The 576716-nt window shown below is 39.7% G+C and overlaps 1 protein-coding gene across 5 annotated transcripts; it reads right to left on the bottom strand.

The window, feature by feature from the left end:
- Positions 1-92962: 92962 nt before the first annotated feature.
- LOC149148178 (guanylyl cyclase 1) lies at positions 92963-489546 on the bottom strand. 5 transcript variants are annotated; one of them, XM_089445747.1, is made up of 12 exons: positions 462115-462546; positions 461943-461977; positions 409664-409741; positions 409376-409573; positions 409154-409278; positions 404157-404268; positions 368056-368130; positions 333532-333620; positions 301967-302028; positions 238490-238562; positions 119301-119376; positions 92963-93350 (listed from the first exon to the last, which is right to left on the bottom strand). In XM_089445747.1, exons 4-12 carry the CDS (start codon positions 409568-409570, stop codon positions 93279-93281), a joined length of 879 nt encoding a protein of 292 aa, XP_089301873.1. In that variant the 5' UTR covers positions 409571-409573; positions 409664-409741; positions 461943-461977; positions 462115-462546; the 3' UTR covers positions 92963-93278. The 5 variants fall into 5 exon arrangements, with proteins under 5 accessions (XP_089301873.1, XP_089301870.1, XP_089301871.1 ...); XM_089445744.1 differs by lacking the exon at positions 461943-461977; XM_089445745.1 differs by lacking the exons at positions 461943-461977; positions 462115-462546 and adding an exon at positions 489527-489546 and having other exon boundaries at positions 409376-409741.
- Positions 489547-576716: the final 87170 nt, after the last annotated feature.

Here is a 576716-nt window from a genome sequence, read left to right as displayed (position 1 = left end):
AGAAGGTTCAGAAATGAAGCTACTGATTAATTCATCTTCGGTAGAATCTTTGAAAGTTAAAGCTTGTCCGATAGTCAGGATAGGTTGGGTTTCTTCATCCTCATAATCTACCCATACAGAATTGTCATTATTAATCATGGGTGTAGCATGAGGATAAAGGGTAAGCTGTTTGGTTTCCTGCCCATTAGAGATGGTCATTGATCCTGATCTACAGCTGATAAAAGCATCTGCTGTAGCTAGCCAAGGTCTTCCTAGAATCAGTGGATGACCCCCCAACTTTGTTTTAGTTTGTAACACCAAAAAATCAGCTGGGTAATTCCAAGATTCTACAGAAATGATTAGGTCTTCAATGACTCCTTCAGGTTTAATTGTAGAGCGATCAACCAGCTCTAGAATGGTTGGAGTTTCCCTAATAAAGTTTTTTAACTGCAGTAATTGTGCTGTTTCAAGCGTCATAATGTTTATTGCAGCACCCAAATCTACTAGAACTTTAGAGACAAAGGTTTTTCCAACCTGAACTGTTACTGTAGGGTGACCAGGGTCACCATATTTCACAGGAGGATCTTTTTCTGTCATTAAAGCAGTCAGTTCTCCCATCACATGAACTGTGAGGGGGTCCTTAGCTTTCCTTCCAGGTTTTTTTATACAGATATCTCTAACAGTCCTAGCATAAATGGGAACATCTCTTAGCGCTTGCAACAATGGAATTTTAACATATAAATTCTGCAGTTCGCCTAAAAGGTTAAAAGCAGGTTGCTCAAGCGTTTTGGTGAGAGCTAGACGTTTAGGGAATGGTGGATCTGCTGTTTGAGCATTGTTGTTAGATGCTGATTCAACTGTTTCAGCATTATTGTTAGTTGGTTTTTCTTTTCCAAATTCTTCTTTATCAGAGTCAGTAATGTCATCAATGATGGGTTCAACAATTCTCCCTGAACGGAGATGGATATTGTTACATTGCATAGGGGAGACAGGCTGATTTTGAACATCAATTACTTGCAGAGCTATATTATTATTTGGGTTGGGGTTAGGTTGCACAGGCAGCTGTGGTCTAATTGCTTGGTTATTCGGAGGAGTGTTGGATGGTAAGGAAAGAGATTGTTGATGCTGAGGAAATGGCATCTGCTGGGCTGCCAAGTTCGGATTCCATTGATTAAAATACGATTTCTGGGGAGCCCAAGGATTCCACATGGTAGGATCAGGAAAAGGAAGACTTGGTTGCTGCATGGGTAGAAAATTCATCGTATTAAAGGGTGGGTACTGCATTTGGTTCATGGGTGGGTAATTCGTTTGAAAAGGAGAATGATTATTCCAACGACTAAATGCTGTGTTAGAATTCATACCTTGTCTTTGTGGCCATTGCCTCCTCTGTGTCATCAGATACACTGCTTCAGCCTCTTTTTCAGTTGACTGCAGTGCTGCTTTTATTCCTGGCAGAGAGGGGCATTGCTAGGTCTCATGGTCCTTTTCACAGATCGTGCAGACTGGTACCTTATCTAGTGGGCATTCCCTGAGTGGGTGTTTTTCTCTGCATTTAGAACAAAAAATAGCTAGGGCAGCTTCTGCTTTTGCCTATTTCTTTTTTACCTGCAGAGTATCAATTTGTGAAGCAAAAGAGCTTAACATTTCAGTTTTAAATTCTTCCAACAAATTACCTATTTCAGCCCTTGTTGCTCCTCCACTTGCTGACTTCTGGACTCTTGAATATACGTTGTCCCTGCTTTTTGGTCTGCTTACTGCTCCTCTTGAACATCTCATACAGAGGTTGATAATTTCATCAAATGGTTCATTGGAAATATCCCCTTTTCCAAGCATGTTTAACATGTCCAAGCTGTCATCTCGTACCCCTTTCAACAGTATTGTTTTCAGAATATCTTTACTCATGGTAGGGTGGTCAGACCGCTGCAGATTATACTGCAGTCTTTCCACAAAGTCCTCCAGATTCTCGTCCTCCTTCTGAACCATTTTAAACAACTCTTCCTTCCTCTCTCTTGTTCAGCAGTAATCCTGATATTTGGCCAGAAAACTTTCTTTCATCTGATCCCAGGTAGTGATTGCCTGAGCTCCTAAGCTCATAAACCACCTTAACGCATTCCCTTTCAGTGTTGCTGGAAACAGTTTTAGTTTCTGATTAGGGCTCTGTTGGGTCCCTATAATACTAGTGATTACCCCATTACTATTGTAGTTATACCCCTTATTTATATTGTTGTGCCCCCATTACCCCCATATTGTTATTAATGTGCCCATAGAATCCCTCTATTGTTATTTTTGTGGCTTTATATTATTATTGTTAGGTCGGCTGGATTATATTGTGACTCCACAGACTCCTATATATAGAAAGGAGGTTTTGTCATTTGAATCATCCAAGAATTGTTCATTTATGTAATGTAAAGGAGGTTGCCCCCTCGAAGAGGCTGAATTCTAAGGCGTGGATCTCTCTTTTCTATCTTTTTGTGAGCTGGTTTCATAACATTTGGTATCAGAGCTTTGGATTCTAGGGTTTCACTACTCCAAACAGGTCATTGTGGCATTTTCGCTATAACTTTTTTTCTGTGACGTTTCAGAAGTCGCAAAAAAACCCATTTGAGAAGAAATCACGCTGAACCTTGGGTCTGAAGTTCAGAGCTTTTCGCGTGATATTTGCGGAGATATGATCTCAGGAAGTTGGTCTTTTTGCAGACTCCTGAATTACACTCAAAACAGGTGACCTGGGGAAAATCGTCATAACTTTCTTTCTGAGCATCGGATTGAAATTTCGTAAGAAGGTCATTGCGGGAGATTGTGCATAACTCTTTCTTGGAGAATCCAATTTGGTTCAGACTAGTGGCATTGGAAAGAGGACACAGAAGGCTACTACAGGTCACAATTTCAGAACTGGATGATTCGAAATTACAGAGATACATCAGATTCAATATCAAGCTTCTACAAAGTAAAAAAAGGTGTGTAGTTTTTATTTCTTATTTTTGCATAAGCTTGGTTTGAAGGAATTCAAAGGGCCTAGTAAAGAATTATTATCGGTAACTGATGCCCCGAGGAAAGAAAATGCAAACACCTAGTAAGGAACCTAAAAGCTCTAGCATGACTCATGAAGAAGAGGAAGAAATGCTACATGATATATCAAAATTACAAGAACAAGTGCAACAAATGTCACGCTCACAAAAGCTAACAGATGCTAAGATAAATGGCGTGGAATCTAAGATAAAGGGCATGGAAGCTAAGATGGACGATTTGAAGATAGATTTGAAGACAGATTTGAAGAAAGACATGGCAAATTTGAAGACAGATTTGAAGACAGACATGGCAGATTTGAAGACAGATTTGAAAATTTTTCTACAAGAGATACTTACTAATGGTGAAAAGGTTGTAAAGGAAACTCATGATGTGAACAAAAGTAATGTTAATCATGATTCCATAGATTCTAATGTGGGATCGAAGGCCCACCATATTCCAAAAATCGATATGAGGAAATTTGATGGCAAGGATCTCGCCACATGGATATTACAGATGGAGCAGTTCTTGGATCTCAATAATGTGCAAAACACACAAAAGGTACGTATGGCAACTTTATATTTGGAACCAAATCAATTTGTATGGTATCAATGGCTTTGCTCTCGTAAACAATTTATCACTTGGGCAATTTTTACGGAAGAATTGATAGCACATTATGAGTATACAAAAAGCAACACTTTTTTTAGCCAATTGATAAGTCTCAAACAAAAGGGTTCAATAATGGAGCACATTGAGGAGTTCCAAAAATTGAACATAAGGGTAAAAGATATTCCAGAAAAGCATAGGATTGATGTGTTCATAGGGTATTTAAAGGATAATATCCAACATGATGTTCGCCTTTGGGAACCTGATTCATTAGAGAAGGCATTCAGGTTAGCAAGAAAAATGGAAAGCAAAATTATGGCAACCAGGAAGCATACCACTCACAACTATAAAGACGAAAGTGCAGTTGCCCCTAGTCTTCCACAACCTATAAGGTTGACACCACAAAAATTGGAAGAAAAAAGAGAAAAAGGGCTTTGTTATAGTTGTGATAGCAAATACACTAAAGGTCATAAGTGTGCTGAGAAGAAATTATTCTACATAGATTGTGAAGAGGAAGAAGAAAAGGAGCAAGAAAGGTCAAAAGAAGAAGATATACTCCAGGAACAAAGCCTAGATGAAGAACAAATAAATCCAACCATATCTTGTAATTCTTGGCGGGAATTACCACTCCTCAAACCATCAAGATAGAAGGACAAATCAAGAAGAAAAAGGTGATAGTGTTGATTGATTCAGGAAGCACCCACAATTTTATTCATTGTAGGGTAGAAAAAGAATTGAATTGCTTCCTATATCCAGCACCAGAGTGTCAAGTGATGATTGCAAATGGAGGAACAATAAATTGCTCTGGAAAGTGCCATAATATCAAGCTATCCATGGGAGAATATGTATTGACTAGCCCAATGCTTTCCATTCCAATGGGAGGTGCTGATGTTGTACTAGGAGTCCAATGGCTACAATCCTTGGGTACAATAGCTTTTAATTTTCAAGAACTTTTCATCAAATTTTCTGTGGAAGGAAAGGAAGTTGAATTAAGGGGTATTGCAGGGAAACCAGGAAAGATAATCAGCTCTAATGGTATGACAAAGCTTCTAAAAAAGGAGCAAAGGGGTGTAATTGCACAATTATGTTCGCTAGATGTTTCCACATTAGAATCGTCTATTTCTCCAGATCTCCAAAAAATCCTGGACAATCATTCCAAGGTATTTGAGACTCCCAAAGGTCTCCCACCTATGCGTGATCATGATCATGCTATTCATCTGATTCCAGGAAGTGTTCCTCCAAACATCAGGCCGTACAGATATCCCTATGTCCAAAAAAGTGAAATTGAACGTATGGTTGCAGAAATGCTAGAGGCTGGTATAATTCAACCGAGTCAAAGTTCTTTCTCTGCTCCAGTAGTATTGGTGCACAAGAAGGATGGATCATGGCGCATGTGTCCGGATTATAGGGAGCTCAACAAGCTCACTATTAAAGATAAGTTCCCCATTCCTGTCATTGATGAATTACTGGATGAATTGCATGGATCAATTTACTTCACCAAGTTGGATCTTCGTTCAGGATATCATCAAATCAGAATGAAGATTGAAGACATTCCGAAAACGGCATTTAGAACTCATGAGGGTCATTATGAATTTTTGGTCATGCCTTTTGGCCTTACCAATGCACCTTCAACATTTCAAGGTTTGATGAATTCAATTTTCAAACCATTCCTTAGAAAATTTGTGTTAGTATCTTTTGATGATATACTTATCTACAACAAGTCTTGGAAGGATCATGTTGAACATGTTGACAAGGTGCTACAACTATTGGAAGAGAAACAATTATATGCCAAAAGATCCAAATGTTTCTTTGGAGTCCAGGAGGTGGAATATTTGGGTCATATTGTATCTCATGAAGGAGTTAAGGTAGACCCTACCAAAATTAAAGCCATTAAGGAATGGAAAATCCCCACATCCATAAAGCATTTGCGCGGATTTCTTGGGTTGACAGGGATCTGGAAGCAACAAATGCCTTTGAACATCTTAAAGAGGCAATGTGCCAAGCACCGGTCTTAGCTACACCGGACTTCACAAAAACCTTTATTGTGGAATGTGATGCTTCAGGAAATGGAATTGGTGCTGTTCTAATGCAAGATGAAAGACCCATTGCTTTTGAAAGTCGTCCAATCAAGGGAAAGTTTCTAAGAAAAGCTATTTATGAGAAGGAAATGTTGGCAATACTCCATGCACTTAAGAAATGGCGACCCTACCTAATGGGAAGACACTTCAAGGTAAAAACAGATCATGATAGCCTTAAATACTTTTTAGAACAAAGATTATCCTCTGAAGAGAAACAAAAGTGGGTCACAAAGATGTTGGGTTATGACTTTGAAGTCATCTACAAAAAAGGGAAGCAAAATGTGGTGGCAGATGCACTCTCAAGGAAGGATGAGGATGTGGAAGCATTGTTGTGCGCTATTTCTATCATCCAACCAGATTGGATAAATGAAGCAAGGGAGGAATGGAAGAATGACGAAGAAGTGTGGGCACTTATTCGAAAGCTACAACAAGATTCCAGTACGTCTGATACATTTAGCTGGAAAAATGATTCGTTATGGTACAAAGATCGCTTATACCTCTGTAAGAATTGCCAGCTAAAACAAAAGATTCTTATGGAATTGCACACTTCTCCCTTAGGAGGGCACTCAGGATTTTTAAAAACTTACCACAGGGTTAAGAAGGATTTTTTTTGGGATGGCCTTAAATCAGATATTCAAAAGTTTATGGCAGAATGTTTGGTTTGCCAACAAAATAAAGTTGAAACAATTAAGACACCGGGTCTATTACAACCTTTATCCATTCCAAGCCAACGTTGGGAGGAGGTATCAATGGATTTTATCATAGGTTTACCCAAGTCTGAGGGAAAGAGTGTCATCATGGTGGGAGTTGACAGACTTACCAAGTATGCACACTTTGTGCATTATCACATCCATTTAAAGCTAGTACAGTTTCTACTGCATTTATGGAAACAATTCAAAAGCTACATGGAAACCCAAAGATTATTGTAAGTGACAGAGATCCCATTTTCACTGGAAATTTTTGGACACAATTATTTTCTTGTCTTGGTACTCAGTTAGCTCATAGCTCATCTTATCATCCTCAATCTGATGGGCAAACTGAGATAGTAAACAAATGTTTGGAAGCATATCTTCGTTGCTTTGTATCTGATAAACAGACACAATGGGTCAAATGGTTGCCTCTGGCTGAATGGTGGTATAACACTTCCTTTCATACAGCAACAAAAATGACCCCATTTATGGCACTTTATGGGTATCAACCACCATCCATCACATCATATTTAAGAGAAAATTCTAAGGTTCAGGCAGTGGAACATCACATCGAACATCAACAACAAGTCCTCCAACTCTTAAAGGATAACCTCGTGTTGGCACAGAATAGAATGAAACAACAGGCAGATCAACATCATAGTGAAAGAAGTTTTGATGTAGGTGATTGGGTATTCCTACGGCTACAACCATATAAGCAAATGTCCCTCAAGCAAGCTAAGAAGGATAAAAAATTATCACCAAAGTATTATGGTCCGTACAAGGTGTTGCAAAAGATTGGTACTATGGCATACAAATTGGAGCTTCCTGCAGCTTCTCAATTGCACCCAGTTTTCCATGTTTCATGCTTAAAGAAGGTTATAGGCGACAAGCTCCCAGTTCAAACAATATTGTCAGAACTTGACGAGGAAGGAAAATTTATATTGGAACCGGAAGCAGTTATAGAAACAAGAACTCGACAGCTACGAAATCGATCAATTTCAGAGTACCTTATCAAGTGGAAGAACTTATCCGCTGAAGATTCCACATGGGAGGATGATAATTTTATGCAGAAGTATCCTAAACTACTCAAGCGTTGAGGACAACACTTTTTTGAAGGAGAGGGGCATGTTGGGTCCCTATAATACTAGTGATTACCCCATTACTATTGTAGTTATACCCCTTATTTATATTGTTGTGCCCCCATTACCCCCATATTGTTATTAATGTGCCCATAGAATCCCTCTATTTTTATTTTTGTGGCTTTATATTATTATTGTTAGGTCGGCTGGATTATATTGTGACTCCATAGACTCCTATATATAGAAAGGAGGTTTTGTCATTTGAATCATCCAAGAATTGTTCATTTATGTAATGTAAAGGAGGTTGCCCCCTCGAAGAGGTTGAATTCTAAGGCGTGGATCTCTCTTTTCTATCTTTTTGTGAGATGGTTTCATAACAGGCTCACATAATCATAACTCCTACATATTATATCAAATTCAAAGAGGAATTCATCTGGGTCTTCAAAGGATAACCCATGAAAGTTGGGTAATGCTGAAAGTGGAATGTTCTTCATAGGGGTTGCCCCTCTCGGGAGCTCCCCAATAGGGAACTCCAGGGTAGAGAGTGAGTTTTCCCCCCTTCCTTCTGCTCTGTTATCCTCCATTGGTCTTTTTCCTGAATCGCTTGCTCTATCTTTAGTATCTTCTGTCTCTTCAGGTTCTTCTATCAGTTCCTCAGTGTGCTCTGGTACTTCCAGCTTCCTTTCAGGTCCTAGTACCTCCTCCGTCTGTTGATCTGTTTGTGAGGAATATTGGATCTGAGGTCTCTGGGAACTCGTCCTCTGTGATGTCTCGGCCTTTGAAATAATTTCGTCAATGAAGGTCTTTCTTCCTCCCCCGCCTTTGCCGCCTGTGAAATTAGGTTTCCTGCATCCTCTCATGTACCTGTTATTCTTAAAAAGAAATCATTAATGCTTTTAAAATCTCTAGTCGCCTTCCCCGGCAACGGCGCCAAAATGTTGGTTACTTGAATTGTTTATTGATTAAACAGTCGAGTACCACATTAATTTGTCAACCCAGGAAAGTCCTTTTATTTCAAAGGTGACCTCGTACTGTATGTACTTAATTCTAAAAGCATTAAAAGCTGTAGTATACACAATTCTATCTTCTGTCAACTCCTTACTCTATGTTATAGTAGTTAAAATATATTGCAGAGATGAAATGAAAGCAGTTAACTAAGAATACAAATCTGCAAAGAAAAATAATGGCTGCTCTGTTAGCAGAGGATCAGGACCCTATCCTCAGGGTAAGGATGTTCAACACCTGCCCCTGTAACCAAATTGCCAACACACACTGCAATTTCTAATCACCGGTGAAGTATTAACAAAACAGAGTATCAGCAAAAGGAAATTATCAGAGGTAGTGCTACAGAATCCAAACAGAGTATCAGCAAAAGAGATAATGCTACAGAATTCAAACACACTCACACACTAACAGAAAATAAATGGGTGAATCTTGTGAAGAAGGTGGGCCCTGTCCCTCTCACAAGATTCCCTAGAACACAGACGCCGGATTAGATGCTCAGAATAGCCTTTTATTCATCTGCCAAAATGTCCAGTTACAATAAAGATTCAGACTTGCTTTTGTTTTTCAAAATTTCCCTTAGAACTTGCTTTTCCTTCCCTTCTAATGTAGATGTCTCCTCTTTATAGAGGAGACATCTATTACAATAGACCGTCATGGTTCATTCAATTTAACGTTTTTGTCAAAAATAAGAAATCCATCCTTGTTACAGGATGTCGTTACGACAGTGTGACGGTGTATTCTTTCTTGGGTCTCTTATTGTTACACAGCTGGTAAACAAACCTCAACCGTCTTCTTGGAATCCACGTACTATCCTTTGCCACTTCACTATTGTTGCTGATTTAGTAAACTCATGCTGTTCCTGGTGTTTCAGCAACTGTGTAGTTGCTGTTTCTGGTATTGCATCAACTACAAACTATAATTTCTGCAGACTTTAGACAGTTCAACGGTTACTTAGCAACTTGGTTAACTTCTCCAAAGATTAATTATAAAGATAACATGAATATGTAATGAATGATTAAACATATAGTAATGAGGAGATTTGCTTCATACCTTGGAATGATTAGGTCATTATACAATCAAAAGCTTTCAACTTATGGACTGAAGAGGGTAATATTATAGCAAAAATACAAGGTCAAAAGTGGTCAATTCGGAGTCCTAACAGTGATGGTCTCCATTAACTCTTGGGAGTACCCTGCAGATTTCCTAGTTCTCCAACCTAAGGCTAAGCTTACTGGTTACCCTATCATCCTTGGGAGGCCTTGGTTGGCCACTGCCGATGCTTACATCAGTTGTAGAGCTGGGAATATGACCATCAAGAATGGGCATATGTCCAAGCAGTTAGTCCTATACCCTCCTGCTCAGCCATCTCTAGAACATGATTTACCTTTATGGCTGGAAGAGGAGGAAGAAGATGAAGTTTATACTGCCCAACTGTATGCCTGAAACAACCATGGGAGGAGGACAATAGGATGAAGGCAATTTGATTGAACACCTTCTCCAAAGTCCAGCTCCTAGTACATTGTCCCTAGAAGAAGTAGTAAAGGAAACCTAGAACAACCATTCAATTGATGTACTTGGCTGATTCCAACCCTCTCTGTGTCAAACCCATAGAATTCGGCCCTGAGAAAAAAATGAAAATCAATCCATCTCTTTCTGTTCTCCAAGAGGGGAAATTGTGCAACATGCTAAGGAACATCTGGATGCCTTCGCTTGGAGTTACAAAGAAATGAAGGGAGTACACCCCTCAGCGTGTACTCACCATATTTATACCAAGGAAGGTTGCAAGCTAGTCCGAAAACCCCAAAGGAGGATGGCTCCGTCTCTTAAAGATATAGTCAAAGAAGAACTACAAAAATTGCTAGATGCAGGATTCATTTATCCTATCTCCGACAGTGAGTGGGTCTCCCCTCTGGTGTTAGTTCCCAAGAAAAATGGTAAGTGGAGGATTAGTGTCTATTACAGGGAACTGAACAAAGCCACAAAGAAGGACAATTTCCCTCTACCTTTCATCGACCAAGTGCTAGATGGTCTCGCAGGGAAAAAGTTTTTCTCTTTCCTAGGTGGATTCAATGCATACAACCAAATCTAGATTAGCCCGGAAGACTAGGATAAAACCACTTTTACTTGTCCTTGGGGCACTTTTTCCTATAGGGTCATTCCTTTTGGCCTATGTAATGCTCCTTCCACCTTTCATAGAGTAGTCCTGAGTATCTTTGTTGAGTTGGTCCATGATGTGGTAGAAATCTATATGGATGATTTCACACCTTATGGGGGTGATTTCGAGGAGGATTTGTCCAACTTAGGTAAGGTATTGCACAAATGCATTGAGATGAACCTGTCTCTCAATCCTGAGAAATGTGAGGGTTTAGGAGGATTTGTCCAACTTAGGTAAGGTATTGCACAAATGCATTCAGATGAACCTGTCTCTCAATCTTGAGAAATGTGAATTCTTGATGACTGAAGGGACCATGCTGGGTCATTCAATATCTCAACAAGGGTTGCGGGTGGACCCCAACAAATAGCTATTATCTGAATGGCCCCACCTCCTCAAAAGCATAGAGATGTCATAAGTTTCCTAGGATTAGCTAGATATTATCGAAGGTTCATAAAGGACTTTAGCAAGTTGGCCTCTCCTTTATTTTGGTTGTTGTCTAAGGACTCTGAGTTTATATGGTCAAAAAGATGTCAAGAGGCCTTAGACATCTTGAAGAACAAGTTAACCACTACCCCAATTCTCCGAGGCCCAAATTGTGCCCTTCCTTTTCACATTCATGCTAATGCCTCACACAAAGCCATAGGAGCAACCCTAGGTCAAATAGATGAAAAATTGCCTTATGCCATTTACTTTATTAGCAAGAATCTGTCAAAGGGCGAACTGAACTACATAGTGACCGAAAAGGAGCTCCTGGCTATTATGCATTCGTTGAACAAATTTATGCATTATATTACAGGCTTTTAAACATTTGTCCATATTGACCATGATACAATCAAATATTTAATGAATAAACCTGATGTGAATGCTTGTATTATAAGATGGTTGCTTTTATTACAACAATTTGATCTAACTATTGTTGATAAGACTGGTAAGGAAATGTTGTTGTAGACATTTTGTATAGATTAACTTTACCTGCAAGTGAAGAGGGAATGGTTGATGACCAATTACCAGATGAGCACTTGTTTTCCATTTCAGTTCTCTCTCCATGGTTTGCCGACATACCAAACTATTTGGTATTTGCACAGTTCCCACTGAACTTGTCCTCTAAAGAGAAAAGAAAGATTATAAGAAAGAGTGCCCCCTTCACTTGGACTGGGGGAAATATCTTCAAACTTGGTCCAGATCAAATCTTGAGAAGGTGTGTCAGGGAGGAGGAAGTCTTTGACATCGTTTTGACCTGTCATGATGGGCCTTGTGGAGGTCACTTTCCAATAAAGAGGACAACATTCATAGTGTTACAAGTAGGCTATTATTGGCCCACTCTTAATTAGGATGTGAAAGTATATACTAGTAAGTGTGATCGGTGCCAAAGGATGGGAAAGCCTATTGCAAGGGATGAAATGCCTTTCCAGCCTCAAGTGACTTTTGAGCCATTTGACAAGTGGGGCATGGACTTCATTGGACATATTGACCCTCCTTCCAAGAAAAAATAGTACATCATTGTGTGCACTGACTATTTGACTAAGTGGGCTGAAACCCAGCCAATTAAGGCAACAACACATGATAAGGTGGCTGAGTTCTTAAGGTAGGATGTATTTTTACAAATTTGGGTACCCTAGAGAATTGGTCACTGATCAAGGTAGCTAGTTTACCTCCAACATGATTGAATACTTGCTCAGCCAACACAAGATCAACCACAGGACCTCCATTCCTTATCACCCACAAGCTAATGGGCAAGTGGAGGTGACCAACAGAGCGTTGTACGGCATCTTGACCAAAGTGGTTAACAACAACATGAAATATTGGGAAAATAGACTAGTTGAGGCCACTTGGGCCTATAATACCACCTGGAAGACCACCACTGGATTCACACCCTATGTTCTGGTCTATGGAAAAAAGGCCCAACTGTCCATTGAGTTTGAGTATAACACACTAAGGATGGCAGCCCAACTAGATCTAGATCTCAGCAGTGCACAAAAAGAGAGATTGTTGTAGCTAAATGGTTTACATGAGTTCAAAATGCAAGCCTTCTTGCATACAGAGGTAACCCAACTTCAGAGGAAGATATGGCATGATAAAAACATCAAGGATAAACAATTTCAAGAAGGTGATTGGGCCTTGTTATACGATTTTAGATATAAACACTTTAAGGGAGAGTTGAGGATAAGATGGGTAGGACCTTATGTTATAGAGATATTTCATGATAATGGTTCATTGCAGATCAGAACCATAGATGAAGAGGCCATTTATTTACTTGTTAATGGACACCGATTGAAAGTTTACAAAAGACCATTGCCAAAGCAAGAGTTCATTGATGGTATCAATAAAACAATGATGGTAGTAGAGCAAGTTTCAACTCCTACCTCATCAAATCACAGAGAAAAAAGAAAAATAAGGACTCAGGTGAAAGCCTCCATGAGGCGCTTGAGTCCCACTATTGGGTTGAAAACCTCTTGGGGCAGCCTAATGGTGTAAAAAAAAAAAAGAAAAAAAAAGGGAAAAAAATATCCCTGGGTGAAAACCTCTCTTAGGGCGCCTAGGGAAAACAAATAGGATGAAAACCTCTCAGAGGCAGCCTAGTTATTTAAAAAATAAATAAAAAATAAAAAGTTATGAAAATTTCTATTTGCAGGTCAGCAAGGAGGACGATCAGAGAACAAAGGATGATAAAAAAGGGACCTATTTCACTCACATATTTATTTTTCCACTCATTTTCATTCATCACTCCACCATTTCTTCCATTTTTTCACTTTGCTTCAGTTTACAAGGGGACTGTGTTTTCTACAAGATCCCTTGAAAACCTACAGGATGATCCTGTAGGTATTACAGTGGCTCGGGAATCCTATAGGAAGTGACCCTAGGGGAAAAAAATGACCTACTATGTTAAGGAAGTAACACCCCTACATTGCCATTTCATTACCATACCTATGTCCACTTTCATCACCCCTGCATTCACCATCAAAAAAATCAGTTTCAAAAAATATATTTGTCACAGTCTTCAAGAAAAAAAGAAAAAAAAGAAAAAGAAAAAGCATGAAACAGAGAGCAGAAGGGAGAAGCACCTGAGTATCTCTCATTTCTCCACACTCCTAGTCTTTCTCTCAATCCATGTCACCATCCTCAAAATCCCAGCAGAGTGTATGATTAAGAGTTTTGAGAGAGAAAAAACTATAGGACATCTTGTAGGAAATCCTGTAGCAGCCTATCCCATAGAATACAAATCATGATTGCAGCAAGCTTCCAGCATAATGATCCAAGAGTAGAAGGAGCTCCAAAGCAGCAACAACACCAACATCTTCAACACCAAGTACCTACACATCAAAGGAATCATCAGAGAGCAATAAAAAAAGGAGAAAAAAATAGCATGCAGCCAACACACAGCAAGCACCTCTGGTCTTCAAGAACTGCAACAAGGGTTAGCACCACAGGTAAGTATCTCGCTCACTCTCTCATTTGCATAATGTAGTCAAAATATGTAAAGGTTATGAGTAAGTTGGTTTATAAGCGAAAGGTGGCCAGTTAACTTGGCCACCTTCATGCAGGCGATGAAGGCAAAACAATTGGTCCTCCCACATGTGGAAACAGTCAAGTAAAAAAAGGAGAAGAGCAGGACAAAAATATTTAAGTCTACGGAGGCATGAAATGGGAGTTGATTATGAGGAGGGGGAAATGATGAGGTGGTAGTGGGGACCAACAATCCAAAAATAGAAAACGTACCTTCGATGCTAGCACAACACCTCACATAACTCGACCATAAGAAGAAATATTTGTTGATCCCCATGCACTCATGCATGCATTTCCTCAAGGCTCACTCTTGCAAAAGTCACTCTCATACCTAGGAAACCTACAGAAGAGGAAAATTCCATCTGTCTCTTGCACAAGACTTCCTACAGGATTGCACATGAAAACTACAGGATACAAACAGATAGTCTACAGGATTTGCTGAGAGGAGTTTTAGAGGGGAAAACATGAGGGTTAGCTACAACAAATGTTATGAAGAGGTAGGATCTATAATTCCTTCTCTTTTGCAAAGAGAATTGAATAGAAAATCCCCTAATGGAGAGTGAATTTGGTAGTTGTGTAAGGGAATTTTCTCCATAGTTCTTTTAATTATTTACTTCCACATTCAAAAAAAATTGTGTCAACCATCTCATCTCCTCCGAATTCATCAACAAAATGACAGGGGGGTTCAATAGAAGGGAGCCCATTAATATTGTGAGAATCCACCAACACCCTTAGGTGTTAGAAATCTTCACAAGACATAATTGGATGGGGTATTTTGAAAAATTAAGAGGGTATGATGATGAAGTGCCCCAAGAGTTTTCTCTCTCCCTCATACCACTCACCATAATTCATGCCATTGTTGTGGTGAGAGGCCTCTCCATAGAGCTCACCCCTGAACTCATAAGAAGAATTACCACACTTCCCCTAGGAGTGCCTTGGAAAAAGGAAGACAAGGGAGATATCCAGATTTCCAAGAAGAAGTTATTTTTAGAGGGAGAAGAACCCCTTGAGGACAAAAATGGAGTAAGGAGAGAAAGCCTACCATACCCTTGGAATGAGGTGAGCTACCACCTATGGTAGGTATAGTGTGGTTTATGGGTATCACTTTAGGATTCTTGAAGAATTGAGATTTGGAGCAGAAACACCTCACCACAGGCTCAACATACCATACTTCCTTATGCAATCACTGATAGACACAAGCATAAAAGTGCAGGATGGAAATCACCAATAGTTAGCCCACCATGTGTTAATTAGAATCATCGTAGAAGATTCCCTCCACAACCTCAAAATTCCTATCCAATGGGAAATTTTTAGAGACATGCAGACAGAGGAGGATATCAAAGCCCTCACATATGACATCAGTCCTACTATCAGTGAAAAGGATGAGGAAGAAACTGAAACAGAGGGAGAAGAAGCAGAGAGGGATGAAGATGAGACAGATGAGGAGGAAGAAGAGGAGAAAGAGAAGGAAGAGGATGAGGAAATAGAGGAAGATGACAAAGAAGAAACTGATAAACAAGATGAGGAACTAGAAGGAGAAGAAGAGAGGAAAAATAGAGAGGAAAAAGCAATGAAAAAGAGCAGGCAGAAGACAAGGAGGAGTCACCTAGGGTGTCTCCAGAGGCCATTGAGAGAGAATCATCAACTTCCCTAACCGCTCTTAGCACCCATATCAAACAGAAAGGAAAAATATAGTGGCAGACACCCTTATATTTCAAGACAAAGAAAAGAACAAGGATAAGGCAGGGGAAACCCCAAACACCAACCAAAATTCCCATTGTGATTGAGAACTCACCTAAACAGTAGGAGAAAATGCCTCCTCCTAAGTCTCCTACCACCTATGTGAGAAGACCTATAACTAGATCCACCTCATCCAAAGGAAAAGAAATCCTACAGGATACACTGCAGGAGCTATAGGAAACTGAAGTAGTCCTACAAGATACTTTGTTAAACCTACAGGAGACCCAAAAATTGGATAAGGAGGGAAGCCTACATCAAGAAACAAAAGAAGAGGACCCAAAGTTAAAGGAACCTAGCCCCCAACCTAACCTTGACTATTACTACATATTTATTGAAGGGGGAAGGGTCATTCCATAAAAAATTTCTATTCCACTATTCTTTGAACTTGAGAAAGAGAGAGCCAGAACTCATCGATGGATGCAGATTCCAAAATCCAAGGGGGTGGAAGAAACGCGGGGGCTTCACTCGATGAACCTTTAACATATCACATGTGTTTGTGGCATATTAAACAATACCCTTAATTTGACTACATATTGGAAAATGCCTCTAAAAATCACATTATTTAACTCCCTACCAATATAAACCCAATACACCTTCCTAATTAAAAAACCCCTACTTTCACTAGATATTGTAAGTATCCATTTTTTAATTAATAATTTTTATACCCCTTTATATTTTTCCATTAACTTTGGGATCCATTTTTTATACCTGCTAATATAAAAACCCTCTATCCCCTATATATCTCCCAATATATTATGTCATTTTTTCATCAATAAATATCCCCCAATATGAACCCACGTGGTATGGTATTTCTCCCTCAATGAATCCCCTGTGGGAATAAATTGGTTACATGGAGGAGAAGCTCAACGAGATGGCCATAGAAATAAGTAGCTTGAGAGACAGAGAGGCCATAATTAGAAATCAGTTAGAGACAGAAAATGCATGGTTGAAAGGACAACTGCAAGAAAGAGAGAACCAATTGGCATGTATGGTGAGTCTCTCTTTGGAAGCAATGTAGTGTAGGATGCCAGCTAAATACTATGCCCTATACCTCAAGGAACAGTGGCTGCAGTTCCAGATCAAGACCCTAGCACAGAGAGGCACTATGCCATTTTAGGGTTATAGACAATTCATTGATCTTTGTGATCAAAGTACATTGGAAGACAGAGCGAATTTGTCTGAGTTTTATTTGTATGACATGGCCTTAACAAACATGAATGTATGGGACCCTAATGCCAAGCTAGGATATTTACAGTTGATGGCTTTGGCATCATGGATGAACCATGAGGAAGCAAGGGCTGCAGAAATGAAGAAGATATTGGAAAAAGAAAAAACAGAGCCCCTATGATTAGACCTGACCAGTCCAATCCAATGGCCCTCATCAACACACATAATTTAATTGCAAATAATCCTTAGCTTGCACCCAGGTATCTTTCTACCCAAAAGAAAGCAATTTCACATATTGAGGACATTTTCAGGTTGTTAGGGGATGACATCTTACATGCTTGCCTCAGGAGATGGAACACATTGCCATATAGTTTAAAGATAAGAAAGTACCACTTTCCTCAAAGAATGAGAGAAGCACTGAATAGGACACCTATTTATAAGCAATCCATGAAAAGGCTCAAAGTCAATTGGATTGGCTTGAAACTCAGTCCATCACTGCTCTTAGGAATGCTAGAAGGAAGGAAGGAAGAAGAAGAAAAGAGGCAGTGGGAGGAGGTAAAAAAGAAAGCAAGTTTCTATGAACAAGAAGAGGAAACCACAACAGAGGCATGGGATGTCAAGGAGGCCACTAGAGCTATGAAGGACATGGAAATTGATTGAGTTGCTCAGAGGATGAGAAACACTTTCAGTAGGGGGTGATGATGAGCCTCATCATTGGGTAATTATATGGGCCTTAATTCACCTCCTAGCTTAGTCAAACCAACTTTTCTCACAACTTATTACATGTTTTGATTATATTTTGTTTAATGAGATGAGTTAAAGTGAGATATTATGCCTAGTGGACTAATATGCATTGAATGCAGGTTTGGAAGAGAAAATCAAGGAATTTTGGCAAAGACTAAGGTTTGAAACTCGAAAGGGACAAGGGAGAGAGATTGTAGGAGGTAAATCCTCCTCATTTACTCCTTCCCCATTTGAATATTCCTTCATTAATCCCACCATCTTGGAGTGCAAGCAGCCAAGCCATGAAGATTAGAAGGCAACCGAGCAAGTGATAGACAAGGAGTAGTTCATCTCGAGTTTGGGAGCCGATCCTCTCTAAATTTAAGGAAGTCATTGGAGACTTTAGTTGTATAATTAGAGATGTCTAAAGCCTCATTAGGATTTGAATTTTTGTTGTAAAACTCTAGCTATTTTCGAGCTCCAGACTTGTGGAAGACTTTTTGATGTAATTTTCTGTTTTGGCAATAAGAATGAGTTTGTTCTTGATTCAGTACTGAGTTAACTCAGAGGGCTGAAGCTCTTGGGTTAGGGCCCAACCCTAGCAGCAAAGGCTCCTCTTCTTGTATCTTTATGCTTAGCTTGGTTTCATAGATTCATGGTTACACTGTTGTTAGAAGCATTTCATTGCAAGTAGTGTAGATTTTATTAATTGTTTATTAGTTTTCTTCCATTTGTGCCTTACTTCAGTAGCAGGCTAGAAGGAATAAAAGAGGTTCAAAAGCTGTCAGTGGGTGTCTTGGCCTCACTTCTTCCTTTTGGGATCATGATTTGAGGAAAAGACCCCTATGTAGCCCAAAAAGATAGATTTCCATTTCCTTCATGATATCTAGAATTTGATGTACTTAAGCTAGCGTTTGATCAGGTTTGCAAAATAGGATTTCATTTCCATCTCTTATATCTTCATTCTTGCAGTAGATCTCATCCATGACTTCATGTTATTCAACAATTTCTTCATGCATAAGGGAGACAATTAGTTCATTAAATTCCTTTTTTTCTAGTTCATGAGAATTCTTCTTGTTTACATGACTTTTTGGAAATTCCACATGTTTGACGCAGAGTAGGCACTTCAGAAGTAGACAAAGATCTCATAGAAAGCAATCACCTTCCAACTTCATTCACCCATAGGTATTCTTCGTTTTCGCCAAAACCTTCACCAATTTCATCATTTTACATAGAAATTTCCTCAAGCATTTTTAGCGAATCCAACCATCTCCTAAACTTGGTTTTGGGTTCTAAGTGATCCTAGGCCTCTTTTCACTCCATTCCACCCATCAACCACCTTCCCTAAGCTTTCCATCACCTCCAACACCCATAGTTTTTCTACGGCTACATCCTGTAGGTTTCTAGTACATCCTGTAGGTTTTCCTGTAGTGGCTTGTTTTGAGGCCGATTTGAGGAAAAACCTCTAGGAAGCCTCCCAAGATCACCCAAGGTTCCCCCAAACCTTCCAGCCATCTCCTGAACCTTCCATCCATCCATCAACACCCCTAAACCACCTTCCACATCACCAACAGAGATTAGTTTGCACACTTGACTTTTCATGAAAAGCATAAAAAGAAAAAACAGATTTCTTACAGTCATTTACATGCATAGAAGTTGTGTTTGATTTTCATAGCTTCCATGCTTAGGATAGTAACATTTTTTTCATGTTGATTTAGCATCATTGCAAAGCATAGCTCTTAGCAGTTAATTATGAAATGATGTGCCCTATTGAATTTCAGTCTCTTTCATTATTGTAGTAGATCAACTCTCTCTCAGAATACATTTCTCTTTCTTTCATCAAGGAACCAAGCTTCTTGTAAATCCATAGAAGTCTGGCTTGCAAATCCTAGTGGTCTCTTTCCAGCGGAACAGTGACAAAAGGCAGAACCATCAATTTTACTTGTGTATACAACACTGTCACCTCCAAGTTTGTACGAAGCCTGGGATGATAAAGTAAAGTTGGTAGCTCTAGGAGTTGCAACATTCTTGCTGCAATACTGGTGCTCATCACCAAGCTTTGAAGAAGGATCCATTGCATTGATCTTGAATTAATAAATGTGTTTAAATCTCCTCTATGGATTGCGGATACGAGGCACTGTTGGGTATTGTGCGATTTTTGTTGTTGTCAAATTTCAGAAAGGGACCTTCCAGGGCCAACAAAGATAGAACTATAATCAAACAAAATTGCAACATTTGATTTGGTAACTTTGGAGTTTGGATTGACTTTGCTCAAGCCCGCAATTTTGAATTTTTGAGACATCAAGTTACTTGTGAACCTAACACTATTCTCAAGCCTTCATTCTAAGTATAAGTTGAATTTTTCATTATCCATGTAGTCCTAATCTAATGTAGAAGGCCAACGAATAAGTTCTATTAGAAATCTCATGGAATTCAACGTATATGTTGTGAAGGAAATAAATTTCGGTGGAAAAACTATGGTGGAATTAAAGGTATTCTCTCGGCTTCCCTTGAAGATTTAAAAAGGGTGATTGAAGTTTTCCATGGACTCCCCTCTGAAAGGAATTCACATTTCCTAAAGAAGTATTACATGTAGAAGTAACCAAACATATGTAGTTGAGCCTACAACTCCATTGAGGTCATCCAAAAACTAAACCAACCTAAATAGTAGTCTAAATCGTATAGTGACATTTTTGTTTCTTAAAGCTTACATATAAAAAGGTATGTTCCACCCTTGTTAAGTCTTGTAGCCACAATTACAATTGGAAATATTTATGCAAATTCTGAGCACAAAACATTTACAACAAGAATAAAGGGATCAAGTCCTAATTTCGTGTTTGGAGATTGTTTATAAGAATATTCTTTGTAGTGTATTTGGTCACCTTTGTTGTCATACATGTGTTCTCAACTATCTTCATCAACTTGCAGCAAGAGAAATATCATTGTCATCAAACCTCATTGTCTCATCTTCAACAATGTCATCAACACAGTAAAGATTTGTTGTCTTAATTTGCAGCAATAATATTAAATATACTTGATGTTTGTCTTGGTAACAAAATTATGAAGAAAACCTATGATCCAAGTTGATTTTGAGTGATAGGATTATTATGAAACTAGCTCACAGAAAGATAGAAAAGATAGATCAATGCCTTAGAAATAAGCCTCTTGGAGGGTGCAACCTCCTTTACATTACACAAATGAAAAATTTGTCGATGATTCAAATGACAAAACCTCCTTTCTATATATGGGAGTCTAAGGGGTCACAATATAACCAAAGATGACCTAACAATAATAATATAAAGGCACAAAAATAACAATAGTGGGATTCTATGGAGCACAATAATAACAATATGGGGACAATAGGGGCACAAAAATAACAATAAGGGATACAAAAAAAATGTAATGGGGCAATCACTAGTACTATAGGGACCTAACATGCCCCTCTCCTTCAAAAAAGTGTTGTCCTCAACGCTTGAGTAGTTCTGGATGCTTCTGTATAAAATTCTCATCCTCCCATGTGGAATATTCAACGGGTAAGTTCTTCCACTTGATGAGATACTATGAAATTGATTGATTTCGTAGCTGTTGAGTTCTTGTTTCTTTGACTGCTTCAGGTTTCAATATTGTTTGAACTGGAAGCTTGTCACCTATAACATTCTTTAAGCATGAAACATGGAAAATTGGATGCACTCGGGAAGCTGCGGGAAGCTCCAATTTGTATGCCATAGTACCTATATTTTGAAACACCTTATCTAGGCCATAATAATTTGGTGATAATTTATTATCCTTCTTAGCTTGCTTGAGGGACATTTGTTTATATGGTTGTATTCATAGGAATACCCAATCACCTACATCAAAACTTCTTTCGCTGTGATGTTGTTTAGTCTACGGTTTCATTCTATTTTGCGCCAAGGTGAGGTTATCCTTTAAGAGTTGGAGAACTTGTTGCTGATGCTCGATGTGATCTTCCACTACTTGAACCTTAGAATTTTCTCTTAAATATGATGTGATGGATGGTGGATGATATCCATAAAGTGTCATAAATGGGGTCATTTTTGTTACAGTATGGGAGGAAGTGTTATACCACCATTCAGCCAGAAGCAACCACTTGACCCATTGTGTATGTTTATCAGATACAAAGAAACGAAGATATCCTTCCAAACATTTGTTTACTATCTCAGTTTTCCCATCAGATTGAGGATGATAAGATGAGCTATGAGATAACTGAGTACCAAGACAAGAAAATAATTATGTCCAAATATTTCCAATTAGAATAGGATCTATGTCGCTTACAATAATATTTGGGTTTCCATGTAGCTTTTGAATTGTTTCCATAAATGTAGTAGAAACTGTACTTGATTTAAATGGATGAGATAATGCACAAAAGTGTGCATACTTGGTAAGTCTATCAACTACCACCATGATAACACTCTTTCCTTCGGACTTGGGTAAACCTATTGTTATGGAAATTTTTGGGCACTGCAACCCCAATCATACATGTCCATAAACCAAGGGCTTCTAAGTCCCTAAAAGTGTTGCTTCACACCCTAAAGGAACAAGGTCAGTTGATTACATCATCTCCCAGAAGTTCTCCATGGAAAACTGCTCAGAACTGGTCAAAACTGGAGCATACAGACTGCCCAATGCAAAGGGTGTGATGCATACTGGAAAGCCCTTCTGTAGGGTGTGATGGGAAAGAGTAGACAAATGGCAGAGACAATTTGCAAGGTGGATGATCATGGAATCTTTCAGAAACTTCTCCTGTGACACTTGCCTCTCTAAATTCGCCCAGGGATGAGTAAGAGATCATCAATCTCCAAGTGGAATCAAGAACTATCAGAGAGAGGACACTAAAAAAATCCCAGAAGCTGACTCACCCCCCTACAATCATCTATATATGGATCCCTCATCACAGAGATCCAGAGGCTGGAATCTTGTATCTTGTAAGGAAGTGTTGTTGGTTTCCTGGTGCAATATCATAGTGTTGGGTGATCTAAGCTTTTCATGAGCTAAAGAAGGGCTTTCATGCTGAGAGGATGACACTGGGTCAGAACAATTGGTTGTAATCCTCTTTGCTATTCTTGATATTAATAAAGCTATTCAACTTTTCCTCCACATTCTTGTATGTTTGATGATATATGCATTTGTGTGGTCAATACATATCTGGTCCTGTATTGCTTATGATTGTAGATCTCTGTTCTTCGATAGTATTATGTCGCTTTGATTCCACAGGTACTCTTTGAAGCTGGGTAGGCGAAGAAGGAGCGGCAAAGATCTATCAGAAAGGAGAGGAACCAAGCGCAAGACTGAGGTTGGTGTCCTTTGTTCCCCTCTTATCTACTTATCATAGAGGAAAGCGAAAGTGGTTTTAGTTTGTTTGTTTCTAAGATAGCTACCAATCTTAGTGGGACTAGCAGATCCGAGTGGACACTAGATTTCCCGATAACAAAATGGCGACTCCACTGGGGAGCGAATAGGTTGTTTTCTTGTCTATATTTGTTTGTTTTATAAACTTATAGACGGAGCCTGAAGTCAAGCCAACTAGCCTTCGAACTGCATTTTCTATGCAAGTGCAAAGTAGACCAATGTTGCTTTAGTCTATCTCCGGGTTTTGTTTATAAACTGAACAATTGATTTGCAAACATTCTAATTGCCCTGGTGGTAGCTCTAGTAACCTCATTAGATCAGCCCCTGTGATTTATATTTACTGAACATCACTTGCTCGGCCTAAATCCCTGAACTGAGCTACAAACTGTGACTAAGAACCAAGTTGAAGTCTCGTCCCTGGATCATCGCACCTTCTACTCTTGGGAATTTGGATGCATCGCACCTCCCGTGTGCAGTAGGTGCGCTGCATCGCACTTTCCCTGTGTTATAGGTGCGCTGATCAAACTAGACCTCTTCTGCTTCCATATTTTGGTTTTTTGTTCACTCTCTTCAACTTTATTCAGGAGTTTTGTTGTCTGTGATCAGTACACCTCTGTGGAAACCCCCTTCCTTTCCATCATTCCGCCTCCATTGTGCAAAGAATTGTGAATGTTTTTGTGTATTTTGTACCATTTTCAGTTCTCTTTTACAAAGAAGTAGCGTAATCGAACTATCGTTTCTTGATTTGGAAGTGTCGCAAGTGTTGTTTTCAGTCATAGAAGAGAATATTATTGTTCTGGATGGTCGATTATACTATTACTCTTGTATTTGATTTGAATTAGTAGTTTTTCAAGTGTCAAAAACAATTTTCAATTCGAAATCGCAAAGTGTCGTCATTATCTTCCTTTCGTATTTTGAAGAAAAATTGTTAGTACTGTCGCTTTGAAAAGATAATTCAGATTTGTACTTAGCATTCTTTTTGTCATTCACACATTAAGAAGGCTGAAAACAAATACATGCATGTGCATTTGCATTTAGACTGCTTGTTGGTTTGATTTAGGACAACGCATCTAGTGCGTGCTCTGTGATCTATGTTGAAAGAATCTAATTTCTCTTTCCTTAGTAGCTAGGATTTTCATTGCAAAAAGAAGATTAAACGATTGTTTATCATCTTAGACTGCATTTTAGGAATTATATATCTACATCACGTGGTGAACCTGAAAGGAAAATTTCTTAAGCAAATTCAACTGTAAAATAAATTCAATGAACATAAAAACGCTTTGGAACCTAACGCACAACATTTAGAAGTCTAGGCTAGAGACATATTCTAGCGTCGTAAAGCCTGGTAACTATCACTTTCATTGTTGGTTGGGTGATTCCTCCTCTTTGAGACGACAAGTGCCAGTAAGTACTTGTGCTCGCACGTACCGTCGAGTATATATTGGGAGACCGCAGTAAGCTATATCCTTTATCCTTAGGAAGCCATGTCTGCCGCCCTATCGATCGCAATGCATTGAACACAACATTCGGGAAGATTGACTGCCGTACCGTAAAAAGTATTCTGTACTTTTTCCATTGGTTTGGTAATCCCTCTGTCTAGATTTCCAGAGTAGTCTCTTTCGTTCCTTTTCAGACTCCTTAAAGGAAAAGGTCCATCTAAGCACTTGTCACTTCAGGCTCATTAAAAATCGAAGGAGACTAGAGTCATCTTTTGTTTTTTCTCGACTCTTAAAAATTGAAAAAACAAGTTGTGTCAAAGCGTCTAAAATTTATTTTAATCGGAATAATATCACTATTCCGGCGTTGGTCTTTAGGTTGAGGAAAATGGAGTCTACCAACCAAGGATTTCCCCTTGGAGGAAATCCTAGTCCTTTCTCCTCTTGGGGAGATGTTGGTGCACCTCATATGGCCACATTGTCACTTCTAGGATTGACGATTGGTTTGCCAATATGGCTCTTCTCGGCCTCCGTCGTTCAGAACATCATGATTCTTAAACAATCAAGTTAGCAACTAGATGATACTAGATTTACCCCCAAACCTTCTACTTCGTTCGTTTCTCCCTCTCCTCCTTTGCCTTCACTTGATGAAGCTGGTAAAGCTGAAAATCAAGTAACTAAGAAGGAGAAGAAGGGGAAGGAGAAGAAGGAAAAGAAGAAGAAGGAGCCAAAGGCAAAAAGGGGCAACCGTGCATCGTCTAGCGAAAATCCACACACTGCACCGTCCAAGCCTAAATCTCCATGTGTCATTTGCAAAGGAGACCACTATCATAAAGATTTTCCTTGCATCCCTCGGATCTTACGGGACTGGTCTCCTCATTTGCATAATCCGGCGTCATCAACCTCTGATCGTGTTGAAAGTACACTGTCAACTAGTGAAAGCGAAGTATCTAGACAGAAAAGGAAATGTAAATTTCCTTGTAAACTGTGTGAAGGTGATCACGTCTTCCACTGTTGTCCCTTCCTAGACGAAGCTAAAGGAGTTTTGGATAACTGTCCTGCTTCACCGCTACGGCTTCCTCCTGGATATATGAAACTCTTGCCGGTCCATCACTGGTTGAAAATCCGACTGACACGCCATTGTGGTCGGTCAAAGTGTCTATCATTGAAGATAAACCCTTTGAATCCACACCAGACGAAATTCAAAGGGTCGAGGCGGCAGTTGACCCGGTCTTGCCTTCAGAAGGTCCATCTTTAGATGATACAGTCACTGAAAAGAATGAGGACAACACCGTTCAAATTATTTTCGTAAACACAGACTCCGATGAACATGAGGGCAATCCACCCATTCCTTTACCGCAGGAAGGAATTTCATCAAAGTCGTATCCAGCCATCTATTCGGTCCCACCTCCAAGAAACCTAGTCGTTTCCTTCAATTGGAATCTACTAGGCAGACCCCGTTTACCGGCTAGTGTACCATTCCGAATCATTGTACAAGCTTACAGAATAGTCATGGCAGGTACCATAATAGATGAAGGGGCTTCTGTGAGTATCCTTTCCTCAACTACTTGGAAAGCGCTTGGTTCGCCATCGCTTCTGCGTGAGATGAGAAATCTGACAGGCTTCAACAAAGGAACCAGTCGACCATTAGGGATCCTTCCCAATGTGCCTATTACTTTGAGAAGGAAAACCATTTATATGAACATAATGGTAGTCCAAGGACCTCTAGACTATAATCTACTCCTTGGGCGTGATTATATTTATAGCATGGGAGCCATTGTCTCCTCACTCTTTAGAGTAATGTGTTTTCCGCACAAAGGCCGAGTGGTCCAACAAGTAGACCATCTTTCGTTCCCTGGCTCACACATAGCTAATAGTCAAATTCCATCCCTAAATGGTCTTTTCATGCAAAGAATGTCTCATCAATCCCCAGTCTGTCCACCTGAAGAACGCGAGTAATTCAGGAGGACATGACTGAAACCAAGGGGCATGCACCCTGGCCTGTTCCTGCAGGAACACTCTAGGAATAGAGCAGGTTTCTGCGAAGGATATATGACTAGTCCGATACCCGTCCGCATAGGAAGAGGGAATTAGACCGGAATAAGATACCTTCGTTAGAAGGTAGGCCTTTCCCGATAGAACAAATGATTTTTCTAAAAATTGAGAGGTAATCTAGAAACTCTACTTCGCTATTCCTGGGGGCATGCAAACCTTTTTGCAAGCAAGTGAAAAGCGACCAACATAACGCTAACTATAGTTCCGCCGACTTCAATTGCTTAAGTTGAGTGAGTGGTCAAATCGACCGTTCGCCTTCGCAGGGGCCAAATGGCACCGGCGAAGTAAAGTAAAAATTTTCCTACCTGACCTTAGTAGTTAACTAACCCCTAGGACAGTAGTTGGTTGTTCCTAGCTTGCATGCAAAAGGATGCGGAGCAAAGCTTCGAAAGGTGCAAGCTCCATAAATAAATGGAATCTATAGATGAGATGTACTTATTATATGACTGGCATGAGCAGTTTTTTATGTGAAGTTCAAGCTCGTTAAAAATTAAACCTAAGCAATGAGCAAATGTTTCCCCCAGAGTTTAAGCTCATTAAAAAATGAACCAATCTCCGATAAATAACCATTGTGAATGCATTATCATCAGATTTTGAGCCTTGGTCGTGTTCTCATCATCACCTCCACTCTATTTTAGCCAATCATACGCCTCCATTTGATTGTTTACCCTTTTGAGGAACATCTGCGACGAGTGATTCTGTTAGCCATCCTTGTGACACTGCCATGATTGGAAAATTCCGATCTTTGAAGAAGGATCCATTGCATTGATCTTGAATTAATAAATGTGTCTAAATCTCCTATTTGGATTGTATCTCTGAGGAACTGTTGGGTATTGTGTGATTTGTTTTTGTCAAATTTCAAAAAGGGACCTTGCAGGACCAACAAAGATAGAACTGTAATCAATTTCAACACTTGATTTGGTAACTTTGTAGTTTGGATTCACTCTGCTCAAACCTATAGTTCTGAATTTTTGAGACATCCAGTTACTTGTGAACCTAATGTTGTTCTTAGGATTGCGTTCTAATTATAAGCTCAATTTATCATTATCTATGTAGCCCTCATCTAGTGTAGAAGTCCAACGAAGAATTTTTATTAGCAACCTCATCGGAATTTAATGTATATCCTGTGAAGGGAATAAATTGTGGTGGAAAAACTATGTGGAATTGAAGGTATTCTCTCGATGTCCTTTGAAGATTTAAAAAGGGTGATTGAAGTTCTTCGTGGGCTCCCATCTGAAACGAATTCACATGTCCTAAAGTAGTATTCCATGTAGAAGTAACCTAACATATGTATCTGAGACTACAACTCCATTGAGGTCACCTAGAAATTAAACCGACATAAGCAATAGCCTAAATATTATAGTGAAATTCATTTTTCTCAAAGCTTAGATCTACAGAGATATGTTCCACCCTTATTAAGTCTTGTAACTGCAATTACAATTGACAATATTTATGTAAATTCTGAGCACAAACCACCTTTAACAAGAATAGAGGGATCAAGTCCTAATTTGGTGTTTGGATATTGTTTATAAGAATATTATTTGTAGTTTTTTTGGTCACCTTTGTTGTCATACCTGTGTTCTCAAGTATCTTCATCAACTTGCAACAAGAGTAAGATCATTTTCATCAAACCTCATTGTCTCATCTTCAACAATTTCATCACCAAAGTATATATTTGTTGTCTCAATTTGCACCAATAAGATTATATATACTTGATGTTTGTCGTGGTAACAAACTTATGAAGAAAACCTATGATCCAAGTTGATTTTGAGTGACACGATAGTGGTATAGTATACAAAGTCATTTTCTTTAGAAGGAAGAAGTTGGACATTTGTGTCATAGCACCATTGCAAAATCTGTGGAAAGGTTTTAGAACTGGAAAGATATCATCATTACAAATCTGGGCTTCGTAAAGGTACTTCTGTGAATCATATTAAGGGAGTTGACGTGGGAAAAAAACTCCAAAGGGTGTTGGCAGTGTCTCTTTGGTCAAGGCACATGCTCAAGTAATAATGCTCTTCTCGAAAGATTAAAATAATCCTATTCATGGAAAAGACTTATTTTTGGAGGGATTTCAAGTTTATTTCAAAAATCAAAATTCAAAAAGGGGTTATTGTGTCATGAACATAAATTATGTAAAAATAAATAAAAATAGATAGTAAATAATAATCATAATAATATAAATATAATAATAAGTAATAAGTAAATTAACTAATTGTTAGTTAGTTAATAATGAAAAGACATGTCTTAGAGACATGCTTGTTTGTGAAAGGGTACTTACCTGGCTATATATACAGGACCCTCATTGTCATTTGTAATCATCCTACATCAATTCTTTTAAACAAGATACAATTTACAATTACTATCTTACGATGGATGTCTTTGTTACGAAGTATTTTAAATATTTCCGTTGTGTATACGAATTTTGGTCGTTACATTGGTATCATAGCATTCCTCTGAGTAGACAAGCTTTGTTCATTACATATTGGGTTCTAAGATTTTGGCTCCAAGCCAAATTTAAATTTAGTTTAAGTATGGTGAAAACTCAAATCCCTCCAATGGCTTATCTATTCAAGGCCCCTTTTCATCAAAGGGGAATCTATTTAAATGATGTGATTAATATTCCTAAAGCATGAATTGAAAACATACCATTTGTGTACTGAGCTATGAAATAATATTAGCACTTGTGGAGTATTGATGTATCAAACAAGAAGGTTTGGGAAGCCAACAAAAGATTGTCTTTTGTTTGATACATGACTGTTAGGCCATTTGGAATTGTTTCTTAAAAGACCGAGCTTTGAAGAAGGATCCCTTGCATTGATCTTGAATTAATAAATGTGTTTAAATCTCTTCTGTGGATTGCGGTTCTGAGGAACTATTGGGTATTGTGCAATTTGTTTTTTCAAATTTCAGAAAGGGACCTTCCAGGACCAGCAAAGATAGAACTGTAATAAAAAAAAAATTGGAACACTCGATTTGGTAAATTTGTAGTTTGGATTGACTCTGGCCAAGCGTGTAGTTTTGAATTTTTGAGACATCAAGTTACTTGTGAACCTAACATTGTTCTCATGCCTGCGTTCTAACTGTAAGTTCAATTTTTCATTATCTATGTAGTCCTGATCTAGTGTAGAAGGCCAACAAAGAAGTCTTATTAGCAATGTGACCAGAATTCAATGTATATGTTGTGAAGAAAATAAATTGTGGTGGCAAAAATATGGTGGAATTGAAGGTATTCTCTCAGCCTCCCTTGAAGGTTTAAAAAGGGTTATTGAATTTCTCCGCAACCTCCCATCTAAAACAAATTCATATGTCTTGAAGTAGTATTCCATGTAGAAGCAACTTAACATATGTATCCGAGCCTACAACTCCATTGAGGTCAACCAAAAATTAGGCCGACCTAAATAGTAGTCTAAATCTTATAGTGACATTCCTGTTTCTCAAACCTTACATCTATAGAGGTATGTTCCACCCATATTAAGTTTTGTAGCCGCAATTACAATTGGAAATAATTATGCAAATTTTGAGCACAAACCACCTGCAACAAGAATAGAGGGATCAAGTCCTAATTCAGTGTTTGGATATTGTTTATAAGAATATTCTTTGTAGTGTTTTTGGTCACCTTTATTGTGATACCTGTGTTCTAAAGTATCTTCATCAACTTGCAGCAACAGAAATATCATTGTCATCAAACCTCATTGTATCATCTTCAACAATGTCATCACCACAATGTCCCAATTTGAAACAATAAGATTATATATGCTTGATGTTTGTCTTGGTAATAAACTTATGAAGAAAACCTGTGATCCAAGCTGATTATGAGTGACAGGACAGTGGTATTGTTGTAACTTATTTTTCTCTATGCATTTATCTTTCAAATTGCATAGATTTCAAAAACAAAAAAAAAAAAAGTTATTTTTCTTTATGCACTTCGTAATAAAGTGTGCTAGATTAAATATCGCTTTACATTTTATTATGGCATGAACATATAGGTTTTAAATATTTGTTTCTATTTTAATTAAAGTAGTTGAAGAATTTAAGTGTTGAGTAGTTATTGACGCTTTGGATTAAAGTCGCCCACATCAACAGTTAAGGATAAATTGCAGGACCCCCCGCACTCCTGACAATTAGTGAAAGGGGGGGTTCCGCAAAATGTTATTACATTTACCGCCCAAGCTAACGTGTCACCACCACATCAATTATGATACACCCTCTCCTTTCACCACTCACCACTATCCCCCTCCCCCCCAACAAACCACCTTTGTCCTCTGCCAATGCTCTCGTTACTTTAGCTCGCGACCAAATATTCTGCCAAAAAAACTATCATCACATTCTTCGATAATTTAATATTTTGACCATTGAATTATTAAAATATCTCCCGCAAATTCTCAAGTTATTAATTGCAGTTGTGCCAATAACAATTATTTGAATAAAACAATTGAAAACCCATGATAAAATTAAAATTGTTATTACCAAGCTATTGATATTCCATCTGCTATTATTAGCCATAAAATTTTGTGACATCAAATAGACCAATTGCAACAATTAACAAGTGCTACCAACCACCAATTCACTAGGGATTTTCTTTAATCATTCGTTGTTCTTTCATTTTCCAAAATGGTGAGTATGAAAGGGAAATCTAAAATAGTTGTCGAAAGTCAAACTTTACCCCCTGTACCTAATTTAGATGAATTTTCCCTTGTTGATACCCAATTTAAGATTACAGAAACCCAGTGTGAATTTGACCTTTATGAACTTCATAATTGGGCATTTCATAAATTTGAAGATGTCAATGATGAATTCTACTTCTGGGAGTCCATGTTTCCCCAATTTTGTTTCCCTCAAACCCATCACTTCCCCGAATTCATCACCTGATGTGAAAGTCGATATTTACCGAGTCAAAGGGTAATAGTTGCCCAAAACAATGGGATTTTTTTTTTAATAACCAAGAATCATTTTGTCAAGCTTTTTAGATAAACCCTTTGAGTTCCCTCCATAATTTTTCAACCGACTCTTTGATGGAAATGTATCAAAAACTTACCTTTCAGAAGCAAGCCCATATTTTCGAGTCTTTTCTTCCTAAAAATTTTGAATTACCTCGAACAAATCCACCATACTCTTCTGCCATCTTTCCAGAAATGTCTAGACAGGTTGTTTCCATGGTTTGTTGTCTTTTAGGATACCAAAATGATCAATGGGTGGATGAAGTCATTTTAGGATTTCTCTCAGTATTTTCATCTGGAAAAAAGCCCTCAATTTTCTTTAATTTTAGTTAGTTTTTATCAGATGTTATCCATGAACAATTTCTAAAGTTTAGCACTGATGGGTATTTCAAATGTCAGTCAATTTTGGTGTATATATTCGTGTATCACCAGTCAGAAAGATTCAAAATTCCGTTGAAAAAATTGGATTTACAAGTAAGGCCACAATTAGTTATCCACTGGACTTCATTGGTAAGAAAAAATTCATAGGGGTATTCTTTAAGTGATTTTTTAGATAAGTTTTTATACATATCATTGTGTCTTCTTAGCAGTGATGCAGTTCCTAGGATATCCACTAAAATCAAAAGGATTTTACATCTCAACAAGCAATTTAAAGTAGGAGATTGGTATCTTTACCAAAATTTTACAGAAATGCGGGTTTACGGTTGTGAATTGCCTCCATACAAGCTGCCAATTTTTTTGCCTATGATAAGTTTGCTCTTGAATTTATTAGACATGGGATCAACATGGATGAAATTCATTTTGTTTCTCGAAAAAAGAAGGCTCAATTTAAGTTAAAGGCACAAGTGGGTCCATTTATAGTTAATACCAAAGCAACAAAAAAAGTTCACAATTTATTGAGATAGATGAAATTTAAGTTGAAATTGCCTTAAGACCCTCTCGAAATAATTTCATCTATCAGAGTTGAACATAAATCAGCTCTTTATACTCTTATATCCAAACTAGAAATTGAGAAGTATGCAAATCAGGAGATATGGGAGGAAAAAACCTACCAAGAGATGGAGGAGAAAATTTCTAGTCAAATAACTCTAGAGACTCCAAGGTTGAAAGAAAAAGAATTGAAAAGACCCAGCAAGAGTATGTCTCATACAGATTCAAGTCATATATCAATGGGATTTAAAGTTTTCAAAAGTAGGAAAATAATGAATGTAGAAGAGTGATCAGAAATTAGAAATCCAGAGGAACCTACTTCAATGGTATTATCAAGTGAGCATGTGTATTCTCTACAACAAGTTGAAGAAACAATTCTAGATTCTCCTGCTTCTTCTTCTTTAGAACAACAAAGTATTTTTGTAAGATTCAGAGAAATGAAGAAGAAGAATGAAGCATTGAAAACTTCTACATATATTGAGTCCACTACTCAAACTAGATTGTTATCTGCACTTGACCCTGAGAAAGGGCATTTTCAATTAGCATTCCTTGAGCCAAAGGTTCTAGTACCTAAAAGTGCAGAAGACTATAAGACTTATGTATTTTCTTTTGACACAAAACAGATTCATCCAATAGATCAAATTGATCTTCATAAACAAGTAGGTGAGATGATCTATTCCACGTTGAAAAGCTCTGCCATGACAACATCAAAATTACAGGCTTCCTTAAACAATATTCATTCACAAATCAAGTTAGAAAAGATGTCTTCCCTATTTAAAGATACCAGAATATGTTAGGTCCCTATAATACTAGTGATTCCCCCATTACTATTGTCATTGTATCCCTTATTGTTATTGTTGTGCCCCTATTGTCCCCATATTGTTATTATTGTGCCCCATAGAATCCAACTATTGTTATTTTTGTGTCTTTATATTATTATTTTTAGGTCGGCTTGGTTATATTGTGACCCCTTAGACTCCTATATATATAGAAAGGAGGTTTTGTCATTTGTATCATCCAAGAATTATTCATTTGTGTAATGTAAAATAGGTTGCCCCCTTGAAGAGGTTGAATTCTAAGGCGTTGATCTATCTTTTTATCTTTTTGTGAGCTGGTTTCCTAACATTTGGTATTAGAGCTTTGGATTCTAGGGTTTTGTTGCTCCAAATAGGCCATCGTGACATTTTAAATATATCTTTTTTTCTGCGACGTTTCAGAAGCGAAAACAAAAACCCATTTGAGACGAAATCGTGCTAAACCTCTGGTCTGAATTTTAGAGCTTTTCTCGCTATATTTTCAAAGATATGATTTGAGGAAGTTAGGTTTTTGCAAGCTCCAGAATTTAAGCTAAAACAGGTCATCGTGGTATTTTCGCTATAAAGTTTCAAAATCTAAAACAAAAACCCATTTGAGAAGAAATCAGTTTGAACCTCAGCTATGAATTTCAAATCCTACCTCGCTATATTTTCGGAGATATAGTCTAAGGAAGTTAGAGTTTTCGCAGACCCCTGAATTATATTCCAAATAGTTCATCATGGGAAAATCGTAATAACTATCTCTCTGAGCATCAGATTGAAATTTCATAAGAAGTTATAAAAAGAGGACGAACTTTAGTTTCTTCTATATATTTTTCAGATCCAGAGGTCAAAACAATGACACGTAGCACTTCATACAAGTTTGCTCTTCTGAAAAGGTATTTGAGACTCCAAAAGGCCTCCCACCTATTCGTGATCATGATCATGCTATCAATTTGATTCCAGGAAGTGTTCCTCCAAACATCAGGCCTTACAAATATCCCTATGTCCAAAAGAGTGAAATTGAACGTATGGTTGCAGAAATTCTAGAGGTTGGTATAATTCAACCTAGTCAAAGTTCTTTCTCTGCTCCAGTAGTATTGGTTCACAAGAAGGATGGATCATGGTGCAAGTGCCCAGATTATAGGGAGCTCAACAAGCTCACTATTAAAGATAAATTTCCCATTCCTGTCATTGATGAATTATTGGATGAATTGCATTGATCAATTTACTTCACCAAGTTGGATCTTCATTGAGGATATCATCAAATCAGAATGAAGACTGAAGACATTCCAAAAACAACATTTAGCACTCATGACGGTCATTATGAATTTTTGGTCATGCCTTTTGGCCTTACTAATGCACCTTCTACATTTCAAGGTTTGATGAATTCCATTTTCAAACCCACTCTTAGAAAATTTGTGTTAGTATTTTTTGATGATATACTAATCTACAACAAGTCTTGGAAGGATCATGTCCAACATGTTGACATGGTGCTCAAACTATTAGAGGAGAAACAATTATTGGCAAAAATGTCCAAATGTTTCTTTGGAGTGCAAGAGGTGGAATATCTGGGTCATATTGTATCTCATGAAGGTGTTAAGGTAGAACCTAGCAAAATTAAAACCATTAAGGAATGGAAAATCCCCACATCCATAAAGCATCTACGAGGATTTCTCGGGTTGACAGGGTATTATTGCAAGTTTGTTAAGAATTATGGGAGAATAGCAGCACCTCTAACAACATTATTGAAGAAAGATGCATTCTCATGGACTCCAGAAGCAGCAAAGGCCTTTGAACATCTTAAAGAGGCAATGTGCCAAGCACTAGTCTTAGCTACACCGGACTTCACAAAAACCATTATTGTGGAATGTGATGCCTCAGGAAATGGAATTGGTGCTGTTTTAATGCAAGAACAAAGACCCATTGCTTTCAAAAGTCGTCCAATCAAAGGAAAGTATTTACAAAAAGCTATTTATGAGAAGGAAATGTTGGCAATACTACATGCACTTAAGAAATGGCGACCCTACCTAATGGGAAGACACTTCAAGGTAAAAATAGATCATGATAGTTTTAAATACTTTTTGGAACAAAGATTATCTTCAGAAGAGCAACAAAAATGGATCACAAAGATGTTGGGCTATGACTTTGAAATCATCTACAAAAAAGGGAAGCAAAATGTTGTGGCAGATGCACTCTCAAGAAAGGATAAGGATGTGGAAGCATTTCTTTGTGCCATTTCTATTATCCAACCAGACTGGATAAACAAAGCAAGGGATGAATGGAAGAATGATGAGGAAGTGTGGGCACTCATTCAAAAGATACAACAAGATCCCAATACATCTGATATATTTAGCTAGAAAAATGATTTGTTATGGTACAAGGATTAGTTATACCTATGTAATAATTCCCAACTCAAACAAAAGATTCTTAGGGAATTGCACACCTCCCTTAGGAGGGCACTCAAGATTTCTAAAAACCTACCATAGGGTTAAGAAGGATTTTTTTTGGGATGGCCTTAAATCGAATATTCAAAAGTTTGTGGTGGAATGTTTGGTTTTCCAACAAAATAAAGTTGAAACAATTAAGACCCCAAGACTATTACAACCCTTATCCATTCCAAGCCAACATTGGGAGGAGGTTTCAATGGATTTTATCACAGGTTTACCCAAGTCCGAAGGAAAGAGTGTTATCATGGTGGTAGTTGACAGACTTACCAAATATGCACACTTTTGTGCATTATATCATCCATTTAAAGCGAGTACAGTTTCTACTACATTTATGGAAACAATTCAAAAGCTACATGGAAACCCAAAGATTATTGTAAGTGACAGAGATGCCATTTCACTAGAAATTTTTAGACAAAATTATTTTCTTGCCTTGGGACTTAGTTAGCTCATAGCTCATCTTATCATCCTCAAACTGATGGGCAAACTGAGATAGTAAACAAATGTTTGGAAGGATATCTTTGTTGCTTTGTATCTGATAAACAAACATAGTGGTTCAAATGGTTGCCTCTGGCTGAATGGTGGTATAACAATTCCTTCCATACTGCAACAAAAATGACCCCATTTATGGCACTTTATGGATATCATCCACCATCAATCATATCATATTTAAGAGAAAATTCTAAGGTTCAAGCAGTGGAATATCACATCGAGCATCAACAACAAGTTCTCCAACTCTTAAAGGATAACCTTACCTTGGTGCAGAATAGAATGAAACAACAGGCAGATCAACATCGCAACGAAATAAGTTTTGATGTAGGTGATTGGGTATTCCTACGACTACAACCATATAAACAAATGTCCCTCAAGCAAGCTAAAAAGGATAATAAATTATCACCAAAGTATTATGGTCCGTACAAGGTGTTGCAAAAGATAGGTACTATGGCATACAAATTGGAACTTCCTGCAGCTTCTCGAGTGCACCCAATTTTCCATGTTTCATGCTTAAAGAAGGTTATAGGTGACAAGATTTCAGTTCAAACAAAATTTCCAAAACTTGATGAGGAAGGTAAAATAATATTGGAACCTGAAGCAGACAAAGAAACAAGAACTTGACAACTACGAAATCGATCAATTTCAGAGTATCTCATTAAGTGAAAGAACTTACCCGTTGAAGATTCCACATGGGAGGGTGATAATTTTATACAAAAGCACCCAGAACTACTCAAGTGTTTAGGACAACACTTTTTTGAAGGAGAGAGGCATGTTAAGTCCCTATAATACTAGTGATTCCCCCATTACTATTGTCATTATATCCCTTATTGTTATTTTTGTGCCCCTATTGTCCCCATATTGTTATTATTGTGCCCCATAGAATCCCACTACTGTTATTTTTGTGCCTTTGTCGGCTTGGTTATATTGTGACCCCTTAGACTTCTTTATATAGAAAGGAGGTTTTGTCATTTGTATCATCCAAGAATTGTTCATTTGTGTAATGTAAAGGAGGTTGCCCCCTTGTCGAAGCTGAATTCAAAGGCGTTGATCTATCTTTTTATCTTTTTGTGAGCTGGTTTCCTAACAGAATAAAAGCATTAGAAGATTTGTTAATTAAATTAAGATTAAATCCTAATGATATTAATGTTGTTGAAGAAATAATCAAAAACAGGAATGCAAACATTCCAAAACTCTGAAATAAGCTTAAATTACCAACAACAAAACATCCCCAAACTTAGGAAGTGGGGCAGCTAGAGAAAGAGAAAAAAAATATGTTGAAGATGATAGTTGAACAAAATATTCAGATTCAAAAAATGGAGGCAGATTTGGAAAATCTTTTGAAAGAGAAAGAACAACATATCAGTGCAGAAACTTCTACAATCCAAATAGAATCAACTAGTGAATAAGCCACTAAAAAGTTATCAAAGGTTGTGGGAGATCTATCCTTAAGAATTGTAGAGATAGAGAAATTGAAGGCATCCTTGAAGACAATGGAAGAAAGTAAAATTAAAGCAGATAGTGCATATATTTTGGAGATGCAATTTTTTTTAGGCTAAATAAACATTTGAAAAAATACATCGATGAATAAATCAATGCATCGAAATTATCTAAGGAAAAGGGGAAAATTCAGATAGATGTTAATTCAACCATTTTTGAGATGTGGACATCCATTGAAATAATTTTTGAAGAGGATCAGTTGGTACAAAAAGCCAATGCAGCTATAACAGAAATCAAAGAAGAATTGGATCATAAACCAGGAGAAGCATAAAGGATCATTAAAGCATTGAAATCAAAAACCAAAGATGATCTTGAAGAGTTAGGAATCAAAGATATGACAAACACAGTCTTAGAGTTCAGAAAGCTATTGAAAAAAAGGAACTTAATGTTACAGCTAAAAGAAAAAAAATGTCAAAACTTGGAAGCTCAAATTAAAAGTTCCACAAAAAATTCTCTATCGTCCAACAAAAGGATTTCCATCTTTAAGGAATTCTAGTGGCCAATTGATTCCACTTGAAAATTACCAAAACAAATTTCATCACATAGCATCAGATAATTTAAGATTTTCTAAGGTAAAAGGGATCATAAGTGGCAAAGATTTTATGGAAGGTTTAGAATATGACTTATTTATCTTGCATGAATTCAATCATTTATTCATTACTAAGCCAACTTTTGAGAAGTATACAAAATTCGATGAAGCTTACAGAAAGGTAATTAAATTTTCATGTCCAACTGATGACAAATGGGATAAGTTCCTCGAACTTCTAGAATGAAGCGAATGCAGAATTTTAGGAAATGACACAAAATAGCAGGAACAGTAAGAAATTTTGCATGCTTCAGTATAGAAAAGACAAGAGCACAAAGAGTAGAAATAGAATTCGAGGCAACAGTTGCAAATAGAACCCTTGAATAGAGTGTTGATTTTCTAGATTCAATTTCAAATTTCTATTTTTGAATTTTATTATTTAGATATATTATCCAGGTGGATATTGGTGGCCACCCACCTATTCCACTTAGACCCCCACCATTGTTTCTTTTAGTTTTTCATTTTTCTTAATTGTAGCACAATTTACTATTTTTGGCAGTTTTTCGGTCCTGAACTTCCGGAGCAGTTTTGAGGCCCTAACCAACATTTTTTTTGGAAAATAAGCAAACATGAACCTTTCATTAATATTTGTAGTCAAAGGTTGTATTCCTATGATAGATATTTCTAACAAGGTATTGTGCGCATTAAACAGAGATCGTATGCCAACGTTACGACCCCGGGAAGTTGATGTACCAATTTACCCAAATGGGCCCATATTTTTGGTGCTTCATCTCTTAGGGTTAGTTTTTTTTATGTTTGGGGTTTTCCATTGTTTCTAAATAATAAATAGGTCTTCGAGCCTCATTGTAAGGCATTTCAGAGTATGTAGCCACCACATCTCTTCTTAGAGATAAGCTACCATTGCCCGAGCCAGTTTATTTCCATTTCTATATGTAAGCATATTTCAGTTCTTTGATATTAATGAAATGAAATTTATTTCCGCTACATATATATATATATGTGTGTGTGTGTGTGTGTGTGTGTATTTTGTTGCATTCATGCATAAGTCTATATCAGTGGTATCAGAGCAATCTATTTTTTCTTTGTTTTTCTTTGCACATTCCCAACGAGATCAGTCTATAAGGAGTTAGGGCTCAAAATGTTTGAACCTTTGCAAGGCCAGCCTCGCAAACCCCTATGGATTCCCATGGTGGAAGAAATAAATATGAGGAGGCAGGAGATCCTTTTAAAATATTGCTCAAGGAAGCCCTTGAGCAACAAAGGAACACGATGATGGATAACTTTGCCCAGATCTTTCGGCGACTACCCATAGCCGACACATCTTCATCCAGCAGCCACTATGGAGGCACCACTCCTTTTAAGGTACAAGTTAACTTTGACATTCCCATATTTGAAGGCCAGATAGATGCATACACCATAGATAGATGGTTAAATATGTTGGAAGGATATTTTTTAGTTCATGAATATTCCAATCAGGAAAAGATTAATTTGCACTTCTCAAAGCTGCCCCACATGTCAAGGACTGTTGGGAAACCTACTGTGAACAAAAGGATGAGAGGGAATCCTCACTATTTTCAGCCACACCCACTTGGAATTCTTTCCGAGACACCATCAAGGAACAATATTACCCTGTCAGGAGCTATGAAGATAAATACATAAAGTGGACCACGCTGCAGCAGGAAGGAGACCAAGATGTGTCAGAATTCACAAATTTTTACCATACCCTTTGCATGAAGCTGGTTATCAAGGATTTTGAGCGACATTTGGTACTCAAGGAACGTGGTTGTCTACACAAGTACATCCAAAACGAGATGGAGTCCATGTACATCTCCTTGCTTGGCGTCGCCTATCAATATGTTGTCAAGATTGAGCAAAAATTTAAACAGAAGAAGAGAGACTTTGGATCTGCTAATCTGAAGCAAGGGAAAGGCGCCCCAAGCAACAGAACAAAGGAAAAATCCAAGGAGGGGTGACCCAAGACAACTCACTGAAGCTACAAGCGAAGAACAACACCACGAAGACGAAGGACATAGGGAAATGGTGTGAGTTCCATAAGAGCCCCACTCACAACACAAGTGAGTTTTGAGCCAAGTAGTCATTGGTGGTTGAGCTGAAGGCTTCCAAATCGGCTGCATGTTTTAACTCTGAGTTAAAAAAAGACAAGGGGAATGACAAAGGGAAGTAGATTATCAATGTGGAGCTTAGTGCCGTTGTTGCCACCACCAAGATCCAGAAGGATGAGCTCGAAGATCCAAAGGAGGGGAAGTGGCTATTCCACTCACAAACATGGGTGAAGGGTTCCCCGCTGTAGTTCATTATCGATAGCGAGAGCCAAAAGAACCTCATTTTAGCAGAGGTCGTGAAGTGGTTGGGCCTATCGACCACACCACTCCCACAACTGTACACCATCGGGTGGCTTCACCACGGGCGAGATCTTCGTGTCAGCCAATAGTGTCGTCTTCCCTAGATCATCAAGCCTCTCACAAATGAGGTATTGTGTGATGTTTCTCCTCTTAAAGTTTGTGATGTATTATTATGCTGACCATACTTGTGGAAGCGACATGTTATTTATGATTCTAGGCCTCACATTGTTATTATTACTTTGGGTGATAAGTTGTATAGGATACTGGAAGTAGCACCACTTACTTTCATTTCTTTGATCACTGTGAAGAAATACAATAAGATCATTTCCCAGACCGGGAAATTTGTTTTCCTTATGATTCACCCTCAGGGAAAGAAGAAGATTATGGCCACGACCTCCAGACATGGCTCCTCCACATGACAAAAACAGATGGACAAGGTTGTGGAGGAGTACAAGGACATCTTCACCTCACCCACAAGGGTACCTCTACATTGTCAAGTCAAGCACTCCATCGATTTGACCCTGGGCACGAAGTTACCCAATGGACCGATCTATCGAAACTATGTTATAGAGAACGATGAAATTAAGAGGTAGATTCAGGAGCTATTGCAGAAAGGGAACATCAGGCCAAGTTCATCACCCCATGGGAGCCCAATCGTGTTGGTAAAAAATAAGGATGGGACCCAAAAACTATGTATTGACTATCAGGCATTGAACAAGATCACTGTCCATAACAAGTATCCAATCCCATTAATTGATGACCTTCTGGACAAGCTTAAGGGGGCAAAATATTTCAGCAAGATTGACTTGAAGTTTAATTATCACCAGGTACCGATCGAACCCTCTGATATGTGGAAGACTGCCTTCAAATCCAAGGAGGGCCTTTTCGCATGGTTGGTCATGCCTTTTGAGTTGACAAATGCCCCCACAACCTTAATGAGGCTAGTGGATGACATCTCGCGACCTTTCACCAACTAATTCATGGTTGTGTATTTGGATTACATATTGATCTTCAACCATAGCTGGGAAGAGCACCTCCACCATATTCGATAGGTCCTCCAAATCCTGCCGCAACACAATTTGTGTGCCAATTTGGAGAAATTCAGTTTTGGTATGACCCAGGTTCAATATCTGGGGTACATCATTGATGAGCGGGGTGTGAATGTGGACCCAACCAAGATAAAAGTCATTAAGGATTAGCCAGCCCCAGCCACTTTAATAGAGCTCCACAACTTTTTGGTCCTTGACAACTTCTATCACAGGTTCGTCTTAGGGTTCTCTCAATCACTTGACCCTTGAGTCAAGTCACCAAGGGAAGAGTGAAAGAAAATTTTTTTTGGTCTTAATCCCAACTAAAGGTGTTTGTAAAGTTGAAGCATCACCTCTGCTCTACACAAGTGCTCACATTACCGAACCTGTAACAACCATTTGAGAACGAGACATATGCCTCCGACTATGCTATTGGTGCAATTCTTACTCGGTTGTATCTCGTGGCATATCACAGTGAGATACTTTCAGTCATAGTATGAAAGTATCCCACCTATGACAAAGAGATGTATTCCATTGTGCAGATCTACCGACAATGGAAGCATTACATTCTGGGGAAGGAAACAGTCATCCACACAAAGCACCGACCCCTGTAGTTCATACAGACACAAGGGAAGTTGTAGAACAATCACCATCATAAATGGTCCACATATCTACAACAATTCAATTTGAACGTTAAGTACAAGAAGGGAAGTAACAACAATGTTACAGATTGCTTTAGCCGATCGCCGATCATGGCGCTGACCATTGTGCTCGACTCTTGTGGGCAGAAGACTATGATGTGGCTGCATATTTTCAAGTGTGATCCAGAATCTGACAACACATACCAGACACTCTTAGAAGGAAAGAAAGTTCCAATTTTTCACCTCCAGGATGCACTCTTATGCCACTTGGGACACCTCTATGTTCCTTCAAGCGAGCGTGCCAAGATGATTTGGGAGGTACACTACAGTCGAGTCGCTGGACATTTCAGGGTAGAGAAACAATGGTAGTGTTGTAAAAGTATTTTTATTGGCCAAACCTTCGACATGATGTTGGGAATTACATCAGATCTTGCATTGCCTGTGTCATTGCCAAACCTAACATCAAGAGGCAAGGCCTATATACTCCTATGCCTACTCCTAGTCGACCTTGGGAATCCATCTCCATGATTACATGTTGGGCCTTCCTTCTACTAAGCATGACAACAACCGTGTTTTCGTGGTCAGCGACGAATTCTCTAAGATGGCCATTCTAGCGGCCTACAAGAAGAGTATCACAGTAGAAGCCACTACTTAGTACATTTTGGTCAAGTCTTTGGTCGATGATGGATACCAAGCTCACTAAGTCAACGACTTTCCTACTATTTGGTAACTTAATTGCCTTTAAATTACTTACATGAATTATCAACCAAGGCTAGTAAACTGATGAAGTGTATGTGCACTATATGTGCTAGAAGTCTTTTATTACTCACACAAATTCTAAATTAAATTGAGTTATCGAAATGCACATGTCTTTTATGAGTAAATTAATTATTCCTAGAAAATAATATTAAATCTACAATGATGACCACACTCTCTTGCTTTAAAAAAAACTACTTTTTCTTATAAAATTCCACACTTTTCTTTGAAATAAAAATCTCACACTTCAGCATAAATGTAAGTCAATCTCATATTTGACATAAATGAAAATTAATCCCACACTTTGCATAAATAAAAATTATATACACACTCATTTGCAGAAATGAAAACTACTATTAATCTCATCACACACACACACACACACACACACACACATATATATATATATAGAAATCACTCTTGCATGAAAATAAAATGAAACAAATGCTTGCTTAAACACACTCACACCTGCTTAAATTAAAGATCACACATGCTTGAAATTTAACATTCAATTCTACAAATAAATCCACTATGTATTAAAGTTTTGTCTATTTAAATGAAATGTAAAGCTATGTCACTATTGCTATTCTCTATCCGTGTGCATCCAAAATCTCTAAAAAATAGAAATGATTAGTAGAATTATCTCAACTTAAATATAAAAGAAATCGAAAATGCAATTACTCAATCTAATAAACAGAAATCTATAAAAAGTATTAAGCTAATTTCTAACTGCTAAAACAAAATAGAAATCTTTACTGTCTCGAGGGGGCCCTCCATGAGAAGTAGGGAATCACTATTCTATCGATCAAGAACTTAACCACGTATGGATGTTTACTGAGAAATCAAAATGATTCTCTAAAAATAGAGTATCAATAACAAAGTTTCGGTCTCATTGTCGTGTCCTTACTTTTACCGTTTTCATTTCTGCCGAGAGGCATATTTATAGAGCTCATGTCAATTAATTGTTCAGAGCTATACACCTAATCCCTATCAACAGAAACTAAATTTAAATTGAAAAGATAACATCACATAATTTGCTCATGATTTTCTATTATCAAATAAAATCATGAGGTGCAAATCTCGTTCTCAATCGCTTGTTTCCACCTACGGAGGTTGACTTCACCTTTGACCGCATTACTAGGACCTGTTTCCATCGATATGGTTCATGAGAGTAGGAGGAAATTGTTGAGTGCATCAATTTCCACCTACCCATATATTTTGCTTCCCAGTTGGCACCTTGGAACCTGTCAAACCATGAACTTGGCTGCAGAATCATGTATTAGCTGCAGAATCATTGTAATTCGGTAGCTGAAGTAAACATTAAACTAAATAATAAAGAACATTATCATTTTATGAAATAAAAGACAATTGTATACCTGCCATATCATAATTCCTGTAACTTGATGCCCAATGTGTTATTATGAAGATCAAAAGGAAATAGATAGGGTGAAAAAGGATGTCAAAAAGAAGCAATTGTGAGGTTCAACATTCCCCCACATGGAGGTCATTGCATGTCCTCATGCAAAAATTCAAAATTGATGAACCCTTCCTGTTACTGAACTTCTTCAGATACTTGAGCCAAAACATCTATATTTTTCTTCCTTCCTTTCTTCTTGGTGACTGCCATTCTCAGTTTCTTAATCAAAATATTATACTTCAGACTTGTGAATTTTCTCTTAAGGGATTTGTTTTTTTCTTTTAGCTTCTTATTCTTTTCGTACCATAGACCAAGATGTAAGAGAATGTTGTCATTCTTGGTTCTTTGTATTTCATTTTGCACTTTAAATGTTTCATGCTCCTATTTTAAGTGCCTATTTAGTGTTTCCAATTCATAAATCTCTTGTTTGAGAGTGTTTATAATTGGAGGTTCTTGTGGACTATCAGAATGAGTTTATTTTCCCTGATTTGAAGAGGATGCAATGGCCTTTTCTGTAGCTTTCTTCTCTAAAGATTCCATATAATCATATATTTCCTGTTAGACTGGGTCAATTTTAGGTGTTCTTCTTGTTGGACTAGAAATTGGTGACAAAATGGTTGGTGATGGAGCCCTTGGCTCTTCTTCTTCCTCTAGATTGAAAAAAATTGTGGACTGTCGAGATGGTTCCTTCATTTTTTTATTGATTCTTGCACTCCCTCTTATAGTGGATGAGGTCTTAGTAAGAGGAACTTTCTTTTGAATTTCCCTTTGGTTTTTCTTTGCTTGCTTTATTTCCTCTGTTTTTCTTTTGGGTGTGCTTTCTTCCTTATCATTGGCTTCTTTTCTTCTAACATTTTTCTTTTTGAGATTCTCTAATACATTTGCATGGGAAGTTTCATCTTCTGAGGGTTGTTCTTGTTGTGGAGGCAGGTCCTCATTAGGTTTTATATATAACCTTCTTCTACTTATCTTTATTTTGTTGTTGGGTTCTTCCTATTCTACCTCTTTAAAGTGGTTTATGACTAAGAAACTTTCCCAATCATCTCCTATATTTTTGAGGTGGGCTTCAATCAACATTTTTATTAGATCATGATGATACATGGTATTCTCAATAGATTGTATTTTTCTCTTAGTGTTACTGGTCATTTTCTTCAGACTATTGAGTAAGAAATAAGGAAAATTAATTTCATTCCCCTCAAGGAAATGCATCATCAAATGCACATGATAGAAAAACATACTACCAAATCTACCTTCACAAGTAATAAATTTTTGAATGACCAACAATAAATTTCTCCATTTGTTTTTAAGAGTTGTACTTGGGATGCCTTTCTTAAAGATTGAAGTGTCCATACCTGGGTTTTTGAGAAATGTTTTCCATTCACTTCCTTCAATTCCTCTATTTTTGAACCATCTTTCACCAACCCTAGGTAGCTCGGTTACTTATACTATGAAGGATTCTGTCAATACTATCTTCACATTGCCAATTTCTCTCTCAACTACATCGAATGCTCAGGAAAAGACATTGTAAATTCTTTGTCACAGTCGTTAATTTTCTCTATAAACTCCAACCATTGTGCCTGTTGTAACATTTGTCTAACTTGTGGATAACCCTCCATGAATTTCTTTCCATCTAGCTTTGTCCTCACAATAACCCCCATGTTGGAGAAGTCTCAACCCACAACTGCTTCTTTTGACAAGGTTATGGAGCGAAAATGGCTTTGGAAATCAAAGTATGGATGAGAGCGAAATTGTCAATGGAATGGAGTGAAAATGGTTTCAAGAAAACAAAGTATGAATGAGGGTAGAATTATCAATGGAATAGGGTTTATGGAGTGGAGTGTCTACGCAATGATGGCCAACTTCATTGACAAGACAAAGTATTTATGGTTAAGTCTGAAGTTGGAATAGTAATGATTACTTTAAGTGGCAGTAGCAACGTCTATTTTATTTCATAATCTAATGTTTCTTACCTTTATTATTTAATCTAATATTTACATACCTTTAAATTCATGATTTTGATGTTTTTATTGATCTTTGTAGGTTGTCCTTGGATGCCTTCAACTGCAAGCTTGATCATATTCTTCTTATGCCAAGATCTTCAATTGTCCTAGTTGATCCCTGTCAATATTAGCTGCAAAATTTTGTTAAAGTTGCAGATTCTCAACAATTTCATAGCTGCTTATTTTGAAAAGAAAAAGAGGATTACAAAGAAAATGGGATTAGAACAAGGTTTAAAAAGAAAATCTAGGGTGCCAAGAGTACTTGGTTTTCATCTTAGATTTTTTGTATAAACATGCCAACAGTGTTGGTTTTCATGTTTATACAATTTTATTATTTATTAATTTTTTTCGATTTTTTTTATATTTTATATTTTTATAATTTTTTTAGAAAACAAAAGGCTTTTGCAAGTCAAGTTGGAGAGGAAGGAGAATCCTTCCTAACCACCTTCAAATCAATATTGTCTTGCAGATGTTTAACAAACTCCTCCCTTGTCAATGGTTTGTGATAAATTCTTAATCGATGACCATTTACAAAGAATGTCGCTTTTTTTTTCTTCATCAATGGTTCTAATCCTTACTGCACCATTATCAAAGATAGTTTCAATCTCATAAAGCCCATGCCAATGAGTTTGAAATTTTCCTTGAAAATCTTTAAACTTTGAGTCAAAAAGTAATGCTCAATCTCCTCATTGAAATTTTATTTCTTTTATGAACTTGTCATGCCACCTGGATCTTTGTTGTTGAGCTATGTTGGTTCTTTGAATAACATCTTGTCTCATCTCATAAAGTTCATTCAGTTGCTTCATCCTTTTTTGTGTGTGCTTCAAATAGATCAAGACCCAATTTGACTGTTGTATTGAAGATCTTTACGTGGAACTCAATAGGAAATAAGACTTGCTTCCCATAAACAAGTTCATAGGGAGTATGTCCTACAGTGTTTCTCCATGTGGTATAGTGTGCACATAAAGTTTCTGGAAGCTTTTCTACCTAATCTCTTCTATGCAGATGCATAGTCTTTGTAAGAATTGTTTCAATTACTTTATTGGTGGATTCCACCTATCTATTTGCTTGTGAATGATATGGAATGAACTTTCGATGTTTGATTTTGTATTCCTCCATTATCTTCTGTACCAACTTGGATGTAAATTGAGTACCTTGATCTGTCACAATTTCTCTTGGGACATCAAAACGAGTAAAAATATCCTAAAAAAGAAATGAAACTACAACATTTTCAGTAGCAAAAGGAAGTGCTTTAGCTTCTACCCATTTTGTAACATAATCCTTGGAAACAAGAATGTATCTTTTTGTCTTGATGGTGGGTTAATTGGACCAACAAAATCCAGAGCCCATTTCTCGAAAGGTTCAATGAGTACCTGAAGTTGTAGAGCCATTTCATCTAAAGGAACAGGTTTTCCCATTCTCTGACAACTACACATCTCTTAGCATATTCATTGGCATCCTTAAAAAGAGAAGGCCAATAATATCCTAAGAAAAGGACTTTATAAGCATTTATTTTATCAACAAAATGTCCTCCACATGGCTTGTCATGACAAGCCTTCAATACCTTTGTTACTCCATCTTCTCTGACATGTCTCTGAATGATTAAATCAAGTCATGTCTTATACAGTTCTTCATTTATCCATGAATAAGATGCACTAGTTTGAATAACATTTCTTTTCTCTCGAGGAGGAAGTATGTTGGTAACTTCCCTGTAGGCAAGTAATTAGCAATATTTGCAAACCAAGGAGATTTAATAGATAGTACAAAAAGATATTCATTAGGAAAATTATCTTCTACAGAAACATAGTTATTATCATTTTGAATCCTTGATAGAAAATCAACAACTGTATTTTGTTTTCCAGGTCTATCCAAAAGAGTAATATTGAATTATTGTAACAATAATAATCATCTTACCTGGATGCGGGTGAATTTATAGAGAATTAATGCGAGGGCGATGGCATGACGACGCTCGGCCCAGCCAGCTGGTGGCCAGCACACCATCCCAGGCTCAACCTTGGCACCTGCATACTCACCTCAAGCGAGAGCAAGCCAGCCTGCAGAATATCATAAATGCTCGCTCTGGCTAAGAAATGAAGGAAGATCAATTTATTATAGCGCCCATCAACCCTTCTACTTGCCCTCCATCCTTCAGTGTTTACCGCTCCAAGCAGAAATTCCTTGCAATAAAATTGATGTAGGAAAACGTTGATGCCTGCTCTGCTGTCTCGCCTTTGGCAATGGATTCCATTATTCCCATTCCAAATACTGCACTTTGAACCACACCCAGGTGCCCTCTGCTCATTCTTAATTTTCCTCCCAAGCCCCCAATTCTCCAGAGCTTCTCATCCAGCGCAGCGTGATGGTTCGTCACCGCTTGTAGAGTCACAGAGGAGGGGACCAAAGAGGCAGCGCTCGCTCTCAGGCTGCGCAAAATGAAGCTCCGCCTCCACCTCCGCGTCTTTCTTCTTCGCCTCCTTCTCAGACCATCACTCTCCCTACCAGTTCGCCTAGCCGTCACTATCCTCACTCTGCTTTCCATTTGAACCATTTCAGGTTCCAGAGCAACCTGAACCAGCCCATAATTTCGGCTAATGTCACCATCATCTTCTCTGAAGAAGAAGACCAGCTCAGTGCTCCTGCACATATCTCTATGGACCATCCTCAGAACATTCGAAGAATGGATTTTAGCTTGGGTCCTGAGTAGCCTTCGTTGGATGAAGGTAGAGTAGCCAAGTGTGTCGGCCTGAATGTTGATGTTGATACTGGAGGTTACACCCGGCACCCAGGTGGCAGTGCTATGGGAGCCACTACTTCGGCAGCTTTCGTTGGAAGCTCAAGCGGCACTCCTCCGACTATGGAAATTCCAGGTGGCAACGCCCCTGATGCCACTAATCCGCCAGACATTGCTGGCAGCTCGAGCGACATCCCTCAGGAAACAGGTCCTCCAGCTGACAGGGCAGACGATGATGTGGCGAAGGATGGCGAGGTTTGGTATGGAAACAAATGTCCAGTTGTCGAGGAGGCTCCTGACCAGGATTTCCCTATGTAACGACACGTGGCCTCCCAAGAGCCACCTCAGAGTTTTCCTGCTAAATGGTCAGGTCCTGTTTTCTGTGGTTTTGTGTCTAGTTCTCTGGTTAGGCAGTTATGTCTGGTCTCTCAACTGTTTTAGAATGGTGAATTCTCAAATCTTCGTTCTGGTTTTCTTGTTGTTGTTCTCTCAGTCTTTAGCATGGTTTTTTGAAATTCCAAACTGGTTTCCCCAAATCTGGGGCAGTTACGTTTTCTAGAAGGAACTTAGTTGTTCTCGACTGAGGTTACAGCCTCATTGTAAATATTTTTTGCCTTCCTTTTAATATAATTAGCTTTTACATAGCAAAAAAAACAATAATAATCATCTTGTAATTCTGTCATTAATGATTGGTTTATTCATTAAATATCTAATTGCAGAATGATATGTATGTATAAAAGTTTCATAACCAATGATGTAATGTCTGAATTTATTGATGGCATGGACAACAACTAAAAACTCATTTTCTATTACAATGTAATTTAACTCTGCAGGAGCCAATTTTTTACTAGTGTACTAAATGTCATAAGGAGTTAAATCCTTTTGTCCTAATACCCTAAAGTTGTATCAAAGGCATCAGTTGAAATGTGAAAAGGTAGTTTCCAATTTGGCCATTTTATAATGGGTGCTTCAGAAATCTTTTCTTTCAACGTTTAAAAATCTTTTTGGCAATCAGAATTCCAGATGAATTTACAATCTTTTGTGAGCAATTTGAAAAGTGGAGAGACAATTTTTGTAAAGTTTTCTATGAATCTTCTATAGTAACCAGTAAAGCCAAGAAAACTTCTAACATCTCTTTGACAAGTTAGAATTGATAATTTAGAAATAACTTCTACTTTAGATGTATCCACTCTAATTCCATTTCCTAAAATAATGGTGTCCTAAAATAATTCTCTCAGCAAACATCATAAAACATTTTTCATGGTTTAATGAGAGATTTTCTTCTTTACATCTAATGAGAACTTTTTCCAATTTTTTAAGAGCTTCTTCAAAGGAATTTCCATAGACAGTAAAATCATCCATATAGACTTCCACACAATCATGAATTAGATTAGAGAAAATGCCTAAAACTACCCTTTGGAATGTTGCAGGTGCATTGCATAACCCAAAAGGAAGTACTCGGTAGGCATAGGTTCCCCATGGACAAGTAAAAGTGGTTTTATCTTTATCTTCTGGAGATACTTGGATTTGGTTATATCCATTAAAGCCATCCAAGAATGAGAAATATTTATTTCCTACCCATGTATCTAAAACTCGATCTATAAAAGGAAGTGGAAAATGATAAAGTGGCTTTATTTGAATCCCTATAGTCAATGCATACTCTCCATTTTCCATTCTTTTTAGGAACAATTACCAATGGTGAAACCCACTGACTATCTAATATTGGATAAATGAAATTCACATTTAACAATTTTTGTAGTTCCTCTTTAACAATTTCCCTTAAATTTGAATTCATTTTTCTCTGAGGTTGTCGGATTGGTTTGACATTTTCTTCAATGTAAATATGGTGTATGAAAGTATTGGGATCAATTCTTTTCATGTTAGTGTATTCTCATGCATAAGCAAAGGAATGTTCTTGTAACATTTTTATTAATTCTTTCTTTTGAAATTCTTCCAGATTATTATTGATATTCAAAGTTTTTTTTGGAAATATTTCTATTAAAGAATTGCCAAATTTTTCCATAGAATGTAAAAGCAATTGATGAGATGATAGATATTCAATATTACATTGTTCTTGAAAATTTTGATTAGATTCACAATATGAGGAAGACTCGTTATTTTCCATTAAATTCAAAATCTGATCTTCTTCATCTATTTGTGAAGCAACAAAGATTGGTCGTATATCAATATCATCAACTATCTATTATTTACTTTCTACGTCTATTGTTGTTTTTGAAAGAGGATATAATGTAAATTTCTTTGTTGAAATTCCATCAGAAATAAACATATCACCATATCTACAACTTATAAAAGCATCAGTGGTAGGTAACCATGGTCTTCCTAGAATCAATGGATGTCCCCCTAAATTATTCTTGGGTGTTAGAATCATAAAGTCAACATGATACTCCCAAGAATTTAAGGATACAAATATATCTTCTAACACACCATCAAGTTTGATAACCGATCTATCTGCTAATTGCAACAATGTAGGTGTATATTGAAGATTAAGAAGTTTCAATTGATTCGTAGTTTGTTTACTTATGATTTTTATCGCTGCTCCTAACTCAATTAATGTATTTAGAATTTTGACACCATTGATGTTTTTTCACAATGGGACTCCTGGATCAAGATATTTCTGAATTGTTGTTTTTCCCATTATGATATCTGTAATTTTTCCAACTAACTGAATTCTTTTGACTTCTTTTCTCTTTCTTCTTGGTCTTTTAATACTTAACTCCTTGATTGTCTTTGCAAATATTGGTATTTATTTAATAGCTTGTAATAAATGATTTTTTATGCAAACATTCTTCAGTTCATCTATCATATCATAATCAGGCAACATAATATGTTTTCCTACCCCTTTATCGATTTTCAATATTTCAGGGAAGGTGGTGTTTGAAAGGAAGCTGAAGGTTGTTATATAATGGGAGTTTAGTTTATTGGGATATCATTAGAATGTGCGAGGGTGGTTTGTTTTTGAGATTTTTCCTCTTGATTAAGATATTTTTCTTCCTCAGAGATATTTTCTTTTTTAGATTCTTGAATAACAACTGATAGTGACTTCTTTTCCAATACTCTACCAGATCTATGTCGGAGATTGTTTAGATCGAATGGAGTTATCATGTAGGTTTGGAAATTTTGTCCTTCCATATAGTAAACATGTTATGAACTTTTATTATTATTTGGATTTGGAAGTGGTTGGGCAAGCAATTGATTTGGTCTTTGAGGAAATGGTAGTGAAAGTTGTGGAATTGGTTTATGAGATTGAGTTAGTTGAACGAGCTGAGGAAAATATTGTGGTGGAAAAACATAGCAAGTTTGTTGATATTGAGGATATTGAGGGCATTTTCCTTAAGGATTTTTCCATCCCTGTGCCCAAGGTTGAGGCCAACACTGCCAAGGCATGGGTGCAATCCAATTTCTTTGTGATGGTTTTCCAAATGTTTAAGTCTTAAAACCTTGAGTCACATTTGGTTGTGAATATTTCCATGGTATCCTAGCAGTAAAACAGAGGGGTTCTACTTGATTTGCTATTACTTCATCTTGATAGACAACTTTAAAACCTAGTATTGAAGGACATTCCTTTGTCTCATGATTTTTTGAACATATAACATAGGTTTCTACACTTTTCAAGTCAAGAGGGAATTCTCTCAAAGCATGTTTTTTTCTACATTTGGGGAAAAAGATAGATAATGCAATTTGCTTGACAAAAAAAAGAGTAGGATCTTCTTCTTCTTCTATTACAACTTCATTTGATGAAGTTGGTGAATCTCTAGGTTTGATTTCAAATCTAAGTACCTCAAGAAGTTTGTGTTTGCCTACAGTAAATGGAATGAGTTTGAGTGGATGGTGTGGCACTACGAAGTCGTGATGGGATGAGTGATGATGTTGGAAGTAAGCTTCTACCTCTACCTACAAATCTACCTCTAGAATATCTTTCCCTATGCATAGCATTTTCTTTTTATTTAAAAGGGAAAAGAAAATGACTCCTATATACACTTCCATGGCAACAACGCCAAAATGTTTGGTAACTTAATTGACCTTAAATTACTTAAATGAATTATTAACCAAGGCTGGTAAACTGATGAAGTGTATGTGCACTATATGTGCTAGATTAAGTCTTTTATTACTCACACAAATTCTAAATTAAATTGATTTATCGAGATGCACATGTCTTTTACAAGTAAATTAGTTATTCTTAGAAAATAAGATTAACTCTACAATGATGATTACACTCTCTTTCTTTCAAACAAAACTACTTTTGGTTATAAAATTCCACACTTTTCTTTGAAATAAAAATCTCACACTTCAGCATAAATGTAAATCAATCTCATATTTGACATAAATGAAAATTAATCCCACACTTTGCATAAATAAAAATTATATACACACTCATTTGCAGAAATGAAAACTACTATTAATCTCATCACACATTTGTATAAATAGAAATCACACTTGCATGAAAATAAAATGAAACAAACTCTTGCTTAAACACATTCACACCTGCTTAAATTAAAGATCACACATGCTTGAAATTTAACATTCAATTTTGTGAATAAATCCATTGTCTATAAGAAAGATAAAGTTTTGTCTATTTAATTGAAATGCAAAACTATGTCTCTGCAACTATTCTCTATCCATGAGCATCCAACATCTTTGAAAAATAAATGATTAGTAGAATGGTCTCGACTTAAATCTGAAAGAAATCGAAAATGCAATTACTCAATCTAATAAATGGAAATCTATAAAAAATATAAAGCTAATTTCTAACTGTTAAAGAAAAATATAAATCGTTACTATCTTGAGGGGGCCCTCGCTGAGAAGCAGGCAATCACTATGCTATCGATCAAGCACTTAACCACACATGCATATTTACTGAGAAATCGAAATGATTCTCTAAAAACAAAGTATCAATAACAGAGTTTCAATCTTACTGTCGCGTCCTTACTATTACCATTTTCATTTCTGCCGAGAGGCATATTTATAAGCAATTAATTGTTTAGAGTTATATGCCTAATCCCTATCAACAGAAGCTAAATTTAACTTGAAAAGATAACTTCATATAATTCACTCATGATTTTCTATTCTCAAAGAAAATCACGAGGCATAAATCTCGTTCTCGCTCGCCTGTTTCCACCTACGAAGGTTGACTTCACCTTTGACTGCATTGCTAGGACTTGTTTCCATCGATCTGGTTCATGAGGGTAGGAGGAAATTGTTGGGTGCATCAATTGCCACCTACCCATATATTTATCTTCCCAACTAGAACCTTGGAACCTGTCAAACCACGTACTTGGCTGCAGAATCTTATATTAGATGCAGAATTATTATAATTTGTTAGCTGAAGTAAACATTAAACTAAATAATAAAGAACATTGTCATTTTATGAAATAAAAGACAATTGTATACCTGCCATATCATAATTCCTATAACTTGATGTCTAATGTGTTATTATGAAGATCAAAAGGAAATAGATAGGGTAAAAAGGATGTAACAAAGAAGCACTTGTGAGGTTCAACATCATCCCCAAACTAATGGCCAAATAGAGGTCGTCAACAAGATGATCATACACATTTTGCGCATATACAATTCGAAGCATCCACACACATGGGACGAAAGCCTCCCCTGTATCCAACACAACTACAACAAATCTCTCCATAGCCCAATTGGCCACAACCCTTTTTAGGTGGGAATGGGATTCTAACCACTATGTCCCATTGATGTAGCCATACCATTTGAAGCTACTCGGACAAATTTGACTCATGTCCAGTCTAATGCTAATAAGGCTAACAGCTTCATCGAGCACATTCCACACATTTTCCAACAGGTCCATGACATATAGGACAAAGTTAATGCTAAGTACAAGCAGTGTCATGATCAGCATCAGGTGTGACACAAGTTCCAGGTGGGTGACAAAGTTTGGTTACATTTGCAGAAGGAGCGCCTCGCTAGGCCCCACTGCAAGCTTCACTTGCCTCGATATGGGCCTTACACCATCACTAAGGTTGTAGGGGATAATGTTTTCAAGCTCAACATTCCATCATTCCTTGGTCTGCACCTAGTGTTCAATGTGGACTACCTTTGGCCATACTTTCCACCATTATTGGACACATCAGACATTGCAGAACAACTCACACCAACAAATTTAAACCTAAACTACATGGAACAAGCCACAACTAATTGGATCATGGACACACAGATCAAGAATACTAGCCAACAAAGAATCCAACTATATCAGGTTGTCAAAGTTGGCCAACTCCTGCACCAAGGCAAGTGGCTCATCAGGGACCAAGTTCAACAAAAGTTTCACCATCTCATGGAGGAGCTCAACGCAATGGGGACCGTTGTTTCCTAAGGGGCGCAGACTAATCCAAGTGCATATTGGTGGCCACTCGCCTATTCCAATTAGACCCCCACCATTGTTTCTTTAAGTTTTTCAGTTTCCTTAATTGTAGCACAATTTACTATTTTTGGCATTTTTTCGGGTTCTAAATTTCCAGATTCGTTTTGAGGCCCCAAACGACGTTTTTTTTGGAAAACGGGAAAACATGAAACTTTGACTCATGTTTGTAGTCGAAAGTTTTAGTCCTCGGATAGATCTTTCTAACAAGGTATTATGCACGTCAAACAAAGATTGTATGCCAAAGTTACAACCCCAGGAAGTTGATGTACCAATTTACCCAAATGGGGCCCATAGTTTGATGCTTCATCTCCTAGGGTTAGGTTTTTGGATGTTTAGGGTTTTCCATTGTTTCTCAATAATAAATATGCCTTCAAGCCTCATTGTAAGCCAGTTAAGAGGCATCCAACCGCCATATCTCTTTTTAGAGATAAGCTACCATCGCCCGAGCTAGTTTATTTCCATTTCCATATTTAAGCATATTTTAGTTTTTTGATATTAATGAAATGAAGTTTTATTTCTGCTGCATCTCTGTGTATATGTGTATTTCTATATTTTGTTGCATTCCTGTGTATTCCAGATCAATATATCCAAATTATTTTGGATAAGACTTTATTTTTGTAAAGGATTGTATTAAATTAGATATTTTTGAATTACACTATATATATATATATATATATATATATATATACATTGTAATTCGAAATACGGGGTGTTGAACCTTTTTGAGAGCCAAGAAACATCATTGCACTTCTCTGGAACTTTTTTGAAAATAATCAAAGGATTCTGACTTCCATTTTAACAACAGTTGTGTTCATGTGAGTTTTTTTGGTGTATTCATTTCTATTTTCATCATATTTTCAAGGTAACATAGGAGTTAGAGTAAGGTTATGTTAAATATTAACTTCTCTGACATCTCACTGCAAAGTTATCATCATTATTGACACTAGCTAATTGAACAAGTTGTTTAAATTAGTACCTCTACATCATTTAATTGTTGCCTTCTATCATCTCTTGAATGTATAGGTGTTGGTTATAGATGTTTTTCTACACACATCTACTATTTCTGATTGGTTAAGTATTCAAAATGAATTTTTAATTAGCATATATCTTCTCCTTTCCTTTGCCAAAATCAATTGAAGGATTATATGTTGTTAAGAGTGAAATCAATAATTTAAAAGCTCAAAAGCTTTAGGGTTGCACACGTGTTAATGGTTTGATTCATTGGTCATCAAATTAAATGAAATCCCTTACTTAGACGCTTTGGCACGATTCCCGAGCCTAGAACTGCCTCCAAAGATACAAGTAGTGTTGGAAATGAGGGTGAATCAGTGTTTCTTAGAAATTGACACATTTTAATATTTTTTCAGAGCATTAGTTAATCTTCAATTATTATTATTATTCTTCTTCAGACGATCATAAACAATAATCAATAGTAAACAACACCATACAACAATGCAGAAAGATAAAACATAGGACACAAATACTTTTACGTGGAAAACCTCCTCCAGGTCAAAAACCATTGAACGCTTCTTTAGTAATTGTCTTCTCTTTGTTAAAAGAAAATTGATTACATCAAGATCTCAGCTACAACTGAGGGATGTGTCAACCCCCTAGTTAGGTCCCTATAATACTAGTGATGCCCCCATTACTATTGTAGTTGTATCCCTTATTAGTATTGTTGTGCCCTGATTGTCCCCATATTGTTATTACTGTGCTCCATAGAATCCCTCTATTGTTATTTTTGTGCCTTTATATTGTTATTGTTAGGTCGGCTTGGTTATATTGTGACCCCTTAGACTCCTATATATAGAAATGAGGTTTTCTCATTTGTATCATCCAAGAATTGTTCATTTGTGTAATGTAAAGGAGGCTGCCCCCTCGAAGAGGCTGAATTCTAAGGCATTCAACTATCTTTTCTATCCTTTTGTGAGCTGGTTTCATAACATTTGGTATCAGAGCTTTGGATTCTAGGGTTTCGCTGCTCCAAATAGGTCATTGTGGCATTTTCGCTATAACCTTTTTTTTGCGATGTTTCAGAAGCAAAACAAAAAACCCATTTGAGACGAAATCACGCTGAACCTTGGGTTCGAATTTCAGAGCTTTTCGCACTATATTTGCAGAGATATTATCTGAGGAAGTTGGCCTTTTTGCAGACTCCTGAATTACATTCCAAACATGTGACCTTGGGAAAATTGTCATAACTTTTGTTTTGAGCATCAGATTGAAATTTCGTAAGAAGTTACAGAAAGAGGACGGATGATAGTTTCTTGTGTATATTTTTCAGATACTAAGGTCAAAATAGTGACACGTGGCACTTCATACAAGTTCACTTTTCGAGAAAGGTCTATAATCAGGTCATCTTGGTAGATTGTGCATAACTCTGCCTTGGAGAATCTAAATTCGATCAGACTAGTGGCATTGGAAAGAGGACACAGAGGGCTACTGCAGATTGCAATTTCAAAAGTGAATGATCTGAAATTACAGAGGTACATCAGATTCAATATCGAGCTACTACAAAGAGAAAAAAGGCGGGTAGTTTTTTTTTTTTAATTTTTGCATAAGCTTGGTTTGAAAAATTAGTTTGAAGGAATTCAAAGGGTATAGTAAAGAATTATTATCGGTAATTGTTAAGTTATGGTATAATCTATGCTTATAACATTTTACTTCTTTTTTTATTATATTCCACAGATTAGTAATAACATGTACATAAAGTAAAGTGCAGAGAGAACATTAAATGATCGATAGAAAACAATCCAAGACAAGAGACACAAGATGTGGTGGCTAGCCAGGGACAAACCCCACAATGTGTGGGGAAACCCTTTGATCAAATCTTCTTTTATCTTCAATAATTTAGCAGAGAGAAATAATACAATATTAGTAGTAGCAAACCCTAGATCAGCAGCATCAACATTAGCGGCTTCATCATCAAACTAGGGCAGATGATATCTCACAAACCAACCGTCGGATCGGCTTGATTCCACCACCAAAAGTTGCGGCTTCCAGAGGAGGTTCAAATGAACCTACAACGCAATTCATATGAGGAGATCTTCTAGTCCACGTAGGTCAAACTTCACTTCTGCAGTTGCAGCTTCAGTTTTAGCACCTTCCTTCAAACTAGGGCAGTCGATATCTTACAAACTGTCCATTGGATTGACTTGATTCCACCACCAAAAGTTGCAGCTTTCATAGGAGGTTCAGATGAGGAGATCTTCTAGTCCACACAGGTCAAACTTCACTTCTGCAGTTGCAGCTTCAATTTCAGCAGCTTCCTTCAAACTAGGGCAGTCGATATCTTACAAACCATCCGTCAGATTGACTTGATCCCACCACCAAAAATTGCGGCTTTTAGAGGAGGTTCAGATGAACCTACAACATAGTTCAGATGAGGAGATCTTCTAGTCCACACAGGTCAAACTTCACTTCTGTAGTTGCAACTTCAGTTTCAGCAGCTTCCTTCAAACTAGGGCAGTCGATATCTTGCAAACCGTCCGTCAGATTGACTTGATTCTACCACCAAAAGTTGCGGCTTTCAGAGGAGGTTCAGATAAACCCACAACACAGTTCATATGAGGAGATTTTCTAGTCCACGCAGGTCAAACTTTACTTCTGTAGTTGCAGCTTCAATTTTAGCGACTTCCGGCTTCACATGTGTGAGGAAGAGACCCATTTTTGCACAGTAAAGAAGAGACTCTTTTCTGCACAGTAGAGAGAGAGAGAGATGTGATGAGATGAGTGAGTCTAAATGAGGAAAAATCCTCCTATATTTACATACAACGTTGGTGTTTGAATAGATGCGACTGTTGGGCTTCTGAGCCTACATGAGTTGTAGGTCGGCTTGATAATAATTCCATAATCAAAATAAATTCATATCTCCATGAATCCTTATCAGAATTGGATGATCTTTATATCAATCCTACACCTCTCGATGAGGGGAATATAATAAAAATATTATCAGCCATGAATAAGATGACCCACATGAAGTTTTTCCCTAGTTTCCAAATTTAACACTCCCTCTCAACTAGGGAGAACTTCATCAGCAATCTGTCTATCGGTCGTTACTATTCATCCATCAAATGCACTGCCTTGTACAACTTGACCCTTGCCCTGCTTTGCTCTATTCCGCCTGTTTTGCTTTGTCTTGTTCTGCCTTGTACTGATCTGTACGGCTCTACTCTGTTATGCGTTGCTCTACTTTGTTCTGTTCTGCTCTGCTTTTGTCCAAATTATGAATAAGAAGAAATGACTGAGGATGTATCATACTGACTCAAAGTTAGTCTCGGAGTATGTACCACTGGTCCCAGACCAGTCTCAACTGACCCGAAGTCAATGTCATAGTGAGTACAACTCCATTGGTCCCATACCAGTATCATCCTCCACTGGCTCAAAGTCAGTCTCAGAGTGCGTACCACTGGTCCCAGACCAGTCTCAACTGACCCGAAGTCAACTTCATAGTAGGTACCACTCCTACCATTGGTCCCATACTAGTATCGCAGTCTCAAAGAGTGTACCACTGGTCCCAGACTAGTCTCAACCGACCCGAAGTCAGCATCATAGTATGTACCTCTCACTAGTCCCAGACTAGTACTGCACTGACACGAAGTCAGTCTCAGAGTATGTACCACTGGTCCCAGACCAGTCTCAACCGACCCAAAGTCAGTTTCATAGTATGGTACAACTCCTACACTGGTCCTAGACCAGTATCATTGATCCCAGATCAATGGAGGTCATCCCAGCGTAGGGAGTACGGTAGATACAACGATGCATCCATCGGTACTACTATGGTCCCTAACTTCATTTCCCTGCTCATTGATCAGATGAGAGGTACTTCCCATGAGTCCCAGACTGCATGGGTAGGATGCCTTGACAAGAGAACTAATTAATCCTATCCTCACAGGAGAACACATCAATCCTGCTACAATCGCCATGGAGAACACATCAATCCAGGTTGCCATGGTGAACACATCAATCCAGGCCTCACAGGAGAACACATCAATCTTGCTGTAATCACCATGGAGAACACATCAATCCAGGCCTCACAGGAGAACACATCAATCCTGCTACAATCACCATGGAGAACACATCAATCCAGGACTCATAGGAGAACTAATCATCTTGTTCCACAAGACAGTGAATCATCTTGTCCCACAAGAGAGCGAATCATCTTGTTCCAGTGTGCACCACCAGGGTAGGGTGAGTCACCCTATGGTCGTATGTTGCTCCAATAAGAACCGCAAGCCCTCAAAGCTTCCAGAGCTCAATGTATGCGACATGCAGGACCCTTGTACAAGGGTTTCTTGATGATTCCAAGTCATTTGGGAAAATCATAGATTAGATCTTTCCTCGAGGCTTTGACAAGGTGTACCGACCTGTACATCATCTTAATGTGATGAAGCCTCCTTGCTCATCGACTTACCATATCCTAGATGATGTCTAACTGCTGGAGCAATCGATGAATATAAGATTCCTCAATAATCAAATCCACCTCTGGTTGTCACATAGGATCACGGTGGTATCCAATGTAAATCCAAACAACTCACTGAAGAGCTTTCACAACCAGACTGCCTCACAGGAGGCCATGCTAGTAGCAATATACTCTACTTCGGCAGTGCTCAAAGCCACCGATTTCTGCTTCCTGCTCATCAGGATATCGAAGTAGATCCCAAGGTGAAATAGCACCTGGAAGTGCTCTTACGATCCACCACACTGCCTTCCCAATCAACATCAGTATATCCAAGTAGTCTCACATCTCCGGTAGTGTAACTTAACCCATTAGTAATTGTGCCACGAAGATATCTCAAAAGATTCTTGGCATCAATCTAGTGAGGCTCAACCAAATATGAGCTCACAATGCTAACTGCAAAACATATGTTCGGACGGAGGTTCACCAAGAACATCAACGCGAATGAGTTTTTGAAACTCAGAGGCATTTCCCAAATCTGGTCCGACATCACTACCATATAACTTCTGAAAGTTAAGATCCTCGAGGTAGTCACAAGCTTGCAGTCCATCATACCAAATCTTTTCAGAATCTTCACCACATATTTTCCTTGAGATAGGAAAATTTCCCTTGGCTTCTGCCACACTTCAAGTCCTTGGTTCTTCATTTCAAATTCAAAAGCCAACTCCCTCTTACATTTGTGAATGAGAGTGTATGCACCTGTTAGAAAGAGGTCATCCACATACAACACCAGTATGAGAGGCTTGTCATCTTCAACCTTAAAGTAAAGGTTAGGATCGGATTCACTCCTAGTGAATCCCAACTTCTTCAAGTAGTTATCGATCCTTTCATACCATGCTCGGGGTGCTTGCTTCAACCCATAAAGAACCTTCTTCAACCTGCATACATGAGATTTTCAATCATAAATCTCAAATCCTTCGGGTTGCTCCACATAGACCTCTTCTTTGATCGAACCATGCAAGAACGTGATCTTGACATCCATCTAATGTAGGTTTCAGCCTTGTGAAGCCACAAGGGCTATGATCAAGCGGATGGCCGTATATCTGGCAACAAGTGCAAATATCACATCATAGTCTATACCTTCCTTTTGGGAGAAACCACGAGCTTTATACTATTTCGTACTTCCATCTGCTGCAACTTTATCTTGTAAAGCCTTTTTGAAGTAACAATTGTCTTGTCCTGGGTTTTGGGAACTACTTCCCAGACATCATTCTCCATAATAGACTCATATTCTTTGGTCATAGCATCCTTCCATACTTGATGCTCGACGACATCTGAGAATGATGAAGGCTCATTTTGTATGATTGTGCTCATGATGGACAGGTATCCCTGATACCTGTTAGGTTTCTTACTTTCACGGAAGGTTCCTCGGGGTGCAACATGTCCTTCAGCATCATCAAGTATCCCCCTAAGCCATGAAGGCCTCTTCCTAGAAGAGGAAGGCTCAGGTGGATAAATAGGATCCATAGGTTCTTCCACATCAGGCATTATTACATCATCTACCCATAGAGACAACTTCCACAATCGTACGGTTCTTCCTTTTCGCCACACCATTCTGCTCAGGAGTATGTGGTGTAGTAGTCTCCCTCTTAATGCCAGCCTCAAATATGCGTGATTGAACCAATTGCAATATATCGAAGGTCTTGCTTTGGCTTGAGGGGAATGGTCCCCTTTTGAGCTTTCCTTCGACACATCTTGGACATACACCACCTTTCTCTACTCAGAATTCGAGCATCCCTGCCACCATTTTTCTTACACCGAGTAGAGCTTTATAATGAAGGGGGGCAAACCTCTGATGCCAAAGTTTGGACTGAAGATATGTGTCATAAGACATGACACCTGGCGGAATTCCATCGACCTGATATAATGAATCAACATGAAACCTAAGAGTAAAGGCATCTTTAACATTATTTTTCCATATACGTACCTTGCCATCGCTGAAAGTTATCTTGTAGCCTTTGTCTTCCATTGCCGAGATGGACATCAGGTTCTTTTTGAGGTCAAGTGCATTTAATACATCCTGGAATTTCTAGCCTTCTTGAATGGTTGTCCTCTTCCTTGATTCCCAGCTCTCCTCTTACCTTTGCTATTGAATTTGTCATTCTTTTGATTGCCATCAGAGGGATTTTGATCATCGTCCTGGTGTGAGTCCTTTCTATTAGGGCACTCCCTTGCATAGTGACCTGCTTTATCGCAGATGTAACATCGTCCTTTTCTTCCACCCTTTCCTTTTGATTGAGTCCCGAAATTATTTCTTTTCTTAACATGAGAAGAAAAGGCAGCAAGAGGACCTTTAGGCATGGGCATTTCTTGCTCTTCTACCCTTGTTTCTTCTTGAATGCATCTAGCCATTAATTCCTCGAAACCAGGAATTATATTATTGTTCAAAAGAGTAGTCTTGAACACGTACCATTCAGATGGTAATCCTCCAAGAGTCGTGAGTGCCATTTCCCCATTAGTAATAATCTCCCTAATAGATAGGAGATCATTCTAGATCTTGGTGATTCTTAAGAAGTATGCTTGCATACTCTCATCTTTATCCTTCCTGATTTCCTTCAACTTATTTCTAAGAAACAAAATTTGATTTGCATCATTAACTTTAAATAAACTCACCAATCTATCGTAGATTTCCTTGGAGGTGTACAGTTCAGAGATGTAGGCCAACAAGTGCTTGTCGATAGAGTCTCTGATGATCTTCTTTGCTTTAACTTCTTCGTTCTTCCATTTGTACCTGGCAGCAACATATGCATTTGATGGAGGCTCAACAACATTGCCTCTCACATGGTCCAACACTCCTTGTTCTTCTAGGATAGATCGATAGACATCTTCCATTGGTGATAGTAAGCTTTCTCACGGAGCTTGTCTTCGGCAGGAAAGAGTGTTGAGGACCCAATAGTTCTTTTAGGATAGCCTTGCCAATCTTCTCTTCGGTGATTGCTCTTGCTCTTGCTTGGGCTTTGTCTTCACCTCAGCTCTGATTCCATGTTAATTTATGGTATGTTCTATGCTTATAACAGTTTACTTCTTTTCTTATTATATTCCACAGATTAACAATCACATGTACATAAAGTAAAGTGCAGATAAACGATCGACAGAAAACAAGCCAAGACATGAGACACAAGAAGTGGCGGCTAACCAGGGACTAACCCCACAATGTGTGGGGAAACCCTTTGATCAGATCTTCTTTTATCTTCAATAATTCAGTAGAGAGAAATAGTACAATATTAGTAGTGGCAAACCCTAGATCAACAACATCAGCATTAGCGGCTTCATCATCAAACTAGGGCAGATGATATCTCAAAAACCGACCGTCGGATCGGCTTGATTCCACCACCAAAAGTTGCGGCTTCTAGAGGAGGTTCAGATGAACCTACAACACAGTTCAAATGAGGAGATCTTCTAGTCCATGCAGGTCAAACTTCACTTCTGCAGTTGCAGCTTCAGTTTCAGCAACTTCCTTCAAACTAGGGTAGTCGATATCTTGCAAACCGTCCATTGGATTGACTTGATTCTACCACCAAAAGTTGCGGCTTCCAGAGGAGGTTCAGATGAACCTACATCACAGTTCAGATGAGGAAATCTTCTATTCCATGCAAGTCAAACTTCACTTCTGCAGTTGCAGCTTCAGTTTCAGCAGCTTCTTTCAAACTAGGGCAGTCGATATCTTGCAAACCGTCTGTCGGATTGACTTGATTCCACCACCAAAAGTTGCAGCTTTTAGAGGAGGTTCAGATGAACCTACAACATAGTTCAGATGAGATCTTCTAGTCCACGCAAGTCAAACTTCAATTCTGCAGTTGCAGCTTCAATTTCAACAACTTCTTTCAAACTAGGGCAAACTGTCCATCGGATTGACTTGATTCCACCACCAAAAGTTGTGGCTTTCAGAGGAGGTTCAAATGAACCTACAGTGCAGTTCATATGAGAAGATTTTCTGGTCCACGTAGGTCAAACTTTACTTCTACAGTTGCAGCTTCAGTTTCAGTAGCTTCTGGCTTCACATGTGTGAGGGAGAGACCCATTTCCGCGCAGTAGAGAAGAGACTCTTTTCTACGCAGTAGAGAGAGAGAGATGTGATGAGATGAGTGAGTCCAAATGAGGAAAAATCCTCCTATATTTATACACAACGTTGGTTTTGAATAGATGCGACTATTGGGCTTTTGAGCCTACATGAGTTGTAGGTCGGTTTGATAATAATTCCATAATCAAAATAAATTCATATCTCTATGAATACTTATTGGAATTGGATGATCTTTATATCAATCCTACACCTCTCGACAAGGGGAATCTAATAAAAATATTATTAGCCATGAATAAGATGACACACATGAAGTTTTGCCCTAGTTTCCAATTTTAACAGTAATTGATGCTCGGAGGAAAGAAAATGCAAATACCTAGTAAGCAACCTGAAAGTTCTAGCATGACTCATGAAGAAGAGGAAGAAATGAAACATGATATATCAAAATTACGAGACCAAATGCAACAAATGTAACTTGCACAAAAAATAACAGAATCTAAGATGGATGGTTTAAAGAAAGATGTAGAAGCTAAGATGGATGGTTTAAAGAAAGGTGTAGAAGCTAAGATGGATTGTTTAAAGAAAGGCGTAGAATCTAATATGGATGGCATGGAAGCTAAGATGAATGGCATGGACGCTAAAATGAATGGCATGGATGATAAGATGGAAGAATTGAAGATAAATTTGAATAAGTTGCTACAAGAAATGGTCACTAATGGTAAAAGGGTTAGTAAAAGAAACTCATTATGAGAACAAAAGAAATGTTAATCATGACTTCATAGCCTCTAATGTTGGATCAAAGACCCACCATATTCCAAAAATTGATATGAGGAAGTTTGATGGCAAGGATCCCGCAACATGGATACTACAGATGGAGCAATTTTTTGATCTCAATAATGTGTAAAACACACAAAAGGTACGTATTGCAACTTTACATTTGGAACCAAATCAGTTTGTAAGGTATCAATGGCTTTGCTCTCGTAAACAAATTATCACTTGGGAAATTTTTACGGATGAAATGACAGCGCATTATGAAGATACAAAAAACAACACTTTTTTTAGCCAATTGATAAGTCTCAAACAAAAGGGTTCAATGATGGAGCACATTGAGGAGTTCCAAAAATTGAACATAAGGGTAAAAAATAGTCAAGAGGAGCCTATGATTGATGTGTTCATAGGGACTTTAAAGGATAATATCCAACATGATGTTCACCTTTGGGACCTGATTCATTAGAGAATGCATTCAGGTTAGCAAGAAAAATGGAAAGCAAAATTATGGCAACCAGGAAGCCTCCCACTCACAACTATAAAGATGGAAGTGTTGTTGCCCCTAGCCTTCCACAACCTATAAAGTTGACACCACAACAATTGGAAGAAAAAAGAGCAAAAGGGCTTTGTTATAGTTGTGATAGCAAATACTCTAAAGGTCATAAGTGTGCTGAGAAGAAATTATTCTACAGAGATTGTGAAGAGGAAGAAGAAAAGGAATAAGAACGGTCAAAAGAAGATGATATACTCCAGGAACAAACCCTGGATAAAGAAGAAATGAATCCGACCATATCTTGTAATGCATTCGCTGGAATTACCAATCCTCAAACCATCAAGATAAAAAAACATATCAAGAAGAAAAAGGTAATAGTGTTGATTGATTCAGGAAGGACCCACAATTTTATTCATTGTAAGATAGCAAAAGAATTGAATTGCTTCATATATCCAGCACTAGAGTGTCAAGTGGTGGTTGCAGATGGAGGAATGATAAATTGCTTTGGAAAGTGCCATAATATCAAGCTATCCATCGGAGAATATGTATTAAATAGCCCAATGCTTTCCATTCCAATAAGAGGTGCTGATGTTGTACTAGAAATCCAATGGCTACAATCCTTGGGTACAATAGCTTTTAACTTTCAAGAACTTTTCATGAAATTTTATGTCGAAGGAAAGGAAGTTGATTTTAGGGGTATTGCAGGGAAACCAGAAAAGATAATAAGCTCTAACGATATGACAAAGCTTCTAAAAAATGAACAACGAGGTGTAATTGCACAATTATGTTCGCTAGATGTTTCCACATCGAAATGATCTATTTTTCCAGATCTCCAAAAATTATTGGACAATCATTCCAAGGTATTTGAGACTTCCAAAGGTCTCCCACCTATTCGTGACCATGATCATGCTATTCATTTGATTCCAAGAAGTGTTCCTCCAAACATCAAGCCGTATAGATATCCCTATGCCCAAATGAGTGAAATTGAATGTATGGTTGCAGAAATGCTTGAGGTTGGTATAATTCAACCTAGCCAAAGTTATTTCTCTGCTCCAGTAGTATTGGTGCACAAGAAGGATGGATCATGGCACGTGTCTGGATTATAGGGAGCTCAACAAGCTCACTATTAAAGATAAGTTTCCCATTCTTGTAATTGATGAATTATTGGATGAATTGCATGGATCAATTTACTTCACCAAGTTAGATCTTCGTTCAGGATATCATCAAATCAGAATGAAGACTCAAGACATTTCGAAAACAACATTTAGAACTCATGAGGGTCACTATGAGTTTTTGGTCATGCCTTTTGGCCTCACCAATGCACCTTTCACATTTCGAGGTTTGATGAATTTCATTTTCAAACCCTTCCTTAGAAAATTTGTGTTAGTATTTTTTAATGATATACTAATCTACAACAAGTCTTGGAAGGATCATGTTGAACACGTTGACAGGGTACTACAACTATTGGAGGAGAAACAATTATATGAAAAAATATCCAAATGTTTCTTTGTAGTACAAGAGGTGGAATATCTGGGTCATATTGTATCTCATGAAGGAGTTAAGGTAGACCCTAGCAAAATTAAAGCCACTAAGGAATGGGAAATCCCCACATACATAAAGCATTTGCGAGAATTTCTTGGGTTGACAGGGTATTATTGCAAGTTTATTAAGAATTATGGCAAAATAGCAGCACCTTTAACAACATTGTTGAAGAAAGATGCATTTTCATGGACTCCAGAAGCAACAAAGGCCTTTGAACATCTTAAAGAGGCAATGTGCCAAGCAACAGTGTTAGCTACACCAAACTTCACAAAAACCTTTATTATGGAATGTGATGTTTCTGGAAATGGAATTGGTGTTGTTTTAATGCAAGATGAAAGACCCATTGCTTTCGAAAGTCGTCCAATCAAGGGAAAGTATTTACACAAAGCTATTTATGAGAAGGAAATGTTGGAAATACTGTATGCACTTAAGAAATGGTGACCCTACCTAATGGGAAGACACTTCAAGGTAAAAACCGATCATGATAGCCTTATATACTTTTTAGAACAAAGATTATCCTCTAAAGAACAACAAAAATGGGTCACAAAGATGTTGGGTTATGACTTTGAAATCATATACAAAAAAGGAAAGAAAAATGTTGTGGCAGATGCACTCTCAAGAAAGGATGAGGATGTGGAAGCATTGTTGTGCGCCATTTCTATTATCTAACCAGATTAGATAAACGAAGCAAGGGAGGAATGGAAGAATGACAAAGAAGTGTGGGAATTTATTCGAAAGTTACAACAAGATTCCAGTACATCTGATACATTTCGCTGGAAAAATGATTTGTTATGGTACAAAGATTGCTTATACCTCTATAAGAATTCCCAACTCAAACAAAATATTCTTCTGGAATTGCACGCTTCTCCCTTAGGAGGGCACTCAGGATTTTTAAAAACTTATCACAGGGTTAAGAAGGAATTTTTTTGGGATGGCCTTAAAGCGGATATTCAAAAGTTTGTGGCGGAATGTTTTGTATGCCAACAAAATAAAGCTGAAACAATTAAGACACCAGGTCTATTACAATCTTTATCCATTCCAAGCCAACATTGGGAGGAGGTTTCAATGGATTTTATCACAGGTTTACCCAAGTTTGAGGGAAAGAGTGTCATCATTGTGGTAGTTGACAAACTTACCAAGTATGCACACTTTTGTGCATTATCACATCCATTTAAAGTCAGTACAGTTTCTACGGAATTTATGGAAACAATTCAAAAGCTACATGGAAACCCAAAGATTATTGTAAGTGACAAAGATCCCATTTTTAGTAGAAATTTTTGGACAGAATTATTTTCTTGTCTTGGTACTCAGTTAACTCATAGCTCATCTTATCATCCTCAATTTGATGGGCAAATTGAGATAGTAAACAGATGTTTGGAAGGATATCTTCGTTGCTTTGTATCTAATAAATAGACACAATGGGTCAAATGGTTGCCTCTGACTGAATGGTGGTATAACACTTCCTTTCATACTGCAACAAAAATGACCCCATTTATGGCACTTTATGGATATCAGCCACCATTCATCACATCATATTTAAGAGAAAATTCTAAGGTTTAAGCAGTGGAACATCACATCGAGCATCAACAAGTTCTCCAACTCTTAAAGGATAACCTCGTGTTGGCGCATAATAGAATGAAACAACAGGCAGATCAACATCGCAGCGAAAGAAGCTTTGATGTAGGTGACTGAGTATTCCTATGGCTACAACCATATAAACAAATGTCCCTCAAGCAAGCTAAGAAGGATAATAAATTGTCACCAAAGTATTATGGTCTGTATAAGGTGTTGCAAAAGATTGGTACTATGGCATACAAATTGGAGCTTCCTGCAGCTTCTCGAGTGCACCCAGTTTTCCATGTTTCATGTTTAAATAAGGTTATAGGTGACAAGCTCCCAGTTCAAACAATATTGCCAGAACTTGACGTGGAAGGAAAAATTTTTATTGGAACCGGAAGCAGTCATAGAAACAAGAACTCGACAGCTACGAAATCGATCCATTTCAGAGTATCTCATCAAGTGGAAGAACTTATCCGCTGAAGATTCCACATGGGAGGATGAGAATTTTACACAGAAACATCCAAAACTACTCAAGCGTTGAGGACAACACTTTTTTGAAGGAAAGGGGCATGTTAGGTCCCCATAATACTAGTGATGCCCCCATTACTATTGTAGTTGTATCCCTTATTAATATTGTTGTGCCCCTATTGTCCCCATATTGTTATTACTGTGCCCCATAGAATCCCTCTATTGTTATTTTTGTGCCTTTATATATTATTATTGTTAGGTCGACTTGGTTATATTGTGACCCCTTAGACTCCTATATATAGAAAGGAGGTTTTGTCATTTGTATCATCCAAAAATTGTTCATTTGTGTAATGTAAAGGAGGTTGCCCCCTCGAAGAGGCTGAATTCTAAGGCATTCAACTATCTTTTTTATCTTTTTGTGAGTTGGTTTCATAACAACCCTAATTTACAGGCCACAACCTGTAGGACTCTACTAAACCCTCCAAAAGGACGCCCTGTAGATCAGGCCACAACCTAATAAGTGCCCCAACACTCTGTTTACCAGTTGTTGTCGGAAAGGATGCTTCACTTCCCTGTTAGTTTATCATCCACAACTGAATGGATGCCACAACGCCCTGTGCAAGCCACAACTTGCCCTAGCACCACCTTGCCACCCTGAAGTGTTCTCAGGCCACAAATTGAAGATGACTCCAATCACCTGCCTTGCACCACCCTGCCACCCTAACGAGCCAAAAGACCACGTTTCACAATTTTCACACTGGATCCCCTTGTGCTATGAATCAATGTAGAATAGTTGCAAGGAAAATGTAGAATAGATATTGAATCATGGTAGTTGTTGATCATTGTGCCCAGAAACTGGTCGTTGCATGATGCTACTCAACAAGCTATCATTGTAAAACTGCACATCATTGACCATTTCCCAAATTGACCATGTCATATCACTGCTTAAACTGACCAGTCCATATATTGACATTGCACTGTACTTCCCATGAATGTACATGTCACTACACTACACTGCTAATGATGCTCCAAATACTAGGCACTGTAGGTAGATGATAGCTCAACCTTAGGTGCCTCGAGTCATTCCTATGACCTACTTGCAATGCTCTCAAACTCTGCCCAAGGAAGGCTACCAGCATATGTCTAATCATTGTTGCTCAGATAGTCAATGCTCTGGAGCCATTAATGTAACATCACCCAATGCAGTCTTGTATAATCATTGTCCAAGAATACTGCCACAAACCCATTGTAATGTAGTTACATAAATGTTATCAAATCAGTACATTACATCAACATGTCATATCACTGCATTCCCAATGGCTTAAGTCATTGTTTCATCGCTATTTCAAGTCACATTCAAGGAGTTAAATCTATATCTAATCTAGGTGCCAACCCATATGTCACTTAGGACTCTAAGGATGAGACAATGAAGGCTTTGTGCATATACTGCTACATAAGGTTGCTATCAATATAATAATGTCAAATCATATTATCAAACACTGGTCAAGTCTTTGATGTCTATCTCGAGTCAATTAAAGGTGTCAAGCCAATGATAATGTATCATTGTCATATAGTGTCACAATCAAGTCTTATCAAATGACGTAAGTCAAAGTCAAGCATCTCATCATAAGATGGTCACTAAACAACAAAAATCATGTCAATCAAATTCTCACATCACAGTCAAGGTACAGTCATTAAAAGGTCACTATCAAGATTGTATAAGGATGATGTCACCATGTCAATGTCAAGTCTATCATCATATGTCACTGTCACATCACATAAGGAACATTCAATATACAATTAATGCACATGTATAGGTATATGGCATCTCAAAGGTCATGTAAAATACTTTATATTCTCAGTTATATATGTTTATATCACTTGTTTTGCAAGGTCACATAAGGTAAGTATTTGTCACTGTATTAGAATTGCAATGAGAGATTTATCAACAAGATGCACACTAGTTATTTCAACAAAATTTGAAGTCAATGATTGGCTTAGTGCATGATATTGATACTCAAACGATGAACCCCTTGCAACCATTCTCTTATGATGAGAAGCAATGTCATCTATTGAAAACTATAGGATGCTAAAAGGTTACAATGTTTCACAATTTTGCAATTGCACAAAAGTAAAGTCAAAAGTGCCATCAGGTTAAGAGTCATATGTTAATGTTATTGTCATAAATCTAGGGACTGTTGTAGTTAGGATATAAGGATTAAAGTTGTGAATATGTGGTGTAGGTATCACTGTAATGGTCAAGTCAAAATGTCATGACACATTGCCTCAATTCAAGTCATAACAACGCTAACATAATTCATTGTCTTAGTCATACAAACCACCCAAGAAATACGTTGTTATGACAAGAACCTATGTCCTAAAAGTTGTTGCCCTAATAGGAACCGAACACACATGACATGTTGCCTCAATTCAAGTCAGAATAGACTTAATATAACTCATTGTCCTAGAGTTGAAGTTTATAATAGTGCTTCAAGCCTCAAACCAACGAAATAAAGCAAGGCTTTACTTGTTCGATTCTCTGTAAAAGAAATAATAGAGCTTCACTTGTTCTTAAGAGCTTGTTATTGCATCAAAAGAGACCAACATGGTTATGGAATCGAGGGTAGGAGGCTTCAAATGATAGGCCGAAAATGATAGCTTAGTTCTGAAGTAGTTAAAAGCATGCCCATGAAGATATGTACCGAATACTAGTTCAAGATGCCAAGAATAGTATCCAAAAATAAATAAACTTACCTCAAAAAAGGCTTCGTTATTTTGGAGGAGAGATTATGCCCGAACGAGAAGATTGAGCAACTGGAACAAAAGTTGGATTCTTTCCAGGGCCTAGCGGACCAGATGCAGAAATTCATGGCACAATTCAATATGAACACGTTGGGGTTTCATCAGGAGGCACATGGTATTAATAAAGACCTTGAAGGAGAGTCTAGCCATCATATTCACTTCCATGGAAATCAGCAACATGCCCACCCTCAGCCACCCAAGCTGGACATGTATAAATTTGATGGCTCTAATCTGGCAGTATAGAGTAGCACAAATGGAACAATATTTCATTCTGAATGATATCTAAGATGATCAAACTAAACTATGTGTGGGAGCCCTTTACTTGGACCAAGAGAGATGGCAATGGTGGCAGTGGCATCAGAAATGCTATCTCGGGAACATAACTTGGCAGGTGTTTTCAAAATCTCTTTATGATTGCTTTGACAAAGAATCTAATTTTTTGGGTCATATTACTAAGATTCGATAGACAGGCACAGTAAAAGAATACATTGCAGCCTTTAAGACATCGGCCATCCACACAGAAGGTCTAGGAGATGAATTCTACTTGGAATGTTTTATAAGTGGTCTCAAAGAAGCCATCCAAACACATGTTTGGATGCACCACCCACCTACATGGATAGACACTTGCAAAAAGGCTATCGAAGTGGAACGTGCTTTAGCTACCTAGTCTCCTCGTCCAAATTTCATAGCGAAGGGACGCCCCACCCAGGGTTAGGGCCCTACCCAAACACTTAAGGTTCAAAAGGTGTCTCGAGCGGAAATGGATGAAAGAAGAAAACAAGGATTGTGCTACCACTGTGATGACAAATACTCCATGGAGCATAAATGAAAGGAACCCAAATTCTTTCAAATTGATGTTATTGATCACAGCTCATTTGAGGAAGCCCCACCCCTTGTGGGACCAGAGGACGAAGTTGAGGAAACCCAGTAGGACAATGAGCTCCCAACTACACCAGAGGAACCAGTTATCTCGCTACATGCTTTGGTGGGGATTTCTGTGCCCCAAACTCTCAAAATCAAAGATTTTATTAAACATCGCTATGTAGTAGTATTGATTGATAGTGGAAGCACTCATAACTTTATCCATCAGCGAGTCGTCGAAGCTGTTCATTGTTTTTTCATGGCAGTCTTTATTTTCCAGGTCCAAATTGTTGATAGGGGGGCAATGAAATGTGAAGGCTACTGCGAATGTATCAAACTTCAGATGGGAGACTACCACCTAAAGGCCCACATGTTTGCGATTAACATGGGTGGTTGTGGCATTGTCTTGGGTACTGAATGGACTTGCACACTAGGCCCAATCACAATGGATTTCCAGGAGTTATATATGAGCTTTAAGCAGAATGACCACATGCATACCCTCCGTGGACTCTAGGCAGGTGCTCCTTCTATCATCAGCTCGCATCGAATGGAAAAATTGTTGAAAAGGGGGCATCATGGAGTTATCGCCCAGTTTAATGCCATCCAGGACATAGATCCCACTACTCTTCATATTCATCCTGAGATGTAACAAGTCTTAAACCGCCACCAGCAGATATTTGACAAACCTAAAGAGCTTCCACCCTCTAGAGGGGAACATGATCATAGCATCACAACATCACTTTGGTCCTAGAGGCACAACCACCGAATGTGCGCTCATATTGATATCCTTTCGCCCAAAAGAATGAAATAGAAAAAAATCATCAAGGAACACCTTGAAGCTGGTGTTATTCATCCTAACATCAGTCCTTATTTATCACCAGTGGTCATGGTGCTTAAGAAAGATGGGGAATGGCGCATGTGTCTAGACTTCTGGGCCCTCAACAAGCTCACTATCAAAGACAAATTCCCTATCCTGGTTGTTGATGATCTGCTTGATTAACTACATGGTGCTCAATTCTTTACTAAGTTAGATCTTTTCTTTGGCTATCACCAAATACACATGAAAGAAGTAGACATTCCCAAGACTGCTTTCTGAACTCATGCCGGCCACTATGAATTCTTGGTCATGCCATTTAGTCTCTGTAATGCCCCATCTACTTTTCAAAGCCTCATGAATCACCTACTGAAATCATATCTCTAAAAATTTGTCCTCGTTTTCTTTGATGACATTCTCATCTACAGCCTAACCTGGCAAAAGCATCTTCAACATGTAGACTTGCTCTTGCAACTGCTTCGGAATCAGAAATTATTTGTCAAATTGTCCAAGTGCTCTTTTGGCATGGAAGAAGTCAAGTATTTGGGACACATTGTGGGTTGTGAAGGTGTCCGGGTGGATCCCAAAAAGATACAGGCAATGCAAGATTGGCCCCAACCAAAAACCTTGAAGAGTTTGAGGGGATTCTTGGGTCTCACCAGCTACTATCACAAATTTGTCTGCAATTATGGTCGCATTGCTAGACCCCTCACTAACCTTCTCAAGAAAAATGCATTCCTCTAGACTGATGCAACACAACAGGCGTTTATGGGTCTCAAACAGGCCATGTGTTCCACTCCCGTATTGGCACTACCTGACTTCACCAAATCTTTTGTGATTGAGTGTGGTGCTTCAGGTACTGGTATTGGTGTTGTTTTAATGCAGGAAGGTCGACCCTTGGCTTTCACCAACCAACAACTGAGTGGAAAACATCTAAGACAATCTACCTATCAGAAGGAGATGATGGCCATCTTACATGCAATAGATACCTGGCGACCATACTTATTGGGGCGACGTTTCCAAATCTACACAAACCATCAAAGCCTCAAATATTTTTTGGAGCAACGTCTATCCTCGCCCCAGCAAAATAAATGGTTGGCCAAAATGTTGGGATATGATTATGAGATAATTTACAAAAAAGGGTGTGACAATGTAGTAGTGGATGCTTTATCATGCCAACTTGAGGATGAAATCACCCTACTATCAATCTCTCTTCCTATACCAGATTGGATTGAAGAAGCCTGCAAGGAATGGTTTTCACATCCCTCTCCCTCCCAACTCATTAATAACTTGAGAGCAAACACCCTAATTCCTCAGTTGGCTACTCTTGGAAGGATGAGATTCTTCGCTACAAGGATAGAGTAGTTATATCGCCGACATCCACCCTCAGAATGTGCATTTTGGAATAGTTGCACTCATCTCCCACTACAGGCCATGCAAGCTTTCAGAAGACTTATGCTCACACTCGTCGTTCTTTCTTTTGGACAAGCATGAAAACTGGCATTCTTACTTTTGTAGCTGAATGTGATGTGTGTCAACGCCATAAAGGAGAAACAATCAAATTACCAGGCACCTTACAACCATTGCCAATCCCTACCTCAGTCTAGATGGATGTTTCTATGGATTTCATTATTAGTCTCCCAAAGTCAAGCAACAAATTATTCATCATGGTGGTTGTGTACAGACTTTCTAAATTAGCTCATTGTTGCGCTCTACCCCACCCATTTACCCCCACTTTGGTGGCTCAAGCTTTCATGGACCAAATCTTCAAACTGCAAGGCATGCCCACTTCTATTGTGTCTGATCGTGACCCGACTTTCAAGAGTAACTTTTGGCAAGAAATTTTCAAGCTACAAGGCACCCAAATCCAACTAAGTACTTCCTATCATCCCCAAACTGATGGTTAAATTGAAGCAGTGAACAAATGTTTGGAGACATACCTAAGGTGCTTTAGTTTAGAAAAGCAACATCAATGGGTATAGTGGCTACATTTCGTTGAATGGTGGTATAATACTAACTATCATGAAGCCACCAAGATGACTCCATATGAAGCAGTGTATGGCCAACTCCCACCTTCACCTATTTCTTATATCCCTGGATGCTCTAAGGTGCAAGCAGTTGATCAACTCCTACAGAACCATGCAACCATGCTAGCTTGTCTCAAAGATAATCTCCATCAAGCTCAAAATCGAATGAAGCAACAGGCAGACCAACATCGTTTAGAGCGCACATTTCAAGAAGGGGATCAAGTATTCCTGTGGCTGCAACCATATAAGCAAACATTGCTTAAAGAAAAGGGCTACCAAAAATTAGCTCTAGAATTCTAAGAACCTTATCAAATACTTCGGTGCATTGGACCTTCAAAAATCCATCCAGTCTTCCATGTATCATGCCTCAAGAAAGTGGTGGGGAACAATTGCAGAATTCAAACCAATCTACCTGAATTGGATGAAGAAGGTTCACTCTGGCTCCAACTTGAACAAGTCCTCGATACGTGAGACGACATCTGTGCGGCCACACGATCAAGGAAGTCCCCATCAAGTGGAAAGACACCTCTCCAGAAGATGCGACTTGGGAACCAACGACTATTCTTCAACAATTTCTGCAGCTTTAGCCTTGAGGACAAGGTTGCTTTTGATGGGGGAGGGCATGTTAGGGTCCAACCCTAAACCCTTTATTTATGTAATAGGGTCGAGTCATAGTTATAGTTGATTAAAGAGTCAATACGGACCGTATTAATAATTGTAAGTGGTTGACCCACATTTAAGAAAGGGACCATAGTTAGTTGCAAACGGGCCATGGTATTGAGAGAACCATGGTAATGACCCATGGTATTGTATGTATGAATCCTATATAGAGGCTAGGGACTCTCCATTGAGAAATATCGAGTCTTATTTTGTAACTGAGCTTTGCTCTGCTGGAGGTTGCCCCCTCGAAGAGGCAAGTGAACATTGCTTTTATCTTTAGATAATAAAATATTTGTTGTTTTTCTCATTTTATTCTGTGTTCTAGGTTGTATTTCTTCGCATATTTGGTATTCTGGAATTTCTCGCAGGTCAAGAGCATAACAAGGCATTAAATCTGTATCTATTCTAAGTTCCAACCCATATGTCATTTAGGACTCTGAGGATGAGACAATGAAGGCTCTGTGCATATACTGCTACATAAGGTCACTATCAATGTAATAATGTTAAATCGTATTATCAAATACTCGTCAAGTCTCTCATGTCTATCTCAAGTCAATTATAAGTGTCATGTTAAGGTGTCAAGCTAATGACAATGTACCACTGTCATATAGTGTCACAGTCAAGTCTTATCAAATGACGTAAGTCAAAGTCAAGCATCTCATCATAGGATGGTCATTAAACAAAAAAAGTCATGTCAATCAATGTCTCACATCACAGTCAAGGTACAATCATTAAAAGGTCACTGTCAATATTGTATAAGGATGGTGTCACATGTCAATGTCAAGTCTACCATCATATGTCACTATCACATCACATAAGGAACATTCAATATACAGTTAATGCACATGTTTAGGTATATGGCATCTCAAAGGTCATGTAAAACACTTTATATTCTTAGTTATATATGTTATCTGTCACTGTATTAGAATTGTAATGAGAGGTTTATCAACAAGATGCACACTAGTTATTTCAACAAAATTCGAAATCAATGATTGGCTTAGTGCGTGATACTGATACTCAAATGATGAACCCCTTACAACCACTGTGTTATGATGAGATGCAATGTCATATATTGACAATAGTAGGATGATAAGAGGTTACAATGTTTCACTATTTTGCAACTGCACAAATGTAAAGTCAAAAGTGTCATCAGGTTGAGAGTCGTATGTTAATGTTATTGTCATAAATCTAGGGATTGTTGTAGTTAGTATATAATGATTAAAGTTGTGAATAAGTGATGTAGGTATCGCTATAATGGTCAAGTCAAAATGTGATGACATATTGCCTCAATTCAAGTCATAATATCTGTAACATAATTCACTGTCCTAGTCATACAAACCACCCAAGAAAGACATTGTTATGACAAGAACCTATGTGCTAAGAGTTGTTGCCCTAATAGGAACCGAACACACATGACACGCTGCCTCAATTCAAGTCACAACAGACTTAATATAACTCGTTGTCCTAGAGTTGAAGTTTATAACAATGCTTCAAGCCATAAACCTACGAAATAAAACAAGGCCAAATGAGTCTACACCCAAACGAAACCAAAATCCAAGAAGTAAATATGATAGAAATACCTGAACTCGCAGTAGTAGTCCTAGCCACAAATCTGCTACCCTAACTGGTCCTTAGGCAATCATAGAGCTTCTCTTGTACTTAAGAGCTTGTTATTGCATCAAAATAGACCAACATGGTTATGGAATAGAGGGTAGGAGGCTTCAAATGATAGGCCGAAAATGATAGCTTAGTTCTAAAGTAGTTAGAAGCATGCCCATGAAGATATGTACCGAATACTAGTCCAAGATGCCAAGAATAGTATCCAAACAAAAATAAACTTACCTTAGAAAAGGATTCGTTGTTTTGGAGGAGAGATTATGCCCAAACGTTTGCTTGAAAGATGCCTGGAAATTTTCTTGTAAGAGAGATTATGCCCTCGCTGGAATGTGCCTCAAAGAGGCTGAAAAAACACAGAGAAACACCACTAAAAATTTCAGAGAATAATTGTTGAGAGTGTGATATGGTTTCGTGAGGACTATGAATGTTATTTTATAGGATAGGGAGGGGTTTTTTGTTGAGGATAGAAGGGCTTCATTTACGTGAGTGTTAGGCATCATAAAAATACTTTTTAGGTTTAATAAATTTAATTTAATTTAGTAATTATTAATAACTTGTTTATTAAACTCTAAGTAATTGTACACTAACTCTCTTTGGTGTGTTTTGTAGGTGACATATGAGTGTATGAAGTCAATGATTGATTTATTTTCTTTGGTTTTTGAAGTTATATAACTTATATGGGGTGAGATTACAGTGATAAACAATGTCATATGTTGACAACCATAGGAGGTGTCATGTTAATACCTTGGGGATTTAGCCCCAAAACTGGTGTCACTAACTTCAATTGTGAATATCTCTCAAACCAGGAGGCCTTTAGGGGCGTACCACATATTTCGAGGAGAATCTAATGGCATAGATATCCAACCTAAACTCAATTATTTGTCCTACCAAAAACCCTCGACAAAGTTGGGGTACATCCTCAGTCTTGGGAATCCAAACTCTAGGAATTGGGTTTTCAACCATCCAACAGTGTAACTGCCATCTTGATGTAATCTGACAATTACTAAGAAGCGTTCATTAACCATTTGACATCAATGACTGGTGTTTTTGGTCAAAGTCAAACCCAGCTCCATGGGTTGACATCAATGACAACACCATCCAACAACAAATACATTATACAATGTCATTTTCTTTGGAATGCAGAAGTTGGACATTTGTGTTGTAGCACCATTGCACAATCCGTGGAAAGGTTTTACAATTGGAAAGATATCATCATCAGAAATCTCGGCTTCATAAAGGTACTTCTATCAATCATATTACAACAGTCCACTTGATTAATTTATTGTAGTAGGGTTTCTGGAGTAGAAGTTTAAAGGGTTTTATTGTTAGATCTCATTTATTGTAAGTGGGTCATTGTCCCTAGTATGAAATTCCACAAATCATTTGCAAAGGTATACTCATTGTAAGTGGGTCATTGTCCCCGATATGGGAGCCCACAAATAGTTTGCAGAAGTATACTCATTGTAAGTGGGTTATTGCCCCTGGTAAGGGAAAGCACAAAATTGTCAAAACTCTATTATTACTTTCAAAGAGGCAGGGTGGTGCTAGATTAGTGGTTGAAGTCACCTTTATGTTGGGGCCTGAAAACACTTAAGGGTGGTAAGGTGGTGCTAAGGCAAATTGGAGTTTGCTAGGGTGTTTAAGCATCCTTTCAACCACTGTTGATAAAACCAGGGCATTGGAGTGTGTTATGAAACCAGCTCACAAAAAGATAGAAAAGAGAGATCCACGACTTAGAATTCAGCCTCTTCGAGGGGGCAACCTCCTTTACATTACATAAATGAACAATTCTTGGATGATACAAATGACAAAACCTCCTTTCTATATATAGGAGTCTAAGGAGTCACCATGTAATCCAGCCGACCTAACAATAATAATATAAAGCCACAAAAATAACAATAGAGGGATTCTATGGGGCACAGAAATAACAATATGGGGGTAATAGGGGCACAACAATATAAATAAGGGGTATAACTACAATAGTAATGGGGTAATCACTAGTATTATAGGGACCCAACATGCCCCTCTCCTTCAAAAAAGTGTTGTCCTCAACGCTTGAGTAGTTATGGATACTTCTGCATAAAATTCTCATCCTCCCATGTGGAATCTTCAGCGGATAAGTTCTTCCACTTGATAAGATACTCTGAAATTGATCGATTTCGTAGCTGTCGAGTTCTTGTTTCTGTGACTGCTTCTGGTTCCAATATAATTTTTCCTTCCTCATCAAGTTCTGGCAATATTGTTTGAATTGGAAGCTTGTCACCTATAACCTTCTTTAAACATGAAACATGGAAGACTGGGTGCAATCGAGAAGCTGCAGGAAGCTCCAATTTGTATGCCATAGTACCAATCTTTTGCAACACCTTGTATGGACCATAATACTTTGGTGACAATTTATTATCCTTCTTAGCTTGCTTTAGGGACATTTGCTTATATGGTTGTAGCCGTAGGAATACCCAATCACCTACTTCAAAACTTCTTTCACTGCGATGTTGATCTGCCTGTTGTTTCATTCTATTTTGTGCCAACACGAGGTTATCCTTTAAGAGTTGGAGGACTTGTTGTTGATGTTCGATGTGATGTTCCACTGCCTGAACCTTAGAATTTTCTCTTAAATATGATGTGATGGATGGTGGTTGATACCCATAAAGTGCCATAAATGGGGTCATTTTTGTTGCTGTATGGAAGGAAGTGTTATACCACCATTCAGCCAGAGGCAACCATTTGACCCATTGTGTCTGTTTATCAGATACAAAGCAACGAAGATATCCTTCCAAACATTTGTTTACTATCTCAGTTTGCCCATCAGATTGAGGATGATAAGATGAGCTATGAGCTAACTGAGTACCAAGACAAGAAAATAATTCTGTCCAAAAATTTCCAGTGAAAATGGGATCTCTGTCACTTACAATAATCTTTGGGTTTCCATGTAGCTTTTGAACTGTTTCCATAAATGCAGTAGAAACTGTACTGGCTTTAAATGGATGTGATAATGCACAAAAGTGTGCATACTTGGTAAGTCTGTCAACTACCACCATGATGACACTCTTTCCCTCAGACTTGGGTAAACCTGTGATAAAATCCATTGAAACCTCCTCCCAACGTTGGCCTGGAATGGATAAAGGTTGTAATAGACCCGATGTCTTAATTGTTTCAACTTTATTTTGCTGGCAAACCAAACATTCTGCCACAAACTTTTGAATATCTGATTTAAGGCCATCCCAAAAAAATTCCTTCTTAACCCTGTGGTAAGTTTTTAAAAATCCTGAGTGCCCTCCTAAGGGAGAAGTGTGCAATTCCATAAGAATCTTTTGTTTTAGCTGGGAATTCTTACAGAGGTATAAGCGATCTTTGTACCATAACGAATCATTTTTCCAGCTAAATGTATCAGAAGTACTAGAATCTTGTTGTATCTTTCGAATAAGTGCCCATACTTCTTCGTCATTCTTCCATTCCTCCCTTGCTTCGTTTATCCAATCTGGTTGGATAATAGAAATGGCACACAACAATGCTTCCACATCCTCATCCTTTCTTGAGAGTGCATCTGCCACCACATTTTGCTTCCCTTTTTTGTAGATGATTTCAAAGTCATAACCCAACATCTTTGTGACCCACTTTTGTTGCTCTTCAGAGGATAATCTTTGTTCTAAAAAGTATTTAAGGCTATCATGATCCGTTTTTACCTTGAAGTGTCTTCCCATTAGGTAGGGTCGCCATTTCTTAAGTGCATGGAGTATTGCCAACATTTCCTTCTCATAAATAGCTTTGCTTAAAAACTTTCCCTTGATTGGACGACTTTCAAAAGCAATGGGTCTTTCATCTTGCATTAGAACAGCACCAATTCCATTTCCTGAAGCATCACATTCCACAATAAAGGTTTTTGTGAAGTCCGGTGTAGCTAAGACCGGTGCTTGGCACATTGCCTCTTTAAGATTTTCAAAGGCCTTTGTTGCTTCTGGAGTCCATGAAAATGAATCTTTCTTCAATAATGTTGTTAGAGGTGCTGCTATTCTCCCATAATTCTTAACAAACTTGCGATAATACCCTGTCAACCCAAGAAATCCTCGCAGATGCTTTATGGATGTGGGGATTTTCCATTCCTTAATGGCTTTAATTTTGCTAGGGTCTACCTTAACTCCTTCATGAGATACAATATGACCCAAATATTCCACCTCCTGGACTCCAAAGAAACATTTGGATCTTTTTGCATATAATTGTTTTTCCTCCAATAGTTGTAGCACCCTGTCAACATGTTCAACATGATCCTTCCAAGACTTGCTGTAGATTAGTATATCATCAAAAAATACTAACACAAATTTTCTAAGGAATGGTTTGAAAATTGAATTCATCAAACCTTGAAATGTTGAAGGTGCATTGGTAAGGCCAAAAGGCATGACCAAAAATTCATAATGACCCTCATGAGTTCTAAATGCCGTTTTTGGAATGTCTTCAACCTTCATTCTGATTTGATGATATCCCGAACGAAGATCCAACTTGGTGAAGTAAATTGATCCATGCAATTCATCTAGTAATTCATCAATAACAGGAATGGGGAACTTATCTTTAATAGTGAGTTTGTTGAGCTCCCTATAATCTGGACACATGCGCCATGATCCATCCTTCTTGTGCACCAATACTACTGGAGCTGAGAAAGAACTTTGACTCGGTTGAATTATACCAGCCTCTAGCATTTTTGCAACCATACGCTCAATTTCACTTTTTTGGACATAGGGATATCTGTACGGCCTGATGTTTGGAGGAACACTTCCTGGAATCAGATGAATATCATGATCATGATCACGCATAGGTGGGAGACCCTTGGGATTCTCAAATACCTTGGAATGATTGTCCAAGACTTTTTGGAGATCTGGAGAAATAGATGATTCCAATGTGGAAACATCTAGCGAGCATAATTGTGCAATTACACCTCTTTGCTCCTTTCTTAGAAGCTTTGTCATACCATGAGAGCTGATTATCTTTCATGGTTTCCCTGCAATACCCCTTAATTCAACTTCCTTTCCTTCCGAAGAAAATTTGATGAAAAGTTCTTGAAAATTAAAAGCTATTGTACCCAAGGATTGTAGCCATTGGACTCCTAGTACAACATCCGCACCTCCCATTGGAATGGAAAGCATTGGGCTAGTCAATACATATTCTCCCATGGATAGCTTGATATTATGGCACTTTCCAGAGCAATTTATTGTTCCTCCATTTGCAATCATCACTTGACACTCTGGTGCTGGATATAGGAAGCAATTCAATTCTTTTGCTACCCTACAATGAATAAAATTGTGGGTGCTTCCTGAATCAATCAACACTATTACCTTTTTTTTCTTGATTTGTCCTTCTATCTTGATGGTTTGAGGAGTGGTAATTCCCGCCAATGCATTACAAGATATGGTCGGATTTATTTGTTCTACATCTAGGCTTTGTTCCTGGAATATATCCTCTTCTTTTGACCTTTCTTGCTCCTTTTCTTCTTCCTCTTCACAATCTATGTAGAATAATTTCTTCTCACCACACTTATGACCTTTTGTGTATTTGCTATCACAATTGTAACAAAGCCCTTTTGCTCTTTTTTCTTCCAATTGTTGTGGTGTCAACCTTGTAGGTTGTGGAAGACTATGGGCAACAACACTTCCCTCTTTATAGTTGTGAACGGTATGCTTCCTAGTTGCCATAATTTTGCTTTCCATTTTTCTTGCTAATCTGAATGCCTTCTCTAATGAATCAGGTTCCCAAAGGCGCACATCATGTTGGATATTATCCTTTAAAGACCCTATGAACACATCAATCCTATGCTCCTCTGGAATATCTTTTACCCTTATGTTCAATTTTTGGAACTCCTCAATGTGCTCCATTATTGAACCCTTTTGTTTGAGACTTATCAATTGGCTAAAAAAAGTGTTGCTTTTTGTATCCTCATAATGTGCTATCAATTCTTCCGTAAAAATTGCCCAAGTGATAAATTGTTTACGAGAACAAAGCCATTGATACCATACAAACTGATTTGGTTCCAAATATAAAGTTGTCGTACGTACCTTTTGTGGGTTTTGCACATTATTGAGATCGAAGAATTGCTCCATCTGTAATATCCATGTGGCTGGATCCTTGCCATCAAACTTCTTCATATCGATTTTTGGAACATGGCGAGTCTTCGATCCAACATTAGAGTCTATGGAATCATGATTAACATTTCTTTTGTTCTCATCATGAGTTTCCTTTACTACCTTTTCACCATTAGTGACCCTTTCTTGTAGCAACTTCTTCAATTCATCCATCTTATCATCCATGCCATCAATTTTAGCGTCCATGCCATCCATCTTAGCTTCCATGCCCTTTATCTTAGATTCCACGCCATTTACCTTAGATTCCACGCCACTTATCTTAGCTTCTGTTAGCTTTTGTGAGCGTGACATTTGTTGCACTTGTTCTTGTAATTTTGATATATCATGTAGCATTTCTTCCTCTTCTTCATGAGTCATGCTAGAGCTTTCAGGTTCCTTACTAGGTGTTTGCATTTTCTTTCCTCGGGGCATCAGTTACCGATAATAATGCTTTACTATTCCCTTTGAATTCCGTTAAACCAAGCTTACACAAAAATTTAAAAAAAAAACTACACACTTTTTTTTCACTTTATAGAAGCCTGATATTGAATCTGATGTATCTCTGTAATTTCGGATCATCCAGTTCTGAAATTGCTATCTGTAGTAGCCTTCTGCGTCCTCTTTCCAATGCCACAAGTCTGAGCTAAATTGGATTCTCCAAGGAAGAGTTATGTGAAATCTCCCACAGTGACTAGCTTTTAGACTGGTTCAGTAGAGCGAACTTGTACGACGTTCCATGAGTCACTGTTTCAACCTTTGAATCTGAAACTCACCCACAAGAAACTACAGTCCGTCCTCTTTCTGTACCTTTTTACGAAATTTCAATCCGATCCTCAGAGAGAGAGAGTTATGACGATTTTCCCCAGGTCACCTGTTTTGAATGTAATTCAGGAGTCTGCAAAAAGGCCAAATTCCTCAGATCATATCTCCGAAAATATCGCGCTAAAAGCTCTGAAATTCGGACCCAAAGTTCAGAGCCAATTCTTCTCAAATGGGTTTTTTTTGCAACTTCTGAAACGTTACAGAAAAAAAGTTATAGCGAAAATGCCACGATGACCTATTTGGAGCAGCGAAACCCTAGAATCCAAAGCTCTGATACCAAATGTTATGAAACCAGCTCACAAAAAGATAGAAAAGAGAGATCCACGACTTAGAATTCAGCCTCTTCGAGGGGGCAACCTCCTTTACATTACATAAATGAACAATTCTTGGATGATACAAATGACAAAACCTCCTTTCTATATATAGGAGTCTAAGGAGTCACCATGTAATCCAGCCGACCTAACAATAATAATATAAAGCCACAAAAATAACAATAGAGGGATTCTATGGGGCACAGAAATAACAATATGGGGGTAATAGGGGCACAACAATATAAATAAGGGGTATAACTACAATAGTAATGGGGTAATCACTAGTATTATAGGGACCCAACAGAGTGTCCTTCCAATTGGAGCTGAAAATTGAATGCTTTTCTAGAGTACTAGGGAGTTGGAGCTTCCTTTTCAGTTGCAGCTAAATCATTTGATATACTTACAAAATTATTAGAAAAGAGTTCGGTGGTTTTTGTCCCGGAGGGGTTTCCACCTAAAATTTTTAATGTCTACTATCTATTGTTTGTTTATGCTTTGAATTGATACTCAATATTAGTTAATGCTCTAAAAAGATTAATAAGTTCCTAATTGCTAGGAAATACTGATTCAACCCCCTCTTAGTGTTTCGAACACAAATGATGAAAATTCCAAGTATCTCTACCAATAAACTTTTAAGGATCAACAAAGCAACACAAATGCCCAAAGAAGACTTATTTTCATAAGGGAAACAAGAAAGTACTATAAATATAGTAAGTAAAGTTCATGTTACAAGGGTGCCTTATCGACATTCTAATTACAAGAGTTGATAACTTAATCAATTGATATATCAACATTGCTTTGAACGAAAACTAATTCATCTATAGTCCAAAGAATATCAATGCCAATGCCATCAAGTCTAGTAATAAAAGTTCATCTTGGAATTCTTGTAAGAACAATGTTTCACAAAGGATCAAATTAGGGTGAATAGACCCTCTTATAGTTCAACAATTCTATTTGATACTTAAAAGACCATATCATCTTATATCATCAACCACTACAACTACAATAACAAAGAACCATAAAATTCCATTACAAGCAAAATACAAGAGATAATTTTTTTTCTAAACATACTTTGAAGACAAAAAATTTCTAAAGAAGGAAAGCAAAGCAATGATTGATATATATATATATATATATATATATATATATATATATATATATTGTGAAAATTTAGAGACCCAGATTTCTACTACAACAACTGATTAAGTATCTTCTATTTGTTAAATTATTGAGCAATTATTTACTACATCCTACAACAAATACTAAAACTAATACACTACAGGCTTCACCAATTAAATTAAATGCGGAAACAAGAAACTGAGCAAGAAAGATATACAAACACATAGACACCGTTATTTTTGGACAAATGTCCCGGGAAAAACCAACTTGGGAAAACCGGTGCAACGGTGAGGGTTTTATTTTCTTATGCAGCAGTGAAATCTGAATACATCTATTGATGCTCAACTGGCAATCCAAACAGCAAGAATATCTAGTAGAGATATTCCCTAAACAACCCCGACAGTCGTGTTCCCTGCACTCACGTTCCTGCACTTGTGTGTTCCTGTACTTGTGTGTTTCTGTACTTGTGTGTTCCTGCACTCGCATTCCTGCACTCACGTGTTCCTGCACTTACACGTTCCTGCACTTGCGCGTTCCTATACTCACATTTATGCACTCACCTTCCTATACTCGTGTTCCTGCACTTGTGTGTTCCTGCACTCGTGTTCCTGCACTTGTGTGTTCCTGCACTCGTGTTCATTTACTCACGTGTTCCTGCGCTTCGCGTTCGTGTACTCACATTCCTACACTCGTGCATTCCCGCACTCACGCGTACTTGCACCTACGAGTCCCTGCACTGGGAATAACTCATCCTCTTGCTACTACCTCTACAGATCTGGAAATCTTCCTCTGGATCATTGTCCCTGCCCCTCTACTGCAAAAGATCTCTTTGATCAGAATTTCCTCTCAAGAACTTCTCACTTCATAAATTCGACCTCTTGATCTCTCGGTGTGTTTTCCAAATGACCCTCAATCCCCTTCTTATATCTTCCTATTGGACAACTAATGACCTAGATTAACTCTGAATCAAAGGCTCAGATCATTTTGACTTGATCTCTGTCTTTATCTAGAGGATTCACCCATAATTAGATTAATACCCATTAATATTTTAATGTGGCCAAAGCATCCCACATCTCCTTAGCAGTTGCTCTGCTATCAACGTTACACACCACGTGATCCTTGACTCCATCTAGGATCATCATCTTGGCCTTTGCCATTTTAGCTCTGTACTTCTTCAGCAGATTTGCATCCGCAGGGACATCTACCACACTATCAACATATGTCTTGAGCGTGATCCTTGACTCCATCCAGGATCATCATCTTGGCCTTTGCCATTTCAGCTCTGTACTTCTCAGCAGATTTTCATCCGCAGGGACATCTACCACACTATCAACATACGTCTTGAGAGCATGCTCATTTAGAAGGAACGACATTCTAGTCTTCCAGATGACGTAGTTGGATTCTCCATCCAACCTGTCTTGATCCCTCAAGCCATTGGTTGCCATTTCTGCCACAAATGTCGAAAATCTCCTCTCCTTTGTGTTGTTGTTGGGCTAGCCTACGCACTCCCTGTTGGAGCTAGTAAAAATTGCTGCCCCTTGCTGTTGCGCAACGCTAGAGAATTTGAATTCCTTGGCTAGGAATTCTCTGAGGAAGAAATTCCCTCAACCATGCTTCTCTCTTATGACGATTTTTTGCCCAACAAACTGCCTATAGAAAGCCAACTTCTCCTTGCATTGAGGCTTCAACGCTGCTCCCTTTGCTTTGACAAAAATTCGATCTGGAAGCCCTTCTCTCCATCGACTCACTCAGAGAGAGACTGCCTTGAAATTTTAGCCCTTAGGCTAGAACTGCGCAAACCCTCTTGGGTTTCGAACTACAGCCTCCTGTAGCTTTTCAATTTCCCTCTTATGATCAATGTTGGGTTCTCTAGCATTGTTCTTCTTGCTTCACTTGCAGCTTTGATACCATGTGAAAATTTGGAGACCCAAATTTCTACTGCAACCACTGATTAAGTATCTTCTATTTGTTAAATTACTGAACAAATTATTCACTGCATCCTACAACAAATACTGAAACTAATACACTACATGCTTCAACAATTAAATTAAATGCAGAACAAGAAAGAAATACAAATACATAGGACACCATTATTTTTGGACAAATGTCCCCAGAAAAATCCAACTTGGGAAAAAAGGTGCAACAATGAGGTTTTTATTTTATTATACAACAAAGAGATTTGACTACATCTATGTATGCTCAACTAGCAATCCAAATAGCAAGAAAACATCGCAGAGATATTCCCTAAGCAACCCCGACACTCGTGTTGTTTGCACTCACGTTCCTGCACTTGTGCATTCCCACACTTGCATTCCTGCACTCACGTGTTCCTGCACTCACGTTCTTGCACTCATGCTTTCTTGGACACAAGCATTCTTGTACTCGCACGTTCCTGCACTTCATATTCTTGTACTCATGTTCCTGCACTCACGCATTCCCACACTCGCGAGTTCCTACATTGGGAATAACTCAGCCTCTTGCTACTACCTCTACGAAACTAGAAATCTTTCTCTGGATAACTGTCCCTGACCTTCTACTACAAAAGATCTCTTTGATCAGAATTTCCTCCTGAGAACTTCTCACTACAGACATTTGATCTCTTAATCTCTTGGAAAAACCCAACTTGGGAAAACCGGTGTAGCAGTGATGCTTTTATTTTATTATGCAACAGAGAAATATGAGTACATCTATGGATGCCCAACTAGCAATCCAAACAAAAAGAAAATATGGCAAAGATATTCCCTAAGCAACCTCGACAGTCTTGTTGTCTGCACTCACGTTCCTGCACTTGTGTGTTCCCGCACTTGCGTTCTTGCACTCGCGTTCTTGCACTCGTGCTTTCCTGCACTCACATTTCTGCACTCGCGTTCCTGTACTCACGCGTTCCTGCACTTCGCGTTCTTGTACTAACGTTCCTACACTCGTGCATTCCTGCACTCATGCATTGCCGCACTCGCGAGTTCCTGCACTAGGAATAACTCAGCCTATTGCTACTGCCTCTACGTGTCTGGAAATCTTTCTTCGGATCATTGTCCTTGCCCCTCTACTGCAAAATATCTCTTCGATCATAATTTCCTCCTGAGAACTTCTCACTTTAGAAACTCGATCTCTCGATCTCTCAGTGTGTTTTCCAAATGACCCTCAAACCCCTTCTTATATCTTCCTATTGGACAACCAATGGTCTAGATTAACTTCTAATCAAAGGCTCAGATCATTTTGACTTGATCTTTGTCTTTATCTAGAAGATTCACCCACAATTAAATTAATACCTATTAATATTTTAATTTTCCTAAGTTCAGACTTAGGAACTCCAAAAAATATTAATTATTTTAATATAATCGTCTCTCGGTGGAATTTCCCAAAACGGTTTCTAAGTTCTTTGTAATGTATGTGCCCAAGCCTCCCTGCAAAATTTGAGGCTAAGAGCACATCCGATGCTACCCCAAATCAACATATATATATAAACAATAATTAGTGAAGTGACCTCATGACCAATCAATGTGTATATATACCATCATGCAAGTCATTGTAATCAAAATATCATTAATTCTATATTATTCAATTACTTGGTTCTACATGGATTTCAATTGTATGTCCTCCCTACATTGGATGTTTATCAACAAATGAGCATTGTTCAATTCACAACTTTACCCAAGTTTTCAAGCACTCTTTTGTTCTCATCCTTTCATAGACATAAGAAGTGGTTCTATTATCATACACATGTGCTTTTGGTGTTTAAGGTGAGAAAATCTAGCGTTTAGGTGAAAAAAGTTAGAAATAATATTTTTCCCTCTGAATGTCTGCCATAGCCTATAAGAAACCAAAATAGTATCGACTTGGCCAAGTAAGTATGGACTCAGCGATGCTGGACTGGTTTGGTACCAGACTGAGCAGTTCAATACCAAACTAGTCTCTGATCCAATTTGTGTTGGAAAATGTAACTATGTTCTGTCTTCATTAATGTACTTGAGTCATCATGTAATGTACTTGTCAAAATAATAAAGAAAACAAATTTTATTATTATTGTGACTTACTAAAGCATGGGTTTCATGCTTGGTTCACCTTGTTTTAGGTCAAAAGTCCCCGTTGAGGACTTCTAGGATTTATTTTGAGTCAATAAAGTTATTGTACTTTTAAAGAGACCCTTTTGGGGCTTTTGAATAAAGCAAAAAGGTTAAGTATTGAGTCAAATATTATTTATGTATCCTCCACACCATGTTGGCCTAGAAGAAGATCAAGTCGACCTAAGGACCCTATTCGACCTCACATGGAGCCTATAAATACAAGCTCATCGAATTCATTTGGAGCATCATTCTCTCACACAAGTTCGTTATCTCTTATAGCTGGGAAAAAGGTGTGAAGTTCTCTTGTAGCTGGGGAAAAGGTGTGCAGTCTACTGCCGGGAAGCCGAAGTAAATGTGAGTTTGGGGAAAATCAAAATTTTGGTCTCTCTCTCTCTCTCTCTCTCTCTCTGTTTTGTGGTTTGGATTGGGAGATCTAAGTCTCCCCAGTTTCATTATTGTCGGAATTCGTCTGTTGCCAAAAGTTGTTCCCTAGTTGAAGTTGCTAGAAGGGGTCGAAGATCTGGAAGGCTGACTTGGTGTAGAGGGAAGGTCTGGTCTTGGTCTGGTGAAGAGTCTCAAAGAATATTATTGAAAAGAAGAATTATCTTGACTGAGTTTTCCCCTCGAGGGGGTTTTGCCTTGGCATAGTGCCTATATCTTGTGTCCCTTGTTTTGTTATCCTCACACACATAATATGGTAAAAGAAGCCAACACATTCACAAGTAATTATCAAGAAAGAAGAATCAAACCCTAATATAACTACTTTGATTTTCCAATAGTTTGAAGGCCAAGTCAGTACCCTCAAGGTCAACTTGGTCAATTTAGTCGAGTCCAAATCCAAGTTGGCTGAGTTTTTAAACACTACGAATTTCTGGCTTCCAGAGGAAGATGAAACCTTTTTTTATTGAAAAGTAAATCTACTTTGCTTTGTTGTGTTGAGGGAGAAATAAAATAAAGGTAGAAGGGGAAAATAAGAGGATTTTAGAAAGCAAGAGGAAAAGAGAAAAGAGAGCCATTTAGAGAAGGAAAAAGGAATCTCCTGTGAAAAGTAGTCGACCTGAAACTAATTAACAATCTGTATTAAATATGAACTAGTATTTTAATATCAGTAAAATTGAAAGCATTTGCCAATATTGTTACCTGGTTTTTCCTTTCACCAGAATTTGATATTTCTGTGGCAGACGGTGTTCTGTGTTTGCTGTTCACTGCATCAACTTCCTATTAAAGGAATTCACAATTTTTACACTCTTGGAGACATTTATATTGATTTTAAATTCTAACTCTATTCTTAAAGGGTTCAATACTTTTAATGCCTGTGTTGAAATTTGAAAGCAACGCCCCTCATTCATGGAAGGGAAATATATGCAGTATCATATTCCAGCTAAGTCACTCAAAATTGTTATCATATCAAAAATTGAAGGACAAGAAAATCTTTGCATGCTGCAAATTTGTCAAAGCCCCATTCTGCAATCATTTACATGCTAGTCAGTTCCATCACTATCAAATACGAGAATAGTCATCTAAAATCTACAATGCTAATTGAGTATTTTAATTAAGAAAATTTAGTATATTTTAAATGATGCATGTGGAGTTGTACAATGGTGTTTAATATCAGTGTATCCATTGTGACTCATTTGTAAACAGAGATATCAGTAAAGATTATATTAAGGAAACGTTGTTGACCATTAAGAATTTACAAAACATTTTGAATAACAATGTGAGTTTTAGACCTTTGTGCTTCCATCGAAGAAACAAGTTCACCGATAAAGCAAAAACGTGAATGATAACTCACAAGAAAGGTGCCCTTTACTTTCATGTTGTAAAAGTTATTTATTGCGAAACTTCTTTATTGAAAGATGGGCACGAGAATCAGTTTACAGTATACAAATATTTGTTTACTTTATATAAATGATAATCCCACGAGAAATTGGGACAAATTCAACTACATCCAAAGAATTGACCAACCAATTAGCAGTCGGTTCTCACAACATCGAGCTCAACTACGAATAGTAGTATGAGTGCATTGATGAGCTTATTCAGAATATTCTTGAGTTCAAATGTACTATTTCTCAGTTTACAAATGAATAGAAAATGGATAAACAGTGCAATAAAGTTGTAGCTGGTAAATAAAATACAAATTACCAAATTATCTTGGCTCATAAGATTGGGAAATCGTATATGGATTGAAGCTACAATTCTTTATTCATACAATTGACGGAAAACTTGGCTCTCGTCTCCCTGTCAAATTTGTCAAATGAAATCTGCGGTTCAAAACCAACACATAACAAACAGTTATCAAAATGCATTTATCGAAGACGGCAGATTGAATCTGTTGGTATCAAACCTAACTATTAGCAACAAAAAGCCATAGTTGTCATTGCACATAAAAGTGCTTTTTGAAAAATCTAGAGTACACTCGGTATAGGGAACAGGAAACTTAGAAGGATTTAGTCACAAATATCTACTGAGAGCAAAGTTAATAATTGGTATGGAATGATGAATAACATCTGGAGAATATTTCATAAATAGAAAAATAAATGAGACTTGATAACCATTCTGCTAAAATGGTGCCTTTACCTACACTGTTACAAGCTATTCTTGAAAATGTTTTCAAAAATCATAACAGCCCTTCAAAAGCACAGCATTTCACCTGAAACTGTCTAATGTCCCAAATGGAAAAATTTGGAAAATTCTCAGAAATTAACTCAACAAAATTCTTCATATAAAATTTCCATTCATTTAACAGAGCATTGCCATGTAAAATTGTAGGAAATAGAGTACTACAAAAAAAATAATATCACAAACAGAAATAATCTCAGCTTTATTATAATTGATAAACTGGGTTTTACATGCTGATACAACCAATGTAGCTGAGATGGAAAGCTGGCCTCAAGAATCCGCTCCAATGCTGCACGGGCCCTCCAAAACTGAACTGAAGTGATACAACTAACGTAGCTGAGATGGAAAGTTGACCTCAAGAATCCACTCCAATGCTGCACTGGCCCTCCAAAATTAAACTAAAGTGCAACAGTTAACCTCTTCCATGAATTCTAGATGAATTCACCAAGGGGAGAGATGGGTACTCACCCACTCTCACTCAATCACCCAAGGGTTTCTGTTTTTGGGTTGTTGCATTCAAATTGTCAAAGCTTTAAGGAAGTGGAAGTACTAACTTTTTCAACAAGGATCGGATCACCTATCAGCAGTTCATGTCATTTGTAAACCCCATTATGCAAATTATATGATGTAAATGATCCTAGTAAGAACTTGAGTATATGTAACAACCTAGGTAAGCCTATGATTATGGCGAAGAATTTCACCCTAAAAAGTTTTTTAGCCTCACTAATTATCTGTGTTTCTAAACACAGCTAATCAGAAGAGTTTTTTCCCTCTAGCGTAAACCCCCAAAGCTAGGGTGAAATTTATTGTCGAAATCTTAGGTAGGTCCTGATGTTTTAGTTGAGTCTAATGTAAAAGTGGTTTGGAAATAATTTAAATTAGTCAATTTCATTATTTTATTACAAATCATTTGGTCTACTAGATCATATTGTGTCGTAAATAGGTTGTGTTTTGAAGGTCTAACCAAATGTGTATTCCGGGCATTGTATATAGGAGAATTTTTTTTCCCGATATGGTCCTCAGTTGGCAGCCAACAACCCCTTGCAGCGGCTAGATAGCTTGATGTGCCATTATCTCTGCCACCTGAGCCCGCCATGTGGTCCCTCGACCACTTGTCATGAACGTAAGTTTGAAGGTGGGCCTCTTGACCCCAAAGATATGGCTTTTCATTGGTATAGTTGAGTAATTTTCCTTACTTGTCATGGGAACTTTTGGGCATGGATTGGTGGGGGGATTCTGCAGAAAGAGTGGATTAGGCTTGTATTCTTGTCTCCACTGCCTGCTTTCATAGTTACCCTTGCATCCTAGTCTCTTGGGATCTCCTTTACTAACCATTTGGCTTTTGGGTTGGCACTACATGAGAAATCCCGATTTTGGTTGTGTGGTTCCACTTCCCGATACCATCTACATCACTCCCATTCCACTCATTTTAGCCCCATTCATCTATTTTTCCATCCGGGTCCACATGTGTCCACTAGGTCCACATAGGGTTAGCCTCTCCCTCCCCTTGTCCACACCTTGGGTCGAGCCTGGAATGATGCCCTGAAGGTTGATGCAGCGAAAAAGAAAAGAAAAAGCATAATTTGGCCACTCTCAACAGGAAATGTACCACAAAATGCAAAAGATGGCCAGGACATACAAATTTAGCACATAGACAAAAGCCAAACATGAGCTTTACCCTTTATCCATGGCCATTACCCTGGTTCCTATGGGCCTTATATGAGCCCCCACTATCATTAAGGAACCCATGATTGTCCCAACCCTTGGTGGGCGATGAATCGCCCCACCTTAAAAGGGTATTCACTGCTACATATTACACATCATGCTCTCATCCCCTGGAGCCCAGAAGGGTTGTGAAGAAAAATCAATTAAAGACAAAAAAACATATGAAGAAGGGTGGAAAAAAAAGGCCAGAGTAACTCATGTATCACAATTTGCTTCTTCCTACACTCATATACTTAGGTGTGGGCTTCCCTTATTATAGCTACCCTTGCACCTTGACATGTGGTCTAGATGATTCCCTTGATCCCCACCCCATTCCATTATTATATCATTTACCACCTACGACTTGAAAGAGATGTACCATGGACATGTCACCCCCTTTAGAGGTTGAAACCACCTAATAGGGTCCTTGGCTAACCCCTATTGAGCTTGGAGACACTTGTACATACCAAAGCCCACCATGGAAGGGCATGCTACCATGAAGTGCCCCATTGATTCCATGACTTGTAAGCTCTTTTATTTGATTATTCTAATAATTTGTTGTATTAAAGGGCAAGGGGACACATTGGATTTTATGCAGTATTGCAGGTGGATCCCCATTTGCGGCTTGGTCTCCCTATATGGAATCCTAGCCTTCCAAAAGGCCACATTACCACTTGTAGGGTGAGCGTTGAGAGCCATGGGTCTCCACCATAGAAAAGATTACTTCATGGATCCCTAGTGGCGCTCATTGATTGCTCATATTCTACCTTTTCGATAAGGATGATGCACTTGGTTCATGTTGAGAAATCTAGGGCATCAAAGTTAGGTGATTTCTCTATTAAATGATAACTGATTGTGAATGTTTTTTACTTCTTTAGATTAGGATCTTCTCTTAGATTATTATAGTGTTCTTCTTTATCAAACAACTACCAATGGATAAAAAAAAGGAGACAAGAGACACAGAATATAGGCGATCAACCAGGGCCAAAACCTCTCCAACTTGAGAGGAAAACCCAAACAAATTTTGCTTCTTATAGAGACTTCAATTGACAAAAACCAAGACCAAGACCCTTGACCTATTTTCCTCTCCAAGACCAAGTCACAAGGCTTCCTTGATGAGATCCTTCTGATACTCAAACTTCTTCGTTCTTCCTCCTTCTTGACTACCCTTCACGATTTCTGACCCTTGGAATAGATCTACAACTCTTTAGCCCAAATTCAGAAACCCTAGTTGAGGTATATGAGAGAGAAACACCTTGATTCCCTTCACTCTAGATGGAGACCTTCTCTCCTTCAACTCGACTTGAAAATCACTTTGCTTTTCTCCCAAAACTGCCCTCGTAATATGACTATGGTATCTCGGTCCTTCTTGCAGTAAATGATGCCTTTCTTCTTCGCACGTGTAATGGATATTAGCCCTAAACCCGACCCAAAAAACTTCGCTCTTCCCTTCCTTCTTTTCGCTAGCTTTGAGGCTACCCTCCTTGATTTTTTCGCACCTTTTCTTGCTTTGGATTACTTGACCAAAATTTTCTCTCTCAAATGAGGTAGAGCTGCCCTATTTACAGTGGTTTGTGCATCCATAATAAGCCGACTTGAACTGGAGCCTAGGCCGACATGTCATTCTAGAAACATCCTTAGACCGACATGAGGAATAGCTTGTAAAATGGTCTTGGAGGGTTAAAGATACATTCAAAATTACTTTTTACACTATGTAACATGTCTTCAACGCATGACATTGACTTCCTAGACTTTATGACTTGATGACAAAACCTAATGGCTCTCAGTGGGAGCTTCTACTAAAAATATAAATTCCTTGAGCATGAAACCCATGACTCAAGCATTACAAAATAGTTTTATTTTTCTTCTTTACATCAATTACATAAAATTGCAATTACATATATCATTATGAAGCCCGAACCTAGTTACACTTTTCAACGCTCCCTCTTAACTAGGAATTGACTATGAGGAAACCTTCGCCCTCGTAGCCAGGTATACATCTATTAGGACCGTGATATCTCTTGCAGCCCAAATGGGATGGGAGATCCATCAGATGGATGTCAAGATGACATTTTTAAACGGGGTAACAAAAGAAGAAGTATACATTGAACAATCAAAGGGCTTTGAAACTCATGAGAAGAAGTCTCATGTATGCAAACTGAAGAAAACCTTGTATGGGCTGAAGTAGGCACCAAGAGCATGGTATGGTCAAATAGATGGCTACTCGCAGAAGATGGGGTTTGTCAAGAGTGACGTGGATCCAAATCTCTACTATTTGGTTGTAGAGAGCGAGCCACTTATCTTAGTATTATATGTGGATGCTCTCTTCCTAACAAGATCATCCAGACTCATTGAAGATTGCAAGAAGAATCTATCCATAGAGTTTGATAAGGATATGAGACGAATGCACTATTTTCTAGGGTTGGAAGTTTGGCAGCAGAAAGGAAAAATCTTCCTTGGGCAAGGAAGGTATGCAACAAAAATTCTGAAAAGGTTCAGGATGGAAGACTGTAGACCTATGGCTACGCCAATGATCACCAACTGGAAGAAGATTGATGCATCAGAAGACAAGGATGTCAATCCCACCCTATACCGACAACTCATTCGGTCCCTGATGTATCTAGTCAATACCAGGCCAGATATTTGCTACGTTGTCAACACCCTTAGTCAGTTCATAGTGGAACCAAAGAGGGCTCACTGGGCAGCAGCCAAGCACGTTATCAGGTATTTACAGGGAACAGTTGATTATGGGCTCTTGTACAAAAAGGGGAAGGATATCAGGTTGAGTGGATTTACTGATGCATATTGGGCAGGAAGTTCAGTGGATCGGAAAAGTACCTTTGGGTAATGTTTCAACATTGGATCAGGAATAAACTCTTGGTGCAGTAGGAAATAGAAATCCGTAGCTCTCAGCTCGTCTGAGGCAGATACATGGTAGCAAGCATAGCTTTGTGTGAGGCCATATGGCTTAGAAAACTGTTGGTAAACCTATTCAGAAGAAATATGGAGGCAACCAGGATCATGTGTGATAATCAGACTTGCATCAAACTCTCTGAGAATCCAGTATTTCATGATAGGTCAAAGCATATTGATATTTGGTGTCACTTTGTCAGAGATTGTGTCCAACACAGAGCTGTACAGTTGAGCTACACTCCTACAGAGGAACAAGTGGCAAACATCCTCACCAAGGCCCTTGGAAAGTCAAAATTTGACTACTTCAGGGAAAAGATGGGGATGGTAAAGAACCCCTTTCAGAAGTAGTGTGTTAGCAACACGAATGAAGAGGGAGTTGCAGTGCAGATGCAGTGTTGAGAGAAAGGACCAACAACAGCACAGATGCAGAGGGAGTTGTAGTGCAGATGCAGTGTTGGGAGAAAGGACCAACAGTAGCACAGAGGTATAGGAAGGTGCAGTGCAGATGCAGTGCTGGGAGAAAGAACCAACAGTAGCACGAATGCAGAGGGAGTTGTCGTACAAATGCAGCAGTGGCAATGGCAAAACCATGGGCAGTAGTGCAGACGATGTTGGGCAAGGAGGCCTAGCATCAGCATAGGTACCGATGCCGGATGATCAGAGTAATACTCAGTGAGGAGTGTTGCTAGAGCACAGTCCTCACTAAGAGGGAGTGTTGATTTCGGGTAGCAGTGGATGTGCGTTAGCCACGAAATTTGGTGGAGAGGTTGGGGCACATGAGATCTCCAATACCCAGAAATGATTTGGACAAATTCTAAACAGATCAGGACATATTAAAATAATCAATATTTTTAATGGAGTCCCTAAGTCTAAACTTAAGAAAAATAAAATATTAATGTGTGATAGAGTGGTCTAAAAGACATGGATCAAGCCCGATCTAATCTTAGCCGTTGATTAGAAATTTAATCTCGGCCGTTGAGATGTCAACAGAAAAAGTATAAGAGGAGGCTTGAGGGGCACTAGGAGAATACACTGAGGGAGACCAGTCAGTTCAATTTCTGGAGCGGGGTTTGCTGAAAAATTGAACCAACGGTTTGGAAAGCAGACAGGAGGCAGCAAGTACGGAACAGAGGGACGGGAGATTAGCACAGAAGAGGCAGACGCAGAGCCAGAGGAAGCCACGCAGAGGCAGCAGAAATTGTGCAGAGCCAGAAGGGTCTGCGTCATCCACGTAGAGGCTGCAGGAGTGACACAGAAGCCCAGAGAGGTTGCGCAGAGCCTCAGTACGCTGACGCAGAGTGTTTTAGGCTGACGTAGAGGGTTTTAGGCTATAGCAGAGGTCAGTAGGGCCTACGCTAGTTTTAGGAAAGTGTTGGAAGTTTGTTTATCTGTGGGTAAGCTAGATTGGCACCCTGTTGTACAAGAAAATTGCTGAATAACAAAATCCTCCCTTGCTGCACCGGTTTTCCCACATTGGGTTTTCCCGGGACATTAGTCCAAAATAATTGTGTCAATGTGTGCATATTTTTGTTTCTGTATTACGATGTGATATTTGCAGCAGTTTTTAGTTGTTAGTTGAAGTAATTTCATGAATAACTTATGATGAAATAAGTAGGAAATGTAAATCAGTTGCTGCAGTGATAGAATTTTCACATGGTATCAGAGCAAGTAATCAGAGACAAAAAGGGAAAATCAGTTATGGGTCGAGACCAGTGTTGTTATCGCGATTTTATCGTATAATCGCGGGTTTTTCAGCAAAAAGATAAAATCGCGGTTAGTACTCGGATTTTTTTATAGCCAATTTTTTCAAAAAAATAGCGATTTTTTCGGTAAAAATCACGGGGGCCTCGGGCAGCGCGATTTTAAAAGGAAAAACACGATTTTGGTTTATTTCATTTGGACAGCAGAGCGCGCAGAGGGGTTTGGAGACTTGGAGTGTTGGAGAGGCTTGGAGATTTTGCCATTTTGGAGCTAAATCAACTGCGTGGAGGAGAAAATCAAAGAGTGTGCTAAGGAGGAGACCGATTATCTCCATAAAAAAGGTATGGGCACCAATGTTTTTTGTTTTCATTGTTTTGAAACTTTGTTTTTGTTTTTTCTCAATGTTTTTGGTTGGATTTGGAATGGGGTTTATGACATTTGTCCAATGTAATATTTTTTAGTCTTTTTGGTTGGGTTTAGAATGAGGTTTTTGACATTTGTCCAATGTATTGTTTTTTTAATTTTTTTGGTTGGGTTTGGAATGGGGTTTCGTAAATTGTATGTAATTTTTTTTAGTTTTTTTACAATATAAATAGTAAAATACTAAATTGTAAGTTTGTAACTTGTAAATACTAAATTGTAATCCTTATTTTCCCATAGGTTCACCGAGACACCATTCAAGTTTTCAACTTCAAAGTTCAAAATCAAACATGCCAAGGAAATTGGACCCTTTCTGGGAATTTGGTGAACCTAATGCTTTGAATGATAGATTAAACTTGACTTGCAAGTTTTGTGTGCACCATATGTCCGGGGGGGTGTACAGATTGAAGTATCAATTTGCAAAAATCCCTGGATTTGTTGTAGGGCCTTGCAAAAATACAAATCCTGAACTCATCCAAAGAGCCATGAAAGCATTGGAAACTTTAGACCACAATAGAAAGGACAAAAAAGAAGTGAAGAGGCAACTAAAAAAGTCAGCTGAACAAGCAAGTGCCACTGGTTCTACTGCAGCATCAACCAATCCGGTAGCTGCCTCATCAATTTTTGTTCCTCGAACCACACCTGGTTCACAGCCATCTATCAGTTCAATGCTAAAAAAAATTGAGAAAGAACAAGTTGACAAGTTGTTGGCAAAATTTCTCTTTTGGAGTGATATTCCTTTCAACATCGTAAGGAATAAATCCATTTTTCCAACTTGCTATTGATGTTATTGCAACTGTTGGCCTAGGGTACAAAATCCCTTCTTATCATGATTTCAGAGGCCGGATTCTTCAAAATGAAAAGCTTGACTGCACCAAAAGATTGGAGGATTTTAGGGCATCATGGGCACAAACAAGATGCACTGTGATGTCAGATAGTTGGACTGACCAAAAGAGGAGAACCCTTATAAACTTCTTGGTTAATTGTTCCAAGGGGGCTATGTTTGTCAAATCTGTTGATGCATCTGCATAAATCAAAGATGCAAAAACTTTATGTGATTTGCTAGATGTGTTTATTTTGGAGGTGGGTGCAGAAAATGTTGTCCAAGTCATAACGGACAATGCTGCAAATTATGTTGTTGCTGGCAGGATGCTTATGGACAGACATCCTACTTTATTTTGGACACCTTGTGTTGCACACTGTATTGATTTGATGTTGGAGGACATAGGGAAAATTCCCTTTGTCAAAGATATTGTTGAGTCATTCAAAAGCATTACAAAATTTATATATAACCATACATCTATGCTTAGCTTGATGAGAAGATTCACCAACAACAAAGAGTTAGTGTGCCCCGCCATTACATGGTTTGCCACCAGTTTCACATCTTTTCAATCCCTCTTGAATTCTATGTGGGATGTGAAGAGAATGTTTCTTTCAGAGGAGTGGCGTGCTTTGCCAATGAGCTGCAAACCAGAGGGAGAAGCCCTATGCAGACTAGTTTCATATCAAGAAGACTTCTGGGCGGGAGTGCAAGAGGTGTGTGCCGTTATTGAACCTTTGGTAAAGGTTCTTCGGTTAGTTGATGGTGAGAAGCCTACAATGGGCTATTTGTATGAGGCCATGGACAGGGCCAAAGAAGCAATTCGGGCCTACTATGATGATAAGGGAAATGAGGGGTTTTAGAGACAACTCCTCCTATGGGGAGTGATTGATGAGCGATGGAATAACACACTCCATCGTTCCATTCATGCTGCTAGGCTTTTCCTGAACCCCGCATTTTTTTACGCATGTGGGTTTGTATTTGATGCTGAGATCATGGATGGATTCTTATCCTCTGTCCAGAAGATGGTGCGATCTCCAGCAGAACGTACAGAGATCTCTAAAGAAATTGAGATATATAGAATGGCAGGTGGCACGTTTGGCTTTGACATGGCTATGACTGATAGGACGATTAAAATGCTAGGTATTTTTTAGTTTGTAACTTTGTCTCAAATTTCATTCTCTTCAAATTCCATTTTTTTTCTTATGTTTATTTAAATTTTTATTTGTAATTTTGTTGTAGATGCATGGTGGAGAATGTATGGTGCCAGGGTACCCCTTCTGCAAAAGCTTGCCATTTGAATCCTTAGCCAAACATGTAGCACCTCAGGATGTGAGCGCAACTGGAGTGTATTTGAAAAAATACACAACAAGAAGTGCAACAGGTTAACACTTAAAAATTTAAAATATTGTAAATTTCCAAATAAATTTTTGAATTCATTAAACAATATTTTTTTTATAATTATTAATTATTATTTCATGATCTTTGTACAAGTTGGAGTCCCAGCAACTTAATGACATGGTCTACGTCTACTACAATCTTCGATTGTGGGTGAGGCAACTTGAGGGGACACTTGATATGAAGGCCATCTCATTGGATGGGATTGACACCACTGCTGCATGGAGGGTTGAGGCCGAGAGGCCTCTCATGGAGTCTACTGATGATTGGTTAGTGCAAGATGTAGTGGAGGGGGAGGAGGACGACGAGGAGGACGAGGAACAGAAGGAGGAGGTGACACCACCTGCGCGGGCTACCCCTGCCACTAGCAGAGGATGTGGTCTACCTCCTATAGCTCCTACTTCTAGTTCTTCAGCTTCTAGAGCACAACAGACTCCACTGCCAACTCCACTAGCACCAGCATCTACATCTAGAGGGAAAGGGAAACCTATAGCATTTTCTCGCAAGAGGGGCAGAGAAAATCAATAGTATTAGTTATTTGGTTCATTTCATTATATATGAAATTATGACTCATGATATGAGATACATTATTATATCTTTTGCTGATATTTTGAGGTTGAGTTGGGACTCGGGAGTCAAGACTTCCTATTCAAGACATGATTCATTGTTATGTGTGATTTTGGCACTAGAAATGATATTAAACATCTTATATATTAGTTCTTTTATCATATTTATGTGTCAATGTATTTATTTTATGTTGTAGATGGTTTAGATATTAAAAAAATTGAAAAAAAATGAATATTTTTGTACCAAATGATTTTTTCCTGATTATTACCGATTTTTTCCTCGCGTCGATATTATTCCGATAACGATTAGTGCAACATTGTCGAGACCATGATGCAGAGGCATCCACCTCAGGGGACTCACACAGATTTATAGAAAATTGTACAAGAGAGAGAGAAATTCCAATTTCTCTATGTTGGCTTCCAGGTTGGAAGAAGAAGTGGCATGCATGACTAGTTTTGCATCATCAGAAGTATAGTATATAGACAGTGGAGCCTTGTGGCATATGACGAGAATTAGGGAGTTGTTTCTCAGAATATCGAGAAGAGAAGATGAACTTTCAGATCACCATGGGGAACAAGGCAAAGTGTACTCCAGTAGGAAAGGGTACCATAGTTTTTTCAAACAGAATTGGGTGAGCGGTTCCATGCCACAAATGTGCTGCATGTGCTAGATTGGGGATGAACTTACTTTTCGTCTCACAACTACAAGGAAACGACTATGACATCTACTTCATCAAGGAAAAGGTATACGTCAAACACCCGAGCCGGAAAAAGAAAGTGCAGATCGGGATCAAAAGTAATCGGTTGTACAGGTTACAACTAGAATCTCCAATGGCACTAATAGACAGTCATGGGGACAAAGACTTAAATGAACTATGGCACAGAAGGATGGGTCACTTGCACCATGGAGCTCTGAGAATTCTCAAGAGCACTGTGACAAGAGTTCTGGATCTGAGTACGGAACGAGATGATGTATGCATGGGATGCACTCTAGGAAAGTATGCCAAGGCAACATTTCCTAGGAGCAACCATAGGGCCAAGGGTGTACTAGGATTGATACACTCAGATATGTGCAGACTTATGTCCGTCAAAGCTCTCAGCGGTGCCGACTATTTCCTTACTTTCACTGATGATCACTTGAGGAAAACTTAGATCTATTTTTTGAAAACCAAGGATGAGGTTTTCAGTCGATTCAAGGAGTTCAAGGCACTAGTGGAGAATCTGACATGTAAAAAAATAAAAGTCTTGCGTTCAGATAATGGTGGAGAATATGTCGATAAGGACTTCACTGATTTTTGCGTTAAGGAGGGCATCAGAAGAGAGTGGATAACTCCCTACAATTCGGAGCAGAATGGGGTGGCAGAAAGGAAAAACAGGACTATTGTAGAAGCAGCTAGGGCCATGTTGTATGATCAAGATGTGCCAAAATCCTTGTGGGCAGAGGCATGCAACACAACTATCTATGTTTAGAACAGGACTCCTCATCGAGCATTGGGCAAGATTACTCCAGAGAAAGTCTTCATTGGGAAGACACCTGAAGTTAGTAATTTCAAGATATTTGGGAGTTTGGCATATCGTTGCATACCCGAAGAAAAGAGGAAGAAGTTGGAACAGACTGCAGAAAAGGGGTATATGGCAGGATATAGCGAGAACGCTAAGGCATACATGATGTATCTTCTAGCGAGCAGGAAGGTAGTAGTACGACACGATGTAAAGTTCATGGAGGACAGAGCTTTCAGAAGATCGCACGAAATGCTTCAAAGGAGCAGGCAAAAGAGGATCCGTTGGTCATGCCTCTTCAACCAACGGAAGTGAAGAATCCTTCCTCAGATCAGGAAGATTCTCGAGATGAGGAAGAGGAGCAAACAGAAGCACTTGTTGGCAGAGGAAGAACCAGCAGGGAACTCCATCAAATTCTGCGTGATGCAGAGAACTTCATTGGAGAGCCAAGGAACAGTAAAAGGGAGAAAAAACAGCCAAATAGGTATCAAGCGTTAGTAGCTAACGATGGAGAGCCTGCCAACTTCAAAGAAACAACTCAGCATCAGGGTTGGCTAGATGCGATGGTGGAGGAATATAACTCCATAATGGTAAACGATGTCTGGGAGGTAGTGTCAAGGCCTCAAGACAGATCTGTGGTAGGTTCAAGATAGATCTACAAGATCAAATATGCGCAGACGGCAACATTGAAAAATACAAGGTCAGGTTTGTGGCTAAGGGCTATGCTCAAAAGGAAGTGATTGACTATGAGGAAACCTTCACCCCAATAGCCAGGTATACATCTATTAGGACCGTGATATCTCTTACAGTCCAAATGGGATGGGAGATCCATCAGATGGATGTCAAGACGACATTTTTAAACGGGGTAACAAAAGAAGAAGTATACATTGAACAACCAGAGGGCTTTGAAACTCATGAGAAGAAGTCTCATTTATGCAGACTGAAGAAATCCTTGTATGGGCTGAAGCAGGCACCAAGAGCATGGTAGGGTCGAATAGATGGCTACTTGAAGAAGATGGGGTTTGTCAAGCGTGACGTGGATCCAAATCTCTACTATCTGGTCGTAGAGAGCGAGCCACTTATCTTAATATTATATGTGGATGATCTCTTCCTGACAGGACCATCTAGACTCATTGAAGACTGCAAGAAGAATCTGGCCACAGATTTCGATAAGGATTTGGGATGAATGCACTATTTTCTAGGGTTGGAAGTTTGGCAGCGAAAAGGAAAAATCTTCCTTGGGCAAGGAAGGTATGCTAGAGAAATTCTGAAAAGGTTCAGGATGGGAGACTGTCGACCTATGGCTACGCCAATGATCACCAACTGGAAGAAGATTGATGCATCAGAAGACAAGGATGTCGATCCCACCCTATACCGACAGCTCATAGGGTCCCTGATGTATCTAGTCAATACCAGGCCAGATATTTGCTACGCTGTCAACACCCTTAGTTAGTTCATGGTGGAACCAAAAAGGGCTCATTGGGCAGCAGCCAAGCACGTTCTCATGTATTTACAGGTTACAATTGATTATGGGCTCTTGTACAAAAAGGGGAAGGATATCAAGTTGAGTGGATTACTGATGTAGATTGGGCAGGAAATTCAGTGGATCGGAAAAGTACCTCTGGGTACTGTTTCAACATTGGATCAGGAATAAACTCCTGGTGCAGTAGAAAACAAAAGTCCGGAGCTTTGAGCTCGTCTGAGGCAGAATATATGGCAGCAAGCATAGCTTTGTGTGAGGCCATATGACTTAGAAAACTGTTGGTAAACCTATTCAAAAGAAATATGGACGCGACCAGGATCATGTGTGATAATCAAAGTTGCATCAAACTCTTTGAGAATCCAATATTTCATGATAGGTCAAAGCATATTGATATTCAGTATCACTTTGTCAGAGATTGTGTCCAACGTAGAGCTGTACAATTGAGCTACACTCCTACAGGGGAACAAGTGGCAGATATCCTCACTTAGGCCCTTGGAAAGTCAAAATTTGACTACTTCAGGAAAAAGATGGGGATGGTAAAGAACCCCTTTCAAAAGTAGTGTGTTAGTAACATGAAAGAAGAGGTAGTTGCAGTGCAGATGCGGTGTTGGGAGAAAGGACCAATAGCGGCACAGATGCAAAGGGAGTTGCAATGCAAATGAAATGTTGGGAGAAAGGACCAACAGCAGCACAGAAGCAGAGGAAGGTGCAGTGCAGATGCAGTGCTCGGAGAAAGGACCAACAACAGCATGGATGCAGAGGGAGCTTTCATACAGATGCAGCAGTGGCAGTGGCAAAACCATGGGCAGCAGTAAAGGATGCAGCAATGCAGAGGATGTTGGTCAAGGAGGCCTAGCATTAGCATAGGTACCGATGCCGGATGATCAGAGTAATAGTCAGTGAGGAGTATTGCCAGAGCACAGTCCTCGCTAAGAGGGAGTGTTGATTTGGGGTAGCATCGGATGAGCTCTAGCCACGAAATTTGGTGGAGAGATTTGGGCACATGAGATCTCCAAAATCCAGAAAGCGTTTGGGCAAATTCTAAACAGATCAGGAGATATTAAAATAATTAATATTTTTAATGGAGTCCCTAAGTCTAAACATAGGAAAAATAAAATATTAATGTGTATTCATATGAATATGTGATTGAGTGGTCGAAAAGACATGGATCAAGCCAGATCTAATCTTAGCCGTTGATTAGAGATTTAATCTTGGCCGTTGAGATCTCAACATAAAAAGTATAGGAGGAGGCTTGAGGGGCACTTGGAGAATACACTGAGGGAGACTAGTCAGTTCAATTTCTAGAGCGGGGTTTGCTGAGAAACTGAACCAGTGGTCTGGAGAGTAGTCAGGAGGCAGCAAGTACTGAACAGAGGTATGGGAGATCAGCGCAGAAGAGGCAAACCCAGAGCCAGAGGAAGCCACGCAGAGGTAGCAGAACCTGCGCAGAGCCAGAAGGGCCTGCGTCATCCACGCAAAGGCTGCAGGAGTGATGCAGAAACCCATAGAGGTTGCGTAGAGCCTCAATAGGTTGACACAGAGGGTTTCAAGCTGTAGCAGAGGTCAGTAGGGCCTACGCCAGGGTTTAGGAAAGTGATGGAAGTTTGTCTATCTGTGCGTAAGCCAGATTGGCACCTTGTTGTACAAGAAAATTGCTGAATAATAAAATCCTCCCTTGCTGCACCGGTTTTCCCACATTGGGATTTTCCACGAACATTAGTGCAAAATAACTATGTCAATGTGTGCATATTTTTGTTTCTGTATTACGCTGTGATATCTGCAGCAATTTTTAGTTTAATGTTTGTTGAAGTAATTTCATGAATAACTTATGATAAAATAAGTAGGAAAAGTAAATCAGTTGCTGCAATGATAGAATTTTCACAAGGTATCAAAGCAAGTAATCAGAGACAAAAAGGGAAAATCAGTTATGGGTCGAGACCATGATGCAGAGGCATCCACCTCAGGGGACTCACGCAGATTTTCAGAAAATTGCCCAAGAGAGAGATTTCGATTTCTCTATGTTGGCTTCCAGGTTGGAATAAGAAGTGGCATGCATGACTAGTGCTACATCATCAGAAGTATGGTATATAGATAGTGGAGCCTCATGGCATATGACGAGAATCAGGGTGTGCTTCTCAGAATATCGAGAAGAGAAGATGAACTTTCAAATCACCATGGCGAACAAGGCAAAGTGTACTCCAATAGGAAAGGGTACCATAGTTTTTCAGACAGAATCGATAGAGCGGTTTTGTGTCACAAATGTGCTGCATGTGCCAGGATTGGGGATGAACTTACCTTCCGTGTCACAACTACAAGGCAAGGGCTATTACGTCTACTTCATCAAGGAAAAGGTATACGTCAAACACCCGAGTTGGAAAAGGAATGTGCAGATCGGGATCAAAAGTAATCGGTTGTACAAATTATAACTAGAATCTCCAATGGCACTAATAGGCAGTCATGGGGACGAAGACTTAAACGAACTATGGCACAGAAGGATGGGTCACTTGCACCATGGAGCTCTTAGAATTCTCTTGAGCACTGTGACAGGGGTTTTGGATCTAAGTACGGAATGAGATGATGTATGCAGGGGATGCACTCTAGGAAAGTATGCCTAGGCAACATTTCCTAGGAGCAACCATAGCGCCAAGAGTGTACTGGATTGATACACTCATATATCTGCGGACCTATGCCCGTCAAAGCTCTCAGCGGTGCCGAGTATTTCCTTACTTTTATTGATGACAACTCGAGGAAAACTTGATCTATTTTTTGAAAACCAAGGATGAGGTTTTCAGTCAATTCAAGGAGTTCAAGGCTCTAGTGGAGAATCTGACAGGTAAGAAAATAAAAGTCTCGCGCTCAGATAATGGTGGAGAATATGTCGATAAGGACTTCACTAATTTTTGCGTTAAGGAGGGCATCAAAAGAGAGTGGACAACTCCCTACAATCCGGAGTAGAATGGGGTGGCAAAAAGAAAAACAGGACTATTATAGAAAGAGCTAGGCCTAGCTGTATGTTTAGGATATGCCAAAATTCCTGTGGGCAGAAGCATGCAACATAGTTGTCTATGTTTAGAAAGTCCTCATCGGGCATTGGGCAAGACTACTCCAAAGAAAGTCTTCACTAGGAAGACACTTGAAGTTAGTCATTTCAGGATATGTGGGAGTTTGGCATATTGTCGCATACCCGAAGAAAAGAGGAAGAAGCTGGATCAGACTGCAGAAAAGCAGTATCTAGTAGGATATAGCGAGAACGCTAAGGCATACAGGACCTATCTTCCAGGGAGTGGGAAGATGGTAAACGATGTCTGGGAGATGGTGTCAAGGCCTCAAGATAGATCTGTGGTAGGTTCAAGATGGATCTACAAGATCAAATATGCTACAGATGGTAATATTGAAAAATACAAGGCCAGGTTTGTGGCTAAGGGGTATGCTCAAAAGGAAGGGATTGACTATGAGGAAACCTTCGCCCCAGTAGCCAGGTATACATCTATTAGGATCGTGATACTCCTTGCAGGCCAAATGGGATGGGAGATCCATCAGATGGATGTCAAGACGACATTTTTAAACGGGTAACAGAAGAAGAAGTATACATTGAACAGCCAGAGGGCTTTGAAACTCATGAGAAGAAGTCTCATTTATACAGACTGAAAAAAGCCTTGTATGGGTTGAAGCAAGCACAAAGAGCATGGTATGGTCGAATATATGGCTACTTGTAGAAGATGGGGTTTGTCAAGAGTGACGTGGATCCAAATCTATATTATCTGGTCATAGAGAGCGAGCCAGTTATCTTAGTATTATATGTGGATGATCTCTTCCTAACAGGATCATCCAGACTCATTGAAGACGACAAGAAGACTCTAGCCACAGAGTTCGATAAGGATTTGGGACGAATGCACTATTTTCTAGGGTTGGAAGTTTGGCAGCAGAAAGGAGAAATCTTCCTTGGGCAAAGAAGGTATGCTACAGAAATTCTAAAAAGGTTCAGGATGGAAGACTGTAGACCTATGTCTATGCCAATGATCACCAACTGGAAGAAGATTGATGCATTAGAAGACAAGGATGTCGATCCCACCCTACACCGACAGCTCATAGGGTCCCTGATGTATCTAGTCAATACCAGGCCAGATATTTGCTACGCTGTCAACACCCTTAGTCAGTTCATGGTGGAACCAAAGAGGGCTCACTGGGCAGCAGCCAAGCACGTTCTCAGGTATTTAAAAAGAACATTTGATTATGCGCTCTTGTACAAAAAGGGGAAGGATATCAGGTTGAGTGGATTTACTGATGCAAATTGGGCAGGAAGTTCAGTGGATCAGAAAAGTACCTCTGGATACTGTTTCAACATTGGATCAGGAATAACCTCCTGGTGCAGTAGGAAACAGAATTCCGTAGCTCTGAGCTCGTCTGGGGCAAAATATATGGCAGCAGGCATAGCTTTGTGTGAGGCCATATGGCTTAGAAAACTCTTTGTAAACCTATTCAAAAGAAATATAGAGGCGACCAGGATCATGTGTGATAATCAAAGTTGCATCAAACTCTCTGAGAATCCAGTGTTTCATGATAGGTCAAAGCATATTGATATCTGGTGTCACTTTGTCAGAGATCGTGTCCAACGTGAAGCTGTACAGTTGAGCTACACTCCTACAGTGGAACAAGCTATGTTGCAGGAAACGTGGGGTAGGAGGGCGTTTCCGTACGGAAACAAGTACGAAACGCTGAAACGCGTTTGGTACGGCCCTGAAACGCGTTTCAGGCCGTACTGCCACGTTTCACGAAACTGAAACGTGGCCAGTACGACCTGAAACACGTTTCAGGGCCGTACGACCCACGTTTCAGCATTTACTTGTGTTTTTCTTATTTTTATTTTTTTATTTGTTTTCTAATCTATTCTTACGTTAGCCTAGTGACTTGTAGTTGCTTCCAGATGCCTGTCTAAAGTTATAAAAGTGAACTTTTGCCCTAGTGTTGATATGCAGTTCATGGTAATGTTAAATTCTTAAAGTAAAAGTGATATTCTCCTTTATTTTTCATTTTCATCCTTTTACTTAAATTTTTAACATTACCATGAAATAACTCAGGATGTTTGAGAGTGGTTTCGCCCTCATTGGATTTCATATGGAGAAAGTAGAATTTTAGATCTCACTCAAAATCCAACAGACTTATCTATTTTTCAGGATTTCAGGATTGGGGGGATTGCAATGTTTCCATTGGATTTTATCATGTACTAGAGTATGGAACTTGTATTTAATCGAGAGAACAAAGCCCTCTATGCAGGGCAGACTCCCAATAATCAAGAGAATGTAGGGTACTAGCGTATGAAACTTGTATTTAATCAAGAGCATTAAGGTCATTCGACTATGTAGGAGGAGACTCCCAATCAAGCACGAGACAAAAAATTAGAAATTTCTCGTGGCTAATTTTGGATATTTCTATTTTCATTATGTGATTATTCATGAGTAAATGTGATGTAAATTTAGATACTTATAGTTTATGCATTGACAATTGACAATTTTATCATAATGCAATAAATTAGAATGTATCATATATGCTTTATGATTGCACACATTTCTTAAATGTCCTAATATATATATATATATATATATATATATATATATATATATATTCGCGCTTCCCCGTTTCCAAAATTTGGGGAGGTCGCGTTTCGTATCGCTTCCTGTTTCGGAAACTCGTACCCGTTTCCCCGTTTCGTGCAACCTTGGGAACAAGTGTCATATATCCTCACCAAGGCCCTTGGAAAGTCAAAATTTGACTACTTCAGGGAAGACATAGGGATGGTAAAAAAACCCTTTCAGTAGTAGTGTGTTAGCAGCACGAATGAATAGGGAGTTGCAGTGCAGATGCAGTGTTGCGAGAAAGGACCAATAGCAGCACAGATGTAGAGGGAGTTACAGTGCAGATGTAGTGTTGGGAAAAGGACCAATAGCAGCACAGATGCAGAGGAAGGTGCAATGCAGATGCAGTGCTAGGAGAAAGGACTAGTAGCAGCACAAATGCAGAGGGAGCTATCGTACAGATGTAGCAGTGGCAGTGGCAGAACCATGGGCAGTAGTACAGGATGCAGCAATGCAGAGGATGTTGGGCAGGGAGGCCTAACATCAACATAGGTACCGATGCCGGATGGTCAGAGTAATACTCAGTGAGGAGTATTGCTAGAGCACAATTCTCGCTAAGAGGGAGTGTTGATTTGGGGTAGCATCGGATGTGCTCTAGCCACGAAATTTGGTGGAGAAATTGGGGCACATGAGATCTCCAATACCTAGAAAGGGTTTGGGCAAATTCTAAACAGATTAGGATATATTAAAATAATTAATATTTTTAATGGAGTCCCTAAGTCTAAACTTAGGAAAAATAAAATATTAATGTGTATTAATATGAATCTGTGATAGAGTGGTCTAAAAGACATGGATCAAGCCAGATCTAATCTTTTCCATTGATTAGAGATTTAATCTCGATCGTTGAGATGTCAACGGAAAAAGTATAAGAGGAGGCTTGAGGGGCACTTGGAGAATGCACTGAGGAAGACCAGCCAGTTCAATTTCTGGAGCGGGGTTTGCTGAAAAATTGAACCAGTGGTCTGGAGAGTAGTCAGGAGGCAGCAAGTACGGAATCGAGGGACGAGAGATCATCGCAAAAGAGGCAGACGCAGAGCCAGAGGAAGCCATGCAAAGGCAGTAGAAACTGCGCAGAGCTAGAAGGGTTTGCATCATCCACGTAGAGGCTGCAGGAGTGATGCAGAAGTCTAGAGAGGTTGCGCAGAGCCTCAGTCTGATTCAGAGAGTTTCAAGCTGTAGCAGACGTCAGTAGGGCCTACACCGGGTTTAGGAAAGTGTTGGAAGTTTGTCTATCTATGGGTAAGCCAGATTGGCACCCTATTGTACACGAAAATTGCTAAATAATAAAATCCTCCCTTGCTGCACCGGTTTTCCCGCATTGGGTTTTTCTAGCGACATTAATCCAAAATAACTGTGTCGATGTGTGCATATGTTTGTTTCTATATTACGATGTGATATCTGCAACAATTTTTAGTTTAATGTTTGTTGAAGTAATTTCATGAATAACTTATGATGAAATAAGTAGGAAAAGTAAATCAGTTGCTGCAATGATAGAATTTTCACATGGTATCAGAGCAAGTAATCAGAGACAAAAAGGGAAAACTAGTTATGGTTCGAGACCACGATGCAAAGGCATCCACCTCAGGGGACTCACACAGCTTTTCAGAAAATTGCACGAGAGAGAGATTTTGATTTCTCTACGTTGGCTTCCAGGTTGGAAGAAGTAGTGGCGTGCATGACTAGTGTTACATCATCAGAAGTATGGTATATAGACAGTGGAGTCTCGTGGCATATGACGGGAATCAGGGAGAGTTTCTCAGAATATCGAGAAGAGAAGATGAACTTTCAGATCACCATGGGGAACAAGGCAAAGTGTACTCCAGTAGGAAAGGGTACCATAGTTTTTCAGAAAGAATCGGGAGAGCGGTTCTGTGCCACAAATGTGCTGCATGTGCCAAGATTGGGGATGAACTTACTTTCCGTGTCACAACTACAAGGCAAGGGATATGACATCTACTTCATCAAGGAAAAGGTATATGTCAAACATCCAAGCTGGAAAAAGAAACTGCAGATCGAGATCAAAAGTAATCGGTTGTACAGATTACAACTAGAATCTCCAATGGCACTACTAGGCAGTCATGGGGACAAAGACTTAAATGAACTATGGCACAGAAGGATGGGTCACTTGCACCATGGAACTCTGAGAATTCTCAGGAGCACTTTAACAGGAGTTCCGGATCTGAGTACGGAACAAGATGATTTATGCAGGGGATGCGCTCTAGGAAAGTATGCCAACGCAACATTTCCTAGGAGCAACCATAGGGCCAAGAGTATACTAGGATGGGTACACTCAGATATCTGCGGAGCCATGTCCGTCAAAGTTGTCAGCGGTGCCAAATATTTCCTTATTTTCATTGATGACCACTCGAGGAAAACTTGGATCTATTTTTTGAAAACCAAGGATGAGGTTTTCAATTGATTTAAGGAGTTCAAGGCTCTCGTGGAGAATCTGACAGGTAAGAAAATAAAAGTCTTGCACTCAGATAATGGTGGAGAATATGTCGATAAGCATTTCACTGATTTTTGCGTTAAGGAGGGCATCAGAAGAGAGTGGACAACTCCCTACAATCCGGAGCAGAATGGGGTGGCATAAAGGAAAAACAGGACTATTGTAGAAGCAGCTAGGGCCATGTTGTATGATCAAGATATGCCAAAATTCCTGTGGGCAAAAGCATGCAGCACAGCTGTCTATGTTCAGAACAAGACTCCTCATCGGGCATTGGGCAATATTACTCCAAAGAAAGTCTTCACTGGGAAGACACCTGAAGTTAGTCATTTCAGGATATTTGGGAGTTTGGCATATTGTCGCATACCCGAAGAAAAGAGGACGAAGCTGGATCAGACTACAGAAAAGGGGTATCTGGCAGGATATAGCGAGAACGCTAAGGCATATAGGATCTATCTTCTAGGGAGTGAGAAGGTAGTACTACGACACGATGTAAAGTTCATGGAGGACAAAGCTTTCAAAAGATCTCGCAAAATGCCTTCCAAGGAGCAGTCGAAAGAGGACCCGTTGGTCATGCCTCTTCAACCAACAGAAGTGAAGAATCCTTCCTCAAATTAGGAAGATTCTCGGGATGAGGAAGAGGAGCAAACAAAAGCACCTGTTGGCAAAGGAAGAACTAGCAGGGAACTCCGTCAAATTTTGTGTGATGCAGAGAACTTCATCGAAGAGCCAAGGAACAGTAAAAGGGAGTGAAAACAGCCATACAGGTATCAGGCGTTAGTAGCTCAGGATGGAGAACCTGCCAACTTCAAGGAAGCAGCTCAGCATCAGGTCTGAGTAGATGCGATGGTGGAGGAGTATAACTCCATAATGGTAAACAATGTCTGAGAGGTGGTGTCAAGGCCTCAAGACAGATCTGTGGTAGGTTCAAGATGGATCTACAAGATCAAATACGCTGTGGACGACAGTATTGAAAAATACAAGGGCAGGTTTGTGGCTAAGGGGTATGCTCAAAAGGAAGGGATTGACTATGAGGAAACCTTCACCCCGGTAGCCAGTTATACATCTATTAGGACCGTGATATCTGTTGCAGACCAGATGGGATGGGAGATCCATCAGATGGATGTCAAGATGGCGTTTTTAAACGGGGTAATAGAAGAAGAAATATACATTGAACAACCAGAGGGCTTTGAAACTCATGAGAAGAAGTCGCATGTATGCAGAGTGAAGAAAGCCTTGTATGTGCTGAAGCAGGTACCAAGAGCATGGTATGGTCGAATAGATGGCTACTTGCAGAAGATGGGGTTTGTCAAGAGTGGCGCAGATCCGAATCTCTATTATCTAGTCGTAGAGAGCGAGCCACTCATCTTAGTATTATGTGTGGATGATCTCTTCTTGATAGGATCATCCAGACTCATTGAAGAGTGCAAGAAGAATCTAGCCACAGAGTTCGATATGAAGGATCTGGGATGAATGCACTATTTTCTAAGGTTGGCAGTTTGGCAGCAGAAAGGAGAAATCTTCCTTGGGCAAGGAAGGTATGCTACAGAAATTCTGAAAAGGTTCAGGATGGGAGACTGTAGACTTATGGCTACGCCAATGATCACCAACTGGAAGAATATTGATGCATCAGAAGACAAGGATGTCGATCCCACCCTATACCGACAGCTCATAATGTCCCTGATGTATCTAGTCAATACCAAGCCAGATGTTTGCTACGCTGTCAACACGCTTAGTCAATTCATGGTGGAACCAAATAGGGCTCATTGCGCAGCAGCCAAGCACGTTCTCAGGTATTTACAGGGAACAGTTGATTATGGGCTCTTGTACAAAAACGGGAAGGATATCAGGTTGAGTGGATTTACTGATGCAAATTGGGCAGGAAGTTCAGTGGATCGGAAAAGTACCTTTGGGTACTGTTTCAACATTGGATCAGGAATAACCTCCTGGTGCAGTAGGAAACAGAAGTTCGTAGCTCTGAGCTCGTCTAAGGCAGAATATATGGCAGCAAGCACAGCTTCGTGTGAGGTCATATGGCTTAGAACACTGTTAGTAAACCTACTCAGAAGAAATATGGAGGCAATCAGAATCATGTGTGATAATCAAAGTTGCATCAAACTCTTTGAGAATCTAGTATTTCATGATAGGTCAAAGCATATTGATATCCAGTATCACTTTGTCAGAGATTGTGTCCAACGTGGAGCTGTACAGTTGAGCTACACTCCTACAGGGGAACAAGTGGCAAATATCCTCACCAAGGCCCTTGGAAAGTCAAAATTTGACTACTTCAGGGAAAAGATGGGGATGGTAAAGAACCCCTTTCAGAAGTAGTGTGTTAGCAACACAAATGAAGAGGGAGTTGCAGTGTTGGGAGCAAGGACCAATAGCAGCACAGAAGCAGAGGGAGTTGCAATGTTGGGAGAAAGGACCAACAACAGCACAGATGCAGAGGAAGGTGCAGTGCGGATGCAGTGCTGGGAGAAAGGACCAACAGCAGAACGAATGTAGAGGGAGCTGTCGTACAGATGAAGTAGTGGCAGAACCATGGGCAACAGTACATGATGCAGCAGTGCAGAGGATGTTGGGCAAGGAGGCCTAGCGTCAGCACAGGAACCAATGCCGGATGATCAAAGTAATACTCAATGAGTATTGCTAGAGCACAATCCTCGCTAAGAGGGAGTGTTGATTTGGGGTAGCATCGGATGTGCTCTAGCCACGAAATTTGGTGGAGAGGTTGGGGCACATGAGATATCCAATACCCATATAGGGTTTGGGCAAATTCTAAACAGATCAGGTGATATTAAAATAATTAATATTTTTAATGGAGTCACTAAGTCTAAACTTAGGAAAAATAAAATATTAATGTGTATTAATATGAATCTGTGATAGAGTGGTCCAAAAGACATGGATCAAGCCAAATCTAATCTTAGTCGTTGATTAGAGATTTAATCTCGTCCGTTGAGATGTCAATATAAAAAGTATAAGAGGAGGCTTGAGGGGCACTTGGAGAATACACTGAGGGAGACCAGTCAGTTCAATTTCTGGAGCGGGGTTTGCTGAAAAATTGAACCAGTGGTCTAGAGAGTAGTCAAGAGGCAACAAGTATGGAACAGAGGGACGAGAGATCAGCGCAAAAGAGGCAGACGCAGATCCAGAGGAAGCCACGCAGAGGCAACAGAAACTGCGCAGAGCCAGAAGGGCCTGCGTCATCCACGCAGAGGCTGCAGGTGTGATGCAGAAGCCAAGAGAGGTTGCACAAAGCCTCAGTAGGCTGACGCAGGGGGTTTTAAGTTGTAGCAGAGGTCAGTAAGGCCTACACTGGGTTTAGGAAAGTGCTGGAAGTTTGTCTATCTGTGGATAAGCCAGATTGGCACCCTATTGTACAAGAAAATTGCTGAATAATAAAATCCTCCCTTGCTGCACCGGTTTTCCCACATTGGGTTTTTCCAAGGACATTAGTTCAAATAACTGTGTCAATGTGTGCATGTTTTTGTTTCTATATTACGATGTGATATCTGCAGCAGTATTTAGTTTAATGTTTGTTGAAGTAATTTCATGAATAACTTGTGATGAAATAAGTAGGAAAAGTAAATCAGTTGCTGCAGTGATAGAATTTTCACATAGGCTTGTGGTATAAACGCTAGGAGAAGAACTGAAAAAGAGAGATGTCTTGGATGCTCTTGGGGTGTTTCTCTTGTGAGATGATAGGATTTGCTCTTATTGGACACCAGGGTTTGTGCCATGCAAGTAAACACCTCAGATAATATTGCAGCCTTGTTCTTGTGTGATGCATGGAACTCAAAAAAGATCATGCAGAGCCTAGCTCGATGCCTTTTGAGCTTGCTGTGATGCCTTGCCTGAAATAAAACGTGGTTATTGTACTATTCATATTCAACGGAGGTCTTGGTGCTTGAGTTGATGCAATAGTTGAATACCTAAGATTTAAGGACTCAAACCCCAAGATGGACATCTAGACTTGGAGGCTAATGCTAGAGTTGTCTTGCCATGTACTTGCATGATGCAAGATGGTCAGGGTTTGTAACCCTAAGGAAGACAAGTTCTAGCTTGGAGAGCTTGTGTGACATGAGCTTGGTGAAAGAAAAAAGAGGACTTCCCAATGTGTATGCTAGTGTGTTGTGTATGTTTGGTGGAGCAACAAACTTTGGTTGAGATTAATAGCTAGGAGGAGTTGGTGGATATAGTTTTCTTATTGTTTGGACAGCTTGACTTGCAAAAGCCTTGCGATAAATCTATGGTACATACTTGTACTTCATCTTATATATAGTGTACTTGCAGATTTGATTTTCTATGTAAGTTATCTTCATCCTTGAATAGATTCCAGCATTGGTTATGTATCTTGATTTGACATACCATAGATTTGAATTAGTTAAGTGATTTAACACACATTCAGAAGATAAGAAGGCAGATTTACTACAGTTATAATCTTCTTTTATAAGACATTTTGATATATTATTTGTTTGGCAGGTGTGTCTGAAGAGCGATAAGTTATAACTTGCTGGCATTAAAGTACACTTTTTTGGCATTTAATTCTTGGACTGTATGGTGAATTAGGTTTGACTGAAGTGAAATATTAGCTATTGTAATTTAAGATTTCAAATTCAGCCCTAACAATGAAAGTTCACAGGAATAATTGAGGTGAAATAATTAAGCCTCAAAGTTGAGGTGAAATTTCAAAAGTTGCATTAATTGCACATTTCTCAAAATATCTACATAGCTTAATCAATCACTCACCTACTTTAAAATACTTTATTAGACATGATCAAATTTGATCACCCGCTATAAAATATTCTTAGAAGAAAATTGTTAAACATTTCAATCAATGGGGTTGCCAAACTTGTTAGGTATATTTATATATATATATAGAATAAAGAAAAATATAAATGTCTGACATAATCGGACTTCAATACAATGTCCATGCTAATCTTAGAAATAAAACAAATAAACGAATAATAAATTGCATCTAATATAACTGGCACATTAATTTTACCAGAAGAATATCTTCATCTGTGCCAAAGGATTTCCGAGCTTCATCTAAGCACCATAGGGAGATTCTCTCACTTTCTCTGCAGAAAAAATCAAGTAGTTACTTTAATAATAACATCAGCATTTCCCTAGGTGTCTACAAATCTTTTGTGTGAGTTATGCAACAAAGCTAAAAATTTATAAAATGAGAACACAACACTTTCATTGACTATATTATAGTATGCTATTGATTGCTACTATGAACATTCCTGGAACCATATCTACGATCAAAGATGAACAACATCAACTAAAATGGATTGAATATAACATCATTGTATTCAATCATTTTCAGTGCAGGCTCCCTCCCAAGAAACCAAACCCTCTCTTCAATATTGATACAAACATCATGTCCTAGAAAATCATTTTTCTCTATGAAGTCTTAGGCCAATCTCCTATCGTATCCATGTTATTGGATTGAATATAACATCATTGTATTCAATTCTTTTCAGTGCAGGCTCCCTCCCAAGAAACCAAACCCTCCCTTCAATATTGATACAAACATCATGTCCTAGAAAATCATTTTTCTCTATGAAGTCTTAGGCCAATCTCCTACCGTATCCATGTTGGAATTGTAACAAAAGAAGAAAATTATTATTATTTTGTAGCATGTTCTTCATGCTTTATTCTGGTCAAATGAAAAATTCAAAGGGCATGTTCTTCATGACCCATGCAAAAGAAAGAGAATTTGAATTTTTGTAAAGTGTCAATTCTCTCCTAGTTGCCAAATCGTCCCTCCAGAAGGACAAGTCAGCCTGCCCAAAGGACGTGTCTCTTCACATGAAGAAACAACTATATATTGGCACCTTTCCTCCATCATTGGGCATACAATTGGGTCTCTCTGTGGAAAAGAAATTTGGGCCTGTGGTATGGAATCTGAAGCACATACAGCGAACTTTCCGTGACACTTTCCATGTCTGCGAATGCCAGTTACAGGAGACACATCATCTCTGTGATGTGAGCTGCAGGAACACATCATCTCTGTGATGCGAGCTACAGGAAGACATCATTCTCTGTGATGCAAACTACAGAAAGACATCATTCTGTGTGATGCAGGCTACAGGAAGACACCAATCTGTGTGTGATGTGAACTATTATCTCTGTGTAATACAAGCTACACGAAGGCCATCATTATTGTAAGACAAAGCATCAGAAGGACAGGCAAGGAGCGGATTAATTAATTATCTTGTGGACAGAACATGGCAGAGTTTGGATGGCTGACTTGGCACTTGGAGCATTGGTTAGTTTGACTTGGATTTCTCTTCTTGACAAAGAATCTATAAGGAAAGGATTAACAGGTTTCCCCTTGTGGGTTTTTCCCTGGCCTCTAGCCTAATCTCTGGTGTCTCTTGTCTCTTGTGCATTATAATCTCTATTTTGTTAATGTGTAATTGCTTGTTGACATAAGTAATCAAAGTAAATGCTAAGAAAAATATGTATGTCAGTCACAAGTAATTACCATGATAAAGAAATTCTATCGTCCATCTGAATTTCAACATGGTATCAGAGCTAAGGTGAAGCAAGATCGTAGCAGTTTTCTCTTTCAATCTATGACAAAGAGCTTTTGTAAGACAGTAAAAACGTTTACTAAGGAAAAGGAGGAGTTGCAGACTGTTTATCCAAGCTACATATCTGTGTTAAGGTCCGAAATAGTCTGCTTCTTCAGAAGGTCCGAGACCTGTACCTCAGTTCAAGACTATTGCCCTCTGAAACTGTTTCAAGGTCAAAGGTACCAGAGTTATCTTTTGTGGTTTATTAGATCTGTATAGTCCAAATTTCTTGAAAGTAATTACCAGGCCAAGTCCTAGAGAAATCTAAACTGAGACCTAGAAAAGAAGTTTGAAACTTCTGTTGTGCAAAGCATACATTTGAAGACTATGGAAGGGATCCGAACTGAGGAAAATAAATACATGACTTAACCTTTGAAATATGACCAGAAGTACGAAGTTCCGAAGTTTATCAACTCTGTAACTATGCAAAATTTTCTTGGTGATCCAAGATTCTTGGCACTTTCAACTGTTGCATCAAACTCCTCACCAAGACCTATGATCTAAAGTAATATTCGAACCCCTGTGGATAGTAATCAAATCTTCAACCTACTGAATTACAACTCTGTGGTATCCGAATTGAAGGCACTGTATCCTAGCTTTTTCAACAATTCAGAATCCTAGAAATAACCAAGTCCAAATAAAGAACAAGGACCATCATCATTAATCTGAAAACAAGTCCAAATACAGTTCAAGACTCATTTCAGAAAAGGACATCTTATAAATCAAGGTGCTGAGCATAATTCCGTACTCAAGTCAAAGTCTATGGTGACAATCAAATCCTGAGTGACTAATCGACAAGAAGAAACCCTAGCTCTTGGAAATAATAGAAATGGCATCATCCTAAGACAAGGATGGTTAAAATTACAAAATATCCAAGATTAAGAGGGAGCTGACTTTTCTCAAAAAGACAAGTGCTCTACATTTCCTTTACTTGATTACTACTATTTCTATTATCTTTGTAATTTGCTTAATAATATTTTTTCTTTTATAGTCTCTTAATAAAGTTTGCAGGTCAATAATAACAACTATCCAAGACTTAACAACAAATGAAAGAATTGGAAGAATGTAGCAAAAGCACGAGGACTTTCTTGACTTATAGAAGATGTGAACGCAGAAAGAGCGAGAAGTTTGAACCAACGTTGCAGTAATTGTTATCGGGATGATATCAGCGAGGGGAAAAAATCAGAAAAAATAGGGAAAAATCGGGAAAAAATCGTAAAATACAAAAATATTCTTTTTTTTTTCAATTTTTTTAATATCTAAAGCATCTACAACATAAAATAAATACATTGAGACATAAATATGATAAAAGAACTAATATATAAGATGTGTAATATCATTTCTATTGCTACATCACACATAACAATGCACTGAATAGTCAGTCTTGACTCGAGTCCCAACTTAGCCTCAAAATATCAACAAAAAATATAATAATGTATCTCATATCATGAGTCATAATGTGTCATATACAATGAAATGAACCAAATAACTAATACCACTGATTTCCTCTGCCCCTCTTGCAAGAAAATGCAATAGCTTTCCCTCTAGATGTAGATGCCAGTGGAGTTGGAAATGGACTTTACTGTGCTCTAGAAGCTGAAGAACTAGGAGCTACAGGAGGTAGACCACGTCCTCTACTAAACAGGGGTAGCTTGGGTAGGTTGTGTCACCTCCTCCTCATCAAAAAATCGGCAAAGAACAACAACAACAACAACAAAAATCCCCAAATTTTCGTAAGAATCGTGATTATTTCAAGTTATCACGATTTTTTGTGAAAAAAATAACGTAAAAATCGGGCGATAATATCGCCAAACTCAAAAAATCGTGATTTTCGCAACACTAGTTTGAACTATGCATTGAGATAGTAGCATGAAGGTTCTCCCAGGAAGAGGGAGAGGATCAAGTTAAGACAACTCCCTCAGTTAGAAGAGTCACCCCAGATTTTGAAGAAGCTCCATGATTAAATAAGATCTCGCACTTTGAAAAGGGAGGACTCATGAAGAAAAATTGACTTCAGAGGGAGCTAGAAGCACAAGTTGACATGAAGGATCTTACACTACAACTTGGGACTTGATGATACATTGTTTTGGGTGGCAGTGCTAATGATGAATAGAGATACTATTGATGGTTAGGAGCTGGTATGTTTTTTTGGAAGAGCATGAAGCAGGATTTTGTTGCACTATAGAGGAAGAAGATGTGGCAGTTGGTACAATTAGTTGTGAAACAATCTGGCCCCGTAAAATGTTTAATGGACTATTTGACAACATGTTGGATTCCATCATGGTGCTCTATAAAGAGTGTCAGAGAACCTAGTTTTTCATGGAAGGTTGAATGTTATGAATATGATTCATATAAAAATAATAAATATAATAATAATAAACAATAATTAATTAACTAATGGTTAGTTAGTTAGTAATGAAGAATCATGTCTTAGAGACATGACCAATGTTGCATGAAGCGCCCCCCCCGGTTCCAAGCCCCGAAGCACATCCCATGCGGAAGCGCGCTTCTGAAATTCTAATTTTTTGCCGCTTCCAGACCTCCAAAGCGCGCTTCGTACGACGCTTTGGAGGAGGAAACGTATGCTTCCCGTACGCTTCCGGAAGAGGCCGCCGCAAGGAAAAAAATCATTTTATTATTTTATTTTTTTTTAATTTATGTTAACTTAGCATAAAGGGGGTGGGTTAGGGTGAGGTTAGAGTGAGGTTAAGGTGAGGAATGAAGGGAACAAAGCCCCCATTCATTCCTCATTTTCTCACTTTGAGTTTATGAGAGTTGGAGAAGAGAAGAGAGGAGAGGAGAAGAGAAGAGAAGAAAGGAGAGGAGAAGAGATGAGAGCTTGGAGGAGTGAAGGAGGAGTTGCTTGGAGCAAGAGCTTGGAGGACTTCATCTACAAGAGCTAAAGAGGTAAGTTCAAACCCCAAACTCCCTTATTTTTTTGACATTTTTTTTGTATTTTTCTCCTCCCTCTCCTACTCTTTCCCATTGTTTCTACTTGCTCCTTTACTTGCAGGTTGTCCACCACCTATATCCATATTCCAAGATGGTGTTCTTTTGGCTTCTATTTATCATTCCACTCTTGGTTTTAATGATGGCAAAGGGGAATAGGAATAGAAGGGAAGAAACACAAGAGGACAGTGGTCCCAATATGAGTGACCCAATGTATGATGAAGAGGAAGGGTTTGAAGAGGAAGGGGATGAACTTGAAGGGGACACTGAAACACAAGATGGGAAAGTTGCATTAACACCCTTGTGGAACTATGTGACCAAACTTGATGGGGGAAAGGGTGGTGGAACTTACAAATTTGTGTGCCCTCATGATTGTCATGGAGGAAAACCATATTGTGGTTCATATACCTATGTGAGGAGGCATCTTCGTGGGGTGTTGGACAGTGATGAAAAAAGGGTCCTGTGGGGGTACAAATTTGCCCAAACATTTCAACTGAAGAAAGAAGAAAATACATCCAAATAGAGGAGGCTGCACAACAAAAAAACAAGAAACAAAAAACTCATTCTGAATCAAGTGCAACCTCTAAATTTGGTAGCTACTCATCTCCTCATGGTACTTCTGCAAGCTCCGGAGGTAGAAGAACAATAGGGGATTTCCTTAATGTTGCTGGGAGGGATGATGTGGATGGAAAGATAGTCCGTTTTTTTTGTGCTTGCGGTGTACCATTCAATGTGCTTCGCTCTCCCTATTGGCATGAAATGGTAAAGGCCATCAATGAAGCCCCAAAAGGATACAAGGCCCCCAACTATGAGAAAGCTAGAACAGTGTTATTAGAAAGAGAAAAAGCTAAGGTTCAAAGAGCTTTGACACGTTTTACAAATGAGTGGGTAGATTCTGGGGTATCCATTGTATTAGATGGGTGGACAAATATTAGAAACCAACATTTGATAAATGTCCTTGGTGTTTCTTCTAGTGGTGCAGTATTTATTACATGTCATGACTCCTCCTCCATCACTGCATCTGCACAAAACATTGCAGATCTCCTATTGAAATCAATCAAAGATGTTGGTCCGAATAATGTGGTTCAAGTGATCACAGATAATGCAGCAAATTGTAAGGCAGCAGGAAAAATTATTGAGCGTACTTATCCACACATCTTTTGGTCTGGGTGCCTGGTTCACACATTGAACCTTTTGATGCATGATATTGTGAAGCACAAAGAATGTGGGTGGATTACTGAGCTTTACAGGAGAGGGAAGCAACTCATTAAATTCATCACAGGGCATACAAGGGTAAACTACTTCTATGGCACTTACTTCAAGTTGCAGTTGCTTAAAATTGCAAAGACAAGATTTGCTAGTTATTACCTCACCTTTAGGAGGCTAGTGAAGGTGAGACAAGCTTTAACTAATCTGGTGTGTGCTGAATCATGGGATGAAATTAACACTGACATAGATGGTGCTAATGTAGTCAAGGACACTGTTCTTGACAATTACTTTTGGGCATAGGTTAAATATGTTTTGCAATTCACCAAACCAATTTATTACATGATCAAGTTTGCAGATTCAAATCGACCAGTAATTGGGGAGGTGTATGAGCAAATGGATAGCATGTTGGGGCAGATTAAAGACATTGTTGAGCCTAGAGATACCACCTTGTACAATTATATTCGTGCAAAGGTGGAAAACTGATGGGAAATTCTAAATGTTCCATTGCATGCATTAGCATATGTTTTGACACCTAAATACTATCATCCATCATGGCTTTCAACACCAGCACTTGGGGGGGGAAGCAGGAGAAAACCACACCAAGATCAAGAGGTTCATAGAAAATATATGGTTGCATTGAGTAAATTAATCCCTGATGAGGAGGAAGCTGCATTGGTACGAAGACAGGTGAGCAACTATACGCTTAACACTGGTCCATTTGGGAGCATGCATGCAATTAAAGATCAAGAGACTTTTTCTTTTCTTGAGTGGTGGAAGATGCATGGAGGGGTAACTCCACTTCTACAGAGTTTGACATTGCGGGTGCTATCACAGGTGGTAAACACTTCTTCTGCAGAGAGGTGTTGGAGCTCTTATTCTTTCATTTTTAAGTAGACCATCACTCTCATTTGTAATCATCTTACTTCAATTCACTATACAATATACAGTTACATGTCTTACAATGGGCATTTACGTCTTTGAAGTATTTTAAAGATTTCGTTACGTATACGACTTTTGGTCGTTACATTGGTTTCAGAGCATTCCTCTAAGTATACAAACTTTGTTCATTACATTGGTATCAGAGCCACGTCTGATCTTGGCCTTTGGCCATCAATCCCTCATCAACCTTGTTGTCGTCACAACTGAAGTGTTTCGCTACACAAGTTGGAGTTTCTCCATCATTGATTTCATCAAAGTCCCTCAACCATTTAAAATAAATAAATAAAAAAGCATTAAAAAAAGGAGAAGAGGGAATAAAAAATATTAAAAAAAAGAAAGTAAGAAATACAAAAGAAAAAATCTATTTAAAAAAATATTGAAAAAAAATAAAAATATATATATATATATATATATATACTAAGTCACCTGACACAGGGATTCGGGATTCGCAGGATACGGGGATTCGAGAGTCAGATTCGAACACGTTGACCCCCCGGATTCGGACACGTAGGATTCGTTATATATATATATATATATTAAAAATTAGATATTTCTTACACAAATTCTCATTTCAAACATAGATCATCTAGATGTTAGTTTTACTGTTTACAAAGTAAGTTAGTAATAGTAACATTATAGCAATTAGCATGCATAGTACATACAAAATTCAAATACATGTCACATAAAATGATAAATCATGATTCATAAATGAAAGACAACTTACAAGATAGTAAGATAAAGACACTGACAACTGTAGTTTTCTCATTAAGTCATCAAATCAAAATGTGTTACATAGGTAGTGCAATGGCAATGGCAAATAGATATAGAAAATATAAAACAACTACAAGCTACAGGTATACAAGCCTCAAGGCAATAGGTAGCCCATGACTCATGAGTCAACAATCCTCATAGTCATCATCAAAATCAGCATCAATGTCCTCATCATAATGGTCACCACTATTCTCATCTGCATCCTCCTCCCTTGTATCCATAGTCACCTCTGCATCTGCTGATGTGGAGGATGACCCCTCGAAAATATCACCACCATCAAATCTAACAGGCTCTAGCACTGGATCATTGAGATCCATGTTGGCCAATGCCAACTCAACACTGTTGTCCAGACCCATATCATCAGGAAAGGCATCCCACATCTTTGTCTTCCCCCTTGGTCACTCTTCCCTCTGCCTGTAAATAAGACAAAGGTTGGTCTGCACATACACCATTGTCTCTGCCCTGGACTACTCAAGCCTGCGCTTCTTCACACTATACAAATTCCCATATGTGCTCCAATTCCTCTCGAACAAGAGGATGAAGTCACCTAAGAGAGGAGCCTCATGGCTAATTGCTGAAGAGGAGGGCTTGTTGCCCCATGATTTGCCCACCAAGAATAGGGCTTCTTAGCCCCCCTTTCTCTAATCAAACCATATCCTACAAATCGACCAGTGCCAGTGGAAAACTCTGTAAAGGCATCCTCCACCTCATCAAGGGATGCTCTATCCTGGAAAACCTGCCTGAATGCATCTTTCCTCCCCTGTGAGATTTCACCATCCATGTGAGGAGGGAATCTGCGGGAAGGTCCACCATTCAGCCACTCATGGCTGTAGTATTTTGAGTTCAATGAGTGAGCCGAACAATGTAAAGGTGTGCAATTCTTGTCCCATTTGCTGACAAGAATATCTTGTATAGTACCACAGAAGGCCTCTAGTGATGTCTCATACTCGGGGCACTCACTCTGTAGAATAATGCTCCTCATAGACTCAATCATGGAATCCCATCCCTCATAAACCTCTCCTAGGATGGGTTTGTCTGTATCTGCAAATCGAAGCAAAGAAATGATAGGGTCCATGATCTGAATAATTAGATCTACCCTCTCCCACCAAGCATCATCTAGCACTATGTCCTTCACTCTTTTAGAGGCTACTTGATCTGTCTTTCTCCAAAAAGACCAAAACTCAGAAATAACCATGGCCCCAAGAGTGGTCTTGACCTCCCTCAACCTCTTCAACATCATGAATGAAGAGGCAAATCGTGTATCAACAATCTTCAACAATGATAAATTGTTGTACTCCTTGTAGATAGCGAGGGCATTTGTATGATTTTGCACAAAGTTAAAAATATGTCTTGCATCCTCAATAATGTTACCAATCCAAAGCACATCAGAAGCAATGGATTTTAGTGCTAAGTTCAAAGAATGGACAATGCAAGGTGTCCAAAACACTTGTGGATATTTAGCTTCCACAATCATGCTAGCAGCCTTGCAAACAGGTGCATTATCTGTAATGATTTGCACACAAGAATCAACACCTACATCTTCAATAACTTTAATAAATAACTCACCCATAAATTGTGCATCCTTGTATTCTCCAAGTGTATCCACTGCTTTCAAGAAAACTTGACCATTCAAGGAAGACACCATGAAGTTGATGATTGGGTGTCGTGCTGGATCTGTCCATCCATCAAAAACAATGCTAACCCTAGATGTTGACCATGATGCTTTAATAGGCTCAAGTATTTTTTGCACATCTTTTTTTGCCTTCGTCAACAATGTGGTTCTAAGCTTCTCTGAACCAGGAGGCACATACCATGATGGAGACCCGTGAGTTAGAGCTTGACACATCTCAATAAATAGCGGTGAGCGTGCAACATTAAATGATATGAAGTTTTAATAGAAAAAAAAAGGCAATGGTGAGATCAAGCTCTTCCCGTTTCTCTTTTTGAAAAATCTTGTCCATTGGACCAAGTGTAATTGCTCTTCTTTTTGCTGCTTGTCCCCCAATAGAACTCTCAAATTGAAATTTGGTGGTGCCTTTCCTCAAAAATGGAAGGGGGTCTTCATTCTTGGTTTTTCTTGATTTTGTAGCCACATTTTCCATACCAACAATGAACTCCTTTTCCATTTCTTTCCTCTTTTGTAAAGAAACAGCTTTACAAGCTCCAATTCCACAACCTGGTAAAGCCAACAAATGGGCTTTCACACGGTAATATGTGCTTTTGAAAGGAATGTGGCAAAAGTTGGATCTCCATTGCACATTGCCTCCTCCCTTCCCCTTGGTGCTTGTCCCATCCTCTCTTCTGACATATTTCCACAAGGGATATTTCCCAATGCTGTCTTTATGTCCTCCTCTTCCTTCAACACTACTTGCAGCAAACTCTGATGATATTGGGCGAGGAGGGGCATCTCCAATGGAGACATTCTTCCCCTTCCTTTGCCCCCTAAATGTTGCCCTTGATTGAGCCATGAATACTATAAAAAAATAAACAAAACATGCACAAATTTGTAAAAAAAATTCATATACAAACTGCTGTAATAGAAATGCAAAAAAATAGAGATGAAATGCACTTACCTAGTGCTTGAATTTCCTTGCCAAATGCTCCACACCCTTAGCTCCTTGCCCACAGCTCAATGTATGCAAAATTGAAAGAGAGAAATGGTAAATCACTGAAAGAACAACGCCTTTTTATATGCCCGCAGGTTTCATTTTTTTGGGATTCGAATCCCAAAATTGGGACATGTACGAGATTCATACGTGTCCCGTTAGGACACGACATGTCCCATTCTAGGATTTGAATCCCCAACGAATCGTGTCCGATTCACGAGATTCAGGCACACAGGCCATTTCTAGCGAATCCGATTTCATAGTGTATCTCTCTCTCTCTCTCTCTCTCTCTCTCTCTATATATATATATATATATATACACACTAAAAGCAAAAAACAAAGAATAAAAAATACAAATATATATATATATATGAACTAATTAAGAATAAATAAAAACATATAAAAATATAATTCACTTTAAAAAAACACCAACTCTTGCAACTTCTACAAGATCAAGATCAATGACAAAGCATCACGCAATACCTCTCAAAAACTCGTCATCATCCTCGACACAAATCCCATGCAGTGAAATCGACTTGTGGGTTATTAGAACCTGTAGAAAACTCATGACATCATCTTCGCAACAAACCTCATGCAATCAAACCAACTCCTGTGAAAGTTTTGTCACTAAGCAGCCCATCAGTTTTGAAGCATTGTGAAAGTTTTGCCGCTAAGCAGCCCATCGACAAATCCTTCTATTACCGCGGCAATTCTTGCTGCAATTCTTTCCAAACTTCGTTTTTCTCTTCGAAAGTCGTCGACCAGCAACTAAAAGTCATTGTAACCACTGTAGACCTTCTCCACGAGCCGCACACGTTTTTGCCCCTCAAGCTGCTTTATATTCCATAAGTCGTCCCTGCAACAGACACTACCACTGGCCAAGTTGTCATCCCTGTTGGGCATTCTGTCGCATCCACTGAAACCATTCCTGTTGATGTTCTCTGATAAATACTCGGCCTAGTCCACGACAAAACTGACACCACTGTCTCCCTTGTATATCGCCTTCCGACTAATTGATCTTACTCCCCAAAATTCATCAGGCCAACGCCACCTTTAGATGCATCTCTTAGTTGGTATAATTTGGTGATATAAGACTACAATTTATATAATTAAAAGTTATATAATAAGGCTATATAATATTCATAAAATTTTATTATAATTATTTAAAAAAAAAAAATTTATTATGTTTTGAAGGTGACTTTAGTAGGAATAAAAAAGGGGTTTTTGAAGTATAGAAATAAATTATTAAAAAGGCACTTTTAAGGAGGCTTGAAGTACAAGTCCAAAGGAACTTGAAAATATATACCTAAAAACAAGTCTTATGTTAGAAATGTTTTATAAATTATGGACAGAAGAAAAAAGGAGTCTAATTCAGAAACAAAGAATGGAAGGTTTTCCTATAGCGGTCTTTCAATTACAGATTGTAGATCACTTATATTAAATGGGAATATCCAAGGGAAGGAGATTAATATTGTTATCAACACAAGTCTCGAGGAAAATTACGTCAATGTTAATTTGGCGAATCAACTATTAATTACAGAGTCAAGCATATGAGAAAAAAATATATATTTTTGGTGACAAACAATATGAAATTAATGATTTACAAGTAATAATTGACCATTATGAATACATCTCTCAATTTTGTGTCGTAACTATGTTTAACCCAAAAACTAATATCATTTTTGGTCAACCTTGGTTAAAAGAATTGGGTGTGTTCATGTGAAACTTAGAGAAAAGATTTTGTGTTTCCTTATAAGAAGATGATGATCACCTTCTAGGACGTGACAATGAAGTCAGAAACCCTTTATCAAAAGACTACAAGGATATTTTCAAATTACTGTTTCAAGATAATAAAAAATTATACGAAGAAAGCAGAAAGAGTTGGAAAGAGTACTCCCCAGTAAAGACAAAGAAATTTCACGCCTCCGATATCACAGTGAAAAACTACTTGAACAAGTCAAGAAAGCTAAGGCCACAAAGAAGGAACTCAAGAAGCGCTTATTAGAACAAGAAGAGGAAAATTTACGTTTAAAGAACCTTAATCAAACATTATTAGAACAAATCGAAAGTTTACAAAATGAGGAGAATACTAAACATAAAGCCAACAATCCATAAAGCGAAGAAATTTTATGTCTAGGGTATCATAACCAAGCCCTACTTATGCAAATAAAGAAGCTTAAAAGTGACAAGAAGTCACTAAATGACAAGTTAGAACGACTTACACAAGAAGAAGTATCGAAGCCTTTAGTCCAAGTTGAAGATAAAGGAACAAATACCAATCTTGTCAATATCATAATTCAAAAAGATGAGAAACCAATAGAAGTTAAAACTTATGCAAATGTCTCCATTTAAGAATGGAAATTCCAAGTGACGATTCAATAGCCAACTCAACAACAACAACGCCTGAACAAAATCAGGAAAAAACCACTAACATGATAAGGGAAAGTCCAACTAGAAGAACTATTTATCGACATCTGAATCACAAGAACAGACTTTCCAATCAATCTACATACCTGTATCACTCAAAACATAAACGTCAAATTTATGTTTCCAAGAATACTAAAGTTTGCAGAATCTAGTCCTACGATAACTACTCATCACAAATTTCCAGAAATCAGAAGATTCCACAAAAGATTAGTCTGGGTTGGTCTAATCCATTCTCAGTACAACAATTTTGTCTATCACTCAGAGCATCATATCATCTTGTATCAATGAAAATGAAACTTCAGAGGCGAGAAGATATTCTCAGTAAGCTTTGAAGACAAAGCTTCTTAAAGAGAGGCAATGTTATGAATATAATTCATATAAAAATAATAAATATAAATATAAATATAATAATAATTAATTAACTAATGGTTAGTTAGTTAGTAATGACGAGGCATGTCTTAGAGACATGACCATTCATGAAAGGGCACCTGCCTAGGGTATAAAAGCAAACCCTAATTCTCATTTGTAATCATCTTACATCAATTCAATATATAGTTACATGTCTTACAATGGACATTTACGTTTTTGAAGTATTTTAAAGATTCTCATTGCATATACGACTTTTGGTTGTTATATTGAAAGACTTTATAATTCGAGAATATGGTGTGGATAGGAGTTGAGAAGCTGCAAACAAGATCTCCACGAATTAATAGGTAGTTGATGTAAGCGAAGTATGGGTACTTCCAACACAAGCTTGGGCTTGTAGTTATCTCCTCCCAAGATTGAGAGGAAGTGAGGATGGACACCATGTTCTCCATGTGTGATGTACTATGGTTAAGACTAGTCATCATAAGTCTAGTGCATGAACACGGATAGGGAGAATGGTTGATTGGATAAGAATCTTAGACGAACATACTTGATTCATGTATTATGATCAGGACTAATAGCCATAAGAGTCAAGTACATGGACTTGGTAAAGAATGGTCCAGTGGATGAACTTTTCCTTGGGATTAGGAAATGGTCTTGTGAGGACATACCTTGGTGAACCTAGGTGGGGTATGTGCCTTGAGAGGCGGTGGTGTCCAATTGAATTCCTCCTAGCATTGTGCTTTGATCTAATGGAGAGATAGAGCATACATGTCAAGGCCTTGGTAATTTGACAATGTTGGTTATGATGATGTTATCATCATTGATTCTTACCAATCTGAATCCTTTCTTATATCAGTTTTCAACTTGAGAAAATCCCGATAAGTCATTATGAATACCTCTCTAGTTAAGAGGGAGTGTTGGAATTGTAACTAGGTCTAGTCTTCATAAATGTCATTGTATCAATATGTATTTTATGTAAAAACAAAAGAAGAAAATTATTTTTATTTTGTAGCATGTTGTTTATGCTTTATTTTGGTCAAAAGAAAAAGTCAAAGGGCATGTTCTTCATGACCCTTGCAAAAGAACGAAAATTTGAATTTCTGTAAGTGTCATTTGTCTCTCCTGTTTGCCAAGTCGACCCTCTAGAAAGACAAGTCGGCCTACCCAAAGGACATGTCTCTTCACATGAAGAAACAACTATATATTGGCACCTTTCCTCCATCATTTGGCATGCAATTTGGTCTCTCTGTGAAAAATAAATTTGGGTTTGTGGTATGGAATCTGAGGCACATACAACGAGCTTTGTTTGACACCTTCCATCTCTGTGAATGTGAGTTACAGGAGACACATCACCTCTGTGATGCGAGCTACAAGAAGACATCATCTTTGTGATGCAAGCTACAGGAAGACATCAGCCTCTGTGATGCAAACTACAGAATGTAACCATTCCTTGTGTAATGCAGGCTACAGGAACACACCAAACTTTGTGTGATGTGAGCTATTATCTCTATGTAATACAAGCTACAGGAAGACCATCATTATTGTAAGACAAGGCATCAAAAGGACAGGCAATGTGCAGATTGGTTAGTTATCTTGTGGACAGAACATGGCAGAGTTTGGAGGGATGACTTGGCACTTGGATCATTGGTTAGTTTGACTTAGATATATCTTCTTGACAAAGAATCTATAAGGAAAGGATTGACAAGTTTCCCCTTGTGGGTTTTTCCCTAGCCTCTGGCCTAATCTCTAGTGTCTCTGTCTCTTGTGCATTATGATCTCTATTTTGTTAATGTGTAATTGTTTCATGACATAACTAAACAAAGTAAATGCTTAGAAAAATATGTATATCAGTGTCACAAGCAATTACCATGATGTAGAAATTCTATCATCTATCTAAATTTCAACATGGTATCAGAGCTAAGGTGAAGGAAGGAAGATCATAGCAACTTTCTCTCTCAATATGTGACAAAGAGCTTTTGTAAGACAGTAAAAATATTTTCTAAGGAAAGGGAGGAGTTGCAGAGCATTTATCCAAGCTACATATTTCACAAGATAGCGTGTTATTTGAAAAAATTATTTATATCTTTTGTATCTTTTAAACACCACATTTATCCATTTTCAAAATTTAGAGTCATGTTTTCATGGCATATCCACTTTAGAAACTCACACATATTTCGGCATTTCATGCAACTTAGATTGAATGAGCTAACAACTCAATGATAATACAGGGATATTTACAATAATAGAAACATCAGGTTTCTATGTAGACTAAGGAAACAATCAGTTTCATCTAAGAAACTGCTAAAAGAATAAAAATAGCTACAGCTAAAAGAATGAGCATTAAATAGAAATAGAAATATTCTAATACCCTCCCTTAATGCTCAATCTATTTACAACACCAATAGACCCTTGGAATTTTACAAATTTATCAGGACCAAGAGGCTTGGTGAAAATGTCGGCGGGCTGCTCTGTTGTGGGAACATATTGCAACTGAACTGAGCCGTCTTCAACCAGCTGGCGAATGTAGTGGCAATGAGTTTCCACATGCTTTGTTCGTTCATGAAAGACTGGATTCTTGGCAAGTTTGAGCACTCCCTGATTATCACAAAATAAAGAAGTAGGCCCAGTCTGGAAAACATGCATATCTGCAAGCATACGTCGAAGCCAAACTGCCTCACAGGATGCCTTAACTGCTCCCCGATACTTTGCTTCTGTTGAGGAGAGAGCCACTGCCTGTTGCTTCTTACTAGTCCAAGTAACAGCACCAGATCCTAGACTAAACACATACCCGGCTGTAGATTTACGGTCATCAACCGACCCTGCCCAGTCAAAGTCAGTGTAGCCACTGAGAATAGGATTGGAACTGCGAGTATATAAGAGACCATAATCAGAAGTACCACGCACATATCGTAGCACCCGCTTTGCTGCTATCCAATGATCAGCTTTAGGAGCTGACATGAAGCGGGAAATGTAGCTTACTGCAAAACTGATGTCGGGTCTGGTAGCAGTAAGATAGATGAGACTGCCCACTAATTGCCTGAATAAAGTTTCATCCACAAGGGGAGAGGGTGACTGTGCTGAAAGTTTGAGCCCTGGTTCCATAGGAGTCGTGGCCAGTTTGCAATCTTGCATTCTGAACCTTTCCACAAGATTTTTGGCATACTTGGACTGAGAGAGAAAGATCTGATTTTCAGTCTGCCAAACTTCAACCTCCAGACAATAATGAAAAAGTCCCAAGTCTGTCATCTCAAAAGTGCTGCATAGATCTTGTTTGATCCCATGGATCAAATGTGCAGAGCTGCCAGTAATGATAAGGTCATCCACATAGACAACCACAAACAAGATATCATCACCAGTATGCTTGATATACAGATTTGCATCAGATGGGCTCCGCTGAAAACCCTGATCTGTCAGGTACTGATCAATTTTCATGTACCAAGCCCGAGGAGCTTGTTTCAATCCATAGATTGCTTTGGCTAACCGACACACTTTCTGTTCTTGACCAGCAACCTTGAATCCTGGAGGCTGCGTCATGTAGACTTCTTCTTGGAGATCACCATTTAGGAAAGCACTCTTTACATCCATCTGATGAACTTTCCAATTGAACTGAGCTGCTAGGGCAAAGACAAGCCTTATGGTACTCATTTTGGCTGTAGGAGCAAAAGTCTCCTCATAGTCGATGCCTTCCTTCTGCGAGAACCCTCGAGCCACAAGACGAGCTTTATACTTGTCTATGGTTCCATCAGCTTTGTATTTCACTTTATACACCCATTTGCAGCCTATGGGCTTTTTTCAGCAGGAAGATCAGAAAGTGTCCAGGTGTGATTCTTCTGAAGACTCTGGTATTCGGCTTCCATAGCCTGTTCCCACTCAGATGTACCCTTAGCCTCTGAATAGGTTTGAGGCTCAAAAATACTGTGTAGGTTAGCCATAAGAGCAAAATTGACTGTAGACTGTTGTCTGTTCTTATGTCTAGAAGTTCTACCTTCAAGGAGCTCATCATCCCAGAGATCACCAATGGTTTTAGCCCACCATTTAGGCCGAAGAGTAGAAGAACCAATATCAGGAGTAGAGGAACCAATATCAGGAGGAGGTGGAGAAGACTCAAGAGCAATAGGGGCAGCAAGGGGAGGGTTAGTTGCTGGAGGAAGCTCAGATAGAGTATTATCAAATACGGATGCGACATCATCCCTCCCATCAGGTGGACCGACCGGAAGAAAAACACTGTGAGGCTGATCCTCAGAATGCTGCTCAGAAGAAGAAAACTGAAAGAATCCTCTGTCTTCATCAAATACTACATCTCGACTGAAGCTAAGACGACCAGTGGCTATATCTATCAGCCTATAGGCCTTGTGATGATCACTGTAACCTGTCATCATGAGTTTCTGGCTTTTGGAATCCAACTTAGAGCGCTTAGCAGGTGGAATCCAAACATATGCAACTGAGCCAAATACTTTGAGGTGACTGATCTTAGGCTTACGACCAGACCAAACTTCTTCAGGAGTTTTCCCTTTAACCGCCTGAGTAGGTGATCGGTTAAGAAGGTAAACAACAGTAAATACTGCTTCAGCCCAGAATTTGTTTGGGACACTCCTGTGTTGTAACATGGAACGAGCCATTTCAACAATCGTGCGGTTGTGACGTTCGACAACACTGTTCTGCTGGGGAGTGTAAGGGGTGGTTAATTGACGTTTGATGCCATGAATATCACAGAAGTTGGCAAAAGCTGAGGAACAAAATTCCCCCCCATTGTCGGTCCTAAGGGTCATGATATTACAACCAGATTCTTTTTCAACTAAGGTTTTAAACTTCTGAAAGGTACTGAGAGCATCAGATTTATTTTTTAAAAAATACACCCACATATTTCTACTGAAGTCATCTACAATAAGTAAAAAATATTTGCAAGCAGTGATAGAAGCTGTATTCATAGGACCACAAATATCAGCATGAAGTAACTGAAGTACCTTAGATGCGCGCCAAGATTCTCCATTTTTGAATGAAGACCGATGTTGCTTTCCCGCTTGACAGGCGCTGCATACCCCCAACTGCTGAGTCTGAATATCAGGTAATCCTGACACAAGTCCCTCCCGAGAGAGCTGAGAGAGATACTGCATATTTAGATGCCCATATCGCTGATGCCATAGAGTGCTGATGGGAGAGACACGTGCTGCTAGAGCCACTTCTGGAGAGTCACCGGTGTCAAGTAGCCTGTATAGACCATGGTCCTCTAGACCAACAGCAACTGTTAGACTGGTCTCCCTGTCAATGATGGAGCACTTGTGTGCACTGAACACAACATCAAGCTGAGGAGAATTCCTCATAATCTGGCTGACAGATAGCAGATTAATCTCCATACCAGGAACATAGTATACATTCAAAAATATAAGTGTGCGTCCACCAGACTGAATTTGAACTGTACCCCTGCCAGCTACAGTGTACTTTTCACTTCCACCAAATACCACGGAATCACTGAAAGGTGAGAAGTCAATAAACCAGTCACGCCTGTGAGAGAAGTGGCGTGATGCACCAGAATCAATGTACCATGCAGAGGAAGGAACATGTTCTGAAGACCTTTTAGCCATAAAGGCGTAAAAGGCAGAATCTATCTGCTCGGAATGTTCTGCAACATTTGTTGTCTGATGTGGCAATCTTTCTTCATGTGACCGAACCTGTGACAGTAATTACACTGCACACTTTTCTTCCTAGCAGGATCAAAACGCTGAGAATAGCCTTTCTGCTGAAAGGACTGAGAGGACTCGTATTTTGCAGCAAATGCATTTTTCGAGGGCACTGATGAAGCACCACTACCAAACTGCTGTTTCCACCGATCCTGCTGCAGAAGTTTGGTACATAAATCTGGAAACTTCAGATCAACATTTGTGGTCGTAATGTTGAGAGTTTCTATGAAGTGTTCATAAGATTTCGGTAGACTTTTCAGAGTAATGACTACCATATCTTCTTCCTCCATGGTCCGACCAATGGCTTCGAGCTGATCTCGAATGTCTTTGATTTTGTTGAGATGTTCCTGTAAAGACATATGTTCATCCATCATGATGGAGAACAACTGATTTTTGAGAAAAAATGCTTTGCTTTTGTCAGATGTCTCGTGCAGTTCTTTCAACTGTTGCCAGATTTCGGCAGCGGTCTTGCCAGAAGGAATCTGTGGTAACTGATCATCAGCGACAGAGAGCTTGAGAAGCATAACAGCCTCTCGATTTCGATCATCAAATTTATCTTGATCGGTACCAGCTGTACCGGGACGAGGCTCTTTGCCCAAAATGAGCTGATCAAGACGCCTGTATTCAAAAATGGTCAGCATTCTTTGTTTCCAAATGTTATAGTTGCTGCCATTAAAGCGTTGATTTCCTTCTAACATCAGATTGGTGAGCGTGGCCATTTTCCCAAAGACAATACAGAAGTCTGACACACAAAAAAAATGTAGCTGCCTGCTAAAAATTCCTCTTTCAAGATGACTGTACCAAACCTTAACAAATACTGTTTTGAAAGAAATAGATTTGCACAAGAAAATAACTCAGATCTGTACCAAATCTTGAGTCAGGTCAGTCTTCAATGAGATTCTACAGGACCGTAATATAAATCTCCAACTGCTTGCAATGGTTATAAGTCTGCACGGATTGCTCTAAATCGAGTCCTCCACAAAGTTGAGTCATAAGAATCCACAAGATTAAGTTTTCAGACAACCGAATTGTTTGAAGCCGTTCTGAAAAGAATACCAACAGAATCTCTGCACTTTTAAGCACAGGTCGAAGATATTGAGGTGTCGTATGCAGGTCTGTAGTCGTTCTTCAATGTGTATTCGTTAAGAAAACACAGCCCAAACGGAGCTCAGAATGACCCTGAACACGTTTTACTGTGTATCGATCACCGTCACGTGAAAATGCCGTCACTATAATCTGAAGAATGTCGTCACGTGGTGCAAGCGGGGCCGGACGGGATTCGAACAGGAAGAACAGAAATGCGAGGTCTAACTGTAATGCCTGGAATGGAGCTTCGAGGTCGGAGAACGTGTTGACGAGAATACGTGCCGCTGGAAAGTGCCTTACTGAACTTGATATGTTTTGGGCGTGCCTCGATTCGAAGCTGGCTAGTCCTCGATTCGAAGCTGTTCTGGTCCGATCTCTCAGATCACGTGTTCTAAAGACTGCTCCGATGATTGGCTTTCATTCCCCTCTATCGATTGATAGTAATTTTGCTCTTTGTCGTTTTTAGAACTTGGGCCCCCGGGGTTTCGAATCTTGGTTCTTCGAAGGCGTCGGCGGTCCTGCACGGCTTCCAAATTCGTTGATCAGGTGGCCACGAAATAAACAAGACTTCAAAACAAATAAACTGTTCAATCGACAAATCGACTGCTGCCCCTGGATTCGAAATGCCGGATTTTAATTTCAAGGCAATTTCACGATTCTGAGCACCGCCACAAAGTTAATTCCTCATAAAATGATAATGCAGGAGAATAATCCCTTTCTGTATCGAGATTGACGACTGTAAGCTTTTATCACAGTGAGCAAAGCCGAGGCTAAGACTTAGTGAAGGCTACCTGGCTTACAGAGGGCTCGACCTTAGAAAGAAATGAAGGAACTCAAGAGATTAGGATACGAAGAGGATAGCTGATCAAGAAATCTACAGACCCTAAGAGCAGTTTCGAAATGAACTACTGAATTTTTCAAACTATGAAAAATTATTTCGAAAAAAATTCCTGTGCTCTGATACCATAAAAGAATATCGAATGAATTAAATTAGGAATGAGCTAACAGCTCAATGATAATACAGGGATATTTACAATAATAGAAACATCAGGTTTCTATGTAGACTAAGGAAACAATCAGTTTCATCTAAGAAACTGCTAAAAGAATAAAAATAGCAACAGCTAAAAGAATGAGCATTAAATAGAAATAGAAATATTCTAATAGATTCCAACCCTTCTTTTTCATATTATTGATCTCTTTAACTATGTTCTTTGCATGGCTTTTCCTTCTTTATAGTCTCGTCCTACTATGATAACTTTGAACAATACAACCTTTCTCAAGTCAAGGGGCACATCAGATCCCAATAAATACAAAACCACAATGATTGGGAATACCTTCACCAAACACTATGTCATTGATCCTAACATATGGTCTTTGACCATTTAGAGAGGCAAAGGCTCAAGGCTAAGAGATACTGGAGTTTCATAGACAGAGTCAAATTGTTGATCGTATACTCACTCTTTGAGCTGCTGTTGTGGGGGCAAGGCAACATTTTTAAAAGGCCTCCTATTTTTTTCTAGACTTCAGGAAGGCTTTTTACATAGAGATTTGTCTAGTAGAATCTCAATGCTCATGGTATCAATAATGAGACTTGTCACTTGAGTATGTCATATGAATGATGTATCATCAAAATGAATGACCAATGATTCAAATTCAATTGTCTATCTTTCATTATGGAACAGTGAACAATGAATATGACATTGTTTATAAGTCTTCCATCAACACATTCTTTGCATGTTTTACAGATCAATCCAATCAGATAACATAATTTCATTAATGTCCAATGAATAACCACAAAATGTATACCAATGGAACTAGAAGGTACGTCATGTTACACCTCAGATTCACTTTTGCGCATCATATATTTTTTTGCAAATTGTGACCCATATATGAACAAATTATGTGTACCATTGTATCATGATGAGCCAAAAGTGTGGTTATACCATACTCATGTATTTTCTTAAGCCATGGTTAGATGTTCTATGTAATAGTATTTGATCTCTACGGTATCTCCAAACCTTTCTGGTTAGTCATGGCCCATCCCTTTAGTCCCCATTTCAAGATAGCACTTGTTCTTATGTCTTATGTTGACTTCCCCTTCATGGCATTAAGTTGGGATTGTTATCTCTAAGATTTTGCCTAGAATTAAAGTCTTAACATCACCAAGGGGGTAATCTAAGGAAACCATTATACAAGCTACCCATTGTCACCTCGGCAACCTCCCCCCTCACTTGTAGGTCTAGGTATGGTTTCCTACTCTAAGGGAGCATTCCCTATAATTAATCCTAACCCTGTTGTCTAGTATGGGTGAGAATATGGCTAGGATTAAACTTTGACTTGCTCTGATGGAAATTGGTCTAATTTTGATTGTAATTTCCTTGAATGATTAATAGTGCAAGTTGCTGAAGAGTCTAAAAGAATTAACCACATGATTTTAAGCAATTGCATTTGCAACAAATGAAAGATGCACCTATTAAGAATTGATCCCAACAACAAAAGTAAAAATGTTGGTTAAATAAGGCAGACTAAATTAACAATTTTGTGGGCTTAAAATGGCTCATAAACAAAGGGTTTTCCCTATGCTACAACTCTCAAATATATTGACAGGTTCGACTAGTAGTACTCTGCTCAATATCTCAGAAAAAGACTTATTACCCATCCATATACAAGGGTAACCCTAGGACAATTTTTTTCTCCTACATTGCAACTTGCCAGCCAGAAGTCGTACTATGATCCATAGATAGCCAACTGTCAGGCCAGGTTAGCTCAGAAATTAATGAGCGCAAGAAACAACTGGATGATTTTATTCATTAGACTATTATTATTTATACATTTACAAAACGGATCAGTTCATCTTCTAGATGACTGTCCGGCTTCACCTCATCCGTTTCGGATTAGGTGTCAACATTCCCCCCCTTAATCTGAAGGGATGTTGGTGAGTCCAAGCATCGTTCTGAATCTTTCAAGCTTTTCTCTTCCAAGCGCTTTGGTGAAGATGTCTGCAATTTGCTCGTTTGTGGAACAATGACAGAGATGGATTGTTTTGGCCTCAACATGATGTCGGATCAGATGATATTTAGTATTGATGTGCTTAGTACGATCATGGAACTTTGGGTTCTTGGCCAACTTTATTGCAGAGGTGTTATCAATCATGAGTGGAGTAGATTGTATTTGTTTTACTTGCAAATCTTCAAGAATTTTCCTGAGCCACACAATTTCTTTCGTTGCTTCAGCTGCTGCCACGTATTCTGCTTCTGTTGTGGAATCTGCTGGTACTGATTGTTTGCGTGATCTCCAGGAGACAGCTCCCGATCCAAGACTCATAGCATATCCTGAAGTAGATACCCCAGTTTCTTTGTCTCCATCGAAGTCTGAATCAAAGTATCCAATCAAGTTGAAGTCGTCCACCTGTGTATACTTGATTCCAAGGTCTTGAGTTCCCTTCAAGTACCTTAGAACTCTTTTTGCAGCAGACCAATGTCCCTCACAAGGCTTTTGCATAAACCTGGAGAGGATTCCAACAACAAAAGAAATGTCTGGTCTGGTAGTAGTGAGGTAGATGAGACTTCCTACAAGCTGTCTATACTTTGTTGCATCCTCAAATTCCTTTCTTTCAATAGATGTGAGCTTCAAGTTTTGTTCCATTGGAGTAGAAAGGGGATTGCACTCTGTCATGCCAAATCTGTTTAACAAATCTCCAATGTATTTCTTTTGAGAAAGAAATATGGACTTTGGATGTTGGGTTACTTCAATGCCAAGATAGTAATGAACATAGCCCAAATCAGTCATTTCAAAAAAATTTCCTAATTCTTTCTTTATGGATGCAATATAGCTTTCATTGTTCCCTGTCATTAAAAGATCATCTACATATACCACAAGATATACAACTGTTTTGCCAACTTTCTTGACAAATAAAGTTGCATCATCAAGATCAAAATGTTTGAAGTTGAGTTTCAGAAGATGCTCAGTTAGTTTTTCATACCAGGCTCGTGGTGCTTGTTTGAGGCCATACAAGGACTTCACAAGTTTGCATACTTTGTGTTCATGTCCTTTCACAGCAAATCCTTCAGGCTGGGACATAAAAACATTCTCTTTTAGATCTCCATTCAAGAATGCAGTTTTTACATCCATTTGATGGACTTTCCAACCGTTCTGAGCAGCTAGTGCAAAGAGTGTCCGGATGGTGGCCCATTTCGCTGTGGGAGCAAAAGTTTCCTCATAATCGACCCCTTCCTTCTGTGCAAAACCTTTTGCCACAAGCCTGGCTTTGTGCTTGTCAAGTGAGCCATCAGCTTTGTACTTGTTCTTGTAGACCCACTTGCAGCCAATTGGTTTGGTTCCAAATGGAGGATCAACCAGCTTCCAAGTGCCATTCTTTATGAGGGCATCATACTCCTTCTGCATCGCTTCTTTCCATTCATCATGAGAAGCAGCTTCTTTGAAGGAAGTTGGTTCAAAATCTGTAGACAAGTTCAATTCACAATCATAAGTAACATCCATATCAACAGGTGAATTAGAGTTATCTACATCACCTCCATCTTGTCGGTTTGAATTTCTGGTTCCTGTTTTTCCAATTTCATCAGGATGAACACTTTCAAGTGTCTTTGTCAGCCACTTTGGGGGACCTTTCTGAGATGGTCCAGGCTGTTCTGTTGATTGAGTTGGGTCTGAATCTTACATCACTTAAAGCATCATCCGTTGTTGGAGTGTCATGCAGGGGAGATTGTTCTTCAGAAGAAGATTCCACATGTTGATCTAGTATAGGAATCCCCCCTTCAAGATGTGGAATCTGATTATCAAACTCTTGAAATGATTTCGGTTTTGTGAATCTATCCAAGCGATCAAGTTGCCGCTCAACAACACTGTCAAATTTGGATGATTCAAGAAAGATGACATCTCTAGATAAAACAAACTTTTTATTTACTTCATCATAAAGGCGGTATGCTTTAGATGTGTTTGAATACCCCAGGAAGATACACTTACGACTTCTAGCACCAAGTTTGTTTCTATGTACCTTTGGTATTAAAGCATAACAGGTGGAACCAAATATCCTGAGATGTTTTACCGAAGGAACATGTCCATACCATAATTCATAAGGAGTCTTGTTTCTTATAGCACTAGATGGACATCTATTCTTTATATATGCAGCACATAGAACAGCATCAGCCCAAAACATTGTCTTTACATTTTTGAAGAAAAGCATGGATCGTACCATATTCAAAATTGTTCTGTTCATTCTTTCAGCTACACCATTCTGTTGAGGATTATAAGGCACAGTTGTTTGATGTTTAATCCCATGTTGGCGAAGATAGTGTTCAAATTCATTTGATGTATATTCTTTTCCATTATCAGTGCGAATAGACCCAATATGAGATTGTGCATCATTTTCAATCCACTTATGAAAATTCTTGAATGTTTGAAAAGCATCAGATTTGTTCTTCAATAAGTAAACCCAACACATTCTGGTGTAATCATCAATAAATGTCATGATATATTTATTTCCATTTGCAGAAGAAACAGGCATTGGACCACATAAATCTGAATGAATAAGTTCAAGCTTCCTATGTGCTCTTGAATGTGAATCATGAAAAGACTGTTTGCTGTGCTTTCCTAGAATGCAAGCATCACATTGTTTATGTTTTCTAGGAATTGTAGGCAAACCAGCAACACCATTTTTCTTCAACAAGCGGAGACTATCATAGTTTAAATGTCCAAATCTAGCATGCCATAATAAACTTGATGGAAGTGCACCTTCTTCATGATGAGAAATATATGAGAAATGCTGTGCATGAGCAGAGGTTCCTTGCAGTTTAAGGAGTCTTTCTTCTTCTATACCCCTCATGACAAGTGAGTGGTCAGATGCCTTTCTTACCTCAAGCTTGCCATCAAACATGTGAATGGAGTGACCTTGCTGGCGGATGTGGACCAGGGACAGCAAGTTTCTCTTCAGTTGTGGGAGATATAGAACATGATCCAGAAGAAAGTCTGGAAGACCAGGCAGTTTAAGCCTGATTGTGCCAAGCCCTGATGGCTTGATTTTTGACTGATCTGCAAAGTATACTGCTCCATCAACATTGTCAGTGAAATCTTCAAAGAAATCTCTCCTATGAGTCATATGACAGGTTGCTCCTGAATCAAGCAACCAGTCATTTTTCGAAGAAGCAAGTGAAGCATTAAACAAATCTTCATTTACTCCAATGTTACATTGTGTCTCAATATAGTGAGCGGATTCAGGTGCTTTACCTTTGTCTGAGTCATCAGTTTTACCTTTCTGCTGGTTTCTTCTCTGCTCAACCTTGTCCCATGGTAGCTTGCATGTAGAAGCATCATGTGATCCATTTCGTTTGCAGCGAATGCAATGCAGATCTGCCTTTTCTGCTTGGGAATGTCTGCCCCCCCTGCCTCTGAAGTATCTTCCTCTTCCTCTTCGTCCACCTCTTCCTCTTGCAGAATCTTGAGCAGGATGCTTTTCTTTGTGAGCAAGGCAAACAGTCTCTTCAGAAGATTCAGGGACTGTTTTCTTTCCAAAGGCTTTCTCTCTTTCAGCAAACTTTTTCACAAGAGAGTCAAAGGTTATATCTTTAAGGTTTCCATTTGCTTGTAAAGACTCAAGATAATTAGAGTAGGTAGGATAGAGTGCTTTGAGAAAGGCAATAAGAGAGATATCCAGCTCAACCTTAGTGGATTTAATATCATGCACTATAGACTTTATTTCAGATGCAAGAGTAAGAGGATCATTATTTTTCAGTTCAAGAGTGAAGAGTTTAATCATGAGCTGAACAACTTCAAGTGCAGAATGCGTATCATAGAGTTCTTTCAGCTTTTGTAAAGCTTCAAAGGCAGTGGAATAGGATGAAATATGACGACTTACTTCCTCATTTACAGATGCTGCGATCAATGCAAAGGCTTTGCTGTTCTTGTTTTCCCAAATGGCGAGTTCTTTGTCTGATGTGGGCTGCACAGGGTCTTTGTCTTCTTCTCCGACACACACTCCTTTCCACAGCTCATTGTAGATAAGGGTGTGTTTTACCATCCGGGACCATTCAGAATAGTTCTCCTTGCCAGTGAGAACTATTCCGACCATAGAAATGATTGAATGCATTCTGTAAAAAAAAATATCTCTGCCAAAAACTTCTGTAAAAAAAATCCTTCTGTGAAAAAAATATCTCTGCCAAAAACTTCTGTAAAAAAAATTCCTTATATCATAGCCTTATGCATTTTATTCTTCTTCTAACATTTGCATCAGCATATCATCAACATTTCTTTATATCACTTCCACAATATTATGTTTTGAGGAAAAAAAAAAGGGCGCTCAAGGTATCTCTGCTACAATATTTGACTCCTACCCTGTGGTGAACCGAGTAGAATAGCAAGAATTTAGAACCCGATTCAACAAATGCCGTAAATCACCCAGGCTGAAGTGGATTCGGAAAAATGGGACCAACCTGGATAAGAACCAAAAACCAATGCAACTTGTACCTCGATATACATATATCAGAGAGAGGCTGATGTAGGATAAATCTGGGCAACAGAGGATACAAACTCGGTTAATTCATAGTGTACTAAAATAGTGTGAATGTTTGAACAAGACTAAGGATTGTAACCCGGTTACTGGATACTCAATCGTAAGGAAGATGATCGTGACGAGTCGACGGTGAGCTGCAAGTGCAGAGAAGATGATCGGTGTGACTTTTCTTTCACCATCGAAAAAAAGGGCTCTCACATGGCCATGATTGTAGCGGTAAACCAATGATAAAATCCTCAAATTGTTGCAGTAAGAGCTGCTCCTATTGTTGCTGTGGTAACCGCTGCGCCTCTATCCGGTGCGCTGTGGAGGAATGGTATCTGCACACAGTCTTTACAAAAAAAATATGCAGCGAATACCAGTCTTTGCAATACCACAGTAGTTCAAACACATGTAGCAGTTTTTCTCAAAGCAGCAAAAAACGCACAACACAATTTCCTTTTGGCAGACGGCAGATTCCTTTGACGGTCTTGGAGGCTTTTAAAGCCTTCGAATAATCTTCAATGGAGACGGGTTATGGAGCATCAATGGAGACGGGTTATGGAGACGGGTTATGGAGACGGGTTTGTATTTCTGGTTCCTGCGTGGAGGCACCAACAGCTGGAACACTCATAGTAGCAAAAAACGCAGCAAAAAACGCACAACACAATGGGACCATGGACTGATACAGGCAGCGCCTACCTCATCTCAGAAATTCGTATGGAGCTCTATCTCTCACAGCCTTCGTCGACCTCCGCACAATCCGAATCTCTCTCAACGCAAATTCTCCAACGTCAATACAGAGTCCTCATGCAAGGAAACTGAAGCTCAGGGCGCAGAGCCTGACATTCAACAGCGCATTCCACGCTCAGCGCATTCCAGTGTCAGACCAGAGGCGCTCATGACAAAGGGCGCAGTCTCAGGACAGAGGTTTCATGAGACAGAAGAAACCTGGCAGAGGCAGGTGTTATTTCTGGGACCTGTGCTCTGATACCATGTCAGGCCAGGTTAGCTCAGAAATTAATGAGCGCAAGAAACAACTGGATGATTTTATTCATTAGACTATTATTATTTATACATTTACAAAACGGATCAGTTCATCTTCTAGATGACTGTCCGGCTTCACCTCATCCGTTTCGGATTAGGTGTCAACAATCAAATTCCTTTCATCCTTGCTGATCAATGCACTCATTAATCCAACCTTCTCATCCAATGAAGGTGGGTCATCTATTCTGAGGTACTTTAACCATTCGTGTTTGCATTTAATGTTTAAGACATTCTAGTATGGATCAAAGGTTCAAATTGGATTATAGACCACTACTGTTTGTGTACTTGTTCCCTTACATCATGGTGGTTATCATGTGTCCCTAGTCTAGTATGACCTTCCTTTTGGTTTTCCCCTCAATTTATAGGAGGGGCACAAATAGGAGGTTCTAATAATGGTAGCACTCCATTGTGTTCATAATTAATAGTTGTCATTATTCACCGATGTCCGCTATCCCATATTTTCATTGGTTGTCGGCAATTGCTTAGACTAGTTCATTGTTGGCCTTGTTCAATGGCAAGAAGGCTTGGAAATAAACTGAGGTTGATGTAGTTATAAGAAAAGAAAAGGCATAAGCCAAATATAAAAATACAAAAAAATGCAAGCAATGTAAAGCAAGAAAAAGCCAATTAGAGCTTGACCTCTACCCCCTCTTATATAGCCACTTCCAAGAGTATCCAAGCATATCACGGCTATTAAAGTAAAAGAAACTCTTAGCGAACATCTCAACCCCAATCAAGCGATAAACCGCCCATCATTAAAGGGGATTGTATTATAATTATTACTTGATAAATCAATAAAACTTGTTCAACAAGCCATATCAAAGCAAGAAAGAAAAAGGAAAATATGGGTGGTCGAGGTGAGGGAAGGTAACTCAAGAAGCTATGTGCCCCATCTAGAGAGGCACTCATTGACAATGGTTTCCGTAACCTAGTATGAGACTATGACACATTTCATAAGTAAACCCCAAGCCATAACACTATCACTTACACATAATTTGAAAGTTTCAAACTAGGAACTATTCCTTCTGTTAGGGTTGGAAGCACCTAATATGGTCATGTGATAACCCTCCCATACCTAAGTATGAGAACATCTGCACGATGATAAGTTGGTAGAAGAATTTGAAGATCATACTTGTGAAAAGTAATTTGATGGCTTTTACATTAAATATGGTTCATCTTAATGCTTTTATGGTTCTTGTACCACTAACGTTGATTTCACTTAATTCCTTCAGTATGTGCCAAATGATTCTTACAAGTGTTGCCAAGATCTCCTGAGGGATGAGATGATAGTTCTCTAGCACTTTTAGAATATTTCCAACAACATTCCTTGATGACACAAAACACTTGATGATGGATGTTGGAGCCCAATTAAGGAGCATTGACTTTGATGAGCACTTGGCATTAATGATGTGACCCTCCTTCATGTTGACATTTGATGATAGGACATTGAATTGAAAAGGTGATGCATCCCCGAGATGACAAGGTGCCCCCAAGATAGAATTGTACCTTCTTGATGAACATTGCACTTCTCTTAATGGTGATTTGTTGTGTTGAACACTTGGAACCCTTTAGGAAGGGTGGGTTCACCTTCTATCTTGAAGATGGCAATCCCTAGCTTGATGGCATCATCCTGTTAGGATATTCCGACACATAGGAAATAGTTAAGTATAACTTGGTCTAGTGTAGAGTTAGGTAAAGTGTGTTTCTTTACTATGTACTTTTGTAACTTACAATCCGACGGTCACGATATGTAGTGATCCAACGGTTCATTCTCTCCTCGGTATTACCAACACTTGATCCGTGGCTTAACACCCGATTGGTCCATCATATCTATTTAAAGAGCATGGAGGGTCATTTGTACGGTAACCGTTCATGAGAGAAGCTTATGTAAATTTTCATTCTTTTATTAATAAATTGCCTGAAGTGGCCGCGTTGGCTCAGGTCGTGAACTGTTTCCCTCTTTGAGGGTTTTAACCACGTCAACAATACTGGTGTATTGACCTGTGATCTGTTTGTGAGCAGTGTCTTTTGGTGTTCTGTCTAAGGAACTTACCCTGTAAATTCCTACATGGTATCAAAGCTATTTGAGGGCCGCATCCGTTGGTGATCCAGATCTGAAGCTAGTAGAACTGCATCTGACTGTCGTTTCCTAGATCTACTGTTTATGACTGCTTTCGGGCCGAGAGGACTGCTCTATTGTGTTAGGGACATCTGTTCCAGTGAGGAACCCCTTTCATTTCACGCAAAAAGGTTTTTGATAGCCCTAGCTACGTCATTTTTAAGATCTGGAGGTATACAACGTTTATTTGCAGTTTCTAGTTATTTTCTTTATTTATTTCGGTTCATTTAGTTCTTTATTTTTTTTATTACCAGATCTATATCTTTCGTTTCTATGTATGCTCTTTGCCTCGTGACTCTGTGCGATCTGGGCAAATCAGAAACAGAGAGGAAGGATTTTGCTCATGAGTATGCTCTTTTCTGTCGCGCCTTACTGTGATCTCGGAAAATCAGAAACATTGAGGAAAATATATAGTTTCCGGATAAAGCTAACTTGAAGCCGTAAGGATTTTTTTTTTTTTTTTTGAATGTCTGTGTTGGGTTTTTTGTTTTTTGTTTTGTAGGGAAAGAAGAGCTTTCTCAAGTAAGCACGCAACCCAAAGCTTAAGTGACAAACCCCCCCCCCCCTTGCTCTTTTCCAAAAATTACTAACCTTTTAATCTAGCTCACTTGGTCCAAAGCTACTTTATGAGAATAGAGGTCTTGAGTTCAAGTCTTTCTTGGTCCAAAGCTACTTTATTAGATTAAGTTTGGAAAGGGGGCAGTTTTTTTTAATAACATTATCATTCATTTCTGCACATTCCCACACTTCGTCAGCATCTTCAAGAACTTTTCTTCAAAAAGTCATAACTTCTTCACCCGGAAGCCGTTTTCAGAGCCGTTTTTTTTAATCAGCCTATTTTTTCGAGATCTTTCCATTGGAACACTTATTTTCAGAATATACAGCTTCAGTTTCTATTAAAAATGGAAAGTCCATGCCAAGTTATTCTTGACAACACCAACTACTTCCAATGGTGGTCCTACATTGTGGATTTACTTAGAAGTAAAGGTCTTTACTGAATAGCCTCAGGCCAAGAAACCAAACCGAAAGATGAAGATAAGGCAGCCAAATGGGAAAATATGCAAGATCAAGTACATGGGTTGATAGGGATGTCTATTTCTCCAGACCTTAGATTCCATATCGTAGAACTTGATACTCCTGATGAAGCAATGAAACAAATCACTAAAGTTTTTGGAATTAAAAATGAACTTAGAGCCCATCAACTCAAAAATGACTTGCTTACATTGGACCCTAATAACTTTTCTTCCATTGAAGATTTTCTGTCCAAGTTCAAGTCCCTTAGACTTCTCTTGGAAGGTGTTAAGGTTAAGAAAGAAGATGGTAACCTTATCTATTCCATTCTTACTAAGTTGGGACCAACCTACTCTATGTTTGTTTCCACCTTCCATTCTACAAGAGAAACCTTCATTTCTCAAGGACAAGCCTACAAGTCCCCTTCCTTTGATTCCTTTTGCGACTCTTTAATAGGAGAAAAAGAAAAACTCTTACACCTTGGTCTTCTTAATCTTGGAAACTCTTCTAAGAAAGCCTTAGCCGCCCAGCAGCAACCAAATTCAAAGAATCCTAAGAAGCTGTATCCTAAAAGGAATGGTCCTAAACCAAACAATGGTCCTAAGCAATTTCAGCCTCAAAATGAAAAATCATTTGAACAAAATGATAAGGCAAATAAAAACAAAGTGAAAAAGACTGATAGACATTGCCACTTTTGTAATCGAGATGGCCACTTAGAATCCAAATGCTTTAAGAAGATGGAAGCCTTGGAAGTAGCAATGAAGAAGCATAACATCCATTTGGAGTACTCTTCAACTTCAACTTCATCTTCAGGAATAGCACTTTCTGCATGTGGTTGTCAAACATCTCGGTCTAGATATGCACTAAATGTATCTTCTTCTTCTAATTCTCATGAGTGGCTCATTGATTCTAGAGCTTCTTATCACATGGCCAGAAACAAAGCCATGTTTTCTTCTTTAAATGATATATATGTTGGTGATGAGATCTCTTAGTGTTGTAGGCACTGGAACTGTTCATATAGACAATGGTCAATTTAATGATGTATTATGTGTTCCAACCTTATCCTGCAACCTTCTATCTGTATATCAGATAACTCATTCAGGTGAAGGTAAAATCGTTGAATTTTCACCTCACGATGTGTTAATTAAGGACCTAAGAGATCCTAGACAGATTTTAGCTACTGGAATTGTTAATGATTCTACAAGGTTGTATAAGTTTAACAACTTTGGGTCATCAAATCTTCCCTCGGTATTTGTTGCTCATAATGATGAAGTGAGCAAATTTTGGCATGAGCGATTTGGTCACTTAAACTATTGCTCCCTTCAGAATTATGTAAAGAAAATATGGTGACAGGTCTTCCAATGGTATCTTGGACAGATGGTGTTTGTTCTAGATGTGTACTCGAAAAACATCATCGAGATAGTTTTGGAAAACGTGCCTCTTGGCACAACTCAGCCCCTTTACAGCTTGTGCATAGTGATTTATGTGGTCCACTTCCAGTTGTTTCATTCTCTGGCTACAGGTATTTCTTAACTTTTATTGATGATTTCTCCAGACGCACTTGGGTATGCTTCTTAAAACTCAAGAGTGAAGTATTTAACAAATTCATCAACTTTTGCACTGAGAATGGAATTCAAATGCAACAAACTGTTCCATATACTCCACAACAAAATGGTGTAGCTGAAAGGAAGAATCGCACCTTAAAGGAAATGGCTAATTGTATGCTTCAATCTAAAGGACTTAGTCTTAATATTTGGGCAGAAGCAATTAATTGTGCAAATTACATAATAAATCACACTCCTACTAAGGTTTTAAAGAATATCACTCTAGAAGAAGCATGGAGCTCAATTAAATCAGATGTAAGTCACTTTCGTGTTTTTGGAAGTGAAGCATGTGCCCATATTCTAGATGAGAAACATAAAGCTTTAGAACCTAAGAGTGAAAAATGTATTTTTGTTACCCGGATGCGGGTGTCCTGACGTGCCATTAAGGCATTCCCGCGCCTCTACACCTGTGTCAAGGCCGAGGCAGCAAGCAGGTACGAGATAGCGATGAAGACAAGAAATTATTTAATGCTACAGGCAAACGGAATTAAGGAAAGGCAGAGCACGGTAGAGGTTGCATTCAAGCCGAGCGAGCCTGCTCCGGTCTCGAGGAGATCTGGTGTAATGGAGTCTTGTACGCGGCATATGGTGATGGCGAAGTCCTGGTTATATAACAACACCGCTCAGACCTGCAATGTTCAGGGAATGTTGTTTGACGCGGGCGGTGGGCAAAATATTGATCTGCAGTATTGTCTCAAGGAAACTGAGCAAAGTCTCAAGACGCTCAAGTTGGAAGCCGTGATGCGTCGAAGAGGAGTGCCTCGTCGAGGCGGTCGTTCAGGGGTTCGCAATGGGATTGAAGGGGAGGAGCCGCACCCAATAGCTCCTATGGCAGCCATACCCCCCTCGTCATCCAGCTCTGAGGAGGAATTTCTGTTTTTGCCGGATTCCTACCAGACATTCCGCCTCCGAATTCCCAGAAGGATCCTTCAGTCGGATGTAATTGTCAATTTCTCTGTGTATCTTTCAGAAGCGCCTCCAGTTAATCCCTCATGGTCCTCCCCTGCTTCCGATAGCCTCCAGGGCAGCGAAATTCTTCTGGGGGACATGCAAGGAAGAGTGTATCGTGTGCCCCGTCCACTGGCACCCACAGAACAAGTCGACCAGCCTCAGCCGGCTCCGGAACAGGAGAACTCAACACATGATGAATCAGTGCAAGAAATTCTGCCATTAATAAACCGTGCTCAGAATAGAAATGAGGAACAGGATTCAGTTCATCCGGGTTCGGAGAGGCATCTTCAGGATGGTGAGGAGTCTGTCATTTGGCTTGATCCGCCCAGCCCGATGCAGAGGCAACCGCCAACGTTGCCCAGTCACCTAACCTGAACCTGTTCGAAGGCGTTTCTCAAGGTTTTTTGCATACTTGTTCATGTCTTTGTTGGTTAAATCCTCAATCTCGCTCAGTTCCTGTTCTCAGCCCTATAGTGGCAGCTTGTTAAAAGTTAGAGTCAGCAAGTTAATAGAGTCTGTTTTTTGGCTATCCAAAACTGTATGTTGTCCAAGGAACTCATTTGGACAATTTTTTGTAATGATGTCTCAGAGGTCTGAAAGTCTGTCCCAGTTGTCTCTGTTAGAGGGTGGCCTCGTCCCCCTTGGATGATGTAAACTATGTAAATATTTTTCTTACTTAATATAGAAGTAGCCTTTACCCAGAAAAAAAAAAAAGAAAAATGTATTTTTGTTGGATATTCTGAAGATGTCAAAGGATATAGACTTATTCCACTTAAGTCCAAAAATGTTATCATTAGAAGAGATGTAAAGTTTGTTGAAAATATATCGACCTACGAGCCTAGTTTGGCGGATGTGCCATCTCTCTCTATCTCTTCTACTTTTGAAAATATTTCTTCTTCAGACGATGAAAGCGAGGATGACAATCCTCTCCCACCTTCTCAGGATCCTTCTTCAGCTCCTCAGCTTCCAAAATGGGTCCATGCTACTCGAGATGCAGCAGGCACTCTTGCTAGTGATCCTACAGATCAATGACGTACACATTCTCAATTCGATAGAGCCTCTTCTTTACTAGCTCAAGCTTCAACGAATTATGATCCTAACACCACTGCAGAAGCTTCAGGCCATCCAGATTGGGACACAACTATGAATGAATAATATCGTTCATTATTGGAAAATGATACATGGGATCTTGTTCTTCTACCAAAGGGACGAAAACTTGTTAGATGCAAATGGGTTTACAGAACCAAGTATGGACCAGATGGGAAAGTTGATAAACATAAAGCTCGTCTTGTTGCTAAGGGTTTTTCACAAGTTGAAGGCATTGACTATACTGAAACCTTCTCCCCTATTGCCAAAATGAACTCTATCTACCTTGTTCTTTCCCTTGCTGCCTCTTTCAAATGGGAAGTCCATCAAATGGATATTAAATCTGCCTTCTTGCATGGGGACTTGCATGAAGAAATCTATATGGAACAACCTACTGGCTTTATACAAACAAGCTCGAGCCTTGTATGTCGGCTTAAGAAATCCCTTTATGGTCTCAAGCAAGCTCCTCGGGCTTGGTATGCCAAAATGGATAGCTTTCTTTTAGAAACTGGCTTTTCTAGGTGTCATTCTGACAATACTGTCTACACCAAGAAAATGGGCAAGTCTCTTATCATTCTTGTTCTTTATGTTGATGATCTTATCATCACTGGTAGTGATCCCAACCTTATAAACCATGTGAAGTCCAGCCTTAAAAAGAAGCTTGAAATGACAGACTTAGGACACTTGCATTATAATCTTGGTCTTCAAGTCTTGCAATCTAAGGAAGGTATTTCCCTTTCCCAATCCAAGTATGCATGTGATCTTCTACGCCATTTTCACATGGAAGACTGTAAGCCAACCCCTTCTCCCTTTCAGTATGAAGCCAAACTTTAAGTCACTTGTACTTCCCCTGAAGTTGATGCTACCTTATACCGTCAACTTGTAGGAAAACTTTCATATCTGACCCATACTCCTCCTGACCTTTCCTTTGTTTTGGCCTTATTGCTCGGTTTATGCAAAACGCACATGAAAGTCATTGGAAAGCAGCTAAAAGAATACTTCACTATGTTCGAGGTACAGTCCAGTTTGGGATTCATTAGAGTGCAGAAGCATCTCCTCTATTGGTTGGTTTCACTGATTCTGATTGGGCCGGTGACCCTGATGATCGGAAGTCTACTGCAGGTTATGTGTTCGCTCTTGGTTCAGGACCTATTACATGGGCTTGCAAGAAACAAAGTGCCATTTCTCCTTCTTTAGCAGAAGCAGAGGATCATGGTGTCGTAGAAGCTAGTAAGGAAGCCATGTGGTTTCGTCAGATCTTGTCAGAATTTGGTTTTCGGCAATAGCATCCGACTACACTTTGGTGTGATAATAAAAGTGCCATTCAACTATGCAAAGATCCAGTCCAACATCAGTGTAGCAAACACATTGAACTGCACCAGCACTTCATCAGAATGCTCATTCACGACCATGTTCTTGAAGTACAATATTGTTCAATAGATGATCAAGTTGTAGACATCTTTACACAGGCTCTCACAGAGGCGAAGTTTACTAAACTTCGATTGATGGCTGGAGTTCAGGAAGTTGTCACTAAGGGGGGATAGGCTCTAATGCCTCCTTCCTTCTCCTATTGTGTCATACTTGTACATCCTTCAATCCTATCCCAAGTTGTTCTTAAGGGGGGATGTTAGGATATTCCAACACATAGGAAATAGTTAAGTATAACTTGGTCTAGTGTAGAGTTAAGTAAAGTGTGTTTCTTTACTATGTACTTTTGTAACTTACAATCTGATGGTCACGATATGTAGTGATCTGACGGTTCATTCTCTCCTTGGTATTACCGACACTTGATTTGTGGCTTAACACTCGATTGGTCCATGATCTCTATTTAAAGAGTGTAGAAATTTCTGTTTTCCCACCCCGGTTTTCAGTTTCTCCTTATTTCTCCCATATAGTTAAATGCCCTTTCCCATAACCATACATTTAACAAGCTGCAAAAAATAAATTTGCTGAAAACACATTCTGGAAATTTTACAGAATGCTGAAAATTGCAGAAATAAAAATCAGCAGTAATAAACAGCCATTAAAACACATTTAAACACTGAGATTTTTGGTCAATGTGACCCTGGAAAAACCCCCTACAACTCTTGGGGAAAACCAGTTTGAGAGCTCTTCTTTATTTCTGGAAAATGCCTTTTTACAGTAGGAGAAATGTTCAGCAAAAAATCAGCAAACAGACTTTTACAACTTATCTCAGCCTTGCTGATACACCTCTGCTGTTGTTGATACACCGCTGCTGTTGCTGATACACCGCTGCTGTTACACCGCTTTCAGCTGCTGAAACTCCGCTCTGCTGAAACACCGCTTTCAGCTGCTGAAACTCCGCTCTTAGCTGCTGAAACTCCACTCTGTTGAAACTCCGCTTTTAGCTGCTGAAACTCCGCTTTGCTGAAACTCCGCTTTCAGCTGCTGAAACTCCACTTTGCTGAAACTCCGCTTTCAGTTGCTGAAACTCCGCTTTGCTGAAACTCCGCTTTCAGCTGTCCAGAAATCTCCCTTGCTCTCTTACTCTCCTTCTCTCAATCTGCTCATGAAAGAAATGAATGATCTTTTCCTCCTTTTCCTCCCTTAACCCAACCCTAAGTGACTTTTGGGTGATCCCTAAATCCAATGGCTGAAATAGATTTAGATCAATGGCTGAGATTAAATGCTCATTTAAATCTCACTTTCTATTTTTTAATTCACCCCACTTTAATAAAGACCCACTTAGTCATTTATTTCCAAAGTCACTTTTCCTTTCTAATTTTTCATTGACTTTATAAAAGTCACTTTAAAATTAGACTTAGTAACTTTATCACTTAAAGTCACTTTTAAATTAGATTTAACTTTATAAAAATTATAAAGTTACTTTACGAGAAAAATTTAAATTCTTTTGGACACTTTTCCCTAGGCCAAATATCAAAGCCTAAGGGAACCACCTGTCCTCCGGTACCAAATTTCAACACTCCCTCTTACCGAGGAAGGTGTTCCTCACCACACCCATCTTGTCTCTGAAATAGACATGCTTGCCCCGTGGTAAGGCTTTGGTAAGAATATCTGCAACCTGCTCATCAGTGGAAATATACTCAAGCTTCACAGCTCCCTTCTTAACATAGTCTCTGATGAAATGATATCTGGTCCTGATATGCTTTGACCTGTCATGAAATATTGGATTCTCCGTGAGTTTAATGCAACTCTGATTATCACAGTAAATCACTAAAGGTCTCAACGGCTGACCAAATAAGCCAAACAACATCTTGCGAAGCCAGATGGCCTCACAACTAGCTAGACTGGCTGCCATATACTCTGCTTCCGCTGAACTCAGTGCTACTAACTGCTGCTTCCAGCTGAACCATGACACTACTGCTGAACCCAACCCAAAACAGCACCCTGAAGTACTCTTCCTATCAGAAGCACAACCTGCCCAATCAGAATCAGTGTATCCTGCCAATCTCACTCCATTTCCCTGCCTGTAGTCCAGACCATAATCCACTGTCCCCTGCAAGTACCGCAAAATGTGTTTTGCAGCCACCCAGTGAACCTTCCTAGGCTCACACATAAACTGACTCATCGTGTTGACTGTAAAACAGATATCTGGTCTAGTGTTGACCAAATACATCAAGGAACCAATCAGCTGCCTGTACAATGTGGGATCCACCAACTCGGAATCCGAAGCATGAAGCTTCTTCCAGTTGCTGATCATCGGTGTCGACATGGGTCTACAATCCTCCATGTGGAATCTGCTAAGGATGTCCACAATATACTTCCCCTGCCCCAGGAAGAAATTCCCCTTCTCCGGCCACACCTCCAAACCCAAAAAGTAATGCATCAAGCCGATGTCCTTCATCTCAAACTCCGCCGCAAGATCTCTCTTGCAGTGCTCTATGAGTCTCTCTGCACCTGTAATGACCAAGTCATCCACATACAGCACCAGAATGAGAGGCTCCTCACCAATCACAATAAAGTAAAGGTTCGGATCTGCCTCACTCTTTGTGAAACCCATCCCCTGCAAATATGTATCTATCCTGGAGTACCAAGCTCTGGGAGCTTGCTTCAGGCCATAAGCCATAAAGGGCCTTCTTCAGTCTGCACACATGGGACTCCTTCCCATGCACCTCAAAGCCCTGTGGCTGCTCAATGTACACCTCCTCCTGTATGAAGCCATTGAGAAATGCGGTCTTCACATCCATCTGGTGGATCTTCCAACCCATCTCTGCTGCTATCGATATAATGGAGCGTATCGAAGTATATCGAGCAACGGGAGCGAAGGTCTCCTCATAATCAACTCCCTCTACCTGGGAGAACCCTCTAGCCACAAACCTTGCTTTGAATTTCTCAATGCTGCCATCTGCAGCATGCTTTACCTTGTAAAGCCATCTGGAAGTAACCACGGATTTGCCCTCAGGCCTCGGCACCACCTCACAAACATCATTCTTCATGATAGAAGAATACTCCTCCTGCATGGCCTCTCTCCAGACCTGCTGGCTAGCTGCCTCCTCATAGCTAGAAGGCTCAGAGTCAAGGATGCTGGTAACCATCGCCATATAACTACAAAACCTCTCAGGTGGTCTACTCTCTCTGACCGGCCTCTTCGGCTCAGCAACAGATGTGGCATCTCTCAAGGTGTCCTGAAGCCACTTGGGCTTCCTCTTCCCTGAGCATGCTTCTCCCATAGGAGAATAAAACTCCTCCTCATCACCATCAGTAGCCTGAACTCCTGACTGTCTGTCTGCTGTCCTCCTGCCTGCACCTGAACCTGTAGAAGCTGAGGTACCGTGTGAACTGTCCATCAGTGGACTCCCTAGTGAACTGCTCTGTGAACTGCTCTGCATGCTGCCCGGAGCACCACCCCTCTGGCTCGGCGAGCCACTGCTCACTAATGGACCTGACATCCTCATAGATGTACCTCCGGATCCTCCTGATCCCTACCCACTGGATCCCTGCGACTGACTCAACTGCTGCTGAGGGTCTGGCTTATCCAGATACTCTAACTCCCGTGACCTCCTAAAGGCCCTGTCCTCCTCGAACTTCACATCCCGTCTGACAACAACTCTCCTCTGTGCAGGAATGTAAATCCGAAAGGCCTTTGAGGTCTCACTGTAGCCCACAAAGATACCTTTCTCTGCGGTGGGCTCTAGTTTGGTCCTCTTCTCCTTGGGTATATAGGAGTATGTAATGCATCCAAAGATATGAAGATGACCAAGATCAGGCTTCTTCCCAGAGAAAGCCTCCTCCGGAGTCATGTGCCCCAAGGCACGATGCGGACTCCTGTTCTGCAAGTAAACAGCTGTGTTGCAGGCCTCTGCCCACAAGAACAATGGCAACCCCTAATCATGTAACATGGCTTTGGCAGCCCCTATGATGGATCTGTTCTTCCTCTCCGCAACCCCGTTCTGCTGGGGGTTGTAAGGAACAGTGAACTCCCTCCTAATGCCTGCCTCCGCACAATAGTCAACAAACTCTCCAAGGGTGTACTCTCCTCCATTGTCCGACCTCAGGGACTTGATCTTCCGACCTGTCTGTGTCTCCACAAGAGCTCTAAACTCCTGAAACCGCTTGAAGACCTCACTCTTGGTCTTCAAGAAATAAATCCAGGTCCTCCTGGAGTGATCATCAATGAATACAACATAGTACTCATATCCACTCAAGGAAACATGAGACATCCGACCGCTCACATCGGAATGAATCAAATCAAGTATCCCCGTCGCTCTGCTGTCACTGCTGGGAAAAGGGGATTTGGCAAACTTGCCCATCGCACAACCTCTGCAAGTATCAAATTCAGTACTGAAATCTGGCACACCTGTAGTGATCTCCCGCAATGTCCTCAAGGCTCCATGATACATGTGTCCCATCCTGCGGTGCCAAATCTCACACAGCTCAGAACTGCTAGCTCTGCTGTCGGTACTACTGCTCAATGCCAAAAGGGGCTGGAATGCAAACTTGTACACCTTTGCATGGCGTACACCTATCACTCTAGCTGAATCAGCTGGAGTGCCCCTGGGATACATCAACACCTGTCCTCCCCTGAACAATACCTCATATCCTCTGTCCTCCAAAGTTGAGACGGATATGAGGTTCTTCCTCATCCCTGGCACATAAAGAACCTCTGACACCTTCAAGGGAGGTTTGGACTCCCTCTGAAATGTCACTGTCCCCACCCCGACTGCTCTAACAACTCTGTCATCACCAAGTACTACCTCAATATCAGTGCCACTCTCTGAAAGCTCTGAGAAGTACTCACGGACTCCTGTCATATGACGTGAAGCCCCACTGTCCACATACCAGATACCTGAAGATGCTCCGCTGATCGAGGGAAAAGCATGCTCCCTCTGAACCTGTGTGGCAGGTGATCCTGCACTAGAGGACTCACATGTAGTGAACGCAAACTCCCGGTCAAAACGACCTGCAAAGTCCTCAATCTCTGCTGAAGCTGCCACGTCCTGGTTCTTCCCCTTCTTCTTCTTCTTCTCCAGACACACAACTGCATAGTGTTCCATCTTCTGACAATTCCAACACTTCACCTTGGAATAGTCCTTCTGTGTGTTCCCCTGTTTACCTTTACCTTTGCCTTTGCCCCCACCACCGCTTGTGGAAGCCTGCTTCTTCCCTTTTCCTTTCTTGCCTCCTGCAACCAGTGCTACGTCCTCATCCAGCCTATCCTCCACCCTTAATCCCAATGACATCCTGCTGTCCTAAAACTGAAAAAATAGCACTGCTATAGTAAAGATAAAACTGCTGTCTATGAAAAATCAACTTGCTGGAATTTTCTGAGTGAAAAATCAGCAATTGTAATTTTTCCTTTTGCTGTCCCAAACTGCCCTTCAGCACTCAAGCTCTGATACCATGTAGAAATTTCTCATTTCCCACCCCGGTTTTCAGTTTCTCCTTATTTCTCCCATATAGTTAAATACCCTTTCCCATAACCATACATTTAACAAGCTGAAAAAAATAAATTTGCTGAAAACACAAATTCTGGAAATTTTACAGAATGTTGGAAATTGCAGAAATAAAAATCAGCAGTAATAAACAGTCATTAAAACACATTTAAACACTGAGATTTTTGGTCAATGTGACCCTGGAAAAACCCCCTACAACTCTTGGGGAAAACCAGTTTGAGAGCTCTTCTTTATTTCTGGAAAATGCCTTTTTACAGTAGGAGAAATGTTCAGCAAAAAATCAGCAAACAGACTTTTACAACTTATCTCAGCCTTGCTGATACACCGCTGTTGTTGCTGATACACTGTTGTTGTTACACCGCTTTCAGCTGCTGAAACTCCGCTCTGCTGAAACACCGCTTTCAGCTGCTGAAACTCCGCTCTCAGCTGCTGAAACTCCACTCTGCTGAAACTCCGCTTTCAGCTGCTGAAACTCCTCTTTCAGCTGCTGAAACTCCGCTTTGCTGAAACTCCGCTTTCAGCTGCTGAAACTCCGCTTTCAGCTGTCCAGAAATCTCCCTTGCTCTCTTGCTCTCCTTCTCTCAATCTGCTCATGAAAGAAATGAATGATCTTTTCCTCATTTTCCTCCCTTAACCCAACCCTAAGTGACTTTTGGGTGATCCCTAAATCCAATGGCTGAAATAGATTTAGATCAATGGCTGAGATTAAATGCTCATTTAAATCTCACTTTCTATTTTTTAATTCACCCCACTTTAATAAAGACCCACTTAGTCATTTATTTCCAAAGTCACTTTTCCTTTCTAATTTTTCATTGACTTTATAAAAGTCACTTTAAAATTAGACTTAGTAACTTTATCACTTAAAGTCACTTTTAAATTAGATTTAACTTTATAAAAATTATAAAGTTACTTTAGGAGAAAAATTAAATTCTTTTGGACACTTTTCCCTAGGCCAAAGATCAAAGCCTAAGGGAACCACCTGTCCTCCGGTACCAAATTTCAACAAAGAGCATGAAGAGTCATTTGTAGGGTAACCGTTCATGAGAGAAGCTTATGTAAATTTTCATTCTTTTATTAATAAATTGCCTGAAGTGGCTGCGTTGGCTCAAGCCGTGGACTGTTTCCCTCTCTGAGGGTTTTAACCACGTCAATAATACTGGTATATTGACCTGTGATCTGTTTGTGAATGGTGTCCTTTGGTGTTCTATTTGAGGAACTTACCCTGTAAATTCCGACACATCCTAGTACCTCATTTGATGATGATAAAGGCCTTTCAGAGGATCACTGTTGAACCTTTTAATAGCTTCAAAATATCTTTAGCATAGGTTTGGTGTCTTAGCATGTGAAAGATGATTTATTGCCTCTTTAGCTACTTGCATAGGCGTAGTGGAGTAAGTGATGTACGTATTCTTTCGTAAGTCAATTAATTATTGTGGACTATTAAGTCATTTTCCAAGGATAAATAATTTAATTATTGAAGTGACTCGGAAATGATCTCAACCATTCATCTCCAAGATCTTCTAAAAGGGAGGTTCGGGTTACAGATCTGGGCTTAACGAAAATTATAAAAAGAAGCCTATGGAAGAGGTGAACACACAAGAGAGGAGAGACAACAAGAGAAAGTGATTTTCTCTAGTGCAAGTGGCTCAATAGATTGAAGCGTAGAGGAGGAAGAGTACAGGAGGATTCAAGGGCATATCCAAGAGGCCAAATTGTCGAAGATTGCAAGGGCGAGCTACTGAAGAGAAAGGGGAGGTTGATTTCTAGTAGGTTGAATACCTTGAGCTGAATTCATCTAGTGGGGGTCGAGTTAGATGTTCCAGAAAATGTATTTTTCCTTGTAATTCTCTGCGGGTCAAAACCCCTGATTTTCTAGATTAATGAACGACAAAGAATTGTTGCGGGTATTCATCTGTTGCGGGCTCAAAATGAGCTTTCAACTATTGGGGAAATTGTAACTGATTCAAAGTTGGTGAAGGTAGCTCTGAAGGGTTCCATTAAGCACTGGACCACCTTTGTGGATGGGATCCTTGCTAGGAAACAACTTCTTGATTTAGCCCAGTTGTGGGATGATTTCATCCAAAAGAATATTTGGGAGAACTCATTGAACGAAGGACGATAGAAGAGTAGTGAGGAGAAAGATCAGCTTGCTCTTGCTACAAAAGCAAAAAAGGGAAAAGGGAAGGCCAAGCAAAACCAGAGTGGGGGTGATCCTTCATGTTGATATTTCTTGAGCATGTTACCGCTCAAACTAGCACGGATCCTAGGAGGGTATCCTTTAGAGAAACTACTAGGTTAAGGGAAACAATGGAGCGATAACACATTGTCACCTTAGCTAAGGCTCCTTGCTCTTTACGGACTTTCACCAATGGGAGGAGACCCGATATGAGGGGAATCATTGGATGAATGGATCAGTGAAAGGATGAAAGGTGATTCCCAAGGCCCATTCACAAGAGAGGCTCAACAATATGGCTTTCTTGCTTGAAAATCAAAGTGATAGGCTCCCTAGGAAAGGCTAGGGGAATTCTTGAGACTAGGGTTTGGGAATATATCTTCTCAAGGAATTTCCTAGACACGAAAATCCTTATGGAGAATTGGCCTTAATGTGATATTTGTGAAATTAGAGTTATAAAGTTGCAGGACCACAAAAGACCAAGAGGACCCAGAATTAGGTCAAGGGTATGGGATTGATTAACTAAGGAGGGTCTTGACCTAATTATGGAAGAGAAGAGGATTGAAGGACAAATTTTCTTTGAAAATTGAAAGCAATGATCCCACTGAGGACACTATCCACGGGAAACATAGGGCAAGAAACAATCCTTGAGCTAGGGCTTACTATATCTCAAGATCCCAATGTCAGCATTTCTTGAAATTTGGAGGGCCTCTAGAGAAAACCCTAGCACAATTATGGACAAGAGATCAAAGTTTTTTTATGGCTACAATGGAAGAAAAATAATGCCCTAAGTGACCTATGGAGGCTAGGCCTAGAATGAGAAGGAGAGGTGAGAAAAATATTCTTTAAAAGTGATCACCTATCGAAGGATTAGTGCCTTATACTTTGGGAGAGTTGGAGTCAGAGAATTTATTGTTTGGAAAGGATTTACCCAATCAAGGAGGTCTTCAAGCAACTTCACATGGCATGAGAGCAGCTATTTATGGCCTTTATACTCTGATATGCAATAATTGATGACTTATCAAGATGTATTTAGCAAAAATAATCTCTAGGAACATTCAACCACTCATACATGGCCCATGCAATAATACAACACTACAAAAGATGAAAATTTCCAGAATTTCACATAGAAAAGCAGTGAATTTCAAACTTGTATAGCAAAAATCCCAGCAACATTCATGTGACAAAGTAAATAACAAGAATAAGCATGAAAAAAATCACTTAAATGTACAAATGAGTATATCCAATCATCAAATTATGCCAATAATGAAGCTCCAAGACAAGAGAAGTAGATCCAAACATCAAAATCCATCCCTGCAATCCAAACTCGTCCTCCAAAGGGAAATGCAAAATTCTCAAGTAGCTATTAAATCCCAACCCAAGTGATGATGAGAGAAATGAATCACCTCTCATCTATTTAAACCATCTCTAATGAGTTTAATTTGCCTAATTGGCCTCATTAATCCCCAAATAATAAAATAATGTGCAAGAATAACATCCATTGGTGAGAAGCCCACCAAGATAGCTCCATAACATAAAAATAAGCCTCTCAAGAGGGCATAATGATCAATAAAATGAGTTGTTGGGCCTTTGACAACGCCTAATGAAGTCTAGAATGTGCCATGGTGAGAAAATGGACTCCAAACATAGTGGACAAGGGGTTGACCCCTTGTTTTTCCAAGCAAGTCCTTGTGATGTTACAAGTGGGTGTGCAGGCACAAGGACATCCCCATGGGTCTCCAAGTGGATCAAAAATGCCTATAAACCATCTGTAAGGGCTAGGATGATGACATAGGCCCTCCTTTTGTCTCCTGCAAAATGACACTCATCTTGACCCTGAAACATCTGCCAAGTGTATGATGCAATTATGAAGCCCGTTAGGCATGGTGAACCAAGTGCATCATCCTCATCCAAAAAGTTGGAACACAAGTAATCAATGAGCAGCGTTGGTGATCCATGAAGTACTCTCTGCTATGGTGGAGGCCCATGGCTCTCAACGCTCACCCTACAAGTGCCAATGTGACCCTCTGGAGGGCTAGTACCCCGTATAGGGGGATCAAGCCCCAAATGAAGACCCACCTGCAATCCTGCAAAAGATCTAATGTGTCCCCTTGCCCTCCAATACAACAACTCATCAAAATAATCTAGTAAAAGAGAAGTCAAGGAACTAATGGGGCACTTCACGGTGGCATGCCCTTCCATAGTAGGCTCTAGCATGTACAAATGTCTCCAAGCTCAATAAGGGGGTTAATAAAGGACCCTATTAAGTGGTTTCATCCTTTAAAGGGGGTGACATGTCCATGGTAAATCCATCAGGTGGTAGGTGGCGAGTGATATAGTGGTGGAATGGAGGGGGGACCAGGGGAATCATCCAAGCCACATGCCATGGTACAAGGGTAGCTATAATAAGGGAAGCCCACGCCTGCGTATATGAGTGTAGGAGGGAGCAAATCATGGTGCATGAGCTACCCCGGCCTATGTTTTTTGACCCTTCTTCATATGCCCTTTGCCTTTTATTGATTTTTTTTCTTCATAACTGCTCAGGACTCCAAGGAATGAGAGCATGATGTGTAGTATATAGCAGTGGATACCCAATGAAAAGCCATACCTTTGGGATCAAGAGGCCCAACTTCAAACATACCATCATACCAAATTTCTAGTTGCTAAAATTAGACTTGTAATTTTTCACGGGCCATACATAGCAATATGAATAGCCAAAAACCCTAGTGCAAGTTATTGAAAGAGACTTGTTTCAGTTGCCAGTTGTCGAATCAGGGTCCCAGAGACCAAACGAGTTAGTTCCAGAGGCAGAGGGAGGCTAGACGTCTCACCTAGAGGTAAATTCAAGGTTGTACGAATTTATCTTGAGCAACAATGTGCATTAAGTAAAGGCAGTGCAAATAGCTTGGGAGAGTGTGAGTTGTTGAGACAGGGCCATACTCAGTTGCAGAGTGGAGATCTTCATTTTTCCAGTTGTGATCAGTATTTGTCGGAGGATTGCTAGTAAAAGGCATCTAGTTGATTGTGCTCTCAAACTGTTGAATGATAATAGAACCCTCATCTGCTACACTGGTTTTCCCTACGGGGTATTTCTAGGGACAATTATCCAAAGATAATTGTGTCAATTTTTTGTGTGTGTGCATCTATTCCTCGATTCCATATTATTATTTCCGTAGCTTGTTTGCTGGTGAAGAATGCATGAGCAATTTAATCGTTATTTGTCGTTAATAATTAGCAGAAGACAAATAAATTGCTAACAGTTAGAAGATTAAACTCCAATAGGTACATTCAAGGAATTTTCCCAGCGAGATTGAGGAGGAGGTGTATATTGAGCAACCTCGGGGCTTTGAGGTGCATGGGAGAGAGTGTCATGTATGCAAGTTGAAGAAAGCCCTTTATGGGCTATACAGGCTTCGAGTGCATGGTACGCCAATATTGACGGATATCTTCTTGGTTTGTGCTTCACAAAAAGTGAAGCAGACTCTAACTTGTGTTGTTTTCCCATAATACTGGACCCTAGGATAGAATCTTAAATCACTGACACTACTAAACCAAGTATCACAACAAAACTAATCTTCACAACAGAATATTATACAAAAGTAAATCTACCGCTGCACAAAATATAGACAACTTTTTACAGTTTTATACAACAACCCAACTTCATTATATTAATCAAGCTGATAATACAATAGTCTAGGGCTCTCGCACCAACGATAATGGCCCTTATACATCCACTGATACAAGACTACAACAACTAGAGCTTGGTGTCAGTCCTTTGACAACCAATCTACCCTAAACAAAGTACTATCACCATCTAGCTGATGTAGAGCTCCTCACAGCTGCCTTGGTCATAGCCTATACACATTTTCCCAATCCTTCGGCTCTCGATCTACAACAACACAAATCTGCCTCTATCAATGAACCAACTCCATTAGGTCACTGAACTCGGCTCCACCACTCTCTCATTGACCTTAGTCCTTCAATGCATCAACACATCAAGACTGTTATCGAGTTGTTCACAACTCCATTTGTGAACAACTCACTACCCACTGCTATGTTGGAAACACTGAGAAGGGGGGTGAATCAGTATTCCTTAGCAATTAGCCCTTTAAATCTTTTCAGAGCATTAGTTAATCTTCAATTATTATTGATGTTTATGCAGTGATGACAGTAAATAAAAGAACACAGTAGACACAAGAATTTTAAGCGGAACACCCCCTCCAGGTCAGAAACCACAGAACGCTTTTCTAATAAATTCTTTAATCTTCAGCCCCAACTAAAATGAAAGCAACAACTTCCTAGAATTCTAGAAAAGCATTCTTCTCCAGCTCCCACTGGAAGGACACCCCAATGCCATGGCTTCTTCAGTAGTCAACTGAATGGATGCCCCAACATCGTAGACCAACCTACCACCTTGAAGTGTTCACAGGCTCCAACATGTAGGCGACTTCATGCACTAGCCTAGCACCTCCCTGCCACCCTATAATGACTAAAATGAGACAAGAGTGTGGATTCCCGTACCAGGGACAATGATCCACGATACAATATAATTTACAATGATTTTGACCGTACACCCAATCACACTATGACTTGCAACCCAACCATGACATCATCCCAACAGAGACTCCTATAGCTCCCAATAATGCCCCTTTTCGACTCTAGGCAGATTGACTCTTTTACAATAATGACTCTTCCAATGATGACACCTTTACAAATGACTCTTTTACAACTTTACAATGATGACTATTGGTCTTGACACTTCTTCACAATATATGGATGGATGTCATGTCTTCAAAGGATGTCCCGCTACAATGCTTCCTTTGATTTGATACTTCTGCTCTTGAATTCTTGCTTGAAGTTGTACTTGAATCTTCTTCTACCTGTATGCAAAATTTACCCGGCGAAACCATTCCCAAAACAAAACAAAATACCCTTCAACTTACATCTGCCTGCAAAACACATGTAAGTGCATAATAATGAATAAATACAAATTAAAATTACAATGCGTACTTGAAGTGTGCTTGTCACTTTTATTGTTGACTTGTTGCAGCAGTAGACAAAGACTCCCACTATTGATATAGGCCTGGACTCTATGAAAGACTATATCCAAAACTAACATAAAGATATATACAAGAGAAACTGATGATAGACCCTATACTTGTGATGAACCAAGTTCTAAATACAACAACAGGACCATTCTATCAACTATGACAAATCAAGTAACATGAACTTACAACATCATATAGATTTAGCAAACTTGGTGTAGCATCAAATGTGTAGTATCAAGAATAGGACATCCAAAATGTTGTATTAAAACTAACTATGACATATAGAGATAGAGATATAACTGAGACCCTGTATATTCTTATGTTACCTCGCAAAAACATATGTCTGAGATGATACTCAAAATTCAAATGTAAACACTAATCATACATACCTTGTTGTAGGAGACTTACCCTTGATTGTTGATGCGTGGTCCTCACTGCAGTGATCCTTGAATGCATGCTTTTTCTTGCCTTTAGGAGCTCGATATTGAATCTATTGTATCTATGTAATTTCGGATCTCCAGGGTCTGAAATTTTGTCCTGTGGTAGCCCTCTAAGTCCTCTTTCCAACTCCATAGATCTAATCAAGATTGGATTCTTCAAAAAAGAGTTATGCCCAATCTCCCATAATTTGCCCTTAAAAATGCTACTCAACAAACTATAGTCCGTCCTCTTTCTTTGACTATTTATGAAATTTGAATCCAATGCTCAGAGAGAAAGTTATGACGATTTTCCCAACGTCACCTTCTTGACATGGAGTTCGGGAGCCTGCAAAAACCCTAACTTCCTCTGAAAATATAGCGAACCAATATCTGAAATTCAGTCACAAGTTTCATTAAGCTTTCAGTTCAAATGGGTTTTAATTTTAGTTTCTAAAGCTTTGTAGAAAAAAGTTATAGCGAAAATGCCATGATGACCTATTTGAAGCCACAAAATCCCTACTAGAGGAGGATGTGAGGGTCATTATTTATATGAATGTCTTGATTTGAGAGGGTCCTCAATAAGTGAACGTTTGAGGGATTTTAGGAGCAATTTTTTTATTAATTATTGACTATTCAATGACCACAACCAATTATGAGTGCCATGCCACAACCCCATAGGGTTTTAGCCCATTAACTGGGTTACTAATTTCAAACATGAATATCTCTCAAACCGTGAAGAATTACTTGGCGTTCCATATACCAACGGAAACATCTCGACGAGTAGAATCCATTAAAAGATCCTTGACTCGGAATAGAGTAAGTTGTTAAGTCAAAATACCCATGAAAGATCGGGGTAACCCCTGGTGTTGCTTGGGTTGACATCAATGACAACCACTAACCAACATGCTGCTCCTCAGCTCTTTTGGAACTTTCTTCCCACTAGTGCCTTCCTATGTTACTCGATGAAGACACACTTAGGGTCGGAGGGCTTCCCACTATCATTGTCAAATGTTGTTTCTCCAACAATGAACTTGTTGTCGCACAAAATGCCTAGGCACCTCAACAACGTTCAAATCGGGGGCTGTCACCCTGATCCCCAATCTCTCCATTTAAGTTGTCTCCCTACAGCAGGCTAAGCGGGGTAGACCCTATGGAAAAGTGGAATGAAGAAGAACTAGTTGGGAACCAACCAGTTCGTGAGACACAGTGCAGTGATCAAGTACTTGATTAAGATTTAGCAAGACTTACAGGATTTGATTAGATTTTAAACGATTGATACTAATGCCTCATGGAGTCAACGATCTTGCTAGGGAAATTAAGACCAAATAATCAATTAGCAACTGCTGCTTAGATGAATAACTATTTTATATGAAATGCAAATCCAAAAACTAAAGTGAGATGCAAGAATCTTGGTTAATTTTAGTTAAATGCCTATTTAAATGTGAACCCTTCAATCCTTTCTGTGTTGAGCCTGATTTCGTAGTAATTGGCAGAGAGAAGATCAGGAGAAGCACACTAAGGTGTAATTAACGATACCTCTCTTGAAATTCTAACATACCCGATTCCTCCGGCGCTGCAGAGAACTGTGGCTTTGACGACTGCAAGGTCACCGTTTTAAGTACTATTAAAACAGGCTTCTCAAGAAAAGACAGATGGAGATCTATCTGTCTATCAACCAAGCTTATGCTTGGAAGTAAATTTTATCTATGCAATGTTAACTTATATGCAAATGCACCGGAAAATGAAATGAAGTTAGACTTGAGAATGGAAAAACACTTATGCCGCAAAAGCCCTCAGTAACCCAAATGAAATGCTCGCCTTTTTTTTAGATCAAGACTTAGAAAATAAACTCTTGAAGATATTACAATTAGAACACAAGCTTATTTCAAATCTTTTTGATATAGTTATAGCTCAAAGAGAACAAAAAACTTCTTTGCAATTAATATCAATAGATGCTCAAAAAATACTCAGTTTATGAAACAAAACATATGCATTTTATCACAATTCCATGATAGAGTACTTAATTTTCAGAAATTAGTTGTTAGAAAAACAATAAGCAAAACTTTATGACAACCGCAATATGACAATGAAAACAGTAAGCTATCAATGATATCTTTATGCAAAAAATTTACCGAAATTTCTCCAAATTTGCCAACATGAATTATCAAAAAATTTCAGCCTGTTATGATGTGATTTCTAGAATTATATCAGATCTGATATACTTATTACAGCGAGCAAATAAAACATGAAATAAGCCTAATGATGAATTCCCAACTCAAAAAATTAATTCCTTAATGTATTAGACAACTTAGGAACTAATTTTAGGCTAACCCACATGAAATTTTGTCACTGTTATATTTCAGACTTCAGAAACAGAATTATTCAGAGATAACAGTCTCTCAAAATGTAGATCTAGGCCAAATTTTTGATACACATCAAACATAACTGTTATTAATGTATTTAGCAAATTTTTTAGTTAATTTCAAACCATTTAGATGTGTTTTTTACCACTATTAGAAAGCTATATGACTTTTGTAGCAAACAATGAGGAAAAATATGGTTTAGAGATCAAACCCTTAGGCCCTAGGCCTTGAAGATTACTTGCCCAAGTTGCCAAAAAATTTCAATACCTGAAACACAGTTTTACCAAATTTTCTGCAAAAACCCACCAATGATTAGCTTCAAAAAATCAAATATTCAAATCAGAAATGGAGCAAGGGGAATCTAGCGCCAATGAGAGCTAGCACTAGGCGCAATAGAACTAGCGTTGGGCTAGGAGAAGGCAGATCTTGGCTTAAGAGCTCCAAAACTTGAAACCCTTGTTCTGAAAAAAATTATTTTGCTTCAAATCTTCAGATTTATTGCAAAATCTTTAATGGTTGGCCTTGAAAAAAGATTTGGGATAAGATATTGCCCTCCAGGGCCTAGATATGTCTCAAAACCCCCAGATCTGCTTGAAAAATCTCAAATCCAAAGATTTACTTGGCTGATTTCTCAGATCTGTTCCTGCAAACAATCTTTGAGCCCAGATCTTACCCTCCAGTGTTTAGATCAAGCTCAGATCTGAAGATTTACTTAGCTTATTTCTCATATCTATTACTGTAAACAATCTTTGAGCCCAGATCTTGCCATCCAGGGTCTAGATCTAGCTCAGATCTGAAGATTTATTTAATTAATTTCTCAAATCTACTCCTACAAACAATCTTTGAGCCCCGATCTTACTCTCCAAAGTCTAGATCTAGCTTAGATCTTAAGATTTTCTTGGCTGATTTCTCAGATCTATTTCTACACAAGTGAAAAAAGAAAAACCCAATACCCAATATGTACAAAAATAGAGAAAATCCCAAAAACCCAAGTGTTAAAATTCAAAATTATGTTACAAAAATTTCAGATCTACACAAGTAAATAACAGATTTATACAAGTAACTTCCAGATCTATACAAATAAATAACAGAGCTATCAAATCTGAGGAGTATGAGTCCAACTCCGTTCCCAGTTCTAATAATCTAAGGCTCTTAATTGCTAGATCTATCAAAATTTCCACAAAATATTTAAAGGATTTTGAAATTTTAGAGAGGTACTAGCCCAAAACACCCTGCAGAAAAAATATTATCGTTAAATAAATCCTGAGGCTTATATGAAGTAGGCTTTTCAAAAAATATGTGTTGAGAGTTGGCTGGTCCAACCGAGAACTATCCCCAAACGCTCAATGAGAACCTGAGAGATCTTCTGGAAACACTAGATCAACCATAAAAACAAGAAGAGAAATAGAACAATAATAAAATTCTGAAGATACATGTTACTTCAATCAAAATTAAAAATGTTACCCTAGATCCAACAAACTGAATAAGATACATGTATTCAGATTATTCTAAGAGAGCTATTGATTGATAGTTTTTACATAATATTAAGCAGAAATTAAAACAATCTTACCATAAATTCATGAAGAGGAACACTACAGCACGTTGAAACCCCAAAGATTTTTGCATTAATTCAAAAAGGTATACAAGAAAGCTTGAGAGCTTAGTACACGATCCAGAGATCGAATGAACTGATTGACAAACGACCTTCTATTTAAAGATAAATCCTCCAACGGCTAGTTCGAGTGATTCTTGTCAAAACAATTTTGACCGTTGATGAGGATTAAAATTTCTTTTAATCTCATCTGTCAAAATATTAAATTATTGAGGAAATTCAAAATTTTCAATTAAATGCATTTTAATTAATTCAAAAATTAAATTTTTGAATTAATTTCCTCAAAATTTTGACTTTTACTTAACCCCAAGGACCAAAGGCTTAAAATTTAGCAAAATAATTAATTTACCTTAGTCCCTGAACCTCTTAAACTTTAACTTTTTAAAGACCAACAAATTTTGCCTTCGGAGAATTTAAATTTACCTGGGACCTAAAATTAATTAAATTTCTGACTTAGGATTTTAATTAATTTTGGCCAGAAAATTTAGTTAATTAACCTATGAAGGGATAAACTATTTTTCTAACCCTCAAAACACTTTACATCATGAATTTCACATTTTTTACATCTCAAGGGGGAAAACCCATTTGCAAAAGACCCTCACAGACTACCAAATTTTGCAACACAAATATAATCCAGCAGACCAAGCAATTTGTAATAAAATAATCTAGCCAAATGGTTAGGATTATTCTCAAATCACTTTTACAGAGACTCCATCTAGAACACTAGGACTCCCCTACGATCCCAGTGACAAAATCCATTCCGGATTTGGGGAAGGCTGAAGGAAAACTCTACCGACCATCCGAGAATGGATCGGTGAGACAAAAACTTCCCAAAATGTAGATTGTCACCAAAAAAGTAGGTTTATCTAGGTAATTACAAACACGACACGGATCTGCTGAGATTATTTACATTATACCCATGTAGAATGGGTTTACATTATAACATGATCCTCAAGCTGACAATGATAGTTGGATGGCAAGAACACATCGATCAGGCACTATCCCTTTTGCGAAAAAGGGGGTGTACTGCTATGAGTCGTTGACACGTAGTGGTCAACAGAACTTAGGGCATGGAGGACTGCTCAACTTCTGTTGTAGACATCCTACTCCACAAGGCAATTCTAGCGCTGGAAACTGCTCCTAAAAGATCAGACCTATGAGCTCTTCTTTTATCGCTTCTAACAATCCCTTAGTCCTTCAAGAGACTTGTTCCTTAGGGCTTGAAGCAAGCCTCTACAATCATCCACAAGTTGTTCTTTAGGGTGCTCCAACTCTGCCACTTAGGGCCAACTTGGTCCACTCCCACGCTACCCTCCAACAGTCCATGAGTGTCCAATACCAATGTCGTCTTCCAAGACCTCATCCTCTAGCATCCAACCATCAATAAGAAGACATTTGCAACACACTGTTGTTGCCTCCTTGCCTTGGGATTTGTGCTTTCTTGTGCTTTGGTTAGAGTTGAAGTCACGCTACTACAACACCCAAATGCACTACTCCTCTCATTGAATTCCCTTGTCCAATCATGCTCCTACCTTTGTTGTCCTACAAGGCATCCAAAATGCTTGTTCTAGGGCCTAAGGATCCACCTCAATGCACCCTACGACAACTTGTTCACCTACAGCAACATATGCGGCCTCTAGCACATGAGAATGCCCCTGTTCTAGTTGCGTTTTACAGCTGTTCTCCTGTGATGTTCATCCTAGAGGTTGCGGCTTGATGGGAGGACCCTTACTAGGCCTCACGACCCTCAAAACAGCCTCCTCTACATGTTTTTCCTACAACAAGTACCTGCAGTCCATAATAGAGACTAACCACACATGAAATATAGCACAAAACTGCCCCAAAATTACCTTTGAACCAACAGCTAGGATCTGCAGATAAGTCTGCTCCAAAACAAGCCAAGACACGTCCTCCAATCCTCTTGTTGGGTGCCTTTGACCTACGGCCCTACTGATCAAGGAATCTGCACCCTAAACATACCCAAAACTTGTGCCCCTTGCCCTTGCAACCTGCCTCTACCTCGTTGTCCAAATTCAGAGCTAATTCTTCGATGGAGAATGCACTTTGGATATGACTTTAAGCCTCAATGAGTCCTCTTTTTATATCCTTCATGTGGGTGTCAACGAACAGCCCTAAAAGGGCACCTCCATTCTTGGCCAACTTGAACTAGCAGGTCTCTTCACCCACACTAAACTTCAAAAATTTATATCTCATGATTGACACATCCTTTTCACGTGCTTCAAATTGCTCCTTGCTCCTCTAAGGATGCCCTTTTATCTCAATGTGCCAAATCCTCAATCCTCTTCACGTTTTCACACCCACATGCTTGGGGTGCAAAGCCCACAAGCTTGGGTTGTAAGCCTACAAGTCACTTTTGTGTGCTAATTCCTCCAAACCTCGTTATCCTAGGGTTTGGAGTACCTCCCAAGCTACAAATCTCAACAACTTGTACTCTGTATTTGTCAAGGGTGAGAGTTGCTCATCTTGGTACTTTATGTGGATGATCTCTTCTTGACAAAATTGGAGAAACTCATAGGGATGTGCAAAGAGGATCTTGCTTCAAAGCTCAAGATGAAAGACATCATCTTGATGCACCACTTTTTGGGATTGGAGGTGTGGCAACAGCCAAGAGATTTTCCTTGGGGAAGGAAAGTATGCAGTCGAAATCTTGAGGGCTATTAGGATGGAGGATTGCAAGTCCATGTCTACATCAATGATCAGTAACCTAAAGAAGTTGAGTGCTTATGAAGGCGAGTTGGTGGATCCCACACTACATAGGCATGATAGGTTCTTCGATGTATCTGGTCAACACTAAGTTGGGTATTTGTTTTGTTGTGAACAGACTTAGCCAATTCATGGTGGAGCTGAGATGGGTTCATTGGGTGGTAGTGAAGCATGTGTTGAGGCTCCTATAAGGTATGATGGACTTTCGACTAAGATATGTCAAAGTTGATGGAGAGGAGTTGCAAGGGTACACAGATTCTGATTTGGTTGTGTTGAGAAACCAATAGGCTAGCAAATTAGGGTTGATTTCTCTTATTTGTTAATTGCTTGTCAATATTTGTTGCCTTCTTATTTCTTTTATTATGTTTTTCTTCATCAAACAATTACCAAAACATAAAACATTAAGATCACAAGAGACAAAGAACACAAGATGTAGGCTCCAAGCCAAGGCAAAACCCCACAAGGGGGAAAACCCAACCAATCTTCTCTTTTTAAAGAATCAGATCAAAGTGAGAAATCCAAGACCTCCCACAAGACCCAAGTCAGCCCTCCTACAATCCTTTTTTAACCAAGTTAAATTCAACAAAGTCAATGTTGGTCAACACCTTCAAAATTTGGTCAAACTCTGAGTTTTTCGGCCCCTGCAGTAACCCTAAAATTTTCGGCCCTGCAATAGTTCAAAAATCTCATACGTGTGGCAGAATTTAGGGCAGGAATAACAAAATTATCTCTCTTTTGACCTTTGCTCTCTCTCCTTTGACTTTTGATATTCTTCCTTTGACTTTCACTCTTCTTCTTGCTCTTCTTGGCACAAAAATGGAAGTTGTGAGTTGGTGTCACAATGAGGTCAAACCGCTCTCTCTATATACACATCTAGGAGGTCAAATTGATGCCTTTTTGGGCCGACTTATCCAGACAGGGCCGACTTGGTCTTGTGGGTGACAAATTGACTCTTCTGACTCAAATATAAAATATTTTTCTTCTTTCTTACAAAATCCCAAATGGGAATTGACTCATGACAAAATTTCCTTTGACTCAATAATCCCTAGAAGCATGAAGAACATGCTTTGACTAGAAAAATAATAATAATCAATTTATTTTCCTTCGTTTTGCTTTTACATGAAATACATATTGATACAAGTGCAAAGAGCAAAGAGCAAAGATAATTATGAAGACCAAACCTAGTTACATTTTTAACAGGTTGGGAATGTTATGGACAAAAAATCCACATTTGGATGTTGTTTCAGCGTGGGATTAGCCATGATCTCGTGTTATAGCAAGAAACAACGATCAATGGCACTTAGTTCAGCAAAGGCACAATACATGGCAGCAAGTATGGCAAGTTGTGAGGCAGTATGACCTTGCAAGATGCTTGCAGGATTATTTGGTCTGGAGATGGGGCCAACAGTGATTCATTGTGATAATCAGAGTTGCAGTAAGCTCTCTGAAAATCATTTGTTTCATGACAGGTCCAAGCATATCGAGATCAGATATCACTCCATCATAGACAAAGTTTAAAGAGGTCTTGTGAGATTGCAGTACATTTCCACAACGGAGTAGGTGGTAGATATTCTCACTAAGCCTCTAGTGAAAGGGAAGTTTGTGAAGTACCAAGATAAGCTAGGGATAGTGGAGAATCCCTTCAAGGTTTGGAGGGAGTGTTGAAGCTTATAATAGCCTCCAAAAGGTCTTCTACATAAGTTTGGTGTCTTATCAAGTGAGATATCATCTTTTATGTATTTTCAACCATAATTATAGGGTTGACATCTAGCGTTTCCTAGCTATTTTGTGTATTTCAGCCATTGAAAAATTTGCTTGATCCTTTCTCTTCTTTACCTATCAAATAGCTTTTGATATTTTATTGTTTATCATCATTTATCAGCTATTTTTATCAATGTTTTCATAAATTTTGTATGTTGTAAAGTGTCTTTATTTCAAACCATAATTTATAACAGCAAATTTTTAATTAATGGTAGCATGTGTTTGGAATCTATTTGAGCATCTTCTGGATTTATCTCAACCCCTTGGAATCAGCCATAGGTTATTTGAACTTACTACGTCATTTTCACCAAGAGCTCTACTTTATTGAATATATTTCTGGGGTATCTACTTATCATGTTCCTAGGAAGGTATTTAGTGTGGGACTCCTTGGGTTAATCGTTGTGGTCTGTGGTACATTGCGAGTTTGGATGCAGATTTTGACAAAAATCCTTTGACCTAGTTGCGGAGTTTCTTTGGATTGAGTGGTGGAGGGCTGACTCACACTATGCCACAGGGATCCCTTTGGAGGGATGGTACTCTCCTTCTCGATGATGATGTCATGCACATGGGCTAACACATCATCTTTGCGTGGCCTAGAGTGATGACACCGAGCTTATTCATGATGATGTATGGTTGAGAAGAGATATGGCTTGAGGATGCACCTTTGATGTTGAGGAGATGACTTGGAGTGAGGAGCACCCTTTGTCCCATTTCTAGCACCTTACTTGAGGGAGATCTTTAACTATGGAGGATGACGTCATGCTTGGAGGACCTTTTACTCACATGGTTATGTTTTTACATTGAGATAACTATGTTTTAGGTGGGCTTATGATCTATTGAACTTGTGAACTCTTGAAGCTATGATTTTAGGGATTTTGAGTAATAATTAAGACAAATTCAACTTGGATGAATAGAGGGAAGTCAAATTGTCTTGGATAATTGTCACACATACTCATTTCTCGCTTGAAAAGGAGTGCAGACTAGTTCTTTCTACCTCTCTTCGATGCAATGGATCACTAAGAAGTGAATTGTCTTGGGGAAGATATAATTGCATGAAATGAGGTTGATCCCTGTGGAACAATGCGAGTTGAGAGGTGGACTTTGAGGACAATATATTGACCTATAGTTGCAAAGCTTCTTTGGACTGAATGGTGGAGGGAAGAATTGGTCTTAGGGAGTTGGTCATCTTATTAGTGAGAGGCAAACCCTTTTAAGGTGACAATGGGTGGTGTTACCCACCACCCGTGGGTAGTATCCAAAGGAGAACATTTGTCTCCTAGAAGATCCTCAGTCGGCAACCAGTAGACCCCTGCAACCACCAGATAGCTCGATGTGCCATTATCTCTACCACCTGAGCTAGCCATATGCTCCCTCGCCCATCTGTTATGATCGTATGTTTGAAGGTTAGCCTTCCAACCCCAAAGGTATGGTCTTTCATTGTGTAGTTGGGTATTTGGTTTACTTATCATGGACACTATTGACCACTATGTGTTAACGAACTCATAGCAGTACACCCATTTTTTTTTAAAAGGGATCTATCATATTCAAGTGTTCACATCATTCATATTTCATCATCAGTTGGCAATTTGCTAAATATGCAAACCCATTCTGCATGGTTATAATGTAAATGATCTTAGTAAGACCATCAAGTTTCTGTTGTACAAGCACAAGCTCAATAACATAGACAATCATAGACTTCCTAAGCTAGCTTTAAATTCCAGCGAAAACCACCTAAGGCTTAACCGAGGATGGCATAAGGACACAAGGGCCTGGTTAAACTATTGGGAGATCAATGAGAATGATGCTTTGCAAAACATAAATAACATTAAAGATATTGTTACTTATAAATTCAAAGAAAAATTGTGGTGTGAGAAAGATTTAGCGTCTAAAAGAAAATTAAGTTATTATAAGAAGGTCATCAACCCCACCCTTGAAGATCAAAAGTATCTCTCTATTCTAACTAGCTCAAAGAAGAAAATTAATATAGCAAAGATTAGAACGAATTCTCATGAGCTCCATAGTGAAACTGGCCGCTGGGCAGTTCCTAAAACGCCATGGATGGAAAGGATCTGCCATATTTGTGAGTATATGAGCATCGAGGATGAAAACCACTTCCTCTTAGAGTGCCCTGCATACAACCACATTAGATCTCAATTTCACAACCTTTGTTACAATACTGACCTTCCTAGCCTTTTACAATGCCAAAATTATAGTGAACTCGGGAGGCTTCTCTCCAAGCTTTTTGAGCATAGGAATAAAATCTTAAATCAAAATAAATAATTTGTCTTTTTAGGTCCGATAGATCATTATTTGGTCTCAACGGACGGTAACCATCATCATCATCATCAACAACCTAGGTAAGCACAGTATTTTGATGACACTTTATACCTTAAGAGAATTTTTGTCTCACTGATTCATCTGTGTCTCTAGACACAAATGATCGGCAGAGTTTTTCCCTCCAACCTCACCCCAAAACTAAGGTGGATTTTGTTGTCAACATATTAAGTGAGTCGTGATGAAGCGCAATAGATAAGATTATTAAAACTAACAATAGGTCATGACTTTTATGGGATGGAAGGAGCGACGGAGCGGCTGAAGCTCTGCTAGGGTTCCCGTAGCAGTGTCGGCGGCCTCGGCCCTCTGGGCGGCTGATCGGGCACCTCCCCGTGTTCCGGTTCTCTCTGTTGCATTGCGGCTTCAGCTGGGCGTATAACTGAGCCGTATTCTGGTTCCAATCTTGCTTTCTTGGATTTAAAGGGGCGCTGGGGTATTGAGATCCCTGGTTGCGCTCCTGTGTGGCAATCATGGGTGATCCTGGGGGTGGGGAATCCTCTCCCACCCCTCCACTATCCTCTGAAGAAGCCTTCCGGCGATTATTAACGCAGAAAGGAAAGAAACGTCCTGCCCCAGATATCCCAAAATTCATTAAAAAACTCGAGGAAGTGCCTGAGATAGCCCTGCAAGAAGATCAGCCGATCAAAATTGCTCTTGCCCTTGCTGACAGAGGATTGGTCGGGCAATTCATGGGGCGTTGGCCCTCTACCAAAACCACGGACGATTGGATTCAACGCAACTAGAGGCCTCAGCTGAAGAACAGTGTGATCTGTTATCCGGTAGGGAGAGGTTTCTTCATTTTCGAGTTCACCACCAAAGAAGACCGGGATCTGGTTTTCAGGAATGGACCGTATTTCATGGGAAATCAGGGTCTGTACCTCAATAAATGGACCCCGGACTTCGATCCATCAGTAGATGTTCCGAAGGAAGTTCCAGTCTGGGTTAGGCTCCCCAACCTACCGATCCATTGCTGGAGCTATCAGTCATTGCAAAAGATCGGGAACGGTCTGGGCAGATTCATTGACAAAGCAGACAATAAAGGCCAATATACTTGTGCAAGAATCTGTGTGGAAGTTGACCTAGACGCTGGTCTTCCAGAAGCGATCAAAATCACAGTGGGAGAATGGAATCACTATCAAAAGCTGGACTACGAACAACTTCCGTTCAAGTGCAGAACATGTCATGAACACGGACACTTCCAACGGAATTGCCCCAAATCCCAAGCCGGGACTAATGAAGATGAGGAAGGATGGAAAGAAATTAAAAGAGGAAAGGCTATCCCAAGACCAACAGTGAAGAAAAATTCTGGTTCAGGGGAGAGGCCGAAGTCCAATCTGAAGAACAATGAAGATCCAAAAGTGGGAACCTCCTCAGGAGGGGACGCAGAAACCATCGAGACTCAAGAAGCACCGGAAAACTCAATGAAGGAAGCAAAAGAAACGGGTACTGAAATAATCACCCCCCCAGCCTCAGGAGGTATTGAAGGAAATAAAGATAATGAAGAACACATAAGCCTGGCCTCCGAATCGGATGAAGACTCAGAAGGAAGAACCGATGAGTCAGACAGCTCTCAAATCACTCCTATCAAGTCATCCAGGGGTCGAAAATCCAAGAAGAAACTAAGAGAGGAGAAAACCTACAGGGATGTTCTCCAAGGATCCCAAAAAACTCTCAAGGGAATGATGAATACAAGGTCTGGGCGCAAGCATGGCCCGGCTCCAAAAGGAGCCACATTCCCCCAAGCCAATAAATAATGAAGTACGTCTCCTGGAATTGCAGAGGACTAGGCAGCAAGCTAAAAGAAGATGCCCTCAAAGATATAGTCAGAATGTATTCGCCTGAAATCCTTCTAATCCAGGAGACAAAGATGGAGGAAAATCTCCTCCTTAATGCCAGCAAATCCTTCTGGCGAAAAGGTATTGGATGTGCTGTCAGTGCAAGAGGCGCCTCCGGTGGAATCGCTACCTTCTGGGACAGCACTATCTATGATCTGATTCAAAAAGATAACTCTCCCCACTGGATATTCACGAAGCTCCTCCACAAAGACTCCGGCCATCAAGTAAGTTTGTTCAATATTTATGCTCCTGTTCTTCCTTCTGAGAAAAAACTCTGCTGGGACTCAATTTCGTCCTATCTCTCGCTGAACAACCCAGAAAACATTATTATAGCTGGGGACATGAATGTTACTCTTGCTGCAAATGAGAAAAGGGGAGGATCCCCGGTCAGGGACCAAGCAAGAGAATGGGTTGAAGATCTCATATTGGGATGGGAATTAGAGGATATCAAGCCCTCATCTGGGAAGTTCACATGGTCCAACAAAAGGGTGGGCCCAAATCATATCGCAGCTCGATTAGACAGATTTCTGGTTCAATCCTCTTTCTTGACTTGTGGTCTCATGGCTTCGTCCAAAATTCTGCCAAACAGCACCTCGGATCACAAACCCATTATTCTTGAGCTTTCCACGGAGGAAAATCTTGGGCCCATTCCTTTCAGGTTCAGCTCATTATGGCTCCAGCAGGAGGGGTGCCAAGAGATGGTTTCAGAAGCCTGGAACAGACCGGTCCAAGGTTCCCCCTTCTATGTGTGGGAAGAAAAGCTGAGGGGGCTCAAAAGAAGACTCAAGGACTGGGCAAGAACGCTGAAATCTCCCTCCTCCAACAGAAAGACGGCCCTGGACAATCTTGCTACCCATCAATTGTCTTTGGAAAAATCTGAAGTCACACAAGACCTTCTTCAGCGGGAAATTGACCTGCAAAAAGAATTTCACAAAGCAAGCAGGGAAGAAGAAGAACTCTGGCGGCAGAAATCCAGAGCTCTCTGGTTAAAGGCTGGGGACAAAAATACCAGCTTCTTCCACAAGCAAGCTGAAGCCCGCAAGCAATTCAAATCCGTTAAAGAAATTCAACACCAAAATGTAGTGATTAAGGACTTCGAAGAAATAAAGCGGGCAGCTCACACTCACTTCAAAGATCTTTACTCAGCCCCGGATGAACCTCCATTGGATCCTCAGGTCTATCCGATGAACCTGATCCCTCATTGTGTCCAAGATCCTACCAACGATATGCTGACAGCTCCGATCAGCATGAATGAGCTCAGAAATGCCCTGGATAGTATGGAACCGGACAAAGCTCCGGGTCCGGATGGATTCCCTGTTAGATTCTATTTTTCCTGTTGGGACATAATCAAATCTGACCTTCTGAGAATGGTTAAAAAATCCCAATCATGTGCAAAGATCGGAGGCGGCATCAACTCAGCGTTTCTGGCTTTGATCCCAAAAGAGAAAGGAGCAACTAATTTCAGCAGATTCAGGCCAATCTCGTTGTGTAACTCCAGCTACAAGCTTATAACCAAAATTATAGCCAACCGCCTCAAAAAAATCTTACCTGCCATTATTCCTGAAAATCAAGGTGGTTTCATCAAAGGGAGAAAAATTCTTGACAATATAGTGCTAGTGCAAGAAGCTGTTCATTCAAGCTATCATCGAAAGGAGAAAGGTATGGTGATTAAGCTTGACTTGGCAAATGCGTTTGACAGGGTAAAGCATGAGTTCCTGTTTATGGTTATGGGAAAAATGGGCTTTTCTCCAGCTATCATTAACTGGATCAAAGCCTGCATTGCCTCTCCTTGGATTGCACCTTTAGTAAATGGGCGTCCTTCAAATTTCTTCCAAGCCTCTAGGGGCCTCAGACAAGGTTGCCCTTTGTCCCCGCTTCTTTACGCGATTCAAGCCTCAGTTCTCAGCTTTCAACTGGACCATAACCTCCAGACTCAAACCCTTCCTGGACTCCGAATGGTTCACCAGGTCAAAGACATAAATCATGCCCAATTTGCTGATGATACGCTTTTGTTGGGTGGGGCAAGCATAAACTCTGCAAAATCCTTCAAGAAGGAGCTGGACAGCTACAGAGAAGTCTCGGGCAGCAAGATCAACTTTACAAAAAGCACAGTATATGGCTAGAATTGCTCGGTCAAGGAATTATCGGATATTGCCAGGATTCTCCATATGGAAGGGTCCTGGGCCTGGGACTCCTTCAAATACCTGGGGATCCCTATCTTCAGGACCATTCCCAAAGTAGCCCATTGGATGCCCTTGCTAGACAAGTTCAAAAATAGAATTCAGGCCTGGGGAGCTTCATGGCTGAACAATGCGGGGAAGATCATTTTGATGAAAGCGGTCCTCTCAAGCCTTCCGTTATATCAGCACTCTATCCTCCTGGCCCCTAAAACCTTCATCAACAAGATGGAAGTTCTTCTCAGGCGCTTCCTGTGGGAAGGGGGGAAAAACAACGAAAGAAGGTTGCACCTTGTTAAATGGGATACTATTAAAAAACCATTTATGGAAGGAGGATTACAAATCCGAGATCTCGCTGCCCAAAATCTGGCCTTGGGAACCAAGCTGCTCTGGGACATAGTCTCTGGAAAAATTAGTTGGAGCAAGAAGGTCCTATGGAGGAAATATTTCCATGGGAATCGCCTCAGAAGCCTGGATCACCCGCCTCGTTCCCCCAAAGGATCTCCTGTTTTTAATCTCTGCATCAAAGCTTTGGATCATTTTAGTCATAAACTGTATTGGATTCCAGGTAATGGGAGAAAAATAAGAATTTGGGATGATCCTATTCTAGGTGACCAACCGTTGAAACAGGTGGAAGAAATCTCCAATATCAGAGAATGGCTTCAAGATCACAAGCTGAACACCCTCTGGGATATCTCCTCTTGGTCGGAGGATGGTCTCTGGGAAAGCTGGCATTTGGGAGAGGTCCCTCAGTGGCTGGAGGGTGAAGCCTCTGTTCTTTTGGACAAGCTTCAAGGGAAAGCCCCAGTAAAAGCTTCAGCAAAAGACAAACGAGGGTGGGGATCTGTCACAGGTTCGTATTCTGCTGCTGAAGGATACAAAAGTATTATGGCCATCCCGAATGTTCCCCCAAATCCGGCTCAATGGCATTTTATTTGGGATTCCCCCTCTCTTCCCAAAATTGATTTCTTCTGCTGGACTTTAGCCCACAATAGTATTCTCACTCGAGATAATCTCCGTAGGCGCGGAATGGAAGGACCATCTTGGTGTAATCTGTGCAAGTCAGAGGAAGAAACAGCTGATCACTTGTTCTTAACCTGCCCTTTTGCTTCAGAAGTCTGGAAGGGGGTTCTCATGCTAAATTCTGATAATTTCGAGCTCCCCAGGAACATCCAAAACCTTTTCCAGTCCTGGAGCAAACTGTCGCCGTATGGTCTCTCCAAAAACATCCTTCTCAAAAATTGTTGGCTCTGGATCCCCAAATTCGTTTGTTGGAAGCTGTGGCTGGAAAGGAATAACTCACTTTTTAGAAACGAAAGTTGCAACCCGCTCAAAGTCATCACCAAGGTTAAAGCTCTTCTAGGAGAAACACTGGATGCCAACTCCGCCAAAAATCCTGGGAAAGCCCTGAACAGAGAAGAGGAACTCTGGCTGAATGGTTTGGCCCCAAATCATAAAGATTGTGCTCCCATCGCTATCAATGTTCCCTCCAATTGGGAAATCAGGCTGAAGGAGCAAGAGTTCATTAAATGGAGGTCGGCTCTGAATGAGCATTGCCTGTTTTTTGATGGGGCCTCCAAAGGCAACCCCGGTTGCGCAGGAGGAGGCGGAGTTCTATTGTGTCCGGATGGCACTGAGGTGTTAAGGTTTGCTTGGGGATTAGGCAAGGAATCCAACAACAGAGCGGAGGCTCTGGCTTTGTGGCAGGGGCTCTCTCAAGCGATCAAAGGCAATGTCCGCTCCATTTCAGTCTTCGGGGACTCCAGAATTATTATCCAGGCTCTGCAATCCAAAAAGAATCCTTCTCAGCTCCACTTATCAACCATCCTCAGGAGAATCAGACTTATTTTGCCTAAATTCCGCAAGATCTCCTTCTACCACATCCCCTGGAACTTAAACTCCCAAGCAGATATGGAAGCCAATCAAGGCGTTCTGAGAAGCAAAAGTACGCTGTCAGTTAACCAGAACGATAGCTTCTGCAATATCCCCTAAAAAAAGTGCTCCCAGGATCTTTTGATGATGATTTTCCGCCCTGCGATTTTTCTCTGTTGTAAGTGCATCCAAAGGATTTATAAGAAGAACGCATTTTGTGGAGTGCTGGGACTGTTGAACCCATCAGCGGCTATGGAGAGTTCTATTGCCACAGGGCCCTTTCAGCATCCTACGAACTGCTACAGTCCCGAAGGAACAACGATGATGGTTCCGTTGAATTCTGCCAAAAGCCTCCAGCAGGGGGACACTTTCTATCTCCGATTAACAGTGTATTGGAATAGTTGGGAAAACAGGCCCTCGGTCAGTTTCCAGAAATGCGTTGTAGTCACTATTTGCCTTATTGCTGGCGCCTTTTAATAAAATTAACCGCTCTTGTCTAAAAAAAAACATATTAAGTGAGTCGTAGTGTTTTTTATCGAGCCTTTGTGAAAGTAATTTGGGAATAATCCTAGCTAATTGGCTAGATTATATTATTACAAATCAATTCGTTTACTAGATCATATTTTGTGTCACAGAAATGGGTAAATGTTGAGGGTCTATAATGAATGGGTGTTCCCCCCTTCATGTATTAAATTGTAAAATCTTCATGTAAAAAATATTTAGTGCATGGTCCCTCATAATTAGACACCATGGCTAAATATTAAAGGATTGGAAAAATTATTGAACCCCTCATAAGTTCATTAATTTAATTTTTTGAAAAAATTAAATTAAATCCTAAGCCAGAAATTTAATTTGTGTCCTAGGTAAAATCAAATTCTCCAATGGTGAAATTCGTGGGTTTTAAAGAAGTTAATTTTTGGAGGTCACTGGCCAAGGGAATATTGAGGAAATCAATGTTGAAAAAGTCTAAGTCGGGATTAAATCGGCAAGGGTCCAGAAATTGAAAAAGTCGTTGAAGTCAAGAGGTTTTTGAAAAAGTCTACAAAATTGAAAAAATATAAAATATTCATTTTAAAAAAAAACTTGACTTTTTTAATAAAATCCCAATTTCTTCAAAAAATAAAAATAAATAAAACTTTAAAGAAACTACCTCATTCATGATTTTCTCGAAAAAGTCTCGATTTAATCCCGACTTTTTCGAGTTAATTCCAACTTTTTCAACAAGGAAAAAATCGTCTAATTTAATCGGCCAATGAAAAAAACGCGCTTTGGGGATTTAATCTCGATTTTTTCCCGACGTTTTTCACATTGGAGGAAATCAAGATATTTTGGACCCTTGGGGGTCTTAGTGGTTAAGTCAAAGTCACTCAAAATACTTAATTTTGAGTTAATTAAAAATCAATTAAATGAAAAATTCGATTTTTCCTCAAAAATTAGATAATTTCGACGGTGATGATTCAGATTAACTAAATCTTTATGAACGTCAAAATTTATTTGACAGGGATTAAGCCAACTAGCCATTGGAGATTTTACCTCTGAATTAGAGGTCGGTGTCAGTCTATCTTTTCATCTGATCTTTGAATTGTGTACTAAGCTGTCAAGCTCTCTTATATACTTTTTGGAATTAATGCAAAAGTCTTCGGCGTTTTCAACTTGCGGTGGTGTTCCTCTTCATGAATTTATGGTAGCATTGTTTTAATTCTTGCTTAATATTGTGCGAAAACTATCAATCAGTAGCTCTCTTAGAATAATCTGAATACAGGTATCTTATTCAATTTGTTGGATCTAGGGTAACATTTTCAATTTTGATCGAAGTAGCAAGTATCTCTATTTCTTCAGAATTCATTGTAGTTCTATTTCTCTACTTGGTTTGATGTTTGATCTAGTGTCTGCAGGAGATCTATCAGGTTTTTGTTGAGCATTAGGGGATGGTCCTCGGTTGGACCAGCCAACTCTCAACATATGTTTTCTGAAGAGCCAACCACATATAAGTTTTAGGATTTATCTAACGATAAATTATTTTTCAAAATTTATCTAAGATTTCAAAATCTTTTAAATTTTTTTGAAAAAATTGATAGACCTAGCTAGTAAGATCCTTAGATTATCGAATCTGGGAGTGGATTTTGACTCATACTTCTTAGATCTGATAGATCTGCAACCTTCATGCATAGATCTGTAAAAAAAAAAAAATAGATCTAAAAATTTTTAACTTGGTTTTCTGGGGTTTTATTCATTTTTGTATATCTGGGATCTGGGTATATTTGTTTTCATTTTGCGGGTTCAGATCTGAAGGAAAACTTAAATTTGAAGCCAGATCTAGATCCTGGAGGGCAAGATCTGACCTCAATACCATTTTGCAGGGACAAATTATTATTTTCAATCTGAGGATTTCAGATTCAGATCTGAGGTTTTTCTAATAACAAATTAAAGCAGAAATATGTTCGCTTGAAATTTAAATTTCTGGAAAATATATATATATATATATATATATTTTCATTTCCTGTTGTGTTTTCCTTTTATTTCTTCCTCCTACGGCCTTCTTTTCCGTTCTTTTTTGGGTTTTGTGTTAATGGTTTGGGATTTTTTAAATCTTAAAAGCGAAATCTTTTGAGGGATAACAAATTTTAAATTTCTCTATAGTCAAAACACATTTAAATATTTTTTAAATCATCTCTATATTTTGACAATAGGAAAACAAGAAATGTTTTTTGGATTGGGGTCACTTAAGAAAATTCATTTTAATTCTGAAATTGTTTGAAGTGTCTGGCATTTGAATTTCATGGTTCTTTATTATGATTTTGGGTAGCATTGAATGAGATCTAGCTCCGAAATTTTCTGGAGGGGCTAGAATTCATGAGATCTCCAAGACCCAGAAATCGTTTGGAGAAATTCCACCCGAATGATGAGTTATTAAAATAATTAATATTTTTAATGGATTCCTAAGTCTAAACTTAGGAAAATAAAAATATTAACAAGTACTAAGAAAGATATGGGTGAGAAGCTTCTAAGAGATGAGGATCAAGTCTGTTTTAATTTTAACTATTGATTAGGGACTTAATCTCGGTCATTGATTCATCAACAAGAAAAGTATAATAGAAGACATGAGACTTATTTGGAAATACATCGAGCAAATACTCAGTGACCCGAGGGAAATCGATTCTCAAGAGAAAGATTTCGATTTCAGAGGGAGAGTTGCAGGGTGAAGGAAGAGGAGGGTTTCAGCGTCACTCAGAGACTAAGGAGTAGGTGACGCAGTGCAACAGAGAGACTGTGCAAAGGGAGAGCTCTGAGAGAAAGCATAGACAGGGACGAGTTCTCACGCAGTCCTCACACATATGATGTAGGGATGATGCAGTCCTCACGCAAATGATGCAGGGGTGACACAGTGAAGGCTAAAGGGTCTCTAGGATGTCAGTATTTCTCCTAGCTGAGGAGGAAAATTATCTCAGGTGTTTTCTTGAAGATTTCTCTATGTACTGCAAAATCATTCCTTGTAAAGAGATTGTTGCTGAAGAATAATAAATAAACCCTCATCTGTTGCACCGGTTTTCCCACATTAGGTTTTTCCAGGGACAATTGTCCAAAAATAACTGTGTTGATGTGATTGATTCTTGTGATTGTATATCATTGTTATTTTTCTCTATGCTATTATGTGATAACTGCAATAGAATTTGTTTTAATGTTTACTGAAGTGTTTTGTAAACAACTTATTGTGAGAAATAAGTAGGAGAAATAAATCAGTTACTGTAGTAAAATTTCGAGTAAGAAATTCTAACATGGTATCATAGCAGAGATCGGGCAACAGGATTAAAGAACCTGCGATGAGTCAAGAACATGATGCCGGGGCATCAACGCAGAGGGACTCACGCAGATCTCTAGAGGAAGAAGAGAGCACAAGGAGCATGGATCATGATTATTCTATGTTAGCTTCCAAACTGGAAGAAGAAGTCGCTTGCTTAGCGAGTTCTGCCTCCTCTGAGGTTTGGTATATAGATAGTGGAGCTTCCTAGCACATGACAAGAATACAAGAATGTTTTTTGAATTATCAGGGAGAAAGAATGAACTTGATCACCATGGGAAATAAGTCAAAATGTACCCTTGTAGGAAGAGGTACCAATGTGTTTGTAGTCTTTCAAACGGAAGCAGGGGATTGTCTTCGAGCAACCAATGTGTTGCATGTGCCAGGATTGGGGATGAACTTACTCTCTGTATCTCAGCTTCAAAACAAGGGCTATGATGTTTTCTTTGTTAAGGAGAAAGTATATGTCAAACACCTGAGTTGGAAAAAGAAGGCCCAGATTGGAGTCAGAAGTAACATGTTGTATAGATTACAGCTAGAATCCCCAATAGCACTGATAGGTAGCAATGGGGAAAAAGATTTGAATGAACTATGGCACAGGAGGATGGGACACTTACACCATGTGGCTCTAAGAATTCTCGGGAGAGCAGTATCAGGAGTTCCAGAGTTGAGTACCAAACGAGATGATGTATGCAAAGGATGCACTCTAGGCAAGTATGCCAAAGTGGCATTTTCTAGACGCAACAATAGGGCTAACAGTGTTCTGGGATTGATACACTTAGATATCTGCGGACCCATGTCCACAAAAGCTCTTAGTGGTGCCAAATACTTCGTCACCTTCATTGATGACCATTCCAGAAAGACTTGGATCTACTTTCTAAAAACTAAGGATGAGGCTTTTGGTCGATTCAAAGAGTTCAAGGCTCTAGTTGAGAATCTGACAGGAAAGTGGATAAAGATATTACGCTCAAACAATGGAGGAGAATACACTGACAAGGTCTTCACTGACTTTTGCATAAGGGAAGGCAACAGAAGAGAGTGGACAACCCCCTATAATCCAGCGCAGAATGGAGTAGCAGAAAGGAAGAACAGGACTATTGTTGAAGCAGTCAAGTATATGTTGTATGATCAGGATATGCCCAAGTTTCTATGGGCAGAAGCATGCAACACAGTAGTGTATGTCAAAAACAAAACTCCTCATATGGTATTAGGTAAGATTACCGCGGAGAGTGTCTTCACCGGTAAGAAGCCTGAGGTGAGTCATTTTAGGATATTTAGGAGTTTGGCACACTGCCATGTACTAGAAGAAAAGATGAAATAATTGGATCAGACTATGGAAAAAGGATATCTTGTGGGATATAGCGAGAATGATAAGGCATATAAAGTCTATATTCCAAGATATAGGAAGATCGTGTGTAAAGTTCATGGAGAATAGAGCTTTCAGGAAATTCAGACAAATGCCTTCCGAAGAGCATCCAAAGGATGATCCATTGGTCCTACCACAATGGAAACTAGCACCGGTACTTCTCCAAAAGGCAAAGCTCCGGAGGTATTACAATAGGGGGAATCTCAAGAAGAAGAGGAACATAGAGATATACCCACTACCAGTGGTAGAATGAGCCGGGAACTTCAACAGATACTACGAGATGCAGACAATTTCATCGATGCACCCAAGAACAAGAAAAGGGAGCATAGACAGCCAAACAGATAACAAGCCTTGGTGGCCCAAGTGGAAAACCCTCTAGTTTTCAGGAGGTCGTTCAGCATCAAGTATGGGTAGATGCTATGGTGGAGGATTACAGTTCCATAATGGTCAATGATGTCTGGGAAGTGGTACCTAGGCCTCAGGACAGGTTAGTTGTAGGTTCAAGATGGATCTAGAAAGTCAAATACACTACAGATGGCAGTGTGGAAAAATACAAAGCCAGGCTTGTGGCTAAGGGTATGCTTCGAAGGAAGGTATAGACTACGAAGAAACCTTTGCCCCAGTAACCAGGTATACTTCTATTAGATCCGTGATATCCCTTTCAGCACAGATGGGGTGGCAGATTCACCAGATGGATGTCCAAACGGCGTTCTTGAACAGGGTGATAGAAGTATAAATTGAGCAACCAAATGGTTTTGACACACATGAGAAGAAATCTCATGTATGCAGGTTAAAGAAAGCCTTGTATGGGCTTAAACAGGCGCATAGAGCATGGTACGGTCGAATTGATGATTACTTGCAGAAGATGGGATTCGTCAAGAGTGACACAGATCCTAACCTCTACTATCTGGTTGTAGAGAATGAACCTCTAATCCTGGTGTTATATGTGGATGATCTTTTTCTGACAGGCTCATCAAAGATTGTAAGGAGAACCTAGCTACAGAATTCGACATGAAGGATTTGGGACGAATGCATTATTTCTTGGGGTTGGAAGTTTGGCAGCGAAAGGGTGGGATTTTCCTTGGACAAGGGAGATACGCTACAGAGATTTTGAAAAGATTCAGAATGCAGGACTATAGACCTATGGCTACTCCAATGATTACCAACTGAAAGAAGATTGATGCATCCGAAGATAAAGAAGTCGATCCCACCTTGTATAGGTAACTCATAGGGTCCCTGATGTATCTCGTCAATACCAGGCCAGAGATTTGTTATGTTGTCAACACCCTCATTCAGTTCATGGTGGAACCAAAGAGGGCACACTGGGCAGCAGCCAAGCATGTTCTCAAATATATACGAGGAACAGTCGAGCATGGACTAATGTACACCCAAGGCAATGACATCAGGCTGAGTGGGTTCACTGACGCAAATTGGGCTGGAAGTTCAGTGGATCGGAAAAGTACCACTAGGTACTGTTTCAGCGTTGGATCAGGAATGACCTCCTCGTGTAGTAGGAAACAGAAATCCATAGCTCTGAGCTCAGCTGAAGTTGAATATATGGCAGCTAGCACAGCTTCGTGTGAAGCCATATGGCTTAGGAAATTGCTTGTGAATCTATTCAGGAGAAGGATGGAAGCGACCAATATTTTGTGTGATAATCAGAGTTGCATCAAGCTCTCTAAGAATCCAGTTTTCATGATCGGTCGAAGCACATTGACATCAGGTGTCACTTTGTTAGAGACTGTGTCCAACTAGGGGTCATACAGTTGAGGTAAACCCCGACAGAAGAACAGGTGGCAAACATTCTCACCAAGGCTCTAGGAAGAACAAAGTTTTTTTATTTCAGGTAGAAGATGGGGATGGTTAAGAATCCATTTCAGTAGCAGAAGAGGACAGTTTAAGGAGTTGCAATGCAGCAGTTAGCAGTGGCAGTGCTATGGGTGCATGATGCAGCATATTCAGACGAAGCTGCAGTACAAATGTAGTAGTGAGAGTTGCAGTGTCATGGGCAGCAGTACAGGGTGCAGCAGCGCAGTAGATGAGGGGCAGCAGGTCGAGCATTAGCATCGCAATAGATGATGGGTAGCAAGTCGAGCATTAGCAGCACAAAGGACCGATGTCATGGATCAATGTGATGCTTCTATTAGGAGGCATTGCTAGAACACATTCCTCGCTAAGAGGGAGTGTTGGTTTTGGGTAGCATCGGATGTGATCTAGCTCCGAAATTTTTTGGAGGGACTAGAATTCATGAGATCTCCAAGAGCCAGAAATCGTTTGGAGAAATTCCACCCAAATGATGAGTTATTAAAATAATTAATATTTTTAATGGATTCCTAAGTCTAAACTTAGGAAAATAAAAATATTAATGGGTATTAATAAAGATATGGGTGAGAAGCTTCTAAGAGACGAGGATCAAGTCTATTTTAATCTTAGCCATTGATTAGGGACTTAATCTCAATCGTTGATTCATCAACAGGAAAAGTATAAGAGAAGACTTGAGAGTCATTTGGAGATACATTAGACAAATACTCAGTAACCCGAGGGAAATCGATTCTCAAGGAGAAAGATTTCGATTTCAGAGGGAGAGTTGTAGGGTGAAGGAAGAGGAGGGTTTCAGCATCAGTCAGAGACTGAGGAGGAGGTGACGCAGTGCCTCAGAGAGACAGCGCAGAGGGAGATCTCTAACAGACATCGCAGGCAGGGACGAGTTCTCACACAGTCCTCACGCATATGATGCAGGTGTTAGCACTCTGTAATTTTCCGAGGTTGCAAAAGAGAACCATAAAGGTAACTACAAAACCACTTTGGAAGTTGGGTTCTAGCCCTGCCAGCTTCAGAGAGGCATCTCTCTATCCGATTTAACTTCGATGTATTTAGATATTAGGCTAGTTATGAGAGTTCAGAGTTTGATTTTAAAATTGACTGCTTGATTAAATGCCTGAAACCTCCATGGGCTATGGAGTCTACAACTTAACGTGGATGTGTTTCAGATTTTCAAAGGAGTTTCACAGGGCAAGGTCACTGAACTAACAGGATCCTTTATATGAAATAGAAGAAAAGATATAGGTTCAATTGAAGTTAAAGAGTAGTTAAAAATTCTTTAACCTGATAGCAGAAGAAAACATTTAAATTACCCATAGCCAAAATCAGAGTCTATTTTCCAACAAATTTTGTTCATGAACTTTTTGTAAAATAAGTCAGATTTAAGAAAACATAAGCATGCAAACAAAGAAATAACACATAACAGTGAGATAAACACTTCACCAAATAGTCCAATACATGAATCTTGTGAAGAATGTCCTTTTTATTACTTATCAGCACATCAAATGGAAATAGTACAATAGATTTCTGGAACGCAAAAATCAACAATTGGTACTTCAAAAAGAGAAGTATTTATAAGTTCTTTACAAAATATCTTGTCAAAACTGACATGTTGTGTTTAGGAATTCCTAAACTGAATCTATCTAACTGTTACAAAAATTTAGGAAAATTGGAACTATTTGAAGTGCTGGCACTCGATTTGTGTAAGTGTTGAATATCTGGCCCTTCAAATCCTGTGGTGTTGTTTATGCTGAGTTGTACAACCAAGTCATCTGCTTACTCCAGTAATTCGCATAATTTATCCCAATGTTGTTCACTGGGGATAGATGTCTTGAGTAACTTCCTGTAGACCTCGTCCACTTCAGTGTATTTGGCAAAAGTTGGTTTGGAAATAAAGATATGCTTGATTTCATATTGGATGTCCAAATCATATGCCAATGCTTCTAAAAATGCTTTTCCTGTCATGTTGATTCTTCCTCCTGCAAATTTAGAAGCGTCTTTAGCCTTGGTCAGCAATTTCTGACTATAATCTGACCTTGTGCTGAGCTTTTCATTTATTACTAATAAACTGGGAAGTCTTTTTTTGTAGAGAGCTTCCATCTTGTTGAAAAACCTCTATACACCAATGTCCATAATTTGACAGTTTTCTTCTAGCTACCTGATCAAATTTCTCTTGTTCAGCACCTTTTTGACCTCTAGTATGGTTTCAGTTTTGTCCTCAATCTCTAGTTCTTCTAGTTCCTGCTTGTTTTTGGAATTGAGGAACTTGATGAGCTCTGTAGCTTCATTGGGTTTATTACCCAACCGTACTTTGTATAGATGGCCAGATTTCTACCCTGGCTTCCTCTATCCTTTTCCAAATGTTCTCTTTACCCTAGACTAGGGTATTACCATGGCAGTCTCCTTTTCCATCTGCTGCAATCTCTAGTAAAGAGTCTGGGATTTCTGCATCTCTGTCAGGAGAGAATTCTCATATCTAGTACTCTGCTCTTGTAGGGTCTTTACATCCTCTCTTAACATTTTTATTTCTTCTCCCTGTATCGACATATTTTCCATAGATTGGACCAGCTTGATTGAATCATTTGCAGTTGATGTGGGAGGTGTTGTAGAGGAAGATGCTCCTACTGTTGTAGCTACTGTAGGAACCCCTGTTTGAAGTAGTGATGCAATAGGCACTGCATCAAGAGGAACCATAGCAAGTTGAGAACTTTGTTCTTTCTCTTTAATCAACTTATCCATCTCTGCCTCCATTTCCTTAATTTGTGCACTCTATTCCACTTGGAGCTTCATCATTTCTTCTTTTTTCATTTATGTTTCTCCTAATTCCTTTGCCTAGGGATCTTCAGTAGCAGGCAGTTTCAATTGCTTCTTCAGGGATGTTATGTCAGCATTCTTCTGTTGATTTGGGGTAGCATCGAATATGCTCTAGCCATGAAAATTGGTGGAGAGGTTAAAGCACATGAAATCTCCAAGACCCGTAAATGGTTTGGGTTAATTCTACCCGATGAAGGAGATATTAAAATAATTAATATTTTTAATGGGTTCCTAAGTCTAAACTTAGGAAATAAAAATATTAATGGGTATTAATATAAAACCGGGTTAGAAGGTTCTAAATGACATGGATCAAGCCAAATCTAATATTAGTCGTTGATTAGAGATGTAATCTCGGTCGTTGAAGACTCAACAGAAAAAGTATAAGAGGAGGCTTGAGGGTCAGTTGGAGATACACCAAAGTGATCAGTCAATTCGATTTTCTAGAGCGGGGTTTGCTAAGAGAAATCGAATCAGTGATCAGAGTTGTAGCGAGGGGGAGTGAGTGCATAGCAGAGAGGCAGAGATAATGCCAAAAGACCAGCGCAGAGGCAGAGAGGCAAACACAGAGTAAGAAGGAGCCACATTGAGGCCACCAGTGGCTGCGTAGAGGGCCAGAGGGCCTACATGAGTGACACAGAAGCTGCAGAAGTGATGCAGAAGGCTAGAGAGGCTGCGCAGAGCCTCAGAGGGCTGACGCAGAGGCCAGGAGGGTTGATGCTGAGCCTCAGAGAGCTGCTGGAGAGAGTTTCGTGGAGCACACTTTCAAAATATTTGCTTCCGAAGAGAGGAATTACTGCCAGATAGATTTCTCTGTAAGGTGAACCAGTTTAGCACCCAATTATACTCAAGAAAATCTGCTTAACAATAAAACCCTCAGAACTGTTGCACCGGTTTTCCCAAGTTGGGTTTTTCCGGGGACGATTGTCTGAAAATAACAGTGTCCCTTGTGTGTTTGTCTATTTCTTTCAGTTGATGATCTGTAGATGGTTGAGATTGCATTGTGTTTATTTCAGTATTTATATGGTTAAATAACTTGTTCAGTGATTAAACAAGTAGGAGAAATAAACCAAATAGTGCAGGAAAATTTCTAGACTTAGAAATTTCAACATGGTATCAGAGGGTTGCAGATCACAGGAGAGCTGAAGGCATATCCTAAATCGGAGAATTCGCAGTAGAAACAGTTGTCCCGAGTGATAGAAATTGTTCCCAAGCAAAGAGCAGCAAAGAAGGGGTGACGCAGAGGGCCTACATCATCAGTTCGAGCCATAGAAGGGACCAGCGCAAAAGCAGTGAGAGGCAGAAGAGGCTTCCGAAGGACCACGTCATCCTGCTTAGCCTTGTAGCAGTGACGCAATTGGCTAGCGGAGCGATTCAGCCATTGTCAAGATTGCGCAGAGCTTAGAGGCTCAGTTGTTTAGTTGCTGAGGCATAGGAAGCTGTGGGCAGATTCTGGAGTGAGAAGTTGGTGAGGTGTTGTTGCTATCGAGGCAGAACAGTACCTAATGGGACAGAACCAAGGTAGAGGGAGTCGTTACCTAGGTGAATTTTTAGCCAAGAAATCCATATCTGTGTTGCAGGAGAAAAGGAGATCAGAGAGGTACAATTCAACAGTTGGCAGAAGGATTTCCAGAAGGGAAATCAAGACTCAGAGGGAGTCTAGAGGAGAACTTCTAGGAGGGAAGTAAATACTCAGAGGGAGTCGAAGAAAGAACATCCAAGAGGGAAGTAGAGCCTCAAAGGAGTCAAAAAGAAGAGCAGAGATGACCATGAATGAACTGAGGGATAAAGACACATTGGACGAGGCATCCAACTTTGTCATCTAGAAGGCCAAGATCCCGTCTGTCCTAGATAAATATCACATCAAGGCCTTCGCCTTGAGAACCGTGGCTATCCCAGTTGACCCAGCTAATAATGAAAAGTATGAGGATGCGATGGCCAAGGCAAAGTGCATAATCCTTGATGGGGTCAAGGATCATGTAGTTCAGCATATTGCCAAGAAGAATACGGCAAAGGAGATGTGGAACACCTTAACGACATTGTATCAGGGCATTCCTTGCACATGAAGATGCTACTGGAGAATCAATTGCAGTCGTATCAGATGCAGAAGGGGGAGCAGATAGATCACATCCTCAGCAGGTTGCAGGAGATTCGAGAACAACTTCGATAGGGGCCACGCCGGATCAGGAGTTAATGGTGAGGACCACCCTGAACACAGTCTCCAAGGAGTGGGAGACATTCGTCCAAAGCATTTTGGGCAGAGCGAATCTTCCATATTGGGAAGAACTATGGGCAACTCTTCGCCAAGAAAAGATCAGACAACTGACTAGGGCGAGAAGTAGTGGCAAAGGAGCCCGGGTCAAGAAAGAGGAGGAAGAGGATGTGGCTCTGGCATCTGCGGGCAGCAAGGCAAGAGGAAGAAAAAGGACCTCTCCAAGATTAAGTGCTTCAACTATGGGGAGCTGGGCCATTATGCAACCCAGTATCCTAGGAAGAAGAATAAGGGAGACGCGTCTGACTCCAAGGCAATGCCAGCAAAGTCGGAGAAGGAGGTAGAGGATGATGACGATGGTGCTATGAGTGCTCATGTACCTCTAGAGAAGAGGTGGGGTAACATCGACCTATAGTCAGGAGGACTACAGAAGGTGAAGGGCAGGATCCTTGAGGTACCCAAACTCTTGGATCATATCCGGCTACGGGAGCCCCAAAGAGACAGTAGCAGGATGGCGAATTTCGGTAGAAGCAGAGTGTCCTCGGTGCACAGTGCTAGGGTGCAGTAGTCCCTGGCAGCACAGAGAGTATTGCAGTAGTGTGAGAAGCACTAAGGAGGTTGCAGCAATGCATGTTGATTTCGGGTAGCATCAGATGTGCTCTAGCCACGAAAATTGGTGGAGAGGCTAAAGCACATGAGATCTCCAAGACCCAAAAATGGTTTGGGCAGAATCTCACCGGTTTGGGAGATATTAAAATAATTAATATTTTTAATGGAGTTCCAAAGTCTAAACTTAGGAAAAATAAAATATTAATGGGTATTAATATAAAACTGGGTTAGAATGGTCCAAAAGTCATGGATCAATCCAAATCTAATCTTAGTCGCTGATTAGAGATTTAATCTCGATCGTTGATGAACCAACGAGAAAAGTATAAAAGGAGGCTTGAGGGTTAGTAGGAAAACACATCGAGAGAGATCAAGAACTCGATTTTCTGGGGCAGGGTTTGCTGAGGAAATTGATTAAGTGATCTGAGTTGCAGCTGAGGGGCAATGAATACATAGCAGAGAGGCAGAGTTAGTACCAGGAGGATTAGCACAGAAGCCAGGAGAGGTTGATGCAAAGCTAGCTAGAGGCCACGCAGAGGTAGCCAAGAGCTGCACAGAGCCAGAGAGGGCCAGCGTGGGAGACGCAGAGGCTCTAGAGGCTAACGCAGAACCTAGAGAGGCTAACGCTGGGCCAAAGAGGTTGACGCTGGGCCAAAGAGGCTAACGTTGTGCCAAAGAGGCTGACGCAGAGCCTAGAGGCAGTGCTGGGAGATTTTTCGTGGGACAGACTGGAGCTGGAGAGCCGGATAGGGCGACGTAGTCCCTATCAGTGTGACACAGAGTAGCAGAAGTTGCATTGTTGCAGTGGGATCGTTCATTTAGTGATTTAGTTGGAATATTTGTCTCCGACTGAGAGGTACTACTGCCGAGGGCATTCTCTGTTGGGTGAGCAATTTCTGGCACCCAGGTTGTATTCTAAAAACTGCATAATAATAAAACTCTCTAAATAGCTGCACCGGTTTTCCAACATTGGGTTTTTCCGGGGACATTAGTCCAAAAACAACAATATCACTTGTGTGCTTGTTTACTTTCAGTTGATGATCTGTATGTGTTGATATTGTGCTTGTATTTATTTTCAGTATTTACATGGTAAATAACTTGTTAAGTAATTGAACCAGTAGGAAGAAATAAATAAGATAGCACAGGAAGAATTTCTAACGGGTTAAGCTTAGAAATTCCAACATGGTATCAAAGCGTGGTTGCAAATCACAGGATAACTGAAGGCATTAGTCGAGCAGAGCAGCAGCAACAGAAACAACGTTCCCGAGTGACAGAAGTTGTTCTTAGCAGAAAGCAGCAAGGAAGGGGTGACTCAGAGAGCCTACGTCATTAGTTCGAGCCAGGAGGAGGATCAGCGCTGAGGCAGAGAGGAGCAGACCTAGTACACAATGCCCGGTCATCTTTCTCAGTCAGGAAGGATCAATGCTATCGCCAGGACGTGCAGATTTTGTTGGTGCCAGGATTGTGCAGAGCTTAGAGGCCCAAACCTTCAGATTGCTGAGGCATAGGAGGTTGTGGGTGAGTTGCAGAGCAAAGCTGGTGGGGTACTGTGGTCAAAACAGTACCTAACCGGGAAATACCAAGGAGGAGGGAGTTGTTGTCGAGGATTTCTAGCCAAGAAATCCGGATCAATGGTGCAGTTGCACAAACGATCGGAGTGGGGCATCTCGACATTGGCAGAGGGATTTCTAGAAGGGAAACCGAGGCTCAAAGGGAGTCAACCAGAGAACTTCCAAACCGGAAGTTGAGAGACTCGACATGAGTCGATCAGATGACTTCCAGGAAGGAAGTAGAGAGACTTGAAAGAGTCAAAAGAGAGGCAGCGAAATGGCAGTGAATGCGCTAAGAGATCAGGATAGACTGAACGGAGTTTCGAACTTCGTAGTCTAAAAGGCCAGGATCTTGTCATTCTAGACAGGTATCACATCAAACACTTCCACTTGAAAATGATAGCAATCCCAGCTGACCCGGCTGAAAATGAGAAGTACGAGGAGACAATGGCCAGGGCTAAGTGCATCATTCTTGATGGGGTCAAGGAACATGTGGTACCACCTATTGCCGAGAAGGGTACAAAAAATGAGATGTGGGATGCCCTGAAGAAGTTGTATCAACATACTTCCATGTAAAGGAAGATGCTTCTAGAAAATCAGTTGTGGGCACACCAGATGCAAAGGGGCGAGCAGATAGATATCTTCTTTGGGCGATTGGCGGAGATCCAGGGACAACTGACTTCCATAGGGGCCCCGCCGGATGAGGAGATATTGGTGAGGACCACACTGAATGCAGTCTCAGAAGAATAGGAGGTATTTGTCCAAAGCTTGTTGGGCAGGTTGAACCTTCTGAATTTGGAGGAACTGTGGGCGGCTATTTGTCAAGAAGAGATCGGACGATTGACCAAGGCAGAGAGTAGTGGTAAGGGGGTCAAAATCAAGAAAGAGGAAGAGGAGGATGCTGCTCTAGCATCTGCGGGAAAGAAGAAACAGAAGAAGAAAGACCTCTCCAAGGTCAAGTGCTTCCACTGTGGGGAACTGCGTCACTATGCAAACCAGTGTCCAAGGAAGAAGAGAAAGGGAGAGGCTTTTGAGACCAAGGCAGTGCCAGCGAGTGCAGAAAAAGAACCGAAGATAGATGACCACTGTGCCATGAGTGCTCATGCGCCACTTGAGAGGAAGCGTGGAGACATCGAGCTGTAGTCAGACGGACTACAGACAATAAGGGGCAGGATCCTCGAGGTACCCAACCTCTTGGATTATACCTAGCTACAGGAGCCTCGAAGAGGAGTAGCAGGACTAGCAAAGTCGGTAGAGACGGATAAGGATGGAGCGACAGAGGGTGCTACAGTGCAAGAGTCCCGGGACAGCATGAGGCAACAGTGCGAGATGCAAGGAGGTGTTCCAGCAGCGCAAAGGTAAATAGAGGTAGCACTTGTCAGCGACAGAGGGAGCTTCAGCATCGAGAGTGTCTCTAGCCTGACAGAGATGTCGGAGTTGGGAGGATCAGTTACTTCTCAATAACTGAGTTGTAGTGCAGTAGTTAGCAGTGGCAGTGCTATGGGAAGCACAATGCAGCATGATGAGAGAGGATACAGTGCAGATGCAGCAGTGGCAGTAGCAGGGCCATGGCAGCAGCACAAATGCAGAGGGAAATGCCATATAGATGCAGCAGTGGCAGTGGCAGGGCCATGGGCAGCAGTACAAGATGCAACAGTGTAGAGGATGTTGGGTGGGGAGGCCTAGCATCGCCACAGGGACCGATGCTGGATGATCAAGGTGATACTCAGTGAGAAGTATTACTAAAGCACAACCCTCACTAAGAGGGAGCGTCGATTTGGGGTAGCATCGAATGTGCTCTAGCCACGAAAATTGGTGGATAGGCTAAAGCACATGAAATCTCCAAGACCCAGAAATGGTTTGGGCAGAATCCAACCGGTTTGGGAGATATTAAAATAATTAATATTTTTAATGCAGTTCCAAAGTCTAAACTTAGGAAAAATAAAATATTAATGGGTATTAATATAAAAAAAACTAGGTTAAAATGGTCCAAAAGTCATGGATCAAGCCAAATCTAATCTTAGCTGTTGATTAGAGATTTAATCTCAATTGTTGATCGACCAACGAGAAAAGTATAAGAGGAGGCTTGAGGCTCAGTTGGAAAACACACCGAGAGAGATCAAGAACTCGATTCTTTGGGGCAAGGTTTGCTGAGGAAATTGAATGAGCAATCTGAGTTGCAGCTAAAGGGCAATGAATACATAGCAGAGAGGCAGAGTTAGTACCAGGAGGATCAGCGCAGAAGCCGGGAGAGGTTAAAACAAAACCAACTAGAGGCCATGCAGAGGCAACCACGAGCTGCGCAGAGCTAGAGAGGGCCAGCGTGGGAGACGCAAAGGCTCCAAAGGCTGACATAGAGCCCAGAGAGGCTAACACTGGTCTAGAGAGGCTGATGCAAAGCCTAGAGGCAGTGCTGGGAGATTTTTCGTGGGACAGACTGGAGCTGGAGAGCTGGATAGGGTGGCGCAGTCCCTATCAGTGTGACGCAGAGCAGCAAAAGTTGTGTTGTTGCAGTGGGATCGTTCATCCGATGACTTAGCCAGAATATCTATCTCCAACTGAGAGGTACTATTGCCAAGGGCATTCTCTGTTGGGTGAGCCATTTCTGGCACCCAGGTTGTATTCTGAAAAATGCATAATAATAAAACCCTATAAATAGCTACATCAGTTTTCCCGCTTGGGTTTTTCCAGGGACATTAGTCCAAAAACAACAGTGTCACTCGTGTGCTTGTTTACTTTCAATTGATGAATTGTATGTGTTGATACTGTGATTATATTTATTTTTAGTATTTACACAGTAAATAACTTGTTAAGTAATTGAACAAGTAGCAAGAAATAAATCAGATAGCACAGGAAGAATTTCTAATTAAACTTAGAAATTCCAACAGTGCAGGGAGGCACAGAGGTGTTTGCAACGGTGCGAGAGGCACAAAGTTTGTTGTAGCAGCACGGAGGGAGCACAGGATAACCACAGAGAGAGGTTCGGCATCAGGAGGGTTTCTAGCCTGACAAGGATGTCAGTAGTTGGGTAGATCAGTTACCATCGTCTCAGTAAATGAGTTGCAGTGCAACAGTAGCAATGGTAGTGCTATACGTAGCACGATGAAGCATGAGGAGAGAGGGCTGCAATGCAGATGCAGAGTTAGGAGGAAGGACCAGCAGCAGCACAGATGCAAAGGAGTTGTCGTACAGATGTAGCAGTGGCAGTGGTAGAGCCATGGGCAACAGTACAGGACGTAGCAGTGCAAAGGATGTTGGGCAAGAAGGCCAAGCATCAGCACAGGTACCGGTGTCGAATGATCAGGGTGATGCTCAGTGGTAGAGAATTACTAGAGCACATTCCTCGCTAAGAGGGAGTGTTGATTTCGGGTAGCATTGGATGTGTTCTAGCCATGAAAATTGGTGGAGAGGCTAAAGCAAATGAGATCTCCAAGACCCAGAAATGGTTTGGGGAAATTCAACCCGGTGAAGGAGATATTAAAATAATTAATATTTTTAATGGGTTCCTAAGTATAAACTCAGGAAAATAAAAATATTAATGGGTATTAATATAAAACTGGGTAAGAAGGTTCTAAATGACATGGATTAAGCCAAATCTAATCTTAGCCGTTGATTAGAGATGTAATCTCGGTCGTTGAAGACTCAACAGAAAAAGTATAAGAGGAGGCTTGAGGGTCAATTGGAGATACACCAGAGTGATCAGTCAGTTCGATTTTCTAGAGTGGGGTTTACTAAGAGAAATCAAACTAGTGATCAGAGTTGCAGCGAGGGGCAGTGAGTGCATAACAGAGAGGCAGAGATAGTGTCGGAAGACCAGCGCAGAGGTAGAGAAGCAAACGAAGAGCCAGAAGGAGCCAAGCAGAGTCCAGTAGTGATTGCGCAGAGGGCTAGAGGGCCTGCGTGATCAACGCAAAAGCTGCAGAAGTGACACAGAGGGCCAGAGAGGTTGCGCAGAGCCTCAGAGGGCGGAAGCAAAGGGTTTCAGGCTAACGCAAAGGCCAGGAAGGCTGATGCTGAGCATCAGAGAGCTATTGGAGAGAGTTTCGTGGAGCAGACTTTCAGAATATCTGCTTCCGAAGAGAGGTAATACTGCCAGATAGATTTCTCTGTAAGGTGAGCCATTTGGCACCAAGTTGTACTCAAGAAAATCTGCTTAATAATAGAAGCCTCAGAACTGCTGCAACTGTTTTCCCAAGTTGGGTTTTTCCAGGGACGATTGTCCAAAAATAACGATGTCCCTTGTATGTTTGTCTATTTCTTTCAGTTGATGATTTGTAAATGGTTGAGACTACATTGTGTTTATTTCATTATTTATATGATTCAATAACTTGTTCAGTAATTAAACAAGTAGGAGAACTAAACCAGATAGTGCAGGAAAATTCCTAGACTTAGAAATTTCAACATCTTCTTCTTTGAATTACCAAGATCAAAACCTGCTTTGATCGCCATTTCCTCTAGATATTTAATTTTGTTGTCTTTGGCCAGAGAGGAAACTTTCTCTAGTTTGATTTGGGATTGAACATTGTTCAAAGACAACTGCAGTTTAGAAGCAGTAAGGGTCATCTGTGTGAAGGTTAAATAAACCATTTCTCTTATTTGTCTGTGCATGTCCATTTGATCCAAAGGATGGGCATCCTTTACCTCAAACTCAAATGTAGTCTGCTTGAAATCAACTGTTGACTTAGGTTGATTAACCTATGCCTGTAAGAATGCCATATGCATTCTCCCTTTCTCTATGTCATAAGCCGAAATGAGCCTGTGTTGAATTGAGGAAGACTGCTTCTTGAATTGAACGTGGATGTTATCATGGAGGCCTTCATTCCTCTATTTAACTTCTTTATACCTTTGGAATATGTCCAGCTACCTCTGTTCTGTAGATGACTCTAATGTACGAGGTGTTGTAGCTGGATTCTCTTTGGTGGTTGAGGATGATGGAGACTCAGTGGTGCTGCCAAACTTCAAAGTATGAAGGCCGGGGAGTACAATAGTACCTTGTGTTTCCTCCAATGGTGGGAAATCTACCTTGGAGCTTGTCTTTGTCTTCTTTGAATGGATCTTGAATTGCTTGGCTGAGACTTCTATCACTAAGAGGGAGTCCTCCTCTCTTGGTCTTTTCTTAGTCTTCTCTCTAGGGGTAGGAGTCTCTAAGGCGGTTCTAAACAACACCTGTTCTTCAGCTTCCTGCAATGTGTTTTCTACCCAATCCTGTTAATTCATGTATTTCTCAATCTCTGGTCTCTGGGTATGTACGTAGGGGGTTGTCTTCTGTTCCACCCTCAGCTTAGAAATTACCCCAAAGGAGTCATAAGACCATGTGAAGCTAAGGGGAAAATTCATTTGTTTTAGTAGGAGATCTGCATCCTCTCCTGCTGCTTCGCTGTTACAGATGAATGGCCCTATCTATGTCTTAATTCTAAATTGGGACTTCTTCTTAGCTACCACAAAGTGAATGATGTTTGATTGGATTATTTGCCAGATGCACTCCAAGGAAAATATCCTCATAGGAAGGTACTATAGCAGTTTATAGGGTGGCAACTTGGAGTTATAAACCCTTATTTCTGTAAATAATTGGTATAAATACCAAACTCCTGTCTTCACCTATTCACTGAGAGGCAACACCTTTTAAATGTCCTCATCGATTCTGGGAATCTGCTAGCCACTTAGCAAACAAGTTGTTGGATATACAAACTGATCAATAACATCTTTGAACATGTACTCCTGTGATTGTTTTCTGATAATTGAAGTCCAACAGATTATGGATTGAGGCTCTCCTCGCTGATTGAGTTTCTCGACTGTAGAAGGAAACCTATCTGTTTAGAAGAAAATAAACATATGCATAAGAATGGAAGAATGTTTGACCATTCCTTTAGTTAAAAACTAAAGGAATTGTTCATGTATTACATTCGCAAGAAAGTGACCATAGTCAAAGATGACTGACAGTCCTTCTATGGAAAGAGTGGATAGAAAGCCTAAAATAGGCTCATCTATGTTAATTTTTGGTAGCATCGGATGTGCTCTAGCCTTGAAATTTGGAGGAGAGGCTAAGGCACATGAGATCTCCAAGACCCGGAAATCGTTTTGAGAAATTCCACCCAAATGAGGAGTTTTTAAAATAATTAATATTTTTAATGGGTTCCTAACTCTAAACTTAGGAAATAAAAATATTAAAGGGTATTAATAAAGATAAGGGTTAGAAGCTTCTAAGAGACGAGGATCAAGTCTATTTTAATCTTAGTTGTTGATTAGGGACTTAATCTCAGTCGTTGATTCGTCAACAGGAAAAGTATAAGAGAAGACTTGAGGAGCATTTGGAGACACACCAGCAGATACTCAATAACTCAAGGAAAATCGATTCTCAAGTAGAGGAGATCGATTTCAGAGGGAGAGTTGCCGGGTGGAGGAAGAAGAGGGCGTCAGCAGCAAGCAGTGATAGAGGAGGTGGTGACACAGGGACAATGGGAGACAGCGCAGAGAGAGACGCAGAGCCTATGCACGCTAACACAGAGGGACACAGAGCCACTCAGGGCCACGCAAAGTGATGCAGGGGTAACGCAAAAGTGGGAGCAAGGTCTCCAAAGTGTCAAAGGGTCTCAAAGGGAAAGTCTAAAGTGTTTTCTTTTAGTTTCTCAGTAAAATCATTCTTTGTAAAAGCAATTGCTACTAAAGATTAATAAAGCCCTCATCTGCTGGACCGGTTTCCCCACATTGGGTTTTTCCGGGGACAATTATCCAAAAATAACTGTGTTGATGTGATTGGTTCTTATGCATGTATATTTTTCTCTGGATAATTGTGTGATAACTGCAGTAGAATTTATTTTAATATTTACTAAAGGGATTTCCTAAATAACTTATTGTGAATAATAAGTAGGTGAAATAAATCAGTTGCTACAGTAGTAGAAATTCAGTTTAGAAATTTTCACATGGCATCAGAGCAGAGATCCGACAATAGGAGAGGAAAATCGATTATGGGTCAAGAGCATGATGCAGAGGCATTGACTCAAGGGGACTCGCGGAGATTTCCAGAAGAATGCACAAGGGACATAAATTGCGATTATTCTATGTTAGCTTCCAGATTGGTATATAGAAAGTGGAGCTTCCTGGCATATGATAGGAATTCAAGAATGTTTTTTAGATTATCAGGAAGAAAGAATGAATTTTCAAATGACCATGGGAAACAAAGCAAACTGTACTCCAGTAGGAAGAGGTACTATAGTTTTTCAAACCGAAGCAGGAGAACGGCTTCAAGCAACCAATGTGCTGCATGCGCCAAGATTGGGGATGAACTTGCTTTCCGTACCTCAACTTCAAAACAAGGGCTATGATGTTTTCTTCAATAAGGAGAAAGTATATGTCAAACACCCGAGTTGGAAAAAGAAGGCTTGGACTGGAATCAGAAGTAACAAGTTGTACAGGTTGTAGCTAGAATCACCAGTGGCATTGATAGGCAGTAATGGAGACAGATTTGAATGAACTATGGCACAGGAGGATGGGACACTTACACCATGGGGCTCTGAGAGTTCTCAGGAAAATAGTATCGGGAGTTCCAGAACTAAGTACTGAACGAGATGATGTATGCAGAGGGTGCGCTCTAGGCAAGTATGCCAAAGCAGCGTTTTCTGAAAGTAACAATAGGGCTAAGAGTGTGCTAGGATTGATACACTCAAACATATGCGGACCGATATCCACAAAAGCTCTTAGTGGTGCTGAATACTTCGTCACCTTCATCGATGACCATTCCAGGAAAACTTGGATCTACTTTCTGAAAACCAAGGATGAGGTTTTCGGTTGATTCAAAGAGTTCAAGGCTCTAGTGGAGAATCTGACAGGAAAGAAGATAAAAGTGTTGCGCTCAAACAATGGTGGAGAGTATGTTGACAAGGACTTCACCAATTTTTGTGCTAAGGAAGGCATCAGAAGAGAGTGGACAGCTCCCTACAATCCGGAGCAAAATGGAGTAGCAGAAAGGAAAAACAGGACTATTGTGGAAGCAGCTAGGGCAATGTTGTATGATCAGGATATGCCTAAATTCCTGTGGGCAGAAGCATGCAGCACGGCAGTTTATGTCCAGAATAGGACTCCTCACAGGGCATTGGGCAAAATCACTCCGGAGAAGGTCTTCACCAGGAAGACACCTGAAGTCAATCATTTCAGGATATTTGGGAGTTTAGCATATTGTTGTATACCCGAAGAGAAGAGAAAGAAATTAGATCAAACTACTAAGAAATGATATCTTGTGGGATATAGCGAGAATGCTAAGGCATATAGAGTCTATCTTCCAGGGAGTAGGAAGGTAGTAGTTCGGCAGGATGTAAAGTTCATGGAGGATAGAGCTTTCAAGAAATCCCAATAAATGCTTTCTAAGGAGCAGTCGAAAGAGGAGTCGTTGGTCAAACCACTTCAACCAGCGGAAACTAGTACCCGAAATTCTCTTGAAGACAAAGCTTCAGAACAAGAGGAATCTCAGGAAGAAAAAGAGCTAATAGATGTGCCTACTACCACTGGAAGAACGAGTCGGGAACTTCGACAAATTCTACAGGATGTAGAAGACTTCATTGGTGCACCCAGGAATAGTAAAAGGGAGTGAAGACAGCCAGATAGATACCAGGCCTTATTAGCTCAGGTTGGGGAACCTTCTAGTTTTCTGGAGCTCGTTCAGCATCAAGTATGGGTGGATGCTATGGTGGAGAAATACAACTCTATAATGGTCAACGATGTCTGGGAAGTGGTACCTAGGCCTCAAGACAGATCAGTGGTAGGTTCGAGATGGATCTACAAGGTCAAAAATGCTACAGACAGCAGTGTGGAGAAATACAAAGCCAGGTTTGTGGCTAAGGGGTATGCTTAGAAGGAAGGGATAGACTACGAAGAAACCTTCACCCTAGTAGCCAGGTATACTTCTATTAGAACTGCAATATCTCTTGCAGCACATATGGGGTGGGAGATTCATCAGATGGATGTCAAGACAGTGTTCTTGAACGGGGTAATAGAAGAGGAAGTATACATTGAACAGCCATAAGGTTTTGAGACACATAAGAAGAAAACTCATGTATGCAGATTAAAGAAAGCCTTGTATGGGGTTAAATAGGCACCTACGACATGGTACGGTCGAATTGATGGCTACTTGCAGAAGATGGGGTTCGTCAAGAGTGACGTAGACCCCAATCTCTACTATCTGGTTGTAGAGAATGAGCCTCTAATCCTAGTGCTATATGTGGATGAACTCTTCTTGACAAGATCATCTAGGCTCATCAAAGACTGCAAGAAGAACCTAGCCAAAGAATTCGACATGAAGGATATGGGACAGATGCATTATTTCCTGAGGTTGGAAGTTTGGCAGCAAAAGAGTGAGATCTTCCTTGGACAAGATAGATATGCTACAGAAACCTTGAAGAGATTCAGGATGCAAGATTGTAGACCTATGGCTACTCCAATGATCACCAACTGGAAGAAGATTGATGCATCAGAAGATAAAGATGTTGATCCCACCTTGTACAGATAGCTTATAGGGTCCCTGATGTATTTGGTCAATACCAGGCCAGACATTTGTTACGTTGTCAACACCCTCAGTCAGTTCACGGTGGAAACTAAGATGGTGCACTAGGCAGTAGCCAAACATGTTCTCTGGTATATACAAGGAACAGTCGAGCATGGACTATTGTACACCAGAGGCAAGGACATCAGGATGAGTGAGTTCATTAACGCAGATTGGTCTGGAAGTTCAGTAGATTGGAAAAGTACCACTGGGTACTGTTTCAACATTGGATCTGGAATGACCTCCTGGTGCAGTAAGAAACAGAAATCCGTGGCTCTGAGCTCAGTTGAAACAGAATATATGGAAGCTAGCATAGCTTTGTGTGAAGCCATATGGCTTAGAAAATTGCTTGTGAATCTATTCAGGAGAAGGATGGAAGCGACCAGAATCATGCGTGATAATCATAGTTGCATCAAGCTCTCTGAGAATCCAGTATTTCATGATCGGTCGAAGCACATTGATATCAAGTGTCACTTTGTCAGAGATTGTGTCCAACGAGGGGCAGTACAGCTGAGATACACTCCTACAGGAGATCAGGTGGTAGACATCCTCACCAAGGCTCTAAGAAGAAAAAAGTTTGTTTATTCAGGGAGAAGATGGAGATGGTAAAGAATCCATTTCAGTAGCAGAAATGGATAAGTGTCAGGAGTTGCAGTACAACAGTTAGCAGTGACAATGCTATGAGCAGCGTGATGCAGCATGTTAAGAGGGCGCTGCAGTACAGGTGCCAGTGGCAGTGTCATGGGCAACAGTACAGGAAGCAGCAGTGCAGGGGATGTGAGGCAACAGGCCAAGCATCAGCACAGGTACTCATGCAGAAGATCAGTGTGATATTTCTATAGTGAAATATTGCTAGAGCACATTCCTCGCTAAGAGGGAGTGTTGATTTTGGTAGCATCAGATGTGCTCTAGCCTTGAAATTTGGTGGAGAGGCTAAGGCACATGAGATCTCCAAGACCCGGAAATCGTTTTGAGAAATTCCACCCAGATGAGGAGTTATTAAAATAATTAATCATTTTGATGAGTTCCTAAGTCTAAACTTAGGAAAATAAAAATATTAATGGGTATTAATAGAGATAAGGATGAGAAACCCCTAAGAAACGAAGATCAAGTCTATTTTAATCTTAGTTGTTGATTAGGGACTTAATCTCAGTCGTTGATTCGTCAACAGGAAAAGTATAAGAGAAGACTTGAGGATCATTTGGAGACACACCAGCAGATACTCAGTATCTCAAGGAAAATCGATTCTCAAGTAGAGGAGATCGATTTCAGAGGCAGAGTTGTAGGGTGGAGGAATAGGAGGGCATCGGCAGCAGGTAGTGACAGAGGAGGAGGTGACGCGGGGATAGTGGGAGACAGTGCAGAGAGAGACACAGAGCCTATGCAGGCTGACGCAAAGGGATGCAGAGCCACTCAGGGCCACCTTAGGCCACGCAGAGTGACGCAAGGGTGACACAAAAGTGGGAGCAGGGTCTCCAAAGTGTCAAAAGGTCTCAAAGGGAAAGTCTCAGGTGTTTTCTTTTAGTTTCTCTGTAAAATCATTCGTTGTAACAGCAATTGTTGTTGAAGATTAATAAAGCCCTCATCTGCTGCACCATTTTCCCACATTGGGTTTTTCTGGTGACAATTGTCCAAAAATAATTGTGTTGATGTGATTGGTTCTTGTGCATGTATTTTTTTGCTCTGGGTAATTGTGTGATAACTGCAGTAGAATTTATTTTAATATTTCCTAAAGGCATTTCGTAAATAACTTATGGTGAATAATAAGTAGGTGAAATCAATCAGTTGCTGCAGTAGTAGAATTTCAGTTTAGAAATTTTCACAATCTACCCATTCATCTAAGAAGTACCCAAGTAGGCAAGACAAGATAGAGATGATCTGTCTGGTTCTTTGGGGGAAAATAGAAGAGGGATAAGGGGGGTTTTTCTTGGGCAATTGAGAATCTTCGGGCAAGAAAACGTCAAAAATTTTGGCTCTCTGGGGAAAAGTAAGCTTTTGGTAAATTTCTTGAAGAGCATCAATGGAAAAACGAGTCAGGGATTCACTGTGTGAGACCTGCAACATCTCCTTTATATTCTCAGGGGTAATGGTGAAAAGAATTTCACCATTAGGGGAAATGATAGCTCTTTTACTTGAGAGATAAGATGCATGGCACTTCAGGAAGAATTCAGAAAAATAGAAGGATTAGGGAAAGATGAACAGGGGTAATCTAGATTGCCATAGCCCAATTTCGTCGGACTGGTCAAGATAGGTGTCACAAAACCAGCAGTGTAATGTTAAAATTGGCAGCTAGGGCCAAACTCCATGTGGGGCATCTTACTCATCGCTGATAATATTTTTATTAGACTCCTCTTGTCGAGAGGTGTAGGATTGATCTAAAAATCAACCGATTCTGATGAGTATTTATGGAGATATGAATTTATTTTGATTATGAAATAATTATCAAGCCAACCAGCAACTCATGTAGGCTCAGAAGCCCAATAGTCGCATCTATTCAATCATCAACAATTGTGTATAAATACAGGAGGTCTTTCCCTCATTTGGACTCAATCATCTCATCACATCTCTCTCTCTCTCCTGCGTAGAAAAGAGGCTCTTCTACTACGCAGAAAGAGACTCTCCTCTCACACGTGTGGAAGGAAGACGCAAAATTTAGGGCTGCAACTGCAAATCAAAAGTTTGACCAGCATTGACCATCAGACTCTCTCTCAGAACTGAGCTGTAGGTGAATTTGGATCTCCTTTGAAGACCACATTTTTTGGTGAAGGAATCAAGTCGATCCGACGGTCGGTTTGCAAGATATTGTCTGCCCTAGTTTGGTTGATCTAGGGTTTGTTGTTGTTGATGTAAATCAGATTTATGTACTATTTCTCTCTGCTGAATTATTGAAGATAAAGGAAGATTTGATCAAAGGGTTTCCCCACATTAGGGTTGGTCCCTAGCTCGCCGCCACATCTTGTGTCTCTTGTCTTGGCTTGTTTTCTGTCGATCGTTTAATGTTCTATCTGCACTTTACTTTATGTACATGTGATTGCTAATCTGTGGATAATAATAAGAAAGATATGTAAATTGCTCTAAGCATAAGAACATACCATAAATTAACATGGTATCAAAGTTGAGGTGAACACAAAGCCCGAGCAAGAGCAAGAGCAATCACCGAAGAGAAGATTGGCAAGGCTATCCTAAGAAAACTATGGGGTCCTCAACACTCTTCCCTACCGAAGACAAGCTCCTTGAGAAGGCTGACTATCACGGAAGGAAGATGTCTCTCGATCTAACCTTAGAAGATCAAGGAGTGTTGGACCATGTGAGAGGCAATATTTTTGAGCCTCCATCAAATGCACACGCTGCTACCAGGAACAAATGGAAAACTGGCAAAGTCAAAACAAAGAAGATCATTTGGGACTCTATCGACAAGCACTTGGTGGCCTACATCTCCGACCTGAACACCTCCAAGGAAATCTACGATAGACTGGTGAGTTTATTTAAAGTTAATGATGCAAACCAAGTCTTGTTTCTTAGAAATAAGCTTAAGGAAATTAAGAAGGGAAAAGATGAGAGTATGCAAGCATACTTCTTAATAATCATCGAGATCAGGAACGATCTCTTATCTATTGGGGAGACTACTTGATAGGGAAATGGCACTCACAACTCTTGGAGGATTACCATCCGAACGGTACGTGTTCAGGACTACTCTTCTAAACAATAATGCAATTCCTGGTTTCAAGGAATTAATGGCTAGATGCATTCAAGAAGAAACAAGAGTAGAAGGGCAAGAAATGCCCATGCCTAAAGGTCCTCTTGCTGCCTTTTCTTCTCATGCTAAGAAAAGAAATAATTCCGAGACTAAATCAAAACAAAAGGTTGGAACTAAGGGTGGAAGAAAAGGACGATGTTACATTTGCGATAAAGCAGGTCACTATGCATGGCAGTGCCCTGATAGAAGGGACTCACACCTGGACAAGGATCAAAATCCCTCTCATGGCAATCAAAGGAATGGCAAATCTAATAGCAAAGGAAAAAGGAGTGTTGGAAATCAAGGAAGAGGACAACCATTCAAGAAGGCTAGAAATTCCAGGTATGAATCCAACACTGTTGATAATAAGTAGGATGAATATTATCTACCAGCTGCTCTATCTACCTCTGCTCCTTCGTACTCAATGGGAATTTGGCTCATTGATAGTGGTGCCTCAAGGCACTTCACTGGTTACAAAGAAGTTCTTCATAAACTGATAGAGAAAGAAACTAACCTGGAAATTGTCCTTGGAGATAATATGAAATATCCCATGAAAGGTGTAGGCAATGTCCCTCTTAAATTGAATAAAGGTAATACGATCCACTTACAGGATGTATTATATGTACCTAACCTAAAAAAGAACTTGGTGTCCATTTCGGCAATGGAAGACAAAGGCTATAAGGTGACTTTCATCGATGGAAAGGTACATGCATGGAAAAACAATATTAAAGATGCCTTCACTCTTGGGTTTCGAGTTGATTCATTATATCAGGTCGGAGGAAGTCCGCTAGGTGTCATGTCTTGTGACACATCTCAAGCCTTGATCGAGAAAACCGAAAAGAAGATCAAGATCTTAAGGACTGATAATGGGACTGAATATGAATCTAACGAGTTTCATGACTTTTGTAAAGAGGTTGGCATTAAGAGCGAGATTACGACACAATATATTCCTAAACAGAATGGTGTGGCAGAAAGGAAGAACCGTACGATTGTGCAAGTTGTCAGTGTCATGTTCCATGATCTAAGACTTCCGAAGTTTCTATGGGCCGAAGCTGCAAGCACCGTCGTCTATGTACAAAACCTGGCCGAAGCTGCAAGCACCGCTGTATATGTACAAAACCAATGCCCTCATCAAGCATTAGGTTCCAAGACTCGTAAAGAAATGTTCACCGGTAAGAAACCTGACGTATATCATTTTATAATTTTTGGAAGCCCTGTATATTTTCATGCACCGAAAGAGAAAAGGAATAAATTGGGTGCATCTGGAAAGAAAGGAATCTTCATGGGCTATGGTGAAAATACTAAGAGCTATAGAATCTATGTAGCCAGTCGAAGGGAATTCATGATTAGTCATGATGTCACCTTTGACGAAGATATGGCTCTCAGCAAGGTGGACAATCTTCCGACTTTGAGGAGCTCTCAAGAAGCCAACACCAGGGAACCAAAAGAAAAGGATGATGAAACAATGCCTGACATGAAAGAACCCATGGATCCTATTGATCCACCTGAACCTTCCTCTTCTAGGAAGAGGTCCTCTTGGCTTAGGGGGCTACTCGATGATGCTGAAGGACGCACTGCACCCCAACGAACCTTCCGTGAAAGTAAGAAACCCAACAAGTATCAGGGATACCTGACCATCATGAGCACAATCATACAAAATGAGCCTTCATCATTCTTAGATGCCGTCAAGCATCAAGTATGGAAGGATGCTATGACCAAAGAATATGAGTCTATTATGAAGAATGATGCCTGGGAAGTAGTTCCCAGACCCCAGGACAAGACAGTTGTCACTTCTAAATGGCTTTACAAGATAAAGCATGCAGCAGATGGAAGTTCGAAAAAGTATAAGGCTCATTTTGTCGCTCATGGCTTCTCCCAGAAGGAAGGTATAGACTATGACGAGATATTTGCACCTGTTGCCAAATAATACCACCATCTGCTTGATCATAGCCCTTGCGGCTTCACAAGGATGGAACCTACATCAGATGCATGTCAAGACCATGTTCTTGCATGGTTCAATCAAAGAAGAGGTCTATGTGGAGCAACCCGAAGGATTTGAGATTTATGATCGAAAATCTCATGTCTGCAGGTTGAAGAAGGCTCTCTATGGGCTGAAGCAGGCACCCTGAGCATGGTATGAGAGGATCGATCACTACTTGATGAAGCTGGAATTCACTAGGAGTGAAGCCGATCCTAACCTCTACTTTAAGGTTGAAGATGACAAACCTCTCATACTGGTGTTGTATGTGGATGACCTCTTTCTAACAAGTGCAAACCCTCCCACTCTCAAATGTAAGAGGGAGTTGGCTTCTGAATTTGAAATGAAGGACTTAGGACTGATGCACTATTTCCTAGGACTTGAAGTGTGGCAGAAGCCAAGGGAAATTTTCCTATCTCAACGAAAATATGTGGTGAAGATATTGGAAAGATTCGGTATGGTAGACTACAAGCCTGTAACTACCTCGATGGAGCTTGACTTCAAGAAGTTAAGCAATAATGCTGTTGGACCTGTTTTACGAAATGCTACCGAGTATCAACAACTCATTGGAGCATTAATGTTCTTAGTGAACTCCCGTCCAGATATATGCTTTGCAGTCAACACATTAAGTCAACATATGGTTGAACCTCATCACATACATTGGATTGGTGCCAAGAATCTGTTAAGATATCTTCGTGGCACAATTACTTATGGTTTAAGATTCACTACCGGAGATGTGAGACTACTTGGATACACTAATGCTGATTGGGTAGGCAATGTGGAGGACCATAAGAGCACTTTCAGGTGTTGTTTCTCCTTGTGATCTGCTTCAATATCCTGGATGAGAAGGAAATAGAAGTCGGTGGCTCTGGGCACCGCCGAGGCAGAGTATATTGCTGCTAGCATGGCCTCCTGTGAGGCAGTCTGGTTGCGAAAGCTCTTCAGTGAGCTGTTTGGATTTACGTTAGATACCACTGTGATCCTATGTGACAACCAAAGTGGGATTCGTTTGTCAGAGAATTCTGTATTTCATGATCGCTCCAAGCATATCGATATCAAGTACCACTATATTCGAGATATGGTGCAGCCGGGAGCTATAAGGCTCCAACATATTGGTACAGATGAACAGGTCGTCGACATTCTGACAAATCCCCTAGGAAAGGTCAAATTTTTGACTTTCCGAGAACGACTTGGTGTCGTTCAAAAACCCTCTAATGAGGGTCTTGTATGATGTATTGAGCTCTGGGAGCTCCAGGGGGGTGCGGGGTACTTCTTGGAGCGACGTATGACGAACATGGTAAAAGAATCAAAACTTTCCTTATGACACCCTGTGGCGACTATGTAGCAAGATGATTAGTTCTCCTCTGAGGTCTGGATGATGTGTTCTCCATGACGATTGTGTAGCAGGATGATTAGTTCTCCTATGAGGTCTGGATGATGTGTTCTCCATGACAATTGTGTAGCAGGATGATTGGTTCTCCTGTGAGGTTTGGATGATGTGTTCTCCATGACGATTGTGCAGCAGGATGATAAGTTCTCCTGTGAGGACAGGATTGATTAGTTCTCCTGTCGAGGCATCCTACCCATGCAGTCTAGGACTCATGGGAAGTACCTCTCATTTGATCAATGAGTAGGGAAATGAGGATAGGGACCATAGTAGTACCGATGGACGCATCGTTGTATCTACCGTACTCCCTATGCTAGGATGATCTTCATTGACCTGGGATCAATGCTACTGGTCTGGGACCAGTGGTAGGAGTTGTACCCACTATGACACTGACTTTGGGTCAGTTGAGGACTGGTCTGGAACCAGTGGTACACACTTTGAGACTGACCTTGAGTCAGTGGATGATGATATTGGTCTGTGACCAGTGGTAGGAGTTGTACCCAGTATGACACTGACTTCAGGTCGGTTGAGGACTGGTCTGGGACCAATGGTACACACTCTGAGACTGACTTTAAGTTAGTGGAGGATGGTATGATACGTCCTCGGTCATTTCTTCCTCTTCATAATTCGGACAAAGTAGAGCAGAGCAAAACAGAGCAGAGCATAACAGAATAGAGCAGAGCAGGCAAAATAGCGCAGAGCAGGCATAATAGAGCAGAGCAAAGCAGGGGTCAAGCTATACAGGGCAGTACATTTGATGGATGAATAGTAGCAACCGATAGACGAATTGCAGATGGACTTCTCCCTAGTTGAGAGGGAGTGTTAAAATTGGCAACTAGGAACAAACTCCATGTGGGTCATCTTGTTCATGGCTGATAATATTTTTATTAGATTCCTCTCGTCGAGAGGTGTAGGATTGATCTAAAGATCATCCGATACTGATAAGTATTTATGGAGATATGAATTTATTTTGATTGTGGAATAATTATCAAGCCGACCAACAACTCATGTAGGCTCAGAAGCCCAACTGTCACATCTATTCAATCATCAACAATTGTGTATAAATACAGGAGATCTTTTCCTCATTTGGACTCACTCATCTCATCACATCTCTCTCTCTCCTGCGCAGAAAAGAGGCTCTTCTCCTACTACGCAGAAAGAGACTCTTCTCTCACACGTGTGGAAAGAAGACGCAGAATTTAGGGTTGCAACTGCAGATCAGAAGTTTGACTAGCGTTGACCATCAGACTCTCTCTCAGAACTGCGCTATAGGCGAATCTGGATCTCCTTTGAAGGCCGCGTTTTTTGGTGAAGGAATCAAGCCGATCCGACGGTCAGTTTGCAGGATATTGTCTACCCTAGTTTGGTTGATCTAAGATTTGCTACTGCTGATGTAAATCAAATTTATGTATTATTTCTCTCTGCTGAATTATTGAAGATAAAGGAAGATTTGATCGAAGGGTTTCCCCACATTAGGGTTTGTCCCTGGCTAGCCGCCACATCTTGTGTCTCTTGTCTTGGCTTGTTTTTTGTCGATCGTTTAATGTTCTATCTGCACTTTACTTTATGTACATATGATTGCTAATCTATGGATGATAATAAGAAAGATAAGTAAATTGCTCTAAGCATAAGAACATACCATAAATTAACATTCGAAAAGGTCGAATTCACAACGGGTTTCGGCGATTTTACAGTCTTTATCGGCTAAGGGAATGTTGTCTAAATCCACAAAGGGAGTGAGGATCAGATTTACTAGTGGCACCAGTCTTGGTTTTGGGGGCCATTGCAATAATCTAGGTAGAATTGCAGAGGATGAAAAACGGACGACTGTTAATTGTGCGGGAAGAGAGCTTGGAGGCAATTCCTCTGTGAGCAATAGTTGATAGGCAAGAGAAAACAGGTATCAAATTGATAGTAGGGTGAGAGTATGAGAGTGAGGAAAGAAGATGATCAGAGGTGAAAACGAAGATTTATAGGTTTGCGGTGAAGTGGGACCGTTTGGCTAAAACGGTTGTTTGGAGGAGCATTTACTCTGCAACAGAAAATCGCAACGGGAGGAAGTAGCGAATGGGAGGGCACAACAGTTAATTGACGTGGTGAGCAGTGGTAGGCGAAAGGAGGCACGGGACTATTGGCGGGAAGGAGATATGTGGCAGTAGGGGAGTGGAGGTCGAGCGAAAGTGGAGGGTGATATAACCGGGAGTGCGGATTATGGTGGGAGTAGAGAAAAATCGCTTTCGGAGGGGGGTAGGAGTGGTATATGGTATTGAGAGGGGGGGTGTGAAATGTTGCGGTGGTGAGACGTAGGGTTGGGACCGACGGGGAAGAAACTGCTTTTCGAACCCCCCCCTCCCGCCACCCCTCTCCCTCACTGGTAAAGTGAAACATGGCGGGGGGGGCCAAAAAGGTCTGGGAGTTGTTTGATGAGATGAGGATATGATCAAGAACGGGAGAGATGAGCGTGATTTAAACACTAGCGACAATTTTTCCCATCGCGCACATATTTTTACAATAAGGTCCAAACTTTGGACAAATAACACCAAGTATTAACATGTTTCATAAAGAGTTTGATTTTCCCCTAAACTAACTTAATTAAAAGCAATTAGGGTGCATTTAGGAGTGCAAACCCTTATTTATTCTGTCATTTTTAAAGGACTAAAAACATCTATTCAAAACTAATCTAACAATTACATTAATCCAAATTACATAGTTGGATTAATTTATTCACCTAATCTAATCTTAACCAAGATTACGTTGTTTGGCTAATTTATTCATTCTAATCTAATTGACAGAAATTGAAAATTGCTTGAACATGATTAAATAGTTTGTTTCAAGCAAGAGGAAGTATTGTGGCATTTTGAACAAGCTACACACAATTTCATGAATTTATTCTTCAAACATTATTGTACTATCAGTGGCACTTCAACTGGCATCACTTTCACATTTTCTCTTTTCTATGAGATTCTTTTATCATTTTTCCTTTTTCTTTTTCCATTTTTTATATGTATACCCTCTTTTCATTTTTTATTTTCATTTATATATCTTTTTTTTGGAAATCATTTGCAATATGCAATATTATTTACAATTTGAAATAATGAAAGAAAACATCCAATCATCAGTCGATCCTATAAATTATAGGACCCTGACAATAGGAATGATGCAGTCCTCACGCAGATAATGCAAGGATGATGCAGTGAAGGCTAAAGGGTCTCTGGGGTGTCAGAATTTCTCCTAGCTGAGGAGGAAAATTATCTCAGGTGTTTTCTTGAAGATTTCTCTATGTATTGCAGAATCGTTTCTTGTAAAGAGATTGTTGCTGAAGAATAATAAATAAACCCTCATCTGCTGCACCGGTTTTCCAGCATTGGGTTTTTCTAGGGACAATTGTCCAAAAATCACTGTGTTGATGTGATTGATTCTTGTGCTTGTATATCACTGTTACTTTTCTCTATGCTATTATGTGATAACTGAAGTAGAATTTATTTTAATGTTTATTGAAGGGTTTTATAAACAACTTATTGTGAGAAATAAGTAGGAGAAATAAATCAATTACTATAGAAGAATTTCGATTAAGAAATACTAACACTTCATGGTATTTTATTTCAAAATTTAGTTGCTCAAGTCTTTTTCCATGCTAAGAGTGTTTTTATGCGTGACATCTATTGAGATTTCTTGTCATTTAATTAATTCTAAGTGTGGTTTAATTGCTTGAATTATTGGATATTTGTTGCATATTAAATACTTGGCAAATTTTTCAAGTAATTGCTAAGTACTCTTTCATGGAATTGTGGTAAATTGCATATATTTTGTTTCCTAATCTTAGTATCTTTGAGCATCTATATATTTGGCATTGATATTAAATTGTGAAAAAGATTTTGTTCTCTTTGAGTTATAATCACATTAAAAAGACTTGAAGTGACAAGCTTGTGGTTTAATTGGGAATTATATCGTGATATTGCTAAGAAGTTCATCTTTCAACTCTTGTCTAGTAAGGTGAATATTTATTTGGGTGATCAAAGGTTTTTGGCTTATAACTCTGAAGCAGATCGTGGCATAAGCGCTTTCAATCCTTGAATCTAACTTCATCTCATCTTCTAATCATCTCGTGCATTTTCATATTAGGTTGGCCTTGCATAATTAAAATTTACTTCCAAGCATAAGCTTGGTCGATAGAAAGATAGGTACCCATCCATCTTTACTTGAAAAGCCTGCTTTTAATAGTACTTAAAACGGTGACCTTGCAGTTGTCAGAGCCACAGCTCTCAACAACGTCGGAGGGCACTGGGTTTGCTAGATTTTTAGGAGAAGTATTATTAATCACACCCTAGTGTGCTTCACCTTATCTTCTCTCTGCCACTTACTACGGAAACAGGTTCAATATAGAAAGGATCGAAGGGTTAAAACTTAGATAGGCATTTAACTAAAATTAACCAAGATTCTACATCTCACATTAGTTTTAGGATTTGCATTTCATATAAGATTGTTATTCATCCAAGCAGTAATTGTTCATCAATTACTTGGTCCTAAATTTCCTAGCAAGATAGTTGACTCCTTAAGGCACTGGTATCAATTGTTTAAATACAATTGAATCCTATAAGTCTCGTTAAATCTAAAACAAGTACTCGGTCACTTGACTGTGTCTCCCTAAAAGGTTGGTTCCCAGCTAGGTATCCTTCACTCTGTTTCCATAGGGTCTACCCCCCTTAGCCTATTGTTGGGAGACAGCTTAAATGGAGAGATTGGGGATCAAGGTGATAGCCCCCAATCTGAGCCGTTGTCGCAATGCCTAGACATTTTATGCGACAACAAACACTTTTGGGGATGGATTAGTCGGGGGATTCGGCGGAAAGAGTGGGCTTAGTTTGCACTCTTGTCTCCTCTATCCAATTTGACGGTTAACTTTGTATCCTATTCCAGTGGGATCTCCTTTATTGGCTACTAGCTTGAGGGGTGGCACTACATGGGAAACCTCAATTTTAGTGCGTTGTCCCCCTTCCCAACCCCATATACATTATTCCCCTCCGCTCATTATAAACCCATTTACTACATTTTCCATCTGGGTCAACATTTGTCCATTGGGTTCATAAGGAGTTAGCCTCCCCCTCCCCTTGTCCACACCTTGTGTAATGTTCCTAACAGGGAAATTAAAGGTGATATTAAGCAAAAACACACAAGTAACACAAAAATATTTAGACAGCAATTAAACACCCATAGTTTGCACTAGAATTGTGCCAAAATGAGCCATTATATTATATAGAGGAGAATACAATGCATGGAATGTGTGCACCTGGGCTTGCCAACGCAAGTGAAACAATCCCAAGTGAGAGAAATGTTGCCCAAATGCAAAGGAAAGACTTCTCCTCAATGTACTACCCTAGCCTTGGAATTTCTGCAGCTACTGAATGGAAAAAAACACATGTTTGAGCCTCCAAAAGTGCTCAGAAAATTCTACCAAATTAAGTTGGGACTTTCCTCCACACACCCAAGAAAACCCAAGAAAGGTTTGGTCTAGTTCCAACACTCCAAAATCACCCCCAATTTCTATGAGTTCCTCCATTGCTTGGAAAATTCTTCCTACAGGAAATCAGCCTCTGCAACCTCTCCAAAATGATGAGAAACTTCTCCCAACAAGCCTTCTTGCACCACCTAACAAGCCAGCGCCAAAATCCCTCCACCAAGCCTTCTCCACAAACAACTCCACCAAGAAATGTGCAGCCCAATGTTGAAGAAAGGTGTAACTAGGTTCAGTTTTCATAATGACTTATAATTATGATTTCATGTAAAGAAGGAACAAATGTATTTATTGTATTCCTTGCACCATGGATTTCATGAGCAAGAAGTGTTTTTCATAGGTCAAAGACTTCTTCTTGATGTCTTTAGGTTTTGTTGTCATGTTATGAATATAATTAAGAAGTCATGAAGTCATGTTACACATGTCAAAGTTACACTCCAAGACATTGTACTATCTCTCTTGCAGTCGGCTAAAAGGACAATATTCTCCTTAAGGTAGTGTCAGCTTATCTCTAGGATCTCATGTTCGCCTAAATGACAAGCATAAGTCACTATATATATAGAGTGACCTCACCTCATAATCGTCAAGCAATTCGGACATCTCTAATCTGAAAACAATACGAATATTAGAGCGAAGAAGATAAGGGCATTACAGTGAAGAAGGAAGGTGACTACATGTGTGTAAATGTCTTAAGAGTTCTCAGGCTAAGTCTGTCATCTAAGCGAAGGATCAAAGTTTGTTCTAAGACAGTGGAAGCTACAGTTAAGGGTTATATCAAGCATTGAATGGTGATAGAAGAAGAACAAAGACAGAGAAGCTATCTTGGACTAAAAGAAGAGATCAATGAAGGTCGAGGACTATGTCTAGGGTTGTGAAATAAAAAGGAGACTGAGACTCTCCTAGTGACAGTGTAATAATAGTGTGAAGAAGAACTGAAGTGATACAATGTGAAGGAGGAAGATGGTGAAGGCCGAAGAGTGCAAGAGATAGTGACAAGTGTCTTGAAGAAGAATTGAGTCAAGTATTTTGTCAAGGGTCTTGGTATTCGTCAATAAAAGAATCTATAAGAAGAGATTTAAGCGTTTTCATCTCAAGAGAAGAGGTTTTTCCCAGGCCTAGAGCCTACATCTTGTGTACTTTTATTTTGTTGATCTCCTTGTTTTGGTAGCTGGTTGATGATTGAAGAACACACTATAATAAGAAGAAGAAGAAGATAATTCTCAAAGGTAAAAAGACATCTCAAGCAGTTATCATTTTCAGAAGAATCATTAATGTCGTTTTACCTTATATTCTTCAACACCAAGAACACCTACTGTGTAGGCCCCAGGAAGAATAATTTGACCTAGGAAATGTGTCAGGCCAGGTAGTAACTCCACAAAAATCAATTCATAGTATTCCTTCAGGTTGGTCTTTATTATATACATGAGGGAGACTGTTCACTTCATCTCCCAATGACTGTTCATATTTCATATTATCTATTTACGTTAATTATATTTATTCACCCAATCCTGATGATTAGGTGCCAACATTCCCCCCCTTAATCTGAAGGGATGTTGGTGAGTCCAAGCATCATTCTGAATCGTTCAAGCTTTTCTCTTCCAAGCGCTTTGGTGAAGATGTTTGCAATATGCTCATTAGTGGAACAATGACGAAGATGGATTGTTTTGGCCTCAACATGATGTCGAATCAGGATATTTAGTATTGATGTGCTTCGTTTGATCATGGAACTTTGGGTTCTTGGCCAACTTTATTGCAAAGGTATTGTCAATCATGAGTGGAGTTGATTGTAATTGTTTTACCTGCAGATCTTCAAAAAATTTCCTGAGCCACACAATTTATTTTGTTGCCTCAGCTGCTGCCATGTATTCTGCTTTTGTTGTGGAATCTGCTGGAACTAATTGTTTGCGTGATCTCCAGGAGACAACACTTGATCCAAGACTCATAGCATATCCTAAAGTAGATACCCCAGTTTCTTTGTCTCCATCAAAGTTTGAATCAGAGTATCCGATCAAACTGAAGTCGTCCACCTGTGTATACTTGATTTCAAAGTCTTGAGTTCCCTTCAAGTACCTTAGAACTCTTTTTGCAGCAGACCAATGTCCTTCACAAAGCCTTTGCATAAGCCTGGAGAGGATTCCAACAGCAAATGAAATCTCTGGTCTGGTAGTAGTTAGGTAGTTGAGACTTCCTACAAGCTGTCTATACTTTGTTGCATCCTCAAATTCTTTTCCTTCAATAGATGTGAGCTTTAAGTTTTGTTCCATTGTAGTAGTAAGAGGATTGAATTTTGTCATGCCAAACCTATTTAACAGATCTCCAATTTACTTCTTTTGAGAAAAATATGGACTTTAGATGTCGAGTTACTTCAATACCAAGATAGTAATGAACATAGCCCAAATCAGTCATTTCAAAACTTTTCCCCAATTCCTTTTTTATGGATGCAATGTAGCTTTCATTGTTCCCTGTCATCAAAATATCATCTACATATACTGTTAGTGTCAGTCTTCCCAGCCTTCCTCCAGTGATCAAACATGCTCTTACAAAGTGATTTTGAAGTGTCAAGGTCAAATTTTGTCATTTCAGTGAGTCTTCAAGCAAAATTTGGTCACTGGGCATTAGATCTAGGGTTGCTTTCATTCTTTTCAAAGTTGCCCAAATGTCAATCTATGTCACTATTCAGCTAAGTCTATCATTATTCATAAGGTTGTCATTATCATGTCAGTGTCTAATGAGTCATTTTACACCTTGTTCATGCTTCAGTCGCACCTACGCAAGCTCATTTCCTTCTCCTAGGGTTTTGAAGGCAATTTCTCTTGGACGGTTAAATCATTAGCAAAACTTGTATCCAGATGTTCATACACCTTCCCCTATCCTTACAATACCCTATCAAATGCTTCCCATCCCTTAGATCCCCCAAATTCCTCATTTTTGCACAAACCCTAGTTTCTAGCTACAACCTGGCAATTTTCTAGGTTGGGCCTGTGTTTTGCCCTTTTGGACCCCTTCCCCTCGCTCAATCTCTGAGATTCCACTTTCCCCTGCTTCCTAACATCCCTCCCCACTCCCAAAAATTTCCCCAAGAATTTAGAAGCCCCCTATCCCCTTCATTTCGCTCCATTTCGACAAAATTCCTTGTTTCACACATCGGGACAAGTCGCACTCAAATGATGTTCCAGAGCAATAAAAGATGAATTTTGGGAAACTGAGAGAGGTTTCTGTCCAAAACATGTCAAGAAAGAAAAACATCTTTCACTTTTTGCACAGGTGTCATGGTTTGAGAGAAATGTCAAGAATACCGTTGCCTTAAGAGAATCAAAGGCACCTCTGAAATGACCTTGGGAAATTCAAGTTTTCTCCTAGCCTGGTTGGTCAAATAACTTGCTTGATGGGTAAAATGATAACTAGACACAAAGATCTTTCCAATGAGCTATCATGAGCTCAATTTGGGGTTGAGGAAGGCATTCAAAAGTTGACTGCAACAGCACTCTTCCTTGAGGCAGCCTCATTTGGCACTTTTTGACCAGTCTTGGGAGATTTGATTTTTGACAGGGAAAATGAACTCCAAATTGAAAAATTCCAGTTGGGTTGGAAAGTAGACTCAAAGACCTTTCCAACGAGCTATCCTGTGCCCGATTTCGACACCGGGAAGGCCTCCAAAAGCCTCCTGCAAAACACAACCTGTTGAGCCTGACGCGCGACGCGTTGAGGGCGCGCGACCCGTCAGGGCACCTCCAGCAGTGTAAAAATTACACAGGCGCGACCCGTTGAGGGCGCGCGACCCGTTGGGCAGTGCGCGCGACCCATCAGGGTTTCCTCCACAGAAAATTACCAGCAAGCTGCCAAGGAACCACAAATTGCCAAATTTTGCAAGGTAGGCCCTCCATCATAAAAAATTATTGCTTGCTACAGTTCAAGAAGGTCATGATTGTATTTGTAAAAGTCTCCATTTGCAAGTGAAAGTCTCCATTGTGCTTTTGGTTTGAAGTTGTCAAATTGCTAGGGTTTTATATGCTGTTTTGAGGTATCCCATTGTTCTCATTTTTCTTCCATCTCCCATTTCATATTCCTTATCATTCTATGTAAATTTCCCTTCCAAATATGTGAAAAGCCCTAAACCCTACCCCTCTTCCCAAGAAATCAAAAAATTACACCCTAACCCTACCTCTCATAATATCCTTGTAAATCAAATTGTATAATGATGTATATGCAATAATTCTTCCCCTAAACTCCCTGTTTTATTATTATTCCCGTTTTCCCTTTAAAGTATCCCTCCCCTAACATTTCCCTCGTGCTCCTTGTCCCCTTAAAACAGCATTTTAATCAGCAGTTTTCAAAGCAGAAACAGCAGTACATTTCAGCCACTTTGCTCTTGAAACCATGTCAGAAACCGAAACCGACTATGAGCAAAGTGATGACCGTGAGTCAACACCAGAAGTTGAGCCTGCTCCGGAACATGAAAAACCACTATTGGGCCCGAATGCACGTGTACAAGGCGAAGATGAAGATGTTCCAAAGGCGGTTGGCCAAGGCACAAAAAAGGAGAAAGAGGCCCGATCCCCTCCATATCTTGGCCGAGGCTTCACTGAAGGACCAAGGCACTAAATAGCCCAACCACAGCACAAATCCCAAGAAATTTTGAGTATTTTAGGTAAATTTTGGTTTTTTCAGGCAATTACAGGTTTTCTCCATTAGCGGGTCTCACCCCCCGCGTGACCCTTCATCCTGGCAACTCCATTTTGCAAAAACTCAGCATTTCCAGATTTGTCATGAGAAGTTACATATGCTCATCAATGGACTTGAGATTTTATGAAGTTTTGGGCCTCCAGAAAGTCAAAAAAGGAGCAAAAAATGACTTTCTGCCACATTTTTGAGACACAGAAAGCAGTCTTGGGAGATTGCAATTTTGGAGGGGCAAATGACCACCAAATTCAGAAATTCCAGTTGGGTTGGAAAGTAGACTCACAGACCTTTCCAACAAGCCTACTCTTGCTCAATTTGGACACTGGGAAGTGCCCCAAATGTGGTCCCAAAGGCGCGCGACCCGTCAGGCAGAGGTGCGCGACCCGTCAGGCAAACTTCTCCAAATTTCAGTGTACAACTCAGAAAAACGCAGTTTGACCCTGTTTGACTTTTTGGGGTGGATTATTATGCTCTTTGATGTAATTAATGTACTTTTATGACACTTTTACACTTATGTACCTCTTCTAGAAGATTCATTCATGAAAAGGGTGAAAATTAAATGAATGAATTGGTTTCCTAGCTTATAGAGGCAAGTTGTTTTGACTACCTAGATTTTAGTGCTCAGTTTAGAATTAGTTGAAACAGCTCCTAGAAGGATGAGCTCGACCCCTAGAGGCAAGGGGAGAGGTTGGCTTGCCTATATTATGTATTTTCTTAATCATTTTCAGAGGTTGGAGGGTTGGACTCTTGAGGGAGAAGCTATCATTGTATTATTCACTGTATCTCTGCAATTTTTGGCTAAGGAAGACCAGGGTTTTGCAGTCCTTTTTGGGATTCTTGTGGTTACATGTATTGATGGTGTGTTTCTCTATGTACCTGTAAGTGTGTTATGTGAATCATTTCCTTTCTTTTCCTTCTGCACATTAAACAAACGAAGTGTTAAAGTAAGAATTCATGACTGTCATGCTCTGCTTTTAAGTTTGTTTAATTTCAATGTTTTCTACTTTTTAAGGAGAATTCAAAGTTATTGTTTGCTCTCCTTAGCTCCTCACCTGTCATTCCTGACCATCCACCTCAATTAAAGGCATCAATACTGTCTCCTACCTCGCCCCAAAGAACCCCCTGCAGAAACTATGTCCAATCCCCGCACCCAAAATTGCCATCCCCTCAATTTGCCACCAAAAACCCTAAAAAACCCCAAATCAACCTTTTGATCAGTTTACTAGCCTAAAATCAGTGTTACCCTATTGGTCATCTCATCCATTGAAGATCTCACCGAGATAGACCGGAGAGAGCCCTCTCCAGCCCCGTAGGGCTAGCTACGAGGCTAAGTGGTTTGATGTTGCCTTGAGGTTTACCTTTCTCAGCCTGAGGTGAAATTTCAAGCGCTAACATATACCAGGCTCGCGATGCTTATTTGAGGCCATACAAGGATTTCACAAGTTTGCATACTTTATGTTCATGTCCTTTCACTGCAAATCCTTCAGCCTGGGACATAAAAACATTCTCTTTTAGATCTCCATTCAAGAAAGCAGTTTTTACATCCATTTGATGGACTTTCCAACCATTTTGAGCTGCTAGGGCAAAGAGTGTCCAGATGGTAGCCCATTTTGTTGTGGGGGCAAAAGTCTCCTCATAATCGACCCCTTCCTTCTGTGCAAAACCTTTTGCCACAAGCCTGGCTTTGTGCTTGTCAAGTGAGCCATCAGCTTTATACTTGTTCTTGTAGACCCACTTGCAGCCAATTGGTTTGGTTCCTAATGGAGGATCAACCAGCTTCCAAGTGCCATTCTTTATGAGGGCATCATACTCCTTTTGCATCGCTTCTTTTCATTCATCATAAGAAGCAGCTTCTTTGAAGGAAGCTGGTTCAAAATCTGTAGACAAGTTCAACTCACAATCATAAGAAACATCCATATCAACAAGTGAATTAGAGTCATCTACATCACCTCCATTTTGTTGGTTTGAATTTCTAGTTCCTGTCTTTCCAACTTCATCAGGATGAACACTTTCAAGTGTCTTTATCAGCCACTTTGGGGGACCTTTCTCAGATCGTCCAGGCTGCTCCGTTGACTCAGTTGGGACTGAATCAAGATTGAGTCTCCCAATTCTATTAATCACGTCACTTAAAACATCATCCGTTGTTGGAGTTTCATGCGGGGGAGAGAGTTCTTCAGAAGAAGATTCCACATGTTGATCTAGTATAGGAATCCCCCCTTCAAGATGTGGAATCTGATTATCAAATTCTTGAAAAGATTTTGCATTTGCGAATCTATCCAAGCGATCAAGTTGTCGCTCAACAACATTGTCAGTTTTGGATGATTCAAGAAAAATCACATCTCTAGATACAACAAACTTCTTATTAACTTCATCATAGAGACGGTATGCTTTGGAGGTGTTTGAATACCCCAGGAAAATACACTTACAACTTCTTGCACCAAGTTTGTTTCTATGTACCTTTGGTATCAAGGCATAACAGGTGGAACCAAAGACCCTAAGATGCTTTACCGAAGGAACGTGCCCATACCACATTTCATATGGAGTCTTGTTTCTAATAGCATTACAACATCTATTCTTTATATAAGTAGCACATAGAACAGCATCAGCCCAAAACATTATTTTTACATTTTTGAAGAAGAGCATGGAGCGTACCATATTTAAGATTGTCCTATTCATTCGTTCAGCTACACCATTCTGTTGGGGATTATAAGGTACAGTTGTTTGATGTTTGATCCCATGTTGGCGAAGATAGTTTTCAAATTCATTTGATGTGTATTCTTTTCCATTATCAGTGCGAATAGACCCAATATGAGATTGTGCATCATTTTCAATCCATTTACGAAAGTTCTTGAATGTTTGAAAAGCATCATATTTGTTATTCAATAAATAAACCCAACACATTCTGGTGTAGTCATCAATAAATGTCATCATATATTTATTTCCATTTGCAGAAGGAACGGGCATTGGACCACATAAATCTGAATGAATGAGTTCAAGTTTTCTATGTGCTCTTGAATGTGAATCATGAAAAGACTGTTTGCTATGCTTTCCTAGAATGCAAGCATCACATTGCTTAAATTTCCTAGGAATTGTAGGCAAACTAGCAACACCATTTTTCTTCAACAAGCAGAGGCTATCATAGTTCAAATGTCCAAATCTAGCATGCCATAATAAACTTGATGGAAGTGTACCTTCTTCATAATGAGAATTGTATGAGAAATGTTGTGCACAAGATGAGGTACCTCGCAGCTTGAGAAGCCTTTCTTCTTCTATTCCCCTCATGACAAGTGAGTGGTCAAATGTTTTTCTTACCTCAAGCTTGCCATCAAACATATGAATGGAGTGACCTTGCTAGCGAATGTGCACCAAGGACAGCAAGTTTCTCTTCAGCTGTGGGAGATATAGAACATGATGCAGAAGAAATTCTGGAAGACCAAGCAATTTGAGCCTGATTGTGCAAAGCCCTGATGGCTTGATTTTTGATTGGTCTGCAAAGTATACTGCTCCATCAACATTGTCAGTAAATTCTTCAAAAAAATCTTTTCTATGAGTCATATGGCAAGTTGCTCCTGAATCAAGCAACCAATCATTTTTCCAAGAAGCAAGTGAAGCATTAAATAAATCTTCATTTACTCCAATATTACATTGTGCCACTACATAATGAGCAGATTCAGGTGCTTTACCATTGTCTGTGTCATTAGTTTTACCTTTGGGTTGATTTCTTTGTTGCTCAATTTTGTCCCAAGGTATTTTGCATGTAGAGGCATCATGTGATCCATTTCTTTTGCAGTGTATGCAGTGCAAATCTGCCTTTTCTCCTTGAGAGTGTCTGCCCCCCCTGCCTCTGAAATATCTTCCTCTTCTTCTTCGACCACCTCTTCCTCTGGAAGAATCTTGAGCAGGATGCTTTTATTTATGAGCAAGGCACACAGCCTCTTTAGAAGATTCAGGGGTTGTCTTTTTTCCAAAAGCTTTCTCTCTTTCAGCAAATTTTTTCACAAGAGAGTCAAAGGTAATGTCTTTAAGATTTCCCTTTGCTTGCAATGACTCAAGATAATTGGAGTAAGTAGGATAAATTGCCTTGAGAAAAGCGATAAGAGGAATATCCAAATCAATTTTAGTGGCTTGGATATCATGCATTATAGACTTTACTTCGGATGCAAGAGCAAGAGGATCATTATTTTCCAATTCAAGAGTGAAGAGTTTAATCATGAGTTGAACAACTTCAAGTGCAGAATGTGAGTCATAGAGTTCTTTCAGCTTTTGTAAGGCTTCGAAAGCAGTTGAAAATGTCGTAATATGGCAACTCAACTTTTCACTTACAGATGCTGCAATTAATGCATAGGCTTTGTTGTTCTTATTTTCCCAAATGGCGAGCTCTTTGTCTGAGGTAGGTTGTTCTAGCTGTTTGTCTCCATCTCCAATACACACTCCTTTCCACAACTCATTGAAAATGAGGGTGTGTTTTATCATCCGAGACCACTCAAGATAGTTCTCTTTGCCAATGAAAACTATTCCCACAATGGATATGATTGAATGCATACTGTAACAAAAACTTCTGCTATAAAATTTTACTCTTAATGGGAAAAAATATAATTCTGATATGACTGGACAGCAAATGTCAATACCCAAGACTGTAAATACACAAAACTATACAACGCATTCAACTGGACAGCGCTTTGATACCAAGCCGATGTATGGTGAGTGTAAATATATGGGCAGCGTAGATATATGGGTGGACTTATGTAATATGGGAGCAGCGCTTAAGGATAAGCCAACATTCAATGTAATATGGTTGGCGTTAAAGATAAGCCACCATTCAATGTAATATAGTTGGCGTCAAATATTTAAATTCAATGGCAGCGTTAAATATCTGGGACAGCGTATGATGAGTGTATACCAACGTAAATATACGGAGCAGCGTTCAAGATAAACAACACATTCAATGTGTATTCCTGCGTGGAGGCACCAGAGCATATATCACAGTCAATAAAGTTCAGCAGCAGCATTACAATGGAAACACGACTTGTCCCTTCAAAAGAAAATTCCTCTAACGCCCAAAACTCCTTCTACTCCTGTTGCGAAGGCGAAAGAGTCAAAGCACGCAGAGCGCAAAGGGCACAAATAATGCAGCATTTAATGGGCAATGTTTAATGGGCATCGACTGTGGAGGGGGCAGTGGACAAACTCCACAGGGGCAGTGGACAGACTGCAAGAAAATGGCAGAAGGGAGTTACAAGACTGGAAGGAGATGCCAAAAATGGAGCTGGATCTGATACCATGTCAGGCCAGGTAGTAACTCCACAAAATTCAATTCATATTATTCCTTCAAGTTGGTCTTTATTATATACATGAGGGAAACTGTTCACTTCATCTCTCGATGACAGTTCATATTTCTTATTATCTATTTACATTAATTATATTTATTCACCCAATCCTGATGATTAGGTGTCAACAAAATGAACACTCTCTAAGCCCACAAATCCTCCTGAAATTCGTTGCAATTTGACCAAGGAATGGGCCTACAAAAACTCAGAACTATCTCCAACGAAATACCTCCCCACAAGAATGTGTGGTTCCTCTTTTCTGTGCCCAATGTGCTCCACGTGCTTGAACCTCCTGAAATCTACTCTAGAAAGCGTCCAACGAATTAGGGCAATTCTCTCCTAAGGTGGCACTCGAGGTCCACCAAAGAAAGAGTGAGATTTCCCCTTAGAAATCTTTGGTGCTGAACAACACTTAGTGACCTAGCTAAACAACTTGAGCAATAATGGTGTAAGAGTCAAATTAGCAAAAGGTTCTAATTGCTTCCTTCAACCCTCTATTTATAATTGTTGCCTCACATTTCCTTGTGGATCCCTCATCCAAATATTTCGACCTCCCTCCACAAAATCGATTTTTCGTCCAAGGGGTGCATATTCCTTGAACGATGGCCCCCACGTTTCACCAACTCTAATGTTTGACCCACTTTTCCTAAGTTGGTATCCAAAAATATGTTAGCTCCAAAATTGCAAAATTGTAATCCTACTCTTAGTAGAATTTATTGAGAAGGGACATTACACCTTGGGTCGGGCCTGGAACGATGCTCCGAATTGATGCAGCTAAAAGAAATGAAAAAGCATAATTTGGCCACTCTCAATAGGAAATGTACCGTAAATTGAAGAAGATGGTCGGGACATACAAATTTAGCACGTGGGCAAAAACCAAACATGAGCTCTACCCCCTATCATCATGGCCATCACCCTAGTTCCTAGGTCCCCTAATATTAGCCCCTTACATCATTAAGGAATCCATGATTGCCCCAACCCCTAGTGGGGGATGAACTACCCCACCTTAAACGAGTATTCATTGCTATATCTTACATATCATGCTCTCATCCCCTAGAGCCCTGGGCAGTTACAAAAAAAAAATCTATAAAAGGTAAAAGGCAATGAAGAAGGGTGGAAAACAATGGTCGGGGTAACTTATGTACCATGATTTCTCCCTCCTACATTCATATACCCAAGTGTGGGCTTCCCATATTTTAGCTACCCTCGTACTATGGCAGGTGGCTTGGAGCATTCCCCTAATGCCCCACTCAATTCCATCATTGTTTCACATATCGTTTGCCTCTTCATGGATGTACCATGGACATGTCACCCCCTTAGAGGCTAAAAGCACCTATTATGGTCCTTGGTTAACCTTCTTATTGAACTTGGGGACACTTGTATGTTCTGAAGCCCATTATGGAAGGGCATCCCACTATGAAGTGTCCACTTGGTTCCATGATTTCTAAGCTCATTTACTCAATTGCACTAATGTTTGGTTGTATTGGAAGGTGAGGGGACGCATTGGATCTTATACAGGATTGCAGGTGGGTCTTCATTTGGGGTTTGGTATCCCTATACAAGGTCCAAGCCCCCAGAGGGTCATATTGGCATTTGTAGGGTGAGCGTTGAGAGCCACGTGTCTCCACCATAGCAAAGAGCAGATTGCCACTCCATGGGGTCCTTCAATTTCACTCATGGTTTGCTCATGTTCCACCAGTTGGACGATGATAATGCATCTAGACCACCTTGCCCAGCCGGCTCCACTCCTGCACCACACACATTCCAACTGATCCAGGGCCCACATGAGGATGTGTCTTGTCACGGGAGACAATGGGAGGGTTTGCATCGTTCTTTCGGCCATTACAGATGGGATACTGGCTTTTTTTATCCATTTGGAGACCCATGAGCATGCTTTGTGCCCCCATAGCTAGTTGTGTACACCACATATTGTTTGCTTGGCTATCAAGGGGCCACCCCCTTTATCACTATGTTTGGAGCTCATTCATTCATCTTGGCACACATTAGACTCCACTAGGCCTCTTAAATGGCCCTTCGACAGTTCGACCTATTGTATCTTCTATTTTGCCCTCTTGGGAGGCTTATTTTTGTATTATGGAGCTATCTTGGTGGGCTTGTCACCAAGGAATGTTATTTTTGCACATTATTTTATTAGTTGGGGCATTATTAAGCCTTATTAGGAAAATCAAACCCCTTAGGGAGGATATATATTGATGTGATGATCATTTCATTTGATCATCACTTGGATTTGGATTGGTATCTCTTCTTGAGAATTTTGCATTAGCTATTGAGGACGAATTGGAGATTCTTGGATGCATTTTGATGTTTGGATTGATGTTATTCTATTTTGGAGCTTCTCTCTTGCAAATATAATGGATGGATATACTTTTTGTGCCATGTAAGTTTCTCTCTTATGTGAAATTTTCATTTTATGTTTAATGTATGGAATACTACATCATGATGCTGCTTGTGCTCTAAACTTATGCGAAAATCTTGAATCACTAAGTAGGCTTGATCTATTGCATGTGTTATCCATTGGGCATGAAAAGTGAATGTTCCTAGGGGTTATCATTGAGGATTCAACCTTGAAACTCCATTATTTTGACAAATAGAAGTATAAATCCTTGTTGTAACAGGGTAGTTGCTTCATTAAGGCATGCGAAGTTGCAATTAGTGTTAAAATTGGCAACTAGGGCCAAACTCCATGTGGGTTATCTTATTTATGGTAGCTGATATTTTTCCTCGATTCCTCTTGTCGGGAGGTGTAGGATTGATCTAAAGATCATCTGATTCCAACAAGTATTTATGGAGATATGAATTTATTTGTATTTACTTAACAAATTGTCAAGGTCGGTCAATGGTTAAATATGTGGCACACATGCCTAGTGAATCACATAAATACAAGTGAGGTTGATTCATTTTATCATCATCTCATCTCACTCATTTCTTCTCTCTCTCTCCTTAGATTTGGGTTACACAAGGAGCAGCTCACACGTGGGAAGAAGGACGCAGTAGGGCAAGGAGAACGCAGAAAGGAGGACACAGAAGCTGCTGAAGGTCTCTTTGACCAACGTTGACTGCCCTAGTTTGGGGCAGCAGGTTGACTTCAGCCAACTGTAGTTTGACTGTGTATTTGGGGCTGTTTAAGGGTTGATTCTTCAGGTTGTTCGAAGACTAGTTAACCGGGAAATTGACCAAGCATATTGGAGGTCAATTTCATCTTGTTTGACTAAGTTTGACTTTGTCGATTTAGGGCTCTTTACTACTGATATAAAATTACAGAATTCTGATTTTGTACTATTCCTCTCTGCTGAACTATTGAAGATAAAAGAAGATTCGACCAAAGGCTTTCCCCGCATTGGGGTATGTCCCTGGCTGGCCACCACATCTTGTGTCTCTTGTCTTGGCTTGTTTTCTGTCGATCGTTTAATGTTCTATTTGCACTTTACTTAATGTATATGTCATTGCTAATCAGCGGTTAATGAGAAGAAAAGAAGTAAATTGCTCTAAGCATAGAACATACCATAATTTAACAATTAGGCTCCTTGTTAGAGCAAAAACCCTAAAATCAATCTCATCCTTTACTCCATTCTCCCAATAGGCTAGGCACTAGTCTAGTCCTAGGTGATCACCAAAACGAAGATTTTTCTCACCTCCTTCTCTCTTTTGCAAGTTGTAACCTTAGTAGGTTTCCTAGGGCATCAAACGAAATCTTTTGTATCCATCCAAAATTGATGAAATTTGGTCTAGAGTTGTGTTGGACTAGCCTTGAGAGGTCCTCCAATTTTGAAGTTATTCCGACGGTGGAATCTTAGAGTTTTGGCAATCCCTAGTTCACAAACCATTCTCCCTAGGTATCCTTTGGTTAGTGGCTTTATCAAGGATCATTATATTAAAGTCTCAAGTCGAATCCAATATCTTGATCCTTCTTCTCCTCCCTCACTTGGTCAAGCCCCTTTGTTTGAAGTTTCATCCCAAACCCTTAACCTCGTTTAGGTCCACTAGGGCTTCTTTGTGGTCCCATAACCTTAGCACTCCAATTTCACAACGATTGCTTGGAAACCCTATTCTTTCAGGATTCTTTGGTCTAGGGCACTTCAAGAAATACTCCTCAACCCTAGGTCTAGGTCTCCTTCTAGCCTTTCTTGGAGAGCCATTCACCTTGCTTCTAAAGCAAGCAATCCCCATCATTAGAGTCTCTCCTTTGAATAGGCTCTTGAAATCATTGTACACACATGCCATTGATATATATCTCCAAGTGATTTCCCTCACATCGGGATTCCTCCCATCGGTGAAAGTCTGTAAAGAGCAAGGAGCTTTAGCTGAGGTGACAGTGGGCTACTAGTCCATTGTTGCCACTTGACCTAGTAATTGCTCCATAGGAACCCCTCCTAGGATCCCTGCTAGTTTGAGCAATAAAAAGTGGCATGCTTGAAATTTGCTCCCAGCTCTCCCACTAGGGTTAGGATTTTTCCCTTTAGGTGAGAGCTTGAGTAACAACAAGCCCTATGGATGAAAAATCACAGGTTTAAGACTAAGTTGCATGAAACGGGGAAACAGGTACGAGTTTCCGAAACGAGAAGCGATACGAAACGCGGCCTCCCCAAATTTTGGAAACGGGGAAACGCGAATATATATATATATATATATATGAAAATATTTAAATATATATATATATATATATATGTGCAATCATAAAGCATAAATGATACATTATAATTTATTACACTTAAGCATTAAGATTTAATTTACATCACATTTACTCATGAATGATCACATAATGAAAATAAAAATATCGGAATATCCAAAAGCAACGTTTATTATATATCCAAATCTCAAAATCAACCTTTATTTATATTAATATATGAGGCTGCAAGTACAATAAAGACTATAAGGCTGCAAGAGAGAGATCCAAATCAGGATTTTCTGCATCCACATCCCATTCTTTAGAAGGACCACTGTTGTATTGGGAGTCTCCTCCTACATAGTCAAACGACCTTAGTGCTCTTGATTAAATACACGTTTCATACCCTAGTACCCTACATGATCTTGATTATTGGGAGTTTCCCCTGCATAGAGGGCTTGATTCTCTTGATTAAATACAAGTTCCATACCTTAGTACATGATAAAATCCAATGGAAACATTGCAATCCCCCAAATCCTAAAATCCTGAAAAACAAATAAGTCTGCTAGATTTTGAGTGAGATCTAAAATTCTACTTTCTCCATATGAAATCCAATGAGGGCGAAACCACTCTCAAACATCCTGAGTCATTTCATGGTAATGTTAAAAATTTAAGTAAAAGGATGAAAATGGAAAATAAAGGAGAATATCACTTTTACTTTAAGAATTTAACATTACCATGAACTGCATATGCCTCAAACTTCCTGATGAACTGCAATTCACTTTTATAACTTTAGACACGCATCTAAAAATCACTAACATACCCTAAAAGTAAATTAAAAAACAAATTTAAAAAAAAAAAATTAAAAAACACAAGTTAATGAGGAAACGTGGGTCGTACGGCCCTGAAACGCGTTTCCGGCCTTACTGGCCACGTTTCCGTTTTGGGAAACGTGGCAGTACGGCCGGAAACGCGTTTCACGGCCGTACCAAACGCGTTTCCGCGTTTCGTACCCGTTTCCGTACGGAAACAGACCTCTATGCCACGTTTCCTGCAACATAGGTTTAAGATCTAGCAAACCTATAGGAAGGAGGCAAAATTTCTGAAATTGGATTAATTTCTCCAGATACAAAAAATTCTATATAAATAACACTTTTATTTCCTAATTATTTACAGAAATACAACTCTAATGACCTAAAAAACCCTTTTCGTAACATTATTGCTAACGTTGGAAACAAGACAATGGAGTGGAGAACTAAACACCAAAGTGCAGAACCAAAAGTCAAGCAAGAGGAAGATGTTGCAGCCCAATTGATCAGATTTTTTGAAGTAAGAAAGGGATCAAGGTGGAAGTTTGCACTATGATCGAAGTCTGAAGGAAGAGAAACTAGTGGATTGGATGAGCAAGAAGGAAGGATACTTTGTATATGACAAGACAGAGGATGCAAATAAGGTGAAGTTCACCTTTACTAAATTGACAGGTCATGCTGCTATTTGGTGGGATTTTGTGTGGTTGGTGCTATTTGGTAGGCATTCTGTGTAGCACGGGTAAGTTTTCCAGAATAAGGATAATAACTGGGAGTAATATCCTATCCAAGTATTAGTTGATCTTCAAACAAATGTAGAACTTACAATAGAGAGATCAAAGTCAACTTGGGTTAAGAACTGGGAGTAAGATGCTATCTAGTTTTGAAATTTTTGTGAGCGGAATATAAGTATGTAATTTCAAACAAATGTGGAACTTGCAGTAGAGGGATCAAAGTCTACATGGGTTCAGAAGGAAGGAAAGTTACAAACTATTCAATTAGGAAATTATTAGCAACAAGAAAGGTGTTTACCAAAATGCTTAATCCATTTTATCCAAATACATGTAAATCCTCCAGTCACATATACAGTCCAAGATAAATTTCCATAACACAACAATCCTCCAACATCATACTGCAAGGAGGAATATAATCTTTAACTTTGAGGTTTGTGCACATGGGTAGATTAACACAATTTATGAAGATTCGCATAATTTGTCTATAGGAACAATATTGAATAATAACCAAAAGCTATCAATGTTCTCCAGAATGAAGACAACAAAATAGAATTCATAAAATAGACAGAAAACATACCTAGAGCTTGCTGGATCTCTTATTTCAAATTCATTAGTTTCCATATCATAGCCACAAATTACAACATAATGACCTTGTCCAAAAGAAGAAAATAGCAATCAATCACCAAAATGAAGCTCAGAGGCCATTTCAAGATGCAATCAACATCTGAAAATACATCAACAAGAACAGAATTCCATGTAGCAATTTCATCCAAGGAAAATCTTACTTATATGGATTACTATTACGTACCTTGCCAAGGGGCTACTTTATGCTCAATATCTTATGTTTTATAATCCAGATTGTTTTGATGATAAAAATTGGATGTAAAAGGAGTGCATATGTTATCATAGGTCAGTTCTTCAAACAATCTATATTATTTAAGGATATGCAATAATACGTTCAGAGAGATTCAAAGTGTGCCTAATTACCGCCATGCATATCTATCATTACGCTCCTTAACATTTTTTCTCATCTCTCTAGCATTCCTTATCCAATAACAATATGAAAATTTACGAAACCTATAATAGTGCGAATGAACCTAACCTCTTTGCTAGTTTTGAAAAGAAATGAATTATGCAATCACGGAATGAAAATATGGACTCAGTAGTGAATGTAAAAATAAAAACATCAAATAATAATTAATAAGTAACAATGAAATGACGTGTCTCAAAGGACATGACTATTAATGAAAGTGCACTCCAGTTAGTTATATATACAGGGCCCCATTCTCTTATCATATATCATATCAATACACATACATGATTATATATATATAATATTTTTGTCCTCAATGGATTACTCTATATTCCAAATAATTTGGATATTTGATATATGAGCCATATTTGGTAGTCACATTTCGTATTAGAGTTTCATTTTTTATAATGACATTTCGTAACACTCTCAAAGCCATTATAATCTACCTTTTGGACCTATAAATTTCAGAGATTCTCTAAACTACGTGTCATTGACCATAATCGAGCCTTTGGCCAACTCTAAGTTGTTCAGAATTCCAATTGAAGAGAAAGAAAATGAAACAAAAATATACATTTCATTGTCAAGTCCGTACAATCAAGTGTATGAGTCTATATGTATAGCCACCAGCACTATATTAACAACCACTGACGTCCATTCAGTCCTCTGTCATATCCACAAAAGAAATTTTCCATCATAAAATCATCGAATATGCAACTCAGTGAAAATCTAAAATAACAATAATAATAAAGAGAGAAATCAGTGGTCCACGGGGTCTTGGATAGACGATGATTGGGTGCATTGCTAAGGCACTCTTATATGTTAAGTCATTGGTTCAATTCACCACCCTATTCGAGTGTTACTCTTGGACATGACCATGATGTAGCCTCACTGTTGCCAAACTTACAAAAAACAAAGAGAGAGAAATCAGTGGCCAGTCCACCAATGTGTTGTATACTCTTTTTAATTGTGCATCTGTACAAAAACCATTCATGTGCATATATTTTTACTTAAAAGTGATTCGTGTGATCCGCTTTATAGCGATACTTGACATTAGAATCCATTTGTCCTACCTGCAATTGCTTTCCATCTTTCAATATGCACATTTGCCTTACAGAGTTGCAAACCTAGTTGTACACACATTCAGCCATTGTGCACTATATAAATCCACCGTACTATACAGTCGTCCTACATGAAATATTTCTACAACGCATAATTATTAGAATATTCCTATTTAGTATTTAATGCTCATTCTTTTTAGCTGTTGCTATTTGTATTCTTTTAGCAGTTTCTTAGATGAAACTGAGTGTTTCCATATTCTACATAGAAACCTGATGTTTCTATTATTGTAAATATCTCTGTATTATCATTGAGCTGTTTGCTCATTCAAAATTAATTCATTGAACATTCTTTTATGGTATCAGAGCGAGGTTAAGAGATTTCTTGAACAGATATTCTCTCTGCATCCTAATCTCTTGAGTCCTTTCTAAGGTCGAGCCCTCTGTAAGCCAGGTAGCCTTCACTGAGTCTTAGCCTCGGCTTTGCTCACTGTGATAAAAGCTTACAGTCGTCCATCTCGATACAGAAATGGATTCTTCTCCTGCTTTATCATTTTTCTAAGGAATTAAACCTGTGGCGGTGACCGTTTCGTGGGAGCGGGATTCGTTTTCTGGCTGGCCAATTTGCACTCATCTCGTCTCCGATTCCTCTATGGACTGTTTCGGCATTGGGTTTACAAGTTAGCAATTCTGCTGTGTTTTTTATCTGAGTAAAATCGATTTGTGATTTCTCGTCATACACGCCAACTCCGACAAAGGCCTCTTCGGCTTCAATGATTTCTTCGAATTCTTTACTTCGAGATCAAATTTGAGGCGCCTGAGAGCGCTGACGGTGCTTGAAACGTGATCGAAGACCTCAATCCCACAGAAATCATCTTCCTCCTCCGCAATTAATTTGGCGAGTCTCCTAAGCTCGTTCTTAAGCTCCCGAACAGAGCGAAGGCAGTTTTTTGTGTGTAATTTCTAATAGGAACCCGACTGTCGTCTCTGCACTGTTTTTTTTTTCTGAATCTACGGATACATGCAATTCTTGGAATCGCCTTGAAATTAAAGCCCGGCATTTCGAATCCGGCTACTTCTGCGGCAAACCCTTGTCGTCTCATCGTGGGTTCATATTTTTTAATCTACGAATCTCGTGGATATTCAACGGCTCACGTGGGATATTAGGTATCAGAGCTGCTGGAGATCCCCCCGTCGCTTTGCCAGGTAATCCGCACACTGCTGGGCACGCGTCCATCAAATCGTGGACTTTCGGATCTCCTTGCTTCGTGCCAGATTTCAACGGCTCACGTGGGACGTGAAAAGCTTCAGCGGTAAGCAATGGGTATCTCAATTCGATCCGTCTCTGCAAGCAAAGAAAATCAAAGCGGAAAAGTTCCTGAGGTTTCATATATAATGTGGCAGTGTGTCCCTTGCTGGAGATTATCAATCATTCTGGGCAGGCTGTGAATACATTTTTCAGCTGAATGAAAGGCATATTGAGCTGAGAACGAGTTCAGAAGAGAGCCAGATACTCCTTCAGATTTGCGTGGACTCTTTCCCACAGTCAAGGGTACAGCTACATTAGCTATATTAGCTGTTGTTTTTAAAACTGGGGAGATATATTTTTTTTGCTGGGTAAATATATTTAAAGGATAAGCAGGCAGCTACATTTTTTTCTCTGTGTCAGACTTCTGTTTTTTTTTTTTTTTTGGGAAAATGGCCACGCTCACCAATCTGATGCTAGAAGGAAATCAACGCTTTAATGGCAGCAACTATAACATTTGGAAACAAAGAATGTTAACCATTTTTTAATACAGGCATCTTGATCAGCTCATTTTGGGCAAAGAGCTCCGTCCCGGTACAGCTGGTACCGATCAAGATAAATTTGATGATCGAAATCGAGAGGCTGTTATGCTTCTCAAGCTCTCTGTCGCTGATGATCAGTTACCACAGATTCCTTCTGGCAAGACAGCTGCCGAAATCTGGCAACAGTGGAAAGAACTGCACGAGACATCTGACAAAAGCAGAGCTTTTTTTCTCAAAAATCAGTTGTTCTCCATCATGATGGATGAACATATGTCTTTACAGGAACATCTCAACAAAATTAAAGACATTCGAGATCAGCTCGAAGCCATTGGTCGGACCATGGAGGAAGAAGATATGGTAGTCATTACTTTGAAAAGTCTACCGAAATCTTATGAACACTTCATAGAAACACTCAACATTACCACCACAAATGTTGATCTGAAGTTTCCAGAATTAGGTACCAAACTTCTGCAGCAGGATCGGTGGAAACAGCAGTTTGGTAGTAGTGCTTCATCAGTGTCCTCGGAAAATGCATTTTCTGCAAAATATCAGTCCTTTCAGCAGAAAGGCTCTTCTCAGCCTTTTGATCCTGCTAGGAAGAAAAGTGTGCAGTGTAATTACTGTCACAGGTTCGGTCACATGAAGAAAGATTGCCGACAGAGGATTGCTTCTGAACAGAGGAAACAGGGAGGGCCACATCAGACAGCAAATGTTGCAGAACATTCCGAGCAGACAGAGTCTGCCTTTTACGCCTTTATGGCTAAAAGGTCTTCAGATCCTGTTCCTTCCTCTGCATGGTACATTGATTATGGTGCATCACGCCATTTCTCTCACAGGCGTGACTGGTTTATTGACTTCTCACCCTTCAGTGATTCCGTGGTATTTGGCGGAGGTGAAAAGTACACAGTAGCTGGCAGAGGTACAGTTCAAATTCAGTCTGGTGGGCGCACACTTATATTTCTGAATGTATACTATGTTCCTGGTATGGAAATTAATCTGCTATCTGTCAGCCAGATTATGAGGAATTCTCCTCAACTTGATGTAGTGTTCAGTGCCCACAAGCGCTCCATTATTGACAGGGAGACTAGTTTAACAGTTGCTGTTGGCCTAGAGGACCATGGTCTATACAGGCTATTTGACACCGGTGACTCTCCAGAAGTGGCTCTAGCAGCACGTATCTCTCCTATCAGCACTCTATGGCATCAGCGATATGGGCATCTCAATATGCAGTATCTCTCTCAGCTCTCTCGGGAGGGACTTGTGTCTGGATTACCTGATATTCAGACTCAGCAGTTGGGGGTATGCAGCGCCTGTCAAGCGGGAAAGCAACATCGGTCTTCATTCAAACATGGAGAATCTTGGCGCGCATCTAAGGTACTTCAGTTACTTCATGTTGATATTTGCGGTCCTATGAATACTGCTTCTATCACTGCTTGCAAATATTTTTTACTTATTGTAGATGATTTCAGTAGAAAGATGTGGGTGTATTTTTTAAAAAATAAATCTGATGCTCTTAGTACCTTTCAGAAGTTTAAAACCTTAGTGGAAAAAGAATCTGGTTGTAACATCATGACCCTTAGGACCGACAATGGGGGGGAATTTTGTTCTTCAGCGTTTGCCAACTTCTGTGATATTCATGGCATCAAACGTCAATTAACCACTCCTTACACTCCTCAGCAGAACAGTGTTGTCGAGCGTCGCAACCGCACGGTTGTTGAAATGGCTCGTTCCATGCTACAACACAGGAGTGTTCCAAACAAATTCTGGGCTGAAGCAGTATTTACTGCTGTTTATCTTCTTAACCGATCACCCACTCAGGCTGTTACAGGGAAGACTCCTGAAGAGGTTTGGTCTGGCCGTAAGCCTAAGATCAGTCATCTCAAAGTATTTGGCTCAGTTGCATATGTTTGGATTCTAGCTGCTAAGCGCTCTAAGTTGGATTCCAAAAGCCAGAAACTCATGATGACAGGGTACAGTGATCATCACAAGGCCTATACGCTGATAGATATAGCCACTGGTCGTCTTAGCTTCAGTCGGGATGTAGTATTTGATGAAGACAGAGGATTCTTTCAGTCTTCTTCTTCTTCTGAGCAGTGTTCTGAGGATCAGCCTCACAGTGTTCTTCTTCCGGTCGGTCCACCTGATGGGAGGGATGATGTAGCATCAGTACTTGATAATACTCTATCTGAGCTTCCTCCAGAAAATAACCCTCCTCTTGCGGCCCCTATTGCTCTTGAGTCTTCTCCACCTCCTCCTGATATTGGTTCCTCTACTCCTGATATTGGTTCTTCTACTCTTCGGCCTAAATGGTGGGCTAAAACCATTGGTGATCTCTGGGATGATGAGCTCCTTGAAGGTAGAACTTCTAGACATAAGAACAGACAACAGTCTACAGTCAATTTTGCTCTTATGGCTAACCTACACAGTATTTTTGAGCCTCAAACCTATTCAGAGGTTAAAGGTACATCTGAGTGGGAACAGGCTATGGAAGCCGAATTCCAGAGCCTTCAGAAGAATCACACATGGACACTTTCTGATCTTCCTGCAGAAAAAAAACCCATAGGTTGCAAATGGGTGTATAAAGTGAAATATAAAGCTGATGGAACCATAGACAAGTATAAAGCTCGTCTTGTGGCTCGAGGGTTCTCACAGAAGGAAGGCATTGACTATGAGGAGACTTTTGCTCCTACAGCCAAGATGAGTACCATAAGGCTTATGCTTGCCCTAGCAGCTCAGTTCAATTGGAAAGTTCATCAGATGGATGTAAAGAGTGCTTTCCTAAATGGTGATCTCCAAGAAGAAGTCTACATGACGCAGCCTCCAGGATTCAAGATTGCTGGTCAAGAACAGAAAGTGTGTCGGTTAGCTAAAGCAATCTATGGATTGAAACAAGCTCCTCGGGCTTGGTACATGAAAATTGATCAGTACCTGACAGATCAGGGTTTTCAGCGGAGTCCATCTGATGCAAACCTGTATATCAAGCATACTGGTGATGATATCTTGTTTGTGGTTGTCTATGTGGATGACCTTATCATTACTGGAAGCTCTGCACATTTGATCCATGGGATCAAACAAGATTTATGCAGAACTTTTGAGATGACCGACTTGGGACTTCTTCATTACTGTCTGGGGGTTGAAGTTTGGCAGACTGAAAATCAGATCTTTCTCTCTCAGTCCAAGTATGCCAAAAATCTTGTGGACAGGTTCAGAATGCAGGATTGCAAACCAGCCACGACTCCTATGGAACCAGGGCTCAAACTTTCAGCACAGTCATCCTCTCCCCTTGTGGATGAAACTTTATTCAGGCAATTAGTGGGCAGTCTCATCTACCTTACTGCTACCAGACCTGACATCAGTTTTGCAGTAAGCTACATTTCCCGCTTCATGTCAGCTCCTAAAGCTGATCATTGGCAAGCAGCAAAGCGTGTGCTACGATATGTGCGTGGCACTTCTGATTATGGTCTCCTATACACTCGAAGTTCCAAACCTATACTCCGTGGTTACACTGATTCTGACTGGGCTGGTTCGGTTGATGACCGTAAATCTACAGCTGGGTATGTGTTTAATCTAGGATCCGGTGCTGTTACTTGGACTAGTAAGAAGCAACAGGCAGTGGCTCTCTCCTCAACAGAAGCAGAGTATCGGGGAGCAGTTAAGGCATCCTGTGAGGCAGTTTGGCTTCGACGTATGCTTGCAGATATGCATGTTTCCCAGACAGGGCCTACTTCTTTGTTTTGTGATAATCAGGGAGTGCTCAAACTTGCCAAGAATCCAGTCTTTCATGAACGAACAAAGCATGTGGAAACTCATTGCCACTACGTTCGCCAGCTTGTTGAAGACGGCTCAGTTCAGTTGCAATATGTTCCCACAACAGAGCAGCCCGCCGACATTTTCACCAAGCCTCTTGGTCCTGATAAATTTGTAAAATTCAGAGGGTCTATTGGTGTTGTAAATAGATTGAGCATTAAGGGAGGGTATTAGAATATTCCTATTTAGTATTTAATGCTCATTCTTTTTAGCTGTTGCTATTTGTATTCTTTTAGCAGTTTCTTAGATGAAACTGAGTGTTTCCATATTCTACATAGAAACCTGATGTTTCTATTATTGTAAATATCTCTGTATTATCATTGAGTTGTTTGCTCATTCAAAATTAATTCATTGAACATTCTTTTAATAATCACTGTCGTATAACCACTGAGTCACTTCCATGCCATCACGACTTTTCATACAGCTGTGGAATTTTGCACATGTCAGTCACTTGTCCACTGCGGATATCATATGTTGTCATCCTACCTTCACACATCAGAATTTGTCTTTTTCAAAAACAAATGTGACGTTCAGTACATTAATCATCCCCCCATCAAAAAGGTTGCCATTTTAAATCCCCAACTTGTTGAAATTTGTAATTAGCTTCAGTCTTCATAAATGTGAAACGTATTCTTAATTCTTGTATATTGTAAAAAGAAAGAAAAATTATTATTGCTATTTTTGTAGCATGGGTTTCATGCTCAATGTCATTTTATTTAGAGGTCACGCACCCAATGAGTGTTTCTAGGGTTTGTCCTAGTGTCAAGAAGTCAATAGAGTCATTGTCATATGAAGAAGACCCCATTGGGCACATTGTAACATGTTAAGAGAATTATTTTTGTATTTAAAAGTATCAAAATATCCTCCAAGACCAAGTTGGCCTGGAAGCTAAGAAATCGGCCTCATTAGGGGATGTCGTCCTCCTTGGAAGCCTATATATAGGAGGGAACTTGACCTCCTATGGACATTCACTTTTCATCATCCAAGTGAAGAAGAAGCATAAGAAAGGCAAGTGAAGAAGGATAGAAGGATGAAGGATAAAGTTCATCGGTTATTTCTCTCTTTCTCTCTCACACATGCGAAAGGAAGGCTAGGGTTTTGCAGCTGCAAGGTCGAAGTTGTGAAAATTGCATAAAGAAGGTCGAAGAAACGACTCCTAGGTCACCTACAAGCCCTAGAAGGAGAAGCAACCCAAGCGAAGATCAAAGGAAGCCCTAAAATTGCTCACACGTGTGGAAGCAATAACTATTGCAGGGGATGAATATTTCAGACCTGCAGTGGAGGCCGAAATTCTGTATTTGAGGGTCGAAGTTGTGCAGTTGGAAGAGATTTGACTGGGTTTGACTTGGATTGAAGAAGCATATCATCAAGAAAGTATGGCTTCATCTTGGAAGGGTATTGGTCTTGGTCTAGAGGTCTTGGAATTCGTCATTTGAAGAATCCATAAAAAGAGAAGAGATTTGTGGGTTTTCCTCTCAAGTGGAGAGGTTTTGGCCCTAGCTTGCAGCCTACATGTTGTGCTTTTATGCATTGTTGATCTTCCTTTTTTGGTAGTTGTTTAATAATAAGAACATCATAATAATAACAAAAGAAGTTAATAATCTAGAAAAGGTAAAAATACATCACAAGCAATGATCAAGTTTAAGAGAAATCATCCCAATTGTACCCCTTTAGATTTCTCAACATGGTATCAGTGTGAAAATTTCACTACGAAAATCCTATTGCAGCAACTAGAATTATTTCTTCTCACTGTAAACTAATTTATCAATTTATTGTTAAGGCAACAGCAAAATAATCACACTACAATCTTCACAAAAATATTGTGGAATATAAAAGCGTTGGAAACTGAGAAAATGTTAGCATGCACACATAAATTTGACGAAGTTATTTTTGGACAAAAGTCCCCAGAAAAACCCAACTTGGGAAAGCCAGTGCAGCAGTTGAGGTTTTTTATTACTAAGCAGTAATGAAATAATCTGAGTACAATCAAGATGCCAAAAACTGGCTATCCATAGCAAGAAAATATGGCCGAAATTATCCGAGGGAATTTCCCTTCCTCCACAAGTAACCCCAGCACAACTCGGCTTCAGAAACTCATCCTCTTAGACCCCTTGCATAGTGCTTGCGCAAACCCTTGGACGTCTAGCCCGGAACTACCTCTGATCAAGTCGTTCTGCCTATCTCTGCTGCTAGAAATGATTCTCCGACATTCTGGAAGACTTACCCGACCTCTAGATGCTGAATTAATTTCCCGTTGATTTATGGTAGCATCGGATGGGCTCTAAGCCTGAAAATTTGCAGGGAGGCTTGGACACATGTATTCCACAATACCCACCGTTTTGGGAAATTCCACCCGCAGACAATTTTATTAAAATAATTAATTATTTTTAATGGGTGCCTAAGTCTAAACTTAGGAAATTAAAATAATTAAAGGGTATTAATCAAACTATGGGTGAAACTTCTAGAGGAAGACAGGGATCAAGACAAAATGATCTGAGCCATTGATTAGAATCTAATCTGGGTCGTTGGTTCTCAACAAGAGGATTATAAGAGGAGGCTTGATGGGCATTTGGAAAACACATCGAGTGGGATATCAGAGATCGAATTTCTAAAGAGGGCAACACAGCAGTTGTCAGAGAGAAGTTCGAAGTGATTTCTTGCAGTGAGGAGCAGAAATAGTTCTAGTTGGAGATTTCTCCTAATCCGGGAATACTCAGCAGAGGAGGCAACGAGAGACCTAGGAGAGGCAGTGCAGAGGCTACGCTAGGCAGTGTAGGTTGATGTAGAGGTATCGCAGAGCCTTAAGGAGATTTGTATTTTTTCTAGAGAGGTCGAATTCTGAAACCGAAAGTCGTGGTGTGAGACCGAGAGGACAGAATCGAAGTCTCAGAGGCAAATCGACCAGCAGAAGGGGTGACTTTGTCCCTAGAAACTCTGGCGTTGGGCCTACACAGTGACTGCATAGAGGCAGCAAGGGACAAGCCATTCTATGGTTGGATCTGTCGGGATCGCTAGTGATAGTGTGAGGTATTTCTCACTAATCTTTTGTTAGTCATATTCTCTATATTGGATAGCCAGCAAGACATCTAGAGATTGTATTCAAAAAAATATTGCTTAATAACACAAACCCTCAATTGTTGCATCAATTTTCCCACACTGGGTTTTTCGGGGGACATTTGTCCAAAAATAACCGTGTAGATGTGTGTGATGTTTATTTCTCTCATGTACTGTATTTAGTTTCCGCTGTTTTTATTTGTGTACGATGCAGTGTATTTAATTCGATATTTGTTGTAGCACACAACAAGTAAATTGGTTAATTGAATTAAAAATTAGGAGAATTAACATCAATTGTTGCAGTAGGAATTGGAAAACCGATTTTTCACATGGTATCAGAGCAAAGATTGTGAGTAGAAGAGCTCAGAAGTAGAAAGGAAGAGGAGTTCGAAATTACTGTAGAGGCAGCAAGTCGAAACCCCAGCAAGCACCACAGTCCTTGGGCTAGAAGGTCAAAGTTTTGAGGAGAAATCAATTTCTCTGATTAAATCGACAGAGAAATTCGATGTCCAGATCAAAGCTCTCCAAAGGCAGAAGGGAGCGGCTTATTTTTCCTTGTAGAGTAGATCTTCAACTGCAATGCAGATATTTTGTAGTAGTTGCTAGCAGAATAGCGTCAGTGGGAGAGAGAGACACATAGTTGAGGGAATTTTTCCTCAGAGGACTTCCAGCCGAGAAGTCTGATTCTCAAGTGTTGAGCAGCAGCAAAGAGGAGTTGATCTAGTAATTCCAGCAGGGAGTGCGTAGGCTAGCCTCGTACTGCACAGAGGAGAGAGGAGGTACTTCGACATTTTGTTGGCAGAGATGGCAGCTAATGGGTTGCGAGATCAAGATCGGTTAGAGGGTGCATCCAATTACGTGATCTGGAAGGCAAGGATTTCATGCCTTCTAGATGAGCATGATCTCGAAACCTACGTCGACAGTGTGGTAGTTGTACCCACAAATCCAGACCTTCTCAAGAAGTACAAGGCCGAGATGGCGAAGGCCAACAGGTTGATCCTCGACGGAGTGAGGGATGATGTAGTGTGTCACATTGCCGGCAAGGATACTACTCGGCAGATGTGGGATGCCTTGGCCACGCTATATGAAGGATCTTCCAAGCTGCGGAAGATGTACTTGGAGCAGAAGATGGGATTCACGCAGATGCAGAAGGGGGAACGCATTGATCCGTTCCTTACAAAGCTTCAAGAGATCCAAGGCTCGTTGGCAATTGTGGGGTCAACACTTCAGCGTACCGAGATGGTGAGGGTTGGCCCTGAACTCAGTCTCAGAAGAATGGCAAGTGTTTGTCTAGAGTATCCTGGGCAAAGAGAGATTGCCAGATTGGGAAGGGATGTGGGCCGCTCTTCAGCAAGAAGAGATGAGGAGATACTTAATCAAGTGCAAGGTTGATAGTAGTAGCAGCAGCAGTGGGACGAAGCCCAAGGAGGAAGATGAGAATGCAAGCCTCACATCTAAGGGGCAACAGGAGCAACGTAAGAAGAAGAAAGATGTTTCGAAGATCAATTGCTTCTGGTGTGGTGAACTTGGTCACTACGTTATGTAGTGTCCTCTCGAGAAGAAGGACAAGGACGAGAAGCATGATCGGAAGGCTCCATTCGCACAAATCAATGAGGAGTTTGCCATGATTGCCCAGAGATGGGGTGATATAGAATTGTAGTTCGAAAGAACTACGGTTGGGCAGGATACTTAAAGAATTCCACCTCTTGGATCAACACCTTACTACGAGAGCCCATCTCAAAAGTAGCAAGATGGGCCAGGTCAGTCGGTGCAAAGGAGTGTCGAAGTGACAAATGCAGTGGCTAGGAGCGCCAAATACTGAGTAGCACAAAGCAGAGTTGCCAGCAGTGCAATTGGCACAAAGCAGAGTCAACAGCAACGCAGAGGCTTTAGAGGGTTAGCACAGAGATTAGCAGCAGCCAGAACTCGAGCAACCGATGCATCATGTTGAACACTTGTTCAGTAATTTTGGATGCTTTTCCGTTGTTGATCGAGTAGCAACAATAGTTGGAGAAGGTTGCAGTGCAGATGCAGTATTGGGAGTGGTAGTGCCAGTAGTAGCACGGATGCAAAATTTGAGAGGGAGTTGCAGTATAGATTCAGTGTTGGCAATGGCAGGGCCAACAACAATACAGATGCACTGTTTGTGCAGTAGTTGATGGAGAGTGGTGTCAGACATCAGCAGCATAGAGGGAGATGTCACAAAATCAGAGTGATGCCACAGCAGGTTGAATTACTATAGCACATTCCTCACTAAGAGGGAGTGTTGATTTATGGTAGCATCGGATGTGCTCTAACCCTCAAAATTTGCAAAAAAAATTGGACACATGTATAACACAATACCCAAAAATTGTTTTGGGAAATTCCACTCGGAGACAGTTTTATTAAAATAATTAATTATTTTAATGGGTGTCGAAGTCTAAACTTAGGAAATTATAATAATTAAAGGGTATTAATCAAACTCTGGGTGAAACTTCTAGAAGAAGATGAGGATCAAGCCAAAATGATCTGAGCCATTGATTAGAATCTAATCTGGGCCGTTGGTTCTCAACTAGAGGATTATAAGAGGAGGCTTGACGGGCATTTGGAAAACAACAAGTGGGAGATCAAAGATCGAATTTCATAAGAGAGCAGTGCAGCAGTTGTCGAAGAGAAGTTCAAAGTGATTTCAACAGTGGGGCAGGGATAATTCCGATTGGAGATTTCTCCCGATCTGGGAATACTCAACAGAGGAGGCAAATAGAGATTCAAGAGAGGCAGCGCAAAGGCTACGCTGGGCAGTGTAGGCTGACACAGAGGCAATGCAGAGCCTTGAGGAGATCCATATTTTTGCTAGAGAGGACGAATTATGAAGCCGGAAGCCAGGGCGTGAGACCGGGAGGACAAAATCGAAGTCTCAAAGGCAAATTGACCAACAGAAAGGGTGAAGTTGTCCCTAGAAGTTGTGACGTTGGGCCTACGCAGAGGCAACGCAGAGGCAGCAAGGGACAAGCCATTCTATGGGAGGAGCAGTCGGGATCGCCACTGATAGTGTGAGGTATTTCTCACTAATCTTCTGTCAGTGATATTCTCTGTATTGGACAGCCAGCAAGGCATCTAGAGATTGTATTCAGAAAACTACTACTTAATAACACAAACGCTCAGTTGTTGCACTGGTTTTCCCACATTGGGTTTTTCTGGGAACATTTGTCCAAAAATAATTGTGTAGATGTGTGTGATGTTTATTTCTCTCCTGCAAGGTATTTAGTTATTTATTTTTCACAGTTTTTATTTGTGAAGGTTGTAGTGTATTTAATTCGATATTTGTCGTAGCACATAACAAGTAAATTGGTTAATCGAATTAACATCAAATTGACAATTAGAAGAATTAACATCAGTTGCTGCAATAGGAATCGGGCAACCGATTTTTCACATTTCCCAAAAACAAAATTGAATTGCCCTCTGAAGCTTCCTGTGCAGCCTCATTGGAAATAACTTGACCTCTTGTTGTTGCCTCTTCGGAACTGGAAAACTTCTTCTGGATCACTATCCCTGCCCCTCATTGTCTTTGCTTCCCTTCTCTGGAACATACTCTTTCGACAATTGTTGTTGCTCTCTGGAGGATCAAATTACCGAAGGAAATCAATCTCAAGTGTGTGTTCTCCATCTAACCATGGAACTCCTCTTATAATCTCCAGTTGGGACTCCAACAGCCAAGATTAAAACATAATCAATGGTGGAGATCAATTCTAGATCGATCCGTGTGAGTTTCTAGATGATTCATACCTTTCTCAACTAATACTAATTAATTAATCCCTTTTCCAAAGTTTAGACTTAGAGAATATTTAAAAATAGGGTAATAATCTAATTGAGACACTTCTAGATGAAATTTCCAAAAATGATTTCTGGGTTATGGAGAACTCCTGTGTTTTAGCCTCTCCACAAAGTTTTGAGACTAGAACACCTTCGCTGCTACAAAAACTAACACTCCCACTTAGCGAGGAAGGTGTTCTAGTGTTGCACTACTGCTACAACACCCTGTCTCTGTATCACCCTCTATACGTTGTTGATATTTGGCCACTGTGACTGACTTCCACTGCTCACAAACTACTACACAACTCTGATGATGCATATGTATTGTTGCTGACACTATTATACTATTGCCAACTTTGCATTTGCACTACAGCTCTCTTTCATATTGTTGTAGCAGCTACAACCACCCTCCAAAATTTTGGCCTGCCCCCATTTTTGGAGGCTCCCTAGAGAGTTTAACCTGATCACTGCACACACTCGGGTTCACTCCATGAACTCGTGTGAGTCTTTGCATCTGCCTTGCTTGTTCATTTCATCCAAGCTTTTGCATGTTGATGTTAGTGTTATGATTGTGACCATGTTCTGGTTACACTCAAAGTCTTCGCTTCGTGTGTACTTGTTGTGTTCACTATGAAAACATCTGTCGCAATCACACACGGAGTCACATTCACTGTTGCGCAAGTGTCGTCACGGTCGACCAACGATAAATGACAAGTGTAACGCTTGTCGCTCACACTACCAATCAGTCATGTTGAGCATGTGTGTCTAGATGGTTTGAGTCGTCTCGTCGCCAAGTCATGTAAGTGTGTGTTTGCAAGATCACATGTGCATTTTCACTCGTTCAAACACTTAGTCATTTCGCTGAAGTTCTGACGACTGGATTCCCCTCTAACAATCAGACCATCACCCCACTATCGACTCAATCGACTGTCACCCAAAACAGCGCAGAAGCACCAAGAAAGTCATTTCAAGTTGTGTTCCCGCAAGAAAATCAATCAGCCTTCATGCTAGTCAACCGGCAGCCACCCCGGGTCTAACTAGCCTCAAAAATTGCGCAGAGGTTGTAGACCTTGCCCGCTCTACTCGCTGAGAAAATTGCGCAAACAGGCTAGACAGACACCAAGTGCCTGTCCTTGTCTCCCTCAGAAAATTGCGCAGTTTTTCCAGTGAATCCTCCCGACAGTCGACCAGCTGCTCACCAAGAAAATTGCGCAGTTTTCATGAGCAATTCCTCTGCTACCCTGCAGTCCCCTCAGCTCAGAAATTGTGCAAACGTGATCAGCAAGCCAGCCTCCCAGCATTATCGCAGTTTTTTCCCACCAACAGCTCGTAGCAGCAAACCGCCAGTTGCCTCCGGGAATTGCGTAGTTTTTGCTGCCAATGACCCAACAGCCAGCTGCCAGTTCCCTCCAGGAATTGTGCAGTTTTCGCTGCCAAGCTCCCGGCCCATTTCTCCAAAAAATTGTGTGATTCTTGTCCGCTGAACCTCCATGCAGCCTAGCCTATTCCTCCAATCAATTGCGCAGTTTTTGCTGCCAAGCCCCGCTGCCCACTCGTTCCAAAAAATGCGAAGATTTTGCATGCCCTGCCTTCCCGCAACCCAGACTGTTCCTCCCAAAAATTGCGCAATTTTGTCCTTCAGCTGAGCCAGACCCCGCGAACAGTCACTATTGACCCGGATTGCCCATCTCCATCACCTAGTGACTCTTGCGCAGTTTTCATCAGCTTCTGGTAGCAAACGAATGAGCATGCACCTTTCACGAATGGATGAACCTATCAAACCTTCCAACATACATGCAAGGAGCAACGTAAAAAACAACATCAAGCGAACCAATGACCATCGAAGACTCCACACACTCTGCCATGCGGAGGTGAAGCTGTGACACACCATGAGAACATCCATCACCCAGCAACACTGCAACTCGACATGCACACCACCACCAACACGAATGTACCAACACTGTCATGTCGAGTCATGTCATGAGTCATGGCATCCACATCTCTATTGTGGGCCATATTGTCGATCAATGTAATGTAACGTGGAAGTCCAAGAGACCCACTTGTACAAAGAGTCATGTAAAGTCGAAAAGTCATAAAAGTCAAACAGTCATGAGGGTAGTCGAACAACCACAAGGGTCAGTTTCACCCTTGGCTATAAATACCCCCTCATTTGTACATGCATGGGACTTTTCCCCTCAGCTCCTCCCACATAGTCAAGAGAGTTTGTTATCTTTTCTTTGAGGAGTAAGCAGTGGCTCCAACGTCCCTCACACGGGGTTAGTGATGTATGGTGTAACTATGTGTCTTGAAACTTTCGCTTAATTCAAAAGCTTGCTAATAGGCAGCACGTTTTCACACATGTATTGTATATGTTGTAAGACTAATATTTAACAGTTGTAATGCATGTTGTTTGAACCTTTGTTTAACACTTGAACTAATTCACTTGTTGTAATACACATATGTTAATGAAAATGTGTTGTATATGTTGTTAATGTTGTCTTGCCCGTGTAGACTACTCTCTCAGACATCAGACAGACCTTTCACTTAAAACTTGCTATAACAACCATTGCGCTCGTGTGGACTAATCCACTAAGTGTTATACGTGTTATTTTCCCTTGTGTGTTGTGACTGTTGCATCCGTGTGGACTGTTCCGCCGAAAGTTGTGCATGTCCTGTTGTGTTGTGTGTTCCTAGCATAGTTGGGACTTCTCCCAACCGACTTGGGCCTCACTCTCACCCTCTCCCTCTGTAGTGAAAGAACCATTGACACAAGTGACACTTACACTCACCAAGCACGCGAACGTCGCTTCTCGAAGACAAAGCAAACCACTCTTCTGTGCTGACAAGTAAGAGTTGAGGCAAATCTTTAAGATAATGGCAACCAGGCCATCATACCAGATGGGATTCCTACACCAAACGGTGTGAGGTCTAGTTGGGACTTCATACCGGGGAGATCCCTTGATGTCGGCAGGTCCAGCACCGTCAACACATCTGTTGTTGTTGCTACGGCTACTGAGAAGCATCTAAAATACTTAATCAACTATATCTTTGTGTTGCATTTGTCTCCTAAGCATCTGACAGCTACTAGCCTCTACAATGTCCACTGAAGGATCTGCATTACTGCTAACTCTACTACTGAGTCTCTTACTATGTTGTCAACATTGCACTATGCTCCTCAGCACCTTACTGCAAATAGGCTACAACTATCACTCCTGAATATGGTTGCATCATCTAACATTGATCCATCCTGCTATTGAATACTTTCGTCCCTGTTACCCACCACTTGTTGGTAGTGTATATAGGAGAAAAAATTTCTCCTAGATGGTCCTCAGTCGGTAGCCAACAACCCCTTGGAGCCACCAAATTGCTCAATGTGCCATTGTCTCCACCACCTGAGCCAACCATGTGGTACCTCGACCACTTGTCATAAATGTATGTTTGAAGATGGGCCTCCCAACCCGAAAGGTATGGTTTTTCATTGGTATAGTTGAGTAATTTTCCTTATATGTCATGAGCACTTTTGGGCATGGATTGGTGATGGGATTCAGCGGAAAGAGTGGGTTACATTTGTATTCTTGTCTCCACTGCTCAATTTCATAGCTACCTTGGTATCCTAGTCCCATGGGATCTCCTTTATTGATCACTTGGCTTTTGGATTGGCAGTACATGGGAAATCTCGATTTTGGTTGTGGTCCCGCTTCCTAATGTTGAAGTTTCTAAGTTTACTTAATTTAGAAACCCTTCATGCACTTTTCCTGATTTATTCCTACCTACTTGTTAACTTTTCTTTAACAAGTTATTTACAAAGTAAACACTGAAAATAAACACTAGTGCATGCTCAACATATTATATATCAGCAACTAAAAGAAACAAAAACAAACACACCACATGACGCCATTATTTTTCGACCAATGTCCCCGGAAAAACCCAAAGCGGGAAAACCAGTGCAGCTATCTGAGGGTTTTCTTATTGGCCAATATCATAGTACAATCTGGGTGTTGTAACTAGCCTACCCAACAGAGAATTTCCTTAGCAACTATACCTCACAGTTTGGGAGAAATCTCCTAGTTGAAACCTTGGAAAACCCTTTCGGCAGCTTCTCAGCACAAAACTGCTCCTACAACCCCAGCGTCTACCCAATCTGGACTGCGTCAGCGCCTCTCTGTCTCATGCTGGCTCTGCATCAACCTTTCTTGGCCTGCGTCAGCCCTAGGAGGCCTTGCGTCAGCTTTGGGAGCCTCTGTGTCAACTATGCTGGCTCCTCTGGTGCTCTATGCAGCACTTGGCTACCTCTGCGAGGCCCTGCGTGAGCCGCTGCTGTCTCTGTGTCATCCTCCTTGGCTGTTGCGCTGCTCTCCCGGCACAATCTCAGCCTTCTCTATTCCTCTGTACTCAATGCCCCTCAGCTGTTCTCCTGATCACTGATTCTATCTCTCTTAGCAAACCCTGCTCTAGATAATAGAATGACTGATCATCTGGTGTGATCTCCAAGAGACCCTCAAGCCTCCTCTTATACTTTTCCTGTTGACGATTCAATGGCCGAGATTAAGTCCCTAATCAATGGCTAAGATTAGATCAGGCTTGATCCATGTCTTTTGGACCACTCTAAAACAAATTCATATTAATACACATTAATATTTTATTTTCCCTAAGTTTAGACTCAGGGACTCCATTAAAAATATTAATTATTTTAATATCTCCTGATCTGTTTAGAGTCTGCCCAAACCCTTTATGGATATTGGAGATCTCATGTGCCCCAACCTCTCCACCAAATTTCGTGGCCAGAGCACATCCAATGCTACCACAAATCAACACTCCCTCTTAGCGAGGACTGTGCTCTAGCAATACCCCTCACTGAGTATTACTCTGATCATCCGGCATTAGTACCTGTGTTGATGTTAGGCCTTCCTGCCCAACATCCTCTGCACTGCTGCATCCTGTACTGCTGCCCATGGTTCTGCCACTACCACTACTGCATCTGTACGACAGCTCCCTCTGCATCCGTGTTGCTGCTGGTCCTTCCTCCCAGCACTGCATCTGCACTGCACCTCCTCTCATCATGTTGCATCGTGCTACCCACTGTTGCACTGCAACTCAGTTACTGAGAAGTAAGTAACTGATCTCCCAATTGACCTCCCTGTTGGGCTAGAAACACCCACTGATGCTCCCTCTCTCTGACCTCTGCGTTGTTGCAACAACTCCCTGCATCTCGCACTGTTACACACCTCTCTGTGCCTTTCTACACTGGTGCAACACTCCTGTGCCTCTCGCACTACTGCAGCCTGCTAGCTCTGCGCTGTCTCGGGACTCCTACACTATAGCTCCCTCTGTCACTCCATCCGCATCCGTCTCTACCCACCCAGCCAGTCCTGCTACTCCTCATCGGGGCTCCCGTAGCAAGGTCTAATCCAAGAGGCTAGGTACCTCAAGGATACTGCCCCTCATCGCCTGTAGTCCACCTGACTACAGCTCGATGTCTCCCCACTTCCGCTCAAGTGGTGTGTGTGCACTCATGGCACAGTCATCATCTGTCAAAACTTCTCTGCTCGTGCTGGCACTGCCTTAGTCTCGGAAGACTCTCCCTTACTCTTTTTCCTTGGGCACTGGGTCGCATAATGAGCCATCTCCCCACACTAGAAGCACTTGATCTTGGAGAGATTTTTCTTCTTCCGCTTCTCTTGCTTTCCCTCAGATGCTAGGGCTGCATCCTCCTCCTCCTACTTGACCTTGATCCCTTTGTTGTGGCTACCTGTCTTTGACTGCCGTCTGATCTCTTCCTGGCAAAGAGTTGCCCACATCTCGTCCCAAGGTAGGAGAGTCCCTCTGCCCAGGATGCTCTGGACAAACACTTCCCACTCTTCTGAGACACATTCAGGGTTGTCCTCACCATAAGCTCCTGATCTGATGTCGCTCCTATAGCAGTTAACTGATCTCGAATCTTATTCAGTCCTCCAAGGAAGGAGTCAATCGTTTGACACTTCTTCATCTGATACGACCTCATCTGCTTCTCAAGCAGCATTCTTCTCTGCACAGAAGTATGCTGGTACAGGTTCTTGAGAGCCTCCCACATCTCAACTATTGTTTCCTTCTCGGCTATATGTGGTACCACATGATCCTTGACCCCGTCAAGGATAATGCACTTGGCCCTCGCCATCGCCTCTTCATACTTGTCATTATCATTTGGGTCGACTGGGATAGCTATTGTCTTCAAGGCGAAGTTCTTGACATGATTCCTGTCAAGCACAGATAAGATTTTGGCCTTTCAGACTGCGAAGTTCAATGCTCCACCCAATCTATCCTAGTCTCTTACCCCATGAAGTGCCATGACGCTCCTCTACTCCCTCCTAGAAGTTCTCTGTTCGACTCCTCTGAGTCTCTACTTCCCGTCTGAACTTCTCTTCTAGACTCCCTCTGAGTCCTGATTTCCCTCTTGGAAAACCTTCTACTACTTGTCGAGATGCCCCCTACTCTGATCATCTTGTGCAACTGCACTGCTGATCTGGGTTCCTCGGCTAGAAACCCTCGGTAACAACTCCTCTGGCCCAGCTCTTTTAGGTATTGTTCTGACTACAGTACCTCACCAGCTCCATTCTGCAATATTCCTGCAGCCTTCTAGACCCCAGCGACTGCCTCTCTGTGAACTGCGTCAGCCCCTCTCTGCCTCACGCTGTATCTGCGTCACCCCGTATGGGTCTGCACCAGCCCTAGGATGCCCTGCGTCAGCCCTTTGGCCTTCTGTGTCAACCCTTCTCTGCCTCACATTGTGTCTAGGCCATTCCCAAGATGCCCTGCGTTAGCCCTAGGATGCCCTGCGTTAGCCCTCTGGCCTTCTGCATCAACAACGCTGGCCTCTCTGAGACTCTGCGCAGTTCCCGACTTCTTCTGCATGGCTCTGGCTGGCTCTGCGTCACACTTCCTTGGCTTCTGCGCTGCTAGAAACAACTTTTGTCACTTCGGGACAACTGTTTTCTGCTGCTATTGCTCCGCTCGGCTGATGTCTCTTAGTCTTCATGTGATTAGCAATCACGCTATGATACCATGTTGAAGTTTCTAAGCTTACTTAATTTAGAAACCTTTCATGCACTTTTCCTTATTTATTCTTACCTACTTGTTAATTTTTCTTTAACAAGTTATTTACAAAGTAAATGCTGAAAATAAACACTAGTGCATGCTCAACATATTACATATCGGCGACTAAAAGAAACAAGAACAAACACACCACATGACACCATTATTTTTGGACCAATGTCCCCGGAAAAACCCAATTCGGGAAAACCAGTGCAGCTATCTAAGAGTTTTCTTATTAAGCAATATCATAGTACAATCTAGGTGTCGTAATTGGCCTACCCAATAGAAAATTTCTTTAGCAGCTATACCTCACAGTTTGAGAGAAATCTCCTGGCTGAAACCCCGGAAAACCCTTCCGGCAACTCCTCAGCACAAAACTGCTCCTGCAACCCCAACGTCTGCCCAATCTAGACTTCTTCAGCTCCTTTCTGTCTCACGCTGGCCCTGCATCAACATTTCTTGGCTTGCGTCAACCCCAGGAGGCCCTGCGTCAGCTATGGGAGCCTCTGTGTCAGCTATGCTGGCCCCCTCTAGTGCTCTACGCAACACTTGTCTGCCTTTGCGTGGCCCTGCGTGAGCCACTGCTATCTCTGCGTCATCCTCCTTGGCTGCTGCGCTGCTCTCCCAGCACAATCTTTGCCTTCTTTGTTCCTCTGTACTCAATGCCCCTCAACTGCTTTCCTGATAACTTATTCTATCTCTCTTAACAAACCCCACTCTAGAGAATAGAATGGTTGATCATCTGGTGTGATCTCCAAGTGACCCTCAAGCCTCCTCTTATACTTTTCCTGTTGACGATTCAATAGTCGAGATTAAGTCCCTAATCAACAGCTAAGATTAGATCTGGCTTGATCCATGTCTTTTGGACCACTTTAACACAGATTCATATTAATACAAATTAATATTTATTTTCCCTAAGTTTAGACTTAGGAATTCCATTAAAAATATTGATTATTTTAATATCTCCTGAGCTGTTTAGAATCTACCCAAACCCTTTCTGGGTATTGGAGATCTCATGTGCCCCAACCTCTCCACCAATTTCGTGGCTAAAGCACATTCGATGCTAACCCAAATCAACAACTAATACCACGTACATCACTCCCATTCCACTCATTTTAGCCCCATTTTCCCATCTGGGTCCACATGTGTCCGCTAGGTCCACCACATAGGGTTAGCTTCCCCCTCCCCTTATCCACACCTTGGGTCGGGCCTGGAATGATGCCTCAGAGGTTGATACAGCTAAAAAGAAAAAAAAAAGGCATAATTTGGCCCTCTCAATAGGAAATGTACCACAAATGCAAAAGATAGCGGGGACATACAAATTTAGCACATGGGAAAAAGCCAAACATGAGCTCTACCCCTTATCCATGGCCATCACTCGGGTTTCTATGGGCCCTAGATGAGCCCCCTCTATCATTGAGAAACCCATGATTGTCCCAATCCTTGGTGGGCGATGAACCGCCCCACCTTAAGGGGGTATTCACTACTACATATTACACATCATACTCTCACACCCTGGAGCCCCGAGCAGTTATGAAGAAAAATCAATAAAAGACAAAAGGCATATGAAGAAGGGTGGAAAAACAAAGGTCGAGATAACTCATGTACCACGATTTTCTCCCTCCTTCACTAACATACTCAAGTGTGGGCTTCGCTTATTGTAGCTACCCATGAACCATGACATGTGGTTTGGATGATTCCCCTGATCCCCACTTCGCTCCATTATTATATCATTTGCCACCTACCATTTAAGGTATGTACCATAGGCATGTCACCCCCTCTAGAGGTTGAAGCCACCTAATAGGGTCCTTTGTTAACCCCCTATTGAGCTTGGAGACACTTGTACATACCAAAGCCCACTATGGAAAGGCATTGCACCATGAAATGCCCCCTTGATTTCATGACTTGTAAGCCCTTTTTACTTGATTATTCTAATGATTTGTTATATTGGAGGGCAAGGGGACAAATTGGATCTTATGCAAAATTGCAGGTAGATCTCCATTTGAGGCTTCGTCTCCCTATACAAGGTCCTAGCCCTCCGATGGCCATGTTGGCACTTGTAGGGTGAGCGCTGAGAGCCATGGGCCTCCAACATAGCAAATATTACTTCATGGATCCCCAACAACGCTCATTGATTGCTCGTGTTCCACCATTTTGGATGAGGATGATGCACCTGGTCCACCATGCCCAACCGGCTCCACAGTTGCACCAAACACTTGGCAGATGTTCTAGGGCCCAGACAATGTCTCTCGTTGTAGAGGAAGAGCTTATGTCATCGTCTTAGCCATTACAGATGGTCTACAGTCATATTTGATCCATTTGGAGACCCATGACGTTGTCGTTGTGCCCCCACAACCACTTCGAGTGGCCAACTCCTTGTCCACTATCTTGGGAGTCCATTTCTACATCATGGCACACCATAGACTTCATTAGGCCTCTTCAAAGGCCCATCGACTCACTTTATTGATCATTCAACCATCTTGAGAGGCTTATTCGTGTATTATTGAGCTATTTGGTGGGCTTGTCACCAAAAGTACTGTTATTATGCACATTATTTTATTTAGGAGCACAATTAGGCCAATTTAGCTAACTCAATTCATTAGAGAGTATATAAATAGAAGTGAGATGATTCATTCTCTCATCATCACTTGGATTGGGTCTCTCTCTTGTGAGATTTTCTCTATGATTCTTGGAGGATGAATTTTGATGTTTGGATATTTCTCTTTTGTCTTGGAGCTTCTATATTGGCATAATATGATGACAGGATTTACCCTTTTGCACATGTGAGTACTATTTTCATGCTTATTCTTGTTATTTACTTTGACATTGATGTTACTGAGATTTTCGCTATATTAGATCTGAAATTTACTGCTTCCCTTATGCAAGATTATTGAAATTAATCTTTATAGCATTGCATCATCTCAGGTTTCATGTGTAAAGGGGCGAATGTTCCTAGATATTGTTTCTTTTGAACATATCTTGATAAGTCATCAATTATTGCGCATTGAAGTATAAACTCTCCTAGCAGCTGCTCTCATGCCCTTACTGTCATGCGAAGTTGTCTAGGAGGCTCCTTGATTAGTGAAGTTCTTCTAAACACAAAATATAATCTTGACTCAATATTCCCCAAAGGATTAGGCACTAATCCTCCATTGGTGATCACTAGAAAGCATATTTTTCTCACCTTTCTCTTTTTTTCTAGGCCTAACCTACATAGGTCACCTAGGGCATCAATTATCTCACAATCTTGCCATCCAAACACTTTGATTTTTGGTCCACAACTGCGTTGGTGTGTCCTCTAGAAGCCCTCCAAATTTGAAGAAATTTCGACGGTGGGATCTTGAGATATAGCAAGCTCTAGCTCAGGGACCATTTTTTGCCCTAGGTTTCCCTTGGCTAGTGACCTCATTTGGATCATTGCATTCTATTCCAAGAAGATTTGTCCATTGATCCTCTTCTCTTCCATAATGGGGCTTGGATCGAAGCAATGAGAGCAAGTGAGATCGAAGCAATGAGAGAGGTTGTTATGAATTATATTCATAACAAATAAATAAATGTAAATATTAAATAATCAAAATAAGGATTATGTTAAGTAGTCATTAAATTAAGAGAAAAGGCATGTCTAAAAGACATGCCCAGTGATGAAAGGCCACGTGCCTAGGTCTATAAGCAGGGTCTCATTGTAACATTCAATCACTTGTACATTTTATATATATAATAAATTATTATTACAAATACCTTTTGTGTATTTCTACATTAAGTCAACAAGCTACAAGTTTTGTTGCTTCAGAGGGGCAGGGACAGTGAAGCCGAAGGAAGGATTCCAGTTCCAGTGAGTGCACTTGCAGAGAGGCAAGGAAGCCACACTGAGGCTAACACAAAGCAGCGCAGTACCCTCTAGAGGCAATTTCGAAACTGTTGGGGAAAAGGAGAGTTTCAGTGCCAGAAGCTGGGCAGAGGTTCTAGAGGCCAAGAGAGACATTTTCCCAAACAGCAGCAAACCAGATGGCTTGAGAAGAAGTTGTTCTGAGCTTAGAGCAGTAGCAACTGCACTAGGGTGACGTAGTCACGAAACAGAGGTAGTTTGGACGGCTCAAATTGAGCTGAGGTCAGTGCCCGGATTTGCCTGTGGAGTGAGAAATTTCTCCTCACTAGATTTTCTTGCCAGTGTTTCTCTTTAGGATTGCCAGTTTTGGCATCCAGTTGTACTCAGTTTACTTCATTGTTGCATAATAATAAAATCCTCATTTGTTGCACCGGTTTTCCCGAGTTGGGTTTTTCTGTGGATAGTGGTCCAAGAATAACTGTCATTTTATGTGTGTGTGCTAGTGTTTCTTCTAGTGTTTATTTCTTCTGCAATTTATTTGTGTAGGTTGCACTATGATTGAGTTAGAATTTGCTATAGCACACAATAAATAAATTGTTAAAAATTAATTTAACAATTAGGACAATTATTTCTAGTTGCTGCAATAAGATTCGGGGTTCCCGATTTTTCACACTATGTTTGGGCTCTGACATTTCATTGTGGTAATTGATTTTGCAGGAAGGTTTTGGCCAATATCTATTTTTCGAAATTAATTCATCCATTGTTGTTTATTCAAAAAATATTTCTCCAAAATTATTATTTTGTAAATATTGAACACATTTGTAAACAATTTGTAAATTATTTCTAACCTATTTTATTTTGCAGCACTTGGGGTTTTCTATTTTTGGGTTTTATATTTTTGTATATATATTTGGGGTTTGGCATTCTTTTATTCATTTGTGCAGGTGGATTCCAGATTGCTCAAGAAGATTTTGTTGGGGTTTTGCGAAAGATCTAGGCCTAGGAAGGCAAGATCTAGCCTTCAATCATCCTCCAAGCTCAACTCCCAGCCTAAAAGAGGAAGTTGTCCAGCGTTTTGTAGTGATTGTTAGCAAATTTTTGTGCTTGCAAGGGTTTGAAAAAATTTTACGCTTTTGGGCCTAGCCATCCTCCATTTTTGGCCTCGTTGTGAGGTCTAGTGGCCTCCTAGGGCCCTCGGCCCCCCTCTAGGATAGTCGTCTAGCCCTCTAAGGGCCTCAACCCCTCCTTTTTCTTAGTCGCAAGCCCTCTAGGGCATTCCTTTGCCCGGCGCCAACCCTTTTGGGCTTGGTGTCAACCCTAAAGGGCTTCCTCTCCCTTGTCGCGACCTTCTGGGTCCTCTTCTCCCTCTTTTTTGCCCTTGTTTCCCCTTTCCAGCCGTAGTGTTGGGTTTTCCTAACCCTAGCCTCTCATTCTAATCCTCATTCAGTCATTATTCAATCATTTAATTTGATTTTTATCTCTAACATTTGGTTTTGCAGCAGTTTTAGACTCCATATCAAGGATTTGATCTATCTGGTAACAATTGTTCATCTGGTAACTTGATCTATCTTAAGCAAGTAATTGACTCCATTTCAAGCACTAGTCTTCCACGATAATCTAATGAAATCATTTAACTTGCTAATTTAACCAAGTTGCTAGGCCATTTAGTTGTGTCTCCTATACTTAATTGGTTGTCAATGAGTCTCCCATCTTCACATTTCATAGGGACCACCCCCCATAGCTTGTTATAGGGAGATGTCCAAAAGGGAGAGGGCAGAGAAAAAAGTGATAGCTCCCATCCTAAGCGTTGTCGCATCTTACCTGTATAGTTTGGACGACAACAACAAAATAACGAATTAATCACACTGCAAATTCTTCACAATAAAAATGTTGCAGAAAAATAGAATGTTGGAAATTGAGAAATATAGAGCACACACAAAAATATGGCACCAATATTTTTGGACAAATGTCCCCAAAAAAACACAATGTGAGAAAACTAGTGCAGCAGATGAGGATTTTATTATTAGACAGCAGTGAAATTCTGAGTACAATCTAGAGGCTCAAAATGGGCAATCCTCTACAAGATAATCTGGCCACAAAAATTAGTGAGACAACTTCTGTCTCACCCAACACTGATCCAAGTCCACAACTGGCACAAATTGGGCTACTCGAAACCCGTACATAAGCCTTCGCGCTGCCTCTGCGCAAGCCAAACTCGCACTGCCTAGAAGTTGCTTTGATCAAAACATCTAGCCCAACTCAGCGTTTGAGAATGAATCGCTAACCCTTCCAGAATTTCTCCCGACCTCCAGCAACTAAATCGACCCTCACTCCAGCTGAAACGAATTCCTCTGAAGCTTCCTGCGCAATCCCTGCGTGGCCTCAATGAGGAAAAATCAACCCTTCTGTAACTGACTCTCCGGAACTAGAATCTCCTTCAAAATCATTGTCCTTGCTCCCTCTATCTCTGCATCCCCTCTGGCTCGAACTCTTCTTCCTTGCTCAGTTGTTGCTGTTGGATAGCTCGATCTACCAAGGAATGCGACCTCCAGTGTATTTTGCTCCAACCCAATCAACCTCCTCTTATAATCTCTCGTTGGCTTACCAACGGCCATGATTAAATCCTCATTACCAACTAAGATCATTTATGAGTTGATCCATGTGAGTTTTTAGAGAAATCTCACCTTTCTCAATTAATTCTTGTTAATTAATCACTTTTCCTAAGTTAGACTTAGGAAATATTTAATTATTGACTAATTAACTTAATTGAGCCATCTCTAGGTGTTTTCTCCTGAAACTTTATCTGGATTCTAGATTTCTTGTGTTTCTAAGCCTCTCTAACCAAAGTCAAGACTAAAACACTTGTCTAATGCTACAAAACTAACACTCCCTCTTAGCGAAGAAGGTGTTCTACCATACTCTCTGTCTCATAACATCTCCTCCTATACACGTCGTTGTGTTTGACAACTGTGGCAACCGCAACCTGCTACTGCCCACCAAGCCATTGTCCAACTTTGATTCATCTGCTACTCTAAGCTGAATCACCCTACAGCTGCACTGTTGCTGACATTGCATTGTATTGTTTGTATTGTTGTTGACACTGCATTGTATTGTTTGTACTGTTGCGGACACTACACTATATTGTTTGTACTGCTTCCAACTCTGCACTGCACTGCAACTGATCTCATGTTGTTGTTGTTGCAACTACTGCAACTAAGAACTAAAAACTTTCAATCAACTATGTCCCTGAACTCCAATTGTCTCCTAATTCACTTAATGCTACTAGTCTCTACACTATCTACTAAGTCTGTCTGCATAGCGACTGCACTGTGCACGTCAGGATCTAACTGCAACTAGTACTATAACTGCCCCTCAAGAACTAACTGCGCCATCTGACATTGATCCATCTACTGTTGAATACTGTAGACCCCTATAGCAAGGGAATGACCCATGCAGAAAAAAAAATTATGATGCTCACCTCAATGGACCCTGCCCAAACCTCTGTAACTCTGGGAACTAGAGCTCAATGTCTCCCCACCTCTCTCCTGATTGTATAGCTGCATACAAAGTGAATTCATCCTCCAACCTGGAACATAAATTGTTTATCTCCACCGAAGTTGTTGCCTACTCATGCTTCTCCCTCTTGTCCTTCTTCCTCCGAACTCACCACACCTGAAGCCCTTGTTCTTCAACAGATCCTTTTTCTTCTTTTCTCCTCCTTGTGATCCTTGTCCCTGATTAGGACCTTTCTTTGCCTTTCTCTTTGATGCAAGGGCTACATTCTCCTATTGGGACCATCTTCTGCAAAACACACAACTAGGAAATAAACAGGAATCTCCTCCTCTCCTGTTTGATTGCTACTCTGCTACTCAGATTCCCTCCTGGAATGCGCAGTCCTATTACTGTCACCTACAACTAGAAATCACGGATTTCCTCTAGAAAACTGAATCTAGAAATCCTCTGAGAAAAATCCCTTTGTCTGTGCTATTTCTCTTTGTCAAGCCAGGAGGTAACTGCTCAAATTGAATTGTGTTATTGCATTGAGATGGATCATAGATATATACATGGAGAGAGAGACTCTTGGGTTTCATCCCCCAGTGTCTCTTCATCTTCTAATTCTCCTTATTTTCTATTTACAATATTTACATGGATTTACCTAATCCCAAAGAATAGGTGCCAACATTCCCCGCCTTAATCTAAAGGGATGTTGGTGAGTCCAAGCATCATTCTGAATCTTTCAAACCTTTCTCTTCCAAGTGCTTTCGAGAAGATCCCTACAATCTTCTCATTTGTGGAACAATGGCGTAGGCGGATTGTCTTGGCCTCAACATGATGTTGAATCATATGGTATTTTGTATTGATATGCTTTGTTTGATCATGGAACTTTGGGTTCTTGGCCAACTTTATTGCAAAAGTGTTGTTAATCATGAGAGGAGTTGAATGCACTTGTTTCTCCTGCAAATATTCCATAATTTTCCTAAGCCGCACAATTTCCTTTGTTGTTTCAGTTGCTGCCACATATTCTGCATCAGTTGTGGAAGCTGTTGGAACTGATTGTTTGCATGACCTTCAGGAGACGGCTCCTTATCCAAGACTCATAACATAACCTGATGTAGATACCCCAGTTTCTTTATCTCCATCGAGGTTTGAATCAAAGTATCCAATCAAGCTGAAGTCGCCCACTTGTGTATACTTAATTCCAAAGTCTTGAGTTCCCTTCAAATACTTTAGAACTCTTTTTGCAGCAGACCAATGACCCTCACAAGGGTTTCGCATAAACATGGAGAGGATTCCAATAGCAAATGAAATGTTTGGTCTGGTAGCAGTCAGGTAGTTGAGACTTCGTACAAGTTGTCTATACTTTGTTGCATCCTCAAATTCTTTTCCTTCAGTGGATATGAGCTTTATGTTCTGTTCCATTGGAGTAGTCAAAGGATTGCACTCAACCATGCCAAACCTGTTCAACAGATCTCCAATGTACTTCTTCTAAGAGAGGAATATAAACTTCGGATGTTGAATTACTTCAATACCAAGATAGTAGTGAGCATAGCCCAACTCTGTGATTTCAAAACCTTTCCTCAATTCCTTCGTTATAGATGCAATGTAGCTCTCATTGTTCTCTGTTATCAGAAGATAATCTACATACACCACAAGATATACAATTATTTTTCCAACTTTCTTGACAAAGAAAGTTGCATCATCAAGATCATAACGTTCGAAGTTGAGTTTCTGAAGATGCTCAGTTAACTTATCGTACTAGGCTCGCGGTGCTTGCTTGAGACCATACAAGGATTTTACAAGTTTGCATACTTTATGTTCCTGACCCTTCACAACAAATCCTTCTGGTTGGGACATAAAAACATTCTCTTTCAAATCTCCATTCAAGAAAGCAGTTTTTACATCCATTTGATGGAATTTCCAACCGTTCTGAGCTGCCAAGGCAAAGAGTGTCCAAATGGTAGCCCATTTTGTTGTGGGGGCAAAAGTCTCCTCATAGTCGACCCCTTCCTTCTGTGCAAAACCTTTTGCCACAAGCCTGGCTTTGTGCTTGTCAAGTGAGCCATCTGCTTTATACTTGTTCTTGAAGACCCACTTGCAGCCTATTGGTTTGGTTCCCAATGGAGGATCAACCAGCTTCCAGGTGCCATTCTTTATCAAGGCATCATATTCTTTCTGCATCGCTTCTTTCCATTCATCATGAGAAGCAGCTTCTTTGAAGGAAGTTGGTTCAAAATCTGTAGACAAGTTCAGTTCACAATCATAAGAAACATCCATATCAACAAGTGAATCAAAATCGTCTACATCACCTCCATTCTGTCTGGTTGAGCTTCTTGTTCCTGTCATTCCAACCTCATCAGGACGAACACTTTCCAGTGTCCTTGTCAGTCATTTTGGAGGACCTTTCTTAAATGACCTAGGCTGCTCAGTTGACTGAGATGGAGTTGAATCAAGATTTAGTCTCCCAATTCTATCAATCACATCACTCAAAGTGTCATCAATGGTTGGAGCTTCATGTGGGGGAGAGAGTGCTTCAAAAGAAGATTCTACAAATTGATCCAGTATAGGAATCCCCCCTTCAAGATGTCGAATCTCATTATCAAATTCTTGAAAAGACTTTGCATGTCTGAATCTATCCAAGCAATCAAGATGTCGCTCAACAACATTGTCAGCCTTGGAAGATTCAAGAAAGATCACATCTCTAAATATTATAAACTTCCTATTGAAGAAGATACACTCCTTGCACCGAGTTTGTTTCTTTGTTCCTTGGGTATCAAGACATAACAGGTGGAACCAAAAACCCTGAGATGCCTCACTGAAGGAATGTGGCCATACCACATTTCATAGGGAGTCTTGTTTTTTATAGCATTAGATGGGCACCTATTCTTTATATACACACAGCACATAGAACTGCATCAGGCCAAAACATCAGCTTAACATTCTTGAAAAACATCATGGAACGTACCATATTTAAGATTGTCCTTTTCATTCTTTCAGCGACACCATTTTGTTGGGGATTATAAGGCACAGTTGTTTGATGTTGGCTCCCATGCTAGTGAAGATAGTTTTTAAATTCATTTCAATTGTGTTCTTTTCCATTATCAGTGCGAATAGAGCGAATATGAGATTGTCCATCATTTTCAATCCATGCATGAAAGTTTTTGAATGTTTCAAAAGCATCAAATTTGTTCTTCAATAAATAAACCCCAATGAAGCATGACCTGCATAGACCCGCGAGTACTAGCGGGTCTTCACGGGTTCAATACCGGGTCGGGTCACCCGCATAGAACCCATGGTTAAGACCCGGACTCGGCAGGTTTAACATAGAACCCTTGTACCTATATAAGACCCGCAGGTACACTATACGACCCGTATCGTACCCTTATAGGACCCATCGAGCCTCAAAAGGCACAAAATCTTCAGATTTTTTATTCTTTTCTTATTTTAGTTTTCTTTTTTGGAAATCGGGTGGAGGGCAAGGGAAATTGGAGGGAAGATAATGCTTTATAAGCACCTATCTCCCTTCCATTTGTCATTCACTTGTCATTTGAGTATTTGGCTAATTTGTATGAGTGTTGAGTGACTCCATTGCACAGTGAAGGAGCTCTTGGAGGAGGCTAAAGGAGGCTTCATCAGATCCGACTCGGCTTCAGGTAGGCTTCATGAACCTTGTTTGAATGTTTTCCATGTAATTTTTTTGTATTCAATTTTGTTTTTAAATTTTTTTAATGTTTGGGACCGCCTGTGGCTTAATTTCTTAGCCACACAGTGGCCCTATGTGGCTGAGAAACTCAGCCACAGGGCCAAAAAAAATTGCAAATTAAAAAAAAAAAAAAAAAAAAAAAAAAAAAAAAAAAAAAATCAAAACCAAAAGGGTTCTAGAAAGTCTCGTGATTTTGTCACCATGCCACCAAAGGGTTCTAGAAAGTCTCGTGATTCGGCATGGGCACATGGTCAACAAATCGTTGCTGGTAATGACCACCATATCAAGTGCAATTATTGCAATGCCACAATGCATGCAAGCATAAACAAGCTGAAATACCACCTAGCCAGAATTCCTGGGAATGGTGTGGGATGTTGTCAAAGTTGCCCTAATGAAGTCACTACTGAAATGGCAGTTGCTTTGGAATCCATTAAAGAAGAAAGTTCTAAGAGGGCAAGAAGGAAGGATGAGATTGTTGGGATAGGTAGATCTTCATCTCAGAGTGAAACACAATTTCAAAGTCCAGGTATTGGTAACTCCTCTTCAAGTGTTGTGGCAAACAGGAGTATAACCTCTTCTTTCTTCAGTCCTCGTACAACTCCAAGATCTCAACCAACCTTGGATAGTTTTAATGAAAAGAAGAGGAAGGAGGCAAATATGGCAGTGAGGAGGTTTTGGTACCATAACAGTTTTTCATTCAACTATGCAAAGTCTTATTTTTATCAACCCATGGTGGATGCCATTGGAAGTGTTGGCCCTAGATAATGCACTTAGGGGGAAAGAGCTAGATGAAGAGCTTGAGTGTGTCGAGGAACAATTGGAGAGCATTAAAAGCTCATGGAAATTTACAGGTTGTACAATTACGTCTAATGGGTGGACAAATCAGATGGGTAGAACAATAATAAATTTTGTTGTAGCTTTCCCTAAAAGAACCATGTTCCTAAAATCCACTGATGCATTTGCAAATGTAAAAGATGCACATTTGATTTTTTCATTGTTGGCTGATGTTGTGGAGGAAGTTGGAGTTACAAATGTTGTCCAAGTAATCACAGACAATGCAGCAAATTATGTGGCAGCTGGAAGGTTGCTTTGTGCCAAATATCCCACCATTTTTTGGACTCCATGCACTGCCCATTACATAGACTTGATGCTAGAGGACATTGGGAAGTTGGAGTGGGTGCAAGATGTTGTGCAAGAATGCAAACAAATTACCAAGTATATTTATAATCATGCTTGTGTGTTGAACCTTATGAGGGAATTCACACCAGGTGAGCTTAGTCGCCCAGCTGTCACACGGTTTGCTACAAACTTTCTTTCCCTCCAAATCCATTTTTATGAGTACCACGCTTTGAGAAGAATGTTTTGTAGCCAACAATGAGTATTTTGGAAAGATAGCACAAAACCAAAAGCATTGTCTGTGAAAGCATTTGTCTTTGGTGATACTTTTTTGGGACAAAGTCATCGAGATTGTCACCTTCACTGAGCCCCTTGTGAAAGTCTTGAGAATGATGGATGGAGAGAAACCTACAATGGGATATATTTATGAGGCATGGACAGGGGCAAAGAGGCCATCAAGACTTTCTATAAGGGAAATGAATCTAAATATCTCCCTATATGGCAAATTATTGATTCCAGGTGGGACAAGCAACTACATTCACCATTGCATGCAGCAGGAGCATATCTCAATCCGAGCTTATTCTATAATGAGGGGTCTAGCATTCAAAGAGATCCTGAGGTGATGAGAGGTGTCATGATATGCATTGAGAAGATGTTCCCGGATCAAGATATTCAGGACAAAATCAACATACAACGAGATATGTACAAGGAAGCATCTGGCATGTTTGGATTCAACTCAAGCCAACGTCTCAAGGACAAGAAAATGCCTTGTAAGTGCAAATTGTTAGAACTTGGCTTGTAATTTTGCTAGTTCTCTTTTATATGTTTGGCATTGCAAACTAATAATTTTTTTTGTTATTTTTTTACAACTCATTGGTGGATAGATTGTGGCACTGAGGCACCACAATTACAAGAATTCGCCATCAGAGTTCTGAGTCAACCCTACAGTGCATCTGTCTTTGAGCACATCCATAGAAAAAAGAGAAACAGGTTGGAGCATGAGAAGCTGAAGGCAGTGTTGAAAATATCGGTATCGGCAAAATATCGGCAAGGGTCCAGAAAATATCTTATTGGCAATATCGGCGAAAATATCGGCAAATATCGGCAAGCATAAAAAATGCATAATATATTCATTTTTTTAGATTTCTAAACATATAAAGCAATAACAACATGAACTAAACACATTGGCACATAAATATGAACAAGGCACTGATATATATGATGTCAAATAGAAATGATACATCAAACTTCAAAGGCGATACCAAATCCTGTTGATCCCTGATAATTGTCCAATCAAGGACTCAAACAAAATAACATCACATATCCTGCTGATCCCTGATAATTGTCCAATCAAGGACTCAAACAAAATAACATCACATATATAAAACTTTAAAAGTATTTCATCATCATGAGTTACAAACTTATATGTAGCAAAAGTTGCAAAACAAATAAAACTTGCAGCTATCTATCTGAGACCATTGGCCTCTCCCTAGTAGTTTTTTTTTGTCTTGTTCAACAATTGCTTCAAGAGATTTTTGTATAACCTATACACTAGAAACCATACAAGGCATTATATCTGCATCATGTGCAAAGAGTCTAGCCAGATGGTATTTCAATCGTGTAACCCCACCTGACATCTTGGTCTCACACAATTTGCATGATATATATGCCTGATTTTCCCCACCAATAGCCTCCCCATACTCCCAAAATGGGTCCAAGCCTTTAGGCATATTTGACATTTGTAATGAACTAATTCAAACCTAGGGCACAAAAAAAACAAAAAATTGGCATTAAACCTCCCAACACAAATAATAATAAGTGATAACCACCTCATTTAAAAAAAAAAAAATTACTACATTATTTGCATTTTGCAATGTGAATGAAAAATAGCAATAAGAGGGTGCATAAGAAAGTTGAAAAAAAAATGAAGCTTGTTGTCCAAATATGGAGAAAAACCTTGCATTGGCTCATGGGCATGAAAATCATAGCAAATGGAAAAAAACAAAAAAACAAAATGTTGGTAGGCAAAGAGACAAGCAAGCATAACCCTAAATCTATGAAAAAATCATTAACATAGGGGTTTTTAAGAACATACCTGTTAATCGAAGAAATGAAGTTTGTCTCACTATTCAACAATCTTTGGTCCACAAAAAAAATTTAGTTGGTGGTGATAATCGTTGTTTGATCCTCAAACCCTCCTTGACAACCACCACAAAACTCTTCCCCTTCCTTCTCCAACACTCAGAAACAAAAATGAAGAAAAAAAACAATTTTTCCTTTTTTTAGCCGCGGCAAAACACGCCCGGCGATATTTTATATTGTCCGCGATATTTTGCCAAGATATCGTCGATATCTCAGAAATATCGCAATATTTTCGGGAGCCAAAAATATCGTGATATTTTCTCGGAGATATTTCGGCTTGCCGAAAATATCGCGATATTTCTGATATTCGGCGATATATCGCCGATATTATCTTCACTGGTTGGAGGAGTTGGTTTTCATATACCACAACCTTCGAATGCTCACAAAACAAGTGCAACCAAAGGATACAGATCCAATTTTATTGGATATTATTGATTTAGTAGTATGATTGGGTTGTGGAGGAGGAGGCCCTGATTTGAGTTGGCTTGATAAAGAGACTGAGGATCTCTCTATTTTTCCATCTCAAATGGAGGCTCCAAATAAACCTGCCTCCTAGTTTCTTCAGCCTTTTGATGTTACCACTCGCTCTACGAGGGCATATTGTAGGCATGGTCGTCCATGAGTGATCAGACTCAAAATTGTTATGAGACAATCATTTATCATTTATGACATATGTATTTGAATTTTGAACTTGCTGGCATTTTTTATTTTAATTGTGGAATCGTGAGTCATTTTCTTATTCAGTATCTAAATGTTTTGCTTACAAAAATCGAATATGTTATGTTGTACTTTTATAGATACGAAATGATGTTATGAATTATTACATATGTTGTGGTTGTTATAACTTGTAAGGATTAGAATTGTCATTAGTTTCTATTTTGTGCTTAAAATTTACCATATTTTAAGTTTTTTTGTATTTTGACGAGTCTTATACGAGTCTTATAAGGGTCATTACAGAGTCTTATACGAGTCAACGAGTCAATGTCATGACAAGTCTTATATGAGTACGAGTCGTGCAACATTGATAAACCCAACACAATCTGGTGTAGTCATCAATAAATGTCATCATATATTTATTACCATTTGCAGAAGGAACAGGCATCGGTCCACATAAATCAGAATGAATGAGCGCAAGTTTTCTATGTGCTCTGGAATGAGAATCATGAAGAGACTATTTGTTGTGCTTTCCTAGAATACAAGCATCACATTGCTTAAGTTTCCTAGGAATAGTAGGCAAACCAATAACACCATTTTTCTTCAACAAACGAAGGTTGTCATAGTTCAAGTGTCTAAATCTAGCATGCCACAAAAGACTTGATGGAAATGTACCTGCATTATAGTGAGAATTGTATGAGAAGTTTTGTGCACAAGCAGAGGTACCTTGCAGCTTCAAAAGTCTTTCTTCTTCTATCCTCGTCATGACATGTGAGTGATCTGATGCTTTTCTAACCTCGACCTTGCCACCAAATATATGAATGGAGTGTCCTCGATGGCGGATGTGGACCAAAGGCAACAAGTTTCTCCTCAACTTCGAGAGGTATAGAACATCATGCAGAAGAAAATTTGGAAGACCAGGCCGTTTGAGCCTGATAGTGCCAAGCCCTGATGGCTTGAGTTTTGACTTGTCTGTGAAGTATACTGCTCCATCAACATTGTCAGTGAATTCCTCAAAGAAATCTCCCTTGAAAGTCATATGGCAAGTTGCTTCTAAATCAAGCATCCAATCATCCTTCCATGAAGCAAGTGAAGCATTGAATAAGTCATCAATTACTCCAATGTTGCAATGTGCCTCACAATAATGCGCAAACTCGAGTGCTTTACCCTATCCTTCATTTCTTTCCTGCTCAATTCGGTCCCAATGCAACTTACAAGTGGAAGCATCATGTCCATCTCTATTTGTTAATTTTAGGCAACAATGGTATGTTTTATGCTTGAGAGCAATTTTACTTCAATTTCTTTATGAGGCCAATATCAATTTCAGTATAGCAATCACATTAGATATGTAAGTAAAATGTTGATAGAACATAAACATAAATAGTAGAAGACAAGCCAAGACAAGAGGACACAAGATGTGCCAGCCAGGGACAAACCCCAATGTGGGGAAACCCTTGATCAAATCTTCTTTTAGTCTTCAATAGTTCAGCAGAGAGAGGTAGTACAATTTACAAATTCTGATCATTTATAACAACAGCAAAAGAGCCCTAACCAGAAAAGTCAATGTTGGTCAATAGGGCAGATTTGACCTTCAAAGATTCGATCAATTTCGGCCTCCAAACAGCAAGATGAAACAGCCCTCAAAACAGTGGAATTCTGCCCAGTCAAAGTTTCGTCAAACAGTCAACCTATGATTAGCCCTAACCACAGTCAACGTTGGTCAAAACTTCTTGATTTTCATGCCCAGAATTGTGTAGAAATTTCTCATTTCCCAACCCGGTTTTCAGTTTCTCCTTATTTCTCCCATATAGTTAAATCCCCTTTCCCATAACCATACATTTAACAAGCTGGAAAAAATAAATTTGCTGAAAACACAAATTCTGGAAATTTTACAAAATGCTGGAAATGGCAGAAATAAAAACAGCAGTAATAAACAACCATTAAAACACATTTAAACACTGAGATTTTTTATCAACTTGACCCTGAAAAACCCCCTACAACTCTTGGGGAAAACCAGTTTGAGAGCTCTTCTTTATTTCTGAAAATTGTCTTTTTACAGTGAGAAATATTCAGCAAAAAATCAGCAAGCAAATTTACAACTTATCTCTTTTCCCATGTCTCACAGCAAACTGGAAATTATAGCAAACAGGACAGCAATAAATGTTGTACGGCCTTCTCGATTTTTGTGCCCACTTTCAGCATTAAATGCTACTGTACGGCCTGCATTAAATGCGTTGTACGGACCTTGATTTGCGTGTAGAAAAAAACAGCAAACTGCTCCTCAATTTCTGTGCAAACCACTCCTCGATTTCTGTGCAAACCAGTTGTACGGATTTCTAGAAAATCGTGCCAAAATCTACCTTCCACTGTGTGTTGAATCAGCTATACAAATCTGCTCAACTGTTGCCTTGGAATGTGTGCCAAGCTGTTGTCTCCTTCTCCTCCCTGCTCAGAAATCTCTCTTGCTCTCTTGCTCTCCTTCTCCCAATCTGCTCATGAAGGAATGAATGACCGTTTCCTCATTTTCCTCCTTTAATCTAACCCCAAGTGACTTTTGGGTGATCCAAGTGACTTTTGGGTGATCCCTAAATCCAATGGCTGAAATAGATTGAGATCTAAGGCTGAGATTAAATGCTCATTTAAATCTCACTTTTTATTTTTTAATTCACCCCACTTTAATAAAGACCCACTTAGTCATTTATTTCCAAAATCACTTTTCCTTTCTAATTTTTCATTGACTTTATAAAAGTCACTTTAAAATTAGACTTAGTAACTTTATCACTTAAAGTCACTTTTAAATTAGATTTAACTTTATAAAATTATAAAGTCACTTTAGGAGAAAAATTAAATTCTTCTGGACACTTTTCCCTAGGCCAAAGATCAAAGCCTAAGGGAACCACCTGTCCTCTGGTACCAAATTTCAACAAATTGTGGCCTGCTTAGACAGAGATTCCTCACCCAAACCGAGGTCAAAACAGGTCAACGCATCAAGTCAACACAGTCAAACAGCCTCCCAGAAACTCAGTCAACACTGTTCAATGCAGCAAACAAAAAACCTAGTTCACACTTGTGGAGAGAGAGAAGACTACCTCGGATAGTGTGCCCAATCACAAGAGGGGAGAGGGATATGTGTGATGAGATGATGGTGAAAATGACTTGGGGTCTCCTCCTTTTTATATGCAACGTTGGAGGATGAATTGGGGGCTTGTGTACCTGTTTTGTTTGTTGGCCGACCTTGACAATTTGTCCATAATATAAATAAATTCATATCTTCATTTGTACATGTCAGTATCGGATGATCTTTAGATCAATCTTACACCTCTCCATGAGAGGAATCTAATAAAAATATCAGTTGTCATAAATAAGATGACCCATGTGGAGTTTGGCCCTAGTTGCCAATTTTAACACTCCCTCTCAACTAGGGAGAACTCCACATGCTAATCCATCTACCAATATGTACCATCTCTACCATCCATGCACTGCTCTGCTTTGCTCTGCTGAATTATGAAGAAGAAGAAGTGATCGAGAATGTATCATACCATACTCTACTGACCAAAAATCAGTCTCAATCAAAAGAGAGTGTCTCTACCCACTCTTACTGACCCGAAGTCAGTTCCCATTGATCCCATATCAATATCCGACATCCTAGCATAGGGAGTACAGTAGTACATGATGTGTCCATTGGTAGTACTATGGTCCCTATCCTCATTTCCCTACTCATTGGCCATCTGAGAGGTACTTCCCATGAGTCCCAGACTGCATGGGTAGGATGTCTTAGCAGAAGAAGGATGAACCACTCATCCTGCTCACATGTCGCCAAGGGGTATCAGAGGGAAAGGATGAACCACTCACCCTGTACAAAACAAACCACTAGGGGAAGGCTGACCCACTAACCCCTACGGTTGCTCACCACTCCAAGAAGTATCCCAAGCCCACCGGAGCTCCCAAAGCTCAATGTCCATCTCATACAAGACCCTCATAAGAGGGTCTCTCCACGACTCCAAGTCATTCTCAGAAGGCCAAGAATTTGACCTTCCCTAGGGGCTTTGTCAGAATATCGGAGACCTACTCATCAGTCTCAATGTGATGGATCCTTATTGCTCCTCATTGTACCATATCCCGGATAAAGTGGTACCTGATATCTATATGCTTGGAGCGATCATGAAACACGGGATTCTCTGATAATCCTATCCCACTCTAGTTGTCACAGAAGATCACAGTGGTATCCAGCACATGTCCAAACAGCTCACTGAAGAGCTTCCTCAACCAGAAAGCTTCACTGAAGGCCATACTAGCAGCTATGTATTCGGCCTCGGCGGTGCTCAAGGAAAACGATTTCTGCTTCCTGCTCACCCAAGATATTGACGCAGAACCCAAAGAAAAACAGCATCTAAAAATGCTCTTGTGATCCACCACACTGTCAACCCAATCAACATCAGAATAACCATGCAGCCTCACATTTTCGACAGTGTATCTCAGTCCATTAGTGATTGTGCCCCAAAGATATCTTAGAAGATTCTTGGCGGCAATCCAATGTATATGATGAGGCTCAACCATGTCTTGGCTCAATGTGTTAACTGCAAAACATATGTCCGGACAGGAGTTCACCAAGAACATCAGTGCTCCTATGAGTTGACGATACTCAAAAGCATTTCCTAATTCAGGTTTAGCAGCACTACCACATAACTTCTTAAAGTTAAGTTCCATCGAAATAGTCACAGGCTTGCAGTCCACCATCCCAAATATTTTCAATATCTTCACAACATATTTTCAGTGAGAGAGGAAAATTTCACCTGGCTTTTGCCAGACCTCCAACCCTAGGAAATAGTGCATCGGTCCTAGGTACTTCATCTCAAATTCAAAAGCCAACTCCCTATTATATTTGTGAATGAGAGGGTTAGCACCTATCAGAAAGAGGTCATCCAGATAAAGTACCAGAATAAGAGGTTTATCATTTTCAACCTTGAAGTAAAGGTTCAGATCGGCTTCACTTCTAGTGAATCCTAGCTTCATCAGATAGCTATCGATCCTCTCATACCAAGCCCGGGGTGCTTGCTTCAATCCATAGAGAGCTTTCTTCAACCTGCATACATGAGATTCTCAATCATGAACTTCAAACCCCTTGAGTCTTTCCACATAGACTTCCTCTTTGATTGAACCATGCAAGAAGGCGGTCTTGACATCCATCTGATGTAGGTTCCATCCTTGCGAGGCAACGAGGGATATGATCGAGCGGATGGTGGTGTATCGAGCAACAGGTGCAACTATCTCGTCGTAATCTACACCTTCCTTTTGAGAGAAGCCTCGAGAAACAAAGCGAGTCGTGAACTTTTCTGCACTTCCATCAGCTCCATGCTTGATTTTCTAGAGCCACTTAGAAGTGACAACCGATTTGTCTTGGGGCCTAGGGACCACATCCTAGGCATCATTCTTCATAATTGACTCGTATTCTTCAATCATAGCATCCTTCCATACCTGTTGCTTCACGGCTTCTTCTAATGATGAAGGCTCATTTTGAATGATAGTGCTCATGGCGGTCAAATATCCTTCGTACCTGTTCGACTTCTTGCTTTCACGGAAAGTCCCCCTTGGTGCAATGTGCCTCTCAGCATCTTCGAGAGTCTCCCTAAGCCATGAGGGTTTCCACTTGGAGGAGGAAGGCTCATGATGGAATGGATCAATAGGATCCATAGGTTCATCAACATCAGGCATCGTTTCATGCTCTTTTTCACCCTGATTTCCTGTGTCAGCTTCTTTGTCCTTCCTTAGGATAGCAAGGTTGTTGATGTTCCTGAGGGCCATATCTTCGTCGAAGGTGACATCATGACTTATCTCAACTTCCTTTTGACCAACCACATAAATTCTATATCCCTTAAACTTTTCACTATAGCCCACAAAGATTCCTTTCTTCCCAGATGCACCCAATTTGTTTCTTTTCTGTTTCGGCACATGAAAATATATGAGGCTTCCAAAAATTCTAAAATGAGAGACATCGAGTTTCTTACCAGTGAACATTTCTTCGGGAGTCTTGGAGTCCAATGCTTCATGTGGGCATCGATTTTGAACATACACGACGCAATTTGCAGCTTCACCCCATAGAAACTTCGGAAGGCCTTAATAATGAAGCATGGCATGGACAGCTTTTACAATAGAGCGATTCTTCCTTTCAGCCACACCATTCTGCTTGGGAGTGTATGGTGTTGTAGTCTCCCTCTTAATGCCAGCTTCTCTGCGATAATCTTGGAATTCATTGGATTCATACTCAGTCCCATTATTAGACCTCGATATCTTGATTTTCTTCCCGGATTGGTTTTTGATCAAGGCTTTGAAATGTCGGAACAAGGTAAACACTTCATCCTTCCTCTTCAAGAAGTAGATCCAGGTCTTGCGAGAATAATCATCCACAAAGGTGAGATAATATAAGTATCCTCCCAAGGAGTTTACGAGCATCATACCAGATATGTCGGAGTGGATCAATTGCAATATGTCTGTGGTCTTGCTATTACTTGAGGGGAATGGTCCCCTTGTAAGTTTTCCTTCGGCACATCTCGGACATACACATTCATGCTCTACTTTGAACTCGGGCATACCTGTCACCATTTGTCTCACATCGGGTAGGGCCTTTATAATGAAGATGGGCAAACCTCCAGTGCCAAAGTCAGATTATAGAGATGTGTTACAAGACATGGCTCCCAGTGAACTTCCTCCAACTTGATACAAACGACCAACCCTAAAACCAAGAGTAAAAGAATCCTTGAAATTTCTTTTCCAAACATGTACCTTTCCATCAATAAAAAACACGTTGAATCCTTTATCTTCCATTGTTGAAATGGACACCAGGTTCTTCTTGAGATCGGGTACATATAGTACTTCTTGCAAATGAATAGTGTTACCTTGATTCAATTGAAGGGTAACATTCCCTACTCCCTTCACGGGATAGGTGGCATCATCTCCAAGGATGATCTGCAAGTTTGTCTCCTTTTCTATCAGATTAGAGAGGGCTTCCTTGTATCCGGTGAAGTGCCTTGCGGCACCACTACCAATCAGCCAATTTCCCAAAGTGTCCGAAGGAGAGGCAGTGGAGAGGGCCGATATAAGATAGTACAATTTTTCTTATTGTTAACAACATTGGATTCATCATACCTAGAGTTCCTTGATTTCTTGGAGGATAGACCAATTCCTTGATGTCCCGCGTTCCTTTTTCCTTTGCCATTGGACCTGCCATTCCTTTTATCGTTGTTGTTGTTGTTGAAGTTGCCCCTGGAGTTGTTATGATAGTCATCATCTCGAGGTGTATCCCTTTTATTAGGACACTCCCTTGAATGGTGCCCAAACTTATTGCAAACAAAGCACCTACTCTTCCTTCCTCCTTAGATCCAGGCTTTCCATGGAAATGACCTTTAGACCCTGCATTATTCCTCTGTTTTCCGTGAGCGGAGAATGCAATGGGGTTGCTTCTATTAGAAGGCATTTCTTGCTCCACCATTCATGTTTCTTCTTGAATGCATCTCGACGTCAATTCTTCAAACCCTAGAATTCAATCATTGTTGAGTATAGTGGTTCTAAATACATACCACTCAGGTGGGAGTCCTCCAAGTGTGGTGGGAGGAAGTTCCCTGTCAGGAATGACTTCTCCAATCGAGAGTAGATCATTCTGGATCTCAATAATCCTCAAGAAATAAGATTGAATGTCCTCGTCCTTGCCCTTCTTAATATCCTTCAACTTATTCTTGAGAAAGAGAATTTGATTAGCATTACTAACCTTGAACATGCCAACCAACCTATCGTATATCTCCTTGGAGGTCTTCAATTCGGAGATATAGGCCACTAGATGCTTGTCAATGGAATCCCTGATAATCTTCTTCGCTTTGACTTTAGCCTTATTGTACTTGGTCTTCGCAGTAGCTGATGCATTTGAAGGAGGCTCAAGGATTTTACCCTACACATAATCCATCACTTCCTTCTCTTCCAAGGTCAAATCAAGAGACATCTTCCATCCATGATAGTCAGATTTATCATGGAGCTTGTCTTCAGCCAGGAAGTAGGATGAGGAACCCATTAAGTCTTTTTTCCTTGTACAACTGTCTTTGGTGATTGCTCTTTCACTCTTGCTTGGGCTTTGTCTTCACCTCAGCACTTATACCATGTTAATTTTAGGCCAAAATGGTATGTTCTATGCTTTAGAGAAATTTTACTTCAATTTTTTTATGAGCCCAATATCAATTTCAGTTTAGCAATCAAATAAACATGTAAGTAAAATGTTGATAGAACATAAACATAAACAGTAGAAGACAAGCCAAGACAAGGACACAAGATGTGGCACCAGCCAGGGACAAACCCCAATGTGGGGAAACCCTTGATCAAATCTTCTTTTAGTCTTCAATAGTTCAGCAAAGAGAGATAGTACAATTTACAAATTTTGATAATTTATAACAGCAGCAAAAGAGCCCTAACCAGAAAAGTCAATGCTGGTCAACAGGGCAAATTTGACCCTCAAAGATTCGGTCAACTTTAGTCAACTTCGGCCTCCAAACAGCAAGATGAAACAACATTCAAAACAATTGAATTATGCACAGTCAAATTCTAGTCAAACAGTCAACCTGCGGTCAACCCTAACCACTGTCAACGCTGGTCAAAACTCCTCGATTTTCGTGCCCAAATTTGTATCCTGCTTAGACAAAGATTCCTCACCCAAACCGAGGTCAAAATAGGTCAACACATCAAGTCAATGCAGTCAAACAGCCTCCCAACAACTCGGTCAATGCTAGTCAACGCAGCAAACAAAAACCCTAGTTCACATGTGTGGAGAGAGAGAAGACTGCCTCGAATAGTGTGCCCAATCACAAGAGGAGAGAGAGATATGTGTGATGAGATGATGGTGAAAATGACTTGAGGTCTCCTTTTTATATGCAACGTTAAGGATGAACTGGGGGCTTGTATCCCTGTTTTGCTTACTGGCCAACCTTGACAATTTGTCCATAATATAAATAAATTCATATCTTCATTTGTATATGTCAGAATCAGATGATCTTTAGATCAATCCTACACCTCTCCGAGAGAGGAATCTAATAAAAATACCAGTTGTCATAAATAATATGACACATGTGGAGTTTGGACCTAGTTGCCAATTTTAACACTATTGCATCGTATGCAATGAAGATCGAACTTTTCTCCTTGGAATTGTTTTCCCCCCTTGCCTCTAAAATTCCTCCTTCCTCTTCCTCTTCCTCTTCAGCCACCTCTTCGTCTAAAAGAATCTTGTGCATGATTCTTCTCCTTTTGTGCAAGGCATACAACTTCTTTAGTAGAATCAGGGGTTGTCTTCTTCCCAAAAGCCTTCTCTCTCTCAGCGAACTTCTTCTCAAAGGAATCAAAGGTAATCTCCTTAAGGTTTCCACTTGCTTGCAATGACTCAAGATAATGTGAATAGGTGGGATATAGTGCCTTGACATAAGCTATGAGAGGAATATCTATCTCAACACCAATGGCTTTTATATCATGCATAATGGATCTTACTTCTGATGCTAAGGCAAAAGAGTCATCATTTTTCAATTCAAGACTGGACAACTTAATCATCAATTGAACAACTTCAAGTTCAGAGTGTGAGTCCTACAATTCCTTCAACATCCTTAAAGCTTCAAAGGCATTCGAAAATGGAAAAATATGGCAAATCACCTCTTCATTTACTGACACTGCAATCAAGGCATAGGCCTTGTTGTTCTTGTTTTCCCAAATGGCAAGCTCCTTGTCTGAAGTGGGCTTCTCCGATGCATTGACTCCTTCTCCTTCACAAACCCCTTTCCACAACTCATTGAAAATGAGGGTGTGTTTTATCTTCCAAGAACACTTAGGATAGTTCTCTTTGCCAGAGAGAACCACTCCCACAATGGATATTAGTGAATGCATTCTCAAAAAAAACTATCTGCTTTCGAAAGCAAAAATTTCACTCTTTATTGTGCATATGAAGGCCCTCCCCCATATAATATTATTACTCACACAATATACCACCACATAATATCACTATTCAAACCATATATTAAACATCACCATATATTAAGGCATGTCATTCGACCATAATGCACTTTGTAATATCACCATATACTAGGGCATGTCATTCGACCATAATGCACTTTGTAATATCACCATTTACTAACGGATGTCATTACACCATAATGCACTTCACAATATCACCATATATTAAGGCATGCCATTCAACCATAATGCACTTTATAATATCACCATATATTAAGGCATGCACTTCATAATATAAATGTGTACTTCATAATTAAAACTCGCGGCTTTAATATAATAATTATGGTGTTAAAAAAACTAATCCAAATATGGTCTTCATGAAAAAAGGAGAGGACTTCATACCATACCACTTATCCATGCACAACCAATATATATCATTTGAGTCCTCAAGAAGGAGATACCATTGAGTCATACAACCTTCAAAAATTGGATTTCAACGCATATGGAATTCAATACATCGATTCCATCTTTAATTATGCTCCACCAAACAAAGTCAGGTCCTCAATCAAAGCACAGCAACATGCAGAATTCAGTAAATAAGTCTTCAAACTTACCTCAATACCATTCTGACCAGCATATTCAATGCAAAGTCCTCCAGTCATTTGACGTTGAATGCACCTCCAACAACCAGAGATATATGCACAATGAAGCTGACAGTCAACGCATAATTTCAGAAGTGTTCATCCCTCACACTCTTCGAAAATTGTTTAACGCAGAGGCGGATCCCACTCTCAACACCACAGCTTACACCATGAAGCATAACACAGAATTTCAACACTCTAGAGCTCATGTTTAGGTGGCACCACCACCAGCATGGGGTCTCAAATTCCACACAACCAACATGGGCTCGACAAGTCTCGACTTCCACATATACTCAAACAATGTACAGACCGACAGCATACACACCAAACTATTCAAGGCAGAAATCAGGGAATCCAAGGGAACAGTATGTAGTAGAACCAGAGGACAGAGCAGGAACAAGTAGGAAAATAGCAGGAGTTACAGGGCAGAAGGAAGCTAAAAAAGGGTTGCCTCTGATACCATGTCAGGCCATGAGGTAACTCCTCAAATCAAATTGTGTTATTGCATTGAGATGGATAATAGATATATACATGGAGAGAGAGACTCTTGGGTTTCATCTCCCACTGTAGCTTTGGATTTACCTAACCCCAAAGATTAGGTATCATCACTCTTCCACTCGGTATTGATTCTGCTATTGCAATCATTGTTGCTAACCAACTACGCCGAGATGTACTCAACGAAAACACTAATCTGCTCATTGGAACTACTTCCCGACTTCACCACTGCTTTCTAGAACTGCTTCTGGGTTATGCGAATTTTTCTCAGTGTTGTGAACATCGTGATTGAGATTAAATCGGCGAGAGTCCAAAATCGGAAACAATAAAGAAAACAACAAAAAAAATCGGGAAAAAATCGGTAAAAATTGGCAAAAAATTAACAAATACAAAAATAAAATCTTTTTTTTTTCAATTTTTTTAATATCTAAAGCATCTACAACATAAAATAAATGCATTGACACATAAATATGATAGAAGAACTAATATATAAGATGTGTAATATCATTTATAGTGCTACATCACACATAACAGTGAATCATGTCCTGAATACTAAGTCTTGAGTCCAAACTCAGCGTCAAAATATCAATAAAAAATATAATAATGTATCTCATTTCATGAGTCTTAATGTCATATATAATGAAATGAACCAAATAACTAATACTATTGATTTCCTCTGCCCCTCTTGCAAGAAAATGCAATAGCTTTCCCTCTAGATGCAGATGGCGATGGAGTTGGCAGTGGACTCTGTTGTGCTCTAGAAGCTGAAGAACTAGGAGCTATATGAGGTAGACCACGTCCTCTACTGTGACAAGGGTAGCCTGGGTAGGTGGTGTCACCTCCTCCTCTTGTGTCTCCTCCTTTTCCTCCTCCTCCTCCTCTACCCCCTCCACTACCTCATTCTCTAACCAATCAACGGCCGACTCCATGAGAGGTCGCTCTGCCTCAACCCTCCATGCATCAGTGGTGTCAATCCCATCTAATGAGATGGCCTCCACATCAGGTGTCCTCTCAAGTTACCTCACCCATAATCGAAGATTGTAGTAGACGTAGACCATGTCATTAAGTCGCTGGGACTCCAACCTGTACAAGGGTCATAAATTAATAAATTATAAATAATAAAATAATAATTATAAAAAAATTATTTAATGAATTCAAAAATTTAATTGGAAATTTGGAATATTTTAAGTTTTAACCTGTTGCGCTTCTTGTTATGTATTTTTTCAAATATACTCCAATTGCGTTCGCATCTTGAGGAACTACATGTTTGGTTGAAAACTCTAATGGCAAGCCTTCAAAGATTGGGTACTCTAACACCATAGCTTCACCACCATGCAATCTACAATAAATAAGATAAACATAAGAAAAGAACGAAAGTTGAAGCACAATATGAAGTCATGAACTTGAAGATAATGAAATTTGAAACAAACTAAAACATACATGGCATTTTAGTCTTCCTATCAACCACAACCATGTCAAAGCTAAATGTGCCACCTACCATCTTGTATATCTCCATTTCTTAGGAGATTTCTGCACGTTTTGCTAAAAATGGCACCATCCTCTGAACACAAGTGAAGAATCCATCCATGACCTTAACATCAAATAAGAACCCACAGGAGTAAGAAAATGTAGGGTTTAGGTAGATCCCTACGGCATGAATGGGACAATGGAGTGTATTGTTCCATCTCTAATCAATCACTTCCCATAGGAGTTATTGTTTCTCAAACCCCTCATCACCCTTATCATAATAGTAGGTTTGAATGGATTCTTTGGCCCTATCCATGACCTCATACAAGTATCCCATTACAGGCTTGTCTCCATCAACTAATCGAAGAACCTTTACCAAAGGTTCAGTAATGCTACACACCTCCTACACTCTTGCCCAAAAGCTTTCCTGGTATGAAACTAACCTTTATATGGCCTCTCCCACTAGTTTGCGGCTAAATGCCAAAGCACGCCACTCATCTGAAAGAAACATTCTCTTCACATCCCACATAGAATTCAAGAGGGATTGAAGAGATATGAAATTAGTGGCAAATCGTGTAATGGAAGGGCACACCAACTCCTCGTTGTTGGTGAATGTTCTCATCAAATGAAACACATATGCATGATTATATATAAATTTTGTAATGGTTTTTTATTACTTAACAATATCCTTGACAAAAGGAATTTTTCCTATGTCCTCCAACATCAAATTAATGCAGCATGCAGCACAAGGTGTCCAAAATAAGATAGGATGCGTCTCCATAAGCATCTTGCTAGAAGCAACATAATTTGCAGCATTGTTTGTTATGACTTGGGCAATATGTTCTCGACCCACCTCCAAAATGAACACATCCAACAAATCACGTAATAACCGTGCATCAATAGATTTCATAGACATTGTCCCCTTGGGACAATTAACCATGAAGTTTATAAGGCTTCTACCCTTTTGATCAGCCCAACCATCTGACATCACAGTGCATCCTATGTGTGCCCATGATGCCCTAAACTCCTCCAGTCTCCTGGTGCAGTCAACCTTTTCGTTTTGAAGAATGCACCCTCTAAAGTCATCATAAGAAGGGACTTTGTACCCTAGGCCAACAATAGCAATAGCATCAACCGCAGACTGGAAAAATGGATTGTTCCTTGCAACGCTGAAAAGAATATCACTCCAAAGAAGAAACGTGCCTAACAACTCGTTAGTTTCTTCTTTCTCCCTTTTTCTAATAATTGAAGAGATAGATGGTTGTGAACCAGGTGTGGTTCTAGGAACAAAAAATGATGAGGCAGCGACAAGGTTGGTTGTAAATGTTGATGCTGAAGTAGAACCAGTATCACTCTCATATTCACCTCCCAATTCTGACACTCTACTCCCTACTAGTTGACACTTCAGAGTTAACAAGGACAATTTGGTTTGCTCTATTTCTTCCAATGATCTGAGGGCTCTTCGGATGATTTCTATATTTGTATTTTTGCAAAGCCCTACCTCATGTCTAGGAATTTGTGCAAGGTCATGCTTCAATTTGTATACCCCCTATCATATGATGCCCATATAACTTGCAAGTGAAGTTTGATCTGTCAAACTCTCCATCAAGTTCATCAAATTCCCACAAAGGGTCCAATTTTCATGGCATGTTTGTCACTTTGTTGAACTCCTGAGTTTTAATGTAAGATGAAGTTTGAAGTTGAACCTAGGGCACAAGAAGAATTGCAAGTTAAAAAAATAAAATTTAAATTTAAATACAACATATTGAATTTTTGGCCCAAAAAAAAAACCTCAACTCAATGTAACAATAATGGAAAAAATACACATTCAAACCTAAGAAAAAATTATGGAAAAAAACTAGGGCACAAGAGGAAATTAAACTAATAAATCTAACAATCAAGTTTTTGCATTTTTGACCAAAATAAACTCTCCACTATATGCAACAAAAATGAAAAAAACAAAATCAAATCCAATCAAAAATCATTGAAAATAAATCGGTGATAGAAACCCAAGGGAAAACAAACAAACAAACAAAAAAAATGGCCAAATTTGATACCCATACCTGACAACCACGCTTTGCTGAAGAAAATTGGTCCAAACTTGAAATTTTCTTGCTTGGGATGCTAAATTCCTTCACTTTTCTCCTCTCTTGCCCTTGTAGATGAGTTCTCCTCCTTAGCTCTAACTCTTGCTCTTTGTCTGAAAAAAGGAGGAAAAAAAACCATAAAATCACTTTTGTAAGTCGTTGTTTTCGCCTGCCATGTTTTTTGCGGTCAGATCGCGATTTTTTCACGATTTTTTGAAAAAAAAAAAACTGGTGATTATATCGACGGCACAAAAAAATCGCAATTAAATCACAATGTTCACATCACTGATTTTTCTAGCCACATGCACTGGAAAATCGAACTCCTGACCAGCAATTCTAATTCCCTGGATAGCCTCTACACAAACCTAGAAAAATTTGCTCAAACTCCCTTTGAGCAACAAAATTTCTCCCTCGTCGTCTCTGAGCCTCTAATCTGATCAAAATTGCTCTAATACCATGTGAAATTTTACTTGAAATGCAACAACTAGAATTAATTCTTCTAACTGATTGAATTATGCAGTGTATTTTGTTACAGCAAAATAATGAATTAATTACATTGCAATTTCTTCACAATAGAAACGTTGTGGAAAAATAAAATGTTGGAAACTAGGAAATATAGAGCACACACAAAAATATGATACAGTTATTTTTGGACAAATGTCCCTGAAAAAACCCAATCTGGAAAAACTGGTGCAGCATATGAGGGTTTATTATTATGCAACAGTGAAATTTTGAGTACAATATGGATGTCAAAACTGGCAATCCTCTACAAGATAACCTGGCAACAAAAAACAGTGAGACAAATTTTGTCTCATCCAACACTGATCCAGCTCCACAATTGGCACAAACTAGGCTGCTCAAAACCCCTGCGTCAACTTCTGCGTAGGCCAAACTCGCACAGCCTGGAAGCTACTCTGATCAAGACGTCTAGCCCAGCTCAGCCTCTAAGAATGACTCGCCAGTTCTTCTGGAATTTCTCTCGGCCTCCAGCAATTGAATCAAGCTTCATTCCTGCTGAATCGAACTCTTCCTCTAAAGTTGCCTACGCAGTACCTGCGCAACCTCACTGAGGAAAACTCAACCCTCTTGTAACTGACTCGCCAAAACTGGAATATCCTCTGGAATCATTGTCCCTGCTCCATCTCTGTCTCTGCGTCCCCTTTGGCTCGAACTCTTCTTCCCTGCTCAGTTGCTACTGCTGGATAGCGTGATCTGCCAAGGAACTCAAGCTGTAGTTTATTTTTCTCCAACCCCATCAACCTCCTCTTATCATCTCTCTTTCGCTCACCAACGGCCATGATCAAATCCTCATCAATGGATAAAATCATTTCTAAGTTGATCAATGTAAGTTTCTAAAGAAATCTCACCATTCTCAATTAATTCATGTTAATTAATCAATTAAGTTAGACTTAGGAAATATTTAACTATTGACTAATTAACCTAATTGAGCCATCTCCAGGTGTTTCTCCTGGAAATTTTTCTAGGTTCTAAGTTCTTGTGTTGCTAGGTCTCTCTGACCAAAGTCGATACTAGAACACCTGCCTGATGCTACAAAACTCACACATATCAAAGATGCACGATTATTATGTGATTTGTTAGACGTGTTCATTCAGGCGGTGGGTCCACAACATGTTGTCTAGGTCATAACAGGAAATGCTACAATTATGTTGTTGTTGGCAGGATTCCTATGGAGAGGCATCCTAACTTATTTTGGACACCTTGTGTTGCACACTGCATTGACATGAAGTTGGAGGACATAGGAAAAAATTCCTTTTGTCAAGGATATTGTTGAATGAACACAAAAAATTACAAAATTTATGTATAATCATGCATTTGTGCTTCATTTCATGAAAACATTCACCAATAACAAGGAGTTGGTGCACCCTGCGATTACACAATTTGCCACTAGCTTCATATCTCTTATGTTGATTTGTGGTAGCATCGGATGTGCTCTAGCCATGAAAATTGGTGGAGAGGCTAAGGCACATAAGATCTCCAAAAACTAGAAATGGTTTGCGGAAATTCCAACTAGTTGGAGAGATATTAAAATAATTAATATTTTTAATGGGGTTCTTAAATCTAAACTTAGGAAAAATAAAATATTAATGGGTATTAATATAAAACTAGGTGAGAATTTTCAAAATGACATGGATCAAGCCAAACCTAATCTTAGTTGTTGTTTAGAGACTTAATCTCGGTTGTCGAAGACTCAATAGGAAAAATATAAGAGGTTTGAGGGTCAGTTGGAGATACACCAAACTCATCAGTCAGTTCGATTTTCTGGAGCAGGGCTATTAAAATTGGTAACTAGGGTCAAACTCCATGAGAGTCTTCTTATTTATGGCAGTTGATATTTTTTGTGGATTCCTCTTGTCAAGAGGTGTAGGATTGATTTAAAGATCATCCGATTTCGGCATGTAGTCATGGAGATATGAATTTATTTCTGTTATGTGACAATTCGTCAAGGTCGACGAGCTACCAAATTACCCCCACTTGTTCTCCACGTTTTATTATAAATAGAAGAGGTCTTCAAGTCATTTTTACACACACTCACTCTTGAGACTTCTCTCTTCATTCTGTTTTGGGTTTTGGGAAGGAGAGATCTAGAGGGAGTGCCCTAGTCTAATACATTGCCCTAGAGGAGATGCCCTAGCCCTTAATGTTGACATGGTGGAGAAGGCTTTAATGCAATGGAGAAGGCTTCTATAACACAGGTCTAGAAGAGACCCTAAGCTGCCCTAAACGTAGGTCTAGAAGAGACCCTATGACGCTGATCTATGAAGCCCTAAATCTGCTATCACAATGTGCCCTAGCCGCAGGCTTATGAGAAGATCTATTAGCAGAAAAGAGGAGACATATATACAGCTTAAAGAAGACACTAATGCTGCCATGAAGGAGGCTTTTATTGTGCAGCAAGAGGAAGTTCTAACACTGTCCCTATATTCCCTATCGCTACCCTAAACACGGTCATGGTGAAGAGACCTTAACGTTGTCTATAAGAGATCTATACGCTTCCTTATCTAAGCCCTAAAGGAGATCCCTAACACGTTGTCCTAGGCCACAGTCAACAAGGGGTTTATCTACAGCAAAAGGAGGCATTACACAGCCCTAAGGAGAGCCCTAGTTGCAGTCCAAGATTCGCTCTAACTGTTGGGCTTATTCCGCACTAGAAGTTGCCCTTCATCCGCAATTAAAGAAGGCTTCAAGCAACTCCTAATGTCCGTTGTCATAATGGAGATTCTATCCACTATATTGAGATCTATACGCTGGCCTAATGATAGGGAATACACAGTCACCCTAACGTTGTCCTTGAGTGCCCTAAACACTGTGACCGCAGTCAAGGAGGATGCATATACTGCCTTCTATATGCTACTTATACATTGCCCTAAGTTAGAAGGCTAAGTTGCTCTCTAGGGTCTTGATGAAGGAGTCCACTGCTACAACTAGTTGCTTTTCTAGGTTGCAAGCCATAGCAAGCAACTTACGATGTTCCATGACCATGATAATATTACAGTGTACAGCACAGTGATGATGGACATGGTGTGATACGGGACAGCATGATGGGGGCAACATGGTGCAGCATGGTGCAACACAGTGATGATGGGCATGGATGTATAGCAGCAGCATGATGTATTGCAACAACTTGATGATGATGGGTGCAGTAGCATGATGTGAGTAGTGCAGCAGCAAGAATGTATTGCAGCAGCATGATGATGATGTATTGCAGTATGCATAGTGCAATGAAGGGTGCAACTCAGTGATGGGAGCAGCATAGTGATGAGAGCAGCTCAATGATTGGGTACAGCACAGTGACAGGTGCAACATGATGATGAGATGCAGCACAGTGATGGGTGCAACATGGTGATGGGGTCACCTTGAAGGATCAGTTGAAGCAGTATGCCCTCACCTAAGTTCAGATCAACTACCTCGTGTTATCTTCTAATGTATATGTACTATCTCTCTCTCTCTGCTGAACTATTGAAGAACATATGAAGAATTGATCAAGGGTTTCCCCACATTGGGTTTGTCCCTGGCTGGCACCACATCTTGTCTTGGCTTGTTTTCTGCGATTTATGTTTATGTTCTATCTACACTTTACTATCATGCTAAATGTGATTGCTAATCTGGAATTGATATTGAGCTAATATGGAAAATTGAAGTAAATTTGCTCTAAGCATAGAACATACCTAAAATTAACATGGTATCAGAGTTGAGGTGAAGACAAAGCCCAAACAAGAGTGAAAGAGAAATCACTGAAGACAGTTGTAAAGGACAAAAAGAGCTCAATGAGTTCCTCATCCCTCTTCAAATTCAGCAAGGGTGAAGTCAAAGCAAAGAAGGCTTTCAAAGTGGCACAGTGGAAGCATCTGGTGTCCTACGTAAAGGTCACTTCAATGGGAAGTCTGGATCTAAGAATAAGGAAAGGCAGATGCCTTGCTTGCAATGACTTTGGCCATTATGCGAAGGAGCGTCCGAATAGAAGGGACACATCACTTCATGATGATCTCTATCATACCAGGGGCATATTCAATGATCAAAGAAATGACAGGTACAATGGCAAAGGAATAAAAGGGAATGCAAGTCATCAAGGAAATGGCTGACTCTTCAATGAAAGCAAGGAACTCCAGGTATGAAGAATCAAATGTTGTTTCTGATAAGCTAAAGGAGTATTATATTATATTGGCCCTCTCCATTACTTCTCCTCCAGACTCTTTTGGAATCTGGCTTATTGATAGTAGTGCTTCAAGGCACTTCATCAGATAGAAGGAAGCTCTCTCTAAGTTGATACAGAAGGAAACAATTGTGGAGATTATACTTGGAGTCAATGCCACCTATCCCGGAAAGGGTGCAGGGAATTTCACCCCTCAATTGAATGAGGGTAACACGATTCATTTACAAAAAGTTCTTTATGTACCTGATCCCAAGAAGAACTTGGTGTCCATTTAGGGAATGGAAGTCAAAGGTTTCAAGGGGGCATTCATCAATGGTAAGGAACGTGTTTGAAAAGGAATTTTCAAGATGCTTTTACTCATGGGTTCAAGGTTGGAAATTTGTGGGAATTCCATTGGGGACCATGTCATGTGACACATCTCTTCTATGGCACCGGAGGGCTTCCCATCTTCATTACGGGGCCCTACCTAATGTGAGACAGATGGTGACAAGGATGCCTAAAATCAAGGAAGAGCATGAAGGTACATGTCTGAGATGCACCAAAGGAAACATTACAAGGGGATCATTCTCCTCATGTAATAGATGTTGAAGTTTCGAAGTCTACCAGTTGGAAACCCTCCATGCACTTTACTGATTTATTCCTACCTACTTGTTCCATTACTTAACAAGTTATTTACAATGTAAATACTGAAAATAAACAATAGTGCACGTTAAACATATTACAAATCATCAACTAAAGGAAACAGATACAAGCACACAAAATGACACCGTTATTTTTGGACCAATGTCCCTGGAATAACCCAATGCAGGAAAACCGGTGCAGCTATCTGAGGGTTTTCTTATTAAGCAATTTCAGAGTACAATCTGGGTGCCAAATCCAGCTTACCCAACAGAGAATGCCCTTGGCAGTAGTACCTCTTAGTCTGAGACAAATGTCCCAGCTGAAACCCTAGATAAACCCTCTGGCAGCTCCAATCTGCCCTAGAAACCCCAACATCGGCCTTTCTAGACTGCATCAGCCTCTCTCTGCCCAGCGTTGACCCTACGTCACCCTGAATGGGCCTGCGACAACCTCAAGAGGCCTTGCATCAGCCTTCTGGCCCTCTGCGTCAACAACGCTGGCCTCTCTGAAGCACTGTGCAACTCCTAGCTGCCTCTGCGTGGCCCTGCTTGAGCCCTGGCTACTACTGCATCACTCTCTCTAGCTCCTGCGTTGATCTCCCGGCACTATCTCTACCTCTCTATCTCTCTGTACTCACTGCCCCTCAGTTGCAACTCCGATCATTGATTCTATCTCTCTTAGCAAACACCGCTCTAGAGAATAGAATGATTGATCATTTGGTATAATCTCCAAATGACCCTCAAGCCCCCTCTTATACTTTTCTCGTTGACATATCAACGACCGAGATTAAGTCCCTAATCAACGGCTAAGATTAGATCTAGCTTGGTCCATGTCTTTTGGACGATTCTAACACGGTTTTATACTATCCACATTAATATTTTAATTTCCCTAAGTTTAGACTTAGGGACTCAAAAATATTAATTATTTTAATATCTCCTAAACTGTTTAGAATTTGCCCAAACCCTTTCTGAGTATTGGAGATCTCGTGTGCCCCAAGCTCTCCACCAAATTTCGTGGCTAGAGCACATCCAATGCTACCACAAATCAACAATAGCAAGACCTCATATGTGGAACAACCTGAGGGGTTTGAGATTCATGATCGGAAATCCCATGCATGCAAGTGAAGGAAAGCTCTCTACGATTTAAAGCAAGCACCCGGAGCTTGGTATGAGAGGATTGACAGCTATCTAATGAAGCTGAGATTCACTAGGAGAGAAGTCGATCCAAACCATTGCTTTAAGGTTTTGGATGATAGACCTCTCATACTGATACCTTATGTGGACGATCTCTTTCTGGTAAGTAAAGACCCTCTCATTTGCAAAAGTAAGAGGGAGTTGGATTTCAAATTTGAAATGGTGAAATGCAAGCCCGTGACTACCTCGATGAAGCCTAACTTTAAGAAGTTATGCAGTAGTGATGTCAGACCTGATTTGGGAAATGCCTCTGAGTTTCATAAACTCATACTAGCATTAATGTTCTTGGTGAACTCCCGTCCGGATATATGTTTTGCAGTTAGCGTGTTGAGCTCATATATGGTTAAGTCTCACTGGATTGGTGCCAAGAATCATGGAGATATCTTTAGGGCACAATCTCTCATGTATTGAGATACACTGCCGGAAATGTGAAGTTGCATGATTATTCTGATGCTGATTAGGCAGGCAGTGTGGAAGATCGCAAAAGCACTTCTGGGTGTTGGTTCTCTTTGGGTTCTGGTTTGATATCCTGGATAAGTAGAAAGCAGAAGTCGGTTGCTTTGAGCACTGTTTAGGTCGAATTCATAGTTACGAGTATGACCTCATGTGAATCTGCCTGGATGAGGAAGCTCTTCAGTGAGCTCCTTGGACACGTGTTGGATACCATCGTGATCTTCTGTGTCTAAACTTAGGAAAATTAAAATATTAATGGGTATTAATATAAAACTGAGTGAGAATGTTCTAAATGACATGGATCAAGCCAAATCTAATCTTAGCCATTGATTAGAGACTTAATCTTGGTCGTTGAAGACTCAACAAGAAAAATATAAGAGGAGGCTAGAGGGTCAGTTGGAGATACACCAAACTGATCAGTCGGTTCGATTTTCTGGAGTGGGGCTTGCTGAGAAAATTCGAACAAGTGATCTGTTGCAGCAAGGGGCAGTGAGTACATAACAGAGAGGCAGGGATAATGCCAGAGGGTCAGCACAGAGACCGAAGAGGCTAACGCAGAGGCAGCTAGAGCTACGCAAAGGCATCTAGAGCTACGCAGAGGCAGTTGGGGACTGCACAGAGGCAGAGAAGCCTGTGTGGGTGACGCAGAGGGGCCAAGAGCTGATGCAGAGAGCCAGGAGGCTGAAGCTAGCAAGGCTAACGCAGGGCCAAGAGGAATCGTCGAAAGGATTTTCGTGGGGCAGACTAGCGCTGAGAGGCTAAATATCTGTCTTCGAGAAGAGGTATTACTGCCGTGTAACAATCTCTGTTGGGTGAGCATTTTTGGCACCCTAGTTGTACTCAAGAATCTGCATAATAATAAAACCCTTAGAACTGTTGCATCGGTTTTCCCGCATTGGGTTTTTCCGAGGACAATTGTCCAAAAATAACGGTGTCCCTTGTGTGTTTGTCTCAGTATTTCAGTTGTTGATCTTTATATGAGTTAAGGTTGCATTTGTGTTTATTTCAATATTTATATTTATAAATAGCTTGTTAATGAAATGAACAAGTAGGAGAAATTAAACCAAATAATGCAGTAGGGATTTCTAACGTGTCAGACTTAAAAATTTCAGTATCTTCAATCTCTCTTCAATGCTATGTGAGATGTGAAGAGAATGTTTCTCTCAGAGGAGTGGTGTGCTTTGTCATTTAGCCACAAACCAAACGCAGATGCCATATGCAGGCTAGTTTCATACCAGAAAATATTTTGGGAGGTAGTGCAGGAGGTGTGTAGCAATATTGAACCTTTGGTAAAGGTTCTTCAATTAGTTGATGTAAACAAGTCCATAATGGGCTACTTGCATAAGGCCATGGATAAGGTCAAAGAATCCATTCACAACTATTATGATGATAAGAGGAATGGGGGGTTTGAGAAACAAGAATTAATATGGAGAGTGATTGATGGGCGATGAAACAATCACTCCATCATCCCATTCATGTTGCATGGATCTACCTGAACCTCACATTTTCTTACTATTGTGGTTTCATATTTGATGTTGGGGCCATGGATGGATTCTTCACTTGTGTTCAGAAGATGGTGTCATCTTCAACAAAACATGCAGAAATTTCTAAAGAAATGTAGATATACAGGGTGGCAAGTGGCACATTTAGCTTTGATATGGCTATCCATGATAGGAAAACCAAAATGTTAGGTAAGCTTTAGTTTGTTTCAATTTTCAAATTTCAAATTTTATTGTCTCTTCATACTTTGCTTCAACTTTCAAATTTTGTTTTTTTCATATGTTTCTCTTATTTGTTGTCAATGCATGGTGAAGAAGTTATGGTGGCAAAGTACCCAATCTCCAAAAGCTTGCCATTTGAGTGCTCGGCCAAACATGTAGTTCCTCTGGATGCGAGCACAACTAGAGTGTATTTGAAAAAATACACACCATGAAGTGCAACAGGTTAAATAAATTCCAATTAATTTTTTGAATTCATTAAATAATAAAAAATAATTTATTATTTTTCAAGAGAATCCTTCCAATAATTCCAATTTTTCAGGTCAAAATGTTTCAAACCACTCAGTGTGGTTCATCATCAAGACTTAGATGAATGTTCTAATCCAACCATGTTAATATATAATGTAGAGATGCAAAATGACTAGAAATAACTGAGAAAAAAAATTATTTATTAAAATTGAAACTTAAGAGAAAATTAGTTCAATATTTAAACCTATAAAATAATCAATAGGAAAAAGAAATATGAAATGGAATGTTAAGTTTAATAAAATATTGTTTATAATAATAGATTATTATTATCTTTTGAATACTTATAACTAATATATATATATATATATATATATATATAAAAGAAGACCTTCCACTAATTGTTCTTATATTGAATTTAATTATATTAAATTAGAAAGTAGTAATAATAATAATTAAATTCTTATTATTCATAATCTTCAAATAACTCTATAAATTTTAATTAATAGTAATTCTAAAGAACGTTATTAAAGAAACTATTATTATAATAATTAAAATGATAATTATTATAACAATATAAATTCTTATAACATTATCATGATCATAAGAAATATTAATAAGAAGTTGTAAAATATAAAGAAAAATAAAAAAGAATACCTACATAAAGATTAGGCTAAACATGTTGAGAAGACGAAACACCACAATTGTTTGGAAAAGTCCCAAGACATTGCTAGGATTGACCATTTCCATCACCAAAAGTTTAGGAAGGCCACCGAAATCTAAAAAAATGTCTAATACATTGAATAGGGATGATGAGTGGAAGTTTAGCAGTTATTGGACTCTGTCTTATTTTTCCTAGATTTGTTCCTTTCCCCTTCTCCTTTCTTTCTTAGTTTTATTCTCCCCCTTTTTTATTGATTCTTTATATTATTTTTAGTTCCCTTGTTCCTTTTTCTTTCGATTTATATATTTCCTTATTTATAAATTAGTGGATAGTTATAATTATTATTATTTGATTTATTTTTTATTTATTTATTTATTATTATTATTTTAGAATTTTCCTCTTTCTTGTCAAGGTTAGATTTTTCTTTTCTAATCTTTACGTAGGTATTCTTTTTTATATTTCTTTATATATAACAAATTTTTATTAATATTTCTTATGATTATGATAATATTATAAGAATTTATATTGTTATAATAATTATTTATTTTATTATTATAATAATATTTTCTTTAATAACATTCTTTAGAATTACTATTAATAAAAATTTATAGATTTATTTGAAGATTTTAAATAATAATATTTTTATTTTTATTATTATTTCATCATTTAATATGATTAAATTAAATATAAGATTAGTTAGTGGAAGGTTTTCATATTCATATATATATATATATATATATATATATTAATTATAAGTATTCAAAAAATAATAATAATCTATTATTATAAAACAATATTTTATTAAATTTAACGTTCCATTTAATATTTCTATTTCCTATTGATTATTTTATAGGCTTTTTAACGTTCATATTAAATATTTTATTAATTTCCCCTTAATGTTCATTTTTAATAAATCATTTTTTCTCAGTTATTTCTAGTCATTTTGTATCTCTATAGTATTTATTAACATGGTTGGATCAAAACATTCATCTAAATCCTAAGGATGAGCCACACTTAGTGGTTCAAAACATGTCAACCCGAAAAATAAGAATGTGATTTACCAGAAGAATTCTCTTGAAAAATCATTATGAATCAAAGATGTTTGAATTTTGAAAATTTATTATTTTTTAATTATTAATTTATAATTTATCACCCTCGAACAGGTTGGAGTCCCAGCGCCTTAACGAGATGGTCTACGTCTACTACAATCTTCGATTGTGGGTGAGGCAATTTGAGAGGATACTTGACGTGGAGGCAATCTTATTCCATGGGATTGACACCACTTCTACATGAAGGGTTGAGGCCGTGAGGCCTGTCATGGAATCGGCTCCTAATTGGTTAGAGGAGGAGGTGGTGGAGGGGGTAGCAACTGAAGGGGAGGAAGAAGAGGAGGAGGTGGTGGAGGGGGTAGCAACTGAAGGGGAGGAAGAAGAGGAGGAGGAGGAGGAGAAATTGGAGGAGGTAACACCACCTACCATGGTCACCAATAGAGGACGTGGTCTACCTCCTCTGGCTCCTAGTTCTTCAGCTGCTAGAGGACATCAGAGTCCAATGCCAGCCCCAGGGCCTTCTTCATCTAGAGGGAAAACTATTACATTTTCTCGCAAAAGGGGCAGAGGAAATCATTAGTTACTTAGTGGTTCATTTCATTGTATGACTCATGATATGAGATACATTATTACATTTTTTGTTGATATTTTGAGGTTGAGTCAGGACTCAGGATTCAGAACATGATTCATTGTTATGTGTGATGGAGCACTAAACATATTACACATCTTATATATTAGTTCTCTTTTCATACTTATGTGTCAATACATTTATTTTATGTTGTGGATGCTTTATATACTAAAAAATAGATAAATAATAGTATTTTTTTTTTATTTTACCGTTTTTACTGATTTTATTCTGATTTTTACAATTTTTTTCCAGACTCTTGTTTATTTAATCCTGATCGCGATTATCTCAACATTGATGAATAATAAAGAAAAACTAAGAAGAACATTAAACATCTTCAAAAGTAATTATCATAACTAGAAATTTAACCTTGCAACTGAATTTCAACAGAAAATAGTTGGTCAGTTGCAAGGACTCTGGTAGAGTCCAAATACCCAAGGAATAAATATAATTGCATTGAAAACCTTGTAGATTTTACTGCTTCTAAATAAAGTTCATTATCACTTGCATCCCACTTTCATAATCTTATGTGTGCATTTTTTTTCTTTTAAATTAATATTTCAAAAGTTGCAATTTAGAAATTTTGGTTGGACAACCTCATATTCATGGCAGTAACTACACGCTCATGTACAAGGAGGTTTCAATCCCATTTGGAGCCTCGCAGAGCATATAGGGAGCCATTCATTTTGTCAACAACCATATGACCACATTTTGAAATATTGAAAAAAAAGGAACATTTTGTGACAGATCTCTAGTCCGGAGGAACATTAGAGGGGCTGCTTAACATTGGAACGTTGACCAAGGAAATTCGACAAACCTGCATTGAGTTCAATAAGAAAGCAGAGACTTCTGGTCTCTAAACCTGTCAAAGAAGAAAAACAACAAAAAGCCTTTTCCTTTTGGACGACATGTGTTGAAGACATATGTATCCAGGTTTCTTTCCTAGAGAAACGGCAAGCATTGATGTTGCTTACCAGGATATCCCAATGGATGGAAGTACCAGTGACAGAAGTAACTATTAGTGTTAAGGTTTATATTCGGAATTAGTGACTGGACTAGAGAACATATGAAGAAAATAGTTGGTCAGTTGTCAGGATTCTGGTAGAGTCTAAATACCAGAGGAATAAATATAATTGTATTCAAAACCTTGTAGATTTTACTGCTTCTAAATAAAGTTCATTACACTTGCATCTCACTTTCATGATCTTGTGTGTGCATTTTTTTTTAAATAACATTTCAAAAGTTGCAATTTAGGAATTTTGGTTGGACAATCTCATATTCATGGCAGTAACTAGACGCTCATGAAGGAGTTTGCAATCCCATTTGGAGCCTCACGGAGCATATAGGGAGCCATTCATTTTGTCAACAGCCATACGACCATGATTTGAAATATTCAAAAAAAGGAACATTTTGTGACAATAATAGTAAATATTTGTGCTCCAACCCAATCAAAACACAATAATGTTTCCTATCAAATGAACTTTTGAGAAATGCTTTCAAGCCATCCAATTCTTCAACATGTTTACGCTGTTAGAGACCAAGTGCAAAGCACAAATATGTGTCTTAAATTTGTTATCCAAATGACATGTGATGAGATGATCTAAGTTGGGCTCACCTGTGTATCCTGAGCTTACTCCACAGCAGTCTGAAAGGCACAATTCCTCCAACCAGGGCTGGCTGCATTATAAAATCATAAAATTAGAATCTAAATTACTTATTCCACCTTCAATTATAAGTGCTTTAGAGAGCAAGATAAAAACACTATAAGAATTAAACTTGCCGCAAATTAACATTTATCGAGATGGAAAAGAAGCCACTACAGAAATGTGTTGAATTTTCTATAGCAGAAACTGATCTTCTAATCTGATAATTACTTTCTAGTGATTGTTTGATCAAGTTAACTTATGTAACATGTATCACTAAGCAATTATACCTAGAAAATCTCAACAATAATACAGTGATAAAAGTAGGATCATAAAGAGGCAGCCAAGAAACGAAGAGACAAGAAGTTTACCCTGGGAAAACCCAACCTTGGGAAAAGCCCAGCAAATTTTCCCTCTTAGGAGAAATTTGTTCTTCAGCAAATATTTAAAATTCAAATTATTCTAGGAATCAGTGCCAAAATCAGGTCAAAGATACCAGTCAAATCTTTGCCTCCTTAACTCACAGCGAATAGATCCTTTAATTACCCTGCACACTCAGCTTCTCACAGTGGACACTTCCCTTCAGTCAACTGTACTTATCAGCATCAAAACACTGTTCAGACCTCCTTTACCAAACAGACTTCACAATATATCTCAGTAATCATCTTACAACGATCAACAGCTTCCAACCCCAACTCGCTGGCCTCTCCACAGTCTGAAGCACCTCAGACCTGCTCCATAAGCCTCTGAGGCCTTTCAGCTCCCCCTTCTAGGCCCGCAGCCTAGCCTCAGAGAGGCTGCAGCCATGTCTGTCCACACCCTGAGTCCTTTCGACCTTGCTGCTTGTAGATCTGAGGCCTTTTGGCCCTGTACAAGGGATTTGTCCCTCCTCTTAATCACAGACAGAACTCAGCCCCTGAAAAACTTCTTACAGCATACAAAAGGAAACTTCACGGTCTGCTTCTTCCACTTGTCCAGCAGACAGAACCTCAGAGGAGTAATTCAGCCTTCTTATCCAAGACAAACACAAAACCATCTCGAACTCGTCCTCTCTTGCTAATCTACGGCTCACTTGGTTGCTATTCTTCACAAGGATGAGATTGCACGAATTGATCAAAGTGGAGGGGGTCATCTTGTATTTATATTAGTTATATTGTGGTGACTTTTGACTAAAAGTCACACCCCTTCCCTTGTGATGCCTACATGAAGCCCAAAATAATAATTTTAATTTCTCATTTTGTACAATTTATTATTTTCTTTGGCCAACTTGGGAAGCCTAAATCCTAGGTCTAGCCTAGGGAGGAGTAAAGAAACATTTCCTCCAGCTAACTTATCAATAACATAAAATAATGAACTGGTCAATGTTGATGAAAGTGTAACTAGGTTCGGTCTTCATAATGACATGATCTTTGTATTTGATGTAATAAAAGGAAATAATTTATTTCTTGCTACATGCGTTTCATGAGCAAGAAAGTAATTAGGTCAAAGACTTCTTCTTGATGTCTTTATGTAAAGTTTTGTAGATGTTCTATGCTAAGAGCAATTTCACTTTCCTCACAGCAATCATACAAGTAGATAAGCAAAATGCAGATAGAACATATAAGCGGATCTTACAGAAGACAAATCAGAAACAAGAAAAATGAATGTGTTCGTTTCGGCGGTCAACAGGATGCTTCAACCAGCAAAGTCTCCTTTGGTCAGCCAGCCCAGCATGTGTCACAACAACCCTCCTGGTAGCTCGTACTTTTAGGATGAGAGAGGAAGATGTGAGTTGAGTTGTGTTCAAATTCTCTCCAACTTTTCCTGTATATATATCCATCAATGAGGGTGTGTGACACATCTGTTGGGCATGTGAGCCAACATTACAAAACTGGCTGACCTTGCACATATAATTTATTAAGAATAATAAATTCAAAATATAAGTTCTGCTCATCGGATTAAGACTATTTTTATATGGATTTTACACCTCTCAGAAAGAGGAATCCAACAAAAATATTAGCCTCTTAATCTGAGCATCAGAACATGGAGTTTGGACCTAGTTGTCCAATTTTAACACTCCCTCTCAACTAGGGAGAACTCCATCTATTAGTGCAATTAACATCGTGAGTCATCCCGCCGAAACTTGCTTTGCTGGCTTCTTTATTTCAGAACAGAAGTGGGTCAGTCACAAAGACATCATTCCCCGACTGACATAATCAGTCCAGAGGTCCCAGACCTCATAAATCTTGATCCCAGATCAAGTGGTTGGACCATGCCATCCTAGATAGAGAGTACGGCAATCTCTGATGCGTCCATCAGTGTTTGCTAATAGTCTCTAGCTTTTCCACACCTCATTGGCCAAATGAGAGGTACTTCCCATGAGCCCTGAACTCAATGGGTAGGATGCATACGGGGCACAGATTAAATGAGTGGCGAACCAGCTCAATAATCACAAGGGTGGGGCAGAAGCATTATGAGTGCTTATAGCTCCGAGAAGCTATCCCCAAAGCCCCCCAGAGCTCCCAGAGCTCATCGTCCAACAGGACCCATATCATAGGGTCTTTCCACGACACCAAGACTCTCACGGAAGGTTAGGAACTTGACCTTCCCCAGGGGCTTAGTGAGAATATCCGCGACCTGCTCATCAGTTCCTATATGATCGAGCCTTACGGCGCCTCGCTGTACCATATTCCGGATAAAGTGGTACCTGATATCAATATGCTTGGATCGGTCGTGGAACACAGGATTCTCAGTCATACGAATCCCACTCTGATTATCACAGAGTCTTACAGTGGTATCTAGCACATGTTGGAACAGCTCACTAAAGAGCTTCCTCAACCAAACTGCTTCACAACAGGCCATACTAGCAGCAATGTATTCGGCCTCCGCGGTGCTCAAAGCCACCGACTTCTGCTTCCTGCTCATCCATGAGATCGAAGCAGAACCAAGATTGAAACAGCATCCAGATGTGCTCTTACGATCCACCACACTGCCAGCCCAATCGGCATCAGTATATCCCCGGAGTATCACACTCCTGGCAGTGTATCTCAGCCCATGGTTTATCGTGCCCCGAAGATATCTCAAAAGATTCTTGGCACCAACCCAGTGAAAAAGATGAGGCTCAACCATCTGTTGACTCAAAGTATTCACTGCAAAACATATGTCCGGACGGGTGTTCACTAAGAACATCAAAGCTCCTATGAGTTGACGATACTCAGTAGGATTGGCCAAGATAGGCCCTGCAGCGCTGCCACTCAACTTCTTAAAGTTGAGTTCCATTGGTGTCGACACGGACTTACAGTCCACCATCCCAAATCTTTCCAGAAGCTTCACAATATACTTTCCTTGTGAAAGGAAAATCTCTCCAGGTCTCTGCCAAACCTCCAGGCCTAGGAAATAGTGCATCAGTCCTAGGTCTTTCATCTCGAACTTAGCAGCAAGCTCCCTCTTACATTGATGAATGAGAGGGTCATCACCTGTCAGGAAGAGGTCGTCCACATACAGTACTAGAATGAGAGGCTTTCCTTCCTCAACCTTAAAGTAAAGGTTTGGATCAGCATTGCTTCGAGTGAAGCCTAGCTTCATCAAGTAACTATCCATCCTCTCATACCAAGCTCTGGGTGCTTGCTTTAACCCATAGAGGGCTTTCTTCAACCTGCAGACATAAGTGTCTCAATCTTGAACTTCAAATCCCAGAGGTTGTTCTACATACACCTCTTCCTTTATTGCACCATGCAGAAAAGCGGTCTTGACATCCATCTGATGAAGACTCCATCCTTGCGTAGCAGCAAGGGCTATGATGGATCGGATGGTGGTATATCGAGCCACAGGTGCAAATATATCGTCATAGTCAATTCCTTCCTTTTGAGAGAAGCCACGGGCAACAAATCTTGCCTTAAACTTTTCAGCACTCCCATCAGATCCATGTTTAATCTTGTAGAGCCATTTAGCGGTGACAACAGATTTGTCCTTCGGTCTCGGGACCACATCCCAGACATCATTCTACATAATAGCCTCATATTCTTCATGCATAGCATCCTTCCAGACTTGATGCTTTATGGCTTCCTCAAAAGATCCAGGTTCAGATTGTATAATAGTACTCATGGCGGCTAGATACCCTTGGTATCTACACGGCTTCTTGCTTTCTCGGAATGTTCCCCTTGGGGCAGCATGACCCTCAGTATCTTCGAGGGTGTCCCTGAGCCATGATGGCCTCTTTCCTAGAGAAGGGGAAGGATCAATAGGGTCCATTTGCCCTTCAACATCAGGCATAGTCTCATCCTGGGGTTCTTCCAGATTTCCAGGTCTTTCTTCATGGTTTTCTTCAGATCTAGGAAGATCTGCTACTTTCTTCAGGGAAGCATCTTCGTCAAAAGTGACATCATGGCTTATCTCTACTTCCCTTTGACCAGGTACATAAACTCTATATGCCTTAGAAGTCTCACTGTAGCCCACAAACATTCCTTTCTTCCCAGTAGCATCCAGCTTACTTCTCTTTTCTTTCGGCACATGAAAATAGACAGGACATCCAAAAATTCTAAAATGTGAGACATCAGGTTTCTTACCAGAGAAAATCTCTTCGGGAGTTTTGGAGTCCAAAGCGGAATGAGGGCATCTGTTTTGAATGTACACAGCAGTATTTGCAGCTTCTCCCCACAGAAACTTTGGAAGACCCTGGTCACATAGCATGGCACGGGCAGCTTCCACAATAGTCCTATTCTTGCGTTCAGCAACACCATTCTGCTCAGGAGTATATGCAGTGGTAGTCTCCCTCTTAATGCCAGCTTCTCTGCAAAAGTCTTTGAACTCATTTGACTCATATTCAGTGCCATTGTCAGTCCTCAAAATCTTGATCTTCTTTCCGGTCATAATTTCCACCAAGGCTTTGAAGGTACGGAACCACAACAAATTGCTACAGTCATATGAATGGGCAACTCTCAACCCGAGTCTGCCCCAATAAGATTTATTATGATAATCTCAGAAATACAATTACAGCAAGTGTGCCGGGCATAACCACGGCCACACTTAATAGTATAACAGGCCAAAACGCCTTATTACATATACTGTTATACACCTTCACGGATTACCTAACATTCACCCGATTCTGTACAACCGTGCATAAGGTCGAGGTCATAAACCTGTATACACAATCACCGGCTTATACCATAACACGTGCCAGCTATCTGTAGACCTGTGCAAGACCCACCTGCACAATCTGCTTCTTACTGCCACGTAACCTTCTGCTTTATCAGTTCACCAGCCGACTGCATATATATACCCTTCGCACCAGCGTATATATATGAACCATGTGTCAACCCCCTGACAATCTGCTGAATAAATCTTTGCGCGGTTTATTCGAGCGTTCCACGCTCTCATAACCCTGCGCGATGACACGTCAACCACTGTCTTGTTTTCTGGCTGCCACGTAACAGTCTAGAAAGCACCCAGCCGGTTGTGTTTAACTTCTGCGTATCAAATCTGCACACGACTGTATATATACGGAGATTTCTGTTCATAACGCGATCCTCCAAATACTGGCCTCCCGTATAACTCTACACTCGTATCGAGAGTCCAGCTATTGTTCACGTTTAATCCCTGCGCTTACACCGAGAGCTGATCTGCGCGATTATCCCGTGAGTTTCTGCTGTATGATAAATTGCGTAATTCAGAACCCGACAGCCGGTTCTCACATAAGTCTCTGCGCGTTAGTCCAAGAGAGGACACCCAAACACCGCGCAGATATATGTTCGAACCACTGCTCCAGTTTTGATACAATCCGTCAATGTAACCTCCAGTCCAAGTCTGAACTTGTTACCGAAACCAATTTCGAACCTGCGGCCTTCGCCCGGCCCGCGGGCTCATCTGCCAACCTCCCAATCGAGTTGCGTCTCCTTTATCTGCATGTAAGTATCTCCAGGACCTATGCATCAATCATCAGCATATAAGGTTTTCTGGACAGCATATTGAGGCCTCACTTTGACAGCAAATTAGGGCATCCATTGACTGCGTCTAGAGTATCATTAAGACTGTGGCTAGGACTTTAGATAACCACGGTTTCTTCCATACTAGACTGTGGTTATGACTGCGGCTAGGTCTCCATGAACAGCGTATTATATTTCTTCATGAACAGCGTATTGATTGACTGTGGTTCCATATACTTTGCTGTGGCTACTTTTATCCCTGCGGCTTCATATACCTGCTTCTTAATTCATAAATGAATACATCTCCATTGCCTGTGGATCCATGACTGCGTTCTCCATTAGGGCATCATACTAGACCAGCTTAATCCATAGTGTATCTCCTTCTCCAAAACCCAAGACATGGAGAGGAGATCACTTGAAGAGAGTTTGTCTTCACCTCAGCTCTGATACCATGTAAAGTTTTGTAGATGTTCTATGCTAAGAGCAATTTCACTTTCCTCACAGCAATCATACAAGTAGATAAGCAAAATGCAGATAGAACATATAAGCGGATCTTACAGAAGACAAATCAGAAAAAAGAAAAATGAATGTGTTCGTTTCGGCGGTCAACAGGATGCTTCAACCAACAAAGTCTCCTTTGGTCAGCCAGCCCAGCATGTGTCACAACAACCCTCCTGGTAGCTCGTACTTTTAGGATGAGAGAGGAAGATGTGAGTTGAGTTGTGTTCAAATTCTCTCCAACTTTTCCTGTATATATATCCATCAATGAGGGTGTGTGACACATCTGTTGGGCATGTGAGCCTACATTACAAAACTGGCTGACCTTGCACATATAATTTATTAAGAATAATAAATTCAAAATATAAGTTCTGCTCATCGGATTAAGACTATTTTTATATGGATTTTACACCTCTCAGAAAGAGGAATCCAACAAAAATATTAGCCTCTTAATCTGAGCATCAGAACATGGAGTTTGGACCTAGTTGTCCAATTTTAACACTTTAAGATTTTATTATTATATCAAAGAGTCATGTCATGTATGGAGAATCTCTTTAAGAGTCTATGTGAAATGTATTGGTGTCAATCAGCCCTCCAAGAGCAAGCTCACAAAAATCTGCAAGCAAAACAACAAAGGAATATTATGTCGGCTCCAAAATGAATATATTAAATAAATGGAAGTCAAGTCGGCTTGGAAAAAGTCATGACTGTTCACACTCTCACATCGGCTCAATTTGGGAGAACTCACTACTATATATACCCGCTTAGGGTCAGCTCAAAAGATAAGAGATCTTCGCAATTCCTCCCTGAGATTTCGTATAAGTATTGGGGTGCAGGTATATGCAATGAAGAAGGAACAGAACTCGCATGAAGAGCATCCACAGTGTTTAAGGGTAGCCGCAATAGACTCATTGATAGCCGCAGTGAAGAGGAGCCGCAGGAAGCCAAATGTAGCCGCAGCAAGGAGGAGCCGCAGGGAGCCGCAGGTGGCCACAGTCAAGGTAAATGATGCCACAGTCTAGGTATCATTGCAGGCATTCAAGATCTCAGATGGATGAGAAGCCGCAGTCATGATCACAGTGAGGCAATCTTCATATAATAAACTCAGTATTGGATCAGCCTGTGCACATGTGCCTTGGTGCTACTACAGTCTCGGAATACCTATGAAAGGAGAGTTATTATCTCAGCATGTATATACAGTACTGTCTCTTGGGATAATTACAGTGATGACTGTGTCTACCTCATGAAAGCTATCTCGCATATCCTCAACAAAACCTCAGTGCAAAATGAGCTTGGTTTCAATCTCGGTAAGGGTGAAGACAGTATCCTGGTTTCACATTAAGTCAATCTCAGAGTGAGAAGAAGCAGTATCACGGTCTGATGAGGAGGAGTAGGATGATAACATTGCAGTGCAGCAGTGTAGTAAGGTGCAAGGATTATACTCTTGCAGTGCAGTAAGGTGCAAGGATCATCTCAAACTCAAGGAGCAGATCATAGTGTTACAGCAGTAACAAAGAACATTGTGTTGCAGCAGTAATGACGAAGGGCACGGTGTTGCAGCAGCGATGAAGATCACCATGGTGATGATCCCTCTGGTGCAGCGAAAATAATGATCTCAGCAGTGATACGAAGAGGATTGATGTCTTGGTCTTGGAGAGGTAGAGTGTGTCAAGGGTCATGGTCTTGGTATTCATCAATGAAATCTCTATAAGAAGAATTTACGCATGGGTTTTCCTCTCCAAGAGGGAGAGGTTTTGGCCCTGGCAGAAAGCCAATCATTTGTGTTCTTGTCTCTTTTGTTTTGATAGCAGTTTGATGAAGTTAACAAACACATGCTAATAATGAAGTAACCATCAAGCTAATATAAATTGTTTAAATGCTTCACAAATTGTTATCATGTATCGAAGAATCATCTTAAATTTTAATTAAGCATGCCCTAGATTCTTCAACATGGTTTCAGACCAATTGGTTCAGCAGTCAAAGAAAGGGGCAGAAAAGAGACATTCAGAGGACAGGATATCAAATCAATTAAAGAGACCAAGATCTGCAAAGCCTAGATCTAAAAGGCAGCTTCCAACCACAGTCTACAACAGCAAGAGTTCTGAAGGATAACAGTCAAAGACGAAGCAGTCAGATCTTAAGATTCATGGCAACCTCTTTGATGATTCCCACAGTTTTGATCCAGGTCATGACTCATGCCACAGTGAGTTCAATCATTTCAAAAAGGAACAGAATCAGATTATCTACAGCATAGTGTTCAAATTCGTATGGACAACACTCAATATAAAATGAAGGTGTTCATTGATAACACTATTTGATGGGTCTCTATATAATAACGGTGTTGCATAGACTCCTCATACATAAATCAAGATAACTCGAAGGCAAAGATCTCAGTTGAAGGAAGCACCTATGTGCCTACTCCTGCCAACTTGATCAAGGTGAAGACTTCATCTTCACAATCAAGTAAGTACCCTTTTTATTTTTATAATCAAGTTTGTTTTTATGACTTCATAACTGCAAGAAGACCTACATACTGAATGGGTCATCAAGGGTCTTGCATGGAATGAGAAGGATTGTTATTATCCTTAGAGAAGTCAGTACATCAATGTCTCCTTTGAAGCCATAAGAACTCGTAGGGTTATAGAAAGCAAGAAAGGAGACATAGGAAGAATACACGAGGACATACTATCTGAAATACAAAAGGTGCCAAAGAATGAAGAAATATCTTCATAAGATCTCAGGTATGAGATCTGGGAAAAATGATGAGAAAATAATCATCATTGATATTGATAAGCAGGGTAACAGACGTCCATGAACAAGAAGGTTACCTCGATCAGCAGTCTATGATCTCTATGTCAGATAGAGAAAGGCAAAGTGATAGGTCACATATAAGTGCAGATAAGTAAAAGGTTGATAAGACAAAACAGTACTATGGAAGAGAAGCTCATATCACCGGAAGGATGGAGAAAGTTGAAGAAAGGATCAGGGAAAGAGGGAGTAATAGATCTCCATTATGAATGAGATGGTGTCCCTCTCAAAGGGATCCTATTAGAAGTCCTTGCAGATATGAACATAGTAAGAAGATGCATCATGGCATCATGGAAGTAAGAGCTCGTACGAAATCATGAAGAACATAGCTCTTGGGAATCTCGTTGTACATTGCAAGAGAGGAAGAGTTCATCCAGGTCAAAGGAAACATTTGCCAGATGGGGACATACTAGATCATGAAGGATCTCTGATAGAGATTTCAATGAAGGATCTCCGAGTCCGAAAAGGCAACAAATGCTTCAGTAGCAGTTCCAACTCTTGGATCTCATGAGTGTGAAAATTCTATCACTGCAGCATCTGATTTATTTTTCCTACTTATTCCACAATAAGTTATTTATGAAATTACTTCCATAAACATTAAAATAAATACAGTTGCAGATATCACACCGTAATACAGAAACAAACATATGCACAAGAATTAACACATTGACACAGATATTTTGGACAACACTCCCGGAAAAACCCAATGTGGGAAAACTGGTGCAACAAGGGAGGATTTTATTACTCAGCAATTCCTCTATACAACAGGGTGCCAAACTAGCTTACCCACAGAGAGAAATAATTCTCCAGCATTTCTCCCAATCCCAGCATCAGCCCAGCTAACCTCTGCGTGGCTCTCAAACCCTCTGGGTCAGCCCCTACTTGACTACGTCAGCCCTGGGCCTCTCTACGTCACTCACGCAGGCTCAGCAAGTGACTGCGCAGTCTTTTGTTGCCTCTGCGTCTACCTGAAAAGCCTTGCATCTGCCTCTCCTGCCTCAGCACTAATCTCCAGTGGTTGATCTCGTCTCTCTGCTCCGTACTTGCTGCCTCTTGACTGCTCACCAGACCACTAGTTCAATTTCTCAGCTAACCCCGCTCCAAAAATTGAACTGACTGGTCTCCCTCAATGTGTTCTCCAAGTGACCCTCAAGCCTCCTCTTATACTTTTCTCATTGAAAAATCAATGGCCAAGATTAAGACACTAATCAACGGCTAAGACTAGATCTGGCTTGATCCATGACTTTTGGACCATTCTACCACAGTTTTATATTAATACACATTAATATTTTATTTTCCCTAAGTTTAGACTTAGGGACTCTATTAAAAATATAATTATTTTAATATCTCCCAAACTGCTTAGAATCTGCCCAAACCCTTTCTAGGTATTGGAGATCTCATGTGCCTTAGCCTCTCCACCAATTTTCGTGGCTAGAGCACATCCGATGCTACCCCAAATCAACACTCCCTCTTAGCGAGGACTGTGCTCTAGTAATACTCCTCACTGAGTATCACCCTGATCATCTGGCATCGGTCCATGTGCCGATGCTAAGCCTCCTTCCCAACATCCTCTGTACTATTGCATCATGTACTGCTGCTCATGGCTTTGCCACTGCCACTGTTACATATGTACGACAACTCCCTCTGCATCCGTGTTGTTGCTAGTCCTTTCTCCCAACGCTGCATCTGTGCTGTTGCTGGTCCTTTCTCCCAACACTACATCCGCACTGCAACTCCCTCTGCATCCTTGCAATTATATCTCCCATTTCTGCTACTGAAATGGGTTCTTTACCATCCGCATCTTTTCCCTGAAGTAGTCAAATTTTGTCCTTCCAAGGGCCTTGGTGAGGATGTCTGCCACTTGTTCTCCTATAGGAGTGTAGCTCAACTATACAACTCCTTGTTGGACACAGTCCCTGACAAAGTGACACCAGATATCAATATGCTTTGACCTATCATGAAACACTGGATTCTTAGAGAGCTTGATGCAACTATGATTATCACACATGATCCTGGTCGCCTCCATATTCCTTCTGAATAGGTTCACAAGCAATTTTCTAAGCCATATGGCCTCACACGAAGTTGTGCTTGCCGCCATATATTCTACCTCAGATGAGCTCAGAGCCACGAACTTCTGTTTCCTACTGCACCAGGAGGTCATTCCTGATCCAATGTTGAAACAGTACCCAGAGGTACTTTTTTGATCCACTGAACTTCCTGCCCAATCTGCATTAGTAAATCCACTCAATCTGATATCCTTACTCCTGGTGTACATGAGTCCATAATCGACTATTCCCTGTAAATACATGAGAACATGTTTGGCTGTTGCCCAGTGCGCCCTCTTCGGTTCCACCATGAATTCACTGAGGGTGTTGATAGAGTAGCAAATGTCTAGCCTGGTATTGATCAAATACATCAGGGACCCTATGAGTTGCCTGTATAGGGTGGGATTGACATCCTTGTCTTCTGATGCATCAATCTTCTTCCAGTTGGTGATCATTGGCGTAGCCATAGGTATACAGTCCCCCATCCCGAATCTTTTCAGGATTTCTGTAGCATACCTCCCTTGCCCAAGGAAGATTTCTCCCTTCTGCTGCCAAACTTCCAACCCTAGGAAGTAGTGCATTCCTCCCAAATCCTTCATATCGAATTTTGTGGCTAGATTCTTCTTGCAGTCCCTAATGAGTCTGGATGATCCTGTCAAGAAGAGATCATCTACATACAATACTAAGATTAGTGGCTCATTCCCTACAACCAGATTGTAGAGATTTGGATCCGCGTCACTCTTGACAAACCCCATTTTCTGCAAGTAGCTATCTATTCGACCATACCATGCTCTCGGTGCCTATTTCAGCCCATACAAGGCTTTCTTCAATCTGCATACAAGACTTCTTCTCATGAGTTTCAAAGCCCTTTGGTTGTTCAATGTATACCTCCTCTTCTATTACCCCATTCGAGAATGTCGTTTTGACATCCATCTGATGGATCTCCCATCCCATCTGGGCTGCAAGAGATATCACAGTCCTAATAGATGTATACCTGGCTACCGGGGCAAAGGTCTCCTCATAGTCAATCCCTTCCTTTTGAGCATACCCCTTAGCCACAAACTTGGCCTTGTATTTCTCAACACTGTCGTCTGCAACGTATTTGATCTTGTAGATCCATCTTGAACCTACCACTGATCTGTCTTGAGGTCTTGGCACCACCTCCCAGACATCATTTACCATTATGGAGTTGTATTCCTCTACCATCGCATTTAGCCAAACCTGATGTTGAGATGCCTCCTTGAAACTAGCAGGGTCTCCATCCTGAGCTACTAATGCCTTATATATATCTGATTGTTTTCGCTCCCTCTTAGTGTTTCTTGGCGCATCGATGAAGTCCTCTGCATCTCGCAGAATCTGACGGAGTTCCCTGCTAGTTCTTCCTCTGCCAGCAGGTGCATTTGTTCGCTCCTCCTCATCCCGAGAATCTTCTTGTCTTGAGGAAGAATTCTTTACTTCTGTTGGTTGAAGAGGCTTAACCAATGGTTCCTCTTTCAACTGCTCCTCGGAAGGCATCTCGCGAGATCTTCTGAAAGCCTTGTCCTCCATGAACTTTACATCTCGTCGTACTACTACCTTCCTACTCCCTGTAAGATAGATTCTGTATGCCTTAGCGTTCTCACTATATCTTACCAGATATCCCTTTTCCGCAGTCTGATCCAACTTCTTCCTCTTTTCTTCGGGTATGCGGCAATATGCTAGACTCCCAAATATCTTGAAATGACTAATTTTAGGTGTCTTCCCTGCGAAGACTTTCTCTAGAGTAATCTTGCCCACTGCCCGATGAGAGTCTTGTTCTAAACATAGACTGTTGTGTTGCATGCTTCTGCCCACAGGAATTTTGGCATATCCTGATCATACATCATGGCCCTAGCTGCTTCTACAATAGTCCTGTTCTTTCTTTCTGCTACCCCATTCTGCTTCGGATTATATGGAGTTGTCCACTCTCTTCTGATGCCCTCCTTAGCGCAAAAATCCGTGGAACCCTTATCAACATAATCTCCACCATTATCTGAGCGCAAAAATTTTATTTTCTTCCGAGTCAGATTCTCCACTAGAGCCTTGAACTCCTTGAATCGACAAAAAACCTCATCCTTGGTTTTCAGAAAATAAATCCAAGTTTTCCTTTAGTGGTCATTAATGAAGGTAAGGAAATACTCGGCACCACTGAGAACTTTGACGAATATAGGTCTGCAGATATCAGAGTGTATCAGTCCTAGTACACTCTTGGCCCTGTGTTTGCTCCTAGGAAATGCTGCCTCGGCATACTCTCCTAGAACACATCCCCTGCATACATCATCTCATTCTGTGCTCAGATCCAGAACTCCTGTTATAGTGCTCCTGAGAATTCTTAGAGCTCCATGGTGCAAGTGGCCCATTCTTCTGTGTCATAGTTCGTTCAAGTCCTTGTCTCCATGACTGCCTATTAGTGCCATTGGTGATTCTAGTTGCAATCTATACAACCGATTACTTTTGATCCCGATCTGCACTTTCTTTTTACGGCTCGGGTGTTTGACGTATACCTTCTCCTTGATGAAGTAGACGTCATAGCCCTTGCCTTGTAGTTGCGACATGGAAAGTAAGTTCATTTCCAATACTGGTATATGCAGTACATTTGTAGCACGGAACCGTTCTTCCAATTTTGTTTGAAAAATTATGGTACCCTTCCCTACTGGAGTACACTTTGCCTAGTTCCCCATGGTGATCTGAAAGTTCATCTTCTCTTCTCGATATTCTGAAAAACACTCCCTGATTCCCGTCATATGCCACGAATCTCCACTGTCTATATACCATACCTCCAATGATGCAGCACTAGTCATACATGCCACTTCTCTTTCCAGCCTGGAAGCCAACATAGAGAAATCGAAATCTCTTTCTCTTGTGCAATCTTCTGAAAATCTGTGTGAGTCCCCTGACGTGGATGCCTCTACATCGTGGTCTCGACCCATAACTGATTTTCCGTTTCTGTCTCTGATTACTTGCTCTGGTACCATGTGAAAATTCTATCACTGCAGCAACTGATTTATTTTTCCTACTTATTCCACAATAAGTTATTTATGAAATTACTTCAATAAACATTAAAATAAATACTGCTGCAAATATCACACCGTAATACAGAAACAAACATATGCACAAGAATTAACACATTGACAAAGATATTTTGGACAACAGTCCCCGGAAAAACCCAATGTGGGAAAACTGGTGCAGCAAGGGAGGATTTTATTATTCAGCAATTCTTCTGTACAACAGGGTGCCAAACTGGCTTACCCACGGAGAGAAATAATTCTCCAGCACTTCTCCCAATCCCAGCATCAGCCCAGTTGACCTCTATGTGGCTCTCAAACCCTCTACGCCAACCCCTGCTTGACTACGTCAACCCTGGGCCTCTCTGCGCAAACACAAACAAGTACAGCAAGTGACTGCGCACTCTTCTACTACCTTTGTGTCTGTCTGAAAAGCCTTGCGTCTACCTCTCCTGCCTCAACATTAATCTCTAGTGGCTGGTCCTGCCTCTCTGCTCTGTCCTTGCTGCCTCCTGACTGCTCACCAAACCACTGGTTCAATTTCTCAGCTAACCCCGCTCCAAAAATTGAACTAACTGGTGTCCCTCAGTGTGTTCTCCAAGTGACCCTCAAGCATCCTCTTATACTTTTCTCGTTGACAAATCAACGGCCGAGATTAAGACCCTAATCAACAGCTAAGATAAGACACATTAATATTTTATTTTCCCTAAGTTTAGACTTAAGGACTCTATTAAAAATATTAATTATTTTAATATCTCCCAAACTGTTTAGAATCTGCCCAAATCCTTTATGTGTATTGGATATTTCATCTGCCTTAGCCTCTCCACCAATTTTCGTGGTTAGAGCACATCCGATACTACCCCAAATCAACAACGAGATGGTGGTTCAATGACATGAAGAATGAAGCAGACCAAGGGATTGAAGATCTTTTCAATCAAAGAAGCTGCTAGAAGATACCCGAAGGAAAGAAGAGGTATGTATGATCATATTTGTATTTGCATTTGACATTGTAATGTCATAATATATGGTTGCAGATAAAATGGATCAAGCATGATCATAAGGGATCTTTATATGTACTTTTTTTCTTTTCCCTTTTTTTCTTTGACCATTTTCTGTTTTTCTTTTTTTTGTTTAATTGCCAAAATCCCTGAATGACGAAACTGGCGAAACAGAGAAACACCAACTTTGTGTAGCGAAATTGTGACGACAACAATGTTGACGAATGATTAATGGCCAAAGGCCAGATCAGACTGATTCTCTTCAGCAGTGAGCGTCCACAAGATCGAACAGCTTTGATACCTATGTAACGACCAAAAGTCGTATACGCAGCATAAATATTTAAAATACTTCAAAGACGTAAATATCCATTGTAAGACATGTAACTGTATATTGAATTGATGTAAGATATGAGATGATTACAAATGAGAATGAGGGTTTGCTTATATACCCTAAGGCAATGTCTGGTTCGGGTTCGAGTTCGGGTTCACCAATGATTAGGTTCAGTTTGAATTCGAATTTTTTGATGAGGTTCGTATGATGTTCGCCATTAGGATATGGACAAAACGAATATTGAATCAAAAAATGTTAGTTATATTTTGATGAATGATTCCATATCAAACAAAATGTTAGAATAGATGCCCTAAAAAGGGAAGGAAAAAATAAAAAATGTTAGATCAAAGAGAATAAAAACAATAAATTCTAAAAGTGTTGCAAATCCAAATGCCACTACTCTCAGTCAAAGTTTATTTTTGCAAATAAAATGTTGTGTGCAAATTGTTTAATTGCCACACTAGTCCATAGAATCTAGTTGTACAGTTTAATCATGATTGGATTTGATTTAAATTGTTTGTCAATAGGTAATAAATAAAATTGGATCAACAGTTTAATCTGAGCCAATGGAAGAAATAAGGGATAGAAGTAGATTAGTCATTAAAAGCAAAATGTTGAGTTGCTAGTCTAAGTGCAGTTGGGTAACTAAGATTAAAAAAATGTTAGGAGTTAAGAGTAGGTAGGCAAATGAAATACAACTGGAGCATGAGAGGATTTTTATCCTAAGATATAACATTGGAAATATGTGCATCTGGTGATGGGTTTTATTAACCATAAATTCAAGTATCAATGTTATTTTGATCCAAACTTCATCCATTTATTCCCTAATACCCCATACATGTCGCATCCGACAAAACTCTCGGCCCCACCACCACTTCCGCCTCGTGTTGTTAAAACTCTTTCATTTTATTCTTCATCCCGCACACTCTCCCGAGATCTGACGACTTATATCGTTCTTCGACCCTCATTCACCATCCGAAATTTATCGGCGAGGGGTGGGGGTATGAAATGGGCAGTTTTGGAAACCGCCCCCTAAAACTAATTTTCCTCCATCCTAGTCTTTCGAGACTTAAAATGCTGAAACAACTTACCACCCTAACTTTCTCCCGAACGCAATTTTCATTCGACCATTCACCATCACTCCAACGTCATCATCCACGTCTGCTCCTAGTCCCTTCCTCTGTCCAATCAACTGCCGCCTATCAGTCATTCATATAATTCGCCACTCGCGCGAATTTATCCTCCATAGATCTGTTTTAATAGTCTCGTTGGATAATTAATGAGGATTTAGCCATTCATCAAACAACACCGATCCATTTTATTCAATATAAGCCACGTTCCTTTGCGAAAATCGTTACACAGCACATTTCTAAAACCCAATTATATATATATATATATATATATATATATAATTATAGGATAAAATAATATGCAATCAACATCAGTAAACATAAAAAATGTTATCAAGGGCATGGAAACTGCAAGGATAAATTACAAGCTTGAGTTGTGACGTGAGCTTATGAGTTTTGATCTACGGACTTGGTCAATGGCTATGAGGTTCAATAAGGTTCGCCGAACCTCAAAAACATTTTAAGGTTCGCGAAAATTCGAAACTCAAGGCTCAAGGTTAAAGTTCGACGAACCTTGTTACATAGCCCTAAGCAGGTACTCTTCCATGAATGGTCATGTCTCTAAAACATGCCTCTTCATTATTAACTAACTAACCATTAGTTAATTAATTATTATTTATTATCATTATATTTATATAAATTTTTAAAAATTATATTCAAAACAGTCATGATGTAAAAATGATTCTAATATGTTTGTAAGGCCATTTCTAGGTAGCTTAAGATTTTTGCTAGAGAGTTTTCACTCTAGGGAGTCATTTTCCCTAGCTAATTATTTGTGTTTATCAACACTAAATAATTGGTTAAGTTTTTCTCCCACGCATCCCCCAAAGTTAGGGAGAGACTTGATGGTGAAGTCTTAAATGAGTCCTAGTGTATAAAGTCAATGTAAATTATCATACTAGATCATGTCTAAAGTTTCGCAGAATCTGATTATATCTAGAGGTCAGTTTTTAATTGTCAATAATTCCCCTTCTGAACGAGATTTTTATTAATATTTGATGTAAGATGTAAAAAATGATGTCTATAGAAGTTTCGGGGGTATGAGTACTTAAAATAATACCTCAACACCTCAACTTTTTATCTAGACACACTTTGAGGGTAAAAAAAATGTTTAAACCCCTCTAGGATCATAATTTTATTTTCGACAAAATATGGGCAAAATAATTAGCCGGAAATTGGTCTGAAAATTAAAATGAGAGAAAAATAAAATTCTCTCCAAGTGAAAAATATTTTAAAAAGGATGTGCACTTTACCAAGAAAAGAATCTCACTAAATCAAGCAAGAAAAATCCCACAAAAAATTCATTGGCCCCAGAAGAATTAATTTTTATGGAAGAATCATTTTTTTTATCCAAGGAAGTTATTTGAATAAGAAAATTTTGAGTAGATAAAGATAAGATAAGATAAGATAATTTTATTAATGTCCAACAAATGACCATAATAGGTCAATGGGACTGTCGGTTACAAATGATTACATTATGCAAGTCGGTGGACCAAACGGTCCCCTTTAACATTTCTATTTAAAAGCAAGAAATACATCTAAAAGTAAATGAAGAGTCAAGAAGCTTCGGAACAAAGCGCTACGATGAAGCAACGAAGGAGAAGAGGAAGAAGAAGAGGGGGGGCGGGGGCCCTGTCTAACCCCTACTCCTAACATCCGAGGTCGAGAGAAGAAAACTGAGAGAAGCTCGTCAAAGTCTGCTGTCTTGTGGGCATACTGGGCTGTCGTTGATGTCTCCTAGAAGTTCTGAAACGCCTCACAGGGGTGGAACTGATCCTGGAGCGTTGGCGCAATCTGGTGGGTCGGCCCCCCCAGGGCCGCACTGATCTGGTTTCAGTGTCTATGGGTCGGTCTATGATTCTTTTGGTGCCTCGCGCTGAGGGAGATCGAATTTTTGGTTAATTCAGCTCTGTCTTCAAGGGAGATCGAATTTTTTCCTCAAAATCAACCGAGGCATCAAGGGACAAGATCCGAGTTGCGGGGGAGCGCCTCCCCATCTCGCTCCTGCTCCCAATGTGCGCTCTAAGCGGGAGCGGCTCCGAAGCACGCTAGCGTGCTTCCTTAAAAAAAGCTCTCCCTGCCATTTCAGGAGCATTTAGCTTTTTTTGCAAGGAGCGTTTTTGGGAGTGCATTTCCCAAAAAAAAACTCTCCCTGCCATTTCGAGAGCGTGTAGGTTTTTTTGCCAAAAAAAAATTTGCAGTAATGTTCCAAATGCAATTTGTTTTCAAAGAAACAAATAAGTTTTGAGAGGGGAAGCTTAATGATCAAGCCTATGGCCCTAGTATTGATATGTGATTCATGGTAATATTAAATTCTTAAAGTAAAAGGATGAAAATGAAGATCAAGGAAAATGTCACTTCATCCTTTTACTTAAATGTTTAACATTACCATGAAATGACTTAGGATGTTTGAGAGTGGTTCCGACCTCATTGGATTTCATATGAAGAAAATAGAATTTTAGATTTCATTCAAAATCCAGCAGACTTGTCAGTTTTTCAAGATTTCAGGATTAGGGGATTGCAATGTTTCCATTGAATTTTGTCATATATTAGGGTATGGAACTCGTATTTAATCAAGAGCACCAATCCCTCTATGTACCTTGATGTTAGTGATAATGGTTGTTGAACTCCTCTATCATGACCCTCCTAAAAATGTACGCATCACTCAAACAAAATCTTGACTTAACATGCTATGCTTTTTCTATCTTATGTTAATGGTTACAAGGTGATATTAATGACAAAAATCCCTATATAGATACAGAGGTAATGACAAAGATACCTCTGGATATTAATGCTTAGAGGGTGATATTAATCAGTGTTGATAATATCGGCGATATTCGGAAATATCGCGATATTTTCAGCGAGCCGAAATATCGCCAACAAAATATCGCGATATTTTCGGCTCCCGAAAATATCGCCCAATGACAGTCAAAAATTTCCGCGCGGCTTATAAAAATCCGATTTTGGTTTTTTTCAATCATTTTCATTTCTGATTGCTGGAGAAGGAAGGGGAGAGCTATGTGGTTGCTGCCAAGGAGGGTTTGAGCGTTCCATAGCTATTATCACCACCAACAACGAAGATTTCATTGATCTAAGCTTCAAGAACAGTGAGACAATTTCATTTCTTCCATTAACAGGTATGTTCAAATAAACCCCTATTTTAATGAATTTTTTGTTAGTTTTAGGATTGTTCTTGCTTGCCTATTTGCCTACAATCATTTTGCTTGAATTTTTTTTTCCATTTGAAAAGATTTTCATGCCCATGAGCAAATGCAAGGGTTTTAAGTTTGCCTCCTTATCCCTCTCTCTTCCTCACTGTTTCACTTGCAGCTTCGAGAAACATTGTTTACAGTGGTATAATACATCTAAACAGTGGCCAGAAAACTAATTAACAGTCACCATAATATATTGAGAAATCATTTGCATTCATTTGTTAGTCACTGTTTAGCATTTTTTTCATAAATTTTTAGGATTGACATGCTGGTTTCAACGTTTAATATGAATGATTTGGATCTCTAGTAATAAGTTAACAATGGTAAAATTTGGCTTCTAAAGTCTCTATAAATTAATGAAGAAATAAATCTAATTCGAACCTTGTCTGAAAGACTAGTGTCATACAAGTGAATTTTGGGAAGATTGTTTGTTGAATACCAAGGTTTGATAATGCACCTACAGCAGTGGTATAATTATGTAATAGTGATATAATAAGTAATATACAGTCACCTCATTTCCTTGGCATATCATTTACATTGTTAGGCTCTTTCATTGCTTGGCATCTTTGGTTAAAGTGGCAATTATTGCATGATACAAGCTTACTACCCTCTTAAGTCTGCTCTCTTTTTCATGCCCATTGCAAAATTGCCAATTTGCAAATAATGTAGCAAAAAAAGTTAAAACTGTTTTGTAAAATGATGTGGTTATTAACTTATTAGTATTTCTTATTAAGTTACTAATTCCAATTTTTTTTTGGTGCCCTAGGTTTGAATTAGCCCACTACAAAATACAAATATGCCAAAAGCCTTGGACCCATTTTGGGAGTATGGGAACCTTGATGGTGGGACAAATCGTGCATATCTTACATGCAAATTATGTGGGACCAGGATGACAGGTGGGATTACACGACTGAAATACCATCTTGCTAGACTCAGTGGACATGATGTTGGGGTTTGTACAGTTTCTAGTCCGGAGCTTATACAAAAAGCTCAAGGCAATTGATGAAAAGGACAAAAAGAAGGAAGAGGCCGAAAGAAACTAAGTTGAACGTGCAGGTAGATCTTTCAGGATATCTTCTCCTGATTTTGATGTTGAGGGTAGTGGCCCTAATGGGAGGGGCTCCACAGCTGGCACACCATCACATGCTACTGCTAGTGTGACTGTCAGGTCATCATTTTTTGTTCCACAAACAGAACCTGGAGCACAACCTGGCATAAAATCGCTTGTTAAAAAGAAGGAGAAGCAAGAAGCAGATAGAGTCATGGGGAGGTATATTTTCTGGAGAGACTTACCTCTCAGCATCACCAAAACCAATCCATTTTGGCAGCCAATGTGTGATGCTATTGCTGTTGTGGGCCCAGGGTACAAAAGTGCCACATATGAGGAGTTGCGGGGGCCAATTCTTCAAGCAGAAAAGCAGGACATAAACTCTAGATTGGCGGAGTTGAAAAAGACATGGGAAATTACTGGATGCACAGTGATGTCTGATGTTTGGACAGATAGGAAGGGTAGGACCCTTTTAAATTTCTTGGTACATTGTCCTAAAGGTACCATGTTTATTAAATCGTTGGATGCATCAGAACATATCAAAGATGCAGAAACGATATGTGAGTTGTTAGATGGGTTCATTCAGGAGATTGGTGTGCAGAATGTGGTGCAAGTCATAACAGACAATGCAACTAATTATGTGTCTGCCGGAAAAATGCTTATGGAGAGGCATCCCACATTGTTCTGGACTCCATGTGCAGCACATTGTCTCGATTTGTTGCTTGAGGATGTGGGGAAACTCTCCTTCATCAAGGAGACGGTTGATATGGCTAGGAGCATCCCCAAGTTTATTTATAACCATGCTTTTGTTCTTAGCCTCATGAGGAGGTTCACTAGAAACAAGGAGTTGCGGCGTCCTACCATCACACGTTTTGCCACAACCTTTATTACTCTTCAGTCTTTGCTTCGATGTCAGTTCAAGTTGAAGCAAATGTTTGTGTCTGATGATTGGCGTAATTGTAGATACAACATGAGACATGACGGGAAAGCCATTGCAAAAATGGTGTACTCTGAGTCATTTTGGCATGGAGTAGAAGAAGCATGTGCAGTTAGTGAACCTATAGTAAAGGTTCTTAGATTGGTGGATGGAGAGAAGCCTGCAATGGCTTATTTGTATGAGGGCATGGATAGGGCCAAGGAGGCCATTCGTTCCTATTATGCAGACAAGGGTTCTGTTGGCCTTGATAGGCAGATGATGTTATGGGATGTGATCGATAGTCAGTGGACAGGGATGCTTCATCAACCCATTCCTGCAGCAACACTCTTCCTCAACCCCGCATTTTCATACAAATGCAACTTTGATTTTGATAGCGAGGTGACGGAAGGGCTCCATTCCTATATTCAGAGGATGGTACCTGATCCTAAGCTTCGTAGCAAAATCAGTCGCGAGATACAGTCTTATCGAGATTGTGTTGGTCTATTTGGCTTTGATGATGCTATTAGGGAAAGGACCCTCTTCATGCCACGTAAGTGACAAGTCATCACTCATTAGAAATTAGAATTTTCAATTTAGAATTTCCTTACTTATAAATTTATAATTCTATTTTTTTTAAATTCAATTATGTAACTTTTATTTGAAAGTTTAATTATGTTTTTAAATTTTTGAATTTTTTATTTCATTATTTTGTTGTAGATATTTGGTGGCGAAGCTATGGTGCAAGGGCACCAAATTTGCAGAAATTGGCCATACGAATCTTGAGTCAAACATTTAGCTCTTTAGGGTGTGAGTGCAATTGGAGTGTATTTGAGAAAATACACGCCAAAAAGCGCAACAAGTATAACTTTGAGCTCAAGCCTTCAGTTGAGCAATTACACTTAATGTAATTTTTAATTTTTAATTTATGACCTTCAAGTGTCAAGAGTCAAGAGTCAAGACTCATTACTTTTTTTGACACTCTTACAGGTTGGAGTTTGCACACCTCAACGATTTGGTGTATGTGCATTACAACATCCGACTTCGAGTGAGGCAAATAGAATCACCAATGGATCCAGATGCCATTTTCTTAGGCAATATTGATGTATTGTCTCCATGGAAGGTGGAGTCTGAGGAGCCCATCATGGAGGAATCACCTTCATGGTTAGAGCCAGTGGCAGATGATCCATTAAAGCAAGGGCAGCAAGAGGACTCGGAGTCGGAGGAGCAGCAGCACTCAGAGGAGGAGCAGGAGGAGGTGGAGGAGGACACTGCGGGAGCATTAGCATCAACACCATCTGCTATAGATATAGGAGAGCATAGCCCCATACCTAGCACTCATTATTTGACATTAGGTGCAGAGGCAGGGTCAGGGCCTTCTACTACTAGGGGCAGGCCTGGCAAACAGCCCATCATGTTTTCTCGTAAAAGGGGGAGAGGGCAGTGATTTCAGATAGATAGTTGCTAGTTTTATTTGTTATGCTACGTATAACTCATGATGATGAGATTCTTTTATATATGTGATGTTATTTTGTATTGGTTCTCCACATTTGAGTCCCTAAATGGACAATTATCAGAGATCAGCAAGATTTGGTCTCGCCTTTGATGTATCATTTCTATTTGACATCATATATATCAGTGTTTTCTTCATATTTATGTGCCAATGCGTTTATTTCATGTTGTTATTGTTTTATATGTTTAAAATATATATATATATATATATATATATATATATATATGCATTTTTTATGCTTGCCGATATTTGCCGATATTTTCACTAAGATATTTTTTGGACCCTCGCCGATATTTTCCCGATACCGATATTATCAACACTGATATTAATCACAAAGATCCTGATTTTCCAACAAGACTAAAAAATTAGACATTTCTTGTGGTGGCAAGAGGCCCAAGCATAAGCAATAAATAATAGATTTACTTGTATTTTCTAGTTTCTAGTAGTTTTTATAACTATTGACTCTTTCATATTTATTATGATATTTTTTTAAACAATATATGACAATTTAAGTTTGAAGTTGGCAATTATAACTCATTAGTAATGAATTATGAATATGATGCTTCATGAAAGTTGAAAGTTGTTTCATTTCATTTCATTTTATAACATTTCATTTCATATTAGATATTATTTGTTGTAACGGTTACACTTAGCTTACAAGTACAACTTTGGTGATCAACAATGATAAATGTCATATATTGAATTTTGAAAGCTTGAAACTTTAAGATTGATGAATCATGAGACTCAATATGTTGTATGTTACTATGTTACTAACTTGTGGATGTGGTTCATGAAGATTATAACTTCTAGATGATTGTTGTTATATGGTTCAATCTATGTTTTTTTATGTCTTTTATATCTAATTCATCATTCTACATGTTTTTGTTAACATATATGTATCAAAATATTAAAAAAATATAAAATATATATATATTCTATAAAAAATGCTCAAGGATTCGCTCCCAAACCGGGAGCTTCTGAAAATGTCGCTCCCGCTCCCAAGTAACACTGGACGAGATTATTTTGACATGGATCAAGCCTTCAACTAGTCGTTTTCTTCTGGGATCAAGTCAAATTTATGCAATTCATTGGACCTAACCGTTTTCACTTGGAGGGGAATCTAGATCTCTCATTTTTTCTATAAATTGAGCTCAAAGCTCCTCATTGTAACACATGAAAATCAAGGTCTTAGCTATTGAAGCTCTAAAACAATTTTGTACTAGAAATATTTTATGAATAATAAACAATTCTTTGGGGGTCAATTCATGGTGGTGTTCCTCTTCTATCTTCTATGGTAACATCTTTCTGAATTTTGTTCTTAATGCTCTACTAGATTTAAATCTAAATTATTGTTATTTCACTAGCCAGTTTGTGGATTTACTATTTGCATAGGTATCTTGCATTGGTATTTGATGTTAGAGAAGCATTTTTGAAATTAATCGATGTAGCAGTATCTCTAGGTCTTTTGTTTTATGGTGTTATCTAACTCCTCGTGATCTAACAATTTTTATCATAAGTGTGTAGAGATCATTCTAATATTCAAATATTGGGTGTTAGGAGACGTCTTTGGTTGGACCAGCCAACTCCCAAGACATAAAAGTTGAAGAGCCTACTTTGTTTGCCATCAAAGACTTATCTAACGATTTTGTAGGGGCTTCTTAGCCATTGCTTGTAATAAAAAATTATTTATCTACTTTGTTCTCTTTATCTAGTGCTTTAATTGAATAGATCTGGATAAATCAGAGTTTATTTATATTGATCAAGGAGAGGAGTTGTAGTCATTCTCCTTTGATCCAATAGATTTGTAAATAAATGTATACATTTGCTAACCCTATGTTCCTATTATAGATGTTGTGTATATTTTTTGGGTTTTTTCCTTCCTTCCTTGCAGATCTGAAGACAAAGTAAGGGTTTGGACTTGGACTTCTTGGAAACATTTTTTGAAGGTGGATTTTGGGCATCAAAGCCAAAATCAAAAAAAATGTGGAGTAAATCCCCTTGCTTGTGGCTTCGAAAATCCTCTCTTTCTTCTTCTGTGTGTGCCCTAGCCACTAGAGTTTGAAGGGTTTCAAATTCAAATTTGGCAAAGATCCATTGTTGTAAGGCCTGGAAATAATTTCTAAATTTTTGTGAAGGTTGTAAGCTTTTTAAGGGTCTTCCTTGCTCCTAAATGAAACATCTTCAAGGGTATTAAATTTAACAAAATTTATTAAAAGAATTAAGAAATAATCTCTGAGATCCATTTGCAGAAGTTTGCTTGGGGTTTCAAAACTAATTTTCTTCAGATCTTAAGAGGAGTCGCAAGTAATTGGTGGCTCTTTCATCAAAGCCGCAAGGGTTTTTAGCCCTCTCCATCAAGGCCGAGAACCTAACCTTGATTCCCTTATGTTCAAAAAAATCATATATTTTTTCAGAGTTTTGACATCAAATTCGAAGAAGATTTATATCTTGAAGGTTAATTTTTTTGCAGATCTCTGAAAATAAAAAAAATTAGAGGTCGCAAGCATTTTTTTTAGTATGTTTCCACTAAGCCACAAGCATAGAAGAAGAATGCACTTTTTCCCAAATGAAATATCTATAAGGGTTTGATCTTAAAATTTTAAATAAATTTTTGAAAGCCTTTTTCAGATCCGATTTGGTGAGAAGCATTATTTAAAGGCTCGATCTCTAACATATAATTTTTTTTAAACAACTGAGTTGTAGCAGAGGCTCTTCCTCTCTAGCCTAAGAGGGTTTTTTTTGTATCTGATACGAAAATATTTTGCTAACCTTGTCATTTTGCAGAGAAGGATTTTCATTAAGGGTTTCAAGTTTATTTCTTAAAGGAGATGCAACATCAGTTTGAGCTTGAAACTTAATTTTTAAGCTCCCTTTTTCCTCTAGGCCAAGAGCAGAAGGAGGCCTTCTCTTTTTGCATTCTCTCTAATTTTCTTCACTTAGGACAGCTGAAGTTTTGGATTAACAATTTGGTGAAAGATTGGTTCAGTTTGTTCAAGGAAAATCTCACTGTAATTCATTGAAATAGCTTTGTGAATTTTCCTCATTCATTAGTTTGTGTCTTGGAGAGAAATACTTGTCTTTCAAGGTGTAAATTTGTAAATTCTCCTTGAGGATTTTAAGCCCTCTCTCTATCTGTTTAAGAGGGTCTTCATTGTAACATCATTACTAAAAGGCATCTTTTCTTTGAGGGAGCTTGGGGTTGTCCCCATGGTATCCCACCTCCTTATTTAAAGGGAGGATTTTTTATTGTGGTGACTAACTTCCTAGTTTGGTTTGAATTTAATCACTAACTTATCGCTTGCATCCATTAGATTAATTTTCTGTTTATTGCATTTTAGCTCTAATCTCTTGAATTGGTCATTGTGGGATCTAGACTTCATTGCTTATTGTTTGATCTAATTACTACTCAATTTAATTTACAAGTTAGCAATTCTTGTCTTTATCTCACTTGTGCTCTAGATTAAAGTAGCATAACTTTAATTTTCTAATTAGCAATCTCATTTGCCATCATTTGAAATAACTATTTGTGTTGTATAATTCATGTTAATTTCACACTGCTCTATGTTATTTCAATTATTTTAGCCCTATTCAATCCTTTATTAAGCAATTTTTTCAGTAGCAATTAATTCTTCCAATAATCTACAGTAATTGAAGATAGAACAGTAAATGCAATGACAATAGGAGACAATCAAAACATCAACAAGAGACACCGATTTGGTCAAAGACTAGAGAAAAGCCCCACAAGGGGGAAAACCCTTTGAAATTCTTCTTCTATTAGATTGTCATAAAATATTCAGCAGAGAGTACAATGAGCCCAAATCCATAAACAAGAATCAAAGCCAAAATTTTGACTTGTCCAACAATTACCCAACCAGTATCCAAAATATGAGCCAATAGTCAAATTTGGTCAAAGTCAATGATAGCAGCAGTAGCAACAAATAGTCAACAGTCAATGGTCAATATTCCTGCATATGAACCTGATCAGTAGTCAAAGAATGCATCTTGCTCAGCTGGTCAAAGTGCCATAAAAACAGTGACCAAAATCTCCTTCAATCTTGGTCAAAGTCAAAGACAGTTGAAAGTTGAAACCCCAGTTGCAAGCCGAAAGTCAACCACAGTCCAAGTGCCCAGAAATTCTCGATTTTTGTGCTAAGAAATTCGTCCCTCTAAAAGAGTCCAAAAACCTAAGTCAAAATAAGTCAAATCATGCCCAATCTCCAAAAGTCAAACTTAGCCAAAGTGTTGGTCAAAATAGATTTCTGGCTCCGGCAATTTTCTCTTGTTAAAGAGCGCAACTAGGGGCTAATTCCCCTTCCTATATATATATATATATATATATATATATATATATATATATAATGAACAATTGACTAATAGTTAGTGTTGAAGAGTCATGTCTCTAAGGACATGACCATTCGTTGAAAATAGCTCATGCTTGCGTAAATAATTTATTTACCATAAGTTACTACCCACCATAATTTAAGCAAGTATTTGTGTAAAACATGGAATAAGGAAAAAGATGTATATGAATATACTTACCAAGAGTTACTGCCCACCATTATTTACGGGTTCTTCAACACTTTAACAAATATGGGTAAAAATGTAAATGTGCAAACTTACTAGAATTTAATTTACAAAGATATGTGATTCAATTTACAAAGAGACATGTTTCTGGGGTATCTTGAGTATAAAATTCACTTGATATTTTTCATTTTACACAATTCACGTATCATCTCATATCTTCTTGTACTTATTGTTGATGTTCTATCTACAATTACTGTCAATGATGATCAAAAGTGAATGCTACTGAAGTTTTAATGTGATTGCTAACAATTGACTAATAGTTAGTGTTGAAGAGTCATGTCTCTAAGGACATGACAATTTGTTGAAAATAGCTCATGTTCACGTAAATAACATATTTACCATAAGTTACTACCCACCATAATTTATGCAAATATTTGTGTAAAAGATGGAATAAGGAAAAAATGTAAATAAATATGCTTACAAGGAGTTACTGCCCACCATTATTTATGGGTTTTTCAACACTTTAACCAATATGGGTAAAAATGTAAATGTGCAAACTTACTAGAATTTAATTTACAAAGATACGTGATTTAAATCACAAAGAGACATGTCTCTTGAGTATCTTGATTCTTGAGTATAAAGTTCACTTCATATTTTTCATTTTACACAATTCACTTATCATCTCATATCTTCTTGTACTTATTGTTGATGTTCTATTTACAATTACCGTCAATGATGAATCTAAAGTAAAGTTTTTATTGGGCTAATAAAACATTGAAGTAATGGCTGCAAGCATAGAACATACCATGAAATTCACATCCCTTTCCTCTTGCTCGCACGTGTCAAGAGACACAGATTCCTGCAATTTTCAAATGTGTCGAACCCAAGAAGAGAAGATGAGATGATTTGATGATGATGTCTCAAATGAGGCTCCTTGACTTGTATTTATAAGCGATGGAGGAGGGGCAATTTGTCCTCTAGGTCAATTTGATCAAATGTGTCATTGTGGGCTTCAAAAGTCAATTTTGGTCCTCTCGAAAAGAGGAATTTGGTGCAATGATTGGAATTTATCACTGAGCTACCAAATTAACAATTAATATTTGCTCTCAAACACTCTAAAAACACATTATAAGTGAAGTGACGTTCTAATATAATCAATAAATCATTTCACTTCAACGCTTTGTTTCATTGAGTAAATCTTTACATGCTTCATTGAATCATTGTTATAAGCTAATCTCATTGCGATTTTGCGTTCTAAATGTTTATCATAATATTACCATAAGTGGATTGGCATTTTCCTCTTTTTGAAGCACCTTATCTCATTGAAGCATTGTGTTGACACTCGCATCTCATTTAAATATTAGATCTAGGATTGCATCTCTAAAATTTACCTCCAAGCATAAGCTTGGTTGATAGAAATTTTAGGACCAACTTCCCTAACTGTCATTCAATTCAAGAAATTTGAGTTTGGAGAAAAGGTTCAAACACATGACCTCGCAGTTTTCTTATGGTCGAGCCCTTGTAGGAATGAAGGCATGTGGATTGTTAAGGAGGCTAGGTGGGTATCGTTAATGATGGAATAAGTGCCTCCTCGACCTATCCTTCTTACAGTTCACCTCAGTCCTTACCAAGTTTCGAGGAATTGAGGGAAAGTCTTCACCATAGATTAGGCATTTAATTAAAATCAACCAAGATTCTTGCATCACACATTCATTCATCTAACATTGCTTCATCTTGCATTTGTTGATTTGTGAGCATTTCATCTTACTTGCAACATAGTATTTTATTTCTCTTGCACTTGTCATTTAAATTACTTGCTCATTGTCCTTTCATATTGTTCTATCTTTTCTAAGCATTTATTTGAAGTACAAGTTTCATTTACATTGCATGTTCTATCTTATTGCTCATATTTCAACTTCTTGTACTAACCTTGTCTTGTAGCAAGGCCTATCTTGTAACTTGGATCATCAATTCTTTACTTTGCAAGTAATTTGAGCATTGTTTTAAAGGAACGGGTCTCTCATCTTCATATCTTATTGAGTGTCATATTGCTTTATCGAATATATCTTATTAATATTTTTTGCTCATTAATATTCATACTTGTTAATCATTCATTAATCTATAATCAAGTTACATTGAGAGGTAGTTGTCTTGCCCTTGATCTCCTAGAACTAGGTGTTTTCAACAAGTTTTCCTTTCATAACCATCTTTGGGACTAGCCCCCATAGCTTGCCTAGGAGAGAGTTGGGAATAGGTGACAGACCCTTCTCTGAGTGTTTCGAACTTTCGCCATAAAGACTATACCTTGTGCGATTAGGAACTTTTCCCACACTTAGGTGTACATCTTAGGCGACAACAAGTATCACATTCCTCACTTGAGAAAATCCCTCTCTTAATCGCTAATGTCACCATATGGTGTATCATTCTCCTCTCCTTAGCCTTGCTTTGATAACTTTATATTGAGCTAAATCCCTAACCCCAATCTCCAAAGTGATTGATGGCTAAGATTAGATCTCACCTCACTTGAGATCAATAGCTGAGATTAAAACATAATCATTAAAATAAATTACTTTACTTTTCTTAAAAAAAATAGCTAAATTAGCCAACATAATTAATCATGTGCTTTTCTTAAGTTGGACTTAGACTAAGTTATTACCAACTTGCTCACACTTGAGCAAGTGTGCTAAGGAGGCTTTGCACGACTTCTGCATGCCTAGACACTTAGGCCTGTGCAAAAGTACCTACTTGAGATACAAACATCAACAGTAACCAAACATGCAATGCTTAAATTTATAAGAGATATGTTATGGAGAAGTCACCTAAATGGTTAAATAAGGATGAGAAGGAGCAAGTAACGAGGATGTCCTAGCACAAGTAGAGGAAGAGGGGAAAGTAGAGTGTCAAATAACAACCTCGTTATTTACACAGAATAAGACACCCACCAATAGGTGTTCGACTTGATCTACAAGGCTTACCTTTTCTAGAGAATGATCCATCACCTTTGCTCATAAAAGGGGCAAAGGTTATTGATAGTATATCGATCATTGTACATAACTCATGAAATGCATTTGTTACTTTTTTTGAATTTCATGCAATTTTGTATTGTCTATTAAGTATTGAGATTTAATGGGACCACTATCAATGGTGAAACTTTGATGTAGCATTTGCCATCTTATAAATTATTTACAGCAGCCTTCTTTTTATATTTATGTGGCGATGCGATTGTTTGATGCTGTTCATAGTTTATATTTTAAAAATTAACATATTTCGTATTTTTTAAGTTTGTTAATATCTTGCCAATATCTCTAGTATCACAAATTTATGACCCCCAAGAATAAATTGCTGTCAATGATATTTGAACAATAAATCTACCTAGCTGCAGTGACATGAAAAATATCCCTCATTATGCTATGATGTAAACTTTATGAACAAATTTTATCAAACAGAATCTACAGTTTCAACTTAGTTATAGTTCTTGAACATCTTTCAGAGAAAAATGTCATTGGAAAAGTATACAACATAATACAGAGACAGGACCCGAAATCAACATAAAGTTTAAGAAGGAACAAGGAGCAGTCAAATTCAAGAAATTACCTGAGTTTGTACTTGTCAACTAACGCAATGGCAATATAGTTTCCTGATAAGATAAGCATAGAGAGTTCTTCACCACTGATAGATCTCCACTGTAGAAGGGAAAACCATTTTAAGTCAGCAAAACTTAGTTTTAACAATGCAACCTAATTACTAAAAAGAAATGTGAGGGATTGTGTAGCATAAAATAAAATATCTAGTGAACAATGCAAATATTGAAAAACATTTGTAGGCTTTTGGTTATTAAATGCGATTGGCTATTTAATGCTTGAAAATTATATCAGTTGTAATTTAGCATTTGTTTGTGAAATGGACTGAATCTGTATTTAATTTTAAAAAGAAACCATGGTGGTTCAGCTTCCTATTCAATTAAGGCTGGGATACACTTATTTGGTACATCTGTTGTCATTCAGGTTTTCTGTGTCAAAGCTATACAAATCAATGAATTTAAAAAGTAACTAAACCGTAGCAAGAACCGTTAGAAGTGATTTAAGAGTCACTGATAGTAACATATAGAGGACTAGGAATGGATGTTTCAATTAAATACTCTCAGTAAGAACTCCCTTCCTAATAGCAAATTCATACAACTCCAGTAGAAGAGACATGATATAAAAACTAAATGTAATTGACTTAAAGCCTTAAAATGGCAATAAGAGTACCATTTTTAACTAAATTGAGGAGAATCTGAAAGAAGGAAAGAATAAAATAACATCATAGGATAAAAAAGTTGACTGCAAAAACTAAATCTAAGAGTGATAATCTAAAAGTTTTTGTAACACCCCTAATACATGATAGTTACTATGCCAAAACATTTTTTATAGTTGTTAGTTAATTATGGAAATACACCCCTGTGATGGTTTTCAGGAAAAATATGTAGGACTTGTTACCCACCAAAATGGGTAACCCCATAGGAGGTGTTGTTGCTCAGATTGTACAGGCACAGCAACTACCGCTCAGGGTGGGGGTTGTCACTCTAATCCTCGCCCACTCTGTTTTAACTGCCTCCCAACAGCGAGCAATGGGGGGTAATCCCTATGGAAATGAGATAAGAGACAAGTTGGGGACTGTTGTCACCCAGATTGTATAGGCACTGCGACAACACTCAGGACGGGGGTTGTCACTTTGATCCCCGCCCACTCTGTTCTAGATATCTCCCAATAGTAGGCAATGGGGAGTTAGTCCCTATGGAATGAGGTGAAGGGAAACAGGTTGGAAATCAACTTGTTTGGGAGACACGGATGAGTGGCCTAGGCTCCTAGCCACTTGGTTGAATTTATGCAAGATTATTAGTTCGATTAGATTTTGAAGTATGAGACTAGTGCCTTAATGGAGTCACAAATCCTTGCTTATAGTAAATTGGAACCAAATGACCAGATGGACACCTACTGCTTGAGATGATTGACTAACCTAAATGATATGCAAATCCTATGACCTACGTGTGATGCAGTGATCTTGGTTATTTTTCGTTATATGCCTAATCTACATGTAACATTCCCTTAACTGTTTTGAAGTTGGGCTCCTAGGTAGGTTGTGGAAAGGAGGCCAACAAGAAGTAGGCTAGGGCCTGATTAACGATACCTTTGTTGTGCTCCTATCACCTAATGCCTCCGGTGCTGCAGAGACTATGGCTCTCATGACTGCAAGATCACCGTGTTAACCACTGAAGAGTTGACGAGACCCTTCAAGCTAGATGAGAAGGGTTGTCCTATATTTCTATCAACCTAGTTTATGCTAAGAGATAAATTATTAATGCAAGCTAGATCTAAGATGCTTGTGCAAGATTATGAGTGCGATTATCTTGGGTTAAGATTGTTTATGTCACTTAAGTACTTATTGTGAATTTGCCTTAAAGCTAGAGTACTTAACAATATTGGGATGCAATCTTAAGCAAGATAGATGCTGAAAGAAATAAGTGCAATCTTCACAAAAATTCCACAAGATGTTTAACCAATTAAACCAACTTATCAAACAAAATGTCAATCAAAGTTATCAAAGATGTAAAACAAGATTACACGTGATCTTATTACTCAATGCCCTAAAGATATGAAACTAGATTCGCAAGATTCCAATATTCCCAAGAGATTTATCACTAGGTTTGAATTATGATTTAAGTGCTTATAGTCAATGAGCTTGTTAGATGTGAAGCATAAATTCATATAAACTCACAAAAGACAAACAATATTAGCCACTTTCACAATATAAATGCTAGGAACAAGTAACCAAACATAAGGCTATGAATATACTTAGGCACTTTTATGTTCCTATGATTTTTTTATGAGCAGCAAGTGACTATTATGAGAGCAGACATAGTTTATGACAAAAGTAAACAAGTTGTGACAACAATAAGTAAATGCAAATCCAACAATGCTTATGCTTGCTAAAATATGCCCAATTGCCAAGTAACTTGATTAATTGAAAAATCAGATGAATTAGCCTTCTTAAGATATATTCTTCGGTAAATTTTCAGATCTGAAATATTAATTACAACAAAAAATAACTACAGATCAGCAAACTAATGATACCAGAAATAGATGATCAATATGCCCAAAAATAGTAAAATTGCACTAGAACTTGAAAAATTCAATCTTGAGGACTTTAGGAGAGTTTCATTCAACAAATTTCAGAACTGATATGTTTATTATAGCAATGAAACAATGACAGATCAGCAAGCTACCAACACTAAAGATAATGCCCAAAATGCCTAAAACTAGTAAAATTTTGCCGAAAACTGAAAATTCAAAAAAATTTACCCTTATTAAGTATATGCTTCAAGAAATATTCAGATCTGAATTTTTCAGTTATGCAGTAAATTCCAACAAGCTTAAAAGTTAGATCTAGGCCAAATCCAAGATGCCCAAGTGGCCAAAATGTGTAAAAATGAAAATTTTGCAATTCTAAGAATTTTGACCGTGTAGCATGTGATTTTAGGGCTTATTTCTTACCGATTTAACTGTTGTAATAAAACAGAGATAAACTAGGGTTTAAAGGTCAAACCCTAGGCCCAAGGCCATGAAAACCCTTGGTCGAAATTCATTGAAACTTAAAGATCAAGTTGCCACCTGAAAAATATGATTTTTGAGACTTTAAACTTGCAAAACAACCAAGTATTGAGTCCAAAACTTTAGATCTTGGGTTTTAAGGCAAATTAGGGTAAAAGAGGCCAAGAAGAGGCAATGCTAGGCCAAGGAAGGCCAGCGTTTGGGGATAAAGGGGCTAGAATGATAGATCAGGGGCAGAAAAAGCAAGAGGAGGCCAAAAGGATGCAACGCAGAGGCTAAAAGGTTGGACGCAGGGTAGAGAAAGCTCACAGAAGGAGGAAGTTGGGGTTTCAAGGGCTCAAAAGCCCACGGCAAGCCCTCTAAGGCAGTCGTCTAGCCCTCCAGAGGAAGGTCGAGGCCAAGAAAGGCTACAGCTAGCCTTGGGAAGGGCTAAAACCCTCAGCGCAAGGAGGAAGGGAGAAGACCGAGGCCCCTAGGCCTCACGACCAGCCATAGAGAGGCCAAAAACTTGGACACAGCGGGTTAGAAGACTGACGCAAGGAGGAGGAATGTTGACGTTGGCCCTAAAGGGGCTAGATCTGGTCCCGCAAGGGATGAAAAGTAAAACCCTTGTCTCGAGAAATTTATTCTCCCTTGGATCTGAATTTTGTTGAATAATCTTCAGTGGATAGCCCTGCAAAATCTTCAAGAGGCTAGATCTTACCCTCAAGGGCCTAGATCTAGCTCTTCCTTAAACTTGATCCCTTGATACAACCTACAAAAAATAAAAATACAACACCCAAACCCCAAATATATACAAAATAACTCTAAAAACCCCAACCCAAGTTAGAAAAAATAATTTACAATAAAAATTACAAAATTATTTTACACATTATGCAAGCGTTTTTAAATGAATTTTGAGAGAATAAGTTTTATAATATTTTTTCTTTGAAGAATGACTAGAAATGCTTCAGAAAATTTATGCTCACTATAGCCTTAGCAAAGATTTAATCCACAATATAAAAACTAGGGATCCAAGCAAAATGATCCTTGCCCACAGTCTATGAACTTGGAGACAAAGGATTGAGTACCTACATACACTATGTCTTATCTTAAAATAATCACATAAAGCACAACATAGGAAGCTCGTAGTCAATAAATACCACAGATCAACGTACAAAAACACCTCAAGTTGCACCCCAAAGTCTTTTATTATAGAAGAAAAAATAGTTCTCAGTGGGACAATAGTTTACAAAAATGTTTCAACAGCAATATTCTACCAGAGATCAAGATGACTAAAGACTCAACTGACTCTCTAATTTATAGATAAATCCTCCAAATGGAAAAATAACAGCTAGTTTCTTTGATCATTGTCAAAATAATCTTGGTCGTTGATAAACACTTCAAGATCTTTTAATCTTGGCCCTTGATTTTTTATTTTTGAGGAATTTTCGAATTTATCATTTAATTCCATTTTAATTATCTCAAAACTAATTATTTTGAGCTAATTTCCTCAAAAATCTAACTTTGACTTAACCACCGCGGTCCAAGGGTCCAAATTTTCTTGAAATATAAAATATTCACTTGGTGGAGGACCTTTAAAAAATGACTCTTTTAAGACCCACGAATTTTTCCATTTGGAGAATTTATTTTCCTAACACAATTTAATTTGACTCTAATTAATTAATTTTTTGGCTTAGGATTTAATTTTATATTGCCAGAAAAATTAGTTAATTTACACAAGGGGATTGATTATTTTTCCAACCCTGTAATACATAACATTTTTCATTTACAAGACTCAAAGAGGGAATACACATTTGGCTTAAACCCTCAAGACACATAACCCATCTACAACACAACATGATCTAGTAAACCAAGTGATTTGTAATAAAATAATTATGCCAACTACTTAAATTATTCCCAAACCACTTTTACATCAGATTCGACTAAAAACACTAGGACTCACCTAATAATTCGACAATAAATTTCACCCTAGCTTTGGGGTTTAAGCTAGGGGAAAAAACTCTTCTGATTGGCCGTGTCTAGAAACACGAGTAATCAGTAAGGTTAAAAAAACTCCTAGGATGAAATTCATCACCAAATTATAGGCTAACTTAAGTTGCTACATAGATTCAAAGTTTTACTAAGATCATTTACATTACATAACTTGCAGAATGGAATAACCATGACACATGAACTGCTGATATGTGATCCGATCTTTGTCGGATCACATATCAGCAGCGCAGAGGACCAATGCCGTGGACCAATGTGATACTTCTGCTGAAGGTATTGCTAGAGCACATTCCTCACTAAGAGGGAGTGTTGATTTTTGGGTAGCATCGGATGTGCTCTAGCTCCGAAATTTTGTGGAGGGGTTAGAACATATAAGATCTCCAAGACCCAGAAATCGTTTGGTGAAATTCCACCCGAATTGTATTTTATTAAAATAATTAATATTTTTAATGGGGTTCCTAAGTCTAGACTTAGGAAAATTAAAATATCAAAGGATATTAATGAAAATATGGGTGAGAAGCTTCTAAGAGACGAGGATCAAATCTAATTTAATCTTAGCCATTGATTAGAGATTAGATCACAGTCGTTGATATCTCAATAGGAAAAATATAAATGAAGACTTGAGAGTCATTTAGAGGCACACCAGGGCAAATATTCAGTAACCTGAGAGATATCAATTCTCAAGGAGTAAGAGTCGATTTCAGAGGGAGAGTTACATGGTGAAGGAAGAGGAGGGTGTTGATTTGGGGTAACATCGGATGTGCTCTAGCCACGAAATTTGGTGGATAGGTTGGGGCACATGAGATCTCCAATACCCAGAAAGGGTTTGGGCAGATTCTAAACAGTTCAGGAGATATTAAAATAATTAATATTTATAACATTGTTTTACAAAACGGCCGAATCGACTCCGACTCGGCCGAGTCGAACCGAGTCAAAGGCCTGGGGAGTGACTCGGCCAGCTACCCAGTTCGGTTGACCGAGTCACATATGACTCGGCCGAGTCATCCAATGACTCGGCCGAGTCATATGTGACTCGGTCAACCCGGCCGGGTAGCTGGCCGAGTCACTCCCCAGGCCTTTGGAGTCTAAACGCAATCTTTGTCTCATCTCAGCATAGCAAGAATGATAAGGAAGCACATCACTCTCTGTCTCGGCATCCAGTCATGATCTCGGTATATTTAAAGAGGTAATACACTCTCAACATACTCTGTCAGACAACAGAGTATTGCAATACACTCTCATCATATCACAGTTGTTACCACATCATAATAATCTGACTTGATTCTCAAGTTTCAACAGTACTGCTTATTAAATGAATCCTTCCAATCTCAGCTTGAATTCAATATTTCTGCAGATAATTATAATATTAAAGAGGTAATACACTCTCGAGTCTCGACTCTCAACATACTCTGGCAGAAAATATTATAATTATTAAATGAATCCTTCCAATCTCAGCTTGAATTCAATATTTCTCGACATAACAGTGATTCCACAATACACTCTTGGTATACTCTGTCTCAGTATGAAATTTGAACATTGAATCAGCCTGGATATGAATGTTGGACTCCAATTTGGCAATGTGACCCCTTCAGAATGCAACGCTGAGCCTGCAATTACAAATTTATTGGCCCTGTACTGTATAGTTATACATTAAGGAAGAGACCCTGTAGATGCTGGTGGCTGAGGGAGAGTCGAGACAAGGCTGAACAAGGCTGCAGAAAAGAGAAATAAGCCTTTTAGACCTGTGATAATGCCCAATAAGCCAGTGGCCAGGGTAAGGAAAGATAATCAAGCCTGTAAATCAACAGGGATAGTCACAAATGACAAATTCTCAATGTAAACTCACACCAATCCCTCAAAAATTCATCTCTAGGCCTGTAAATAAAATATCAGTATATATGATTAACAACAATAAATCTATTAAACCCCAGCGTCAAGGGTAAATGTCCCCTTTAAAGCTTGTAATAGGGTTTGATACCCTCGGTGCCTGCAGCTAGGTTTCTTTTGGCAAATGTGGGCCAGATGGATACAAAGTTGTCTTCCATGTATATTATAATGTTGTGTGTTTGGAAGCTTGAATGAAAATATTTAAAATTATGTTTAAAATATTTAAAATTATGTTTTTTTATAAAAAAAATAAATATTTAATGTATTTTTTACAACGACCGAGTCATTGAAATCGAGCCGGCCGAGTCATTACCGAGTCGGAGTCCGAGTCGGAGTCGATCCTCGGCCGAGTCCGAGTCCGAGTCCGAGTTGTAAAACATTGATTTATAATGGAGTCCCTAAGTCTAAACTTAGGGAACTAAAATATTAATGTGGATTAATATGAATCTGTGTTAGAATGGTCCAAAAGACATGGATCAAGCCAGATCTAATCTTAGCCGTTGATTAGAGACTTAATCTCAGCCGTTGATATGTCAACGAGAAAAGTATAAGAAGAGGCTTGAGGGTCACTTGGAGAAGACACCAGAATGATCAGTCATTCTATTCTCTAGAGCGAGGTTTGCTAAGAGAGATAAAATCAATGATAGGAGTTGCAGCTGAGGGGCATTGAGTATAGAGAGACAAAGAGGCAGAGATAGTGTCGGGAGATTAGCACAGGAGCCAGAGAGAGTGATGCAGTAGCAGCCAGTGCTCACGCAAGGCCACGCAGAGGCAACGAAGAACTGCATAGTGCTTCAGAGAGCTAGCGTTGTTGACGCAGAGGAGCAGAAGTTTGATGCGGGGCCTCTTGAGGCTGACGCAAACCCATTCAGGGTGACGCAGGGCCAGCACTGGGCAAAGAGAGGCTGACGCAGTCCAGAAAAGTGGACGTTGGGGTTTCTGGGGCAAATTGGAGCTGAGGAGCTACCGGAAGGTTATCCGGGGTTCCAGCCGGGACACTTGTCTCAAACTGAGAGGTACTACTGCCAAGGAAATTCTCTGTTGGGTAAGCCGGATTTGGCACCCAGATTGTACTCTGAAATTTCTTCATAAGAAAACCCTCAGATAGTTGCACCAGTTTTCCCCATTGGGTTTTTTTGGGGACATTGGTCCAAAAATAACGGTGTCATTGTGTGTGCTTGTTTCTGTTTCCTTCAGTTGATGATCTGTAATATGTTAAGCATGCACTACTGTTTATTTTCAGTATTTACATTGTAAATAACTTGTTAAGTAACGAAAAAAGTAGGTAGGAATAAATCAGTAAAGTGCATGGAGGGTTTCTAACTAGTAGACTTAGAAACTTCAACATGGTATCAAAGGGTGGTTGCAGAACACAGGAGAACTGAGGACATTAGCCGAGCGGAGCAATCGCAGTAGAAAACAGTTGTCCCAAGTGACAGAAGTTGTTTCTAGCAGAACAGCAACAAGGGAAGGGTGACACAGTGCATGCATCATCAAGGGTAAGCCAGGAAGATGCAGCGCAGAGGCTAAGGGAGGCAGAGGGAGACTCACATAGAAACTAGGAGGGTTGACGCAGTTGGTTGAGGAGGCCGGGTTGCTGGTGTCCGGATTGCGCAGAGCCTAGGAGTTCTCACCTTCAGGTTCTTGGGGTTTAGAAGGCTGTGGGAACATTGCAAAGTGGATTTGATGAGGTGCTATAGTCAAAACAGTACCTGACAAGGCAAGGCCAAGAGGAGGGAGTTGCTACCGAGGGTTTCTAGTCGAAAAATCCGAATCAGTGGTGTGGTTGCACAGACGATCAGAGTAGGGGGCATCTCAACATCGACAGAAGGATTTCCAGGAAGGAAATCGAGACTCAAAGGGAGTCACATCGAGAACTTCCAGGAGGGAAGTAGAAGAGCATCATGGCACTACACGGAGTAAGAGACCAAGACAGACTAGACGGAGCGTCAAACTTCGCACTTTGGAAGGCCAGAATCTTATACGTACTTGACAGAAATTGTGTCAAGCACTTCACCTTGAAGACTATAGCTATCCCAGTCGACCCAGCTGAGAACGACAAGTACGAGGAGGCAATGGCGAAGGCCAAGAGCATCATCCTTGACGGGGTCAAGGACCACGTAGTACCACACATTGCCGAGAAGGAAATGGAAAATGAGATGTGGGAGGCCCTAAAGAAATTGTACCAGCATACTTCTGTGCAGAGAAGGATGTTACTAGAAAATCAACTGAGGTCATATCAGATGAAGAAGGAAGAACCGATTGACAACTTCCTTGGAGGACTAAATGAGATCCGAGATCAATTGACTGCTATAGAAGCCACGTCGGATTAGGAATTGATGGTGAGGACAGCCCTAAATGTTGTCTCAAAAGACTGGGAGGTATTTGTCCAGAGTATATTGGGCAGAGGGACACTTCCACCTTGGGATGAGATGTGGGAAGCTCTTCGCCAAGAAGAGATCAAACGGCAGTCAAAGGTGGAAAACAACGACAAGGGGATCAGAGTCAAGCAGGAGGAGGAGGATGTTACCCTAGCATCTGAGGGAAAGCAAGAAAAGTGGACGAAGAAGGATCTCTCCAAGATCAAGTGCTTCCACTGTGGGGAGCTGGGTCATTATGCGACCCAATGTCCAAGGAAGAAGAGTAAGGGAGAGTCTACCGAGACTAAGGCAGCACCAACAAGGGCAGAGAAGGAAGTGGAGACAGACGATGACTGTGCCATGAGTGCACACGCACCACTTGAGCAGAAGTGGGGAGACATCAAGCTATAGTTAGGCAAACTACAGGCGATGAGGGGCAGGATCCTTGAGGTACCCAGCCTCTTGGATTAGACCTTGCTACGGGAGCCCCAATGAGGAGTAGCAAGACTGGATAAGTGGGTAAAGACGAATGTGGATGGAGCGGCAAAGAGAGCTACAGTGCAGGAGTCCAGGAGAGCGCGAAGATAGCAGGCTGCAGCAGTGCAAGAGGCACAGGAGTGTTGCACCAGTGCAGAAGGCACAGAAAGGTGTGCAATGGTGCAAGATGCAGGGAGTTGTTGCAGCAGTGCAGAAGTCAGAGATAGGGAGCACTTGTCAGCGACAAAGGGAGCTTCAACATCAGTGGGTGTCTCTAGCTCAACAAGGAGGTCAGGTTGGGAGATCAATTAATTACTTCTCAGTAACTGAGTTGCAGTGCAGCAGTGGGCCACATGATGCAGCATGATGAGAAGAGGTGCAGTGCGGATGCAGTACTGGAGAAAGGACCAGCATCAACACGGATGCAGAGGGAGCTGTCGTACAGATGCAGCAGTGGCAGTGGCAAAACCACGGGCAGCAGTACAAGAGGCAACAATGTAGAGGATGTTGGGCAGGAAGGCCTAGCATCAGCACACGAACCAATGCCAGATGATCAAAGTAATACTCAGTGAGGAATATTGCTAGAGCACAGTGCTCGCTAAGAGAGAGTGTTGGTTTGGGGTAGCATTGGATGTGCTCTAGCCACGAAATTTGGTGGAGAGGTTGGGGCACATGAAATCTTCAATACCCAGAAAGGGTTTGGTCAGATTCTAAATAATTCAGGAGATATTAAAATAATTAATATTTTTAATGGAGTCCCTAAGTCTAAACTTAGGGAAATTAAAATATTAATGTGGATTAATATGAAACTGTGTTAGAACTTAGAATGGTCCAAAAGACATGGATCAAGCCAGATCTAATCTCGGTCGTTGATTAGGGACTTAATCTCGGCCGTTGATATGTCAATGAGAAAAGTATAAGAGGAGGCTTGAGAGTCACTTGGAGAAGGCACCAGAATGATCAATCATTCTATTCTCTAGAGCGGTGTTTGCTAAGAGAGATAGAATCAGTGATCGGAGTTGCAGCTGAGGGGCATTGAGTACAGAGAGACAGAGAGGCAGAGATAGTGTCGGGAGATCACCGCAGGAGCTAGAGAGAGAGTCACAGTAATAGCCAGGGCTCACGCAGAGGTAGCCAAGAGCTGCGCAGTGTTCCAGAGTGCAAGCGTTGCTGACGCAAAGGGCCAGAAGGCTAATGCAGAGCCCCCTAAGGCTGACAGACCCATTCATGGTGACGCAGGGCCAGCGCTAGGCAGAGAGAGGCTGACGCTAGGGTTTCTGGGGCTAATTGGAGCTGAGGAGCTACCAGAAGGTTATCCAGGGTTTCAGCTGGGGCATTTGTCTCAGACTGAGAGGTACTACTGCCAAGGAAATTCTCTATTGGGTAAGCCGGATTTGGCACCCAGATTGTACTCTGAAATTGCTTAATAAGAAAACCCTTAGATAGTTGCACGGTTTTCCCACATTAGGTTTTTCCGGGGACATTGTCCAAAAGTAACGGTGTCATTGTGTGCTTGTTTCCATTTCCTTCAGTTGATGATCTGTAATATGTTGAGCATGCACTAGTGTTTATTTTCAGTATTTGCATTGTAATAACTTGTTAAGTAACGAAACAAGTAGGTAGGAATAAATCAATTAAGTGAGTGGAGGGTTTCTAACTAGTAGACTTAGAAACTTCAACAGAGGGTATCAGCATCAGTCGGAGACTGAGGAGGAGTGGACGCAGTGCATCAAAGGGACAACTTTGGGGGGCAGCGCAGGAAGGGATGCAATCCTCACGCAGAGATGACGCAGCGGTGACACAGTGGAGGTTGGAGGGTCTCTTGGGTGTCAAAATTTCTCCAAAGGGTGGAGGAAAATTATCTCAGTTATTTTCACAAAGGTTTCTTTATGTTCTACAAATCATTCCTTGTAAAGAGATTGTTGCTGAAGAATAATAAATAAACCCTCATCTGCTACACCGGTTTTCCCGCTTTGGATTTTTCCAATGACTATTGTCTAAAAACAACTGCATTGATGTGATTGATTCGTATGCTTGTATTTCACTGTTCTTTTCTCTATGCTATTATGTGCCAACTGCAGTAGAATTTACTTTGATGTTTATTGAAGGGTTTTGTAAATAACTTATTGTGGAAAATAAGTAGGAGAAATAAATCAGTTACTACAGTAGAATTTCATGTTAGAAATTTTCACATTCATGTCCTTCTTAAGCTTCTTAATTTGCGTCATTAATTTTTCACTGTGGTCTTTAAGCCGAGAAACTTCTTCATTTTTGTCAGAAGTGATCTTGTCAACTTCTCTTTGCATATTTTGTAGAATTTTTTTACCTTTTTGAAATATTACTTTTGAAATATCTTATATATCTTCTGGTGTTACTGAATTTGGCTTCAATGTAACATCTTGGAGTGGTATTTTCTTCTTCCTGTAAGAAAATGTTAAAAACTTTTTCTTCGTATTTAAGATGACAAATCCTAGCGTTTCCATCCAAGGTGACCCCAAAATAATGTCACCTTGATTGCTCCATAGGGTTTGAACTGAGAATTGCGATATAAATGTATAATCCTCAATGTTTAACTGTAAATTAGTTATGTCATATTTTTTGTTGCCAAAACAGTCTAATTTTTCGATTATATTTGACTCTAGAATCACCAATTGGTTTGCGATTTTAGGGGTTATATAATTTTTTTCTTCGGCATGAGAGATAGAAATAGTAACATATTTTCCTGTGAGAGTTCCACTAATGTTAAATAGTGCTTTAGCATAACTGGGTAAGGTTTCTAAAAATATTCCATTGTTGGTTTCCATTTTTTTCCATAGGATGAGCCTTAGGATTTAACAAAAATAGCCCGCACTCCTTGTAATAATACTTTCTTATTATAATATCACCCTCTTTTTCTTTTTCACTCTTTTCTTATATATCCCTTTAATCATAGATATTAAATACTCCCTTTTTCAAATTAAAAACTTTTTTTTCTTTGATAAAATCCTTCCTTCACCTGTAATAAATGATTACGTTGATCGTTGATTAAACCTGGCATATTAGTATTGAAGTCGTAAGGAAGCAGAATTGAACTGGTCTTTTTTTGGTCGCAACCATACAAAAATGGTACGAATTGTAAGTACAACGCAAGGGGTCCCGATTGTTTAAATCTAAGTTGTACGAAACAGGGAAACAGTTATGAGTTTCCGAAATAGGCACAGGTACGAAACGCGACCTCCCCCATATATGTGTGTGTGTGTGTGCAATCATAAAGCATACATGATACATTATAATTTATTACATTTAAACATTATGAATAAATTTACATCACATTTACTCATGAATGATCACATAATGAAAATAAAAATATCGGAATATCCAAAAGCAACCTTTATTATATATCCAAATCTCAAAATCAACCTTTATTATATATTAATATCTGAGGCTGCAAGTACAATAAAGACTATAAGGCTACAAGAACTGTAGAGACAAAAGACTAATCCTCATCATCATCATCACAAATAAAAGCATAACAATGCTCAATAGTGGATGGTGGTGCTAAAGAAGATGATGGGACAATTCCACTTCCAGTCTGGACCTCAATATTCAGGGCAGCAAGAGAGAGATCCAAATCAGGACTTTCTGCATCCACATCCCATTCTTTAGAAGGACCACTGTTGTATTCTGGACCCCTACGAGATGCAAGGCGAAGGTTGGAGTGCACATAAACAAGATCCTCTGCCTTCTGTGAGCCCAACCTATTGCGCTTCACAGAATGAATAAAACCATAAGTGCTCCAATTCCTTTCTGCTGATGAAGAGCTTGCCACTTGTGAAATAATACGAATGGCAAGGTTTTGCAACTGTACACCATTTGCTCCATGACAAATCCACCACCTAACTGGATTCATGGTGCTTCTCTCCTCCAACGCTGATCTATCTGCATAATCATCTATTCTTGCAGCAAAACTGGGAAATTCTTCCTTTACCTCCCTATGTAGATGAGAAGGAAACATTCTCATAAGGGCTTTTTTCACCCCATTAGCCACCTCTCTATCCTTATGGGGTGCCTTCCTCTTCCCATTGCTTTGAGAAATAAGCTCCTCATCATAAAATTTGGAGTTCAAGGCATGTGCTAAAGTGTGCAATGGAGTGTTGAAATTGTTCCACATATCAACAATGATTTTCTTGACTAAACCAGCAAAATGATCATCAACAAACAAAAGCTGTGGAGACTCTTGCGAAATGATTTCCGTATTTGTTAAGTTATGGTATGTTTTATGCTTATAACAGTTTACTTCTTTTTCTTAATATATTCCATAGATTAGCAATCACATGTACATAAAGTAAAGTGCAGATAGAACATTAAACGATCGACAGAAAACAAGCCAAGACAAGAGACACAAGATGTGGCAGCTAGCTAGGGACAAACCCCACAATGTGTGGGGAAACCCTTTGATCAAATCTTCTTTTATCTTCAATAATTCAGCAGAGAGAAATAGTACAATAAATCTGATTTATATCAGCAGTAGCAAACCCTAGATTATCGGCTTCACCATCAAAACTAGGGCAGTCGATATCTCACAAACCAACTGTCGAATCGACTTGATTCCACCACCAAAAGTTGCAGCCTTTAGAGGAGGTTCAGATGAACCTACAACGCAGTTCAGATGAGGATATCTTTTGGTCCACACAAGTCAAACTTCACTTCTACAGTTGCAGCGTCAGTTTCAGCAGCTTCCTTCAAACTAGGGCAGTCGATATCTCGCAAACCGTCCGTCGAATTGACTTGATTCCACCACCAAAAGTTGCAGCCTTTAGAGGAGGTTCAAATGAACCTACAGCACAGATCAGATGAGGAGGTTTGATGGTCCATGCTGGTCAAAGTTTGGATCTGCAGTTGCAGCTTCAGTTTCAACAACTTCCTTCAAACTAGGGTAGTCGATATCTCGTAAATCGTCCATCAGATTGGCTTGATTCCACCACCAAAAGTTGTAGCCTTCAGAAGAGGTTCAGATGAACCTACAACGCAGATCAGAAGAGGAGGTTTGATGGTCCACGTTGGTCAAAGTTTGGATCTACAGTTGCAGCTTCAGTTTCAACAACTTCCGGCTTCACATGTGTGAGAGAGAGACCCTTTTTTGCGCAGTAGAGAAGAGACTCTTTTCTGCGCAGTAGAGAGAGAGAGATGTGATGAGATGAGTGAGTGCAAATGAGGAAAAGTCTTCTTGTATTTATACACAACTATTGATGTTTGAATAGATGCGACTGTTGGGCTTCTGAGCCTACATGAGTTGTAGATCGGCTTGATAATAATTCCATAATCAAAATAAATTCATATCTCCATGAATACTTATCGGAATCGGATGATCTTTATATCAATCCTACACCTCTCGACGAGAGGAATCTAATAAAAATATTATCAGCCATGAATAAGATGACCCACATGAAGTTTGGCCCTAGTTGCCAATCTTAATAATAGTTTTCTCAACCATGGAATCCATGCCATCATATGCCTCTCATAAGAAAGGTTGGTCAGTGTCAGCACTTCGAAGAAGCTCAAATGCAGGGGTTGTGAACTTTAGCAAGAAATCTACCTTGCTCCACCAATCCTCATCAAGGCACAATCTACGCACCATATATCCCTGCTTTGAATCTTCTTGTCTCCACTCAATCCAAAGTTGACTCACCACCATAGAAACTAATGCATGCTTAACCTCAACAAGGTAGCGCAACATTAGGAAGTTTGAGACATATCTTGTCTCAGCAACTTTTAACAACTCCAATTTGGAGTACTCTCGAAATATGGCCTGAGATTGGCGGTGGTTGGTGATGAATTTGACAATCTCCCTTGCTTCCCTTGTGATATCCTTTATCCAGGGAACTTTGTTGTCAATCTCCTCTAAGATTAGATTCAGATTATGGACAATGAATGGTGTCCAAAAGATGTGGTCATATCTCACCCCAATAATTAAACTTGCATATTTGCAAACTAGTGCATTATCCATGATAACTTGCACCACCTTGTTAGGCCCTATTTGTTCAATAGCTTTTATAATAACATCAGCGGTGAACTGTGCATCTTTTACCTCTCCTGAGCAGTCTCCCACCTTGATAAACATTGCTCCTTTGGGGGAAGTGGCAATGATATTTATCAATGGTCTGCGCCTTGTATCTGTCCATCCATCTGAGACTATGGTAGCCCCAAAGCTACTCCAAAAAGAACGAATTGGCGATAAAATATCCTCCACAAGCTCCTTCTCATTTTTGAGAAGCTGAGTTCTGACTTTCTCATAGTTGGGCCCCTTGTACCCTTGAGGAGCTTTGTTAGTTGCCCTTATCATATCTTGCCAATAAGGAGAGGGAACAACATTGAATGGGATACCACATGCATAAATGCACCTAGCCACTCTGGAATCAGTTTCTTCTCTCACTTGCACATTCACCAATTTAGCAATTCTGCTATCCTGAACTGAAGGGGATGCCCCTCTGGTATTTTTGGGTGTTGGTTGTTCATGTTGTTGAGTGGCACCGGCTCTCCTCTTTCTTGCTTCAACTACAATCCTTGGCTCAATGTTAGATGGAGCTTGAGGAGTAGCTTGAGTAAGCTCATCATGCCTTCTCTTAATAACATCCGCCTCATCTTGCTCTCTTTGATATGCCCTCCTTGCCAATGGATCTGTTGTTTTTGTGCAACCCACAACCCCCTGTCCTCCTCCATGCAAAAGATGTGCCTTCACTCTTGGGTAGGAGCCCTTGTACGAATTATTGCAAAGATTACATCGCCATTCCCATGAGCCACCACCTCCACATTTTTTAAGCTTCTGAACATGCCTCCAAAGAGGATAATATTCAGCCCTTGGGTTGGCCCTGGGGCTTGAACTTGTAGCTGCACTTTGGTTGGAAGCCATTGCTGCAAAAATAAATTAAAAAAAAAATCTGTAAATAAAAAACGTTTTTCATATTTTTGGCAGCATAAACCCTCGAAAAATTGAAGAAATAGTAGGAAAAAACTAAGAAAATGAATGTTGCTTACCCAAATTAATTTTCTGTAGCTGAAGCTACCCCAAAATGCCAGAAAAGACGAGAAATATGGTTGTAGCTGAGCCAAAAAACCAAGAATTCCATAGCCGGAAACTCTGCACTCCAAATCGGTTGCTGAAATCTCTTTCTCTTGCTGCTGAAATCTCTTGCTCTTGCTGCTAAAATCTCTTTTGCTCATTTTTGAAAACACCTTACCTGAAACCACTGCTCTCTTCCTCTCTTCTCCTTTTCTAAAATCGTCAGTCTCCAAGAGAAACGACTTGCTCAACTATGTGATGAGAGAATGAGGCGAAGATCACATTTATAACTTGAGAGAGGCATCTAGAAGCAACTAGAAGCCACTTTAGTCACCCAATTAAATAATAGGAAACAAAATAGAAAAAAAAAATTAAGAAAAAGTCAAACTGCATGGGGAAACTCTGACGTACGGCCTGGAAACTCATTTCCGGCCGTACTGGCCACATTTCCTGGGCTGTACTGTACGAGTTTCCCCGTTTCCATTTCGTTTTCGTACGGAAATGAACCCTCTGCCCACGTTTCCTGCAACTTAGGTTTAAATTTGTAGATTTCGACGGTGGTTAATTTAAATGGATTCCGCTACTACTTTATACGACCGTGTACTAGCAGTTTGTGCTTAGAAAATGGACACGACAGTTGTAAAGAATTTGGGAGGCGTCTACAGCGGTGGTAATGTCTAAGGCGGCGGTGGCATCAATTAGTTGTAGGCGGCGGTGGCGGAAGTTTCTGTTGGGCAACAGTAGCGGAAGTTTTTTGTTGGCCGAAGGTGGTCGATGGTTGTATTTGGAAACACATTGATGGCAGCGCTTGGTGGAGGCTGCAGGAGAATTAGACATGACAGAGGAATCAAGCAGCAGCGGCACTGTGTTTATTGGTAGCACGATGATGGTCTATCAGTTCGTCATAGGTCGTGGCAACATTCTGTTTTAATTGGTGGCACAATGGCAGTAGGTAGAGGCGGCTCGAGGGACGGTAACGGAAGTTAAATAGGGTTGGTGGCAATGGCATGCGGTGGGGGTTGGGGTTAAAATCGTGGTTACTGCTACGTGGTCTGTCTGTCGTCGATGGATACGTACTGCGACTAACATGCAACAATGACGTGAAGCAGTGGCTATGTTGCAGTGGAAAATGTGACGTGGAAGCGGCACTGTGTTGTTGGCGAATGCCTGCTGACGGGGGCTGTTGATTTTGAATTTTTTATTTTTTATATATATAATCTTTTTCTATTTTTTATTTTTTTTCCAATTTCTTGTTTTTATTATTATTATATATATTTTATTTTTATTTTTTATTTTTATTTAAATTTTCCTATTTTTATTTTTTTTATAACTTTTTTTTAATATATATTTTCTCTCTTTTCTTTTTTTCCTTAACGGCCAAGGGCCTGACGAAAATGGAGAAACTCCAACTTGAGAAGTGAAACACTTCAGTTGCAACGACAACAATGTTGACGAAGGCTTGATGGCCACAAGCCTGGATCGAAAAGTGTGGCTCTGTGCAGCGTAAGCAGCCTAGAGGACCGAATTTATTTGATACCAAATGGAACGAACAAAGTTTGTTCTTCACGTTAAATACTCCAGAAGAGTTGGAATATGTAGATCTCCATTGAGATACAAGAATATATATTAAAATGTATGAATAAGAATGATGTTGATACAATGAGAGTGAGGGGCCTGCTTATATATTATGCAGGTGCCTCTTCATGGAGAGTCATGTCCCATTTAGACACGCCTCTTCAACCTAATTACTAATTAACTAGTCATTATTACAATTATCGTCATTATTTATATTTAATATATTTTATTCATAACAGATTTTGACAATATCTTGTTTGTTCCAGGTCTTAGGAAGAATTTGCTTTCAATTTCAGTCATGGAGGATACGGGATTTGCAATTGAGTTCAAGAACCAAGTCTTAATTATGCCAAAGGATTCTAGCCTATATATACCTCAGGTAATAGGGGTTAGACCAATGTTACTTGGGAGTGGGAGCGGGACGGGGAGCGGGAGCGGGAGCGGGAGCGACCATTTTCAGAAGCTCCCGGTTTGGGAGCGAATCCGGGAGCGATTTTTTAAAAATATATATATTTTTTATATTTTTTAATTTTTGATACATATATGTCAACAAAAACATGTAGAATGATGAAATAGACATAAAAAACATAAAAAAACATAAATTGATCATTGAACCATATCACATCAATCATCTAGAAATTATAATAGTCATCAACCATGTCCACAAGTTAGTAAAATACATATTACAACTGCAACATATTGAGTCTTATAAATCATGATTCATCAAATTCAATATTAAAGTTTCAACTTCAAGCTTTCAGAATTGAAAATTCAATAACATTTATCATCATTGATCACCAAAGTTGTACTTGTAAGCCAAGTTTAACCATTACAAGAAGTAATATCGAAGATATTTCTAAGTCCTAACTTCTAACTGTTAACATAATATTAAATGTTAAAAATTTATAAAATGAAACATGAATAATGAGATGAAACGAAACAACTTTAGTCTTTCACAAAGCATCATATTCATAATTCACAATCATTACCAATGAGTTATAATTGCCAAGGCCCAACTTCAAACTTCAAATTTTCATTGTCACAGTGATATAATGTTTACAAAAAAATATCATAATGTCATAATGATATGAAAGAGTCAAGAGTCAAGAGTCAAGGACTCAAAACTCAACAGTTATGAAAACTAAAGTCTAATAGAAACTAGAAAAGACAAGTAAACTGTAAATCTACAAGTGGCCCTTGCCACGAGAGTCTCCAGGAGTATAAGCAGGTCGTGGTGGTCTTCTAGGAGTCTCCCGCACAGACCGACGACCAGAACTAGAACCTCCACGCGAGGGTGTCGATGGAGGTGGCGACAGCAATGGAACAAGACTCGGGCCTCAAGCACTGCTACTGGATGGTGGAGGTGGAGGTGGCATGGCTGCTGCAGCTGCTTCATTTTCATCCCTTACAAGCTCCTCTTCTAGTTCTTCAATATGTACAATGCCATCCTCCAAATTGTCGTCCTCAGGGTGATTGTCCCAAATTTTATATGTGGGATCTTCATTAGCCCGATCATAGTAATGGCTCAACAACCTCAAGTTGTAGTGCACATAAACCAAGCTTTCTGCTCGGTTTTCGTTGAGTCTGTTTCTTTTCACATTATGTATATAACTGTAGGTGCTCCAACACCTCTCTGCAGAAGAAGAATTTACAACCTGTGAAAGAACTTTTTTTGCCAATTTTGGCAAAAGTCCGTGGCCGCCATATGTTTCCCACCATGTGAGAGAATCAAATTTACCTTTGTCGTCCATTGCATGGAAGTTACCATACAAACCAGTGCCACTGAAGTATCTGCCTATTTCAAGGCGCACAGCTGCACATTCCTCCCTGTCAGGCACCAACTTTTCTAATGCTTCCAGATATCCTTTAGTTACCTCTTGATCTAAATGGGGTTTGGTCCTAACCCCACCCCCTGCTGCAGGTTGGCCCAACCAAGATGTAGAGTAGTATTTTGGCGTAAGGATATACGCCAAGCAATGTAGTGGAAGGTTAAGCCTATTCCACCGTTCACACACACAATCATGAATCAGTTTGTACAAGTTGGGATCTTTATTATGAACAATGTCTTTTATTTCCCCCAACATGGTATCCATTTCCTCATACACCTCGCCAATCACTGGTTTGTCTGTATCTGCAAACCGAATCATGTGATAAATTGGCTTGGTGAAATCCAATACCTGCCTCACAGTTGTCCAAAACTGCCCATCAAGAGCGGCCTCCTCCACCATTTCAAAACCTGCCATGTCAGCTACATTTGTAGCCCTTTCCTTTAACACCTGCCAATGTGGACTTGATACCATGCTAGCTAATGCCTCTCTTACCTTCAAAAGGCGCCTGAAGGTGAGGTAATAGCTACCAAATCTAGTCCTCACAATCTTCAGCAACTCCAATCTCGAGTGACTGCGGAAAAGGCCATGGGTATTGCTATGATTTGTAATAAATTTTATCATTTGTTTTCCTTTCTTGTACAAATCACCAATCCATTGGTATTGTTCATTTTTGTTTTTGACAATATCATGCAACAGAAGGTTCAATGTGTGAACCAAACATCCAGACCAAAATATGTTCGGGTATTTATCCTCAATAATTGCTCCCACTGCCTTACAATTAGGAGCATTATCAGTGATGACTTGGATGACATTGTATGGGCCAATACGCTCAATTGTTTCAAGTAATGCTTCTGCAATGTTGATAGCGGTCTTGAACTTGTCTAAGTAATCATGTGCAGCTAGAAAGATGGGACCACTAACAGACACAGCAAGAACACTTATCAATGGCTTGCCTTTTACATTTGTCCATCCATCAGATACAATGGACACCCCATTGTCAGTCCAAGAACTTGTCATTTTATTCAAAGAATGTGATATTTTTGCTTTTTCATGATCAAGGCCAACAGTTCTTGCCTTGTCATACCCAAGGCTCTTGTATCCTTTAGGGGCATCATTTATGGCAGAAACCATTTCGTGCCAATAAGGTGAGCGTAGAACATTGAATGGTATCCCACATGCATAGAGGAACCTGTAAACTTTTGAATCCACATCATTCCTACACCCCTCATCAAGGAAATCTGATATGGTTCTACGCCTTAAAGATGATGACCCTGTGCCTCCATGTCCATATCCACTGCCTTGGGAGGATGCTGAAGGAGTTCTTTGTGATTGTGAGCTTGGTTCAAAGAAACCCCTTGATCTTTTTGTTCTTTATTGGGCGTCCTCCTCTTCCTTTATGTATTTGGCTCTATCTGTTGTTGACACCGCTGCACAAGTTTTGATTCCTATTTGTTTCTCTCCATCCCATGGCCTTTTCCCGCAGAGGTGTCTTCTAGCACGGGTGTATGAGCCTGTGTAATCAGTGTTGCAATGGGGGCAATGAAATTTAGTGGTTCCACCCCCTCTCCCTGTTTCAGCCCTGTGAACATATTTCCACAATGGAGTTTGGTCTTGTTTAGTTTTTTGAGGGTCATGTTCCCCCTCCTCCACCTCCTCCTCACTGGGGTTTTCACCCATTTGACTTCCTCCGGCTTCTTCATCCACCTCTTCAGTTTGAGGCCCCCTCTGTTTCCTACTCTCCACCACCATAATAACCATAAAAGGGACCAGGAAGAGGAAAATGCCAATAAATATCCCCAGGTCCATGGTGTTTGATGTTTGTAGGGTTTTGAGTCTTGAATCTGCAAATTAATTTAGTTTATTGGGATTAATTCATTTAATTTATTAATTTAATTTAAATACATGATTTTTAAACAGTTAAACTCAAACAACTAAATTAAATCAACTAAATTAACTACCTAACCAGCTAAACTAACTAGATTACTAAGTTACTTACCTCTGCAGGCTTGCTCCTCGCTCCTTGGCAGTTGCTCCTCGCTCCTCAGCACTTGCTCTTCGCTCCAATGCTCTTGCTCCAGCTCCAATGCTCTTGCTCCAGCTCCAACTTGCTCAATGAAGTGATAATGAAAGTTTTTTTGGCCGCTTGGCCTTATAAAACAAATTTTTTTTTCTAAAATTTTTATTTTTTTCGGGTCCGACGGATTTTTTTTCCGCCGAACCACTCCCGGCCCGACCCGATTCGCTCCCGAAGCGTTTTTTAATGCCCGGGAGCGATCAGGGAGCGATCGCTCCCCGATCGCTCCCGGGCATTAAAAAACGCTCCGGGAGCGCGGGAGCGATCGCTCCCTGAGTCGCTCCCTAACAGACCAGGGAGTGTAAATTTTTTTACGGGAGCGATTTTGGGAGCGCACTCCCGAGCCGCTCCCGCCCGGAGCGCGCTTCGGGAGCGGGTTCGAAGGGGGGGGGGGGGGCGCTCCCCCGCAACACTGGGTTAGACAAGGTAAGATAATTAAATTAATGTCCAACAAATGACCACAAAAATAGGTCAATGGAACTGTTGAGTACAATGATGTCGAGACAAAGCAGGAGTAACAAAATGTCTCCTATATGAAGAACAAGAAGTAAAATAAAACATGAGGTCTATGTACTATAACATGGAAAACCCATGACTCCAAGTGCAAGCGGGCATAATGGTAGGGAGATGTATAGAGGGAAGGGTTCCAGGGGTTGGGTCACGATTCACTATATCTATATCTACTAACATTCAAGGCCAAATACAAAAAAATCAAGATAGATTGGTGCCCCAAGGAAGAGCTAGGGGAGGATCTAGACCTTCTACTATGTTGTTGCCTGAGAGAAATAAATCGTCATTGATGTGTTGGTGATCTTGTCAACCTACCGAAAACAGATCCAGTCTGGCAATGTCTCTAAGATCTTTAGGGAGGGGAAGTGGTCACTCGAGTCTACACTAATCTCAAGTTAGAGGCAATTATACTCTCGTTATGTCTCTTGGTGCCCGTAGTTGATGGAAGCATTGGAAAGAAGAAAGTAATTCATTGAAAGGGATCTAGTCTAGGAGGAGTCTAGAGAATGTGGGCACAAAGTCTAAGGGCCTCCCACTTTGGGTTCAAAAAATGCCCAGCTGCATGTATAGGACGATGGAGTTGATTGTTAGCAGGCCCACTGGTTGGAACCAGTCAAGAAACTCGGTCATATACCCTCTGTGGCAAAAAGAAGCAGCTAACCGGTCCTAACCGGCCGGTTTAGGATGGAACCTGTGCTAAACCGACCAATTAGGAGGCAAGCCCACCATGAGCCCAGTCAACGCGTTTTTCAATGTGTTTTAGGGGTTTTGGAGGGAAACTAAGGATGCTTTCCCTCCAAAAAAACCCCTCTCCAAGCCTTTAAGAGGCCCCTCTCCCTCTCATTTGTCTCACACATCTGATTTGGAGTGTTTATGAGTGTTTGTGAGTTTGTTTATGAGCTTGGAGAGTGTTGAGATTTTGCTGGAGTAGTAATCTTGGAGTTGGAGTTGAAGCTATTTTGGAGATAATTTGTAGCTATCAGTGGAGTTGCCATCTTCAAGAGGAGGCTAAGGAAGCTAGTTTGCATCTCCAGGTAAGGATTTTCACTCGAAAATTCCTCATTTGACTGCTGTCCATAAAATAATTTTTTTTATGTGTTACAAATTTATAAACTTCTCACTTCTATCATCTATGCTATCAAATCTCTGAGTTGTATGCTATCAAATTTTGTAGCTTGCATGTGCTTTTGTTTTCCTACATTTAGCTTTGGTTTTCCATGTTGCTTAGCTGCAATTTTTTTTTAAATGGCAGATTTCTTTGCAAATTGTTATTATTTCAAGCAAACATGGCTCCAAAAGGAAAGGATGGTGCATGGGCTCATTGTGATGTAATTGATAGAAAAATGATATGCAAATTATGCCATAAATCTATTGGAGGTGGGGGTATTCTTAGATTGAAACAACACTTGGCTGGGATAAGAGGCCAAGTAAAGCCATGTGATGCACCAAATGCAGTGTTAGGTCCTATTAGGGCAGAATACATTTCTAAGCTTGAAAAGTTTTATGAGGATAAGGCTAGGGCGAAGGCCATCCAAGATGACATTGCAAGGAAGAGGGAATTATTAGAAGCCATGAAAGAGAGTGGGTATGATGATTATGAGATTCAAGACTCCTCTTCTATCCCTTCCACCAATGACCCCTTTCACTATGTTCATCCTTCTTTTGGCCAACCATCAAAAGGAACAAAGAGAACAAACATCCAAAGGTTTTTTCATCTTCTGCCAATATTGCCTCTTTGATCCCACTTCCTCCCAGCCAAGTTGTCAACCCACTTTGGATCAACATTGGAAAAAACAATGCAAAGAAACTTCTCATCAATGCATTGCTAGATGGTGGTATGATTCAGATATCCCATTTAATTAGAAAATATTTGTCGACGCATTTCGAACCAACGAGTGTAGTTCATCATCAGGACAAGTTGAAAAATCAGATCATGGCTACATGTTTAATAGGGATGGCAGATCTTCCAATGGTTAGGTTTGACTAGAAAAACGGCTATACTAGGGTTAATTGGACCAAGGCCATGATTGATTGATAAACAGCTAGATTAGGTAGGTTAAAAATTATTTAATTATAATATTATTATCAATGAATTAGGGTAAAGATATTAGTATTTTATAATGCCAATTAATATATTTTTGGATTATCTAATAATTATTATACTAAATCTTATTAAATTATAATACTATAATAGGGTATAATTTACAAAAAAATTTGACCAAAACATATTATTCGAATCTAAATATTAATCTTATAATGGTTAATATTAACACATTACAGTTAGTTATAACAAGGGTAATCATAATTTAATGTGTAATATTAATATTTATGAGTCAATCTTAATGATATGTACGATATTAATATTTATTTAAAACGAGTCATAAATGCTTTAATATAATGATAATAAGTATAATTGTAATTTTATTATAGTAATAAACCTCCTATTATAAATCTAGATAGTAATCTTATAATATTAACTCATTTAGTAAGTTATGACAAGGGTAATATTATTAATGTTTAATATGAGTCAATAGTATTGTTTTAACATTGTCTTTAAATTAAATATTATTAAACAATTGTAGAAAGTAATTTTATATCATTAACGGTTTTTAGGAAACTTTTTAATTTAATTCATTTAGCCATCTAAAGAGAGACAAACCAGTTAGCTAGGATAAGGGCAAAAAAGGAAAGGGAAATTTTTAGTTCAAGTTATTAATAGAGGGGGGGCAGCGAAGCAGAGGGGAGATATGACTGGGAAGAAAGGGCAGGGATCCAACAACTACTTATCTTCCACCCATCATCCCTATTGAGATTAAAAGGCCTCTTTTCAATTTCAATAGCTTCCCTAAACTTTCGATGATGAAAATGTGCAACCTTAGCAATCACCTGGGCTTCTTCAATACAAACATGATGATTAGTCTTCTATGCATGTTCCGCCGGTGCAGAGGACTTGGGCACGAGTAGCGAGGGTGTTGAGAACGCCCAACTTCTGAGCTGGGAAATGATGGGAATTGGCGTGAAGGTATTGCTCAGTATGAGTTTTCTTCCTAATTACCTTGTGGGAGAGAACCATCTACATTCTTCGAAATCAAAAATATCAAGGAAAGGGAGGCAACCATCAACTTCTTGTTCCATGGTGAATTTTATGGCGGATGATTGACTATTAAGATGCTTGAAGAAGAGATCCAACTCCTTTTGCCCATGAGACCAGATAACATTAGTGTCATCTAGAAATCTCTTCCAGAGTTTAGGAAGGAGACAGACAGAGGCTAAAGCTTTGGATTCAAAATCTTCCATAAAAAGATTAGCAACAACAGGGGACAAGGGTGAGCCCATGGCGACACCACAGATCTGCTCAAAGAACTCGCCTTCGAAGCTGAAAAACGTGGAAGTAAGACAGATCTCAACTAATTGAGCGGTACCAAGATCAGTGAGACGCTTGATAATGATATTATTATTGATTCTAATAACAAAAAGAACTTTGTTGGGTTCAATTATAATAAGAGCGATATTAGTAATAATGTTAATTTTATGGAAATAAATAGGAATAATAGTACCTACCCTAATAATCGAGTAATAGATTTAATAGTATGTAATAATAATAATGAACAACATAGTCCTAATCCTAATAAACGAGAAATTGATTTAATAACATGTAATAATAATAATAATAATAATAATAACAACGATGAGGATGTACCGATTATCATTAATAATTACAATGATAATATATCAATTATTAATAATAACAATAATGATCATAAAAATTTATCCCTTAGATGCAACAGTAAGTATAACATTAATGATAAAAGTAATAAATTAAATTACAATAATAAAATTGACAAAAACTATGATAATGATAATAGTATTCCCCCTCTCTCTTAAAACCAATCTTGCACTAATCGTTATAAGGATAACATCGGCACGAGGAAAAAATCGGAAAAAATCGTAATAATCGAGAAAAAATCGGTAATAATCGGGAAAAAGTCATTTGGTACAAAAATATTATTTTTTTTCAATTTTTTTAATATCTAAACCATCTACAACATAAAATAAATACATTGACACATAAATATGATAAAAGAACTAATATATAAGATGTTTAATATCATTTCTAGTACTAAAATCACACATAACAGTGAATCATGTCCTGAATAGTAAGTCCTGACTCCTGAGTCCCAACTCAACCTCAAAATATCAACAAAAAATATAATAATATATCTCATATCATGAGTCATAATGTCATATAAATGAAATGAACCAAATAACTAAAGTCTAATACTACTGATTTCCTTTGCCCCTCTAGATGTAGATGTCGGTGGAGTTGGCAGGCCACAGTAGACTATGGAGTCTGCTGTGCTCTAGAAGTTGAAGAACTAGGAGCTACAGGAGGTAGACCACATCCTCTACTTGTGACAGGGGTAGCTTGGGTCCCCTCCTCCTCCTCAGAGAATAAAAAAAAATAACTAAATAAAATTCCACGATTTTTTTCCAAAAAATCGAGATTTTTTCGAAAAAATCGGGCAAAAAAAATTTCGAGTACTAAGCGTGATTTTATCTTTTTGTTGAAAATATCGCGATTTTAACAACACTGCTAAAAACAATAAAGTTATCAATCTCTCTAGCTTCTCCTTTCCCCCTCCTGTTTTTCAGCTCTTAGGTAAAAGTTTAAATTTTGCCATGGCCCCTAAGAAGATTCCAGTAGACGACATCATTTGTGACATTGAGTTTGGGATCAAAGGTTTACCTGACAATATTAAGGACACTACTAGACAGGATTGTGCCATTGTACTTAGAAAGGCGAAGCCCCCTAGAAGCAACCTCAGCAAAGAAGAAATCGTCACTCTCAGATCCTTAAACCAGAACAATAATATCGTTGTCCTGAAAGCCGATAAAGGAGGGGCCGTTGTTATCCTTGACAAAGAGGATTACCGTAAGAAGATGTTGGATCATTTATATAATAGTGGAAGCTATAAAGAGCTTCCAAAAAACCCTCTTAAGAAGATTTCCCATTTAATGTTGCTCGCTCACCTTATTACCAAGCTATGTGGAACTCTGTTATAGTTGTAGGAAAAGGCTTCAAAGGCCTTAGTCTGCATGACTTGAGGGGAGCACTTTTACAAAAAGAGATATCTTCCATTGATGAGTATTTGATTGAGTTTAAAGAATCATGGCTCAAAACAGGTTGCTCCATCATGTCAGATGAATGGACCGATGGAAAGAACCGCACTATCATTAATTTCCTTGTTTCTTGCCCTCAAGGAACCATGTTTTTGAAATCAGTTGATGCATCTAATAAGGTGAAGGACGCGGCCGTTATATTCGAGCTTTTGGATAACAATATTCAGGAATTTGGGGAGCAGCATGTTGTGCAGGTCATCACCGATAATGCCTCAAACTATGTTCTTGCTGAAAAGATGCTTGAGACCAAATATAAGACCATATTTTGGACTCCATGTGCTACACATTGCATAGACCTCATGCTTGAGGATATAGGCAAAGTGGAGTGGGTAAAAAACATTGTAGAGCATGCAAAGTGCATTACAAAATACATTTACAACCACTCATGGGTATTGAGCCTAATGAGGAAAAACATTGGGGGAAAAGAGCTTGTTAGGCCTGCAATTACGAGATTTGCAACTCACTTCCTCATGTTGCAATGTTTCAATGGTCAACATAAAAACTTGCAAAAAATGTTTTCCTCTGAAGAATGGTCTGAATCTCGGTGGGCTCGTAGACCAGATGGAAAAGACACCAAAAAAAAGTGTTAGACAGTTATTTTTGGAAAAGGTCTGTAGAGCTTGTGAAAATTACCAAGCCCCCTGTTAAGGTGCTAAGGATGGTGGATGGGGAAAAATTGGCCATGGGCTACATTTATGAGGCTATGGATCAGGCAAAGGAGCAGATATGGGAAACTTACAAGGACAAGTTAGCTAAATATGGCCGTATATGGGAGATCATTGATAACAGATGGAACAATCAACTTCATCGTCCTATACATGCAACTGGGTATTTTTTGAACCCAAAGTATCATTATAAAAATCGGCTAGGAGATCTGCATGATGGGGAGGTCAAAGTTGGATTGATTGATTGCTTGGAGCGCATGGTCCCTAGCCATGCAGACCAGTTGGAAATACGTAGACAACTTACTGTTTTCACTATGGCAGGTGGTACTTTTGGCAAAAACTTGGCAAAGATGGCAAGAGATGTGGACCAACCAGGTAAGCAATTTCAATTTCCAATTTGTTTTTCTTTTCCAGTTAAAATTGTTTACGTTCTTTACAATTCAAATTAGAAACTGAGTTACTAATTAATGTCTTTTTGTTTGCAGCACATTAGTGGGAGTCATTTGGTGGCCAGTGTCCTCAGTTGCAAAGGTTTGCAATTAGAGTCCTCAGTCAAACTTGCAGTGCTTTAGGTTGTGAGCGCAATTGGTCTGTTTTTGAGCCCATACACACGAAGAAGAGAAACCGTTTGGAACAAAAACGGTCAAATGATCTTGTTTTCATGCAATACAACCTTCGACTGAGGAGGAACCAAATGATGAGCAAAACACCTGATCTAGATCCCATTGTGTTGGATGATATTGATCCAACATCAGAATGGGTGGAGGAGACTGAAGATCCTGTGTTTGAGGCTGATTTTGATATCGACATGGCTTTGGCGGGGATGAAGCAGATTATGTGGCGACATGAGAACCGAGATCAGTAGCGGCATCAAGGAAAGGCAAAGAACCAATGGAAGGCACTAGTCGTGCAGGTTGGCAAACTCATGCCTCCATTAGGTCCACTTCTATTGTTACTGGTGGCATTGATACTAAGATTGCAGATCAGGCTAAGGCATCCTCAGACTCTGAACCAGATGATGTCTATGTAGCTCCTGATGATGATCCTGTGGCTAGTAGTGGTGATGAACTTGATGATTGATCGTATGTACACTGTAGACTTGTAGTAGGTCAATGGCCTCATAGCTTGCAGCATTGTTTTTGGACTTTATAGGCCATTTAGAGCCTCATTGCTTATGTATTTTGCTATTTTGTCGATAATATGTATTGCACTCGGTGACATTTTGATATATTCAACTTTACATGGTATATGAATGAGCAAACTTTGCATATTTTGTCTCTATTGGCTTGGAATCATGGTTTTAAATCTTAAAAGTAGTTTTGTTTCACTAAAAGTTAATTATTTAATGTATTTTTTTAAAAGCAGTTCGTTTAGACCAAGCCAGTCTCGGTGACACTGGTTCCGATCGGTAAACCGGTTCATTAGGTGGACCGATCCGATCACCGGTTCCGGTTTTAAAAACACTGCAGTAGGTTTCCCACCAGTTCTTGACGTGGGGGGCTGCTTTGAGAAGAGCGAAAATAATCTTTTTCCGAATCGAAAATTCATGAATAGAAAAATACCCATCTAGCAACCATTTATCTACAGCATCTGTGTCTATCTGACCCTCGAATATGGGGATTTCAAAATTAACTTGTACCTTAAACGGTGTGGCGTTTCCAGAGTCGCTGTTGGAAGCCGATGTGTCGCCTCTAGGTAGCCGCTGAAGGATCTGAGCAAAGCTATCCATCATCGTGTTCCTTTGACACTCTAAGGCTTCTCCGAGCAAGATTTTGATAGGATCTCCTACCCTCTCGTCTTTCTTTTCATCTGCCATGGGAGGCCGACAGAATTTGCGAGGCTGATCTTGCAAAGGTTCAACCAGATCGAGCCCTGGCTCCTTATATCCCGACCTCATTGGGGACACGCAAAGAAAAACAAAGAAAAAGCAGACCACTTTAATACCACTGATCCGAATTTAAACAGGAATGCAACAAATTACAGGGATAACCATCAACACAGAGATGCAACGGAAATAATACTTCATTTCATTACTGTAAAATACTGAAATATGCTTACAAATAGAAATGGAAATAAACCAGCTAGGGCGATGGTAGCTTATCTCTAAGAAGAGATGTGGCGGCTACATGCCTTTGAACTATGTTACAATGAGGCTCGAAGGCCTATTTATTGTTGAGAAACAATGGAAAACCCTAAACATCCAAAAACCTAACCCTAGAAGATGAAACGCCAAATTGTGGGCCCCGTTTGGGTAAATTGGTACATCAACTTCCCCGGGTCGTAACTTTGGCATACAATCTTCGTTTAACGGGTACAATAGCTTGTTAGAAAGATCTATTCGAGCACTACAACTTTGGGAAGAGCAACATCGGTCCATGGACCCATGTTGCTCCCAGTTTTCCCAAAAAATGTCGTTTAGGGCCTCAAAACGGCTCCAGAAGTTCAGACCCAAAAAACTACTAAAAATAGTAAATTGTGCTACAATTAAGGAAACTGCAAAACTGAAAGAGACAGTTGTGGGGGTCCAAGTGGGATAGGTGGGTGGCCACCAACATCCACCTGAATCAAAGTATTCCACAAATAGTTCTCAACATTACAATCTCACAAAATCAACAGTTCACATTTCCCCGTGCAAGTGGTCCTGGAAGTCAAAAAGTCAACTTGGTCCCAAAATGCTCAGATTGATGAGAAGATGACATGCCACGTTGAAATTTTTCCAGACATCACTTGGCTACCTAGTCATTTAAATAAGTATTTTTCTCTCTCCTAAACTAATTTGACTATCTCTTCCACACATATGATGTAATATTACCACTAGGAAAATATCCCAAAATGGCTATTAAATTTTCTGAGTTTTGGTGAATCTTTCAGTGAGGAATTTCATCAAACATATTGTGGACCCACTGCTGTAAGTGTAAATTTGATTGCTTGTCTTGAATATTAAACATGCAATAGCACAAACATGGAAACCCAGCCTCTATCCAGTAATAAGTTTATTGTATTGTGCTCAGAAATGATCCTCAAATGCTGATATAACAATAAATAATGAGAAATCTGAAATAAGCAGACTGATAGTTGACTTACCAAATGTTATACAGTGAACAATATGACAATAGAACCTGATATGTTTCTTCAGCAAGAAATCACTTGCATATCATACCTCCTCAACTATGAAGCAGCGATGTAGTGCAGGTTCATTTCATCAAATCAGCAATACATCATCCAGAGGCTCTTTCTACTAGATGTGCCAACCAACCAGCAGCTCGTACCATTACTGTGGACTGAACTTGGTGGTCTGGAAGCTAGAATACATGCATAGGATTAGTTGATTCAGCACCCATGTTCAGCAAGGAGGCACACACAGATTTTCTGGGACTGTCACTAACTTCCAGCGCTGATAAAATATGCAGCTCAGCCAAGAAATAACCTTGAACTCAACCCAATAGCTGCTGAACTTGTCCCACAAGGTACATGAAAGGGTTTCGACCCCTTTTTCAGTGACAAATCTTCCCTTGTTGAGCAGAATATACCCAGGAGAGAGAAGTACAAACTCGGCATGTAATATGAGGATTATTCAACCCTCACGCTGACTGCAACTTCAACCCAAATGTTCACAGGAAACCAACTCGTCCAGCAAACAGTGAATGAACTCATTTTCTTTATGCATGGAACTCTGCCTCTTTAATCAAGAAACTTGACCCCTGAATATATGGCTGTGTGTATGGCTTTCCTTCAGTAGGAAAATCGACCATTGACCTTGGCTTGGAGAATCTGGAAATGTCAGATCATAGGTGGAAAGGATGGCACAAGAGAACCTACACAGCCTTTGCAACCAAGGAGATAAACTTGGCCCTCATTAATTCAAGCTATTCGGCTCCTTAATCTGAATAAATTCAAATTCTCTTCCTCTGCTGAAGATTTAAGGAAACTCAGCCTTCACACTAAATAAGCTCGGCCTTGGGAGGATAGACCACGAACCCCTGCAAATATCCAAAATAGTGAAGAGGTCCTCTGTGTCACCATGATGTTGGAGTTTGCCTGCAAATAAACTCAGTTAGATCTTTGATATAACCTCTGGGAATAATGCAACTGGGGTGGCAAGGGTAGATCCAGCGAAACTAGGGTGAGGATTTCGCTTGAAGCCCTCGATTTGAAAGTCGATCGAGTTTCTCTTCAAATACAATAAGAAATGATCAGATAGAATGAATAGCAATTGATCCCCAACCTCCTTTTATAAGATGTCAATGAGTTCTCCCCAAGCTTCTACACTCCTTTTTGAATTATTTTATTGATGGGGGCCACTTTCAACTAAGTGAATTTTTGCTGCCATTTTTAATAAAATAATATTTTTCCGCCCTTTCCTAATAAAATAATAGTTGCTGTCTTTTTATTAATATCAACAAAATTGGGCAAACTCCCTAGTAACTTCTACACTCACAAAATCAGGGACATTACATGATTCATACTTAATGAAGCACTCTTACCTTGGACCCTCTCTCACACATGAAACTTAGTTGTACCATGTACAAACAACTGAATGCAGCATGTACAGAATGGAGACAGCATCAATACAGCATATGCATACAGTGGCAACAGTTTGGCAGCTAGCATGACAGCATCATAGCTATACAGCGTAAGGGCAATGGCAGCCATAGCTAACATACAGCATACCTGGCAGCAGCACATGTACAAAACAGAAAGTACATGAATGCAACAGTGTATGGAATTGCTGAATACAGTCTGTATGGACAGCTGCCAGAAGTCTTTTTAACCTACAAATTGATCAAGAGCTTGGCTCTAATACCAAATGGAATAAAAGCTCCTGTTTATTACAAAATTGACAAAGTATTTCTACAATGGTATATGAGAACACTAAATAATTACTGATTGATATGAATTGATGATGTTACAATAGGCCTCGTGATGATATACTTATATGCATCAACTGGTCACTAGGTGAAGAGATGTGTGGCATTTGACCTTTCATTAACCTAATCACTATACTTTTTTTGCCCCAAGGAAAAAATCATTATATTCAATATTGAATATACATGTTACAAAAAATAATACTAACTAGTAATATGTTTATTATATTTATAGTATAGTTATGTTTATTAACATTTTTAATTTCTCACCCTTGACCAGTATGCTCTTAGAACAATTTTAATGGACGTAAGTGTTATAACTGTGATTTTGAGGCATTTACGGCCCTCGTAGTTGATGCCTGTAGGCTGCCCCTGCTGCCCTGCTACTTTTTAATAACATGTGCATGTACATAACATTGTTATATTAATAGTTAAAGAATAATTCTCACAATTAAGAAAAAAACAGCTGATCACACACAATACAATACAGTAATAAATAAACAATAAGATCTCTCACGCATCGCACCATCCATGCTGACACATAAGAATTGAGAAAACGGGAACTGCAAACCATGCAATCTACTAAGTTCTAGCCTTCAGTTCGTTTGTATCAAGCATTGAAAGCCTTTCCCTTCCGATGAGGGATATCCCTGTTTTAGCCATTCGATTTGGAACTGAAACAGTTTATCCTTGTGTGTGTTTACCCATGGATAAAACTGTCCTTGTATGACTTCTAGAAGAACAAGACACAAATTTGAACATATTTTCAGAACTCACTTTTGAATTTAGCTTGGTATTTGACACTCAAATATTGTTAGTTGAAAACTACAGACAAGCAAGCTAGAGATGTCTGCATTTTATGGTGTCTCTAAAAATGTATTGTTTTTTACCTTTGCACACAGTTCCCAGCAAATGACATTCTCTTAATCTTCCTTTGTTTTGAGAAAAATGTATCTTATATTTCACTAATCCACAAAGAGAATACACATCATACAGTCCTCTGATACTGAGTCACAACAGATTACCTTCATCATTCACAACAAACAGAATTAGAGTACCAGAAATCTGGAATACCTGGATTTGAATGCCAGCCTGTGGAGCTTTCTCAAACAGTCCATTCACACGCTCCCCATCTTCTGCCATATGCTCCTGTACTTTCACATTCAAAATAAGACTGTAAGCACCATATATTTTAGAAAATATAACTTATCAAGCTTTGGAACACAATCAAAATGTTTTTGCTTATAGAGGAATATCCATTGATTAACCAGAGACTAATGATTTAAATCAAAAGAGATCATAGTACTTTCTAGACATGATTCATATGAAAATTAATAATTGTTAAAATTTGAAAGTTCTACGTAGAAACTTGAAAAAATTCTTTGCAGAAACATGAAAGTTCTATGCAAAAAACTGAATGCACTGTGTTGTTACAATTACTAAGAACGCAGATTTCTTCTTCAAAACTTTTCAGATCAACTATTATAGATAGAACATAAACATAAAGATCATATGAAGACAGCCAAGCACAAATATCAGACACTAAGATTTAGGTCCAATGACAAGGACAAAACCCCTCAAGGGGCAAAATCCAAATGATTCTTCTTCTATTAGATTTCTCCAATTGTTCAACAGAGTATAAAGAAAGAGAAAATGAAAATAAATAAAATCACCAATGTCTAATCAACTTGCAGCTGAAGTGCTCTTGCTTTGTGCTTGAAGATCTCCTCATTCTCTTGATCAGATCTTGTCCTTCACACTTGTTCCAGCTCTTCCCTTGCTCTTAATCTTCACTTGTTCTTACTCTTCACTTGCTCTCACAATTCTCTTGCACACACTCAACAGTGGCTCTGCTTCTTCACAATGAACTGTTGATTTGGGGTAGCATCGGATGTGTTCTAGCCATGAAATTGGTGAAGAGGCTAAAGCACATGAGATCTCCAAGACGCAGAAATGGTTTGGGCAAATTCTAACCGGTTTGGGAGATATTAAAATAATTAATATTTTTAATGGAGTTCCTAAGTCTAAACTTAAGAAAAATAAAATATTAATGGGTATTAATATAAAATTGGGTTATAAGAATCCAAAAGTCATAGATCAAGCCAAATCTAATATTAGTCGTTGATTAGAGATTTAATCGCAATCGTTGATGGACCAACAAGAAAAGTATAATAAGAGGCTTGAGGGTCAGTTGAAGGACACACTGAGGGAGACCAAACAATTCGATTTCTGGAGCGGGGTTAGCTGAGAAATTCGAACTAGTGGTCTGGAGAGCAACAGAAGGCAGCAAGTATGGAACAGAGAGTTGGGAGCAGTGCCAGAAGACCAGCGCAGAGGTTGGAGAGGTAGACGCAGAGGCAGCAACAGGTTGTGCAATCACTAGAGGGCCTACGTGGGTGACGCAGAGAAGCCCAGTGCTGACGCGGAGAGGCAGGGGCTGACGCAGTGTGTCTGGGGGCTATGCAGAGATCAGTCAGGCTAACGCTGAGACTGGGAGAAGTTTTGGGGAATTTTTCTCTCTGTTGGGTAAGCCAGTTTGGCACCCTGTTGTATTGAAGAATTACTGAATAATAAAATCCTCCCTTGCTGCACTGGTTTTCCCACATTGGGTTTTTCCGGGGACTGTTGTCCAAAATATCTGTGTCGATGTGTTGATTCTTGTGCATGTGTTTGTTTCTATATTATGGTGTGATATCTGCAGTAGAATTTATTTTAATGTTTATTGAAGGAATTTCATAAATAACTTATTGGAAAATAAGTAGGTAAAGTAAATCAGTTGTTGCAGTGATAGAATTTTCACATGGTATCAGAGGAAGTAATCAGAGACAAGAAGGGAAAATCAATTATGGGTCGAGACCATGATGCAGAGGCATCTATGTCAAGAGACTCACGCAGATTTTCAAAAAATTGCACAAGAGAAAGTGATTTCGATTTCTCTATGTTGGCTTCCAGGTTGGAAGAAGAAGTGGATTGTATGACTAGTTTTGCATCATCAGAGGTATGGTATATAGACAGTGGAGCCTCTTGGCATATGATGGGAATCCGGGAATGTTTCTCAGATTATTGGAAGGAGAAGATGAACTTTCAGATCACCATGGGGAACAAGGCAAAGTGTACTCTAGTAGGGAGGGGTACCATAGTTTTTCATACAGAATCGGGAGAGTGGTTCCATGCTACCAATGTGCTGCATGTACCAGGATTGGGGATGAACTTACTTTCCGTGTCACAACTTCAAGGCAAAGGCTATGACGTCTTCTTCATCAAGGAGAAAGTATACGTCAAACACCCGAGCTGGAAAAAGAAAGTGCAATTCGGGATCAAAAGTAACAGGTTGTATAGACTACAACTAGAATCACCAATGGCACTAATAGGCAGTCATGTAAACAAAGATTTGAACGAACTATGGCACAGAAGAATGGGACATTTGCACCATGGAGCTCTGAGAATTCTCAGGAGCACTGTAACAAGAGTTCCAGATCTTAGTACAGAAGGAAATGATGTATGCAGAGAATGTGCTCTAGTAAAGTATGCCAAAGCAGCACTTCCTAGAAGTCAAGACTCAAAACAGGACCCAGAGTGTACTAGGATTGATACAATCAGATATCTGTGGACCTATGTCCACTAAAGCTCTTAGTGGTGCTGAGTACTTCCTTACTACTTCCTTACCTTCATTGATGACCACTCAAGGAAAACTTGGATTTATTTTCTAAAAACCAAGGACGGGGTTTTCTGTCAATTCAAAGAGTTCAAGGCTCTCATGGAGAATCTGACTGGGAAGAAAATAAAATGGTGGAGAGTGTGTCGATAAGTACTTCACTGATTTTTGCACTAAGTAGGGCATCAGAAGAGAGTGGACAGCTCCTTACAATCCAGCGCAGAATGGAGTAGCAAAAAGGAAGAACAGAACTATTGTAGAAGTAGTTAGGGCCATGATGTATGATTAGGATATGCCAAAATTCTTGTGGGCAGAAGCATGCAACACAACAGTCTATGTTCAGAACATGACTTCTCATCGGGCATTGGGCAAGATTACTCCAGAGAAAGTTTTCACAAGGAAAACGCCTAAAGTCAACCATTTTAGGATATTTTGTAGTTTAGCATATTGTCGCGTACCCAAGGAAAAGAGGAAAAAGCTAGATCAAACTGCAGAAAAAGGGTATCTAGTGGGATATAGCGAGAACACTAAGGCATACAAAATCTATCTTCTAGGCAGCAGGAAGGTAGTGGTTCAACGAGATGTGAAGTTCATGGAGGACAGGGCTTTCAGAAAATCTCATGAAATTCCTTCCGAGGAACAGTCAAAAGAGTAGTCATTGGTTAAACCTCTTCAACCAACAGAAGTAAAGAATTCTTCCTCTGGTCAGGAAGATTCACAGGGTGAGGAAGAGCTAACAGAAGCACCTGCTGGCAGAGGAAGAACTAGCAAAGAACTTCGTCAGATTCGGCGAGATGCAGAGGACTTCATCGATGCGCCAAGAAACAATAAGAGAGAGCGAAAACAGCCAAATAGATATCAGGCATTAGTAACTCAGGATGGGGAGCTTGCCAATTCCCAGGAGGCAGCTCAACATCAAGTTTGGCTAAATGCGATGGTAGAGGAGTACAGCTCCATAATGGTGAACGATGTCTAGAAGGTAGTGCCAAGGCCTCAAGACAGATCAGCAGTAGGTTTGAGATGGATCTACAAGATCAAATACGCTGCGAACGGCAGTGTAGAGAAATATAAAGCCAGGTTTGTGGCTAAGTGGTATGCTCAGAAGGAAGGAATTGACTACGAAAAGACTTTCGTCCCAGTAGCCAGGTATACATCTATTAGAACCGTGATATCTCTTGCAGCACAGATGGGGTGGGAGATTCATCAGATGGATGTCAAAATGGCATTTCTAAACGGGGTGATAGAAGAAGAGGTATACATTGAACAACCAAAGGGATTTGAGACACATGAGAAGAAGTCTCATGTATGCAAGTTGAAGAAAGCCTTGTATGTGTTGAAACAGGCACCTAGAGGATGGTATGGTTGAATCGATGGCTACTTGCAGAAGATGGGATTTGTTAAGAGTGACGCAGATCCAAATTTCTACTATCTGGTTGTAGAGAATGAGCCGCTAATCTTAGTATTGTATGTGGATGATCTCTTTCTGACAGGATCATCCAAGCTCATCGGGGACTGCAAGAAGAATCTAGCCATAGAATTCAATATGAAGGATTTGGGACGAATGCATTATTTCCTAGGGTTGGAAGTTTGGCAACAAAAGGGAGAGATCTTCCTTGGGTAAGCGAGATATGCTACATATATCCTGAAGAGAGTCAGGATGGAGGACTATTGACCCATGGCTACTCTAATGATCACCACCTGGAAGAAGATTGATGCATCAGAAGACAAGGATGTCGATCCCACCTTATACGGGCAGCTCATAGGGTCCCTGATGTACCTGGTCAATACCAGGCTAGACATTTGCTACGTTGTCAACACTCTCAGTCAGTTCATGGCGGAACCGAAGAGGGTGCACTGGGCAGCAACCAAACTTGTTCTCAAGTATTTACAGGGAACAGTCGATTATGGACTCTTGTACACCAGGAGTAAGGATATCAGATTGAGTGGATTTACTGATGCAGATTGGGCAGGAAGTTCAGTGGATTGGAAAATTACCTCTGGGTATTGTTTCAACATTGGATCAGGAATGACCTCCTAGTGCAGTAGGAAACAAAAGTTCGTGGCTCTGAACTCATCTGAGGCAGAATATATGGTGGCAAGCATAGCTTCGTGTGAGGCCATATGGCTCAGAAAACTACTTGTGAACCTATTCCAAAGAAAAATGGAGGCGACCAGGATCATGTGCGATAATCAGAGTTGCATCAAGCTCTCTGAGAATCCAATGTTTCATGATCGATCAAAGCATATTGATATCGGTCACTTTGTCAAAGACTATGTCCAACGAGGAGTTGTACAATTGAGCTACACTCCTACAGGAGAACAGGTGACAGACATCCTCACCAAGGCCCTTGGAAGAACAAAGTTTGATTATTTCAGGGAAAAAATGGGGACGATAGAGAATCCATTTCAGTGGCAGAAATGGGGGTGATGTTGTAGTGCGATAGCAGTCAACAGTAGCACGGTGCAACGTGGCAAAGGGAGTTGAAATGCAGAAGCAGTGTTGGAAGAAAGGACCAGCAACAGCACGGATGCAGAGGGAGCTATCATACAGATGCAGCAGTGGCAGTGGCAGGACCATGGGTAGCAGTACAAGATGCAGCAGTGCAAAGGATGTTGGGCAGGGAGGCCTAGCATCAGCACAGGGACCGATGCTGGATGATCAGGGTGATACTCAGAGATGAGTATTACTAGAGAACAGTCCTCGCTAAGAGGGAGTGTTTATTTGGGGTAGCATCGGATGTGCTCTAGCCATGAAAATCGATGGAGAGGTTAAAGCGCATGAGATCTCCAAGACCCACAAATGGTTTGGGCATATTCTAACCGGTTTGGGAGATATTATAATAATTAATATTTTTAAGGGAGTTCACAAGTCTAAACTTAGGAAAAATAAAATATTAATGGGTTTTAATATAAAACTAGGTTAGAAGAGTCCAAAAGTCATGGATCAAGCAAATCTAATCTTAGCCATTGATTAGAGATTTAATCTCGGTCGTTGATGGACCAACGAGAAAAGTATAAGAAGAGGCTTGAGGGTCAGTTGGAGGACACACTGAGGAAGACCAGTCAGTTTGATTTCTAGAGTGGGGTTAGCTGAGAAATTCGAACTAGTGGTTTAGAGAGCAGGAGGCAGCAAATACATAATAGAGAGTCAGGAGCAGCACCAGAAGACCAACGCAAAGGTTGGAGAGGCAAACGCAGAGCCTCTCAGGCAGCAACAAACTCCGCAACCACTGGAGGGCCTGCGTGGGTGAAGCAGAAAGGCCCAATGCTGACACAGAGAGGCAGGGACTGACGCATAGTGTCTGGGATCTATGCAGAGGTCAGCCAGGCTAACGCTAAGTCCGGTTGAAGTGCTGGAGAATTTTTCTTTCTGTTGGGTAAGACAATTTGGCACCCTATTGTACTGAAGAATTGCTGAATAATAAATCCTCTCTTGCTACACCGGTTTTCCCACATTAGGTTTTTTCAGGCACTATTGTCAAAAATATCTGTGTCCATGTGTTGATTATTGTGCATGTGTTTGTTTCTGTATTATGGTGTAATATCTGCAGCAGAATTTATTTTAATGTTTATTGAAGGAATTTCATAAATAACTTATTGGAAAATAAGTAGGTAAAGTAAATCAGTTGTTGCGGTGATAGAATTTTCACATGAACATACTACTCTCAACTCTCACTTGCTCTTGTTTAAATAGATGAGAAAGGTGAGGAGTTACAAAATGAATTCATTCCTTGAGCCAATAATAATAGAATTGAATTCCATGAGGGAAGAGTTACTTGAGGAGAAATATAACTCATCCCAAGAATAGAGAGAAGGGTACACTTGTCTTGAAGAGTTACAATTCGAATTAGGGAGAGAGAGAGTTACACTTAGACATGAGAGAATATTCAGTGAGAGTTACAAATTGAATTGAGTGAGACTTACAAGTGCGTTTAATGAAGAGTTACACTTTTATCATACATTGAATGAGTGAGAGAGAGTTACATTCTCTTAAGTGTGGAGCTACTATTTTATTCCAAGAGAGAGATTCGATTTTCCAAGTAAGAGATTCTCAATTTAATTGACCTATTCCATGAGACTATTGAGAATTCATTTATATTAATCCATTAAAGGCAAATGATTTTAGACTATTTTATAAATAATATTATAATAATAATAATACTAGTAAGGATAAAATATTAATTCCCGACTTGTATAATCCTGATTGATTTGATTTTAAAGTGGATTCCATATGTCGAGATCATCCTTGATCATTTAGACATGACTTTCTAGTTTTGGAAAGTCACTTCCAAATTGAGGTGAGAGTTACTATCCTTGGAAAGTCATATCAAAATTGTCAGGAATGAAATTTTATTATAGGTGGTTCAAACAAAATTGAAAGATACGATTTCTTTTAGGAGAAATTCATCCTTGAGCTGCCAAATTTTAACAATAATGAACCCTAAACACAAAATTTTACAGAAAATTAAGATGCCAAATCCATGACACCATATGATGTCCCTTGCACTACGAGATTGAAGTTCTTTATTTTCTGTTGTCTTCCAATTATAGCATTTGTTGACAATGTACAAGACACAGTTTAGATTATATTCATTTAGGTCCATCTTACACTAGACTAGTGAATCTCACTAACAACACATATATTACCCTATATGTGTTGTTGCAAAGTTTAGTGATATTATAACCACCACTACGGTCCTTTATTGAAGAATGTAACTAGGTTCGGTCTTCATAAATGTATTTGAGTCATTATGTAATGTACTCATCAAAAGAATGAAAAAAAAAATTATTATTATTACAATGACTTATTAAAGCATGGGTTTCATGCTTGGGTCATCTTTTATTAGTCAAAGTCCCCATTGTGGACTCCTAAGACTTATATTGATTCATTAAAGTCATCGTATATTTTATGAGACCCTTCTTGGGCTTTTGAATCATGTAAAAAGAATTATTTTTGAGTCAAAAAATGAATTTAGTCACTTCCACACCAAGTCGATCCTTGCCTGATGAAGTCGGCCAACAAGGGAGCAATTCAACCCACAAGAAGCCTAAATATACAAGTGCAGTTCGATCTACTTGCTCACCAACTCAACAAGTTCGATATAAAAGACGCAATGCAGGAAAAAGTGCAAAGTGCAGGAAGGAGAAGGAGAATTGCAGGGTCGAAGTTCTTGGGTTATTTTATCTCTCTTTCTCCTACAATGTTACTAGGCAATTGCAGTATCGAAGTTGTAGGAGTTGCAAGATCGATTTTTTGCGCTTGCAGGAGGTCAAAGTTGCAAGAGGTCGAAGCTACAGTAGGTCGAAGTTGTCGGGGTCGAAGTGTTGCCACTGCATAGATCGAAATTTTGCTACTATAAGTTCGAAGGTCTAGATCGATAGTGGAGCATCAAGGCACATGATAGGGGAATGTAAACAACTTCACACTTTATCAAAAGAACAATCTTCTCATGCAGTGGAATTGGGAGACAACAAAAGCTATGTTGTTAGAGGCCTTGGGATCAACATATTTGAAGCTGGAGAATGGAGCTAAGCTACAACTTAAAAATACACTATATGTTCCAAGTTTGAAAAAGAATTTGCTTTCAATTTCTTGCTTAAGAGATAAAGGGGATAGAATTGCTTTTGTTGATGGAAAGGTTTTGGTTTGGGGAAAAGATTCAAGTATCGATAAAGCTAGGGTTATTGGAGCTCGTGAAGGAAGTTTATATAGAGACATAACACCATCTCCTCAAGCCCTAGTTCATATGGAAATCAATCCCATTGAGCTATGGCATAGAAGATATGGACCTCTACACTGCAAGGGCATTCCCTCTCTCAATCAACTAGTTAATGGCATCCCCAATATCAAAGAAGATCGTGAAGGAATTTGCAAGGGATGTGCTTTGGGTAAAAATACAAGGAAACCATTTACAAACAATGAAACAAGGTCTAAAGAAATATTAGACCTCATTCATTCAGATGTGTGTGGGCCTATGTCTGATAAATCACTTGGAGGTCATCTTTATTATGTGACATTCATTGATGATCACTCTAGAAAGACATGGCTCTACCTTCTCAAGAAAAAGGATGAAGTATTTGAGAAATTCAAGGAGTTTAGATCTGAAGTGGAGACCCTAACCGAAAGAAGAATAAAGACTTTGAGATCCGACAATGGTGGGGAATACACTTCTAAAGAATTGATTGCATATTGTAAAGAAGTAGGAATTAAGAGGGAGCTCATTGTTCCCTACTATCCCGAACAAAATGGAGTGGTCGAAAGAAAGAATAGGACAATTGAAGAAGGTATACGAACAATGATCTTTGATCAAGACATTCCAAAATTTCTATGGGGAGAAGCAGTACTGACAACAGTATATATTCAAAATAGAAGTCCTCGTAGAATTCTTGAGAATATGACACCTGAGGAAGCATTCACAGGGAAGACGTTGTTGATTTTTGGTAGCATCGGATGTGCTCTAGCCATGAACATTGGTGGACAGGCTAAGGCACATGAGATCTCCAAGACACAGAAATCGTTTGAGGAAATTCCAACCGGATGGAGAGATATTAAAAAATTAATATTTTTAATGAGACCCTAAGTTTAAACTTAAGAAAATTAGGATATTAATGTATATTAATATAACATGAGTGAGAAAGTTATAAATAACGAGGATCAAGCTAGATCTAATCTTACCCGTTGATTAAAGACTTAATCTCGGTCGTTGAATCGTCAACAGGAAAAGTATAAGAGGAGGCTTGAGGGTCAGTTGGAGACACACCAAGTTGATCAAGGATTCGATTTTCTGGGGCAGGGTTTGATGAGAAATCAAGTTAGTGATTTGTTGCAGCAAGAGGCAGTCCAGCAGAAGGCCAAGAATACATATTAGAGAGGCAAAGAAAATGTCGGAGAGACAGCGCAGAGCCTTGGAAGGCTATGCAGAGGCAGCCACAACTGATGCAGAGGGCCAAGAGGCTGACGTAGAGGCAACAGAGGCTGACGCAGGCAGCACAGAGGGCTACAGAGCTGACACTGGGCTGAAGAGGCAGCATTAAGGAATTTTCGTGGGGTAGACTAGGAGCTATAGAGGGTAACGCAATCCCAGGAGAGTGATGCAGTTCCAGAAAGAAGCTTGGAGCAGCTTTCGCTGTCAAGCTAAGGAACTGTCGAAATTACTTTGGGATCAGTCATCCAGTTGCTAATTAGTCGAAATATCCATCTCCGAGGAAAAGTACTTCTGTTAAGGATAATCTTTGAAGGGTGAGCCATTTCTGGCACCCTAGTTGTACTCAAAAACTGCATAATAATAAAACCCTCATATTTGTTGCACTGGTTTTCCCGCATTGGGTTTTTCCGGGGACGATTGTCCAAAAATAACAGTGTCCCTTGTGTGATTGTCTCAGTTATTCCAATTGTTGATCTATATATGTGCGAAGGTTGCATTTGTGTTTATTTCAGTATTTATATTTATAAATACTTGTTAATGGAAAGAACAAGTAGGAGATAATAAACCAAATAATGTAGTAGGGATTTCTGATGTGTCAGACTTAGAAATTTCCAAATGGTATCAGAGCATTACAAATCACAAGAGGACTGAACGCACTAGCAAAAATCTGAAATTTGCAGTAGTAGCAGTTGTCCCAAGGGACAGCGTTGTTCCAAAGCAGAGGCAGAGAGAGATGATGTGACGCAAAGCCTGCGCCAGCATTTCAAGCCAGGAAGAGGGTCAGCGCACACGCAGAGAAGGGCAGATCATACCTGCGCAGTGCTTGGTCATCTTTCTCAGCCAGGAAGGATTGACGTTGTGGCCAGGAGGAGTAGATTCAGCCTTTGTCGGGATTGCACAAAGCTTGAAAGGCTCAGTTTCTTCAGTTGTCAGAGCTTGATGAGTTGTGGGCAAATTGTGATTTGAGGAGCTGGTGGGACGTTGTTTCTGTCAAAGCAGAACAGTGTCTAAGGAGATGGAACCAAGGTAGAGGGAATCACTACCTCGACGGATTTCTAGCCAAGGAATCTACATCTGAGTTGCAGTTGCAAGGAGGATTGGAGAGGAGCAGTTTGACAGTTGGCCAGCGGATTTCCAAAAGGGACATCAGGACTTAGAGAGAGATTTCCAGGAGGGGAGTCAAGACTCAGATGGAGTCCAGAAGAGGAGTTGAAATGGTAGTGAACGAACTAAGAGATCAGGACAGGCTGGACGGGGCTTCCAACTTTGTCAACTGGAAGGCCAGGATCCTAGAAGTCCTGGATCGAGATCGTATAAAGGACTATGCCTTGAAAACCGTGGCTATCCCTGTTGACCCAGTTGAGAACGAGAAGTATGAGGATGCAATGGCAAGGGCGAAGTGCATGATCCTAGACGGGGTCAATGATCATGTCATACCACATATTGCTGAGAACATAGCAAAGGAGATGTGGGACACCCTAACCACCTTATACCAGGGCTCTTTCATGCAGCGGAATATGCTATTGGAGAATCAGTTGCGGTCATGTTAAGTTATGGTATGTTCTATGCTTATAACAGTTTACTTCTTTTTCTTATTATATTCCAGATTAGCAATCACATGTACATAAAATAAAGTGCAGATAGAACATTAAACGATCGACAAAAAACAAGCCAAGAAAAGAGACACAAGATGTGGCGGCTAGCCAGGGACAAACCCCACAATGTGTGGGGAAACCCTTTGATCAAATCTTCTTTTATCTTTAATAATTCAGCAGAGAGAAATAGTACAATAAATCTGATTTATATCAGTAGTAGCAAACCCTAGATCAGCAGCACTAGCATAAGCGGCTTCATCATCAAACTAGGGTAGACGATATCTCACAAACCGACCATCGAATCGCCTTGATTCCACCACCAAAAGTTGCGGCGTCCAGAGGAGGTTCATATGAACCTACAACGCAGTTCAGATGAGGAGATCTTCTAGTCCACGCAGGTCAAACTTTACTTCTGCAGTTGCAGCTTCAGTTTCAGCAGCTTCCTTCAAACTAGGGCAGTCGATATCTTGCAAACCATCCGTCGGATTGACTTGATTCCACCACCAAAAGTTGTGGCTTTCAGAGGAGGTTCAGATGAACCTACGGCACAGTTCAGATGAGGAGATCTTCTAGTCCACGCAGGTCAAACTTCACTTCTGCAGTTGCAGCGTCAATTTCAACAGCTTCCTTCAAACTAGGGCAGTCGATATCTTGCAAACCGTCCATCGGATTGACTTGATTCCACCACCAAAGTTGCGACTTTCAGAGGAGGTTCAGATGAACCTACAACGCAGTTCAAATGAGGAGATCTTCTAGTCCACGCAAGTCAATCTTTACTTCTGAAGTTGCAGCTTCAGTTTCAGCAGCTTCCGGCTTCACATGTGTGAGGGAGAGACCCTTTTCTGCGCAGTAGAGAAGAGACTCTTTTCTGCGCAGTAGAGAGAGATAGATGTGATGAGATGAGAGAGTGCAAATGAGGAAAATTCCTCTTGTATTTATACACAAATGATGATGCTTGAATAGATGCGACTGTTGGGCTTTTGAGCCTACATGAGTTGTAGGTCGGCTTGATAATAATTCCATAATCAAAATAAATTCATATCTCCATGCATACTTATCGGAATCGGATGATCTTTATATCAATCTTACACCTCTCGACGAGAGGAATCTAATAAAAATATTATCGGCCCTGAATAAGATGACCCACATGAAGTTTGGCCCTAGTTGCCAATTTTAACACTCCCTCTCAACTAGTGAGAACTTCATCTGCAATCTGTCTATTGATCGTTACTATTCATCCATCAAATGCACTACCCTATACAGCCTAACCCTTGCCCTGCTCTACTCTATTCTGCCTGTTCTGCTTTGTCTTGTTCTGCCCTATATTGATCTGTATTGTTCTGCTTTGTTCTACTCTGCTCTTGCATTGTCTTGTTCTGCTCTGCTTTTGTCCGAATTATGAAGAAGAAATGATCGAGGATGTATCATACTGACTCAAAGTCAGTCTCAGAGTATGTACCACTGGTCCCAAACCAGTCTCAACCAACCCGAAGTCAGGGTCATAGTGAGTACAACTCCACTGGTCCCAGACCAATATCATCCTCCACTTACTCAGAGTCAGTCTCAGAGTGCGTACCACTGGTCCCAGACCAGTCTCAACTGACCCGAAGTCAGCTTCATAGTAAGTACCACTCCTACCACTGGTCCCAAACCAGTATCGCAGTCTCAGAGAGTGTACCACTGGTCCTAGACCAATATCACAGTCTCAGAGAAAGTACCACTGGTCCCAGACCCGTCTCAACTGACCCGAAGTCAGCGTCATAGTATGTACCACTCTCACTGGTCCCAGACCAGTACTGCACTGACACAAAGTCAGTCTCAGAGTATGGACCACTGATCCCAGACCAGTCTCAACCGACCCGAAGTCAGTGTCATAGTATGGTACAACTCCTACCACTGGTCCCAGATCAATGGAGGTCATCCTAGCGTAGGGATTACGGTAGATACAACGATGCGTCCATCAGTACTACTATGGTCCCTAACTTCATTTCCCTGCTCATTGATCAAATGAGAGGTACTTCCCATGAGTCCCAGACTGTATGGGTAGGATGCCTCGACAAGAGAACTAATCAATCCTGTCCTCACAGGAGAACACATCAATCCTGCTACAATCGCCATGGAGAACACATCAATCTAGGCCTCACAGGAGAACACATCAATCCTGCTACACAGGAGAGCGAATCATCCTGTTCAAGAGAGCGAATCATCTTGTCCCACAAGAGAGCGAATCATCTTGTTCCAGTGCGCACCACCAGGGGAGGGTGAGTCACCCTGTGGTTGTATGTTGCTCCAGTAAGAACCGCAAGCCCTCAGAGCTCCCAGAGCTCAATGTATGCAACATGCAAGACCCTTGTACAAGGGTTTCTTGACGACTCCAAGTCGTTTGGGAAAATCACAGATTAGATCTTTTCTCGGGGCTTTGACAAGGTGTATTGACTTGTACATCATCTTAATGCGATGGAGCCTCCTTGCTCATCGACTTACCATATCCCAGATGATGTCTATCTGCTGGAGCAATCGACGAATATGGGATTCCTCAATAATCGAATCCCACCTTTGGTTGTTACATAGAATCACAATGGTATGTGTTCAAACAGCTCACTGAAGAGCTTTCCCAACCAGGCAGCTTCATACGAGATCATACTCGTAGATATGTATCTGGTCTCGGCGATGCTTATGGAAACCAACTTCTGCTTCCTGCTCACCCATTATATCGAAGCAGAATCCAAAGAGAAACAGCACTAAAAGTGCTCCAGTGATCCTCCACACTACCTGCCTAATCAGCGTTCGAATAATCATGCAGTTTATATTTCCGGCAGTGTATCTCAATCCATGAGAGATTATGTCCTGATGACATCTCAGAAGATTCTTGGCACCAATCTAGTGAAGCTCAACCAAATATGAGCTCACAACGCTGACTGTAAAACATTCGGACGGAGGTTCACCAAGAACATCAACACGAATGAGTTTTTGAGACTCAGAGGCATTTCCCAAATCTGGTCCAACATCACTACCATATAACTTCTGAAAGTTAAGATCCTCGAGGTAGTCACAGGCTTGCAATCCACCATACCAAATCTTTCCAGAATCTTCACCACATATTTTCCTTGAGATAGGAAAATTTCCCTTGGCTTCTGCCACACTTCAAGTCCTAGGAAATAGTGCATCAGTCCTAGGTCCTTCATTTCAAATTTAGAAGCCAACTCCCTCTTACATTTGAGAATGAGAGGGTCTGCACCTGTTAGAAAGAGCTCATCCGCATATAGCACCAATATGAGAGGCTTGTCATCTTCAACCTTAAAGTAAAGGTTAGGATCGGCTTCACTCCTAGTGAATCCCAGCTTCATCAAGTAGCTATTGATCTTCTCATACCATGCTCGGGGTGCTTGCTTCAGCCCATAGAGAGCCTTCTTCAACCTGCATACATGAGATTTTCGATCATAAATCTCAAATCCTTCGAGTTGCTCCACGTAGACCTCTTCCTTGATCGAACCGTGCAATAACGTGGTCTTGACATCCATCTGATGTAGGTTCCATCATTGTGAAGCTACAAGGGCTATGATCAAGCGGATGGTCATATATTTGGCAACAGGTGTAAATATCACATCATAGTCTATAGCTTCCTTCTGGGAGAAACCACAAGCAACAAAACGAGCCTTATACTATTCCGTACTTCCATCTGCTGCATGCTTTATCTTGTAAAGCCATTTAGAAATGACAACTTTCTCGTCCGAGGGTCTGGGAACTACTTCCCAAACATCATTCTTCATAATAGACTCATGTTCTTCGGTCATAGCATCCTTCCATATTTGATGCTTGACGACATCTAAGAATGATGAAGGCTCATTTTGTATGATCGTGCTCATGATGGTCAGGTATCCCTGATACCTGTTAGGTTTCTTACTTTCACGGAAGGTTCCTCGGGGTGTAGCATGTCCTTCAGCATCATCAAGTATCCCCCTAAGCCATGAAGCCTCTTCTTAGAAGAGGAAGGCTCAGGTGGATAAATAGGATCCATGGGTTCCTCCACATCAGGCATTGTTACATCATCTACCGTAGAGACAGCTTCCACAATCGTATGGTTCTTCCTTTCCACCACACCATTCTACTCAAGGGTATGTGGTGTAGTAGTCTCCCTCTGAATGCCAGCCTCAGATATGCTTGACTTAACCAACTGTAATATATCGGAGGTCTTACTTTGGCTTGAGGGGAATGGTCCCCTTTTGAGCTTTCCTTCAGCACATCCTAGACATACACCACCTTTCTCTACTCAGAATTCGGACATCCCTGTCACCATTTGTCTTACACTGAGTAGAGCTTTATAATGAAGGTGGGCAAACCTCCGATGCCAAAGTTCGGACTGAAGAGATGTGTCATAAGACATGACACCTAGCAGACTTCCATCGACCTGATATAATGAATCAACACGAAAACCAAGAGAAAAGGCATCTTTAACATTATTTTTCCATATATGTACCTTGTCATCGCTGAAGGTTACCTTGTAGCCTTTATCTTTGATTCCCGAGATGGACACCAGGTTCTTTTCGAAGGTCGGGTGCATTTAATACATCCTGGAATTTCTAGCCTTCTTGAATGCTTTTCCTCTTCCTTGATTCCCAGCTTTCCTCTTACCTTTGCTATTGAATTTGTCATTCCTTTGATTGCCATCAGAGGGATTTTGATCATCGTCCCGGTGTGAGTCCTTTCTATCAGGGCACTCCCTTGCATAGTGACCTGCTTTATCGCAGATGTAACATCGTCATTTTCTTCCACCTTTAGGTCCAGCCTTTCCTTTCGATTTAGTCCTGGAATTATTTATTTTCTTAGCATGAGAAGAAAAGGCAGCAGGACCTTTAGGCATGGGCATTTCTTGCTCCTCTACCCTTGTTTCTTCTTGAATGCATCTAGCCATAAATTCCTCAAAACCAGGAATTATATTATTGTTCAGAAGAGTAGTCCTAAACATGTACCATTCGGATGGTAATCCTCCAAGAGTCGTGAGTGCCATTTCCTTGTCAGTAATAGTCTCCCCAATAGATAGGAGATCGTTCCAGTCTATCGTAGATTTCCTTGGAGGTGTCCAGTTCAGAGATGTAGGCCACCAAGTGCTTGTCGATAGAGTCCTGGATGATCTTCTTCGCTTTAACTTCTCCATTCTTCCATTTGTTCCTGGCAGCAGGAGGTGCATTTGATGGAGGCTCAATAATATTGTCTCTCACATAATCCAACACTCCTTGATCGTCAAGGGTTAGATCGATAGACATCTTCCATCCGTGATAGTCAGCTTTCCCACGGAGCTTGTCTTCGGCAGGAAAGAGTGTTGAGGACCCCATCGTTCTTTTAGGATAGCGTTGCCAATCTTCTCTTCGGTGATTGCTCTTGCTCTTCCTTGGGCTTTGTCTTCACCTCAGCTCCGATACCATGTTAAGTTATGGTATGTTCTATGCTTATAACAGTTTACTTCTTTTTCTTATTATATTCCAAATTAGCAATCACATGTACATAAAGTAAAGTACAAATAGAACATTAAACGATCGACAGAAAACAAGCCAAAACAAGAGACACAAGATGTGGCAGCTAGCCAAGGACAAACCCCACAATGTGTGGGGAAACCCTTTGATCAAATCTTCTTTTATCTTCAATAATTCAGCAGAGAGAAATAGTACAATAAATCTGATTTATATCAGCAGTAGAAAACCCTAGATCGGCAGCATCAGCATAACCAGCTTCATCATCAAACTAGGGCAGACGATATCTCACAAACCAACCGTCGGATTGACTTGATTCCCCCACCAAAAGTTGCGGCTTTCAGAGGAGGTTCATATGAACCTACAGCGCAATTCAGATGAGGAGATCTTCTAGTCCACGCAAGTCAAACTTTACTTCTGCAATTGCAGCTTCAGTTTCAGCAGCATCCTTCAAACTAGGGCAGTCGATATCTTGCAAACGGTCCGTCGGATTGACTTGATTCCACCACCAAAAGTTGCGGCTTTCAGAGGAGGTTTAGATGAACCTACAGCATAATTCAGATGAGGAGATCTTCTAGTCCACGCAGGTCAAACTTCACTTCTGCAGTTGCAGCTTCAGTTTCAGCAGCTTCCTTCAAACTAGAGCAGTCGATATCTTGCAAATTGTCCATCAAATTCACTTGATTCCACCACCAAAAGTTGGGGCTTCCAGAGGAGGTTCCAATGAACCTACAACGCAATTCAGATGAGGAGATCTTCTAGTCCACGCAGGTTAATCTATACTTCTGCAGTTGCAGCTTCAGTTTTAGCAGCTTCCGGCTTCACATGTGTGAGGGAGAGACCCTTTTCTGCGCAGTAGAGAAGAGACTCTTTTCTGCGCAATAGAGAGAGATAGATGTGATGAGATGAGTGAGTGCAAATGAGGAAAATTCCTCTTGTATTTATACACAAATGATGATGTTTGAATAGATGTGACTGTTGGGCTTCTGAGCCTACATGAGTTGTAGGTTGGCTTGATAATAATTCCATAATCAAAATAAATTCATATCTCCATGAATACTTATCGGAATCGGATGATCTTTATATCAATCTTACACCTCTCGACGAGAGGAATCTAATAAAAATATTATCAGCCATGAATAAGATGACCCACATGAAGTTTGGCCCTAGTTGCCAATTTTAACAGGTCATATAAGATGCAGAAGGGAGAGATGATAGATCCATTCCTTCTCAGGTTGCAGGAGATTCGTGACTAGCTTACTTCTTTGGAGTCTACACCGGATCAAGAATTTTATGGTCAGGACTGCCCTAAATGCAGTTTCCGAGGAGTGGGAGACATTTGTCCAAAGTATTTTGGGCAGGGCTACTCTTCCCGGTTGGGAGGAGATGTGGGCAGCTCTTCGCCAGGAAGAGAGTATGAGGATGACCAAGGCGGGGAGTAGTGGCAAGGGAGGTCGAATCAAGAAAGAGGAGGAGGATACGACTCTAGCATCTGCAGGACAGTAAGGGAAGAGGAAGAAGAAGGACATCTCCAAGGTTAAGTGCTTCCATTGTGGCAAGTTGGGACATTATGCATCCCAGTCTCCTAGGAAGAAAAACAAGGGAGAGGCTTCTAATTCAAAGGCATCTCCAGCTAAGGCGGAGAAAGAGGTCGAGACTGATGACGATTGTGCCATGAGTGCTCATGCACCTCTAGAGAAGAGGTGGGGAGACATTGAGTTGTAGTCATGAGGACTTCATAATAGGGGCAGGATCACTGAGGTGCCCAAACTCTTGGATCACATCGGGCTACGAGAGCCCTTAACGACAGTAGCATGATGACAGGTGTCGGGTGGAGCAAAGAGAGGTGGAGCAACAAGACAGGGCTAGAGTGCAGAGTTTTATAGCAATGCAGTAGAGGTTGCAGCAGTGTGAAGTTGCAGCAAGGCAGTGGCAGCAGAGGGAGCACGGGTTAGCAGCAAAGGCAGCTTCAGCATCACGAGACTTCCAGACTGACCGGGATGTCAATATTTGGGGAAGTCAATTACCTACTTCTTGGTAACTAGGTTGCAGTGCAGCAGTTAGCAATGGCAGTGCTAGGGGCAGCATGGGCAGCATGTTGAGAGGGAGCTGCAGTACAGATGTAGCAGTGGCAGTGGCAGTGTCATGGGCAGTAGTACAAGAAGCAGCAGTGCAGAGGATGTGAGGCAGCAGGCCAAGCATCAGCACAGGTACCGAGGTGGAGGAAGTGTGATGGCTTTGTGGTGAAGCATTACTGTTAAATTATGGTATGTTCTATGCTTAGATCAATTTACTTCAATTTCTTCTTATTAGCCCAATGTCAATTCACAGTTTAGCAATCACATTAACATAAAGTAAAATGTTGATAGAACATAAATAAATCGACAGAAGACAAGCCAAGACAAGAGACACCAGATGTGGCGGCTAGCCAGGGACAAACCCCAATGTGGGGAAACCCTTTGATCAATTCTTCTATATTCTTCAATAATTCAACAGAGAGAGATAGTACAATATCACAAATTTGTGATTTTATATCAGCAATAATATAACAGCAACCAGCAAAGTCAAAGCTAGTCAAACAGCTCCAATTTGACCTCAAGTCAACCTTGAAGAACTCGGTCTTCAACAGCAAACATCAGCAGCCCAAAACAGCCCTCAGTCAATGGTCAAAACAGCAGTCAACAAATCAGCAGCCTGCGGTCAGCCCTAACCAGTCAACGTTTTGGTCAACATTGATCAACGCAGCACCCAAACAACAATGCGCAAATCAAATATGGTCAACGCTTTGTCAACACATTTCCCAGCAGCCCTGCACCTTGGTCAACGCAGCCCAGAAAACTCAACGCTGCCCAAAAAAGTCAATGCTACCCTAAAACAGAAAATTCGTCCTCCTAGCACGTGTGAGAGACACTGCTCCTATGTTGGCCAAATAAGATTAGGAGAGATAAGATGAAGAGATGAGTGATGGCGAAACGAGTCACAATGTCTCCTTCCTTTATATGCAACGTTGAGGTTAAGCTAGGGTTGTGCCACACTTTATCTTGCTAGCCGACCCTGACAAATTGTCAACAAATTCATATCTCCATGAATACATGTCAGAATCGGATGATTGTTAGATCAATCTTACACCTCTTGACGAGAAGAATCCAAGAAAAATATCAGTTGCCATAAATAAGATGACCCACATGGAATTTGGCCTCAGTTGCCAATTTTAACACTCCCTCTCAACTAGGGAGAACTCCATTTGCTAATCCATCTGTCTGTCGGTACTATCTCTGCCATCAAATGCACTGCCCTGCATTGCTCCGCTCAGCTCTGCTTTGCTAAACTATGAAGAAAAAGAAATGATTGAGGATGTATCATACCATCCTCTACTGACCCAAAGTCAATCCCAGATAAAAGAGAGTGCTCAATAGTGTTCTTACTGACCCGAAGTCAGTCCCAGAGAGTGTGTCATACCACTCTCACTGATCCCAGATCAGTTCCAAAAGAGAGTGAGTTATATCACTCTTACTGACCTGAAGTCAATTCCGATTGATCCCAGATCAATGTCATCCTAGCATAGGGAGTACAATAAATACACGATGCGTCCATCAGTACTACTATGGTCCCTATCCTCATTTCCCTACTCATTGGCCAAATGAGAGGTACTTCCCATGAGTCCCAGACTACATGGGTGGGATGCCTCGACAGGAGAAGGATGAACCGCTCATCCTGCCTACAAGTCGCCACGGGGTATCACAGGGGAAGGTTGAACCATTCACCCTATACACAATGCACCACTAGGGGAGGGTGAGTCACCCTATGGTCGCTCGTCACTCCAAGAAGTACCCCACGCCCCCAGAGCTCCCAGAGCTCAATGCATGCATCATACAGGACCCTCATAAGAGGGTCTCTCAACGAATCCTAATCATTCTCGAAAAGTCAAGAATTTGACCTTTCCCAGGGGCTTCGTCAAAATGTCAATGACCTGCTCATCTGTACCGATATGATGGAGCCTTATTGCTCCTCGCTATACCATATCCCGGATAAAGTGGTACCTAATATCGATATGCTTGGAGTGATCATGAAATACGGGATTCTTGAATAAACGAATCCCACTCTGGTTGTCGCAAAGGATCACGGTAGTATCCAATGTATGTCCAAACAGCTCACTAAAGATCTTCCTCAAACAGAAAACCTCACAGGAGGCCATACTCACAGTAATGTACTCTGCCTCAGCGGTGCTCAAGGCCACTGACTTCTGCTTCCCGCTCATACAGGATATCAAGGCAGAACCCAAAGAGAAACAACACCCGAAAGTGCTCTTTCGATCCACCACACTGCCTGCCCAATCAGCATCAAAATATCCATGTAGCCTCACATCTCTAGCAGTATATCTCAACCCATGAGTGATTATGCCTCGAAGATATCTCAAAAGATTCTTAGCACCAAACCAATATGAGTGATGAGGCTCAACCAATATCCGGACGAGAGTTCACCAAGAACATCAATGCTCCTATGAGTTGACGATACTCAGTGGCATTTCCCAAAGCAGGTTCGGCAGCACTACCGCATAACTTCTTGAAGTTAAGCTCCATCGGGGTAGTCACGGGCTTGCAATCCACCATACCGAATTTCTCCAATATCTTCACCACGTATTTTCCTTGAGATAAGAATATCTCTCCTAGCTTCTGCCAAACCTCCAACCCTAGGAAATAGTGCTTCAGTCCTAGGTCCTTCATCTCAAATTCAAAAGCCAACTCCCTTTTACATTTGTGAATGAGAGAGTCTGCACCTGTCAGAAAGAAGTCGTCAACATACAGCACCAGTATGAGAAGCTTATCATCCTCAACCTTAAAATAAAGGTTTGGATCGGCTTCACTCCTAGTGAATCCTAGCTTCATCAAGTAGCTATCAATCCTCTCGTACCAAGCTCAGGGTGCTTGCTTCAGCCCATAGAGGGCTTTCTTCAACCTGCATACACGAGATTCCCGATTATGAATCTGAAACCCCTCGGGTTGTTCCACGTAGACTTCCTCTTTAATTGAACCATGCAAGAATGCGATCTTGAGATCCATTTGATGTAGGTTCCATCCTTGCGAAGCAGCAAGGGCTATGATCGAGCAGATGGTCGTGTATCGGGCAACAGGTGCAAATCTCTCGTCATAGTCTATACCTTCCTTTTGAGAGAAGCCTCAAGCAACAAAGCGAACCTTATACTTTTCAACACTCCCATCAACTCCATGCTTTAATTGTTAAAGCCACTTCGAGGTGACAACTGTTTTGTCCTAGGGTCTGGGGACCACATCCCAGACATCGTTCTTCATGATGGACTCGTATTCCTCATTCATAGCATCCTTCCATACTTGATCGGTCACGGCTTCTTTGAACGATGAAGGCTCATTTTGAATGATCATGCACATAATGGTCAAGTATCCCTGATACCTGGTCGGCTTCCTACTTTAACAGAAAGTCCCTCTAGGTGCAATGTGTCCTTCGGCATCATCAAGTGTCCGCCTAAGCCATGAGGGCCTCTTCCTAGAAGAGGAAGACTCTTGCAGAGGGGGATCAATAAGATCCATAGGTTCTTCCACATTGGGCATCGTCTCATCTTCCTTCTCATCCAGTTTCCTGGTGTCAGCTTCTTTCAATTTCCTTAGAATAGGAAGATTGTCAACCTTGCTAAGAGCCATATCTTCGTCAAAGGTGACATCATGACTAATTTCAACTTCCCTTTGACCAGCCACATAGATTCTATAGCCCTTAGAATTTTCGTTATAGCCCACGAAGATTCCCTTCTTTCTAGATGCACCCAATTTACTCCTTTTCTCTTTCGACACATGAAAATATATGGGACTTCCAAAAATTCTAAAATGAGAGACATCAGGTTTCTTACCAATGAACATCTCTTTGGGAGTCTTGGAATCTAATTCTTGTTGAGGACATTGGTTTTGAACATATATGGCGGTATTCACAGCTTCAGCCCATAGAAACTTCGGAAGCCTTTGATCATGGAGCATATAGCATGAACAGCCTCCACAATTATACGATTCTTCCTTTCCGCCACACCATTCTACTCAGGAGTGTATGGTGTTGTGGTCTCCCTCTTAATACCAGCCTCTTTGAAAAAGTCATAGAACTCATTGGATTCATACTCGGTCCCATTATCAGTCCTTAAAATCTTGATCTTCTTCTCGGTTTGATTCTCGATCAAGGCTTTGAAGTGACGAAACCAAGAGAACACTTCATCCTTCTTTTTCAAGAAGTATATCCAAGTCTTGCTAGAATAGTCATCTGAAAAAGTGAGATAATATAAATATCCTTCCAAAGAGTTTACAGGCATCATACCAGATATGTCGGAGTGAACCAACTACAAAATGTCGGAGGTCTTGCTATGGCTCGAGGGGAATGGTCCCCTTTTGAGCTTTCCTTCGGCACATCCCGAACATACACCTTCATGCTCTATTTTGAACTTGGGCATCCCAGTCATCATTTGTCTCACATCGGGTAGAGCCTTGTAATGAAGGTGGGCAAACCTCCGGTGCCATAGTTCGGACTGAAGAGATGTGTCGCAAGACATGACACCCAACGGACTTCCTCCAACTTGATACAAAGAGTCAACTTGAAACCCAAGAGTGAAAGCATCTTTAAAATTCTTTTTCTACACATGTACCTTGCCATCGATGAAGGCCACCTTGTAGCCTTTGTCTTCCATTGTCAAAATGGACACCAAGTTCTTCTTGAGATCAGGTACATATAGGACTTCTTGCAAATGAATTGTGTTACCCTGATTTAATTGAAGAGTAACATACTCTACACCCTTTACGTGACAGGTGGAGTTATCTCCAAGTTGGTCTCCTTTTCTATCAGATTAGAGAGAGCTTCCTTGTAACCAGTGAAGTGCCTTGAGGCACCACTATCAATAAGCCAATTACCCAACGAGTCCGAAAGAGAGGTAGTGGAGAGGGCCAATATCAGATAATATTCATCTTGCTTATTGTTAACAACATTAGATTTATAACTGGAGCTCCTTGCCTTCTTAGAGGGTTGACCACTTCCTTGATTTCTAGCATTCCTCTTTCCTTTGCCATTGAACCTGCTATTCCTTTGATTGTGGTTGGAATTGCCCCAGGAGTGATTTTGATCATCGTCATGAGATGTGTCCTTCCTATTTGGACATTCCCTCGCATAGTGGCCAAATTTATTGCAAGCGAAGCATCTTCACTTCCTTCAACCTTTCAATCCGGCCTTTCCTTTGAATTAGACCCAGAATTATTTCTCCTTTAAATGAAGGCATTTCTTGCTCTTCCATCCTTATCTCTTCTTGAATGCATCTCGCCATCAATTCCTCAAATCCCAGAATTCGATTATTGTTGAGAGCAGTGGTCCTAAATACATACCATTCGAATGGGAGCCCTCCAAGAGTAGTGATAATCAGTTCCCTGTCAACAATGACTTCTCCAATTGATAGGAGTTCATCTTGATCTCAGTGATCCTTAAGAAGTAGGATTGCATATCCTCGTCTTTGCCCTTCTTAATTTCCTTTAACTTATTTTTTAGGAACAAAACTTGATTTGCATCATTAACTTTAAACAAGCTTACCAGTCTATCATAGATCTCCTTAGAGGTGTTCAGCTCGGAAGCATAGGTCACCAGGCGCTTGTCAATAGAGTCTCGGATGATCTTCTTCGCTTTGACTTCACCCTTAGTGTACTTGTTCCTTGTAATAACTGGTGCATTTCATGGAGGCTTCGTAATTATGCCTCTCACATAGTCCAACACTTCATATTCTTCCAATGTCAGATCAAGAGACATCTTCCATCCGTGATAGTCAAACTTCTTACGGAGCTTGTCTACGGCGAAGAAGTGTGATGAGGAACCCATGAAGTCTTTAAGACTTTTTCCAATAGTCTTCGGTGATCGTTCTAGTTCTTGCTCTTGCTTGGGCTATGTCTTTTAAATTATGGTATGTTCTATGCTTAGAACAATTTACTTTAATTTCTTCTTATTAGCCCAATGTCAATTCACAGAGGTAGCCAAGACTGACGCAAAGGGCCAAGAGGCTGACGCAGAGGCAGCAGAGGCTGACACACGCAGCACAGAGGGCTGCAAAGCTGACGCTGGGCTGAAGAGGCAGCGCTGAGGAATTTTCGTGGGGCAAACTGGGAGTTGTAGAGGGTGACGCAATCCCAGGAGAGTGACGTAGTTCCATAGAGAAGCTTGGAGCAACTTTTGATGTCCAGCTAAAGAATTGTTGAATTCGTTGTGGGATCAATCATCTGGTCGTTGATTAGCTGAAATATCTGTCTCCGAGGAGAGGTACTTCTGCCAAGGATAACCTCTGAAGGGTGAGCCATTTCTGGCACCCTAGTTGTATTCAGAAACTACATAATAATAAAACCCTCATATTTGCTGCACAGGTTTTCCTGCATTGGGTTTTTCCAGGGACGATTGTCCAAAAATAACGATGTCCCTTGTGTGATTGTCTCAATTATTTCAGTTGTTGATCTGTATATTGTTGATCTGTATATGTGTGAAGGTTGCATTTGTGTTTATTTCAGTATTTATATTTATAAATAACTTGTTAATGGAAAGAACAAGTAGGAGATAATAAACCAGATAATGCAGTAGGGGATGTGTCGAACTTAAAAATTTCCACAGAAGCCAAGTGTGGACCATCTCTGAATCTTTGGGTGTCCTGCTTATATCCACGTTCCAAAGGACAAGCGAAAGAAGCTAGATTCTACAAGCATCAAAGGGATTTTCGTTGGCTATAGTCTCTCTTCAAAAACATATAGAATCTACATCAAGGAAGGAAGATATATTGTGTTGGAAAATCCATAGGCTAGGCAGTTTAAACAATTTTCTTCTTAATGACATTAACTTGTGATATTTTCATTATTAGTATTCATTCTCTTAATTATCTTTTCTTATCATCAAGATTAATTACAAGCAACAGATAGAAAAGAACACAAGATATAGGCACATTGTGAGGGCAAAACCCCCCTCGAGGGGAAAACCCAGTCATAAATTCTTCCTTTAGTAGATTCAAGATGAGACGACCAAGACCATTACAAACTAGACTAGAGACTCCTCCATCAAGTCATCCTTGTTCTTCCTTTCACAGTGTCTGCATACCAAGATTTACGTCACTGTGTGAGCACCAAATTCTTGTCACGCTGAGACATCATCACTGTGAGACCTTATCACTGTAAGGTCACTGAACTGTGATACCACCGATCTGAAATGTCATATTTTTCACCTAACTGTGATGTCACTGAAACTATGAGACTCTTCTCACTGAGATAACATTGAACTGTGATAGATCCTTCATTGTGGTAATGGCATCCTTCGAACTGTGATAGATCCATCACTCTGAATTGTAATGGCATCCTTCTCATTGTGATTACATTGAACCCTTAACATTGTAGGAGCACCGAGCCCTCAACACTGTGATAGCACCGAGCTCACAATACTGTAATAACACCGAGCCCATAATTTTGTAATAGCACCGAAACTGAAATGGTACTGAAATTGTAATCATTGTGATGACCGAAACATATCTTCTGAGATAGCACCGAGAGCATTTCTGTGATTTACAAATTACAGAGATAATCCGAACTTTTGTGATTGTGATTTGAGCGAAGGTTATACTCCTTTATATAGTTGTTCGTTTATAGAAATGAGCCAACATGACTTATATTGAAGCGAACAAAGTTCGTTCTTCAAGTTAAATACTCCAAAAGACTTGGAAAATGAAGATATCCATTGAGGATATAAATATTATATATTAAATGTATGAAGAATGATGTTACAAATGAAAGTGAGAGGCCTGATTATATACTAGGCAGGTGCCTCTTCACGGAGAGTCATGTCTCATTTAGACACGCCTCTTCAACCTAATTACTAATTAACTAATCATTATTACAATTATCCTCAGTATTTTCATTTATATTATTTATATATATTTTATTCATTACATTGCCTTCCTCCTCAAAAAAGCTTTGTCCTCAAAGCTTATTGATGCAAAAGGCTTGATCTTTTTTTTCGATTTCGAAAATCTTCTCGTCTCGGCACTGTCATCTTTGTTGATACAAGTTGATATGATCTTCTAAGTGACAAACAAAATTGTTGCACTGAGAAGGGATCAGACCATCCTAGATTAATCTTTTGTGGAATATTCTAATCACTAGAATTCCGTAACGAATTATCATCATAGGACTAGATTAAGGTTACATCAATATTCTTTAGAACATCAATTTGTTGTTTCTGTTCTGAATGGTCCCGATACGTAGCTTGGTTGAATTGTCTACTCTCATGATTCAGATGTCGGTAGGGAACTTTTTTGGTTTGACTTTCCCTTATTAGGTGTGTGGAATTTTTTTTATTTCTTGCTAGTACTACAATTGTTGAGTTAGGTACACAGTCTTCGTTTGGAATTTCCATCATCTGGATTGTAACATGTGAGTGTGTTTTTCCTTCAACCGATTGATCCTCTTCTTGAGTTCTGCTATTGATTGATTCAGTATTTGTTTCTTTATCTTCAACTGGGAATGTTACCACTAGCGACTTCGATACTTCCTCTTGAATACAATGTTCTAACTTGTCTTTTAATGACTTCTTGTCCTTCTTAAGCTTTTTAATTTGTAAAAAGTAATTTTTCGCCATGATACTTAAATCGCAAGACTTCTTCATTTCTATCAGCAGTGACTTTGTCAATTTCATTTTGCATATTTTGTAATAATTTTTTACCTTCTTGAAAAATTACTTTTGAAATATCTTGGATGTCTTCTGGTGTTTCTGAATTTCACTTCACGTTGAGTTTTTTTTTTTTTGTAAGAAAATGTCAAAAACTTCTTTTTGTATTCAAGATGAAGGAACCAAGGGTTTCCATTTAGGGTGAACCTAAAATAATGTCACCTTGATCGTGTTGAATTTTAGTAGCATCGGATTTGCTCTAGCCTTGAAATTTGGAGAGGCTAAGGCATATGAGATATCCAAAACCCAGAAATCATTTTAAGAAATTCCACCCAGTTGAGGAGTTATTAAAATAATTAATATTTTTTATGGCTTCCTAAGTCTAAACTTAGAAAAATAAAAATATTAATGGGTATTAATAAAGATAAGGGTGAGAAGTTTCTAAGAGATGAGGATCAAGTCTGTTTTAATCTTAGCCATTGATTACGGACTTAATATCGGTCGTTGATTTGTCAATAGGAAAAGTATAAGAGAAGACTTGAGTATCATTTGGAGATACACCGGCAGATAATCAATATCTCAAGGAAAGTCGATTCTCAAGTAGAGGAGATCAATTTCAAAGGGAGAGTTGCAGGGTGGAGGAAGAGGAGGGCATCAACAGCAGGCAGTGACTGAGGAGGAGGTGACGCAAGGACAGTGGAAGACAGCGCACAGAGAGAGACGCAGTCCAGAGGAGAGACGCAGAGCTTAGGCAAGCTGACGCAGAGGGATGCAGGGCCACTCAAAGCCACGTTGGGTCTATCAGAGTGGCGTAGGGGTGACGTAGAAGTGGGAGCAGGGTCTCCAAAGTGTCAGAAGTCTCAGAGGGAAAGTCCTTGGTATTTTCTTTGAGTTTCCTTGTAAAACCATTCCTTGTAAAAGCAATTGTTGCTGAAGAGTAATAAATCCCTCATCTGCTGCACCAGTTTTCCCACATTGGGTTTTTATGAGGACAATTGTCCAAAAATAATTGTGTTGATGTGGTTGGTTCGTGTGCATGTATTTTTTCTCTGGGTAATTGTGTGATAATTGCAGTAGAATTTATTTTAATATTTACTGAAGGGATTTTGTAAATAACTTATTGTGAATAATAAGTAGGTGAAATAAATTAGTTGCTGCAGTAGTAGAATTTTAGTTTAGAAATTTTCAAATGGTATCAAAGGAGAGATTCGGCAACAGGAAAGGAAAATCGATTATGGGTCAAGAGCATGATGCAGAGGCATCCACTTAGATTTCCAGAAGAATGCACAAGGGACATAAATTACGATTATTCTATGTTAGCATCCAGATTGGAAGAAGAAGTCACTTTATTAGCAAGCTCTACCTCCTCGGAGGTTTGGTATATAGACAGTGGAGCTTCCTGGCATATGACAAGAATCCGAGAATGTTTTTCAGATTATCAGGAAGAAAGAATGAATTTTCATATCACCATGGGGAATAAGGAAAAGTGTACTCCAATAAGAAGAGGTACTATAGTTTTTCAAACCGAAGTAGGAGAGGGACTTCGGGCAACCAATGTGTTGCATGTGCCAAGATTGGGGATGAACTTACTTTCTGTATCTCAACTTCAAAACAAGGGCTATGACGTTTTCTTCATTAAGGAGAAAGTATATTTCAAACACCCGAGTTGGAAAAGAAGGCTCAGATTGGAATCAAAAGTAACGAGTTGTACAGATTGCAGCTAGAATCACCAACGACATTGATAGGCAATAATGGAGACAAAGATTTGAATGAGCTATGGCACAGGAGGATGGGACACTTACACCATGGGGCTCTGAGAATTCTCAGGAAAACAGTATCAGGAGTTCCAAAACTAAGTACTGAACGGGATGATGTATGCAGAGGGTGCGCTCTGGGCAAGTATGCCAAAGCAGTGTTTTCCAGAAGTAACAATAGGGCTAAGAGTGTGCTAGGATTGATACACTCAGACATCTGCGAACCGATGTCCACAAAAGCTCTTAGTGGTGCCGAATACTTCATCACCTTCATCGATGACCATTCCAGGAAGACTTGGATCTACTTTCTGAAAACCAAGGATGAGGTTTTTGGTCGATTCAAAGAGTTCAAGGCTCTAGTGGAGAATCTGACAGGAAAGAAGATAAAAGTGTTGCGCTCAGACAATGGTGGAGAGTATGTTGACAAGGACTTCACCGATTTTTGCGCTAAGGAAGGCATCAGAAGAGAGTGGACAACTCCCTACAATCCGGAGCAGAATGGAGTAGCAGAAAGGAAAAACAGGACTATTGTGGAAGCAGCTAGGGCAATGTTGTATGTAATATCCCAAACAGGAAAACTTGATAGATTTTTGGAATTTCAAATCACAAATGCCTCAAACAAATGACATGCAAAAAATGATCTCAGCTTTTATTATAATAGATAATCTGGGGTTACATGCATATACAACCAAAATAGTTGAGATAAGAATTTGGCCTCCAAGATAATCTGCTCCACTGCTGCATGGGCCCTCCTCCAAACTGGCTAAGCTCCCCTGTGAATTCTGGATGAATTCACCAAAGGGAGATGGGTACTCGACCAATTCCACTAGATGACCCAAGGGTTTCCGTCCTGGGGCTATAATGAAGTAGAGAACTGGGTTCTCAAACCTCTCATACAAGACAATGCTCAAATCCAAGATGTCCTCTAATGGCCTCCTCCTCCTCTTTTATAGATCTGATGGACCCCTCTAGAAGCTCCTATTTTATTATTATTTTAATCATTGAGCACATTTCCCTTAATTAAAATATTCTTTTTAATGTGGGAAAATGGTAAATTGGCCACCATGCTTCCTCAAGCCACCGAAAATCACTTCTAGCCATCCCATCCTATAGGTCTTCTCGTTCCGGTTCCAACGAGCTATTACACTAAGGTGTTCTGCCAAGTATTCCTCCCGAAATACCACCTTAAGCGTAATTAATGGAGTCAGGCCCATTAATAACTCAGTTTTTTGAAATTTGTCAGAATGCAACAAAACTAAAGACAAACTATGCAGATGATAGAATATACCAAGTGAATGCCATTTGACCTCATAAAAACTCCTCAAAACCCCATGAAACACCTCCTGAAGCCCCTGGGCCCGCTGATGAAGTAAATCTGCACCTGTGACCTGTCGGCCCCAGCCCTGAAAATCCATCCTAACCATGCCATGAGGAACACCAGAAAAAAGAACATTACAAGTCCTCCCACCCCAAGATTGCTTGCCCTCAAGCAATCCAAACCTGTGGCCCAATCTGGTGGCCCAATGCAACTGAGACCCAATGCCCGGATCCCATACAAACCACTGGGTGATGCTCTGCCTCTGTATCAACCCACCATGAACGGACCCCTCAATGCCTAGATCCCAGACCAATCTCTCACTGAACTTGTCATCAACAAATCCTCCTGGATCCCAATGCCACCAAGAATAAGCATCAATGCTCCACGGCTCTTGTGGTGCTATAGCTCTGACTATGAATGCTGCCCCATCAACTGTGTACCAACTCATCACCTCTCTCCAGTCCAACCCTGACTCAATCCAATGCTAATCCTACTCTCCTGATGTCGGGATGGAATGTTGAAGAGTTGTCGACCTGTATCCCACTGCCAACTAGAGCATGTAGTCTTTGACATGTTTGGGGTCTCTGCTCTACTACGCCCCTGACTAAGGATATCACACCATCAATAGGATACCAACTCATGATCTCTCGCCAATCCATCCTGTGGGAAGGATCGGATGCATAGGCACCTGTATATGTGATAAATCCCCTATGTTGCATCGTGCCCCACTCACGCAACTCTGCCTAGTCAACCAACAATATCCATTGAGAAAATCTTGTCTCTCTCCCTAATGGATACAAGTCGCCAAACTGTGTTGCGAGCCCCGTCTATGTACTCCTGGAGAGAGTTGCTGCCTGAAAAATTTAACTTTTTGTGTGAAAAATTAATAGATCTGACTATTGAGAGCTTTATATTATCAGATCTGGGAGCGGAGTTAGACTCATACTCCTCAGATCTGATAGATCTACCATTTTTGTGCATAGAACTGTATTTTTCTTAGTTTTCTGACTTGGGTTTCTGGGGTTTTATTTATTTTTTGTGTATCTGGGTTCTAGTAGTTTTTGTTTTCAGGTACAGGCTACAGATCTAAAAGAGAAGTTTGATTTGAAGCCAGATCTAGGCACTGGAGGGTAAGATCTGGCCTCAATACCATTTTGCAAGGGCATTATTTTACAGTCCAAGGGTTTGAAATTATTTTTTAAATCTGGAAATTTTCATAAGGGTTTCACAGATAAATCTGAAGCAGAAGTATAACATTTTAATACAAATTTTTGGAAATTTTTCTTGTGTTCTTTGGCTACCATTTTTCTCCTATCTGCTGCCTGGGGGTTTTTTACTTTTCTGCTACAAAAAATTTTGAAATTTTTTTGGAGAAAGCCTCTATCCCCAATCTGCTGCCATAACGCTACTGCAAAAAAACCAGTGGATCCTCCCATCACCGCTTCATCTAAACCGCAGCCTCCTTTCCTCTCCCTGCTGCTCGAGCTCCCTCAACCCTCACTGCTGCAACTGCAATCTCCCTTTGTTTTTTGTGTTTTTCTTTTTCTCTAACCCTTCCGCCGTTTCTCCTTTTCCTTCCCTCCTCGCATTTTCCTGTCAACTCCCTCAAATCCGCAGCCCCTTCTCGTATGTTTGCAGAAAACCTCACAGCTCCCTCATATCCACAGCTCACTCATCTGCTAACCTTCTCGCCTTTCTCTCCTACCCTGTCATCCCTTCACTGCCCTCTGCGCGTCCTTCTTTTCCTCCATTGACTCGCAGCTGCAAACTTTTCATCCCTTCGCTGCTTTTCACTCCTCCTTTTCCATCCGCATGCTGCCCTTCCTTCCACGCAAACCTACAAACAAGCTCTCCTCCGTCGAAGCCTGCTAGCTGCCTCTCCAAGCTCCTCTCCATATGCCGCCGTCAAAACCTACATTCACAACAAACAAAATACTTCGATTTCATTTTATTCTTTGTTTTGTCTTCGCTTTAGGGTTTTAGTTAGTTTTTCTTTTTTAATAAACAAAAAATTCAATTTCATTTTTAATGAAACTTTGGTTGAATTCATTTTAGTTTAAAATTCGATTTTTTGCTTTGGTTATTGTTTTTCGATTTTTAATTTTATTTTTTTTACATTTTTTCATTTTTTATTTTTAACTTATGATTTTGATTTTTTTTATTTTCATTTGAAAAACATTAAAAAACTAGAAAATTAAAAAGTTTTAAAAATTATTTGGTGACTTTAGAATTGAGAATGAAATAAATTAAAGGAGTATTTGCGCTTTCAATTAAAAAAAATTAATGTGGCCTATGGCCCATTAAAAATTTAATTAATTAACCTTTTGATTTGTTTTACTTCTTCATTTACCACATTAAAGCAATTGCCTAAAGAATAATTAAAATTCTAATTTAAAGTTCCATGGTGTCTTTGGTGTTAAGAGCAAAATCTTAATTTTTGTGATTTCTCTATTGTCAAGAGCGATAAATGTTTTAAAAAATCATATTGACTGTTGGAGAAAGATAAATTTTGCTAGATTATCCTGCATGCTAAAGTTTTGAGCATTTTACATTTAATTGTTCATGATCGTCGCTTTGCCACATTATAAATTGCTCTGGGTAACTTGTTTTTATTTAGTCTTTGGTTAATTGAACATAAGGCACTGGTCTAAAATCATTTTTATCTTGTGGTTGTGTCTTATTTTATTAGATCTATCCATCTCAGTTAACCAGGACTCGTTTACACTCATCAAGTTGTTCATCTTTAAGTCTCCTAGAGCCTGTGTTTCACAGGCTATTCTCATTCATTCACCTTAAAGACTACCCCCCTTGACTTGTCTAGGAGAGAGTCTAAACGGAGTGAGTAAGGATTAGAGTGACAACCCTTACTCTGAGCGTTGTCGCGGTGCCTAGACACTTTGTGCGACAACAGAACCCATTAAAAATATTAATTATTTTAAGAACTCCTCATCTGGGTGGAATTTCTCCAAACGATTTCTGGGTTCTGGAGATCTCATGTATTCTAGCCCCTCCACAAAATTTCGGAGCTAGAGCACATCTGATACTATCCAAAATCAACAAATATGTGGGAGGAAAAACCTGCCAATTATAAGGATCCAAAAATGCTAGCCATTGGCAGAGAAAAAAAAACTCCCTAGAGTGAAACTCTTTGCTAAGAATCAAAGGCTTACCTAGGTGTTTCTATATGGCTTCATAGTCGTACTAGAATCATTTTTACAATTAAGTTCCACAGGGCTGCAGAATTTGGGATTACAATGATACATTGGAAGTTGTATGATGATGATGACTTTGAAAAAAATTATCCACTGATATGTACTCTGCATCTTGGGGTAGTTGACACAAGTGGTCAACAGTACCTAAGCCATATGGGTACCTTGTTGCAGAGCTTTGTTCCAAAGTTGTCGTGTATGAGTTTTGGCAAGCATTCAAAGACTAGTATTTCAGAGGCAACAAAACAACCCTTGCAATTTTATCAAGTTTTCAGTTTAGACTTCCAAGGTTCTATTTTTAGCAGTTTCCCAAAACATTGCATTGACATGCGATTTTGATGGATGAATGGGGAATGGGGGCCTGTCAGATGGGAATTTTCAGATCCCTGATTCCACTATTTTTTTTAAGTTTCTGTTTTAACAAACTTTAGTTTTTTGAGCAGAAAATGAGAGTTTTAGAGACCCAATGTGGAGTAGTTCTTCAAATGGGCATTTACAGATTTTCATGATTCACAATCTTGGAAAGTTTCTCTTTCAGAAGTTACTTGAAATCTGTAAGTAGACACATATACTCATTGGAGAGAATAGCATGCAGTAGAATATCATTTTGGTGATGTTCAACATGCTTTAGGCCTCACTCAAAGCTGGTCCAACCTAAGGTCTACAAATAGAAAGCTCATACTTTAAGACATGATCACATTTTCGGATATCCACTATCAAGTACAATATGGTGGTAAAATTTTGTGGCAGTTAGACTCTAGAGACAATGGCCAATTTCAAGCATGAATAAGTGTGATCACCTTCCCATTTATTACTCAAAACCAGTGTAAAATTAAATAGCATTGCAAGTCGAAACAGTGATAATCATTTATTCCTCTCATCTATTGTAACAAAGGTTTTGGTATATCACATTCATACCTTCAATTAAATACTTGTGCGGGACATCGTTTAGTTCCTGTTGTTCTGCACTATAATTGAATCTAACAATTTGAACATACTTATCTCACATTTGAAATAGATGATATTTGTGCAATCTATCTAACATGACCTTCTCATTAGGACTCAGATAATCGATATTTCATGAAACAAGAATATTGAGGTATATGAAATATGAAATATCTAGCCAATGCTCAAATAGTTACAATCATGCAGTACACTATGACTACAAATTTCTAATTTACAACTCCTTTAGGTAAAAAATTGGACATTATCTAGACATATATTGCCAGTTCTGGAATCCTCGTCCCACAAATCAACCTATCATATAATCCCTTTCTTTGCTAGCCTCTTTAGGAGAAATCTGCAGGAATAGACCAAAGTAGACAGTTGATCATTCATCATCCAAACAGAGTGGCAAGCAAAATCAAATGTTCTTATAACCATGCAAGATCTCCAAGAGCTAATTCCTGAAGATGAGCTTTACAAGCTTGATTTGCATACTCCAAAGCCCAAAGCCCATTTGGAGAGATTGATTGTGGAGGTACAGTAAATCTCTGTAGCTTTACAAGCTCCGTTGCATATATCAGTGCCTGGGTCCCCATCTCTCATTCCAAGACAAATTGAATCAACACTAGAATCTGTTAGATGCATAGGATAAATGGGTGAATAACCTTCCTAACTGATCTCCATCGGGGTGAGAGTCTTTGCTTGGCACCTCAGATAAGATAAGATAATTTTATTTATGTCTGACAAATGACCACAAAAGTAGATCAATGGGACTGAAAAGCATAACCAGTATGAACAAATGTGGGAGTACCAGTGCAACTCCTAGAAAATGCCAAAAATAATAAAAAGAAAGAAACCTACAAATATGTGTAAAACCATCACAAAACAAATTGCTACAAGGTTGCTGCATCTGCCAGGAGTCGAACCTGGGTCTATTGCTAGGAAGGAAATTATCCTAACAGCTGGACTAAGGAGCTGCTCTCTTGTTTGGCAATAATAGATGCATTGTGTGCATTGTGGTCAACCTAGTACTGTTCATCATCTTTGTTGGCACTACAAGGTTACCTGTCACTATTGGAAGTATATTTGAAGTACATGGCGGTGCATCTTCTTCAACAAGATTCACGTGAAAGTTGCCTTATCACAAGATGATGGCCCTCTTGTGTTGTTTCACTTTAGGAGTTTGGTATTATATCAGAATTATTGCTTTACAAGTTTTATGGAAGCGCCAATCTGAGGCTATTTTCAGTCATTCTCTCCTCTTTTTTTGCTTTCAAGGAAAGGTTTTGTATGATCTTAAGCTGCAAAACTAGGGATTTTCAACACACTCCTCTTGTGGGATGCGTGGTTGTTCCCTTGAGGCCCACTCTGACCTGAAGATTTTAATATTAACCTTCAAGTAAGAATGCCCGTTTGCCCCTATCTCCTGTGATTTATGGTCATTACCAAATAACTCCTATTGTGGACTTCAATAGAAACAACAGCCTAATAAGATAATAAATTGAGATTCAAAAATGAGAACTTTGTTTTTATCCCCTTCCTTTTTTTAAAGGGCCCAAATTATTTCACCAAAAAAATAGAAAAAATTGGAATTTGTGACACAAGAGGAAGGCATATCTACTAACCTTATAAAAGGTCTCTCGTGCAAAATTGGGGTTTGCTCCAATAGTGACAGTGAGAAAAGACACATTAATAGAAAATCTTCGTAACAAATGCGCCAAATCAACAGTCCAAATACTGCATGTACAAAAAGCCATGTTATATGCAAGAAAGCGTATTTATTGGAAAACATTTAGTTTTGAGAACCAATTGAAACTTCAACTTAAAGTATGCACGGTTAAAACATACTTCAGGGCATGACTCGAGGCCAGTAAAATAATACAACATATAATACAAATAAAGAGTTCATTTTTAGAGTAAATGATTGTTCAGCTAGCATATGTGATGAAAAATAACAATCCTTTAGCACTAGCAAAGTTAGCCTTCATAACTACTCAATTGATAGTACCCACCAATGTTTTCAGGAAAAATACGTTGGAACAAAAATACACAATAAAATGTGTAACACAATATGGCACATACAAAAATCTCACAAGTCATAGCAATAGCATACATGTATTTGTCCAAAAATATATAAACACCCATACATAATATACATATTCAAGTGATCGGAACATGAAGACCTAATATATGGCAATATTATAAAGTTTTAGACTTTGCTTTGAAACAAACAGCTCATAAACTGAGTACTCATCAAAAAGAGTACAAAGACTCGGTTGATGTCGAAAGATAAAACATCAATAATAATTGATTGACATTAAGTTGATGATACAATTGAACAATGTGATCTCCTTAAACAACGCTAAAGAGATAGGACATGTTGACCACTGAAAGTTGAACCTAAAATTTTTTGAAGACTTCGTGCCCAAAGATACGTCAAAAGCTTCATGTACCATTAGAGTTCATGTATCATCATAGTTTTTTAACTCTAGCTTCTTCTTATCTCCTTCTACATTGTACTCAAATTCTGCAAGCCCTATGGGGATAATGTAAAGTGATGCTAGTGTGATGAATTGAGTCATGTAACAAGCCTAGGTATCTTGGGACATTGTCATCAAGTAAATTTACTTTGGGACATGTTGACCACTAAAAGTTGCACCTAAAAATTTTGAAGACTTCATGCTCGAAGATACGTCAAAAGCTTCATGTACCATTAGAGTTCATATATCATCATAGTTTTTTAACTAACTTCTTCTTATCTTCTTCTATATTGTACTCAGATTCTGCAAGCCCTACGAGGATGATGTAAAGTGATGCTAGTGTGATGAATTGAGTCATGTAACAAGACTAGGTATCTTGGGTCATTGTCATCAAGTGAATTTACTCTGGGAGGTTTTTTTCACTTGGTTAATTATTAGGTACTTCCCTGCACATAATAATTAATTGAGTTTTTTCCTCCAAGCATAACCCCAAATCTGGAGTGCGACTTGATGGCAAGGCCTTGGGTGAATCCTAGTGTCTAGAGTCATTGTATATTACCATACTAGATCACTCGTACAATTTCGCGGAATTTGATTAGGTCTAGGGGTCAATTTTTTAATTTTTTAAATATCCTACTGGGCGGAAATTTTAATAAATTCTTATTGTAAAATGTAATAAGTGATGTCTAGAGAAGATGTAAGAGGTATGTGTGCTCAAAATTACCTCTCACCTTCAACCTTCTACTAAAACACACTTTGAGAGGTAAAAAAATAAGTTCTAGACCCTCAAAACCCATTTTTCCTAAGTTTTGTGGAAAATGTAGCAATAAATTGAGCCAGCAATTAAATAAATTGGAGAAAATAGTTATCCACACATGCTAAATGAGGTGGAAATGAGGTGGAAAATCATCAAGGAGTTAAAGTCAAGTTAGAAAGTGATGTGGACCAAGAATCAAAGAGAAACATGTGACAAAAATGGGAAATCATATTCTCTTGGAGAGGACCATGAGTTCCACAAGGCAAATCGCATTTTTTTAGGAGGATTAAAGAGATGACTCACCAATTGGTGGGATTTGACTTGGAGTTCCAAAAGAGATGAGTGGAAAGTGCTCTCCTACCACTCCACTTTCATATACACATGTCCCTTCCACTTCAATGGTTTCTCTTCCTTAAGGATTGTGTGGGCGTCTCTAGAGGAAATCAACTTGCCGCTTGGGAAATTCGAATTGCATGGTTTGGCATTGGGATTTTCACCCATTTGCCTTGGGATTCTCACCCATTTGCCTTGAGATTCTCACCATTTTTCTTTGGGATTGGCTCCCACGCTCTTATTTAAGTGAGCTTTGAGCTCCCATTATATATTCTTGTAATGTGTTATTGGGCTTGAGGAGACTCTACTAGATTTGTACTTGCTTTTCATTAATAATACAAAAGACTTTGGGGTATTATGGATGGTGTTTTCCTTCTTTCTTGAGGTGATAGCTTTCTAGTTTATGTGCTTCAATTTTTATGCAATTTGGATTATACTAGCGTTATTTTGCCATTTATTGTGGATTAATATGTGCAAGCTACCTTGTATGTATTTTTGATTTAGAGATATATTCTAGGAGTGAAAAGTACTAGGCGATTTTAGGAGGAATCTCTAGTTCTTTCATCCATTCTATTTCTTTAATTCCATTATGAACACTAATATCTCTTTCCAAGTGTGTAGAAAACTCTTTTGAAATTTTGTGAAGGATTGTTGTACCCAAGTTCTCTGGATGAAACAAACTTTACAGGACATCAAAGTGGAATATGATCATCCCATTGTTATTTTCTGCAACAACACTAATGCAGTGAATATCTCAAAAAATCATATCATGCACTCAAAAACAAAGCATATTCCAATCAAGTATCATTTCCTTAGAGAACAAGTCACCGAGCAGAATGTCAAGATGGAATATATTGGCACCAAAGAACATATTGTTGACATCTTTACCAAACCTCTGCCCAGAGAAACTTTTGAATATCTCAAGCAAAAGTTGGGAGTGATCTCTCCTTTATCTCAGTAAAGGAAGCACAAACTCAGGGGGAGCACCCTTTGCTATTGATGTCAAATCGGGAGAGAAAGCAGACAATGGAAGCAGCCGTCAAGACAAATATCAAAATATTGCCATCAATAACAAAGGGGGAGATTTTTTAAAAATGGTTGTTATTGATGTCAAAGACTATCCTAATGAAAGAGGATATTACATAGCCAAATATCATATTCTGAGACCTTTCCAACGATATATGGCACTCCCTCTAATTCCATAGGAATGAGGAAATATGAAATATTTTGCCAAGATGACCCAATCGAAGTACAAGCAAGCCCCATTTAGATACCCTATCTTTGAAGGCATTTTTACTCCAATTACTTCGCTCAAAAGGGAGCATAGGATATATGGTTGGAAAGCTTATTTCAAGACCTTTCCAGCGGTATATGGCACGCCTTTGAACTCCTCACGGTTGAGGAGAAATGAATTTTTCAATATTCATTATACATTTTGCGAGTTGCATCAGTCAACCCAGCTAGTGGACAAGTCGGCCCTAACCCAACATCCAAACGCATTATAAATAGGCATGAGAAGGAGCATTTCTAACCACTCAACTCAAGAATTTGGTTATGTGTTTAGGAGAGTGGAGGAGTGGGTTTGAAGTTCATATCTCATGAACTAAGAAGAAGCGAAGTGAAGTTGAGTTGAATTGGCTTTCTGTGGAAAGGTTTTGGCACCACCTTTTGAAGAGTTTTTGCCATTGTTCTTGGGAAGGATTTCTAGCTTGCTTGAGGTCTGTTCTTCAGGGCTGAATATTGTTGTTTGAAGGCCGAGTTTCAGAAGACAAATTATTTTGTTTTAATGCCAAGTTTCAGGGTTGACTTCTGCTATTTGAAGGTCTAGTTCAGGTCTGGTTGGAAGGCCATGTCCTGGTGTCTTGAAGATCATTTTTAGGCCTGATTTGAAATCCAAGTTCTGGTGTATTGAAGGTTGAGTTCAGGTTGGAGCCTGCGATTATTATAACTTGGTGCTCACTGAGGATTGGTGTCGTCATCTTCTTGACAGGTTGAAGCCTGCAATTTTGTAAGTTGGTGGTTACAGAGGATCAGCGTACTCACAAGAGGTTGTAATAAATTAAAGATTGTTTTAAAGTATTTCTTCTTCAATTTTTTATTTGAACTTTGATCTTTGTGTTCACAAATTTTGGATGATTGACTATGTGATGTGAATTCAGTTTCAAGATTAACTAAAGTGAAAATTTGTCAAAAGTAACGAAATATTGATTCAACCCCACCACCCTCCCCCCCTGCCCCCTTCTCAGTATTTCCAGCAGTATACACTTCTTACTTGTACTATCTAGGATACACATTTCACTACCAATAGAAATTATATAATTGCAATTTGCAAACTATACCAATAGGATTTATGTAATTGCAATTTTTAAACTATTTACCTCAAGGCTCCAACTCAATACGATATCATGTGTGTTTGCTTTAAATTTTACATTTATTTTTCCTGTTAAAAAAGTATATTTCGATCTATACGTAATGGACTTGTCATAGAATAGAATTGACTATGATTATTTTTGGTCAAATATTCATTATGTTATATATCTTTTGAGTTGCTGAGCTTTTTCCAAGCAAGGAGTTATTCTTTGGCTTGCCAATTCGTTGGTGAATCTGATCCATGTGGCTCTCATTCATAAGCTTTTAATAATGCGGGGGAGTTAACCAGTATAATTGATCCAATACAAACATTTTGAGACTTTGTATGTTGCATTCAAGAACCTCCATTCTATCAAACATAAATACATGCCATCTCAATCTGTCTTAAGAAATCTAAGGAATCTTGGCATAACATGTTAGTTTAGATCATAAGTACAAAGTACTAAAGTCTGACTCTAAAAGACAGAATACAAAAGTAATTACTTGCAAAAGCTCCAGCAAAATTGATATGTGCTCCACCATAAAATTATCACAAATCAAAGAAGTTAGAACTTTAAAGAACCAATGATCCCCAAGCAAAAAGTTCACCATGTAGATTATCAAAGATGAGAATTTCATGTCAACCCGATGTTTCAACACAACAAAAAGGTCACATTTTCAGTGTAAAGAAAGCTTTGAATACCTTGTCGTGCTGCAAAGTTTGGCCAAGGATTCCATATCACAGTCTTCAATGCCTAGAGCTTTCAGGACCATCAAAACACATGCAAGGCCACAATCCCAAGTCCACAGTTGCCGAACATGAGGAACCTGCTCTAAGTCCAACCATTTTCAGAGGCCTTTTCAGAACCATCATCAATCTCAACATATTGACAAAAATCAAATAGCAGTAAGGCATAGAATTCACCTCCACAAACCTAGAGCGAGGAACATCAATGCTGGAATCTATTAGAGGAGAATAAGAAGAATCCCAAGTATATGATTCAAGTAAAGAAGCAGCTACCCATCCACTGTTTTCCATGCGAGAGTGTCCATTGTTCCTCTCTGGTGAGAGGAGGGACGACCTACCAAGCGATGGTCGCCCCGCCACTGTTGCATCCATTTTCTGTAGCCAAGGAGCAGAAATCAGGGGCCACTCCAAATATTCCTTCTCGACTATCACAAAAGAAGAATGAGAAGCCTCATTAACCCTTGCCTGAGTATCAATCACTGTGTCAGCCCTTCCTTATTCTTGACATCACAAAATCTCAAGTATTGGCACAGTGGATTCATCCTATTACAAGATTCCACCACAACATTACTTTCATTAAGTATACTTTAACAAGAGACAACAGAATTTCATTATAATAAACAAAAGGAAACAAATGAAAGGAATCCTATTAAACATTTTACAACTTTATAGAAAACAAGATGTGCATTCAACCAATTAGAAAGAACCAAAAGATTCTATAAAAATAACACCATCTTGGAGACACTAAGATCGAACATCAATTTTGAGAAGTGATGATAAAGATAACTATGGAATTAATTATGCTTATCCTAAACTAAGCATGCATCTTCAAACATAGCAAATGCATCAAAATTATGATGAAAAGTTGTTAAAGAAGATTATGATAGGATTATCTTGCCACAAATTCATATTATAAGTTCAGATGTTGCAATAGTTAACACTTAAAAGTGTAATCAATTTTTATATTGGAAAGAAAGAAGAAAGTCTTTCCACAAAGTTCAAAAGACTATCAACATTATCAAATAATTGAAATCATATTTGCTTTTATCGCCCTCTACCTTCAACATGAGAGGGTGATGGCATCTTGATGGATTACTATCGATGGCTTGCTCAATATGTGTGGTTGTCAAAGTGAATTCTACCTTCAAAATGCAGGTGATGGCAACCTTACAGAAGAATGATGGTTCCAGATCTGTAGGAGAATATAAGAAACGAATAGTCTGTGTTTTTTAGATTGAAAGAACAACATATATCCAAGTTGCCTTCCAAGAGATGGACAAGCATTGCCGCTGATTACTCAGATGTCTCAATGGATAGAGGCATACCCATATCCAATCTTAATATATTTTGGAAAAATAGATATTGTAGTCATGTTTGTAGTCCATAGACGTTATTTGATTTATTTTGAGTAAAAGTTAAGTTTTAGAAGACATATGTTATTTTAGTGAGAAGGGAGAAGGTGTAAACTTTCCTAAGTCTAGGTGACTGCTGTCCTAATGTTCTCTCATTAATTAACTCAAAAGATAATTCAGCAGCAGAAAATTAAATTCCTGAACATTGCATCAATCACACAAAAGCTAAAAATGAACAGTGGAAGAAATAAAATGAACATATACATACACAGGGATTTCTCCTTAACTAAGCTTCCTATTCCTGCAATTAGAGTTTACAAGGTGACCTCTGCAGCCTACTTGAACCATCAGCTGTGCAGTCAATAAAATGATAAATCACATCAAACAGAACTGTATTGCTTGTGTAAGAAAGGGAAAAGCTACAGCAGTATGGCCTGCTCTTTTCCTGCCTGTTCTGAATAAACATGTCACTCTTCCTCTCCTCTCAAGACTGAAACATACTCCAGCAATCCGCAGAAGACAGTCTATGGCTATTCTAACGGTGTACAGCCTGCTCTGAAGGTGCACAGTCTTGTATAGCCTACTGGTACCTTGCGAGTCTCTTTAGTAGATCTCCTCCTTTTCTTCCTGATGTACTCTTCCCAGCTCTCTTGGTCCTCCTCATATGAGATTGACCTCTCCTCTCTTGGCCTCTTTATGTTTTGAGAGAAACAACTAATCTCCTCAACCCTAGCTGCCACCTATTTCAATCTTGAGATGTACAACTAAGTTTAAATCCTAATATAAGTCACTGATGTTCTAGAACATTTCGTTTAGATCCATAAGACTAAGCCAACTTCAAATCATTAGACTTCCACCTTTTTCCAAGTAATATTACAAGATGGAACTAGTGACCACTTTTCTAGGGTGGTAAACAATGAAATTCTCGAACCAAATCCGGCAAGTTCACACTGAAACCTGTGCAACTAGTTCTTGTTCAAACTACATTTCTTAAAAGGTGAGGGGCGGTATTGGAATAATATCACTCAAATAAAAGTTGCGTTAGAAATAAAGGTTGTGCTAATGTTAAAGGCCTGACAAGTCCAGTAGAATGTAACTACTGCACAATCAAATAAAGATGTATATGAGACTGTAACGAACAAGGTTCGTTTACACAGCAGAATATTCATAATATCTGGAATATAAAAATGTCCATCATAGGACAAATAATATATTTATATATAAGAATGTTTAAATGTACAAGAGATATGAGATGACATGACATGATTACTACAAATGAGGGCCCGCTTATATACCTAGGCAGGTGCCCCTTCGTGAATGGTAATGTCCTTACTCCTTAGAGACATGCCTCTTCTATAATAATCATTATTATGGTTATTATTATTGTTATTATTCATAGCGTTGTCTTCCTCTTCAAAAAAGCTTTGTCATCAAAGCTTATTACTGACAATGCATGTCATTTGTTTCTTTGTCTTGTAATCTATTCGTATCTTTCGGAGTTCTTCGAGTTGTCACCTTCGATGATACAAGATAGGATCCTCTGAGTGATAAACAAAATTGTCGCACTGAGAAGGGATTTGACAATCCTAAATCAATCTTTTGTGGAACCTCGCAATTATTTGATAGCAAGGATATATTGTTATCATAAAACTAGATTGTGCAGACATCAGTTTTTTTTGGAACATAGGTCTGTTGTTTATGTTCTAAGTGATAAAATACGCAAATTGATTGAGATGTTTGCTCTTGTGATTCAAATGTCGATAACGAATTTTTGTGATTTGATTTTCCCCTATCATGCATGTGGCAATTGTTCAAAGAAAGTTGTCATCGATGTCAAAGGAAAACCCCGTTTTTGGTGGATTGAGTTAAGGCAAACCTAGGTGGAAGGATGTAGTCTCAAATTCTAGAAATGGCCCTAACTGATAGCTCGCGCAACCCAGTGAACTACTACTACAGTTGAAGTGGAACTAGTATTCGGGCTTCTAAACTACTCGGAAATTCTAGGAAATTAATTGGAGCCTGTTAGAAAATCAGAAAGGAGGAAAGATTCTCTATATTGATAATTACTTGTGATATTCTTGTAGTCTTATTATCTTCTCTTTATGTTCTTCTTTTATCTTTGTTTCATCAAGCAATCATCAAATCAAAACATGAAGATCAACGACACCATATGTAGGCACTCAGCCAGGGCTAAAACCCCTCTCTAGGGGAAAACCCAGTCAAACTCTTCCACTAATCAAATTGAGATAGACCAAGACCTTAGACTTGACCAAAAGACCTTCCTCCTCCACCAAGTCAGCCTTCCAATATGATTCAACAAACTTCAGTAGTCTCTTCTTGTCCAGCAGCTACAGCCCGTCAACAACCCAACATTTCAGCCCCCAGCAACTAGGATTTCTACCCTACTGCAAATCCAAAATTTCAGCCTCCTCAGCAACTTCAGAATTTCGCTCATGTGAGAGTAGAGAGAGAAAATTTGACTTCCTTTTGTTTGACAAATCCTTCCTTCTTCGCTAGGGTTTTCTTCCTTTTCCTTGAACTTCGCACCTTTTTTCTGTCTCTAGCTACTGCACATCGAACTTGTGGTTGATGTGCTCCAAATGAGTCGAGTTGTTGCCCTTTAATAGTGGATTTTTGCCTCCCTAATTAGGCTGACTTGTATAGGTTGAGGCTGACATGGTGGAGGAGGCCTAAATGACCTATTTTACATAAAAATAAATTTATTTCTTGATTGATAGAGCCCAAGAAGGGTCTTTTACATTATGACATGGACAAGGACACTTGACATAAACCCTAGAAGCCTCAAATGAAGGCTCTGGTCTAAAAACCATTGACCCAAGCATGAAACCCATGATTTAATAAGTCAATTTCTTTTACAATAAAATGTTTTTTCTTTCTTTTGATAAATACATATATCATGACTCAAACACAATTATGAAGACCAACACTAGTTAAATTTTTCAACAGAGCCTCCTCACAAGGAATCCAAAATAACCCAGAAAAATCTCACAGGCCCAAGTGGTAAAACGGTTCGCCCAAATAACTGTGCCCTGCTATAGGAAAACTAGTGTTGCTGGTTGGAGAAAATCCTGTGTTTTTTCCCTCAAACGTGCCCAGAAAATTCTAAGAATTTAACTAGGGCCTCTCCTCATAAAACCTAACAAAACCCAGAAAGGGTTTGGATTGGACCCAATGTGCCCTATTGACCCCAGTTTGTGTGTGGACCTCTAACTAGCTGGCAAACTAGTTGTAGATGAAATCTGCTACAAAATGCTCCAAATCTCTCCTAGAAAATCTCCTTCCCACCAGGTTACTTCCTCCCAAAATTTCCCTTATTCCTTCGTAGCCACACCACAAATTCTCCTTGCCCAAGTGACTGCGCAACAATGCCCAGTGAGCCCCTGCGCAAGCCAAGAATTGGAGCAACTAAACTCTCCCAAACGCCTCACCAACAAACCTGCAATTTGACAAGAAACTCCAGCACTCTTGTGGAAGAATTCTCTACTAATTGGCTGGCCCAAGGGAAACTCACTCAAACTGAAGGAAATGATTGTAAATATACCCAAATGTAAACTCTGAATTGAGCTCCCTAAATTGCCTCATTAGGGAGACACTCGAAGTTCTCTGAAATGAGGGTGGAATTCCCACTCAAGAAATCCTTGTGCTAAACAGAACGGGTTATCTCGGTTTAGCAGCTCAAGAGAACTAGTGATTAAAGTTAAAATGATCCACGATACCAAATGGAGGCCTCCAAGCTCTATTTATAATTGTTGGCCCTCTCTACCTTGGTGGTCCCCACCTTCACTAATCTGTGCTCCTTCCTTTCTCTCTCTCTTCTCACTAGTGCGAAATTGCCTCTTAGGTCGAATTTTTTCTCCTTGTGGTCCCCACTCTCCACTAGGGTCGTAATTTTCATTTTTCCTCCTAATCCCAATGTCGGAAATGTCTCCCTTTTCTCCAAAATTGCCTTGAATGCCCGAATTGCAAAATTGTGATATGCTTAGCACCACCCCAAGGATCCCCGCTGACCCTCCTCACATGAAAAATCAAAATTTGGCATATTATAGTCCTCCCCGCCAAAAATTGCTTATCGTCAAGCAATGTCTGAATAAGCACCCCACTATCTGTTGGCCTAAACGATCACTACAACCAATACTAGGGTCCCAAATGTGCCCCTGAGTCATCCCCGATCTCTCCACTGTCCTGTCAAGAAGCCATCCCTCGATTCCAGGATCCCAAGCCATCTTGATCAAAGTGAAGCACCCCTTGCTCCACTCACTATCCAGCCAGGTATAGGTACTAGAAGCCCTCTGCATACTATCAATAAGTAGAGCATCATGATAATGTAGGACTATGTCCAACTCCCCATGAAGTTGCCTTACCGAGTAGTCCACCTCGTGCACTCCAAGAGTAAGCTCCTGAATATAAACCCAAACCCAATGAGGATGAAGTCTCTACCGCATGAGCTTCCCCTAATATGATCTTGCTAACCAACCTGCCATGCTGATGAAGTTCCCCGTGCCATCAACGAGAAACTAAAGCCCAATGGAAGATTTGAATGATCTTCCCCTATAGTAGCCAGCTCATCCCTAAAGGTCACTAAGTTGTTAAGTGTTGTGATGCCCGGGTGGCCATGATAGTCTTAGAAGGGTGCCACCATGTTATATGTTGATTTGGGGTAGCATTGGATGTGCTCTAGCCACGAAATTTGGTGGAGAGGTTGGGGCAGATGAGATCTCCAATACCTAGCAAGGGTTTGGGCAGATTCTAAGCAGATCATGAGATATTAAAATAATTAATATTTTCAATGGAGTCCCTAAGTCTAAACTTAGGGAAAATAAAATATTAATGTGTATTAATATGAATCTATGTTAGAAAGGTCCAAAAGACATGGATCAAGCCAGATCTAATCTTAGTCGTTGATTAGGGACTTAATCTCAGCCGTTGAGATGTCAATAGAAAAAGTATAAGAGGAGGCTTGAGGGACACTTGGAGAAAACACTGAGGGAGACCAGTCAGTTCAATTTCTGGAACGGGGTTTACTAAGAAATTGAACCACTGGTATAGAGAGCAATCAAGAAGCAGCAAGTACAGAACAGAGAGACGAGAGATCAGCACAGAAGAGGCAGACACAGAGCCAGAGGAAGCCACACAAAGGCAGCAGAGACTGCGCAAAGGCAGTAGAGACTACGCAGAGGCAGCAGAGACTGCGCAGAGCCAGAAGGGCTTGCGTCATCCACGCAGAGGCTGCAGGAATGATGCAAAAGCCTGGAGAGGTTGCACAGAGCCTCAATAGGCTGACGCGGAGGGTTTCAGGCTGACGCATAGGGTTTCAGGCTGACGCATAGGTCAGTAGAGCCTACGCTGGCTTTAGGAAAGTGCTGGAAGTTTGTTTATTTGTGGGCAAGCCAGTTTGGCACCCTATTGTACAAGAAAATTGCTGAATAATAAAATCCTCCCTTGCTGCACCGGTTTTCCCACATTGGGTTTTTCCAGGGACATTAGTCCAAAATAACTGTGTCAATGTGTGCATATTTTTGTTTCTGTATTACGATGTGATATCTGCAGCAGTATTTATTTTAATTTTTGTTGAAGTAATTTCATGAATAACTTATGATGAAATAAGTAGGAAAAGTAAATCAGTTGCTGCAGTGGTAGAATTTTCACATGGTATCAGAGCAAGTAATCAGAGACAAAGGGAAAATCAGTTATGGGTCGAGACCATAATGCAGAGGCATCCACCTCAAGGGACTCAAGCAGATTTTCAGAAGATTGCACAAGGGAGAGAGATTTCGATTTCTCTATGTTGGCTTCCAGGTTGGAAGAAGAAGTGGCGTGCATGACTAGTGTTGCCTCATCAAAAGTATGACTAGTGGAGCCTCGTGGCATATGACGGGAATCAGGGAGTGTTTCTCAAATATCGAGAAGAGAAGATGAACTTTCAGATCACCATGGGGAACAAGGCAAAGTGTACTCCAGTAGGAAAGGGTACCATAGTTTTTCAGACAGAATCAGGAGAGCGGTTCCGTGCCACAAATGTGCTGCATGTGCCAGGATTGGGGATGAACTTACTTTCTGTGTCACAACTACAAGGCAAGGACTATGATGCCTACTTCATCAAGGAAAAGGTATATGTCAAACGCCCGAGCTAGAAAAAGAAAGTGCAGATCAGGATCAAAAGTAATCGGTTGTACAGATTACAACTAGAATCTCCAATGGCACTAATAGACAGTCATGGGGACAAAGAATTAAACGAACTATGCCACAGAAGGATGGGTCACTTGCACCATGGAGCTCTGAGAATTCTCAGGAGCACTGTAACAGGAGTTCCAGATCTGAGTATGGAACGAGATGATGTATGCAGGGGATGCGCTCTAAGAAAGTATGCCAAGGTAGCATTTCCTAGGAGCAACCACAGGGCCAAGAGTGTACTAGGATTGATACACTCAGGTATCTGCGAACCTATGTCCGTCAAAGCTCTCAGCGGTGCCAAGTATTTCCTTACTTTCATTGATGACCACTCGAGGAAAACTTGGATCTATTTTTTGAAAACCAAGGATGAGGTTTTTTGTCGATTCAAGGAGTTCAAGGCTCTAGTGGAGAATCTAACAAATAAGAAAATAAAAGTCTTGCGCTCAGATAATGGTGGAGAATATGTCGATAAGGACTTCATTGATTTTTGCGCTAAGGAGGGCATCAGAAGAGAGAGGAAAGCTCCCTACAATCCAGAGCAGAATGGGGTGGCAGAAAGGAAAAACAGGACTATTGTAGAAGCAGCTAGGGCCATTCTGTATGATCAAGGATATGCCAAAATTCCTATGGGCAGAAGCATGCAACACAGCTGTCTACGTTCAGAATAGGACTCCTCATCAGGCAATGGGCAAGATTACTTCAGAGAAAGTCTTCACTGGGAAGACACATGAAGTCAGTCATTTTAGGATATTTGGGAGTTTGGCATATTGTCACATCCCGAAGAAAAGAGGAAGAAGTCGGATCAGACTACAGAAAAGGGGTATCAGGCAATAAATAGCGAGAACACTAAGGCATATAGGATCTATCTTCCAGGAGCAGGAAGGTAGTAGTACAACGAGATGTAAAGCTCATAGAGGACAAAGCTTTCAGAAGATCTCGTGAAATGCCTTCCAAGGAGCAATCGAAAGAGGATCCGTTCGTCATGCCTCTTCAACCAACAGAAGTGAAGAATCCTTCCTCAGACCAGGAAGATTCTCAGGATGAGGAAGAGGAGCAAATAAAAGCACCTGTTGGCAGAGGAAGAACCAGCAGGGAACTTCATCAGATATTGAGTGATGCGAAGAGCTTCATTGGAGAGCCAAGGAACAATAAAAGGGAGCAAAAATAGCCAGACAGGTATCAAGCGTTAGTAGCTCAGGATGGAGAGCCTGCCAGCTTCAAGGAGGCAGCTCAGCATCAGGTCTGGCTAGATGTGATGGTAGATGAGTATAACTCCATAATGGTAAATGATGTCTGGGAGGTGGTGTCAAGGCCTCAAGGCAGATCTGTGGTAGGTTCAAGATGGATCTACAAGATCAAATATGCTGCGGACGGCAGTATTGAAAAATAAAAGCCAAGTTTGTGGCAAAGGGGTATACTCAAAAGGAAGGGATTGACTATGAGGAAACCTTCGCCCGATAACCAGGTATACATCTATTAGGACCGTGATCTGAAAATGAGATCTTAGATTACTTTTAAGGTATTACAGATTCATGTGCATGGATTTGCCTATATGACTTAATGCAACGGATCGATAAGATTGCGAATAATATAGACAATGAGCAATTAGAGAAACATAATAGACAAACACACATAACACAGCAAGTTTAATATGGAGTTCACCCAAAACTCTTGGGCTACGTCTCCTGGTCCAGCCTTCAATGGTGACCTCTCTATTATGTCTTCAAGAGCAGAGTTTTACAAAATGTGAGCTCAAATTGAGTCTCAGCACAATAGATACAAAACAGCAGGAGTTTGCTTGAATCCCTCAAGCCTCTATGAGTACACAGACTCTCCCTCTCACTCTCTGTCTCTGTCTTTGCTCTGTCTCAGCACTGCCTATCTCTGTCCTCTGTCTTTTGTGGCTTTTAAGCCAATCGACGTTGTCTGTTCGTTTCCTCTTCTGGGCTCTTTGGCTCCCAGCCTCTATCCGCTCAAATTCCCTCTGAGCGTTAAACAATCACTGTTAAACGTCTTTGGGTATGGTGGCCACCTGTTTTGTAACGAAATGGATCATCGACGCCTTTGAAATCCCCAGAATAGTTGTTCTTTGTTTACACAGAGAAATACACTAGAACACGGAAAAATCCGCCAATATGCCATTTATCGGACCTGAAATATCATTAAATCCGCCCGAGAATCCTGTCAGGTCCGCCTATAATCGCTATCGCAAGTTGCAAGTGCCCCTGTGCCGTGGTTTTCCTTTGTATTTGCAAAATACATTAAAACACTGAAATCCTGACGAAGGGCTTTATGGCAAACTTCAAATAGTATACAACTGCATCTACAAACCCTTTCGAGTCCGAATTCATCGCATCAGGCGCGTTTCCTTTGCATTTTCGCTTATTTAACGAAAATGCGAAATACATAGAAAAACCCGTTTTTCCGAAACTCAAAACATATGAAATTTCATCCATAATCCTATCAGGTCTGGCTATCGCAGTCGCATTTGTTATCGGCCCCGCTCCTTTGCATTGCTCTGATGCAATATTGCGATATCACAATCCCACACCGCATAGTCCCCGCCGCCCCGGGCCTTTGGTAAGCGCTCCTTTGTATTTTTCTAGCGCGATATTGCGAGTTAACCTGGGCCGTCGATCTACGCACTTGATCGATGATCCTCGTTGACCCGTGCTGATAGTTGTCGCAACTTTCACATGCTAGCCTCCGCCTGCCTTCGCCGATTGCGATATGCTAATCGAATCTAGAGCGTTGATCGGCCAGATCCGACAGCTTCTGTGCATCGCTGTCCAAGCCTCCAATAACTCTGTTTTCGGCCATTTCTTCATGTTCTTCTCTCCCGATAGTGTTTTCCACCTTTTGTAAGGGTTTTCCTTATGCGATAGTTTTTTATTTTGAAGACTTAGAGGGTGTTTTGGATCCATTTTGGATCACGCCTTCCCATTGAAAAAGCTTTTGGACCACCAAAAGTTAGTTTTTAAGCATCGATCAAATGAGTATACAGCTTCCTCACTTGTCCAATTTCTATTCATCGTGCACTTCTTGGTTTTGAACCTTTGATTCTAATTCTGAGGTACTCAACATCCCCTCTGCGCATAGTTCTCACCTTCCTGTCCAGAACTGTATCTTCCTGCAACTCATTGAGATAAGCAGGAAATAGATCATCAATAGAAGGCAACTGACTTTGCTCTTCGGGATCTTCAATCAATGAAGTTTCAGCCAGTCTCAAGTTTTCTGCATTAACTACTAAATAGATGTGCATGTAAGCTGGCAAATCAAAGTGAAAAGCGTTTTCACCAATTTTATCAAGTATCTTGAAAGGCCCATACCTTATTTGTTTCAGCTTCTTACCTTCACCTTGCATTCTGTCTTTGCTGATGTACAGCCAGACTTGATCACCAACTTGGAAGCTATGCTCAATTCGATGCTTGTCATGCCTTGCCTTGTACTTGGCCTGGCTTCTTTCCAGTTGTTCCTGCACTACTTGGTGAATTTCTTGGATCTGTTCAATGAACCTGGTTGCTTTGTCCACGTCACTATGTCCATCAACTGCTATGTCTTTACTAAAGACAAAATCCAAGGGAGACTTTGGTGTAAAACCAAAACAAGTCTCAAAAGGAGATCTCTGTGTAGAAGAGTGCTTGGCACGGTTGTAAGCATGTTGCACATAACACAAATGTTCATCCCAAAGCTTGGGATGCTCGCTGCAATAGCCCCTGAGCAAGTGGATCACTGTGTTGTTGACCACCTCTGTTTGGCCATTTGTTTGTGGATGAAAGGTTGTGCTCTTCTTCAGTCTAGTGTCCATCAATTCCCACAGACTTGACCAAAACTTGCCAACAAATTGGGAATCGCGATCAGATACAATGGAAGTGGGTAACCCAAAATGAACCCCTATATGTTGAAAGAACAACTTCGTTGTTTGTTCAGCTGTAATCTGCTTTTTACAAGGTATTAAAATACACATTTTGTTGAACTTGTCCACAATAACATATAAATAGTCATGACCTTTTCTAGATTTTGGCAATCCCCCAACAAAGTCCATGGAAACACTTTCCTAAGGACGAGAAGAAATTGGTAGTGGAGTGTACAAGCCTAATTTTCTATTGTTGGGCTTGCTTTTAGCACACATGGTACACCCTTTAATATATCTAGACATTGTTTCATGCATTCTTGGCCAATAACAGAACCTTTGCAGTTGTGCAACTGCTTTACTTACCCCAAAGTGACCTGATATCAGAGAAGTGTGTGCTTCTCTGATTATCTTTACTCTCTCAGTTTGTGGAATGCAGAGTTTCCCATAATGGTATAAGAGTCGGTCCTTTACATGATAATCCGATTCTTCTACTCTTTTGCCTTGACTTAAAGTTGCATATACATCTTTAAAGTCTATATCTTGAGCATATTGTTCAATGTAGCTTTCATGCATTACTGAGTTATGCTTAAGTATACTAGATGCATTTATGATTGGTCTGGATAACATATCTACAACCTTATTGTGTATGCCCTTCTTATATCTGATGACAAGATGAAACTGCTATAGAAAACGCATCCACCTATAGTGTCTTGATTGCTACAATTTAGTTTGTCAATGCAAATATTGAAGTGGTTGATGATCTATATGTATAATTGTTTCTTTGCCCATTAGGTAATGTTTCCACTTTTTCACACTCTATACTAATGCATACAATTCTTTATCATATGTGGGATAATTAACTACTATAGAATTAAATGTCTCAGAATGATAGCATATGGGTTTACTGTGTTGCATCAAGACTGCTCCCATGGCATAGTCACTGGCATCTATTTCAATATCCAATGGTCGTTGAAGATCTGGCAGTGCTAGTACTGGTGTTGTACTATTTTTTTCTTTTAAGGTGTCGAAGGCTTTCTATTGTTTGCCTCCCCACTAAAACACCTTGTTCAATCCTGTTAAAGCATGTAAGGGAGCTGCAATCAAGGAAAAGTTAGCAATAAACTTTCTCCAATATTGTGCTGCTCCTAGGAAGCTCCTAACTTCTGTAGCAGATTTGGGTTTAGGCCAATTCACAATGACTTCAACCTTAGAGGGATCTATCTTCAATTCACCACCCCCTACAATATGACCCAAATAATTTAAAGATGTTTTGCCAAATTCACATTTTGATAACTTCACATAGAGATTTTCACTTTTCAAAACATCTAAAGTCTGCTTTACATGCTTCAAATGTTCTTCCCATGTTTTATGAAAACAAGAATGTCATCTAAATATACAATTACAAAATCATCAATAAAAGGTCTGAGTACATTATTCATAACTCTCATGAAAGTGGCAGGAGCATTAATTAAGCCAAAAGGCATAACCAGCGATTCATACATCCCTTGCTTTGTTTTGAAAGCAGTCTTCCATACATCTTGTTCTGCTACTCTGACCTGATGATAGCCACTACGCAAGTCCAACTTGGAAAAGTAAACTACTTATTTCAGCTGATCTAATAGATCATCAATGCGAGGAAGAGGATAACGATTCTTGATCGTTATTTTATTCAGTGCTCTGTAATCAATGCACATCCTCCACAAACCATCTTTCTTTCTCGCCAGTACGATTGGAGATCCACATGGTGATGTGCTTGGTCTTATGAACCCTTTATCGAGCAACTCCTTTACCTGCTTCTTTATCTCTGCATTCTCTAAAGCGGATAACTTGTACATTCCGATGTTAGGCAATGGAGCATCTTGCTGCAAATGAATATCATGTACTATTCCCCTTTTGGGTAGCAAACCTTTAGGTTCTTGAAATAGGATATCATATTCTGAAACAACTTTAACTAAATCAACCTTCTGTTTAGCATCACAGCCTTCAAATACATTGTTTTTATCAGGGTTCTTTTCCTTTACAACCATTAGTAAAAATTGCTTGCATGAATTTACAATTCTTCTCATCTGCGCTGAGTTTATGACAGAATAGTTATTTTTGAGTTAAAGAGCTCTTACAATATATTCTATTCCATCTTTAGGGAGTTGATACTTATTTTCAGCTCTATAGAATATGGCTTTTCTATCATACAAGTAAGGACTTCCTAAACAATACCACATATATCCAAGAGAACTATATCTAACTCAACCTCATCTACAAATGTTGACCCAATAGCAAACCTAAGTTTACATTGTCTAGTCACTTGTAGGTTTGCTTTATCACATACCCAACCTAATGGATATGGTTTCTTGTGAGGTGTGGTTAGTAATCCCAACTTCTTTATATTTGCTTTAGAAATCAAGTTCACTTGCGATCCACTATCAAATAAAGTATCAATCTTTTGATGCTTGGAAATAACTCCAATATGAAAAAGCTCATGTCTTTTCCTCTCATTATCTTCATTATCAATAGATTGTGCAGAATTACTTGTAGATGCTTCAAAAATTTTACCTTTTATACCTGTAGTTGTGGCTGTTGTTTCATCACTTGAGTCTAACCCCAAGTCTTTCTGAATAGCAGCAGCAGTCTTCTTCTTCTTACCACCAAACTTCTTAGGTTTCAGCGCCAGATGCAAAGACCAACAGTGTTCATCATCGTGTCCATCCTTCTTGCGGTGAGTGCATGAAGGTTTGTCTTTCTGTACAGCGTTTGCCTTCCTCTCCTTCCATTTTAGCTTCTTCTTTTCCTTGTTCTTGCTTGTAGAGGGCTTTGATGATCCTCCAATCTTTGGGTTCACATTCTTGCCTCTAACCTCTAGATGTGTAGCCTGAACTGATACATCATCTAGGCTAGTGGGATTAAACATGAGAATGGTGTGCTTCAAATAGCTATGTAGACCACCTATATACTTCAACAAAGTTTCAGGTGAGTCTAGAGAAATGCCTAAAGTTAAAGCTCTTTTTCTAAATTCCTGGGTATAGCTTTGTACACTTTGGCCTTTTAATTGGCAAAGAGTTTGCCAACTCATTATTGCTTGCTGCATATAAGCTAGAGGATAGAATTGTTTTTTAATGGTAGAAACAAATTCATTCCACGTAGAAAGAATTTTACCATGCTTATTCAAATCAGCTTGTGTCCTGCCTTCCCACCACACTAGTGCAGTTCCTCCAAGGCGAAGGCTAGCTAACTGAATCTTTCTCCTTTCTGAATCAATGTTCTGCACCCTGCAATATACATCAATCTGTCTAATCTAGTTATCTAGCTTTTCTGCATTCAATTCTCCATCATAGATTGGAAAATCAAACTTTACATCTAATTTAATCAAAGATGTTTTCTTCTTTTTCTTTTCAGGGCTAGAAGGAGGTGTTAGTGGAGGAGATGATGGAGGAGGCTCTTCCCCTTTCCCTTTGCCCTCTGGATGGGCATCTAGAGAAGGTTCCTCTACTCCTTTGCCTTGTTTGGGTGTTGAGGTGCTTTCACCTCGACCCTTCTTAAATTCTCGATATATTTCTTCCACCATGGCTCGCATGGCCATAAAGCTGTCCATGAACTGAGATTCTGATTCCAATGGGACTTCTTCGGCCATTCTCCTCTGAGAGTAGACTCTTCCAATCTCTGGATTAGCCTCAACAAGCTCTCCTTCTCCTAGTTTGAGCTTTGACCTAGTTAGCATTCAAGAATCCAACACAAGCTCTGATACCACTTGATCTGAAAATGAGATCTTACATTTACTTTTAAGGTATTACAAACTCATGTGCATGGATTTGCCTATATTACTTAGTGCAACGGATCGATAAGATTGCGAATAATATAGACAAAGAGCAGTTAGAGAAACAAAATAGACAAACACCCATAACACAGCAAGTTTAATATGGAGTTCACCCAAAACTCTTGGGCTACATCTCCTGGTCCAGCCTTCAGTGGTGACCTCTCTATTATGTCTTCAAGAGCAGAGTTTTACAAAATGTGAGCTCAAATTGAGTCGCAGCACAACAGATACAAAACAACAAGAGTTTGCTTGAATCCCTCGAGCCTCTCTGAGTACACAGACTCTCCTTCTCACTCTCTATCTCTGTCTTTGCTCTGTCTCAGCACTGACTGTCTCTGTCTTCTGTCTTCTGTTGCTTTTAAGCCAATCGGCGTTGTCTTCTCGTTTCCTCTTTTGGGCTCTCTGGCTCCCGGCCTCTATCCGCTCAAATTCCCTTTCAACATTAAACAATCACTATTAAACGTCTTTGGGTATGGTGGCCACCTGTTTTGTAACGGAATCGACCATCGGCGCCTTTGAAATCCCCAGAATAGTCGTTCTCTGTTTACACAGAGAAATACACTAAAACACAGGAAAATCCGCCAATCTACCATTTATCAGACCTGAAATATCATTAAATCCGCCCTAGACTCCTATCGGGTCCGCCTGTAATCGCTATCGCAAGCCGCAAGTGCCCCTGTGCCATGGTTTTCCTTCGTATTTGCAAAATACATTAAAACACTGAAATCTTGACAAAGGGCTTTATGGTGGACTTCAAATAGTATATCGCTGCATCTATAAACCCTTTCGAGTCCGGATTCATCGCATCGGGTGCATTTCCTTTGCATTTCATTTATTTAACGAAAATGCAAAATACACAGAAAAACCCGTTTTCCGAAACTCAAAACATATGAAATTTCATCCATAATCCTATCGGGTCTGGCTATCGCAGTCGCATTTGTTATCGGCCCCGCTCCTTTGCATTGCTCCGATGCGATATTGCAATATCGCAATCGCACATCGCATAGTCCTCGGGCCTTTGGTAAGCGCTCCTTAGTATTTTGCCGACGTGATATTGCAAGTTAATATGGGTCATCGATCTGCGTGCTTGATTGACGGTCCTCGTTTACCTGCGTTGATCGATGTCGCAACTTTCACATGCTAGCTTTCGATAGCCTCCACCTGCCTTCGCCGATTGCGATATGCCAATAGGATCTAGACCGTTGATCGGCCAGATCCGACGGTTCCTGTGCATCGCTATCCAAGCCTCCGATAACTTTGTTTTTGGCCATTTCTTCATGTTTTTCTCTCCCGATATTGTTTTCCGCCTTTTGTAAGGTTTTTCTTTATGCGATAGTTTTTTATTTTGAAGACTTAGAGGGCGTTTTGGATCCATTTTGGATCAGACCGTGATATCTCATGTAGCCCAGATGGGATGGGAGATCCATCAAATGGATGTCAAGACGACATTTCTGGACGAGGTAATAGAAGAAGTATGCATTGAACAACCAGAGGGCTTTGAAACTCATGAGAAGAAGTCTCATGTATGCAGACTGAAGAAAGCCTTGTATGGGCTGAAGCAGGCACCAAGAGCGTGGTATGGTCAAATAGATGGCTACTTGCAAAAGATGGGGTTTGTCAAGAGACACGGATCTGAATCTCTACTATCTGGTTGCAAAGAGCAAGCCACTTGTCTTAGTATTATATGTGGATGATCTCTTCCTGACAGGATCATCCACACTCATTGAAGACTGCAAGAAGAATCTAGCCACAGAGTTCAATATGAAGAATCTGGGACGAATCACTATTTTCCAGGGTTGGAAGTTTGGCAGCAGAAAGGAGAAATCTTCCTTGGGCAAGGAAGGTATGCTACAGAAATTCTGAAAAGGTTCAAGATGGGACACTGTAGACCTATGGCTACGCCAATGATCACCAACCGGAAGAAGATTGATGCATCAAAAGACAAAGATGTCGATCCCACCCTATCCTGACAGCTCATAGGGTCCCTGACGTATCTAGTCAATACCAAGCCAAATATTTGCTACGCTGTCAACACCCTCAGTCAGTTCAAGGTGGAACCAAAGGGGCTCACTGGGCAGCAGACAAGCACGTTCTCAGGTATTTACCAGGAACAACGGATTATGGGCTCTTGTACAACAAGGGGAAGGATATCAGGTTGAGTGGATTTACTGATGCAAATTGGGCAGGAAGTTTAGTGGATCGGAAAAGTACCTTTGGGTATTGTTTCAACATTGGATCAGGAATAACCTCCTGATGCAGTAAAAAACAGAGGTTCGTGGCTCTGAGCTCGTCCGAGGCAGAATATATGGCAGCAAGCACAGCTTCGTGTGAGGCCATTTGGCTTAGAAAGTTGCTGGTAAACCTATTCAGAAGAAACATGGAGGCGACCAGGATCATGTGTGATAATCAGAGTTGCACCAAACTCTCTGAGAATCTAGTATTTCACAATAGGTCAAAGCATATTGATATCCGGTGTCATTTTGTCAAAGATTATGCCCAACGTGGAGCTGTATAGTTGAGCTACACTCCTACAGGGGAACAAGTGGCAGATATCCTCACCAAGGCCCTTGGGAGGTCAAAATTTGACTACTTCAGAGAAAAGATGGGGATGGTAAAGAACCCCTTTCAACGCATGTTAGTCAACGCTTGGTCAAACTGTCCAGAAATTTGATCTCCTGAAATTTCGGCCTCCTGAAATTTCGCTCTCCTAAAATTTCAGCTTCCTGAAATTTCGGACATGTGGAGAGAGAAAGGCCCAGAAATGCGTACCCAATCAATGAGGAGAGAGAGAGAGAGAGAGAAGTGTGAAGATGAGTGTGTCGAAATGAGGCTAAGTCACCTTCTATTTATATGCAACGTTGAGGATGAATAGACATGATTGTTGGGCTTGTGAACCTACATAAGTTTGTTGGTCGACCTTGACAATTTGACCATAATCAAAATAAATTCATAACTTCATTTGTATATGTCAGAATTGGATGATCTTTAGATCAATCCTACACTTCTCAAAGAGAGGAATCCAAGAAAAATATTAGATGTCATAAATAAGATGACCCATGTGGAGTTTGGCCCTAGTTGCCAATTTTAACAGGGAGAAAACAAGATGAACTCTCAGTTAACTCATAATCAAAACTCAAACTTTCTAAAGTGAACTAAGCCTTCTTACATTCTCGAATTCTATCTATAAAGAGGAGGATGAAGGCACAAGATCAATCATTATTGAGAGATCAATTTATTGTATGTGGAGCGCGCATTCTTGAGGAGCAAGTGCGCACAAATTTAGGAGCCACAAGTGTGCTAAGAAATGGGAGGCTTATGCGCTAGAAAATAGGAGATTTGCGCAAGGAATAAGAGCTCTTGTGCACTAGGAAATAGGAGCCTAGTGTGCAAGGAAATAGGAGCTTCTAGTGTGCAAGGATTGCGAAGCAAGGATCAGAGATTCTCAAGGCAGGTCGAGACTATTTCTTAGAGACAGATTGTTGGATATAGTTGCAATGTGAATTGTAATAGATCCAATTTCTCAAGAACAATCAATAAAGGTTTTCCCTTTTGGGTTTCCTAGGTAAACAAATGTATCAAGTTGTGTGCGTGTGTTATCTCTAGTGTTTTTCGACTGCTTGAAAATTGTTAAGAAAACTTGTATCTTCGTGAAAGTAAATCCGGTTTCAGTTGTCAGTTATCTTGTTTTCAATAATTCATCTACGTAGTTGCAGAGTTTCAAGGAAATTTAACAATTGTAGCTTCCTTCAGGAGGTTGTCGCCTCCTTCTAGTGGATGTTGATAAACCAGGGGTTGTAGCTCCTTCCAATAGTGGCTGGTAAATATCTTACGGTTGTAGCTCTTCCAGTTGTAGCTAGTAAATTGAAAGTTGTAGCTTCCCTTGCAATATAAATAAATTGTTCATATAATCTTGATGTGATGCTATTGGTTAATGCTTTGTGATCTTTAAATTGTTGAAATTTATGAAATATTGATTCACCTCCCTCTTAGTATTTCCAACAACAATTTCTTGATTTACTTTAGGTACTAATGTTTTTGAGTTGGTTATGGAATCTTCACTTAAAATTTTCATCATCTGAACTACAACATATGAATATGTTTTTCCATCAACTGGCTTATCATCTCCTTGAGTTGTCAAATTGACTAGATCTGTATTCATTCCTTTTTCTTTGACTTGAACTGTTACATCTAATGACTTCGATACTTCCTTTGTGATAAATTCTTCTAATGTGTTTTTCAATGATTTCTTATCATTTTTAAGTTTCTTAATTTGAGTGGGTAGACTTTAATTATGATTTCTGAGACGTAAAAGTTCTTCAATTTATGATTCATCAAACTTATTTTCAGTGTTTTCACATTCACGCTTTTCATCTTTTAATCTCTTATTTGTTCTATTAATATTTGATCAAGGGTTTTTAAGCATAGATTTTCTTCTTCCTTTTTCGATATATTCTCATTGAATTTCCTCTCGAGACATTTTTTTTATTCTTCTAATTTTTTCTTTGTATCTTTGGACTTCTTGACCTTCGCAAGTAATTTTTGAATATAGTCTCTTAGACGCCAAATTTCTTTGTTACTTTTTGTTGATTCTTCATAAAACTGGTCTTCAAGATCTTTATATTTCTTTTCTAATGCTTCGTTCTTTTGTTGAAGTTTTGTGAGTTCTTCATTTAATCTTTTAATTTGTATTTGTGTATTACCTTAATATTCTTCCAAACTAAACAATTTCCGACATGTTGGACAAAATGTTATGCAATTTTTAAAATCCGACAAATACTCAAATTCTATTCTACAAAACAGACATTTGATCCAAAAAGTAGAATTATAATTCATTAATTTTTCGTCAGTGATTGACACCATTTTGTTTTGTTGATAAATTTTATGTCAAACAATACTTTGACGTCAACAATAAGTAACCCTTATTAATATTTTTTTTAATAATTTTTTTGTACTTCAAAACTCTTTTATCTCTTGAACACCTTGTAACATTTCTTTCCTTGAAACTTTACCGAATTAGTATTTTTTTTATAATTTCTAAAATCACTTTTTATATATTTAATTTCTTTTCCCTATATTTTTCTAAATAAATAACCATACTATTCCGATTTGATATTTATTTTAGACACCTTAAAATCTTGAATTAATCTTGATCCTAAAAATACCCATCTATAGAGTTTTTAATTTTTTATATATAATTACTTTGAGTGTATATGGAGCTCGATACTTTTTTATTTTTTTATATTTTTATTTTTTTTAGTTATTCACCTTTATACTTTAAACTTATAAAGTATATAAGTGGTATGTGATTATTTTTAGTATATTTAGCGACTACGTGAACAAAATATCCACCCACGATCAAACTTTCTAGTTGTTTAATGGTAGCAAGGGCTTAACATCGTGAACCTACAGTAAATGGCAGGTACTTCGTGATGACATAAGTTGTCGGTGGCGGCGGGAGTAGATTTGAAGCAGGAGGCGGCAACTTGTTGTCGGAGGTGGCGGCAAGAGTATATTTGAAGTAGGAGGCAATGACTCATTGTCAGCTTGCGAGTGTGGCAGTGTGGTTTCCTACGACAATGATTGCTGCAAATTTTTTATTTCTTTTTGGGTTTATATATATATATATATATATATATATATATATATTCTCTCTTCTTTTATTTTTCTTTTTTTTCCTTTAATGGCCATATATATATATATATATATATATATATATTCTCTCTTCTTTTATTTTTCTTTTTTTTCCTTTAATGGCCAAAGGCCTGACAGCAAAATGGAGAACCTCCAAAAGCTTTCTAGCAACGAACTTGACAAATAGTTGATGGCCAAATGCCAAATCAGACTGACTCTGCGTTGTGGTTAAGTGACCAGGGGGTCGAACAGCTCCAATACCAATGTAATGAACAAGGTTCTTATACGCAGCGAAATATTCATAATATCTAGAATATAAAAATGTTCATCATATGTCCACGGGATCTTGGATAGATGGTGATCGAGTGCTCTGTTAAGGCACTCCTTAATGTGAAATCACCGATTCAATTCCCCGCCCCATTCGGGGTGATATATTGGACATGATGAAGATGTGGTCCTGCCAAGCTTACAAAAAAAATGTCCATCGTATGACGAGTAATTTATTTATATATAAGAATGTTTGAATGTACAAGAGATATGAGATGATATGATATGATTGTTACAAATGAGGGCCCGCTTATATACCTAAGCAGATGCCCCTTCATGAATGGTAATGTCCTTAGAGACATGCCTCTTACATACTAATCATTACTATGATTATTATTACTACTTCTATAGATATAGACATTGACAAGATGACTTAATTTTAATAAAATGTCATTTATTCGTACCTCGCTCTCTTATTTCTCAATGTGTCTTCTCCTAGAAACTAAAACTTACCATAACCAGCTCATAAATTATCCAATCTATCAATCACATAGAAACTTGAATAATTATATCTTTAATTCTTATCCATCGACATGTTGAACACAGTAGTCCTCTCAAGTTAAGGAACAAAGGCATTATTTAATCAAGCTATTTATCTCATCTTACACGTTTAATGATCAAAATGTTATGTTGAACCAACATCCATATTTACTCCTCCCCAGATTGAGTCAAGTGATTGGCATGCGCATTTATGCTACCAGTGAAACACATAAGAATGTACAAATGAAACTAGGTTTATGCTACCACTATGAACATTACTCAAATATAATTTTTTCAATTGCTGCAATCAAGCCCACATATCAAATTCAAATTGCATGAATCACTAATAAATAGGGCATTTTTGGTATTGACCTAATGATTGCTTCATAACCCCTTCCCTTGGTTTTCCTTATATAATGGTCTAGTAATGAATAAGGGTCAAACAAAAGTTGACTAAGACATTTCATATTGGATACTTTTAGAATGATGCATTACAGCAAGAAATGTGAGATTCCATCCACTGAGGCATGCATGCATATAGGTGCTCTAAATAGAGTCTAGAAAAATAAGCTAGAAATAGCCTACATATTGCACACACAAGTGCAATGCAAAGAGAGGATCTATCATTTGATCTGTTAGAACTTAGCACTCCGTAATTTTCTGAGGTTACAAAAGAGAACCACAGAGGTAACCACAAAACCACTTTGGAGCTTAGGATCTAGCCTTCCTAAACTTAGAGAGAGATCTCTCTATCGAATTTAACTTTGTTGTATTTAGATATTATGCTAGTTATGAGAGTTCGGAGTTTGATTTTGAAATTGATTTGGTTGATTAAGTGCCTGAAATTTCCATTGGGCTATGGAGTCTACAACTTAACAGGGATCTTTCTCATATTTTCGAAGGAGTTTCACAGGGCAAGGTAGCTGAATTAACTGGATCTTTTAGATTTAAATGAAATGTAATATTAGAAAAGATATAGGTTCAATTAAAGTTAAAGAGCAGTTAGGAATTCTTTAACATGATATCAGAAGAAAACATTTAAATTATCCACAGCGAGAATCAGAGTGTATCTTTCAACAAATTTTGTTCATCAACTTTCTGTAAAATAATTCAGATTTAAGAAAACATAAGTATGGAAACAAAGAAATAAACACATATGCAGTGAGAAAAGCACTTCACCAAATAGTCCAACATGAATTCTGTGAAGAATGTCCTTTTTATTATTGATTAGCCCATCAAATGAAAAAGTACAATAGCATTCTGGAATGCAAAAATCAACCCTTGATACTTCAAAAAGAGAAGTATTTATAAGTTATTTACAAAATATACTGTCAAAACTGACTAGGATGTATTTTAGGAATTCCTAAACCGAATCTATCTAACTGTTACAATAATTTAGGAAAATTGAAATAGTTTGAAGTGTTGGCACTAGGTTTGTGAATTGTTAAATATTTGGCCCTTCGAATCTTGTTGTGTTGTTGATATTGAGCTGTATAATCAAGTTATCTGCTTACTCCAGCAACTCGCATAATTGATCCCAATGTTGTTCACTGGGGATAGATGTCTTGAGTAACTTCCTGTAGACATCGTCCACTTCAGTGTATTTGGAAAAAGTTGGTTTGGAAATAAAGATATGCTTGATTTCATACTGCATGTCCAAATCATATGCCAATGCTTGTAAAATGCTTTTGTTGTCACGCTGACTCTCCCTCCTACAAATTTAGAACTGTCTTTAGCCTTGGTCAGCAATTTTTGACTATAGTCTAACCATGTACTGAGCTTTCCATTTATCACTAATAAAATAGGAAGTCTTTTTTTTATAGAGGGCTTCCAGCGTATTGAAGAACCTTTATACACCAATGTCTAGAAGTTGACACTTTTCTTCTAGCTGCCTAGTCAATTTTCTCTTAGTCAACACCTTTTTTACCTCTAGTGTAGTTTTAGTTCTATCCTCAATCTCCAGTTCTTCTAGTTCCTGCTTGTTTTTGGAATTGAGGAACTTGATGAGCTTTGTAGCTTCACTAGGTTTATCACCCAACTGCACTTTGATTTCTTCAATAGCTTCATTAGATCTCTCAATCAATTCCTTCTGCTCAAATATAATTTGTATAGATGGCCAGATTTCTATCATGGCTTCATTTATCCTTTTCCAAATGTTCTCTTTAACCTGTGCTAGGGTATTACCCATGGTAGTTTCCTTTTCCATCTGCTGCAATCTCTGGGAAAGAGTCTGGGATTTCTACATCTCTGTCAAGAGAGAATTCTCATATCTAGTGTTTTGTTCCTATAGGCCTTTTACATCTTCTCTCAGCTTTTTTATTTCTTCTCCTTGTATCGACATGTTTTCCATTGATTGAGCCAATTTGACTGAATCATCTACAGTTGAAAAAGGAAGAGTTGTAGAGGAGGACGTTCCTGTTGTTGTAGCTGTTGTAGGAATGTTTGTTTGAAGTAGTGATGCAATAGGCACTACATCAAGAGGAACCATAGCAAGTTGAGAACTATGTTCTTTCTCTTTGATCAACTTATCCATCTCTGCCTCCATTTCCTTAATCTATGGACTTTGTACCACCAGGAACTTCAACATTTCTTCTTTTTGTATTTTTGTTTCTCCTAATTCCTTTGCCTGGGGATCTTCAGTGATTGCTTCCTCGGGGATGCTATGTCAACATTCATCTTTTTAATAATCTCTTCCATGGCCTTTGAATTTCCTGGACCAAACACTGCTTTGATCACCATTTCCTCCAAATATTTAATTCTGTTGTCTTTGTCCAGAGGAAATCTTCTCCCATTTGAGCTGTGATTGAACATTGTTCAAAGACAGTTGTAGCTTAGAAGCAATAAGGGCAGTCTGTATGAAGGTTGAAGAAACCATCTCTCTTGTTTGCTTGTGCATGTCCATCTGATCCAAAGCATGGACATCCTTTGCCTCAAACCCAAATGTAGTCTGCTTGAAGTCAGCAGCTGATTTATGTTGAGGTACTTATGCCTGTAAGAATGCCATATGCATTCTCCCTTTCTCTATATCATAGGCCGAAATGAGCCTGTGACTAATCAAGGAAGATTGCTTCCTGAATTAAGCATAAATGCTATCATGGAGGGCTTCATTCCTCTGTTTAATTTCTTTATACCTCTGGAATATGTCCAGCTGCCTCTGTTCTATAAATGACTCTGGTGTATGAGGTGTTGTAGCTAGATTCTCTTTAGTGGTTGAGGATGATGGAGAATCAGTTGTGTTGCTACCAAAATTTAAAGTATGTAGGCCAGAGAGTACAATAGTACCCTATGTTTCCTCCAATGGTGGGAAATCTACCTTGGAGCTTGTCTTTGTTTTCTTGGAATAGATCTTGAATTCCTTGGCTGAGACTTGTAACTAAAGGTGAGTCCTCCTCTCTTGGTCTTTTCTCAGTTTTCTCTCTAGGGGTAGGAGTCTCTGAAGCAGTTCTGGACAGCACCTGCTCTTCAGCCTCCTGCAATGTGTTCTCTACCCAATCCTGTTGATTCATATATTTTTCGATCTCTGGTCTCTAGGTATGTACATAGGGGGTTGTCTTCTGTTCCAACCTCAGCTTAGAAATTACCCCAAAGGGGTCATAAGACCATGTGAAGCTGAGGGGAAAATTCATCTATTTTAAGAGGTCTACTTCCTCTCCTACTGCTCTACTGTTACAGATAAATGGCCCTATCTGTGTTTTGATTCCGGACTAGGACTTCTTCTCGGCGGCCACAAAATGAATGTTATCCGATTGGATTATTTTCCTGATGTATTCCAAGGAAAAAATCCTCATAGGAAGATATTTAGGCGGTTTATAGGATGGCATCTCGGAGCCATAAACCTTGATCTTTGTATAGTTTTGGTATAAATACCAATCTCCTGTCTTCACCTGTTCACTGAGATGTAGCACCTTTGGAATATCTTCAATGATCCTGGGAATCCGCTGGCCAATCAGCAAACAAGTTGTTGGATATATGAACTGATCTATAAAATCTATGAACTTGTACTCCTGTGATTGTTTTCTGATAATTGAGGTCCAAGAGATGATGGACTGAGGCTCTCCTTGTTGATTGAGTTTCAAAACTGCAAAGGAAACCTGTGTGTTTGGAAGAAAATAAACATATGCATAAGAATGGAAGAATATCTTAACATTCCTTCAGTTAAAAACTGAAAGAATTGTTCATGCATTACAAATGCAAGAAAGTGACCATAGTTAAAGGTGACTGACAATCCTTCTTCTATGGAAAGGGTGGACGAAAAGCCTAAAGTAGGCTCATCTACCCATTCATCTGAGAAGTACCCAAGTAAGCAAGACAAGATAGAGATGATCTATCTGGTTCTTTGGGGGAAAATAGAAGAGGGATAAGGGGGGTTTTTCTTGGGTAATTGAGAATCTTCTGGCAAGAAGACTTCAAAATTCTTGGCTCTCTGGGGAAAGTGAGCTTTTGGTAAATTTCTTTAAGTGCATCAATTGAAAAGGGAGTCAGGGATTCACTGTGTGGGATCTGCAACATCTGGTTTATATTCTCAGGGGTAATGGTGAAAAGGATTTCACCATTAGGGGAGATGATGGCTCTTTTGCTTGAGAGATAAGAAGCATGGCACTTCAGGAAGAATTCAGGAAAATAATAGGATTGGGGAAAAACAAACAAGGGTAGTCTAGATTGCCAGAGCCCAATTTCATCTGATTGGTCTAGATAAGTGTCTCGAAACCAACAGTGTAATTCAAAGAGATCGAAGTCACACTGTGTTTCGGCAATTTTATGGTCTCTAACGGCTAAGGGGATGTGGTCTAAATCCACAGAGAGAGAAATCATTGGGTTTATCATAGTGGCATCAGTTTTGGTTTGGGGGCTATCGTGATAACAGGGTGGAATCGGACAGGATGATAGCGTTGATTTCGCGGGAAAAAGAACCTGCAAACAACTATTCTGTTAGCAATGGATGGGTGAACAGGAAAAACGGAGATTGAATTGATAGCAATGTGAAAGTATGGAGTGAGGAAAGGGTGTGATAGAGGGCGAGAATGAAGATTTATAGGTTCACAAGGGAGCGGGACCGTTTGGCTAAAACGGTTGTTTTGGAGGAGCATTTACTCTGCAACGGGAAGAAACTGCGACGGAAGGCAATGGCAACGGGAGTGAGTAACGGTTAATTGACGTGGCGCCAAGCGATAGGCGGAAGGAGGCGCAGGACCGTTGGTGGGGAAAAAAGTGAGAGCTAAGCGGTTTTCGAAGGGGGTGTGAGTGGTTTGTGGTAAGTGAGGGGAGGTGCGAAAAGATGAGGGAGGGACACGTAGCGGCAGGAACTGGATCGGACCCCCCCTTTCCAGTAAAGGGAAACATGGCGGGGGGGGCTGAAAAGGCCTGGGAGTCGTCCGATGGAAAGTGGATCACGATCAGGAGTGGGGAGAAGTGCACGGTTTAAGCACCAACAACAAAACATCCCATCGCGCATATATATTTTACAATAATGTCCAAACTTTGGCCAAATAATATTAAATATAGCATTCTTTTGAGATAAATTCAATTTTCCCCTAAACTGACTTAATTAAAAGCAATTATGGTGCATTTAGGAGTGCAAACCCTCATTTATTTTGCAATTTAAAGGACTAAACACCTATTCAAAACTAATATAACAATTACATTAATCTAGATTATATTGTTGGATTAATTTATTCACCTAATCTTAGCCAAGATTGCACTGTTTGGTTAATTTATTCCTTCTAATCTAATTGACATAAATTGAAATTGGCTTGAACACGTTTAAGCAGTATGTTTCAAACAAAAAGAAGTATTGTGGCATTTTGAACACGCGGCACACAATTTTATGAGTTTATTCTTCAAAAATTATTGTACTATTAGTGGCACTTCAATTGGCATCACCTTTGCATTTTTACTTTTTCTTTTTCTATTTTTTTTTAATATATACCCTCTTTTATTTTTTTATTTTCAATTATATATCTTTTTTGGAAATCATTTGCAATATGCAATATTATTTACAATTTGAAATACTGAAAGAAAACATCCAATCATCATTTAATCCTATGAACCATAGGACCCTAACGGTGGCTCCAACTGGGGATATGGCACTCTCCTTGTGAGGTGTCAAGAACAGTAGACTAGTAGCCTTGAATCCTTGTCGTCAGTGTTTCACTGCAACTGATTTTCTGTAGTTGATGTAGTTATGGTGGTAAAATGACTAAAAGCTCAGGGCCTTCTCCACATGCTTCAACATTTAGACATAAGCTACCCCAATCATAACAGTACAAAGGAAATGGTATCTACAATGAATGTGATGAGAATTGTTTTTATTCCTAAAAAACATGATGTTTCAGCATCCTGCCATTCACAAGTTCTCCAGGAAGCTCTGTTCCATCCATGTCCAGTAGGTTCGATTTTAGGCTTTTTGGCTACGTCATTAAAGTCAAACAAATCTTCTAAGGGGGCTAATCCTCTAGGCAAAACATTGTCTTTCAACTATAAAATTTCTTATTCTTCTTTTTCTTAATCTATTTCTTTCAAATCTAATTTAGTCACACCATTATGTACACAATCTTCTAGGTCAACTTCTATGTCTATATTATCATATTCAAACTGATCTTTTGACTACAAAAAACTTTCAATCTAGGCATCACAGGGTTGCGGGGGAGCCCCCCCCCCCACCCCGAACCCACTCCTGAATCGCGCTTCCTTTGGGAGCGACCAATGAGCATGCTCCCAAATTCGCTCCCACATGGGAGTGAATTTCGAGAGCAAATCCGAGAGCAAAATTTTTGCTACCTAGCCTTTTTTGACATTTTTTTGTAGTAACAATCCAAATGCAATTTTTTTTGAAAGAAATAAATAATTTTTTAGTGGGGCAGCCTAATTATCAAGCCTATGGCCCTAGTATTGATACACGATTCATGTTAATGTTAAATTCTTAAAGTAAAAGTGACATTCTCCTTAATCTTCATTTTCATCCTTTTACTTAAATTTTTAGCATTACCATGAAATGACTCAGGATGTTTGAGAGTGGTTTCGACCTCATTGGATTTCATATGGAGAAAGTAGAATTTTAAATCTCATTCAAAATCCAACTGACTTATCAGTTTTTTCAGGATTTCAAGATTGGGGGGATTGGAATGTTTCCATTGGAATTTGTCATGTATTAGGGTATGGAACTCGTATTAATGAAGAGCACCAATCCCTTGATGTACCTTGATGTTAGTGACATTGGTTTTCAAACTCCTCTATCATGACCCTACTAAAAATGTAACCATCACTCGAACAAAATCTTGACTTGACATGCTATGTTTTTCTATCTTATGTTAATGAGGGTGATATTATGACGGAGATCTTGATTTTACAACAAGACTCAAAACTTAGACATTTCTCGCGGCAGCAGGAGACCCAAGCATTAGCAATAGATAATAGATTTACTTGTCTTTTCTAGCTGCTAGTAGTTTTTATAATTGTTGACTCTTTCATATTTATTATGATATTTTTCGTGAACAATATATGACAATTTAAGTTTGAAGTTTGAAGTTGGTAATGAATTATGAATATGATGCTTCGTGAAAGTTGAAATTTGTTTCATTTCATTTCATTTTATAACATTTCATTTCATGTTAGATATTATTTGTTGTAATGGTTACACTTAGCTTACAAGTAAAACTTTGGTGATCATTAATGATAAATGTTATATATTGAATTTTGAAAGCTTGAAACTTTAAGATTGGTGAATTATGATTCAAGAGACTCAATATGCTGTATGTTACTAGCTTGTGGACGTGGTTGATGAAGATTATAACTTCTAGATGATTGTTGTTATATGGTTCAATCTATGTTTTTTTATGTTTTTTATGACTCAAGAGACTCAATATGTTGTATGTTACTAACTTGTGGACGTGGTTGATGAAGATTATAGCTTCTAGATGATTGTTGTTATATGGTTTAATCTATGTTTTTTTATATCTAATTCATCATTCTACATGTTTTTGTTGACATATATGCATCAAAATATAAAAAATATAATATATATATATATATATATATATATATATAAACGCTCTGAGATTCACACCCAAACTGGGAGCTTCTGAAAATGTCGCTCCCGCTCCCAAGTAACCTTGGGGAATCATTTCCAAAAACCTGCCAGTATCTAATATTATTTGGTACAGTAGGTCTGTTCTTCACTTCAACAATATATTGGTGACTAGGACGCTATGACATTTTAAAGATAGAAGTTGAAGTAGCAAGACCAGCAGGTAAGATATTTTGATCTCTGGGGACCACAGACAGGCTATACTCAATAAATGATTCCAAAAAATCCAAAACAGCATTCCTATAGGCCCTCATCCTTGGTTGTTTAGCAGAATATTCCCCTTTAAGTTGTTTTATTACTAGTTCGGAATCTCCATGTATTGCAATTCGCTTAGCACCTAACTTCTTTAAAAGATGTAACCCTAATTAAGGCTTCATACTTGGCTACGTTGTTGGAAGATTGGAAGTTTAATTTATATGAATGGCCTTCTTAGTGATTAGTTTGTGAATTTGAAACACATATGCCTACCCCTGATCCTTCTTTACTAATAGCTCCATCAAAACTTAAATTCCACAAAGGTTCATCTGGTTCATCATGTTCTCTGATATCTGTTTGGCATTCCTCAGTCTGACATAACTCAATGTTTTTATTGGGAAGTTGTTCTTGTATATTTCCATCATTATACAAAATAAAAGAATCAAGGTCTGAATGGACTGAATATAAGGGATAATTATGAGGTTTATCCTGAGTAGTAACCATAAATTTCATGAGTTTTTCCCTATATAGTCTCCTATTCTGACCAAACACTGGAATTGTAGCATAGGTCATATCCATTTGGAGGGTTCCCTGGAGTTTAGCTCCCCATGAACGAGATAGTAGCATGCCATATTTAGGGGGTATGTCAGCAACAACTATGTCCATTACCACGCTCTTGGCTGGTATTTGCACCAAGTTGACACACAAATCCTTAATAAGTCCAAGGCATTTTACTTTACTTGAATCAAATGAATACAGATCTTTATATCATCTAGTGATATCTAGTCCTAATTTTTCCATGATAACCCTAGGCATGAGATTGTGGGAGGCCCCTGAGTCAAGCATTGCATTGTGTCGCTCTCTTATTTCTCAATGTGTCTTCTCCTAGAAACTAAAACTTACCATAACCAGCTCATAAATTATCCAATCTATCAATCAGATAGAAACTTGACTAATTATATCTTTAATTCTTATCTATCGACATGTTTAACACAGTAGTCCTCTCAAGTTAAGGAACAAAGGCATTGTTCAATCAAGCTATTTATCTCATCTTACACGTTTAATGATAAAAACGTTATGTTGAACCAACATCCATATTTACTCCTCCCTAGATTGAGTCAAGTGATTGGCATGCGCATCTATGCTACCTGTGAAACCCATAAGAACGTACAGATGAAACTAGGTTTATGCTACCACTATGAACGTTACTCAAATATGATTTTTTCAATTGCTGCAATCAAGCCCACATATCAAATTCAAATTGCATGAATCACTAATAAATAGGGCATTTTTGGTATTGACCTAATGATTGCTTCACAACCCCTTCCTTTGATTTTCCTTATATAATGGTCTAGTAATGAATCCCACTCCATCAAGTATAAGGGTAAGACAAAAGTTAACTAAGACATTTCATATTGGATACTTTTAGAATGATGCATTACAGCAAGAAATGTGAGATCCACTAAGGCACGCATGCATATAGGTTCTCTAAATAGAGTCTAGATAAATAAGCTAGAAATAGCCTACATATTGCACACACAAGTGCAATGCAAAGGGAGGATCTATCATTTGATCTACCAACTAGACGTGTCCATCGAAGGTTGGGGCAGACCTGAGACACTACCAACCCAAAGAAAAAGTGGTAATCCCTTAGAATCTCCCCTCTTAGCAAACTAACTCCTTCATTAGTCAAAGCACTAACATAATCAAAGAAGTAGCTTCAACCACTATGGCCTCCACCATTCAAGTGGTGTATGAAATTGCCTATCTCTTAGCACTTTTGACAATGTATGTTCTACCCCCTATTGTAGCAGGGGGGATACATTAAGGTTAGGATATGCAGCTCAAATCCACGTCCCTCTTGGGAAAGATTCCTTCTCCTAGCTTGGGAATGTTGAGGCACTGCAACTCAAACTCTATTTTGTAGGTGGGTTTGCTATCCCCTCTCCTTTGACTTTGAATCTATGAGATTATAAATTTATCCTTCTGGTTCTTATGCAACAAACTACACAGAATACTTTGCAGAGTGAATAAAAACTTCTAAATAGAATTGAAGCACATTGATTTTGCAGGTGGGTTTGTTATCCCCTCTCCTTTGACTTTGAATCTATGAGATTATAAATTTATCCTTTTGGTTCTCATGTAACAAACTACACAAAATACTTTGTAGATAAAGATAAGATAAGATAAGATAATTTTATTAATGTCCAACAAATGACCATAATAGGTCAACAGGACTGTCGATTACAATGATTACAACATGCCCAGCCGGTGGACCAAACGGTCCCCTTTAACATTTCTATTAAAAAGTAGAAAATACATCTATAATCCAAGTAAATGTAAATGTAGAAGCTAGAAGCTCTCGACTTCGAAACAAAGCACTATGATGACGCAGAGAATGAGAAGAAGAAAAAGGGGGGGGAAGGAGTCTCCTGTCTTGTTCCTACTCCTAACATCCGAGGTCGAGAGAAGAAAACTGAGAGAAGCTTGTCAAAGTCTGTTGTCTTGTGGGCATACTGGGTTATCGCTACTGTCGCCTAGAGGTTCTAGGGCGCCTCCCAGGGGTGGATCCAATCCTGGAGCGCTGGTGCGGTCTGGTGGGTCGACCCCCTCGAGACCGCACTAATCTGGTCTCAGTGTCTGTGGGTCAGTCAATGGTTCTTTTGGTGCCCCGCGCTGATGGTAGCGCCCTAAAGAAGTCTGTGATCTTTTGCGTGATGTCCGATCTGGTGGGACGCTGAAGAAAATGGGCCCGAAATCTGAAGGCCTCCTGGAGATAAAGTGCAAGGCATCTCGGGTCAACACATCTGAGGAAGCTGGTCAAAGTATAAGAAGACCTTAAGAGACAATGGAAACGACCTCGAATCTAGTAGTAAGTAGGGCATCCGAAGATGAAGTGTGTCTCTGTCTCTATCTCCTGTAAGTGACAGAGCTGGCAAATCCTATTTGCCCTATCGATGTGGTGATCTGTCTCCACCCGGAGTCTATGAGATCCAACTCTGAGCTGCCCGAGGGGGATTATAAGGGCATGCATCCAATGCTGGAACGTGCACTAGGGTCTGATGATTAGCCCATCCCTAATCTACAGGCAATGCTCCGCGTAGAAGGCCATTTTTGGACGCAACCCATTGGGAGGATTGGTCCATGTAGTCTAAATGTATCATCTGTAAATATCCTCCTTAATGATTTTATTCATCTCTTGTTGATTGGGGAGGAGGTGGCCTGGAGCATTCAAAGGGTACTGAAAAGGAGGGAAATGGTCAATCTAGATTCCTGAAGCCTCCAGAAGCTCTGTCACACCAATGTACCAACATTTGGAGCGGCCTATCTGCATACAAGCGATGTTCTCCAAGGAGCAATATGCTAAATATGGGTATCTGTCACGACCCTTCCTCGCGTCTACCAGGCCTCAGAGCCTGTGTAGGAGCGACACTAACTTGAAAATCACCTCTAGGCAGAAAGGTTGAGCCTCGAACTCTACTAGAATGAATAAAAACTTCTAAATAGAAATGAACACATTGATTGATAAACAATTTTTTATATAGTTACTACAGTTGTGCTCATAGTTTCTTGAACGGAGAGAAAGCATCTACTTTCCTAGAACATGATCAACCAAAAACTATATGTTCACAATTACTTATCCACCACAACTTTCGCAACATAGAGAATAATACAGTCTTTCATTCCAATATAAGGTCAAAATAAAACTGGAAACACGTTTGTTAAGGCAAGCTACCCCTCATGTTAGGAGCGGTACATATATTTTTTCACTTGCATTTATCACCATTGTAAGCCCAAGGTCACAAGTCAAAAGCTTTGTAAAAACCATGTGAGTCTTTGTATTTAGGTGTCCTAGGCGTCATGATGGTCTACCATGGCCTGTCCTTTTGGGCTAAGCCCTTGATCTCTTTGTCTTGTATAGGATCAGTAGATTATGGATGAATCTCAGGGGGGACTCATGCTTTATAGGAGGCGTGATTGTGTAGGGACAATCACTAGTGTATGGGCCAATCAAACCGCATCAAGGTGCACCTATGTCTTAGTGCACCTTGGTACAATATTCCTCAAATAGTTCTCCATATGGAAGCCTCACAAAATCAACATTTCCACATTTCTCGGGGCAATTCACATTTTCCAATGCAAGTGGTCCTGAAAGTCAAAAAGTCAACTTGGTCCCAAAATGCTCAAAATGATGAGAAAACACCATGCCACATTGAAATTACTCCAACAATGAAGGCATGATGCAATTATAGGTGGTCAAAGTTGGTCAAATGGCATGTGGAGTTTCCAGTTTACAAAACAAGGGTTGGGCTTGTTAGAATGTTGTATGCAAAATTGGTCTATAGAATGAGAGAAAAAAAACCCTTGTGTCAAATGTCCAAAATTCCTAAGGGTATTAGAGATCTAGTAAGTAGGTGTGATGACGTGGCATAGATGGTGGTGATGTGGCAATGTAGGGTACTACTTTAGCCAATGAAGCTAACTACATGTGAAATCAAGGCAAATATCAACAAAGCCAAGTGAAAATCATGCAAATTTTCATTGGCATGTTGGAGAAACAAGCACAAGGCTAGCAAGTCGAACTAGTAATAGCCATTTGTGTCAAAGGAACTAGTCGTTTGTGGTGGTTACTAGTTGTTGCAAGGTCAAAGGTAGAATGAAGGAGGTCCAAGGGACCAAAAGTTGGCAAGTGGGCACAAATGTAGTTGTTGTAAAGTCAATGATGCTTATCCTCAACCAAATCAAACTACCTCTAACCAGATTGAGTACACTAAGGACTAAGTCGAGCCACAAGGTAGCCGTTTGAGTTGGACGTCGAGCATCCAAGGAGATTGTTGAGAATTTTTGGGACACTAATCCTAATTTCTTCCACTTCCAGGTCAAATGCAAGTGAAACATTGGACTTTCAAGGGACTTGTGAGCCAAGTCGATTTCCCCAAGTGAGCAAAAAATTGTTAAAATGTAATATTTTATGAAATTATTACTTAGTCTTCGACATATGGATGACAAGTAAAATATTTTCCTAAAGGAAGAGTCAACTAGCTGTTAGTGAGCCATTATACAACCATTAAAGAAAAATTATAAAAGGCTAGCCTCTCCTCTGGTGCACATTGTTGTTGGTATACAATATTTGACTAGTTTCTCGTTATGAGATAAATAACTACACCTTTTGATTTGCAACGCACCTTTTAATATTTTCCATAATAGTTATTACTTTTCATCATTATTTTTAACAAATAGGGAAATTCCATTATTATTATAGCATGTAAATCCAACCAAAATCGTCTCAATTATACAATTTTCCAAGGATCGGGTAAATCCAACTCCTCTTAACTAGTGTACATGCATAGTATCCCCCCTGTACAATTAACTATTTTTACTAACTCGATATCATCTCATTGAGATTAGATTTTTAAACCAACTAGTTCTTAGCCAATCTCTGATACAAATTAGCTCCTGAGATTCCTTTGCCTTTGTGTTGGGCTCTTGGGTTTCAAGAATATTACCTTAATTCCTAATTTTGTTTGTTATTTTCCTACCTCCTTTTTCAAGGTTAAATTCCAACAAGTATCTTTTTGTTGTGCGTATTCTTTCAAAACTATTGTCTCTTCTTCTTACGTTGAGCCTTTTCAGAATCTCTCTAAACTACAGTATTCTCAATTGCTAGTCATCATACTTCTGTGTCTAACATCCTAGACCAATTTTAATGTTTGATCCCCTGAGTCCATTTCTCTTCCCCAAGTTGGGCTTGTCTTTTACTTGTGTGTCTTCTAGGATTTCAAAAGGATTGCATTATCTCAGCTTTGTCCAACAGATTTTTTTATTCATTTTTCCACCATCTTCATTTACCTACTTTTCTTGTATCCTTTTCCACTCATCATTTGAAGAATCTTGATTCTCTCATTTTTTAGCATGATCAGGCTCAACGCACACATAGCATTCAAAAGGAAAGTCTTCATAATCAACTACCTATTTCAAGATTTTACCTGCAAAATTGAGAAACAAGAGCAAGCCATTTTTCCTCCTTTCCAAGGACCAGACCTATCAAAGTTTAGCATAATGAGCGTCCTCTCCCCTTAGGTACCTATGATTTTAATAAAAAGATTCTTAGAGACTTCCCTAGAGCTTCAAAATCAAATTTATGCTCGAATTATAGAGCCAGCATGGAAAATCCGAACCGAATTGGGACTACCTGTGGAGAACCAACCATAACAGATGAAATCCAAGATAAATTTACATAAATAGCCATGCTCTAGCCTCTATCCATAAAATATGTACCCCTTACACCCTTCAAAAAGAGCGTCTCTATGATTTTGGTCTTAGACAATTACAACAAAAAATCCTAGAGAAAAAAGGATTACTCCAATTGATCCTTATCAATACTAACCTTTAAATCCAACTTCAATGGTCTGATAAGACTGTGATCTGAAAATGAGATCTTAAAAACAATATTAAGGTATTACAGACTCCTGTGCAGGAATGCCTATATTACTTAGTGCAACGAATTGAAAAGATTGCGAATAATATAGACAATGAGCAGGTAGAAAAACATAATAGGCACACACATCAACACAGCGAATAATCAAGGAGTTCACCAGACTTCCTGGCTACGTCTCCTAGTCCAGCTTTCAGTGGTGACCTCTCTATTATGTCTTTAAGAGCAGATTATTACAAGTGTGAGCTCAAATCGAGTCTCAACACAACGGTGACAAAACAACAGGGATTTACTTGAAATCCTCAAGTCTACAAGAGTACACAGACTCTCCTTCTTGCTCTCTGTCTTCTGCTTTCTCTCTGTCTCAGCAATTGCCTTCCTCTGTTTCTGCCACTAACTGGCTTTTAAGCCTATCGGCGCTTGTCTGTTCGTCTCCCCTTTCGGCTCTCTGGCTCTTGGCCTCTGTCCGTTCAAATCCCCTCTGAGCGTTAAACAATCATCGTAAAATTCCTTCAAGTATGGTGGCCACCTATTTTTAAACGGAAAGGACCACTAGCGTGGTTGAAATCCTCGGGAATATGTTTCTCTGTTTACATAGAGAAATACATTAAAAACACTGAATAATCCGACAAAATGCGTTCTATCGGACTTCAAATAATATAAAATCCGCCCTATAATCCTATCGGATCCGCCTTTGGTCGCTATCGCAAGCCCACCATTGATCTACGTGATCTCCAATCCAATGGTTGATATTCATTTCGGGTGGCTTATGTGCACGGAGATTACCCACCCGAAAAGGCGGTTTTCTCTCTCCTGCACCAAGCCACGTATCCGCCAGTGGATGGGTTCGAGCGAAACCCATCCAATACCACTTACCGCCTGAGGCCCGCCCGAAATCCTGCTCATTGCGGAACTCAAATAATATAAGGTTGTGTCTATAATTCCTTTCGGGTCCGTCTTTATCACTTCGAGGCATTTTCCTTTGTATTTCAGTTTTTATACAGAAATGCACTAATACACAGAAAAGCCCGACAAATACCTTTATATTGGAACTCAAAACTTATAGAGTCGCGTTTATAAAACCCGTTGGGTCCGGCTATCGCAAGTCGCATTTGTATCGGCCCCGCTCCTTTGTATCGCTGCAATGCGATATTGCGATGCAATATATCGCAATCACATATCGCATAGTCCTCGGGCCGCGGTTAGTCCTCCTTGTGTTTTTAGCGATGCGATATTGCGAGTAAATCTGGACCGTTGATCTGCGCGCTTGATCGACGGTCCTCGTTGACTCGCGCTGATCGCTGTCGCGATTTTCATATGGCTGCCTCCAATATCTCCCGCTGGCCTCCGCCGATTGCGATATGCCGATTAGATCTGGATCGTTGATCAGTCCAATTCGACGGCTCCTATGCAACGTCACTTCCACCTTTGCTTAGCTCTGTTTTCTGCCTTTCTTTCACTGTTTTCCATTGCGATAGTGTTTCCGATAGTTAAGTATATGAAGACTTAGAGGTTTTTAGGATCCATTTTGGATCATGCCTTCCCACTGAAAAGCTTTTGGACCACCAAAAGTTGGTTTTTAGGCATCGATCAAATGAGGATACAGCTTCCTCACTTGTCCAATTTCTATCCATCGTGCACTGCTTGGTTTTGAACCTTTAAGTTTGATTCTCAGGTACTCAACATCCCCTCGACACATAGTTCTCACCTTCCTGTCCAGAACTGTGTCTTCCTGCAATTCATTGAGATATTCAGGGAACTGACTTTGCCCTTCAGGATCTTCATCAATGAAGGTTCATACAATCTCAAGTTTTCTGCACTAGCGACTAAATAGATCTGCATATAAGCTGGCAAATCAAGGTGAAAAGCATTTTCACCAATTTTATCAAGTATCTTGAAAGGCCCATACCTTATTGGTTTTAGCTTCTTACCTTCACCTTGCATTCTGTCTTTGCTGATGTACAGCAAGACTTGATCACCAACTTAGAAAACTATGCTCAACTCGATGCTTGTCATGCCTTGCCTTGTACTTGGCCTGACTTCTTTCTAGTTGTTCCTGCACTGCCTGGTGAATTTCTTGGATTTGTTCAATGAACTTGGTTGCTTTGTCCACATCACTGTGTCCATCAACTGTTATGTCTTCACCAAAGACAAAATCCAAGGGAGACTTTGCTATAAAACCAAAACAAGTCTCAAAAGGAGATCTCTGAGTAGAAGAGTGTTTGGCACGGCTGTAAGCATGTTGTACATAACACAAATGCTCATCCCAAAGCTTGGGATGCTTGCTGTAATAGCCTCTGAGCAACTAGATCACTGTTATGTTGACCACCTCTGTCTGACCATCTGTTTGTGGATGAAATGTTGTGCTCTTCTTCAATGTGGTGTCCATCAACTCCCATAAACTTGACCAAAACTTCCGAACAAATCGAGAATCTCAATCAAATATAATAGAAGTAGGTAAACCAAAATGAACCCATACATTGTGAAAAACCAACTTTGTTGTTTATTCAGCTGTAACCTGCTTGTTACAAGGTATCAAAATACACATTTTACTGAACCTATCCACAGCAACATATAAATAATCATGACCTTTTCTAGATTTTGACAATCCCTCAACAAAGTCCATGGAAACACTTTCCCAAGGATGAGAAGGAATTGGAAGTGGAGTGTACAAGCCTAATTTTCTATTACTGGGCTTGCTTGTAGCACACATAGTAAACCCTTTGATATATCTAGAACTGTCTCATGCATTCTTGGCCAATAACAAAACCTTTGCAACTGTGAAACTGTTTTACTTACACCAAAATGACCTAATATGGGAGAAGTATGTGCTTCTCGGATTATGTTAACTCTTTCAGTTTGTGGAATGCATAAATTTCCCAAATGATATAAGAGTTGGTCCTTAACATAATAATCCAATTCTTCTACTTGCTTGCCATGACTTAAAGTTGCATATACATCTTTAAAATCTACATCTTGAGCATATTCTTCAATGTAACTTTCATGCATTACTAAGTTATGCTTAAGTATAGTAGATGCATTTATGATTGGTCTTTATAACATATCTGCAACCGTATTGTGTATGCCCTTCTTATATTTGATGACAAGATGAAATTGTTGTAGAAAACCCATCCACCTATAATGTCTTGATTGCTACAATTTAGTTTGTGAGTGCAAATATTGAAGTGGTTGATGATCTGTATGTATGATTGTTTCTTTGGCCATTAGGTAATGTTTCCACTTTTTCACACTTTGTACTAATGCATACAATTCTTTATCATATGTGGGATAATTAACTACTGTAGTCGTAAATGTCTCAGAATGATAGCATATAGGTTTACCGTGTTGCATCAACACTGCTCCCATGGCATAGTCATTGGCATCTGTTTCAATCTCAAATGGATGTTGAAGATCTAGCAGTGATAGTACTGGTGTTGTACTAATTTTTTCTTTTAGAGTGTCGAAGGCTTTCTGTTGTTTGCCTCCCCACTGAAACACCTGTTTCAATCCTATTAAAGCATGTAATGGAGCTGCAATCAAAGAAAAGTTAGCAATAAATTTTCTCCAGTATTGTGCTGCTCCTAAGAAACTCCTAACCTCTGTAGCAGATTTGGGTTTAGGCTAGTTCACAATGACTTCAACCTTAGAGGGATCTATCTTCAATTCACCACCCCCTACAATATGACCCAAATAATTTAAAGATGTCTTGCCAAATTCACATTTTGGCAACTTCACATAGAGATTTACATGCTTTACATGGTCTTCCCATGTCTTACTGAAAACAAGAATGTCATCTAAATAAACAATTACAAAATCATCAATAAAAGGTCTGAGTACATCATTCATCACTCTCATGAATGTAGCAGGAGCATTAGTTAAGCCAAAAGGCATAACCAGCCATTCATACAGCCCTTGTCTTGAAAGCAGTCTTCCATGCATCTTGTTCTGCAACTCTGACCTGATGATAGCCACTTCGCAAGTCTAACTTAGAAAAGTAAACTGCTTCTTTCAACTGATCTAATAGATCATCAATACGAGGAAGAGGATAATGATTCTTGATCGTTATTTTATTCAGTGCTCTATAATCAATGCACATTCTCCACAAACCATCTTTCTTTCTCACCAGCACGATTGGAGATCCACATGGTGATGTGCTTGGTCTTATGAACCCTTTATCGAGCAACTCCTGTACCTGCTTCTTTATCTCTGCATTCTCTAAAGCTGATAACCTATACATTCCAATGTTAGGTAATAGAGCATCTTGCTACAAATGAATATCATGTACTATTTCCCTTTTGGGTGGCAACCCTTTCGTTCTTGAAATAGGATATCATATTCTGAAACAACTTTAACTAAATCAGATTTCTGTTTAGCATCACAGCCTTCAAATATATTGGTTTTATCAGGATTCTTTTCCTATACAACCATTAGTAAAAAATGCTTACTTGAATTCACAATTCCTTTCATCTACCCTGAGTTTATGAGAGAATAGTTATTTTTGAGTTTATGAGCTTTTACAATATATTCTATTCCATCTTTAGTGAGTTGATACTTATTTTCAGCTCTATAGAAAATAGCTTTCCTATCATACAAGTAAGGACTTCTCAAAACAATACCACATATATCCAATGGAGCTATATCTAACTCAACCTCATCTACAAATGTTGACCCAATAGCAAACCTAAGTTTACATTGTCTTGTTCGGCTCCCGCTGCAGATTCTGGAGGCTGCACCCTGCGTGCTCTTTCACCTGCGTGTGTGCCCGCACTCAGCCGCACTACTCCCTGCGGGCGGATCCGCCTGAGGCCTCCTCTCTCCCTGCGGGTGGGCTGTTTCATGGAGATCCGCGCTGGATTTTGACAAGCTCATCTCTAGGGCTTGGGATCATGGAGACACTGGGCTCTCCCCAGGGGTCCCCTTCTCCTCCGCCACTCTCGCCTTCGGAGGCCTTCAATCGGCTTCTGGCAGGGCTTCCTAAGAAGAAAATCCCTGAAGCTTCGAAATTTGTTAAAAAGTTGGATGATATCCCAGCGATCTCCCTCCCTCCTGAAACCCCGATCCAAGTTGCTTTGTCTCTGTCCGAACGGGCCCTCATCGGCCAGTTTACTGGGCTATGGCCGTCCCCAAAAACCACGGAGAGCTGGGTCTCCAGAAATTGGGCGTCGTTGATCAGAGAAAACGTTACCTCTTACTTTCTGGGGAGAGGATACTTCCTCTTTGAATTTACTGCAAAGGAAGACAAAGACCTGATCTTCCGAAACGGCCCCTACTTCATGGGCCCTCAGGGCCTGTATCTCAACAAATGGACCCCGGATTTCGACCCAGCAGTCGATGTACCCAACGCAGTTCCGGTGTGGGTTAGACTCCCGAATCTCCCGGTCCATTGTTGGAATTGGGACTCACTGCGGCACATTGGAAATGCCCTGGGGAAATTTATAGACCGAGCGAACAATAAGGACCAATACGACTGCGCCAGGATTTGCGTAGAAGTAGATCTGGAGGTAGGGCTTCCTGAGGCCATCAAGATAAATGTAGGAAGCTGGACGCATTTGCAGAAGCTGGACTACGAGCAGCTGCCCTTCAAATGTCGGAAATGTCACGTTTATGGTCACTTCGCCAGAGGCTGCCCATCCAACAACGAGGCTATGCAGGGAAAGGAGGATGGATGGAATCAAGTCAAGCGCCCCAAATCCAAGAAGACGGGAGGACCTAGTGGCAAAGGACCTCACCAGCCTTCTGTTCAACATATTTCTCCAACTCCAGAAAATCAGTTTGATCCTCTCAGCTCGCAACCAGAGAAAACCCAGGAGGCAGAGATCCAAAAGGAGACAGAACCCACTGAGGAGATCGAAAACCAAAATCCAAACTCTTCAAGCAAAGGTACACCTTCAGCCTCCATCAAAGGTACAAACGCTGAAAACCCCAAAGGCAAGAACACTGAAGATAATGAAGAAGAGCAGAACACAGATGAATCAGAGGAGGAAGGAGAAATAGGAGAGTCCCAAGCCTCGGTAAGAAGATCTACGAGAGGCCGTAAAACGGACAGGGAAAAAAGAGAGGAGGAGACGTACAAGGAAAAATTACAAGGCAGCCAGCCAACTCTAGAAAAATTGCTAGCCTCAAAGCCTAGGATGCCGAAAAGCCAGCCCCAAGGCTCCAAGGGAGCCCATCAGAAACATAAATAATGAAGATCATCTCCTGGAATTGCAGAGGTATGGGGAGTAAAGTCAAGGAAGAAGCCATGCGAAGCCTGATAAGAACAGAAACCCCAGACATACTTCTCATCCAGGAGACCAAGCTGGAAGACATAGTCTTCCTTCAAGCAAGTAAGAAACTTTGGTTCAAAAGTGAAGCAAGAGCAGTCTCTGCCAGGGGAGCCTCGGGAGGGATTGGCACTCTATGGAATGCCAACAAATTTGCAGTCATCAGTGAGGCTAGCAACACCCACTGGTTGCTGCTGAAAATGCAGAACCTGGATACTAAAGAAATACACTGCATCTTCAACGTATACTCTCCAGTTAGTGCGGGGGAAAAAAGTATGTTGGGACTCGATAAGACATCAAGCAGATCTAATGAATCTGGAAAATATTATTATTGCTGGAGACCTCAACCTCACCCTTAACTCGTCTGAAAAAAGGGGTGGTAGTGCAGTTCGAGATCCGGCAAGGGAATGGGCGGAGGATCTCATGCAAGACTGGGATTTGCTGGATATCAAGCCCTCTTCCGGTAAGTACTCTTGGACCAATAAAAGAATAGGCCCTGGTCATATTGCTGCCAGATTAGACAGATTTTTCATTCAAAGCTCATATTTGTTGCTTGGATTAGAACCAAGAATGCACATCCTAGCCAACAGTATCTCGGATCATAAACCCATAAAGCTAGACCTTCTAGCTCACCTTGATCTGGGTCCTATACCCTTCAGATTCAGCCCCCTCTGGGTCAAGGAGCCAGACTTCATGCATCTAGTCAAGGAATGCTGGAGCCAACCTGTTAAAGGATCCCCCTTCTACATATGGGAAGAAAAACTCAGAAGGGTAAAACGAGCTCTAAAAAAATGGGCCAAAAACCTCTCCAAACCTGATATAGAAAGAAAAAATATCAAAGTCTCCCTTGCCACTCATCAATTGCATATGGAGAATACTATAGTCACAGAGGAACTGTTGGATCATGAGGCCCGTCTGCAACAGCGCTACCATAAGGCCTGTCTTGTTGAAGAGGAATACTGGAGATTAAAATCTCGAAACCTCTGGCTCAAATCAGGGGACAGAAACACCGCATTTTTCCATAAACAAGCTCAGAGTAGAAAATGCTTTAATACCATCTCCGAGATCAAGGAGGACAGCGAAACTTACAAGGAGTTTGCAGACATCAAGAAGGCAGCCCACGCCCATTTCCTAAATCTGTATAGTGAAGAAAAGGATCAGCAACAAGTCTCAGAGCTGTTAGACTCTGTCCCAGCTGCAATTTCTCCTTGTATGAACGAAGTCTTGGAGGCCAAAATCACCAAAGATGAAGTCAAAAAAGCCCTTTATGATATGGATCCGGACAAGGCCCCTGGGCCGGATGGATTCTCTGCCAGGTTTCTTCAAACCTGTTGGTCTATTATTGAAAAGGATCTACTCAAAATGATTCGAAAATCTCAAAACACCCAGAAAATAGGCGGCAGCACAAACTCTGCCTTCTTAGCCCTCATACCCAAGGAAAAAGGCGCCAGCAACTTCAGTAGATTCCGGCCGATTTCCTTATGCAACACTGGGTACAAGCTAATCACAAAAGTTATAGCAAATAGACTGAAGCACATTCTTCCCAAAATAATCCCGGAGAATCAAGGAGGCTTCATCCAAGGGAGGCAGATCGTGGACAACTTCACCCTAGTACAGGAGGCAATTCACTCAAGCCTTCAACGAAAAGAACAAGGTATGGTAATTAAACTTGATTTAGCAAATGCTTTTGACCGTGTAAACCATAGTTTCCTTTTAAAAGTCATGAGCAGGTTTGGATTTGGAACAAACTTCATTAACTGGATCCGGGCATGCATCTCGGAGCCATGGATTGCTCCACTTGTAAATGGAAGAGCCACGAACTTCTTCAAAGCATCGAGAGGGCTTAGGCAGGGGTGCCCCCTCTCCCCTCTGCTATTCGTCATCCAAGCCTCCGTTCTCAGCTTTCTGCTTGACAAAAAAATGCAAGACCAAGATCTTATGGGACTGTGTATAGCAAGAGGGGTCAAGAACATTAATCATGCTCTATTTGCAGATGACACCCTGCTTTTGGGTGCTGCCTCTCTCTCCTCCGCCTCCAAATTCAAAACAGTTCTGGAAGAATTCAGCAAGGGCTCAGGCAGTGTTGTAAACAAGAATAAGTGCCACATCTTCAGCTGGAATACCCCGCCCAGACTTCTCTCTGCTATTTCTAGGTGTCTGGGATTTGCAGCCTCCTCTTCATGGACTTCTTTCAAATACTTGGGCCTTCCTGTTGTCCACAAAAGATCCTCAAGCAAAGATTGGCTCCCTCAGCTCGAAAAATTTCAGTCTAAAATCCAGGCCTGGGGCTTCACCTGGCTCAACTCTGCTGGTAAATCTGTCCTTATCAAATCAGTGCTTTCTAGCCTCCCTCTATTTCAATTTGCAGGGATGCTCGCTCCAACAATCATATTAAAAAAAATGGAAGAGTTTATACGGAGGTTCTTCTGGAAGGGAGGAAAGCAGAACGAAAGCAAAATTCCCCTCATCAGTTGGGAAGCCATATCCAAGCCTTTGTGGGAGGGAGGTTTAAACTTCAAAAACTTAGGCCAGCAGAATGTAGCAATGGCAGCAAAGATCATCTGGAGGATCATCGCGCCCAATCCTGGCTGGGCCCAAATAACACTCTGGAAAAAATACTTCCGAGGTCCTCGCTCCCGCTGCTTAGACAGAGTGATCTGATTGCCCAACTCATCGTTCCTCAAGCTATACGATAAGGTTGCTTCTCTAATCAAAGACCACACCCACTGGATCCCTGGAAACGGCAAAAAAATAAGAATCTGGACTGATAAAATTATGCTCACGGATCCGATCAATGACAGAGTGCCCACGGGAGAGTTGCGGGATTGGATGGATAGAGAGAGGTTGCGTACACTGTGGGACATCTCCCTCTGGAACGACACCGAATGGGCAGGATGGAAAAGAGTTGAAACGCCAGAACACTTGACCAACGAATGGGTCACGCTGATCGATCTCCTCCACGGTCTTGCGCCCATGCACAGGAGGAAAAAAGACGCGATTGGCTGGGGGAAGAAAGTCAAAGGTTATACAGTCTCTGCGGGGTATGCCAAATTGAGCGAGAGACCGCATGTTCCCACCAATCCAGCACCCTGGCAGGGGATCTGGCGCTGTCAGGCATGGCCGAAAATCGATTTTTTCGCCTGGCTTCTATGCCATGGCCGAATCCTTACATATGACAGATTGCAGAAATTAGGATTCTATGGTCCCTCTATTTGTCCTCTGTGCAACAATAATGTCGAGACAGCAGCCCATTTAACCTTGGAATGCAGCTTTTCCAAGCAGATCTGGCTCACCCTCATACACTCCCTGGATCCCAACTTCCTGCTCCCTTGCTCCATTGTCGAACTCTTCTCTAGCTGGGCAAACAAATATCCTGGTCCTCCCCCCAAAATCTGATAATCAAAACAGCATGGGCTATTCTACCAAAAGTTATTTGCTGGCAGATATGGCTAGAACGCAACAGAAGAATTTTTAGAAACTCTAGACAGCATTACAAGGCCGTTGAAGTTAAGATCAAGTGTCAAATAAAGGAATGCCTGTCTGAAATAAAAGATGATGCTAGCCTCAGCCACCAGGATATCGCTTGGGGTTCATTCCTTGAATTACAATTTCTCCCAGCAATCAGAATTGCCCCTCCTCTTAAAGATTGGCAAATAAGGAAACCGGAAGCAGACTTTCAAGACTGGCTCAAATCGCATTCAAGGTATTCTCTCTTCTTTGATGGGGCAGCTAAGGGTAATCCGGGCAGAGCGGGTGCTGGAGGTGTCGTTGTAAATTCAATTGGAGAAAAAATTCACTCCTATGCTTGGGGGCTTGGACACTCAACCAGCACTCAAGCTGAGGCTTTGGCTCTCTTGCAAGGTCTTAAGACTCTAAAGGAGCTAAACATAAAGGAAGCAATAGTTATAGGAGACTCCCAGATCATTATAAATGCAATGGTCTCCAATTCCCCTACTGCTGATCTTAAACTAGCTAGGCTGATATTCAGAATTAAGGGCCTAGAAAACGCTTTTCAGAAGCTGAATTATTATCATGTGCTGAGAACGCACAATAAAGATGCGGACAGAGAAGCAAATAAAGCAGCCCTCCTCTCTGCCGGGGTCAAGCTGAAAGACAGAGAAGAATCATGGGAACCCATCCCATAAGCTGCGCACCGCCATGTTCTACTGCTTGATCTTAAAAAAATTTGTCTGTATTTCCAAGTGGGGAAAAATTTCGGATATAGAATCAATAGAAACCCATGCTAGGAAGAAGACCTCAAGTTACAGTAGCATTCTCACTTCCACCAATGAGATGCACCAGGATTTAGACATCCTCATTGTAATCAGACTTTCGGCATTCAGGCCAAGATGAATATAATCACTCTATAACCGTTTCTGTCAAAAAAAAAAAGTTTACATTGTCTTGTTACTTGTAGTTTTGTTTTATCACATACCCAACCTAATGGATACGGCTTCTCGTGAGGTTTTGTTAGTAATCCCAACTTCTTTACAATTGTTTCAGAAATCAAGTTTACTTGTGATCCACTATCAAATAAAGTATCAATCTTTTGGTGCTTGGAAATGAATCTAATACGAAAAAGCTCATGTATTTTCCTCTCATTATTTTCATTATCAATGGATTGTGTAGAATTACTTGTGGATGCTTCAGAATTTTTACCTTTTATACCTATGGCTGTGACTATTGTTTCATCACTTGAGTCTGACCCCAAGTCTTTCTGAATAGCAGCAGCAGTTTTTTTCTTCTTACCACCGAACTTCTTAGGTTTCAGCTCTGGATACAAAGACCAGCATTGTGCCTCATCGTGTCCGTCCTTCTTGCAATGATTACATGAAGATTTGTCCTTCTGTACAGTGTTTGTTTTCCTCTTCTTCCATTTCAGTTTCTTCTTTTCCTTGTTCTTACTTACAGAGTGTTTAGATGATCCCCCAACCTCTGGGTTCACATTCTTGCCTCTAGCTTCTAGATGTGTAACCTGAACTGATACATCATCTAAGCTAGTGGGATTAAACATGAGAATGGTATGCTTCAAATAGTTATGCAGACCACCTATATACTTCAAAAAAGTTTCAGGTGAGTCTAGAGATATGCCTAGAGTTAAAGCTCTTTTTCTAAATTCCTGAGTATAACTTTGTACACTTTGACCCTTTAACTGGCGAAGAGTTTGCCAACTCATCATTGCCTGCTGCATATAAGCTAAAGGATAGAATTGTTTTTTGATGGCAGAAACAAATTCATTCCAGGTAGAAAGGATTTTACCATGTCTTTGCAGATCAGCTTGTGTCTTGCCTTCCCACCACACTAGTGCAGTTCCTCCAAGTCGAAGGCTAGCCAGCTGAATCTTTCTCCTTTCTGAATCAATGTTCTGCACCCTGCAATATACATCAATTTGTCTTATCCAGTTATCTAGCTTTTTTGCATTTAGTTCTCCATCATAAATTGGCAAATCAAACTTCACATCTAATTTAATCAAAGAAGTTTTCTTCTTTTTCTTATCAGGGCTAGGAGATGAGGATGATGAAGGTGATGGTGGAGGAGATGAGGGAGGAGGCATTTCCCCTTTCCCATTTCCCCTTTCCCTTTGCCCTCTAGAGGGGCAAATAGAGAAGGTTCCTTTGCTCCTTTGTCTGGTTTGGGTGTTGAAGTGCTTTCACCTCGACTCTTATTAAATTCCCGATACATCTCTTCGACCATGGCTCGCATGGCCATAAAATTGTCCATGAACTGAGATTTTGATTCCAATGGAGCTTCTTCTGCCATTCTCCTCTGAAAATAGACTCTTCCAATCTCTGGATTAGCCTCAACAAATTCTCCTTCCCCTAGATTGAGATTTGACCTAGTTAGTATTCAAAATCCAGCACAAGCTTGTCTAACCTTCACAAAACCAAAACCAAAAGCTTTGATACCACTTGATCTGAAAATGAGATCTTAAAAACAATATTAAGGTGTTACAGACTCCTGTGCAGGAATGCCTATATTACTTAATGCAACGGATCGAAAAGATTGCGAATAATATAGACAATGAGCAGTTAGAAAAACATAACAGACACACACATCAACACAACAAATAATCAAGGAGTTCACCAGACTTACTGGCTACGTCTCCTAGTCCAGCTTTGAGTGGTGACCTCTCTATTATGTCTTCAAGAGCAGATTATTACAAGTGTGAGCTCAAATCGAGTCTCAACACAACAATGACAAAACAACAAGGCTTTACTTGAAAATCCTCAAGTCTACAAGAGTACACAGACTCTCCCTCTTGCTCTCTGTCTTCTGCTTTCTCTCTGTCTTAGCAACTGCCTTCCTTTGTTTCTGCCACTGACTGGCTTTTAAGCCTATTGGCGCTTGTCTGTTCGTCTCCCCTTTTGGCTCTCTGGCTCTCAGCCTCTGTCCATTCAAATCCCCTCTGAGCGTTAAACAATCATTGTAAAACGCCTTCAGGTATGGTGGCCACCTGTTTTTAAACGGAAAAGACCACTGGCACGGTTAAAATCCCTGGGAATATGTTTCTCTGTTTACACAAAGAAATACACTAAAAACACTGAAAAATCTGACAAAACGCATTCTATCAGACTTCAAATAATATCAAATCCACCCTATAATCCTATCGGATCCACCTTTGGTCGCTATCGCAAGCCCACCGTTGATCTACGTGATCTCCGATCCAACGGTTGATATTCATTTCGGGCGGCTTATGTGCACGGAGATTACCCGCCTGAAAAGGCGGTATTCTCTCTCCTGCACCAAGCCACGTGTTAGCCAGTGGATGGGTTCAGGTGAAACCCGTCCAATACCACTTACCACCTGAGGCCCGCCCAAAATCCCGCTCATTACAGAACTCAAATAATATAAGACTACGTCTATAATTCCTTTCGGGTCCAGCTTTATTGCTTCGGGGCATTTTCCTTTGTATTTCGGTTTTTATATGGAAATGCGCTAATACACAAAAAAGCCTGACAAATCCCTTTATATCGGAACTCAAAACTTATAGAGTCGTGTTTATAAAACCCGTCGGGTCCAGCTATTGCAAGTCGCATTTGTATCAGCCCCGCTCCTTTGTATCGCCGCGATGCGATATTGCGATGCGATATTTCACAATCGCATATCACATAGTCCTTAGGCCGTGGTTAGTCCTCCTTGTGTTTTTAGCGATGCGATATTGCAAGTAAATCTGGACCGTTGATCTGCGCGCTTGATCGACGATCCTCGTTGACTTGCGTTGATCGCTGTCGCAATTTTCTAATGGATGCCTCTGATATCTCCCACTAGCCTTCGCCAATTGCGATATGCCGATTAGATCTGGACCGTTGATCGATCTGATCCGACAGCTCCTGTGCAGCATCACTTCCACCTTTGCTTAGCTCTATTTTCCGCCTTTCTTTCACTGTTTTCCATTGCGATAGTGTTTCCGATAGTTAAGTATATGAAGACTTAGAGGTTTTTAGGATCCATTTTGGATCAGACTGCCAGATAGCAATAAACTAGCACACCAATGCTTGCTGACACAAGGTTCCTAGCTAGGGGAGGGAGGGGCAGGTTTCAACTTAACCTTTTTCTTGAGATGCTCGATGTTCTAAGAGGATCTTGAGTGGCACCAGGGCCCTCAACCCCTATAAGCCATAAATCCATGGCCATAGAGGAAAGAGCCCAGTAAAAATATGCAACCACTCAACAAAAGAAGACCTACCCTTTGCAATGCAGCAGGCATACCTTTGCAGGCTATCAAAGGGGTTTGGTGTAATGTCCCCTATGGATTAATTGCCCAAGGGTGGACGAAATAACCTATCCAGCCCCATAGGCTATAGTCATTGATAAAGGGGGAAACCATTATCTAGTGTTTTGGGGCAACATTGGGTAAGTTTTGGGTAGCTGGGGCAAAAAAGCCCAAATTGGGGGTTGCACTTGCAACCCCTCACATTAGAGTGAGGAAAAAAGACCCCATGAGAAATCCATAAAAATTAAATAAGTGAGATGAGATCATTTTCTCATCATCAAACTGGATTGATCATTGGATTATTTTTGAGCTGCGTCTCTGAGGGTTTTAAGACCCTTTTTTTTTCTCTTGACTAGTTTCAGTGGAGGTGATCCCACCCTAGCGAAGTCCCCCTTTTCTCTCTTACCTGTGACAGTGTGTTTTCCAGGAGTAATTCGGATCTGTTCTGGCCAAGGAGCAACTACCTGTGTTATTAAATTGGTCAACGAGTTTTCCATGGTTAATCTGAGGCAGCAAAAGGTAGTATTGGTCACCGAATCCTGTTTCAAGCCCAGAAAAGAGCAGCTCATCTCAGTCAAGGGAGCGAAGGGAATCTAGGGCTCACCTGCGGCCCATTTACCTCCATGAAGTTGTTTTAATTAGCGGAGCAGTGCATTAAACTCCCTGAGGCAGCGACACAGTACTGTAACCATTCCTGAGGCAGTTTGAAGACAGCGAGGGTAGTTCTGAACTTCCTGAGGCCCTGTCCCAGTCAGCGAGACTTGTTGAAGGACGCTACCATGAATCAGTTGTAGCCGCGAATCATTTGAGGAAGCAAGGAACAATTTTTGAATCCCACTGGTTACAAAGAATTTGAGTCCGCACAGCGCAAGTCAAGACAGCTGAGGTCTCTAGTGGATATCAGTACCAGACTTGAAGGGCGATATAATATTATAATCACAGAGAAGGACAATGACCAGTCAGCAAGCTCGAGAAAGGCATTACGATAACAACTGAAGTAACAGTTCCTATCTAAGCAGTTTATTTAAATCACAGATAGTCTTGTAAGTTGTTTAGTGGACAGACTGATTGAATAGGGTTTGATTACTGTTAAACTTCCACTGTTTGTAGAGAAGGATTGTCACTGTTGTGAAGGCTATGTAACTAGGATTCTGATGTAAACCAGTTTACACGCTGGTATTACATATTTATCCACCTGTTTATTCCTTCTATTATGAGTACATTTCATATATCTCATTAGAACATGCCCAAAACTAGTTAGGTAACTAACATCTTGTAGGGCACTGAACTCTCAAGTAGTCTTCAATTAGGTATCTTCTGTAGCTTCGGATGTTAGCCTAGTCTTCGTGTTTTCAGTTCATAAGGCTACAAGGCTACAAGCTTTTTGGCCCTAACTCTAAAGGAGGGAGCGAGAAAAGAAATATCCTTTTAAAAGTGGCCACAATCAACCCCAACAGCTTAATGTAAAATTCAAATAAGAGGCTCTGCACAATGGTGGAGGAGAATTGAACACAACCTATTGTAGTCTTCGTTGGGATGTCTCGACCATAATAAATATAGATTTAAGCCAAGGCTTATCTTTCTTTGAACAGGTACAGAGGTCCAGCTTGCAGCTTAGTGGTTGGCTTGAATGCCAACTGTCAACCCACATTTTCAAATCCACAGCACACTAACCAAAGGAAACCAATTTTACTTGAAACCCTCAGTGGTTATTCCACCTGATGTAAATCAGTGCACGGTACTGGGAGATAGGTAGCTTTATGCTATAAGCCAATTGTAAGTGGGTGAACTGCAAGGATCGAAAATGCATAAGTGGCCAGTGCAGACCTCCCAAGCCAATGTGCAAATATGGATGCCTGGTAAGCATGGAGTTTCATTTGAGCCTTCAGCTTTGCCAGCTTAAACTGAAAATTTGCTCTATGCCATAGCTGGCCAAGTATATATGGGAAGGAGTGCAGGTACATCTGGCTCTGGTGTTATACGAGTGCAGAAGTCCCAAACTCTATTGAACAAATCTGCCGCCATTTCTTTGGACAATTAGCAAGCACGTTGATGAAGGTTTAGTAGGTGGGGATACCAGGAACTCATTTAACACAGCCATACAGGTACTTTACCCATACAGCATACAACTGAGCTATAAGGTAAAGACTTTACACATCAAATCATCATTGCGAATATATGCCCCAATACAAAGAGTGGACACTGGTACACAATTTTAATGAAAAAGACCCGCGATCAACGCAGGAGCTTGGCTTCCCATGGTTCCCGGTTTTACTCCAGCGGGCCCAAAATAGAGTTTGCATATAAGAGACAGAAATAGGAAAACCCATGATTATTTTCACTACGAAAACATGCTCTGTTAATACCAACATAAGCAAATATATGTTTTGGAGAACAGCCAACCCACAATTGATCTTCTTCCAATGCATATCTGTGCACCCACTTCACCAAAACAAAAAAAATCAGACACAAACCACATATATTCTATTCTGCCACGCCCATTCAAACAAATACAAAACCTAAAACACATAATTCAAATTTCCTTTAAAAAGAATAACAGATCTATAGGAGTGACTCACCTCGGAGAGTAGACCAATTGTGATTAGAGGAATTCCTGGATCTAAATGGATAATCTCACAGGACGAAATGGAACAATGTCTCGGATTACAGTTGACTGCGAGATCTCTCAGTCCACTTCACAACTTGACAAGTCTTTAACCAAATCCTTTAATGATTCGTCTTCATTCTCTCATAGTTAAATGTTCGAGTTACCCGCGTTTCAATTATTTCCAGTACGTTCCAATGGATTTCATCTTCTAACTGTAATTCTTTTAAACTAGGGCAATGTTCAAGTGAATATTGCTTTAACACCTCGAAGAAAAAACATTTATATGGAAAGAGTTTCACGATTTGTTGAAAATGTCATTGGCCTGTTTAGTTGGTTACCGGTTAAAAAATTATTTAGTTTGTGAAGTAGTTGGGGACTTTCGTACAAGACTCAGTTTTCTTAAACGGATATATTTAGTTACAGAAAGAAGTTATGATAATCGCATAAGTGATTGGATATGGCCTAGTTCATAGAAACATTTTCGAGTTTTTCAGAGTGGTTGAAAATCAAGGATGATTTGATCGGTTAGCAATTTGCAACAATTTTATTTCGAATTATATTTATTGAAAGTTTTTAAGTATATGACGTTATTATTTGTGACATAGATATAATTTAAAATTTTATTCATTTTTATGATGTTTTCATAATTAAAAATAAAATAAAAGTAAAAATACTAATTTATAAATGTTAATATCAAATAATATTTTGAATTGGGTGTATGAAATTATTTTATGGGGATCTATTCATTCTATCTATTTAAGTTTAGTCCCATGATATAGTTTAATTTCTATTCATTTAAGTTTGGTCCCATGATATAGCTTAACTTTTAGAGGTTAATGGGAAACATTTTCTAACTTTTTTGGGCAACTCATCATTATTATAATTGAAGTGGAACTCTTATTTTATATTTAGTTTATTGGTTGTTTTGTTTTATTGAATTAAGTAGTTTTTTTTATTGTATATGTTAATAAAGCAAGTGATTCTTAGATTATCACTTTAAAAGAATATCTTAATTTCTTACATTTATAAAGAGATTCAAAGTGAGTGACAATTTGTCAGGGTGTAATTCTAATAAATTGGTTTGGAATTTTAGGAAATCAAAATTTTACATGTTATATTTGTATTTGTCACTATAGGACAAATAAGATGTTATAAAACAAAAATACACTTGAACCAAAGGTTAAATTGCTCAAAAAATGCTTGATCATATAAAGAATATTAAGGTTGTGTTTTTTCCAAGTGAAAGGAGGACCAATGAACCTTTCTCATATATCATGAGGTCAATTTTGAGTTTCCCATACAAAACTCATGGCCACCACTTAAGGCTTTGAGAAATAAAAAGTTACGAGGAAAAGAGACAAGACGTGAATATTTTTGTTAAATGACATAGAAATCCATGATTTGTGGCTCTTAGTCTGAGGCCCTCAGCAATTTTAAACGATGCATTATGAGTTCATGGCACGGAATGAGACATGTGTTGATGTAGTCTCAAAGTCGACGTTGGCACCGGGTGGCACCCTAGGGCACTGTCACATTGCAATTAACACTTATTGATGTATATAGGCCACATTTAGTAATAGAATTATGATAATAATGTTAAGAAAGACAAAAATGAATGAATAGAAAGTATTGCAATAAAAAATGTAAGGATGAATATTAGGCATGTAAAAATTGTGAATTATTTTGTTATTGCAAAGAAGATAATCATTTATTGGTTGTTGTTAATTTATTTACGACGACTTTATTATTTTTCAAATGCAGCCAAGTGTAGCTACTTTGGGCTCTATATTTGTGTTCCATGTATCGAAGTAGCTTTATTTCTCTCCATGTAACACAAAAAACAATTCTACAACTAGAGAGATCATTAGACCTAAGTCCAGATATCTCGGTCATTTTTTTAAATACGATTATATTCAATATTTTGTTTTGGGCTCACCTTGTGTGGAGTAGTGGAACTTACCATTTTATCTTCGCACTTGCGCACAAAATTTAGTTTTGCACGTATTTGTTTCACACATATTTTAGTTTTGTACATGTCTTTTCTTAACTCTCCAATTTATTAGGCGAAGGACTTCTCTCCATTTAATGCAAAAAAAAATAAATAATAAATAATAATAATAATACAACTAGAGAAATCATTAGTCCTAAGTCTATATATCTGGGTCATTTTTGCAATATGATTATATATTCAATATTTCCTTTTGGGCTCACCTTGTAGCTTTTTGTTTTATCTTTGCACTTGCGCACAAACTTTAGTCCCACACATGTTTGTTCTGCACATATTTTAGTTCAACACATGTCTGTGTTCTTAACTCTCCAATTTGCTAGGTGAGGTCGTCTTCATTTCTCTCCACGTAACGTAAAAATGAACTCTATGACTAGAGAAATCATTACACCCAAGTCTAGATATCTAGGCCACCTTTTTCGATACGATTGTAGATTCAATATTTGCTTTTGGGCTTATCTTGTGCGGAGTATTGGAACTTAACCTTTGATGTATGCACTTCTACACATACTTTAGTTTTGCACAGGTTTCAGTTTTGCACATCTTTGTTCCTATTCTCGTTGCGACAAGAACCCTCCAAATTTTTTGCCTAACTCAATTTTGGAGCCTACCTGAACTGTTGTTCCAAGCTACTTAGTGTCGTCACATTGTTTGATTTGTCATTGTTATGTTTTCTCAAGTGTTTTATCCTCCTAAGTCAATGTTTTCTAAGTGTCATCACCTAACCTTTAAAAGCACTTGTGTTATCTTGCCCACGGTTAGGCGAACTCGTAGCTTTTCTTGACTTAGAAAATAGCCTTATTCGCCACAAAAGCAGGAAAAAAAACTTTTAAGGCAAAAGCACACTTCAAGATGACAAAGACTTGCTTTTACGTTGAGCGTACTCTTACTTGCTTAGCAAGTATTCCCTCCTTGAGCGCATTCCTTTGACACGAAGACATGTGTCCTTCTAGAACTCATGCATGCACTTTCTTCTTGCATGTTGGCACACTCCTAGAAAATAGGAGACCACTTCTCTTCTCTTAACTAACTCATTCCCTCGTCGACAAGTGTCAAGTATGCATGAGATCGATTTTCATGTAATCTCTTTTAAATCAACCCAGTTAATCATTATTTCTCATAATCATTCTCATCTAGGTTGGGCATGTTGTCGCTCGAATTGTACAGACACCGCGACAACAGCTAAAGTTGGGGGTTGTCACTCTGATCCCCACCCATTCTGTTCTAGTTGTCTCCCAACAACAGAGTATGGGGGGTAGTCCCTATGGAAATGAGATGATGGAAAGAAAGTTGGGAACCAACTTGCCCAAGAGACACAATTGAGTGGCCTAGCTACTTGGTGAAAAATTAGCAAGATTAAGGATTTGATTAGATTTAGAATTGAGACCAGTGCCTTATGGAGTAAAAAGTTCTTATTTATTATAAATTATGACCAAGTAACTGGATGGAAAATCATTGCTGATATGATTTACTAACCTATATGATATGCAACTCCTACCTAAGTGTGATGCAAGGATCTTGGTTAATTTTAGATTAGATGCCTAATCTAGATAGAACCTTTCCCTTAATTGTTTTGAGAAACAATCTTCAAAGTAGGTTTTGAGATGGAAGCCAACAAGAAGCAAGCAAAGGATTGATTAGCAATACCTCCCCATGTGTTCCAACGACCAAGTGCCTCCGCCGCTGTGGAGACTATGGCTCTGACGACTGCAAGGTCACTGTGTTAGCCACTAGTAAGGATTGAATCCCTTAAGCTAGATGAGAGAGGGTAGTCATAAGAGTATATCAACCAAGCTTATACTTGGAGGTAAGTTATTAATGCAACTACACTTAGCATGAAATGCAAGATTATGAGTGAGTTTCTTAGTTTAAGATTGTTTATATTATTTAAGTACTTAATGTTGATTAATTTATGGTAAGAGTACTTAACAATGTATTGAAAAACAATCTTAAAAAAGAACAATTGCTTAATGATACAAGTCCTAATGTTCAACACCAATTGATAACAAGAACTTAGAGAAAATTATCCACTTAACAAATAGCCAATGATTCAAGATGACAATCACAATTACTCAAGATAATCTTATCACAATTCCAATTGGATCTCTAATGCCCAAATCAACAAGATTAGAACTTAGATGTTTGAGTGTTTGAAGTGCCAAGTTAACGAATTCTCAAATCTAACTCAAGATAATCAAATATTAGGGCTTAACAACAACAAACTACTATGAAAAAGACACTTGTGACGAGATTATAACAACATTAAGTAAATCAATATAGACCTAAGAAATAACAAGTCTATGATAGCCAAAGATGCTCAATGAGATGTCCAACACTTTGCTTGATGTAAATGATGAGTTTTAGCCCACTTTAAGATGCAATGTTCAGAGTTATATCTGATCTGATTTAACTTGTTACAACAATAAGTAGACCAGAAAATTAGTGAGTTATTTATGCCACAACAAGTGCCAAATCTCCACTGTTCACCCTGGAACATGAACAATTGGGTGCTGGCCCTATATGGGTCCGTCTGCCGGGATTTCCACTACAACTATGGATTGAGGATGTATTTCAATTGATTGGGGAAAATCTTGGTCAATATTTGGAACATGACAGATCTTACCTAGAATTTGGTTGGATGACCTGTGCGCACATTTTAGTCTTCATGGACACTAGGGAGGATCTAGTGGAGGAGTTGATTCTACATTGTAGGGGTTTTTCATAAATCAAATACTGGATTATGAGGGAGTATCCTTTCGATGTTGTCAGTGTCATCAGGTTGGACATGTATACAAATATTGTCCACTTCTTTAGAGGTAGCAGGAAGCAAGTGATCCACCTCCTTCATCAGCCCCTGCATCGGAACCTCACATACCAGCTCACCAAACCCCGCTACACATGTAGGCTCAGCAGCCAAGGAGGCCACTCACTCCACCATGGATGGGAGGCAAAGATCGGGGGCAACATCGAGGCCTCATCAATCAGCTTCTTCAACTCCTTCGAGTATTTCATCCCTCCCCCCTCCTCATACTTCCTGCTTTCTTTCAAATTCCACCGTTCTAATTGTATCTTATGTCTCTTCTTTGGGAACTCTCTCATCGACAATACATATGATGAATTTAACTTGTTCGACGATATCCCTCCGTGTGTGTTGCTTGATTCCCTCCCCTACCCTTCTATCACAAGGTGATTCCACCTCCACTTCTAGTATGGGACATTGTAACTTTCTCTAATCTTCGACTTGTTCATCCACTGGGCCATTTTCCCTCTCTAGCCACGACACTAGTATGGGCCCTCTATCCCCATCAAAACTGCCCAAAATCACCCGTGGGTGAAAGTCTCATATCTCAAAGGCTATGAACCAAGCTAGTCTGGACATTGTCGTTGGTCGTCATCTATCTCTTTAAGGGGTCCTTAGAGCAACCCATGCCCCATCTACGGTTCCCCTATGAAGTGTTTATCTTTCAATTGCCAAGGCTTAGCTAGCCCCTCTAAAAATCTAGCCCTAAAACAGTTGAATTTATCATACTATCTTAACATCATTTTTCTACAAGAAACATTTGGATCCTGGCTGGAGGTAGAACACCTATTGTCTTCATTATTTAAGGGTTGGATCTTTCATGCCATTAGTGCGCAAGGCCGGTTTGGGGGCATCTCTCTCGGATTCAACACCAAGACTATGAAATTATCTAATATATGGGGTCATCCCAACTACCTTGCAGATGATATTTTCTCTGAGGAACTCAGGGTGCCACTTAGAATTATTAACATATATGGGTCATGTCACAATCGTGCTATCTTTTGGAATACACTGATGAATCAATCCTTCATGACCTCGGACAACCTCATCATTGGAGGCGATTTCAATTTCTCCATGGGCAACGCAAAATGTTGGGGCCATCATGCACAGGAGGACTCACTATCACATTTTTTCTTGCGCCTTATTGACTCGCATAATCTTATCGACATTGACATGGAAAAGCTCCTTCCAACTTGGAGAAACCGATGCATTGGAGAGGACACCATTGCTTGAAGAATAGAGATTATTTTATGATCAAGGAATCCCTCCTGGAACACCTCTCACAATTCAAGCAATGGGTCGGCTCAGGAGGACAATCAGACCACCATCCTATATACCTCCAATTAGATGGACAATTCGACAAACCCAGAGCCCAATTCAAATTCAATTCAACATGGATCAAGGAGGAGGAATTTCAAAGTATAGTGAATGACAACTGGAGGAAGTGTGATCTTACAAATCAAAGATCAATGGCCTCACAATTCAGTGAGAACTTGTGCAACATTAAAAGTAAAAACCTCGCATGACTCAAAGGGAAACAACAGAGAGATGAGAAAGCCCTAAAATCGATTGAATCTGAACTTGAAAACTTGGACCAACTTGATGGGGATATCATACACATGAACCTAAATTCCATGTAATCCAACTTGAAAAATAGAAGAGATGACTGTTGGAAGCGAGGGGAAAAACATGGAGATTAAAGAGCAGAGTTATCTGGTTACAGGCTGCGGATGATGACACAAAAAACTTTCACCAATACGCAAAGGCCACGCGTGCTTAAAATACCATCTGGTCTCTCAAAGATGATGTTGGTAACTCTGCTTCAAATTTTAAGGACTTAGCCAGACTAGGTGTACAACACATCAAGTCCCTATTTTCTGCTCCTCGTCATGCCTCTCTGGGGGAAATCATGCAAACAACATAGGCCTTCCCAGGTTTTGCCTTGGAAGAAGACAATGCAGAACTTCAACTCCTTGTAACATCTGCAGAATTAGAATCAATTATACATTGGTTTAAAAAGGCTAAGATTTCCGGACCTGATGGATGAACAATTGAATTCTTCCTCAACTTTTTTGAACTTATCGGTCATGATCTTCTAAGTGTTGTTGAGGAATGTCGCACTTCAAGACAGATGTACCATGCTTTCAACACTACCTTCATAGTGTTGATACAAAAAACTGATTCCCCATCCTCTTTCAATGACTATCGATCGATCTCCCTTTGCAACGTCATCTATAAGATCATTACTAAAATAATTGCCAACAAGCTTTGTCCTATTTTTTCCCACCGTATATCCTTGGAGTAATTTTCTTTCCTTGAAGATTGACAAATCCATGAAGCCATTGGCATTGCATAAGAAGGGCTTCACAACATCAAAACCATGAGATTAAAGGGCATAATCCTCAAAATTGATCTCTCTAAAGCATTTGACAGAGTCAGTTGGCTCTATATCAGATTGATTCTCACCCATCTGGGCTTTCACAACTCCTTTATCAAGTGGATCATGTGTTGTATCACATCCGCCTCTTTTGTAGTATTAATCAATGGTGTTGCATCACCTTACTTCCATGCTAAAAGAGGACTCGGACAGGGTTTTATGTTGTCTCCCCTACTATTCTTGCTAATTACTGAAGGATTGAGCAGACTAATCCATAGAACAATCTCTCATGACACTCTCAAAGGCATTCACATTGGCAACACTACAATCCTCTCACACCTTTTGTTCGTTGATGATGTCTTGATCTTCTTGGATGGAACATGTAGCGACATCAACCAACTCCAATCGATCCTCCAAATCTTCTACGTTGCTACAGGTATGTCCCCAAATCAGCATAAATCTACTATTACATGTTGTAACTGTTGGGAATTGGAAATTACACATGCTCGTCATTTTTTTCCTTTCCAAGTTCTGCCCCTCGAGGAGGGGATGAGATATTTGGGTTTTCAGCTAAAGCCAAATGACTACCTAAAAAAAGACTAGATGTGATTTGTAGCCAAAATAGAAAAGAAAAACAAATTGTGGTGTCATAAGTGGTGGTTGTCTAAAATTGGCAGGGTTGTAGATTAAAACCACTCATGTCTTTTGGATGTCACTCTCATGGATCCCTAAAGGAATACTCAATCTTATTTAGAAGTCTTGCTGCGGATACCTCTAGCGCGGGAAACAGGAAGGGCGCACCTTTGCATGGGTTAGATGGGACATAATTGCCCTATATAAATCTTGGGGAGGCTTGGGTTTAAAATATCTTTACTCTTTCTCCCAAGCTAACCAAAGTTGGATGGCGGCTACTCAGATATTGTGGAACAACGTGATTCAGCACAAATATATATATATACCCTCTAACAATTTCAGACTGGATTCCACTACCAAACAAACAACGATCAAATATATCTACCATCTGGAAATTTGTTTTAAAGTCCTTCCTTGTCATCGCATTTGGTCTGGCTTAGCGCATTGGATCTAGGAAACAAGTCAGGATTGGCATCGACCCTTGTTCTAGATGTGGAGACAATCACATTCTTCCACCGGAGCTGGTCTCCCATCTCACATCTCTTAGGATTTAATACTTATATCAAATTGGGATCCAGAGCAATCCGACATTTGGGGACAACATTGGCTCACTGCTGCGGAGCTGCAACTACCATTACATTGGCACGATACTTGGGCCAACTATATCAGGATTTTATCATCCACCAACATTCGTATGTGCCCCTTCAAAACTGGGATTATATACCCCTAAAGCTGGTTAGTTATATAAAATTGCTTCAAAGGAATCACATGATAGCTGTTCGTGGTGGAAACACCTTTGGAAATTAAAAGGGCCAGCAAAATCCAGATGGTTGTTTTGGTGCATACTGGAAAACATCTGGAAAAGAATAACAGATCTACAGGAGCGAAACGCACTTCCAATAATAATTGATCTTCTTCCAATGCATATCTGTGCAGTTACTTCACCAAAACAAAAAAAATCAGACACAAACCACATATATTCTATTCTGCCACGAACTTCCGTGAGAGGAGTGAATCTGGGAGGAGCGCGCGCCTGGAGCTTCTTCACTGGGAGTCCATTACAGACATTCCACCGCCCCTTCAGCCAATAGCTTGGCGACACTCTGCAGATTCCGGATGTTCATGCTCTTTGCGTCCTCCTCAGCTACACGCGTTCTGAGCTATCTATGGCTCACTCCTACTAGCTGAGGAGCCTACTGGTCCAGTCCTAACTCTCTCCACGTGCTCCCGGCTGGGCAACCCACTCTCGCTATACGCCTACAGCTCCTTAGCTTCCGGAACATGTATGGCCGCGTTTCCAGCTGATGGGTACGTGGCTCCTCCATAGTTTAAGCTGCATGCAAGCCTCTCCTTTTTAAGCCCGCAAGTTTTGAATCATTTGGTTTCCTCCCCCCGGCCTCGAGGGCCGGAGGCCCTCACGACCTCTGCTACTCTGCCTTTTCTCTGTCTGTTTCATGGCTCCCGGCTCCTCGCGCCCTGCGGCTCCTCTCAGGTATGTTTTCTCTCAAAAAACAGTTTCCATTCGACTGATAGTATTACAGATTAGCTTCGCATCTCTGTATGCATTTTCTTTTTAGCTGTCTGTGGGTGTTTTACGCATATACTTCTCAATAATCTAGGAATTTTAAAGCACAATATACAGACTACTGTAATCTGTGTTTTAAGGACATGCCTCCGCTTATTTAGTTCTTTATTCAGATTAATGCAATCAGTGTTTTAAGGATACTGTCTATGCTATTTTCGGACTAACTTTTCATGGCCTTCTCATAAGACACCCCTGTTATTTCTTTGGTTTCTGCTCAATGTGGTGGTGTTTATGCTCTCCTTTTAGCAGATTCTGGTCCTCGTTTTATATCTATAAACCATGTCGGGACTGTCGTATTCGGTTTTGTAATTGGTGGTGTGTCTGCCATTGTTGTTGTTACTGCATTGACTGCAACTCCTGATCTGCGTTTCGATTCTCCTCCCCGACGAGGGGGCTCCCGTCCTCCCTCTCGGAATTCTTTCCGTTCTCTCGGAATTCTTTCCGATCATCCTCCCGGTTTCTCTCATTCAAATCCTCTTTCCGGTGATCCTCCATAACTCCTCATCAGACTTCTTAATTGCCCTCTGTCACCTTTTCCTTGCAGAATGTCAATATGGCGGCAGCCTCCCGTCACCTTCCTACATAAAATCCCTTTCTAGATCGCACTTTTTCCCTTATGATCCTCCCTCTGTACGGGGGATCCTTCTTTTGGCTCATTCAAAGGTACGGCATATCCTTATTCAGCGATTCTACATCTATTCCTCTGTCTTCTTTTGTCTCGGGATGGCCACTGATAGTGACTCCCCAGCTACCAAGGAATTATTTGCTGCGGCAATTCGCTCCGAGAATGCACACAATATGTCCAAGCACAATCCAAGGTGGCTCTCCACGCTGTCCGACTACTTGCCGCCTGAATTGCGGGACCCTCCCCCCTTGGGAACCTCCCGTCTCCCAAAGGGTCGACAAAAGCGCCCGGTTAAAACGGTTCCACAACCGTCTGTTACAGTCTCAGGTCCGACTCTCGTAGACCGAATAGAAAGTCTACAAAGGTATGCCCTTGTGGGGAAGTGGTATTTTCCTGAGCTTGAGGAAGCCCAAATGAGGAATTGGATCTCTAAATCCTGGGCCCCCATTATCGGATACTCCCCAGTCATTTCAAGGCTTATGAAGGACTGGTTTTCCTTCCATTTCCAAAATGAGGAAGATCTGGAACTAATTTTGAACCGGCCTTGGGTCTCGGGCCGCAGTTTTCTTCCTCTCTCCAGATGGTACCTTGGATTTGATCCTCTAAGGAACACTCCCACCCACAGCATGATTTGGGTCAAATTGCCGAACCTCCCCCTGCATCTGTGGACGCCAGAGATTCTAGCCACCATTGGAGGTGCCATTGGGAAATTCATATATGTTGATCCCTGGGTTCGTGGCGAAAAGGATAAGAGAATAGCATGGATCCTTATTGACAGACCGTTTAAAGGAGGCTATCCGGACCAAATTGAAATCAATTGGGACGGGGATAACATCATTCAAAGGCTAGATTACTGGGGCATTCCTTTCCGCTGTTCTGCCTGCCACCGCACAGGTCATCTTGTCAAAGATTGCCACTTCCGCCATCGCAGACGCTGCCCCCCTTCGCGGGTCATCAAGAAACATGAGGGGTCCATCTCCCCCTCAGAAAAAGAGGCCCCTCTCGAGGAGAATTTTTCCTTTCAATCCAAAGAATACAAGGGTACACATGAAGAGGCACCTTCCAACCCAGATTCGCCTGTTCTCACAGGTTTCAGAAGCACTCCCATGTCAGAGGCGACCCCTTCGTCTCCTATCAACTCGAGGGAAAATTTTTGCAGCTCTCCAGTTACAGAACAGTACGAAGAAGGCCCGGTTTCTGTCCCTCCAACCATGAATGTCTCAGACTTCGTGGTTGGCTCCCATCCCATTACTATTTCCTCCTCCCCGTCCCCTCCCTCCGCCTCCCTAAAAGGGAAAGCCATTCACCTAACCCCGTCCCCCCAAAACTCCCCATCCGAATCCCCTGTCAACCACCTAGACAGTGATATTGAACATCTCCTCAATTGCAACCCTCCCATTTTGGAGCCTCTTACCATTCATAAACCATCCTTCCCTTGTATTAGCCCCAATTCGGCCAGAAATATCACCGTTAGGAAAAAATCCCGGGGAGGGAGCCGTCACTATAAGGGACGAACCATCTCTTCAGATCTAGATTTATCATCCCTTCCCCTCGTTGATGTCCCCATTTTTGAAACCCCTTCCTCACAGCCCCTTAGAGCAGGCGCGGCTGGACAATCGTCCAAATGACCTTCCTAATATCCTACAATATTAGGGGCCTCGGAGCCGGCCCTAAATTCTTGGCTCTAAGGGGCACCTTCCTCTCTGCTCGCCCTTCCATCATTTTCATTCAAGAAACTATGCACCCCAGCTCTGCTTCCATTGCTTTTTTCCGCAAGATGTACCCTTCTTGGCACATGGTCGCCACCAATGCTGACGGTCTCTCGGGTGGTTTGGTCTCCATGTGGGATCCGACTGTTATTAAAGCCACGGCTTTCAAATGCTCTGCAGGTATTCTACTCTCGGCTTCTATCAGGGGGAGGCCGACACCTATAAAGATGCTGAATATTTACGCCCCTTTCAGTCACAGGTCCTCTTTCTGGGACTCCATTTTCTCCTCTGGAATTATGGATATCAGCTCGCTTCTTGTTGCTGGAGATTTCAACTTCACACTAAGCGCTGAAGAATGCTGGGGCAACGGCCTTCCTATCGACAGTATGGCGGCTAGGATGAGAAGGGAGTTCTTTCATCGCAGTCTTATTGATATCTGCCCGGCGGTTTTGGCCCCCACATGGGACAATGGTCGGCTGGATTCTGCTTTTATAGCGAAAAGATTGGACCGTTTTCTCTTGCATGCAAATGTTATCCAACAATGGGGGATGCCATGCGCCAAATCTGGATGGGAGCTTACTTCTGATCATAAGCCCATCTTTCTTGAATGGGCTGAGGACGCCCGTAGGATGGGATACTCTTTCAAATTTAACTCCATACACCTCCAGGATGATTCATTCAATGAATATATAAAGCAATGTTGGGAGAATATTAACAATTCTCAAGATGCCTTCCTCCTCACCTTTCGGGATAAGGTTAATCTTCTCAGAGGCAAAACAAAATCGTGGCAGCTCTCACAGAAAATTAAAGACTCACAAGAGCTGATCGCCATTAACACGGAAATTGAAGACATCGCTTCCTCCATCCCCTCACGCGGCAGAACTGTGGCTACGGCATCGACCCTATGCTCTCTACAAAAGAAAAAACACGACCTTTTGCTAAAAGAAGAGGCATCCTGGCGACTTAAAAGCCGCGCCACCTGGCTCAAACTTGGGGACGGGAATACCCGCTTCTTCCATTCCCATGCAAATGGTCGTCGAATAAAAAACTCCATATGGGAGATTGAAAACGGTTATGGTCAAAGCTTCTCCTCTCACCAGGATATAGCTGCGGAGGCCACCCGATTTTTTAGGCTTCAATACTCCAGACAACATAATGACATATCTGACTCTTTATGGGCGGTTGAGAATCTTCCCACAATGTTCGATGAGCAGGCAAACGATGTATTTTTCAGATCCGTCACGGAGGAGGAACTGTTAGCTTCCATAAAATCATTTGGTAAGGACAAGAGTCCCGGCCCTGATGGATGGCCGGTTGAATTCTTCTCCCACTTTTTTGATCTCTTCAAAAAAGATCTTCTCTGCATGGTCGACATGTCTCGCCTCTCGGGACACATCAACAGTGCACTTCTGGCCACTTTCATTGCTTTAATTCCAAAATCTGATCGACCCTCCACATTTGGCGATTATCGACCGATCTCTCTCTGCAACACCCTGTACAAGATCATCTCAAAAATTATCGCTGATAGATTAAAGAAGGTATTAAACTCATTTATATCAAAAGAACAGCATGCATTTCTCAAAGACCGGCTCATTATGGATGCCGTCGCCATGGCCCAGGAATGCATACATTCCATCTGCAGTAGGAATATCAACGCTGCCGCCCTCAAGATCGACCTTAAAAAAGCGTTTGATTGTGTCAATTGGAGTTTTCTCCACATTCTTCTCGCCAAAATTGGCTTAAGGCCACAGGCTATTAAATGGATCATGGCATGCGTGGAATCGGTCCAGTATTCAGTCATCATCAATGGGGTTCCTACTTCTTTCTTCCATGCAGAGAGAGGGCTGCGACAGGGATGCCCTCTCTCCCCGCTCCTGTTCATTTTGGTCATGAATTGCCTCAGTTCCCACATCAACCTTGCTGTGACTGACGGTAGATGCAAGCCGGTCCGCATCTGTAGGAACATCGCCCTCTCTCATAACTTCTTTGTCGACGACGTCCTCCTCTTTGCCATGCTATGCAAGTCTTCCTGGATTTTTCTCTACATGCTCTTCTACAGGTTCCAAGCTGCCACTGGTCTCTCGATAAATAGCAGTAAATCGGTCTTATTCCATAACAGCTCCGACCCTGCTATGTCTCTATGGATAGCAGAGCGTTTCGGAATCAAAGATGCCCTCATTAAGGATGGCTTCACCTACCTGGGGTTTCGTCTCAAAGCTATGGGATACCAACGCCTCGACTGGGCATGGCTGACCGAACGCTTCCTTCTCAAAATCTCCCGCTGGGAAATGCGTCTTCTCTCACTAGCTGGTCGTTTCATTTTGGTACAGTCTGTCCTCTCACAACTCTCTATTTACTGGCGCCATCTCTTTCTCCTCCCCACCTCTGTCATCAATCAATTCAATTCCATCTCTGCTATTTTTCTGTGGAGTGGTCGATCCTCCCCTATTAAACTCCATCTGGTTAAGCTGGGCTCCATTTCTCGCCCAAAGAAGAATGGAGGTTGGGGCCTCCTTGACATGCACCTCTTCGGCAAGGCTCTTATATGCAAGTCCCTTCACAGAGGCTTTTTTGGGGACAGCCCGTGGAGTCTCTTGATTCAACAAAAGTATCTCAGAGGACGCCCCCTGGCGCACTGGCTACATCGACCTACTCTTGGCATCCAAAGAGGATCCCCAATATGGAACAGTTTTAAAAAAATTCATCCTTTTTATAGGAATCATCTTAAATGGTCTCTATACACGGGCTCCTCTATTCTCATTGGCATAGACCCCACCCTCTACAATTTTGAGTCTATGATCCCCCCCCCCCTTCTCTCCTTTTTTCACTCAAGGGGTTTTTTCACTTGGAGCACCCTCATCGACTCCTGGTCATCCTTACAGCCGGTCTGGAAGCCCGCCACCATGCTTGCTATCCCGCCGCACCTCCTTACTCATTGGACATCCTTCATCTCTCATTTCTCCCATCAGGGGATTCTCCAGCATGGGACAAAGGACTCTCTTATTTGGTCTACCGACTCTACCATCCATCTCATCACTGTCAAAAAAATTTACTCTTCCATCATGAACGACCTCCCTCCCCTTCCTTCCATATTTCCTGTCAAGTATTGGAAGGCCCCATGCCCCCTCAAAGTCATTCTCTTCTCCTGGCTGCTATTCAATGATAAAAACCTCTCCTGGGATGTTTTACAACGAAAGGGCTGGAACGGTCCTGGTCGTTGTGTTTTTTGTCTTCAGGACAATGAAACTAACCTCCACATGTTTTTTCATTGCTCTGCTGTTCTTGATATTTGGCAGGATCTCTCCACTCTCCACAGCTTCCCACTCTCACACTTCTCATCCACCCAGGATGCATTTATATGGTGGGCAAACCAAAGCTCGGACCATCAGGCACTCTTCTGCCTCTCTTGCTGGAATATTTGGTTATGGAGGAATCGGCGCATCTTTCAGGCCTCCTGCCTGCCTTTGCGCTCCATCATTCCTCTCATCTCGGGCTCCTTATCCTCTTCAGCACAATAAGGATCCCTTGGCGGTAGCTACACTGCGCACGGGCTGCTCTCTGTGCTATTCTCCTCACATGTCTGCTACAAAATCACTTGTTTTGTTGTCTACAGGCTGCCGCTCATCCTCAAAGAAAATTTTGGAACATTTCTCAAATGATGTTTATATGCTATACTTCTTCAATATTGCTGACAGATGCCTCAGGTGCTGCTGTTCTTTATTTTTCGATCATATTCCTGAACGCTGTTTTATGTCTGCCTGACGCTGTTTGGTGCATCTCCGAATGATGTTTATATGCTGTACATTTTGATTGCTGCTGACACATGTCTCAGATACTGCTGTTTTTTCCATATAATCTTTCGAACATTTCCCTGATGCTGTTATTGTATGACTGATGCTGTTTGATGCATCTCCGAATGCGTCCTTCCGGCGCCTTATATCCTCATTCTACGAGATATTTCGATCTCAATGTATCTCAATGTAACATGATTCATATATTCCACAATATATTAATATGATGATTTTTTCCTACTGAAAAAAAAAATATTCTATTCTGCCACGCCCATTCAAACAAATACAAAACCTAAAACACATAATTCAGATTTCCTTTAAAAAGAATAACAGATCTACAGGAGTGACTCACCGCGGAGAGTAGACCAATTATGATTTGAGGAATTCCTGGATCTAAATGGATAATCTCACAGTACGAAATGGAACAATGTCTCGGATTACAGTTGACTGCGAGATCTCTCAGTCCACTTCGCAACTTGACAAGTCTTCAACTAAATCCTTTAATGATTCGTCTGCATTCTCTCATAGTTAAATAGTTACCGCGTTTCAATTATTTTCAGTACGTTCCAATGGATTTCATTTTCTAACTGTAAATTTTTTAAACTAGGGCAATGTTCAAGTGAATATTGCTTTCACACCTCGAAGAAAAAAGATTTATATGGAAAGAGTTTCAAGATTTGTTGAAAATGTCATTGGCCTGTTTAGTTGGTTACCGGTTAAAAAATTATTAAGTTTGTGAAGTAGTTGGGGACTTTCGTACAAGACTCAGTTTTCTTAAACGGATATATTTAGTTACAGAAAGAAGTTATGATAATCGCATAAGTGATTGGATATGGCCTAGTTCATAGAAACATTTTCGAGTTTTTCAGAGTGGTTGAAAATCAAGGATGATTTGATCGGTTAGCAATTTGCAACAATTTTATTTCGAATTATATTTATTGAAAGTTTTTAAGTATATGACGTTATTATTTGTGACATAGATATAATTTAAAATTTTATTCATTTTTATGATGTTTTCATAATTAAAAATAAAATAAAAGTAAAAATACTAATTCATAAATGTTAATATCAAATAATATTTTGAATTGGGTGTATGAAATTATTTTATGGGGATCTATTCATTCTATCCATTTAAGTTTCGTCTCATGATATAGTTTAATTTCTATTCATTTAAGTTTGGTCCCATGATATAGCTTAACTTTTAGAGGTTAATGGGAAACATTTTCTAACTTTTTTGGGCAACTCATCATTATTATAATTGAAGTGGAATTCTTAGTTTATTGGTTGTTTTGTTTTATTGAATTAAGTAGTTTTTTTTATTGTATATGTTAATAAAGCAAGTGATTCTTAGATTATCACTTTAAAAGAATATCTTAATTTCTTACATTTATAAAGAGATTCAAAGTGAGTGACAATTTGTCAGGGTGTAATTCTAATAAATTGGTTTGGAATTTTAGGAAATCAAAATTATACATATTATATTTGTATTTGTCGCTATAGGACAAATAAGATGTTATAAAACAAAAATACACTTGAACCAAAGGTTAAATTGCTCAAAAAAATGCTTGATCATATAAAGAATATTAAGGCTGTGTTTTTTCCAAGTGAAAGGAGGACCAATGAACCTTTCTCATATATCATGAGGTCAATTTTGAGTTTCCCATACAAAACTCATGGCCACCACTTAAGGCTTTGAGAAATAAAAAGTTATGAGGAAAAGAGACAAGACGTGAATATTTTTGTTAAATGACATAGAAATCCATGATTTGTGGCTCTTAGTCTGAGGCCCTCAGCAATTTTAAACGATGCATTATGAGTTCATGGCACGGAATGAGACCTGTGTTGATGTAGTCTCAAAGTCAACATTGGCACCGGGTGGCACCCTAGGGCACTGTCACATTGCAATTAACACTTATTGATGTATATAGGCCACATTTAGTAATAGAGTTATGATAATAATGTTAAGAAAGACAAAAATGGATGAATATAAAGTGTTGCAATAAAAAATGTAAGGATGAATATTAGGCATGCAAAAATTGTGAATTATTTTGTTATTGCAAAGAAGATAATCATTTATTGGTTGTTGTTAATTTATTTACGACGACTTTATTATTTTCCAAATGCAGCCAAGTGTAGCTACTTTGGGCTCTATATTTGTCTTCCATGTATCGAAGTAGCTTTATTTCTCTCCATGTAACACAAAAAAACAATTCTACAACTAGAGAGATCATTAGACATAAGTCTAGATATCTCGGTCATTTTTTTAAATACGATTATATATTCAATATTTTGTTTTGGGCTCACCTTGTGTGGAGCAGTGGAACTTACCATTTTATCTTCGCACTTGCGCACAAAATTTAGTTTTGCACGTATTTGTTTCACACATATTTTAGTTTTGTACATGTCTTTTCTTAACTCTCCAATTTATTAGGCGAAGGACTTCTGTCCATTTAATGCAAAAAAAAAAAAAAAACTTGTACAACTAGAGAAATCATTAGTCCTAAGTCTATGTATCTGGGTCATTTTTGCAATATGATTATATATTCAATATTTCCTTTTGGGCTCACCTTGTGGCTTTTTGTTTTATCTTTGCACTTGCGCACAGACTTTAATCCCACACATGTTTGTTCTGCACATATTTTAGTTCAACACATGTCTGTGTTCTTAACTCTCCAATTTGCTAGGTGAGGTCATCTTCATTTCTCTCCATGTAACATAAAAATGAACTCTATGACTAGAGAAATCATTACACCCGAGTCTAGATATCTAGGCCACCTTTTTCGATACGATTGTAGATTCAATATTTGCTTTTGGGCTTATCTTGTGTGGAGGAGTGGAACTTAACCTTTTATGTATGCACTTCTACACATACTTTAGTTTTGCACAGGTTTCAGTTTTGCACATCTTTGTTCCTATTCCCGTTGCGACAAGAACCCTCCAAATTTTTTGCTTAACTCAATTTTGGAGCCTACCTGAACTGTTGTTCCAAGCTACTTAGTGTCGTCACATTGTTTGATTTGTCATTGTTATGTTTTCTCAAGTGTTTTATCCTCCTAAGTCAATGTTTTCTAAGTGTCATCACCTAACCTTTAAAAGCACTTGTGTTATCTTGCCAATGGTTAGGTGAACTCGTAGCTTTTCTTGACTTAGAAAATAGCCTTATTCGCCACAAAAGTAGGAAAAAAAACTTCTAAGGCAAAAGCACACTTCAAGATGACGAAGACTTGCTTTTATGTTGAGCGCACTCTTTTAGGTGAAGAAGTATGCCCTCCTTGAGCGTACTCTTACATGCTTAGCAAGTGTTCCCTCCTTGAGCGCATTCCTTCGACGTGAAGACATGTGTCCTTCTAGAACTCATGCATGCACTTTCTTCTTGCATGTGGGCACACTCCTAGAAAATAGGAGACCACTTCTCTTCTCTTAACTAACTCATTCCCTCGTCGACAAGTGTCAAGTATGCATGAGATCGATTTGCATGCAATCTCTTTTAAATCAACCCAGTTAATCATTATTTCTCATAATCATTCTCATCTAGGTTGGGCATGTTGTCGCTCGAATTGTACAGACACCACGACAACGACTAAAGTTGGGGGTTGTCACTCTGATCCCCACCCATTCTGTTCTAGTTGTCTCCCAACAATAGAGTATGGGGGGTAGTCCCTATGGAAATGAGATGATGGAAAGAAAGTTGGGAACCAACTTGCCCAAGAGACACAATTCACTGGCCTAGCTACTTGGTGAAAATTTAGCAAGATTAAGGATTTGATTAGATTTAGAATTGAGACCAGTGCCTTATGTAGTAAAAAGTTCTTGCTTATTATAAATTATGATCAAGTAACTGGATGGAAAATCATTGTTGATATGATTTACTAACCTATATGATATGCAACTCCTACCTAAGTGTGATGCAAGGATCTTGGTTAATTTTAGATTAGATGCCTAATCTAGATATAACATTTCCCTTAATTGTTTTGAGAAACAATCTTCAAAGTAGGTTTTGAGATGGAAGCCAACAAGAAGCAAGCAAAGGATTGATTAACAATACCTCCCCATGTGTTCCAACGACTAAGTGCCTCCGGCTATAGAGACTATGGCTCTGACGACTGCAAGGTCACTGTGTTAACCACTAGTAAGGATTGAATCCCTTAAGCTAGATGAGAGAGGGTAGTCATAAGAGTCTATCAACCAAGCTTATACTTGGAGGTAAGTTATTAATGCAACTACACTTAGCATGAAATGCAAGATTATGAGTGAGTTTCTTAGTTTAAGATTGTTTATATTATTTAAGTACTTAATGTTGATTAATTTATGGTAAGAGTACTTAACAATGTATTGAAAAACAATCTTAAAAAAGAACAATTGCTTAATGATACAATTCCTAATGTTCAACACCAATTGATAACAAGAACTTAGAGAAAATTATCCACTTAACAAATAGCCAATGATTCAAGATGACAATCACGATTACTCAAGATAATCTTATCACAATTCCAATTAGATCTCTAATGCCCAAATCAACTTAACTCATCAACAAGATTAGAACTTAGATGTTTGAGTGTTTGAAGTGCCAAGTTAACGAATTCTCAAATCTAACTCAAGATAATCAAATATTTGAGCTTAACAACAACAAACTACTATGAAAAAGACACTTGTGACGAGATTATAACAACATTAAGTAAATCAATATAGACCTAAGAAATAACAAGTCTATGATAGCCAAAGATGCTCAATGAGATGTCCAACACTTTGCTTGATGTAAATGATGAGTTTTAGCCCACTTTAAGATGCAATGTTCAGACTTATATCTGATCCGATTTAACTTGTTACAACAATAAGTAGACCAGAAAATTAGTGAGTTATTTATGCCACAACAAGTGCCAAATGTGCCCCAAAACTTGGAAAATTTTGCTAAAATTGGAAAAAATAATTTTTGAGCACCTTTAGATGCGTGATTTAGAAAATTCCATATCTGCTTATTCAGTTATGCAACAAAATTACAACAAGTTAAATTTAGATCTAGGCTAGATATGCAATGCCCATGTGGCCGAATTTCTAGGAAAATTTAATTTTTGTAATTTTAGAGTATTTTGACCAATTTAATGTGTGTTAGGGCTTTTAAGTCATTGTTATAAATCAGAATTTATAGTTGTAATAAAACAGTGAGAAATTAGGGTTTAGAGAGCAAATCTTAGGACCAAGGCCTTGAATATCACTTTGCCCAAACTTGTCAATTTTTTTCAATGAAGTTGCCACCTGCAAATCAAACTTTTTTAGCCAAATTTCTACAAAACCCACCAATTATTCAATCCTAAAAAATTTCAAAAATGGCTAAGGGTCAAAATAGGGCTAGAAGAGAGCTAGATGCTAAGGAAAGGCTCAAGAAAGCTAGTGGCTAGGACAAAGAGGTCAAAAAATGGTTGAAGAGGGGTCAAGAAGGCCACAAAACGAAGAGCAAAGCGAAAAGGAGAGAGGGAAACCCCTGAAGGGCTTGATGTTGGGGGAACTAGGGAAAATTATGGCCTAAAAGGCCATGGCTAGTCTTTGAGATAGTCGTCTAGGGCTTGGGAGGGCACCTATGTGGCCTAGGGTCCACGACTAGGCTTTTCAAGGCCTTGAAACCCTAATGCAAGGGTTAAAAGGGGAGGATGAGGCCCCTAGAGGGTACGACCAACCTTAAAAAGCCCTAAAAGGATGACATAGAGGGAAAAAGGGTTGAAGCATGGGGTTTAGAGGCCAATGTTGGCCTTTGAGAGGTCGGATTCGGGCCCAGGAGGGCTAAAAATTGAAACTCCAACTTCAAAAAATTTGTATTCCTTCATATCTACAATTTTGCTTGATTTCTTCAATGGTTGACCTGCAAAAAAAAAACAGAGACTAGATCTTACCCTCAAGGGCCTAGATCTAGCTTTATTCCATCTTTCTCCATTTTGTCTCACCTGCACAAATAGATTTATAAATGCCCAAAACCCTAATATATACAAAAAATCTAAAAAACCTCAAAACTCCAATTAGCAAAAATAACATACAAATTTATTTTACAAATCTATTTACAAAATAACATATATTTCATTATTATTATTTAGTATAATATTATCGAATTATTGAGTGTACATATGTTGGGAGGAGAAAATAGCTTTGAGATTTTTCGTCACGAGATTGTGACCTCCTGAGGACAGAGGTTAGGGTTTTTTTCGCATGTCCCTCTCTTTATGCTTTCTATTGCGATGGATTCAGTCTACAACACTTTGGTTAGCCCGTCACTTCCTTCTTCCTTACCTGCCCGATAGATCTTTTTCTATGGGTTCACATTATGCAGGAAGGTTTTACCTGCTTGTCTCTCTCGCTTAGTGCAACCTACGGTTGTACCTTTCTCCCTTTCACCGGCAGAAGGCAATCACCTGTCTGTTGCCTCCATTATCTAGTTTTTCCAGTTTTATATCGATTTGCCAGGGTGTAAATCACCATGGAAGAAGAATTGGTGTACTTCTCAGCTGATTCCTCCCCAGAAATATCTATATGGGTTAGCTCGCCACATCAGTTTCTCGGGATGGAGATGGATTCGACACTTGGTGAACCAATGCCCAAATTATTCGCTTCGCTTCCTCCTTTGTCGGATGGTAACCTCAATCGCTCCTTTAATTCTATGGTTTTCTCCCCTCTTCCTGGTTCTCTGCCTTTATTAGACTCTTTTTCCAGTTTCACATCCTTTGGCTAGCCTGGCCCCCTTGCCCCTCCTAGCCCCCTAATGTGCTCCTCCCCCAATTCTCTTTAGTTTTCTATATCCTGCTTAAACCTCTGCAACCCCTCTCTACCTATTGATATCCCTTTACTGAAGGCATGCTGGACTATTCAATTTGGCTTGCAACTGACCTCTCTACCTGGGGCTTTATCTCATATTGATGCCCCTTTACACCCTCCCATCTCAACACTCCTTTCAGAGGCTCCATCTGACCCTACTGCAGCTAGGGTTTCTCCATCTAGGCATCCCCCACTTGGCCATGAATCTGGATCTGGATCACGCTCCCCTCTAACAAAGGAGCAGGAGATATCGACTCAAGTTGACAAGTCATCTCAGCCTGGGGAGGTCACTCTACCAGACCAATATGGCAGCCATAAAAAAAGGACCCAAGAAGGCCAAATGCCCCAAAGTAAAGGATAAAAATTGGGCGTTGGTTGTTGGCGAGGGCATTAGATGGGATGATATCATGGATACGGAAGGTAGGGTTTTGGTTGGTAGGGTCTGAGGTCCAAACTACTTGGTTGGTCAGCTCCAGAAATGGGCATAGGAAATCTAAGGACACACACTTGATGCCCTTCCCACGGTAAGCACTATGAAAAAGGGATGGTTCGCACTTTGTTTCACATGGGACGAACACACCAGCTGGGTCCTTACACGCCTCTGGAACATTGAAATGGCCCCTGTATTACTAAAGCTTTGGTCTCCACTGTTCACCCTGGAACATGAACAATTGGGTGCTGGCCCTATATGGGTCCGTCTGCCAGGATTTCCACTACAACTATGGATTGAGGATGTATTTCAATTGATTGGGGACAATCTTGGTCAATATTTGGAACATGACAGATCTTACCTAGAATTTGGTTGGATGACCTGTGCGCACATTTTAGTCTTCATGGACACTAGGGAGGATCTAGTGGAGGAGTTGATTCTACACTGTAGGGGTTTTTTCATAAATCAAATACTGGATTATGAGGGAGTATCCTTTCGATGTTGTCAGTGTCATCAGGTTGGACACGTATACAAATATTGTCCACTTCTTTAGAGGCAGCAGGAAGCAAGTGATCCACCTCCTTCATCAGCCCCTGCATCGGAACCTCACCTACCAGCTCACCAAACCCCTGCTACACATGTAGGCTCAGCAGCCAAGGAGGCCACTCACTCCACCATGGATGGGAGGCAAAGATCGGGGGCGACATCGAGGCGTCATCAATCAGCTTCTTCAGCTCCTTTGAGTATTTCATCCCTCCCCCCTCCTCATACTTCCTGCTTTCTTTCAAATTCCACTGTTCTAATTGTATCTTATGTCTCCTCTTTGGGCGCTCTCTCATCGACAATACATATGATGAATTTAACTTGTTCGATGATATCCCTCCATGTGTGTTTCTTGATTCCCTCCCCTACCCTTCTATCACAAGGTGATTCCACCTCCACTTCTAGTATGGGACATCGTTACTTTCTCTAATCTTCGACTTGTTCATCCACTGGGCCATTTTCCCTCTCTAGCCACGACACTGGTATGGGCCCTCTATCCCCATCAAAACTGCCCAAAATCACCCGTGGGTGAAAGTCTCATATCTCAAAGGCTATGAACCAAGCTAGTCTGGACATTGTTGTTGGTCGTCATCTATCTCTTTAAGGGGTCCTTAGAGCAACCCATGCCCCATCTACGGTTCCCCTATGAAGTGTTTATCTTTCAATTGCCAAGGCTTAGCTAGCCCCTCTAAAAATCTAGCCCTAAAACAATTGAATTTATCATACTATCTTAACATCATTTTTCTACAAGAAACATTTGGATCCTGGCTGGAGGTAGAACACCTATTGTCTTCATTATTTAAGGGTTGGATCTTTCATGCCATTAGTGCGCAAGGCCGGTTTGGGGGTATCTCTCTCGGATTCAACACCAAGACTATGAAATTATCTAATATATGGGGTCATCCCAACTACCTTGCAGATGATATTTTCTCTTAGGAACTCAGGGTGCCACTTAGAATTATTAACATATATGGGTCATGTCACAATCGTGCTATCTTTTGGAATACACTGATGAATCAATCCTTCATGACCTCGGACAACCTCATCATTGGAGATGATTTCAATTTCTCCATGGGCAACGCAATATGTTGGGGCCATCATGCACAGGAGGACTCACTATCACATTTTTTCTTGCGCCTTATTGACTCGCATAATCTTATCGACATTGACATGGAAAAGCTCCTTCCAACTTGGAGAAACCGATGTATTGGAGAGGACACCATTGCTTGAAGAATAGAGATTATTTTCTGATCAAGGAATCCCTCCTGGAACACCTCTCACAATTCAAGCAATGGGTCGGCTCGGGAGGACAATCAGACCACCATCCCATATACCTCCAATTAGATGGACAATTCGACAAACCCAGAGCGCAATTCAAATTCAATTCAACATGGATCAAGGAGGAGGAATTTCAAAGTATAGTGAATGACAACTGGAGGAAGTGTGATCTTACAAATCAAAGATCAATGGCCTCACAATTCAGTGAGAACTTGTGCAACATTAAAAGTAAAAACCTCGCATGACTCAAAGGGAAACAACAGAGAGACGAGAAAGCCCTAAAATCGATTGAATCTGAACTTGAAAACTTGGACCAACTTGATGGGGATATCATACACATGAACCTAAATTCCATGTAATCCAACTTGAAAAATAGAAGAGATGACTGTTGGAAGCGAGGGGAAAAACATGGAGATTAAAGAGCAGAGTTATCTGGTTACAGGCTGCGGATGATAACACAAAAAACTTTCACCAATACGCAAAGGCCACGCGTGCTTAAAATACCATCTAGTCTCTCAAAGATGATGTTGGTAACTCTACTTCAAATTTTAAGGACTTAGCCAGACTGGGTGTACAACACATCAAGTCCCTATTTTCTGCTCCTCGTCATGCCTCTCTGGGGGAAATCATGCAAACAACGTAGGCCTTCCCAAGTTTTGCCTTGGAAGAAGACAATGCAAAACTTCAACTCCTTGTAACATCTGCAGAATTAGAATCAATTATACATTGGTTTAAAAAGGCAAAGATTTCCGGACCTGATGGATGAACTATTGAATTCTTCTTCAACTTTTTTGAACTTTTCGGTCATGATCTTCTAAGTGTTGTTGAGGAATGTCGCACTTCGAGACAGATGTACCATGCTTTCAACGCTACCTTCATAGTGTTGATACAAAAATCTGATTCCCCATCCTCTTTCAATGACTATCGATCGATCTCCCTTTGCAACGTCATTTATAAGATCATTACTAAAATAATTGCCAACAAGCTTTGTCCTATTTTTTCCCACCGTATATCCTTGAAGCAATTTTCTTTCCTTGAAGATTGACAAATCCATGAAGCCATTGGCATTGCATAAGAAGGGCTTCACAACATCAAAACCATGAGATTAAAGGGCATAATACTCAAAATTGATATCTCTAAAGCATTTGACAGAGTCAGTTGGCTCTATATCAGATTAATTCTCACCCATCTGGGCTTTCACAACTCCTTTATCAAGTGGATCATGTGTTGTATCACATCCTCCTCTTTTGTAGTATTAATCAATGGTGTTGCATCACCTTACTTCCATGCTAAAAGAGGACTCGGACAGGGTTTTATGTTGTCTCCCCTACCATTCTTGCTAATTATTGAAGGATTGAGTAGACTAATCCACAGAACAATCTCTCATGGCACTCTCAAAGGCATTCACATTGGCAACACTGCAATCCTCTCACACCTTTTGTTCGTTGATGATGTCTTGATCTTCTTGGATGGAACATGTAGCGAGATCAACCAACTCCAATCGATCCTCCAGATCTTCTACGTTGTTATAGGTATGTCCCCAAATCAGCATAAATCTACTATTACATGTTGTAACTGTTCGAAATTGGAAATTACACATGCTCGTCATTTTTTTCCTTTCCAAGTTGTGCCCCTGGAGGAGGGGATGAGATATTTGGGTTTTCCGCTGAAGCCAAATGACTACCTAAAGAAAGACTAGATGTGATTTGTAGCCAAAATAGAAAAGAAAAACAAATCGTGGAGTCATAAGTGGTGGTTGTCTAGAGTTGGCAGGGTTGTACATTAAAACCACTCATGTCTTTTGGATGGCACTCTCATGGATCCCTAAAAGAATACTCAATCTTATTTAGAAGTCTTGCTGCGGATACCTCTAGCGCGGGAAACAGGAAGGGCGCGCCTTTGCATGGGTTAGAAGGGACATAATTGCCCTATATAAATCTTGGGGAGGCTTGGGTTTAAAATATCTTTACTCTTTCTCCCAAGCTAACCAAAGTTGGATGGCGGCTACTTCTCACATATTGTGGAACAACGTGATTCAGCACAAATATATATATATACCCTCTAACAATTTCAGACTGGATTCGACTACCAAACAAACAACGATCAAATATATCTACCATCTGGAAATTTGTTTTAAAGTCCTTCCTTGTCATCGCATTTGGTCTGGCTTAGCGCATTGGATCTAGGAAACAAGTCAGGATTGGCATCGACCCTTGTTCTAGATGTGGAGACAATCACATTCTTCCACCGGAGCTGGTCTCCCATCTCACATCTCTTAGGATTTAATACTTATATCAAATTGGGATCCAGAGCAATCCGACATTTGGGGACAACATTGGCTCACTGCTGCGGAGCTGCAACTACCATTACATTGGCACGATACTTGGGCCAACTATATCAGGGTTTTATCATCCACCAACATTCGTATGTGCCCCTTCAAAACTGGGATTATATACCCCTAAAGCTGGTTAGTTATATAAAATTGCTTCAAAGGAATCACATGATAGCTGTTCGTGGTGGAAACACCTTTGGAAATTAAAAGGGCCAGCAAAATCCAGATGGTTGTTTTGGTGCATACTGGAAAACATCTGGAAAAGAATAACAGATCTACAGGAGCGACACGCACTTCCAATAATAATTGATCTTCTTCCAATGCATATCTGTGCAGCCACTTCACCAAAACAAAAAAAAATCAGACACAAACCACATATATTCTATTCTGCCACGCCCATTCAAACAAATACAAAACCTAAAACACATAATTCAAATTTCCTTTAAAAAGAATAACAGATCTACAGGAGTGACTTACCGCGGAGAGTAGACCAATTATGATTAGAGGAATTCCTGGATCTAAATGGATAATCTCACAGTACGAAATGGAACAATGTCTCGGATTACAGTTGACTGCGAGATCTCTCAGTCCACTTCGCAACTTGACAAGTCTTCAACTAAATCCTTTAATGATTCGTCTGAATTCTCTCATAGTTAAATAGTTACCGCGTTTCAATTATTTTCAGTACGTTCCAATGGATTTCATCTTCTAACTGTAATTCTTTTAAACTAGGGCAATGTTCAAGTGAATATTGCTTTCACACCTCGAAGAAAAAAGATTTATATGGAAAGAGTTTCAAGATTTGTTGAAAATGTCATTGGCCTGTTTAGTTGGTTACCGGTTAAAAAATTATTTAGTTTGTGAAGTAGTTGGGGACTTTCGTACAAGACTCAGTTTTCTTAAACGGATATATTTAGTTACAGAAAGAAGTTATGATAATCGCATAAGTGATTGGATATGGCCTAGTTCATAGAAACATTTTCGAGTTTTTCAGAGTGGTTGAAAATCAAGGATGATTTGATCGGTTAGCAATTTGCAACAATTTTATTTCGAATTATATTTATTGAAAGTTTTTAAGTATATGACGTTATTATTTGTGATATAGATATAATTTAAAATTTTATTCATTTTTATGATGTTTTCATAATTAAAAATAAAATAAAAGTAGAAATACTAATTTATAAATATTAATATCAAATAATATTTTGAATTGGGCATATGAAATTATTTTATGGGGATCTATTCATTCTATCTATTTATAGTTTAAGTTTGGTCCCATGATATAGTTTAATTTCTATTCATTTAAGTTTGGTCCCATGATATAGCTTAACTTTTAGAGGTTAATGGGAAACATTTTCTAATTTTTTTGGGCAACTTATCATTATTATAATTGAAGTGGAATTCTTATTTTATATTTAATTTATTGGTTGTTTTGTTTTATTGAATTAAGTAGTTTTTTTTTTAATTGTATATGTTAATAAAGCAAGTGATTCTTAGATTATCACTTTAAAAGAATATCTTAATTTCTTACATTTATAGAGAGATTCAAAGTGAGTGACAATTTGTCTCGATGTAATTTTAATAAATTTGATCTGGAATTTTAGGAAATCAAAACCATACATGTTATATTTGTATTTGTCACCATAGGATAAATAGGATGTTATAAAACAAAAATACACTTGAACCAAAGGTTAATTTGCTCAAAAAACGTTTGATTATATAAAGAATATTAAGGTTGTGTTTTTAGTAGTGGAGTTTATTGTTTTATCTCCGCACTTGCACATAGAATTTAGTTCCGCACATGTTCGTTATGCACATATTTTAGTTCAACACATGTCTTTGTTTTTAACCCTCAAATTTACTAGGTGTAGGTCATCTTCATTTCTCTCCATGTAACGTAAAAAGGAACTCTATGACTAGAGAAATCATTCCACCCAAGTCTAGATATCTAGGCCACCTTTTCCGACACGATTGTAGATTCAATATTTGCTTTTGGGCTTATCTTGTGCAGAGCAGTGGAACTTACCATTTTATGTCTGCACTTCTACACATACTTTAGTTTCGCACGTGTCTTTGTTCTGCACAGATTTCAGTTTTGCACGTCTTTGTTCCTATTCTCGTTGTGACAACAACCCTCCAAATTGTTTACCTAACTCAATTTTGGAGCCTACCTGAACTATTGTTCCAAGCTACTTAGTTTCATCACATTTTTTATTTGTCATTCTTATGTTTTCTCTAAGTGTTTTATCCTCCTAAATCAATGTTTTATAAGTGTCGTCACTAACCTTTAGAAGGACTTGCGTTATCTTGGCCATGGTTAGGTGAACTCATAGCTTTGCTTGACTTATAATAGCCTTATTCGCCACAAAAGAAGGAAAAATCACTTTTAAGGTAAAAGCACACTTCAAGATGATGAAGACTTGCTTTTGTGTTGAGCGCACTCATTCAGGCTGAAGAAGTATGTGCTCCTTGAGTGTACTATTTCAGGCTTAGCAAGTGCATCCTCCTTGAGTGCATTCCTTTGACCCGAAGACATGTGTCCTTCTAGAACTCATGCATGCACTTTCTTGTTGCATGTGAGCGCACTCCTAGAAAATAGGAGACCACTTCTCTTCTCTTAACTAACTCATTCCCTTGTCAACAAGTGTCGAGCATGCATGAGACGGATTTGCATGTAATATCTTTTAAATCAACCTAGTTAATCATTCTTTCTAATAATCATTCTCATCTGGGTTGGGCGCGTTGTCGCTTAGATTGTACAGGCACTGCGACAACAACTCAGGTCGGGGGTTGTCACTTTGATCCCCACCCACTTCGTTCTAGTTGTCTCCCAACAGCATACTATGGGGGGTAGTCCCTATGGAAATGAGATGATGGAAAGCAAGTTGGAACCAACTTGCCCAGGAGACACATTTGAGTAGCCTAGCTACTTGGTGAAAATTTAGCAAGATTAAGGATTCGATTAGATTTAGAATTGAGAATAATGCCTTATGGAGTAAAAGGTTCTTGCTTATTATAAATTATGATCAAGTAACCGAATGGAAAATCGTTGCTTATATGATTGACTAACCTATATGATATGCAACTCCTAAGACCTAAGTGTGATGCAAGGATCTTGGATAGTTTTAGATTATATGCCTAATCTAGATGGAAACTTTCCCTTAACTATTTTGAGAAATAATATTCAGAGTAGGTTGTGAGATGGAAGCCAACAGGAAGTAAGCAAAGGATTAATTAACGATACCTCCCCATGTGTTCCAACGACTAAGTGCCTCTGGCGCTGCAAAGACTGTGGCTCTGACGACTGCAAGTTCATTGTGTTAACCACTAAGAAGGATTGAATCCCTCAAGCTAGACAAGAGAGGGTTGTCATAAGAGTATATCAACCAAGCTTATACTTGGAGGTAAGTTATTAATGTAATTACACTTTGGATGAAATGCAAGATTATGAGTGAGTTTCTTAGTTTAAGATTGTTTATATTATTGAAGTACTTAATGTTGATTAATTTATGGTAAGAGTACTTAACAATGTTTTGAAAAACAATCTTAAAAGGGAACAATTGCTTAATGGTACAAGTCCAAGTGTTCAACACCAATTGATAACAATAACTTAGAGAAAATTATCCACTTATCAATTAGACAATGATTTAAGATGCCAATCACAATTACTCAAGATATTCTTATCACAATTCCAATTAGATCTCTAATGCCCAAATCAACTTAACTCATTAACAAAATTATAACTTAGATGTTTGAGTTTTTGAAGTGCCAAGTTAATGAATTCTCTAATCTAACTCAAGATAGTCAGTTATTAGAGCTTAACAACAACAAACTACTATGAAAAAGACACTTGTGTGAGATTAGAACAACAGTAAGTAAATCAATATAGACCTAAGAAATAACAAGTATATGATAACTAGAGATGCTTAATGAGATGTCCAACACTTTGCTTGATGTGAATTATGAGTTTTAGCCAAATTTAAGATGCAATGTTATATCAGTTCTGATTTAACCTGTTACGAAAATAAGTAGACCAGAAAATCAGTGAGTTATTTATGCCACAACAAGTGCCAAATCTGGCCCAAAACTTGGAAAATTTTGCCAAAACTGAAATTTTGATTTTTGAGCGCCTTTAGATGTGTGGTTTAGAAAATTCTAGATCTGATTATTCAATTATGCAGCGAAATTACAGCAAGTTAAAATTTATATCTAAGCTAGATATGCAATGCCCAAGTGGTCAAATTTGTAGAAAAAATAAATTTTGCAATTTTAGAGTATTTTGACCAATCTAATGTGTGTGTTAGAGCCTTTAAGTCATTGTTGTAAATAAGAATTTACAGTTGCAATAAAATAGTGATAAATTAGGGTTTAGAGAGCAAACCCTAAGACCAAGGCCTTGAATATCACTTTGCCCAAACTTGTCAATTTTTTCAATGAATTTTCCACCTGCAAATCAAACTTTTTGAGCCAAATTTCTGCAAAACCCACCAAGTATTCAATCCTAACAAATTTTAGAAATGGTGAAGGGTCAAAATAGGGCTAGAAGAGAGCTAGAGGCTAAGGAAAAGGCTCAAGAAAGTTAGCAGCTAGGGCAAAGAGGTCAAAGAAGGGTTGAAGAGGGATCATGAAGGCAACCAAAAGGAGAGTGAAGTGAAAAGGAGAGAGGGAAATCCCTAAAAGGCTTAACGCTGGGGGAACTAGGGAAAATTATGGCCTAAAAAGGCCACGACTAGCCTTTGAGGTAGTTGTCTAGGGCTTGGGACGACACCTGTGTGGCATAGGGCCCGCGACTAGGCCTTTCATGGCCTTGAAACCCTAACACAAGGGATAAAATGGGAGTTTGAGGCCCCTATAGGGTACAACTAGCCTTAAAAATCCCTAAAAGGATGACACAAAGGGAAAAACAGCTGAAGCATGGGGTTTAGAGGCCAACATTGGCCTTAGAGAGGGTGGATCTGAGCCTAGGAGGGCTAAAACTTGAAACCCCAACTTTCAGAAAATTTGTATTCCTTCATACTGCAATTTTGCTTGATTTTTTTAATGGTCGACCTGCAAAAAAAATAAAGAATAGATCTTACCCTCAAGGGCATAGATCTAGCTCCATTCCATCTTTCTCCACTTTATCTCACCTGTACAAATAGATTTACAAATGCCCAAAACCCCATTATATACAAAAATCTACAAAAACCCAAAACCCCAATTAGCAAAAATAATATACAAAATTATTTTACAAGTCTATTTACAAAATGAAAGATATTTCATTATTATTGTTTAGTATAATAATATTCAAATTATTAAGTGTAAATATGCTAGGAGGGGAAAATGGCTCTGAGATTTTTCGTTGCGAGATTATGATCTCCTGAGGACAAAGGTTAGAGTTTTTTCAGCTGTCCCTTTCTTTATGCTTTCTATTGCGACAGATTCGGTCTACAACAATTCGATTAGTTTGTCGATTCCTCCTTCCTTACCTGCCCGACAGGTCTTTTTCGATTGCTTCACATTATCTGAGAGGGTTTTCCCTGCTTGTCTCTCTCGCTTAGCACGGCTTGTGGTTGTACCTTTCTCCCCTTCACCGACAGAAGGCGGCCATTCGTCTGTTGCCTCCATTATCCATTTTTTTCAGTTTTATATCGGTTTGTCAGGGTGGAAAGTCACCATGGATGAAGAATTGGTGGACTTCTCAATTGATTCCTCCACAGAAATATCTATTTAGGTAAGCCCGCCACATCACTTTCTCGGGATGGAGATGGATTTGGCACTTGGTGAACCAATGCCAAGAATATTCGCTTTGTTGCCTCCTCTGTCAGATGGTAACCTCGATTCCTCCTCTACTTCTTTGGTTTTCTCCCCTCTTCCTGGTTCTTTGCGCTTATTGGACTATTTTGCTTGTTGCACATCCTTTGGCTGGCTTGACCCACTTTCCCCTCTTGACCCCCTAACATCCTCCTCCCCCAATTCTCTTTAGTTTTTTGTATCCTACTTAAACCTCATGTTCACTTCTTGTTCCACATCCCGAAGTGCCAAAATGTTGACAACTGTGAAGTATATTCATCATGAAATACATATTGAAACATCCCTGAAGAATAACAATTATGGATAAGATGATTGAAACCCTAAATTTTAGGACTAGTGCTCTTTGCTCCACTGCCTGCCTGTGTTGATGGCAGGATGCAGTTCTTTGATATAGTGTTACCAGCGCGGGTTTTGATATGAAAACCCGCATTGAACCTCTTCTGGCATGTTTTCTCAAAATGGAGGAGAAGCTTTGTATGCTGAAAACTTCGAGAAACAGCGAGCTAGATGTGGTTGGGTAGAGATATGGTCGAGCTTTCCCATTTGGAGCTGTTTGTCCTACCTTTAAGTGCCTTCCCCTTGAGATGTGGACCTTACTCCCTCTTTTGTGGATCCCTAACTCCCTCTCCCTTCCTACAAATCAAATCCCCTCCATCCCCAAATGGTTGGTCATTAATTGCCTGCATTCCTATGCTGAGATTATGCCTAAATGTTGCCCATGTAACTTGGAGAAGGAGTGCTTGAAGAGTCTTGGCTTAGACTTGGACATCCACCAAAAGGAGGTCTCCACCATCAAGGCAATGGTTGTATGATTCCCTTTTTTATTCATTAAATATACATTTGATGTTCACTTTCCATAAATGTGTAAATATTTATGTATTTAGTTTGATACTCCTTGATCTATCAAGTAGTTTATGTTTGATATATATTATGTATGCTCTTGTATCTTGTATTGTCTTTTGATCTCTTTCACAGGTGCTCGGACGTAAGGAATAAGCAAGGAGTGAGCCTAGGAGCTAAGGGATCAAAGCCATCACCAAAAGATTGAGCAATTAACATTTGAGCGAGGTAGGTTTCTCCTTCTCTCTGTATTTTTAAACATAAGCTAGGAAAGCCTGCATTAGATTGTTCAGTTTGTTGCTAGACCCACTCATTGGGCTAGAGAGATCGCCTTTGTTCGCAGAGGGGATTCATCTAAACAACAAAATGGCGACTCCACTGGGAAGCTATAACATCTTCAATCTATTTTCTTGATTTGGTCTTTTGATCACTTTGATCGACCATCGAATTATCAGTTAGTCTGGGTTTGCATAGGTCTGCACATTTAATGATCACTTCCTTAGAGTGTTAGGTCTGGAACCTTTGTTGAAATTCTGTTTATTTTTCCCAACTTTCTCGCCCAACATGTTTTTTACTTGAAGAGTCACGCTGCCAACACGTTTTTTACTTGAAGGGTCTTTTTCAAATGGGTTTTCCCCTTTGAGATGTAAAAAAATGTAAAAAAATCATGATGTAAAGTGTCTTGAGTGTTATAAAAATAATTTATCCCCTCATAGGTCCTAGGTCCTAGGTAAATTTAAATTTTCCAGAGGTAAAATTCATGGGTCCTTTAAAAAATTAAAGCTTAACATGTCCAGGGACTAAGGTTAATTGATTATTTTGCTAAATTTTATGCCTTGGGTCCCTGGGGTTAAGTCAAAGTCAAAATTTTGAGGAAATCAATGCAAAATTTTAATTTTTGAATTTATTAAAATGCATTTAATTGAAAAAATCGAAATTTCCTCAATATTTAAAATTTTGACAGATGAGATTAAAATAAATTTTGATCCTCATCAACGGTCGAGATCACTTTGACAAGAATCACTCGAACTAACCGTTGGAAGATTTATCTTTAAATAGGAGGTCATTTGTCAATTGAGATCATTCGACCTTTGAGTCGTGTGCTAAGTGAAAGCTCTCTTGTAATCTTTTTTCATGAGCAATAAAGAAAGACTTTGGGGTTAATTTTTGTTGGTGTTACTCTTCGTGGAAATGCTGTAAGATGTGTTATTTTCATGCATAGATTTCCTTTTAACCATTGATGATAGCTTTATGAAGAGTGATTTAAGCACAGGTATCTTGCTTGATCACTGGGGTTTGAATGGTAATTTAAGTTCTGAATATAATGGTAGGTATATCTATTAAATCTGAATTTTATTATTGTTTTCTCGCTCTACGTTAATGGTTGAATTGAGTTGTGCAGGGAATTCTTGATTTTTAGATCAACGTGCGTTCGGGGAAGTTTTCGGTTGGACCAGCCAACTCCAGATTAGTATTTTCTGAAGAGCCCAACTGGATTGAATCCCGGGCTTATCATAAGAAGTTTTCATTGTTGATGTATGAAGGGTTTTGGGCGAAGAACCTAAGTATAAATTTAAAATTTCAAAAAAAATTATGTGCTAAATTGATAAATCTGGCTTTTAAGAGCCTCATATTGTCAGATCTGGGAGCGGAGTTGGACTCACACTCGCCATATCTGGTAGATTTTCTACTCTTGTGCATAGATTTGTAATATATATATATATATATATATATATATATATATATATTTGACTTAGGGTTTCTGGGGTTTCATTTTTTTTGGTATATCAGGATTCTGGGTGTTTGTGTTTTCAGGAACAGGTTGCAGATCTGAAGGTGAAGTTTGATTTTGAAGCCAGATCTAGGCCCTAGAGGGTAAGATCTGGCCTCAGAACCATCTCTTGCAAGGGCATTATTTCTGTAGTCCAGGGTTTTAATTTTTATTTTATTTTTATTTTTTTTAATCTGGAGACGATTTTATAAGGGTTTCAAGTAATAAATCTAAAGCAGAACATACACATTTTATTCAGAAATCTCTGGGAAAATTTTAAGGGATTATTGGGTTGCTTTTTCTTTTCCTATCTGTTGCCTGGGATCTTCAATTTTTCTGTTCCCTAAAAAAATTTCGAAATTTTTTTAGGCTCACAACCTTTTTGTTGCTACCTGCAGAACCCTGCCTACAACTCCTCTCTCATCTCCAAACCCTCAAAATCCTTCCACGCCGCCCACCATTTCCCTTCTGCCCTTCTAGCTCCATTCGCGTGCTGTCACCAACCTCCGTCCCCCCATATGCTGTCGATTTTTGCATCTGCTCTTTACACTACCACCTTAAGCTCGTAGCTCCATTTCCTGCAAGCAAAGCCTGCACCTTACTAACCCCTTTCTTTGCAGCTTGCTGCCATCCCCTATTCCCTGTGTTTTCATTCCTATACGGTGCTATCGCTGCCCAATCCCTGCTTCTCATCTCCACTCCATCGCAGCTCCTCATCGTTGTTCCTCCACCCTCTCTCCTGCGTCCCTTCTCCATTTCGTCGACCTTCACCATTCTGCCGTTGAATTCCTCTTTCCCTCCCGCCGTCAAAGCCTATCCAAACCTGCAAAAAAACAAACTTTGACTTCATTTTGTCCTATATATTTTTGTTCTTTCGTATATTCGTTGGCTTAGTTAGCATTTCGATTTTTCATTAAGCTAGGCTTTATTTTCATGTTGGGTTTATGATTTTAACTGTGTCCCTTTTTTTATTTTTATTTTCTGTTTATTTATTTATTTTGATTTAAAAAATCTAAAACATATAAAAAGGGTTTTCAATTTTGGTTTCTCTTTTCCACTTTGATTTCTTTTTTCTAAAAAATTAAAAATCCTAAAAACATCTAAAATATTTAAAATCCAAAAACATTAAAAAAAAAAAATTCCTAGAAAAAGGGGGCTGAAAGGGACTTCACATTACTTGTGACTTTGAGAAACCCTAAAGAATTAAATTGAAATAAATTTCACATTTAAAGATTCACTTAAGGAATAATTAAGTTGTCAATTTAAAATTTCTTCTTGGTGTCTTTTTGTGCTAGGGCTAAGTCTGAAAGGAAACTTTTGTGGTATCAACATTTCCTTTTCGCTATAGTTAAATGTGCTTAAATTTCTATATCTAAAGATTAACTATTGGAAAGTGGTGAATTTCCTAGATTTGGGTCATTAAGCATAATCATTTAAATTCTAGGATCTAAACTGGTTAGCTTTTAAATCTCGTGGTTGTTTAAAAGCATTTACATCTCTTGAAATTTAATTGCTAAGTCATTGTGCATTTGTTGAATATCTTGCATGTATCAAGTGATTGTTAAAGAACTTTATCGTGAAATTATAAACAGATTTCATATCTCCATTTCCTAAGCAGCAACAAATCAATTACTTGGTTTTCATTTTATCTAGCAAGATCATTAACTCCACAAGGCACTGTTATTAATCATTTAGAATCTAATCAATTTCTAAGTCTTGCTAAGCCTTAATCAAGTATTTGATCGCCTCGCTGTGTCTCCAAAACTGGTTGGTTCCTAACTAATTCTTCTTCATTCCATTTTTCCATAGGGTCTACCCCCCTTAGCTTGCTATAGGGAGACGGCTTAAACAGAGAGATTGGGGATCAGGGTGACAGCCCCCAATCTGAGCGTTGGCGCGGTGCCTAGACACTCTGTGCGACAACATTTTTTGGTGCCATTGCCAGGGACATTTTATTCTCAGCATTTCAACGACATTTCCTTATCATTCATATCATTCCTCTCGTCTCTTGTTGGGTTAAGTTCCTTGTCCTTGTTTCCTTGCTTTCATGTTATTCTGAGTTAAACTCTTTGTCCGGTTGGCGACTCCACTTCATCTATCTTCTGCAAGAGTGTATACTAGAAGACATCCAAGCAGTTTGGTTAATCCTGCTCCTGATCTTGAAAGGGCTCTCAGAGTACGATTACACAAACTCTCTTCTCATACCCTTCTTGTTAATCTCGAACAAGAAGCCCTCACTGATATCCGTTTGTTTTTTACTAACCCGATCGAGCATGACATCATGGACATATTCATCCCTTATGACTTTGCTAACATTCAAGGTTATCCCAATGATATTCCAAAACATGGAATGGATAAGATACCTATCTTTAAGGGCAATAATGCAGTTAGTGCTAACTCTCATCTAAAATCTTTTAGTTCATGGCTGCGTAAGTATGCAAGGGCTATTGATTTTAAGCATGAGGATGTAAAAATGACCCTTTTTGTTCTTACCTTGGAGGGGTATGCTTTAGATTGGCTTACGGAAAAGCCTCAAAATTCATTTGATTCTTTGCAATCGATTGTTAATGCCTTTAAAGAAAATTATGGAGATAAGAGAGAAGGAAGGCATCTTGTAAAAGCTATTAGTATCATTAAAACGAGTGAAAATGAGACCACAGAAGAATTTAACAAGAGGTTCAATGATATTATTAAGGAATTACCTCAAGATTATAAACCTACTGATAAATCTCTTCGGGACTTTTATATTGATGCCTTTAGCCCTGAACCTTCTTATGAGTTAGGATGTGCTAAACTTCCTGATTATAAGGATTGTCAAGCTTTAGCAGTAGAGTTTGAAAAAGATAAGGCAGCATCTGGGAAGTCTGAAATCCCAGGTTTTGATAGGGCTTCAACGAAATTGAAAGAAACTAAAGGCAAAGAGGTTCAATGATCTGATAATCACCCTATGAGTGACCTTAGTTGAAGATTTATTAAACAAAAGGTATTACAGACTCATGTGCTAGTGTGTGTTCTGTGCTAATCAAGCAACGGATCGATCAGATTGCCAATACACAGACATTTAAATGGAAAGACAGCAGAGAAATACAGTAAGCAACACAAAGACACAAACTGTTTTTAATAAGGAGTTCACCCTATTTTCCAGGGCTACGTCTCCGGTCCAGCTTCAGTGGTGGCCCCTTTTTATTGTGTCTTACAGTAGAGAAATTACAATACAAGGACTCAATGTGAGTTCTCCTGAAGCAGATTTTGCTTGGCAGGGTGGTTCTTGGATTCCCTAAGCCACTCGGAGTTCACAAACTCTTTTTCTTCCTACCAGCTCTGTGACCCTTGGTCTACAGTGGAAAGAGCTAATTACGATGCTCAGTCCGGACAGATTCCTCTATGGGAAGGCTTGAATCTTCAAGCTCTCTGGTGCTCGACACTGCCTGTGGTCAGCTCGGCCCTCTGTCTCCTCTGCTTGGCTTTATTGTTCTTTATGTTCAGTCCTCCTCAGGGTTCACTGTTCACTGTCTCTCTTGGTCGCTTGGACTCCTCTCAAATCCCCTCTGAATTCGACTATCTCCGTTCATGGCTTTAGCCATTCGATCCCTATGCCTGTTCGGTTCCTCTTCTGCCTTTGTCGATTCACCTCCTGTAGCTACGCTTGGAGTTCCTTGTTCGGCGTCAGCATGAACGCTCGGGAAATGCCATGTGTCCCCGTCGGAACAGCGCTAGCCTGCTTGTCGATTCATTTCTCTGGTTATGTAGTGGATACGTTCTTTCTCCACTGTGGCGGTCAAACGGATTCCAAATCCCTTTAAATCATGGCTTAATTCCCTGTCAATTCCGCTTCTTTCTATTGGGCACAATCTCAGCCGTCCGATTTAGGCTCCTCAAGATCCGACGTCATACGCACGTCGAGCGTGATTGACTTGCTCGACCGATAGCGCGCGATCAACGACGGTTTTCTCTCTCCTCCGCCGCCACGCGTCGATCGGTGTATGGGATCACTCCGCTTTTGTCCAAAACCTCTTACCGTTCAAGGGCGCCCCGATCAAAATCGTCGATTTCCAGGGCGCGGGTCTCGCCTTTGCACTTTAGCGCTTTTTGTTTCTCCGCCTGCGGTTCTCTGGCTCCCAACGTGACCAAGGGCTTAAAGCTCCCCCATTTCAGCCTTGTTTGCCTAGCGATGCGCTAATCGCGCATCGAAAATCACCTCCTTTTCCCGATATGGGGCTCCCATGGGCTACTTTGGCTGCCTGCGTAGTCTCCATGGGCCTCGGTCAGCGCTCTTTGACCGAGGTCCTCGTCGTTCCACGTTGGCTACCATAGCCACTAGTTCAGGGAGTTTTTGATGCTGTTTTGGATTCTTTAAGGATTTGTTTCATCCCGATACATTCAAGGTTCTTTGTCAGTTGTTTATGGATCCGATTCGGATCACAACCTTCCTACTGAAAAAGCTTTTGGACCACCAAAAGTTGGTTTTCTTCAAGCATCGACTAAGTGAGGAAACTGCTGTCTCCCTTGTTCGATCTCAATCCACTTCGCACTGCTCGGCTTTGAACCTTTAAACCCAATTCTGAGGTATTCCACTTGTCCACTGCGCGTCGTCCTCACCTTCCTGTCTAGCATTGTGTCTTCCTGTAATTCACTAAGATATTCAGGTAGCAGGTCATCAACAAAAGGTAACTGACTCTGCTCTTCAGGGTCCTCAACCATTGAAGGTTCAAACAACCTCAAGCAATCTGTGTTCATGACTGAGTAGATGTGCATGTAAGCTGGCAGATCAAGGCGAAAAGCATTCTCACCAACCTTCTCAAGTATCCTGAAGGGTCCATACCTGATAGGTTTTAGCTTTTTACCTTCACCTTGCATTATGTCGTTGCTGATATACAACCAAACTTGGTCTCCAACTTGAAAACTATGCTCCATCCGATGCTTATCATGCCTAGCCTTGTACTTGGCCTGGCTCTTTTCCAGCTATTCCTGTACTGCCTGGTGGATCTCCTGGATCTGTTCAATGAACCTAGTTGCCTTGTCCACATCACTATGTCCATTAACCATGGTATCTTTACCAAAGACAAAATCCAAAGGAGACCTTGGTATGAAACCAAAACAGGTCTCAAAAGGAGATCTCTGTGTAGAAGAGTGTTTGGCTCTATTGTAATCATGTTGCACATAGCACAAGTGTTCATCCCAAAGCTTAGGATGTTTGCTGCAATATCCTCTCAGGATCACCGTCCTGTTAACTACTTCTGTCTGGCCATATGTTTGTGGATGAAAAGTTGTGCTTTTCTTTAATTTGGTGTCCATTAGTTCCCACAGACTGGACCAAAACCTTCCCACAAATCGGGTGTCTCAATCAGATACAATAGAAGTGGGTAATCCAAAATGAACCCATACATGTTCAAAGAATAATTTTGCAGTTTGTTCAGCGGTAATCTGTTTACTACAGGGTATCAAAATACACATTTTGCTGAACCTATCCACAACAACATATAGATAATCATGACCTTTCCTAGATTTAGGCAATCCCCCAACAAAATCCATGGAAATGCTTTCCCAAGGGTGAGAAGGAACTGGCAATGGAGTGTACAAGCCTAGTTTTATGTTGCTGGGCTTGCTTTTAGCACACATAGCACACCCCTTTACATACCTAGAAACTGTCTCACTCATTTTCGGCCAATAGCAGAACCTTTGCAGCTGTGCAACTATTTTACTTACCCCAAAATGACCTGATATCAAAGAAGTGTGTGCTTCCCTAATTATCTTTGCTCTCTCAGTTTGTGGGATGCAGAGTTTCCCACAATGATATAAGAGTCGGTCCTTCACATGATAGTCCAATTCTTCTACTCTTTTGCCTTGACTCAAAGTTGCATATACATCTTTAAAGTCCATATCCTAAGCATATTGTTCTATGTAGCTTTCATGCAGCACAGAATTATGCTTGAGTATGGTAGATGCATTTATAATGGGTCTAGATAACATGTCTGCAATATTGTTATGTATGCCCTTTTTATATCTGATGACTAAATGAAACTGTTATAGAAACCCCATCAATCTGTAATGTCTTGATTGCTGCAATTTAGTTTGGGAGTGTAGGTATTGAAGTGGCTGATGATCAATATATATTACTGTTTCTTTGCCCATGAAATAATGTTTCCATTTTTTCACACTCTGAACTAATGCATACAATTCTTTATCATATGTAGGATAGTTAACTACTGTAGGATTAAAAGTCTCAGAATGATAACATATGGGTTTACCGTGCTGTGTAAACATTACTCCCATGGCATAGTCACTGGCATCAGTTTGGATCTCAAATGGTCTTTGTAGATCTGGCAATGCTAGTACAGGTGTTGTACTAATTTTTTCTTTCAAGGTGTCGAAGGCTTTCTGTTGTTTGCCTCCTCACTGAAACACCTTGTTCAATCCTATCAAAGCATGTAAGGGAGCTGCAATTGAGGAAAAATTTGAAATGAACTTCCTCCAATACTGTGCTGCTCCTAAGAAGCTTCTCACTTCTGTAGCAGACTTGGGTTTAGGCCAGTTTATGATGACTGCCACTTTAGAGGGATCTATTTTCAATTCACCTCCCCCTACTATATGACCCAAATAATTTAGAGAGGTTTTGCCAAATTCACATTTGGAGAGTTTAACATAAAGTTTTTCTCTTTTCAAAACATCTAATGTCTGCTTAACATGCTTTAAATGTTCTTCCCACGTTTTACTAAAAATCAGAATGTCATCCAGATACACAATAACAAAATCATCAAGAAAAGGTCTGAGTACATCATTCATTAATCTCATGAAAGTAGCAGGAGCATTAGTTAGGCCAAAAGGCATAACCAGCCATTCATACAATCCCTGCTTTGTTTTGAAAGCAGTCTTCCATGCATCTTGCTCTGCAACTCTGACCTGATGGTATCCACTGTGCAAATCCAGCTTGGTGAAATAAACAACTTCCTTCAATTGATCTAAAAGATCATCTATGCGAGGAAGGGATAACGATTTTTTATTGTTATCTTATTCAGCGCTCGGTAATCAATGCACATTCTCCACGAGCCATCTTTCTCTTTCACCAGAACGATTGGTGACCCACATGGTGATGTGCTAGGCCTGATGAACCGTTTCTCGAGCAACTCTTGCACCTGCTTCTTGATTTCAGCATTCTCTAAAGCAGACAACCTGTACATCCCAATGTTAGGCAAAGGAACATCTTGCTGCAAAATAATATCATGTACTATTCCCTTTTTGGGTGGCAGACCTTTAGGTTCTTGAAATAAGACATCATACTCCGAAAAAATCTTTTTTATATCAGCTTGCTGATCAGCATTACAGCCCTCAAATATATTGGTCTTATCAGGTGTCTTTTCCTTTACAACCATCAGTAAGAACTTTTTGCATGAATTTATCATTCTTTTTCTCTGTCCTAAGTTTATGAGAGTATAATCATTCTTGAGCTTGTGAGCTCTTACAAAGTATTCGATTCCATCTTTAACAAGTAGATACTTGTTCTCAACTCTATAGAAAATAGCCTTTCTATCATACAAGTAAGGACTTCCTAAAACAATTCCACATATATCCAAAGGAATTACATCTAACTCAACCTCATCTAAAATGCTGACCCAAAAGAAAACTCGAGTTTGCACTGTCTAGTCACTTGTAGTTGTGCTTTATCATTCAACCAACCTAATGGGTATGGTTTCTTATGAGGTGTAGTTGCTAATCCCAATTTCTTTACAATTGCTTCAGAAATTAGATTTACTTGTGAGCCACTATCAAACAAAGTATCAATCTTTTGATTTTTGGAAACAACTCGAATATGGAAAATCTCAGGTCTTTTTCTCTCATGTTCTTCATCAATAACAGATTGAGCAGAATTACTAGTAGATGCTTCAGAATTCTTACCTTTTATACCTGTGGCTGCAATGATTGTTTCATCTCCCGAGTCTGACCCCAAATCTCTCTGAATAGCTGCAGCAGTCTTCTTCTTCTTGCCCTCGGACTTCTTAGGTCTCAGCTCTGGATGCAGAATCCAACAATGCTCATCATCATGCCCCTCCTTTTTACAGTGAGTGCATGAAGCTTTGCCTTTTTGTGTAGTGTTAGCCTTAGTTGTTTTCCACTTCTACTTTCTTTTCTCCTTACTCTTGCTTATAGTGGGTTGGGATGGTCCCCCAACTTCTGGATTCCCATTCTTTCCTCTAGCTTCTAGATGAGTAGCTTGTACAGATACTTCATCTATACTAGTGGGATTAAACATGAGGATGGTATGCCTCATGTAGCTGTGTAGACCTCCAATGTACTTTAAAAGAGTTTCTGGTGAGACTAACGAGATGCCCAATATCAATGCTCTGTTTCTAAATTCTTGAGTATACCCTTGCACACTTTGCCCTTTCAACTGCCAAAGAGTTTGCCAACTCATCATGGCTTGTTGCATGTAGGCCAATGGATAGAACTGCTTTTTGATGGCAACAACAAATTCACTCTAGACAGAGATGGTCTTACCATGCTTCTTCATATCAGCTTGGGTTCTGCCTTCCCACCAAACCAAGGCAGTGCCTCCTAGGCGTAGGCTTGCCAGCTGAATCTTACTCTTGTCCGAGTCTATGTTCTGTACTCTGCAATAGACATCAATTTGTCTAATCCAATTGTCCAACTTTTCAGCATTTAGCTCTCCGTCATATATAGGCAAATCAAATTTAACATCTAGTTTAATCAAGGATGCTTTCTTATTATGCACAGGGCTATTAGGAGGTGTAGGAAAGCTTTCTTCTTTCCATTTCCCTCTTGAGTGGTCATGGGAATGAGATTCATCTTCTTCTTTATCTCGTTTAGAGCCTAATGAATCTTCATCCTTATGCTCTCTAAAGTCCCTATACATTTCTTCTACCATAGACTTTATAGCTAGGAAACTTTCTATGAATTGAGGGTCTGGCTCTATAAAACCTTCTTCTAACATTGTCTTCCAAGAATAGACTCTCCCAATTCCAAGATTAGTTTCCACCAACTCTCCTTCTCCTAATTTGAGCTTTGATCTAGTGAGCATTCACAGCTAAACCAACACAAGCTTGTCTAACCTTACAACCTAGAGCTCTGATACCACTTGATCTGATAATCACCCTATGAGTGACCTCAGTTGAAGATTTATTAAACAAAAGGTATTACGGAATCATGTGCTGGTGTGTGTGCTGTGCTATTTAAGCAACGGATCGATCAAATTGCCAATACACAGACATTTAAATGGAAAAATAGTAGAGAAATACAGTAAGCAACACAAAGACACAAACAATTTTTAATAAGGAGTTCACCCTATTTTCCAGGGCTACGTCTCCGGTCCAGCTTCAGTGGTGGCCTTGTTTTATTGTGTCTTATAGTAGAGAAATTACAATATAGGGATTCAATGTGAGTTCTCCTGAAGCAGATTTTGCTTGGCAGGGTGGTTCTTGGATTCCCCAAGCCACTCAGAGTTCACAGACTCTTTTTCTTCCTACCATCTCTATGACCCTTGGTCTACAGTGGAAGAGCTAATTGCGATGCTCAGTCCGGATAGATTCCTCTATGGGAAGGCTTGAATCTTCAAGCTCTCTAGTGCTCGACGCTCCCTGTGGTCAGCTCGGACCTCTGTCTCCTTTGCTTGGCTTTACTATTCTCTGTGTTTAGTCCTCCTCTCAGGGTTCACTGTTCATTGTCTCTCTTGGTCGCTTGGACTCCTCTCAAATCCCTCTGAATTCGACTATCTCCATTCATGGCTTTAGCCATTCGATCCCTATGCCTGTTCGGTTCCTCTTCCGCCTCTGTCGATTCGCCTCCTGCAGCTGTGCTTGGAGTTCCTTGTTCGGCGTCAGCATGAACTCTCAGGAAGTTCCACGTGTCCCCGTCGGAATAGCGCCAGCCTGCTTGTCGATTCATTTCTCCGGTTATGTCGTGGATACGTTTTTTCTCCACTGTGGTGGTCAAAGGGATTCCAAATCCCTTTAAATCGCGGCTTAATTCCCTGTCAATTTCGCTTCTTTCTATCGGGCGCAATCTCAGCCGTCCGATCTGGGCTCCTCAAGATCCGACATCATACGCACGTCGAGTGCGGTTGACTTGCTCGACCGATAGCGCGCGATCAACGACGGTTTTCTCTCTCCTCCACCGCCACGTGTCGATCGGTGTATGGGATCGCTCCGCTCTTGTCCAAAACCTCTTACCATTCAAGGGAGCCTCGATCAAAACCGCCAGTTTCCAGGGCGCGGGTCCCGCCTTTGCACTTTAGCGCTTTTCGTTTCTCCGCCCGCGGTTCTATGGCTCCCAACGTGACCAAGGGCTTAAAGCTCCCCCATTTCGGCCCTGTTTGCCAGCGATGCGCTAATCGTGCATCGAAAATCACCTCCTTTTCCCAATCCGGGGCTCCCAGGGGCTACCTTGGCTGCCTGCACGGTCTCCATGGGCCTCGGTTAGTGCCCTTTGACCGAGGTCCTCGTTGTTCCACGTCGGCTGCCATGGCCACTGGTTCAGGGTGTTTTTGATGCTGTTTTGGATTCTTTAAAGATTTGTTTTGTCCCGATACAGTCAATGTTCTTTGTTAGTCGTTTATGGATCCGATTCGGATCATTCAAGAACTTGATAACGATCTTGTTCAAAAATTATTGCAAAAAAATGAAAGCATGGAGATTAACCAAGCGAAATTAACCTCTAATCATGCTAAGGAAATAACTACTTTGCAGAATAGGTTGGTCCAAATGGAAAGAGATCAAACGCAAAATTTCCAGCCTAGAAATAATAATAATAATCAAAATAATAATTGGGAAAAGAAAAGTCAATCTAGTGAGCAGAGACCACCTAATCCGCTTGAACATTTGGTCAATGATGATCCGCCTTATTGTCGGGCTTGTGATGCTCTTCATGAGGAGGCAACTTGCCCCATAGTTAGAAGGATTTTGGATAATGGAATGTTTGGGGTAGGTAATCAAATAAATTGTGTGGGTAAAGAGTTTTCTTTGTCTATGAAAGACTGGATGGAAGTTAAGGAAAATAGTCGAGATGTTATGACTCCCACATCAACTTTTAGTATAAATAATTTTTAGAATGAAGATGATATGATGGTTAAATTATATGGTGAGAAGCCTTCTCCAGAGTGGATCATGGAAATTGCTAAAGATAAGGGTTTAACTTATCAAAGAAGGGATAAAGATCAGACCGGGAATCAAATTCGCCCTCGAATTTTTAACCCGAGTTCAAACTCTGGATTAGATGTCATTCTGGGAAGTTGGTTTAATAATGCAAAAATTTGGGTTCCTGTCTCCGAGATTGTGAAGATTCCTTCCCAAAGGGCTAAGTTACTAAAAGCTATTAAAGCTCCTCAAGTGAATGTTTCTCAACAGAAGGCTCCTGAGGTTGATTATCAGGATGCTCCTATATATTTGCAAAGTTTAGATTCAGATAACAAGGATCATCAACCATTCTTTATTACTTTTATGGTTAATGGGTATAGATTAAATAAATGCATGCTGGATTCTGGCGCGTCAGCTTGTGTCATGACCAAGAGGGTCATGGAACAACTTAATTTAAGAGTTTTTAGGCCTTATTACAATATATGTGCCATGGATTCTAAGAAGATTGAAGTTCACGGTCTGATCAAGGATTTACAAGTTCATTTATCAGTTTACCTTGACATTATGATTGTTATGGACATTGTTGTTGTTGATGTGCCTGCTGCTTGGGGTACGCTTTTATCTAGAAAACGAGCCTCTGATTTAGGAGGGAGTATTCAAATAAATTGGTAATATGCTATGATTCCTTCTCCTAGAGGTGATGGTTTTGTTAGACTTAATAGAAAACTTGAGAGAAGATTCCATGTTGAAGATCCTAAGTGACCTCATAATGAAATAATTAAATAACAACCCGACATTGGGAATTATGCTATCCTATCTAATTCTATAATTCTTCCACATGGTAAGGTTGATAAAAACATTGTGGGTCTCAAGGATAAAGTTTGGCACATGTATTTTGATGGGGCGTCATCTAGGCATGGTAAAGGTGCAGGAGTAGTATTAAAATCTCCCCTTGGTCATATTTTCAAATTTGCCTATGGGTTGGAATTTGAAGCAACCAACAACGTTGCTGAATATGAAGTTTTGTTGTTGGGACTTGAGTTAGCAAAGGCTTTAAAAGTTAAGTTGCTTAGCATCAAGGGGGATTTTGACTTAATTATCATGCAAATTAAAAATAAATTTACATGCAAAAATCAAAGGTTAAAAAATTATAGAAATGTTGTATGGGATACTATGGAATACTTTGATGCCATTGACTTTGAGGCTATCCCAAGAGAGTAGAATAGTTCGGCAGATGAGCTTGTTGTAGCTGCTTCTACTTTGCTGTTATATGATGGGCTGATTAAGGATAAGATAAAAATGGAAGTTATATTTAGGCCTTCTGTTCCAGATAACTCAGAGCATTGGCAAGTTTTTGATGATGAGAAACAAGTGATTCGTTTTCTTGATAATTTGGATGAGTTTGAAAATTTTTGGATAGATTCTAAGGAGGATGGATCTGATGATCATGAAGATATCATAAATCCTACTCCTAGGAATGTGGTTTCTTTAGAACAACACTTTGATCGGCATGATGCCACAAAGATGAAAGAGGAAAATAAAATGGATCCAGGCGAATACATCGAGGTAAACATTGGTACTTCTAGGGATCCAAAGATTATCAAAATTGGTAAGGGTACTAATGTTGAAGAAAGAAAAAAGTTAACCAATTTACTTCGTGAATATCAGGATGTTTTAGCATTTTCTTATGATGAATTAAAAGGTTACAGGGAAGATGTCATGGAGCACACTATCCCTTTGAAAGATGAAAATGCTAAACCCTTTTGTCAAAAGCTTAGGCAGATAAATCCTAAGTTAGCCCCTTTGGTTCAAAAGGAGCTTTCAATGACGCTAGCAACAAGAATTATTGCTCAAACGAGGCATTCAACATGGTGTTCCAACCTGGTGAATGTTAGGAAAAATAATGGTACAATAAGACTTTGTGTCGATTTTCAAAACCTTAATCTAGCATGTAAGAAATATAATTACCCTTTGCCGAACATGGAGACTGTGTTGCAAAGAGTAACTGGTTCTGGAATGATGTCACTGTTAGATGGTTTTTCGAGATATAATCAAGTATGGGTTAAGAACGAGGATCGTCACAAAACTACCTTCACCACTCCATGGGGTACTTTCGAATATATTAGAATGCCATTTGGGTTAACCAATGCTGGGGCTACGTTTCAGAGGGCTATGGATTATGCCTTCAAAGGTTTAATTGGGAAGTTTATCGAAATTTATCAGGATGATCTTACTGTTTTTTCTAAGGATGGTATTAGTCATATAAGTCATCTTAGGCAAGTTTTTGATAAATGTAGAGAGTACGGGATTTCTTTAAATCCAACTAAGTATGCTTTTGGAGTAACTGAAGGGAAATGACTTGGTCACATCATTTCTAAAGATGGAATCAAGATTGATCCTGAAAGAGTTGAGGCAATCCGAAAGATTCTTCTTCCCCATAATCTTAAGTTCCTTTAGTCTTTCCTTGGAAAAACAAATTTTCTTAGAAGATTTATTCCAAATTACGCGGAAGTAGCTAAGCCTATTCAAGTCTTGTGAAAAAATATGTAAAATTTGTTTGGCAAGAAGACGACAAAAAGGCTTTTCAAGAAATCAAAGGTGCTATTGCAAAAGCCCCTGTTTTAGTTAGTCCTGACTACTCTAAGGATTTCATGATTTTCTATTTCACCTATGAAGATACCATTGCTGGTGTCTTATTACAGAAAAATAAGGATGGTCACGAGCAGCCTATTGCTTTCATGAGTAGAGGGCTTCAAAATTCTAAATTAAAATACAATGCCGTGGAAAAGCAAGCCTATTCCTTAGTCAAATCTCTTAAGCATTTCAAGACTTATGTGGGCTATTCCAAAATCATTGTTTTTGTCCCACATTCTGCAGTTAAAGATATATTAACTCAAACTGATTGCTTAGGGACTCATGCTAGGTGGGTTACTAAAATACAAGAATATGATTTAGAGATTAGACCCACCAAGTTAGTCAAAGGCCAAGGCTTGGCTCAAATGATGACCGAAGGTAATGAAAAATCTCTTGGTTTGATTTGTCTTAACGATTCATCTTCACCTGAGCTGCAGAGATTAGGAGAGCATGAGTGGTACAAGGACATTATTTATTACTTGGTAAATCTTACATGTCCTAACCATTTAGTCGCTCATAAGAGAAGGGATCTTAGATTAAAAGCCACTAAGTATTGCCTCATGAAGGATGGCCTTGGATGGAGAAATCTTGAGGGCATAATACTTAGGTATGTTGATGAAATTGAGTCCAAGAAGTTAGTTTCTGAGTTTCATTCGGGGTTTTGTGGTGGTCATTATGCTCCTAGAACTATTGCCCACAAAATTCTGAGAGCTGATTATTATTGGCCTTTGATTTTTTCTGATGTGCATAGGTTTGTTAGAAGTTGTTAAGCTTGCCACCTGTTCACTGGGAAACAGAAGCTTGCTATGCTACCCTTACAACCTGTCGTTGTGGAGGCACCTTTTTAGCACTGGGGTCTGGACTTCATCGGGAAGTTTCATGAAAATTCTAGCAATGGATACTCATGGATTTTGACTGCTACTGATTATTTCACTAAATGGGTTGAAGCCATCCCTGCTAAGAATGCCACTGAAAAGGTCATTATGGATTTCATTGAAAATAATATCATTACTAGATTTGGTGTCCCTGCCAAGATCACTACTGATAATGCCAAGGCTTTTAGTTCTTCAGAATTTTCATCTTTTTGTTTCAAGTATGGCATTGTTTTATCTCATTCATCAAATTACTATCCTCAGGGTAATGGACTTGCTGAATCAAGTAATAAAAATCTCATAACCATTATCAAAAAGATAGTAGGGGATAATAAAAGATCTTGGGATAGCAAAATCAAGTATGCTTTATGGGCAGATAGGATCACTAAAAAGAAAGCTATTGGTAAAAGTCCCTTTGAATTAGTTTATGGCTTGGATGTAACCTTACCTGTGCACTTGAAATTGCCAGCTTATCAACTCCTTCAACATTTTTCCACTAATAAAGATGTTGTTCAACATAGAATTGATCAGATTGTGGAGTTGGATGAAACTCGTAGGACAACTTTTGATAATATATGTAAAAGTCAATCTAACATTAAGAAAAGCTTTGATAAATCATCTCGATCTAGATCTTTGCAGGTTGGAGATATGGTACTCCTTTGGGATCGCAAGAATGAAAAACTAGGAAAACATAAGAAATTTGACAGTTTATGGCTGGGACCATACATTATCCGAGACATTGTTGGGCCAAATTCATTCCACTTGAGAAAATTGGATGGCGAACCACTTGACTTACCTACGAATGGCCAAATGCTCAAGCTATTCTTCAAAGATGACATCTGATGCCATGGGGCATCCTCTGTATTATATTTCTAACCCTACACCTTGTCATTTCAACATTTCATTTATGTTTTAGGATTAGATTTACTTTTCATGTTACTAGATAGTTAATAAATGGAGAGCTTATATCTTTCTGGTGCTTAATGTTATATGATGATTTTTGGATGGACGCTACTTATGTTTTGTTGTGTGTTGCGTGGATGTAGATTCTTGATTCTCACATTCCTATAGTGCAACAACGTGTCCCCAAGTAGAGCCAGATGTTGACCATTACGTGTCAACGACCCATAGCAGTACACCCCTTTTCGCAAAAGGGATAGCACATGATCGATGTGTCCATGTCATCCAACGATCATTATCAGCCTGATTATCATGTTATATTGTAAACCCTTTCTGCATGTGTGAATTGTAAATAATCTTAGTAGATCCATGTCGTGTACGTAATTGCCTAGGTAAACCTAATTTTCTAGTAACGATCTACATTCTGGGAGGTTTTTTCTCTCACCAATCCATTCTCGGATGGTCAATAGAGTTTTTTGATGCAGGAGCATTAGCTCCGAAAAACACCTTGTATTTTATCTAAGCTAGGGGGTTTCATGTTTTGAAGAAATATTAAATTTCATGAGTGATTAATTAATTATTTGTGAGAAATTGTAAATGTGAGAGAAATTAGTTTCTAGATTATTTAGAATTAATGAGGGAGCCTAAGTTGGAATTAGTTTCTAAGTTTTAGGGATAAGAATCTATCTTTTAGGGATGTTGAGAGATTTAGGGATTTGTTGAGATATTAAAGGGATTGAACATTTAATTAGATCATTTTTAAAATTGTATAAATTCAGCAAGCCTCAAGGGCAAAGACAGTCTTGAATAGTGAGAGGGATAGAGAGTGTGGCTGGATCGCAAATTTCCAAGCCTACAGGCTTTTGTAGAGGACCATTGATTTGAAAATCTGGTCGTGTAAAGGATCTTTGTAATTGATCTCATTTGGGTTTATTTATGAAGAATTTGATTTGCATTGTAATTCTGGTCGAATTGGTAGGAAGATGTTGAGTCCTGAATCCATTCTTACGATAAACTCTGTAATAGAAGAATCTCTGTACGTAGTTGAAAGGATTGATGTTGTAATATCGACTTTATACTGTTTGAAGGTTTGCAGATTTTGAAGAGAACGCACCATTTGAAGTGAAGTGCCAGACGTAATGATTGCCAAGAATTTAATTGGCAATTCCAAGGCTATCGATCATTAACTTGTGGGGTTAATGTTTAATTCAAGAGTAAGATCAATTCATGCATCAATGCGTGGGGCAAGGCACAATTGAAGATTGAAGATTGGCGTTTCTGGGTCATGAACGCATTCCTGGGAACCTAAGAACTGTGTTGATGACACATTAAGAATCGATTCAAACTCGATAAATCGATGCCGTGGATGAAGAGTTGATGGACCTGTGGTTTTCTTTTTTTGAACATGATCTTCTCACAGTACATTATTAGCTGGATATTTTAGCAAGGTTGTCGTATGTTTGATGCAGCGAAAGACGGACTCTCTTATGCACTATATCGAGGCACACCAAGAGATATTTTGTGAGTTGGTTGACTTAATTGATAAGTCGAATTCATGGAGGCGCAATCATCTTAATAAAGATATGGACAAATCGTGTGCAAAAGCTTAAAATTAACATTGGAAACCTGTTAGTAAGAACTATATTGATGGGTGAAATGCGAATTGAAGGCAGCTACAGTATGGAACAGAAATGGGAAAAATCGAAGTATGGCAGCGATAAATGCTGAATGTGGATTGGGCGCTGTGTCCGGTATATATAGTCATCGGTTTTCTGAGATAGTTGTTTGAAGTTTGCTGTGATAATCGATACAGGTTTGGTCTCTTTGCGTGCTGGTTGATAGTATCGACTGTGATTAGTTTTATTATAAGAATCGATGCCAAAGGGAATAAAGATTTGTAATTAGCGCTTGTGGATTGCTGGGCGTTCAACCAGTCAACGACTTGGGTTTGTTTTATTATATATTTAAACATGTCTGTGTTTTATTGTACGCTGCATAATCTTTTTAACCGGATTTGAATTGATTCACACGCTGCTTGGAAATTTGTGAGCATGGCTGTATTGAGTTATATGAATGTGGATTCAAGATGTTTGGTGGGCGTTTATTCTTGAACTGATTTGAGTAAGCTGCAAATACATTTTGTTGAGAGCGCAAGGCGGTGAAGGTGAGTATTTGCATGTTGATTGGTTGTGTATTTTTTACACTGGTTCAAATGTTGAAAAGCAGAATCGATGATCTCAAAATGTTGAGTTAGGCGCAGAGGGACTTGGGTGTTGAAACATTGGGAATGTAGATGAAGAACCTTGTGTGATGAGGAAATAGTTTTTATAAATCATAATATGATGAATCAAAGGTTATTGGCATTTGGTCTGAATGTGTGAGGTGAACTTAAATGCTATTGTAAGTGTGGGACTGATGTTGGATTGAGTGAGTTGAGAATGCATTGAAGATTGAAACTTAATTCCAAGGAGAGTTTAAATTATAAAGTTTAAGGTATTGAAAGATAAGTTTCTGCATATTAGTTGAGATTGCCAGTGAGTGAAAATTGCCGTGTATTGAAGTTGAATTGGGTAATTGTTTGAGGTGCATGTTTTTATATGCATGAATATGGAAATCCTGGGTATTGCAGGCTCTGCTTGCATTATTTTTGGTATCAGAGCTTGGCTCTGTTGAAATGAAAAATGTTTATTTTCTGAATGAGGACAAGAAGATTTGTTGAACTGAAATGTATGTGTGATGAATGATGAAGATCAGATTTTAATTCTAATATGCAGCATACACAATTGCAAGTGAACAGGATGGCAGAAGTAAATGGAGACAAGATCATGCAAGATCTTAAGAGGTGAGTTGATTTTTCTGATTTGAAATTTGTAAATGCAGTTTATGGTTGCAGAGAAGATGATGGCAGTGAACCTGGCATTCAGCTAAACGCTGAATAAGGAGGACAATTGCAGTGTCCTGAAGAAGAAGGTGAGTTGAAGAGGTAGCCTAGAAAGAGAGCAGAGGAGAATGCTCAAGAGGTTCCAGAGGCAATGAACCAGTACTTACCAAAAGACTGAGTGAGGAGAGCTTGGTGAGGTTAGTGGCAACATAAAAGATTGCTGTCATGGAGGCTAGTGCAACTCATGGTGAGTGAACAACTCATGGAGAAAGTGATCATGGAGGATCAGAGAAGAGGTTCAGAGGAATGCCACAGAGATGAGATGACTACAAAAGTTCGAGAAAGAGAGATTGCAGTAATAAAGGTACAATTGCAGGTACTAGAAGAATGGCTGCAAGAGCAGGAAAACCAGAATAGAGGATGGATCTTTCCACTGAAGGGAAAGAAAGTGAAGTGGCAGAAGCTACAACAGAAAAGAGATCAACAGATAAACATGCAGTTAATGGAAGAGCTGAAGAAGCTCGAGCAGATGATGGATGTACAGCTGAAGTGTACGCAACTCATAGCAGCTGAGTTGGAAGAGGAGGTTTCCGTTGATCAAATAGAGGAGGAGATCATTGATGATTTCTTGAATTACTGGGTAGATCCAGATCAGCTGGATAATGTGAACTCTTGTGTTTTTATAGCTGACAGTTGTGATGTGATTACAGGTTTTGTTGAAGAGGATGCGCAATCTTGTGAAACTGTCATAAGCATGGAAAAGAATCTCTCGGGAGATAAGTACTATAAAGAAAAAACAAGTGATGCTTTTGCTGTTACAATACAAGAGGAAGTTCATGTGAATGAAGAAGATGATCAGCTGGAAGAGCTGGTATATGAATCGACGATTAAAGTTGTTGAGACTTGTAGTTTTCAAACTGACAAGTTGTGTATGAATGCAGGGACTGTAAGTGATGGTGATGTTATGCTTCAGCAATGTCACAGAGAAATTGCATTGGTAGAATATTTGTTGAAGAATTCGGAGTATGACAGGGAGATGGCAGAAGAAAGAGTTCAGTACAGTAAACGAGTGTAGAAAGATATCATGGAAGCAGATGATGTGAGAGAAAGACTGGTTGACAGTCTTGATAATTCTTCAGAGGATTCTTTGGGCAAAGAGAATCAGCATACTGATGTGCTGATAGTGGAGGAGAATTCAGAACAGCATACTGAAGTGCTGGCAAAGGAGGACAAGGCACTGATGCCTTCTAATTTTTATTCTAACAAGTGTTTTGTGAATGCAGGTATTGTTGCAGAACATTTGACTCAATTGAGCAGTCAAATGAAGGAAGAAGAAGTTTTCTGTTCCAGAAGACAAGAGGGTATGGATGATCGGGTGGCAGTCAGAACAAAAACAAGCAAAGAAGCAAGAAGTCAGCAAGTGACAGCACAGATAGAGAAAGTAAAAACTGAGCAAGCCGTCTTAGCTCAGTAGACAGTTAGAAATCAGCAGCCGGGAGATTTATTGGACCGAGAGATTGAAAGCATCAGAAGACTAATGATGAAAGTATCCCGGAAGAGGCCAGCAGCAAGAAAGAAAAGGAAAGACAATAAGAGAAAGACAACGAAAGATTGCAAGAGCAGAGCAAGTGGAGCACTACAGCACAAAATATGGGATCCAGGAGGAAATAATTATCCAGACTTATGACCAGGTGGTTATGAATTTTCTTACATGGGGAGTCTGATGCAGGAGCATTAGCTCCGAAAAACACCTTGTATTTTATCTAAGCTAGGGGGTTTCATGTTTTGAAGAAATATTAAATTTCATGAGTGATTAATTAATTATTTGTGAGAAATTGTAAATGTGAGAGAAATTAGTTTCTAGATTATTTAGAATTAATGAGGGAGCCTAAGTTGGAATTAGTTTCTAAGTTTTAGGGATACGAATCTATCTTTTAGGGATGTTGAGAGATTTAGGGATTTGTTGAGATATTAAAGGGATTGAACATTTAATTATATCATTTTTAAAATTGTATAAATTCAGCAAGCCTCAAGGGCAAAGACAATCTTGAATAGTGAGAGGGATAGAGAGTGTGGCTGGATCACAAATTTGCAAGCCTACGGGTTTTTGTAGAGGACCATTGATTTGAAAATCTGGTCGTGTAAAGGATCTTTGTAATTGATCTCATTTGGGTTTATTTATGAAGAATTTGATTTGCATTGTAATTCTGGTCGAATTGGTAGGAAGATGTTGAGTCCTGAATCCATTCTTATGATAAACTCTGTAATAGAAGAATCTCTGTATGTAGTTGAAAGGATTGATGTTGTAATATCGACTTTATACTGTTTGAAGGTTTGTAGATTTTGAAGAGAACGCACCATTTGAACTGAAGTGCCAGACGTAATGATTGCCAAGAATTTAATTGGCAATTCCAAGGCTATCGATCATTAACTTGTGGGGTTAATGTTTAATTCAAAAGTAAGATCAATTCATGCATCAATGCGTGGGACAAGGCGCAATTGAAGATTGAAGATTGGCGTTTCTGGGTCATGAACGCATTCCTGGGAACCCAAGAACTGTGTTGATGACGCATTAAGAATCGATTCAAAATCGATAAGTCGATGCAGTGGATGAAGAGTTGATGGACCTGTGGTTTTCTTTTTTTGAACATGATCTTCTCACAGTACATTATTAGCTGGATGTTTTAGCAAGGTTGTCGTATGTTTGATGCAGCGAAAGACGGACTCTCTTATGCACTATATTCAGGCACACCAAGAGATATTTTGTGAGTTGGTTGACTTAATTGACAAGTCGAATTCATGGAGGCGCAATCATCTTAATAAAGATCTGGACAAATCGTGTGCAAAAGCGCAGAATTAACATTGGAAACCTGTTAGTAAGAATTATATTGATGGATGAAATGCGAATTGAAGGCAGCTACAGTATGGAATAGAAATGGGAAAAATCGAAGTATGGCAGCGATAAATGCTGAATGGGGATTGGGCACTGTGTCCGGTATATATAGTCATCGATTTTCTGAGATAGTTGTTTGAAGTTTGCTGTGATAATCGATACAGGTTTGGTCTCTTTGCGTGCTGGTTGATAGTATCGACTGTGATTAGTTTTATTTTAAGAATCGAAGCCAAAGGGAATACAGATTTGCAATTAGCGCTTGTGGATTGCTGGGCATTCAACCAGTCAACGACTTGGGTTTGTTTTATTATATATTTAAACATGTCTGTGTTTTATTGTACGATGCATAATCTTTTTAACCGGATTTGAATTGATTCACACGCTGCTTGGAAATTTGTGAGCATGGTTGTATTGAGTTATATGAATGTGGATTCAAGATGTTTGGTGGGCGTTTATTCTTGAACTGATTTGAGTAAGCTGCAAATACATTTTGTTGAGAGTGCAAGGCGGTGAAGGTGAGTATTTGCATGTTGATTGGTTATGTATTTTTTTTACACTGGTTCAAATGTTAAAAAGCAGAATCGATGATCTCAAAATGTTGAGTTAGGCGCAGAGGGACTTGGGTGTTGAAACATTGGGAATGTAGATGAAGAACCTTGTGTGATGAGGAAATAGTTTTTATAAATCATAATATGATGATTCAAAGGTTATTGGCATTTGGTCTGAATGTGCGAGGTGAACTTAAATGCTATTGTAAGTGTGGGACTGATGTTGGATTGAGTGAGTTGAGAATGCATTGAAGATTGAAACTTAATTCCAAGAAGAGTTTAAATTATAAAGTTTAAGGTATTGAAAGATAAGTTTCTGCATATTAGTTGAGATTGCCAGTGGGTGAAAATTGCCGTGTATTGAAGTTGAATTGGGTAATTGTTTGAGGTGCATGTTTTTATATGCATGAATATGGAAATCCTGGGTATTGCAGGCTCTGCCTGCATTATTTTCCTTCAGCCTTACCCCAAAGCCGAAATGGATTTTGTCACTGGGATCTTAGGGGAGTCCCAGTGTTTTAGATCGAGTCTATGTAAAAGTGATTTGGGAATAATCCTAACTATTTGGTTAGGTTATTTTATTACAAGTTTCTTAGTCTGTTGGATTATATTTGTGTCGTAGAAATGGGTAGTCTGTGAGGGTTTATTTCAAATGGGTTTTCCCCCTTGAGATGTAAAAAAATGTAAAAAATCGTGATATAAAGTGTCCTAGGTCCTAGGTAAATTTAAATTTTCGAGAGGTAAAATTCGTGGGTCTTTTAAAAAATTAAATCTTAACAGGTCCGGGGACTAAGGTTAATTGATTATTTTGCTAAATTTTATGCCTTGGGTCCTTGGGGTTAAGTCAAAGTCAAAATTTTGAGGAAATCAATGCAAAGTTTTAATTTTTGAATTTATTAAAATGCATTTAATTGAAAAATTCGAAATTTGCTCAATATTTATAATTTTGACAGATGAGATTAAAAGAAATTTTGATCCTAATAAACGGTTGAGATCACTTTGACAAGGATCACTCGAACTAGCCGTTGGAAGATTTATCTTTAAATAGGAGGTCATTTGTCAGTTGAGATCATTCGATCTTTGAGTCGTGTGCTAAGTGAAAGCTCTCTTGTAATCTTTTTTCATGAGCAATAAAGAAAGACTTTGGGGTTAATTTTTGTTGGTGTTACTCTTCGTGGAAATGCTGTAAGATGTGTTATTTCATGCATAAATTTCCTTTTAACCATTGATGATAGCTTTATGAAGAGTGATTTAAGCACAGGTATCTTGCTTGATCACTGGGGTTTGAATGGTAATTTAAGTTCTGAATATAATGGCAGGTATCTCTATTAAATCTGAATTTTATTATCGTTTTCTCGCTCTACGTTAATGGTTGAATTGAGTTGTGCAGGGAATTCTTGATTTTTAGATCATCGAGCGTTTGGGGAAGTTTTCAGTTGGACCAGCCAACTCCCGATTAGTATTTTCTGAAGAGCCCAGCTGGATTGAATCCCAGGCTTATTAATAGAAGTTTTCATTGTTCATGCGTGAAGGGTTTTGGGCGAAGCAACTCCGTTTAAATTTAAAATTTCAAAAAATATTCTATGCTAAATTGATAAATCTGACTTTTAAGAGCCTCAGATTTTCAGATCTGGGAGCGGAGTTGGACTCACACTCACCAGATTTGGTAGATCTGCTACTCTTGTGCATAGATTTGTAATTTTTTTTTTTAATTTTTGTGACTTAGGGTTTTTGGGGTTTCATTTTTTTGGTATATCGGGATTTTGGGTGCTTGTGTTTTTAGGAACAGGTTGCAGATTTGAAGGCAAAGTTTGATTTTGAAGCTAGATCTAGGCCCTGGAGGGTAATATCTAGCCTAAGAACCATCTCTTGCAGGGGCATTATTTCTACCGTCTAGGGTTTTAATTTTTTTTTTTTTTTTGGAGACGATTTTACAAGGGTTTCAAGTAATAAATCTAAAGCAGAACATACACATTTTATTCAGAAATCTCTGGGAAATTTTTAAGGGTTTATTGGGCTGCTTTTCTCTTTTCCTATCTACTGCCTGGGATCTTCAATTTTTCTGTTCCCTAAAAAATTTTCGATTTTTTTTTAGGCTCACAACCTTTTTGCTGTTGCCTGCAGAACCCTGCCTACAACTCCTCTCTCATCTCCAAACCCTCAAAATCCTTCCACGCTGCCCACCATTTCCCTTCTACCCTTCCAGCTCCATTCGCGTGCTATCACCAACCTGTGTCCCCCCATCTACCGTCGATTTTCCCATTTGCTCTTTACGCTACCACCTTAAGCTCACAGCTCCATTTCCTGCATGCAAAGCCCACAACTTACTAACCCCTTTCTCTGCAGCTTGCTTCCATCCCCTGTTCCCTGCGTTTTCATTCCTATACGGTGCTATCGCTGCCCAATCCCTGCTTCTCATCTCCACTCCATCGCAGCTCCTCATCGTTGTTCCTCCACCCTCTCTCCTGCGTCCCTTCTCCATTCCGTCGACCTTCACCATTCTGCCGTCGAATTCCTCTTTCCCTCCCGCCGTCGAAGCCTATCCAAACCTGCAAAAGAACAAACTTTGACTTCATTTTGTCCTATATTTTTTTTTCTTTTGTATATTTGTTGGGTTAGTTAGCATTTCGATTTTTCATTAAGTTTTGGCTTTATTTTCATGTTGGGTTTATGATTTTAATTGTGTCCCTTTTTTTTATTTAAAAAATCTAAAACATATAAAAAGGGTTTTCGATTTTGGTTTCTCTTTTCCACTTTGATTTCTTTTTTCTAAAATATTAAAAAACCTAGAAACATCTAAAATATTTAAAATCCAAAAACATTAAAAAATAAAAAAATAAAAAATCCTAAAAAAAGGGGGCTGAAAGGGACTTCACATTACTTGTGACTTTGAGAAATCCTAAAGAATTAAATCGAAATAAATTTCACACACACACACACACAACACACACACACACACACACACACATATATATATAATTTTATTTTTATTTTATTTTATTTTTTTATGTGGCCTCTGTTAGGATATTCCGACACATAGGATATAGTTAAGTTCAACTTGGTCTAGTATAGAGTTAGGTTAGAGTTAGGTAAAGTGTGTTTCTTTACCGTTGTACATTTTGTAACTTACAATCCGACGGTCACGATATGTAGTGATCCGACGGTTCACTCTCACCTCGGTATTACCGACACTTGATCCGTGGCTTGACACCCGATTGGTCCATGAGTTCTATTTAAAGCGCATGGAGGGTCATTGTTCGGGTAATCCGTGCATGAGAGAAGCTTATGTAAATTTTCATTCTTTGATTAATAAATTGTCTGTACCCACGTTGGGACAGGCCGTGGACTGTTTCCCTCCTTGCACTCTGAGGGTTTTAACCACGTCAAAAATACTGGTGTATTGATTTGAGATCTGGTTGTGAGCGGTGTCCTTTTGGTATTCTTCTGTGGAACTTACCCTGTAAATTCCTACATGGTATCAGAGCTATTTGAGGGCCGCGTCCGTTGGTGATCCAAATCTGAAGCCGGTAGAACTGCATGCGGCTGTCGTTTCCTAGATCTGCTGTTTCTGACTGCTTTCGGGCCGAGAGGACTGCTCTGTTGCATTCGGAGCATCTGTTTCAGTGAGGAACCCCTTTCGTTTCACGCGAAAAGGTTTCCGGTAGCCCTAGCTGCGTCATTTTTCAGATCGGGAGGTATACAGTGTTTTTTTTTGCAGTTTACTGTCATTTTCTCTCTGCTTATTTCGGTTTCGGTTTATTTAGCCTTTTTTTTCCCGGATCTATACCTTTCATTTCTGCGTATGCTCTTTGCCCTGCGACTCTGTGCGATCTGGGCAAATCAGAAACAGAAAGAAAGGATTTTTCTCATGCGTATGCTCTTTTCCCTGCACCTTAGTGTGATCTCGGAAAATCAGAAACATTGAGGAAAATATTTAGTTTTTCGGCTAAAAGCTAACTTTGAGATTTTTTTTTAAATTTCTAGTTTTTTGGCTAAAGCTAACTTCGAGCCGTAAGGTTCGTTTTTCTTTGGATATTCGTGTTGGGTTTTGTGTTTTGTGTTTTGTAGGGAAAAGAGTCTTCCCAAGGCAAGCACGCAAATCGAGGCCCCCCCCCCCCCCCCCTCTCTCTCTCTCTCTCTCTCTCTCTCTCTCTCTCTCTCTCAAATCTTTTGTATAGATCAATTGGTTCAAAGACCTTTTAAGAGAGTAGAGGTCTTGGGTTCAAGTCTCCATTTTGTGGGGGCGGATTTTTTCATTCCCGCACATTCGCGCACTTTGCCGGCAACGTCAACAATTTTTTTTTCAAAAAGCCATAACTTCTTCATCCGGAAGCCTTTTTCAGAGCCGTTTTTTTTAAAACCGCCTATTTTTTCGAGATCTATCCATTGGACCACTCACTTTCAGCATCTTCAGCTTCAGTTGTTTTTCAAAAATGGAAAGTCCATGCCAAGTCATTCTTGACAGCACTAACTACTTCCAATGGGTCGCCTACATGGGAGATTTACTTAGAAGTAAAGGTCTCTTCAGAATAGCCACAGACCAAGAGAAGAAACCCAAAGATGAAGACAAGGCCGAAAAATGGGAAAATCGACAAGATCAAGCACGTGGCTTGATAGGAATGTCTGTTTCTCCTGATCTTAGATTCCACATTGCAGAAATTGAAACTCCTCATGAAGCATTAGAAAAACTTGCTAAAGTTTTTGGGATTAAAAATGAAATTAGGTCCCATCAACTTGAAAATGAGCTGCTTACTTTGGATCCTAATAATTTTTCTTGCATTGAAGATTTCTTGTCAAAATTCAAGAACCTTAGATATCTCTTGGAAGGTGTTAAAGTTAAGAAAGATGATGGTAACCTTATTTATTCCATCCTCACTAAGTTAGGGCCAGCCTACTCTGTATTTGTTTCCACTTTCCATTCTACCAGGGAAGCTTTCATTTGTCAAGGCAAAGACTACAAGCCCCCTTCCTTTGACTCCTTTTGTGATTCCTTAATAAGAGAACAAGAAAAACTCTTACACCTTGGTCTTCTTAATCTTGGAAACTCTTCCACAAAAGCGTTAGCCGCTCAGCAGTATCCAAATTCAAAGAATCCTAAGAAGTCTTATCCTCAAAGGAATGGTCCTAAACCAACTCAGCCTCAAGATGAAAGATCATTTCAGCAATATGATAAGCCCAATAAAAACAAATGGAAGAAGACTGAAAGACATTGTAACTTTTGTAATCGAGATGGCCACTTAGAATCTAAATGCTTTAAGAAGATGGAAGCCTTGGAAGCCGCAATGAAGAAACATAACATCCATCTGGAGCCTACTTCAACTTCAACTTCCGGAACGGCATTTTCTGCATGTCATCTTCAATCATCTCAGTCTAGTTATGCATTAAATGTATCTTCTTCTTCTTCTCATTCTCATGAGTGGCTCATTGATTCTGGAGCCTCTTGTCACATGGCCAAAAACCAAGCCATGTTTTCTTCTTTAAATGATTGTAACACCAAAAATATATATGTTGGTGATGATAGATCTCTTAATGTTGTAGGGACTGGAACTGTTCATCTAGACAATGGTCAGTTCAATGATGTATTATGTGTTCCAAACTTATCCTGCAACCTTCTATCTGTCTATCAGATAACTCATTCAGGTGAAGGTAAAATCGTTGAATTTTCACCTCATGATGTTGTAATCAAGGATCTAAAAGATCCTAAACAGATTCTAGCTACTGGTCTTGCTGATGATTCCAAAAGGTTGTATAAGTTTCACAACTTTGGGTCATCCCATCTTCCCTCAGTATTTGTTGCTCATAATGATGAAGTGAGCAAACTTTGGCATGAGCGGTATGGTCACTTAAACTATCGCTCCCTTCAGCATCTCTGTAAAGAAAACATGGTGACAGGTCTTCCTATGGTATCTTGCAAAGATGGTGTTTGTTCCGGATGTGTACTCGGAAAACATCATCGGGACAGTTTTGACAAACGTGCCTCTTGGCACGCCTCAGCCCCTTTACAGCTTGTGCACAGTGATTTATGTGGTCCTCTTCCTATTGCTTCATTCTCTGGCTGCAAGTACTTCTTAACTTTCATTGATGATTTCTCTAGACGCACTTGGGTATACTTCTTAAAACTCAAGAGCGAAGTATTTACCACCTTTTTGGCCTTCAAAGCATTCGTTGAAAAACAATCTGGACATCAAATTCTTAAGCTAAGAACTGATAATGGTGGAGAATATGTTAAAAATGCATTCATCACCTTTTGCACCGAAAATGGCATTCAAATGCAACATACTGTTCCATACACTCCACAACAAAATGGTGTAGCTGAAAGAAAAAATCGCACTTTAAAGGAAATGGCTAATTGTATGCTGCAATCTAAAGGACTCAGTCTTAGTTTTTGGGCCGAAGCAATTAATTGTGCAAATTATATAATCAATCGCACTCCTACTAAGGTTCTAGAGAATATCACTCCAGAAGAAGCTTGGAGTTCCATTAAACCAGATGTAAGTCACTTTCGTGTGTTTGGAAGTGAAGCATGGGCCCATATTCCAGATGAAAAGCATAAAGCCTTAGAACCTAAGAGTGAGAAATGTACTTTTGTTGGATATTCTGAAGATGTAAAAGGCTATAGACTTATTCCATTTAAGTCCAAAAATGTTATCATTAGAAGAGATGTAAAATTTGATGAAAATAAATCGGCCTGCGAGCCTAGTCCGGCGGATGTGCCACCTCTTCCCATCTCTTCTATCTTTGAGAACATTTCTTCTTCTGATGATGAAAGCGAGGATGATAATCCTTCCCCACCTTCTCAGGATCCTCAACTTCCAAGATGGGTCCGTGCTACTCGGGATGCAGCAGGTGATCTTGCCGGTGATCCTACAGATCAGCGACGTACACGTTCTCAGTTTGAAAGAGCCTCTTCTTTACTGGCTCAAGTTCCAGTGAATCATGATCCTGACACTTTTGCAGAAGCTTCAGGCCATCCACATTGGGAAACAGCTATGAATGAAGAATATCATTCATTGATGACAAATGATACATGGGATCTTGTTCCTCTACCAAAGGGACGCAAACTTGTTAGATGCAAATGGGTTTACAGAACCAAGTATGGACCAGATGGGAAAGTTAACAAACATAAAGCTCGTCTAGTTGCTAAGGGCTTTTCACAGGTTGAAGGCATTGACTACACTGAAACCTTCTCTCCAGTTGCCAAAATGAACTCTATCCGCCTTGTTCTTTCCCTTGCTGCCTCTTTAAAATGGGAAGTACATCAAATGGATGTTAAATCTGCCTTCTTGCATGGGGACTTGCAGGAAGAAATCTATATGGAACAACCCATTGGCTTCATACAAACAGACTCCAGCCTCGTTTGTCGCCTTAAGAAATCCCTTTATGGCCTCAAGCAAGCTCCTCGAGCTTGGTATGCCAAAATGGATAGCTTTCTTTTAGAATCTGGCTTTTCTAGGTGTCATTCTGACAATACTGTCTACACCAAGAAAGTGGGCAACTCTCTCATCATCCTTGTTCTTTATGTTGATGATCTTATTCTTACTGGTAGTGATCCCAACCTTATAAACCATGTGAAGTCCAGCCTTAAAAAGAAATTTGAAATGACAGACTTAGGACACTTACACTATTTTCTCGGTCTTCAAGTCTTGCAATCCCAAGAGGGTATTTTCCTTTCCCAGTCCAAGTATGCTTGTGATATTCTTCGTCATTTTCACATGGAAGACTGTAAGCCAGCCCCTTCTCCCTTTCAGTCTGGAGTCAAACTTTCAGTCTCTTGTACTTCTCCTGAAGTTGATGCTACCTTATACCGTCAACTTGTCGGAAAACTCTTGTATTTAACCCATACTCGTCCTGATCTTTCCTTTGTTGTTGGCCTTGTTGCTCGTTTTATGCAAAACCCCCGTGAAAGTCATTGGAAAGCAGCTAAAAGAATACTTCGTTATGTTCGAGGTACAATACAGTTTGGGATTCATTACAGTGCCAAAGCAGCTCCTCTGTTAGTTGGTTTCACTGATTCTGATTGGGCTGGTGACCTTGATGATCGGAAGTCTACTGCCGGTTATGTCTTCACTCTTGGTTCAGGACCTATTACATGGGCTTGTAAGAAACAGGCTGCCATTTCTCTTTCGTCAGCAGAAGCAGAGTATCGTGGTGCCGTGGAAGCTAGTAAGGAAGCCTTGTGGCTTCGTCAGATCCTATCAGAGTTTGGCTTTGAGCAGCAGCATCCAACCACACTTTGGTGTGATAATCAAAGTGCCATTCAGCTATGCAAAGATCCAGTCCAGCATCAGCGCAGCAAACACATTGAACTACACATGCACTTCATCAGAAAGCTCATTCTTGACCATGTTCTTGAAGTGCAATATTGTCCAACGGATGATCAGGTTGCAGACATCTTCACAAAGGCTCTCACAGAGGCGAAGTTCACTAAACTTCGATATATGCTTGGAGTTCAGGAAGTTGTCACTAAGGGGGGATAGGCTCTAGTGCCTCCTTCCTTCTCCTATTGTGTCATATTTGTAAATCCTTCAATCCTATCCCAAGTTGTTCTTAAGGGGGGATGTTAGGATATTCCGACACATAGGATATAGTTAAGTTCAACTTGGTCTAGTATAGAGTTAGGTTAGAGTTAGGTAAAGTGTGTTTCTTTACCGTTGTACATTTTGTAACTTACAATCCGACGGTCACGATATGTAGTGATCCGACGGTTCACTCTCACCTCGGTATTACCGACACTTGATCCGTGGCTTGACACCCGATTGGTCCATGAGTTCTATTTAAAGCGCATGGAGGGTCATTGTTCGGGTAATCCGTGCATGAGAGAAGCTTATGTAAATTTTCATTCTTTGATTAATAAATTGTCTGTACCCACGTTGGGACAGGCCGTGGACTGTTTCCCTCCTTGCACTCTGAGGGTTTTAACCACGTCAAAAATACTGGTGTATTGATTTGAGATCTGGTTGTGAGCGGTGTCCTTTTGGTATTCTTCTGTGGAACTTACCCTGTAAATTCCTACAGCCTCTGGCCCATTAAAAAATTTAAAAAATTATTAAATCTTTTTCGATTTATTTCGGTCGCATTTAGTCTTGCTTAATATATTGAGAAATTCACCTAAGGAATAATTAAGTTGTCAATTTAGAATTTCTTCTTGGTGTCTTTTTGTGCTAGGGTTAAGTGTGAAAGAAAACTTTTGTGGTATCAACATTTCCTTTTTTTTTTTTTCTTTTTTTTTTTAACACGATCGATTACTGTTATATTATAAAAAACTTCAGCGGAGGAACAAGTCCTGTTACATATATTGGAGGAAGCGAAGCTGAATGGATCCAAAATGGGCACACAGTGCCTTGATCCAATTCACTAGACTTGAGATTTAAGACTTGGAAGATATAACGGCTATATTGCCGTATGAACTATCCTTGGAGCAAGCAGTATTTACAGAGCATAAGATGGTTTACATAAATTGATTACTGAATCATCGGGCGGTGGCTCTTTTTTGTCACTGTTCTTTGTAGATGCCTCCCCTTACATGCTTTGGGTCATAGTTTTTATGTGGTTGATGGCTTCTTCGAGGTGATTGCATTTCTCTTTGAGGCTTTCTATTTCGACCCTCTGTTTTTCCATCTTTTTCCTCTTGGATTTGCTATCTGCTTGAACTTCTTCTTTGAGATCGTTGAAGTGCTTGACAAAGCGGGCAATCATGAAGCAGTGCGCTTTACAAAGGGTGCAACTGTTGTTGGTAATGACACGGTCGAGAGGATTTTCAGACATTGTTGACGAGCCTTGAATAGTCTTGGAAAACTTGAAGTAGAGCTTAAAAGGGATGCTGCCGAGAAGAGAGGAAATATTGACAGAGGTTTTGGAGGGAGAAAACTGGCGGATCAAATGAATGGGAGAGGTGCAGATCAGAGGAAGGCTCGAGGCACCATAGAGAGAGGACGGGAAGCAGGGAGAAGCAGGGTCGGGGGGGGGGACAACTTCTGTAGAAGAGAACAGAGAAGATGACGGGAGGGTGAAGACAGATATGTAGAGAAACTGAGAACTGAGAAGCGGTGGCTGACGAGGTTGAGAGAATCTGATTCAAATAGACAATAAAACTATTAGATATAAAGAAAATACAGTCTCGAAAGACACTATCAGTACCTCGCCAGGCAGAGTTTGAAGAACTACTTCGACTGAGGAGCACTGAGAGCGAGCTAGACCGACTGATACTCGAGCTTTTGGCCACCTGAGACGATCCACGACTGAAGCCCGAGCCTTTTCCAAGATGGTAGAGAAAGACTGAAGCATTGAACTGGCTAGACTGAGGCACCTCGTGCTGTATATAAGCCAACGCCGGTAGCGGGGCCTCTGAATGCGGATCCGACTGCTCAGAGATTTTCCTATCCCATATGTCTTGTCGAGTATTTCTTGAGCAGCCTTTGAGGATTGCGAGCTGACTGGTGCCTAACTTCTGGTTGCTTTTGTCACGAGACTTTTCCCAATCCATAATCCACTACAAATTTTCCATCGACCTGTAGATTTCATTGACAATGCTTTTGAAGTGATGATGGACATTGTCAGAGGGGAGAGAATCAGATGTCCAATTGCAAGAGTTAAGGGGAGATGCATAATTTTTATTGAGGTGATTGTTGTAGTCTTGAGTCATGGGCTCGACTGAGGAGAGAGCCAACTTAAGGAATTGGTTTTTCATAAGTGTAATCATTCACTCGGACCTGTCCTGTGGGTCTGTTGACAACACTATTGGCTAGAGAATCCGCCTTGCCATTGTGTTTTCTCATGACATGCTTGTATTGGATATTCCCCAGCTGATTTGAATTATCCTTGATCCTGTGCTTGATTCTGTTGAGGGCCTATTTCTTAAAGTCTCCCCCTGAAGCCATAGCTGCAATCACAATTGTCGAATCACCAATTATGACTGGATTTTTGGCTTGCAAGTTTTTCAGGATGCAGATACCTAGAAGAAGGCTATAGGCCTCTGCCATATTATTCGTCATGCTTCCCAATCCCCATTCATATGTGGTGATAACTTGCCCATTTTGGTCAGTGATTATTCCCCCTGCCCCTGCTTGACCATGGTTGTTTTTGGATGCATCGTCGAACTGGAGAGTGAATTTCTTTTGCTCTTGTATCCATTGTTCTATGTCTTCTTGAGATCCCCTGTGTTTCCAAGTTTTTTCCCCTTTACCTGCATTTGCTGTAGATTGCTTATTCTTGGAGTAGACCAACTGAAATTTATTGTACCATTCTTCCTCTTCCTTCTGTCAACTGGAGTGATCAGTTTTTGTAACAATATTGGCACTTATCATTTCTGCAACTAGGCCCAGAGTTTTGGCCAGAGTGCGAGCTGGGTTTGGTTTTTGATTTTTAAAGATGCAGTTGTTCCTAGAGAGCAATATTTGCCAATAGAGAGCATAAGGGATACAATTCCATAAGCGAGTGATGGTGGATTTGCCTTTTCTTGCATATGGGTAGCTTTTCTCCCAGTTTCTATTGAGGGTAGTGAGCTGATTGAAGGTTTCTTTGGGAAGCCTTAGAGGACTGGTAATTTGATTCCAACAGTGTTGAGCAAAAGGGCAGTCAGAAGAGGTGTTGACTGCTCTCCTCCTCCGAGCAACAGAGGCAACAAATTGAGGGACCATGAATCCCTTTTTTTTTGAGATTTTCGGCAGTGAGGATCTTCCCTTTAAGGAGGGTCCACGCAAAAAATTTAATCTTTGGGAGGCATTCGTTTTTCCACACTGCTGACCGAAGATTCCAGTTATCTAGATTGTTGCTAGATTGGAGGAGTTTATACCCATCTTTTACAGTGAACTGACCTCCGCTAGGATCCCAGATGAAGCTGTCATGAACAAATTTGTTTAAAGGAGCTGCTCCCATCAGCGTTTTCTTGAGGTCTGCCCATTGATTATTGAGGTGGTTTGGGAGGGGGAGATCCCTCCAAGCAGACCAACTATTGTGATCCCAAACCGAGATATCAAATAAGGAATGTAAGTTTTTGGCCTCCATCCATAATTTCAAGGGTCTGAACTGCTGGAGGAGGTTTCTTGGCTCCGATCCCATAATTCTATCAGTCCAGAGATTTATTTATTTTCCATTTCTAGGTGACTTTGAGATATGATTTTTGATTTGGGGGAGGACTTTTTTTATAAGTCTCCAAACCTGAGTGCATGGTCTTTCCACTATCAAATCAGTGAGAACCTTGGAGTGTTGCCCATTGAGGTATTTTCTTTTGAGAGCCTCAACCCACCAGCTTCCTTTTTCCATTAGCATTCGCCACACTAGTTTGAAGCCCATCGCTCTATTGGTAAGGCTTGGAATTTTAATTGCTATGCCCCCTTTTTCGAAAGGGAGGATTACCTGATCCCAGCGGACCAAACTGAATTTTTTCGAATCTTGTTTCCCTCCCTGCCAGAGAAAGCCTATCGTGATTAACTCCAATTGTTTGTGTATAATAGCTGGGTCCAGCGTGACAACATATTGATAGATGGGGAGGGCTGAGAGGAGAGCCTTTATGAGGGTAGTCCTGCCCGCAAGATTTTGCCATGACAGCCCCCAACTCTAGAGAAGCCCTCTCATTTTTTCAATTTTCTTATTCCAAATTTCAGACTTGACAACTTCTTTTTCCAAGGGAAGGCCAAGGTAAGAAAAGTGGCTCCAGTTTCTTTGAACTGGAATGTCCATGATCAGAGAGATTCTTTGCATGACTTAATGAGAGACATTCCAAGTGTAAATTCTGCACTTATTGTTGTTTAGCAATCCCCCTGAGACAGCCAGGAAGGTGTCCAGGATTCTCTTGAATCTCCTTGCGATTAAGCTTGAGGCACCACCTATTAAGAGTGTGTCATCGACAAAGAGCGAGTGATTTATTTCTTTTATTCCTCTCGCTATGCTAATCCCTGTTATCTCCTTTTGCTTCCTTAGATTTTCCAGGTGTATGCTTAAGGTTTCTGCCATGATGATGTAGAGGAAAGGTGAGAGGGGGCAACCTTGTCGCAATCCTCTGGAGCTTCGAAAGTAGCGGCTGGGCCTGCCATTGATTAGGGGGGCTGTCCAAGGATTTGAAATACATTCCATAATGATGCTTATGAATTTGTTGGATATTCCAAACTTCCGGAGGACAACAACTAAGAATTGATGATTGACCCTGTCAAAGGCATTTGCCATGTCAAGTTTTATGATCATACCTCTTTCTTTTCTATGGAAACTACTGTGAATTGCTTCTTGGATCAGAATGACATTGTCCGTTATTTGTCTTTTAGGAACGAATCCTCCTTGGTTTTCTGAGATAAGGGAGGGCAGAAGCTTTTTCAGTCTATTTTCCAGGATTTTGGTAACTATTTTGTAGGAGACATTGCAGAGGGAAATGGGTCTGAAGCGATCAAAGGAGAGGGGGTTAGGATCCTTGGGGATAAGTGCCAAATGGGAGGTTTTTGTGTTTTCACCCATATTGGTTGTTTTGAAGATGTTTTTTACCATCCTTACGAAGTCTTTCTTTATAATATCCTAGTGAGTCCGGTAGAAAGCAAATGTGAAGCCATCAGGTCCGGGGGCCTTGTCCGGCTGAATGCTGAACACAACTTCTCTTATTTCTTCCTCCGTGACATCCTGATCCAGCTCGCTGTTTTGATGCTCATTGATTTTAAAATCGATTGGTTGCAGAAAGTCCACGCTGGCCATATACTGGAGGTCTGCAGATAAGAGAATTTTGAAGTGATTGTGGGCAGCTTCTTTGATTTCCTCTTGCTCTCTTAATTCTTTTCCCTCAGCGGTGATTTTGTCTATTTGGTTTCCTGCTCTTCTAAGCTTGAGGTTATTGTGGAAGAAATAAGTGTTTTTGTCTGCCGCGCTGAGCTAGAGACACCTCGATTTCTGTCTCAGCTCCTCTTCCTCTTCTTTGTTCTGCCTATATAGTTCCCTGAACATTTCATTTTCCTGTGTTTGCTCTTCCTTTGAGATTTGTTGGTCCTCCTTTTCCTGATTCCATTTTTCAACTTTCCTGTGTAGCTCGACTCTTTTGTTTTTCTCTAAAATTGCATTTTCTTTTGCCCACTTTTTGATTGCTGCTCTTAGGGATTTTAATTTGGTTTCCCAAACGTAGTGAGGGGAGCCAATGACTTCTGTCTCCCAGTTTTCTTTGATTATCTTTCGGAAGTCCTCCTTCATATCCCAAATTTTGTTGTATTTGAACAGGATTGGGCCGAGATTTCCTATTCTGTCTAGAATTAAGACCACAGGCTTGTGATCTAAAGCTGTGGCATGGATGATCTTACTTTTTATTGAGGAGAAACTTGCAGCTATTCTTTCATGGATCAAGATCCTGTCAAGTCTCTCTTTAATGTTATGAGTTCCCGCTCTCTTATTGCTCCATGTAAATTTACCATTACAAGGAGGGATGTCGATGAATTTGTGAGTTTCTATTATTGTTTCCAGAGCATCTCTTGAAGGGTCATCAAGGAATTTCCCTCCTATTTTTTATTCTATGTTCCTTATTAAGTTCAAGTCTCCACCCAGAACTGTGTTCCTATTTTGACATTCCTGCAGCTCTGAATTGATAGATTCCCAACAGTGTGCTTTATCCCTGTAGTGGTTTGGAGCATAGATGTTGAGCACGGTAATTTCTTCATTTGTGATTTTATTTTTGAGGTCAGTTCTGACCCACCAGTAGGTTGAGTTTTGTCTGATAAGGTCCCATTTTCTCTTGTTCCACATTGTACCTATTCCTCCTGAGGCGCCCAATGAATCTGTTGCTGTTCCTGCAAAGCTTTTGTATCTTTTTGTAAATGTTTGAAAGTCTTGGTTGGACATTTTGGTCTCTTGGATTAGGAAAAAATCTGGCTGCTCATGACTGATTAAATCCCGGGCTGCGTTGGATTTTAGAGAGGAGCCCAGGCCCCTACAATTCCAAGAGACCAAAATCATTACTTACTAGTTTTTTGGTGAGCCCCGCTCTTTTCCTTTGTTTTCTCCCCACTTCCTTTTTTCTTGTCCAAGAAAGAGTCCATCGGTTGTTGTGTGCCCGTGGCAATTTCTTTAGCTACTGTTTCATCTCTTATTTCTTTATTTGATTTCTTGCCTGCTTTTTTCGGTGGGTCTGAGGTGTAGCTTGCTTCTTTGAGCTTGTTTCTTGTTAGGATGCGTTCTATGGTAGGGGGTGGAGAGGGGAGGGTCTGAGAAGGGGAAGGGATGACTGCTAGAGCAGTGGGTGAGGGAGAGGGAGGGGGGGAGGAAGGGTCTTCATCCACCAGGGATTCAAAGGGATTGGAGGAGGAGGGGAAGGGCTGAGTCAAGATGGGAGGAGGGGGAAGGGGAGCGGCTTGGGGTTCCGGGGGAGACTTAGGTTTAGGGCCGGACTGAATGGGGTTTGATTTCTTTTTTTTTTTCTTTACTTGCTCCCATGTGCCTTCGCTAGCTTCAACATTTTCATTCATTTCATTTACTTTTATCTTACTACACCTATTAGCAAAATGACCATATTCGTGGCATACCTTACATTTGAACGGGATTTGTTCGTAGTCCAGCTGCTGAATATGGGTCCATTGGTCCACTTTGATCTTGATATCTTCTGGTAGGCCTTTTCCTAAATCGACTTCAACACAGGTCCTTGCACATTCATGCATATTATCCTTTGGTTTGCATCTGTCGATGTATTTTCCCACTGCGTTCCCAATAGCTTTAACCGATTCATCCCCCCAGCAATGCAGAGGGAGGTGAGGCAGGCGAACCCAGACTGGAACTGCATTTGGGATGTCCATTTCCAGATCGAAGTCAGGGGACCATCTGTTCAGGTAGAGACCTCTCGAGTCCATGAAGTAGGGACCATTTCTGAAGATGAGGTTCCGGTCTTCTTTGGTTTCAAAGAGGAAAGTGTAGTAGCCCCTTCCACAAAATCTTATGGCGATTTTCCCTTGAATGTTTGTGTTCCAGTTACGCTCCACCCATTTCTGAACCGCTTTGGGAGATGGCCAGAGATCAGTAAAATATCCTACCAAGCCTCTCTCAGCCAAAGAGATCGCTGCCTTCCTTGGGAGACTAGGAGGAAGAGAGATTTCTGGAATGTCAGCCATCTTCTTAACAAACTTTGATGCTGTAGGTCAGATTCTTGAGGAAGTATTTTTTGAGATGAGAGAAGAAAAAATTTCCGCCTGGTATTCATTGTCTTGTTGCTGGGAGGGATCAATCCCAGCCATGAGTGAAGCAGAGGGAGGCCAGTCTCGACACTGACCAGAGAAGGGCACGGACCAGAAGCAGGAAGGGATAAGGAGGGAGATGGCGGCCCCACAGCTCGGGCTTCCAGGCAGGGAGCCTTCAAAGGACCATAGGAGGTGGAAAATGGGGGACGAAGGCACTAAAGAAATATCAAGGCGGGGCCAGCAGCCAAAGGAACGAGCAGGAGGGGGCCCAGCAGCAGGGCTGCCAGGCAGGAGGCCTGTTGAGGACCGCAGCAGGCAGGGATGCAGAAGCGCGGGAGCTCCTGTTCAAAAAACCTTTAGTCGATTCCAGCATATCATTGTACAGAAGTATGATCGATATCAACATTTCCTTTTCACTATAGTTAAATGTGCTTAAATTTCTATATCTAAAGATTAACTATTGGAAAGTGGTGAATTTTCTAGATTTGGGTCATTAAGCATAATCATTTAAATTCTGGGATCTGAACTGGTTAGCTTTTAAATCTCATGGTTGTTTAAAAGCGTTTACATCTCTTGAAATTTAATTGCTAAGTCATTATGCATTTGTTGAATATCTTGCATGTATCAAGCGATTGTTAAAAAACTTTGTCGTGAAATTATAAACAGATTTCATATCTCTGTTTCCTAAGCAGCAACAAATTAATTACTTGGTTTTCATTTTATCTAGCGAGATCATTAACTCCACAAGGCATTGGTATTAATCATTTAGAATCTAATCAATTTCTAAGTCTTGCTAAGCCTCAATCAAGTATTTAATCGCTTCGCTGTGTCTCCCGAACTGGTTGGTTCCTAACTAGTTCTTCTTCATTCCATTTTTCCATAGGGTCTACCCCCCTTAGCTTGATATAAGGAGACGACTTAAATGGAGAGATTGGGGATCAGGGTGACAACCCCCAATCTGAGCATTGCCGCGGTGCCTAGACACTCTGTGTGACAACAGAGTCCAAAATTGAAACATAATTCAAGATAAACGTTAAAATTTACTCAATCAACCTAAGGAGCATTTGGAACCTAATGCAAACATTTAAAGGTTTAGGTTAGAGATGTATTCCGACGTCTATAAACCTAGCAACCATTGCTATTTTCCATCATTTTATTATGGTGGTGAAATCTCGTTCCATGTACGGAAGTATATAGGATTGTTCTCCAGTACTCTCGAATATATTGGAGGTGCTCCACATATGGCAAGTATATGGGACACTCTCATCGAACGGTTATGCATTAGACAATGCTAACACAGACTTGTGCTCCCCATACTGTCGCGTATATATTGGGAGACCTCACTAGGTTATTATCCTTTAGCCACAGGTAACCGAGTAAGCCACCTTATAAATGTGATACACCGAACATAACAATCGGGGGGATTGGCCACCGTACGTTAAGTCCTTGAATTCGGCTAAGGTGTATATTGCGGTTCAAGGATACTTGGTAAACCCTCTTGCCTAGATTATCCTTTTTTATTTATTTTTTGTTTGAAGTTCTAAAATTTACTGCCCACGATAACATGTCTTACCCATGTAGTTTTCCTTGGCCTCATTATGCCTTATTAATGGTAAATTTTAATTGAAGATCAAATAAATCACCTCCTCTCTTTTTGTTTTTGAGAAAAGGTCATCGTGGCAGAACTATCGAGTTCGCCTTATCTATCCCCTTCACAGTCTGACACTGAAGGGTCACCACAAGGAGTCCACCCTAAGATTCCAGAGTCACTTGAAAGTCAAGGTTTTGAACTTGGAATTGTCCTGAGTATTCAACCCCTTGCTTCTTGTCCTCCACCTCGAGAGTCATTGTCATCATCTCAAGAATCTGACCCAGAAAGTCCTGAGGTTCCTCAATAGTTTTTGTTGTTTCCCTCGAATCCACTTTACAATCCTTTGATTATATCTCCTCAATGACCATATAGTATGTTTGATAATCCTGGTGTACATTTGGAACTCTCTCCTTGATCATCGCAAATTCCTCCTCACCAACTGTTTCCACCCATGGCATCAAATGGTGAGATTCCAACCTCTCCTTGAGATCCTCCTCCGGAAGTCTCAGCCACTCATACTCTAGGTCTTGGTGATGAATCTGAATATCACTTTCCTCCCGAAGGCTTTCCATATGTTTCCTCTCCTCATATGGGGAGCGGGCCAACTCCACCACCTGAAAATAGTGAACCTTTATTCTCATCGGGTTATACCTCTCTCGGTCATTTAGTTTCAGGTAATCCGAGTGCATCTTCGCTTTATCATCACCCCATATGGTCATCTAGCATTACGCTTAACTCTAGCCCATTCGTTTCGAACGTGGCCTCCCAAATTCCTGTTCAAACTATCGTTTCCTCGATTCTTGTTCAACGTACAATCACGGTTGAGACAGTTAATGTCCCTATAGTTTCTTCAACTCCTCTTTTGACCTCTACATTGGTTACACCTCATCCCTTGAGTGGGAAATATGTAACACCCCCTATCCCACTACATGGGGGGAAACCACCTCCTCCATATGTACCTCCTGTTTCTGGTAGAGCCTATGTGAGTGGATCCAAAACTCACGTTATGGGAGCAAGTCAAAATATTGGTAGTATTCATTCTGGATATGTTCAAATTCCTTACCGGAAGCCTCTATCAGCTCAAATACCTTACCAACAGCCATACCCTCCTTATGGTTCACAACAACCTCAAAATCCACCTTTTAATCAACAGGAAAGATTCCAAATGTAGTCTGGTCCTAATCCCTCATTTGGGTCATCTGGTCAGTTTGAGTCAATTTCTTGAACTTATCCTTTAGGAGCTAGTAATCCTTTACAACAAGGAACCTATCAATATCAACAAGGAACCTATCAAATTCCACAAGGAACCCATCAACAACAAGGACCTTTTGTACAACAAGGACCTTACATGCAATAAGGGTCTTATCAACAACCTTTGCAGCAACAGGGTCAACCATTCCAGCAACAAGGTCAACCCTTGTATCAACAAGTTCAACCATTGTAGTAGCAATGTCAACTGTTATATCAGTAAGGTCAACCGTTGCAACAATAACCCTACGCTCAATACTCCTCATAGGTTTCTTATCCCCCTTGTGGTTCTCAACGGCTTATGTCGGGTCAATATCAAACTTTTCTAGGTCAGAACCCATCTCCGTGGGGCAAACTCAACCTTTGTATGGTCAAAATTCCTTTTAGTGGGGGAAATATCAAAATCCCTATGGTCAAAATCCGCTACTATGGGGGAAAGACCAATACCAAGAAGGTTGGAATCCTCAATATAGACCTTATAAAAGGCCTTTCATGCCTTTTAATCCTCAATTGTAATTTTCAGCTAATTTGGAGTTACCGAATGTGTCGAGGCTCACAAATGACTCAATATTTAATTCACCATATTAGCCTCCGGTTCCTACCAAAATTCCTGGCAATTGTCCAAAATTCAAAGGGAAGTTTGGAGAAGACCCCCAAGCTCATGTCATGGCCTACCATTTATGGTGTTCATCTAATTCTTGGGTCGACGATTCATTCGATTGCGCCTTTTCCAACGAACCCTAATGGGTGTTTCCACCAAATGGTACATTGAGTTACCTCGAGGGGCCTTTCAAGATTTCAAAATTTTGGCTATGGCTTTTCTTACTCACTTCTAGATACCAGTTCGGTACGAAATTGGTACCCATCTCCTAACGTCTTTGAAACAGAATATTGCTACCCACATCTTTGATCACAACCATGAATGGAGACGTTAGTGCTGCCTTATTAAGTTTGAATTCACGATGAGCTTTTAACTGAATTGTTTACAGTCATTAGTTAATCAAATCGTGAAAGACATAGCTATGGGTGGTTGTGTGACCGAAGAACAAGCCATCGCCCATTCTCATTATATAGATTTGGTATATCCATAATCTGGCATGCTTTATGATCTCTTACCTGATGCTTCACGACCTTCAACTGATCCAGCATCTTCTAAAACTGTGAAGATACCACCTGTTGATGTTATTATTGGTTCATTTGCTCAAACTTCTAGTAATTCTTCTTCTACTTCTACAAAGCCAAATATACACCAACTACCATGCCTTCTCCTCCTTCGAATACTCTCAAAAATCTTGGTAAAACTTCCGAGGTGAATGATGTTCAATCTACCACAGTAGACAAAGCCCCGAAAGAAAAAAAGAAGGGTATAAGGTAAGGCTAAATCTAATACCCCAAAACAAGGTCCTCCTAAACCATCTGTTGATGATGCATCCAAACGCAACTTGAAATATCCTTGTCTTCTATGTGATGAAGATCATTATACCAAGGATTGTCCTCATTGTGTCGAGGTTAGTCGCATGTTAAAAGGAACCCCGGGGACATTGCCTGTGTTGAAAGAACCCTTTCCATCACAACAAACTTCACTGGTAGATCAACCTCAATCCTCTACATCTTCAGGTTCTCAAGTTTTTATGAGTGGAACGACACCTGTCTCTGTTGCTACTCGATCAAAATATTATTAGACTCCTACCAAACCGGTTGTGGAAAATGATGCCACTAATACGCCTTCTACCTCCACTCTGCCCAGTTTTGGTCCTCTTCATATCGAATGACCTAGTAATGATTCCATTATCCGACCACCTCCCAAAGGTGTTCTTCGGAAGTCATCGTATAATCGGAATGCGTGAGTTTCTCAACATTATAATATTGTGGAAGATTTAGCTCAAGTGCCTTCAGCGATGTTAGCTTTGGAATTCCTCAAGACTTGTCCATCGAAAAGGAAAGCATTACCATCCTCCATAGGAGGAATTGATCCTACAAATTTGAATTTGATTACTTTTGACCTCGAGAACCACGTTCCTCATCTCCCGCATCAACTTGCCTTCTTGATACAAGTTATTATCAAGGGGAATACTATTCATAGGATTGTTATTGATGAAGGTGCTTCTACTTGCATCATGTCCCTTTCATGTTGGAAAGTTATTGACTCTCCACCTCTCAACCAGTCCTCTAATACCTTGGAAGCCTTCAATGGTAGAGGTTTATGCCCATATGGTATTCTCAATGACATGTCGATATCATTGGAAGGAAAAATCGTTAACCTGGAAGTAGAAGTTGTTGATGCCAATCTGAATTACAATCTTCTACTTGGTCGTAGTTGGATCCATGCAATGTTTTGTGTGGTTTCCACTTTATTCCATGTGCTCCATTTTCCTCATCAAGGGAAAATAGTCACGGTCGGTTAGCTCACTTTTTTCTTTTCCAACTCCTCAAATGGTAATGTGCCATATGTTGGGAATACCGATATTCCTTATGAAAGTGTTGGGGCGGGCCTTTTCAAAGACGCTTCCCTTATGGGAACTTTTTCCCTTCCACCTTCGAACATCACTTCAATCAAAATGATATTGACTTGTCATGATCCTTGGGTTGTTCCCCATCTTGATCAGATTGACAGTTTTGGCAATGTTTTGCTTCTTAGCCCCGTAGAGAAATCATATCAAGCTTTCATTTCGGCTTCTGCAACAACTTCTAAAATTCATGATCATTTCAGTCTGAGTCTGGATGCATATTCACAATCTCCCTGGCTCGGTTCTTGGGATTCTCTAGATCCTTTGAATGAGATATTTTTGACTAACGAGAGTATCACAGAAGTTATGTCTCTTAAGGAAAATCCATGGAATTATGCCCATCATCATTCCTCATTTATCCCAAGCCTTAGTGAGATCTCTTCTTGTCTAGAAACCCTTGTTTCCGATGTATCAACTCATCCACTTCAGACACCTATTTTGGTTCATGAAGTGTTGTCCGAAGGAAACATGGGGAACATTTTAGCTACAATGCCCATCGACATCTTTGTCAAACCAGGGATTGTTGAAAATATCCATGTTGGGGTTTCTTGTTCTCTATATGAGATCAAGACTTATACCTCCCTCTTCAAATAATTTCATGATGTCTTTGCTTGGTCGTACGAAGAGATGCCTAGCATAGATCCGAGTATAGTAGTGTATGAGATTCCTACTTATCCAGATGTGAAGCTTGTTCGTCAGCACCTTCATCCAGTGCACCCTAGAAAAGTAGCTGCCATAAAAGGAGAAATTGAAAAATATCTTAAAGTTGGTTTCATTTATCCTATTCCATTGACTGATTGGGTATCAAATATTGTTCTTGTCACTAAGAAACAAGGAACTATCTGCGTTTGACTATCGTGATATCAATTGGCCATGTCCTAAAGATAATTATCCCACTCCATTTATAGATCAAATCATCGATAAATGTGCTGGGAGTGACATTTTTTCCTTTATGAACGGTTTTTTTGGATACAACGAGATTAAAATTCTCCCCGCTAATCAACATAAAACTGCTTTCATTTGTTCTTAGGGAACTTTTGCTTACAAAAAACTCCCTTTTGGTTTGAGGAATGTTGGCACTACCTTCCAACAAGCGATGTCTTATGCCGTTGATGATATTAAGTATATCGTTCAACCTTATCTCAATGACTTACCAACACATTCTTCTAAGCATCACGACCACCCTTTATCACCTTCGAGAGCTCTTTCTTCGTTGTCGACCCTACAGTATTCATTTAAATCTGCATAAGTGTGTCTTTTGCATTGAATATGGTCATCTCTTAGGGTTTGTTGTATGCAAGGAAGGAATCCAGATTGATCCCCTTAAGGTGGAGGCCATCATGAACTTTCCTCCTCCATCTTCTTTACATCAGTTGCAAAGTTTACAAGGGAAAGCGAACTTCCTTCGTCGTTTTGTCTCGAATTACACTGAACTTGCCAAGGGATTTACTTGTTTGTTAAAGAAAGGGATCCCATTCATTTGGGATGAAGTTTCTCAAAAATCCTTTGATGCATTGAAGAATTCCCTCATTAGTGCTCCTTTACTACATCCCCCAAATTATCCCCGTGATTATTTCTTGTACTTGGCCACCGTCGAAAGTACTATTGATATGGTACTTGTTTAGGATGATGATGGTGGAGATGAACACGTGATTTATTACGTGAGTCAAATTCTGTTCGACACTAAAACTTGATATGCCCATGTCGAGAAGCTAGCTTTAGATGTTGTTCATGTTGTTCAATGTTTTCAGCACTATATTCTCTTACGAAAAACCACTGTGATTTCTGACTGCAGCCCCATGACATACATTGTGACTTGTCATTTACTCATTGGTAGGTATTCTAAATGGGTTGTTATCTTACAAGAATTCAATTTGGAATTTGTTAAAGCTAAATTGAAGAAATCATTGGTTTTCGCTGAGTTAATGTGTGACCTTCATTCTGCAACCACGTCTACTGCACCTGACGAGCTGATTCATGACGAAACTCTCTTCCTCGTCAATACTGTTGAATCATGGTATGGAGATAACATTACCTATCTCCAGACCCAAAAATGTCGACCAAATTTATCCAAATCTTAACGTCGACGCATCCGACATTAGTCCCAACCTTAACGAATTATCGGAGATACTTTGTACCGTGTTGGTATTGATTCAATCCTTCATCGATGTTTAACGCTTGAATAAGCTGAGAGAGCCTTAAATGATTGTCACTCTGGGGCTTGTGGTGGTCACATGTCGGGATATGCTACGGCTCAAAAAAATCCTTCGCGTCGGTTATTTCTGGCCTTTGATATTCAAAGATTTCATTTTAGCAGTCCAAAAATGTCATTCTTTCGTATTTATAACCGCAATAGCGCGCCTTGCCTGCACCCTTGTACCTAGTTAGCACTGTTATATCATCATCGTTGTCGATTATTTCACTAAATGGGCTGAGGCGATTCCCACATAAGATTCCGAAGGTAAAACTATGGCTCAATTCCTTTTTAATCACGTCATAGCTCGATTGGGTGTCCCTCAAGCCATTGTCACTGGCCATGGCTCTCATTTTCGAAATTATATGATGAAAGAGCTTATTGCTTAGTTGGGTTTGCATCACGACAACTCAACTCACTATCCACAGGCCAACGACCAAGTTGAGGCAGTCAACAACGTCTTGGTTACAATGCTTCAACGTAGTGTAGGGATGCACAAACTAAATTGGCACCTTATGTTATTTTCATCTATGTGGGCATACCGAACCATAGCTAAGACAACAACTGGATTCACACCCTTTTAGTTGGTGTATGGTTTAGAGGCAACCCTTTTGATTGAATGCGAGATTCCTTCATTGAAACTAGTTGTTGAATTACTCCCTGACACTTCACTGGAGGAGGAATGATTACTTTACCTTGAAAGGCTTGATGAAACTCGCCGTATTGTTGCATTAGTAATTGAAGCTCAAAAGAAACGAGTTAAAGCACAATAAGATAAAATTGTTACTCCCCATGTTTTTTCTGAAGGTGATTTGGTCTTGTTATATGATCAAGCCAATGGGAAATTGGGAGTTGGGAAATTCGAACCAATGTGGAATGGGCCTTACAATTTTAAACAAGTATTATAGAAAGGTGCCTATGAGTTGGTTGACTATGAAGGAAATCAGTTGGCTAAGCCCCGAAACGGGTTTTACCTCAAGAAGCATTATGCATGATTTCATGTAAAAAAAATTGTACATTAGTGTGCAGTTTGGTTTTGGTGTGTTTGTTTGCTTTTGCAAACGTGTTTTCCTCTGCTTACCATGTGTTCTACTTGGTTTGAAAATGTCACCGAACCTTTATGTTGGTTTTGCTGATGGAGCTTGTCATAGTACACAAAATTTATCTTCCACCGCATGGGCAATCTATGACCCTAATGATGGGTTAGTGAATTTAAAAGGCATATGTTTAGGCCATACTACTAATAACATTGCCGAATATAGTGCGCTAATCGAGCTTTTGTCAGAAGCCATTGCTCTTGGCATTAGAGAGTCAGTCGTTAATCTTGATTCACAGCTCATTGTACCGCAACTTAACAAACGATATTCAGCTAGAAACCCTCAAATTTTGAGAATTGATTTGCAAGTTCATCTTTTGGAACGAGACTTTGATTATATCACTTATCAACATATTTCAAGGTGTTTGAACACATTTACAGATACATTAGCTAATTATGTATTAGATAGACGTCTGCGACATATGTAAAACAAAAACAATCACATAGTGAATATAATAGGAAACCATATATCTATCTATATATATATATATGTATGTATGTATGTATGTATACGTATATGTATATGTATACATATGTATGTATGTATACGTATATGTATATGTATACATATGTATGTATGTATACACACACACATATATACATATATATACACACACATATATATATATATATATATATAGAGAGAGAGAGAGAGAGAGAGAGAGAGAGTTTGTAAAACATTTAATACATCAAAATGTCAAAAATTGTGTTTTGAGACACATGGCTTCTCAAGCCTACATAACTGCGGAAAATAAAGACTAGAGACAACTGTTCGCTCCCATGGTGCTCATGATAGCATGACACAACTCTAATGATTTGGTTAGGTAACTCACGTAGTCTGGCGAGTATCCCTATAGTATGCCTCGATATCACAATGGCACATCATCAATCGATGCATATTTTGGAATGCCCCTTGTTAGGACTTTCAGATTGCATTCCACCTCAACAATCGAGTCTGCACCCTCCTCATAGAGAGAATCCTCTATCTGGCATGCCACTCGCCTAACTATAGGAGAAACCCTTGGAGGTCTCTCTAGTCCAACATCTACAAAAAACACGAGAATAAAGTTTCAGTACATTTAAAAAAAAAAAAAAAAAAAAAAAAAAACCAAAACCTCGTTTTTTACTTGCATTAGTCCACTGTGTGCCTGGTGCAAGTGGAAGATCAGGATCTCCTTGGAAATCCTTTCTAGTGTATGCCTAATCATCTATCATGATTAATTGTTTTCGCAGCCATCTGAAAAATCTTGGGGGAAAAGACATTCGCTGACCACCTCCTTAACGAGGCATTAGCTCACCCCACCTCATCAACCATGGATCTTTGGGCGCTGGTGCATCCACTTCTATCCACTGATATCAAAACAATGGCACACGTTCCATGAAGAACTTCACTAATATGGATCTGAAATCGAATTGTTTCAGCCTTCCTGACTTGCACTTCGTAAGTTGGCTCTTCATATTGACCAAGAAACCCTCACACCAGTTAAAGGCCGTGGGACTTAGACAATCAATTGCGTACTGGAAATGAGACTTTGTTGCTTCATGAAACACTTGAGTCCCTGCTACTTGGGCCATAGTATGAAGGATTGTTCATAGTGGGAGACTAGTGATGGTCTTTATATCTATCTTTCCACTCCGAATTTTTCATGTGCCTAGACAATGTCTCGTAATCAACATATTTGTGCTCTCCCCTTCAGTGCAGGAACCAGACAATTGAATCTGTTGTCCCTTTCTAAACAAACCAGTAATGAAATAAATGTTTGTGACATCTATTTCGAGTTCTTGGTCCCCAATCATGAATAGTTGGCGATCCACATCCGACCAAATAATCGAATGCTGCAGTAACTCTACCTCGCTCCTAATCCCAGGAATTCAGAAAAATTTCAGTAACCCACAGTCTCAAAGGGAAACAATGCAATTTGGGTCCTGGGTTGCTTGATGGTCTTCGGCTTCATGTCCTCTTTCTTTCCATTCGATAACCATTTTGGGTTGATTAACCTGTAAAACGTCCATCAAATAACATTTCATGATTTTTTATGGAAACAAGTCTAGAAATAAATCGTTAAACTTGGAGGATTTTCCAAAAAAATCGCAACTCTACGCCAGCACGACTAGCTATAAAAATTTTCGCGCTTCTAGCGCACTTCCACAATTGGCCGCAAGATGAACAACGTGGGTCTGATGGGTAAAGCCTGCACTAGTCTCCCTCGACATAATTTTTTGCTAAGCCCTCCATGCAACCTAGTCTATGGATGAAAATGCATAAAAATACAAGAAACTTGAATGGAAGGGACAAAACTCTTACCTGCAGCAAACGACTTGACGAATCGTGTTTGGGATTGATCGTACTCTTTGCCTGAAGGTCAAGGTAAAATAGGGTAAAAATACCTTCTAATGTGAAAAATGGTAAAATGGTGAAAATGATTTACTTTTTTGAGATTTTATAAGTTTTTAAATGACATTTTTACCAAATTAGGGCATTTTCACTTATATTTTAATATTTTTCCTCGAAATTGGTAATGTACGTTTCACTTGTGCAACGACGGGGCATAGAACGTGGTGATGGTGATTAATTATGACTGATCCAACGAGTTCTATTTTATCACTTTTTTTGGATTCGTAAAAAATAAATAAAAAAGAAACCCCCTAGAGTCATCTTTAAGCTCTTTTATGACTCTCAAAGCATGAAAAGATTGTCGAGTACTTGTTGTTTCAAAATCGTTAAAGTAAATGAAATGATGTCTACTCAGTATAAGTTTAACCCTTTTCCAGACTGAGATAGACCATTGTACGAAAAAGGAATACCTTATTCGAACATGGCTAAGAGGTTCTCTTGGATATTGTTTTTTACCTTTTCGGATTCAAGAGATGATTTACGAAAAGGGACCTTTGGATTTTTCTTTTTCGCTTCTTTTTCAAACCCTCTAAACATGAAAAAGGTGCCGAGTTTCACCTCCGTCAGACTCTTAAAACTTAAACGTGTTGGGTGTGAAGCCTGATTATCTTCTTTATTCAGAGGTATCACCACATTGGACCCTAGTGTGTAATGTGGCGACAATGCTGCTCGTAATATTTGCGCTACAAGGGGCGTCCGGGGGGGGGGGTCAACGATCTTTACCCCCCCTGGTGGGGGATTGGGGGCAGCGCCCCTGAAGCTAAAAATATATGTAAAATTTCCTTGTAAAGTTGTAATTTTGTAGTTAATCTGGGTCATTTATTAGGCAGAGATCTAACGGTAGAAGTTTTGTTTAATTTAGGGTTTTTTTCCCTAGAAGGCAACCCCTCACTATATATGAGGGAATTGTGTTGTGTCTATGAAGATCTGTATTCTGAGTGAGAAAGAGAGAGGAGATTATGTGATAGCAAAGAGGGAATTACAACGGATTTGCTGTAGGTTGTATCTCTTCAGTTTGCTGGATAACATAAAAGGAAAGACTCGCTGTTTCCAATGGACGTAGCCCAAATTGGATGAACTACGTATATCCATGTCTCTCTTGTTTTATGTGTTTTCTGTGTTTATATTTCTGCAATATATTTTATGTGTTCCATTGCTCTGTAATATATAATTTTATAACAACTGGTATCAGAGCTGAATGTATATTTGGCTGATAAACTCACAGGACAAAAGGGTTCCTAGTTCGAGTGGGAGCAATGGCGGAAGATGGTAGGTTTAGGGTCGAAAAATTTAACGGCCAAAACTACCAGCTATGGAAGATGCAGATGGAAGATTATTTGTACCAGAAATATATGTACCAACCATTGAGCGGAAAGACAAAGAAGCCAACGAGTATGACAGACACAAAATGGGATATTCTCGACAGAAAGGCACTTGGAACAATACGGTTGTGCCTAGCAGCGTCGGTAGCCTTTAATATTTCAAAGGAAACGACAATAGAGGGTTTAATGTCAACATTGGAAAAACTATATGAAAAACCCTTGGCCTCAAATAAGGTATTCATTATGAAGCGTTTATTTAATATGAAGATGTCAGAAGGTGGATCTGTTATTGATCATTTAAATGAATTTAATACAGTTACCAGTTAGTTAAGTTCTGTAGGGGTAATTTTTGATGATGAAATTAGGGCTTTGTTATTTCTATGCTCATTGCTAGAAAGTTGGAATAGTTTAATTATGGCCATTAGTAACTCTGTCTCTAGATCTAGTACTTTAAAGTTTGATGATGTTGTCGGTGCAATCCTTAGCAAGGAAATGTGACAGAAAAGCTTCGGTGAGACATCAAGTAATGTTTTGACTATAGAGACTAGTGGAAGAAAAATGGAAAGAGGAAAGAGCCTAGGATATCGCAGTAAGTCAAGGAAAGGCAGATCCAAGTCTAGATCGGGGATAGTGTGCTGGAAATGCGGGAAGAAAGGACACCTGAAGAAAGACTGCAAGTCTCGGAAGGAAAAAGAAGGAGACGCGCAACAAGAAAACAATCATGAAGCGAATGTGACAGGTGATGTGTTGCAAGATGCTTTGATTCTTTCATTAGAAAATATTATTGATGCTTGGGTGGTAGATTTAGGGGCCTCATTCCATGCCACATCTGATAGGAAACATTTTCATGATTATGTTCAATGATACTTTGGACAGGTTTAATTGGGTGATGATAAACCTTGTAAAATCATTGGAATGGGTACAATTTTCATAAAACAACATAATGGAAATCAATGGCTATTGAAGGAGGTAAGGCATGTTCCAGATCTGAAGAAAAATCTAATTTCAATAGGGCAGTTGGGAGGTGAAGGTTGTGTGACTCCTTTTACAGATAAAACCTGGAAGGTCACTAAAAGAGCCCTAATAATAGCAAAATGAGAAAAGGTTGGTACATTGTATTTATGCAATGGTATTTCTAATTATGTTAATTCTTTAACCTATACAGGAGGAGATACAACATTGTGGCATCATGGGCTCGGGCAGTTGAGTGAGAAGGGGATGCAGATTATTCACTCAAGAAATTTGTTGCTAGGTTTGAAGCATTTTGATTTAAAATTCCGTGAGAATTGTGTTTATGGAAAACAGAAGATAATCAAATTCCTCATAGTTGGGAAAGAAAAGAAGAGCGAAAAATTAGAGCTTGTGCATACAGATGTATGGGGACCTGCTTAGGTATCATCTCTCAGTGGCTCTCGTTATTATGTTACTTTTATTGATGATGCAACCAGAAAAATCTGGATGTGTTGTATTCGAAATAAATCTGATGTATTTGATACTTTTAAGAAATGGAAAGCTTTGGTTGAAAATGAGACAGGAAAAATGTTGAAATGTCTCAGATCAGACAATGGAGGTGAATATTGCAGCAAAGAGTTTGATAGGTACTATTCAGAGAATGGAACTCGCAGAGAGAAGACAGTTCGAGGAACACCACAAGAAAATTTTGTGTCAGAAAGGATGAACAAGACAATCATGGAGCGTGCAAGGTGCATGAGATTGCATGCAGGATTACCTTTACAATTTTGGGCAGATGTTGTAGATGCTTTTGTTTATCTAATAAATAGAGTGCCTTCAAGTTCCTTGGATGGTGGTATTCCAGAGGAGGCATGGATAGGTAAAAATTAAACTACTCATTTTTAAAAACTTTTGGCTGTGAAGCCTTTGTCCACATTAATAAAGAAAATAGAAAAAAGCTTGAGGCAAAATCAAAGAAATGTACCTTTATTGGATATGGTGTTAATGATTTTGGTTATCACTTTTATGATTATGAAAAACACAAAATCATTAGGAGCAAAGACGTCATATTCAATGAAAAGGTTTTGTATAAGGATCCGCTGTACGAAAAGAAACAAGAATAAGAAAACAGAGAATACACAGTGCTTGATGAGATCACAGAAAAAGTTTTGGTGCCTGAAAATCATAATGATCAACAACCAGAACAACAACATCAACCACAACAACAACAAGCACCTCAAACACCTGAAAGTGGTGTTAGAAGATCTAATAGGATAAATAGACCCCATGAACGATATTATCCTTCATTATATTATGTATTGTTGATTGATTCTGGTGAACTAAATGTTATGAAGAAGCAGTGTAGGGAGAAACTAGGAAGAAGTGGGAGCAATCCATGAAAGAAGAGTTGGAATCCTTAGCACATAACGAGACTTGGGACTTGGTCAGGTTGCTTGCAGGTAAAACAACATTGCAGAATAAATGGGTTTACAGGTTGAAGGAAGAATATGGAGGTAGAAAAAGGTATAAAGCTAGACTTGTGGTGAAGAGGTTTGCACATAAAAATGGTATAGACTTTGATGAAATATTTTCTCTTGTTTTTAAAATGACTTCAATCAGAACTATCTTAATTCTAGTAGCAGCTGAAGATTTGCATCTTGAACAGTTAGATGTAAAGACAACCTTTCCCGTGGGGATTTGGAGGAAGAGCTTCTTATAGACACAAAATAGGTATAAATATCCATATATATGAATATGGATATTTATTCATATTCATATTCATATACATATACAGATAGGATCTACACATATGTCAATAAATAGGTATGGGTCAATATGTTAATGTGGTCGGTTTTATTTTCATACGGTATAGATCTATGATCCAATGTTGTTTCTTTGAGAAATTAGGGAAGGACCATATGCAGCAGCCACAAGGATATGAGGTAAAAGGGAAGGAGAAACTAGTGTGCAGGTTGAAGAAGAGCTTGTATGGCTTAAAACGGGATCCAAGGCAGTGGTATCTAAAATTTGACAGGTTTATGTTTGAACAAGGTTATACTAGATGTCACTCTGATCATTGTGTTTATCTCAAAAGGAAAAATGATGGCAGCTATATTATATTGTTATTGTATGTAGATGGCATGCTTTTTGCAGGTTCTAACATGAAGGAAATAAATGTGCTAAAAAGAAAATTGGTGAACTCATTTGCAATGAATGATTTGGGTGCTGAAAAACAAATCCTTGGTATGAGAATAAATAGAGACAGGAAGAATCGAAAATTAACATTGTCTCAGAGTGAGTAGAAAGAAAAGGTGTTGAAAAGATTTAATATGCAAAACACAAAACCAGTTAGTATACCTTTGGCTAGACATTTCAAACTAAGGAAGGAAGTGTGTCCCAAGACTCAAGAAGAAATGGCTTATATGTCTAAAGTTCCATATGCATCAGTAGTTGGAAGCTTAATGTATGCAATGGTCTACACAAGGCCTGATATTGCACATGTAGTGGGAGTTGTAAGCGGGTACATGAACAATCCAGGAAAATAACATTGGATGGCAGTGAAGTGGATTCTCAGGTATTTGAGAGGTACCACAAATCAAACATTATTCTTTGGTGGTTCAAACATTGATCTACAGGGATATGTTGATGCAGATATGGTGGGTGGTAGAGATAATAGGAGGAGCACAACATGGTATGTGTTTACTGTAGGTGGAACAACTGTCAGTTGGGTTTCAAAACTGCAAAGTTTTGTTGCACTCCCAACAACGGAAGAAGAGTACGTTGCTGATACAGAGGCTAGTAAAGAAATGATTTGGTTACAAAGGTTTCTGGATGAATTGGGTAAGAAGCAAGAGTTGGGGAGGTTATACAGTGACAGCCAGAGTGCCATACATCTTGCAAAGAACTTTGCATTTCATTCCAATACTAAACATATACATCTCAAGTACCATTTCATACGGTCAGTGTTGGAAGATGGACAATTGAATATGGAAAAGATACACACTAGCAAGAATCTTGCAGATATGTTAACAAAAGCTGTAACCAGGGAGAAACTGAGATTCTTCTCATTTTCAATTGGTCTTCAAGTATGATGAAGAAGATGAGAAACAACCAGGTCCAAAGTGGAGTCATTGTCCAGCAAATGAAGTAGCGATGGAGTTGCTATAATCAGTCTCCAAGTGGGAGATTACTGGGTGTGGAGCCTGATTATCTTCTTTATTCATAGGTATCATCACATTGGACACCAGTTCGTAATGTGGCGGCAACGCTGCCTGTAATATTTGCGCTGCAAGTTGCCTTGTAAAATGTTGTGATTTCATAGTCAATCTGGGCCGTTCATTAGGTGGAGATCTAACAGTAGAAGTTATGTTTAATTTAGGGTTTTTTGCCTTAGAAGGCAACCCCTCACTATATATGAGGGAATTGTATTGCGTCTATGAAGATATGTATTGTGAGTGAGAAAGAGAAAGGAGATTGTGTGAGAACAAAGAGAGAATTACATTGGATATGCTGTAGGTTGTATCTCTTCAGTTTGATAGATAATATAAAAGGAAGGACTGGATGTTTCCCGTGAACATAGCCCAAATTAGGTGAACCACGTATATCTGTGTCTCTCTTGTTTTATGTGTTTTATGTGTTTATATTTTTGCAAATATTTATGTGTTCCATTGCTCTGTAATATATAATTTGCTAACAAAATGACGCAGGACTTGTCATCATGACGAGATCGAGTTTCTCCTTCCTAGGACTCGTTAAACTTTCTAGGATGGATTCATCTAAGGATGAACTTATATGGAAAGCATATGTTATCCCCTTTAAGCTTGTGATAAAAAATAATGGGGTACTCAATAGAAATAGTGGGGGGAAATGAAAATGAGCATCTCTTGTATTTTGTGTAAAGGCAACATGTCGCTCTTGAACATGACACTTATCTTTTGCTCTTGTCAGGTTTGGGATATCCTCACTTCATCACTTGCCTTCTTGGTTTTGGAAAATCCATTTTTCCTCTCATCTGATTATACTGATTCATCATCATGACCTTTGATTCTATGTTGAGTCAAATGTTGCCAAACTCTAGAGTCGTGTAGACGATATGTTCAAGAGAAGTCAAATCTACAGTTTTTACTGCTTATACACTATCTGATCTTTCTGCCACAATCCTGAATCAAAATTACCTAGTCTACTATATCCTTTGTTTCGTGTCGATGACGTGGGATACATTATGGACCTCCTTCGATGGATCACTTCCTGTCGACTTCAGCTCATTATCCAGGAAGATGATCTAGAAACTCCCTTCTAGTACCTTGGATCTTGCATGCCTCATGTCAAGTTCTTTGCATTCGACGACATGTTTACAACATTGGCCTTCGATCAAATGATTCTTCAGGTATTCGACTTTAGCTTCATTATTCACACTCGTGGATTGTGTTGATTGTACCTTGAGAGCCATTTTCATTATTGGTGGTTTCTCTCATACCTGTTAACGGTTTACATTATTAACCGGTAATAAGGTGGTTTTCTATCATGTTCGACTTCGACACATCTCTCTGCATGCTAGAATTCATACATTGATTAGTTTGGGATAGAGATTAAGACCCTAGATTCCATCTAATAAAATCCAGGTTGCATGGAGTTGTGAGTTATTTATGATTGTACACATGATTATATGAATGGCTGCAACCATACTGTGGGTCCATATATATGATCCTTTCTATTCGGATGGCTGCATCCATATCGTGGATCCATGCACATGATCCCTTCTATTCAGATGGCTATGCCCATGTCGTGGATTCATGTATTATTAGATGCCTATTCATGTATCATTAAGCATGTTTATATCAGAGATGTCAGATATGTATATGTATATGCTTGATTTGTAGGTCTCTTAACGGTGTTTTTCCGGTCCTTGCCTTGACTTGTAAAGCATTTCACCCATCACTCCCTGTTCTGCCTTCATGCTTTAAGGGGCATTTGTTACATAGTATTTTGTCACACCTCCTGTTCACTTCCTGTTCCACATCCTGAAGTGCCAAAATATTGACATTTGTGAAGCATATTCATCATGAAATACACACTAAAACATCCCTAAAGAATAGAAGAAAAATTGCTCTGAGTCAATTTTGGAGAAGATGACTGAAACCCTAAATTTCAAGACTAGCACTCTTTACTCCATTACCTATCCATGCTAATGGCAGACTGTGATTCTTTGATCTAGTGCTGCCAACACAGGTTTTGATATGAAAACATGCATTGAACCTCTTCTGGCAGGTTTTCTCAAAATGGAGGAGAAGCTTCGTATGCTGGAAACTAAGAGAAACAACGAGGTTGGGTAGAGATATTGTTGAGATTTCCCATTTGGAGCTCTTGATCCTACCTTTAAGGGTCTTCCCCTTGAGATGCGGACCTTCCTCCCTCTTTTTTCGATCCCTAACTCCCTCTCTCTTCCTATAAATCAAATCCCCTCCATCCCTAAATGGTTGGTCATTGATTGCCTGCATTCCTATGTTGAGATTATGCCTAAATGTTGCCCATCTAACTTAGAGAAGGAGTGCTTGAAGAGTCTTGGCTTGGACTTGGACATCCCCCAAAAGGAGGTCTCCAAAATTAAGGCAATGGTTGTATGCTTCCCTTTTTGATTCATTAATATATACATCTGATGTTCACTTTCCATACATGTGTAAATATTTATGCATTTAGCTTGGTACTCCTTGATCTATCAAGTAGTTTATGTTTGATATATACTATGTATGATCTTGTAGCTTATATTGTATTATTATCTCTTTCGCAGGTACTCGGATGTAAGGAACAAGCAAGGAGTGAGCCTAGTAGCTAAGGGATCTAAGCCATCACCAAAAGATTGAGCAATTAGCATCAAAGCGAGGTAGGTTTCTCCTTCTCTCTGTATTTTTAAACATAATCTAGGAAAGTATGCATTAGTTTGTTCAGTTCGTTTCTAGACCCACTCATTGGTCTAGAGAGATCGCCTCTATCCACAGAGGGGATTTATCTTCATGTTGAAGCCCCGAAAATCGGGTCTACAACAAGGGGGATACCCACCCGGTCCGGACCTTGGTTACCAGCTCCTTTTCCGTTTGGTATAGTGGGTCCGACTGGGGATATGGGACCAGTTTCCCAATTTATGTGTGTGTGTGTGTGAAGGACTGATATTTCTCTTTCTAACAGTTTCTAAATGGAATACTTTTATTCTAACTCTAATCTAATAATATGGAAATTGTATTCTAATAAGAAGAAATATCTAAGTCTACACTAACCCGGGGTGTAATCCTTTCGTTATGCGATCGAAAATGATTTCAAATAACAACTGGTAATAAAGATCATTCAACTGTTATGAGAAAAGAATTCAATAAGGATGAACCACTTCGTATAAAAAGTTAGATGAAACAGTTGTGAGAAACATATCGCATAATAAACTACTCATACATTAAGCATAAATAAATAGCTATCATCGTACAAAAGTGCCAAATGATAACTCAAGCATTTACGCATCAATATATAAAAAATTGAACATGAATATCACTTTAACACAAAGGCATAAATAGTTAAGAGATAGAAGTACCATTTATAACTAGTCCTACTCATGAGCTTCAAGCGATAATGATTTATCTCTTCTTGATCTAACATCCACTAAGAGTACAAAAGTGCAACATCAGTAGCAGATATCAAATGCAAATATCAATAAATCCTGTTCCATTCATTCATCAAAACCTCCTCAGAGGGTACAAAAGTGCATGTTCTGGGGATAAGTTTTTGACAAATTTCAGGACCCTTCTCTAAATGCATGAGAAGGGTTTAAATACTACTAACTAACTCTAAAAATAACTTATTACAAAAATGTAGGATGCGGTTTAAATGACCGTCCTCATTTCAGGCAAAATAAAACAAAATTAAAACTAAAATTGAATCTAAAATTAAAACTACTTCTGTATCTGCTCCTTGAAATCGCACGCATTCAGCATCTGTTTGAGAAGAGTCGGCTGGCCGACTTCCGACTTTAGCTGAGCTGAGAAAACAAAATTGGCGAGAGCTGGCGCCATCTTCTCGGCAGAATTGATGATACACTTAAGAGTCATCCACTGGCTGTGTGGTTTTACCAAGTGTGCCCAGTAATAATCCCAATTCAACTTGGTTAACCCTTGGATTGCTTCTGCCTTTTCTTGAGCTTTTTGCTTCCAGTCTGTTTGTAGTTGCTTTCTTGCAATTTTCGGGGCTTGCAGGTGACTGAGAAATTATAAGCTTTCCTTTTCGAGAAGTTTTTCTCAGCGATGCGCGATTACGCCTCGGAAACTGCCTCCGTTTCTTGATTCGGGATTCTTTGATGCATTTTTCGCCTTTTGCGCTTTTTTCTTTTAGTGGATATAAAGCTCAAAATTTGTAAAAATAATGATTTCGTAAGCTCTTGACTCTGAGTCTTAAACTGTCTGTTTCTGATATCAACGCTGTTCAGTATCCATTTAACCATGTCCGTGTATGGGAGAATTTTGGGCCTTGCTGCTATCCGGTGTAAGAATGAACAAGCTAGTTCTGTGATAGATGCCTCAGAAGAACTATGTGAGCCCGCAGTAGCAGTAACTTCCATTACTCTGGGATTCTCCTCCTCAAGTAGATTATACATGCCTTCCCACGTAGCAATACCAGCGTCTCTGTTACAGGCTATGTCTGTATACAATGGCGCCATTTCTTTCTCTTCAGAACTCGGAGCTTTGCTTTTCTTTCCCATAATATCCTGCGTACTGCTTTGTATCGTTCTCTGTTCTTCGTTCCTGCAATTTACAAGTGAAGTGAGAATAATGATAAGGAAGGTGATGGGAAAGTTTTAAATGCCGAAGACGTATAAAATATATCACCTTACGTGAAATGACTTTTCGATAAGCACGAAACCATATTCCATTAATAACTGGCAACTAACTCATTAATTAGCATTAAAGCACATAACCAGGTGTCGATTTATGGAAAATACTTTTTTGAACCACAAGCCCGAAAGATATGCGATTTTGCGATTTGCTTCACAATATCGCAGATCGCAACATCGCAGAATCACGACATTGCTTGCTTGCTATATCGTGAACTTTCAATATCGCATTATCGCATAATCGTGGTATCGCATTGCCGCTTTATCACAAAACTGCAATATCGCAATATCGCGTTATCGCAGGAACGTAATATATAACAATCTTCGTTAACCTGTTTTCTGCGAAATGCGATTTGCGATATGCGTCATCGCATATCGGCAAATTAAAGTATTTCAATGTAAGTTGTCTTTGATGTATGCGATGCGATATTTGTTTATTATCGCGTATCGCGATCTCGCAATGTTAGAATTCGGCTTGTAAGGAGGTATCCTGTTATCCTTTTGCGATGCGATATTTCCTAAGGAAAGATTTTGTCTTACCTTATCATAGAACTTAGATTTTTTAGATTTTCCAAGGGAATTTCCTAAGCTTATGATGGTAAGTTTTATTCGAAAATGAAATTCAAGCCCTAATTGATTTTTGAAATTTTTAACTAAGGGTCCCCACTTATTTAGTATTAGGAATAACACTAAATAAGAAGGGGGTTGTTGCTGGCCACAACAATTGGCGATTCACTTGGAAGAACCAGTTATCTTTGCTATTTTTCTGAATTTTCAAAACCTCCAAAACATAAAATTTTCCAGAAAATTAAACTTTATTATAGAAAGATTAAGTACATTATGCTTTTACCTATCAATGATATTTTGTTTCTTCTATTTTCAACTTTGATTATTTACTCCCTCAAGCTAGTCCTTGTATCTACATCGGTCATTACTTGGTTTATAAAGATAAAAACAAAGCCTTCTCTATAAATCAATTTTAAATATGCTCATTTTTCGTAGGTAGAGCCTCTGCTGCCAGCAAGCGTTTATAGCTTCGACAGGGTTACCTGTTACCTAGCAATGCTCCTGTATCCCACTTAGAGAAATTTACAATTTTCAAAGAGGAATCCATTTCCACACTTATTGCTTTCATTTTCTTTTTTATCCTTAAAGAACAATGTCTTGGTTTGGTAGCCAATTCATGACACAATAATTCACTGATTTATAACTTTGCTGAACAAGCTGGCTCGTGATGAGACCCCTTGTCTTATGATTGCAACAATCTTGAGTCATTGCCCTATTGTGGTATGCAGTATTGGCAAAGTCAGCAAGCTATAATATCTATGATCATGATAAGTCAGCTCGTGATGAGACTTCTTACTCTTTAAGTTAAAGTGTATCTTTGGATCATTCTCCGAATGTTGTAGTTTCCTAGGTGGGGAGGAAGTCATTGTTTCCTTAAGATAGCTCTGGAAGACAATGATAGAGTTTTTGAAAAGAGCTTTTCTACAGAGAATCTTTATTTTATTATTGATTCCTTTCATTGGACTGATATAAAACAATTTCTAACTAAAGGTGGCTTTTCATCAAAATTTATACAGTTGAAACTAGTATCATTTCTAGGTCTATAGTCTTTAACTGTATCTTTCAATAGTAATGATCAATTTTTCAGAAAGAATTCTATTTATACAAGTGAAAAAACAAAATCCAGAAGAGAATTTGTGTCTTTTTCGTGAATCTCAAATGTAACCATTTACAACTGGTTTTATTATGAAAGGAAAAACAACTAGTCTACAAAATAGAAGAATGATCTTCTATGGAAAATATTTTTTGAGTATCTGACCATTAACAGGTAAAGAATCTCTTTTCCCTGTTAAATCCTGTAACATGAAAGTGGACGGACCTATGACTTCTACGATTTGAAAAGGACCCAGCCACATTCTTTGAAACTTTGTATGTTTCCCTTTTTCCTCATGAGCCTTGTCCCATTTTAAAACTAGGTCTCCTATCTGAAAATCTTTTTTGGATATCATATTGGAATCAAAAGAGGCTTTCACTAATGCTTGATGATGAGCGTGAGTTATCTTAGCCTGTTCTCATTGTTCTTCTAACTTAATTAATTCCAACTACCTTAGTTGTAAGGAAGAAGTTGGTGCTTCATCAATATATTGAACCAAGGCTAAAGAGGGAATTGCCAGATGTGTAGGAAGAACCACTTCTTTCCCATAAACTAAATTAAAGGGAGAAGTGCCAGTGGAGGCTTTCTGCGTTATTCGATCTGCCCATAAAGCATATATTAAAGACTTATGCCAATTTTTATGATTTTGGTCAATGGTTCGCTTAATGATTCTGATTAAATTCTTATTTGTAGATTCAGCTAACCCATTCCCTTGTGGGTAATAATTGGTAGAGTATTTAAGCTTGAAACCCCTTTTGAGTGCAAATTCAGTCATTGCATTACCAGAAAAATATGATGTATTATCAAACATTAAAGCGGAAGGCAACTCAAACCTGGCGATTATGAACTGATCTATGAACTCAATGATATTTTCAGCATTAGCCGTCTTGAGTCGAACTGCTTCTACCCATTTAGTGGAGTAATCTGTTGCTGTAAGGATATATTTATGCTGTTTAGAAGAGTGAGGAACGATCTCACCTATTATGTCCAATCCCCACTGATTGAAAGGCTGTTCAATGTTAACTGGTTGTAGTGGCAAGGATGGTTTCTTTTGTCTTCCAGCAACGATTTGATAGACTTGACATTTCCTTACGTAGTTATGCGCGTCTTTGAATAATGTGGGCCAGTAATAGCCTGAGCGCAAAATTTTGTGAGCAGTTGCATCTCCAGCATAATGTCCACTTGCTGGCCCATCGTGGAGTTCCTGCAAGACTTTTTCAGCTTCAGATTTCTCAAGACATCTAAGGAGAACAGAGTCACAATTTATTCTAAAAAGAACATCATTCACGAGCTGATATTGTTTGGATTTTAACCTTAGAGCTCTTTTCTTGGTATGATCAAGGTTTGAAGGAGCGTATCCATTCTTTAGATAATAAATAATATCAACATATAATGACTCAACATCGTTTAGGCTTACCTCGTACACTTTTACCTTTGCGGATGGATTTTCGAACATTAGCGATGCTCCGGCCAGCATTTTGCAAAAGCCTTGATCTTTTACAATACTTGCTGGTTTGATTTCTACGTCATATTCCTGTAAGGCAGTAACCCAATTGGCCCTTTTCTCACCCACATCCTTCTGTACTAGAATATTTCTTACCGCTGGAAACGGTACTATGATTTTGGTATGTGTTTTGAGTAAAAAAGGTCTGAAATATTTAATTGCTTTGAAAACAGCATAAGCTTGTTTCTCCATGTCTGAATAATTCAACTCAGCTCCTTGTAAATTGGAACTGAAAAAAGTAATTGGGGCTTCCGCCTTTTCTTGATTTGCCTGAGTGAGTATCGCAGCATATGATCTATCAAAGGCAAATGTATACAGAATAAAAGGATTGGAAAAATTTGGAGTTGCTAAAGATGGAGCATTAATAATTGCTTGTTTGATCAGATTGAATGCCTCATGTTCATCTTGGCCCCATTTAAAGTTTGCATTCTTTTTAATCATGGCTTGTAAAGGAGACACGATTCTTGAAAAATCTGGAACAAACCTCTTTACAAAGTTAATTTGGCCAAGAAAAGATTGCATGGCTTTCTTGTTGTGAGGTAGGGGTACTGCGGAAATCTCCTTGATTCTGTCAGGATCAATGTGAATCCCAAATTTTGACACTATGAATTCGAGAAGTTTTCCTTCACTTAATGCGAAAAAGGATTTCTTCGGGTTAAGTGAAATTCCATACCTTAAACAACGTTGGAAGATTTGTTTTAAATCTTTGAGATGGTTGTTTCATTTCTTGGAATACACAGTTATATCATCCAAATAGATTACCACTGATTTATTAACTAACCCCTTGAATGCGATGTCCATGGCTCTCTGAAATGTGGCACCTGCGTTAATCAAACCAAATGGCATCTTTTGATATGCGTATGTGCCCCATTTAGTTCTGAATGTAGTTTTTAATTGATCATCGGGATGTACCAACACTTGATTGTATCCTGAGAATCCATCCAAGAATGACATTAATTCTGAGCCCGCAACTGCCTGCAGTATTTGTTCCATGGGGGGCAAAGGAAAATTATCCTTTTGGCAGGCTTTGTTAAGATTTCGAAAGTCAATGCAGATTCTAATATCTCCGTTTTTCTTTCTAACAGGGACCATATTGGAGACACATTTAACAGGAAAGATTATTTTGGCTTTCAATAACTTATTGAGTGTAGTTTTGATCTAGTTTTCTAAATTGGGATGGATCTTTCTCAACTTTTGTTGGACAGGTTTTTCATTATCGATCATTGAAATAGTATGTTGGATGATGGAGGTGTCGTATGTTTTGAGTTCATCGTAATTCCAAGCAAAAACACTTTTGTATTGTCTCAAGAGACGAATATACGCTAATTTTTCTTCAGGGGCTAGGCCAAGGCCTAGGTTGATATTCTGTAGTTTGGCATCAGTTCCTAGATTTACTAATTCATAATTCAAAGTTGAGATTTGGAGTTTTGAATTGGTAGATCTTTTGAATCGATCTTTCAAATCATAAAGGTCTTCTAGCTTGACTACTGATTTAGGTATAGCATTGTTAGTACTATCCTATTGCAATTGTTGGTCATGTTGGTCTTCGTCAATTATTTGATTGGTGTAGGATCCTTCAGATGTGAGGAAACTCACGATATCAGGATCGTCATTGAAAATCCTCCAATTGGTAATGTTATCAGGAATAGATGGTCTAAAAATTAACTCAATTGAAAATCGATCAGGGCTAAAATCTTCTGAAGGAATGAGCTTGGAAGCTACGTTGGCTAAGAGGTCTGGGCTAGCATTCTGGAGTCTGGGAACTGTTAAATGCTATAAACTGTTCAGTCAGATCTTGAACTAAAGATTGGTAATGTTTTAAATGACCTAATAAACAGTGTATAGTATTACGTACTTGTCTGATTACAATTTCAGAATCTTCGAAAACTTGAAGATATTTGACGTCTAATCCTATTGCTTTGTATAACCCTTGGATTAAAGCCTTGAATTCTGCGGTATTGTTGGTGCAATCAAATTCGAGTCTGCAAGTTAGCATAGTTTTATCTCCCTCTGGGCTTATTAACACGCATCCTGATCCTGCTCCTTCGTTAGACTTAGAACCATCAAAAAATAACTTCCAAAACAAAGATTTATTTACAAGACTATCTATAAAATTAATACATTTAGAACTATCTGTTTGAGAGAAATTTTCTACTTGAGATAAAACAAAATGTTCTAAGTAAGGTGAAGTATGAGCATTAAAATTTCCTAGGAAAGAATATACTGAATTGTTGCCAATGATGTTAGAATTATATGCTACTGGTTCATTTTCACCCTCGAGTTCTGTTACTATGTATTTCTGATGTCGTTCGCGCTCAACTTTTATCTGATTTGGTTTACCATTGTAAGGGAGCCACATGTGCAACCAGTCAGTTGCAAAGTATCCATGAAGTTTTTCTAACCAATCTCTGCTAAGGATTAAGCCATAAAATTCTGGAATATCAGCAACTAAAATGTCGATAACTTGACATACCTTTGGGTTGGATGACAGCCTTATGGTAACCTGATTTAATTCACCAATCACTTCGACTTGTGATCGATCTAATTGGACTATGCGCACAACGGATTTCTGCGGTTGAACATTCAATTTTGCACAAATTGATCTTGGTAAAATATTTGATGAAGCTCCAGAATCCACTAAGCAATTATGCAAATTTTTATTGAAAATTTCATAAGTAAGGAGAAATGGGGGAATATGAGATCTCGCTCTTCCTCCAATTAATGTGATATCGTTTGGATCAACTTTATTAATCGCATTAGTTGGAGGTATTCCCATGTCATGGGAAGCTTGAGAGATTACAGCGGCAGGCAAAGGTGCACTTGGTACAGCATGTAATTCTTTCAAAAGTACTTTTTGCTGGTGTTTTAACTTGCTCAATTCAAAAAAAGTAATATTGGCCCTAGTCTTTTTCATATCTTCTATGATATTATACTCCATTTCATCCGAAACGATCAGCGTTTTAGATGGAGTTGATGGGTCTGTTTGAACTGGGCTGGTTTGAGTCGCTTTAGGTGATGTTTTCTTGGCTGCGACTTTGTCCTTAGTCATCGAGTTTGCGCTCTTTGGCTTAGGTGTAGATTGAGGAGGATCAAGTTGATTTCTGTTGCGAGTACTAACCGGGAATGCCTCTTGATCGTCTTCATCTGGGAGGATGAAATCCCACATACCTTGTAACTCTACAACTTCTTCTTCATCGGTACGTTCTTCAGTAGTGATTTCCTCTTCTTCTTCTTTTGATTCAGCATTTGTAATAGCGTTAGGGGGTATGGAATCGGTTGAAGGATTTCTTTTAAAAGGCCTGTATGTCTTTTTAGAAGAAGTTTCTGCCACTTGTTTCTTAAAGTCGACCATCTCGTTAGACATGGGCTTCAAAACTTTTTGTAATACTTCTAAATTGAATGGATCTTTCGATTGTTTTTTCTTGGGATCTTCTTTGAAAGAAACCTTCTTAGATTTTCATTCTTCTATAGCATTTTTCTTTTCTAGGGCCAAAATACGTTTCTCTACTGCTATTGCTTCTTTCATATTTTCAACTAAGGTTGTTTTGTTAGCCCTATCAACAAAGATTGCTAAGTTTGATGGTAAAGCAGTAATGTACCATTCACTTCGCACTTCTTCGCTAGGCTGGGAAGCAGTAGGAATTTTGTTTAAGATTTTATTGAAATGTAAATTGAAATCTTTGATAGGTTCTCTTGAATCAGCCTTAAGGTTAGACAAGTTGTTGATCAGTGTCGCCGTAGACCTGTCATCACCGAACTTGGTCAGGAATTGTTCTTGGAAGATGTCCCAACTAGTAATAGATCCAGATGGTAATGAGAAATACCATGATCCGGCTGTTCCTTGCAGAGTATAAGGGAAAAGTCGAACAACAACGTCTTCGTTGGTAACTCCATTGAGATTTATGGATAACATAAAGTTATTTATATGTTCTTCCGCTAGCATGCCTGCCTCAGGATTAAACTTAGGCAACCATTTTTCAGGATGGGCTGGTAGCTGACTCAAGGGTGCAGGCATTAAGACTGCCCCTGGGTTATTCCATGGAGATTGGGCCATCACTGAACTACTAACAGAGGAAAGTGCAGAAGATGATCCCTGCAGTTGAGAAGATGAGGATATTACGACTCCAGATGGTTGAGAAGGAGTTGTGGAAGTTCCAGTAGGTTGATGGACAATGATCTGAAGTGGAGGAGTGGATGGTTGACTTCGCGGTGAAGAGGTTGAGATGGATGATGATGATGAAAGAGTCTCGCTATCGGACCCTTTATGAGACTTCCTTGCTCTCTTCCTTGTAGGTAGAGGTAATTCCGTTGGCTGAACACCAAACTTTTTGCTCTTTAACTTGGTAAGAGGATGTGCAGGATTATATTGTGAAGTCACACTGCCTTGAGATTTATCAGATTTTTGAGGAGATATAGAGAATCACTGAAGTTTGTGAATCAAAGATTCAACTTCAGGAGGTTCAATAATAGATTGTTCTGAAATGTCAGGGTTTGTAGCAGCGGCTATTGCTCCAACGACTTCTGACTCTGGATTTAAATGCAACGGAGAAGTCGGGGGAGATGGTGAGGGCGATTTACTCTTATAATGGTATTTATATTTAGATTTGCTTGCCATTATGTTAAAGCCCCGAAAATCGGGTCTACAACAAGGGGGATACCCACCCGGTCCGGACCTTGGTTAGTAGCTCCTTTTCCGTTTGGTATAGTGGGTCCGATTGGGGATATGGGACCAGTGTCCCAATTTATGTGTGTGTGTGTGACAGACTGATATTTCTCTTTCTAACAGTTTCTAAATGGAATAGTTTTACTCTAACTCTAATCTAATAATATAGAAATTGTATTCTAATAAGCAGAAATATCTAAATCTACACTAACCCGGGGTGTAACCTTTCTTTTCTGCGATCTAAAATGATTTCAAATAACAACTGGTAATAAAGATCATTCAACTGTTATGAGAAAATAATTCAATAAAGATGAACCACTTCGTATAAAAAGTTAGACGAAACAGTTGTGCAAAACATATCGCATAATAAGCTATTCATACATTAAGCATAAATTGTTGGGTCCCTATAATACTAGTAATTACCCCATTACTATTGTAGTTGCATCCCTTATTAATATTGTTGTGCCCCTATTATCCCCATATTGTTATTACTGTGCCCCACATAATCCCTCTATTGTTATTTTTGCGGCTTTATATTATTATTGTTAGGTCGGCTGGGTTATATTGTGACTCCTTAGACTCCTATATATAGAAAGGAGGTTTTTCCATTTGAATCATCGAAGAATTGTTAATTTATGTAATGTAAAGGAGGTTTCCCCCTCGAAGAGGCTGAATTCTAAGGCGTTGATCTATCTTTTCTATCTTTTCTTGAGCTGGTTTCATAACATTTGGTATCAGAGCTTTGGATTCTAGGGTTTCGCTGCTCCAAACAAGTCATCGTGGAATTTTTGCTATAACTTTTTTTTCTATGACGTTTCGGAAGTTGCAAAAAAAACCCATTTGAGAAGAAATCGCGTTGAACCTCGGGTCCGAATTGCGGAGTTTTTCGCGCTATATTTGCTGAGATATGATCTGAGGAAGTTGGTCTTTTTGCAGACTCCTGAATTACATTCCAAACAGGTGACCTGGGGAAAATAGTCATAACTTTCTCTCTGGGGATCAGATTGAAATTTCGTAAGAAGGTACAGAAAGAGGACAGACTGTAGTTTCTTGTATGCATTTTTCAGATCCAAAGGTCGAAACAGTGACTCGTGGCACGTCGTACAAGTTCGCTCTACTGAACTAGTCTATAATCAAGTCACTGTGGGAGATTTCACATAACTCTTCCTTGGAGAATCCAATTTGGGTCAGACTTGTGGCATTGGAAAGAGGACACAGAGGGCTACTGCAGGTCACGAATTCAGAACTAGATGATTAGAAAGTACAAAGATACATTAGAGGCAATATCGTGCTCCACAAAGTGAAAACAGGTGTGTAGATTTTCTTAAATTTTTGCTTAAGCTTGGTTTCAAAATTTATTTTGAAGGAATTAAAAGGGCATAGTAGAGCATTATTATCGGTAACTGATGCCCCGAGGAAAGAAAATGCAAACACCTAGTAAGGAACTTGAAAGCTCTAGCATGACTCATGAAGAAGAGGAAGAAATGCTACATGATATATCAAAATTACAAGAACACGTGAAACAAATGTCACTGTCACAAAAGCTAACAGAAGCTAAGATAAATGGCATGGAAGCTAAGATGGACAACTTGAAGATATATTTGAACACAAATTTGAAGACAGGCATGGCAGATTTGAAGACAGATTTGACAAATTTTCTACAGGAAATACTTACCAATGGTGAAAAGGTAGTAAAGGAAACTCATGATGTGAACAAAAGAAATGTTAATCATGATTTCTTAGACTCTAATGTGGGATCGAAAACCCACCATATTCCAAAAATCGATATGAGGAAGTTTGATGGCAAGGATCCCACAACATGGATATTACAAATGGAGCAATTTTTCGATCTCAATAATGTGCAAAACACACAAAAGGTACGTATGGCAACTTTATATTTGGAACCAAATCAGTTTGTATGGTATCAATGGCTTTGCTCTCGTAAACAATTTATCACTTGGGAAATTTTTACGGAAGAATTGATAGCACATTATGAGGATACAAAAAGCAACACATTTTTTAGCCAATTGATAAGTCTCAAACAGAAGGGTTCAATAATGGAGCACATTGAGGAGTTCCAAAAATTGAACATAAGGGTAAAAGATATTCCAGAGGAGCATAGGATTGATGTGTTCATAGGGTCTTTAAAGGATAATATCCAACATGATGTTCGCCTTTGGGAACCTGATTCATTAGAGAAGGCATTCAGGTTAGCAAGAAAAATGGAAAGCAAAATTATGGCAACCAAGAAGCATACCACTCTCAACTATAAAGATAGAAGTGTGGTTGATCCTAGTCTTCCACAACCTATAAGGTTGACACCACAACAATTGGAAGAAAAAAGATCAAAAGGGCTTTGTTACAGTTGTGATAGAAAACACACTAAAGGTCATAAGTGTGCTGAGAAGAAATTATTCTACATAGATTGTGAAGAGGAAGAAGAAAAGGAGCAAGAAAGGTCAAAAGAAGAGGATATACTCCAGGAATAAAGCCTAGATAAAGAAGAAATGAATCCGACCATATCTTGTAATGCATTGGCGGGAATTACCACTCCTCAAACCATCAAGATAGAAGGACAAATCAAGAAGAAAAAGGTACTAGTGTTGGTTGATTCAGGAAGTACCCACAATTTTATTCATTGTAAGGTAGCAAAAGAATTGAATTGCTTCTTATACCCAGCACCAGAGTGTCAAGTGATGGTTGCAAATGGAGGAACAATAAATTGCTCTGGAAAGTGCCATAATATTAAGCTATCGATGGGAGAATATGTATTGACTAGCCCAATGCTTTCCATTCCAATGGGAGGTGCTGATGTTGTACTAGGAGTACAATGGCTACAATCCTTGGGTACAATAGCTTTCAATTTTCAAGAACTTTTCATGAAATTTTCCTTGGAAGGAAAGGAAGTTGAATTAAGGGGTATTGCAAGGAAACCGGGAAAGATAATTAGCTCTAATGGTATGACAAAGCTTCTAAAAAAGGAACAAAGGGGTGTAATTGCAAAATTATGTTCGCTAGATGTTTCCACATTACAATCATCTATTTCTCCAGATCTCCAAAAAGTCTTGGACAATCATTCCAAGGTATTTGAGACTCCCAAAGGTCTCCCACCTATTCATGATCATGATCATGCTATTCATTTGATTCCAGGAAGTGCTCCTCCAAACATCAGGCCGTACAGATATCCCTATGCCCAAAAGAGTGAAATTGAACGTATGGTTGCAGAAATGCTAGAGGCTGGTATAATTCAACCGAGTCAAAGTTCTTTCTCTGCTCCAGTAGTATTAGTGCACAAGAAGGATGGATCATGGCGCATGTGTCCGGATTATAGGGAGATCAACAAGCTCACTATTAAAGATAAGTTTCCCATTCCCATCATTGATGAATTACTGGATGAATTGCATGGATCAATTTACTTCACCAAGTTGGATCTTCGTTCAGGATATCATCAAATCAGAATGAAGACTGAAGACATTCCGAAAACAACATTTATAACTCATGAGGGTCATTATGAATTTTTGGTCATGCCTTTTGGCTTTACCAATGCACCTTCAAAATTTCAAGGTTTGATGAATTCCATTTTCAAACCATTCCTTAGAAAATTTGTGTTAGTATTTTTTGATGATATATTAATCTACAACAAGTCTTGGAAGGATCATGTTGAACATGTTGACAGGGTGCTACAACTATTGGAGGAGAAACAATTATATGCAAAAAGATCCAAATGTTTCTTTGGAGTGCAAGAGGTGGAATATCTGGGTCATATTGTATCTCATGAAGGAGTTAAGGTAGACCCTAGCAAAATTAAAGCCATTAAGGAATGGAAAATCCCCACATCCACAAAGCATCTGCGAGTATTTCTCGGGTTGACAGGGTATTATCGCAGGTTTGTTAAGAATTATGGGAGAATAGCAGCACCTCTAACAACATTATTGAAGAAAGATGCATTTTCATGGACTCCAGAAGCAACAAAGGCCTTCGAACATCTTAAAGAGGCAATGTGCCAAGCACCGGTCTTAGCTACACCGGACTTCACAAAAACCTTTATTGTGGAATGCGATGCTTCAAGAAATGGAATTGGTGCTGTTTTAATACAAGATGAAAGACCCATTGCTTTTGAAAGTCGTCCAATCAAGGGAAAGTTTTTACACAAAGCTATTTATGAGAAGGAAATGTTGGCAATACTCCATGCACTTAAGAAATGGTGACCCTACCTAATGGGAAGACACTTCAAGGTAAAAACAGATCATGATAGCCTTAAATACTTTTTAGAACAAAGATTATCCTCTGAAGAGCAACAAAAGTGGGTCACAAAGATGTTGGGTTATGACTTTGAAATCATATACAAAAAAGGGAAGCAAAATGTGGTGGCAGATGCACTCTCAAGAAAGGATGAGGATGTGGAAGCATTGTTGTGTGCCATTTCTATTATCCAACCAGATTGGATAAATGAAGCAAGGGAGGAATAGAAGAATGACGAAGAAGTATGGGCACTTATTCGAAAGTTACAACAAGATTCCAGTACGTCTGATACATTTAGCTGGAAAAATGATTCTTTATGGTACAAAGATCGCTTATACCTCTGTAAGAATTCCCAGCTAAAACAAAAGATTCTTATGGACTTGCACACTTCTCCCTTAGGAGGGCACTCAAGATTTTTAAAAACTTACCACAGGGTTAAGAAGGAATTTTTTGGGATGGCCTTAAATCGGATATTCAAAAATTTGTGGCGGAACGTTTGGTTTGCCAACAAAATAAAGTTGAAACAATTAAGACACTGGGTCTATTACAACCTCTATCCATTCCAAGCCAACATTGGGAGGAGGTTTCAATGGATTTTATCACAGGTTTACCCAAGTCTGAGGGAAAGAGTGTCATCATGGTGGTAGTTGATAGACTTACCAAGTATGCACACTTTTGTGCATTATCACATCCATTTAAAGCCAGTACGGTTTCTACTGCATTTATGGAAACAATTCAAAAGCTACATGGAAACCCAAAGATTATTGTAAGTGACAGAGATCCCATTTTCACTGGACATTTTTGGACATAATTATTTTCTTGTCTTGGTACTCAGTTAGCTCATAGCTCATCTTATCATCCTCAATCTGATGGGAAAACTGAGATAGTAAACAAATGTTTGGAAGGATATCTTCGTTGCTTTGTATCTGATAAACAAACACAATGGGTCAAATGGTTGCCTCTGGCTGAATGTTGGTATAACACTTCCTTCCATACAACAACAAAAATGACCCCATTTATGGAACTTTATGGATATCATCCACCATCCATCACATCATATTTAAGAGAAAATCCTAAGGTTCAAGCAGTGGAACATCACATTGAACATCAACAACAAGTCCTCCAACTCTTAAAGGATAACCTCGTGTTGGCACATAATAGAATGAAACAACAGGCAGATCAACATCGCAGTGAAAGAAGTTTTGATGTAGGTGATTGGGTATTCCTACGGCTACAACCATATAAGCAAATGTCCTTCAAGCAAGCTAAGAAGGATAATAAATTATCACCAAAGTATTATGGTCCGTACAAGGTGTTGCAAAAGATTGGTACTATGGCATACAAATTGGAGCTTCCTGCAGCTTCTCGATTGCACCCAGTTTTCCATGTTTCATGTTTAAAGAAGGTTATAGGCGACAAGCTCCCAGTTCAAACAATATTGCTAGAACTTGACGAGGAAGGAAAAATTATATTGGAACCGGAAGCAGTCATAGAAACAAGAACTCGACAGCTACGAAATCGATCAATTTCAGAGTATCTTATCAAGTGGAAGAACTTATCCGCCGAAGATTCCACATGGGAGGATGATAATTTTATACAGAAGCATCCAAAACTACTCAAGTGTTGAGGACAACACTTTTTTTTGAAGGAGAGGGGCATGTTGGGTCCCTATAATACTAGTAATTACCCCATTACTATTGTAGTTGCATCCCTTATTAATATTGTTGTGCCCCTATTATCCCCATATTGTTATTACTGTGCTCCATAGAATCCCTCTATTGTTATTTTTGTGGCTTTATATTATTATTGTTAGGTCGGCTGGGTTATATTGTGACTCCTTAGACTCCTATATATAGAAAGGAGGTTTTGTCATTTGAATCATCGAAGAATTGTTCATTTATGTAATGTAAAGGAGGTTGCCCCCTCGAAGAGGCTGAATTCTAAGGCGTTGATATATCTTTTCTATCTTTTCTTGAGCTGGTTTCATAACATAAATAAATAGATATCACCGTACAAAAGTGCCTAATGATAACTCAGGCATTCATACATTAATATATAAATAACCGAACATGAAAATCACTTTAAACACAAGGGCAGAAATAGTTAAGAGATAGAAGTACCATTTATAACTAGTCCTACTCACGAGCTTCAAGCGATAATGCTTTATCTCTTCTTGATCTAACATCCACTAAGAGTACAAAAGAGCAACATCAATAGCAGATATCAAATGCACATATCAATAAATCCTGTTCCATTCATTCATCAAAACCTCCTTAGAGGGTACAGAAGTGCATGTTCTGGGGATAAGTTTCTGATAAATTTCAGGACCCTTCTCTAAATGCATGAGAAGGGTTTAAATACTACTAACTAAATCTAAAAATAAATTATTACAAAAATGTAGGATGCGGTTTAAATGACTGTCCTCATTTCAGGAAAATAAAATAAAATTAAAACTAAAATTGAATCTAAAATTAAAACTACTTCTGTATCTGGTCCTTGAAATCGCACGCATGCAGCATCTGTTTGAGAAGAGTTGGCTGGCCGACTTCCGATTTTAGCTGAGCTGAGAAAACAGAATCGACAAGAGCTGGCGCCATCTTTTTGGCTGAATTGATGATACACTTGATAGTCATCCACTGGCTATGTGGCTTTACCAAGTATGCCAAGTAATAATCCCAACTCAACTTGGTTAACCCTTGGATTGCCTCTGCCTTTTCTTTAGCCTTCTGCTTCCAATCTGTCTCTAGTTGCTGTGCGTTAGGTAAATAGCCTGGAGTGGTCTCTGCAATCAAATTTTCCCTTTGCAAATTTTCATTTACACAATCAATAATACTGTTTATTTTCTTGCGATTTTCGGGGCTTGCAGGTAACTGAGCAACTAGAAGATTTCCTTTTCAAGAAATTTTTCTCAGCGATGCGCTATTAGCGCTAATCGCGCATAGGGAACTGCCTCCGTTTCTTGATCCGGGTTTCCTTGATGCGTTTTTCACCTTTTGCGCTTTTTCCTTCTAGCGGATATAAAGTTCAAATTTTGTGAAAATAATGATTCCGTAAGCTCTTGACCATGAGTTTTAAACTGTTTGTTTCTGATATCAACGCTGTCCAGTATCCACTTAACCATGTCCGTATATGGGAGAATTTTGGGCCTTCCTGCTATCTGGTGTAAGAATGAGCAAGCTATCTCTGTGATAGATGCCTAAGAAGAACTATTTGAGCCCGCAGTAGTAGTAACTTCCATTACTCTGGGATTCTACTCTTCAAGCAGATTATACATGCCTTCCCACGTAGCAATTTCTGCGTCTCTGTTACAGGTCGTGTCTATATACAAGGGCGCCATTTATTTCTCTTCCGAGCTTGGAGCTTTGCTTTTCTTTCCCATTTTATCCTAGGTATTGCTTTGTATTGTTTTCTGTTCTTCGTTCTTGCAATTCACAAGTGAAGTGAAAATGAATGACAAGGAAGGGTGATGGGAAAGTTTTAAATGCCGAAGACGTATAAAGTATACCACCTTATGTGAGATGATTTTTCGATAAGCACGAAACCATATTCCATTAATAACTGGCAACTAACTCATTTATTAGCATTAAAGCGCATAACCAGGTGTCAGTTTATGGAAAATACTTTTTTGAACCACGCGCCTGAAAGATCTGCGATGAAGCGATTTTGCGATTTGCTTCGCAATATCGCAGATCGCAACATTGTGGGATAACAACATCGTTGAGTTGATCGCTCATGATATCGCATTATCGCATTGTCGCTGATATCGCGAAATCGCAATATCGCAGATCGCAGGAATGTGATATATGACAATCTTTGTTATTCTGTTTCCTGCGAAATGTGATTTGCGATCGGTGTCATCGCATATCGGCAAATTAAAGTGTTTCAATGTAAGTTGTGCCTGATGCATGCGATGCGATATTTTATTATCGCGTATCACGATCTCGCAATGTTGGAATTCGGCTTGTAAGGAGGTATCTTGTCATCTTTTTGCGATGCGATATTTCCTAAGGAAATATTTTGTCTTACCTTATCATAAAACTTAGATTTTTTAGATTTTGCAAGGGGATTTCCTAAGCTTATGATGGTAAGTTTTATTTGAAAAGGAAATTTAAAAACTAATTGATTTTTTAAATTTTAAACTAAGGGTCCCCACTTATTTAGTATTAGGAATAACACTAAATAAGAAGGGGGGTTGTTGGTGGCCACAACAATTGGCGATTCACTTGGAAGAACCAGTTATCTCTGCTATTCTTTTGAATTTTCAAAACTTCCAAAACAGAAAATTTTCCAGAAAATTAAACTTTACTATAGAAAGGCTAAGTACATTATGCTTTTGCCTATCAATGATATTTTGTTTCTTCTTTTTCCCAACTTTGATTATTTACTCCCTCAAGCCAGTCCTTGTATCTACATCAGTCATTACTTGGTTTATAAAGATAAAAACAAAGTCTTCTCTGTAAATTAGTTTTAAATACGCCCATTTGTCGTAGGTAGAGCCTCTGCTGCCAGCAAACATTTATAGCTTCGACAGGGTTACCTATTATCCAACAATGATCCTGTATCCTACTTAGAGAAATTTACAACTTTTCAAAGAAAAATCCATTTCCACACTTTTTGCTTTCATTTTCTTTTTTATCCTTAAAGAACAATGTCTTGGTTTGGTAGCCAATTCATGACACAATAATTCACTGATTTATAACTTTGCTAAACAAGCTGGCTTGTGATGAGACCCCTTGTCTTTTGATTGCAACAATCTTGAGTCATTGCCCTGTTGTAGTATGCAGTATTAGCAAAGTCAGCAAGCTATACATCTATGATCATGATAAGTCGGCTCGTGATGAGACCTCTTACTCTTTAAGTTAAAGTGTATCTTTGGTTCATTCTCTGAATATTGTAGTTTCCTAGGTGGGGAGGAAGTCATTGTTTCCTTAAGACAGCTCTGGACGACAATGATAGAGTTTTTGGAAAGAGCCTTTCTACAGAGAATCTTCATTTTGTTATTGATACCTTTCATTTGACTGAAATAAAACAATTTCTAACTAAAGGTGGCTTTTCATCAAAATTTATACAGTTGAAACTAATATCATTTCTAGGTCTAGAGCCTTTAACTGTATCATTCAATAGTAATGATTAATTTTTCAGAAAGAATTCTATTTATACAAGTGAAAAAACAAAATCTAGAAGAGAATTTGTGTCTTTTTCGTGAATCTCAAATGTAACCCTTTACAACCGGTTTTATTATGAAAAGAAAAACAACTACTCTACAAAAATAGAAGAATGATCTTCTATGGAAAATATTTCTTAAGAATCTGACCATTAACAGGTAGAGAATCTCTTTTCCTTGTTAAATCTTGTAACATGAAGGTAGACGGACCTATGACTTCTATGATTTGAAAAGGACCAAGCCACATTCTGTGAAATTTTGTATGTTTCCCCTTTTCCTCATGAGCCTTGTCCCATTTTAAAACTTGATCTCCCATCTGAAAGTCTTTTCTGGATATCATATTGGAATCAAAAGAGGCTTTCACTAACGCTTGATGATGAGCATGAGTTATCTTAGCCCGTTCTCATTGTTCTTCTAATTTAATTAATTCCAGTTGCCTAAGTTGTAAAGAAGAAGTTGGTGCTTCATCAATATATTGAACCAAGGCTAAAGAGGGAATTGCCAGATGTGTTGGAAGAACCACTTCTTTCCCATAAACTAAATTAAAGGGAGAAGTGCCGATGGAGGCTTTCTGCGTTATTCGATCTGCCCATAAAGCATATATTAAAGACTTATGCCAATTTTTATGATTTTGGTCAATGGTTCGCTTAATGATTCTGATTAAGTTCTTATTTGTAGATTCAGCTAACCCATTCCCTTGTGGGTAATAATTGGCATAGTATTTAAGCTTGAAACCCCTTTTGAGTGCAAATTCAGTCATTGCATTACCAGAAAAGTATGATGCATTATCAAACATTAAAGCGGAAGGCAATCCAAACCTGGTGATTATGAACTGATCTATGAATTCAATGATATTTTCAGCGTTAGCCGTCCTGAGTGGGACTGCTTCTACCCATTTAGTAAAGTAATCTGTTGCTGTAAGGATGTATCTATGCTGTTTAGAAGAGTAAGGAACGATCTCACCTATTACGTCCAATCCCCATTGATCGAAAGGTTGTTCAATGGTAACTGGTTGCAGTGGCAAGGATGGTTTCTTTTGCCTTCCAGCAGCAGTTTTACAGACTTGACATTTCCTTACATAGTTATGTGCGTCTTTGAATAATGTGGGCCAGTAATAGCCTGCGCGCAAAATTTTATGAGCAATGGCATCTCCAGCATAGTGTCCGCCTGCTGGCCCATCGTGGAGTTCCTGCAAGACTTTTTCAGCTTCAGATTTCTCAAGACATCTAAGGAGAACAGAATCATAATTTATTCTAAAAAGAACATCATTCACGAGTTGATATTGTTTATCTTTTAACCTTAAGGCTGTTTTCTTGGTATGATCGAGGTTTGAAGGAGCATATCCATTCTTTAAATAATAAATAATATCAGCGTATAGTGACTCAACATCATTTAGGCTTACCTCGTACATTTGTACCTCTTCAGATGGATTTTCAAATATTAGCGATGCTCCGGCCAGCATTTTGCAAAAGCCTTGACCTTTTACGATACTTGCTGGTTTGATTTCTACATCATATTCCTGTAAGGAAGTAACCCAATTGGCCCTTTTCTCACCCACATCCTTCTGTACTAGAAGATTTCTTACAGCTGGAAATGGTACTATGATCTTGGTATATGTTTTGAGTAAAAAAGGTCTGAAATATTTAATTGCTTTGAAAACAGCATAAGCTTGTTTCTCCACATCTGAATAATTCAATTCAGCACCTTGTAAATTAGAACTGAAAAAAGCAATTGGGGCTTCTACCTTTTCTTGATTTGCTTAAGTGAGTATTGCAGCATATGATCTATTCGAGGCAAATGTATACAATATAAAAGGATCGGAAAAATTTGGAGTTGCTAAATATGGAGCATTAATAATAGCTTGTTTGATCAGATTGAATGCCTCATGTTCGTCTTGGCCCCATTTGAATTTTGCGTTCTTTTAATCATGGCTTGTAAAGGAGACACGATTCTTGAAAAATCTGGAACGAATCTCTTTACAAAGTTAATTTGGCCAAGGAAAGATTGCATGGCTTTCTTGTTGTGGGGTAGGGGTACTGCGGAAATTTCCCTGATTCTGTCAGGATCTATGTGAATTCCAGATTTTGACACTATGAATCCTAGAAGTTTTCCTTCACTTAATGCGAAAAAGGATTTTTTCGGGTTAAGCAAAATCCGATACCTTAAACAATGTTGGAAGATTTGTTTTAAATCTCTGAGATGGTTGTTTCATTTCTTGGAATAAACAGTTATATCATCTAAATATATTACCACTGATTTATTAACTAAACCCTTGAATGCGATGTCCATGGCTCTCTAAAATGTAGCACCTGCGTTAATCAATCCAAATGGCATCTTTTGATATGCGTATGTGTTATAGACATTTTTGTGCCTTACAGCATGAAGCATGAAATGTCAATAATCTGAGGGATCCAAAGTCCCTAAACATGTTGTTCCTACCCCTAGAGGAACAAGGTCAGCAAACCACAGCACTAAATATCAGTTCTCCACCTGAAAACACTCAAAAACAAGCTAATTCTAGATCATGTCAACTGCTCCACTGAGCATCTGCGCTGAATTTCAACTGCTCCACTCTGTACCTGCGCTGAATGTCAACAGTAATGAAGGCTACCTGCGCTGGGCGAGATTGGCCAAGTGGCACAGTCATTCCTCAAGGTGTCAATGCCCAGGAAGCTTCCAAAATGACACTTGGATCAGGGAATTCGCCTTGTGATGAGTAAGAGGATCTAGATCTCCAAGTGGAAGCAAGAAACTCCAAGTGGACTCAAGAACTGAAGAATAACTGAAGTGGGAGAGGACACTAGTTAGCTTCATGCCAGCCTCAAGCTGACTCATCCTTTCTCCAAAACTCCTATATATAGAGCTCTCTCATGAGGTCTAGGGAGGCTGGAATCTTGTGAATGTAAGGAAGTGCTGT

This window comes from Pinus tabuliformis, chromosome 9, assembly GCF_031772625.1.
Source record: "Pinus tabuliformis cultivar Carrire ecotype Pingquan chromosome 9, CPIR1, whole genome shotgun sequence".
Taxonomy (NCBI): Eukaryota; Viridiplantae; Streptophyta; class Pinopsida; order Pinales; family Pinaceae; genus Pinus; species Pinus tabuliformis.
Note: the sequence above shows the minus strand (reverse complement) of the source record. Positions and strands in the feature narration are given on the sequence as shown.

What these genes read in the sequence shown, in the direction of transcription:
- LOC149148178 (XM_089445745.1), bottom strand. Translation starts at nt 409,570, where the DNA reads ATGGATGCAACAGTGGCGGGGCGACCATCGCTTGGTAGGTCGTCCCTC. An exon ending in CACGAGAGACCTTTTATAAG is followed by an intron (nt 368,131 to 404,156) that starts GTTAGTAGATAT and finishes GTGAAAGTACAG; the next exon opens with GAGCATATGGCAGAAGATGG. An exon ending in GTTGACAAGTACAAACTCAG is followed by an intron (nt 302,029 to 333,531) that starts GTAATTTCTTGA and finishes TTTATAATGCAG; the next exon opens with CCAGCCCTGGTTGGAGGAAT.